The 466,147-nt window shown below is 43.5% G+C and overlaps 1 protein-coding gene, 1 long non-coding RNA gene and 1 pseudogene across 2 annotated transcripts; 1 reads left to right on the top strand and 2 right to left on the bottom strand.

The window, feature by feature from the left end:
- The first annotated feature begins 43,148 nt into the window (after nt 1–43,148).
- LOC123393203 lies at nt 43,149–67,760 on the top strand. Its single transcript, XR_006607936.1, has 4 exons — nt 43,149–43,774; nt 44,751–44,800; nt 59,095–59,281; nt 67,587–67,760. It is a non-coding gene; the product is annotated as an uncharacterized LOC123393203 (long non-coding RNA).
- A 29,474-nt stretch (nt 67,761–97,234) lies between these two features.
- KCNJ6 (potassium inwardly rectifying channel subfamily J member 6) lies at nt 97,235–368,969 on the bottom strand. Its single transcript, XM_004762159.3, has 4 exons — nt 368,438–368,969; nt 286,392–286,443; nt 176,752–177,672; nt 97,235–109,090 (listed from the first exon to the last, which is right to left on the bottom strand). The coding sequence occupies exons 2-4, from the start codon at nt 286,414–286,416 to the stop codon at nt 108,765–108,767; spliced, it is 1,272 nt and encodes a 423-aa protein (XP_004762216.1). The 5' UTR covers nt 286,417–286,443; nt 368,438–368,969; the 3' UTR covers nt 97,235–108,764.
- LOC123393227 lies at nt 221,244–221,440 on the bottom strand (annotated as a pseudogene).
- Nucleotides 368,970–466,147: the final 97,178 nt, after the last annotated feature.

Below are 466,147 nucleotides of genomic sequence, written 5' to 3'. Positions count from 1 at the left end.
TTTTTAATTTACTTTGCTGCTCTGTTGCTGCTACGCTGCTATGTATGCCAGCCCAGGGGCCCCTCGGCCTGATCTCTTTTCCATTCCCAGGGGATCCTCCCTCCCTTGGAGCGAACAGGACAAATTTCTTAGGGCTTTTTTTGGCCCGTTCATCTGCGTTAGAATATACAGGACTGACATTCCCTCACGGGGACATGTGCATTACATGGGCCGTGGCTTTGGAAAAAAGATGAAAATGATCTAATAAAGGATCTAAGTGTTCCCCTGAGGTAGATAAAAATTCTTTTGGGAGGTGCCGTCAGTACCCCCCACCCCCCAGCACGCACCTGCAATTCAGGTAACAGCCTTCCACTCGTGAGTCCAACCCGGCTGCCTCCGAGCCTCCGGGCAGCTCTCCCGCTTCGGCCTGCCCCGTCCGCCCGAGCTGCCCTGGGCACGGCCGGTGTGCGGGCCCGGCCGCAGGAGCCCCGCACAGGCCGCGCGCCCCTGGGGTCCCTTTGGGCCCGGCCCAGTCTCCTCCTCCGGTCTGGTCTTGGAGCTTCGCTGTTTGCAGGCTGCTTACACGGCGCTCGTCGCTCGTCGCTCCTAGGTCTTCCCCCTCGGGCCGGCGGCCTTCGCAGAGACCGGCTTTCCGGAAGGCGCCTCCCGCCCATCGTGCAGTGGCCGAGGAGATTCAAGCCGGAGGCCTTGCTGTGTGGATACTTGCCACCGACCGGCCTCCCCAGCCCAGCCCTGCTGACGCGCGCTCTGCTTCCTTCGCTCTGGGGCCCAGCGGCGCCTGGGTACGACGAGCAAGGCCGGGCGCGCCTTTGCTTGTGGGGTTAAGACCACGAACTTGAAATATCTACCCTACTTCCTGCAGAAGAAGTGCTTAATCCTGGACGCAGTTTAAACATGGAAAAGCCCTACTCTGAAGAGAAAGAACATTGCGGGGGATCTTGGGGCTGCTGATTGATACAAGGACCACGGGAGACGAGAATGCCTGCCCCGTGCGAGGCGCTTAGCTGTGTCCTAGGACTGACACCAGCCTGTTTATCACCGTTTGGTTTTGGGGGTAGGGGCAGGTAGTTGGTGAATAACCCCAAATAAGCCCAGTGTATTCTGGTGTGGGGACGGATAGGAGTTTTCCTGAGGAACTGAGGCTTAAGTGCTGGTGGGAATGTTCTAGAATCTAGAAGAAGGCAACAACATGTTCAAAGCCTGGTGTAACGAGAAACCAGAAGGCCTTGTCAATGTAAGTTTTTAAGTGGTTAGGGTTTACTTATTTGGAGGAAGAGTTGATTGATCTTAGGGATTGATTGGATAGACTGAGAAGTGGTGCAGAGGACCCGGGCTTCTTCCAGCTTTCAGCCTGGGCAACTTTGCAGATGGTCCTGTGCTGATTGTGCAACCAGGGGCCCTCGGGCAGGAGCAGGTGTGCCAGCTGCCTGTGCATTCAGATACAGGACGTGGAGTGTGGAGGGCTTAAGGGCATCTAAGTGAAGAAGGTCCAGTGGGTAATTGCCTAGAAGGAAATGGGTTGAAGGTAGGGAAGTCGGGCCTGGGGCTGATAGGCTTGGGAGCTTCTCAGGCAGGTAATGGTGATAAGGTGATGGATAGGGGGCTAAAAGCAGAGCCTGGGCACCTCAACACGAGCAGCCTATCTGTTCCCTAAATTAACCCCATCATGGCTTCCTTGACCCTCGGTGTCTCTCGGAGGGTAGAGATATCCACTCTGGGTGGTCTGGGTTTGGCAACATCAGCCTCAGAATCTCAGGTCCCGCCCATATTCAGAATCTGCATCTGAACAAGGCCTGGGCAGTGCATAGGTGTGATCGAGTTTGAGAAGCACTGGTCAGCATCACCCTTTACATTTGAGAAAACCTAAGAGGTTAAGCAACTTGAGTTCAAGAGTCCACAACTGGTCAGCGACTGGCCTCTAATGCAGCCTGCTTTCAGCTCTCTATGCTGACCCTGACTTTCGAGATCACCTAGCACAACTGACAGCTGGATGGACCCCTAGACGCAGAGTTGTGGGGGAGACTAATTTCAAAGAATATAGATTTTCAGCTTAGGGGCTCAAGTGTGCTTAGTTATTTAAGAATGACTGCATTGTTGTCCTGTTGAGCCACTGTGGTGCCTAAAAAGTTTTTATTTTTATTTATTTTTTTTAAGAGTTTTTATTTTGACAGGCTTTTCGTGAATTTGGAAGTGAGCTGATATCTCTCTGATTTTTTTTTTTTTTTTTTCATTTCACTGGGCAACTAAAATAGCTTCCAGGAGGCTCTGACGAATCCAGCAGAGACCGTGTTGCTTCCTCTTCCTCTCCCTTCTCCCCTCCCCTTTTCTCTAGGTCATTTTCTTCCCTTCTAGTTTACAAGGTTCAAGAATTCCTACCCCAACAGCAGCTGCAGGGATGTTGTGATGAAACGCTGGGTAGCACTTTGCAGCAACTGATTATCGCGTGTGGCATTCAGTCCCCCTCGTCTTCTCCTGTTGTCCCTCCAACTCCATGCCCCATAGTTACTCTCCATCCAGATGCACTGTAGTTAGACACTTTCCATGTGAGAGAGGGCCCCGGGGGGCCATAGCACTGGACCAAGAGGTTGGGAGGCCCTCTAGGACTTGGAACAAAGGTAAAAATAGGGACAGAATGGAAGAGAAATAGATGCATTGTGTTCTAGTGATTGCCTGGAAGCTTCACTTGTCTCCCTGAAACCTCTCAGCTTGCTTTCACGCTGCTGTTACCTGCAGTTGTTTGTTAGCAGCAGCAAACCCTGGGCACATCCTTCCACAGTGATGGGCCCTTTAGGGGCCATCTAGAGCTCTAGAAGGGCAGGGCTGACTGACCCCTGCTTCATAGATGGAATTGTCATAGATGACATATCATTGTCATTGTCCATTGTCATAGATGACATATCAACAAATCACAGCCACTCATCTGTGTGTGTGTGTGTGTGTGTGTGCGCGCGTGCGTGCTTCTGCGTGTGTGACCCATCCAGCCAAGAATGGTTTGTACACTTCAAATAGTTGAAAAACATCACAGGACACCTGGGTGGCTCAGTCAGTTAAGCATCTGACTCTTGATTTCAGCTCTGGTCATGATCTCAGGTCCATGAGATTGAGCATGTCCAGCTCTGTGCCCTTTCCTTCTGCCCTCTGCCCGCCCCCACAAATAAATATAAATAAATAAGGTTGAAAAACATCAAATGAATATTTTATGATGTGAAAGTTTTATGAAATTTAAATTTCCGTATCTATAAATGAAGTGTGTATTGGAATACCATCACATTCTTTAAAATTTGCACATTGTTCTGTGGTTGCTTTTGGGCTACAATGGCAGAGTTGAATAGGTGCCACAGAGAGCTGTGTGGCACGTCGTTCTGCTGCGTGGTGGACCACAGATGGCTGCAACTCTGTCATAGTTCAGCAGCATCTGAGTGCCACACGTATGACTGTGCCTCTGTGTCGTACTCTTTATCGCCCGTGTCCACCCATCACGTCAACACAAGAAAGGAGGACAGGAGATTTCGGGTCTCTCTGTGCTTCTCCAGCGTGGTGGGGGGTGGATTATTTCGTCATCAAATTAGGTGGTAGCATGCAGTGATGTCACAGCTGTCATAGAGTACCATCGATGTTGGCCTTCTCCATCTAAACCTGCACTGGAATATTCCTAACAAGAAAGCGATGGCCAGAAAAATTAGAAAATTTAAAATTGAATATCTAATCACAGAATTTCTTCACACAAATAAAGGAAAATGTTGCTACAAGCAAAGTAGGTTTCTGATGGGCTTCTCTGTTAGCCGAACACGGAAACCACTGTCCTGGGGTGATTTCATGAAGTCAAGTGTGATGAAGCAGCTGTAGAAATCTGCCCAGAGAAAGTCAGTTTGTTTAGGACTGTCAGCCTCTCACTGACAGCTGCTGCTCCAGGTGCTGAGGGGATTATGAGCAACATCAAGTGTCCATTAACAAACCAAGCGAGTGATTTTGAGTGGTTGTCCCTGACTGTTGTTACAAGAGTTGACCTATGTCATGTGCGTGGTTCAGACATTTGATGAGTCTGTGCCAAGCCAGGAGCTACTGACGACTTCAGCTGTCAACACTCTGCGGAAGAACCACGGGCAGAAGTGCTTTCAAAGTTGAGAGAAGGGATTCAGTACAACCTGAAGTGGAAACCGCTAGGATGTGTCACAGTTGATGTTGGAAAAAATACGTGTGAAATAGAAAAGGCTTACTAGGCCAAACACACAGAGCTTGTAATAACATCAGGTGTTAGAGCCTATGGCTATTTACTGCATCATTTAAGTCAACAGGTATTTTGTGGAAAAACATTTGACTCATGTTACTGAGCCAATATTTTCAACAGTGAACTCTGTTTGCTGCTGTGGACTGAACCATCAACAGGTCCATGAATTTTTTTCATCAGCAACAGTAGCTGAATATCCTGACGTGGTCTATCCCACAGCAGTTCAGTGGTGTAGTCCGTGGTCAAGTTTAATTTCAATTTTTGAGCTTTGGACCAAGACTGAACTTTTTCTGAGTGAGAAGAACTGCCCTCAAACTCCAAAAGGCTTTGGAAATTCATTTTGACTGAGACTTCATTTCTCAATGAATTCTATCTAAAATCACCAGGCAAAACAAGGTTTATATGTGGAATTCCTACTGTGGTAGACTCATTTCAACAGGAACTAGTGTTGGAATCACAACTATCGGTAGACTGCATCATTACACGTCTGGTGTTGGGAAGATAACACAAGAACCAAGAGTTCCATTCTCACCCATGTTTGCAGCAGATGTGGTATCTGGGCTCAAACTGCAGTTCAAGAAGTGTTTTATAGCCCTTGAGGCAAATCCCAAAGAACTCTCTGTATTGCCACATCCACTCAACGTCAATGGAGGATCTCCCACCCAACCTTCAGTTGGGATTATTAACCTGTTACGAGGCAAACTTTCTTAGAAAAATCTAATCAAACTCCATAAATGCCTTTCAAGTGGTAAACAAGCTCATCTGAAAATCCTGTGCTTATGGCTTGATACCAGTCTTGTGAAGTATCTATCCCCGTGAAGACTTTTTCAAAGACGAAATCTGCAAAACCTTACTATAGATCAGCATTAACAGAAACGCGGGCAATTGATTTGGACAACAGGCAACTCTAGCTTTAACCTCAATTCAGTGAAATGTTGTCACCCCCCAAATTAAGTTTATTCTCAGGGCACCTGGATGGTGCAGTTGGTTGAGTGTCTGACTCTTGATTTCAGGTCACGTCATGCTCTCAGGGTCGTGGGAATGCGCCCCGAGTCGTGCTCTGCGCTCAGCATGGAGCTTCCTCGAGGATTCTCTCCCACGCTCCCTTTGTCCCCACCCCTGGACTTGTTTGCTTTCTCTCTCATTAGTAGACCTGTATTTTTTTTTAATTTACCTAGTTATTATTATATTTGAATTTCACCAATTAAAGTTTTTTCTTTTATGATACAAATCCACAGTATCCTAGATTGTTGCCTCTTGGCCAAGAAAACCAAAACATTTTAGACCTGGCCTTTTTTTTTTTTTTTTTTAAAGATTTTATTTATTTATTTGACAGAGAGAGATCACAAGTAGGCAGAGAGGCAGAGAGAGAGAGGAGGAAGCAGGCTCCCTGTTGAGCAGAGAGCCCGATGCGGGACTCGATCCCAGAACCCTGAGATCATGACCTGAGCCGAAGGCAGCGGTTTAACCCACTGAGCCACCCAGGTGCCCCTAGACCTGGCCTCTTAAGAAAAAATCCACCTATGCCTTCAAAAGATGTAGCAAAAGAGGAGTAGGTAGGTTTGGCTTCCCACATCAGTACCCCTAAAAGACAAAGTTTGGGGCAAGGATCCAGGATCCTTTGGCTCTGCTACTCTTTGGCTCTGCTACTGAACCAGGTAGAGGATGGCCCCTTTGTGCCCTGGTCTGTTGGTTCCTAAGCCTTCTTCCATGCAGAGAACCACCCACTGGACAGTCGCAAGGAGTGATGGCACAGAGGCTAGTTGGTGCCTCAAGGTTTGGTTGCTGAAGCTGTCTGCCCTCGGATTCCTGGTCGCTCTTCATCAGCTTGCCTGCGCAAAGGCAAAGGGGGCATTTCTTTTCTCCTGATACCAACCAATTCCCTGATCCTCTCCAAACACCAACTGGGTGTCCCGACAATTCAGTTTGGTTCTGACACTATCTCCCTGGACTGGCCAGCTTTAGATTAGCTCCCATGATCTCCTCGGGCTCAATAATTTGCTAGAACAGTTCACAGAACTCAATAAAGTATTTCTGTGTACTGGTTATTATGTAAGATCCGAATGACAGATGAAGAAGTACATACATAGGGTGAGGTCGAAAGTGTCCCGAGTACAGCAATTTCCATCCCGTGGAGCTGGGGGACGTCACTGCACATGGATGTGTTCACCAACTCAGAGGGTCCAAGTCCCGCCATTTGGGTGGTTTTATGGAGGTGTCACTACATAGGCATGGTCAATTTTAACTCCATTTCCAGCCCTTCTCCCTTCTCTGGAGGTTAGGGGGTGAGCTGAAAGTTCCAGGCTTCTAATCAAAGCTTGGTCTAAAGCTGCCCAGGGTTCACCAAGGGTCATCCCCTTAGAACGAGAGACACTCCTATCATGCCAGAAACTACCAGGGATTGAGGAGTTCTGTGTCAGCGACCAGGGACAGAGACCAAACATCTTCCTATGACCCCACAGCAGTCCTTACTTAGAAGCAGCAGTAGCTCTGGGCTCATTGCCTCTAATGCACAGAGCCCGGTGGGGTGGATGCATCCTGTTCTCATCTTCGCTTCCCAGTGGAGGAAACTGAAACCCCACGGAGAGGGAACTTGCCAGAGTGTCCATGATCTCCCAACCCCCGGTGGGCCGACTACAGAAACTGCTCTTGGCCCCTCTACCCAACTCCTTTACAGGGACTGCTCAAAACTCCATGGGAGGCACTTCTCTCTTCCCAGCACAAAGTAAGTGTTGAGCAAAGAGGGTTTGGAGTCAGGAAGACCCTGTTCTGAATCATGGACCTGTCCTATACGAGTTATATGTCATTAAGCAAGTTGCTTAGCCTCCCTGAGCACTAAAATGGGGACAGTAACACCACCTTGGAGCATACTTAGTGTGGGCTGTGAGCACGTCACACCCGGGGTGAGGACTGACAGGGTGGTGGGGAAGCCGAGGTGCTCTGTGTGTTCACCCAGGCCCGCAGCCGGTGTATGTTGGCCCTTGCTAAGCCCCCTGCTGATCTCCCCTGGGACAGGAATGATGGGGGGCCCCAAACCGTGAGACTGTCCGGCATTGGGAGTGAGCCTGTCCAGCGTTGGCAGTGAGTTCCCAGCCAGTGTTGCAGGCAAGATCAGAGGCAAGAGGAGGGTGAGTCTGGAACCGTAAAAACGGCTGAATTGCCAGGCAATCTGGAAAGCCAAGGTGGCATCACTGCTATTAGAATATGTAGAAACCCCTTTCCTGGGGCAGGCAGCAGTCCACAGGGGCATTCTCCGTTGGTAGGCAGCATGCCAGCCCTAGGGCAGCGCTTTGTCCACATCTCAGCCCGGCCTGTTGTCATGGTGGCTCCCACGATCCAGTGTCCTTACCAGCCAGTCGGGGCTGAGCACCGCATTTCTCCCCAGCTCTGGGGCTTCGGGCCAGTACTCAACCTCTCTGGGTCTCTGCCTCTTCATCTTTTTTTAAGATTTTATTGACAGACAGACAGAGATCACAAGTGGGCAGAGAGGCAGGCAGAGAGAGAGTTCAGGGAAGCAAGCTCCCCGCTGAGCAGAGAGCCCGATGTAGGGCTCGATCCCAGGACCCTGGGATCATGACCTGAGCTGAAGGCTGAGGCTTTAACCCACTGAGCCAGCCAGGCGCCTCTGCCTCCTCATCTTTAAAATGGATGACCCTATTACCCAGCCCATGGGTTCTTAGGGGAGGGATCACATGAGCGAATACACCTGAAGCTCTCACAACGGTGTATGGCGTCAGTTGTCAGTTCTGGCCACCCGGGAGGTAAGGACTGGTCCCTGAGCCCTGGTAACTGGCCCAAGGACACAGAGCTATTAGCTATGGAGTCAGAAATCCTCCTTGGGTTCAAACCTAGTTTTGTCGACCGAGCGAGTTTACTCGCCATTACCCTCAACTGCCTTCAAGCCGAGCCCCCACCCACTCCAGGCCTGTCTCCCAGCTGATCTGCCCCCCCCCATCTTCCCCGATAGCATTCTCCCATATAAGTCTTGCCCTCTTCTATTTAAAACCTTACCTCTGTCACTGCCAGAATATAATAGAAGGTTCTGGAAAATTCTTTTGAGACCTGACACTCACCTCCCCCCCACACACACAGGCTCCTGAGTTCCAAACTCACGAGCCTCTCAAATGTGCCCGCTTCAGCCTTTGCCCCCAGGCTCGACCTTCTGTGAGGCGCTTCTGGTGCTCACAGTGTCCCTCCTTCCAGGACCTGTGATCCTCTGTTCCGTGGTACCTGAGTGTGCCCCAGGCGGCCGTGTGCCCGTGTCAGAGTGGACAGTGGCATCTGCCTTTCCTCCTCCCAGGAGAGGCTTCTCCACTTCTCCCTCCAGTGCTGGGGGAAAGTCGGTATAAGATGCCCATGTTTGTTCCAAGCAGATCCCAGTGAGGGGGCAGGCACCGCATTGCCTTCTGCTTACTTAAGTCCCCTCGAGTCTAGAACCGTTTGTTCTCTATATTTGGGGCAATAGAAAAATTCTCCTCACTCTAATATTTTTTCATGGTTTCATTTTTTACATTTTAATCTTTGATCTGGGGGCACCCAGTTGAGCATCTGCCTTCGGCTCAGGTCATGATCCTGGGATCCTGGGATCGTGTCCCGAATTGGGCTCCCTGCCCAGTGGGAAGTCTGCTTCTCCCTGTGCACCCTGCCGCCAGCTCATGTGCATGCGTGCGCGCGCGCTCTCTCTCTCTTTCTGACAAATAAAATCTTAAAGGAAATCTTTGATCTGTTTGGAATTTATGCTGTTGTATGTCATGAGGCACAGATTCAATTGTCTGTTTTCCCAAGTGGCTACCTGGGTGTTCCCCCACCATGCATTAAAAAGCCCATCTCTCCCCTTTTGTTAACGATCCCACATTTATCGTCTGTCACCCAGCATCGCACGGTCACTTGGGTCTTCCAGACGCTGGTTGGTCAGGCCCTCCGCAGCCACAGCCCTGCTGTCTGAGTATGAGGCTGGGTGGTGCTGTGCCATCCGCAGGCCCCCTCTGTCCCCTGCAGGTTGTCCTGGTCGCCCTTCCTTGTTGATTTCCTCCAAATGAATTTTTGAATGAATATGCCTAATTTCAGTAGAAAAGTCTGTAAGTTATGAACTGACTTGAGAACTGACTTTTTAAAAAAGATTTTATTTATTTGATAGACCACAGGAGCCCAAGCAGGGGGAGGGGCAGGCAGAGAGAGAAGCAGACTCCCCACTGAGCAGGGAGCCTGACTTGGGACTCGATCCCAGGACCTTGGACCATGACCTGAGCCACCCAGGTGCCCTGAGAACAGACTTCTTTTGATGTTGAGTCATCATTGTATCCAGGAACGTGGTATGGACCTCTTTTAATTTGTGAAACCCTCTTCTGTGTCTTTCAAGAGTGTTTTAAAGTTCTTCTTCTAAAAGCCCTCCGTAACGTTTGTCCTTTTCACACTGAGATGATTTTGCTTTTTTGTTTCTGCCGTCAGTGGGGTTTTTCTCTTCCGTGTATCTTCTAGCTGGTTGTTCTATGAACATATGAAGACTATTGGTTTCTAGGTTAATTTTAGATCCTGCTCTCTAAGTTCTCTCACTGTTTTTAGAGGCTTGTTCATGGAATCTTTTGTATTTTTCCAGAATGCAGTGATATTACCCGCAGACAGGTATATTTTATACTTTCTTCCCTGTACTTATCTTTTTGACATTGTCCTTTGTCCAAGGACACTGGCAATTACAGAAGTGAGAGAGTGCATGTCTTTCTTCTTCCTGACTTCCCTGAGAATGCCTCCAGCGCTAGTCCTCCGAGAAGGGAATGCCCCGTCTTCATCTGGGAACCCTTCTTCCCGTAAACTTTGTCATCAGTCCTGCTGTACGAGTCGTCTTTTGATGAGTGTTTGCACAATGTATATTTTGTCATCCTTTTATATTTAGCCTTTTTATATCCTTATTTTTTTGGTGTGCCTTTGCCAAACAGTGTAGAGTGTATCTCATGGATGTATTTTTATCTAGTCTGAAAGTCTTTTTTAACTGGACCTTCTGTCCACTCAGATTTAATATAAGTACTGATGTATATGGATCTATCTATTATTGGGGGTTGTACTCTACATCTGTTTCCCCCCCCTAGTTATTTTCATTCCTATGGCATTTTCTTCTTTTGGATTGATTGTACATTTCTCAATTCTATTTTCAATTTTATTTTTCATTTCAATTTTCCAATTCTCCCATTAGTCTATAAGGTGTACAACGTTCTACTCTATTTTTAGTGGTTACTATAGAGATTAAACAGTGTGACATTTATTTATCAAAGACTAATGGTATTTCAGCACATTTACCCTTTTCCCAGACAATGCATAGGTTTCAGAATACTTTAAACTGTGAATGTTCCTCAATTTATGTGCTGTTACCATATTTTAATTCCATATAACTTTAACCCACCATAGATTATGATCACTCTTCATACAGTCAGCCCATAATAGGGCTCACCCAAATTCAGATTTCCTCTCTTTCGTACTCATTTCATCCTGCACATCTGAGCTTTTAATTAGAAATATTTTCATTTTGCTCGAAGACCACCTTCTAGTTTCTTTTTTACTGCAGTCTGTTGGTAGTACATTTTTTGCTTTTTGATACTTGAAAACCATTTTTACCTTCATTCTTGAAAGATATTATTTTTAACTTTACTTTTTAAATAATTTCAGGGTTTTTTAAAAGTTACAAAAGTAAGGTGGTGAGATCCCAGATACTTGTCACCCAGTGTCCTCTGAAGTGAACATGTTCTATAACCCCTAATACAATCATGAAACCGGGAAACTAGATAACACTATGATTCACTAACTTACAGACCTCTTTAAACTTCACCAGGTTTCTGGATGAGGTCCCAGCCAGGGCCACACACTGCACTGTTTTTTTCCCATGCCCCTAGTCTCCTGCTCAGACATTTCCTTGGTCTTTTTTTCTTCTTCTTCTTTTCTCCATGACCTTGGCATTTTTGAAGAGCTCTGGCTACTTCTTCTGTAGAATTTCCCTCAGTTTTGGTTTCCCTCAGTTTGGGTTGGTGTGATGCTTTTCGTGATTAATTTAAGATTATACATTTTTGGCAAGAATAGCAGGAAGTGATCATGGACTGTTCTCAGTAGCTCGGTTTGGGGAGGCAGGTGCTGCTGTATTTCCATACTGGTGATGTTAATTTTGATCGCTTTGCTGAAGTGGTATGTTTCAATGTTCTCCATTGTAAAGTTACTCATTTCCCCTTCCTAAGTAATAGGCATTTTGCTGGAGACACTTTGAGACCGTGTGTATTTGTTCTTGAATGCTATGTAAAAATTACCCCCACACTCCAATTAGTGGCTTTAAAATACTAATAACTTATTATGCTCTGTTTCCTTGGGCCAGGAGTTTGGAGCAGCTCCACTGGATGGCCCTGGTTTGGGGTCACTCAAGTGGAGCCTGCAGTCATCTAAAGGTTTACCGGGGCTGCAGGATCCCTGCTGAGGTAACTCCCTTACAGGCACTTGGCTGGAGGCCTCCACCATTCGCAGAATTTGGAGAGGAGCCTCCCCGGAGGGCTCCTGAGGTAGCCACATGACATAGTCCCTCACATGACATAGTCCCTCATAGGCCAGATGAGGAGCTTGAGGGGGAAGCCACAAAGTTCTGTGGCTCATTGGAACAATCTGCCCTTTCTACAATGTCTTCCTGGTCCACCAGTCAGCCCTAGTCAGCATAGGAGGGGGCTACCCAGCAGTACGAGAACCAGGACTCGGGGATCCTTGGGGGCCATCCCCATGGGTGCTGGTTCCTCTGAGCTCCTGGCACCACTGCCTCCAACATCCTTCCTTTTCCATGAGAGACTGCCCACGTGTCCTTCAGACTGGTTTTCTCAGCTGTGTCCTTCTCGGAAGACAAGAAACACACAGTGGTTGGTACAGGGAAACTTCAGTGTAAAGAATCACTAACAGGAGGAATGGGGAGTTGGCCAATGAGAGAACTCTAGGTGGCGTTTAGGCAGCAGTCTCCAGTCCTGGGGCTGAGAGCGAGCCCCTCCCGGAGCCAACCTCCAGACCTGGAGAGGGTACGGCCATGAGTCACCGCACACCAGACAAGTTTGCAGCGGTGCCTCACCAGGGCATGGGCCCGAGCCCCGCCATGTGCTGTGGGAAGATATCCAAAGGAAGGGGCCACAGCTCAGACTCCCAGAGGCTGCCCCAAGAGGTGCTGCAGAATCAGAAGCCAGGTAAGAGGGGGAGCCTGGCTGGCCGCTCCCTTCCACCGCACTGCTTGAGGGAAGGCAACTGACAGACACCCACCTGTGGCTGGGTCTCCCCTGTGAGCCCCCCGGAGCGGGGTGTGCCGTGGAAGCCATTTGTGGGGCACTCCCTGCAAGCTGCTGGGCGTACCTGGGCAGCCATCCAAGGTGAGGTGCTTAGCCAGCAGCACTAATTCATACCAGATGAGCCAAATTATTAATATGGGGTCAAGTGTTTCGTTTCCTAAAGAAGGAAAAGAAACATTCTTAGTTTCATTCTAACCACCTGCTTCTGTGCGAAATTCCTGAAGTGCTACTTGCAGGCAGCCTAGAGGCTTAAGAATCACCTGGTGAGGGCGCCTGGGTGGCTCAGTGGGTTAAGCTGCTGCCTTCGGCTCCGGTCATGATCTCAGGGTCCTGGGATCGAGTCCCGCATCGGGCTCTCTGCTCAGCAGGGAGCCTGCTTCCTCCTCTCTCTCTGCCTGCCTCTCTGCCTACTTGTGATCTCTGTCTGTCAAATAAATAAATAAAATCTTTAAAAAAAAAAAGAATCACCTGATGATGATTTTCTTTTCTTAAATTTTTTTCAGCCCATCCCCCACCCACCTCCCTACATCAACCTTCAGTTTGTTCTCTGTAGTTAAGAGTCTCTTAACTAGCCGCCTGGGTGGCTCAGGTCATGACCTGAGCCGAAGGCAGAGGCAGAGAGAGAGGAGGAAGCCTCTGCCTTCGGCTCAGGTCATGATCCCAGGGTCCTGGGATCAAGTCCCGCATCGGGCTCTCTGCTCAGCGGGGAGCCTGCTTCCTCCTCTCTCTCTCTACCTGCTTCTCCGATCGTCGTCTGTCAAATAAATAAAATCTTTAAAAAATAAAAGAGTCTCTTATGGTTTGTCTCCCTCTTTTTTTTTTTTTCTTCTCTTCCCCATGTTCATCTGTTCAGATGTCCATGTGTTCATCTGCTTTGTTTCTTAAATTCCACACAGGATATCTGTCTTTGACTTATTTCGCTCAGCATAATACCCTTTAGCTCCACCCACATTGTTGCAAATGGCAAAGTTTCATTCTTTTGATGGCTGAGTAATATTCCATTGTGTAAATATACCACATCTTTATCCATTCATCTGTTAATGGACATTTGAGTTCTTTCCATAGTTTGGCTATTGTGGAGATTGCTGCTGTAAACATTTGGGTGTACATGCACCTTCGGATCACTATATCTGTATCTTTGGGGTAAATACCCAGTAGTGTGATTGCAGGGTAGCTCTATGTTCAACTTTTCGAGGATCCTCCATGCTGTTTTCCAAAGTGGCTACATCAACTTTCATTCCCACCAACCATGTAAGAGGGTTCCCCTTTCTCTGCATCCTTGCCAACATCTGTTTTTTTTCCTGACTTGTTAATTGTAGCCATTTTGACTGGTGTGAGGTGGTAGTTTTGATTCATATTTCTCTGATGTTGAGTGATGTTGAACATCTTTTCATGTGTCTTTTGGTCATCTGCATGTCTTCTTTGGAAAAGTGCCTGTTCATGTGTTCTGCCAATTTCTTAACTGGATTATTTATTTTTGGGGTGAGTTTGTTAAGTTCTTTATACATTTTAGCTACTAACCCTTTATCAGATATGCCACTTACAAATATCTTCTTCCATTCCATAGGTTGTCTTTTAGTTTTATTGATTATTTCCTTCACTTGCAGAATACATTGCTACAGCTGAGGTCAAAGGGGTTCTGCCTGTGTTTTCCTCTAGGATTTTGATTGTTTCCTAGGTCTTTCATCTATTTTGAATTTATTTTTGTGTATGGTATTGGAAAGTGATCCATTTTCATTCATCTGCATGTGGCTGTCCAGTTTTCCCAACACCATTTGTTGAAAAGACTGTCTTTCTTCCATTGGATATTCAAGCCTCCTTCATCGAAGATTAGTTGACCATAGAGTTGAGGCCCCATTTCCGGGTTCCACGGATCTATGTGTCGGCTTTTTGCTTAGTACCATTCTGTCTCGATGACTATAGCTTTGTGAGAGACCTTGAAGTCCAGAATTGTGATGCCTCCTGCTTTGCTTTTCTTTTTCAAGATTGCTTTGGCTATTAGGGTCTTTTGTGGTTTCATACAAGTTTTAGGATTGTTTGTTCTAGCATTGCGAAACAGTGTTCTAGCACTGTGAAACAATTTAGGATTGTTTGTTCTAGCACTGTGAAAAATGCTGGTGGTATCTTGATTGCAATTGCGTTACAAGTGCCGGACAGTTTTGATAGACATATTTAAAGTGTGTGGTTTGATCAGTGTTGGTGCAGGTACACACCTGTGTAGTCCCCTTCATCAGAACAGAAGAAGCAGTGCTGGAGAGAATGGCCCTGAGAGGCAGGAGGAAGATGAGTGATAGCGCACAGGGAGCATGACGGTGGGGAACTTGCTTTATTTAGCAGGTATTAGAACATGTATAAAGCCACTGAGTGAAGTCAGAGTGGTGCTGCTCTCGGAACAGAGAAGTAGATCCAAGGAAGAGCTGATAAGCTAGGAATACAGCCCTTCATTGACAAAGGGGAACTTAAGACATGGCAATGCCATAGCTCTGTTGAATGAAAATGGTTCCTAAGATGGAGAATACTGGGTGTTCTCAATCTAGTGGGACTGGGGTGCACAGATAATTGTCTTAACATAGTGTAGGCCTGCTTCAAGGTTTTACAGGTTCAGAAGAAGAGTGAGTGGTTAACAGAGGATATGACACTTGAGAAAGATCTTGAATAAGAAATGAGTTTGTCTGAGAAATGGGAATAGGAGTGACAGAGCTGGCGTTCCTGGCGGAAAGAACTCGTGGGTAAAGGCAGAGAGATGCAAATGCTGTGGTGTTTTTACGGAGGTAGAATCATGCCCCCCCCCCCGCCCCAAAGTCATCTGCGTCCTGCTCCCCAGAACCTTTGATATATTAGGTTATGAGTAATGAAGAATTAAGGTAGAATATGAAATTAAGGTTAACCTGATGACCTTGAAATGCAGAGCTTTTTTTTTAGGTCATCTGGTTGGATCCAACATAATCATAAAAGTCCTTGTAAGTGGAGGAGGAGGCAGAAGAGGGAAAGTCCAAGAAATGGCCCTGTGAGAAGCACGCAGCCCGAGTTGCTGGTTTTGAAGGTGGAGGAAGGGCCCCAGAGCAGGGATTACAGGTGGCCCTAGAGGCTGGAAAATCAAGTAAATGGATTTTCTTCTAGAGCCTCCAGAAAGGAACACAGGCCAGCCAACACCTTGATTTGAATGCCACAAGTCCCACTTTGGACTTGTGACTTCCAGCACCACAAGATGATGCCCTGGTGTTGCGTAAAGTCCCTAAAGTTGTCCTAATTTGTTCAATCTCTGCAGGAAACCAGGTCAAGCACTAAGTCAGGCTGGTGGAATGCCAGATCCAAAGGGAAAATGGGAGGAGTCAAAGGCTAAGTGGGGGTCAGCAGCCAGACCAGGGGTTCCTCAGATGTCCTCTGAGGGGCTGGCGCCACAGGGGAGGACAGTGACTCCTGACTGAGGGTCATCGCATGGTAGGGAGGCCGTGATGGAGTGTATCCTCTCCCGTGCAGTGACACGGACTTCCTATCGGAGACCTCATTCTTCAGAACAGTCTCCGGAAATCACTGTCGTCATGTGGGAAGGGCCACGTGTTCTTTATGTCACCAGCCCCTCTCCTATCCTTTTTATTTCAGGGTTTCCACCAAGTTTGGCTTAACTCCCACTCTCCTCTTACAGTCTGGCTTGACTCAGGTGTCATGGGCCAGACGGGGATCCACCGGGAGGAGAGAGTTCGGGTGGCGAGAGGTGGAGGCCATGCAGGGAGGGACTGGAGGCCCCTGGACACTTGAACGGTGACAGGTGCTCCCCAGAATGGTCCCAGAGTCCAGGCTCCTCGGGGGCCTGTCCCATGCCCGCCATCCCTGCTGCGGCCCCAGGGTCTCAGTGCATGGAAATCCCCTTTGCAAAGGTGACAGAGGGGGTCTCTCCCTTGTAACGCAAAGAGACAAGAACATTCAAATTATTATTGGCTAGGATCAACCAATTTATGGTTGGTTATGATGCTTCCCTGTGGTTTTGCTTTCCACGGCTTCAGGTAGCCGCAGTCCACCGCCGTCTGGAAGCGGGGGATCCTCGTGTGTACCATTAGGAGTCGCCTCCCATTCTGTCCCTCCCTCCTGTCATCTCATCACGGAAGGATATTATCATTTCCCGTCACTGAAGGACAGTGCAGGAAGATACGTTGACACACACAGAAAGAGAGAGAGAGAGACCACAATCACCTCCTTTTATTACAAAATATTGTTTTCATTGTTCTAGTTGATTATTAGTTATGGCTGTTAATTTCCTACTGTGCCTAATTGAAAAATTAAACTGTATCATAGGTATGTATAACTAGGAATAAAGGTAGTATAGGTAGGGTCAGCATTGTCCCGGTTTCGGGCATCCACTGGGAGTCTGGGAATGTACTCCCTGTGGGGAAGGGGGGATGGCTTGTATTATTGTAGTCATTACATGTATGTCTCTTATCTAAAGCTCATCTGACCCATTTAATTAATTCTAGGGCTCAGGCAGGTCAACCCATAATTATTTTTGTCTTCAGTCAAAAGATTTTTGTTGCTGACAGCAAGCAACATGAGTGTTTGCTCTCTGGTCACAGAGAGAGCTCTGTTAAAAGCCCCGTCAGCTCTAGGAGTTGCTGTTTTAGGCAAATGTTCTTCTCTAAGTTGTAGTGGGTCTTGCCTTTCCGTGCACTCCTTATTTGGATTTACCATTTTAAAACTGACTGAAATTCTCTCGATGACATACTGTGCATTGTGAGGTCAAAGCTGAATGGACACTGAGGCCCCCAGCCCTCCTGATTCACTCCAGGTGACCCTGGGTGACAGCTGTGTGCTCAGACAGTGGGCAGTGGTGCCCTTGTAGGGTCTGAGGCACATGGCAGGGCAAGCTGAGCCGGTTCTGCCCAGATCTTCAGATCCTGCTTGAAGGCTCTTTGTGAAGAGAGAAGGGAAGAGTGGTTCTGAGGTAGTGAGTTGGGATTTCTTTAATAAAATCATTAATTATTTATTTTTAAAGATTTTATTTATTTATTTGTCAGAAAGAAAGAGCATAAGCATGGGGAATGGCAGGCAGAGGGAGAAGCAGGCTCTGCACTGAGCAGGGAGCCCAATGCGGGACTTGATCCCAGAATCCTGGGATCATGACCCGAGTCAAAGGCAGATGTTTAACAAACTGAGTCACCAGGCATCCCTAAACAAAATCTTAAAAAAAAAAAAACCAAAACCCAAAACCCAAATATTATAACAAAAGATGCCCATATGTTTCTTAAATGGGAAATTCCAAGTTTTGAATCTATGTGCCAGGAACAGTGGACAAAGACCGAATATATATATTTCTTATTATAAATCACCATCTCATATTTGCTTCGTGGTATGAGCATTTATTTATCCGTTTCTCAATTTGCTAGTGGGTTGCTCCTATTTTTCTTATGGTTTTGTTTTGGTTTTATTATTATAAAACTAAACTTATTATAAAATGTCTAATAAAAACCAAAAAGGTATAGAAATTCCACAAATTATACTTAAAAATACCATTTTTATTACTTAAAAATACCATTACTAATGCAGTTGAAATCAGTATCTCTCTCTTTTTTTTTTAATAGTATTTTATTTATTTATTTGACAGAGATCACAAGTGGCCAGAGAGGCAGAGAGAAAGGAGGAAGCAGGCTCCCCGCGGAGCAGAGAGCCCGATGTGGGGCTCGATCCCAGGACCCTGGGATCATGACCTGAGCCGAAGGCAGAGGCTTAACCCACTGAGCCACCCAGGCGCCCCGAAATCAGTATCTCTTAATGATTTTTTTTCTTAATGATTTTTTAAGAAGATTTTATTTATTTGAGAGACAAGGAGTGATTAAGACAGGGAACCAGTGTGAGAGAGAACACCAGTAGGGAGGAGGGGCAGAGAGAAAGGGAGAAGCAGACACCCCACTGAGCAGGGAGCCCATCAAGGGATCCTGGGATCATGACCTGAGCCGACAGTAGGCACTTAATTGACCTGGCCACCCAGGTGCCCCATCTCTTAATGATTTTTAAAGAGCCTTTATATATTATAATAACCACCCCGTGGCTGCTTTATATATTGCAAATATTTTGCCCTTTGTCCTTTATCTTTTAATTTGTCTGTGATTTTTTTTTTTGACATGAACATTATATGTCTTCATGCTTTTAGATGTCAATCATTTCCTTTATGTTTTGGACTTTTCTGTCATGCTAAAATAGACCTCTTCATCTCAGGAAAATGTAAGCACTCTCCAAAATTCTCCTCTACTTGTATGATGTTTGCATTTAAATATTTCATCTATTTGGAATAGACGGTATGGGTTTATGTGTATATTGAGGTAAAAATACAACTCTGTATTATCAAGACAAATTTAGTATTGCTGTTAAACATCAGATTGGTGATGTGAAAATAGATTGCCCTAATTTACATTTCTGGTGTTACACATTCCACCCCCATGCTTTTCGAAGCTGTCTCTTTTTGAAAGCATTTTATCACACAAAAGTAGAATAGTGTAATGAACCTACCACCTGTGCCCATTACTAAGGTTACTACTGTCAGCTTATTGATTCATCTCTGTCTCCACCATATCGCACTTGAGACTGTATGTCAGCAGACAGGTAGACAGATAGGTCATTGACATGGACTATAGACTCCATAAATAGATTCCCCACTTACATGGTCAACTGATTTCCCACAAAGGGGACAAGATAATTCAATGGGGGAAAAGTAGTCTTTTTAAAACCAGAGGATTTCCATGTGGAAAAAAATGAACTTCGGCCTTTATCTCACACCATTCAAAAAAATTAACTTGAAGTGGATCCTGGACCTGAATATAAGGGCTAGAACTATAAAATTTGTAGAAGAAAGCATCGAAGAAAAAACTTCTAGGAAAAGAACTTTTACAACTCAATGATGATATGACAAACCACCCAATGTAGAAGGGAACAAGATACTTGGATATAGAATTCACAAAGGAAACAAAATCAATGGCCAATAAACACATAAGAGAGTATTCAGTATTCATTAATAATATGCAAATTAAAACCATAATGAAGTTCTACACCCCAGGAGAACAGCTGATGTGAAGGACCCTCAACGCTCAGTGTTATGGAGCAGGAGGTCACCACAACTGCCATATGTGGCTATGGGCACAGTCTTAGGGAAAATGGCTGTTTCTTATCAAGTGAACCACTCACCTTCCTGTGACCAAGCAATTCTACTTCCAGATAAATCCATGAGAAGTAAAAACGTATGCCCTTTAAAACATATGTATAAGGACATTCATAACTGCTTTATTCCTATTAGCTAAAAACTGAAAACAACCCAAATTTCCATCCATAGGAGAATGGATGAAGAAACTGTGATGAACTCATGCAATGGACTATGACTCAGAGAACAACAAACTCCTGACATGTGAAACTGAATGCATCTTAAAAGCAATACATTGAGTGAAACAAACCAGACACAAAAGAGTACACAGTTTGGTTCGATATATGAAGTTCCAGAACAGGACAAACTATGCTGATGGAAGTCACAACAGTGGTGTCTCTGGGGCTGGGGATAGGCAGGAAGATGAATCGTGAGGATGTGCGTAAACTTTTCTCAGTGATGAAAATGTTCTGTGTTATGGTATGGGCTGGAGCCATGCACCTTTATCCATTTGTCCCAACTCACTGAATGGTGTACTTGAGATCCGTGCATCCCACTTTATATAAACTTTATCTTAAAAACTAAAAGGCAAGGAAAAGATATAACACATTAAAAAAAGAAGAAAAGATCAAAGACAGAAAAAAAATCTCAAATGTGTAATCCTTAGTAAGGCCACGTTTGAGATGCAAGGGGCACCAAAAAACGCTTTTCAAAAAGTGATCCCTCCTCCCCTCTTTTTCTTAGAGTTTGCGGGTGGTCTAATAATGACTTGATTTTTTAAAGGGATACCACTGAATTACACAATAATTAGGGGGAAGAAGCAGGAATTAAATTAAGAAGGGATATAGGACTATGAGTACATTCTGAGAAAAATTCGAGAGGTCAGAGGTCTACAGCAAACCATGTTACACTTGCTTTACTGACTTCAGACATGTAATAAAGCGGAAGGAGTCTTTTACTTCATTTACGTTTATTATAGAGTCATCTAGAACAACCAATATATAACTAACCTATTTTTTTGCTTTGCTTTGCTTTGTGCTATCCACACTTTTCCTCGAGGTAGGATTAGAAATTCCCAGTACGTTAATTTTCAGATGTCTGCGTGAAACTTAATAAAAGGAAACCCCATTTAGGATGGAGTCAGGAGGCTGTGAGGCGGAGCTTTCACGTCCAGCACTCTGCCACCATTGCAGACCCAGCAGAAAAGGAGGTACTTTGCACAGGGATGCTACTTCGCTCCCCCGGAGGAAGGAAAGGTTTTCTCCTGCCCTGGCAACAGCTCAGCCAATGAGAAGCCACTATACTTCAAACTCCCACTTCACCGCAAAGACTTTCTTTTGAGAACAGCTGCTTTCCTCTATAAAGAGTGGTTCTCTCCTTTATTCGTTGGACTTGCCTATAGTTTTGCTGTGGCTTGCTTGTCTCAGATCGCAATTCTCAGCTAATCCCAAATAAACTCATTTTTCTTTTTCTTTTCCTTTTCTTGCCGGTGAACTCACTAGCAGTTTTATTTTTAAGGTTGATAGGTGTTATATAGGTGCTCTCTCTCCGGGATAGCTGTGTTTCCCAGCATCGTTGGATACAGTGGGGATCCTGTCCAAGGACGAGAGAGAGAGAGAGAGAGAGAGAGAGAGAGAGAGATCGATCCAGAGCTTCTGGCCAAAGACTAACCCTGAAAATGTGGAGAGAGTGGGGGACCGCAGCCTTGCTGCCGAGGGGCAAGCGCGGGCAGCTCGGAAGGCTCAGAGATCTGAAACTCAGTCAACTCTAACCCACTGGTCTTAGACACGGTCAGGGCTATTTCTGGCCCTGCTTTCCGCACCCATCTAGTTCTAGGTTTAAGTATATGCCAGGTAGGCGTCCCTAAGGGCTCGGGTCCTGAGATGTGTGACAGCTTTCCCTGGAAGCAGGCAGCTCCTGCGGGCTCGTGGCCATTCGATGCTGAGAACGGACCCAAGATTCAGCCTGGATTCAGACTCCTGCGCTCCACACCTGGGTTGAAATCTTGCTATTATTGTGGAATGGAGCAATGATACCTCAGCCATGGAAGACTCACCCTGGGAGGTGCACCTGGGGGGAAAACCTGGGCTGTTGCCAAGACACGCGAGGGTGAGGATCTAAAAGGAAAACCAGTGCCCCCTGGCTGTGAGGATGGGTGGTCCTCCTTCAGGAAAGTGCCCGAGGAACCCGGGACCAGCCTTTCAAGCTGGGGTTTGCAATTTCCGGGGTCCTCTGGGGGGCGCATTCTACCTTGTTTGCATTTCAGAGATACAGGAAGGGACAGAGTTGGTTTGGGCCTCAGCAAAACCCAGGCCCACCATTTCTTCAGCCATGATGGCGCAGAGGCTCCCCATTCAAGCTGCACAGTTTGTTGTTTGTTTTTGACGAGGCACCATACCTTGTAGGGGGCTTGAACTCACAGCCCTGAGGTCATGCTCTACCGCCGGAGCCAGCCAGGTGCCCTCAAGCAGCACCATGAAATACAAAGGTGGAGGCCAGAGCAAGGCGAGGAAGGAGGGGGCCTCTCCTGTGCAGCAGGAACACAGGCTAAGGAGGCTGGGCTGTGTCCTTGGATCTACTGTTGCTGTCCCCTGACCTAATGTCACCTGGTTCATGCACTTTATGGCCCTTCAAAGCCATCCAGAAAGAGAAATATGATTATTTCCGTTTTGCAGACCAGGAGCCCGGAGTGCCCAGGTGGCTTGTCCGGCCCACGCAGCCACAGCGGAGGGCCGAGGTGTGTGTCCCACCGCCCAGGGTCGAGCCCCTGCCCATCCCCTGTGTTCCGGAGTGCAGGGGGACGGCTGACCCGACCAGGCCACTGATGATGTGGGAGCTTCCCAAACTACTCCAGCGTGAACATCTTCCAGACGGATTCTCCACAGGGCAACGAGGCAAGAAATTTATGGCGCGGCCTGATTAATGGGCCAGGCAGTTAAGAGTCCTTTGCCAAGCTATGAGCATAATTTAAAGGAACCAAGGCAGGAGGAAAGGCCCCATAACTCACATCCTTAAAGGGTTCTTAGAACAAGAGACACATTGGATCATTCAAAACATCTCCTTCCTCATGCCACCCCCCCCCCAAACAAAGCAAAAAAACAGCGTGTTTCTGGGTGTTTTGGTCAAAGAACAGGGAGTCTGGATGAATCTACATGGCAGAAGAAGGAGGGAAAAACACTTGCAGGTCTCGGTTGTTTTCTGACGGGCCGGTATTTATTTAACCACGTTCTTGTGCTTCACGCCTCCCTCCCACCTTATAAATGCCATCCTCTTTAGCAGTGTCATTTTTCATTGTCTGCACTTGAACTCTTGCCAGGAAAGCCGCTTTGGGGATCACAGAAATGATGCCACAGAAAACAATGGAAGGACTCCCAGAATGGGAGTAGAAGCTGGAGTGGAATTCTGGCCCTTGTACTACAGGCTGCGTGATTCTAGGAATGTCACTGAAGGGGAGCAAAATGTGTCCCTCCCCCCCCCCCCCCCCCCGCAATGTGCTTCTTGGGCACAGGGAGTGTTTTAGGCTGGTTGTTTTTGAGAATCAGCCGACTTGACTTGCGAGGAGCTCTGAAAACCAAGTAAAATTTACCCTTTTATAAGAGACATTTGCATGTTTGCAGGAAATCTCCGTGTGTCAGGTGTCTGCCTCCCAGTACCAGGAAGCGGGGGAGGGCTGAATCTCCAGAAACTGTTACCAGTGCAGTTGGCTGGGACTTAAATCTGCATAACAACCTAACCTGGGTCACTGTGCTTTTCCTGGTCACTTCCCATAACTGACCCAGCATCTTTTGTCTTCAGCTGAGGATGGAGTTTTCAGTTTCCAGACTCCAGTTTTCAGACCCAGTTTTCCTGGGTCACTCCCATGTAACCAGGAGGTATACATGTTATTAAACTTTTGTTGGTTTCCTGCCACTCTGTCTTTTATCAACCTAATTATTAGACCAACCAAAGAACCTAGAAGGGAAGGAGGGAAATCTTTTCCATCCCTACAGTTTCTTGGGTCCCAGATCGGATTTTCACTGGTGGGGTTGCTGCAGCTGGGAGATCCTGGGCTTCTGACCAAAAGCCAGCAGAAGGTAAGGACTCTTACCTTGCTAGTCTCCTGGCCCTCCTCCAGCAGGAGAAAATATTTGTGTAACTAGTTCTTTGGGTCTAGCAACTCTGCTAAGAAAAAAAAAAAAAAGTCTTATTTATTGATCCTATTCCCTATACAAATGGGCACTGTTTTTGTCTCTGTTGTGTCATTTGTCATAAGGAGGAAAACCATAGGACAGAGTGCAGGCCTAGGCCCTGTCATGGCCTGCTCTTTGAGCTAGCCTCACAGACTGACAGGTTAATGGTCCTCACCAGACCTGTGTCTGTTCAGACAAACTTTGCTGTGGGTTCATGTGCATGTGAGGTAAAGGCCGTGGCTAAGGGCCATCAAAATTGATGGGCACGGATCAAGCGCATAAGAGCTGCTGGGGCATGTTAGGGTAAGTTGGCCATGGAATGGGTTAGATTGATACTAGGTCACCCAACAATCTCAAGAAAATTTCTGTGCAAAGAGGTTCTCCATAAAACATCACACAATCCTCAACTCAAGAGGCACAGTCTTCTTCTTCTTTTTTTTTTAAATTTATTTTTTATTTTCAGCATAACAGTATTCATTATTTTTGCACCACACCCAGTGCTCCATGCAATCCGTGCACTCTCTAATACCCACCACCTGGTTCCCCCAACCTCCCACCCCTGGCCCCTTCAAAACCCTCAGATTGTTTTTCAGAACCCATATTCTCTCATACTTCACCTCCCCTTCCAATTTCCCCCAACTCCCTTCTCTCTTTCTCCCCATGTCCTCCATGCTATTTGTTATGCTCCACAAATAAGTGAAACCATATGATAATTGACTCTCTCTGCTTGACTGATTTCACTCAGCATCATCTCTTCCAGTCCCATCCATGTTGCTACAGAAGTTGGGTATTCATCCTTTCTGATGGAGGCATCATACTCCATAGTGTATATGGACCACATCTTCCTTATCCATTCGTCCGCTGAAGGGCATCTTGGTTCTTTCCACAGTTTGGCGACCGTGGCCATTGCTGCTATAAACATTGGGGTACAGATGGCCCTTCTTTTCACTGCATCTATATCTTTGGGGTAAATACCCAGGAGTGCAATGGCAGGGTCATAGGGAAGTTCTATGTTTAATTTCTTGAGGAATCTCCACACTGTTCTCCAAAGAGGCTGCACCAACTTGCATTCCCACCAACAGTGGAAGAGGGTTCCCCTTTCTCTCTATCCTCTCCAACAAATTTTGTTTCCTGTCTTGCTAATTTTGGAGGCACAATCTTCTGAGGAGAGAGACCCAACGCTTGGCTAATGTGCTGTTAATGTGCATATACAAGAAGCCCGATGAAATTTTCCTTTTGTCTTGTTGTATGTCTTGGGATCCCGGTTTTGTGACCAGTGATCGTGTTCTCTGTGGTCTCCGCCAGCCAGGGGATGCATTTGGCCCACAGTCGACTGGATCTGAAAAGAAGAGGGGCGCAGGAACCTTGATTTTATCCAGGTAACAACCTGGACTTGAGGCTGGTGTTACTTCTCTCTGTTTGACTATATCAGCTCTCAGGGGACTTTGTCATAAGGGGTCCTGACGTCTGTAAGGGCCATTGTCTCAACCTTTGCTGGGTGCTGGAAAAGTCCCCTGCCAGTGGTCCCCACCTGGTGTCACAGATGAGTGAGTCTGTGCCTGGAGGCCTCTTACATTCCCATGGGACACCGGAGACACTGTTTGCACTAACTCCTTCTAACTGCCTGTGACATCTTTGGTTTCTGAGGCTGATGCTGGGATCTTACTGTCTGGATCTTGTGGGGGCTGCATCCTGCATCCATGGTAAAGTGGTTAAAAGGCTTATTGGGTGCAGGTGCTATCAAGGTTAAATGATGATCCTACTTAAAAAAAAAAAAAAAGATGATCCTACTTGTCAAAGGCTAGATGACGACCATTGGACAAACTTCTATATTTTTAAAATATTTTTTTTACAGAGCTCTTATCCTAAACAATTGTTTTTTTTTTTTTTTTGGTATCTATGGAAAGACCAAACTAAAAGTGGACACAAAGAAGTATAACAGCTCACCATAGGGACTCCCTTAAGAAGATGGAAGAACAGAAATGAGACTTAGAACAAAAATTAGCATCCATATCTAATGTAAATCCCCTTTTCCTCCCTCCTGTACATCGCTTTATTCCCAAATCCCTGTCTTGACACACCAGATCATCTTTGGAATCTCTGAGCCCCCGGCCTAAGCCCCCTCTCAAATCCAGCCCCACCACTTCCACAAATTCCCCAATATCCCAAGACTTCTGTCACTCCCCCAGAAAATCCATAAACACCCAGCTGCCTGTTTTGATCTCCCTTTCTTCCTAAGATTTATAGAGAGCAGGGCCTGCTCTCCAGGCTCAAGGAATACAGACACTCATGTAAATACTGAAGGCCAGGAAATGACTTTAGCAGAAGCACTCAAGAAGTGTGGTAGGGCTTGTTCTGCTGTGACCGTCCTCCTTTCCAGGGCTCTGTGATCAAGCTCTGCATGCTCCAGGTATTCCCATAGAGGGTTCTGGATGGATGTATCCCGAGCCCCACCACCAAGACTTCATGTCACCTGGATAACAGTAGATCTCCTAATTGTAAAGCCTTTTACCTCTACTTTCAGAAGATCCTACCAAATTCAGAGTGGAGTTGGAAACATTAGTGGCCATTCACAACCCCATTCACTGGGACCTGGAGTGGCTGCTAAGGGTTGCTCTTTCCTCCCATGAGTACACTATGGTTATCTGGCAAGCCAGATGGTTCCCTGGGGGAGAACCTCCCTCCCAGAGGATACAGATGGCCAGAACCTCTCAGGTCCTCCTACAAAGGACCAGGAAATGGTTCAGATGGGAGGCTCATATTCAAGCCTTCTTAGGAGCAATATTAGAGGGCCCCTCTCCCTGGAAATAAATTAGTCTAGTGTTGAATTATGGACTCGGAAAGAAGGAGAGCATCTGAAATCCTTGGTTAAACACTTCATACAGGCTTCTTAAAGACAATGCATTAAGCCCTGGATTTCTAGAATGTTAAAAAAAATATTTTGATTTCTATCTTAGCTGGAAATCTCCCTGAGATAAAGAAACAAATTAAAAGAAATGTAGTTGGATGGGCATATCACTCTTTTGATATCATTCAATATACCACTCCATTTTGGGGGGAATTGGAAGCAACTCCTTTGTCTTGGAAATCTCTACAAAACCTGAGATGTGGCTCTAGAAGCAATTCAATTCCACTTACCTTTACCAATCCCCGGATCTCACATCTTCATCTCAGAATGTTCATAGAGAGTGGGACATTGGAAACAGAATTGTCCTGCACTTAAGAAAAAGAAGGAGAATTTAAAATTATCCTAGACCTCTAATTATAGGGAAATATTCCCCCAAATGCCATGTTGGAGGAAATTTGGATATTTTGTGTCTTTATGATGTAAGCTTTTTTTTTTTTGAAGGAATCATTATATTTTATTTTTTAAGATTTTATTTATTTTAGAGAGAGATTATATGTGAGTGCACACACACATGCACGAGCAGAGGGAGAAGCAGAGGGAGAGGGATAGAGAATCTCAAGTAGACCTTCTTGCTGAGCATGGAGCCCAATAGGGGGCTGGATCCCAGGATCACAAGATCATGACCTAAACACAAACCAAGAGTTGGTAGTTTAACTGACTGAGCCACCCAGGTGCCTCTGTGATGTAGACTTTCTACCTCCATCTTGTCTAGGACTGAAGAGCCACTCTTTGAAATTCTAACTTGAGGGAGATGTTTCTTACCAGAAGAAAGAGAGAAAAGGGGAGATATTTGGAAATTGGACTAATGAAAAAATCTTAGATGACTTTTCCAGAAATATTAGTAGAGAAAGCTTTAGCCAGCTAAACAGGTAACCTGAATTTATTCTATCTGCCAGATAAACAGTTTGGATCCAACTTCTCTTTCATTAATGAGTGAATTTTGCATTATATCCATTTCATGGTTAAATTTTGAAAATGAAAGCTATAAAATTTGTGTCCTTATGTTCATGTGCATCTACATATGTATGCTATAGATGTGTGACATTTTTCTACCTCTGAATGGAATTGCCAAAATTCATTTGTAAAGAGTTTTATTTAATTGGCTTTGAAACAAACAAGCTACTTATATAAATTAAGGATTGGGCATTCTAAAACTTTCAGAAATACAGAAACCAAGCCAAATATTTTTCAAGTTCATGTGATGTGAGATAATCTTTGGTAAATGGAAACTAGTTGCAGTTCTTTAGTTTAATTAAAATAGTTGTGTCTTTGTGAAGACATTAAATGTACTGCAGATAAACAACTACCTGTGTTGACTAATCAAAGTCATGTTATCTCTTACAAAACTCATCAGAAGAAGAGTAACTTGGGATGATGGCTGACTTTGTCTAATAGCTTGTGAAGTTTTTGTGAGTAATCAAGCGTCATCGTTGGGAGCAAATGAGTTAGATAGCTATAAGTGTGCAAAGAGTTTTTAGGTGAACTTTTTAGAAATAATTATATTTTATGGTATGTGTACTTAAAAATAATTTCAATTCTCTTTGGTAACTTGGAACTTTAAAGTTGTGTTGAATTAAATTAGATGATGAGAAATTCATTGAGTATCTAGATCATTTACTGAACATAAGTTTATCTATTTTTGGCTTCTTATTACGGAGGCACTGAATATATTTGTGTCTGTTAGTAAACATGTCTTGTGCCATACCGAAAGATTGTACTATTTTTTAAAAAGACATATGCTTCTAGAAATCATGAAATGTATTCATAAATTTGCCAATCTAAAGAATGTGGGTGTAACAGGCTGTTCACAACTGCTTACTTCTTAGTTTTGCTAGAAATGAAAGTTTCTAAGGGTTAAGGATTCTAACATATGTAATTAAAGCTGCTAGAGGTAATAAGGAAAACAACTCTGTATGCAAGAAAAGTAAGATGTGTTTTTGGATAAGGAAATGTAGGAGATATGAAGATGCATTTTTGTTAAGGGAGAAGAAAATAAAATGGTCCTAAAGTAAAACTAGTATAAAAAATTGGGAAGAGAAAGAGAATTTTACTTTGTGCAGTCAAGTTGGCTAAAATGCAATGAGTTTATGACAAGAATTATAAAATTAAGCTTTAAAATCAGTACTGTATTTATGTAAAGCAAAACCTGATTTTCTTTCATTGACAAAAAGGACAAAATTTTCATGGACCATTGATCTCCTCTTGATAAGAGATTGTTTTTCTTTACCTTTTAAGTAATCTGCCTTTTTTGAAAAGCAAAGATTTTGTGTTTTTTACCAGAATGATTTCTTGTGTTCCTTACCATCAGGTCTTTGATTGTTTAAGAAAATTGGGTCTTCTCAATATTAAGAGCTACATTTTGCTCACAGCTATATAGCTTTCTGTATTTGCCTTTAAAATCTTTTATTATCACTTTGGTAAAACATAATTATGTATTGTTTCATAATGGTCTGTGATTTTTTAAAAAAATTTATTTATTTGACAGAGAGAGATCACAAGTAGACAGAGAGGCAAGCAGAGAGAGAGAGAGAGAGAGAGAGAGAGGGAAGCAATCTCCCTGCTGAGCAGAGAGCCCAATGCGGGACTTGATCCCAGGACCCTGAGATCATGACTCGAGCCGAAGGCAGTGGCTTAACCCACTGAGCCACCCAGGCGCCCCTGGTCTGTGATGTTTATGTGGATATATGTTATTCACATTGGTGTTCCAGAAATTTTATAGAATTCCTCGAATTCTGATATGTCTCAGTACAATGTTATCATTTGTAATTCTATTGTTATTTTGAAATTTTTCATGTTGCAGAAATAAGCAAATTTCTTTATCGATTGTATTATAATGAACTCTCATCAAATCTTTAACCATGGCCATTTAAAAATCTTTTGCCGTTTACAGTTATTGTTTTACTGTGATGTCTTTGCAAAAGTGCTTCATCTTTAAAGGTTATTTATTTACTTGCTTGAGAGAGAATGAGAGAGAGAACACGAGAAGGGGGAGGATCAGAGGGAGAAGCAGTCCTATGAGGGACTTGATCCTGGGACTGCAGGATCATGACCTGAGCCAAAGGAAGTTGCTTAACCAACTGAGCCACCCAGAAGTTCTTCATCTTTAGTGAGACTCATGGAAAGAACTCTTGAATGCAGGTCTCTGATAACTTTAAGATCATACTATTGATTTAGCTGCCTATGTCTTAGAGCAACTTGGTAAAATATACCTTTGTGAACAAAGATGAAACATTTATCTTTTTCTGCCTACCAGATCCCTCCAGAATTCAGAAACTCTCAGTAAGTGTTCTTATTTTTATGGCAATATGGTTATTTGCACAAGTTCAATAAGAATCTGTCCTTTTTGTAATTGGAATTGGACACAATTGGAATTGGTTATATTACCAGACTGTCATATTTGAGAGAGATGTACATACTTGGATATGAACAGACAGCTTTAAGAAACTGAAGTTGACTTTATGGGACCAACAAAGTCTCTTGGAAGAACAGCCTAGTACCTTGCTAACAGGCTTCCCAGCAGTTTCATCAGGTGCTTAAGGAAGGTCACTTCATGGCAGGTGCAGAAACATCAGGATATTTTGGGATCCTTAGGAGGAGAGGAATTCACCTAAATCTGTAAGTATTGCAGGTGAGTCTGGCAAGTCCTTAGTTTGGCTTCCAGCCTTGAGAGGCTTTTAAAAGTCCCATTTGAGGTTCCTTATGAAAAGTTCCAGTGAAACGGATCAAGAGTCTGTAGGGTTAATTGTTATTCTTGTTGGACTTATGTAAATAATCAGATTTACTGAGACTAGACTAATTTTGTGAACAAATTTTACGTAATTATCTTTGGTAGAAAGGGAGTAATTTTAGAGAGAAAAATTATGTTTCAATAGGATCTATTAATACAACTGGTGGATATTAAATTCCAATTGTGTTTATTGATTTTGAGTTTTGTTATTTACCTATAAACTGGACTGGATCCTGAATTCTTCTAGTTTCCTCAAATATCTGACCACAAATCTCCAAACTCAAATTTCCAAGTTTCTCCCATCTTTTGACTTGGGATCACTAAGAAGGAAATTTTGCCCAAAGTCCTGCAAACGGAATACAAACTTGCCATAAACCTCAGAGAAATCAATGCAACAGGTCATGTTAGAAAACCATCATGCCTCTTGAAGATCCGAAGATCACCAGAGACATTCAAACTGCAAACCCTTCTGCAAGAAGACCTTGGCAGATTGCCACCACCTGCCCTCACTATCTGCAGGTGCTTCAGCCTGAGCTGGGGAAATGTTCTTGACTGACTGTCCCTTGGGCTCAGAATTCGTTCCAATCACTAACCTTTGTTTTTCTTTTGTTTCCATAGCAATGCCCTATCAAATATCTGATTTCTCCTACCTTTGGGAGCTCACCTTTAGGATGGCCTCCTGGAATGAGACACAACTGATTACCTGAACTGACCTGTTCTCAGGACTGAGAGACAGGTTCAGTGAGATAGGGAGGGAATAATCTATCAATTCAGCTTCTGGACTGTGAAAATTCTTCAAAGTTTCAAAGGTGGGACTGAAGGGGAGCAAAATATGCCTCTCCAGCCCCCGAATGTGCCTTTTTGGCACAGAGAGTGTTTTAGGCTGGTTGTTTTTGAGAATCAGCTGACTTAAGAGGAGCTCTGAAAACCAAGTAAAATTTACCCTTTTATAAGAGACATTTGCGTGTTTGCAGGAAATCTCCATGTGTAAGGTGTTTGCTTCCCAGTACCAGGAAGTGGGGGAGGGCTGAATCTCCAGAATTACCAGTGCAGTTGGTACTGGGACTTAAAGCTGCATAACAACCTAACCCGGATCACTGTGCTTTTCCTGGTCACCTCCCATAACTGATTCCCCTCACCAACCCAGCATCTTTTGTCTTTAGCTGAAGATGGAATTTAAGGTGATGGCTTTGGCCATTTCTGAGAGTTACTCAGCTTTCCTGGGTCACTCCCATGTAACCAGGAGGTATACATGTTATTAAACTTTGATTTTCTCCTATTAATATCTCCTGTCTTATATCAGTTTAATTATTAGACCAGCCAAAGTACCTAGAAGGGAAGGAGAGAAAAGTTTTCCCCTCTATCTCTATGACTCTGTTTCCTTTTCTGGGCCTCTGTTTCATTTTTTGTAAAATAAAGAGTTCGGACTGTTTATCTGCTGGTTTCAATGTTCTTGAGTTTCCTTCAGTCATGTCAACCATGATATTATCATTATTCGGCATCTGGAAGTAATGCTCCCTCTGCTAACCCCCCAGAGCATTTTATCTATGTGTTAAAAATTGGCATTTATCATTTTGTGTCTCAAGTTCCATTTATTTATAAACATTTCTTTCTTTCTTTCTTTTTTTTTTTTTTTCAAGTGGACTAAGAACTCTTGGCAGGGTGTCTTTTTCATCCTTGTATCCCCTACAGCCCCAGCATAGCACCTGGCACAAGGCTTTCACGGGAAAACACTCAAATGTGGATGAAAAATGAATGAGAGAAGATGGCTACTATTCACTATTTGCCTTCAGGCACGATGACTTGATTTAGAGTTTTTCTTATAAAAAGTACATTCTTCCTATTGATATAATTTAATATATGTGTTCCAAAATGCAGAGTTGGAAATAAATCTCATTTTTTAAGAGACTATTATTTTAGAAGAATCTTATTGAACTGTTCCCCTACAGGTTCTCTTCCATACCAGAATTTAAATCAAAGCAACATGTTCAAGTTTTCTGAAAGTACTGCTCTACAGATATTTCAGCTCTTTCTCTGCCCCAGGTTGTTGGGTTATCATTCAGCAACAATTCCCCTCTCACTGTGGACACAGTGTACCCACTGATGTTGGGTGCACCCAGATAGGTTGGCTTTGGCCAAAGGAATGTTAGCCGCTGCGATGCAAGCCAAGGTCTTAAATGTGCCTGTGTGGTTTCTCATGCCTCTTGTTCTGCTGCTACTTCTCATGCCTCTTGTGCTCCTGCTACGTATCATGCAAAGAATGTGGGGAAGAGACCACAACCCAAACTGTGGCCTGGGTCAGCCACCGCACACCACCCTGCAACACCATGATAAAACTCAATGAAAAGATACTGGCGGGGTGCCTGGGTGGCTCAGTGGGTTAAGCCTCTGCCTTCGGCTCAGGTCATGATCTCAGGGTCCTGGGATTGAGTCCCACATCGGGCTCTCTGCTTAGCAGGGAACCTGCTTCCTCCTCTCTCCCTCTGCCTGCCTCTCTGCCTACTTGTGATCTCTCTCTGTCAAATAAATAAAATATTAAAAAAAAAAAGATACTGGCTGTTGAGTCGTTTGTTATGCAGAATTATTGTAGCAATAGGTGACCATGACTTCCAATTTCTAATTGTATCCTTGTATATATCTTCTTTCCCCAACGATTCATTATGAATGCCTATGTGCTTTTGGAATAGGGATAGATGCTCTTCTTAGACATTTATTATTACCATTTTTTGTAGTGACAGGTTGGTCAAGAATGTGACTTCTGGGGATCCAAGCCTGCATTCTGAGAATGAAGCGGAGTAGCTCTGATTCTCTATGGTTGTGTCCACACTTAATTTGTTGTTCTTTATGTTTTAAAATAATTTGGAACATAATCTCTGGAAATATTACATAATTCGCTAACTTTTCTTTAAAAATTAACACATATATCCTGTGTCATATTTTATGGACTCAGAAGTTCCAAATCGCTCTTCCCTATTTAAATTAAAGCTGAACTACTTTTTGAAGGATTAAAAAATTTCAAAAATAAGTTTGGCATAAAATAAGGGCATTCATATATTTTTTAATGAGGTAAAATTTACGTAACAAGGAACCAACGATTATAAAGAAGGCCTCTAATTTTAACGTACTCTAGTAAGTGGCTGGCTACTCCGTGCATATTGAATGTCAGGGTAAACTACAATTTGGAGTACGCACTAGAGCCAGAGGGGGAAGGGAAAAGAAAATGCCAAGAGGAATTTGAGAAGGAGAGAAGGCCGGAACAAGAGAGAAGACTGGAAAAGAAAGGCACTTCCACGTGGTTATTCCACGGCTGATCTGCTCACCGTCCTGTGTTCCATGGGCCATGGTGGGTCTAATCAGGGCTCTGTTCTCTGGGTGGCTGGGGGTCCTGATACACTCCAGCATCCATCAGCTAAATCGGTTTCTAAATGCATATAATCCTGTGGAGAAGAAAATGAGCTCATAAACATCATTTACTTTCATTTTTGCTTCTTTTTGCCTTTGCATTTTTTTGGAAAGGGAAGTCTGGGAAGTTAAGATATTGAAAGTCCTTGACTTTAACTCAGGTCTAAAACTTCTTATCTCTTTGCCTAGGTTTGGGGCATTTTCCTAATTTGTGAGATTTGAGTCTATTTGACTGGGATGGCTTACAATCCTTCTCTCATATTCCCAGGGGCCCGGCTCCCTGCGGGCTTGTCGTGGACTCAATCCCTGATTTGGTACCTAAGCATGAGTCTATGGCAGAGGCCTGGGGATTCTGGGGGTCCCTGAGGCCCTTTCAGTGGTTCTGCAAAGTCAAGGTATTTTTCATGATAATTCTACCATGTTATAAGCTTTTGTTCACGTAGTGTAAGGTGGGGTTTTCCAGAGGCTACACGGTGTGTGACATCATAATAGTTTAAATGCAGAAGCAGACATAAGACTCTAGCTGGCTTCTATTCAGCCAGACATTGAAGAGATTTGCAAAAATTTAAAATCATGCCGTCCATGGGACGCCTGCGTGGCTCAGTGGGTTAAAGCCTCTGCCTTTGGCTCCCAGAGTCCTGGGATGGAGTCCCACATCGGGCTCTATGCTCGGCAGGGAGCCTGCTCCCCACCCCCCCCTGCCTGATTCTCTGCCTACTTGTGACCTCTCTCTGTCAAATAAGTAAATAAAATCTTTAAAAAGATAAAAAAAAAAAAAAATCATGCTGTCCTTGCCATTTTTTCTTTTGGAAAATTTAGTTATTTTTCATAAAAATCAGTTATTTACATTAACAAGTAATGGGTTTAATATTTTAAAAATTTCTCAGTTCGCACGTGGTAAATATCGATAGCTATTTCCCACATGAACGAAAGCTCTTCAGAGTCCCGAATGGGGTGCTAAGACCTAAAAGCCGCTCTGGGGTCCGTGTGCCTATGCTTTCCCACCACACAGCGGTGCTCAGCCTGGTGGAAAGAGAAAGAGAAGATTGCAGGACGGGCCTCTGTTTGGCCTCTGCTCTGGGTAAGGGCCTGAGCAGGTCTGCACTGTGGGATTGCCCCATCGTGGGTCTGCTCTTGGTAGGGGGCACTGAGCCTTTCCAGGGTGGGGCCTTGCAGACGACCTGCTCCAGCCTCTCTTCAGATCTTCCCAGGTCACCAGACCCAGCAGCACCCTGAGGCCTTCAGGAGGTACCGTTTGTCCTGGGAGCATGAACATACAAATGGACAATGGAGAGACGGCATATATGAACACAGAACCCCAGCCCCAAACACCAGGACTAGGTCAACGACTGCTAACTTCCCTTTACACACTCACGACCAACCACATAGGATGTCCTGTTCTAGTTCGCTTCCCCGTGGCCTCAGCACCACCACCCATCAGGGCCGCGAGTCACCTTCTCTCTCACGCACTATAAAGCATCCTCACTCCCTGCGTGGCTTGCTTTTGAGTCTCAGCCTGAGCAAGTGTTGTGGGTTGTGTCCCGCAGACACATGTCAACGTCCTAATCTTCAGCATCTCAGAATCTGACCCTGTTTAGAAATAAAATCACTGCCGATGTAATTAGTTAAGATGAAGTCATACTGGAGCGGAGAGGGCCGTCCATCCAGCATGACTGCTGTCCTTAGAAAAGGGGAGCATGTGGACGTAGATGGGCGCCCAGGGAGAATGTCATGTGGACATGAAGGCAGAGGCCTGGGGGAGGCATTTACAAGTCGAGGATCGTGGAAGAGTGCCAGGAAGCCCCCAGGAGCTAGGAGAGAGTCTCAGAATAGACAGATTCTGCCCAGCACTTTTCAGAGGGATCGTGGCTCTTCAGGTACATCTGCCCTCCAGAACTGTCTAAAGCCCTCGGTATGTGGGACTTTATTACAAGAGACTTAGCACAGAATAGAGCCGGGGACAGTGGCTGAGTCCCTCACTCCAGCAAACTCTGATAAATTAAATAATAGCCTGGGCTTGCTCTCGCTGAGTGGCCTTCATCTGTTTCCACAGCACCCACAGCCTTGCTGAGTGAGCAGGACAGTCTGACAGAGTGAACAGGACAGTCTGGGGGTCAGAAGCCAGAGAGTGGAAGCAGCTGGAAGCCTTTGCTTAGGTGCAGGTTTGGGGGCGATGTCCCGACATAGTCCGACAGGCTCCGGACTGCGCTTCAGGTGGCCCCAGTGCTCTCTGCCTTCCCTCCCTTCTGGGGCTGCTTACCAAAGGACCTCCCTGGGGCTGCCTCAGGAAGGAGGTGGGCAGATCCCCAAGCTGGCCTCGCCCCGACCCCCAGACCCTCCCAGAGAGGCTCTAGCTCTGGATCTATGCTGCTGTTTTATCCCTTTTTGTGTGGAGCGTTCGGAGGTCATTCTAAGGTGTCTAATTGGCCTTCCATGTGCTTGGGGAATGAGCCCCTCTGCCTCCCGCAGGGGCTGACTGGAAACGAGTTATTTTGAGATCAGCACAGGCTGTACAGATAACAGTAATAGTATTTTATTGCTGAAGTAGTGTGAGAAATGTTGGGGTGGGGGACAAGAATGTAAATGAGTTTAAAAATAGAAGGCTGTAATTAGCCAAGCATGGATTTGTTCTAGAAGGCGTCAATTACTACGGCAACCACATATCCCAGATTTTCCAGGACAGTCTCCATTCCATGGAATTTGAGTCTTTTTAGTAAAGGTGATCTGTTAAACATCTCAGTGCAATTTAATGTTAGGAAATCATATGATGTTACCCATGAATTAATTCAGTCATCCAAATAAACGCCTGATCATGTCAACACTCATTTGCTTTCTTTTTTGTTATGCAAACATAGTCATTGCAGAGGTTAAGAAGAGCTAGTCTTGAGGATAAGAATTCAGGCAGGTGTGTGTTAGAAGTGGGGATCCGTGACAGCGTATGAAAGGGAGAGTAGACTTAAACTTCTTGTCTGGAGACCTTCACATTTTTTACTGGTTGTGAATCAAGGGGCCAGGTCTCAAGTTTTTGCTTGGTATTCCATGGTATACCAGAGTGGGTCTGCAGGCAACGCGCGTGTAGCTGATCTGTGGGCAGATTATTGTGTAGGCTTGTCGTGCTTCCCCACACAGTGACAGGTGTGCGAAGAATAGGGCGGGCACGAACTCATCTCTGCAGAGCTTGGGGCCAGAGAGACCACAGCCCCTCAGGGCACCAGCGCGGTGTGCATGTGGTGTGCATGACGTGTGCATGTGGATAAGAAACCACTTTTCTGTTTCCTGCCTGGGTGCTCAGAGGAGGGAAGGGTTGCATTGGAGAGGGATGGAGGCCAGCAGGAGTCCAGGAGGTGAGGACACTGGGAGTGGGGTGGCAGTGGGAAGGAATGCTCATCTTAGCACCAGAAACCTACATTTTTGGAAACTTGAATGTTCATAATTATTTGCATTTTCCATAAGGATTCTTCCAGTTTTCTGTAGTGTTTTATTAACATTCTTTTGCAAATATCAGCTAATTTTGGTTATACTCAGGAGATAAGAGGGAAGAGACTTCGATTTGGGATCAGAAGTTTGGTGGGCATAATGGAAATCAGAGTTAAAAACCAACCAACAAACAAACCATGTTCCAAGGGGGAGGCAGATCTTGGAGAGAGGAGCTTGGGAACCCGGGACTGATAGGTCCTCCAATAATGGGTCTGTGATCAAAGGAGCAAGATTGATACAAAGCGAAGGTCAAGCAAAGCTTTATTTCACGCCAAGCATCGAGAATCAGAATCAAACCGACCGGTCCGGGTTGGCTCCTACAAAGAGGCGACCCGTCCCAGCCTCACAGACTAACTTTTATAGAGCAAAGGCCATGTGGTTGGGCCTGGCCACACATAGGTGGCCAATGAGATTGCAATACACAGTGAAAACTGCACAGTCATGCTAGGTCACGCACAGTGGCCAACTGAATTTCAATTTACCCTAGTAGATATTTGAACTAGCCTATCACCTTGGTCAGAACTGGCACCCAAAAGGCAGGGCACACTCTTCTTGGTAGCTAGGGAGACAGTATGTGTGCCCCATTGATTGGGTGTCTCCACCTGGCCCGACCCGCCCTTGTATCTGGGCTTTGCTACCTGGGACTGGTTTCCCGGATTCCTGGACTTGCTTTTAAGTGCGTTCCTCTGGGAGGGGCAGGGTCAATCTAAGTTTACTGCATAAACAACAAAATGGCTCTCTCTGGCTAAGTAGGCCCTTACAGGGATCTAAGTTGAAAAATTCACCTCTACCAGCATCTTTCTAGACCTCTTCTCTGCTTAAACTGTGTGTGTGTGTGTGTGTGTGTGTTTGGGGGGGGAAGGATGGTTGTGCTTTGTGTTTGGCTTTAACAGGAAGCTGTTTTGTGTGTGTGTGTGTGTGTGTGTGTGTGTTTTAAGCATAGTTTTTTAAAAAGAATTTTATTTATTTATTTGTCAGAGAGTGAGTGCACACAAAGCAGGGGGAGCAGCAGGCAGAGGCAGAGAGAAAGGAAGAGAGAGAGGGATGCTCCCCACTGAGCAGGGAGCCGGATGCAGGCGCCATCCCAGGATCCTGGGATCATGATGAGAGCCAAAGGCAGACGCTCAACCAACTGAGGCCCCCAGGTGCCCCGTTTTGTGTTCTTTATAGCTACGTGTCACCCGAGAGGTGGCATCTCACAACACTTGCCTCCAAAACTAGGTTTGGGTCGTAAAACAGATTCTCGAAGTGTGCTTTGCAGACCACCAGCATCTTGAGATCCAGGGGGTTGTAAGTTACAGAATTGCAGCTTCCTTTTCAGACTGACTGAATTGGACCTCTGGGCCGTGGGGCTTAGGGATCTGCATTTTCAATACACACCTAATTGATTTTCCAGCACAGTGGAATTTAGGAGTCATAGACGCTACCGCTCAGAAAGTTAAGCTGAACTCTCAACCCAGTCTTACCTCCACAGTCCCTAGAAGGGGGAGGATCATTTCAGGGCTCCAAGGCCACATGCCCGAATTCCTTGTGCTGAGTGGCATGGCCATGTGCATGCCTCTATGAGGCTAACGTCCTGCCAAAAGATAACCACAGGTGGACATGCCCTCAGTGAGACTCAAAAGACGTGAACTCTTTCCAAAGATAGCAACAGCGAACCCGTGCTGATGACTGTATCTCTAGGAGTGTGTGGCTGCACAGCCTTATATAGTGAGTGGGGGCTCCAGGGAGGATCTGCGGGAGAACAGTGTGTTCAGGGAGCTCCCGAGTGTGCCATGTTCTCAGAGCCCTGCTACGTAAGGTCACCATGTGTCTGCGGCTGTCTTTGGAGATGGCCCAGCCCAGGGCAGCAAACAGCTTGGAAGTGTCGCAAGTGGAGCTGGGCAGCTGAGCCGTAACTTTTGCAAATGGGAGCAAACATCTGGAATGGTTTCTGGTGGCAAGGGGGCTGTTGTTAGTATTACTGACAGATGCGAAGGAACCTCATTTGGTCTGGTGGAAATTTACCCAAGATGCCACAATATGTGAGTTGAGGCAAGTCCCAAGCAGCTAGCTGGCATGCCCAGTGGCTCAGATGCCATTTTCTGTCATTTCTTGGTTCTACCATGTGAAACAGCGCCCCTTCTTCCCTTGCCTCCTTTTCTTTTCCTCAAAGTGCCCTCTGGCATAAAGGCAGGTGCTCACCAATCCCCTTCTGATGCCCGAGCCCCCGGGAGGCTCCCAGGCTGTGCTGCTCATCATAGGATTCCTTCCAGCCCCTCTCACTCTTCCTTCTGGACATAGGTTTCCTCTGGATGCTTTTAAAATTACCTGTGTAGGTTTCCTCTGGATGCTTTTAAAATTACCACAAACTTGGTGGAATAAAACAACACACATTGACTGGCTTACAGTTGGGGAGGTCAGAAGTCTGATAGAAGAGCCCCTGGGCTCATGTTGAGGTGTAGGTGGGGCTGGTTCCTTCCAGAGGCTCCGGAGGAGAAGCTGCGTCCTTGCCTTTTCCGGCTTCCAGAAGCCACCCGCATTCCATGGCTCGTGGCCCTTCCTCCATTGTCACAGCCAGCAAGCATGTCCCTTGGGTCTCCACTTCCATGGCTCTTCTCTGACTCTCCCATCTTTCAAGGGATTCTTGTGATTACACTGGGTTCACCGTGATGATAGGGATCATCTCCCCACCTCAAGGTTGTTGACTTCACCACATCTGCAGAGTCCCTTCTGTGAGGGAACATATCCACAGCTTCCCAGGAGGAGGACTGGGACGTCTTTGGAGACCATGACTCTGCCAACCACACTTCCATCCACATGAGCTTATCCTGTTATTTCCCGAGACACCTCTTTTTCACATCATCTGTTGATTTTCTATTGCAAGAAGAGAATTTCTACTTACCCCACCTCCTCCCCATGTGCTCTCAGTATGTTATTAAGACAATAATTGCTTCCTGCAGAGCCAACTCATATACTGAGATTTCATTCCTTTTCTTGTAGAGCATTTTCTCCCTGGACTTCAAGTTGCCTTAAATCTCTGTCCTGCGACTTAGTCCCATGTTTCTCCAGGACCCTACCCTCTGAAAGTCCACAGATCTGCCCTCCTATAGGGCCAGGCTGTCCTCTGGGCACTTCACAGAAAGGTGCTGGGTTTCAAGGGAGATAGAGAGACAGAGAGGGGGAAAGGAGAGAGATGGAGACAGAGCAAGGTGTGTGGGGGAGGGTGCGGAGAGGAGAGAGGTAGGAGAGGGAGGTGAAGGGAGAGAGGTGTGTGGAGGGGGTCAGGGAGAGAAAACAACCTCCAGAACACTGAGGACACTGAGTGGAGCCCCTACCACCTTTGTAGCTTGGCCTCAGGAGTTGGCCATGTTGCTTCTGCTGTATCTAGACATCAAATTCTATTCGCAAAGGCCCTTTGAGTTTCATGGGCAGATAGAGACACCATCCCATATGGCAACATCCAGGAAGAACATGTCAGAACAGAAATATTACAGTGGCCAATTTTGGAAAATATTAATTTACCATACAGCATAACATAGTTGTTTTCTCGAACAAGAAATTTGTTCTCTAGTACACTACTGCTATCTGAATAAAAAATTATTTTCTACTCCCCTACACTTGCTTTTCACTGTATACTGAAACAGCATGTGCTTCAGTGTACGCGGATAACCTTATCACAAGCTTCTAGGAGACCTTGTCTCCCAGGTTAGTCCCCTGCCCGTTACCTTCATTTTATATGATCTTATATTTTTCTTTCCTTACTGTTAGAAAAATTGCTTTTAAAATAATCTTTTCCTTCAAAAGAAACATCTAGAAATGCACTTTCTGAAACCCTGTAGTAATTCGTACTAATCAGCTGGAAAATATAAAGCACTCTTGTCAGACTTGTTTCACGAGAAGGCTGATGATGGGTCAACAGCCATACAAAACCGTAACCACTCCCCATCACCCGTGTGCCTTGTTCTTGTTTCAAATGCCACTCCCTTGAAAATAGATAATTCTATGCAACACAACTATAGTACAATACATGGCATTTGGACCAGTTGACCCAAATCAACATCAAATAAGAGCCCCAGATTATTTCTGCAAAAAACAAACCTACTAAATTATGTCTTTTTTGCCGTACCTACAATTTAAGTATCCTGTGATGGCAAGCAGTGGCTGCATACAAGCCAGGGTGCACGGCCCCTGTATGATTATCTATTGTGAGTGTCCCTGAGATGACCAAAGGAAGCCCTAAATTTTGAGCCCTACAGATGTAGGGGCTGCTCTATGAGACCTCGCTGGCTTTTATCTTAGCTCCTGATTACAAAGTAAACTGTATTTGGCGCTTGGGGATCCTCAGCCTGATCAGTGGCCTATGTGACCCTCTGCCATGAAGGATATCCAAGTGTGCTTTGCAGTCCAGGCCAACCTGTACAGTGGTGTATATCATGCACTGAGCAACTTCAGGGACACCATTCTTGTTAAGGTCATCCTAGGTTTTTATCTGGCAGACAGCAATAACATTCTTGAGGAAGGGATGCCTTTTCCTAATTCATGTAGAGGTGCATGTTGCCTGGGAAGGGAAAGAATACTGTGACTAGAATCAAGTTTCCCCACATTAATAATAATGTTTAATGCATATGTCACCTTGGGGTTCTTAATCTCTTCTGTAGTGCCACATACAGTTGATTTATTGGCTTGTTTTCCTTTCGACTTAATGGTTCTCTCTCATTATTTTCTGAATATGGCTTTGCTTTGCTTCCCAGAACGAAAACCAGAAATGGTTCCCATGGCTGCCACTCCAAGGGAAGTCTGGCTTGCAGAGTGCTCGGAGATGATCTCCCCGGAATGTGGCCACTGGTGGCTGTATTCAGTAGGTTCACCTGGTCTCAGAACCTCACCGAGGGAAGAAGAGCACCCTTTTAAGGCTTGGGGAGTATGAAGTGAGGGGGAGATACCGGGTCTTAACAACTTCCTCAGGGATTTGCACTGAGTGGAGAGACCCTCTTAAGATTCCCTAACCAGAGGCCCTCCTGGGAGGGGAGCCCCTTCCTTTGTTCGCGTCCTCTCTTCCCTCTCCCTAGGAGCCCAGTGCTTGAATGCACCACCTCTCCTATCAGAAATTCAGGAATTAAAATACTTCATCTATCAATGAATCCAGAGACGATGATTGTTCATCTTGCAGCACTGCTAATGGTAGACTTCCAGGCATTTCCAGGGAACATGAATGGTGGCGACGGTGGCCTCCGACTCACCCGGAGGTGGCTGAAGGAGATATTTGCTCCATGAAGGCATCATGTTGGGCCTGAGACAAATGTTCATTTGATATGAGTGAACATATATTGGGACAATTTTATTATTTCCTTAGGAGGTCCCTCAGAGCAGCGATGTGAGGAAGCCCCTTTTTTGATTCCCGGCGGCCCTGCGGTTCAGAAGCGGCCCTTTCACAGGCCAGAGGTTATCATCACAGCCGGGGTCCGCGGTCTGCCTCCTCCTTCCTCCGGATCCACGCCGGCAAGGGGCAAGGCGCGGGGCGCGAAGGCTGGGACCAGGGGCAGCAATGTGGCCAGAAACATGCAAGGGGCTCTGGTGGGTCCTGGTGACAGGCTGTCTCCTGCTGGCTACCCGAGGCTCGGCTCGGGACAGGGGGTCAAGTGTGCAGCCCATTCCCTGACCAGTGCACGGAGGCGTGTGGCCAAGCCTTCCCCCGCAGATCTCAGGGTCCTGAGGCTGGTCGTTCAGCAGCAGTGGCGGCTGTTCTGGTCCGAGACACGGAGAGGCAAAGCCTGGCTGTGCGCAGCCCTGTGCAAGTTCCTCAAACCTGTCGGAACCTGTTCCCGCATCTCTAAGACGGGGAGGACAAGGCGCGCCCTGCCGGGCAGCGGGAAGAGCGCCGACCCCTGCTGGGGAGCTTGGGCACTCGTGCGGTGCGCGACACCGAGCTGCATCTCCTCAGATGAGGTCGACCCCGGGCTTCCTGCTGGAATGTTCTGCCTCAGGTCTGCCGTGGGTGGAGTGGTGACAAAGACTGAGAAGCCGGGAAATCACCGGACCCGAGGCCCCCACGGCCGCCTGGTAACTCGGTCGCCGCTTCCGGCCTGGGGAAGCGCACGTTCAGGGCCTCGGGGTCCCGGCAGCGGGGCTGATACGAGAAGCCAAGGCAGCCCCGGCGAAAGCTGCTGCTCTGGCGGGGAGGTGCGCGCCGACTGAGCCCCTCCCCTCCGACCCTTCTGCCCTGTCCCGGCGGGGGCCTCCAGCACCCCGTACGGGGGACACCGCGCTTCGCAGCCCCCTATTCCGGAACGCAGTCCCAGGCCGCGTCGGACCGGTGAGAGGACAGGCAGTTTGGGCTGCTCTCGCGAGAAGATCTTCCAGGGCGCGCGGCCAGCGGCATTTCACCACGTCGGGAGGAGCCGCAGGGCGGAAGGAGGGAAACCCGTGCGGGCTGGAGGGCACGTGATCGAGCCTCGCGGCGCGGATTGGTCTGTAGCTTCCGGGCCACGCCTCGAGGGCCGGGCCTTCGCTCCCTTGAGGGCGGCCGCTGGCGGAGAGGCGTCCTCGCGGGAGCTTGGGTGGGGTCGCCTTGGGCGTGTCGCTGTTAGGTCACAGTCGGCCTCTGAGGTGCTGGTGCTCTGGCCGCGGGCAGCGGGTCACCGTAACGGGGCTGAGCTTTGCGCGCTGCGGGCCTGTGTTCTTTGGTCCCCAGCTGCATGCAGGGTCGCTCTCCGGAGTGGGGCTTTCCCGGGAAGGCTCCCGGGCCCCGGAGGTGCCGTAGGGAGGCAAGCCCACGCAGGGTCACGTCCTCGCTGTCCCCACTGTCCCCACTGTTGCGGTGCTTGAGGCGGGTTCTCGCCGCCCCGAGGGCACCCTCTCAGGAAAGCCCTTGCCGAGGCCATCTTCTCCTCCCCGCAGTCCCCGAACTCAGCCCGGGTCGCCTCTCACTGTCGTTCCACCCTGGGGACCCACCCTGGGGACCCAGATCGGAACCCAGGACCCCTTCCCGCTCCCGGCCCCGCCTCCGGGTCCCCCCAGGTGCTTCTGCTGTGCAACCTCTCCAGCGACGCACGGTTGCAGCTGCGATGACTCGCCTTCCTGGCAGAAGGTGGCGGGCTGCTGCTGGCCTCCTTCCGCGTCCGCCAGGTCGCAGATGTGACTTCTGAGTGAATTCACAGCGGAGCCTGCTCCGGATCCCCCAAACCCTGCCTGAATGGCTCACGCGAGTCCGTGGTCCGCATCTTCCTCCGGCTCATTGTAGCATGATGTGAACGCGGCTCACGGACACCGGAGATAAAGGTGCCCTTGCCCAGTGGGGCGCACGGCTTAGCGGCTGAGAGAGATCAGGTTTTTTAACAAGTACAGCGAATATGCCCGGTTTCCACTGCCAAGCGGCCTCAGTTAAGCGTTTATTTGTCAAATAAAATGACCTTATGAGTTCAGTGTTTTCTCTCTTTCACCCAGGAGGACTCCGAGGCTCAAGACGTTGTGATTTTCCCAGGATCACACCGCTGGTATGATTGGCCGTTAGGATTCAAATCCAGGTCACTCGGACCCCAGAGTTTAGGCCCTTCTCAGTCCAGCCTTTTCACTCACCCCCAATTAGCACAGTAGGATGGGAGGGGGCCAAAGCTATTTGCTTTGCCTTCAGGAGTCCAGGATCACTTTTATGGTCTTTTAGGCAAAGTGGACTTGATAGATGTGGAGGAGAAGGAAAGTGTTTCAGGCAAAGGGAGCAGCAGGTGCAGAGGTACTTAGTATAAAAGAACAAGGCTTATTCCAGTGGACTTAGAAACCCACATGTGTTGTCCTTCCTGCGTTTTACATGCCTCACCACTGCTTGGGATCACCTGGGGTTGTCCTGTAGGCACCTTGAGCTCTGAAGTTTCCAGGCTGAATACTTCCCCTTCTCTGCCACATCTGGCCTATCCTTCTGAGTGGGTCTCTCTGGTTAATGACCTCCTCCCACCCCAGTATTCTTGCAGGAACCCAGGTTTCCAAGACCAGATGGTCTCTGAAGCTCCTTCTCCCATCCATTGGTTTGCCAAACTCTAGCGATTTCCATTCCCAATACGTTGTGGCATCTGGCCTATTGCCATACCTAGGGAACTGGTTTACCTACTTATCCACAGGGCATGGTGCCCTTAGGGCCTGGGTGGGTCTATCAGTGACTGATCGAATGCACTTATTTCAATTTGCTCATCCTGTTTCTCTTGTTGGGCATTCGTACCACCTTCATCCCAGAATGCTAATTTAAAAAAAATTAAAGATTTTATTTATTATTTATTTATTTATTTATTTATTTATGAGAAAGAGATTGTGTATGAGCAGGGAAGGGCAGAGGGGGAGGGAGGAAGAATTTGAAGCAGACTCTACATTGAGTTTGGAGCCCCATGTGACCAAGAGATCATGACCTGAGCTGAAACAGGAGTCCGTGCTGGACCAACTGAGCCACCTTGCCACCCCTTGAATGCTAATATTATTTCCTTTTACTCTACACTCTGAGCCTGGGCTTTAGGTTTGAAAGACCAAACCTACAAGAACACCTGAGCTTCCAGCTTATTCAGAAGGCAGCTTAAGACCTTTGCCTCTGGTCTCTTGCCTTTTTGATCCATCTTCCACACACCAAAATGACAAATTCTTCCCCAGTACTTTTTTTTAAAACTCTAAACATACATTTTAACTTTATTGAGATATAATGTATGCATAAAATGCATTCTTTTAAATGTAGAATTTGATGAATTAAGAAAAAAACACTATCCACATTGTGGTAACCACTACCCATATGACATATAGAATATTTCCATCCCTAGCCCCAAATTCCCTAGTATCTTTCCCCAGCTAGTTTCCCTCACCTCCTGGACCTACATAATCCATGTGATTTTTATCACTACAGGTGATAAATATCATACATTATGTACAGTTGACCCTTGAACAACATGGGTTTGAACTGCAGGGGTCCACTTATATGTGGATATTTGGTAGTACAGTACTGTAAGTGTATTTCCTCAATAAACTTTTCTCTAGCTTACTTTATTGTAAGAATATGGTGTATAATACATATAACAATAAAAATATGTATTAATTGACTATGTTATCAGTAAGGATTCCGACCAACAGGAGGCTATTAGTAGTTAAGTTTTGGGGAAGTCAAAAGTTATACATGGATTTTTTGCCATGTAGGGGTTTGACACCCTTAACCTCTATTGTTTAAGGGTCAGCATAAGGGTAATCTTCTGTGCCTGACTTCTTTCACTCAGCGTGTTTGTGAGTTTCTTCTGCATATTAGAAATAATGTTTGCTGTGTAATATCACACTGTGTAAATGCAGTAAAATTTGTTTATCCATTCACCTATTGATGGACATTTGAATTGTTTGCATTTATTGACTATTATGAGTAAGTCTACTGGGAACACATGAAGAGGAATCTTTTTGTAAGCATATTTTCATTTTGTTTGGATAAATACCCAGAAGTGGGACATCTGGGTCATATACTAAGCATAAATGTAACTTCATAAGAAACAAACTTTTCCAAGTGGTTGTACCATTTTACATTTTTACTAGCAGTAAAAATGTCACCACCACTTGGTATTGTCAGGTTTTTTATTTTTACTGTTCTAATGCGTATGTGACGGTACCTCACTGTGACTTTAATTTGCTGTGATTTGTGATTGTGAATATTACATTGTTGAGTATCTGGATTTTGTTGTCTTCCTTTGAATAGTGGAGGTCATTATTCTGGCAAGTGGTTAATCTGCTTGTAGTTTGGCTACATTTTTTTCAATCCCTGTTTATAATCTTTGTTGTGGCAGATCTATAGTAGCCTTTACTCTTTAACCAGATTAGCCTTTATTCTAGAGCATGGGCTTTCATGAGGGTAGTGGATCGACATCAGGCATCTCAAAATGACCAGGTTGTACCATAGATTGTCCCCACAGGTAGATGTTTTGGTGCTATGTAAGCAAGGTGCTAACTCGCATCTGGGCTGGGAGTCAGAGTCCTGATAATGTCTAGCCTGATGGGTTGAACACACATGGGGTAGGATTTACTTTCTTTTAAGTAAAAGAATGAAAGGATATTTTTGTACTTCCAAATTTGTGGAGTGAGAGTTCTCATCATATAGAGATTTAATTTCCCTTTTTGGTTTTATTAGTCAGGATCCAACAAGGAAACAGAAATCAAAGCAGCTATTTTAGTATAATTTAATATAAAGATCTGTCAAATAGGTGTTGTTTATTAAAGCAGGTAATTGAAAGTTAAAGCCTCAATTGCTTCTTGGCCTTTTGGCAAAGATCAAGTGGAAGGTGAAAATTCCAGATTATGGAGGAAACAACTCTAGGAAGTGCTTCTTCCCTCAAGTTGGAGGTACAATGTGAAGAAACTGGAGTTAAAACTTTTAGGAGATTGACAGAGGGCCCCATGGAGGTGAAGCTCAGGGTTCTGAGGAGGAGGTCCTGAGGCCGGGGTGAGGCTGGTTCTGCCAGTTGGAAGCTCCCAAACTGGGTCCAAAGGGAAGCAACAGCAGCCTTTGCCAGGATGAGGAGGGGCTGCTGGGGTGGGGCGGGCAAGAACAGGAAGCAGACAGGAAATAGCTCTTCTGGGCCTCCTCCTCCAGCCTTGCAGTCTCCTTCTAGTGCACCGGAAGCAGCTGACAAAGCAAGAATGTGGTTTGCAGACCTCCAACCCCAGTGACACAAAGCCCAGGAGAAGGAGGCTCATTGGGAGCCGAGGGACAAGAGCTCAGTAACGAGCAGCCCAGCGACGTTCGAAACTTCTCCACGTGTTAATTCTATGTCACCCCTCCCTCCATGGGATGCTTGCTTTGTCTCAAGCTGACCTCTTGTCTTTCTGCCTCAGGTCTTGGCTCATGTTGATACCTACTAACTGGAATATCTGTCTTGAGTATCCAGCTCAAATTCCAGTGGCATCGTCCCCAGGTGCATTTGGCTGCGTTGACCCCTGGGCCCCGTGTGGTCGTCTGAGCAGGCATCTTGATTCAGAATCCAGACCTTATGCCTGTTTGTGCTCTTTTTGGTGCCCGACACGCTGCCCGCTGCATGGCAGCTGGTCACTCGGTGCATGGACGACTGACCTCGTGAGCCAGGTGGTGACAATCAGTCTCCTGACCGGGCCCCCCAGCGCAGGGCTGTGTCCCCACAGGAGAAGTGCCTAGGCTCTGCTCTATTCTTACCTACTTGTTTACAAGGAGTCGCATTAATTAGACTTTATGAAGCCTCCATTTCACTTTTCCTCACACTCTGACAACGTCCGAGGTTTATCCTGTTTTAGTTTTAAGTGGCTTGAAGTCCTTTGGGATCCCTTCCACTTTCTTTCTTTCTTTTTTTTTTTTTTTCTTTTAAGATTTTATTTATTTGACAGATAGAGATCACGAGTAGGCAGAGAGAGAGAGCGAGCAGGGAACCAGGCTCCCGGCTGAGCAGAGAGCCTGATGAGGGACTCGATCCCAGGACCCTGAGATCATGACCTGAACTGAAAGCAGAGGCTTAGCCCACTGAACCACCCAGGAGCCCCTGCCTTCCACTTTCTAATCAATACCAGTATTTCCTCAAAACACCAGGGGATCCCCGCTTTCACTGGCTTTTCTTCTGATGCGTTAAAGATGTGGCTCTGGAACTTCTGATTGGACTTTAAGGGTAATACAGCGGCTACTTCTTTCTGGAGAACTCCAGCCTCGAATGTGAGAAAAGCAGCTGGGGCAGGAGACCGGACCACATTTCCCAGTGGGCTGCTGATAGCAGGGTGTGGGGAGGTCTTTGACCCAGGACATAGGGTCTAGGCAGACCAGCTGGGGGGCAGAGGTGGAAAAGGCAGGGGCTGCAGGGCCAGAAGGGAGCTCCACCGAGGGAGGGAGGCAGGGAGAGAAGACGGAATTTTGAATATTTACAGTATAAAGTGCTGTGTTGTATCCTCAGAAATTCCTACAGAAGAGTCTACATTATTCTTCAAGACTTCTGGGGTTGATTTATTTTGTTTTATATTTTATTATTTTATTTTTGCTTCAACTCTTAGAAGAAGACTTTAAGACGCTGCAGCTACAGTCTGATTCCTAAGTTTATCAGGATTCAACTTTATTTATTTGCTTATTTTTAAAGATTTAATTTATTTCTTTAGTAGAGAGAGCGAGAGGGAGAGCGTGGGCGATAAAGACAGCGAGAGTACCAGGTGGGGGACCGGCAGGCAGAGGCAGAAGCAGACTCCCTGCTAAGCAGGGAGCCCGATGTGGGACTCGCTCTGAGGACCCTGGGATGATGACCTGAGCCGAAGGCAGACGCTTAGCCAACTGGGCCACCCAGGTGTCTCTAGAATACAACTTTTAAAATGCATTGAAATAGATCTCAAAACCTTGGAGGAGAGTTGGTTTTCTTCTCAAAGTGAAGTACAGTTGAGTAGCTCTGGGAGGAGACAGAACAGGGGTTCCATCCTCCAGATGTGGGTGCAGGCCACACCTGCCTCAGAAGGTGGGTCCCCAGACCCCAGTGGGACCCGCTGAATCAGACCCCTCGGAGACAGACTTTGGAAATCTGCAATTTTCACAAGCCACCAGCTGCTGTGGAAGCACCCTTTCCGCAGCAGAGTCAGAGAATGGCTTCTGGAGGCCACTGTTTGGATCATGTGGTTTAGGACGTGGAAGGCGGAAGGCAGGCTGTGACCACGGTCAAGGTCAGGAGCTTCTGGCTGACTCCACACCACACTGCCACTCACTCTGCAAGGCCACCGCAGCCTTCTCCGATGGCCTCATGTTTCCACTTTACCTTCTTCACAACCAAGGGAAAGCAGAATCCTCTCCAAGAAGAGGAGAAATGAGAACTAATGAGTGCTTAAAAAAATTCTTTGTCCAAATGACAGACTCTAAATACCGTTTTCTGGTATAGTCCTTTATTGCCCCATGCTCTCCCCCTTTTATTCACTTTTTTTTTTTTAAAGGTTTACTTGTTAATTTTAGAGAGAGAGAGAGTGAGTGCAGGGGGTGGGGGGCGGGGAGGGGCAGAGGAGAGGGGGAAAAGGGAAGCTTAAGCCACCCGCGACCCCGGCTCAGCACAGAGCCCCCTGGGGTTTCCATCCCAGGACCCTGAGATCATGACCTGAGCTGAAGCTAGAAGTTGGACGCTTAATCAGCTGAACCCCCAGGTGCTCCTCTCTCCCTTTTATTTCTTGCTTCTCTCTTCCATACCCCTTTATCGTTTCCTGGCTCACCAGAACTGTAGCTTAAGAAAGTTGATGGTAGGGCGCCTGGGTGGCTCAGTGGGTTAAGCCGCTGCCTTCGGCTCAGGTCATGATCTCAGGGTCCTGGGATCGAGTCCCGCATCGGGCTCTCTGCTCAGCGGGGGGCCTGCTTCCCTTCCTCTCTCTCTGTGATCTCTTCCCTTCCTCTCTCCTACTGTGATCTCTCTCTGTCAAATAAATAAATAAAATCTTAAAAAAAAAATAAAAAAAAAATAAAAAAGAAAGTTGATGGTAAGGACACCTGGGTGGCTCAGTCAGTTGAGTGTCTGCCTTCGGCTCAGGTCATCATCCCAGTGTCCTGGAACTGAGTCCTGCATCTCCCTGCTCAGCGGGGAGCCCACTTCTCAGTCTGCCTGCCTCTCCCTGTCTTGTGCGCACGCGTGCTCTATCTCTGACAAATAAAATCTTAAAAAAAAAAAAAAAAAAGGCAGTTAGTAGTCACACAGAGGTTGCTTTGATTTTGGATGGGAACGCTGGTCCTTTTCCTCCCAGGGCGATCCTCAGTGCCCCCGGACCTGTCCACCTTGCTCCACAGCTGAGCACCTGGCCAACAGCTGCGTTTCCATTGTGTTGAGCAGGTGACAGCAAATACAGCGTGTTCCTTTCAGAGACAAAGAGCTTATGTTCTCTTTGATACAACAGATTAATGAAAGAAATCTGTATCCGTGTGAGCTAAACACCACACCATTGTTATACACAGAAAGGTACAAATTGGGGGAGGGAAGGACAGTATGGGGACTTGCATGTTCAGCAAATCCATTCCTCTCAAATGTCGCACTGTCCAGGCACGGTAGGTTTTCCTTCTCCCCCCGGCTCTCCTCTCTTGCCCGGCACGTTCTCCCCAGGAGTGGAGGTCCACCACTGCCTCTGGCCCTGAGGCTTCTGTCCCTTGAGGCAGTGGTTCTTAAGGGATTGGTGGGGGGCATTTCCCTTCCCCTTCTCTGGGACGGTTATCAAGTTGTCAAGGCTGGAGACGTGTTCGGTTGTTGTAAGTGGGAGGAGAGTGTTACTGGCATCTGGAGGGCAGAGGCCAGGGGAGCTGCTCAGGATCCTACAACACGCAGGGCAGCCCCCACTGCAGTGAATTACCGAGTCCCCAGAGTCAGCAGTGCTGAGGTTAAGAAACTCTGCCCCGAGGGGCGCCTGGGTGGCTCAGTGCGTTAAAGCCTCTGCCTTCTGCTCAGGTCATGATCTTAGGGTCCTGGGATCGAGCCCCGCATCGGGCTCTCTGCTCAGCAGGGAGCCTGCTCCCCCCCTGCCCCTGCCCCTGGCTGCCTCTCTGCCTACTTGTGACCTCTACTTATCAAATAAATAAATAAAATCTTAAAAAAAAAAAAAGAAAAAGAAACTCTGCTCTGAGGCCAGCACTGGAGCATGTTGGGTAATCAGAGTGACTAAGCTTTGCACTGAGCACCAGCTGGAGGTGCTGTTTCACGCACTGTGCTTTATCTCAGTGTGTCCTCATCCGGCCTGGAGGGTAAGCAGTGGACCCCCATTCTACTGTCAGGGTAACTGAGGCTGCAGCGAGCTTAAATGTTCTGCCAGGAATCCCAGGGTCTGAAAGAGGCTGAGTCAGGTGGCAAAGCCGGCTTCCGCCCCTGCTCCGGACTGTCACAGGGTGCCTGCCACTCGGGAGGGAGAGCTGAGGAAGACTGCTCTATTTACATTAGATTTAAGCAGGCCATTCTCCCTTGGCCATGACCTGGGGCCCAGACTTCACCCTTCCTCCAACAGTCTTGCGTCAGCCCTTGGGCCCTGGAGTTCCCACCCGCGCTGATATGCTTAGCTGGATCCTGCCCAGAAGCAGCCGCAGGACAGAATTCCCTACAGCATCTTCCGATCACCTAGAAAGACCGGTTGCTGGGATATTGTGGCATTTACACACGAGGCTGTGGCGGGCTCTTTGTACCTGCTTGATGATCATTGGCTGTACAAGAAGCGGAATTTGTCCGAGACTTGCTTTGTTATACTTGGGTGGAGGGGCTATGTCTGTGCACACACGTGTGTGTGGGGGTGGGGTAGGAAATCCTTATCTACAAATAGCAGTCTTGCAAGATCAGCCTCAAAGGGTCCAGTTGGACATGTATGGCCAGCTCGGCTTGGGATCACTCACAGCACCCAGTGTCTGTCTCTTAGGGAGCTCAGCGTGGTGACTGTGCTGTTGGCATCTCTGCAAGGAGCTTGGTCTGGAGCTGCTTTGCTATGGTGAGCAGAATCTGCAAAGGCCGTGGGGTTGGAAGGAAGGTCCAGGGAGTGACAACGGAGGCCAGGCTTGTGCTGAAGAGTGACTCAGGGACCCCCCGTGTGGTTAGACTCTGAAGACTGGCAAATGGAGACCCTCCCAAATCGCTTGGATGTCATAGTTTTGGGTTTGCTAAGAAGAGGCAGAAGACAGTAATAGCACTGTGTTCTTCATTGAATGTTTTTGAAAATCCACTAGTCTTTCATAATCTTTGATCTCTGTCATCCGTCGTGTGCAGGCAGCAAGTCCAGCTGAAGCTTTGGGAAAGTGCATGAATGGAGGTGTTTGAACCTCGTTTAGCGTATTTGTTAATAGCATGAGCACCAGAATGTGAATCCCAGCGCCCGCCTCTCCAAGTCGTCCAACCTCCCTACCTCTCAGTTTTGTCATCTGTAAAACGGAAGTATTACTTCCACATGGCGGGACTGTTGTGACGACTAATCTTTGTGAGTAATCTGAGTGAGTTAATCTTTGTAAAGTACCCAGAAGCCGCTACCCAGTGCCTGCTGTGATCAGCCTCACTTAAACTACCTGCCTAGCTTCCCTGTTTGCAGTTGCTGATAAACTCATTTCGACATCCTTACACTAGGAGACGAGACCACACCCTCCCATTCCCGAGTGTATTTGCAAACCACTCCTGCAGCCAGGGGTTCCTGTGGTGGTGTCAGACTGGGGTGTAGACTGCAGTCACTGACGTGGGGTGCAGGTGGTGAGTGGGTGTGTCCCAGATGTTGGCTGGATGACACTGACCTTGGCTCACACTCACCCCAAGGCCGGTCTGAGCAGGTTAATGCTTCCTGCGGTTAAATCTAGCGCACTCACAGATGAGTGAGATACGGAGAGTGGGTGGGTAGTTCTGTGTGGCTGCGAAAGGTCTGACATTGCAAACTTTAAAGCAAAACTGCATGAAAACTGGCTTCCGGTCTTGCTCCAGGTCCTCTCCTAGATTGAGGTCCGCCGCTGCTCTCCACCTGCCTCCCGCCTGAGCCAATCCTGACCTTCCCCTCCCCAGACCTGCGGCCACAACCCCCTGTTCTCTCCAGTTCGATTCCCAACAAACCCAAGGTTCTCCTGGTGATCGTGACCGCAGATGTTTCTTTGGCTCGGTTGACCACATGTGTGTTGTGTGTGAATGTTGTGTGGAGTCTGAGGCCAAGAGCCTGAACATCCACCGTCCCGTGACCCCCATTCTGCCGCATCACCTGAGCTGTTTCCCGTAGTCTCAAGCCTTTCTGGAAACAGCTCGTTTCCATAATCCACCACCCCTCACAATCCTCAAATCCAGAAAGCTGTGGTTTTTATTACTATTATTTTTTTTACAAGCTCTGTGGTTTTTTTTTTTAAAGATTTTATTTATTTATTTGACAAAGAGAGATCACAAGCAGGCAGAGAGGCAGGCAGAGAGAGAGGAGGAAGCAGGCTCTCCGTGGAGCAGAGAGCCCGATGCGGGGCTCGATCCCAGGACCCTGGGATCATGACCTGAGCCAAAGGCAGAGGCTTAACCCACTGAGCCATCCAGGCATCCCAAACATCCCAAACTGTTTTAAAGGAAGTGTTCTATAACAGTGCAGCAAGCTCGTTTTGTGGCAAATCTTTGACCTGCACGGAGGCTACATATAGCTTCATTTATCTCAATTAGTGTGCATATTTATGTTTTGCTATAGAAATGCTAATGTGCTTGGTGATAGGGTGCTGCTAGGACTTCACTAGACTGCGGTAAATATAAGGTCTGTGCCAGTGTCTTTTAGAAATCTGCAACATTCTGAATTACAGAGCACTCAAGAATTTCAGGTAAGGGATTTGGGACCTGTACAACCTTTATGTCTCTAGACCTGCTGAGCACAGAAACTGTTCTGTGGGCTCCAGGAGGCCACCCAGTCTGCGACCTGTTTCGACACAGAGCCCCATAAAGATGCACCGAGGGAACATATGGATGCTGTCTATTCATGGGACTGCTCAGATTTACATGTGCCTAAATAGTTTGCTCACCCACTAAGAGGCCCTTAAATGTACTTTGATCAACTTGGCCCATGCCCTGAGAATTTTGTTGTTATTAATGTGTTCAAATATTTTTGTTGGAGTTTTGCTGTTCAAGGGCTTTCCTCACCCAGAGGAACGAGTTTTTGTCCTTTCTGTTGAGATTGCTCTCAGATCTTTTCTGACAGAGCTGCGACATGCTGACAGACCCCAAATGATCTGATATGGGACCCTTAATAGGTGCGGAAGCGTTAGGCAGGTGGGGAAGCCCTGTCCTTTCGTATCCACGCAGGTTCTGTGTCAGAAGCCCAGGTGGGCGTGTATTTGAAAGGATCTGCCAGGATCCTGACCTTCCTGATAAGGAAGAGCAAATCTCAGATAGACTACACATTTGCAAGCATTTTAAAACAGTTGTGGTCAGGTGCAAACTACATTTATAATGTTTTGGGATTCTCCAATATTTATTGAGAGACGTGCTCAGTCATGTTAACACTGAACTTCAGGTGGGCTCTCTCACCCACCAGTTTCTCTCTGGTTCTGGAACTCCGCTTCCTCTGGGACCCCTGACGCAGATGACTGACCAGTATCTTCTGGATTTCATTCCTTTGTCAGCCACCTTGCTCCCCTGGGTCTTTCTTCTGCTTTGCCAAATCTGCTGCTTCAAGATTCTGCTCAAAACTCTCTTCCAAGAAACATTCCCTAAAAACCTGGCTCCATATGCTGTTTTTTATAATTAGCTTTCCATGTGTGGCTGGTAAAATGAGGTCTGACAAACACAATTTGATGGCAATGACCATTTGCCTTTGTGTAAAATTTCTCTTGAATTACTTGCTTACATTCCCAAGAGTGAGTTTGCTGGATCAAAACAGATATTTTTATGGCTGACAGAGTTCGTTCTTTCAGAAGACATTTGTTGCACATCTATTGGGCTACAGGACTGTGCCAGGAGCTGCCAGTGCGACACTGAACCAAACAGAAACTCTCAGCCTTCAGTTGGGGGCGAAGACCACAACCCAATCACCAAGTAGATACACAGAATATCGCGAAAGTGATGGCTACGGAGAAAAACAAGGCAGTGTAGGAGGATTTGAAGTAACTGTGGGTTGGGGTGCCTGGGGAGCTCAGTTGGTTAAGTGTCTGCCTTTGGCTTAGGTCGTGATCTTGGGGTCCTGGGATTGAGCCTTGCATTGGGCTCCATGCTCAAGGGGGTGTCTGCTTGTCCTTCTCCCTTTGCCCACCCCCAATTGTGTTAGCTCTCTCTCCCACTCTCTCTCCAATAAATAAATAATTCTTAAAAAATAAGAACTACCTGTGGCGGTGAGGGGGGATAGGGAATTCCTGTTTCATATGAGGAGCTTAAGAAATGCCTCAGTGCTGAGGTGAAATCTGAGCAGAGAGCTGGAAGAGGGAAGTGAGGGAGCCGCGCTGACACTATATAAGAGAGAACGACTCAGGCAGGGAAGCAGTAGGTGCAAATGTCCTGTGGCATAAAACACCTTCAGGGACTTCCATTATGCGTCTGTTGGTCTACTTGAGGGAGTTCCACAGGTCTCTGAGGCTCTATTCATTTTTTAAAAAGTCTCCTTTCTTCTGTGAACTGAATGTTTGTGTCTCCCGCAACCCTCTAGTGCAGATATTGAAGCCCTAATCATCAGTGTGATGGTATTTAGAGATGGGGCCATTGGGAGGTAACTGGGTTTAGATGAGGCCAAGGGAGTAGAGCCCCATGATGGGATTGGTGTTCTTATAAGGGGATAAAGCAACCAGAGTTCTTTCTGCCCTGTGGGGACACAGCAAGGAAATAGCTGTCTGTAACTAGGAAGAGAGCTTTCACCAAGAACCTGACCATGTGGACACCCTGATCTGGGACTTTCAGGCTTAAGAACAATGGAAAATCATTATCTGTTGTTGGAGCCACCCAGCCTGTGGTCTTCTGTCATAATGCCTGAGTTGACAGAGAACTTTCTCTTCCTCAGCCTGGGTGGTCTCAACTGACTTGTCTTCAGACCTGAGCCCCACTGACCCATTTTTAATGGCAGTGGCTGTACTGTCCAGATGTATATATTAGTCCCCATTTCTTGATCGGTATCATCTATTGAGTGTGACATGGTTCTCATACCTTCCTATCATTTCCAGATGTGGCTTCCTTTAGCTCTTTTTTTATTTTTTAAAATTTTATTATTTTATTTTATTTTATTTTATTTTTTTAAAGATTTTATTTATTTATTTGACAGAGAGAAATCACAAGTAGATGGAGAGGCAGGCAGAGAGAGAGAGAGAGGGAAGCAGGCTCCCTGCCGAGCAGAGAGCCCGATGCGGGACTCGATCCCAGGACCCTGAGATCATGACCTGAGCCGAAGGCAGCGGCTTAACCCACTGAGCCATCCAGGCGCCCTTATTATTTTATTTTGAGAGAGAGAGAGAGAAAGAGAGAGCGCAGAAGGGCAGAGGGAGAAAGAGAATCTCGAACAGACTCCATGCTGAGTGTGGAGCCCGATGTGGGGCTTGATCCCATGACCCTGAGAACATGACGTGAGCCGACATCAGGAGTCAGACATTCAGCCAACTGGGCCACCAGGTGCCCCTCCTTTAGCTCTTTGAATCTATTTATAACAGCTGGGATAGCATCTTTACTTCCTAAGTTCAACATCTGGGCTTCCTCAGGGGCCGTTTCTGATTTTTTGTTTTCCTGTGAGCCGTATTTCCTGTGTCTTTACACGTCTAATAATTTTTTTGATGAAAACCAGACATACCAAATACTATGCTGTGGTGGCTCTGGAAATCTTATCTCCTAGGCTCTGTGGGAAGTAGCTGGGCTGTGTTTGTTTACTGACTTCCCTGAACTAAGTATGTAGGTTCTGTTTTTTGTCACGTGTGCCACTGGGATTTCTAGGGAACTTCCAGACAGGACAGAGTCTGGGAATGGGGCTTTGAGGGGAGCTCCATGCCCTCACTGCCCTGGTGGGAGGAGGAAGAAAGCTCACATTTCTTACTGAGATTCAGTCATTTTTTCTTGAAGAAATCTCCTCGAATTGTTGCAAGTCTGGTTAATTTCCAGAGTTGTGAAAAAGTTGCTCTTGACAACTGGGATTGTCTGTCACATGCAGCAGAACCTTAGTCAGCATTTGCTTGAAATTCACTTTTATATAGCTTACACTCAGATTTGCACAACTCTTGGCTTACCACTAGCTAGATTCCATCCTAATCCAACCCACCCACTGCTAGTGGATCCCTCCTGGCCCTTGCCTCTCTGTGTCTGGGCTGACTCCTGCCTCCCCACAACCCTGGTCTTTTTATCCCAAGCCTGTATCACACACAGGCACTTTATTTTCCACTTGCAGGTGAACAGAGCAAGGGACTGTTTTCTTTTTCTTTTTTTTTTTTAATAATTTTTTATTTTTTATAAACATATATTTTTATCCCCAGGGGTACAGGTCTGTGAATCACCAGGTTTACACACTTCACAGCACTCACCAAAGCACATACCCTCCCCAATGTCCATAATCCCACCCCCTTCTCCCAAACCCCCTCCCCCCAGCAACCCTCAGTTTGTTTTGTGAGATTAAGAGTCACTTATGGTTTGTCTCCCTCCCAATCCCATCTTCTTTCATTTATTCTTCTCGTACCCACTTAAGCCCCCATGTTGCATCACCACTTCCTTCTGATTATATGATCATCATGCTTTTCACGACTGATTAGAGATTTCACTATACTTTCTATCTAGACTCCTTACTCAGTTTTCTTGATATACTTAAAAATTTTTTTTTAATATTTTTTATTTTTTAGAGGCTGGGGGTAGGGAGAGGGAGACAGGGAATCTCAAGCAGATTCCACACCTAGTGCAGAGCGTGACTCGAGGCTTGATCTCACAACCCTGAGATCACACCTGAACTGCAGTCAAGAGTCAGATGCTTTACTGACTTTGCCACCCAGGCACCCAATAAACATTTTTTAAATTGAAGAACAGATATAATGAACCAGCATTTTGGGGGGTGTGTGTGAGTGAAAATCCCAAAGGAGCCAGAGGAGGGATAAAGGGACTGAGCAGGGCAGGAAGGCAGGCAGACAAGGTGGTTTGTTACTCATCAGGAAGTGGACTGTCCATCTGTGTGGACTCAGAACTGTCCTTAGGAGGAAGGCGGTGAGGATCTATCCTATGGGTCCTCCTGTCTGTCTCCCATTGTCAAAGTCCCTTCATGGATCATCAGCTGTTTGTACTTGTGGCTCCTGCCACCCACTCAGGAAGCCTCAGGGGTTGGAATCTCTCATGGGGAGCTGTCACCCCTTCTCTGGTCAGCCTGGCTTACTTAGGGAACATGGAGTTTTTGTTCTTTCTTTCCACAGGGCCCTTCTGGTTGGTGGTAGAACGACCATTACCTTCTGCATTAAAAGTGGTCCTGCTGGGTGAAACGGTCCCCAGGATGCTTCCCACTCAGGGATGCTGTCACTTCCACTAACATGACTGAGGACCTTCATCCTGTGGTGGAAAGTGTCAAGAGCAGTGAAGACAGCACGAGAGAGGCTGGGGATGGTAAGATCAGGCAGGTATCGTCAGAGGCCTAATCTGTGCCCACTGGCTCTCCTATCTGCTCAGCTCTGCCTCTAGCCAGCCTCTCAGACTCCTGCTTGTCCATGGGACCCCCTGGGCTGCTTTTCTTGGTCCATGGGGCCCCCATGCCATGCTGGCAGATGTCTGTGAGTCCATAAAGTGTTTTCCCACGTGTCTATTTCTCCCTTTGTTGTCCTGTTTTATCTCCTACTTCTCTGCCCTTTGCCCCCTTCCTTCCTTAGCTCAGCTTTGGAAGAACCTTAGAGATCATTTAGAGCCATGGTCCTCAGACTTGAACAGGCATCAGAATTACCCCGAGGTCCTGTTAAAGGCAGATTGCTGGGTCCCGTCCCAGACCCCCCGAGTTGCAGGTCCCACAGTTTCTGGTGGGGCCAGAGAATTTGTATTTCTACCAGGTTTCCCAGGTGCTGCTGGCCCAGGGACCAGGCTCTGAGAAGCACGGATGTAGACCGGCCTCCTCAGTGGTCTCACAGATATGTAAGGCACATGCACAGTAGCTGGGAGTGAAGAATTGGGGTCCTGCTTGCCTGGGCTGAAATCCTGGCTGTGGGCAAATTCCTTCACTTCTTGATGCCTCACTTTTCCTGTCTGTGAAATTGGATGATGATAGGGTTGTGAGGGTTTGGAGTGGTGCTTCGCCCATTCTTAGGTCTGTATATAAATGTAGGCTGAGGTGATTCTTGTTTGGCTCATGGGGAAAGGGAAATTGAGGGAGTGAAAATCAGGCCCAAGCTGGCAAGCAGCACATTCTGGAAGCCTAGACTTCTTGTTTTCTCAGTCCAGAGAATTACCTTTCCACTTACGACACAAATCCTTTTGGTCTTTTGGTCCTGCAGCTGCTTACATCTTCTCTGAGGAAGTCTGTTCTGTTACTCAGCCTGGAAGAACATGGCTTTGTATAGTAGAAGCCCTAGCAGGCGCCCAACACTTGAGCTGGGGGAAAGGATGCTGTGGGTGGCAGATGGAACACAGGCAGGGGGTGGCCCAGTCTCAGCTCTGGAACTTCCAGCCTGCCTCTGTCAGGTCCTGTTCCCTCATGTGTGTGAGACCTACCTCTGAGGTTTGGGTGAAGGCTAAACTGATAAGGCATTGGCCAAATGCCTAGCACGGCATCTGGCACAGAGTGAGCGCTCCATGGACGGTTGTTACTAGTTCTTCCCCAGCGGAATAGTGATGTGTTGGTCACACTGCCAACACAGGGTTTCTCTAGATCAATTGTCCGGTTGGTTTATACCCACATCTCTTTATCTCTTCAGGAGGCCTTCTGATGTGTGGGCCCAGCTGTAAAAACAGATGGTTTTGAAAACCATCCATCATGGACACTATTAGAGAGAAATGGTCCCAAGAGTAACCTCGGGATAGGTGACCACAATGTGCTTCTTCAAGAGGGTGCGCCCCCTTTGTGCCCTCCGACCGCCATACAGAATGACTCATATTTTCTCTGCTGTTTTAAACCACTCCTGGTAGTTCTAATCCCACGGTCCCACATTTGTATTTGAAAACCTATCTGATCATTGGATGTGGTTTTGCCCAAAGTCCTGTCCTCTGGCTTTAATCATTAAACAGGGAAACCAGACTGACAAATTTGAGACAACGGAAAATTCTCCCTTTTTGAATCTCTCCCTTTAGGGAAAAAGACAAATCATAAAAGAAAACCAGGGGAGCCAGGGTGGCTCAGTTGGTTAAGCATCTGCCTTTGGCTCAGGTCATGATCTCAGGGTCCTGGGATTGAGCCCCATCTTGGGCTCCCTGCTCAGTGGGGATCCTGCTTCTCCTTCTCCCTCTGCCGCTTCCTCCTGCTTGTGCTTGCTCTCTGTCAAATAAATAAATAAAATTTAAAAAGAGAAAATCAGCAAACAAAGACAAGAGACATTGGTGATGTATTTAAAACAACTGGGAGGGTGTGTCCTCACATCCCCTACCACTATCACTGGGAGCATGGCCAATGCACATGGAGCCTGGGCCAGCCTGAAGCTTGTATTATTTGGGGGGATCTACTTCAAAAACATATAATGTTAAGTTATGAATGTAGAGTTAGGTATGACGTAAATATTTGTGTAGGAAAGAAAAAATCACCCTCAGTTATAAACTAGATAACATACACATTAAAAAGTCCAGAAAATAACCTAATATTTTATTTGGTAATATGCCTTAGTTTATCTTTTTCTTTAAAATTTTAATTTAACTTCAACTTAGTTAACATATAGTGTATTATTAGTTTCGGGGGCAGAACTCAGTGATTCATCAGTTGCATAGAACACCCAGTGCTCATTCCATCACGTGCCCTCCCTCATGCCCATCCCCCAGTTATGCCAGCCCTCTACCCCCTCCCCTCCAGCAACCCTCAGTTTGTTTCCTAGAGTTTAGAGTCTCTTATGGTTTGCCTCCCTTCTGTTTTCATCATTTTATTTTTCCTTCCCCTCCCCTGTGTCCATCTGTTTTGTTTCTTAAATTCCATATATGAGTAAAATCATACGGTACTTTTCTTTCTCTGACTGACTGATTTTGCTTAGCATAATGCCCTCTAGTTCCATTCATATCATTGCAAATGTCAAATTTCATTCTTTTTGATGGCTGAGTAATATTCCAGTGTGTGTGTACATGTGTACATCTTCTTTCTCCATCTGTCAGTGGACAGCTGGGCTCTTTCCATAGTGTTGCTATTGTGGACATTGATGCTATAAACATTGGGGTACATGTCCCCCTTCAGATCACTATGTTTGTATCCTTTGTAATAAATACCTAGTAGTGCAATTGCTGGGTCTTAGGGTAGCTTTGTTTACAACTTTTTGAGGAAACTCCATGCTGTTTTCCAGAGTGGCTGCACCAGCTTGCATTCCTACCAGCAGTGTAGGAGGGTTCCCCTTTCTCTGCATCCTCACCAACATTTGTTGTTTCCTGACTTGTTTATTTTAGCCATTCTGACTGGTGTGAGGTGGTATCTCATTGTGGTTTTGATTTGTATTTCCCTGATGTCGAGTGATATTGAATATTTTTTCATGTGTCTGTTGGCCATTTGTATGTCTTCTTTGCAGAAATGTCTGTTCATGTCTTCTGCCCATTTCTTGATTGGATTATTTGTTTTTTGGGTGTTGAGTTTGCTAAGTTCTTTATAGATCTTGGATACCAGCCGTTTATCTGTTATGTCATTTGCAAATATCTTCTTCGATTCTGTAGGTTGACTTTTTGTTTTGTTGACTATTTCCTTTGCTGTGCAAAAGATTTTTATCCTAATATTTTATTAATTAACTGCCTGAACCCCCTCTTTTTCTCTTTATATATTTTTTTGGGCTGCATTTTCTTTGTTTTCCTCCTCATAAGACAAGGTGTTAAGATACAGTATAAAATATATTTAAACAGAGAGAATAGATTGGCAATGCAATCTTCGCTATTGTGGACATTGATGCTATAAACATTGGGGTACATGTCCCCCATCTGTGACCAACATGCATTAATCATTGACAGTTGAGAAAAGATTGACTTTTAGCTTTACAACTCATTATTGGTAATGTCAGGTAAAGTTTTAGGATTGTTGTTAAAATGGAACAATATTTATTGAGTTTCTTTTACACATGAGCTTTACGATTTCAAGGCATTTTAAGTTTTCTTGTGAGTGACTCTTTCTAAATATTATTTGATTTGACATCTGTCACTAACCAGATGGTCATCAATGTCCTTGTTGTGATGTGGACTACTTATGTACTTATGTTATGATATGGACTACTTATGTGACACTGAATACTGACACTGATAAGGATAGTCTCTTAGGACTTTTATACTATCTTTATTAGTGTGAGTATTCAGTGTCACATAAGCAAGAAATTGAAATTTTCTTGCAATGTGTTCCTCTGATTCACTTATTATTAATTGGATATCAAATTATTAAAAATCTATTATTTCTATTATAAATTTTCTTGTCTTAATGATATGCTGTTTTAATATAATCTAAACATTTTTGTTATTAAAATTCTCTATTCAAAATGAAAATAATTTCTGTTGTTAATTTTCATCCATATAGCTTAAAAATATTCTATTAATTTTTAGATGCATTTTTTCTCAATGATTTAACAAATTTTAAAGTGTCAAAGCAGCATTTTTCATATATGTCTCTTATAAGAGATCTATATTTTTCACTTTTTTTATTGAAACATTCCAAAACATCTCTTCAAATTGCAGTTAAATGGCATATTCAAGCTTCATTAATTTTTTGAAAATTTTTTTGCATTCCTGTTGTGTTTGGATTTCTCTCTTGAATGTTTAAAAACATATACCAGAGTACTTATAATATTGTCATAACCAAGTTGCAAGGCTTGAACAGAACATATATTAGAATACTTATGATATTGTCATATCCAAGTTGCAAGGCTTGAACAGATTTATAATGGCATTTCTCTATAATTAGACTCTTCAAAGAAAAGCCAGTTTATATGTGTGGTTAACATATTCCATCAACGCACCTGAAAAGAAAACATATAACTCTTGCAAAATATCATACTAGTTCACAACTTTAGGTCTTGTTCAGGCAGATTTTCCTCCTAGGAAGCTAAAGAAATGAGATGTACAAGGCAAATATATTGTGATATTGTGATATTTTGTCATCAAACTAGGTGAGTTGTTACAGTGGGCAGGAGGAGTGTTCTTGGAAATTGTTCATGCAATAGACTAGCTAACAACAACTTAACTTTACATGGAAGTGATTGTGACTCATATACATTTATTTTATTAAACAGAAACTCATGGTAAACCCAACCCCCCTTTAGTGAGATCCCCCAAATTGCTGAGGTACTCCTATTCTATCAGTCATGAAGGGAAGTAGGACAAGTAGAAGTGGACAGCGAAGGTGGTCTAATTCTTGGGTCCATGTGTTGATGTCCTTCATCAGTTTTAAAAACAAATTTTAGCTAGTATCTTTCCAAATAGTTATTCTGACTCATTCTTTCTCTCTCTCTCCCCCTGCCCCTTCCTTTCTCCCACCCCTTTCCTCTGGGACTCCAATTACATATACATTGGATTGTTCCACATTGTCTCATATTTCTCTCACTTTTTTCATTCCTTTTTTCTCTCTATGTTTCAATTTAGAGAATTTCTGCTGACATATTTCTACTGACATTTCTACTAGATATAGGCTCACTGGATTTTTTTCAGTCTGCTATTAAGCCCACTCATTGAATTCTTTACTTTGGTACCTTTTTTTTTTTTTTAAATTCTACAATTTCCATTTGGTTCTTTTTCGGGGTTTTCACTTCTCTGCTTAAATTCTTTGTGTTTTTTCCATTTTGCCAATATTTCCACTGAAAATGCTCACACTTATTCATTAATAGAGTCTTTATTTACTCATGCCAGTTCTGGGTCATCTGTGGGCCTGTTTTTATTGGCTATTTGTTTTCCTTTTAATTGTGGGGCACATTTTCTGGCTTATTCACATGTCTCACATGTTTCTTGTTGTTTGTTTTTTTATATTAAGTGCTACAGTTTATATACGACAGAGTAGTGGAGACTGAGAGAAGTAATAATTTTTCCAGAAAGTGCTTGCCTTTTTGTGAGTCAGATATCTTGGATCAGGATCTGACCTCTACAATCAAATCATCAGTTGGGCCAAGTTAGGACTTGGGTTGCCACTCTAGTTAATTAGGTTTACCTCTGGTTTCAAACGTCTTGAGAATGGGATCACCCTTCCTCTAGCAGGGTTGTGAGATCTAAGCACCATGACACCGTAAAATTCCTCTCTACTTTCCTCTTTGTCATCTCCTGAGTTCCTGGCCACCATTCACTGAGGGAATTTCTGTGGGAGAGAGTTGGCAATCAGTGATGTCCAATTTTGTGTTTGGTTTCCTCCAGATTCAAGTCTACTCATCAGCCATTAATTTCTCAGTTAGTTTCCCTTTATCCCCAACAATTTTTTTCTGCTTATAGCAGATTGCTTTTCTGCCCACCCATGCTCCCATGCTTAAACTTTGAATCTATAGCTCTTCAATGATTTTAAAGAAAAATACAGTGTAAAAGCTTATCCAGTGAATTCTCATTGTTCAGTGCTAGTCTTTTATGATCTTTGACATCCTAGCTGGAATTGGAATCTCTTCATTTCTTTTGATTTTCTAAAATTCCCTCTTTTACATATTGTTTCTTTTAAGCCATTATTTGTTTTGTTTATTGGTTCTGATGTGCCTTCTAATTTAGTTTCTATTTCTGAAAAATTTCCCTTGTACATCCAGTTTTGTTCTGAGTTCTGTCATCTGTCTTCTCAAATCTTATATTTCTGAATGTTTCTAATGGTGATTTAAGTTACATTTTTATTTTTTTAAAAGATTTTTTAAAAAATTTATTTGACAGAGACACAGTGAGAGAGGGAATAGAAGCAGGGGGAGTTGGAGAGGGAGAAGCAAGCTTCCCACCAAGCAAAGAGCCTGATGCAGGACTCCAACCCAGCACCCTGGGATCATGACTTGAGCCGAAGCAGACGCTTAATGACTGCGCCACCCAGGAGCCCCTAAGTTACATTTAAAAAAAAATTTTATTTATTTATTTATTTGAGAGAATGAGAGAGAGCGAGAGCACAAGCGAGGGAATGGGCAGAGGGAAGGGGAGAGAGAATCTTAAGCAGACCCTCTGCCCTGTGTGGTGGAGCCTGACCTTGGGCTAGGTCTCATGACCCTGAGATCATGTCTTGAGCCCAACCCAAGAGTCAAATGCTTAACTTACTGAGCCACCAAGGCACACCCAAGTTATGATTAAATAACATGTATTATTTTCTTAATTCCTTTCATCTCATTTCAAATATGAAGTTACATTTGTATCTGCATTTTATAGTGTATCTTTTGTTATATTTGTGTTGTCTGTAGGGACAGTATTATGTTCTTCTTTTTTTTTTTTAAGATTTTATTTATTCATCTGACAGAGATCACAAGTAGGCAGAGAGGCAGGCAGAAAGAGAGGGGGAAGCAGGCTTCCCACTGAGCAGAGAGCCTGATGTGGGGCTTGATCCCAGGACCCTGAGACCATGACCCGAGCTGAAAGCAGAGGCTTAACCCACTGAGCCACCCAGGCACCCCCAGTATTATGTTCTTATTCTCTTTTCTCTTATAATAAGTTCATATAAAAATTGTCCATGATCCTTTTCCATTACTCTTTCTTTTCTTCTTTCTCCCTTCCTTTCCTTCTTTTCTCTTCTTCCTCTTCTCTTCTTTTCTTTTCTCTTCTCTTATTCTACCTTCCTCCCTCCCTCCCTTCCTTATTCTTTCTTTCCTTCTTTCAAATGAAACGAGTGTTTAGGTATTTATGTTTATGAAGGATACGTCATGATAGGTTTTCTAGCTTCATGGCTCTACCACTCCCCCTTCTGCTGCTTTTGCAAAGTGATGAAAAAGTTACTCCCTTGTATTTTCTGAGATCTGACTTTCTGATCAATTCTCCCACTTTTTTTTTTTCTGTGGTTCTCTTTTCTTTACACCATTTGTTCCTGTTCTGCTCATTGTGGAGTTTGTCTTGAAAGGAAGCTTTACTCTGCTATTTTTGAGGGTGTATAGACTGACTGCTCCGCCATGGCCAGATTAGTGTATCATGATCCTCTTGTCTCACCCATGAATTGGATCCTGCTAGTCTCAGATTGGACCTCTGTGTTTTCAATGAATATGGGTCATCAGTGTGGTATTCCTGTTCTCTGAACTGTTGGAATCCCTCCTTTCCTCCTGCTCAGATCCTCAACCACACAGGTCATTTGGATGTAGATGATTTATCCTACATGCTCATTTTGTGAGATTCATTGGGAAACCTTGAGACTTATTTTGTTGTAGGAATTCCAGGTCTTTGATTTTGATACACTAGTTGCTTGGCTTCTTTTTATGTGGGAATTTGGGGGGATTAAAATATACCCTATAATTTCTCCAGAATCCTAGTCATAATTATCTTTAAACGATTATTATAAGAACAATAAAAGAGAGTTTAGTGATGGTTTACTTCTGATGTCAGTCATTTGGGATAATTCTAGAGAGGATGTTTGTCTCCCAGTTTGGTAGCTAGGGAAGGCCATTTCACCATCTAGGACTGTTTGAATGGACCTCCCCCTGCATAAATCTCTTAATCTGGTTACTTCACATTTTGTGTTTTCTCTGTTATGAGCTGAATTGTGTTTCCCCAAATGGTGCTGAAGTCCTAACCCCCAGTACCTCAGACTGTGACTGTATTTGCAGATAGACTCTCTAAAGAAGTAATTAAGTTAAAATGAGGTCATATTGGTGTGCCCTAATCCATTTTGACTGTATCTTTACAGAAGAGAAGATTAGGACACAGACACACACAGAGGAAAGACTATGTGAAGACACATGGTGAAGATAGCCATCTACAAGTCAAGGAGAGAAGTCCCGGAAGAAACTAACTCTGATGCCCCCTTGATCTCATACTCTTGGCCTTCAGATCTGTGAAAAATAAATTTCTTTTGTTTAAATCACCCTGTCTGGGGTACTTTGTTATGACAATGCTAGCAAACTAATTTTCTCTGTCTTCTCTCTCTCTCAATCTCTCTCTCTCTCTCTCTCTCTCTCTCACACACACACACACACACACACACACACACACAGCGTTTGGGAGAATCTCTCACTGCTGTGAGAATCTGTTCCCAGTTCACCAAACCCTGTGTTGAAAGATTATATCAGGGCTCTATTTTCACTTTTGGTATCTAAGAATAGCTCTCTAGACATTTCACTTCTTTAAAAACTCATTTTGTGGAAAGAATAAGTTGCAAAAATTTTTCTTCTATTTTGTGATCTTGGTTCAAGGAGAACCAGGAGGTGTTTGACTTTTCATGTTCTCTTATTACCTATTCTCTTTATAGCTATGCCTAAAAGTGTTTAAATTATACTAAATATATTCTTTCCATTTTCCTCTCCAACCCCACTTAGAGTTTCACTCCAAGGGCTTTCTGGAGAGGGAGCATGGTAGAAAGAAAGGGAGCTTTGTTGGCAGAGAGGAGTGGGTTCAAACCTTGAGTCTGCTGTTCACTTGTGGGATGTTGGTGAGGCACCTAACCTCTCAGAGCCTTTGCTTCTTCCTTTGTTACTATGAAATGATGTTCCCTTTTGAAGGATGAGTGTGAAGGTTACATGAGATAAAGCTGTAATTTGCTTCCTGACTCATAATGGACCCCAAGTAAATGTCGTTTTCCATTTTTTCTCTTCTTTTTCCCAAACATAGTTAGCAAAAAAAAAAAAAAAAAAAAAATCAATTCTGGACCAAAGAAAAGTCCTGTTAATTGAATATAGGCTTAAATTTGTATAAATTAGAAACATTACTTACTGTATTCCACAATAAATACCACCAGCAAAAATTCAAAGAGGTGCTGCTTCCAAATTCAGGAAGCACATCACTAAGCTGTTCCATTAACAGCATCCTGACTGTGGTCTTCTCGGCAGAAACAGAGGCTGTTTCAAGAATTCTATAGGCAGCATATTTATTCTGTGACTGGCAAGCTGCTGTCCCACCTAGTGGTCAGTGGGGGATAGCCCATTTCAAAAAGAGATGAGAAGGCAATGTACATTATCTTCTGCTGGCAGAAGCTTGAAGGATCATTATCTGTTCATCCTTTTCTCCCAATTTGCAGTGACCCAGGTCATGTAAAGCATGAGACATTGCAGGGGGTGCAGTAGGTATGTATGTGCTGTGGGAACGGTGGGATTGAGAAGTTCTGCTTGAGAGAGAGTCATCAGACTAGGAGGCATGTTGGTGAATGGTTTTCTTAAAATATGAGATATTTCAAATATACAGAAAAATTCATAAAAAATCAGTACATTTGTTGGCCATCTCTACTGAGTGTTAATATTTTGGCACATTTTTTTTAAAGATTTTATTTATTAATTTGACAGAGAGAAATCACAAGTAGACGGAGAGGCAGCCAGAGAGAGAGAGGGAAGCAGGCTCTCTGCTGAGCAGAGAGCCCGATGCGGGACTCGATCCCAGAACTCTGAGATCATGACCTGAGCCGAAGGCAGCGGCTTAACCCACTGAGCCACCCAGGCGCCCTATTTTGGCACATTTTTATCCTGTTTCTTTAAGAAGCAAACAACATGAATGCTGGCACAGCTCCCAGTATATCCTTCTAGGATCCCTGTCTCCTCCCAGAGGAGACCCAGAGGTAACCACCATCTCAAATATGATGTTTGCTTTTAATGGCATTTTAAAAATGTGCTAACATCCCATGTGTGAATCCATATTTTTGCATGTTTTCAAAGTATACTGATGTCATACTGGATATGTTTTTTCTACTTTAAACCAGTAATGTAATAACTTTCTTGTGCCATTTTCCCTATGGAACTTCTGCAAGAGTTTTTCTGTTACTTTCCTAGAAGTAGATTGAAGAGTAAGTATTTTCTTTCCTGAGAGATTGTGCCAAATTACCTTTCAGTTTGGTCATTGTACCAATATACTCTTCACCAAGTTACCCAATGGTGTAGCATCTGCAATGATACTGAAATTGTTAGGCTTTGAAATATTTTCAAAGTTGATAGTTATGAAGTATTTCACAGTATTTGAATTTGCATTTCCCTAATTAGTATTTATATTGGCTGTCTTTTTATATGGTTTTTGGCTCTGTATTTTGCTCTCTTGTGAATGGGCTGTTCATATATTTTGCCTTTTATAGTCCCATTGGATTTTTTTTTTATTGATTCTGAAGCGTTCCTTATTTATTCACCAGATATGAACACCCTTCTTCCATCATGTTTGCAAGCATCTTCTCCCAGCCTATGACTTACAGGTTTCTAGTAAAAATTCAAAGTTGAATTATTTAATAGGTACACAAAATGCACAGATCATAAATATAGAGCCCAGTGATTTTTTTTTTTCACAAATAATCACCCAGATAATGAATTAGAATATAACTAGTTCCCAATTCAGGACCTTTCCAAAATCTGTCATGGCCCAGAGGTAACTACTAAGTAGATTTCTGAGTAATGCCCTGTTTTGAACTTTAAATAAATGAAATCTTACAGTGTACATATTTTGATTCCTGGTTTCTTTCAGTTAATGGTATTTTTGTGAGATTCATTTATAATATTGAGTGTAACAGTGGTTTTTAAAGTTTCCATTACTATTTAGTATTTTATTGTATGCATATATTACATTCATGAATCCATTTGACTGTTAAAATATCTAGGTAATTTCCCTAAAGATACAAATGTAGTGATCCAAAGGGGACATGCACCCGAATGTTTATAGCAGCAATGTCCACAATAGCCAAACTATGGAAAGAACCTAGATGTCCATCAATAGATGAATGGATCAAGAAGATGTGGTATATATACACAATGGAATACTATGCAGCCATCAAAAGAAATGAAATCTTGCCATTTGCGACAACATGGATGGAACTAGAGCGTATCATGCTTAGTGAAATAAGTCAAGCAGAGAAAGACAACTATCATATGATCTCCCTGATATGAGGAAGTGGTGATGCAACATGGAGGCTTAAGTGGGTACGAGAAGAATCAATGAAACAAGATGGGATTGGGAGGGAGACAAACCATAAGTGACTCTTAATCTCACAAAACAAACTGAGGGTTGCTGGGGGGAGGGGGTTTGGGAGAAGGGGGTGGGCTTATGGACATTGGGGAGGGTATGTGCTTTGGTGAGTGCTGTGAAGTGTGTAAACCTGGTGATTCACAGACCTTTACCCCTGGGGATAAAAATATATGTTTATAAAAAATAAAAAATTAAAAAAAAATTAAAGCAAAAAAAAATCTAGGTAATTTCCATTTTTGGACAGTTATGAATAATGGTGCCATGAACATTCTGGTGCATGTCTTTTGGTGCATGAGGAGAGGAAATGCTAGTTCCTAGGGTTTACACATGTTTAGCTTTAGAAAATGCTTCCTGTAGTGATGCTGTGACGCTACCTGGATCCCCCCTTTGTGACTGAACACTCATCCCACTTGTCAGGAGTTTGGTTGATAATAGATCTCAGCTGAAACCTTCCACAGGCATTGCATTCAGCTGAAAGGAGTTGCCTGACTAGACCATATACCCTCAGCCTTGTGGCAGCCTAGGCCCAGTGAATGGTTGATATGAGGATAGAAAAGCCCAGCTACAGTGTTACTTCTGGACATCTTTGAAAGGTCATCCTAGCTTTATAACAGCAATGTCCACAGTAGCCAAAATATGGAAAGGGCCCAGATGTCAGCTGACAGATGAATGGAGAAAGAAGATTTTTTATATATATATAAACTTACATATCACAGAATACATATAATATAAAATAATATAATATTTAATATTATATAATATTTTATGTTATATAATATAAAATACATTTTATATCATATAATATATATTATATATGAGATATTTAAGATTTTATATATATTAAGATTTTATATACATATAAAATCTTCTTTCTCCGTTCACCCATTTATTGTCTATTTATCCATTTTATATATAAAATCTTATATATAATATATATGTTATATATATATATTATATATATTTCTCAGCCATCAAAAAGAATGAAATCTTGACATTTGCAATGATGTCGATGGAACTAAAGGGCATTATGCTAAGCAAAACAAGTCAGTCAGAGAAAGAAAAATACTATATGATTTCACTCATATATTGAATTTAAGAAATAAAACAGAGGAACACAGGGGAAGGGAAGGAAAAATAAAATAAGATGAAAACAGAGAGGAGGGTAAATCGTAAGAGGCTCTGAACTCGAGGAAACAAACTGATGGTTGCTGGAGGGGAGGTGGGTGGAGTGATGCGGTAACTGGGTAATGGGCAATAAGTGATGTAATGAGAACTGGGCGTTAGGTGTAACTGATGAATCACTAAATTCTACTTCTGAAAATAAAAATAAAAAAAAGAAAAAAGAAAAAAAAGAAACAGTGAGGGTGAACATCTTTGCTTTGTTACCAATATGAGGAGGAAAGCAACTTGTGTTCTTGGAATGAACTGCGTTGGTCATGTTGTATTTAATTACTTTTTATATTTTCCTGGATTCTAGTTGGTGGTATTTTTTTTTTACAGATTTTTTGATCTAACCTATGAGGGATATTGTACTGTGGTTTTCTTTTCTCATCTTATCTTTGTCATAAAATGAGTAGGGAATTATTTCCTCCTATATTTCTAAAAAAAGACTGGCATTTTATTTCTATTTAATATAATTAATAGTGAACCCATCTGGACCTAGTGATGTCTTTGTGAGGACTTTTTTTTTCTTTTAAATTGAGGTATGATTGACAATGTGTGAGAACTTAAACTGTAAATTTAGCATATATATATATATTTTTTTTTTCTTTTTTTCCTATTTCTTCATGTGCCCTTATTTGGAAATATATAGCTATATATAACTATAATTACTGCTTTGTCTATTTCTTAAGTTCTTGTATTTTACTTCACATATTTTTAAACTTTATAATTGATCATTGATCATATTTAATATCATTATGGCTTCTTATGTAATTGGTCCTTTTATCTTTATAAAATCTCTTTCTGTATCTCAGGTAATTCCTGATCTTGACATCTACTATGTCTAATTTAATATAATCATTTCAGCTATTTCATGATTAGTATTTGCTTGGCATCCTTTTTCCAATTTTTTTAATGTTTTGCTTATTTGTGTCTCTATATTTTAAAATGCACTTTTTATTGGGTTCTGCTTATTTTATCAATCCGATAATCTTTACTTTTAATTGGTGTGTTTAGATCATTTATATTTAATATAATTACTGATGAATGGGTTTAAATCTATCATCTTGCTATGTATCTTGCTACTTGTCCCATCTGTTCTTTGTTCCTTTTTTCTTCCCTTTCTGCCCCATTTATGTTTGAGTATCTTTTTTAAAAGAATTTTGTTTTATCTCTTATATTGGTTTCCATATACATTACAAAACAATAAATCTGTCAGCCTAGCATAGGTGGTATCCTTCTCCTGTTTCAGAGAAGGTAGGCTTTGACCTCCTGGAAGTAATTACATTTTTCTTGTTCTTAGAAATTGCCCCCTGAAATATAGCAAATGCAAGGCATCTTGACAAATAAAAGCAACAGTTTTTTTTAGTATTATTGACAAAATTCTTCATTGAGATGAACATACGACCTATGTTATATGAAATCAACATATGACCTGCACTGTACATTTCAACTTTTATAATTATCCAATTAAGGAGAACTTAAATCTCCAAAAACTTAAGCCACATGTTTCTCGTTGTCTATGGATTTCCCTCAGACCTTCTTGCCCCAGAGTCTCCCTGATTTTAGTTCCCAGACCTTATGCTCATCCTTGGTGATCTTGAACCTCACCTATCCCCCTTCCATAAGCCTTGGCATTCTTAAGCTCCTAACAGTTCCACTCTCAAAAGCACCTGTGGTCTGCCAGGTCCCCTCACAAGGTCCTCATTCCTGGGGCTCCAGTACCTGTGTCTGTGATGCTCCTGCCCAGGAGGAAGGAGTTGTGTATGAGAACACTGGTGGTGACAGGTTCTGGTCCTGAAGCCAATGGATCTGTTTCTTCAGTTTTCTGTTTGCTTGATTGCTACTTTGAGACCTTCTTCAAACTTTAGACCAGTTAGCCCGAGTCAGTGACAGATGCTCATTTTAATCAGTAGGTGTCAGAAGACATCGTTCACACAGGAGTTAGAGCCTCTGTGACTTAGAAAGGTAGAAGGGAAGAAGGGAAATGGGGATGAGGATTTGGCAGCAGATCCTGCCTCCTTCCTGATTCTAAGGATACAGGTGCCTTGTGGATTTTTAATGAGAAAACCTAATTTGCAGTTACCTGCACAACCTTGTAAGACCCATTTTGCTAGCACAAAAACAAAGACATCAATGATAATAATTGTCAGAACAACTTACTATTATGTACTGTGTACAATCTCTTCTTTTCAAAGCTGTCCCTGGATGTCTGTTACCTGTAACCAAGAGAACAAGGGGATACCCACCAGTTCTGAGTGGGGTCCCCCGCTCACTCAAAAGGGAAGTGATGCTGAGGCAGGAGGAGATGTGCTTCCATCCCTGGGGTCTCTGAGGCTAAAATTAATAGCACTTCAAATCCCTGATGCTGGAGGAACCAGAGCCAGGGCTGCAGGGCCCTCAGGACAGTAGGTTTAGTTCTGTGTTCTTTTGGTGGTTGATTTTATGTGTCAACCTGACTGGGCTAAGGAATGTCCAGATGGCAGAGAAACAATTTCTAGGTGTATCTCCAGAAAAAATTAGCATTTGAATCAGCAGACTGAGTAAAGAAGACTGCTCTCACAAGTGCAGGTGGGCATCATCTAATTCACAGAGGTCCTGATCAGAACAAAAAGACAGAGAATGGTTGAATCTGTTCTCTCCTTGAGTTGGGACATCCATCTCCTCCTGGCCTTTGACGTTGGTGCTCCTGGTTCTCAGCCTTTGGACTTGGAGTTACCCCATCCACTTGTCTTTGGACTCAGATTGAATTATGCCATTGGCTTCCCTGAATTCTCCAGCTTGCAGATAGCAGATTGTGGGGCTTGGCCTCCATAATCATGTGAGCCAATTTCTATAATAAGTTTATCTATCTATATTGGTTCTGATTCTCTTGAGAACCCTTATTAATACAGTTTCCCTCTCAATCTGTAAAGAGACAAAGGACCCAGGCAAATCCCTATGTTTCTGGGGTCCCCCAGGATGATGCTTAGTATATTCCAGAGCTCTGTGATTTAGCACCTGTGAGAGCAATTTGGTAGGAGCAGATATCTCAGACCTACAACATGCTTTGTTGTATTTCTAGCATCATTCTGAGCAGTTAAGATGCTCTTGGAGGAAAATGCTCCTTATTTTCCAACTGGCAGAGCCCAATCACAACTGATGGAGAAACAGTTACAGGAGGTTGCTGGGCATGAAATGAGCACTGAGCCCTCTGACTAATTCACCAACCATCCACAGTTCAGATATCAGTCACAAATCCCAGGCCCCCACATATTCTGACAGATGTATAAATCAGAGGTTCCCAAGACCTCTACCCTTCAGGTTTGATAATCATTTGGAATGACAGAAGGCAGGAAGGCACTTTACTTATTAGTACCAGTTTGTTATAGAGGAGTTAACTCAGGAACAGCCAAAAAGGAGAGATGCAAGGGGGCAGGAAGACACAGAGCCTGGATCTTTCAACCTCAATCCCTGACCTCTAGGGAGGAAAGAGGGACTGGAGGTTGAATCAATCACCAATGGTCAGTGATTTAATCAGTCATGCCTACATAATGGAATCTTCATGAAATCCCCTAAACAACGGGGTTTAGGGGCCATCCACATTGCTGAGCACGTAGAAGAACATAGAAGCGTTGGGAGGGTGACACACCTGGAGAAGGCAGGGAAGCTTTGTGTCTGAACAGGGGAACATAACTGAGACCTTTAGCTTGTGGGATCTGATGCTAATGCCAGGTAGATGCTGTAAAATTGAGTTGAATTGTTGGACACCCAGTTGGTGTTGGATGATCAAAGAAGTGGTTTTAGAAAAGACATTAGGTATTTGGCATCAGGAGGGAAAAAAAACCTCGGGACTGTACATCTTGTATGTGTTGGGTCAGTCCCAGAGTTAGCAATTTACAAATCCATTAATTTATTCCACAAATATTTATTGCACAACAGCTTCACACCAGACACTGGGTGGTGAGTAAAATATAAGAAGTCCCTTCCCATATGGGCTTAGATCCTGATAGGGTGGAAGGAAAAAAATAAATAAGTATGTAACAAGTCAGGCAGCATATGTTTTCTAGGACTGCCTTAACCAAACACTGCAGACTAGTTGGCTGAAACCAATAGAAACATTTGTTTCACAGTTCTAGAGGCCAGACGTCTGGGATCAAGGGATCCACAGGGATGATTCTTTCTAAGGGCTGTGAGGGAGAACCATTCCAGCCCTCTTCCCTTGGCTTGTCAGGGGCTGGCTTCTCCCCATGTCTTCATATTGTCTCCCCTCTCTGTGTCCGTTTCTGTCCAATCTTCCCCTTAATAAGGACACCAGTCATATTAGATTAGGGCCACCCTCAATGAGCTCTTTTTAATTTGGTCACTTCTATAAAAATCCTATCTCCAAATAAGGTCACTCTCTGAGATAAATGGGGGTTAGGACTCCAACATGATTTTTTTGGCCACGGGGAGGAGACTCAGTTCAGCTCATAATACTGGAGAAGAATATGGAGAGCCAAGAGTGGCTTTTGTAAATAGAGAGAGTGGTCAGGGAGGTGTTAAAAAGTGGTATCAGAGCTGAGACTTGAAAGGTAAGAAGGAGTAAATCCTGGGGCTGTCAGGAAGAAGAGCAGCCGAAGCAGGTGGCAGACCCGAGACCCTTGCAGGGGTGGGAGTGGCAGTGAGGAGGCCAGTGAGGTCATGGAGGTGTCCGTTCCCAGATGAAGAACTATATTAATTTCTTGGCATTACTATAACAAAGGACACAAACTGGGTTGTTTAAAACATAGAAATATGTTCTCCAGTTTTGGAGACTAGAGGCCTGAATTCAAGGTGCTGGTAGGGCCATGCTCTCTCTCTTTGCTTTTGGTGGTCATCAGCAGTCCTCCACTCCCCTGGACTCGTGGACACAGCAGTCCAGTCTCTGGCTCCACCATCTCATGGCCACCTTCCATCTGTGGGTCTTTGTTCTCCCATGGAGCTCCTCTCATGTGTCTGTGAATCTCTTTTTCTTATAAGGACACCAGTCATATTGGATTAGGAGCCCACCCTACTCCAGTGTACCCTCATCTCAGTTCACATCCTAATTCCATTTGCAAAGATCCTGTTTCCATGTCAGGTCACATTCACAGGCACCAGGGGTCAGCACTTCAGCATAACTTTTTTGGAGGGGGGGGCACCATAAGAAGCACACAAGGACCTTGCCTTTACTTTGTGAGGTGGGGCCTCCAGACAGTAGGCATTCTAGTGTGTCTTATTTCCTGTTTAGTACCCTTCGATGCACAGAGGCAGCTGCCTGGGATAATGCATTTAATCTTTCTAGAAATGCATCCCTTGCCTGCTTTCAGAAAAGCTTGAACACAACTTACAAAGTTAAGTGCACAGGCAACAGGGCAATTACAAACATCCAATCAAAGGACTGAGAAATAATTATTTCCTGGCCCTAAGAATGCACCAAAGACTGAATTCACTGTCTCCTTAACTCTGAACTTCTTGGCCGTGAAGACAAAAGGAGGACATTTACTTAGTTTCCATAAATCAGTTATTTAAAAATGAAACATGAAAGCCACAGGTTAGTATGATGACCACGGTCTTTAGCTGCTGGTTGGCCAAGTCGTGGAAACTCCCCTAGTGTCTCCTGTGTGGATGGGCTCTCAGCCTTACTAGGAGGTTGGTGCCCTGGGTGTGGTTCTCTTTGAAAGCCAAAGCATCACACCGCATCTCCATCTAAGGAAGGTTTTCTCTATACAGAGCTGCAACAACACACCTCCCAGGGATTTATGTGAACACACCGTTTATACTTAGAAATTCGAGAGGGAGGGCTGGCTAATGGAATCTGAAGAGGGAGTTTTAAATGTCAAAAGCTCAGCAAGCTTTTGGCCTGCCCCGAATTGACCTCAAATCACTGTGAGACTCCCCACACCTGTCAAATCACTCCCATTTCTCAGGTGTGTGTCACCTGGAACCCTGCCTCTGCTTTCCTGCCCTGTGCCAGCAGCGCCACGTCCTGGTGAGTCTACCTTCAGCTTTATTAGCTTCAGCCTCTGCTCTCACAGGAATCTTCTCAACACACAGCACGAGCACGGCAGCCCTTTCTATAAAGATTGTCATAGCCCGGGCCCCTCCGCCTGGCCTCAGAGGACAAGTGGACTTCAGAGCCAGACAGCCCTGCATCCCAATCCTGCCCTGTATTCATCCTCTCTGGGCCTTAATTTCCCTCAGTGAAAACTGGCCAAATTGGTGGATGGGTTGGCCACGTGGGGATCCTGCAGACTGGCTCAACCCTGCTGTGCCCAGTAAGGACACAGGTGTCCTAAGGGTTCTGCTCTGCTCCCTTCTCCTGCTGAAACCATGGTTCAGTGCTCAGGAACAGTCTTTGATCTTTCGCTTTCAGGTTCTTCGGGGATGTACCACCATGCACTAGGCCCCACTCTTGTAACACCACCAGGTTCAGGGGTTTTGAGCAATCTGGACTGAGCTCATTGATTTCTCAGATGCCCGCCATCTATGCACCATCCGTGCAAAACTGAGGGGCACATCTTTCCGAGAAGAGAGCTCTCTTAGAAAGCAGAAAGTGGGTCCTAAGCGGGGAGGAGTCAAGATGGCGGAGAAGTAGCAGCTTAGACTACATCAGCTAGCAGGAGATCAGCTAGATAGCTTATTTAAAGATTGCAAACACCTACAAATCCAATGTGAGATTGAAGAGAAGAAGAACAGCAATTCTAGAAACAGAAAATTAACCACTTTCTGAAAGGTAGGACTGGTGGAGAAGTGAATCCAAGGTGACGGGAAGATAGACCCCCGCGGGAGAGGCTGGCTCCCAGCAAGCGGTGGAGCAACGGAGCACAAAATCAGGCTTTTAAAAGTCTGTTCCACTGAGGGACATTGCTCCAGAGGCTAAACCAGGGTGAAGGCCACACGGGCCCCAGGTCCTGCAGGGTCACAGAAGGATCGGGGCTGTCTGAGTGTCGCAGAGCTTACAGGTATCAGAATGGGGAAGCTGGCTACAGAGACAGAGCCAAGCTCCCAGCTCGGGGTTACCTTGAACTGGTCGCAGGCTTGGTGAGCTCGGAGCGCGGCCGGAGGCCATGGAGACGGGAGTAATTGGGCGCTATTCTCTGAGGGTGCACTGAGGAGTGGGGCCCCCGAGACCTCGAGTCCTCCGGGCCAGAGAGTGGGAGGCCGCCATTTTCATTCCTGTCCTCCGGAACTCTGAGGAAAGCGCTCAGGGGACAAAAGCTCCTGAAAGCAAACGCTAGTGGATTACTCAGCCGGACCTGTGCTAAGGGCGGTGCAATTCCACCTGGGGCCAAGACACTTGAGAATCACTACAACAGGCCCCTCCCCCAGAAGATCAACAAGAAATCCAGCCAGGACCAAGTTCACCTACCAAGGAGTGCAGGTTCAATAACACGTAGAGCAGTGGAATTCCAGAGGAGGAGAAAGCAAAGCATGGAACTCATGGCTTTCTCCCCGTGATTCTTTAGTCTTGCAGTTAATTTAATTTTTTTTCAATTTTTTTTCTTCTTCTGCTAAATTTTTTTTTAACTTTTACCCTTTTTTTTAACGTTTTTTAACTAGTTTATCTAATATATGTATATATTTTTTCTTTTTTATATTTTTTCTTTATTTGTTTTCTTTTTTTCCCTGAACCTCTTTTTATCGCTTTCTCCCCCCCCCCCCCAATTTGGGGTCTCTTCTGATTAGGTTAAAGCATATTTTCCTGGGGTCTTTGCCACCCTTTTACTATTTTATTTGCTCCTTTATATACTCTTATCTGGACAACATGACAAGTCGGAAAAATTCACCAGAAAAAAAAAGAACAAGCGGCAGTACCAAAGGCTAGGGACCTAATCAATACAGACATTGGTAATATGTCAGATCTAGAGTACAGAATGACAATTCTCAAGGTTCTAACCGGGCTCGAAAAAAGCATGGAAGATATTAGAGAAACCCTCTTGGGAGATATAAAAGCCCTTTCTGGAGAAATAAAAGAACTAAAATCTAACCAAGTTGAAATAAAAAAAGCTATTAATGAGTTGCAGTCAAAAATGGAGGCTCTCACTGCTAGGATAAATGAGGCAGAAGAAAGAATTAGTGATATAGAAGACCAAATGACAGAGAATAAAGAAGCTGAACAAAAGAGGGACAAACAGCTACTGGACCAGGAGGGGAGAATTCGAGAGATAAGTCACACCATAAGATGAAACAACATTAGAATAATTGGGATTCCAGAAGGAGAAGAAAGAGAGAGGGGAGCAGAAGGTATATTGGAGAGAATTATTGGAGAGAATTTCCCTAATATGGCAAAGGGAACAAGCATCAAAATCCAGGAGGTGCAGAGAACCCCCCTCAAAATCAACAAGAATAGGTCCACATCCCATCACCTAATAGTTAAATTTACAAGTCTTAGTGCCAAAGAGAAAATCCCGAAAGCAGCCCGGGAAAAGAAGTCTGTAACATACAATGGTAAAAATATTAGATTGGCAGCAGACTTATCCACAGAGACCTGGCAGGCCAGAAAGAGTGGGCATGATATATTTAGAGCACTAAACAAGAAAAACATGCAGCCAAGAATACTATATCTAGCTAAGCTATCATTGAAAATAGAAGGAGAGATAAAAACCTTTCAGGACAAACAAAAACTGAAAGAATTTGCAAACACCAAACCAGCTCTACAGGAAATATTGAAAGGGGTCCTCTAAGCAAAGAGGAGATCAGAAAGGGACAGAGACAATATACAGTAACACTCACCCTACAGGCAATACAATGGCACTAAATTCATATCTCTCAATAGTTATCCTGAATGTTAATGGGCTAAATGCCCCTATCAAAAGACACAGGGTATCAGAATGGATAAAAAAACAAAACCTATCTATATGTTGCCTACAAGAAACTCATTTTAGACCCGAAGACACCTCCAGATTTAAAGTGAGGGGGTGGAAAACAGTATACCATGCTAATGGACATTAGAAGAAAGCGGGAGTGGCAATCCTTATATCAGATCAAATAGATTTTAAGCCAAAGACTATAATAAGAGATGAAGAAGGACACTATATCATACTCAAAGGATCTGTCCAACAAGACGATCTAACAATTTTAAATATTTATGCCCCTAACATGGGAGCAGCCAACTATATAAACCAATTAATAACAAAATCAAAGAAACACATCAACAATAATACAATAATAGTAGGGGACTTTAACACTCCCCTCACTGAAATGGACAGATAATCCAAGCAAAAGATCAACAAGGAAATAAAGGCCTTAAATGACACATTGGACCAGATGGACATCACAGATATATTCAGAATATTTCATCCCAAAGCAACAGAATACACATTCTTTTCTAGTGCACATGGAACATTCTGCAGAATAGATCACATCCTGGGTCCTAAATCAGGTCTCAACCAGTATCAAAAGATTGGGATCATTCCCTGCATATTTTCAGACCACAATGCTCTGATGCTAGAACTCAATCACAAGAGGAAATTTGGAAAGAACCCAAATACATGGAGACTAAACATCATCCTTCTAAAGAATGAATGGGTCAACCAGGAAATTAAAGAAGAATTGAAAAAATTCATGGAAACAAATGATAATGAAAACACAACGGTTCAAAATATGTGGGACACAGCAAAGGCAGTCCTGAGAAGAAGATATATAGCGGTACAAGCCTTTCTCAAGAAACAAGAAAGGTCTCAAGTACACAACCTAACCCTACACCTAAAGGAGCTGGAGAAAGAACAAGAAAGAAACCCTAAACCCAGCAGAAGAAGAGAAATTGTAAAGATCAGAGCAGAAATCAATGAAATAGAAACCAAAAAAACAATAGAACAAATCAACGAAACTAGGAGCTGGTTCTTTGAAAGAATTAATAAGATTGATAAACCCTTGGCCAGACTTATCAAAAAGAAAAGGAAAGGACCCAAATAAATAAAATCATGAATGAAAGAGGAGAGATCACAACTAACACCAAAGATATACAGACAATTATAAGAACATACTATGAGCAACTCTATGCCAACAAATTTGACAATCTGGAAGAAATGGGTGCATTCCTAGGGACATATAAACTACCAAAACTGAACCAGGAAGAAATAGAAAACCTGAACAGACCCATAACCAGTAAGGAGATTGAAACAGTCATCAAAAATCTCCAAACAAACAAAAATCAGGGCCAGAAGGCTTCCCAGGGGAATTCTACCAAACATTTAAAGAAGAACTAATTCCTATTCTCCTGAAACTGTTCCAAAAAATAGAAATGGAAGGAGAACTTCCAAATTCATTTTATGAGGCCAGCATCGCCTTGATCGCAAAACCAGACAAGGATCCCATCAAAAATGAGAATTACAGACCAATATCCTTGTTGAACACAGATGCAAAAATTCTCACCAAAATAGTAGCCAATAGGATTCAACAGTACGTTAAAAGGATCATTCACCACGACCAAGTGGGATTTATTCCAGGGCTGCAAGGTTGGTTCAACATCCGCAAATCAATCAATGTGATAGAACACATTAATAAAAGAAAGAACAAGAACCATATGATATTCTCAATAGATGCTGAAAAAGCATTTGACAAAGTACAGCACCCCTTCCTGATAAAAACTCTTCAAAGTGTAGGGATAGAGGGCACTTGCCTCAATATTATCAAAGCCATCTATGAAAAACCCACCACAAATATCATTCTCAATGGAGAAAAACTGAAAGCTTCTCCTCTAAGGTCAGGAACACGGCAGGGATGTCCATTATCAACACTGCTATTCAACATAGTACTAGAAGTCCTAGCCTCAGCAATCAGACAACAAAAGGAAATTAAAGGCATCCAAATCGTCAAAGAAGAAGTCAAACTATCAGTCTTCACAGATGATATGATACTATATGTGGAAAACCCAAAGACTCCACTCCAAAACTGCTAGAACTTGTACAGGAATTCAGTAAAGTATCAGGATATAAAATCAATGCACAGAAATCATTTGCATTTCTCTATACCAACAACAAGACAGAAGAAAGAGGAATTAAGGAGTCAATCCCATTTATAATTGCACTATAAGATACCTAGGAATAAACCTAACCAAAGAGGCTAAGAATCTATACTCAGAAAACTATAAAGTACTCATGAAAGAAATTGAGGAAGACACAAAGAAATGGAAAAATGTTCCATGATCCTGGATCAGAAGAACAAATATTGTGAAAATATCTATGCTACCTAAAGCAACCTACACATTTAATGCAATTCCTATAAAAATAACGTGCATTTTTTTTTTCAAAGAAATGGAACAAATAATCCTAAAATTTATATGGAACCAGAAAAGACCTCGAATAGCCAAAGGAATATTGAAAAAGAAAGCCAAAATTCGATTCTGGACTTCAAGCTCTATTACAAAGCTGTCATCATCAAGACAGCATGGTACTGGCACAAAAACAGACACATAGATCAATGGAACAGAATAGAGAGCCCAGAAATAGACCCTCAAATCTATGGTCAACTAATCTTCAACAAAGCAGGAAAGAATGTCCAATGGAAAAAAGACAGCCTCTTCAATAAATGGTGTTGGGAAAATTGGACAGCCACATGCAGAAAAATGAAATTGGACCATTTCCTTACACCACACACGAAAATAGGCTCAAAATGGATGAAGGACCTCAATGTGAGAAAGGAATCCATCAAAATCCTTGAGGAGAACAGAGGCAGCAACCTCTTCGACCTCAGCCACAAGCAACTTCTTCCTGGGAACATTGCCAAAGACAAGGGAAGCAAGGGCAAAGATGAACTATTGGGATTTCATCAAGATCAAGAGCTTTTGCACAGCAAAGGAAACAATTAACAAAACCAAAAGACAACTGACAGAATGGGAGAAGATATTTGCAAATGACATATCAGATAATGGGCTAGTGTCCAAAATCTATAAAGAACTTAGGGTAGGAGAAGAATTAATGAAACAAGATGGGATTGGGAGGGAGACAAACCATAAGTGACTCTTAATTTCACAAAACAAACTGAGGGTTGCTGGGGGAACGGGGGTTGGGAGAGGGGGGTGGGCTTATGGACATTGGGGAGCGTATGTGCTATGGTGAGTGCTGTGAAGTGTGTAAACCTGGCGATTCACAGACCTGTACCCCTGGGGATAAAAATACTTTATATGTTTATCAAAAATAATAAAAAAAAAGAAAGTAGAAGGGGGCTTCTTATTTCAGTCCTTTTTATCCTGATGTCCATAATATTCTTATTTTAGAGGCTGAGTTAGCAAAGACGAGAGCATCTCCGGGGAAGAAATGATAACGTTCAATCATGCCCAAAATATTTGTCTCAGGGAGGTGATAAGCAGCAAAGTGTTGCGAATGAAATAATTGGAAATTGCTGCTTGAAGTTTTCCCAGTCTTAATAATGCTGACATTCTTGATTTAGTCTGACAGATGAGACTGACAGGCATTTTGTCAGCCAAACCCACCAGAAACAATTATTTTACAGATAAATTATTGCCATTCAGGTATTCAAAGCTTCCAGAACTTTCTGATAATAAGTGGGCACTGGGTGTGTGGAAATCTTAGTTTCAGTCATTAGAGGGGTCTGAGCATACATGGGGAGGGCTTCCCAGTTGCTTTGTGTAGATGCTGGGTCAGAATCTAGACTAGATGCTTGGCTCCCACACTTGCCTCCCTCGAGGCCTGGGACTGGTTCCCGAAACCCTCTGAGCTTGGTTATCTCATCTTGGAAACAGGGATAAGTAAGCCTAGCTCATCAGGTGTTGTGCATAATCCCATGAATTAATGTTTATGAAGCACATAGCTCAGTTCCCAGCAGTGGGAGGCCTGGCGGCCACTGTTTTTACTCTACACAACAAACGCTCACAAGTGGAACTTTCTGTGTTAACCAGTCAATTGGCCAGTCTGTTTTTCTTCCTCCAAATGACTTTCTTTGAAGGAAGGATAAGTAAAGAACTTAAGACTCCAGACTTAGAGGCAGTTGCTTGTTTCAAGCAGGGCCTCCAGGAGGCTGATAATATTAAAGTCTGGGAAGGCCAGAAGGTCAGGGTGTGGGATTCGCTTTCTCCTTTTGCACTTTCCAGAAGGGGCTGGTTAGCTTCTGGGGATGTGTTCCCAAACTTTTCAGGGTCAGAAAAAGAAGGATCTGTCTTTGAATTTGACTTGGGCAGTCATGCTCTTCCATGCTGTGAATGCAGAGGCCAGCCCTGTATGCAGGTGCAGCGCCGCGGCAGAGAGGGAGCAAAGACACCAAGCATGGTTTGACCTGGTCCTCATTGGGCAACAAGGTTAGAAATATGGGTGATGGCAGGTCGGCACTGAGATGAAGTAGTAGCCTTGGGTCACTGGGGTTTTCTGTCCCATCTCTGGGGTTCTCTGCTTAGGTTATCTTGGGTGGAAATTCAGGATGGCAAGTTGGATTTTTCCAGTGCAGGAATTTAGAAGGTAATTGATGATACTATTTCTTGACTATAATTGTTGAACACAAGTATGGTCCTGGCACTCAACTATTTTTTTTTTCATAGTATCTTATCCACCATGGCAACACAATTTGATATAGGTTCTGCTGAGGTGCTGAGGCTCAGGGAGATTGAGTGACTTGCCCAGAGATACACAAGTATGACAAATGTGAGCCTGTTTCCTCCCTGAGCCCAGAGCAGGTACATATAGCCTCTGTGCTGTGTCTGTCCTCAAGAGCTTTCCTCCTGGTCAGCATTCCCAGGTGACCTTGTAAACTCAGAGCAGACACTGACAGCTGGGCCTCCTTCCTGGGCCATGAGTCACCTGAACTTTGTGTTCGAAGAGCTAGCAGGGTCGATGTACATGGGTGGCATTGAACCCTGTCATCCTGGCTGTGAGGGCAAGGTGCAGAGAAACATGCTGGTGGACCGATCGCAGGAGGTCCAGGTCCTGCTTCTGACTGTCACTGCTGCAAAGGTGACTTTTGGCCAACTGCAACTCCTTCTGGCCTTCAGCTATGGGATGAGGGATGGGATTGTGTCCTCCTGGTGTAAACCCTTAGAATTCTAGATCTCTGTGTGCTATAGGGTTTTAGGAAAAAAGGAAGCCATATATAACTAGATGAAGTCGAGACTGTGTTAGTGTCGTCTGCCAAGAGAAAGGCAGCATGCTATGTTTTCTAGACTATTATGGGCTTTGTCTTGCCCCATAATGAGCTCTGACCCTGCCCCTTACCCTGCTCCCCAGTAAGCCCTAGCCTTTCCCCAGGGTAGCCCTGGTCTTATTCCAGATGAGCCTTGGTCTTGCCCTAAGTGTTCCCTGGTTCTGCCCCCCTGGGGAGCCCTGGCCCTACTCCAGGTGATCACTGGTACTTACCTGGTTGAACCCTGGTCCTACCCTTTGCACGGCCCCTGGGGAACATCTAGAAGGCTGTCATGTGCCACCTAAGCAGGGTGAGTTTGTCCAGCAATCCACCAGGATCTGCTCTGCTTCCCATGCACAAAATCTGGATGACTTTACCTCTTTCTTTGTGGAGACATTCCCCTTGCATTCCTTCCTCCTAGAAATGAAGAACTCAAGAAGGACCCCAGACCCCCTTCTCCCTCATGGGACCCCCTAAGATCTTGGATAAGAAGGGGGCCATTGCTTCCTGCAGAAAGCCCATCCTAAGCCTGTGCTTGGGCTTCATGCTGACAGGCTGTGGCCCCCAGAGAACGGGGTGTAGCCAGAAGGGAAGGCATAATGAATCTTAATGTTATTTTTTTTTCCTTTAAAAAATGTACGGGAAAGTATAACTAAATATGAAGAACAAATATCACTCCACAGGCTCATTTCTCTTTTTCATAACGTGCTTCCGAGCATGGCTGACCTTTCTAGTCTTCTCATTCTCTCACTCTGAAGGATGGCGGTGTGCAAAATTTAGAGCCTTTTATTTGCCAAACAGTGAAGACCGCCATGTGCTATAGAAGTGGTTGACATTTAGACTGTGATCCAGGGGATGCACGACACCCTCTTTGGTGGGTCATGTCACATTCCTAAAGTCCTTGTGCCCTGTGATTCCTTCTCTGGGCTTGACCCCAGCATAGGCTCCAGGTGGGCAAGTCGCTTCATCGTCAGAGCTTTCATCTGCTACCAGCTCCCACCTTGCCTGCTGTCGAGGCTGATGAGATAACATGAGATTCTTCATTCACTTTATTCCCCATGAACTGTGAGGGACAGTGGCTGTCAGGGAAAGCTACGGAGGTGGGCCATTATTGTCCTGACACCAGTTCAGGATGCTACAGCTATGTCTTGGTGGAGCCCAGATACAGATCAAATCCCTCCTGCTCAGGTGGGAGAAGTATGGATCTGGTGTCTCCTGAGATCAGGGAAACCACGGTCAGTCCTGGACCCAGCAGTGGGGCCAACTCCATCTTGCTGCCTTTGTGTGTGTGGTTTTGTTTCTGAATTTCTCTTTCTTTGCCGATTTGACACTGGGGGTCTGAGCTCTGTATTCAGTTTCCAGGGTTGTTGTAACAAACTATCACAGATGGGGAGGTTAAAACAAAAGAAATTTACTCTCTCACAGCTCTGGAGGGCAGAAGTCTGACATCAAGGTGTTGACAAGCCCATGCTTCCTCTGCAGGTTCTAGGGGAGAATGCTTCCTACCTCTTCCAGCTTCTGGTGCCTCTGTGGGTTCCTTGGCTTGTGGCTGCATCTCTCCAGTCTCTGCTCTGCCTTCACTTGGCCTTCTTTTTGTTGTGTGTCTTTTCCTTTTCTTCTAAGGATACCAGTGATTGGATTTACAGCCCACCCTATACTCTCAACTTGACCCTTAACTAATCACATCTGCAAAGACCCTATTTCCAAATAAGATCATATTCTGAGCTTCTGGGTGGACATAAATTTCTTGGGAATATGATCCAATCTACTACAGATGCTAGTGTTGGGGTCAGCATGGGGTAGCAAGACATTCAAGTCTCAGTGGCCTGGAAGCTCCTTTCTCTAGCCCTGAGACAGGCCCACTGATGCTGGCCGGACAGGAGAATGTCCCTCCACTCCCCTCCTTCAGCACCAAAGAAGCCCTGAGTTCTTTCTTGCTCCTCTTTGTCATCTCCCGACTCTTCTTACAGACATATCTTTTGAAAGCGTCCTTTTCCCCTGTCATTTCGAGTACCCTGCAATGAAACCAAAGCCATGGCCTGAACTCTGTGGTTCTTGAGAAGATAAAAATGAAAAAAAAAAAAAAGGTAAAAGCAAATATTTTTAATTCAAAAATATCATTGAGACAGTTGCAGTATATAAACTGAGAAATTGGTGGGGGACTTACATTGGGGTCTTTCTGTTCTGTCCCCTCTCAGCTCTGTTATGTCTCTGCACCCCTCTTGGGCTCTGTGGGGATCTCATGCTGCCTGCTTTGTGCATACATAATACCCTTCCAGGTCTTGGCAGTCATTAGGGACCAGGCTCTGGCTAGTAATTATGGCCCAGGCTCCTTTCCTTTTAGGACCTCATATGCCATTATGGGCTTACGCAACTCATCGATACTTAGAGGTAGAGTTTGTCACTTGGAGACCTATCTCTCCATGCATAGATATGTTAGTTGCAGGCGGCTAAGTGTCCCATTTGGCCTGGCCCATGGTGAGTGAAGGTACAGCTCAAGGTATCGGTTTTCCAATTTCTGGCAATATGGTTTGTCAGGGGGAGGGGGCAGGGGTGGCAGGTTAAGTTCCACCTAATTTGTTTCTCCTGGATCTTTGGCCCTGGCAGCCTACCTTTTGCATTTCAAAGTATGGACAAGACCCCAGAGACTGTTTGTTTGGATTCCACTTGACACCAATTACCTTGGTCAAGCTGCATCCTCGGGCCATCTGAACAGCTGTCCGACTGCATTTCTCACCTCGGGCTTCTCCCATCCAAGGCTTGTTAAGGCCCATTAGCTGGTTGTTCGTCTCTTATGAGCATATCGTTTTATAGGGCAAGTTTGCTGTGCTTTCCAGACAGGTAGAAACTCAGGAATGACAGGAATAGCTGTTGTGTTGTCATTGGGGAGTCACTATCCTGCTTTAACTGGAATGCTATCAATATGGTGAGGTTCGCTTTTCTCACTGTTTTTTTGTGGGAGGAGGTATGTAAACCACAGGGGAGGCAGTGGGGGAGGCCTGGTGAGTGCTGCCCAGGCAGGTGTAGAAGTGGGCAGGGACAATGCCCAACTCAGGGAGACAGAGTTAAGTCTTTCACTGCACCTTCCAAGCCCAACATCAGAGTAGAAGGGATTGCTGTGCCCTTCAATGTGGCAGATGGGGTTTTTCTGAGATGACTGCATGGGTAGGCATGGGGACTGTGGCCAACCCAGTGTGGAGTTCCTGGAGCTGCCCTTCACTGAGCAGATAGGACTTCTCACTTCTTGGGAGCGTTGTCCTATGAGAGGTGAGTCACCCGGAGATGTCTGCACTGTGAAAAGCCCACATCCTCTGGATATCCTAGGCCATGAGCTGCCATTTGGAGACAGAACAAGTTAAGGAAACTGAGGCAACCAGCTGATGGCCCAAGGATCTGAGACACACCATCTTGGCATACCCTACTCAAATTCCTGACTCACAAAATTGTGAGCAAAATAAATGATTGTGTAAAACCTCTAAGTTTGGAGAGGCTTCACATAACAATGCATTAACTGGGATATTTAGTCAAGACAAGATTGGTCACACAGCTGGGTTGGGGAGAAGGTTATATAAGAAAAGATGTCCAATGAAATGGTAGGTAAAGATTTCAGCTGCTCTCCAGATAAAAGTCAAGAGAGGGGTCTGGTATACCATGCTGTGCCCCAATCTTGCTTATCCTGATGAGGCCCTGATCTTGCTGCCTTCGGGTATGAGCAGGGCACTTGGGACAATGAGCATACATGATCCACACCCCCAAGGTCTCAACATTTGTTTTGCCACTTAGCAAATGCCTACTAAACATGCACCTACGAGGCACACTGAGACAAAAGGGCCAGACAGACACAAGCTGGGCTCTCAGGAAACTACAGTGCAGCAGACAGTCCCAAGAAATCCCTGCACGTCCCCTGGAGAGGAAGGCCATGCAGAGTGGAATCACTGCCCAGATGTAGGGTAGCAGTGGAATAGGGGTGGGCATGCTGGGAGTTTGGTCTTCACACCTGCTCATGTCCTGGTCTGTCTGAACCATCTCTGCCTTCTAACACAGTGCTCTGGGACGTCCTACTTCATGGCGAGCTTGGAGAGACCCAAGCAGGCCTAGTGGAGTGACCCTGCTGAGGAAGTCACTGACATCCCACCAACTAGTTTCCTCTAATTTTAGCCAGTGTTGAGCCCCTGCTGGCCCTGACTCCTTGGCTAATGTTCTGCTGCCCCCTCCTGGCTGGATCCTAATGACCCTGTCATCACATGGGTAATGATGGTTGGTGCTGGATTCTTTCTCTCATCCTGAATGGATGAAAATCCTGGATCATCTCAGAATGTTTGATATATAACTGACAGTATAACTTTCAATTCAGTATTATAATTGAGTGATTATAATTGTAGCTTGCAATTATAGCAAGCAAATAGCAAATTGCAAAAATCTAATTTTGGACTAAATATTATAATCTCTGTGCCCCTGTTTTCTCAGTTAGAAAACGGGACTATTATTACTGATTGTGCAGGGCTGTAAGGATTAAAGGTAATGTAAACAGAATACCCTGAACCTGTATGTTAATATGCTAATGAGTGGTTGTTGTTATTAATGTGGGTGTGCCCATGATACAACCAGAGTCCAGAAAGAGGAGGAGTCATCTGCTTGCCTTGAGTCCATACAAGTGGAAAAACAGTGTTTTATGAGACTAGCCTGGTGGGAAAAAAGCTGGAAATGAGATTTAAAGTGTATTGACTATGGCCTTCAACAAGGCTTCTCTGTCATCAGTTTATCCATTCTGGTAAGGACAAGCATGGTTTGAGGAGCTGGTCTTCTCATTCTCTTGCCTTTGGGATTCCTTGATGCTGGAACGCAGGGAGGAAGAGCCTGGTCTGCTCAAAGCATCCTTTGGGGATGGTAGTTAGCTCTTATTTCTAGAGTCTTATTTCTAGAGATGTCTTATTTCTAGAGATGACTTCAGGATTTTGAGAAAATGAAGCATGAAGTTGTGATTTAGGAAAATTATAACCCAAGCAATTGTTGAGAAGACCCAAAAGAATATATTTCTTTATAAGAAAAGAAAGACCAGGGGAGCCTGGGTCTCAGTGGGTTAAAGCCTCTGCCTTCGGCTCAGGTCATGGTCCCAGGGTCCTGGGATCGAGCCCCGCATTGGGCTCTCTGCTCAGCAGGGAGTCTGCTTCCCCCCATCTCTCTGCCTGTCTCTCTGCTTACTTGTGATCTCTATCTGTCAAACAAATAAATAAAATCTTTAAAAAAAAAGAAAAGAAAGATCATATTGTTTGAGCAAAACTTGTGAAAGGATGTGTTCATTGTGCTTGCTAAAGAAAGCTCAGAGTGACATTCAGGAAAGCATGAGCTGTGAGAGATGCTGGATGTTTAGAGTCCCCACTCTAAGGTGTTCTTCTGAGTCCTGTTGGCTACAATGTCCATTCCTCCTGATGGGCCCTGCCCAAGCGATGAATGTGGGAGCACTTGCCTTTCTGTGGGGGAATATACTGATCTTAGGTGGCTGAATTGTAGACTCCTGATTTTAAATAGCTGGGTCACAGTAATGGGTAACGATAAGACAAGAGGACTTCTTTGCCAAATGTAAATTAATAAATTTCATAGAAATCACTTGTAAGGTTGTGCTGAGATGTAAGCAGTGTGTCATGTTTTGCCAAGATGTCAGATGATGTGTTCTGGTAGAAGAACCACTTGACCATATATGGAAGAACATACCAGGTTACTCCAGCTAGCAAAGAGAGAGATTTTCAAACTATAATGTAAGTCTGATCCAGTAATAGGTGTTTCAGTGACTGCTGTAGTCACTTGAATGGCAAACTATGAATGTTCTACTCTTTTTCTTCCTCCATCTACTCTCCTATCTGCTCATCTCTCTGTCTGTCCATCCATCCACCCATCCACCTGTCCATCCATCCACCTGCTCACCCATCTTCCTATCCATTCATCCATCCACCACTCGTCCACTACTCACATACTTATCCATCCACTCATCCACTCATCCACCCATCCACCCATCCAACAAATAACCATTGAGAACCAACTAAGTGCTAAGTCTTGTGGAAGGTATCAGGGGCATGAATGAGTGAAATAATCTTTGGCTGTGAGGAGTTTATTGTCTACTGAGTAAGACAGACAGGAAGAGTTAAAACAGTGCAGTGCTAGTTTATGAGTTCTGAAGACCTATCTTCAGAAGCCACATGGAATCAGGAGGAGTTCCAGAAAGATGTCTGAGCTCTTCCGGTGGCTCTGGATTCACATTCCATGAAGAAGGAACAATGTTTTCAGAGTCTTGGTGGCCTAGGAAGGTGCATCCTGTCAGAAGAATGCAGACTTTTAACAAGGAGTGTAATGAGGTGAAATATTGATCTGGAGAGGGTCCTGGGGCCCAGAACCTACAATTCCTTATAGGTCCAGCAAAGGGGTTTGGGCATAATGCTGCACAGTCGTGATTATTTTATTTTATTTTTTTAATTTTTAATTTTTTACTAACATATAATGTATTATTAGCCCCAGGGGTACAGGTCTGTGAATCGTCAGGCTTACACACTTCACAGCACTCACCATAGCACATACCCTCCCCAATGTACCTTGTGAAACTCACAGTAGTGATGATTAACCTGTGCTCTAAGAATAGGGGCCCCAGGGCACTTGGGCTTGAGGTGCAGTCTTCTGACCCTCTACCCCTGCTGTATGAGGACAACTTTACTTTTGTCTGACTTAAATGCTGAGGTTCTGCTTGAGAGTTTTTGCTGCTTAGTTTGAAACCAACTGGAGTGGTTGATGAGGCTCCAGGGGTAGAGAGTTGGTCAGAGAGTTAGTTTAGACAATGCCTCTGGGGTGATGTGGAGGGTAGTTCCAGGGGAGTCTGCAAGAAGCAGAAATGGGGGCTCTTCCTTTGGTGCCTGAAGGAGTCGATGCATCTCCATGGGTTTCTGTTGGGCATAATGAGTGCTAAGTGGAACAGATGCATAAAGGGCTACATGAATGCAGATGATGGATTAGGAACTCTGTCAGGCACAACAGCGATGCTGGGCAGGGATCCCAGGAAAAGTGGGACGAAGCACGGATGGTGTCCTGTCTTTTCTCAACATCTGGCAGCATCTGGGAAAGGAGGTAACCTAGGTATATTTTTATGTTACGTCTTTTGTTCACTTTATAGTGTTCTGTAGTCAGCATGACTCAGAGGCTTCCTTCATGCTTCCCTGGAGAGGACTGGCTGGCTATGCTACCAGGTTTCTCCAGGAGCCCGAGCTGAGGTGCTGGGGTCAGGCAAAGCCAACCCATGCAAAATGGACAACTAAGAACATGAAAACTCTTATAAATATTTCTTTAGTTTAACATTGGACTCATCATGTGTTGTTAAACCCCTCTGACCGAAACACTTTGAGCTGTGGCAAGTGGCAAGAGGAGCTGCCCGGCAGGTCTGTAGGTCCCTTTCATTATTTAAAGTTCTACAAGGTGCAAATGGCAAATGGGCCCGTGTTTAAGATGGACCCTGCTTGGGTGGGCAGTTGTGGGAAGGAGCAGAGCTGACTCATTGCTGGGATCTGGCCGTAGACAGAGCCTGGGGAGAGGTGAAGGTGGGGAGGAAGGGAGAGAGGGAAAAGAAGAGAGAGGGGAGGAGAGACTGAGAGGAGATCATTTCAAACCTGTGAGACTCCCCTTGGATTATACAGCGGGAACGTCAACATCCTGACTGGTCCTGTGGCAGGATATAGTGCTTCAGAAACAATTTATATTTCTACCTGTAGAAAAGGCTGACTCTTTGGACACACACACACACACATGCACGCACACGCACAGAAGAAACCAAGGCCATATCAAATTTTTTTTTTATTGTTCCAGTCAAAAAAAAGAGGAACACCTCAATATGTAAACAGTTTCCCTAACACAGCGAGTTCTTAAAGATATATTTTTATTCTAAAAAAATTTGGCATTGTAGTAATTTCTCAATACATAATTTGTGCTTTCGCATGTAGCATGCTTTCGTCTCATTGTCCGTGCACAGATGTACTTGGAGTTGAGTAAAGGGAGTTACAAAAAGACCAAAAGGTGGGTCAGGAGCCAAACCAGTACTTGAGCCCTTCCTGGCTTTCCTTTCCAAAAAGCATGGTGGGAAGGTTGACAACACTGACTTTGGAAGCAAATATTAGTTACTCATCACAAGAAAAAGTCAGAAGCCTTGGTAGGACTTTTTGAAAGATACATTTCCTTACTTTCTTTCTGTTCATATCTAAAGGATCATCGAAAGGTTTTGCCTGAATAAAACTTTATCTTGTATATGTGTTGTTTAATGTCTATAATTCTCTCCTATAATGACCCTTGTGTTTTATGATTTTGCTGGGCATGTATTTCACTACTAATTGCTATTGAAATTCCACCAATGATTTATTCTGTTTTTCACAGATTCATTGAATTATTTCAAAGTGCTTGATAGTTTGTTAAGAATGTTTTCATTTTTTTCTAGTGAATGTCATTTTAAAAAACTCAATCCTGGAGAGTTAAGAACGTTTTAAGTGCTATGGTGGATTTATTAATACATGCTGCCCTACTATCTTACCTTCGTCTATCTACCTTAGTTTGAAACCCCAAGTCTTCTACAATTTAGCACCAGTTTTCAAAATGAATATTTTACCAAATTCTACAACAGGCCATTCCAAGCCATCTAGACTGGCCTAGGCCACACCCCCAAGTCTTACTTTGTGTGTGTTGATCTTTGGACTCTCTGCCATGCTGGTTCCTCACACTGAAAGGAAGATTCCTTCCTGGGTCTGTATCTTCCAGATTCCACACAGTCTCCTGGAATGTCAGGACAAATGTCTTTCTCTTTCTTGGGAAGCCATTCCTGATTACTTACACAGAAGCTGATCTGCTTTCTTTAAATTTCAGAACAGTTGTTGTACCTTCCCTATTAGATTGTGTTATTTCTAAAACTAGAGTATTTCTCTTTATGCCTCAGTTTATTTATAAAGTGGGAGTCAACATTTGATCACAGGGCTTTTGTGTGGTTCAATTCACTCAGCACAGTGTGGTCACATGGTAAGAGCTGGTTGCCATGAAGTTATAGGCTTGTTAAAGGCAGAGGATGATGTCATTATTTCTTGGACTTTACAGCAAACTGTCTAGGACATTGTCCATTGTACTGCAAGTGTTCATGGGTCAGTACTCAGTCAAACAAATGTCTACTTGAACAATAAAGTGTGGGACATCCACTAGCTTTCAGAATATTTTGAATGGAGTTCTGTCCTTGTCTAATTTTAGTTGGCAGCTTAGACCCCTGAGAATGGAGATACAAGGATATGCCTACTCCCACCATTAGTGAATTTCACGCACCTTGAAAACCAAACATTTTATTTCTTTGTAGAATGTGAGCATCTTGTCAAAGACTGAAGTTCTTAGAAACTCAAGTTCTTAAAACTCTGGGAACAACACTGAAGGTTTTAGAGACTTCTATTCTCTAAGAGTTGATTATTGGAACTGGAACACCACAATGTAGCCCAATGACACCCTGGCTTGATGACTTGCTTCTAAGAATGGCTAGGATTTGTTTCTTTTAAGTAACTCATAACAGTTATGTGTGATGGTAGGAATGAGAACTTCCAGGTTAATAGAAAGAAGGCATGCAGCCCTCAAACCAGATTAAGGCTTATCCTCAGTATCATAGATTCAGGATTAAAAAGACTACTGAAGTTTAGTTACTGCTTTGGACTTTTTGAACTAGTGAACTTTCCAGAATAATTTTCTTTCTATCTCAGGAAATGGATCACAGAATGACTCATATTTTATTGGGCCTTATTAAATATATCAGGCCTTAGTATTGTGCTACTTTATTAGGAAAGGCAAATACAATGAATTATCTTTCTATTAATAGTGAAAAAGAATGATATGCCTAATATAAAAGAGTTGAATTAAAATGTTATGGTCTAAAAAAATATGTTATGTGTTAAGCTCTTTGCTTTCCTAATTATGTTACACTTGATTTAGTATAATTTTTTTGTCCTGAAATCCTATATACATGTTTCAGGGAAGGTAAAGATGGTTTCAGGTTAAAAGCAACTTGCCAATAACCTTCTGGAGCTGGTTGAACTATTGATGGATGGTCTGGCAAGATGTAGTCATGCACTTATTTTCTATCAAAGATGCCAACCTGTTTGGGGGCTTTTATTTACTGCAGAGGAGACTATAGTGCTTGACTAGTAACACTTCATTTTTCTAGAAGGCACCTAAGTCACAACTTGTCTATTTGCTATGGGGTTTAGTAGTAGTAGAGGAGAGGAGAGAAGGATGTGTTTGGTGAGTGATCCTGGAGACAAGGGTATGGATGGTGGTAAAAATTCATTGCTACAGGCATAGGAATTAGTGAAACTATTAAAACAGCAAAGAGTTAAAGCTAAACCATCTGGGTCTATCTAGTTTAGGGGTAGTTCAGACTGGAACTTCTATGAGAATCATAGAAGCAGAGACTGGGGGATTTAAATGCTCGTTGAAAATGACTGGGAAACTAACAGCAGACATTTTCTGAAGCTCACATGGAATATTCACTAAGATAAACCACATTCTGGTCCATAAAACATACCTTAACAAACTTGAAATAATAGAAATCATATAATGCCTTTTCTAGTCCACAATGGAATTAAACTAAAAAATCCAACAAAAAGATAGATGGAAAAATCTCAAAATATTTAGAGATTCAACAACACACTTCTAAATAGCAGAGAAGTCAAGGAAGAAATCTTAAGATAATTTTAAAAAATTTAAACCAAATGAAAATAAAAATGCAATTCAAAATTTGTGGGATGCAGTGAAAACAGTATTACTTAGAAGGATTGGGAAGGAGGAAACGCAATTATCTTTGTTTGCAGATGATGAGAATGTCCATGTAAAAAATATGAAAGGATAACAAAAAACATCATAGCAAGATTGCAGGATACTAAGTTAATATATAAAAAGTCAGTCATTTTCCTATATATCATCAATGAACAAGTGGAATCAGAAATTACAAACACAATACCATATACATTAGCACTCCTCCAAATAAAATACTTAGGTATAAATCTAACAAAATATGTACAAAATTTTTTTGAGAAAAATTACAAAACTCTGATGAAAGACAGCAAATGAACTAAATAAATGGAGAGATATTCCATGTTCATGGATAGGAAGACTCAATATTGTCAAGACTTCATATTGCCAAGGTCTTCCCAAATTGATCTACACATTCAATGCATTTCCAGTCAAAATCCCAGAAAGTTAATTTGTGGATATCAACAAACTGTTGTTAAAATTTATGTGGAGAGGCAAAAGAATAACCAATATTGAAGAAGAAGAACAAAATCAGAGGACTAGCACTATCCAACATCAAGGTTTATTATATAGCTAGTGTGATCAAGGTGGTGTGATATTGGTGAAAGAATAAACAAGTAGATCAATGGAACATAACAGAAAGCCCAGAAATAAAACCCTGTAAGTGTGTAGTCAACTGATCTTTGGCAGTAGTGCAAAGGCAATACAGAGAAGCAAATATAGTCTTTTCAACAGATGGTTCTGGAAAAACTATATACGTTCATATATGCCTCTCCCCACCAAATCAGGACACAGACCTTAAATGGTTCATGAAAGTCCATTCAAAATGATTTAGATGTAAATGCAGAACTGTAAGACTAGAGGATAATACATGAGAAAACCTAGATGATCTTGGGTATGGCTATGAACTTATACAAACATCAAAGACATGATCCATCCATGAAGGGAAGAATTAATAAGCTGGTGTTCATTAAAATTAAAAATCTTTGCTCTGCAAAAGATATTCTCAACAGAATGAGAAGATAAATGATAGATTGGGAGAAAATATTTGCAAAAGAAGCATCTTATCGAGAATATTCAAAGAAATCTTAAACTCAACAATAAGAAAACAAACAGCCTGATTAAAAATGTGCAAAGACCCAAACAAGCCCCTCACCAAAGATGATGTATAGGTAGCTAATAGGTATGAAAATTACCATGTAGCCAGGGAAATGCAAATGAAAACAGCAATGAGATACCAGTTCACATCTATTAGAATGGCCAAAATCCAAAACGCTGATAACACCAAATGCTGACAAGGATACGAGGCCACAGGAACTCTCATTCTTTGATGGTGGGAGTGCGAAATGGTATAGCCACTTTGGAAGACGGTTTGGCAGTTTCTTACAAAACTGAACATAGTTTTATCACATGATCCAACAGTTATGTTCCTTGGTGTTTACCCAAATGAATGGAAAACTTTATGTCTAACAAAAACCTGCACACAAATGTTTATAGCAGCTTTATTCATCATTGCCAAAGCTTGGAAGCAACCAACAGCATGTAAATATAAACCATGGTACATCCAGCCAATGAAATATAATTCAGCCCTAAAAAAATGAGCTATCAAGCTACAAAAAGGCATGAAGTACTCTTAAATGCATACTACTAAGTGAAAAAAAGCTAATTTAAAAGACTATATGCTGTATGATTCCAACTATATGACACTGTGGAAAAGGCAGAACTCTAAAGATGGTAAAAAGATCCTTAATTGTCAAGGGTCATGTCAAGTGTTGGAGGGAGAGATAAATAGGCAGAGCACAGGGAATTTTTAGGTGAGTGAAACTGTTTTGCATGATACTACATTGGTGGATATGTGTCGTTATACCTTATACAGTTGTTAAAACTAGAATGTACAATACCAGGAGTGAAACCTAATGTAAATTATGGATTTTGGGTGATAATGCTGAGTCAGTGTAGGTCCACCAGTTCTAACAAGTGTACAACTCTGGTGCAGGATGTTGATAATTGGGGAGATTGTGAATGTGTGGGGTCAGGGGATTGTATGAGAACTCTGTACTTTCCACTCAATTTTGCTATGAATCTAAAACTGTGCTAAAAAAATAAAGGTTATTAGTTAAAGAAAAGGATGAGAAAACTATTTTTGAGAAGTCCAATGATTGATTGAAGACGAGAAAACTCATCTGGGGATGAAACAGGATCAGAATCCTGTTCACCTCAGACTGAATCTAAGTTTCCTACAGAACAATGAAAACAAAAAAAAGATTGCTTTATAACCAATTGCCTGTGAGTTCAGGAAAGCCTATGGTACATTTTAGAAAGAATACCACTGTGATGGCTGAGGGAGAGAATTATTGTTATTCTTAAGACTGGTTTTTTTGAAATTCACTTACATGGACTAACTCATAACTGATTTGGAGGTGTGTGTGTGCGTGTGCACACGTGCACGTGTGAGAGAGAGAGAAAGCGAGCATGTATACTTGTGTATATGTGTGTGTATATGGGGAGAGAGGGTTGTTGGATTTGTTAGTTAAAAGGTTAGTTACAACGGACTGGAAACACTACCACTGTATCATGCAACAGCCAGAGGAGCCTTCTTTCTTTTGTAAAAGGAAAAAAACAAGTAGAGGAGAACCATGGAATAACAAACTACATGTTTTGTTGATGTCTGCTGTAAAATACTGGAAAATAAGATGGAAGAAAAGTCTTCCAGTGTGGTTGTTCAGGTCACAGAAATTTCTTGTATATTCACTAATGCCCCCTATGGACATGGCCAGTGGACTGGGCAAGCTATAGACCAGGTAATCTGACCTGGCCTGATTTGCACACTGTGGGCATGACTCAGAGATTTGAACACTACAATCCTCTCTCCAAAAACAAGCTATCATCTTGAGCAAAATTTCCATGTCCAATTTCTCTGAGGTTGGCGTCTAGAGGGATTGATGCAGAGTTGTTCCTGGTTAGCAGAGCTTACTCCTACCTGGGTTTATAGGTTCAGACCGAACTGAACTCTGAGAGTTTCACTGCTAAATTCTACTTAATCTTTCAAGCCAATTTAAAGGAGTCTGTTCTCAGGTTCAAAGGCAGATGGAAAATAACAAGTTCATGGAGAAAGGGTATTCTGGAGACTTTGCATCCTGGCGGCAACATGAACATTTGAAATCAGGTTTTCTAAAAAGAATTTCTTTCTTTTTTTTCCTAAAAAAATTTCTAAGTAAAAATTTTAAATTGCTTTTCTTATACTTGGGCTTATTGCTAAAACACTGTTTAGCCAGAGCTTATTTAATGATTAATAAAATGGCAGCACTTCTTATCTGTTACACCAGATAATGGGAAATTTAGTTTTGGAGTCTCTCTCTCTCTTAAAGACAGACATGATTTGGGTGTGGGGGTGTATGTGGGATAGTGATGATGGCTTAAAGAATAGCTTTTTTAGGAGCAGTTTGGGCACCAAGTGCATACTATTCTAGGAAGAAGAGATAGCAATAGTCTACTCCTGGCCACTGAATGAATACCTGTTTGCCTGGGCACTGCCCTGTATCTTCTAGGATTCCATGAAGTCTGTCTGCAGGTGGACCAGCCTTTGGGAACTCCAGTCCCTTGGGGCCTCTGCCAGCTCTCCTCAGAGACTCCATATAGAGGTCTATGCTGATAGGCTGCAGGTTGCCATGGCAGCAGCCATGCAGGCCCTGGTAACCAGGCACCACATGGGTACTTGGTTTTTCCCCAGAGCACAGTCTGTGCAGACAGTGGGGGAGGAAAGACCACTTTGCCAACCTAGGCATATATTTAGGTAATCATTTCAGAGTTCTGTACACGTGTGGGAGTTCACTGTTGTTCCTGTATAACTCTCATTTTAGAAGCTGATCCACTGGGCTGAATAAGGATATTCAGGATCGTCTTTGGCAAGCTGGATAGCCTAACTGCATATTGCAGGAGACAAGAAGATTCCCCTGGAAAAGTCCAGCTGTCCATTTGACACAGACCTCACTTTACACTCTGCTCAATAGTAGGCTGATGTCATAATGTCCAACCATCACTCATGGGGTCTCAAGGTGTATATGGGGACAGAAATGAAAAATTCTACCTTTTTGGTCTCAGGTGGTCAGACTGTAAACATATTACGTGCTCAGTTAAAATTGATGGTGGACAATTAGGTGGTAAGAGACGGCACTGACCTCAATAACGGGTTCTTGGCTACCACTCCAGAATGGAGTGGAAACTCAGAGGAAGGAGCTTGGAAAGATGTCTTTTGGTGGTGAGCCAAGGGAGGAATTCAGAAAGAGGATCTGGGTAGAATGCTTGGATGATGACCTGTGGTGACGTGACAAACCTGTGGGCACCTGGGGATAACATAAGTTGTATCTCCATGTGTTACAATCCTGGGGAGTTGCTTGCAAATAAAGGAGAGACTCTTGACAATGTTGTCCTTGTTTAAGGAGGGTATGTGAAATTTCTTGGCCAGAGCAACATTTGGATTGGTCCAGGGGTAGGTTTGAACAAATTAGACCCTCTTACTTAAAAAAAAGGAATAGGGGCAGACCATCTGGGGTGATGGTTGGGAACAGCTGATGAAACAATTGAGTTTGTGCTCACAGCATCATGATATTAATAAGTGAGAATTTCGCGAGGTTGAAGAATTAGATATGTAAAGTGAAAAAAATCATCCAGGTAATCACCATGGGAAACAGAGAACTCTCTTTGGACTCTGTACACTTACTCCATTTATAGAGTACTATTGTTTGGTTTTGATTTTGGTATGGGAGGGACACCCCGTGCAGAGGGGATTCAGAAGGTCTTATTTCAGTTCTTCTAGGGAGAGTTGTCACTCCTGATCCAGGTGTGTGCTCTGCTCTGTAGGGTCAAGGATGCTGGCCAAGCTCAAAAGATACAGAGTCCCTTTGTCTTCTGAGGGAGAGTGTCCTTTTCTATGTGAGTAGGAACCAGACCTGGAGGGAGAGGCTCATCCAGAAAGCCTGTAGCAGGTGGGCATGCCAAACTGAACCAAGGGAGGGTTGCTCACACCCACTCCCATTTGCAATAATGGTGAGAGATGATGCCAGAAAATGCACCAACTGGATCTGAGAACAGTGTTCCATCTCCTTCTCTAAGAATAGTGGCCATGGAGCCAGAGGCTCTGATCATGCCCAGCAGATGGAAGCTCATCTCCCTGTGCTCTAGTCAATCCCTTCTGTGGCTGTGTTTAGTGCTGATAGAACCAGCATTGATATACTCCATAAGGCATCCAGCCTGGACTGGGGTTTTAGTAACCATAGAGACCTGAACTTGGGATCCTAGCATTTCTTGCTCCTTTGGACGGATATTTTATAATTTCTATCAGAATTTTAGAAGTAATAATGCGTTACATTTTTATTTCACTAGTGCCTATTGGTAGTAGATATTTATACTGAGAAAAACAGCCCTCCATATTCTTATAAAGATTGGCTGGCTGTTATCAAAGCACTTATGATCAGTGTTAATACAATGAGTACAGAGTCTTAATCTTGAAATGGTCAATTACCCTTTGATTGTAGGAACATTTCATTCTCTGAAATCAAGATCTGTTGCCTATGTGGTCGCAATGCTCTGACCAACCACAGAGCACAGTAGGATTCACAAGTAGAGGGTAGTATCTAAAATTAACTTTATAAAAACCATTTTCTTTGGTGATAAATCTTCATCAGTTAATCATGTTGACCCATCTCAGTGAGCTATTTTTGCATTTCTCAAAGTATTTTGTCCTTGTTTCCTTCTTAGGACTCTCCTATTTGAATCAGGTGGATGCATCAAGCTTTCTTTTACCAAGGCAATGAGGCCAAGTAAAAGTTTGACTTCTTTTACATTTATTTCAGTTTTATAGTGTTGAACTTTGAAAATTTCTTTTTTTCCCCTCACTTAGCTATTATGCTGCTCCATGCAGTTGCCAGGGTCATGAGCTTTTTGCATCATCTATACTGCAAATATTATTACTATTAAGATTTAGACACAGGACCAAATTTATCTCAGTTTCCATCATTTATCTTTCAGTAGTAAATCACAATGATTTGCGACAGAATTTTTCCCCCACCTAATTTCCAGGAAAGCACTCATAAGAGAACCCGATATATATTTTTTCCGATAGAACTAAAGAGATAAAGAACCTCCCTTGTCTGACCTATGTCTGGTGGTGGAAACGCTTTCTTGGAACACCAGTGAGGTCAGCTTAGTGATACTAAAGAATGTCCCTTAATATTGTCTAAAACCTCCATTGTCTGGATTTCTTGGATTAAATATTTCTGCAATTACCAATCTTTATCTCATGCTTCAGATTCAGAAGTGACAAACACTCTGGCAACCCTTTACTACTCTGTTTCTCCCTGAGCTCTTTTCAAAGAACTTCTTGGTTTTTCCAAGAGAAGCATTTAGTTCTTAATCCTCATGTTAAACTTTTGGCCAAGTTGCTGGAGAGAGCCAGAACTAGAATAGCTGGATATGAGCCATCGGTTCATCTTTATCACGTTGATCCATTGCAGGCTAGAGAGAACTAGCAAGAAGACCCAGGCACAGCTCCATAGTCCAAGGGGGCATAAGAGAGAAGACAATTTAGGGAGGTCAAGCTGGATTGATGTGTAGCAACCACTGAAAATCCAGTTCACCCCCTGGTTGGAGACATGTGTCTCAACTATCTACTTATTTAAACACCTATAGGTTCTAACGACGCAGTGTTTGAGTCACTGGACTGGGGATTCCCATTTCTTCTTTTGTTCATTAAGGAGTTGTGTTACTTTATCACTTTCTGAGTTGCCTGCTCAGTCTTGGCTGGTTATTTATTTAGCACTTTGGGGGCATGGTTATGAAAAAGAAGGAGACTTCCTTTGATACCTGACTATATGACTGTGATATTTTTTCTTGGAACAGATTTGTGAGTGACCGCAATGCATTTATATTGGAAAAGAGTGTCATCATTCTAAGATGTCCGCAGTACAACATTTAATAATTTGTAATACTTAATACATGAACACTACTTAATAGCCTAGTATAAGGGTTAGAAAACTTTTCCTGTAAATGGCCAGATAGTGATATTTCAGTCTTCTGGCCATATGGTCTCTGTCTTAAATACTCAAGTCTGCTAGTGCAGTGTGAAAGCAGTCATAGGCAATACATGAATGGGTGTGGCTGTATTCTGATAAAATTTTATTTATGGGCAATGGAATTGGAATTTCATATAATTTTCACATGTCATAAATATTCTTTTGTCTTTTCCCCCCAACTGCTTAAAAATATAAAAGTGATTCTTTGCTCACAAGTGGTGTAAAAACAGTCAGTGGGCTGGAGTAGATTTGGTTTGCCAACCCTTTCTGTAGTAAATAAGAGACCATGGCTTAAGACTTGGCCCTGGATTTGAGACTGGGATCTCTTATTACTAGACTTGTAACCTTGGGGAAGTTCCTCAGTTTTCCCAAACCTTAGTTTTATTTTTATAAAATGTAAATTGTAATACACAAGCTCTCACGGTAGATAAGAATTAAATGACATAATTTATGCAAGTGCCCTGAATGTTCCCAAACACAGCTCAATGTAGAATGTAATATTGTTTTGTTAATGTATTGTGTACTGATATTGTGCTTTTTCAAAATTTCTTCAAAGCCTTACAGGCTTTTGACTTCTAGATGACTGCATCAGAAATTCTCTGAGACATTAGCTGCAGAAATATTAGGAAGAGGTATGTATCACTCCATTTTAAATGAAAGGATTACATTTCCTTAAATAGGTTGACCATAAAATCTAAAAATAAGATAATATGATTTTACTATATTGTAATACAATATCAATGAATCATCTATTATGCATATACTATGTTTTTCAACTTTGTAGCCATCCATTGAAAGGAAATCATAGAAGATACTGTTTCCCATTTATGTAAGGTGTTTAATTTCCAACTACTCTTTTGACTTTTCTGACTCACATGGAATATTATCCAAGTAAAGGAAAGAAAGACTGAAAACTAGTCCAGACTACTAGCAAGCTATTTGGAGATAACTATGAATATTTTGATTCTTTTTTTTCTTGAATTACTCAGCTAATCAAATGACTTCACATTATTTGGGTGAGTTCAAGTAGTTTTCTAATGGCATTTTTATAATCTCTCTGTCCACCAGCTCCCACCTTTCTAAACAGATTCTGAACATCCCAAAGACATTGGCTTAAATCTAAATTAAAAAGCAAAGGAGGAAAAAGTAAGAAACCTGAAATGTAAGAAAAAGTAGGGAGGGGAAAGCATAAGGATGTTGCTCTTGAGACTTCAAAATTTAGGCTTTTGAATGAAGTCGCAAATAATTTTTTAATCATAGTACAATGAGAAATAGACATTTCAGAGCCCTAGTTTGGTTAAACCTGCAAGAGAAAATTGTGCTTAAGAAATAGGTGGACATTTTTAGAGACAACAGCTGGATTGTTGTTAGAGAACGTAAGATATTGGACTAAGTCAATGGACCCGGCCCTGGGGAACTACAAACAGCACAAAAGAGAGACAGACAGTGGAAGGGAGTGGGGGAAGAGGGATTTCCTGCTCATGGACATGGAGTGGCTGAATGTTGGGTGAACAGGCTGGAATACCATGTTACGAGGAAATGGATAAGCGAAGACCTAGCAGTGCAGTGATTGTAAATATGTTCATTCAAAAGAGTATCATTTGCCAAGGGAACAGCCAAAAACATAAATAATTTTATTAGTTACATAAAGTTGACTCATAAACAAATTGGTTTTCCAGTTGGAAAGCATATTGGGGTGAATGGAAGTGAGAATCTGAGGGTCTCATCAGCCCTTGGGGAGGTCGTGCTTCCAGCTGAGTCTGCCCTTTTCTCCAGATTGGGGTCAACTGTGGCAAACCGTAACTCTATGGTTCAAAATTCTTATCTGGCTATCAGATCCCACCATGCTTTTATGGAAGGTGACTCAAACACACCAAACTAACAGACCAAAATATCAAGTTGAGAGTGATCCTCATTAGTTATGGATATTGTTGCATTCCAATAGGCTGACTTATTTTCATAGCACTTGATTTCCTAACAAAGTGACTGTGTGAATGGGGACTCGATAGGATGGAGTAGAACGAGTAGAAATTGTGGGCTCGTCTTTGTTGTACAGTCTTAATGAAAAACACCATTCAATACTTGCTGCTTAGAAAATTCAGTCTTAATGAGCTTCTTTCAATTCCAAATTTTAACAGTTGACACAAAATACACTGTTAAACTGTGTTATCAATAATTGTAGAAAAATAGACATGTTTGATAGGGACATTCTAGTAAAAGGTTCTTCGGGAGCATCCTTGTTTAAAGATTCAGAGGCTCACATTACAAAAATGAGATTTGGTTCATGTTCTGTCTCCAACTACATTGACGCCAAAGACAATGAGAAATAGGGCGAGACCTCACCCCCGGGGTGCCCTGTCACAGATAGAGAACTAACACGTGTGCATGACCAAAGGGTTGTCAAGGCTCTTTGTCTAGTTGTGCTAGAGGGCCCCGAACTACTATTCCAACCAGACAACAGGATGTGTGTTGTCCTTTGAGCCTTAGTAATGGATTTAAAAAAGGCCCACTGAGTCGCCAAGAGCTAAATTAGCAGACTTTTTGCAGCCCGTGCTTCATCTTTCTTTGTGCTACCATGCTTTGCCTTGCAAGTCTGGGGATGTTGCAGGGTTAGCACCCCCAAGTCAAGGGCGCCTTTCATAAGGCTACAGTGAGGTAAGGCCACAGTACCTCCCCACAGCCTGGCAGGAAGTGTATGGGGCTCCCTCTTCCTCCTCGACTACAACCTCCTCCTTGGATTGTGTGGAATGAATAAATGATTCAACAGATATTCAATGCAAAATGTGAAATGTTGGCAAACAGGAAAGGGCTATGGCCAACAGTTTCATTTCCAATTAAGTCCAAGTGCCAAGAAGCAGGTGTCCTGATGTGAGGTCTCAGAAGTGGGAGAAGAGAGACCCCCTGTGTTAAACTGAGGAGCCACATTCCTTACATCTGGGGCATGCTTTTTAGTAGATAAGATCCCCAACCTACAAAGAAGGCCTGCGCGATCTGATCAAGGAAGTCAGGGGCAACAGGGAGTGAGTGATAGCTAGTTTGAGTTCTTCGACCTTCATGGCACAAAGCCTCAAACTGAGCACAGCCGTAGCAGCTGAAAAGGAACTTGGGTTTGGTCGATGAATATTTATGATGGGCGACTGTTTTAGGGAACAAATAGTTTAAAATTGTGAAATTAATGTGAAAGATCTGTTACAGTGCAAAATTTCCACCTGCCCTTGAGATTTTGTCTGACATTCTATTCCATTTATCTTTTTATTTGAATTTTTTTCATCTTGAATTTAGATTTTTAGTACAAAATGCCTTCTTTCCTTCTCTTTCTCTCTTAATCTCTCTCCTTTTATCTTTGCAGATTAAAACGAATTAAGGCCGCAGTTTTTTGCTTGTTTTCTTATGATTGGGAGACATTTTGGATTTGATTTTCCACCCGTGGCACTCTCTAGAAAGATTTCATAGTCACCTAGATTGTTGATCTAATCTTTACTACTGAACTCTGTTTATTTCATAATAGTAGAAGAATAAGAATAGTAATAAATACAAATGCAGGAAATGCTGATGGATAAGCTGGCAGGGACGGGAAGAGAGCCGGATGGATTCAAAGTTTGTAAGGTGAATGATTACAATACAAGTCTCCTACCACATGCCTTCATGAATGTCATGGCTTTAGACCCAAACCATCTTCTGCTAAATTACCATGTCTCATTTTTTTAAGTCTCTAGTTTCTCACGATTATAGAGTGGAACAGCTGGAGAATCCATGGTTTTGTAGAAGAGTTTCCCAAACTCTTGTACTGCAAGGGGTGGCAGCTCATGGGAAAAGCATAAAGCACATCATTGGTGACATGCCAGAGGGTGTCTTCCCCCTGGAATATCCCCCCAGGCTAGTCAGTGAGGCTCCTGTTACCAAAAAAAGAGACCTCAGTTTTGTAAACATTTCACAGTATATCAGCATAATGGTGGTGGGTTTTGCCATGTACTAGACCTCCTAACTTCCCCCAGACCTATGGCTTATTAGATTCAATGAAGGAATCAGCAAGGGAGCAGTGAGGTACCCAAACACTACCAGTCTGGGACACGGAACGAGGGCCATGCACTAAGGGCCAGAGGTCAATGGGACCAAAGAAATTAAGGAAGCAAAGACATCAGAACAGAAATGCCTACTGTACACTGGGAATCTTTTTTTTTTTTTTTTTTGCATCTTATTTCTAAAGTTATATATCTAAACCTACAATAATTATACATTTATGTACATTATTTAGAAGTTCTACAGTACTTTTGTACATGCTGGGCTTTATTACTAACTGCGAAAAGAAAGTAATTATATAAGGCATATATATGTACAGTGTTTTGTCTTTACCTGACCTGGGTCCTATAACTGCAATGCCTGTATGGGTCAAGCACCTCACCCTGTAGATGAAATTTATTTGAATCTATAAAACTGAGGGTTATATGCTATGTCTCACTGCTGCATGAATAAATAGGCACCAAAGACCTAACTTGTCACATCCCAGGTAAAATCTTTGACACACTCTTTGAGTGATCTGGTATTGTACAAGACATGCAGGTAAGTAGCTTAAATCCCTAGGAGTCGGATGTGTTGTATTTCGGGAAGAGAGCAAGCTTGGGCCACAAATGAGGGCACGTTGCACCTTAACCAAATCCACGTCTACCTTATCAATCTGAATAACTGAGAGAGGGCAGGTAGATATTTTACACCTTGAAGATTTGTTTTCTGATAATGTCAAAATTAAATGTAAATAAATAAACAACCAAGTAAGAGAGACAAAAAAGAAAGAGAATGAGAGACAAGAAAAGGTTGTGCGAGGGGAGAGGAGAAGGAGCTGCCCAGCTAGGAGACTAAACTTTGGATTCGTTCTCTAGGTTTGCCACATCACCATTCCTTTCTGTTTGTTCCTCGAGGTTCTTTTCTTCTTCCTCGGTCTCCAGTTCTGCATGTTGGTTGAGTTTGCTGGACACAGACCAACTCAGGGGCAGCTCCGCCCTGCTGGCTAGCTCAGCCAGCTCTTTGGCACTGAGGGATGGGGTGCTGGTCTCATAGGTCTCGTGGAAACTGTTGTAGTCGACCTCATAGAACCCGTCTTCCAGCGTCAGGACAGGTGTGAACCGGTAACCCCACAGGATCTCACTCGTGATGTAGGAACTCCGAGCCTGGCATGTCATCCCTGCACAGAAGGGAACAGACAGAGGCTTTAGTGTGTGTGAGTGTGGGCTTTCCATCAGCGAGGGGTCTCAGTGAGCGGGGCGTGGCTGCCGGGTGCAGCTGGTCAGACTGCACCTTGCATGGGGTGCTGCAAATGCGGGGGCCTCATTCACGTTGCAGACATACACTAACACACAGACATACACTAACACACACAGGAGTGTGAATCAGGTGGGCATACCTTCCACACAGGAGTGTGTGGTGCAGCTTCCCTGCGTTCCGGGGGGCGTCCCAGGGGGCAACTTGAGTTCTGGCTCACATGAAATCACACTTGCCTGCAAGTCCATGCACACACACTGGAAGGCATGTGTGCGTACACACTCACGTGATTGTGCCTTGTCCACTTTTTGCCCTGGGAGAAACCATGACCCTGGCATCCGATTTATTTTTAGAGGCTTTGCCTGAGTCCTACTGAGACTTGACCGTTCTGGCCACAGACTTAGGATGAAATTGGTTTATGGAACCACAGCTAGGATGGCTTTAAGCTGAATGCCATGGGTTGCTTTCACTGTCCCACCAGCGTGCCATGCAGGCCACGAATGCGGCCCCCGGCTGAGGCTGGAAGGTATGCCCACCTGATTCACATTTCCCCCAGGCTCAGTGGAGACAGTTATTTAGACTGTGCAGGATATAATACTTTAGTCTTTCCCCCTTCTTCTTCAAGACAAGAAGCCCTTTCCTAATTTGCCCAGAAATGCCATGTGAGCTACTGGAGCCCAGGAGTCAGGAGCAGCTTTATTTTAATCTGAAATGACAGAACGAGCGAAATTCCACCCATGTCCTTAGAGAAGAAAACCACGTAACTGGCTTGGCATAAAATCTGGGGAATGCACTGGTGCACTGCTCAAAGGGCTCTCTTACAAAACTCCTCAGGATGAGGAAGCATCTACTGACTAGTTCCTACAGGGACGACTTCCCCCTTAGCCAGGCATGTCTAGGATCTAGGACCCACAGTGCTTTCAAGGACCTATGAAAATTCTTTTAAATCAGAAAAAAAAAAAAAAAGGTAAACTCTTAGGTAGAAGAAAATGTTAATATAGTCATCTTTATACTAATCTGACTGTAAAATGTAATATAATTAGACCATTTTGGGGGTCCATAAAGGTAAAACTCTCCAGGACTCACAAAAAAGTCATCCTGTGGGCCCTGTTCGTTCATTCAAGAAAACAGCCAGGCAGGCAGGGAGTCGTTCACTGGGACAGCCAGTAAGGTGTAGCAGGCGCTGCTTTGTGCTGAGTGCAGGAAGAGTGGGGGGAAGAGGACACATGTGGGTGTTTATACACGGAGTTTCAGAGTCATGGAATGTGCTCAGAGCATTGCACTTGCTCCTTGTGACCAGAAGAAGAAACTGGGGTGCCAGGGACCTAAGCAATTTACCCCCCTCAGCTGTCAGGGCTGGAGTCCGCATTGCCCTAACTCCATCCCTGTGCCCTGCTTTTTTTCTTCTTTATTTTTTACATTTAATTTTATTTTTTCAGTGTTCCAAGATTCATTGTTTATGCACCACACCCAGTGCTCCATGCAATCCGTGCCCTCCTTAATACCCACCGCCAGGCCCTCCCAGTCCACCACCCCCCACCCCTCCAAAACCCTCAGTTTCTCAGAGTCCACAGTCTGTCATGGCTCCTCTCCCCCTCCAGGTTCCCCAACTCCCTTCTCCTCTCCTTCACTCAATGCTCTTCTTCATCCCCAAACTGAATGCTACTACCCACGACCAGTGTTTCTCTTCCCAACTGCCAACTCTTTTTTTTTTTTTTTCTGTTTTAAAGAAGGCAGAGGCAGGCAGAGACAGAGAGAGAGGGAAGCAGGCTCCCTGCTGAGCAGAGACCCCCCCCCCCCACCGATACGGGGCTCCATCCCAGGACCCTGGGATCATGACCTGAGCCGAAGGCAGAGGCTTTAACCCACTGAGCCACCCAGGAGACCCATGAACTGCCAACTCTTTATTTGTGTTTGGGAGTGATGGGGGAAGACAGGTGATAGCAGGGACTTGTGGGCTCAAAGAAATACAAAGGAAGTCAAGGGGAAAAGGTGATTAAAAATAACTTTTAACAACTTTTTTTTTTCCTTTAAGGAAGTACGTGTTTATTGTAAAGTGACTAGAAAACAGAGATGGGCAAATAAAATAAAATCCACCTAGACCTTCAATTTTGGCTATTTAAATAACCAGCTACTCCCAGAAATAAAAAAATATAATTATTAAAATTAAAATCTAAATGGATATTTAACATCATATTGGAATTGGCTGAAGAGAGAATCAGAAACTTGGGATATTGTTATCAAGAAACAGTACTGGGTAGAGCCAAGAGGATGGCCAAGAGACAATACATGTCTGTTATTTAAGCCCCCGTCATACTTTGTTATGGCAGCCCCAGCAAATGAATACACTTACTGAATTCTATAAGGATAGTAAAATATCTTTCCATAGTACCGTTTTAATGGGACTGTTTAATTTTTGTAGTAAAAAGATGAATAAGCAAGATTTAAAGAAATGCTCATGGATCGTTTTCCATTTTTAAATTCATCTTGTGCTGTCCTAATTCATTTAACAAGGGATTAAAAATAATACTAATGTATTTGCCAAACAGTACAATATTAAAAAGAGTGATTATTAAAAAGTTGATCTTGAAAAAAATCAACATCCTAGTGTAAGTTGGTAATTTTCATTTTTTCCAGGAAGATTCCTGTCTTACCCATTGGCAGGGGTTCCAGTCCATTCTTTAAAGATGTGATTTAGATTGGTCTCAAAAAAGTAACAAAATAAAACCAGCTGAGTTAACATCATAAGAAAGGCAGAGCTGCCAAGATTATATCTGTGTGTATATATGTTGTGCTTGTTTTCCACATCAAGAAGATCATCACACAGTGCCCCTGCAGTAGGTTTTTTAGTGAGTAAAGTTCTCTTTGGAAAAAGAGATGCTTCTTTTGATGAAGAGCAAAATGTGAGAAGTCTGGTCTCCAGTTCTGATCGCCCTGCACTGTCGAGGCATACCGGCTGTCTTGCCATTTGCATTTGTACTTTTTTTTTTTTTTTTTTTACTCTATTTGGTTTTCCTTTTTCTTTTTTAAATTTTTATTGTCTTATGTTAGTCACCATACAGTACATTATTAGTTTTTGGTGCAGTGTTCCAGGATTCATTGTTTAGGCACCACACCCAACCCCCAACCCACCTCCCTGCAAAACCCTCAGTTTGCTTCTCAGAGTCCACAGTCTTTCATGGTTCGTCTCCCCCTCTGATCACCCCCAACTCACTTCTCCTTTCCTTCTCCCAGTGTCCTCCGTGTTATTCCTTATGTTCCACAAGTAAGTGAAACCATATGATAATTGACTCTCTCTGCTTGACTTAGCATAATCTCCTCCAGTCCCCTCCATGTTGATACAAAAGTTGGGTATTTATGCCCGTGCTCAACTTCTTGCCTTATCTTGAATAGCCTTCTCGAGTGGGATCCTGCTCATCTGTGAAGAGCTAACTAATTTGTCATCTCCTTTCTGGAGCACTCTGTTACTGACCAGTCCCTAGCTGGAACTGTTGAGCCCAGCGTCCTCCAACACTCCAGGGACACCTTATACCATCAGTTGAAGTTACCTCTAAGTGTGTGTTTGCCTTGTTGAGTTGTGATTACACTGGGGCTCGATGGTCTTGTTTGTTTCCATGTTCCTAGCCTTTATCTCAGAGCTTCAACATTGTAGCTTCCCAGTAAATATTCATTGTCAAGTGAAAAAACTCAACTTAGGGACACTACAGAGAAACGGCTTAATTAAAATTGTTGATTAGAAATGTCTGAGATGTATTATTGAATAGAAAGATGGCTTGTGAGTCCTTAGGAAAGAGGGGGGGTTTCTGCTTCCAGCATTAAGCCGGTCTATCTGTGAAGGACCCTCAGCTAAAATACAAACTAGGTGCTGGAAAATTAAACAACTTAATTTAACCAAAAGTAATTTCAATTAAAAAAGTAAGGGATAGGACTTTTGGTTCTGGTGAAGATGGAATAAATACAGGTTTTCTCTCCTGTTGACTACAAACAACTAACTCCTCTAGACGAAGCCTTTTACAGGAAGGCTCTGGAAAGCAATACTGGCACGATGATGGGGAGGGGTACCAAATGTGAAGACTGACTTCTCAGGGGGTACATGTCTTGTTTTTCCATTTTCCTTTTCCATCATCTGATTTTAACCTGAGAGTGACCCCAGCACAGAACTGAGCAGTAGGTGCTGACAACAGTCTTGGGGAGAAACCCCATCCTTCTGACCAGAGCACTGGGACAAGGTGCCACTCTGAGTCGGAAGATGAGAGACAGAGTCCCCTTCAGGTACCCCACCTCCCAGGGCTGCCCCATGGGGAACTACTCCACATGAAACATAGTACAGGCACCCCAAATTTTCTGGCCAGAGGACTGGGAAAGGGGATTGTGGACAAAGAGTTTGTGGTGGTGTTTGTGGTGGTGTTTTTCTCATTTCTCACTGCTTTACCCTGAGAGTAACCTGAGTGTGTGAATCCACATAGAGCCCAAGCAGGCTAGCATTCAGAGGGAAATGCTATCTTTCTAGACAGGAGACAGAGCACTGGGGGTCTGGGAGCTGAAGAAAGGTAGGGAATCCTACAGAGGACAGAACTGGGGAAAAGAATTCTGTGCAGGAGCTCATGCAAGTCCTGAGCTTTGCATGCAAAGGGCAGAAAGCGAAAAGAAGAGATGAATTTTAGAAATTACTGCATAATATTCATATATACAATATAATATATGTAATATACAATCACATTCGAAACAGCTACCATCAAAGAAGAAACCCTACTGAAATTCAGCAATACTTGATACTGAATGATACTGAAATTCTAAATGTCATAATTATGGGATACATGGAAAGTGAGAAAAATGTATAAGTCTAAATTTTTACATTAGAAAAGAAGGAAGTCTGAAAATGAAGGTGCAGAATATCCAACCTAAAGTGGAAAAAGAAAAACAGCGTGTAGAGATGCTGAATCACTACCTTGCTCACCTGAAACTATTGTGACATGGTGTGTCAGCAGGAGCCCATGGGGCATAGGCAATAAAGATTAGTGGATACATTAATAAACAGAAAACGAATGAAAAACAGGATCGATAAAGGCAAACTTTGTTTTTTTTTTTTTTTTTTTTTTGAAAAGTCTAACAAAAGAGACACAGCTCTGGTGAGATTGGTCCAAGTTACATCCCTGAGGAATCTGTCCTCACAGTCTCAAAAGAAAGGAGAAGATGTTGAGTGATGTAGAGGTCATGCAGAGGTCTTCTGGAGCCTTCTCAGGTCCAGGCATACCTTCGACTTTGTCTTTGGGAAGGCAATGCTTGGTTTTCATAGCAGTGTAGTCTTGTCTAAGATATTTCCCCAAAGCCCAAAGCTGTGTGTGTGTGTGTGTGTGTGTGTGTGTGTGTGTGTGTACGCTTTACAAACTATTTCATTTCATAATTTCTCCACCGAGAGCTTCTCTGTTTGGAACTCTGGTTACTCTAAGAGTTTAACCCACAGGGAAGTGAATAGAAACGACCCATCTTTTAGGTGGCCATTTCGATCCTTGAGTCAGACTATGCAAGAGTAAGGAGTGGAGGTGAGGGACAGTATGTTATCGGTGGTGGATGCAAAGCCCAGTCCATTTAGAAGCCACAGAACCAAACTGTAGCACAGCTAAGAAAGCCGTCGTAGCGACTGAGCCAACATAGGGTCGGACCCAGCAAGATGAGGACTTAACAGGCAAAGCCCTGTTTTTAGATTCCCAGCAGCAAATTATGATGGGAAGGGTTTTGAGCAGGATACCCTCCTGGGGAGAGACCTTACCCCCCAGCCGAAAACCAGAGGTATTCACTCTGGAAACAGATAATGCATCAAAACTGCTTGGAGAACATGATTCCAGTAAAACAAGATGGATATAAACCACCATCACCACCTTTGAATACTGTAAAATTAATCAGTATAGATTGTCAATATTCTGAAACAAAGAACTGACTGTAGATACTTTGGCTTTTTATTTCAGAACCTGACTAAATGATGGGATGTTTCTCTTTTCTCCTTGCTCTTCTCGGTAAGAACTGCACTGAATTAGCACAGTAATAAAGTGTTCTGCACTTGTGTTTGTAAGTGTTTGTGTGGGAGAAGAATGTTGGTAATTTACCAAGCCCACTGTCAAAAAGAAGCAGTATAGTGTAATTTCTGCCACAGTATAATAATAATTTTAGTTCAGTAGGTTAAGCCAACTGCTGATTATTAAACAACAGCGAGCCTTGCCTTACACTCAAGCTGAAAGTCCCTTCAACAAATAGTTGTACTTCTTCTGTTACCCAAATATTGGAGGGACAGTGAGGTTCACCTCCAGCTATGCAAAAACTATGCAAAAATAAACGGAAATGTGCATTTTCTTAATGTCTAAAAGAAGACATTCTATGTGTGTGCTCCTAATTCTACTCTCACTGAAGTAGTTGATAAAATTCACAGATTAAGTATTGAATTAAATAATAAATGCTATTTATTGAGTGTTTATTGCCTGCCCGGCACAACATGCCTTATGTGCACCCACTGTTCGATCCATACAGCAGCCCTGCTATGATGTCCACCTTGCCTATGAGTGAACTGGGGCAAAGAAATGTTAAGTAACTTTCATGGAAAACGTGGTGTTATAGACTGAATTGTGTGCCCCTAAAATTCATATGTTGAAGCCCTAACCCCGCAGTGTGTGACTGTATTCAGACTTTAGGGACTTCAGAGGTGTAATTAAGGCTAAGTGAAGTCATAAGGGTAGAGCCCTAATCCAATAGGACTGGTGTTCGGGTAAGAGGAAGAGACACCAGAGAGCTTTCTCTCCTGCAGATACACACGGAAAAGGCCACACCAGGATGGTACAAGAAGGTGGCTGTGTACAAGCCAGGATGAAAGACCCTCTTAAGGTGTCCTCCTTTTATTCTGTAAAACTCACTTTCCTTTTAAAGTCACCCGAGCTGCTTCTGGAAGGGAGGAGAGTGGTGGTAGCAGATTCTCTCATAGGAGCTGAATAAATCATTTTTAAAAAGAACTCCCCAGGTGCTGCTGCCCTTTTGACACTATACACCACAAACTTGTGAGGTAAAATTAAAAATTTCTTTGCACTTCTTCATCTTAGAATATTCCCACCGAAGTGGTATGATCAAAGTACTGGGTTCAGAAGTTACTTGAATTCATTCTTTTTTCTATGTGGCTATGTCATCTATTTTAGGTAGAGTTAGGGTCATTTGTTTCTGTATTTATCTACTTCTAGGATTTGTTTTGGTTGTCCTTTAAAAAATTTTTAAACTATTTAAATGAAGTGTGTCGGGGCACCTGGGTGGCTCAGTGGATTGAGCTGCTGCCTTCGGCTCAGGTCATGATCTCAGGGTCCTGGGATCAAGCCCTACACTGGGCTCTCTGCTCAGCAGGGAGGCTGGTTTCTCCCCTTCTCTGCCTGCCTCTCTGCCTACTTGTGATCTCTCTCTCTCAAATAAATAAAATCTTAAAAAAAAAATGACGTGTGTCTGGTTGGTGGCCTGGAACTGGTCCCCGAGTGAGTGTGTGTGGATGTGTGTATGCGTGCATATGAGTGCATTGTGCATGTATGTTAGTGTGTTAGTGTGTATGCACAAGCGTTTTTGTGTTTGTGCGAGCTACCCTCATGAGTGTGCAAGTGTGTGTGTTCTTGAATGTGTATGCAGGAGTGTAGGTGGACAGAGTGGAGGCACTGGCAGGACCAGTGGGGAGAAGCACCCAGCATTTCCTGATCTAGGAGCTTGGTGAGCCCTTGGAGCCCTGCCATGAGGCCACATGACACCCCAAAGCCCTTGTGGGGAGAGCCAGGAGGTGGGATGAACATGTGCCACACCCCCCTCACCAATGCCAAAACCATAGTAACCCATTCCAATTCAGATGGCTCTTAGGGTTGGAGAGGGGAACTTTTTGAGTGGCAGTTTAGATCTGAATCAACCACATTGAAAGCTGGAAGTGACTAAGTTACCTTTAATTGGAAAAGTGTGTGTGTTTTTTAATACTAGGAAACAGAAAGGGAGCTTTAAGAGCAGAGTTCATTTCAGTAGCAGAGAAACAACGTCAATTCTATTTCTACTTATCTGAGTATCATGTCTATAAATTATCATCTTTCATTGAACATAGTTTTAAAAAGTTGGCTTAAAATTCTTAGAACTTATCCTTCCCCAATAAAACAGAAAATGACATTTATAATGAAAATGGCTTCATCCTGGAACAAAAAAAGCAGAGTCTGTGACCCTGAGAGTGCCCTCTGGAGGGTTTATAAAGCTCAAGTGATTCTGTTACTCTTTGCATCATTGAACATAAACATCTTATTTCAACTGACTTTAAGGTTCTAGTGAGAAACTCAGACCTTTAAGTCTTGAGTTTGGTAATTAGGACAACGCTGAGATGGGGATGGAATTCAGTGTTAGTAAGAGACTTGGGATCTTTTTGATGAGTAAAGAACATCCGGATGGGCCATTCTTGTCTCAGCGTGTTAATTCACTGGTGTTAAAAGTAAGTTTGTGTTTTTGAGAAGACTAAAACTTCCATGAACCACTGACTACATGCTTGGTGGGGCTATCAAGAGTTAAACATAGTTGAGGCAAACCCTAGATGATGATCTCATCCTACTTACTAGCCCTTCATGGAACCAAAACCTGAGGTAACTGATTGGCTGTTAGGTCTTTGAGCTGCTACTACATGCGAGCTCATTGGGTTGGCTCTGCTGCTGACTCTGCTGGCCATCTCCTCCTTCTAAGTCCTCTTGACCTCTCTCTGGGGCTCTGAGGTCCTCTATCTGTACTTTCTCCTTGGTTGATCTCCTTTATTCATGTGATTTCATGAGCTGCTCACTTTCTAACTCCAACCCAAATCTCATGCCTGAGTTCCAAACCCATACACTCACCTGCCTACTGGGCAGCTTTCCTTGGGGAGTCTCACTCAATGCCCCTAACTGAACATGAGCAATGTGTTTCACCTTTTTCTCCAAACCTGCCGCTCACCCCAGATTCCCAATTCCCATCAATGGTACCACTGACATCCAATCCCTTCATGCGCATGGTTGATTCTACTTCTGAAATATATCTTGGATCTCAGCTTCTTCCTGTCCCCTTTGCCATCACCACCACCTTGGCCCACACCACCCTCATCTCCAGTAGTGATTCCTGCCTTCCGCTTTTCTTCTCTCCTCTCTTTTCTTCTCCTGACACTAGAGTGACGTTGGAACAAAGCAGATATGATTATATCTGTGTCTGGCTTAGAACCTCTCAGTGACTCCCTATTGCTCCTGAAATAAGGCCCAAATTTCTTATGCAGTCTCTCTGGGGCTCGGCTCCCTTGCAGGACTTGTACACTTTCTTCAGGGGCCATATCACCTCCTGCAGCAGGCTTTTCCTGATGTCTGCATTGAGTTAGGTCTCTGTCATATTTGCCTATCACACCCCACCTGGTCCCCCATGAGACTTCTTGCTGATAGAACATAAATACCACGACAAGCAGGGACTGTGTCTGGCTTGTGTTTCTGGAGCTGGGGGCAATGTGGGGTGTGGTAAGTGCTCCATCATAAAGATTTGGGGAGCTAAAGAAATAAGAAGGAATTACAAAATATAACCAATATTTCTTGCACTGATATCTCTTACAATGGCATGGATCCCCTGACTGTGAAAAATATAATGGGTGGTCAAGGTAGCACATGATCAAGGCTAAGACAAGCAGCCCAGAGAGAGCCCCAGCTTAAAGACCCTGAGGCTGGCCACCTGGGAGGGCTCCCAGAGAAAGATTCCCTTAGCTGTGCCCCAAAGAAGAGGAAGGAGGGGATTTCAGGTTGGGGGGGGGCCCCTGTGGGACTTGAAGCCTCCATGTGTTGCTTGCACACAAGTTTTGGGCTAAGGTGATCGAAGTAGAACTAGACACTTCCAGAAAAGCTAAATTCAGCCTCCTCTGGACACTCCTGGCCTCAGATCACTTAGATGTCTAGACCACTCTTTGCCACAGAGTTGCGTCTGGCCAGCTGTCCAGGAGTCTGTGAAGGCAGCACAGTGAGGGGAGACCTTCAGCTGATGTGCATTTGATTTGGCAGAGGCACAAAGCCATCATCAGCTACGAAAAAAGCTTTAGTTCCCAAACTGAGATTTGTTTCCGCCTCTCAGACACGTGTATACAACACGACCCTTTTTAGGAACTGGATGGTTTACGTGTGGGAAGGGAACAGAACATGGAAAATCCCTCCTCCTGTCTTCCTTCAGGCCTGTGGATTTGAATTTCAGGAGGAGGCAGAGACTGGAGAACAGTAGCTGAAAATTAAGGAGAGCTTGCACGTGGCCTGCTATAGTTTGCTTTTAATTGCTTTTTCTTAATAGCCTATGTTTTTACTATGTTCATTAACTTTGCACCTCCAGAGCCACGTTTGATTCATCCGTGGACTCATACGCGTTCCGCTTTCTCGAAGGACCCATTTGTGTCTCGCTTTGTTTGTCGCCTGTCATAGGGAAGTGCCTTGGGAAAGGCACATACCATGTAATCTCACTTAAATGTAGACTGAAAACAAGACAAAACACCCAGGTCTTGGGAAAAAAAGATTGGATCTGCAGTTACCAGAGGGGTGACATGGGAATGGGGGACCAGGTGGAAGGTGGTCCAAAGGGACAAACTTGAGGTCAGAAGATCAGACAGTACCAGGGATGTACTGCTAATATGATTACAGTTACCACCATGGTATGGAGTGGTTGAAAGTTCAAAAAGTAGATCCTAAGTGTGCTCATCACAAGGGAAAACCCTTCCCCCCCACCCTTTCCTTTTCCTTCTTTTTTAAGGTTATCTACAGGAGATGATGAATGTTAACTAAACTTTGGTGAACATCCCACAATTTATGTATGTCAGCCTTAAACTCCCACAGTCCTACGCATCAGCTCTATCTCAGTGGAACTGGAAAAATAAGGAAATGCCCTGAGCATGTTTGAAACTCTTCCTAAAGTTGACAAGATGTCTGAAAAACAGCAACCAAACTCCCTGTCCTCTCCCCCTGTCTTCTAACTCTCAGAAAGATTCCAAGGTGCCCTTCCCATGGGGGAGGAGAAACAATGGACAAAAGATGGAGCACGTGTGAGAACCCACCACTGCAAGAAAACAGATAGTTTTCTTCAGAAAAACAGGCTTTAAGGGATTTTCGGCCAAAGCAATGGACTTTCAGTTCTTTCTTTCTTTCTCTCTCTCTTTCTTTCTTTTTTTTTTTTAAAGTAGTCTCTTTGCCTGACGTGAGCTCGACCTCATGATGCCGAGGTCAGGAGCCATACGTTCCACCGGCTGAACCAACCAGGTGCCCCAACAACGGAGTTCTAAAAAAAATAAGTTCTTTAGAGCCTGATTCACAAATCCATTGCCAGGAAGGTGATATAACAGAGGCAATGTATTTACGAAAGCAAAGACATCTTCTTATGAGCTGTTTAATAAATGCAGTCTTAAACTGAAATTTTGGGCAAGTCTTGGAAAAGCATAGCTTGCACCCTGCATGTCTGTGAAGGTCTGGACATTGGTGACTTTGGATTGACTGAACCACGTGCCATAAGTGAGCTTTTGCCTGACAGACAAAAGGGATGGCAGTGGTTGTTAGTCTAGAAAACATTATGTGGGAGGCACTTAGGAGCCTTTTCTAGAGCTTTCTCATAAATCCAGTCCTGTTCTACTATCAGAAATGTCCCAAGATGTCCGTAAGTCTCACAATAGCTACAGCCTTTCTTGCGATCTGTTGAAATGTCTCCGTTCTTCAACTAACCACAAACAGTTAACGAAATTGTGGCAAATTCTTCTTACAACTCTATTAATGAACCTACGTCTTTTCTTCAAACTTGGAATCTTTCCTGACCTGTCAAAAACTTGGTTTGGTTTGTAGAGGGTGAGGCAAGCCTTCTGAATGAGCCCAGCCTTGTAAACGTATGAGTAATATCGTTAGAAATGAGAGCCTGGTTTCGTCCAAGTCTGGTTTTGAAGTATTGATTTAAAGTAAATATACCACCTAATCTCTACGTTCCTCATTCCAACCCATTTATGGGTGAAAAATGCGGTCCAGGAGGACAGATGTTTCTAATACAGATTTTCAATGTTTAAGGAGAATCCAACATCCCCAAAGAACAGATGAAAACTCTGTGTGGCAAAATATACCCTCACCTTGGTTCACTCTTTGGCTCACAAATCACCAGCAGGTGCCCCTGTTCTGGCTCCGTGGCTGGTTCCCGGGGGTGAGAGGAACAGCCCACCAGCTTGGATTCACAAAGTCCCCTGTGGTGTCTCCCTGGCGGATACCATATTCTTGCATCTGTATCATCTACCTGACCCAGCCTTTTAAGACAAGGAGGCACCAAAGAAAGACACAGTGTTCCTCCTCGGGCTAATCTCTGCCATCTCATTTTATTGTTCCTCCCGGAGGGAGGCCGGTATGTTCCCGCAGTCATGCCGGAGATGTTCAGCAGTGTTCCTGAGAGTAGGAACAGTAGGTACCAGGATTCTGGGTCATGGCATGTTTGCAATCCATTTAGACTAGTCCTAACAGTGGGGCTTGCACAAGAGGGGCCTCGGTTGTATGCATGGATCAGAGAAGGGGAGGGACAGAGCCCCACATCTGTGGTGGCGTGAGGAAGACAAGCCATCCCTTAGAGGGAGTAATTCATGAGTCTCTAGCACGGTGCAAAGTACTCAATTTGTTCACAGCCCGTGACACCATTTATTAAGCTCAGATTACTGTAGTGATCCTTATTGAATCCTAGAGGTGCTGATGGGATTCTTACTTTTCAGCTCATTTCTTCAGATGCTGTGAGTCTTGGTCGTTCTGAAAGTGTCCTATTAAATGTATAGACCTGGCTGAGGAGTGTGTGTGTGTATGTGTGTGTGTGTGTGTGTGTGTGCATGAAATGGGTGGGGTGGGATACTTCATGGCTCTTTCAGAAAGAGCTTGGTTCTGAGTTAATGTATTAACCATATCTTTTATCTTCTGTGTTAACTATGTTTTGACATCTGGGGACTTGATGCCTCTGGAGGGACGGCCCATCCCAGTGGGCCAATCCCTGCAGATAGATGGTGAATAGCTGGCCGTTGAGAGTGATTTTCTTTCTTTTCTTTTTTCTTTTTGTCTGTATTTATTTATTTACTTATTTATTTATTTATATCAACATATAATGTATTATTAGCCCCAGGGGTACAGGTCTGTGAATCGCCAGGTTTACACACTTCACAGCACTCACCATAGCACATACCCTCCCCAATGTCCATAAGCTCACCACCCTCTCCCTACCCCCCTCCACCCAGCAACCCTCAGTTTGTTTTGTGAGATTAAGAGTCTGCGAGGGATTTTCTAACACAAACCTACCAGTCCAGAGCCCATAACCCAACCTCCTCCACGCTCTGACACTCCTGGGTAAGGTGATTAGGACTCTCACACTGGGGCCAGGTTTCAGATAGCTAGGGACAGCTCCTAGGCCCAGAGTCCACTGAAGTTATTCAAATTACCCTGCTTCTCTCCCTTCTTCCCTCAGAAACCACAGTAAAAGCTCCTTCCACAGTTTCCACCAGCCTCTGTCTCCTGACCAACCTTGGTGCTTCCCCCTGTGGTCCCATGTGCCATGGCCTCGTCCTCTTGAGATCTGTAGCAAACTAGCTTTGCAAGGACAGTTGTCTCCTGACCTGCTGGCCTTACTGAATGTCAGATTTTCTGTTGATGCACTATGTTTTAAAACAGTTAACACCAGGGTGCCTGGGTGTGGCCAGTGGGTTAAGCCTCTGCCTTTGGCTCAGGTCATGATCTCAGGGTCCTGGGATCGAGTCCCGCATCAGGCTCTCTGCTCAGCAGGGAGCCTGCTTCCTCCTCTCTCTAACTGCTGCTCTGCCTACTTGTGATCTCTGCCTGTCAAATAAATAAATAAAATCTTAAAAAACAAACAAACAAACAAACAGTTAACATTACGTAGAAACAGAGAGCAGTGTCCATGGCTTCGTTTACATTGATGCAGTGGGAGGAAGTAGCTGCACCCCCAGCCGTGCCCGTGTTTCCTGAACCTCAGACTGAGACCTGCAGTCTGGACCAGCCCCATGTCGGATGTCAGGCATGTTGTCTGTGACAGTTCTGAGGCTGCCAGGAGGCCCTTCCAGCTGGAAGTAGCCAGGGATGAGCTGGGTGGTGGACAGAGATGACAGATGATGCGGCCATAAATTCCTGATTGCCTTTGGTTGACCAAGTGCCTCTTGCTGATGTTTTTGAAGGGGCTGTTTCTGAAGGAACCAGCCTGGGTCCCAACTTAGCCACATTAATTTCCTATAGGTTTAGTCTGTGTCAGTTAATAGGAAGGTGACAATGTGGCCTGAGCCTGATTCAATGAGTATTTTCTCTGTGTGCTAGGGACATGCCACTACCAAGAGCTTCATGAATAAGAAGTTATTTGAGGAATTTTAAGGACACAGAAAGACCTGATCTGTCTTGGGAAAAGGGCTACAGGGTCACAGTGTGCTGGGGTAAAATGAGGGTGGACATGGGGAGGGCAACTAGAGGCCTTGCTGATGGTCTGGGCAAGAGTCACTGGATTGTAAATGTCACAAGAGGGAGAGAGTGGATGGATTCAAGAGATAGTTAGGAGTTGAAATGGGCTGAGCTTGATACTGGGTTGGAGATGGTGGTGGGGAAGACGCAGGTTGTCTCTTGGGTTTCTGGGTTGAGTAACTGAATATCATGTGGACTCCAGGGAAAGGACTGGAGTTGGGGATGCTTGTGAGTTTAGTTTGGATATGTTGATTGCGATGCCTTTGACACCCGAGCTCTAAGAGGAGCTTTCAAATGGGCTGTTGGATAGAACATTCTGGAACTCCAAGCACAGGACTGGATTAGAGGCAAGTTTGGGAGTCACTGGCATATGGCAAGTGAAGTGGGTGGGATGAGAACTGAAGACAGAATAGAGTGAGGGGACCAAAGATCTTAGCTTGAGCTGTGAGAAGCTCTGACATTTCATGCTGGTTATGGGACTATGACTTTGGATGAGATCCTGAGAAAAATAGACAAGGGAAGAACAGCCTAGGAAAGAGAGGCGTGAAAAGAGAGAAGGAAAGTGTGGTCAACATCGAAAGCATACTGGAGGGACAAATTAAATGAAGACCTGAGCCAGCTAACTATATTGGTAGACTGAGGTCCCGGGGAGTTGGGTAAGAGATGCACCAGTGGGGCAGTGGGGTTAGATACCACAGGAGTGCACTGAGCGCACGGGCAAGAGGAAGAGGGAGGGAGCCAACAGAGACACTTCTCCTGAAGAATCTGCTCAAAGAGGGGAGGAGAGAGAAAGGGCAATCGGGAGCTGTGGAAGCAGGAAGGTTCTGTTTTGTTTTATTTTAATAAGAGAGACTCTAACACGTTTACATCCATTGCAAAGGATTCCTTAGCAAGAGGGAGGCTGAATATTCAGGAGAAAGAGGGCATCATCGGCGGTGTTTTAGGGTCAATATCCTCATTTGTGCAGGTCAGACGAGTGTTCTGGCACATAGGGCTCTCAGTGTGGAACTAGAATGGCTTTGGGTAAACTGGGATGGTTGGTCACCTGAGATTATAGAAGGACAAAGGGGATGAGATCCAAAGCATGGGATCAGGATTGACATCCGCAGGGAGAAGGGCAGCTTTTCCGAGGCAATGAGGTCGGAAGAAAGGATGAACTGGGACGGAGGAGCATTTGTAGGCTTGTTTGAGGGGAGTTGGGGGCTGCCCAGCATTTTCTATTTCTTTTACGAAGTAAGAGATATTTCCCTCTGCTGAAGGAGGATGGGGGCAGAAAGTTGGAAATGGCCTGTGTGGAGCCCGTGAGAGCGAGTTGACTGGAGAAATCATGTAGTATGGCTGGATGGTGCTGAAGGGGCATGCGAGGTTGGGCACCTTGACTTTTACGCGATGCCCGTTCACCCATTTTGCATGTGGGATCGACCACCAGGGATGGGCACATCAGGGGAGGTTGGTGGTTGCCTTCCTCTAGGGTTGACATTTTTCCAGGAAGTGGAAGGGAAGATTTAACTTACTGCCAAGAATTTTATTGAAATGGCAGACCACGTACCTTAGGTGGGGTAAAGACAGAAGGACAAAAGGGGCTGAGGATGCATTGGGAGTGAGATCAGTGGGTTGGCATTCCTGGTAAGGGAGAAGGCAAGGCTCTGAGGTGACAGGGTGAGGGGCTGCGGCTGAGCTGGATGTGTGCCTCGTTACCATCAGTGCCAGGGGCTGTGGGGCATGAAGGTGTGAAGGGTGCAGGCACGACTGTAAACCCATGTGCTCTTAATGGGACATGAGGACAGAGGAAGGGAGGGACGAACCTACTTCGAGGGGAAAGGGCAGTGAATGACCGAAGCCGGGGCAAGCTCTTCAAGAGCGGTTTAGAAATAAAGCAAATGCAATTAGATGCATTAGGGAAATTACTATCAACTGGCTTTCCATTCTAGGATGGATGGTGTTATGGGTGGAGATGTGTCCACCTAAAATTCACATGTTGGAGTCCTAACCCCCAGAACCTCAGAATGTGACCTCATTTGGAAATAGGGTTGTTGCGGAGGTAATTAGGTTAAAATTTGGTCATCAAGGTGAGCCCTAATCTCCCATGACTGGTGTCCTTATACAAAGGAGAGATGTAGGCACAGAGACAGACATGCACAAAGGAAGAACACCATGGAGAGATGGGGCGGTGCGGCTACAAACCAGGGAGCGCCCGAAGATCGCCAGCAGCCACAGGCAGGTGCGAAAGAGGCTGGGAACGGACTCTCCCTCACAGCCTTGGGAGGAACCAGCCTGCGTACACTTTGGTCTCAACTTTGATCTCCAGAACCTGAGAGAGAATCCGTTCCCATTGTTGAAGACCTGCCGTCTGTGGGACTTTGCCATGGCAGGAAGCGAGCGCATATGGGGTGGTAAGACTTGGGTCGGTATTTGATGCATTCTCCTCTTCCGCATCCCTCCCGTACTCCAGCTCCAGCTCTGGTATATTCTAGTTTAGCATTCCTTTAACGACTTTGTCTTTCTTATTCTCCAGTGTGATGCTTTTCATGCTTAACCCGGACTACACTTGGTAAGAATATACGACCTGTTTTATAGACTGAAAGACTTTCCACAGAGAGTCAGAGGCGTGTTCTTAGTTATAACAACTTGCAGACAAACTGCGTCAGATGAATGTGACCCATGAACGACAGTCCTCAGAGTGTGAAGTAAGGCCACCAGCCAGACCTCATGACGATGAGGTGGCTCAAGTGTTGGAGATTCCGAAGGGATCTGCACCCAGGTGTTCCAGATACTTGGGAAGTACTTCTGGCAAGAGTGTCCTCAGGCAACTTTTGCCGCCTCTCAGAACCTGATATCCCACCTCGCGGGATTTTTATGAGCATCAGAGATTGGGGATGTCAAGCATCAAGCCTAGGGCCTGGTGTGTGAGCTCTTCCTCCATGCTTTCAGTTTTTCATTCATTCATTGGTGGCATCAGTGGGCACATGTATCTCAGTGCCGTGATGGTCTAGGCTCCAGGAAGGGGCTGGGGACACACATGAGTGTGTGTCCAGCGTCCCCTCTTTATGAGCTCAGCGGAGTGAATCTACTGGAAGCTCTTCTCTGTGACTCTGGCTGTCTTCTGCCTTCCCGATTTCACATTTCTGTGCTGGATTGATAAATGGGAGAAAAATAGTGGGCGTCTCCTGAGAACTCCTCCTGACATGCTTTCTGTTGGTGACAATCACAGATTCCCTGCCTCACAGCCCCTGGATGTAGCAGGAGCAGGAGCCTGGGTCCGGCCCGTGTCAGAGCCCCGACCGTGTCCCTGGGTGGGCCGTGTGACTGCTCGTCATCAGGACCGGCACACACCTCCCTCCGGCTTCCAGTGGTCTCCTCTCACTTTCTCAGCCCCTCGGGGAAGCAGCGGGCTTGCCACTCCTGCTCCGCTGATGAACGAACGTCTGCTATGAAGTGTCTCACTTGAAGCATAGGGCAGATTCATGGAAGAGGCTGGAGGTGGGGGACGTGTGTGGTTTGCCTCCCAGCACGTTTCTTCCTCATCCTCTCTGCAAGCCATGTGGACATCCCTAGGCCAGGTGGGACCCACGTCAGCCACAGGGATTCTCAGAACGTCTGGGATCTACAGGAAAGGAGTGCAGCCCTTCCCAATGAACTTGAACCTGAGAGAGTGTGATGCAGAGGCAGCACAGAGACAGCAGAGCCAAGAGACAGAAGAAGGTAAGGGCCCACAACATTGAACTCATGGGTTGAGCCATATCTTCACTAGCTCGCCTGGTCATTGAACACACTTCTCTGTGCTGCAGAGCATGCATGGGCACTTGTGTGTGTGAGCTGCTAGCAGCGAAGGGGGTAACTGATCCCCAGGGCTGGGATGTGAATCTCGGAGCTCTTAGATTAACACCCTCCATGGTGGTAGCCTGATTACTTTCTGAAGTAATTACATTTTCAAAAATTCTATCTTTCAAAGACAGCATCTCTGAATGTGACCCACAAAACAAAACCCCTTTAATTTATAAAGAAGCTGAATGAACTCACTGGCTGTTCTTTACAAGAATTTCAACAGACTCTTTGTTCCAAGGAAGAAGTAATTCTAGATTTTATGTGGCTCTCCATGCAGGCTGTGTGAATGTGTGAGAATGTGTGTGGCGGGGGGAGAAGGCAGGACACGGGTCGGATGGACAGGAAGAGTGATGTGAGGATCCTTTTTGAAGTTACAAGTCTCTCTCAAATATGAAATGAGCATCAACTACCATTCAGTTGATTCTTGGCCTTTGAAAGTGTTCCATGGGGTCCTTCCTCTGGTTCTTGGTGATGGGGAAGGTGTTCCTGCAGCCGTGGCTCCTGTGTGATTTCTTCCTCAGAGATCAGGACCTAGAGCCGAGCGCTGAGGCATAAGACAATGGTGCCAGCTAGTAGGCACGGTGCTAGGAGCCTCCTTCCTCCATTGCTTCACCACCTTCTTCTACTGGTTTCTGTTGTTGCTGACACCCCTACCCGGACTCAGGTGCGGGCCTGTCCTGAGCACGCAGCCCGGGAGGATTGCATGCGGGGATTCCCAGGTCACACCATGACCTTTGTCACTGGGTTTCTCTCAGCATTTCCGTGGCATGTGGGGAGTTCTTGGCCACCCCTGTGGACTTAGGGATTTTGCTGGTGAACTTGGCATAGCTGGTGGGGGCAGGGCAGGCGTGGCAGCTCACATGGCATCAGTGGTAGTCAGAAATGGACCTCCACTAGACCAGTTGGGAGATGGGGACAGGAGAGAACAGGCGTGTCTTGGGCGTTCTGTCCATGTTCTGCTCTATCCCCACAAACCTTAGGGTGGGTCTGGGGTAGAGCTCCCACAGGCAGGTAGTGGTTCTGAGATGGGTGGGGATCGGCGCCACTGTCCCCAGGAGAGAGGCCACTGTCCCCAGGAGAGAGCCCCTCTTCCCCGCTAGCACTGGGAAAACCAGTGCGATCTCAGTGGGGAACAGCAGGCCTTCTTCCTCTCTTTCTCTTCTCCCAAGGCACCCATCTACTGGAATGGGGGTCTTTTGGGGTGACCATAAAGAAACCAGAGGGGCTCCCCTCACTATCTGGACTTGTTGAAAATCACACTCCTCTAGTTTTGCTGTATCATTCCTGGCGAAAAGACAGTTGAATGAAGTGGTGATTCCTCATAACTGACCCGTGTGGGCCACCACCTGGTTTGGAAGGGTCCCTGCAACAGGCAGTGTATCTGTGGGGAGGTGGGACGCGTTAGATCGGTGTTTCATGAAGGGGTCTTTCCCAAGATTGCTTTGCAAGTGGGTGAAGTGGTGAGTGGGACTGGGAGCTCAGATCTGTGGGCCACCCAAGTTCATCGCCCCACGATGGACTACATTCAGGTTTGGAGATTCATTCTGTCACCTGGGTGTTTTCTGTTACAATGAGGCTCCTGTTTCGGTAAACATTTGTGGATTGTTTTATTATACATATGCAAAGACAATGCTTTGCACGTGATGGGGGCAGGGGACAGAACTGTCTGCGGTAAGGGCCCAATTAACTGATTTCATAGCATCCACAGCATGACCAAGACATTCATTTTAGAGATTAAGTGCAAAATAAAAGCGAGCTCGGTGCATTGCAAGCATACGGCAGGAAAACGCAGCGAATTAAAATGGAGGGAGAGAAGCATTTGGTCCCCAAAGACAAGCATGACATTGCAATTTAAATTGGAAGAGAAAACTGAGATCTCTTGGATTTGCCTTCACATGTGTGAGCGTCCCTGTCAATTTTTGCTGCTGTGCAGCCATTTTAAATTGGTCCTAAAATATCTGCAGTGCAGAACATTTCAGAAGAGCTTTTCATTTGCTGAAACGTTGCAGGAAGCAGGCAGAAGGGATGTTTGTATGCAACTTTCTGATGGTTTAAAAAGCCTCGGAGAAGTGGGTGATAGTAATAGATTTTTTTTTTTATTTTTTGGCTTGTTTGCACAATGGATGGAAAAAGAAAAAGTACCCAAATACTGTGCCCATTCCCAAGGGCACACCAGGCAATTCAAACACCAGAAGCAGGACTTACGGGAGGGAAAGGAAGCTGAGGCCAAAGGAATTCTCTGTGGCTTGGAATCCTGGCTCGTTAGGGGTGTAAAGGACTTTAGAGATCATTCCTACTCCTCTTACTATACACGGGGAAACAGAGGCAGCAACCACTGGCTGCAGGCTGTCCAGCAAGCTAGTTGCAGAGCTTGGGGCTTGCCTGGACCCCCCAGTTCCTAGGCTGGTCCTTCTTCCATTCTGCACCCCCCTAAAAAACATTAAGTTTCTGTCTAGAAATGTTGGCTCCCACACTTAAAACAGAAAATTCCTTGTTCTCACTCCCCAAATGGGACTGTGGTCTCACCACTTGCGTTAGCGGAAACTGAGTTGGGAATGCTCTGAACTCATTTTTCAAACAAGATGTGTTTCAAAAAACTTTCCTGGGCTTAAATGCTTTGCTGCTTTGTAAGGATTGAGTTGGTTGCAGCTCACTTCATGAAGTTCTCAGAGCCCCTGGTGGAGTTACAGGCCGTCTCTGGTTTTGTTTTTTTCCAGGCACTCCTAGAAACTGCAGCATGATCGGATCACACTGTTCCCTGAGAAAAAATGGGTAACTGTGAGGCTGTGTTCCTTACCATGAACTCAGTACCAAATATGTCATCGATGTGAACCAGACTGCTGTGAACAAGAGAGGGGAGAGAACCCTCCAAGGGTGAGTCTGGGCTCTCAGGACACACTCGCTGGCAACAAAGCCCTCGTTCAGAGTGGGGTAGGGGACAGCTGCCGCCCGCTCACACACGGGCAGATCTTTGGCAACGCCAGGTGTGTAAGATTCTCTACGTACTCCTTGGGGTGTACAGGCAGGTCTGAGTTGTGGTCAAGAACATGAGCACGGAAAACAGGAAGCACGAGAAAGAGAAAGAAACAGGAATAAAAGAGGCGAATTGCTGAGAAAGGACTGGATATGAAATCCACCTGCAGGGGGTCGGGGGCACCTGCACTGACCACGGTCTCAGGACCGACTGGGTGTGGAGGTGGGCATCAAACAGCCCCTCAACTTCCTCACCATAGTGCGGCTCGAATGAACCGGCGTTCTCCAGCCTCAAGCCAAAGCGGGAGCCGCCGTCATCCCCAACACATGGGGGTTGTGATGCCTCTTCAAGTTTGTGGCTTTGGGACCCAGTCTTGTAGGCGTTTGGCTCCTCCTGGCCCTCCCCGATGGGCAGTGATTGAAAACCTTTTGTAAAGCTACAGACGCATTTTCATTTCTGGCAATAAGGCTGTGTGCAAAGAACCTGAAAAATTGTCACCTTCCAAAATACTTAAAACCCCGAATGCACGATGAAAATGTAGGTGGCAGTGAAAAGTGACGGAAAGGCTGAGAAGCCAGAAGAGGAAATACTGATGGAGGTCCAGGCTGCTGCGGGAGCACAGGGGTGAGGTGGTCCCAGCGCAGGCGGTGACCCCATGCCTCAGCCTCAGGCGACTGCTCTGTGCCCACCTGGATGTGTGACTCTCCTGGGGGGCTCAGCGCAGCATCACCTGTAGAGCCTCAGCCTCCAGGTAGCCTTTCCCAAACGTGTCTGTCTGGCCGCCCACCTGCAGTCTCTGTTCTCCCTTTCTTTGGTGGCTGGGCCCGTTGCACTTGACTCAGAACGACCAAATTCCACCAGCATCGATGCTCCCAAGTGCAAGAACCCCCGGAGGCCCCAGACCACATGAAATCCCAGTGCAGTGAAGGCCCTTTCCATGCCGCGGGTGGGCTTCCAGGCAATCCCTGTCTCCCCGGCCCCTCCCTGAGTGGCAAGCCAGGTTCTGGCCCAAGATGCAATGTTCTGAAGTCATATGTGTTATAGCGTGGGTTGGAATCCCGCTTAATCCACTGGGCGCTGGTTGTCCGTTAGCCACTTTGCTGCTTCCCCCCCTACTACAGCCACAGGAGGCATCGTTCCCATGAAAACGAAACCAAGACTCCTGGACTGTGGCGCCTCAGGTCACCCGCACAGCAGACACGTGCAAGGCTCCACACCTGCATTAGAAATATTTGGGGGGCACCTGGGTGGCTCAGAGGGTTAAAGCCTCTGCCTTTGGCTCAGGTCATGGGTCCTGGGATTGAGTCCTGCATGGGGCTCTCTGCTCAGCAGGGAGCCTGCTTCCCGCCCCCCGCCCCCCACCTGCCTCTCTGCCTACTTGCTATTTCCGTCTATCAAATAAATAAATAAAATCTTAAAAAAAAAAAAGAAATATTTGGGACTCGAGAAGACAATCTGGCTTCGCTGGCTTCAGAGCTGCCCCTCTGCCTGTTTAGTCTTCTCAGAGGGAGGAAAAGCTCGTTAGCAAGCAGCTGGTGGCACCAGGTACCAGCCACAGGAGTCAAACACCTTGCCTTTATTAACCCCACTCATCCTGGTGGGTCCTGTCTTTCGTGGTGTCTCTGTCTGTGCATCATTTGTTTGGTTTTAAGAACAAGAAGATGAAAATCACCACGGTTAGCAGATTATCATGTCTTTGAGAGAAGGTCCCATTTGTCAGGGATAAGATACTGTTTTAGAGTTTCTTCTACATCTATTCACGCTTGTAGGGACAATATTTTTATTATCTTTTGCTAAGATTTAATTGAAACCCTATTCAGCATTTCCATATTCAACTTTTCCTTGGCAAAGGTGTAGGGAAATCAATAATATTTCCATTTTTTCTAAAATTTTTTGAAAATATCAGGTTAAAAGAGATGCCTCCAGTTCTAAGAGTAACTGAGGTAATTAACAACTATTTGATACACCTTGATAAAACCCTCTTTTGTGCATAATTCCTTGAAACTGCACATGTGATTGACTATGATACAATAACAAGTGTCTTAGTAATTCAGCTGATTTCTAATGATTTGCTTTCAACAAAACGGAAACAGGACCTGCTCATTTATCAGCCTATAGGTCATTTAAAATAATTTTTGATGATTAATCAATATCCAATTTTTAAAACAAATGACTTCGAAGAAGATGAAAAGAACTGGGTGACTTACTATATTGATACCCATTCTAGTCCCTTTTATTTATTTATAGGAATGATGTTTATCAGCACTTGCAGCTAAACTAATAAAAAAAATTATATCAGAGTTGGGGCTGACCCCTTCTCAGACTACTGAAGCAATACTAATCTATAGCCACATATCAAAAACAAATACTCCACCGCAAAATAAACATATCTATTAAAATTTTGCTATTTCTACTTAATAATTACCAGCCGGAAATTAATATATCTATTTTATGATCATTTGTGTTCTACTTATGTTGTAATGAAAACTATCTAGAAGGAAACAATTTCATTCTTGCAGTCTTATGGTCAGAGGACTTTAAAAAAATTTAAATTTATATACATATTCTTATTGCAAAGAAGTCTTTTTTAGGATCAAGAGATTTTGAACCATGTAAAAATGTAAGACGTTAGGATAAAATCTTTTGGGGGAGGGTCAATGAAGATAGAAGTTCAAGGGAAAAAGGACACTAACATTTTAGACGTGTAAAGAAAAGCTTGTCTTGGGGCACATGGGTGGCTCAGTCAGTTAAGCATCCAACTCTTGATTCTTGGCTCAGGTCATGATTTCAGGGTTGTGAGATCAAGCCCACACTGGGCTCTGTGCTCAACATGGAATCTGCTTGTCCCCCTCCTTCTGTTCTTCCCCGTGCTCATGCACTCTCTCTCTAATAAACAAATAAAATCTTTAAAAAAATTTCTCTCTCTCTCCCTCTCTTTTTTAAGATAGAGCATACAGGCGGGGCAGGGAAGGGGCAGAGGGAGAGGGGGAGAGAGAAACCCAAGCAGGTTCCATGTTCACTCTAGAGCCCAACATAGGGCTTGTGTTGTGATTTTTAAATGGATGATGAGTAGTGTATTGCTAGATGTTTATATTCCATGGGACATATTTAAATTAATTATATAATCATTTTATAGTTAATGCCAGTATTTACAATATGCTAAAAAATCTTTTGCAATTATTTGAACTTATGATAAAAATTTTCGATGTTTCTTTCAAACTATGTGAGTTGTCAATAGTTTGCCAAATTTGTTAAAGACTGTGTGAACAATAGAGTTGACAAATCCCCCTTACACCACTGACCTCGAGCACTCAATTAATTCTCTAGTAAAAAGAAAAAGATGGTCCTAGTGAATTTTTAGTAAATCCAGCTACATCCTGTTTGTAAGAGGCATTCCTCGAACAGAAGAACATGGAAAGGTGGAAGAACCATTGTAGGGAGAGAACTTTCAGGCAAATAGTAGCCAAAGAACACTTGTGTAGCAATATTCATATGGGACAAATGGGTGAAAGCAAAAGTTATTACAAGAGATGAAAGGGTCACTTCATAATGATAGAAGGTTCCCTTCACTGAAAGATATAAAAGTGTTACATTTAAGTCCATCTAATAACATAGTTTCTTTTCTTTTTTATTTCTTTTCAGTGTTCCAGAATTCATTGTTTATGCACCGCACCCAGTGCTCCATGCAATACCTGCCCTCCTTAATACCCACCACCAGGCTCCCCCAAACTCCCGCCCCCCGCCCCTTCAAAACCCTCAGATTGTTTCTCAGAGTCCACAGTCTCTCATGGTTGTCTTCCCCTCCAACTTTCCCCAACTCACTTCTCCTCTCCTTCTCCCCATGTAGTCTGTGTTATTCCTTATGCTCCACAAGTAAGCAAAACCATACGATAATTGAAAACCATATGATAATTAAAAACAATAATAAAATAAGAACAGTTTTAATTTTATTATTGTTTAAAATTTTTTTTATTATTTATATATTTTTTAATATAATTTTTTATTTTTTATAAACATATATTTTTATCCCCAGGGGTACAGGTCTGTGAATCACCAGGTTTGGGGAGGGTATGTGTTTTGGTGAGTGCTGTGAAGTGTGTTAAATTTTTATTTTTTTTAATGATTTTATTTATTTATTTGACAGACAGAGATCACAAGTAGGCAGAGACGCAGGCAGAGAGAGACGAAGGGAAGCAGGCTCCCTGCAGAGTAGAGAGCCCGATGCAGGACTCGATCCCAGGACACTGGGACCATGACCTGAGCTGAAGGCAGAGGCTTTAACACACTGAGCCACCCAGGCACCCCTGTTTTTAATTTTTAAATAAATATTTCATTTGTTTTATTTGAGAGAGGGAGAGAGATTGAACATGAGCTGAGCAGGGAGCTTGATGCAGGTCTCGATCCCAGACCCTGGGATCATGACCTAAGCCAAAGACAGATGCTTAACCATCTGAGCCAGCCACGTGCCCTTCACAAAGTTTTTAGACATAACAAAAAGAGTCACATCACTATTGTCATGAAGGCGCTATCAATGACTGATAAACAGACAAGACACGAGTAAGGACTCATTGTAAGAGCTGAGTCCGGGTGGCTCAGTCAGATAAGGGTCTGACTCTTGATTTTCACTCAGGTCATGGTCTCAGGGTCATGAGATCGAGCCCCACGTCAGGCTCTTTGCTGAGCACGGAGTCTGCTTAAGATTCTCTTCCTCTCTCCTTTTGCCCCTCCCCCACAGCTCAGTCTAAAAATAAATACATGTAGACAACAAAAGACACATCATGAACACATGTCAAATACTACATCCAATGGCTGGGGTTGCATTCATTTTAAACACATTCACCATATTCATTAAAAGGGCCATGAATAAAGTCAGTAAACAAGAACTGATAAATCTTAAAGGACTGTCTTTTAGTTCCCTTTCTCTAACCATAATGAAATTAAATTAGGGTCAACAACAAGGCTAATAAAATGACATGCTTTTGGAAATAAAGTCCCATCTAAATAATTTATCAGTTAATAACATAGGATCATAGAAATGAGATAACTCTTCAAATTAATAATTAAGAACAAGTACATATGAAAACATGTGGGATGAAACTAAAGGGAATTTTAGAAAATCAATTCTAAATTGTAGTAGAAAAGAATGAGCAAAGCAACCACTTTAAGATACCAAGGAGGGAAAGTAACAGAAGTAATCCAAAGAAACAGAGGCAGAAAGATGATCGAGACGACACTGGGTGGTAATTAAAATAGAAAATAAAGGGGCGTCTGGGTGGCTCAGTGGGTTAAGCCTCTGCCTTCGGCTCAGGTCACCATCCCAGGATCCTGGGATTGAGGCCTGCATCCTGCTCTCTGCACACCCGGGAGCCTGCCCCGCCCCCGCCTGCCTCTCTGCCTACTTGCCAAATAAATAAATAAATTTATTTTGTCTGTCACATAAATAAATAAAATCTTTAAAAAAAGAAATAGAAAATAAAAATGTAACAAAAAGGATCAAAGTGGATTCTTTGGAAATCATGAAAATGACCAACTCCTCATGAGATAATACAGTCAAAAAGAGAGATGATTTAAATAAACAGCATCAGGGATTAAAAGTATACACACCTGAAGATGCAGTAGAGATGTGAAAAAGTAATAAGAGATATTGTGAATTCATACCAGTAAGTTTGAAAATTCACGAGGTAGACAAATTTCTAAAAAAATATATAGCTTCCTAAAATGGCTCAACTAGAAATGGGAAAACCTGAATAGTTTCACCACTATTAGAGACATTAGATTTATAGCCGAAAGATTTCATAAAAAGGAGAACAGTGGATGGGAAAGCCCAAATGGTTTTACTCTAGGTTCTCTCAAACATTTAGGGGTAGGTAACTCTAGTTCTACAGAGGTTGGAAAAAGAAGAAATACTTCTTCTAAGGGTTAGTCATAGTTCAATGGGTTTAGTCATCTTGGTTTAGTCATCTGCTCAATGGGATAGCAATAAGTCCAACCCCATGGGTTTGATCCCTGTGAGGATTCAAGGAGATCACACATGGAAGTCACTTGGGGGCATATGCCTTCAATAAATGGCGACCGTTATTACGGTTATGGATCATGCAACAATAAAACAGAGAGTGATGGTATGGGGAGGCTGTTCCCAAGAGCCTCGCTGATGAGGCAGCCCATGGCGGGGGACGTCTGTCATGGATGTCTCCATCGCCAGGAGTCATTGCTCCAGGGAAGAGGTAATCATTACTCACTCCAGTTGTATGGTAAACCTTTAGCAATTGGCAGGATACAGACAAACCTCACAGGAATCAAAGGCAGTTCTGAACTGTAAAGGGAAATAGTGAGATCAGGTGGGAAGGTACCTTTTGATTATTCCACCTAATTTCTGAGTGGGGGAGGGGGGAAGAAGGTTGTTATCTTGGTGGACGAGCCTCCCTGCTCATGAGAGAGCTAGGATTCATACAGCTCTGTCTAGGAGAGGTACCTCTCCTGCCTCTTCCCGTGGTTGGACAGCAGTTGAGGGTGATGTGTGAGCTCGTGCTGAAGGCTTGGTGGTTTAGTTATTCAGGGAATAGAACTGTCAGACACAGTTAGGGCCGCCTTCCTGGAGGGCACATGAGTCCAGAGAATGGATTGCCTGTGGGTGGAAGGAGGAGACGAGTGGGCACGCGTGAGTGTGCGGTGATGCCTGGGGACTCTGCTGGTTGTTTTTCATGGGGGATCTTATTTTATACCCGGTAGCCACCCTGAAAACCCAAGAGGAGGGTAATACTCCCCTTCTGGAGGTAAGAAGACTGGCACGCACAGGTGAAGTGCTTCTCTGCAAACGACACAGCCAGGAGTGGAGGGATTCAAACCCAGGGTGGGGGCTCAGAGGAGAGGGGAGAAGAGGGAGATCAAGGATAGACTCGGGAATGAGCAATGCCAGCTTCTGTTGACCCAGGAGCCTCTTGTCCTGGCTTTCTGTTGGTAGTGCTAAGTCTCTGCCCCATATTCTTTGGGCTTACCCCAGCGGAGCTAGACAGGACAGCTCTGGACAGGACAGCCTGGCGCAGGTGCTGCTGTGTGATGAGAGAACGAGCTGTCAACGAGGCTGCGGATCGCCCTCCGCTGCTACTGTGTCATCTCAGCTGTGAAATGGGGGTAAGACCTCGTTCCTCTTCCATTGTTTCCCCTGACAAATCAAGAGACAACAGAGGCACCCAGAGCAGAGCTGGGAGTGTAACAAATACCCATAAGTGTTGGTCCCTTTTCTTTACCTCCAGAACCTCTAGGTCAGGGCTCCTCAGCTGCATGCCCTGGCCATTTGGAGCTGGACAATTCTTGGTTGTCAGGAACTTGACAGCTCTTCCCTCCTGCACAAAGACCCCCAAGCCACATCTACCCTCTCTGGACCAGGGGTCCAGCTCAGCCGAAAGTCAGCCCACAGAACCCTAGGTGGGGGGACGGCAGCGGACTTCACAAAGCTCTGTGGGAAGCAAGAGATGGGGGTTGGGATAGACCTTGTCAGATGTCAAGAGGCATCCCTGCCTCTGCCCAGTGCCCCTCAATCCTCCATTGTGATAACTAAGATATCTGCAAATGTTGCCAAATGTCTTTTGGGCACAAACTTGGCCCTGACTAAGAGCCACTATTCCAGATTTGTCTTGTGTAGGTGGGCCAGAGCCAAACTAGGCATGGACAGAGAGAATAAGCATGCCTGCCAGGGTGGTGGTTCTCGTCCTGGATGCATACCCTCAATCCCGGGAGCTTCTCTAAAGTACAGGTCCTTGGGCTCCATCCCGAGATCTGATGTCGTTGCCTGTGTTGGTCTTGCTCAAAGCTCACCAGATGGCTGTGATGCAACCATAGTTGAAAGTCACTGGGGACAGATCCCAGGAGACCGGAGCCCATACTCCTGGTGGCCTGAGCTCAGCTGTATCCCACGTGTATTACAAACATGGGGAGCACTTACTACCAAGGCACTCCTGAGGGCTCAGAGAGGCTGTTGAGAGGGAAGCTTCCTCTTCCTCTTCCTCCCCCTTCCCTGCTTCTTTCCAAGTAGGAGCTCCTTGAGCTCATCCACCCTCACTCCTGGAGCTACTGGTTTCATTTCCTGAGGCACAGGATTCATTTCCAAACCTCCAAAATGAGGGTGCATCTCAGAGCAGTTCTTTCCCTGTTCCATGGTTGCACACACTTTTTTCTGTGACTGGATCCAACTCACTCATCATTGCCTGTGAGGGACTGGACATTGTGCTTGACACGGGGACACGGCGGGAGGAGGATGTCAGATAAGAGGATGTAGACACCGACATGCATAGTAAGCAGATACATGGGTGCATTTAATTTTAGAGGCACGTTCAAGACTGGAAGGGGCAGAAAGTTGGGAGGGATTTGGAAAATGGGAGTGATGCAGGGGAGTTTTCAAGAAAGATGGGCTCTGCAAAGTATGGAAAGAACCTAGATGTCCATCAACAGAAGAATGGATAAAGAAGTGTGGTGTATATATACAGTGGAAAACTATGCAGCCGTCCAAACTGAAATCTTGCTATTTGCAAAGACGTGGATGGAACTAGAGGGTATTATGCCAAACAAAATAAGCCAATCAAAGAAAGACAATTATCATACGATCTCTCTGATATGAGGAGTTTAAGAAGCAGGGTGGGGGGCCGTGGGGCGTAGGGAGGGAAAAAATGAAACAAGATGGGATCAGGAGGGAGACAAATCATAAGAGACTCAATCTCACAAAACAAACTGAGGGTTGGTGGAGGGTGAGGCGGGGAAGGATAGGGTGGTTGGGTTATGGACACTGAGGAAAGTATGTGCTATGGTGAGTGCTGTGAAATGTGTCAGCCTGATGATTCACAAATCTGCACCCCTGGGGCAAATAATATATTATATGTTAACAAAAAATTTTAAAAAAGATGGGCTCTGAAGGATGAATAGGAGTTTACTAGGTGGGTCAATGGAAGCAGGAAGGGGAATAAGCTCTCATCAGGACTTGTCTTGCTGCACATTGCAGATGCCTGAAGGAGCCTTAGAAGAGAAGATGGGCGGAGAGCAGGGTTTACCTGTCCTCTTTCATGGTGTGCCTGTCAACCCTGGTACTTTCCTCTAGTGATTAGAGCACATTCCGCCCACGTGAAGTCTACCTTCCTTGTAGCCAAGGATGATGGAGACAGTGAAAACAGGCTATTTTGGAGTATGAGACCAGGGAGGAAACTCACAGTCCCTGGCTATGCCCAGCAGCAGATGGTGGGGCTCCCTGGCATCTCCCCCATCGTCAACCCAACCTGCCCCCACACTGCGTCTCTCCAGATTCTCCCTCTTCTGCCAGCTACTGTCCACATATAGGGCGACCAACTCATCCAGGCTTGCTGTGGTCCTTCCAGATTTAGCACTGAATGACCTATCATGTCAGTCCCCGCAAACCTAGACATTGGTCATCCCGGCTCACATACCAGTCAGACGATCTTTTAAAATCACGTAATACTTCCCCAGTCCTTTCTCGATGTTCTCTGGGGCTCCCCTCTTGGAGCAAAAGCTGCAGTCCTTACAATGGTCTGCAAGGGCTCCCGGTGTTGCTTTCCTCAGCATGGCTCATGTACCTTCTCACCAGCTACATGGCCTCCTAGCCTTTCTGGAAGCTGCCCATTGCTACAAGACTTTTGCACTGACATCCCCTCTGCCTGGAACACTCTCCCCTCACTATCTCTGTGGCTCACATCCTCTCCCATCCAGGAGTATTCTAGCACTAACTTCTCAGAAGACCTTACCTGACTCCTTGGCTCCCCAGGTGCACCACCTGCTTGGGCCTTACTTCCCTTTCCTGTGTGCACATCAGACCCTGATATACTCACTTCTGGCTTAGTCTCGTTCCTGCTCACTTGCATGTAAACATGAAAGCGGGGCCTGGTTTACTCACTGCTGTGTCCCCATAACCTAGAACATAGCATAGTATGTGCTCAATTAATGAACAATGAATGCCTAAACTCTGGATGACCTGCTCAGTTAGAGTTAGAGTGGCCAAGGAGAGGCAGGAGTAGCTCTTCCCAGACAGCCCTGTCCTGTCCCCTAGCCTCCCAGATGGGCTCAGGCAGCGCTACTCAGAGATCCTCTGGTGTCCTGGGCTTTACTCAGTAGACACCCTTCACACTACTTTCTAAGTGTCTCACTTGGACTGAACCCGTGAGCCACGGGTTGTGTTCTGTTCACTGCTTTCTTGCCCTGTCTGGGAATAGTAGGTGCTCAATAAACATCTGAACTAATAGTCAGTGCAAACCCCCAAAAGCTTTTCTTTAGTTTTCTGGATTTCAGGGATGATGGCTATACCTCAGATATATAATCGCCACGAAGATTAAACCTCAGAGGAGAGGAATAAAATTAAGGTATGTTTTTCAATGAGTGACTTGCGCTGGTTTAACAAAATGCCCCAGGCGCCCCGAGTCTGAGGACGGCTCGGCGGGGTTGTGTGGCCGCTGCACCACGCGGTGGCGCTCGCGCCCGCGTGTCTCTCGGGGCTGATGGGGCGCCCAGGTCCCTCTGGTCTCTGCTGGCTGCGCTGGGCAAAAAGCACCCGGCGTCCCCGGGAACCTGGTAGAAAAGGTGCGTTCGCCCGGGCTCTGCGCGCTGCCCCTCTGGCCCCAGCCCCAGCAGCTCTGGGAGAGGGTGCACGTGGCCCTTTCCTTGGACCCTCGTTTAAGGAGGGGAAGGGCTTTAGCCTCCGCGGTGCGCCTTAGTGCACCTGGTGCCTGCGCTCTGCCCCCACTTGCGCAGAACTTTCCACCCCGAGGAGGGGTGTGCGATAGGAGTGGGCATCCTGACCGGGCCGACCGCTAGATTCTGACTCTGGAGGCTGTCGCTAGGGGACTTCGCTCGTCCCGGAAACAATAAGTCTGCAAGCGGACTCTTACATGGCTTTGTGTGCTTGGGAAGAACTTGGAGGTTCTTCCTTGGAGATTCCTCCCTGAGCCGGCCTCACAGTATTACCCCATTCCCAAGTTCCGATTGCTAGAACCTTTAGGGCGAGAGGCCTTGCAGTCCCCAGGTCCCTCCTCAGGAGGCAGAGCCCTAACCCTGCTGGTGCATTTGCCTCATTTCCTAACTGGAGCTTGGCTCTCCACCGCTCACGGGGTCCCCTGGACCAGCAGCCCCAGCATGCCCTGGGAGCTGGTTGGAAAAGCAGAACCTAGACCTCTGGATCCAAGCCTGCATTTTAACACCATCCTCAGGAGATTCCAGAGCTTGACATGCGCTGGCAGAAGAGATGGGGGGACCTGTGGCCCGCGGGCAGCCAGCAAGGGGGGCGGGGGGCCTGGACAGGGGACTGGTCACTGGTCAGCGGCTGAGTGGGAGCCCTGGGGGATCTCACTCTAAGAGATGGTCCTGCCAGGGTTCAGACGTGTGTCCTATGACCTCAGGGCATCTGGGGTGAGGTAGGCAGATGGGCTCTAAGCTCTGAAGTGTGGGCCATGCACATTGTTCATCATTGTTCCCCACTACCAGCTGATACAGGCAGCTGGTAAATGTGGAATGAAACAAGAATGCGGACAGGTCGGGGCGCCTGGGTGGCTCAGTGGGTTAAGCCTCTGCCTTCAGCTCAGGTCATGATCCCAGGGGCCTGGGATCGAGCCCCGCATCTGGCTCCCTGCTCAGCTGGAGCCTGCTCCTCCATCTCCCACTCCCCCTGCTTGTGTTCCCTCTCTCACTGTCTCTCTCTCTCTCTCTCTGAAATAAATGAAATTAAAAAAAAAAAAAAAAAAAAAAAAGAACGTAGACAGGCAATCCCCGTGCCTATGGAAGGGCCACAGAGGGGGGCACTGAGGGCTGTGGGCAGGTGTACAGGGTGCTGGGCAGTGGGGTCTGCCTGAGGGCACAGGCAGGTTGCTGCAGGGGCTGTGCTCAGGGCCATCCCCTCTGGGAGGTGACAAGTAAATGAACAAAACAGTGGGAACGCAGAGGGGTTCTGTTCCTGCTGGAGCAGTAGTTCTCAGTGGAGTCCCTTTGCCCACCTGGGGACATGGGCCATGTCTGGAGACACTTGATTGTCATAACTGGAGGAGGGGTGCTCCTGGCATCTGTAGGGTAGAGGCATGAGATGCTGCTGCAAAACACCCTACAAGACTGTCCCATAGCAATGAAGGCCCAAATGTCAGCAGTGCCAAGGTCGAGTGGTATGAGAAAGCACAGGGGCTCTCCCTGCATTGTTGGAAATTTTTAGTCTCGTAGTGGCTCTTCATGATCTCCACTGTCCCCAGTGCTGGGACCTGAGACCTTATTAGGAGTGAGTACAGTGCTGGTCCCAGCTGACTGTAGGGTAGGGCTCCTGGCTAGGCTGAGGCTGCTCTCAAGAGCTGTATTTGTCCAGCGACAGACTTCCACCACTGGTTCTCCCCAGATGGCCTATGTCATCAGTGCCCACTGCCCTGCTGGCCTTGGACTATTGCCTCCGACTGCAGGACCCTCCTGTGATTTAACACAGCTGCAGTGTGACAGCCTAGGGGTGGAAAGGGATAGGACTTCTCTAAGCACTGCTCCAGAGATAGTGGCTTTTCCATGGCAGCAGCTCAGTGCTGGGTGTGCAGCTCTCCCAACCCCAGACCCTGATCTGGCTGCATGCTGGGCATGTGGGACCCCCGCAGCCCCCCAGAGAGCAAGTTGGCGCAGAGAATTTATCCTTCAATCCTTTGATTCTTGACCTACAGAAACTGTGAGACAACACATGTTTGTTGGTTCAGCCACTAAGTTTTTGGGTGAGTTGTTGTGTACCAGTAGACAACTATTACAGAAGCTATGTGCCCTTGGGTGAGCTGGTTAACTCTCGAGTCCCTCTGTTTCCTCACCCGTAGAATTAGGGTAACAAGCATGGTTCTCCATCTTGGAGAATCAGTAAGGATTTTATGAGTTAGTACACATAGAGTTCTTAGTGCCTGGCACTCAGTAAGCGCTCAATAAATGGCAATTAATTTTAACTAGCATTAGTGGTAATTGCATGAATTTGAGCAAAGGTAGGAAGATGGGAAAGAGACAGAGCCCTTGCTGGATGAATGGACGGTGGAAATCAGCACTCATCTTCACCAGTTCGCAAGCTCTGACAATCCAAACTTAGCACAGGGGTTAGGATGTCTGCTGGCCAATGAGGGGCTGAAAGAAATGAGCCCATCTTCCCTGTGGGAGGACCTCTTGTGTGCTAGGGACAGTGCCAAGCTCCACACCCTGCTGTCTCAGTCACTCGTAGCTGCTTTTGCCATGATTCAGCATTATCACACTTGCTTGCCTCTATTCTTGCTTGAAAGAACCCTGTATGTTGACCTTAAAAAGCTTTACCAAGCATCCTCATTACTCATTTTTGAAGTAACCAAGGGCATCTGTGAGCGTGGGTGCCCGGGGATGCCCTGAATTAGCACAAGGGCCAGTTCCTGTCAGGGTGATTTTTGTCAAAATCTTTATTTGATTATAACTAGATATTCGTATATAAATAAAGGCCGTACAGTGAATCACGCTTTTTATCTCTGATACAAAAGCAAAGTGTGTATCTTGTTCCCTCTCTCTCAAATGGTTTCCCTGATTGGCCAGAAGTATATATAAATAACAGCCTGTTTTTAGTTGTTGCTTACTCATTTTTACCCCGTTTGGAGTAAAAAGGTTAGGAAGATTCCCACTCAGTGGAGAAATTCCTAAGGAAGCAAGCCATCTCAAGACAGATTGTAGAGTGAGATACGTGGCTAAGAATGATGTGTGTGAAGGTAACAGCATTTTATAATGAGGACTGAGACTCTGGTCTGATTGGCCAGGGCCCAGGTGAGCAACTGACTCTGAATTCCTCCCCCGCCCTCACCCCCTTCGCCTGCCTCCCTCTCTCCTTCCTTCCTTCCTTTTTAAAGATTTCATTATCCATTTGACAGAGAGAGAGAGAGAGAGAGAGAGAGAGAGCGAGCGCGCGCACCAGCACAAGCAGGGGGAATGGCAGGCAGAGGGAGAGGGAGAAACAGGGAGAAACAGACTCCCCACTGAGCAGGGATGGACATGGGGCTCCATCCTAGGACCCTGAGATCGTGACCTAACCTCAGGCAGAAACTCAATGGAGCTTCCAGGTACCCCCTGCCTGTGAATTTCTAAAAGCACCTGCAAGAAATGCAAATAGCATGCATGGCCGCGCTGGCTTCCCAAAATATTTAGCTGCTGTCAAGGGCACATGAAACGTGCTGTTTCTCCAACTTGTGCTTCCCATGACCCTCAGCGTGGTCACCCACTCCTACGCCATACCAGAAGTTCTGAGGCTGCACCAGGATCTGAGGACATGCACTGCCTGAGCTGACTGGCCAAGCCTGGGTTGCGTGAGGCCACCACTGAAAGCTGAGGTATCCATACTATGGTGATTAGTGTGTGTTGACTTTACTGGGCCACAGGGTGCCCAGTTACTTGGTCACAAACATTATTGTGTCTGTGTGTCTGTGAGGGTGTTTCAGGTTATCCAGAATTGGTAGACTGAGGAAAGCAGAGTGCCTTCCCCAGTGTGGGTGGGCCTCATCTACTCCACTGGAGGCCTGAATAGAACAAAATGTGGAGGAAGGGAGGATTGCTCCTTCTGCCCGACTCTCTTTAAGCTGCGACATTGGGGTTCTGTTCCCTTCTGATTTGGACCCGAATGGGAACTTACACCGTTGGTTCTCCTGTGTGTCCAGCTTGCCAACTGCAAATCTATAGCTATATGATCCAATCCCCATAACAAACCTCTTGTATCTATCTCTCTAGCTAGCTACTTACCCACCTACTTCCCTGTCATCTCTCCTTCCACCCATCCATCCATCCATCCTCAATCTCTCTCTATCCCATTGGCTCTGTTCTCTGGAGAACCTAGACAAATACACATACTACATAGAAAGCTGTAGCCATCAGCTCTATGACTCATCATGCAGCTTCTTTGATGCACACCTCTGGGACCTCACTGTTCACTAGAGGGTCCATTCTCCAGAGCAACACCACCCATGGCTACTTGTCGATCTTGTTTCTGCAGAGGTTCTAATCCAGAACACAGGCTGAAGATCATGCTGGTTGTGGAGGGAGCTATGAGCCCTGGAACTGACTGCACAATTTCTAACTAATCTTAAGGAATTGCTCTGTTAGCTATTGAGGAGTAAAAATCTTAGGTCCCCATGGCCCTGGTCAGAAATAACAATGCCAAAGACCAACTTGCCTCTTCTCTAACTCTCCAGGGCTTGAGAGTTCTTATGCTTTACTTTTCCTTGAATTTTTCACTTGGTGCCAACAACTTATAACTCCCAAATTAGGGGAGCAGATCCCCAAGGTGTAGGCAAAGATAATGTGATATAAATGAAGGATGATCTAGAAGTAGCCAGATGGCAATGTGATAAGAAGCCGAGCTTCTCTGACTGGGCCCTTCCCTTCATCTTCTGTGGGTGGTTCCTGTGTTGGTTTCTGCCTGAGAGGAGACTGACAGGTGCCTACTGATGAATTTAGCAGAGGATCCTGCATTGTCCAGGGCTAAATATAAACATGCAATTTGACTAGGAACTTCTGAAGGAAGTGAAAACTTGAGTAGTGTTTTCTCATCTTGCTGTTCATGAAACTTCCTCTCTCTGAATGTGTATGTGCTGGTGAATTCCTCTAGTGAGGTCAGCTGGCAACAACAGCAACAAAGAACTGAGGGGAAGGAGTGACCCAAGGCAAGTTTTCTGGAAGGTCAAGGTTCTGGGCAGCCATCTTGGCCCACTGAGACCACCCACCACAGAACTCCTGTGACATTTGATGTCAAGGAGTGTGGTGCTGGACCTGGCTGAGTGCTGACAGCAAGGACCACCGGCTGCTCTACTTCGTGAAGGGAAAGAGGTCTGGTGTGCTGGCATGTTGACGGACTATCTTGGCCTTCCGCTTCATGGTTGTGTAGGTTCCATTCCACAAATATTGGTGGTCTCTGAGGAGACAGCAGGGGACAGGGTTACTGGAGGGGTGGTATATTAGATTCTTGGGGCTTCCCTAACAAATTACCACTAACTGGGGGGACTTAAAGCCACAGAAATGGATACTCTCCAAGGTCTGAAGGCCAGAAGTCCAGGTGTCAGCAGGGCTGTGCCCGTCTCAGTGCTCTGGTGGAGTAGCCTTCCTGCAGCTTCCAAGGACTTTCCTGGGCTTGTGGCTGCATCCCTCCAGTCTCGCCTCTGCCTTCACGTGCCCTTTCCTCTGTGTGTACCTATGTCTTCTCCTCTTCTATTTCTTTCTTTCTTTTTTTATAAAAGATTTTATTTATTTGAGAGAGAAAGAGAGAGAGCACAAGCAAGGGGCACAGCAGGCAGAGGGAGAGGGAGAAGTAGACTCCCCTCTGAGCAAGGAGCCTGAAGTGGGGCTCAATCCCGGGACCCTGGGATCATGACCTGAGCTGAAGGCAGACACACTGAACCACCCAGGCGCCCCTCCTCTTCTATTTCTTATAAAGACATTTGTCATAGCATTTAGGAGCCACCTGGTAATGCAGAATAATCTCCTCTGGAAATCCTTAACTTGATTACATTGGTGAAGTCCCTTTTTCCAAGAAGGTCATGTTCAAGGGTCCTGGGCTTAGGGCGTGAACATATCCTTTTGGAGGCCATTAATCAACTCGCTACTGAGGGACTGGTGCCCAAGCAGTGACCAGAGTGGTTCTTTGTTGACCCAAGGATGTCAGGAGTGCTCCTGTCCCTGCAGCCTGTGGAGAATGTGCCCCAAGCCCTGCACTTGCCCTAGGCTCTGGAGTGGTGGCGAAAAAAGCAGGGCTCTTCAGGAAGCCACAGGCCCTTGGGAGAGGTGCTCACGCTAAACCAGAGCTCCAGCGTTCAGACCTGCTTTTGTTTTCCCAGGCAGATCCTGCTTGCTCCCACCCACCATGCTCCAGTGAGGGACGCATTCCTGGAAAAGTATGTCCTCTGAATCATGTTGCCATCCTGATTCACATTATAATTTCTTCAGCTGTGCATTCCCAGAGGGAGGAAATCAGCTACAAGATATCACCAAAAATTCACACAGAAGCACAAAGTAAGCCCCAAAAGAAAAATCATGTTTGCAGGAAAAAGAGGGAGCCAGTGTTGCAAATGTGGATTCCCCGGTGACAAGAAGTGGTCGTGGACACCAGTGTGATGCGGCAGCTGAGAAGCCCCCATTCCCAGAGAGATTTTCAAGGCTTTTCCTTTTTCAAAGCAGCATTCAAAGAGAGTGGCTTTGAATGAATCCTTCTTCAGGCTTCCCTGAAGTGACTGTCTGCCTGCCACTCCCACCCCCCCCCCCGCCCCCGCCCCGTGGGCAGTCAGTGCTTCCTGGCTGAGGAACCTCAGATGCACTGTCTCACTGAGGGTCAGAATGGTCTGTTTTCCCAGCTCAGCATGTTTGTTGGTTTGCAGGAAGAGGAAAAGAATGCTCAGAGCCAACCCCAGCAAGTGAGGGGGCAGAGTCCTGGTGTGACAGCAGAGGGGGCCATGCAGGTGGGTGGTCTGGCCCTGGAGCCAGGGCTCTTTCCTGGTGGATCACGGGTGGGGGCAACTACTCTTTGGGCAGGTGGAGCAGGGGCTTCCCTGTGCGGGATTGGTGAAGGGGGACCGGGCATGCATTTCTTCCCTGGTGGTCTACAATGCACACTGACCCTGTCTGGGAGGCTGCACCTACACAGAGGAGATGGGCTGTGCATTGTACCTTCCCTGACAGCTAATGACCTGGTTTCAGTCATAGAGAGGAAATCATGAAACGTTCCCTGTAATTGTATTTGTTTGCTGGGGCTGTCATTACAACGTGCTGCAGGCTGAGCCACTTAGACAGCAGAGCTGTATTGTCTAGATGCTCTGCAGGCTGGAAGTCCAAGATCAAGGTGTGGGCAGGGTTGTTTCTTTCTGAGGCTGTGAGGGACAATATGCTCTACGCCCCTCTCCTGGCTTCTGGTGGTTTGCTGGCATCTTTGATGTTCTTCTGCAATCCCCCAGTCTCTACCTTCTTCTGCACATGGCCTTCTCCCTGAGCATGTGCCTGTATCCCCTTTGAGAAGGACAGCAGTCATACTGGAGTAGGGCCCACCCTGCTCCAGTATGACCTCATCTTCGCTAATGACATCTGCAATGACCCTATTTCCAAATAAGGCCACATTCTTAGGTACTTCGGGTTAGGACTTCTCCATTTGAATTCTGGGGGTGGAGGGTACAATTCAACAATAACAGTTGTGAAAAGTGATGTTGGCAGAGGTGACCGACAGGACCTTAGACTGATATTTGGAAGAATTGTCATATTCCAAAGGTCAGGAATATTTATTGGCTTTTTTCCCTTTCCTTTCCTCTCTTCCCTTTTCTCTCCTCCCCTCCCCCTCCTCCCTCTTTCTTTCTTTCTTCCTTTCTTCCTTCCTTCCTTCCTTCCTTCCTTCCTTTCTTTCCTGAAGAAAGATCAGGCAAAATCACAAAGTGGAAGGTTGATGGACACTCAAGTCAATGGAGAAAAGTGTATCATTCCACAGTGGACAGTGTTAGAACCAATCAGCTGGTTACGCAGAGCACAGTGAAAGCTGGCTCCCAGGCTGAGTCCAGCTGGCTCAAAGATGTCAGCCCAAAAGTTAAACTGTTACAAAGGGTACAAGAAAACAGCTATTTAACTTTCATAATATAGGAATGGGGAGGGCCTATTCCTATAACACAAATTATTTCTCTAGTCCTAAAGCACAAATATCTCAATGACATAAAGCTGAGATCTCATGAAGGAAAATATTGATGTTCACTGCATAAAATAAAAATATTTTGCAGAAAAAAGATACCAAACATAAGACTACAATGAACAAAGAATGCCATGGAACAAAAGACAGACTCTGAAAAATATTTTTAAGACATATAACTAACAAAGGTCTGATTTCCTTTGTATAGAACAGGACTTTCCAAATTGATAAGGAAATGCTAAAAATACACTAGAAAAATGGACAAAGGGCCTAAAAAAACACCACCAACAAATATGTTCAAAGATGCTCAACTATACTCTAAGAAATATAAGTAACATCTCCTTTTCACTTACCCTATGGGCAAAGATCAACCAGTTGTCCGTCTCCACTGTGGATGCAAGTGTGTCCCACAGGTGTGCTCCCTTCTGGAGTTGGGGTTATAAATCAACACAACCCTAGGTAGGGCAATTTGGCCTGTCTTTTATTTTTGTAATAAAAAAAATTTTTTTTTTTAACAGAATGTCTGGGGCAAGGGGCAGAGGAAGAGAGAGCATCCCAAGTAGGCTTCATGCCCAGCATGGAGCCTGATAGAGAGCTCAGTCTCATGACCTTGAGATCATGACCTGAGCTGAAACCAAGAGTTGGATGCTTAACCAACTGAGCCACCCTGGCTATCATGGCACTGTCTTTTAAAGCAAAATATGCATATCTTCTGTTACCTTGTCCATTTTACTGCTACAGATCTGTCCTATGGACATCAAAGAGGATCCTTGTAGTGTTAGTGTAAGAGAAAGGGTTTGGGAAGCTTTCTAAGTATTCCTCAGTAGAGCCCTACTTTTTTTTTTTTTTTAGAGATTTTATTATTTATTTGACAGATCACAAGTAGGCAGAGAGAGAGGAGGAAGCAGGCTCCCCACTGAGCAGAGAGCCCGATGTGGGGCTTGATCCCGGGACCCTGGGATCACGACCTGAGCCGAAGGCAGAGGCTCAACCCACTGAGCCACCCAGGTGCCCAGAGCCCTACTTTTGTAAACTGCTGCACATGCATGTCTCAAAGTGTTATTCTGCAGTTTAAAAGAATACATTAATTGGGATTTATAAGGCCAACAGACACATGAAAAAATGTTCATCATCACTAGCCATCAGGGAAATTCAAATCAAAACCACATTGAGATGTCACCTTTTACCAGTTAAAATGGCCAAAATTAACAAGACAGTAAACAACAAGTGTTGGAGAGGATGTGGCGAAAGGAGAACCCTCTTACACTGTTGGTGGGAATGCAAGTTGGTGCAGCCCCTTCAGAAAATAGAGTGGAAGTTCCTCAGAAAATTAAAAATCGAGCTATCCTCTGACCCAGCAATTGCACTACTGGGTATTTACCCCAAAGATACAGATGCAGTGGAAAGAAGGGCCACATGTACCTCAATGTTCATGGCAGCAATGGCCACAATCGCCAAACTGTGGAGGGAGCCAAGATGTCCTTCAATGGATGAATGGATAAAGAAGATGTGGTCCATATATACAATGGAATACTATTCAGCCACCAGAAAGGATGAATACCCAAATTTTGCAAAAAGATGGTTGGAACTGGTGGAGGTTATGCTAAGTGAAGTAAGTCAAGCAGATAACGTCAATTATCATATAGTTTCCCTAATTTGTGGAGCATAGGGAATAGCATGGAGGACATTAAGAGAAGGAAGGGAAAAATGAAGTGGGGCGGAGAGACTATGGACTCCAGGAGACAAACTGGGGGCTTTTGAGGGGAGAGCGTGGAGGAATGTGTTAGCCCCAGGGTGGGTATTAAGGAGGGCACATATTTCATGGAGCACTGGGTGTTACAAGCAAAGAGTGAGTCATGGAACACTACATCAAAAACTAATGATGTACTGTACGGTGACTAGCATAACATAAAAAAAAAAGCACAATGAACCACGTGCAAAAACTCATGCTCCCATTTGTGTGACAAAATATAAATATATGTTAATGTGTGTGTATGTATGCTTGAATAGGTATCAACTATTTCTGGAAGGCATCCATGTGACTATGAGCAGTGGAGGGTTTGTAGAATAGAGGATGGGAGTGGGATGCATTTCTATTATGCATTCTTTTATGCTCTTTGAATTTCTCACCATTTGCAAGTATCACTTTTAATGCAAGAACATCAAAATTACAATAAAAAATGAGGAATAAGAAATCGATTCTTCTCTGGCATTAAAGAGGTTTTGCTCAGGGCTATTGTTTGATGATCCCCTTTAATACACAGTTGAGGATGGTGAGAAGCAAAATTTAATTGCTTTAGACTGAAGCAAATAAAGAGAGATTCATCACACAGGTCAAATTGGAGATGCAGGCAGAAGATTAAGGTGGCTGCTGTCCGGAAAAAAGAAAAAGCTACTATGCTTTAAAAAATAATGTGCTGTTTGCAACAACATGGATGGAACTAGAAGTTTATGCTGAGCGAAATAAGTCAATCAGAGAAAGACAATTATCACATGATCTCTCTGATAGGAGGAATTTGAGAGGCAGGGTGGGGGCTCGTTGCGGGGAGGGAGGGAGAAATGAAACAAGATGGGACTGGGGAGGGAGACAGACCATAAGAGACTCTTAATCTCAGGAAATAAACTGAGGGCTGCTAGAGTGGAGGGGGTTGGGAGGGATGGGGTGGCTGGATGATGGACATTGGGGAGGGCATGTGCTATGGTGAGTGCTGTGAATTGTGTAAGAATCACAGACCTGTACCCCTGAAGCCAATAATACATTGTATGTTAATTAAAAAAAATAATGAGGTGAATTTGGCATTCCTAAGTTGTGATTGCCGTGCATCCCTTGTGTTGCATTAGACACCATCAGGACACAAATGGAGACACGGGCCTATGCATTCAGTGCTGGCTGGTTGGTGCCCAGGCTGAGAGCAAGGCCCCCTTCCTCTGGTTCCTGCTGATCTCTCACTGTTTACCCTGCCATTCCTCCTCCCCTGGCTTTAGGAGCTAGGAAATGTGGCGGGGGAGAGCTGTCCCTACAGGCAACTCTCCCAGAGGGCAGGGGTATCTGGGGAGACTCCTTTAGGCTGAGGGCATCTTTCACTCACACCACTTAAAACACAGTTCCCAGGCCCTTAGAGGTGCTTTGCTTGCTGGCTTGGGTCCAACAGCAGGACAGTGTTCTCTCCTTCAGGACAGCCTGGGCTCAAGAAGTTGGTTGCTGGGAATAAGGAAGGCTATTGGTTGGGCCCCAGTGGATGTCTCAGCAATGTGAGATCATATGCCACACAATGATTTCCCCAGATGACTGAGGTTTTTCCCTTTAAGTTGCAATATAAATAATGACCACTTCTCAGAAATCTTTGTATATTGTGGCAAACACAGCTTCGAAGCGGACTTCACCTTGTATAACCTACGTTCTTTATGTCTCTGGGCTGTCTTGCTGAAACCTCAAATATCATTCTGTCCTGCAGTGCAGACCTAACCCCAGGAGACTGCAAGGTGGGCAGGAGCGTTGCCCTCTCTCCTTAGTGCTTCCAGACAGCTACACGTTTGGGCTCTTTTTCCTTTGATGTAGGGTTCTGGGCATTTTTTTTTTCCCCCACTCGCTGCCAGACTCAATCCTTACTGCTTTCCATGAAACAGTTTTTAGTAAACCCATGGCCTTCCTTTATTTGCTGTTTCCAGGCTATTGTGGTCTGGGACTCCAGTCAACTGAACTCATTAGGATTTCGTAGAAGATGAAAGAAACATGCTTTGCTTATCTTCACATCAGTCTCAGACACTTGTGCTCTGTGTACGGTGTTCAATGAATGGAACCTGTGGTATCTTCTGTGGTTGCATTTCTGTCCTTGCTTTTGGGTTCTTAGTTGTGTTCTACAGTCTAGATGGATGGTGTTTGCAGAGAAGCAAGTGCTTGATTAAAAAGTCTCTTTATTCTATTTATTTTTTCAAAGATTCTCGAGGATTATAGTTTTTTATTGTTGTTCCCTGAGTCCTACCATCCAAGATGGAAGGTGTCCCTCTCGTCTGACCTGTTTCAGGTGTTTAAAAGGCCTGAACAAGAAGAAGAAGACTCTCCAGTCTTCAGTTTAGTGGATTTTTCTGGAAAGGTTTGGAAGTCAGGTATTTTTTTTTCCCCTAATAAAGGTATAATTTCAGAGCAGAAGTGTTCTAACATACCTGAATGTGATGAGATTCCCAGTTCATCTTATTAAATTCAATCTAAGAATCTCCTGCTAATAAGGGGAATGAGTGCTTTTTCTAATGACACTTCTAAATCTTTAAACCATCTGCCATTTTACAGGTGAGTAGAACCTCTGAGCACTAGAGATATACCAGCATTTTAAAAGCACTCTTTTTGGAACCCTCCTATACTGTTGGTGGGGATGCAATCTGGTACAGCCACTCCAGAAAACAATATGGTGGTTTCTCAAAAAGTTGAAAATAGAGCTACCCTATGACCCACCAATTGCACTACTGGGTATTTACTCCAAAGACACAAAGGTAGTGATTTGAAGACGCACGAGCACCTGAATGTTTATAGCAGCAATGTCCACAATAGCTGAACTATGGAAAGAGCCTAGATGTCCATCAACAAATGAATGGATAAAGAAAATGTGGTGTGTATATATATATACAATGGAATACCACGCAGCCATCAAAATCCCCAAATCTCATTATTTGCAATGATATAGATGGAACTAGAGGGTATTATGCTAACTGAAATAAGTCAATCAGAGAAAGACAATTATCATATGATCTCACTGATATGAAGAATTTGAGAAACAAGACAGAGGATCATAGGGAAAGGGAGGGAAAAATGAAACAAGATGAAACCAGAGATGGGGACAAACCATAAAAGATTCTTAACCTCAGGAAACAAACTGAGGGTTGCTGGAGTGGAAGGGAGTGGAAGGGATGGGGTGGCTCCGTGATGAACATGGGGGAGGGTATGTGCTATGGTGAGTGCTGTGAATTGTGTAAGACTGATGATTCACAGACCTGTACCCCGGAAACAAATAATACATTATATGTTAATAAAAAAACAAAAGCACCCCTTTTTCTCTTCAATTGTCTACTATATTTCAGATTTTATGCTAGATTTTTTTTGAATCATCTCATTTAAAAATCACCCAAACCAAGCCAGGCAGGTATTATCATCTCTAACCAGGTAGAGGAACTGGGGTTGAGTTAGACCAGATGTTTTGGTCAAGGACATGACTCAAGGACATGACCAAGTTAAGTCGTGAGCACATCTTCTGATCATAAGCCCAGGGCTTTCCCTGTGAACCTCACCTTCATTTGTCAGCCTAATGGAACCTAACAATAATATAAGTATGGGAAACATGACTCACTCCTGGTGACCAAGGCACTCCTGATCCCATGTCAGTCAGGCTCCTCTGAACCCTCTTCCCCATGAGGCCTTGACCTTTGGATTTCTGTACTTGTCTTTGCATCATCCAATTTTAGCAAAAGTCCTGCAAGGTCTGGTTAGCCAGAATCTCCCACTCTGATATCTGGTCACCCTCAATATCAGATCAGGTTTCTCTTCCTTATCCTCCATCCCCCAATGAGGTCTGATCACCTGGCTTGACTTCAGGAAGACCCTGTGAGGGCAGTTTAGCCAGAATGCCCCTCACCTCCTCCTGGTATTTTCCCATCCACTGGCTCCCCCTAAGCTAGAATCCCCTTGCTTATCCGTGCTGTATTTGGCCTTAAATCCAGTTCTGGACTGAAGTCTCTTTCCCCTATTGCAATAGCTCCTGATTAAAATCTGCTTTTACCCCTTTGACTACTGCTAGGCTCTGGTTTTTCTCTAACACTGGCTAAGCCTGTTCTGGGACATGGAGTTCTAACAGCAGAGAGGTGGGGAAGAGGGAGGCAGGTGTCAGCTAAGATGCCTGAGAGTGTTCATTAATGAGACCCGTCTTGCAGATATTGGCTGGAAACCAGACTTGGTTGCTTAGTAAGTATTTCTCTTTGTCCTACTGTTTCAGAAAAGGTATTTAATAGACACAGTGATATTATGGATGGCAGTGCTGGCAAAGAAGGCATGACAGAGGTCAAATGGAGAAGTCTTTGAGGATATATTGAATCAGTGCAATTCAACTGCTGTGAAGATACTAAATCTATGTATTATCACAACTGTGTATATTTCAGGTCCAGTTCCTGAAAGTACAGTTTGAAGTGCAGGATGGAGCAAGAAGTCCCTTTTCCAGAACGTTCAGAGTCTACAGCTTTTATTTTAAAAATTATTTATTTATTTATTATTTATTTATTTATTATAATTAAATAATACTATTTTTTGGCCCACAGCTTTTTCAGTGGACAGGGTCCTAATAACAAGGAGAATTTTGCTCTCCTGCCTGCCACCGTTCTCAGTGAGGTGAAATCTGGATGGATTTTCTGCTCTGAGATCACCTCAGAATCACAAATATTAAAAGGTCTGACAGGTTTTAGAGGAGAAGGGTGACAAGGAACATTGGCAGGTCGGTATCTTTTCCTTTTCTGCTCACCTTTCCCTTCAAAGGGGCTCTACCTTGTTCTCAGGTCTTCTTATCCTGTTCCTCCCAAGAAAGGGGATTTCCAGTTCAGGTTAAGTTTTTGAGGAAGTTATTTATCCATCTACAGACCCTAGTTCTTAGTACACTGAATACACTGAATACACTGTACACTTAGTACACAGGGAAATCAATATATCCCTGCCCTCTCTTTCAAGAATTAACAGTGGGCGTGCCTGAGTGGCTCATCTGTTAAGCGTCCTACTCTTGGTTTCAACTCAGGTAGTGATCACAGGGGCATGGGATCGAGACCCATGTGAGGCTCCATGATTGTTGGGGAAGATTCTCTCCCCCCACCATGTCCCTCTGCCACTCATGCTTTCTCTCTCTCTTTCAAATGAATAAATATTAAGAAAAAAGGAATTGACAATGTATTAGTAAGAAGAAGCAGACAGTTACTACTAAATGTCAGCACAGATGACATCTGAAAGGCAAGGCTTAGTCTCTTACTTCTCACATGCCAGGCATCAGGAGTTGGGTGGGAGGCACTGAGTGGCCTAAGACCCCCTTCCTCACACCATTTAATTAACTTCAGGGAAGCAGTAGCTCCTCCCAATCAACAAAGCTGTCTGGGGTCTCAGCCTGAGTCAGAAGTTGGATTTCACTGCATCAACAACTAATGATTGGTTTTATGGTGACTAACATAACACACACACACACACACACACACACACATACACACAAAGTTGGATTTCAGAAGGTCAAGCCATCAGTAATTTTCCTCAAATAAATGGTTATTTAGTTAACGTTAAAATGAAAGAGCTGGATTGGATAAATTTTGCTCTTAATATAGGTATTCATCATCAATGACCCATGCTACTGTATCCTTAGAAAACTTAATTTTGGGTAAATAATTTGGAAGAATGGAAGACATCCACTGCAACCAACTAGAGACAATCCTTATAAGTATTTTCCTTCTCAATATAGTATTAAGTAATTAAAATTGAGTTTAGTCACATATGATATAATCACTTTAAGTTGTCAGTATATATGAAAAACCACCAAGTGTAATTTTTAGATCATTGCTATGAATTGTTCTATGTCCAGATATTTATCATTTCCATTTATTATTATTATTTGTGACATTCAAGGCTCTCTCCACTATTCAGCATGCCCCCCCCAACCATCTCCCCCTTGAATCTTGTTTAATTTGTAGAAGTTTAAAGACTATCTACCACAAGACTTTTCATAAAGTGTCTTTTTTGCATTGAAATCAGTGGATGCTCAGTGGGGTGAGTTTTTGGCTTCAGCAACTATCCACTATCCATAGGGGAGCTATACATCTTTGCATTTGTAACTGGTGTTGGTAGGAGAAAAGGCCTTGGCTGTGGGAATCTTAGAAAATCTCAAGATTTTTGAGTTTGCCCAAGGTGTGTGAATATCTTTGTGAGTTCTGGGGACCGTACCATAGTTACCACGAATGGCAACTGGCCCAGTTAACAACCTATGGTGCCATCAGGGCACCAACATGAATTTTTAAAAATCCACAGAGCCTTTCCTTTCCCAAACAGAAAATGAATCATACATATATAGATCAAAGTAACATATTTCCTGGGTGAAGCTCCAGGTTATTTTCAATCTCACACCAATCTTAAGCCATACCTTTGAGGAGGCAGGATGGAGACAGCACTGTGTGGTGGCTGTCTGCATAGCTTCCTAGTTTAGTAGGTGACCACAAGATCAGCTGGCCAGGTTATGGGGATGGAGTTGTCTGAAATCACATTATCTTATATTAAGTTTCTGACTCTTTGCCATCAGTATGGGTGAAGAGTTGGGCCTCCAAATTGCGTTCTGACTGCTTGCTTTGGACAACCCATGTGGCACCTGGCAGCTCTTGTTGGTAGCCAGAAGGAGCTGACACCCACTGGATGGAGTTCTGTGGACTCTGAGAAACAAACTGAAGGTTTTGGAGGGGAGGGGAGTGGGGGGCTGGGAGAGCATGGTGGTGGGTATTAAGGAGGGCATGTATTGCATGGAGCACTGGGTGTGATGCATAAACAATGAATCTTGGAACACTGAAAAAAATAAAATAAAGTTTAAAAAAAAAAGCTTGTTGGTTTAAAGTAGACAGAAGAACAAGTATAATTCCTTTAGCTATACCAGCCCCAGTTCCTACACTTACTGGTTGTAATAATAACCTCCCTACCCATGTGTCTCATTTTAGTAGAAAAGTCTGGAAGTTGATGGGAACGTGGAGGTCAATATAAGTCACGTCTCGACTGGATATACTACCTTCTCCTGATTGTGGAAGGACTTTGGGACCTAATGGTCAAGCCCTTCATTCTCTCTAAAATGCAGAGTTTCGCCCAGCTTTGGACTGATCCAGAAAGATGGGAGAACATTTATAATTCACTTTCAAAGAAATACAGAATATTGACAAGTGGACATTCTCTAAGACACGGATCTCCCACTGAGACCCATAGTCACCCAGTGACCTGCTGAGGAACCAACCAGTTAGCCCAAATTCCAAAGTAATTTTCCTCAAATAAATGGTTATTTAGTTAACGTTAAAATGAAAGAGCTGTATTGGATAAATTTTGCTCTTAATATAGGTACCAAAAAGGGATGGCTTGTTATATAAGCCTTTATTTGTGTTGTAAATAAGCACAGTGAAACTAATTCTGTAAGCAACCTTGTAAAGAAGGTCTTGGTAATGACTAGCTACACTTTATTTGTGTTCATTCTGTTTTTCAGCTTTTATTAAAAGGCTTAATGGGTAGAGAGAAACATTCCTGTGATAATTTCTATTTTGACAGCAGGAAATTAACAACATTAATCCAATTTGGAAATCAATCAGATCAATTATTTAAATGTCATACTTTTCTCTTCTGAAATAGATGGTACTGAATGCTCTGTTGCTTCTTGAAAAGGGAACTGGTGTTGTAGGAAGTACTCAAGAAATGATGACTTCGGTGATACATAAGCAGGGGTATACGGATATGCTATTGTCTCTTGATTAATGTCACCTCTTGGAGGCTGGTGGCTGAACTTCCTCTTTCACAAGAGGGTGCCCCCAGGGTCGGTCTGAGCTGAAGAAGGAAGTAACATGTAGGTCTGGGCTATGATGGTTGCGTCCACAAGAGAGAGTCCCCGGTCAGGGTTTGGAAACGACAGCTTTAGTCCAAAAGGCCAAATCTGGTGGGCAAGAGACAGATAGGAGGAGATGCTAGGCAAAGTAGGCTGCGTGTTTCTGGGCCAGGATAGGAGATAGGAAGGGCAACCGTATGGGTGGGGGAGCTTCATAGGAGGCCCTTGGGCCTTTCTAGAGGGCAGGTGCTCTGAGAATGTGGGGCCCCTCAGACAACCGTAGGCAGGAAATACTGGAGGAGGGAGGGTGACACAGCAGAGTTGATAATGCAAAGTGAATTGATATGTGATTTTGGACTAAACTCAGGAACACCATGGGTTGAACTGGAAAAACAGCTTCCCAGGCCTGCAGATAAACAATGCTAGGTGCTGTACGAGGCACAACCTTCCTTCTCAAAGGGAGTTGAAGGTAAATGTAGAGAAGTTTCTAGAGAAAAGTCCAAGCTGGGGGAACATGTGTGGTGTGTAGCCGTGTGTCCTTAGGATTTTCCTGAAGACACTTTCTGTGAAGAAGACCGTTGTATACATGGATGCCCTGCTCTGTGTCTCTGCCAGCAATTCTCACTAGGACAGTGATGCAGCATCTTTGCCCAGGCCTCAACCTTCCCATCCTGGAGGGCTCTTCTAGCAACTACAAGTTCAGATGTTTCAGTAAAGAGAGAAGGGTATGGGCAGCATCGAGGGAGGGACAATGAGACACTTTAGGATTTTTCCATACCACTTGACTATGGAATAATGAGCCTAGTTCCAGTGCATTTTGCTTAATGTAATTTTAAGATACAGCACAATTAATCAAGTCATAGATGTGGCCTTTGTTCCATTTGAACCTGCAGAATGGCAGGTTCTGCATTTTACATGTCAGTCAAGTGTGGGGAATTTCTGTGAAGCTGTCAGCTCCTGGTGAAGATGAAAACACTGTGTTTATTTATTACTATGACTTGGTCCACAAAGGTTATAAGCAGCTTGCAGAGTGTTATGGGCTTAATTGTGTCCCACTTCCAAATTCATATGAGGAAGCCCTAAGTCCCAGTGTGACTGTACCTGCAGATGGCGTCTATTTGGAGTTATAAAGGTTAAATGAGGTCATAAAGGTGGGGCCTTATTCCAATAGGACTGGTGTCCTTCTACAAAGAGGGAGAGAGCTTCCTCTTGGAGCACAAAAAGGAAGGGCCAGGTCAAGACATTGGAAGAAGGTGGCCATCTGCAAGTCAGGAAAAGACCTCCCACTAGAAACTGAATCTGCCACCACCTCAGTCAGGGGCTTCCTCCCTCCAGAACTGTGAGATGTCTGCTGTTTATGCCATGCAGCTTGTGGTGTGCTTTATGGCCTAGACAACTAACACACAGAGCATGTAGAGAGCAACTTCCATGATGGGAGTGATTGTCATCGAGAGAAACCCGTCAAGGTTGGGGCTGTGGGAACCAGTAGGGTTGATGCTTTGTGAAACACACACATAATGATGTGAAGCCTTGCTATATGCACCACATATTTGGTTCTAGGCATTATTGCAACTGCAGAGGAGACCTGGCTCGTTATAGGGTTTATAGCATTCATCACATCCAAGGAAAGAAATTTCTAAGCAAAAGTACAGCTCTTCATAGTGCTATAACATGAGGAAATTTCCCCCAAGAGTTTGCAACAAGGTGGTGGGGCTCTGAACTGTAGTCAACACCACCTTCTAGTAGACAATCTTACATCATGCAGCAGGCTTCAAAGCACAGGGTCACTCTCTGTTTCTCTGGTAGGTGAGAAAGCTCAGTTTTGAGACTTTCTGGAAGAATTTAAGGACTGTGTGGTCACATGCAGGCCTCTCCATGTGTTTCAGTCCAAATCAGCTTTCTGATAAATATTGGAGGTGATGAGCTTGGGCTTTTTTCCTGACAAGTTCCTAGGGTGGAGTGTTTTTGAACTACTGGTTTAGGTCAGATAGAAACACTTAGCAGAGAGTGGAGCTGGGGTAGAACTGATCTTCTCTTTTGTAACTGAAGGAGTCTAATAAGAATATCAGCTCTGTTCTAGAAGCCCAGGCTTTACTAAAGGGAATGAAGACTCTTTGGAGAATGTCTCATTTCATAGCAGGGACTGGCCAACTATGAGGGGAGCCTAAAATATCTTTTTGTGCATAAAGGAAGGAAGAGTACAAAAAAATGATGAAGAAATGTCCAAAGGATGAGAAGCCTGGCTGAAGAGGATTCCACTGGCCAAATCTAGGATTATTAGATCATCTTGAATAAATAATGATAGGAGATTGTAATCCATTGAGTAAAATAAGACTCAGTGAGTCCAAACTGGTATAGATTGGTAGATAGATAAATAGATAATGGAGGGAGAAAAGCTCTTACTTATAGCTGAAAGCCAACACATAAATGAAGAAAGACTCATGGAGTTAAAAAAAATCACCTTTTGGTGACCATGTTAGTAATGTCTAGTTGATTTAGGTAAGCATCATCAATGAGTGCTAAAATGAAAGCTTGAGGAGGAACAAGATATTCACATGGTCTCAAAATACCTATCCACAAGAGATTGTGTACAATGGTTGCCTGATACAGTGCAGTTTTTGTGTGTGTGTGTGTGTGGGGGGGCGTAATTTATAGCAAGGTTGTGTGTCTTTGTTGATGGCTAATTACTGTATTTTCCACTCAGCCTTCCAAAAAAATGGGGTGAAGGCAGAGTGGCCTTTGGACCAAAAACATCTCTTGGAGGGTGGAATGGACTTTAAAATCTTCATCCTCCAAATGGACTGATGTTAAGAATATACGTTGTTATGAGAAAAGTCGGAAAACGTGAAGTAGTGGGAGTACTTTTCACCCAAGAGCAAAATAGAGCAAGCAAAAAAGTAAATGGGAAGTTAGTGCAAACCCTCGTTAAACAAAACTGCTCATGTCTTTTTATTTTTTTTTTCTTTTAAACACGATGCTAATAATGGTACTGTTTACTGACAAATCTCTGCTTTTGAACAGAAGTTAATTTTAGCTTTAGCTCTCTCTCTATGGTCAGGAAACCTCTGCTCCCTATTGTGTTCTCATTCTGGGGCATGCAGATGTGAATGATTTCATCTTTCCATGGATTATGGCTGCTTTTCCTTTTCCAGGGAGGTGTCATGCTTGCTGCTCTCCTTGACAGTGAGAATGTGGAATCTGTCTGAAGTGCAGTTCTGACCAGAATTACTAGAGAAAATCTCATGTACACGGTCCCACTTCCCCATTTTAAACATTTCTTTACATACTTTATTCCATTTTGTATCATATTGTGATTTGGTTTGTGTCTGTCTCAATGTCTAGAGCAAGGGAGAGCTAAGAGTCATTTTGACCTTTTTAAATGGTTGGGAAAGAACCCAAAGAAGAATATTTTATGACACATGAAAATTATGTGCCCATAAATAAAGTTTTATTGAGACATAGCCTTACTCCTTTTTCTCCTTACTGCCTATGGCTGCTTTCATGCAATGGTAACAGAGTTGAGTCATTGTGCCAGAGATGTCACAAAGTCTAAAATATTCACTACCTGGCCATTTACAGAAAACATTTTGCCAAATCCCTGTTCTAAAATGTGAGTTCCCTAGGGACAGGACTGTGTTTCCTTTTGCACAATCCTGGGCACATGGAAGTTTCTGGAAATTTCTTGCCTGCAGACTGAATACAACTCAGCCTAAGACACCCTGCCCACTGAATTTTTACTTTCAGAAAGGTCTCTTTGGAGGTGTCAGGAGTGTGGTGGTATGTCCTGATTCAGTATCGCCCCTCATCCTTCATAACTGTAGCTAGCAAAGATTTTCTAGTGAGACCCTCCTTGATGGAAACTTCAGAGGCAGTCCAGAGGCCAACTGCCCCCAAAACAAAACAAAACAAACAAACAGACAAACAAAAAAACAAAAAAAACCCGACAACAAGAAAACCCCCTCAAGCCCCCACAAAAAACAAAACCCATCATGTGTTCAGGAATTTCAGCTGCATAGGCAGGTGGTGGAGAAAGTCATAGGGCCCTTGGACAGGTGCATGACTGGGACATACAAAAGATTGGTCTTTATTCTTCAGTGACTCAGAAGCTGCTGAGAATGTTCCAACTGAGGAGTGAGGAGTGGTATTTGTAGGTTATAAAGTGTTTTCTTCACAATTGTAAGGAGGGGAATTGCAGAAACAAGAGTCTACAGTTAGGGAAGACAATATGGAAGCAGGAAATAGTCCAGGGGGAGGGAGTGGTGCTGTGAATCAATGCAGTGGCCAAGATGATGACGAGGAGAGAACATTTGGATACTCCAGATAGGTATGAGATGGAATGGGCAAGCTTAGCCAGTGCTGCCACATATGGTTGTGCAGGTGGTACACTGGGTAACTCATTTACATCTGAGTACAAGTTTGTTTGTTTGAGAAATTTCCCAGCAGATGGCAGTAGAGTGTCTTGAGGAGTGATGCCTTCTCCTCTTTTGCACAAAGGAGACTGATGGTCTAGCAGCAGTCCAGGGGTCAGGGAAATCGTTGGGAGTGAGAAAACTGTAGTGCCCAAGGGAAGAGGCAGTGTAAAATGACAGCAAGTTTTCTGGCCTGGGAAACTGAGAAACTTTATTCATCAAAGTGTAGACTACAGAAAATATGAATTTAGGACAAATTATATTTAAGAGACCTGAGAGTCACCCAGATGGAGGTATCCAGGACATAGTTAGCTTCTGGGCCTGTAGCTCAGGAGACAGGTGTGGGGCTGTACTATGGGAACCACTGCCCACTGATAGGAGGTGAGGCCAAGAGTCAGGGATGGGTTGCTTTGGGAGGATGTACGAAAGAAAGTGATTGGAGCTTAAGACAGAGCCTTGGGGAGTCACTGAAATTTTCTCTCCCACACTCTGCAAAGATTTATTTATTTGAGGAAAACAGACAGAAGGGGAAGAGGGACAGGGAGAGAGAATCCCAAGTGGGCTCCACATCCAGCCCAGAGCCTGATGCAGAGCTGGATCTCATGACCCTGAGATCATGACCTGAGGTAAAACCAAGAGTCAGACACTTAACTGTTGGGTCAACCAGGCACCCTGAGCCACTGAAATTGTCAGTAGCAGATAAAGGAAGGGAGACTTGAAGAAGACTGAGAAGGGGTGGTTGGAACTAGTTCCCCGAGTGATTCTCAATGTCAGGAGGCAGAGGCTTTAGGCTAACCATGGCCAGGTGGATTTTTTTTTTTCAATTTTAAATAATTCCAGACTTCCTCTAGTGCTTGAGGGACTAATCTATTTGTGACCACATAGGATATCTTATTCATTCCTCCACTCATTTATTCTGGCAGCTACATATTTACCCAGTGTCTACTGCAATCCAGGAATTATTCCAGGTGCTGGGACTACAGCAAAGAACAAGATGAGGAGCTGCTCTCATGGGAGCTTACATTCTGATTGATAATAAACGCATAACCAGATGTCAGCTGGTGAGGCGTTCCACACGGCACAATGTATGCACAGTGACTGAAGCCGGTTTCTATCAGGTGGTTGGAGAAGATCTCTGTGGGGAAGATTCCCTGTGCTTAGAAAATAGAGAACCCATGTGGTTGCAGCATGGTGAGTCAGTTGGGAAAGTGGCTGGAGGTAAAAGCAGAGAATCAGGCTAGAGACAGTCCAGAAGGACCTTGTAGGCCATGGCAATGAATCTGGATCTTTCCAAGTGCCATGGGAATGACTTGCTCTGGTTAACACTTATTAAAAGCACTCTAGATGCAAAATGGACTTCCGTTGGATGGTCAAAATAAAGCAGGGAGACTCCGTTGAATGTCATTCCCTTCACATAAGACAACTTAATCTGGGGTGGTAGCCATAGACATAGATTAATTTTAGAAATCATATCTGTAGGACTTCTGGATGGAAAGAGAATCAGATGCATCAAGGACGCTGCTGCAGTGTTTGGTGTAAGTCAGTGAACGGCTGATAATGACATTTATGAACATAAGTGTCAGAAGACAAAGAGGGAAAGTAATTGTAGCACATTCTAGAATCTCTAGTTTCTGCTTTGGCCACATTAGTTATACAAGCTTGTTAGGCATCTAAATAGGGATGCCAAGTATGCAGCTGGATTTCTGAGTGCAGAACTCAGGGGAGAGGTTAGGGCCAGAGATAGAAATTTGATGTCACATGCAAAAAAGATGGTAATTGACGTCAAGGGCCTGGCTGAAATGGCTCAGAGGGAAAGTGGACAATAGGACTCCAGACAGAGTGGGCTCTGAGGCAAGAAGAAATAAGTTACAAAGGAGGTTGGAAAGTAGCTTTCACTAAAGAATGAGGGAAAACAGAAGAAGTGATAAACACCAGGGGAGAAAGGTTGGGGAAAGAGGCAGTGGTAATTATGTAAGAGGCCAAGTAGAGCAGGAATAGAGGGGGTGGCCTCTATGCAACTAACAGGATGGACACTGCCAGAGAGTTTCAGTGGTGTGCTAAGAATACAAGCCAATTTGGGATAAGAAGTTAAAATATGACAGTGGGGATGTCAGATAATTCCTTCTAGAAGTAATGTGGGAAGGAGAGTCAAGGAATGGGACAGCACTGGAGAGGAGCATGGTGCCAAAAAGATGTTCAGTTTTGTTTTTGTTTGTTTTTGAAGATAGCAGAGATCAGGGAATATTTTTATGTTGATGGAAATAGACTATTAAGAAAAAATTGTTGATAGAAGAAAGAGAAAGATGGTGCAGTCTGAAAATCTTTGAGTAGACTGAAGTGGGGGGAATCAGAGTTGGCCCTGGGTTGAGCAGGCCTCTCCAAGAATAGGAGGGAAGACAGATAGGGGTTAACGGCCCAGGCAGGGTGGAAGATATGGCTGTGTAAGGGGGGATCAGTGGTTCATCCTGATTGTTTCCATTTTCTCAACTAAGTTTGAAGCCAGGTTGTTATCTAGGAGAAGTGGCATTAGATCAAAGAGAGGAGAAAGTAGATTTTTATAGATGGGAACATGAACAGACTAACCATTTAAATTTAAATGCATACTCCTTGGATCCATCTGTGAATTTTGTTTCATCCTAAGAAGAGACTCTAGGGCAGGACATGTGAGATGCTGTGAAGGAAACTGCACATTTTTATCTAATACCCTTCCTGTCTCCTGTCCACTGAGCCATTGCCTTCTGATAATGTATGCTCATTACTCATGAGATACCCTCTTCTACTAGGTTCAACATGGATTAGACTGAACTCAAGGAAAGAAATGCCACTGTGTCATTCTATCCTTCATTCTGGCAATAGAGGACACCTTGCTTTGCTGACATGGGAGCTCATGGTGCCCTCAGCAAGCCTCTTCAAAGTCAGGAAGGGCATTTCAAATTATAGGGGAGCTTTTGCTAATTCATCCACCAAATACAGGGTGCGACTCTGTGCCAGATCCCCACAGCAGTGAAGGCTGCAAAGTTGTACTGGAAACGTCCCTGCCCTTCCTTGTTCTTGGCCTGGTTTGTCCATGGCCAATCAAGTTGCCTGCCTCCAAACACAGTCTTTTGCTGTTGGCTTAATGAATGTGATCTCTTTCTTCCTCTAGCTATGGGGGCTGACACAGGGTCATCAGGCAAGACTGAACATGCTGAGGTCCCTCTGGGTGGACACAAAGGAATCATGGTGGAAAGTCTCAGGGAGGTGTTTGGAAATCTTTCTTGCCCCTTATTAGACCTTGTGGATTCTTAAAACCTTCTGCAAGAATTATGGACCAGCATAATTTTTGTTCCCCTAAAGTTTAACAACCTTTTCAACTTTGGAGAAACAGACAATATAGAAAACCAAGTATCTGAAACAAAGAAAGTACTAATATTCACTGCTACTTTAGCTCTCCAGGTTATACTAAACATACTTAATTTGGGGCCATTGTGAACACAGGGCATTGATTCTCTTTAGACTCAGCCTTTAACTTTGTCTCCTCGGTGCTTGCTTTGTGAGTTCTCCCCTAATATCATCACCCATCAGCCTCTCCTCAACTATTGGCTTTCACAGATTCCTATTAATATTCACCCTATATAAAGTATGCTTGAGAAAGTGTAAACGGAAATGTATTTACTTAGCAAAAGTTTAATTAAAATCTTCTAAGGATGATCTCAATGACTAGAGAAAAATTATCATCATCATCAAACCCCCAAAAGAGTCTTGTTGGACATTGCACAGTGAAATAGAAGCCACAACAAAGTTTAATTAGGCTAGTCAAAGTCCAAACATTTTTATTGTTGTACTTCCTGGCAGGGAATTCAGAGTCAAAATTGATTCTTCTCTTTCAATATTAAACTTTATTTTTTTATTCCCTAAGAGTTTGTGAGCTGGCTGCTTGATGGCACTTTGGGTTATACTTGGCATGGAATCAGGTTGTTTTGGTTGGGGTTGGCCCAGAGCATCAACTGGCATAGTCACCTGATAACAATGAATTGGGCGGAATCTGGAGTATGAGGCAGTGGGTGTCTTTTCAGGAGATACAGTGCCAAACGTTATGCAAAAGCAGATTTCCCCTGCTTTTTATGGTCAGGTGAGGTAAGCCTGATGGGCAAGACCACTAATCAGAAGAGAATATATCATTGAGCCATAATTCCCAGTGCACTGATGAACCTGAATCAATAACCATCCCTTTAAATGTGACTGTGTGTACCATGCCGCCTCCAGAGAGACATGGGGCAGACAGACTGGGGAGGTGGGCAGCTCTGAGATTGAATCCTGGCTTTATCCCTTCACTGGCTGGGTGACCTTGGAAAAGTTACTCTATAACTCACCACTCAAGAGTCAGCTCCTCATTTGCTAAATGAGGATGATACCTACCTTCCCAAATTGTTTTGAGGATTGAAAATAATCTTTGTGCAAACCATGTACTAAAGTAATTGGTATCTGATAGACACTATAAGAATGATGGATGGGAATAGCATGATTCACAGAATTACAGATTCACTCTTTAAATTTACTGAGCACTTAACTATGCAGTAGGTCCCATGGTAAGTGACTTACATATATTATCTCATAGAATTTTCTTGTAGATATAAGCATCATTCTCACTTTACAGAATGGAAAAGAAAGTTTGGTGAGATTAAGGAATATGATATACCAATTTCACTGATAGTTAGGAGAGGAGACAGCCTGTCTGATCTGAAAGGCGTAGCCTGTGAAGGGAGAACTTTAAGTCACTTTAAGTGGGGAGGACGTTCTGCAAAGTAACTAACTACAGATTCAATTCATGGTTAATCTAGAGCTATTAGCAATGTACAACAGCCAAATTGTCAAAATATTAGTGTGATATTTTGTGTCAGAGAAGATAGGCTAGATTTCATCATGAAATAACCCAAATTTCAGTGGCTTAGCCCAGTATTAACCAATAACATGAGGTTATTTCTCAGTCATGCTACATGATCCAAGTGACTTGTTAGGGGTCTGCTTTTCAACGCCAGTCAACAGTCCAGGATGACAGAAGCTCCACTGTGACATGCACTTTGAGTACCATAAAAGTGGAAGGGAACATTATACATTGGCTTGTGAATTTTCCACCAGAGTGATATGCGGGGCTTATGTGTATATGTCTGGAAGAATGCACATCACATGTTCAACAGGGAAATGTGGATCCAAATGTGTCTAGAAGGATGAAAGCTGGATATATTTGGTGTACAACACTAATGACTCTGTCCATTTTAAGCCTTAACTCACAGAAAGATTTTAACTCAGTCTCCTGGTTTTCAAAACCACTTGGTTATCTGTGGTAGATTGTACTATTCTATTCTCAATTGTTTATTCCACATCCTATGAGGCAATTGCATATGGCAATCACTGCCATATGGCTTGCTATGACTAATAAATGATGAGCTACAGTGGTGAGGCGTCCTGCCATTTTCTCTTTTTTCTCCCTGCCATGAGAATGGCAAGTCCTACACAGGATTGCTTGCTCCTTCAATCTGCATCCTGGAGTAAACACGATGTGAACAGAGCTGTAGCTTACATGTAATGTGAATGAAAAATAACCCTTTGTGTTTTAAGCCCTTATGGTTGTTTGTTACTGAAGCATAACTTCTAGAAATCTGACTGCTACAGTATCTTTATCTTTCTTCTTAGTCAATAAAGAACAATGGAGTTGGCTATACAGAAAGTACTATTTATGTTTGACTCTTGAACAACACAGGTTTGAACTATGTGGGTCCACTTACGTGTGAATTTTTTACAGTATAGTACTGTAAATGTATTTCCCCTTTCTTATGCTTTCCTTAACATTTTCTTTTTTCTAGCTTACTTTATAAGAATATAGTATATATTACATGTAACATGCAAAAATATGCGTTAAACAACTATGTTATTGGTAGGCTTCTGTTTAATAACAGGCTATCAGTAGTTAAGTTTTGGGGAGTCAAAATTATACATGGATTTTTAAAGAAGATTTTATTTATTTATTTGACAGAGAGAGACACAGTGAGAGAGGGAACACAAGCAGGGGGAGTTGCAGAGGGAGAAGTAGGCTTCCTGCTGGCTGGGCAGGGAGCCCAATGTGGGGTTCAATCCCAGGACCCTGAGATCATGATCCGAGCTGGAGGCAGACGCTTAACGATTGAGCCACCCAGGTGCCTATACATGGGTTTTTAACTGCATGGGGGGGGGGTCAGTGCCCCTAACCCCTATATCTTTGAGGGTGAAATGACTATTCATTTTGTTAAAGTATATCCGTAGTTTAAAGCAGAAATATCTCTACGGAATTATTATGTAAGTCAATATTATTTAGTTGAGTTCAGTTAAAAGCACAAAACTACATTCTCCAAATTGGGACATCACCCAATACCTTAGAGTTCTTATGAGAAACCTAGGAGGAGAACTGGGAACATGGAAATACCATTTTCAAAGGCAGACTATTGGCCTTGTCCTCACTGAGCCGTTGCCTTAGAAGACCCGAGAATAATCTATATTCATGCCCACTTTGGGCAGAAATTATAATGATGAAATGTTACTATCTATAGGAATGCAAAGTCTTTTCTGAGTCCAGTGATCCTCATTAATTCACATCCCATTGATTTGTAATTCATGGTAAGTAACTGGGGCAGAGGCCAGGCTGGCATTTACTCTCAGTTGTGAGTATGCATTTCTTGAACTGGCTATCACAAGTTAACATTTGCCGTTTTGACTATTCAGAGGGCCTTCAAAGGGTCATTTGTTACTCTGTCGAGACTTCAGCTGCAAGGTCCCTGAAAACAATGGAGCCACTTTCTGTGATTGGCCCTTTGGACTGCCAGACTTCCCATCCTCTCCAAGTTTTGTTCTCTGTGGCCTTTCACCTGTGCATTCTATGGGGGAAGAAATGGTATGTTCTCACAAAATCAAGAAGTCAAAAGGCTACCTGTGAGTTACCTAACTCCCATTATTGCTACCTGTGAGGTACCTAACTACCATTATTGCTCCAATTTGTGGAGATCTCGAGGCATTGAGAGATTAAGATAGCCAGTGAATAGAGCAACTGTGGTTTGAACCCAGGATGGTCTGGCATTATAAACGACACCAAAAAACACTCAAGCTTAGCTGTAGCTGAGAGAGATTATTTTTAAAAAAGAGGCATACTATGGACTCTGAAAAACAATCTGAGGGGTTTGAAGTGGCAGGGGGTGGGAGGTTGGGGTACCAGGTGGTGGGTATTATAGAGGGCACAGATTGCATGGAGTACTGGGTGTGGTGAAAAAAATAATGAATAGTTATGCTGAAAATTAAAAAAAGAGAGGCATACTAAATAATTAATATAACAAACAGAATTTTCAAGTGGTTGGTGTAAGAGAAGAGAAGGGACATATTTAACTGGAGAAGAAGCACTCTGGCTGTTTAGCTCAGTAGGTAGTGTGTGTATATGTGTACGAATAATTTACATGATTCCCCACCCCCCCACCTGTGATTCTCTCCTGGTCATTAGAAATTGTCCAGTAGAACTGTTTCACTGGCAACACGCTGTCCCCACTCATATTGCAAATGTCCTAAGAAAGAATAAAGCTCCATTGATTTAAGGATATGCTAATTAGAAACTTCACACTATTTGACACTCATCTCTTAATTTTCATAGAGCTATTTCTTCCCAACATGAGTATTGACTTTAGAGTTTGGGCCAGAGGTAACTTCTAGGTGCTAACTCAATTTTTCTTCCTTGGGTTTGATTCTAAATTGTATATATTATGTGTCCATCATTGACTTCCATGGGACATCTATTTTAGTAGTTCCTCATGGCCTATTTAGAAAAGGAAGAACAATGGATTGTCAGGTATGGGCATTTAAATAATGAATTTTTTGGGTCAATTTTGTCAATTTTTTGTATTTTGTTAATCACAATCACAATAATATATGGTCACTTTGATGTACTACCTTCTAAATTATGGGGCCCTACATGCCTCTTAAACTAGGGGAAATATTTAACAGAGTTACAGTAGTCTTCCCTTTAGAGGGATTGTGGAAAAGCTCAAAACCTTGTGCATGCTCTTTGTAGCATCCCACCTCAGATTGCTGGGACATTTGGTGAACCAGTACACAGTGTTCTCAAACTACTGAGAATCACAAAAGTTTACTGTATTGGGAAGAAATTACCATTAGTTTTTATCCAGCCAATGACACTATTGGGATATTGAGGTGGACATTTTGGAAAGAAGCCCTGAATAAATCACTTGAACCTAATGCTCCAGGGAGAAAGGATAGTTGGATTTCTTGATGTTGATGAATGGTAGATTTCTACCTAGGAAAAATAAATTCATGTGTCTCTGAAGTTTTTTTTTTTTAATTCCTTTTTATATAGATTTACCAGGAGGTTTTCACCCAAGTTCTTAACACTTCAGATCCCATCAATTAATTCTTTTCCTAGGTTAGGTAGTTGGGGTTATAACTCTTAAGACAAAAATGGTAAATCCGGAGATAATGACTTGTCAATGGAGAGATTAGCTGTAATTTATCAAAAGGAGAAAATAAGATTTGAAAAATGTAATGGGTATGAAATATCATTACTAGAAATAGCTTAAGAGTACTGTAATGCTCACACTCAATCATCTTATCTGTGAAGTGCCACCTTTTCAAAATCTGTGATCTCATATTCTCCTCTATTATAATGAAGTGGCATTTTGATCACAGCAAAGAAAAATGGCACTTGGAAATCCGATCTGACGGAACATCGCACTCTTCCGGGGTATTCGTGTAGACATCACTTACATGATTTGCATGACAGCGCTGTTTTGCGGCACGTCTCATTTTAACATGCGGCTGTTAAAAATCCACGTGAATGCGTGAGGAGTTTTAGAATGAACCGGTAACACTGGAGACCAACAGAGACGCCTTAGAGAAACATAGGAGCTCATGGCACAGGAAAACGGAGGACAGACAGACTGCACACTGTGCAAACAGAAGCGCCCCGTTTCTTCGGGCGCGCTTCTCTGTTGAATCCTCATGAGCCAGCAGCATTCAACATGCAGAAAGCACTGGGCTTGGAGGCTGTCAACGTCACTGAGCTTAGGTTTCAAGTTCCTACTCTCACAGCGGCCATTCGGCTTTAGCCAAGTACTAGTCTTGTTAGCGACTCATCTTGCTTGGGTCTCATTTCCTCATCTTACTGTAAAGTAAGAGCTGGGTGAAGACTCCTTCCGGCTCAGAACTCCCGTGATGGGCGGTGTGATTTTTTGATAACAAAACCCTCTCCAAAAGAACGTTTCTCTAGAGACAGAAACTCCTTCCGATTTGGCGCCCTCACTTCCGGTTTCCGACTTCCGGTGTGCGGACACCCATTTCCGGTTTGCCCTCCCCAGCTTCCAGCGCGCACTCCTCTCCTCCTCAGTAACCTGGGGAGGCTGGCTGCCGCGCGGTCGGCCCTGTTTCCTCATCTGTGGGGTTCACAGACCTGCCCTGACTTGGCTGCCTCCCACCCTCCCCTTCCCCCCGTTTTCTGGGCAGTATTTAAGTCTTAATACTTAATAATTTAATTCGATTGTTCAATTTATTATTTATTAATTTATTTATTAAAATTTAATGATTTTTTAAAAATGATTTCATAATTTAAGTATTGAGTTCTCGTCTTTGTGAAGAGGACTTCTTCGAGAACAAGTTGAAGGAGAAACCCCCCTCGGAGACGGAGGTAGAGCTCAGAGGCTCAGAGGCTTGACTGGGATCCCAACCAGTCGCAGCGCGTGAGCCTCCTCTGGATCCCGGTTGGAACAAGCAGATGGGAAAGCAGCAAAAAAAGGCATTTATGAGACTGTTGGAACTCGGACACTAGGTATTGGATCTCAAGAAAAAGATCTAATTATTTTAGATATTTTAGGGGCCACAACGGTGCTCTGGTTATTTTAGAAGCCTCGTCTTTTAGAAACACGTGCGGAAAGGTGTGTCGATCAAACGGTCTGATGGCCGGGGCTGTTCGCGAGCGGGGGTACCTATGGAACGGGTTTGACGGCGAACTGACAGCGCCAGAAGTCGAAGGATGGGTTCATGGGAGTTAGTTCTACTGTCTAATCTACTCTTGTATAAGTTTTATGATCTCCATAATAAAAAGTGTACGAGGAAAGCTTAATGGGGATTCATCTTAACTAACAGGCACATTTGCTGAGGTGTTGGAAAGGACTGCTTGTCATAGTTGCATAATCATTGGGGGTAAATATGGAAATTCATCAATCAGAAAGGCTATAGTGAGGAGCTGGCTGGCAGTGGGCCCAGCTCTGTGTAGCTGTCATCTAGCCTCCAGGCCAATTTGCCCTCTATAAATAACAGTCTATATGAATGCTTTACTATTTTAAAGCGCATTTGCCACAGCTGCTGAGCATGTTTGTTTACGTAGCTGTGAACCCTTCTGTAAACACCACTATCTCAAAATTGCCCATGTGTCAGGAACATAAAGGGCCCCCTTTAAAAATATATTTGCAGGATGAGATACGGCCAGTTCCCAGATGTCTGGGTGGCTGGTGTCAGAATTTTCCAGGGTTTGATTCGTTTTCAAAAATAGAATCACATGACTGGAAGGTTCTTGAGAGGTCACCATGCACATCCCTCTGACTCCGGGCTGGACCAGATCGAAGCCATCCACCAAGGATGTGGGTCTATCTTATCTATATCTTATCTGTGTCGTTTGTGAGTCTGTCTTTTATGATGCTAGAGGGCTTATCAGGTGGTGGACTGAGGCCAGACGTGCAGGGCATCAAATTTGGCAAGACTCATGTCCTGCCTTCAAGGAGCTTGCTCTCATTTGCTAAGAACATGCCTGATTCTGATAGAACACAGCAAGCTTGCTGCAGTACAGCTGCCATGAGAATATAATATGTCAAGGGAACACCAACTGACCTATGCTAGGCCAGGATGCTTAGCAGACTGAAGGACCCCAGTGGATACCCAGCTTACTGCAGGATAGCTCAGGTTTCCATATTGGGATCACTGTGTAACCACAACATGCGTGCCAGGAAGAGAGCACTGTGGTGAGGTTGTGGTGTGGGGTTCATCCTGTGGGGCTCATCCTTGGAAGAGGCCTGCTAATTGGGATCAGTGATAGTGGTTTAAGGCCAACTAAGACATTTTGGAAAGGAATGAATAAAACGGAAATTGTTTTGTGTCAGCTTGCTGTTTTCAAGGCTTCTGATTTCCCATCTAGTGCTACAATGAATAATTAGATCCTTGCGAATTTGTTTTCCTTGGTGTGCATTTGGTCCACATTTATTTTTTTCTTGTGGCTTTGACTCCTTGAAGCATTCCCTCTGTCATCCCTCAAAAGCCTGTTTGGTACCCACAAATCCCATTTGGGCTTCTCGTTCACAAAGAAAAAGCATCTCACTGAAGTTTAAGAGATCAGATATTCTGGGAGTACTGAACTGTATGAATTCCATCAGGAAAAGATAAAGACATATCCAGCTTCCAGACAAACCCAGAACTTTCTAGAACACTCTTCCCTCCACTTAACAGAAATTGGAAAATTATTCATTTATTTATTTTTTTAAAGAAAATTAACAGTAGTTGCCTTTCCCCAGATGCAGGATAAGTATTTTGATTCTTTTTGCTGGCAAATACCAAGTTTTCTCTAAGAAAGCAATAAGAAAGACTTCTGAATGCTCAGAGGCAAGTATCACTGTTAATTACCAAGAGAACAGTGTTCCTCCTTTTAAAAAGCCTCACTCATAACAAGCTGTCATTGGAAAGACATGGTCTGCCTTAGGGAGAATTCCAACTCAGGGACGTTACAAAGATAATTTGCTTATTCTGGATTCATTTATTTTTCGAGACTGGGCTTTGGTTTGAGGGAGCATGAAGCTCAGCTCCTGCGATCTGAAGCTCAGATTAACACCAGTAACCGGAGGGTACATTTCCAGGAGTTTTTGCTTTTTGAACTCAGTGATAAAATGGTAAGAAGGCTTGTCTACTTCCCTCCCTCATGTCCTACTGGAGAAGTTTATAGTGAGAAATATTTTTTGAAAATTTAAATTTAATTAGCCAACATATAGTACATCACTAATAGTGAGAAATTTAATATTAAAACCACATCATGAGTGGTCAGCTTATGCTGCCGGCAGCTGTACTACATTGGCTACCACTAGGGGGATCCAGAGTCCCTGTGCTCAGCAGAGGTGGGAGAAGTTTCTGGTCTGTGAGAAAATGATAGAGCTCCCCGTTTGGATTGTTTCCTCCCCTCTCTTCTCACTTTCCTTCTCCTCTCTTTTCTTCTTCCTCCTCACACACAATCATTGCCTCAGGAGTACATGGGACATTCAGGCTCAGGGTACAGATAGCCCTGTTCACATGAGCAGCTCTTAGTATTTCACATGAATTATTTTGCTATTCTCTGTAGCCATTTCAAATTAGGTCCATGTTCCTTTTGTTTTATGGAAAGTAGCACATGCCAACCATTGAGCTCCATACAAAGACTTTTACTCATATTTTCATTGTTTGATGCACTTAAAAAAACTTAGCACAAATGTTTCCACCACTCTAAGAGAAGGTAGTTAGAAGTTATGACTTTGCCTTTTGGGTACTGGGAAGTGGAAATAGGGGATCAACGACTTTCAAGGAAGGATCAAGATCAGGTTATGGGCTGAAGAAGACCCTGGGGCCAGGTTGTTGGCTGGGCATTTTTGGATTTTATAGATGAACCATGAGCCTCAGTTTGCAGACTTCAAAGCACAGAAGGGCAGACTTCAAAGCACAGATCTTGCATATCTAAAGAAGATTTTAAGTCTAATATTGATAACTCCAAAGAACAGGAAAGAAAATAATGAATTTGGGTTCCAGTTAATACTTTTCCTGTGGGGCACTGTTCTTAGCTTAAGTCAGAATATAAGGATCTATTTTGTGGAATGTTACTGATGAATATGGGTAGAACCTGCTTTGTTGTTGGGACGTATAACACGTATAAAGTTCAGATATGAGTGAAAACATCAATAAAACAGACTGTTTCTCTATTTTGAGGACAGGTCATTTTCTGGAAAACACACAAATGATCAGCCATTAACAGCAGAGGAGTCAATAGGATTGCAATGAATGGATCCTCAATTTTTTTCCTTTCCTGCTAGAATTATTTACTGGATCCAAAATGTTACGTCAGTTGGGGGTTCAGCGGGTAGAGTACCTGGAAAGACACCTCACCTGCACTTGATATAAAAGAAAAGCCAGTGCTATGGGTCTTGCAAATGGCTTCCAAAGAAGAGGTGAAATTACATTTTTATTAAAGCAATTTGTCAGGCTTCCTTTGAAAGGCTTAACTTTTCCCTCCAGGCTTGCCAATAAATAACCTCAAGTATTTAAATTAACCAATGTTTTAGAGCCACTTAAAAATGTCTTCAGAGACGGATAAGATTTTAATTTAAGGAAATACTTGGAAATGTAAAATATAATAAGTGGTGCTTTCAAAAAATTATTTATTGATTTATTTTCCAAAGGCTCCTAAAAAGTTAAATTATTAGACTTCTTGGTGGGTACACCAAGGTTAGAGGACACATAGGCATATTATTTCATGAAACAAGGGGATGGAATGAATAGTGAGTGAAATTCAATTTTCATATTTTATCATAAATAAGTATGTCAGATCCAGCTTAAAAGGAACATTGATCCCACAGAAAACCCAGGATGGAGCACACCTTACCTGTAGCTTCCACCATTCCTTCAAGGATGACCACAATTTCCAATTCCTCTTTGGGCAGCTGGGCTTTGGAGATCTCCCAGAAAGGACTCTGTTGGTTAATTTCGTGGCTGATGATGAGTGGTGATACCAGAAACAGACGGTCATCCCCGGTGTAATACCCTACATTGATATCTGTCTGGTTCAAGGGGATGAACTCACCCTCTGAGGTCTGTTTGGACTTGATCAACTTGGCTCGGATGGAAGCTTCAACAATGTGGGAATTCCTGAGATCCCCTACTCGGAACATCAGGCATAGTTTCCCATCCCTCATGGAGATCACTGCATGGGTGGAAAAAACCAGGGTCTCTGCCCTCTTCTTGGGTTGTGATATTTTTACAAACATGCATCCCACCATGAATGCATTGACAATGGACCCCAGCACAGACTGGATTAAGAGAAGAATAATTCCCTCTGGGCACTTGTCTGTGATGACCCGGTAGCCATAACCAATGGTGGTTTCTGTCTCTATTGAGAATAAAAAAGCAGAGACGAACCCGTTGAGGTTGGTGACACAGGGAGTCCATGAAGGGTCCTCTATGTGGTCCATATCTCCTCGGATGTATGCGATTAGCCACCAGATCATCCCAAAAAAGAGCCAAGTCACTGTGTAAACCATGACAAAAATCAACAGGTTGAATCTCCACTTGAGATCTACTAAGGTGGTGAAGATATCCGTCAGGTAGCGGTAGGTCTCCCTCACATTGCCATGGTGGACGTTGCATTTCCCATCTTTCCGCACGTACCTCTGGATTTTCCTTTTGGTCCGGTCTCGGCTGATGTGTCTTGGCAGGTCATCCCTGGCCTGCTTAGGCAACTTTGGCTGGTGAATGGCCACAGGGCTCTCAACATCCTGATCCATGGAGTCGCCCTCCAGGACATTAGCTGGTTAGTTTGGAAGAAAAAAAAGAAAAATGGAATGAAATGCTGGTTCTTTTGGGATCATGGAAACCACTGTGTATGGTGTATGGTAGTGAAACCAAATAGCATTTGTGTAGCTTTTAAAGGAATAGATGAAGCCATTTTTATTTGGCATCTCTAGACAGGCCTTTAGTTGACATGGAATCATGTGCCTTGTAATCTAGCTCATGTGAATACTTCCCCACCCTCCCCACCAGGACAGAGCTTACTGCTGTGAAACTGTCTCCCTCCAGCAAGTTCTAAGAGTCAGCCCCTACATGGGACATTCCATCTGAGATGTCATCACCTGAGAGAGGCAACACACCCTGGATAAAGAAATAGTTCAATTCAAACTGTCTTGGTTCTCTCACTGAGCAGTTGTGGACTCTTGGACATGCTATCTCTTATGGGCTGAATTGTGTCCTTCCTCCTATCTGTGTTGAAGACCTAGTCCCCAATGTGATTGCATTTGGAGATAATTAACAAGAAGGTTGGAGCTCTAATAGAATAGGTATCCTTAGAAGAAGAGGGAGAGACACCAGGGGTATGCACCAGGGTAGATGCACACAGGTGCTCATGTAAGGACACAGTGAGAAGGTAGCCATCTGCAAACTAGGAAGAGAGGTTTTCCAAACCAAGCAAGGCAGACAGAAAGGAATCCTGCCAGCTTCTTAATCTTAAACCTCCAACCCCACCTCCCACTCTGATATTCTTTTATGGCAGGCAGCCCAAGTAGACTAACACACCATGCGAATTCCTTGTGCCCGAGTTTCCACATTTACAAAATCGTGATCATGTCACCAGATTTATAGGGTTGTTATAAAGTTGAATGAAACCACATATGTGCTATGTGCTTGCATGGAACAGACTATAATAAGTATTCCTTTGTCTTAAATTGTGCCTGTGCTAGTACTCCCCTTATATAGGGCAAGAATTTTGAGTGATCTCTTCAAACTGTGACCCGAATTTCAGAGCTGAAAAATAAAAATTCTGGTTTATATTGGTAAGCATGCATGCCTTATACTCTAATGGTAGATTTCATGCCAAGGTTAGGAAAAAAAAAAAAAGATGTGGGGGAAAAGTTCTCTCTCTTTCTATGTGTTACACGTTTTATTTAGTTTCTGCCTCAACATGTAACATCTGCAATTTTGGCTCATGGTTATTTCCTTTCTGACAGCCTTCATGACTCATGCATTGGTACAGTCTTTAGCTAACAGTGCGTTAGGAAAACTCTTCTAGAATCTGAGTGCAAGGGAAATTTGGAAATGATACTGCTAGTAAACACATAAGCCACTGTATGAAACTACTTGTTCAGTCAATAATTTTAGAGCTTCCTAAAGGTTTTATAAGCCGTTTCTTACCCCAGGCTTTCATCCCGAGTCTTTGGCTTTGCCATGCATTTTTCTCTGTGGTAACTACTTGTTCCCCTGGGTTAAAGGAGAAGCACAGTCTGCTGAGAAAACATTTACCTGAATAAGAAAATAATTGCAGAGAGGACCTGAGTGGTACCAACTTCAGTTATAGATTAACCTTGTTCATGGTTGGTTAGTTTCCTTAAAAATCAATCCCATAGATCTGTTTTTGTATTTCAGCACCTGGTCTGCAGAACCTGCTGTTTGGTTTGACAACCTTGACTTTGAGACCACTGCTCCCAATAGCCTTCATTTGTAAAAGAGAAACTTTGCTTGTCCATTTCCTTCTTCTAACAAAGAGACCAGGACAGGAGTCAAAGAGAAGCAGCTGGGCTCAGGACTCAGGATAGGATGGAGGTGGTTGGGGTATCTGAATGGAAGCACTCCTACAAGGTGGGGATGTGTGTGGCCCAGAGTGGTCATGCCTGAGCTCATGCCTGAGCTCCCTGGTTGGGAGTCTCTAAATACGACTTCATGTGGGATGAACTCTGGGCTCAAACCTACCACGGTGGGGAGGCTTTGTTCACAGGACACAAGGGTCCAGGTGGACCTGGTGTTTGGTTTTGCTGTGATCCAGGTGGTAAGCTCTCAGACTATACAGAGCCACCTGAGTCCTGTGTCCTCAAGTCCTTCAGTCCTTCCAACTCAAAGAAGAGGGCTTGTCAGATTAGATGACTCTTAACAGTCTTCAGTGATATTTCACACTTTAAAATGTCACAGAGGAAATATATTATCCCCCCACTTCCCCTTGAAGGTGTTTCCTTGCTTTTCCTGGCTAGGGTATAACCTTCAGATTCAGGCATTTAACCTGACATAGAGGAACCTGTCTGAATGGTTAATGAGTGAATAGAGACAAGTACTCTGGTTACTCCTGGGAGCCTGCCAGCTGATCCACCAAATTCTTTTTTTTTTGTTTTTGTTTCCTCTTTTTCTAGCTCAGGACTGGGCCACATTTCCCAGGTTCCTTTGCATTGAATCCTGGCCTACCTGGAGTTGGTATGTCTTGCCAATTCAAGGCTTTAAATAGAGAATGTGTCCTCTCCTATGCTCCTGCCCCTTCTATGGAAGAGTCAGAAGGTGGTAGAGGCGCCTCGGTCCCTAGTCAGTGGCAAGGAGCTGCCATATCACTAGAAACAAGAAAGAAAAAGATCATGTTTGGGCCATTATGTATTTTGTGTCTATTATCAAACCCAGCCTTATCTCTCATTTTATGGGCAGCCATACTGACTCCAAGAAGCAGAAAGAAGTGTCATCTGGGGGACTGACATGGGAAAGAGCAGGGAGAGAAGAGGGACTGTTTGAGTATGGCCTGTACAGTGAACTAGCATGTGGTTAACCGAGGGCTTGGGTTTGGTGTTAGGGAAAATGTAAACGCATATGCTGCTTAAGTGCCCTTTTAAAACAGTTAAAAATGGAATCAAACAAAGAAAGCCAAACCTCCTGGGGAGGGGGGTGGGAAGGTGGCCTTTAAGTGTGTCCTTGTAGATTAGGCAGTGGCTGTAGGCAAGTTGCATTCATGGGAAGATGGGGAAGGGGTTCAGAATATGTCACTCCCCCCAAACATGCCACTTTGGCACACTGATTATTTTGAATTAAAGATACTTACAAAAGAGCTAGTGCAAGGCCCCCGACCCCCCTGTTCTCCTGAAAGCAGGAGATTAATTTCCCACATGACAGAGGCATTTCCCATACGAAGAGGGCGGAAGACACTTTCACCACAAGAGATGGGGAATTTGGGGCTGAGAAGGCTGTGTAGACAAACTTTGTTAAACTAACGTGCATCTTCCTCATGCCTTCTTCACGATTTATGACCCACGGCCCAAACTCCTTTGTCCTGCCAATTCTTCACACATTGTCTCTCTGTCTGAATAGACAGCTTCCTGCTCTGTCGCCCGTCCTGTCTGAGCTCTTCAGTCAGGCTCCCATGGTCACGTGTGTGCTTCTCTCCTGCGATTCGGTGATTCTTAGGCCCAGCCAGAGAGCAAAGAAGGAGAGAGGAGAGTGTTGGCTTTGGGCAGTGGGAATTAAGGTGGGGCCTCTTTCTTCACAGGGGTCCAGGGCAGGGGCAGGCAAGGGATTGAGAGAAACCACAAAGCCAGTGACATGTGTAAGGACTTGGGGAGCAGAAGACGCTGGTGGAGGAGTCCTAAGGGGCAGAAAGAGTGAGGCCAATGGGGAAGGGGTGTGGAGTGCGCAGAAGGAGGGCCGAGCCTCCAGGCTGTGTGCCAAGTAATTGTGGGAAGCCCTGGATAAGGGAAAGTGCATCCCAGGTCTGAGCAGGGAGCGAGGCTCAGCAACCCTCAGCAGGAATGCAAATGCGTGTAAGGGAGATACAGAAGGGAACTTCAATGATGGTTCCTAACGTTCCTTTCGTGCCTGGAATCCCAGGTGTGGATTTGAGGGGGAATGTGAAGTGCATTTGCAAGAGCTTCGGAGCTGCTCAGAGCTGCATTTGGAAAGGGGACCTGTCGCTCCGGGGTACTATGCAGCCTTTGGCGTGAACGCTGGCCCTATGGTCAGACCCGCCCTCCGCACCTGCAGGTCCTTGCATGTGCTTTTGCCAGTGGCTTGACCAGAGAGGATGTAGAGGAGCTCTCTGCTGCCTGTGCAGTGTTGGACCGCGGGAAGGAGGACCGTGGCTGCCACGCTGAACATCCTGATGCTTTCCTTCATGCGCTTTTTACGAGATTTTGGCTTAAAGTAAATGTGGGTCTGTGTGTTAAAACCAGCTGTTTTTTATCCCCCTCTCTCTCTTTTAGAAAGGTGAGCAACTGATGGGAAACAAGCCAAGGTGCAAAATAGCCTCGTGTTGAAATTTAACCTGAGAGAAATAATAGCAGGGGACCGAGCCGCAAGCTGGAGGGGCCCGACCCCTGAACCGCTGGGATCCTGTTGTGCAATCTTCAGGGCTGCGCTTGTCCAGGGAAGGCTGCTGGGGTGCCCTAGTCAGTAGAAATGTTCTCCTGATGGGAAATTGTTACATTTCAAATTACATAATGAATTCTTTGGGTGATGCTTCCACTGATTAGGGAAATATTTGAAAAATACCCCAAGAATCTTTAATGCCTTTCAGAAAACCTAATTGGAAAGCAGGAGAGATCTCAAATCCTTGTGCAAAAATCAGACGTTGGAAGGACATGCACACCGATGTAAACAGGGTAACTCTGAGTGGGTGGTTTATGGGTGATTTAAAAATTTAAAAAACACTCTGGTTTTTCTAGAATGAGTTTATATCACTTTTATAATAAAAAAGAAAAAGAAAATTTCAAATAAAACTTTGAGACCCTTTTAGTGCATGATTTAAGGAATCGGAGAAAATCATAACTAAACCCCCACTGTTGGGGTTTGAAATGAAAACATTATATCAGGTGAAAAAAGTCAGATATGAAAGAGCATATATAGTATGATTCCACTTCCACGAGGTACTTAGGAGAAACAAATGCATAGAGACAGAAGGTGGAATAGAGGTTACCAGGGGCCAAGGGGAGAGAGGAATGGGGAATTATTTGTCTGTGATGATAAAAAAAAATTCTGGAAATGGATCATGGTCACCATTGCACAACATTATGAGTAAACTTAATGTTACCGAACTGTACACTTGAAAGTGTTTAAATTGGTGAATTTTATGTTACATATGTTTTACCAAAACTTAAAAAAATTACCTACTCAAATAGTTCATGTGTTACCTCGAGTTCTTAGATGGTCCATCAGATGTGGCTCACTTTTATTTTACCTTACTTTCTTTTTTTCACCCCTGAATCAAAAGAATGTGGTCAATGTGTTTCAGCATTCTTGATTAGAGGCAACTTAAAATGCGGGGCATTTTGCAATGTGAGGTCTACTACGGAGCTCTAAAAAGACCTCACTGGGAAGGAATTTCTCTGGTCAAAAGTAAGCAACAAATTAGAATATGATAAGGGGAAGGGGATACCAGATAAGGGGAAGGGGAACTGGGAAGAGATCAGCAAGCTCAAACCTAAATCTGTCTTGGGTGGAGTGCAGGAAGGGTTTGCTCAAGGAGGTGATGAGTGTGTGTTTGCTTCCTGGTAGACAAAAGCTGGGATGGTGGGACATTTGAAAAGCAGGAATAGCATGTGTGAAAGTCTTGAAGGGATGAAGCACTTTTGTTTGGGAATGACAGAGGTTTTGGAATAGAGAGGATGTGTGGGGGCAATGGAGGCAGCCAGGAGAGCCATGGATGGGAGCCAGGCTGGACCCCGAAGTCTTCTCTACCAGGCTGTGGAGATTGTTCTTAAAATGGGGAGTGATATGATTGACTATTTTATGTATTTTAGAAAGACCCCTCTGGAGGGTAGTCATGGCAGAGTAGAAATAAGAGGGAAGCGTAGGCAAACTTTTTCTATAAAGGGCCAATGGTAAATAGTTTAGTCTTTGTAGGCAACGTAAGTGTCTGTTGCATATTCTTCTTTGTTTTTTCAAAAAACTTCTTATAACCCTTAAAAAATGTAAAACTAATCCTCGCTCATGAGCAGTACAAAAAGAGGTCACAGGCTGGAGTTGCTGAATTCTGGAGACATGGTGCCAGCAAGAAGGAGAAAGAGCCAGGTGCTGGATGACGGGAGCAGTCATGAGGATGAAGAGGTGGCAATGGATTTAAGGTTGAATACGAAGCAGGATTAAGATCATTTGGAGATTAGCGACTGTGGAGGGGTGTGGGCAGGGAATCATCTGGGGGACGGCAGGATGGTGCTGGAGGCGTAGGGGTAGAAGAAGATGCTGGTTTGGGTTTGTTTGGTTGAGAATGTCTGCAGACACTCAGGTGGGTGCTTCTGTGGGAAATCAAGTGTGAAGCTTAGTGGTGAGGGACTGGGCTCCAGGTTTGGAAGGTTATGGAGCACACAAGGGGAAGCTGCCATTGTGCGTGTGTGTAGAAGTCCCTGAGGGGACTGTGCAGGGTGAGAAGAGGATATCGGAGAGAGGATGCTGCAAACTGATTACATGAAGAAGTCAGAAGTAGAGGAGCAGCAAGAGGAGGGGCGGAGGAAGGGATAAGAGGTGTGAGGGGCAGGAGGAGAGAGCAGCACAGGAAGCCAGGAGGGACTCCAGCCCAGGGGTCAGAAAAGGGGGGCATTATTCGGCACACACTGTGGGGACAACTGTAAGCCCACTTGGAAGAAAAGTCATGAGTCCTTTCCTTATTTCTTATATCAGGATAAATTCCAAGTGGATTAAGGATTTAAATGCCAAGAAAAAAAAAAATCCTACAGAAGGCGTAGAGGATGTATTTTTGTAATTGTAAGAGTTGAGAAAGCCTTTCTAACCATGATAGGAATCCAGAAACTATTTTCAAAGACTGGTATTTTTGTCAGTACAAAGATTTCAAGTGTTTGTTAAAAAAGTAAGACGACAAACCAGGAAAAATATTTGCAACACATAACATATATATTCCAATTTACAAAAGCAATAAATACCTCTGTAGAAAAAAAAACGATCATAGGAAATGAATAAGGATTTTATAAGAAAAGAAATATACAGAGCTAAAAAGCATATGGAAAGACTGTTCAACCAAGTAAAAGCAATGCAAATATAATAACTTTTTTTTTTCTTTTTTTTACTCTAAACTTGGCGCAATTAGAAAGGAATGGTAAATACAGTATGTGGAGTGAGAGGCAGCGGAATTGTGAATGTGTGTGTTTTGGGGCATTGTAACTGACAAGGTCTTCCTGGAGGTCAGGGGACAGGAGGTCTCACATTTTAGCAGTGATTAGATGCCTTGGATCAGCAATTCAGGGTCTAGACATTTATTCTAAGTGAACAATGCCACAAATGTCCATCAGTTGTTTGCAGGGGATATATTTCAGCCTCTCTCATAATAGTGATAAATTAGAAACAACCTAAAGGTCTGTTCACAAGCACTGGCTAAACATACTGTTGCAGATATCATCGGTGGAATGCTAAGTGGCCATTAAAAATGATTTTCCAGTATTTTTGGGTCTTCAACTCTTTGTGCCAAGATCAGCTTCTTACTGAGGACTAAATGTAACCCCCTTTTAAACTTGCAGTCATCCCCGCCCAGAATTTACCTGAGTCTTCCTTGTGTTACCGTTTGCTTTCCCTGTATCAATTCTCACTCTCAAGGTCAAAGGGATTAGTTATCATGTGTTGGTGATTTTGTTGGGGGTGGTGTCATCTGAGTGATGGGGTTTAAGGTCAGACTGTAGTGGGTTCAGGAGTGATTGTTCAGGGAGGGGGTGAGAAAAAAGAAGTATACACAATGTGTTTAAAGTGAGGGGGTTGGAGGGAGCTGATGGAGTGGGACCTTGTGTGTGTGTGTGTGTGTGTGTGTGTGTGTGTGTGTGGTGTGTATATGTGTGTGTGTTGGGTGTCTGTGTGCTGAGAAGAAGCCAAAGGGGAGAGATTGCCCTTATAAGGAAGGGGGCAGTGGTGGAGTGAGGTGTTTCATGGACTGGAGATCAATCCAAGGTGCTGTATGGGGAGGGCTGGGTAGATACAGAAAAAGGGGCAACACTGCATCCCAGAGAGTTGGGGAGGATGAGGGGATGGAGAAGTGGAGGGAAAGATAGGAAGAGGGTGTCGGAGACATCCCTCATAGGCTTCCTGTGGTGAAGGAGATTCAGACTGGCTCCTTTTCCAGTGTGAATTTCAAACCATACTTCAGCAGACACCTTGAATTAAATCGACATCTAGCAATGCAAATAACTGAACTTGGCGTCATCACAGACCAGGCAAAATTTTCCCCGTGCTTACTAGTGAGGAAAATCATATGAACACAGCTATCTGCACACAATAGGCAAAAAGTGGGAGCAACTCAAGTGTCCACGAGAATGAATGGAGAGGCGAAGTGTGGTATACACATACGAAGGGATCTTATTTGGCCTTAAAAAGGGAGGACATTCTGTTACAATGTGAATGAACCTTGAGGACATTATGCTGAGTGCAACAAGCCAGACACAAAAGGGCAGATACTGTCTGATTGCACTTACATTAGGTCCCTAGAGCAGTCAGATCTCTGGCGACAGAAAGTAGAGTGGTGGTTACTGGGGCTTGGGGTGGAGGGATGGGGTTAGTGTTGCATAGGTATGGGGTTTCAGTTCAGAAAGACATACAACAATGTGAATGTGCTCAGTGAGATAGAAGTATTCACCTAAAAATGGTTAGAATGGTAAATTGAATGTTTTATATATTTTACCACAATAAAAAAGTAAACTGTGTAAAAAAAAGAAAAGCACATATACTGGCTAAATGAGAGGAGAAAATTAGCTTTTCTAAAATGCTACAGCCTGAGGATGGGGTGGGATTTTCTTGCCTTACTCACTCCTGCATTGTTCGATTACTGTTCCCATTCAGGACGGAGACACATGTGACAGATAACCCACAGGTGTAGTTTTAAGTGGTGCCTAAAGTTCAGAATCAGTTTCCCTTGTCCCAGTGCTCATCTTCTTGAATAAGTCCCTGTCTGAAGCCTGTGCCTTATTGGGGACTGGTGATGCTGGGCGTTTATGTCTGAGATGTCATGAGAAGGTGAGGTAGGTTTTATTTGTCTGGTACTTTGAGCTATTGTGACTTTGGGGGGCAACTGTAGTCAGAAATCCAGAGAGACTGGAGAGTTTAGTGTCGTGTGGAAGAACATCTCCTGTATCCCGCTGGCGACATGTGACAGCTACCGAAGGGCAAAGGCTCTTATTAAAATTTTAGCTTGGGGGCTCCACAACATGAACCTAAATTTAGAATGTCTAGTACCCCCTGCAAGGTCAGGGGACTAATGTTGGCTGCTCTGTGCGTGGATATGGCTTTGTAAAATGTGCAGTTTCAATGCTCTGAGGAGAGGAATGACAGGTTACTTTGGTCTGCATGAAGGAGACTGACATCCAAAGAACTGATTTCTCTTCTCAAAGGATTTCAAGAATCAGAACCTTAGACAGAACCACTGGGAACCTTTTAGGACCACCTCATACAGTTGTGTGGGTTGTCCACTGCACAAGGGTACCCACAGAAGGGGAACAGAAGGGCTCTAAATCCAGTCTATTCCTTGTCTGCCAACTCACGTGCTCCTTTTCAGGCCTGAGTCTGTTCAGAGGAAAGGGCGCCTTGGCATTTGCTCTAAAGCATTTATAGGTGAACAGCGGTCCTGGAGCCCTGGACATCATTTATTTCATTCTCTTCCTGTTTTGGATATACATGAAAAAATTAAGGCCCCAGGAAGCCTGCTGACACCAGGAGGCAAAGCCAGAGTGAGCTCTGAGATCTTGGATTCGAGCCTGGGCTCTCCTTGTGTATCTATGTGTTTTCCCTGTTCTCTGAAGTGGTGGCTACTTCAGGCTTTCCCTCCCTCAGGGACCTTGACTTGCTGGTTTCCTTCTGGATCATGAATCCTTTATTACTCCCGTGTGGGCTCAGAGTTAGCCAGACCTGGGAAATCCCTGCCAGGAGACCCGTTCTTTGCAAAACAGATTCTTTGTTTGCAAAACAGGTGCAATGCCACCCTGCTGGGTTGATGGGAGAATTAGATGACGTAATGCATGTGGGGCAGTGTAGCCTGGTGACAGGCGATGGGGTTTGGCCCAGGCAAACCGGGGTTGGAACCTGCTCTCCCACCTCCAATCTTGTGTACATTTGTTCAGGCCATTTCTGTCTCTGAGTTTCATTTTCTCCAGTTAGAAACTGAGAATTGTAAGACCTATCTTTCAGGGTTACTGTGAGAAAAAAATAAATCAAACAAACATAGCACCTGGTACATAGCAGACATTGAACAAATGGTAGCAATTATGACAGGGTCTGGGTCGAAGAAGGTACATAACTTGCAGCTATAATAATCACTAGTTTAATAAGCTCGACATTGTCCTGGAAACTGTGGGAAATTCAGAAGCAATCTGAGACACAGATGGGTAGACCCATCTGGATGTTAAGAGCCGCCTGGTAACATCAGACCTACACACTGTCCTGTATAATGTGCAGTTACATTCTACACTGTGGACAAGAGATTATGAATGTTCCAGCATGCCGGAGACAGAGGTCAGCAGGGGCTGGACTAATGGACAAGGCATCATGAGGGTTGTGAGAAATGACTGTGACCCTTCAGTGTGAAAAGAAGAAAGCCAGCCCTCATTGAACATCTACTATGTGCCAAGTACTGGGGCTGGACACGGGAGCCACACAGGAACTGTTGACCGGTCTTACAGATGAGGCAATGGAGGTCTATTGGGTTCCGCTACTTGCTGAAATGTACACCTCTAAACTATGGTAGGCATTGCTTCTTAGGTTGGTATGATTGTTTCTCTTCTGCTGTTGCAGACAGATGAGAAGAAGGGTGTGTGCATGTGTGTGGTGTGTGTACATGTGTGTGTGCATGGGTAGGCTCATGTGCATGCTGGGTGTGTGTGTGAAGGAAAGAGTGGCAGAGAGAAGGACCCTCCACCTGTCGCTCATGTGCCATGGCAGTAGATGGCCCTGGAGGGTAGCGGAAGGCAACCAGAGGAGTGGCCGATTTGTGGTTGCTCCTGGAGTAAGGGCCAACTCCAGAGAAGGGAAGGTGGAGCTGGAGAAGGGACAGGCTTCCAAAAAGCCTTTCTAGGACCTATTGTGTCAGCTGACTGTATGGTAGTTTGGAATATTCTGGTGTCTTTTGGGACTGACAGGGCGGAATGAATGTTTATTGACTCCCTACTCTGGGCCTGCAGTGAGCTCTCTAGTTCTCCATGTTATTTCTCTGTCTTCTCATCCTCCATACAGCTGTGTGCATCACTAATCTGAGGGAGGCTGAACTGTCTACGGCCATACCACCCTGAACGCGCCTGACCTTGTCTGAGAGACGCTGAGCCCCTTGCCCAAGGTTACAGTCAGAATTGTGTTTGATCCGGGGTGTTTGACTCCAACTTGAGGACTCTCTCCATTCATCAAACACCACAGAAATGGGAAATAACCCAGCCAGTGGCACTGGGTGGATGGGTGATCAGGCCCGGAGGACGAGAGTGCACAGGGACCACCAAGGAACCAAGACCGCAGGTACCCGAGGAGTGTTCACAGATGGGAGTCAGGGGGAGCAGAGGGTGGAGGAGGTTGGGAGGAGCAGCGAGCAGTGGAAGTGAGAAGCATGAGTCCAGACTGGGGCGCCATGGCAGTGCGTTTGGCAGAGGAGAGACCCTTGGGTCTAGCAGCAAGGAGAGTAGGGCAACTCTGAGTAGGTGGTTGGAATGAAAGTCGGGCTGCCAGGGAGGTGGTAATGATGGGCTGAAGCTGCTCGAGGCATTCTGTTTGCAGGCAAAGGAAGGAGGTGGCAGAGTGGCTGGGGACAATGCGTGTGAAGCCTGGTTTCCCAAATGATGGGGAGGCGGGGAAGGAGCCATGGGAAATTCAGGACGGGATGCAAACAGGATCTCCTGGGAGGCTGGGAAGGAATGGAAAGCAAGGCCAAGCATTGCTCTCAGAGGGAAGACCGGCCCCAAGCATTGCCCTCAGAGGGAAGACCAGCGCCATCCTATCTGCTGAGGACACCATGCCAGGCCCAGAGGGGCTGACAAGGCTGTGCCCAGCTCAGAATGGTGACACATGCTCCAGTCCTTTCTTCTTCCTGCTCACGGATTCGGTCATTCCTCTAGGAGAACTCACAGAATAATCTGATTTTCTAGTTTTGAGGAGGCATGAGGAGTGACAGGGAGAGGTGAACAAGTGGTTTCTTACTTCCCCAGTAGAGCTGTAAAATGAGACACCCTCCCTCAGAATCTAAAATGTGGAAAATCAAATCTTCTACCTTGAGGAGAGGGGGATGCTCTTTCAGAACAACTGGCCCCGTGACTGGTGGGTGTGATGTGTCCTGGTAAATTCTCTGGGGCCAGACCAGTGGAGGTTTGCTTCTACCACCCCACATTATGGGCTTTTGCAGTGGAGGAGAGAACACTCTCCAGTGCTCACATTAGCCAGAGTTACAATTTTAGACAAATGTCTCAGTCCACTTCCCACAAATCCCTTTCTGTTAAGAATTCCAGCAAGTGGAAAATTGAATTTCATTTCCTTTGCTGTCCCTGTCCTGGGGGTGACAATCACTGGGTTTCAGAAGGAGAAGAAGGGTCCTGGGTTATTCACTGAGACCAGTCACCACATAATTGAGGTTTTGACATGAAGAGTGCCCATGTCGAAACACCTGGTGGGAGACTCCACCTGCTACTGGCAAAAAAGGAGAGGGCGCAGAGAACAGGCGCTGAGGTTGTTTACCTGCTCTAACAAGGTATGTTTCATTTTACAAGAAAAGTGTTATTTCCTTGAATCATGCCTCCCTTGACTTCACAGTTAATGCACAAGCTATAGGCATCATGTTGTTTAACTTTGCACTTGAAATTTATGTATTTTGAACCAATTAATGCCAACTTCTTCTCTTCCTATGAAGGCTTGTCCTCTGAATGTATTTCAGTGATTACACTAATTCCTGCATCAATAAAAGAGAATTACTTTTACTAAGATGTGGTTTGAATTTCTAGTGAAATTCAATCAGAATGTAAAAGGCCTACATTTTGCACCTCATAAAATCTGTGCTGTTCTGGAGAAAAGTGCAGTTGGTATTTCAGAGTCTTTTGAAGAGAAGCAGGTTCCCCTCAGTCATTGTTTTAGCACTCAGATAAACCCCTTAGCTGGGGTTCTATGGGGGGAATGCACTGGATTTGGGGTCCCAAGATCCAAGTCATCACATAACCACTTAGTAACTTATCTTGAGCCACTGACCTAGCTTCCCTGCCATCTTGGTGTCCTTAGACGGCTGCTAGATACCCTACCCCACCACCTTCCACCCTAAACAATATTACTATCCACATTTTTTTCCCTAGGGAAAAATAAGAAATCTCTTTTAAAAAGGACGCTTGGTGTGTTTTGCTCAACTAAGTAAATTGCACTTGATTTGCTCTGGAAAGTAAATGACATACGATTTTAGCCGTAAGTTCTCAAAGGCTTTGGCAAAGTTTCAGCTGAGGTGAGAGCCTTGTCTCACCATTGACTTACATGTATGATTCGGTTCCATGAGGTCTGCAGCTCCCTCAGGTGCCAGGGAAGAAAATGCCTCCCCCCTCCTGCATCAGGCACTCAGGTCCATTACCTACACCTTCATTTCTTGGATAACTCGGTTTTCTGTAAGGGTGTGTCAGCACTTTGGGTTGTCTTCAAAATGGGACGTGACTGATGGCAGGCCGCCAGCTGCCTGAGAGGGCATTCAGCCTCACCAGCTTCTCTTGTAGCTGTCTCTTATGTTTTAAGTGTTTTTCTCATTTGTATCAATTCTTGTGTGTTGTGCACCAAAGGCTCTGAGATGCTGATAAGCAGGGGCCTGAATCCTTAGGCTGGATGTGAGTTTCTGGTTCTCTGTGTTGCCAGGTTCCAAGGATATAATTTTTCTTCTGAAAATTGTTTCCCTGGATGGGGATACCTTGTGAACAGCATGTGATGGGTTTGCTTGCATTAGGGCTGAGAGTGGGGGCATGGTTTTGAAGTGTTCCCATTGGGGTGGCATTGCGTGGGATGTGGCTGCCTGCACGTGTTTCTCCCTTTTAGTCTGTGCAAACAAGAAGGGGCTGAGGCCTCCAAAGGCTCTGAAAAGGGGGCCAAGTGCAAGATCTGCATGGGGGAGGGAGCAAGATGGGAGGAGTCCTCAGCCTCCAAGCCCCCTCCAAGCTCAGGAGATTCTATAAATTAGGCTAAGTCTACTGGTGTGCTACTAAGGTGTCTGAACAGGGGAGAAAAAACCCACAAAAGAGCCCTGATCTGAGCATTTACCAGTATCTGTGGTGTTAAAAACTCTCACCATCGCTGATTTCAAGCCATCAACTATTGACTAGCTCTCAAAATTCCTGAATATTGAACAAGCAGCTCTCAGGAGCTGGAATGAGCTTACTTAACACCCTAATGGATCAAATCCTGCATCCCAGCAGTGAGGGCAATGCAATCCTATTGTGCCTGAGAGCTGGTGGGGAGAGAGGGTGAAAGGGAAGGGAAATGATAGCCTTCCTCTTGGAGAGTTCTAGAACAGGTTAGCATAGCAATGGTTCTGAGACATCCTTTTACATATATAAATTTTATCATTATAGGTAATAATACAATTACATAAAATTGCTTGAATTTGTTTCTCCCAGAATTATTTTAGCTCCCTGAAGCTCGGGATGACCATGACATCCAGGTTCTGAAAATAACGTTTTTGAAATATGTATGGTTTGCAGGTTTGTGGAATAACACATGGAGTTGGAGAGTTAGGCCCACACTTTACTGTCCTCATAACCTGCTCAGGGCCAGTGCCTTGCTCTCCCCTTGCCTCCAACAGAACCCCATGCTGCTGCCAGCATGACTCTCAGCACCCCTATTGTTCCCTGAGCACACGCACGCACCTTCTCCCTCCTCTGCCTCCTTCATATAATGAGACGTGACTCAGTCACCCAGCCAGGAGTAAAGATGAGAGTGACATATTATCCAAATAGAGGCAGAGTCTCCGACACAAATGGGAGGTTAGCTTAGACTCTGTTGCTAGACACGGAGAGGAGGATGAAAGTAAAGATTCTAAAATAGAATCACAGAACCTGAAATGGGAGCAGCCCAAGGCTGGGAATTACCTACAGACTCTTGGTGGTGCTTTTCCACTTTTGCCCAACCCATCTCTCTTGTCATCACCCATGAGCGTGATGACCCCTCTCAGGATGGCAGGGAGCACCCGGACCTCCGCATCCAGTTTTGATTTGGCAATTGGGGAGGTGATGCCGGCATCCTGGTGTAATATCCAGATCAGACTCCTTTCCAAAGGATCCATGCAAATCCCTGACCCTTCCCAGAGAGCACAGTGTGAGGCCATAGGAAGGAAGGGGTACTGAAAGCCTGCATGAATTGACAGTCCTTGAGGTGACTTGTTTGGTGGAACCCAGAGCTGGAGGCAGAGGACAAAGGGACATCACTCTAAATGAGGCCCAATGCCACCTCGCTGGTGGAGGCTGAGGGCAACGAGCTCATCTCCAGAGCAGCATCTGTTGCTGTTGGAACTGCATGGAACTCCTAGGAGAAAAACATGCTACAGTCAAGTGCCCTTCCCTAAAAAATGCTTGCTATCTCTGCTGTGATGGTACTGCCCATCACAGTGTCCCATGGGCCATGTACAGCTGGGCTTTTGAGGGGAGGTGAAACGGCATCAAGGACCTCAGTGATGGGATGCACCATTAGGGATGCACTTGGGGCTCAGGATTCCATAAAGGAAGGAGCCTTCTCTCCTCCTGCCTCTCACTGGCTTCCTAGGCAGCAAGGCCATGGGTGAACTTCATGTAGAGTCGATGTGAGAAAGCAGAATGAAGTTCAGAGCTCTCTTTAAAGCAGATGAGCTGAAATATGCTTTCCCGAAGTCCCAGTGCAGGCCTAACCCTCTATCTCGGCCATTTTGGGCTCCCTACTTCAGCTGCATTCCCACCATATGCCAACCACTGTACTAGGCCCTGGGGACAATAGGATAAATAAAACATAAATCTCTACCAGGGAACTCCAAGTTCTTTTGTGGCTAAAAACTGGTTTGAGGTCAGAGTAGGAGGTGGGGGAGGGAAGATACTTTTTGGAATTAAATAAGATGTTCTTTTAAAAGTTGTTTTGGCATAGAGGTGACAATCTAATTGGGCATGGGGTCTTTTTGGGGTGGTAAGAATGTTTGAGAACAGGGGTTGTCCGACATTGTTAATATATTAAATACTATTGAAATGCACTATAAAATGATTCATTTTAATGTTATGTGAATTTCACCTAAAAAAGAATTTGCTTTAGAGGGCAAAAATCCAGAACTCTGATCTCTCAAGTAGGTCATGACCCTTCCCTCCACCTACCTAAGCCTGAGAACCACATGCGTAGCTGGGAGATAGAACGTGTTGGGACATCTGCCCAGGGCCACCACCCTCATGAGGAGATGGAGAGGGACGAGGGCACCGGGCAGGTGAACCCCGCATCACCAACCTGGGGAAGGCTCTCCCTGGACACCTATTGCTGTTCATCTTTATGGGCTAGAGCACCAGTACTGGTGCCCAGAGCCAGGCTAGAACATCGGGCAAGTCAGATGTTCTAATAACCAGTGGGTGTGATGAATGCCTCTGAGCTTCAACCGACTTTAGCATTTCATGGTCACTGGACTGGAGGTGCCACCCTTAATGATGTTCTTATGCAAGTTGTGCACAATTTGTCACCTTGGGTTGTTATAGTGAACAGGATGACACCAAGCTTTTCTTTTGAGATCAACTTTCCAACAAATTACTTGGGTGTGTCACATTTTCCCTTTTGATATACTGGACTTTTACTTCTATTGCTCAACACTCTCTTCCTAGGTTGGCATTGGAATGTCAGGGACAGAATTAAAAAGTTCTTTAGGAAACATTCGCTTGTTCTTTCCTTGGGGCTCCCACTCGATGTCAGAGCCTGATGCTGAGAGAAGGACCCTTTCTGTTTGCCTCTGGGTAGGCTTGCTGGATGAGGAAGTCACATTTGGGTTTAGAATGGCCAGAAGTCAGCTGGATTTGTGCCTATCATTCATTCACTCCTTGAGGCAGTACCTCACTTTAACCTACAATACTTTCTGGGTGTTGGACAGGCAATGGAAATATTTGCATTGTCTTTCTCTCAGGGCAGGTGGCAGGTTTCTCTTAGAAAATAAAGTGCATTTAGGGCACCTGGGTGGCTCAGTGGGTTAAGCTGCTGCCTTCGGCTCAGGTCATGATCTCAGGGTCCTGGGATCGAGTCCTGCATTGGGCTCTCTGCTTAGCAGGGAACCTGCTTCCCTCTCTCTCTCTCTGCCTGCCTCTCTTTCTACTGTGATCTCTCTCTGTCAAATAAATAAATAAAATCATAAAAAAAAAGAAAGAAAAGAAAGTGCATTTATAAAGTGAAGCAGAAGGACAATCAAGAGGGTGCTTTCTCTGCTGTTCTTTGATGGTCGGTTAGTTTGTTTCTGGTGTCACTTTGCTAGAAGGAGGAAAATTTCCCTAGTGATAGCCTTGTCTGACCACAACTGATCTCGAATTGAGTCTCCAGTCCTGGAAGGAAAAGAGGTCTGGAAAGGTCTGTTGATTCCCTCCTACCCTTTCATAGCCTCATGAGCATGAGTTTGAGTGAGCTCTGGAACAAGGTCTGAGCACCAGCACAGGCTCTGGCTACTTCTCTGTCCCCCAAACTCAATGCTCTGGGATAGGGCTGTTTCTGCACAGAAAGGGACAAATTACTGCACAATGAACCTCTGTAGCACTCTGGTGGCCCTTTCTGGGGTATCAAGGCCATTCTGGCCCCAGGGTATTCAAGTCTCCATTTTGAGCCAGTGGTGAATGAGCTTGGCTTGAGGTTGGAAGGATCTGTGACTGAGATGTGCTTCTTATGGAAAATGCCTCCAGCAGAAATGCAGAAAACTCTCAGCTCAGCCTGTACAACTTTACCCCAGCCTCTGCATCTGATGAGCTCTCCAAGAGGCCTGGCTGGGAATATGGGTTCAGGCCAGGGGCTTCCAGGCCTTTCCAGTGCTGTATTGTAGTTCAGTGTTTACATGGTGCTCTTCGAGTGAGACTGTGAGCTTTCCAATTCTCTGCTCACACAGACAACTGGTGTGGGCAATGGTGACAGGCAGCCTGGGTAACTATGATGCCTGTTTCAGCTTCTGTATCTCCTGGAGCTGACTTATTAATAGCCCATAGATTACAAATGGACTCATGCTCTCTGCCCCTGTGGTCTGTGGGCTGCAATACTGTTTGGGTTTCATGCAGTTGGGATCTAGTCCTTTTAAAATTACATTTTCTCCTGCTTCTGTGCTCCTGCCCTGAGGCCCACTGACACTGTTGTGTACTTTGGTTAGCCTGCACTGAATCATTCTTGCCTTTCGGTTCTCTCACAAAGATTTATTTGATTTCTTTAAAGTCACTTGATTGAATTCTCAACACAAGTACATACACTGAAGTAATTAGAGCTGCTCTTTTTAAAAAAGGAAAAATAGAAATCTGTGCTCTTCTCTGGACATTGTCTTGCCTGTAAAACTCAACATTTGTAAATGTTGTGTCCTTGAAAAGTCATGTTTTATTCCGTTGGCAAACTTTTGACTTATATCATAAATTCACAGATACTGGTATTCTTAACCTTAAATCTAATACAGTTGATCTGTAAACGACAGAGTTTTGAATCAATTGTGTCTATTTAACACGTTTTTTAAAAAATCTTGTTCTATTTTTTTCAGCGTTCCAAGATTCATTGTTTATTCACCACACCCAGTGCTCCATGCAATACGTGCCCTCCGTAATACCCACCACCAGGCTCACCCAACCCCTAGTCCCCCTCCCCTCCAAAACCCTCAGTTTGTATCTCAGAATCCACAGTCTCTCATGGTTCATCTCCCCCTCCGATTTCCCCCAAATCACTTCTCTCCTTCACCCAATGTCCTCCTTGTTATTCCTTATGTTCCACAAATAAGCGAAACCATATGATAATTGACTCTCTCTGCTTGGCTTATTTCACTCAGCATAATCACTTCCAGTCCCGTCCATGTTGATATAAAAGTTGGGAATTCATCCTTTCTGATAGAGATAATACTCCACAGTATATATGGACCATATCTTCTTTATCCATTTGTCTATTGAAGGGCATCTTGGCTCTTTCCACAGTTTGGCGATTGTGTTCATTGCTGCTATGAACATTGGAGTAGAGATGGCCCTTCTTTTCACTCTGTCTATATCTTTGGGGTATTTACCCAGTAGTGCATAGGAAGCTCTATTTTTAATTTCTTAAGGAATCTCCACACTGTTTTCCAAAGTGGCTGCACCAACTTGCATTCTCACTAACAGTGTAAGAGGGTTCCCCTTTCTCCACATCCTCTCCAACACTTGTTGTTTACTACATAAGCTAACTGTTAATCAAAATAAAGAGTCATATCGATATGAATACATTAATAGCAGGGGATCTTAACATGCCACTCTCAGTAATAGACAGATCATCCAAGCAGAAAATCAATAAAGAAACAAGAGCTTTGAATGACACATTGGACCAGATGGACCTCATAGATATATACAGAACATTCCACCCTAAAACAACAGAATACTCATTCTTCTCAAGCGCATATGGAACTTTCTCCAGAATAGGCCACATACTGGGTCACAAATCAGGGCTCAACTGATACCAAAAGACTGTGATTATTCCCTCCATATTCTCAGACCACAATGCTTTGAAACTGGAGCTCAACTACAAGAAAAAGTTAGGAAGGAATTCAAACAATTGGAAGCTAAAGACCACCCTGCTTAAGCATGTTTGGATCCACCAGGAAATCAAAGAAGAACTTAAACAGTTCATGGAAACCAATGGGAATGAAGACACATGGGTCCAAAACCTATGGGATATGGCAAAGGCAGTCCTAAGGGGGAAATACATAGCTATCCAAGCCTCACTCAAAAAAAAAATTTTTTTTATAGTACAAGACTGTAAATGTAGTTTCTCTTCCTTATGGTTTTCTTAATAACATTTTCTTTTCTCTAGCTTACTTTATTGTAAGAACACAGTATATACTATGTATGCCATAACAAAATATATTAATTGACTTCCGTGTTTATGTTATTGGTAAGGCTTCCAGTCAACTTTAGGCTATTAGTAGTTACATTTTTGGAGAGTCAAAAGTTATATGTGGATTTTTGACTACTATGCCCCTAATTCCTGTGTTGCTCAAGAGACCACTATATTCCTATTTGTATCTTTTTCCCTGAGCCCCAAGAAATATTCTTCAAATAAAGTCTCAGGTGGACCAGGCAAAATTTTGTGTGTTTGTTTCAAATGGACCCTCCATTGACTTGGATAACACTGATAATGTTGAAAACACAGGAAGGCATGTGAATTACATGCCGCTAACCCTCTTCCAAGCCCAGCACTCTTTGATAACTTCTTGATCCACACAAAACAAAGAGATCCTCATTAGCCTGGTTGGGCTGATGGGCTTGTTTTATCTGGAAAAATGAATGACTGTTGCTGGAGAGAATCCTGTGTTGGTCACCAGAGGAGGGCACAGGAATCTTCTTGGTCTGTTGTGACCTCATAGATTTGTGCTGGCTACTGTGGCAGCCACCAGCCATGGGTAGCCATTGAGCACTTGAAATGAGCAAGTGTGTAAGTGAATGGTATAAGTGTGAACTTAATGGGATTTTGAAGTTAGAATGTGAAAAGTATGGAAAACATCTCATCAATGATTTTCATATTGATTACATGTTCGAATGATAATATTCTGTACATATTGAGTTAAAGCAAATATACCCTTATGTTAACTTCACTTTTTTTTTTTTAAACTTTTAAATTTGCATACTAGAGCACATAAGAGAATACATGTGGCTCGCATGATACTTCCACTGGCAGGGCTGTTTAGAGTACATCCATGTCAGCTCTGTCCATTCCTTCTAGCATGTTGGAAATGGAATTAATGCCAAGGAGCAGCTGATTTCTTGTCCCAAGTCAGAAAAAAAAGGATCACCTATGGAAGGGGCTAACTTGAGTACTCTGTAATTGGGAAAAGAATTAATAAGAGTTTGGAACAGAGCACAACTAATTGGAAAAGGTTTGGGAGATTGCTGACCTATGAGTGTAAACAATTTTCCATCTTAGTTTGGAAGCTCTGGCCATTTAACCAGCTTGTTCCAGAGTGTGCTGGCTCTCTGCACACTGACCATAACCTAATTTATGCCTGGCGGGAGAAACTAGATACAGATCACATTTTATGCTGGTGCTGTGCACAGCAAGGTGGGGAAGGCAGCTCTTGGGAAAATGAATATCTGCAAACAGAAATAAGCCTTTTAATTTGGAAAATATACCTTTGTCTATTTATTTTTAATTTCTTGTCCTTTAAGATTATTTCTTTTCTTTTCTTTTACTTTATTTATTTATTTGACAGAGTGAGAGATCACAAGTAGGTAGAGAGGCAGGCAGAGAGAGAGAGGAGGAAGCAGGCTCCCCGCTGAGCAGAGAGCCCAATGCGGGACTGGATCCCAGGACCCTGAGATCATGAGATCATGAGCCAAAGGCAGAGGCTTAACCCACTGAGCCACCTAGGTGCCCCCTTTTAAGATTTTTAAAAAGGGTTAAAAAAATTTTTTTTGTTTGTTTCTCTTGTTTTTCCTCTTCTTTCTTCTTCTTCCTCTCCTGCTCTTCTTTCTTCTTCCTTTTCCCTCCTTCTTCCTCTCCCCCTCCTCCTCCTCCTTCCTCTCCTCCTCCTCTGTCATCATCATCATCATCTTCTTCTTCTTCCTCTTCTTCTTCCCCTTCCACTCTTTTTCCTCCTCCTCCTCCTCCATAACAATAATTACCAGGAATTGGAATCTATTGCTGAAGGAATGAGGGGTGGTCCCAGCTTCAAAGCACTGGTGACACCACCTGTGTTGAAAATTGATAGTCACATTCTGTCACCCTGCTGTTTCCCACAAGTCAATTATTCTAGGTTGGCTTATAAAGAATCCTTGCTGGGATTACTTTAAAAAGTATATGCAAGAATGTGCAGACCCTGTGATTGCCAGTAACCCTTCATTGCCCTTCCCCTAGAGCCCCCGAAGATCATGTACTTCAAGTCTTATTTATATTTGGTGTGATTCTATACCTTTGATTTAGATCTTTGCCTAATTTACTGGTAGATCTCACTGCTGAAAAGTATGACTGAAAATCTGATAGGCATTCTTGTTTGTTCCCCTAGGTCTCCGATTGGTTCTTCCTCTTAGTAAGTTTTCCTGTCTTCCAGCTTCAGTGTAGGAGACCCAGAGTTTGTCCTCAGCCTGCTTCTCTTCTCATTCCTCACTCTCTTAGGGAGAGGTCACCTGTTCTGAAATTCTCCTTGTATTTAGATGACTTTCACAACTAGCTCTGCAACTCAAATTTTTCTTTTAATTTCTACACTGTCATGTTGACTTGCTTGCAAGATATCTCCACCTGGGTTTCCCATAGGATCCTCAAAATGAACATTTTCAAGATGCAACTACTCATCATCCTCATGCTGTCTGGGCTAACAATTTTCCATGTGCCCCCAGAGAGGTTCCCTGCACTCCTTTGATGCTCTATATACCAGGGGAATGGCTCTTATAGATGCATTAAGTTTCTCATGTCTTCTGGCTTCCTGGTGGGTTTGGCTCCTGGGAGGCACTGACAGGAGATCAAAGGGCAGGTGGAAAATGGAATCTTCCGCTAGGCCCCAGGCTGAGCTGAAATGGACTGAGTTCCTACCCTTACCATCATACTCTTATTCAGTAGTTCTATCTAATTTCCTCTCTTTGCACCTTTTGATTCAGTATGATGATAGCTCCAGCTGTTCCCAGCTCGGGGTGCCTTTCCATCCCTGGCTGGTTTCCCATAGCCTCTCCCATACCTCCAGATTCTTCTAAGCCTCCTTTGTCCCCCTGCTACCATGTGAGCTTCCTGTCTCCTAAAGACTCTGACATGTGCCTCTCCCATGTACTCCTTCCCTTTATAGGACCCCAGAGATGGCATCAGCATGTGCTCAGAACCCCAAGCCAGAAGCTAGAGGCATCCTTGCCTCTCTCTTTCACCCCTATTGCCAGTAGATCCCAAGTCCCATGACTTCTTTCTAATAGATTTTCCTCATAGTCCCTCTTTGCTATCCCTGCTATAACAGAACTGTTCAGGTTGAGGAATTAAGTGAAGCACAATCAATAAGAAAACAAGACTAGAATGTATTTAGAGTTTGCTACAGCAAGGTACTCAGCCACAGTTACAGCAAGGTACTCAGCCATGGCACTTGCATTTTGGCAGAGACCCAAAGGCAAGCAGGGGAGTGGGAAAGCTTCATGGTGGAGAGAAGGAAGGGTTTCAGGCAGGTGCTAATGGAGGCTATAGGTCTGGTGTCGCTGTAGGCAGCCAGCTAGCAGCAGGACATCCTATGTGATTAATTAGGGTGCATATTTGGCTTTCTCTAGTTGGCACTGAGATAGAAGAAGAAACAAATATTAGGGAAGTTCTCAGTTATTAATCAAGTCCTGGCCATTTGGGGCCAACTGTTATGGAACTCATTGTTTAGCTTCCGGGAGTGTTACTAGAGATGCATCTGACTTATAGCGGGTTGGCTTCCTGGGTTGCTTACTGTCCGTGAGGAGCTGGTTTCCTGGACATGTTGCTGCAGGCTGTGGGTCAGAGCTCTATTTTTATTTATGTGGTCTGGCCATCACCCATTTATATAGTCAGTCTCTTCAGGGTCATTGCCAGTTTTTACTAAATAACAGCAACAAAGCTTTTTTGTTCTTGATTATAAAGATAATATATCCTCATGGAGAAAATTCTAAGCAACCCAGAAAAGTGTTAAGTATGAAGAAGAGAGCAAAAACCTCACTCTGGGCGCTGCCAGCAGAAGTAGCCACTGTTAACATTTTAGTGAACATCTCTTTGGCTATCTCTGTACATCAACACACATTCATGCGCAAACCATCAGCCCATTCTGGTATTTTATGACCCCCTCATTAGTTTCTGTCTGGATTAGTGCAGTTGCATCCAAGACTGGGCCACAGTCCCAGGCTCCCCTCCTTCCACGTGCTTTCCCACAGAGCTCTCTCCCATTCAGACCTGACCATGTGCCTGCCCTGCCATAAACCGTTCAGTGGTCCCATTGATAAAATTCACAGGCCTCATCTGGGGCTTTTGTCTCACCAAGCGTGTCCTCTTGGGAAGGGGGCAGAAGGAAAAAGTGGCAGGACCCCCATTCCAATGCTTTTCTCAAAAGAAGAAATGCCCCATTCCAATGCCTTTCCCGTTCATTTATAGTAAGGGAGATTAAATGGTTCCTGAATTAAGGACAGCAAGAAATAGCATGAGTATCACAGGATTAGCAACTTCTCTCCTAGGCAATGTTACTCAGAAAGAGTCCCAAGACACCCAAGACTAGAGACTAGGCTTAAGGTGGTGGGGGAGGGGGGAGGTACGTGTTGGAGGCATGGCAGCAGGAGAGGGTTTTGGGATTCCCCTGGGTAGCGGTCATCACAAATAAGGATTCAAACAAAGTATGGAATTTTGAGAAAGCCACTTCCCTCTTTCTGCCCAGCAGGTTGGTGATCTGTAAAGACCACTAACTTGCCCAGGTATCCAAGTTCCTGACTGAGGTCAAAGTCCTTGTCTTCCACAACACTCACTTTGCTCTGAGTAATTCCCCTCTGATTAAACTGTGGGGGGTGGGGGAGAGGGCATGAGGTCCCTTGTGACCTTAAACTTGGAGCTTAAAACTGGGCCTGGCACATAAGAAGAGCTCAATGAATGTTTCTTGAATAAATGAATGAATGATGTCACTTCCTTCAAGACCAAACTTTTGGAGTGGTAGTCTACAAGTTTTTCATGTTTCCTAAATTGTCCTTTATTCTCTTTGATGGTTCCATAGCTTTTTTTTTTTTTTTTAATGTTCTAACACTGTGTCCAAATAGAACCCAAGCAACAGTTTTAAGCTTTCCAGTGATAGAATTTTGTTGGCTATTGGAATTGGTGGCAAAGCTCTACATTCTTTTATATTTTCTATGACTTTTGGAGACTTGCCCAGATAAAGCCTCCACTGTTGCATGTCTTGGTGTGAAATCAATGGAACATTTGAACATATGCACAGAGCACTGTGTGAGCCCTGGTGGATGGTTCCAGGGCTATGGGATGTGGTTACAGACCCAAACAAGCATAATGGGAGGAAGAGGCATACTGAAGGAGTTCAGACACAAGAAGGTGATTGCAGGAAAGACAACCGAGAAAGTGGCTGAACTTTCTCCTTCTCTGAAAGGGGCAGGTATTTGTCCCCTCTGGAGAGGTCCAGAAAGGATTTGTGTCTTGCCTTAGAGAACTACCTTTTTTTTTTGTACTTAGAGAAGTACATTTTTTTGATTTCCAAAGCCTTGGCTGTGGGAGGCAAAGAGCTGGGTTGTTCCCAAAGGGAACAAAGGGGTGAAGGTTTGGGGTTTAGTCAGGAAAAGCTGGCAGAGGCCTTGCTTAGGGGGAGAGACACCATGACCTGGAGACGGTGGCTGGGTTTGCAAGTGTGGGGACCTGAGTGTCTGAACATTACACAGGGAATGGGCAGGATCTCTGCAGGAGTGTGTAGCAGGTGGAATAATGGCCTCGTAAGATATTCATGTCTTAATCTCTGGACCCTGTGACTACGGTAGCTTCCATGACAAGGGGAAATAAGATTGTAGATGGAATTAAGGTCACTAAGCAGATGACTTTAAGATAGAGTGATTATCCTGGATTATGCCAGTGGGCCGGATAACATTACAAGGGTCCTTGGAGGCGGAAGAGGGACAACCAGAAATCGTAGCACAGGAAAGATTCAGCCCCATGTTGCTGGTCATGTGAGCCATCTCCAGAAGACAGAGAAGCCATGGAGATGGATTCTTCACTAGAAGCTACTGAAGGGAGGCAGTCTTGCTGAAAACTTGATTTTAGCCCAGGGAGACCCACATTAAACTTCTAACCAACATCGTTGTAAGATGGTAAATTTGTGTTGTTTAATACATCAAGTTTGAGGTCTTTTGCTAGGTCAGGATGAGGAAACTAACACAGGAGAACATTGAAATGCATGGGGACTAAGTCACAGTACTGAGACATGGGAGACACAGTGAAGGTCTTGGTGGTTTTGATGAATATGGAGGAGTGAATCTCATGCTCAAACAGTCTCACACCTTCCAATGGACTGTAGACCAAAAGGCCCTTCACACATTTTGTGAACCATGTGAGCCTCCTGGGCCATTTGTACAACCTGTCCATAATGCCTGATACAGGATGGCTCCCCAGTCCTGGACAGCAGGCACTCAGCGCCAGTTTTGTGCCATGGAGGGAAATCTAGGTGATGAGTCTTGCACCTGAGAGCTGTGAGCCGATCCACAGCTGCTGGGCTAATTGAAGTTTTTCTAAAAGAATATGTGAATTATTACAGAATTGTACTTGTCAGAGCCAGCCTGTAAAAGAGGTGGGTTTTCAGTTGTGCTTTGGACAGGTTGGAGTGGTGGGCGAGGAGGTGGGGACCAGGCTCAATAGTTTTAGGGACAGGAGGAAACAAGACTTTCAGAGACTGACATCAGGAGTCTGACTCTAGAAATTGCAGAAGTGTTTTTTTTGTTTTGTTTTTTTTGTTTGTTTGTTTATTTTTTGAGTGCTTTTCTTAGAGCTTGGCTTTATGTTGATGCAAATACTGTAGCATTGGATCCTAATAGATAATGGCACTGTTCATAATCACAAGGTCAGGTCTCAGCCTAAGGTTTCAGAGGTGATTTCTTTCAGTATTAGTCTGGGGCTTCTGCTTCAGCCACTGACTATCAATTCCCAACATGCTCTGCTTGAGGTTGACATCTGCTCTAGGAACTCGCAGTTTAATTGAATTCTTGCCCACTTTACTCAAATTTGTACTCAGCTTCGTAGTACAAAGGACAAACTCAGTGGGTCTGAGGGCCCCCACTGGGGTTTTATTGATCTAAACTTGGACACCATGGAGCTGCAATGACAAGGGAAGGTCCAGGGATAAAGCTGTGGGAGGGACCTAAGCATTATGTATTTCAAGGTAATCTTTGCATTGTGCTGTTTTACTAGGTAAGGAGCAATCCATCAATCCTGAGTAGGTAGTGATATTTAACCCTCACATCCATCTCTCTCTCTCTCACATACATGCATACACACACTTTTTGATAGGAGGCATTGATTTTAGAAATGTGTGGGTCAATCCCTCTAATTTCTAGTTTTCGAGGTGGGGCATGGGCAGTTTAGGTGACAAGTAGGTGTCATGTTGGGTAGCACAGCAGCAAGTATGTAGCTGGCTTCAGGGCCTATTTGTCCAGGGAGAGAGGGCAGGAGCAGGCATTGGAATTCTTTCGAGAAAGCTCAGCTGGGCAGAGATGTGTATGTGGGCGAGGCTGGGCAAATACAAACATAACTAGAAGAAACATCTTCTAGCAGTGGATGGAATGGCACCATGCCAGGAACCCTGCAGGAGCTGCCTAATAAACACACATGAACTTGGTTTGTCACTAGGTTGTGTGAGATGGAACTTTTATTTCACCCATGCCCAGAACCTGGCCATAACTCTCTGTGCTATGAGACAAAGTAGAGATGTCAGGCCTGTCCTGGCCACCTTCCAAGAGGATTTAGAGGCCAGTGTAGAGGGAGTCTTCATGTTTAAGCTCATTGTATTGCAAAGACTAGGAAAGTCATGTTTGTGGGTCACGGTCCTAAGTGACTTTTAGTCTCTTAGCTTAAAGATTGCATCTAAAAGAAGCTGGAGGTTGAAAAATGGTCTTAAGCAAGTCCTCTGTCTTGCTGCAAAGGTATAATGGATTGAGACAGCATGGGAAACAGGACAAACTGCTGCCTTTGGAGCCAGTGTGCCAGAGAATGAGTGACATTTGTCAAAGGGCAATAATCATACCTGCCTGCTCTGCCTCATCCTGTCACCAAAGGAGCTCCAACCAGTGTGAACTATTAGTAGGATGTTATCTTAGGAGAGTTAAGGGCTGGGCTAAAAAGTCATGGCTCTGAACTTTTATCAGTGGGATAACACATTTGGATTTATATATTTAAAACTATTTGCTGCTTTATTGGTAGCACAACATAGAAGCCTACATTTTGGTAATAGTTTTATTAGAAACTAAAATTTGGTAAGAACTGGTTGTTTAAATCTGTGATCTTGTTACACACTCAAAGAAGTCCTTGTTATGGGTTTGGGGTTAGTAAAATCAGTGAAACTAACTACAAACCCTCTGAAATGAGATAGCCTTGTTTTTACTTGGGTTTCCATGATGTCCTTTTGAAGAAACGTGTGAACAATGGAGAGAACATCTTTGAGAGCCAGGAAGGAATACTGTGATTTGGACGGGACAGCTTGAGCAAATCCAAGCACCAGAGAGACAGAGCTGCACACACAGAGAGAACACCATGGCATTTGCCTTTGATCTCATGAACATTGGCTAATTGTCTAATTTCTCACTGGAATTCTTCAGGGCAGAAATAATTCATGATGTGGCTGTCCTGCGAGCCTTCCTGGGCTGCTGGGCATTCTATTAGCAAAATGTGGATAGCGTGACCTGCTGAACTGCTGATGAGCACAGGCTTGGGGTGCCCCTGTGCTAGCGCAGGGTCCAGGGAGAGGAGGTGGGAGGTGGGCACTCACACCGGTACGAGCATGTGCCCGTTTCCACACTCACACATCCGAGTGCTCCGGGACTGAAGTGCAGGGTTGGCTGCTCCCGTGTTGGGTGAGTCTGCACTTGCTGAGTGCAGTGAGAAGTGCTTCTTCGCTGGGCGCACCCAGGGAGCTGGACCTTTGTGGGGAGCCCAGCTGTCCCTGGGCGCTCCACCTCCGAGGACAGGCTTCCCTTGAAATGCGATGTTTACGGTGCCACAGAAGGGTCGTGACTAAAAGCGGTTCAGTTCCTGTGTACTGAGTTTAAAAGTGTGACTGTGGCACCTTTTAAAACACTTCCTCCCAAATCCTCACCAGAAGGGAGAATGATGCAGAGCCGGAACGTGTCACGGTACTGCAAGCGCTCTACGCCACGGGGCCTCTGAAGCCAGGAACGGTGTCTTCTTGACTCCTGTATTCTCAGGCCCCAGCACAATGACATATGGCAAGTCCTCAGGGTATTCCTGGTGGAGGAAGGAAGGTAGGAAGGCAGGAGGGAAGGAAGGAGGCATGTTCACCGCGCGAACGGAGCGCTCTGAGTTCAGAAGAGCGTGTTAGCATAAAGAATGGGCGGCCAGTGCACGGGACTGCCGCTACTTCGCAAATTCAGTTCAACATCAATGGCTACTGAAGCTGAGTCCCCCGAAGAAGAACGCTCCTGGCCTCTGAGCGTTGCATGTGCAACGCAGGCTGCCGGGGCGCCCTGACGAGGCTTTGGAAATCAGAGCCTGCAATGCCCTCCGCCCCCTTTAGGGGGTTTTTCCAGCACAAGCTTTCCTTCCCAGGCAGCCTTGCGACTCTGCTCACAGCTGATTGGAGCACAGATGGACACCTGACTGAGAAAATAGCTGCTATAGGCTGACCTTCAGGCCTATGAGGAGGCCTGAAATGGAGCTCTGACCAATAGGAGATGACTATACTGGATGGTGGCCGATCACCCGGTGTCTTCCCTCGGGGAAGTCACTGTGAGCTAGCTGGAGAGGCAGGAGGTGGCGCGGAAGCCGGGAGGGTCGGAGACGGGGCAGTAAGCAGAAGCTTTGAGGTAGGAGGCGGGCGGATGAGAGAGGAGCAGGGCAAGGAGCAGACACGGGCAGGCGGGGTTGTAGAGGTGGAGAGGCTGGGTCGCAGACACGGCCGACCCACGGGTCTTGCGCCCCCGGAGCCACCGGACCCCATCGGTGCTGGTAAATCCTGATGACAGATGAGGCTTCATTTCCTAGGAAGCCTGGCCTGGTGGCCACGGGCGACCAGACCGCCTTGCTGCAACCTCAGGGAACCCGACACCCACATTTCACTTCTCCGGGCCTTGGCGTTTATGCAACGGGCCAGCCTGGTCTAGGAGCTGCACGGAGAGGCGACTTCAGAGTTCTGCAAGCTGTGGGGCACAGGAGACTCTGGAGGACTGTAAGACTTTTCTCTGCCTGGGAAGGAGTTTATACTCGGGTTCGGGAGGCAGCCTGAGGTGGTATGTATTAAATGGTCAGGCAGGGAGCATGGGCAGGGCCTCCGAGAAGGCAGCCCCAGAGGCCAGGCTGCGTGTTGAATATAGCTGAGATGGCGACACAGAAATTGCCTTGCAAACACATGCCCACTGGTGGCATAGGTCTGCACCGTGCTGAAGAAGGCAGCCTGGGTGTCGGCAAATCTGTGGGGCTTCCTGATGCCCAGAGGTGGAAGCAGGGCACTCTGAGCTTTTGAAACAACTAAAGTGGCACAGTAGGGGCCCCCAGATAGCATTTCCTGGTTTGGATGATGGCTGTGATCCTGGATGTTCCCTGGTGCCCTGTAATCAGAACCCTGAGGGCACCTGTGTGTTTCTTCATGGGACCCCCAGATTTCTGATGGAAGATGAACTACGATGTAAGAAGCTTCACCAGTTGTAAATGGCAAAGGCGCAAAGTTCATGGTGAGGCTGTGTCCCAGCCTCATAAACAAATAGAAGCAGAGGGCTGAGTTTGGAGAGATGGACAGTAGTCTGCCTGGTCATCAGACAGGACCACAAAGTTCTCGCCAGGTTGATCAGCTGGTGCTGAAAGAGAAATCTGGAGAGAAAGTAGGTGGAGGCCTACTTGGATGATGTTAAGAAAGAATGAATTTCTGAGAGCTCTCTGTTCTACTTTCTTCTACTTCTTTTCATCATTTGAGGTACCTGTTACTTGCAGAACAAAGGAACACTGCCACTGTAATGTGTTTTATAGGTGAGCTTTGCAAAATAAGAGACTACACTCAAAAGGATCACTGGGGCTCTCCAATCGTCAGAGCAGGGCCTGGCCTCAGTCCTCACCCTCCTCAGCCTCTGAGCCATCTGATGTCATTACCGTCACTCCTCATCTCATCTTCCCTGGCTGGTTTATTCCACTGGGAATACGATTGGACACTTGAGTGTGTGCTAAATGACTCTAGAGCATAAGGCTGCTTTTTCAGGTCTGAGATCAAAGATGGCATGCCTGTAGCTAGTTTTCATGAATGTTTTAAAAAAAATCTGGAGCCTGGGAAATAGATAAGCCTTCTGCAGCCAGCAGAGGGTTAAACATGGATGTCATCTGCAAACTCATCCTCTAAGTCTGGTGTATGAAAGAGGCAGTTGTGGAGGAAGAGATCTCCAGGGCAAGGAGGGTCCATGCCAGACTGTCACTGAGAACGTGTTCCTGTTTGTTTGTCTTCCCTCCTGTTTGTTTTAGGATAGTGATGCTTCTCCAGAAAGAGCTTCTGGAATCCCAGTGAGACAAAACTTTGTAACTCTACAGTATTGTTTGCTTGAGCTAAATGAAACTGGCTTTTTGTGAAACAGTGAAGCAGCTAAATAAGCAGGAGGCTTTTTATGGGCTTTTTTCCCTAATTCCACAGTTTGTTAGCAGAACACCAGACTGGTCACAATAGCTCAAAGCTTCTGGTATGAACTGTGTATCTTTCCAGAGCTTGACACTTAGTGGGCACCCAACATGTGTCACTTTGTTGAATATATAAGTGAAAGTTTAAGACAAAGGAAGAAACACACTTTGTCTTTATCTCCAGTGGTTCTGGCTTATCTGGTTTAACACTGTGCTGTACCACAGGATACTGGATTTGGTGCTGTTTCATGAGTTTCATCACCCATACAGTGGGTTGAGTGAGATTCCAGTGGGGATGCACATGAAGGGGCTGTGCACACTAGGAATCACAGCACAGAGGCGAGGCAGTGTGGTGCTGCTGCAGGGTGAGAAGCTGTAGCTGGGGGTTTACCTCAGCCCTCATTTTGATACGTTTCTTGCCTAAGATGTTTGGGATGGTGGAAGAAAGGCCTGGAATTCATCCCTGAGAATTAGGGAAGACTTGTTTCCCCTTCTGGGGGTTGTCTCCAAGACTTCAGCGGCAGCTTAGGATCACAGGGTTGCCTGGTCATTGGGTGGGTATGTGTGAAGGCCTCTGGGCAATTACAGCTTCCAAAGTTTCATGAAGGACTTCTAGCTTCCCCAGGTAGCAAAGCGACAAACTCCAGCCAATTCTAATATGTGTTTAGTAATAAAACACATAGACTGCATTTCGGGCTGTGAAACAAATTTTAATTCTTCAAAGATCCACGTGAGACCCCCTCGTAATTCTAAGAAAAGAAGCAACTGGCTTAGTTGATCAAAAGTCAAACAGAATTATCTAATGTTATGGAAGGAGCAGAAATGACAATCAAGAGGGGAGTAGAATCAAGAGGATCTTGGCTAACTTTTATAGTCTCTGGTTGTCTATTTCTGGAATGTCTATGCTCAGTGGCATAATGAAAATTAAAAAAAAAAAAAACCATACACACACAAACACACATACAAAGATTCTCAGGGAAGGCAAGGAAAAGCTGGCCCCAGGGATGGAAGATGCTTTTCTGAGACTTTTTCTTTCTAAGTCCTGCAAATCTTCAAATGCTACCTGAGCGCTTTTCATCTGTAGTTGAAAGTCTTTTTTTTTTTTTTTTTTTTTTTTTTTTTTTTAAGCAAAGCCAAAAATAAAGTAGGGAGAGGCCAGGTTTTCTTTAAAACAACACGCTGGCTTTGGGTTTGGAGAAGCAAATCTGTGTTCACTTTGTCACGAGCGGCAATTAAAGGGGTGGAGGACCTGCACCATCCGTGGTTTAGATGTTCATAACTGGGAGAACAGCAAAGGTGACCTCTCTCTGCCTTGGACCAGAAAGAAAGCACAGCTACCTTGAGTCCCTGATCAGCTCACCAGAGCCATGTTGGGCAGGGGTGCTACCAAGGGCTAGCCTTGGAGTGAGAGGGATGGAGAGAAGGAAAGTGGTATAGGCATGCAGAGCTCAGTGTTGGTTGAGAGAAGGCTGCTGGTTTGTCCAGGCACTTCTCACACAGCACCTGTTGGCCGTGGCAGAGCCATCAACTTTTGGAGACCTCTGTGTTGGGTGAATACTTCATGCAGGACACACAGGCTGTCTGAAGTCTTTACTCAGTGTCTCTTTGTGGTCACTTGGTAGACATTGAAAGGGAAAATAAATGTCCAGCAGGCTTAATTTCATTGAGATTATTTTGGATTAAAGCTCTTTTGGGTTCTGCAGATGGATGGATGGCAGTGCATCTCCCTTGTTTGGAAACAGGAATGGTGGCATGCATCTGAAGACTCTGGGGGGATTTAGTGAGATCTGCTTGTGAAACTCCTAATCCTTGATGCAGCACCTGCTGGCCTCAGTTATGACCTGGGCAGAACAGTCATTAAAAATGAAGAAAAGCATAAAATTGACCCCCCCCAAATAAGCTATACCAGAGACAATTGTTCATTCATTCCATCAGAAATGAAAGCTTGAACACTGTTTTATAATAAACATGGGGAGTGCGAGACCATTCCTTAATGGACTGTGTAGGTCACAGATGCCAGTGTTAGAGATACGTCCTTGGAATATGGCTGACTTGCTGCCCCAGGAAGAAGATCGCTCATGTGTGTGGAAATGGAGGCCCATTGGGGGGGCGGGTCCAGCCCTTGAGTGCACCCACAGCTCTCTGCCTACCCCTCGGGATGTCAACCTGCCAGGCAGAGGCCATACCTACCTTGCTTTGGAGCTATGCACCATGTAGAGCACTGGCGAGGGGTGGGGTGGGTGTGTGTAGCCTCTAGTGAGTGCTCAGGACAGGGATAATCTCATTTATTTTCAAAGCAATCATTCCATATTACAAACTTGTATGAAGTCACACATCTAGTAACTGGCTGGCTTGAGCCCATGTTGTCAGACCCAAAATCCAATTCTACCACAAAATGCTTCCCTTAGCAAATGATTCCTTAATTAAAACAACCACAGTCATTAAAAAGAATGAAATCTTGCCATTTGCAACAACACGGATGGAACTGGAGGGTATTATGCTAAGCAAAATAAGTCAGTTAGATAAAAACCATATGATTTCACTTACATGTGGAATTTAAGAAACAAAACAGATGAACATAGGGGAAGGGAAGGGAATATAAAATGAGATGAAAATAGAGAGGGAGGAAACCCATAAGAAACTCTTAACTCTAGGAAACACTGAAGGTTGCTGGAGGGGAGAGGAGTGCAGAGATGGCATAACTGGATAATGGGCGTTAAGGTGGGCATGTGGTGTATTGAGCACTGGGTCTTGAATGCAACTGTTGAATCACTGAGTTCTACCCCTGAAACCAATTATACAGTATATGATAACTAAATTGAAGTTAAATTAAAAAAAAGAAAAAACAAGAAGAAACACCACCATCACCACCTCCATGGCCTCAGAATCTTTGATCTTGATTGCTTAGATCTTGCATTTGCTCACCTCCTGTGGATGACAGTCTAGCATCATATAGAGAAGTGGCAGTTTCCAGGTCCTAAATGGGCAGGTGGAGGGTGTGTAGGGTGGTAGAGAAAGAGTCCCCAGGCCTCCTTTGGAGGCATGCGTCACCTGGCCATGGTGGAGGGAGTTTCAAGGAAGTTGGCTCCCTCTCTTTCTCCTCTCAGGCTCCTCGGCATGAAGTCCTTAATGGAATAGGATCATGAGGGTGTGGAGCGGGGCTCACCATGAAGGTGGCTGTGTGAAGATGTCTGCAGGGCTGATACAGTGTGACTTCTCTGAGGTCTTTGACCCAAAGGCTGTGCTGAGGTCACGTTTGCATTGGTGGGAGTGTAAAGATTAATAGGAGCTGTTTGGGGACACATTGTGTCAGGTGCTGTAAATATGATCCCTGCCTTCAGTTCTTTTTTTTTTTTTTAATAAATTTATTTATTTTCAGAAAAACAGTACTCATTATTTTTTCACCACACCCAGTGCTCCATGCAATCCGTGCCCTCCATAATACCCACCACCTGTTACCCCAACCTCCCACCCCCCCACCACTTCAAACCCCTCAGATTGTTTTTCAGAGTCCATAGTCTCTCATGGTTCACCTCCCCTTCCAATTTCTCCCAGCTCCATTCTCCTCTCTAACACCCCTTATCCTCCATGCTATTTGTTATGCTCCACAAATAAGTGAGACCATATGATAATGACTCTCTCTGCTTGACTTATTTCACTCAGCATAATCTCTTCCAGTCCCGTCCATGTTGCTACAAAAGTTGGGTATTCATCCTTTCTGATGGAGGCGTAATACTCCATAGTGTATATGGACCACATCTTCCTTATCCATTTGTCTGTTGAAGGGCATCTTGGTTCTTTCCACAGTTTGGTGACCGTGGCCATTGCTGCTATAAACATTGGGGTACAGATGGCCCTTCTTTTCACAACATCTGTATCTTTCGGGTAAATACCCAGGAGTGCAATGGCAGGGTCATAGGGAAGTTCTAATTTGAATTTCTTGAGGAATCTCCACACTGTTCTCCAAAGAGGCTGCACCAACTTGCATTCCCACCAACAGTGGAAGAGGGTTCCCCTTTCTCCACATCCTCTCTAACACATGTTGTTTCCTGTTTTGTTAATTTTGGCCTTCAGTTCTTAAAATAAAGGTATGCACAGAGGCAGGCTGGTAAACCAGCTCTGTGGAGGGGGTGTGGAGTTGGGGGTGTGGGGTTTGGGGTGGGGAGGAGGGTGTGTGTGGGAAGCCCTGATTTGTACTGTTTGCCGATTTCCATTGTATAAATGTTCCTACTGCTGCTGATTGCAAGCTTCGCAGTTTAGCCAGTTCACAAAATCCCTGAGTATTTACCAGGCAGCTCTTATGAGCCAGAGGATAATTAAGAATCATTTGCTAAGTATTAGAGATTTTGTGGGCAAGCAAATTGAGGTGTAGAACTCGTGGTAAGAATAGAACCCTAGTCTAAGCCTTCTTCTTCGTGGCCCCCTGGCTACCGTGTGGCCCTCAGCCCAGTGATGAACTGGTCTGAGTTCAAGCCTGGGAGTTCAGTCTGGCTTCCCACTTCTGTGGGTCAGGCAGGGCCAGTGGCTGTAGAGTGATGACTGGCTCTAGGCACATCACTGTCCTCAGCTCACTCTCGCCTTCCTCTTCTCTGCTGGTTCTGAATTGGCTTGCTGCCATGCCTCTGTCTCACCCTCAATGTCCTTGACATATTCTGGTGCCCTCCTCCTCCCCTGCACTGTTCTGGAGTGTGCCACTCTGGGGCAAGCCAGGACCCTGCACCCAGTGGCAGATTATTTGAGAACTTGGAGATGGAGTCCAAGGGAAGGATGCCACCGGGGAGGGAGATGGAATGCTGTCTCTCTGCCCTGGGTCTTGCAACACTCACCTGGACTCAGCCTCAGGAAGTTCTGGTATCACCTTACAGATGTTCCAGAAGCCTTGAAGGTCTTTCTCTCCTTGGGCCCTTGAGGTGCAGTTCCATCCACCTGGAATGCTCTTGCCTATGTTATCCCCATCATGGGCTTCTCCTGGTTCTTCAGAAAGCCTTCCCAAATCAAGCCATATAAGCAGCTCTCCTGGTCTTTCCTATATAGCATCCTATTTTTTTCCTTCCTGGCTTTTTTATGGTCCCGCAACCGTTTTATCTATGTATTCACTATGTGTTCATCTGACCAAATACATTGTGGTGGTTTCAAACTGTGTCCTTAATTCTTTGACAGCCTTCCCTTCATAAGGTGGATCTTAATTCCCCACCTTTTGGATGTGGGCTGGACTTAGTGATTCTTACAAGAGAATGTGGCAGGGGTTATGTTGTCAGAACTTCTATGGCTGCGTCATGAAAGGGCAGCTGCTGCCTGGCTCTTTCTCTTTCATGTTGCTCTTTCTCGGGGAAGCCAGACATTGTGGTGTGAGGACGCTCAAGGAGGTCTACAGGGAGGTTCATGTCAGGAGGAACTCATGATTCCACCAACAGCTAAAACCCACTGGCCAGCTCTGTGCCCAAGGCCTCTGGGAAGCAGAACCCCAGCCAGTCAAGCCTTCCAATGACTGTAGCCACAGCCGATATCAGCTGGAATCTAAAGCTGTCCTGAACCTGACCTTCCCATCCAAGCCTGCCCCAAATCTGTGGCCCACAGAAACTGCTAGAGATGGTGCTTCCTGCTATTCAAGTCACTAACTTTGGGAGCATTTGCAGAATGAGGGCTGTCATTGGCCTTGTTCTGTGAGTAAGGAGACAGAGATACAGAGAGGTGAAAAAACTCACCCAAGATCACAGAGAGGCAGAGTTCAGACAGAGGCAGTTGACCTGTGTAACCCTCGCCCCTAACCATACACCATGCTGCCCCCAAACCTTCTATACTTGTGGACCATGTACCCCAAACAAGAGACTGACTGGGCGGTGGGGAAGACTAGGGTGCTCCTCTCCATAGCCAGTTGCAAATCTGGGCCCTGCCAATGGGAGACCGCCTTCTGACTCATTTCAGCACTCCACCTGCAGGAGGGACTCAGAGCCCTGCCTCATGGTCGCTGGCCATCCCAATGTCATATGCTGGGGTCCCCGCTTCTGTGTCTACTTTGAATTTCCAGTGAGCTCACCACCTGTCTTCTCCTTTTATCCCTGTGTGCAGCCTTTTGGACATAGGAACCTCCTCTCAGACTTGGCGATGTCAGCCCTCTGCCTTTCACCAGAGCCTCCCTGGTCCTGTTGTCCCAAACCAGGGACCCAGAATGGAGAGGGCTATCTGTGCCAGGAGTGAGTCTTCCTTTCCTTCCAGCATGCCTTTCTGGAGTTGGCATGGGGGCACTGCTAGGCCTGAGTTGAGAAGGGGATGGCCAGAGGTCCTTGGGTGGAGTGTTTGGGCTCAAAGAGGCACACTTAGCTCAGACAAAGCCAGGGGGTGAAGAAGGAGTCAGAAGAAAGGCATGTGCCATGAGTCCTGGGGATCTGGGTTCAGGCTCATGAAACTGGGCAATGTTGCTGTTCTGTGTGGTATGTGTGTGGCATGTACATGTATGTGAATGTGCATGTGTGTGTGCACACTTTTGCATGTACACACAGGCTCACTGTGTTGAACTTTTGATACATTTTACCCCCGAGTCTGATAAACTCCAGGGAGGAGGGCAGCAAGGTGTGCCTGACCTGGGTTCACTAGAAACAGAAGAGGAGAAGCTAAGAGGGATTTGGGATAGCCAGGAAACTTAGAGCTCCATGAGGGCAGCGATGTTTATCTGCCATCTGCTAGTTTTTCTCAAATGTGTGGACAAGATTTGACCTGGAATCTGAGAAACTGAATGTTCATATCTTTTCCCGTGAGAACATTGCACAACCTCCTCCTTTTTCACCAGGAGACCTGTGACGTCCATCTGAACTCTCTTCTGGTCCTCCTGGTGAGCAGGACAGTTGCCCAGAGGATATAATGACCCCGTAGCTGCTATAAAACATAGCCTGGCAGTGTGCCCATGCCAGGAGTGCTCAGAACCCACTCCTCAGTCTGACTCTGTCAAGGAGACTCCCGTTTTCTCTGGCAAAACATCTGTCCACAGTTTGTACACGGAGGACAGCAAGAAGCCTATAACCTCTTTCCCTCCGTGTCCCTGCCCCTCACCCAGAGGCTCCAAGGAAAGAGCTTAATGTTCCAGGGAAGCTTAAGTGAGAGTAAAAGCCCATCCAGAATGGCCTCCCTGGTTTCCTGGGGCCCTGCTCAGCTTTGTGGCCCTGGGTGTCCCTGCCTGTATTGCCCAACCAGAGCCACGCTTCTAGTGCCTTCTAGATGGCAGACATCTGGACTATGAAAGGCAACTCATAAAAGGAAAAGGGTGCAAGGCTTCCTGCCCAAGTTACTAGAAATTAAGAAAAATCTAAAGACCAAGACTTCCAGACCTGGGTTGGCAGGCTGGCTGGCCCAAGCCTCAGGGGCAAATGGGCTCCTCCTCCTCCGGGTGCTGACCATGCAGGACTGCTGGCCCCTCTCATTGGTGCTCCAAAAAAGAGGCCCCCAAGGACCCTGGTGAGAGCAACACTTGGACACCAACAATGCCCACACCTTGTGCACCTGCTGACAATAGCTAAGAGAGCTTGCCACCAAGATGTGGGGTGGGCCCCCAAGGAAGCCAGCTGACAACACCACGGCCATGGGCACCCTGTCTAGAAAAGAGTCACACACCCTTGGGTCTTTGGGCAAGCATGTAGCTACATTTCATGATTAGTGCTGGTGAGCCGGTATCCCCAGCCTGCTGTACCTTTGGATCCCAGAAGATTAAAAAGAATTGTGTCATCTAAGCCTCACCTGAAAGCAATGAAACCCATCTCTGGGGTGGGGACCGGCAGGGCCTATCTCTAGAAATCCCCAGCTCTTTCCCACGGGCAGTGGCTGAGAAGATGTTCAAGTCTCATTCCAGCAGGGGACTCTTTCTCCCCCAGAATCTGTTCAGAGGAATGAACATGACAGATGAGGACAGGCTTCTGTGAATGATGTACTCCTCCCCGTGGTTCCCCAGGCTTCTGAGAAGCCCCGAGTCATCGAAAACCACTGATCTGCAGGATCCGCTGACAGAATGGAATCACAATAGAGGAATTTTCCAAAGTGTCTGGAGAGCACATGGACTGGCATCACCCATCCTGAGGGTCAGAGCCTGTTGGCCCCACCTGGCCTGCACTGCCCCCTGTAGGAGGGGCCCTGCAGACCCCTTTTCCCACCCCCAGAACTTGAAGGCACGGGTGGAGCTTGATGGGTGCAATGGAACTGTTGTTATATGGTAAGATGATTTTCATTTGAACAGCTACCCCTCTTACATCCTCCTGTCCTGCTTCCCACTTCTCATCCCAGGAGGGCTGTGGAGCCCATCTTGGCCCCGATGGCTCTCCGTGTGGCTAGGGTGTGCCAGCAGGGTGGGTGGCTCTGTGTGACATGAGGTCTTTGCCAGGCCCACTTCTGGGTCCTTCTCTGTCTTCCTCACTTCACTGCATCTTGGTCCCAACTGAGGGGATGGTGGAGCCCGAGGTATTGGGCAGCCCCTGGACTAAGCCTTAGTGTAAGGAGGCTGCTTGAGCCCCCTGATCCAGCCCCTGGGGCTCTCTGCTGCAGGAGAGAGTGGCCCCTGGGCATGGGGGCTGGGCATTGGTGTGAGCTGCCACCTGCCGCCCTCACTTTCTGTGTTACCTGTTGTCTTGTAGAAATGAGTAGAAAAGCAATTGGCTTGAAGGGACTTTCTCCTCCTGAAGTAATAGGGTGAGAACATGGATATGTGTAAGCCATTAGCAGAGTATCTGGGAAGCACAGCAGATGAGGGAGGGAGGAAAGGAGCAGGCAGCCATTGGCCTGGCATGTTCTGAAGAAAATATTGAAGGAATGTGTTACTTTTTGATGGGACTCCCCCAAATGAATTTCCAGGCAGTCTGCTGGCTGGTTGTGTTTTTAAGGGGGGAATGTGTGCTTGGTCACTGAGTGATCTCAGCCTTTGAAAGAGTTTTCAGAACATGCCTTAACTGAGGCAGATCATGTAAACAAACCCAAAACCCTGCTCCAAAGTGCAGGTCTAGAGGTACCACAAATATCTCACTCCCAAACTGTACCTTCTCACAGGAAGAAGCCGTCCTGGCTATCCTGGCTTGGAGGGCTGATATAAATATTCAGGAATTTCTATGAGCTTGTTGTCAAACGTAGTCATTATTAAAGATTAAATTATGTGAGCTTACAATTAAATTAATTAAAGGCAAATGTACCAAATCAACCCTAAAAACTCATCACCTTCTTCTTTTCCATGTCTGTGTTCTTGAGGTTATTTACCTCTCTGGCATCTGCATGGTAGAAACACTGCATTTTGGCATGCCACTGCACATCTCTTCCCAAGGGTGACATCACTTTGATGGCTGGAAACTGGTCAGAGCCGGAGTATTTATTTATAACATGGAATTTGTCAAACATGATCACTCAAGATTTGATTGATTGTTTTGTTTATTGTCAAGATAAGTGATTTTGAAGTAGGGGCAGTTTTAGCCCTAGGGGACATTTGACAATGTCAGAGATACTTCAGATGGTCATGAATGGGTTTGGTGGCAGTGGGACTGGCATCTAGTGAGTGGAGGCCAGGGGTGCCATGAAACATTCCATATGCTCAGGACAAGCCCACAGCAAAGAACAATCCAATTCTCTTGTCTGAGATGTCAAGTGTGAAGTTGAGAAATCCTGGTCTGCATTTAAGGCAACAATTAGTAATGTGGATTATTCTTGAAATTATGACATGTCCTTACCTATTCCATTGTGAATACCACAAAGAAACTGAGGAAATGCTCTTTCAGTACAGAAAGCTACGCCTCAATTCAGCAAAGAAGTTTGCTCAAGACATTGATGAATGAGTGGCAGGCTGACATGCATCTTCAGCTTCTTCATTTCACTAAATGAAGATCTCAACCGATATTCATGATGGATCTATATGTGTTTGTCAGTTGCAGCCCTAGGTTGGCTGCAGAAGCAGGAGTCCAGCAAAAATTAAAAAAACAGTTCTGTAAGAATCAATTGGCTATGGGGCATTTATGATAAAAATTACTATGTATGTTATTAATCATAAATTATGTCTATACCTCTTTTAGATCAGCAAGATTTCTAATAAACATTTGCATGTGTGTGTATGTGTATACCTTCTTTTTCCTGAAGAGTCTGTTGATAAACATTTACCAACACACCATTGTTTAGAAGCTACAAAGTTATCTGATGTTAAATGTAACACCCTCATTCTGTGTCCTACACAGTATGTTCAAGAGTCTTATCTCTAGAGATAGCACAGCATAGTTCTGGGAAGCTATTTTCTGAGAGGGATTGGGATAGAGATGAATGCAAATGTGTGCATGGCTGGTCTCATGGGTGGGTGGAGTGGGTTTCCTTTCTTGCAGTGTGGTTTGGCCACACTGGAAGCCAGCCTACCTCTCCTTAAATATCTGCTCCAGGGGCCTGTCTCCAGTGTTTTACACAGGACTTTTTGGAGACAGGTGGGTTGTCACTAGGCACAGGGGCAGAAGGCATGGGTGTGGGTAACGCAGTACCTGTCTGTAGTTTTGACAGGATTTTGTTCATATATTTAACCTATTAGACCCCATTGTAGTCCATGTGGAGTAAAACTAGAGGAAAAACAGGCAAGAATAGTAATCTTTGGTAGCAGAAGCGGGATGGGAAGCCCTGGGTAGGAAGGGGTGCTGTGACGAGACCCCAGGCAGTGGAAACATCCAAAGGGCACATAGCTCTGAGAGAATTTGAGGAGGGCTCCCAACTAAGGGAAGGGGCATGCTTTACTTGTTTGTCAGTAGCATGAAAGGAAGTGAAGATAGAATCTAGAAAAACAGGACTCAAGTCTTTTGAGGTCAACTTCACTATTCTGAGAGTCTCCCTGCCCCTATATACCATATCTTAGTGCTGGGCATTTTGTGTACAGGATCAGAATAATTCTGAACGTCATATCTGATAGCTTTCAGAATTGTGCACACATCTTTTTGTTCAGGTGGGTAAGAAAGCGACACAGGTGGCCTCATCCTCACCCTAGAAATCCTAGGTATGTGTCCTCATTTGTTTCCAGATTGGTTTTCAAATCTAATGACAACACATATTGGGGTAGAAGTGTCAAACAGAGAGTAGGATTGTGGTATGCAAGATTTGCAAGGGACCCTTGAACCCTCTAGCTAAAATTCCACTGTTCCATGGGAGAGGCTTCCCACACTTGAGTCATGGCTGCCAACCCGCCTCTCACCACCACTTCCTGGCCAGGAGGGGAGGATGGGGAGAGGGCAGGGAAGCTAGAAACATAGACAAAAGAGATGGTAGGCTAAAAGATTTTTTTCCTCTCCCTCCCCAAATCCTGAAGTTGCCTTTAAAAATACTCTGACAAGAATTTGAATTTAAGTTTCCTGTTTCCACTGAAAGTAGTGGATCAATTAGATTTCAAAACCGGTGTTCGTATTTTATACACCAAAGCTTTGAAAATGATCTGTACTTAGAAAGAGACACAGAAGTCTGGAGGTCTGGGAAATCATATGTGAGAACTGAAAACCTTTTTAGAAATGTGGGTTTACATGCAAATTATATTTCCAAAGGACTTGGGTAAAATTTTTAAATTAAAATATTGTAGGTGGCTGTGTATGGATTTTTTATTTTCAAGCATCTGTATGAGTCACTGCAAGTTGTCTGACTTTTTTGTCTCAGCCATATGTCAGCCTCTTCATCCTTCTTGAGCTGGTTGGTTAGTAAAGTTGATTTTCTGAGGCCACACATACAGGTCACTGTGATACAGCAGTCAGGGACAGGTACTGTGTGACATATCAGTCAGGGATGTCTGCCATGTGACTTGGTAGGGACATCTCTGTGATGTGACGTGATACTCAGAGCCATCTACCCTGTGACACAGCAGTCAGGGACATCTGGGACATTCGGGGAACCCTCTGAGAGATCATGTGCTTTTATTTTGGTTTCTGAATCTGCACAATAATAATAACACTACAGGAAAATGTCTAAGCTAGTTTAGGAGTTATTATACTTGTATCTCTAAAACTTCTGGCAGTTCCTTATTCTTACCAAATTATCAAGTTAAAGAAGGAAGGAAGAAGAGAAATGAAAAACTGAGCAACCAAAATAAAGCAGTTGAATTTAAAAGATGGAAGGTGGCGTTGGAGTTACATAATACACAGAATCTTGAGCCTTCTCATTTTCTTGCTGTTTTGTAAAAGGTTAAGAACTGATCTTGATGATGTGATACAGGAACTGTATTATGGATTTGTTACACTTGATTTATTTAATATATATGTGCTTCTTGATGCAGGTATATCTCCAAGAAGCACATGGAATGACAGGCTCAGAGCAGAATGGTCCCAGTGCTTCTAGTATGAAGTTGGCTTGGAATTCACACTCAGGACTTTTAGCAATAATTGTGCCTCAGATAAACCTCATTGGCTACGATACTGCCACTGCGCAAAGCTACACACTCAGGACTTTTCTCTATGCTTTGTAGTTCCCACTGCGTCTTAGTACAAGATGGATGATGTGGGGAGATGGTAAAACACAACTGTATGGAAAGGTCACTTATCTTCGCAGTTGGTGTGGAAACATGTTTTGGGGAAGCCCAGCTATTTGAAGGTAGAGGTTTACCTCAGCACAGGTAAACAGCAATCATGAAGAATCAGCCTGTGGATTACATCCCAGGAAGTGACTATGAGTGTTGCACAGATGGGAACAGATTTAACTCCATCCAGGTGAAGGGCACTGTTTGGCTCTTCATCTCCTACCTGAATCCTGGTTAGTACACTTAAGTGTTGTGACTTCCTTTGTGGGAACTTGAGGTTCATTAGGCCCCAATGCAGTGTATGGTTGGCTTGTTCCAAAGTCAAACCAATGCTGACCAGCTTGACCAACAGGTGGGTGATAGGGTTCCAAAGGTCATGGGGCAGTATAGGGTGCAGTGTGGGCATTAGGCTGAGGCTAAGCTACACTGATGCTATGTCAGTTTGGACAGCACTGCATGTAAAAGTTGTTTACCCCAAGGGCTCAGCCATGTTACAGCTGAAAACTGAGTTGTCTACTCTTCCTGAAAATGCATGGTTGGGGCAAAAGGTGCTAATGTGTCTATGCCAGCCTGTAGACTTTCCTAGATGAGGAACTCACGACCTGACTTGGTCTTTTTTTCAAATGTCTTTTTCCAAATACAATTTTACATAGAAACTCGATGTTCATAACAGGTAAAAATCAAGCATCTCTGGAGGAGATAGTAGTAAGACCCAGAGCTCTACCGCTCCTTTTCCCCTGAGAAATTCCAGATCTCCAGAGAAAAGAGTTTGAAAATTGCTACAAGTAGGAAATTAATTGTGAAGGACTGAGTCCCAAGAACTGGAATGGGGACATCTGAGCAGATCCTTACGAAACTGGGAATATCCAACCCCTAAATTCTTCCCAGTCTTCTTTGCTAGTAGAAGAGCCCTCCTGCCACTGTCTGAGGAGGTTTGCCCTGCTTTTCCTCTATACTGTGGTTGCCTCAAGACACTGCTGAATGTCTTCAAGACATACCCTGTCATTGATCTAGTCCTAGGCAGAAATTCTGAATTTAGTATTTTATCCTGAGAGCTAGAAAGGACTCCAAAGCCTTGCTGATTTGTTCAGTTGAAACACAGACTCAAAAGTGGCCTAAACCAAAGGAAGTGAAAATGTCATACCTGCCTCAGTATAATGTAGAGGAGGGAAACCAAATGCTTGGGTAGATAGGAATGTTCAAGAGGAATTATCACATAAGATCTGTTTATTCAGTCAGGGAGGGTCCACAGGACATTCCCTTCACCATGAGAATGAGAAATCAATTGGGGTGGGGAAGCAGAACATACTGGAGGAGTTGTGTTCTCACTGTTCTCTGCAGGACAGAAATTACAGTGGTAACTGCTACTACTGAACTGAAATCCTTAAGTGCAATGAGGATAATTGGATCCCAGGGTGGCAGGGGCCAAGTATGGGTACTTAATTGCAAAATACAAGATGGTCATGGTTACTGTAATAGGCCGGGGAGTCAAAGCAGTAATCATCATATATTCTGACTCACAGAGACCTATGGCACTGTCTGATTGATCATGATGTCTCTGGAAAAAAAAAATAGATTGATCTGTATGAGTGGAAGAGTTTTAGATCAGTGAACAGAAATCTAACTGGACTTACCAAAACAGAATCATGGTCCCTGATTAATTCCCAGATTTGGGCCAGTTTATAGACCCAGAACATGTGTGTGTGTGTGTGTGTGTGTGTGTGTGTGTGTGTGTGTGTGTGTGTGAGAGAGAGAGAGAGAGAGAGAGAGAGCAGTGGAGAGGGACAGAAAGAGAGGGAGATAGAATCTTAAGCAGGTTCCATGACCAGTGTGGGGCTAGATCTCATGACCCTGAAGTCATGACCTGAGCCAAAATCAAGAGCTGGATGTTTAACTGAGTGAGCCACCCAGGGTCCCCTAGACCCAGAACCTCTTAAATGAAGGGGAGCCAGATCCCCTTAAGGAAGGATCTTAGCATATTGCCAAAGTTTGATACTGTTAATCTTTCTCCCAGTCTTCCCCAGAGGGATCTAAAGTCATTTACTGAGGTTATTGAGCATTGGGGAAAGGAAATAAACAGACATTTTAGAGTTTTTTTGACACTGTGTCTGAAACAACACGGATGCCAGGAGACTCAAAACATCACCATGGTCCATCAGAGTAGTCTAGTCAGAGTAGGGGCTTATGGAGGTCAGGTGGTCAATGTCAGGTCCATCTCACAGTGGGATCAGTGGGTCCTCAAAACCAACCTGTGGTTATTTCTCCAGTTCTGGAATGCATATAAATAGATATCACCAGCATCTGGTAGAATCTCCACTTTGGTTCCTTGACCTATGGAATGAAGGCTATTATGGTAGGCAAGGTCAAATGAAAGTCAGTATAATTGCCTCTACCTACAAAAATAGTAAACAACAAAAAAAAAATATTGCATTTCTGAAAGGTTTGCAAAGATAAGTGCCACAATTAAGGACTTGAAAGATGCTGGGTTGTTGATTCACCACATTGCCATTTAACTTGCTTATTTGTACAAAAGACAGATGTGTCTTGGGAAATGACAGCAGATCATCACAAGCTCAGATGGTTGTTCCAGTTGCAGTGGCTGGTCCAGACATGGTTTTGTTGCTTGAGCAAATTAACATATCCCTTGGTAGCTACTTGTATGCTAGTATGCAGTTACTGATTTGGAAAATGCTTTTTACTTTATAGTTGTTAACAGAGACCACCAGATACAGTTTGCTTTCAACTAGGCTAGCTGTACACCTTCACTGTCCTACCTCTGGGCTATCTCAACTCTGCAGTCTAATGTTATAACATAGTCTTCAGAGACCTTGATTATCCCTCCCTTTACAGGACATCACTCTGGTTCCTTAAATTGATGATATTGTGCTGATTGGACCTAGTGAGCAAGAAGTAGCAATGGTTCTAAACTTGTTGGTAGGACACTTGAATGCCAGCGGTTGGGAAATAAATCCCACAAGAAGTTTAGGGGATTTATACCTTGATGAAATACCTAGAGATTCAGTGGCACAGGGCCTGTTGAGATATCCGTTCTAAGGCGAAAAATGGATGATTGTATCAGGGCCCTCCAACAACAAACATTAGGGACAATGCTTAGTGGGCCTTAAGCAAATAATCCTTATTTGAGGATGCTACTGTGGCCAATTAATTGAATGACCTGAAAAGCTGCTGGTTTTGAGTGGGACCCAGAACAGGAGAAGGCTCTGCAACAGTTCCAGCCTGCCGTGCAAGCTGCTCTGCCACTTGGGCCATATGATCCAGCAGATCCTATCATGCTTGAAATGTCAGTGGCAGATAGAGATGCTGTTCGAAACTATTGGCAGTCTTCTATAGTTGAATCACAGTTGAATTCTTACCGTTTTGTAACAAGCCCTGCCATCCTCTGGGATAACTATTTTCCTTCTGAAAAAAGCCTTTTGGCTTACTACTTAGCAGAGACTGAACACTTAACTATGGGACACCAAGTTACTGTGTTAAGTCATGTACACATCATGAGTTGGTTATTGTCCAATTTATCAAACCATAAAGTTGGGCATGCACAGTAACATTCATTCTATTATTAAATGGAGTGAGAAATATGAGATGGGAATATATGAGAGTGGTATAAACTCCAATCAGTACACCTGATTATTGTCCTGGAAGGAGAAATGGCCAGAGGTATGAGGTTATACAGATTCAGGAACTGTGACAAATAGTGTGGCTGCATAGTCAGGGACTTAGAAAGAACATGATTAGAAAATTGGTGACAGGGAGATCTGGGAAGAGGTATGTGATAGATCTCTTTGAATGAGCAAAGAATGTGGAGTTGTCTGTATTCCTTGCAAATAGTCACCAAATGTGACCTCAGCAGAGGAAGATCCTAATAATCAAGTAGTTAGGATGACTGTTCTGTGGATATCAAGCAGCTTCTTTCCCCAGTTCTCCTGTCATTGCCTAAAGGACTCATGAACGAAGTGGCCATGGTGATAGAAATGGAGGTTATGCATGAGTCAGAAACTCACCAGGCCAACCAGCCTATGGCTACTGCTGTGTCCAATCTTTGAGAAGAAGATTGCAATATGGTGCCATTTCACGGGGTGATCAGTCTTCTCTCTGGTGGCAGATTGATTACATTGGACAGAAGGGGCAGGCAGCACTTTGCCTTTACAGGAATAGATATTTAGTCTGGATGTGACTTCCCTATGCGTAATGCTTCTGCCAAAGCTGGAACTCATGGATTTAGAGAATGGCTCTCCCACCATCACGGTATTCCACACAGCATTGTTTCTGATCAAGGAATTTACTTCACAGCAAATGAAAAATGGTAATGGGCCCATGCTCATGGAATTCACTAATTTTACCATTTTCCCCTATCATCCTGAAGTATCTGGCCTGACAAAGTGGTAGAATGGCCTTTCCTTAAAAATATCAAATTAAAACTACATTGAGATATCACCTTACACCAGTTAGAATGGCCAAAATTAGCAAGACAGGAAACAACATGTGTTGGAGAGGATGTGGAGAAAGGGGAACCCTCTTCCACTGTTGGTGGGAATGCAAGTTGGTGCAGCCTCTTTGGAGAACAGTATGGAGATTCCTCAAAAAATTAAAAATAGAACTTCCATATGACCCTGCCATTGCACTCCTGGGTATTTACCTGAAAGATACAGATGTTGTGAAAAGAAGGGCCATCTGTACCCCAATGTTTATAGCAGCAATGACCACGGTTGCCAAACTGTGGAAAGAACCAAGATGCCCTTCAACGGATGAATGGATAAGGAAGATGTGGTCCATATACTCTATGGAGTATTATGCCTCCATCAGAAAGGACGAATACCCAACTTTTGTAGCAACATGGACGGGACTGGAAGAGATTATGCTGAGTGAAATTAGTCAAGCAGAGAGAGTCATTATCATATGGTTTCACTTATTTGTGGAGCATAACAAAAAGCATGGAAGACATGGGGAGTTAGAGAGAAGGGGGTTGGGGTAAATTGGAAGGGGAGGTGAATCATGAGAGACTATGGACTCTGAAAAACAATCTGAGGGGTTTGAAGTGGAAGGGGGGTGGGAGGCTGGGGTACCAGGTGGTGGGTATTAGAGAGGGCACGGATTGCATGGAGCACTGGGTGTGGTGAAAAAATAATGATACTGTTATGCTGAAAATAAATAAATGAAAAAAAAATTTTAAATAAAAAAAATTTTTAGAATGACCTTCTAAAGATTCAGTTAAAACACTAGCTAGATACCTTGTCCTCTAAGATGAAGTACATGCTCTAAATCAGTATCTTTAATGTGATTACAGTCAATAAACTACAAAACCCAATACTTGCAGTACTGATAATGATCTAGACTCTTTATGAATGAAGACTTAGGTCATCCTGCTCAGTAAAGATGGTGGTCTCTTAGAAATATCAACATGATTAAATGATGGTCCCAGTTTTCATTCAAACTCTTATCTCAAAGATGCTGTGAAGGTATTTTGTAGATATGATTACAGTTCATAATCAGCTAACTTTAAGTAAAGACCATCCTAGATATTCTGGTGTGACCAACTGCAGAAATGAGGACTTGTAGTAGTCAAGGGTATTTCTTCCTAATATTTTAATGACTATATGTATGTATATACAACACAAATATTTTCCCTTTTTTTCTCCTCTTATCCTCTAACATTAAGATGTATTAATTGTAGTTAACTTTCTATCTCAGCATTTAAGGTACAGAATATCAAAAAACACTGAATATTATGCAGAACTTTGCACCCTTTTCTGGGGAAAAGGTGAGTATGTTTTTGGTTGTATGCAGGATATGTGTGTCCAATTAAGTGGAAATAAGATTGTTGTGTCTTTATTTAGAAATCAAGTATGGTTGAAGGAGACATGTATCACTGCCAAGTTGACAAGGAGTGGACAGTGGGGATCTTTGAGGTATATCAAGATGGCTAAGCTATAGTCTCCAGTTATTCACTCACATATTAATCTAGACATTGTTGTGAAGGTATTTTTTAAGATATTATCCAATTTCATAATTACTTGACTTAAAGTAAAGGATTATGTGGGACTGACTCAGTCAGTTGTAAATCCCTTTTTAAATTATTTTTTTATTATATTATGTTAGTCACCATACAATACATTTTTAGTTTTTGATGTAGAGTTCCAAGATTCATTGTTTACGTATAACACCCAGTGCTCCATGCAATACGTGCCCTCCTTAATACCCATCACCCCACCACCCTCCCCTCTAAAACCCTCAGTTTGTCTCTCAGAGTCCACAGTCTCTCGTGTAAATCCTTAAAATCCTCTGAGGGCTGAAATTTCCCTCAGAGAAGAAGACTCTGCCTGTGCTCAAGTTCTACCTTGCTCATTCATCTGTTCCTCCCTCCCTTCCCTCCCGCCCTCTATCCCTCCTTCTTTCTTCTGTTCATTCGTTCATTCATCCATTCATTCATTTGTTCATTCGTTCCTTCCTTCCTTCTTTCCAGTGTAGCTGACACACAATGTTACGTTAATTTCAGGTTTACACATAGTGATTCCACCACTCTATACTCTATACTCTATACTCTATATTCTATGCTCTGTTCACCACAAGAGCTACCTTGCTGTTACCAAGAGCTTGCCCTACCCATTTCAGATTTGCCTCAACAATGACACAAACCAATTCTTTGTAGTGCGTTTTAATATATGTCTTCTACTCATTCTGCTTCTCTGGCAAACTTCTCTGGATACACTTGTTCTAACCTTCTCGTAGGAATGTGGATGGGTATTTGCTCATCAGTTTCAGAAGTGGGTACAGAAGCATTGCTAGATCCAAGGAGATTTTGCAGATGGTTAGTTCTTGTATATAGTAAATAATGTAATGATCACCTCGTTTATAGTGAATGTTTTTTGGTTGAGGTAGGTATAGTTGTATGTGCATCACCTTAAACTTTCCAAATTATGCTTTTCAGGGAAAAAAAGGCAGGGGTTTCTCTGGGCAGGTACGTTTATGAAATGATTTTAGAGAGCTGTGTCTGTTTCAGGATTTCTCATAGCCTTTACAATGCTTCTGGGCACGAAGGTCCCAAAGGGACATAATACGAGGTGTTTACTAATTTTACTTGAATATGCAACATTTTCCCCCTCCAGGTATTGTAACACTAGAATTTCATGAGAGATATTTTAAGAAACATTTATTCATATGTCTATCGCCCATTAATAACATTTTGAATGGGAAGAATCTTGTCATATTATATTGCCTTTTATTTGACTCATGGTAAATAAATGTCCCTACTTTGTAAGACATTTTATCATAAAAACAAAGAATCAAAAATGAAAGAGTGTTTTAAAATTATAGGTGAGAGGAGTTTATTAGTTGTATGCTAATCTCAAAAGGATGCCCAGCAGAAACACAGTGTTATGAGAGAATTTATCATTAGTTGCACATATTACTATGTTTATACCTAGTTGGTGAAGTAGAAATCTTCTGGTTTGTATTCTTAGGATTTCTTGATAGAAATGTGTCATGTGCACATGACTTGCATGTGTGTTTACATACATATTTTACAGTAGAAATTCAACCAATTTATAGGTTACAACAGATGGAAGTCACCTGTTGTTTTGCTTTTCAGGCACTTAATATTTATTTTAAAATCATCATACTCATAAACTGTACTCTATGATTTTTCCAACAGTGAAAAAAAGAGAAAGTAAAGCCATGTTGCAGAATTAAATATTCTAAATGGGTTTAATTTTAAAAGACAAAATTCTAAAGCTTGGGTAGAATATCTCATGATTATGCTGCCACCTTAGTATTTTCCAGTTTTTATCTGTTTAGCATATGTTTCTTTTGCTCTTTACTATCTTCCAGCCAAAAATTTGGGGAAGTTTATTTGGCTTTCTTATCTTTACTTTTTACATCTTTTACTTTACATTCAAAAAATTTTATTTTTTACGAAATCTGATAAAGTACATTTAAAACAGTATAAATATATAATTTACATATTTTGGTCGTATGAAGATCTCTGCCGCCATTTCCTTATGTTATACTATATATGCCATAACCCAGCATTAACTCAATAAGGATACTGTGAAATGATTGCATGTTGTTGGGGAAAAATGATGAGTTTGCTGGAAAGATCTTTTTCATCCATAATACATTAGCAAATTCATAATCAGCAAGAAAACCCATCTTTTTCTGTGCCCAACTATTGCTCTAACAAATGTTGTAGCCCCTCTAGGGCACTCTCAGGGCCTTATGGACTTCTGTATCCCTGGGATGCTGTAAGGACTGTATGCAGTCGGAGCCAAGTAACTGCCTGCGGGTGATGATCCCTGTTTGTTGTTTTTCTTCAGCTCAGGTTGGGTAGGCGGGTTGGCTTTCTGGGATGGACCGAGAGAGTTTGGGAGGTGACAGGTGGGCCATCCTGTCCAGGATGTCTGGAGCGTGCTCGTCCCAGCCAGGGCGCGTCCTGGGCAGTCGTTCCCCCAAGTCCTATTTATCTTGGTCTTCCCAATACCAGCATAGCTCCTGGTGAAGAAAACACAGCTGCTATTTTCTCCTCCCTGTGAGTCGGGGCAGAGGCAGGTGTGAAAGCACTAAGGCTGTCCAGGCCGTCCTTTATCCTACCCCCTTCACGTACCCCCTCCATGCCCAGGTGACACGGGACAGCAGCACACCCACGTGGAGGTGAGTTCTTCGGAGGGGAAGATGGACTCTCCACTTTCCTTTGGAATTGTGTTCCTGGCATGGAAACTGGCATTTAACACGTTGCTCACAGAGACTTACCTCTGGTTCTCTCCAGCCACCCTATGTGGGCACCAAACAGGCCTCCTGCCTGACACCTGCATCAGGGCTAATAGCACTGGGAACACCAGGCCCTCATCACTCTTGGGCTACTTTCTGTACTTCCAGTCTGAGACATCCCCTCCAGCTGTGCTGCCTTTCCCCCTTGGCCATGGCCCCTTTATTTCATGCCAGACTCCTTACTTTACCTTACCCTCTGGACCCCTCTGGGTCATTCTCTCATTTTCCTAAAAACCGTTTTTTACCACAACACACCCTGCTCATCAAACCAAACGTATCACGATGGTGATGACAATGTGACTTACTCATGTCTTAACCATTTTTAATCACATACCAGGTAAGAACAGGGATTCTGGAATCAGAAGACTGGGTCTGAAACCCAGCTCTGCCCCTGATAAATGTGTGACCCCAAGCAGCTTTCTTAATCCCTCTGGGTCTCAGTTTTCTCATCTGTAAAATGACAATAGAGCTTTTCCATTATAGGATTATTTAAGGTGTTAAGTAACTGTCTGTGGTGAGTGTTTCAGGAAATAAAAGTATCTCATGGTTTATCAGGGCGATGTTCTTATTCTCCTAGCAGATGAAGGTCATTGCTGTCTGCCCTTGTCCCTCCCTCCCCTCCCCCACTCCCGTTCCCCATCAGCCCAGTCCTAGCTCTGCTGTCCTTTTCCCAGAGAAAAGTTCCCTTTCCCTGCGTCCTCTGGCTGATGTAGCTCAGCGTGGACCCAGCGCTCCCATGTTCACCCTTAGGACTGATGCCTGGTCCTAATGTCTGGTAAATAAATAAATTTATTTAATAGGAAGAGTAGTTTCATATAAAGAGTAGTTTCATATAAATCTGTGGGTTGTTAGACTTTTTTACTTGCATTTTGTCTTCTCGCAGACATGGTTGGTGCTGCAGTCCCGCACTTAGAGTTAAGCTCATGGTTGGTATCTTTATTAAGAACTAAATACTAAGTATTACACTCAGCTAATTAAAGTGAAGAACTGGCATCTTTTTCCATAAGTTGAATTGCATTTTTAAGGATTACTCTCTAGTAGGGTTAATGGCCACATACCTGCTGTCTCTTTTGGGACTCATATAACCCAAATCTAGCCATGCAAAGGAAAACAAGCATCTGGTGTAGACTTCTCAGTCTGGCTCTTTTGTCAGGGGTCCTGGAATCCGCTGATAGAAAGAGATGCTTTATGTGTGCTTGGGAAGGAATCTTCACCTTCACAGAAGAAAGGAAAACAAAGGGTCGCCCTGGGTGGGACTGGAATGCCAGCCTAGTGGTACAGAGCTGCACACCGGGAGTCGGCTGTACTCTGTCAGGAGCTCAGCGTGTGTCTACTCTTTGCCAGGCAGAGCCCCAGGAATGACTTCCTGTTGTGGAGCACAGGATAATGTTCCTGATGTCCTTAAGCTCAGTTTGGTGGCAGCTGTTTGAAAAGAAGTGGGGGAAACCTGGCCCAAAGCGTCAAGGCCACTCACCTTTTTCCATGCTAGAAAAGAACTGGGGTATAACTTTGTCTTCAGTCAGGGCTTGCTTGAGTGAGAATCCCCAAAGAAAGGACCTGCTCCTCCTACCTATCACTATTTTGTTTCTTCAAAGTCTTGAGTTTCCTTATACCTGACTTTCAGTCTCCTCTGTTTCTGGGGCTGTTGCACACACCCGTCTAACCGAACTACCTCTTCCTGGAGAACAATCCCTTCTAGAGAATAGGGAAAAACAGTGTATCACAATTCTGAATGTGTTTCTCTCTTTCTTTTTGTATTTTTCCCATTTTATAGAATGCGCTTGTGTTAGTTTTACGGGGGAGCAGTACGTTATATACATAAAAGGCAGTAACACCATTGCTTCCGCTCGTTAGTTCTTGCTTTTGAATCGATGTCGGAACTCTGTGCTCATGAAACTACTCTTCCTATTAAATCCTTCCCAAACTGTTTGGTGTCTCTTTTAGGCCTGTGGACTCTGGCCCCTTCCCACCATCTTTCTTTTTATTCTTCACACCTTCTGTTTGAATCACGACAATATCCAATCTCCCGTATTCCGCTGCCTCCTGGTGTACATGCAGGGAGTGTTCTCCTGCCGGGCCCTGCCTGTTTCTGGCTCTCTTGCTGGCCCAGGCCTGTTCTCCCTTCCGCTTCTGTAAACCCGACCTGCCTGCCACAGTTCATCTCTGATTCACGACACTTTCTTGAACCACCCGGGTCCATCCAGACACAGCTGTCTCTCTCTTCTCCGAATTGTCACTGACCTTATTATCTACAATAATTATATGCTCGTAGTAACATTGCCTTGCATTTGGACAGCTCTTTGCAGTTTTCAAAGCATGTTCACACCCATTATTTCATCCTAGGGCTGGAATTAGGGTGAGGACAGCGAGACGCAGATTTTTAGAGTGATGCGAGTGCTGGGTTGGAGTCTACCTTTATTTAAAATGTTGATACTTTGTTCACCATAAATTTTGGGGGGTCGTTCATTTTCATTTTCAGACCTATTGGCTCAAGATGGTATTTGTCTTGATTCCTGAGTTTTTTGGTGCCCTCTTGAACTTTGCCCTCGAAGCAAGCGCCTCACCTGCTAGGGTGCTGGTCCTACCCCCAGCCACCGAGTCTTTTAACAGCCCTGTGAAGGGTGGCTAGGGTAGCATGGGCCCATTTCACACAGAACCAACTCCTCTCTCACATGTGAGCCCTAGCTTCGTGGGTGCAGCTTTGTGGGGGGCAACTGATACTCTTCCAGCCCCTTGGGTCAGCATCTTGAGGTATCTGTTGACAAGTTTAGTTCAAGGTACAGCAGCAGGATTGGGAGAAGCAGGCTGTTCAGCTACGTGGGGACCATGAACTTGTGCAAAGCCCAGTCCTTGCCCTTGTGCCTGCCTGTAGACCCCGCTGCACACACAGGGAGGGAATTTTCTCTGCTTCAAAGGTTTAGTGCTCATTTGACAGAACGGTCATGGAGGATGTCTGGGAGAGAAAGATTTGACACAAGAAAACACAGTCAGGGGTCCCGAGGGAGCCCAGAGATTGGTTGGGTCCCTGGAGCTTCTGTGTCAAGCAAGCAGGAACAAGCTCCTTAAAAAGAGGCTTATATTTCCATAAAAGAACATAAACTATCGATTCTGGAACAGCTTTAACCTTTGAAGGTTTGCCTGTACAGTCATGTGGCACTGAGAAGAACTTTCTAGAGCCACAAATAAAAGTGTATATACCTTTTAAGGGCATCAACTCTTTTCTTTTTTTAAAAGGCATCAACTCTTTTCTTTTTTTAAGATTTATTCACTTACTTGGGGGAGGGACTGAACACAAGTGGGCGGTGGGACGGAACGGAGGGAGAGGGACGAGGGATGCTCAACGACCTCCACCAGGTGCCCCCAAAGCATCTATTTATTTATTTTTAACTTTTAATTTTTAAAAATTTGAATTCCATTAGCCAACATATAGTACATTATTAGTTTTTGGTATAGTGTTGAATAATTCATTAGTTGCACGTAACACCCAGTGCTCATCACGTTACGAGGCCGCCTTAATGCCCATCCCCCAGTCACCCCATCCCCCACCCCCTCCCTTCTGTAACCCTCAGTTTGTTTCCCAGAGTCCAGAGTCTCTCCTGGTTTGTCTCTCTCTCTGATTTCTTCCCCTTCAGTTTTCCCTCCCTTTCTCTCTGGTCCTCTGTGCTATACCTTATGTTTCACATATAAGTGAAACCATATGATAATTGCCTTTCTCTGACTGACTTATCTCACTTAGTGTAAGCCCCTTCAGTTCCATCCATGTCGATGCAAATGGTGGGTGTTCATCCTTTCTGATGCCCAAGTAATATGCCATTGTATATATGAACCACATCTTCTTTATCCATCCAAATCATCTGCTCTTGAAATACAAATGTAACAGTGTGTGGTATGTGACTTTAGAATGTGGGTCTGTTGGAATTGGTTGCAGTTCAGGGCTGCTGATGGCTGGGCTCTTATCCTACCAGGTTGTATCATCTCACTGCGTGTGTGTGTGTGTGTGTGTGTGTGTGTGTGTGTGTGTGTTGGGGGAGCTAGGGAGAGGGTGAGTGCGTCCCTGACTGTTGGCTCTTCCTTTGTTAGTGGGGTCATTCCGCCTGTTTTAGGATTAAAGACAGAGCATGGATCAGGATTATTACCTTGGGAGAATAAGATAAAGAAGGCATGTGAGCATTCTTCAGCAATAAAAAGAAATGAGCCATCAAGCCATGAAGAGACATGGGGAACCTAAACTATATATTACTAAGTGAAAGAAGCTGGTTTGAAAAGGCTACATACTGTGTGATTCCAACTCTGTGACATGCTGGAAAAGGCAAATCTATGGAGACAGTGAAAAGATCAGTTGTTGCCAGGGGCGAAAGGGGAGGGAGAGAGGAACAGGCGGAGCCCAGAGGATTTTTAGGGCAGTGAGAATACTCTGTGTGATATGGTGGTGGTGAGCACGTCATTACACATTTGTCTGACCTCATTGGATGCACAGCACAAAGGGGGAATCCTGATGTAAACTGTGGACTTCAGTTGATAATAATGTACCAATATTGGCTCATCAACAGTGTTACAATTTTTTTTTTTTTTTTTTTTTTTTTTTTTTTTTTTTTTTTTTTAGGAGAGGAAGGGAATGAGGCAGAGGGAGAGGAGAAGAGAATCATTACGCAGACTCCCTGCTAAGCAGGGAGCCTGACATGGGGCTTGATCCCAGGACCCTGAGATCATGACTTGAGCTGAAATCAAGAGTTGAAAGCTTAACTGACTGAGCCAACAAAGGCCTTAGTTCTAAGAAGTGACTTAGGGAGGGACAGTCACTTTGGGACTGGTTGGGGCATGGTTCCTTCATGCACTGGTCTGTCACACAAGACAGCAAGGCTCAGAACAGCCCGATTTTTTCCAACCCAGCAACCCTGCATTTAGTCAAATGGAGCGTCCGAGATTGTGGATGGTGACGGAAGCTTCTTGACATGGCAGATGTTCTCCTGGGGATGTCAAGTTTGAGCCCTCTCTTTTGCAGAGCATCTGAGCTGTCTCGATTATGTGACAAATATTTTCACGCACAAGCATCATCCAAACCTTGGCAGAGGCTGGGTGTGGAGGCAGGCAGGGAAGTGTTCTCAGAGCCTGGAAGTGTTAGGTTTAGAAAGAAGGAAAGTGTTTTTACATTCTTGACACAGGAGCCCTGAGAGGTCAGAACAGGAATTTACTCACGACAAGGAGATAACTCATACTTATGGAGGGGCCAATGATGTGCTAATGATGACTGGGGGATGGAACATGATCAGAGTGCCATCCACCAAAGTTTTCCATGACCCAGGCATTAGTCTAAGCCCTTTATCAGCACAAACTTACTTAACTACCGTAGCAATAGGGGTGAAGTCTGCCGTTAACCCAACGTACAGATTGGAAAACTGATACTAGAAAGATTAGTCACTTGCATGTGATTGAATAGTCAGTAAGATGCAAAACAGAATTCAAATCCAGTCTTCCAGTTCAAGACTCTGTGGACTTTGCCCAACCATGTGGCCTGTGATTAGGCCCTGCTAACAGGTGACAGTTGTCAACCTAGCCCTGCCTAGCCGGCAGCGGTAGAGAACATATGGTTTCTGCCTGGAAACACCCACCTACGGTATACCTAATGCAAACAGTCACCCTGCTGAAATGGGAATAGTGCCTCCTAAAGATGTGTATGTCTTAACCCCCAGAACCGTGAGTACCCGATCTTGCTTGGCAAAAGGGACTTTGCCTTTAATTCAGTTAAGGACCTTGAGATGGGGAGATTATCTTGAATTATCTGGGTGGGCCTAGTGTAATCAGAAAGGTCATTGAGGAAGAGGGTCAAAGTCAGAGAGAGAAACAGAAGTCAGAATGCAGCACCGGCCATAGGCCATGCAATGTGGATAGCCTCTACACACCAGAAGAGATGAGGAGAAGGATTTTCCCTGAGAGCCCCCAGAAGGAACGAGCCCTGTTGACACCTTGATTTAAGGACTTCTGGCCTTCAGAACTCTAAGAGACTAAATCTGTGTTGCTTCAAGCCACAGATAATTTGTCACAAGAGTGAAAGGAAGCTAATATACACACATAATACAGAAGTCCCCCTTTATCTGCAGGGGATACCTTCCAAGACCTCCTGTGAATGTCTGAAATCATGAATAGCTCTGAATCCTATACATACTATTTTTTTTTAAGTTATATGTTTGGCATAGTAAGAGATTAACAACAACGAATAACAAAATAGAACAATTAGAATTACTGTACAAAAAGCTATATAAATGTGGTCTCTTTCTCAAAATATTTTTTAAAAGATTTTATTTATTTGAGAGACCGAGAGTGAGTGAGAGAGAGAGAGTGAGAGAAGGAACAGGGGTAGGGCAGAAGCACACTCCCTGCTGAGCAGGCTCAAAATATCTTATGGTGTCATGCTTGCCCTTCTTGTGATGATAGATGATAAAATGCCTGTGTGATGCGATGAAGTGAGGTGAATGACATAAGCGTGTAACCTAATGTCAGGCTACTATTGACCTCCTGATGACACATCAGAGGGAGGATCGTCTACTTCCAGACCGAGACTGTGGACAATGGAAAGCTCAGAAAGTGATCCTGGATGGGACTGGAGGAGATGATGCTGAGTGAAATAAGTCAAGCAGAGAGAGTCAGTTATCATATGGTTTCACTTACTTGTGGAGCATAAGGAATAACATGGAGGACATTAGGAGAAGGAAGGGAAAACTGAAGGGGGGCGGGAAATCTGAGGGGGAGATGAACCATGAGAGGCTGTGGACTCTGAGAAACAAACTGAGGGTTTCAGAGGGAAAGGGGTTGGGGAGATGGGTAAGTCCCATAATGGGTATTAAGGAGGGCACGTATTGCATGGAGCACTGGGTGTATATAAACATTGAATCTTGGAACACTGCATCAAACACTAATGATGTATTTTATGGTGACTAACATAACACAATAAAAGAAAGTGAAACTGTGGACGGGAGAGGCACTATGGGGCACATGCACATACACACACACATACACGTGAAGGGCTATACTTGCTGACTGACTCTCAGCCCTTTTGCCTTCCTCTCAAGTGCTAGATCCCCAGAGTGGCTGGCCTCCATCATGCCCACGACTCTCCCCTCTGCTTCCCTGGGGGCCCTAATCTGGACCTGGTTTGGGTGATAAATGATTTGGTTGTCCCATCTCAACCTACCTCTTGGTTGCCTGCCTGTGACTTACGCTCTGAGCATTTTAAATTCTAGGTAGCCTCCTCCTGTCACCCAGCAAATCCCAGATACCACCTCCTTGAAAGTGGGATCATCCAAAAAAACCTGTCAAGCCCAACATCTTAATTTTATAGAGGAAGACACTGGGTTCTACAGAAGGACACGGAGGACTGGGGAGATGGAGAGGAGAAGGGAGTTGGGGGAAATGGTAGGGGGGAGACGAACCATGCAAGACTGTGGACTTTGAGAAACAAACTGAGGGTTTTGGAGGGGCGGGAGGTGGGAGGTTGGGTGAGCCTGGTGGTGGGTATTATGGAGGGCATGGATTGCATGGAGCACTGGGTGTGTTGCACAAACAATGAATTCTGGACACTGAAAAGAAATTTAAAAAATTAATAAAAATTTAAAAAAGAAGAGGAAATTGCTCAAGGTCACATGAAGTCAGTGCCAAAGCTGTGCCTTGAGCTCAAGAATCCTGCAGTGATGTTTCTAGTAGAGGAATCTTTCCCAGTGATTGACAGAGGTCAGTGCACACTGAGTGGTTGTTGACCCAACAAGACCCAACAGGGAAGGAGCTTATGCACCAGACAACTATGTAACCTGCCAGGCCTGATACCTGAGCGCTTGGAGTACTTGGTCTCCTAACTGAAGGTATCTATCTTTTCCCTGATCAATAATTTTTGCTATTGTCATGGACTGAACATTTTTGTCTTCTCCCCTCACCCCCCAATCCATATGTTAAAGCCCTAACCTCCAGCGTAACTGTATTTGGAGCCTCTGATATTTGAGGCCTCTGAGGAAATAATTAATGTTAAAAGAGGTCATAAGGGTGGGACCTTGATTCTGTAGGGTGACCGTCTTTATAAGAAGAGATAACAGAGCACTCTCTCTCTCCTGACTCATATGTACAGAGGAGAGCAGATAGCAAGAAGGCAGCTATCTGCAAACCAGGAAGACAGATTGCATCAGAAATGGAACCAGCCAGCACCTTGATCTTGGACTTGAAATCTCTAGAATCCTGAGAAAGAAATGCTGGTTGTTTAAGCCCCTGCTGTGGATTTTTGTTCTAGTCAAAAAATCCAGAGCAGACCACTACAGCAGCCTCCCTTGGAGTCTGCCTCTACCCAGCCTTTATGCCCTCCGTGGGTTCCTCCTTCCTTTGCAGCTTTCTCTTGCCATGCCACTCACAACTCTGCTTCCAAACATAACTCTTCACCACTGACAAACAGGGCACTGATGTGTCCAAAATGTGGCCTGACCTGCACTGCTCTTGCTGACCATCAGTGGTTTCCCAGCCCAGAGCCACTGCTCCCAGCTCCACATGTTAAAATCTCACCCCACTGTGAGGACCTGCTGGAAGTCTGTTTTGTCCATGGCCCTTCCCATCCTCAGCCAGACCCATCCCCCTGCCTCTGACGCTAGAGAAGTTTGGGCTTCCCAACTGCCATGTGCAGAGGGATGAAGAGGTTCCCCCACATTCATGTCTACCTAGAACCCTGGAATGTGATCTTATGGAACTAGGGTCTTTGCAGATATATTAAGTTAAAGATCTTGAGATGAGGTCATTCTGGATTTAGGGTGAATCCTAAATTGTCCTTGTAAGAAGAGGAAGGAACACAGAGGCAGAGGGAAGAAGCCGTGTGAGGACAGAAGCAGAGATTGGAGTGACGTGGTTATAAGCCAAGAACATCGGGAGCCACCAGAGACTGGGAAAGGCAGGAAAGATTGTCCCCTAGAGACTTCAGAGGGGTTACGACCCTGTTAACAACTTGATTTTAGACTTCTGGCTTCAAGAGTTGTGAGATGATACATTTCTGTTGTTTTCAGCCCCTAAGCTGTTGTTTTCAGCCCCTAAGCTCCAGGAAGCTAATACCTCATGCATCACAGGTATGTGATTTCTCACCTGCCGGTCAGGCTAGGTGCTCCGTTCTAGTTAGCACAGAGCTTTCAAACTGTTACATTGTGCTGCATCATAGTAGATGTCCTCTGGTTGCTGTCACTGGTTCTGCTCCTCAGAGGTCCATTGGCTGAGTCTGTGTTTCTCAGCACAGAGCATGCCTGCTCGGCTCCAGGGATGTGTGAATTGCTGGCAGAGCTGGATGTTTCTCAACCAGGACCCCAGTTTCTCCATCTGCTTGTTATGACTTGTCTCTTAGAAATGTTCTCAGGATTCTCATAAAATGGTTCATTTGGGTGAATTTAATATTTTCCTCCAGAAACTCACTGTAGGTTTATATGGTCTTCTAAGCCTCAACCATCAAGGTGATGTGTGATTCTGGGCATCGTTAGGGACTAGCCTATGGATATACCTCCTCAGGTGTAAGAACCCTCAGACTCATATCTGGCGCCTTTCGAGGGCAGGTATTTCTGTAAAGAGGAATGAAGGAGGCACTTCCTTAGACCACAGAGCCCCAGGGACAGCGCTGCCCCTGAGATTGTTAATTGTCTCCTGGAGACCTTAAGGGGCACTGGTAGAGGCTGAGACCCAGCATGGGGCCCTGCGGTAGGAACCAGTAGAATTAGGTTATTATAGTTAGTGTGACTCTTTATGCACCCAAGAGTGAGGAGGACCAGGAAAACAGGTTACAAGTGAGTTCTGAGCATTATAGAGAATGTCCAAAACTCACTGAAAAGGACACTTTAGACTACCACTGTATAAGCCAAGGAAAATTTACATTGGTCGATGTAAATAAATCCCATGGCAGTTTCCAGAGACCCACTGTTGTACTCCCATAACTAGTAGGCATCCATATCTTAACATCAGGGAATGACAGTGCCTGGGAATTGCTTTATCTCAGTGGAATGGTTTTCACCATTGTTTCATTTTGTTTCTGTGTTGCTGACACAGGAAAACATGTGCATTAGGCCGGATGCACTATTAACAAATAGAAACAATATCTATCATTGTTGAGTGCTTACACTAGAGAGTAGAAAGGCAATGTGCGAAGTGCTTTATGTTTGTCCTAGTCGGCTCGGGCTGCTCTAACAAAATACCATACTGTGGGACTTAAACAACAGACATTTATTTCTCACTGTTCTGGAAGTTGGGAAATCTAAGGTCAAGGGCTGGCAGATTTGGTTCTTGGTAAGGACTCTGTTCCTGACTTGTAGACTACTGCCTTCTTTCTATGTCCTGACTGGTGTCTTCCTCTTCTGGCAGGAGCACTAATCCCATCCTGGAGGCTCCACCGTCATGACCCCATCTAAAACTAATCACCTCCAAAAGGCTCTCAGTACCTTCACATCGGGGACTAGGGCCAGGCATAGGCCCATCGTGAGTGCAGCTGTCCTGGCTGTGGGAGCCTTCAAGGCCACATGCACAACCGGGACCCGTTTCTCTATCATCACTTCCACTTGGCTAATACCACCTCTTTCTAGTGTGGAGGAAAGCTAGAGTGAACGCGAGCAGAGTTTGATTTTTGGATCTGCATCTCATTAGCACTAAGGCGCTGGGCATTTTACCTAATTTCTTTGTGGTATGGTCTCTTTATTTTAAAATCAGCTGTTGGGAGGGCTAGCCACTGTGAAATGGCCAAGGTGCCACCATGGATCCTGGCAGATGAAAGGAACTCAGTAAATGATGGGTAAACATTTTAGCTATGGTTGTTAAGCATAACTTTCCATTTAGATCTTATTTCTCTGAATAGACAGTAAGATTCTTAAAAGCAGAGCTTACTTCAGAGCACCTTCCAGGGATTGCTTTGCACATAGTAGGACCTAATAAGCATATTCTCTGAGTCACGGTTGATGTGCTTTTAGTGATATTGGTCTGAAATTCTCCTTTTTGGTAGGGTCTTTGCCTGGTTTGGGGATCAGGGTAATGCTGGCTTCATAGAAAGAGTCTGGAAATTTTCTTTCTGCTTCAATTTTTTGAAACAGTTTCAGGAAAATAGGTGTTATTTCTTCTTTGAAAGTTTGGTAGAATTCCCCAGGGAATCCATCAGGTCCTGGGCTCTTGTTTTTTGGGAGGTTTTTGATCACTGCTTCAATCTCGTTATTAGATACCGGTCTATTCAGGTTGTCGATTTCTTCCTGGTTCAATTTTGGGAGTTTATAGTTTTCCAGGAATGCATCCATTTCATCTAGGTTGCTTAGCTTATTGGCATATAACTGCTGATAGTAACTTCTGATGATTGTTTCTACTTCGTTGGTGTTCGTCGTGATCTCTCCCTTTTCATTCATAATTTTATGAATTTGGGATTTCTCTCTTTTCTTTTGGATTAGTGTGGCCAATGGTTTATCGATCTTATTGATTCTTTCGAAAAACCAGCTTCTAGTTTCATTGATACATTCTACTGTATCTCTGGTTTCTACCTCATTGATCTCAGCTTTAATCTTGATGATTTCCCTTCTTATGTGTGGAGTTGGTTTGATTTGTTGTTGATTCTCCAGTTCTTTAAGGTGTAGAGACAGCTAGATGTGCTTTTAAAAAAATTCTGGACTCAGTTGATCTGGCTTCTGTTTTTTGCCTTCAACTTGAATCCAGGCCAGCATCTTGGAAAATAGTTTATAAAATAACAAATGAAAAGGAGTTTAGATCTTAAATATCTCCCATTGTCTGTATATGAAACTAAATGCCTAAAGCTGTATAAAAACTTGCCCAAAGCCTCTCTGGGAAGAGCTGAGGCTGGAAGGAGTTTGGGATGGAGGGTGGTTGATTAGCAAACAGTTTCGTGTTCTGCATGGATCTCTGCCTCCCTCTTAAATCCCACAGTATACTTGTTGGGAGGCAGAATCAGGGCCCGCTTATCCTTCCTGTAATGGGGATTCTTGAACAGTATGCGGGCTGTTTTCATACCAGGGAATACCAAAGAATGTCAAGAAACTTCACTTTCTTCTGAAATAAGGACATGGTCTCTGACAGTATTCTCCGTTCTAAGCCACATATGTGGAGCTTTTTTTTTTTTTTTGCAGTGTAAATGAAAGGATAGATATGCTGGTTTGTCTTGGAATCCCCAAGTACATGAACATATTTGTTTGGGAACTTGCAGTGAATTTTAATGAACACAGTCATGCTGGTAATAAAATAGACAAGGTGATGCCTGATGCCCATGGGAATCTGACACTGATTATTTTTGAAAGCATAAGGGAATTGGGCTACAAAAAACAAAACAAAACAAAACAAAAAAACAAAACAAAAAACGGCATACTACTCTGCAATAAAATTAGAGGGAACTGGCAGAAGAACTATGAGGAATATTAATTAAAGTTATAGGTTTGAGCCTCATCATGGAAAGGTCAGAAATGTTTTCCTTAAGGTCACAGGTCCATCAGCAGTGCCTTTAATTAAGAATAATGGGGTTGGATCCTCTCTACCTTATTTCCATGTCTTTACCATCCCGGGTGGAGAGATTTCTTTCTGCAGGTCATGAGCAGAAAGCTAATGGGATTGTGGTCTGCCTTTCGCATTTGTCAAGTACTAATCATGTGCAGACATGAGGAAAAAGATCTGTTATTGCTCAAGGCATTTGTTCATGCAGTTTTAATACCATTCAGTGCTTATTGATCGCTTAATGAAGCTGCTCATGGATTTCCAGTTTTCCTCCAGAGCCCTGCATTAATTTTAGACAAATAATATTCATCAAAGTGCTTGTCATTTTTGCTTTGATGGAAGGTGAATACATGAAGATTTAACAGACTTGGGGCCCAATTCCCATAGGTAGTTATGGAATCTAAAATCCTTCCTCCCACCCACCCACCTACCTTTCTTTCTTTCTTTCTTTCTTTCTTTCTTTCTTTCTTTCTTTCTTTCTTTCTTTCTTATTTTGATATAGTGTAGAATGTTCACTTAAATTTGCATTGGGAGTGATTACTAACATAGTTCAACAAAATACTGATTTGGAGCATCCTTCTTTCTCTTATGCCACATTTGTTCAGCGTACTTCTTCTTCTTCTTCTTCTCCTTCTCTTTCTTCTTCTTCTTCTTTTCCAAGAAGTAGGCTCCATGCCCAGCAGGGAGCCTAGTGTGGGGTTTGAACTCGAAACTCTGAAATCAAGAACTGAGCTGAGATCAAGAGTTGGATGCTTAACTGACTGAGCCACCCAGGCACCCCAGCAGCATACTTCTTCTAACATGACCTGTGATAGATTGTAAAAGGGCCACCGTTCTCCCCCTGCCTTCTCATGATTTTTGCAATGTGACTTGCAGCTTTGCCCAGTAGCAAGTAGTGTCTGCTCTTCTGCCCCACGAATCTGGGATGACCAGCTGATTTTCTTGGGCTAGTTGAATGTGACAGAAGTGAAGGTGTAACAGTTCTCTTCCTCTGGGAGACACCTGCCCAGGTGCTTTGTGAATAAGCCCAGGCTAGCCTCCTGGAGGAAGGGAGACCATGTGGAGCAGAGACAAGCCATCTCAGCCAGCCTCAGCCAACTTTATAGCAGGCCTAGATGCATGTTCGATTCCTTCCAAGACTAGAAGAATCATCTAGAGGAGCCCAACTCAAATTGCCAAGCCATGGAACTATCGACTTTTGGGATTTTTTTTTTTTTTGATGAAGTAAAAGCTAATTAATATAGTGTGTAGCAAGGGCTCTTCTGTTAATCTATCAAGAACTCCTTAAAGACAAAAATGACTCTTACCGTAGACTCATCATCAAAAAGACTGAAACTCTTCTGGAAGACTAACTGTTTCACAATCTCAAGAAAGTCATGGTAAACAGTTATATCAAACGTGGTGTGCTGCATATGCAGTCAATCCCAGCCAATTCTCCAACAGTCCCTCTCTTAATTTTAAGACTTCCTTCAACTGGGGATGACCCTGGGACATAATGGAAGCCCATCAAAGAGTTGTTTCCTGAAAAAGGCACATATTTTTTATACTCCTTTCCTCCTTCCTATCTGAGATGCAATGCCTAGACTATGGCAATGACTGCCCCCGCACCCCCAGCTAGGGATTGAATTGTGTTCTCCTCATAATTCATATGTCCCATTCTTAATCCCCAATGTGACTGTATTTGGAGATAGGGCTTTTAGGAGGTAATTAAGGTGAAATGAGGTCACAGGATGGGGTCCTAATCTGATAGGATTATAAGAAGAGGAAGAGAGAGACATCTCTGTCTTTCTCTGCATGAACATGCACTGAAAAAAGGTCATGAAAAGAAGGCAGCAGTCCACAAGTCAGAAAGAGAGCCCTTCCCAGAGCCCAACCATGCTCATTTTGGACTTGCAGCCTCCGGAAAAGAAATTCCTGTTGCTTAAGCCACGAGGCTATGGTATTTTGTTAGGGCACCTGAAGCAGACCAAGACACCTGCTGAGACAAAAAACTTGAGGATGTAAGTTTAGCTTACTAAGGTTGGCAAAGATGAAAGGAAGCCCTAAATCCAGGACTTGGATGGCATCTTTGGATGGCTGGGTCAATAATCACTCCCACCACCAATTTCACATTATGTGGGAAAAGCATACTGCCCACAGGCTTCACTGTTCTTTGCGGCCCAAAGCAATTCCTAAATGATGCAGGTAGATATAATTCTCCTCTGTTCAGATCTTTGACTGTATTGGGCCCCTTTGGGCACATATCCATGGGTTTGTGGTTGGAGTGGAGACTAATAGCTCTAGAGAGTGGTATAGCTCTCATGAACTCAAAGGCCACTACAGATCTGAATGTGTGGTGATGGGGTGGGGGAGGGGCTAGAGGTCAGTTCAGGGTGGGGAAGGCCATCCTGAGGTCCTGGTGAGTCTGGGATAGATGAAAGTCTAGTCTCCAGTGTGTCCAGTCTCATCTTCCCAACTTGGATCACCACATCTGGGTCAGTATATCTCTCTGTGGCTTTTTGGGTCATGGGTTGTGACTTCTTAAATTGTGACTAACAGACATGACCTCTTCAGCTCTGACTGCATCAGGGAGAAGATGTCAACTCGCAGGCTGCTCTCCTCAAGGGAAGATGAAGGGAAATGGGGGAAGCAGCAAGGAAGGAATAGGGGCTTCTGTCACTTAATTGGAAAACAATCCTGAGCACCTATAGATGCCCTCCTTCTGCTGGGCAGGATCACTGAATATTTTATATGTTTCTCTTATTGAGTTTTCAAAGTAACCTCATGTTCCTGCAAGTTACGATCCCCACTTTGTAAATGAGGAGCCTGAAGCTTAAAGGGATTACATTCCTTGCCCAAGGTTGGGTGTCCTCAGGTGACAGAGTCAGGATTAAAACGTCTAGCATCGTCATACTACATAGGCTGTATGACAAAACCAAGCGATTTGGAACCCACGTAGAATTCTGATACCTGTGGGTGACCTACATATGACAGAAAGGATTATGGCAAGAATAAATCTTGACAGATAACTTCTTCATTTCCTCCCCTTTTGGAGAAAACATTGTAAACAGGACTGGAACAGTAAGGCTAATCAAATCGAAACACCCTCCCCCCTTCAGTGGATCATACTGGGGTTTGCTAATGTGAATCCTTTCTGTTCAAAGTTTAATGCCTCATCCAAGGGCTCCACAATTACATTTCCATTACTTCCCACTGTTTATCACAGTTGGATTGCAAAAGCCAATTTGTGTTGTGATTTCTCCTTTGCTGGATCTTTGCTGTCTATTTTTAAATTTGTCTCACAATCCGATTGGGTGCCTCATCAGGAAGTGTTGGCTCCATGATGCTATTGGAACTCCAGCCCTGAGAGGCACCTTGTCCTCCAGCCGCACAGTGTCCTCTGGACCAGTCTCGAGGTCAGGGGAGGACTCTGTCTTTGAACACAGCGCCAGCTCTTACCCACTCCTCCAGGGCAGTTTCTGATTAACCTTACATTAAAAGACCAAAAAAAAAAAAAAAAAAAAAAAAGCTTTCCTTGTGCATTCTAAAATGAAGAAAAATTATAGCATTACTTCCAAACGCCTCTGATCTGGATTCTTGAACCCAGACTTGCCCCAAGGAAAAACAAGTGCTTGCATCGTCATCTGATTATCCTTGACCACGGCTCTCACAGCCCATGCTGGGGTGACTGGGGCATTGAACAAGTGGCTGGGCTTGCTAGGGTGCTGGCAGGGATGGACATGTTGTCCTCTAGAAAAAGAAAGGTTTCAAGGACAGCTTTAAAGATGGACCAGCAGTCTGGACCAAGGTTATTTTTATTGGCATAAATTACTCTAATTAAAGCAGGAACCAGAGTATATAAAAGAACATGTAATTCTAGAATGGTTTTGACCATGACTGTCTAATACTTGAAGAAGTTTTTCTTGATGGGAGATTTTATTGCCCACCTGTCTTTGCTTTCACAGTTCTCCAGGTGACAAGTAGCCTTGCTATCCTAATCTATTGGCAAAGATTAAAGTGTTAGTTTTTGTTTTGTTTTGACCTGCTTTAAAAATATCCTTATCTTTTGCACCTGATTTTCTTTATATAAATGGAACAGGAGTTTTTATTGATATCAGAGAGATGTAACTTTATTCTTCAGTGGTTGAGTCATGTGATGTGCACACTCCTGGACCAGCAGGTTCATTGGAAGATGAAACAAGGGAAGGCAGGTGGAGAAATACCCCCATCCATGGGCACAAACACTGGTGCATCCATGACCACTGTCTTATTCACTGCTCTGTGGCTGGTAAATCATCCTCTGAGGTAAACCCCGGGTCTCCAGCAAACCCAGCCCCGCCCAACTCTTTGTGGTGCTGGTTCTGTGGTCTCGGTTCCACACCGGCAGAGCCACCACCTGCCCAGATCAAAGTTAATGATTTTTGTTTCCTTTGAACTCTGTTATCCTCTCTGTATCCATCCCTGACACCTACTGTGACAAGACAACCGCGTCTGTCTTTGCCCATCTCTTAAAAGAGCACAGTGCTAAACATTTTCAAGCAACAAATCAACCCTTAGTATGAAGGGAACACTGTGGGAAGCACATAGATTCTGGACTCCAATATGGTAGGAAGAGGCAGTGAGAGGGAATCAGTGGCTGAGATGTATTGAGAACCTACCATATGCTAAGGGTTGTCCCACTTAACCTCACACTGGGTTCAGTCATTACTGAATTTTGTGGATGAGGATGTGAGTTCCGGTGAGGGTTGGTAATTTCCCCCATATCTCACCAGGACACCAAAGCCAGGCTCCTCTCACTCTTCCTGTACCCTTTTATCTTCTTGACAGTGACAATGTCTGTCCACTTTAATAGGGGGTGTTTTCAGGCACAGTTACGTGAAACAAAATACACATGAGGCATCTTCCTAAACTCTGGAACTTTCTACTAAAGCTAATGACTATTGTCTCTGCCTGGAAATCCTCTGGTTCCTAGCCACTTGGCCACTTCTGCAAAGTAGGCTGACCAGGGTCCTGTGATGTGTGAGGCCTGGCCAAAAATTCAAGGTCACAAAGCCACAAGCTGCTGCTCTGGTGGTGCTATCAGCACTGGGTAAGGGTGTCCCATGGGGAACTTTGCTTGTCCCTTTCAGGGTTACTGGGAGTCTTATTAGGGATTAAGAACTGTCAACCCCATTAATGCCTGGGAAAAGTCATTCTTTCCGTTTATTAGGATTGAGTAGAATGACTAATCCTGAGGAAGCCGGAAGGGATTTGGGGTTGGAAAATCTTCATGGTTTAGATGCTATTTCTAGAATGTTCCCTATCTGGTAAGGAACATCTCCTTTTTGAGGGACTGGTTTCTCATGGCTTGTCAAGTGAAGTAGGTTATTTCAATTATACATGCAGGAATAATGTAGGCTATAATGGCTGTTGATATAACTAGAAGGGCCACCCCACGAAGAAGACCACATCTGTGATACTAAGAGTCACCTTCTTCTCCCCTCCTGCTCCCCTCACTCCCACTGTGGGCTGGAAGGCCTTGAGCTTCATGGGCACATCTGCTCTGGAGTGAAAGGTATGGTTAAGGGAGCAAGAGTTGCTGCAATGCAAAGACTTCCTAAGTGCCAAGCTTGCCAAGAAACATGTGATGTGCATTATCACCTTTAGCTCTGGTGGAAGAGCACAAGGGAGTTGTTGGCTCCAAGGGAACCTGATGCTAGAGAGATTAGGTAGTGTGTCCAAAGTATGCAAGTGAGAAGTTCAAGAGCCAGATTTTGTTTTTTTAAAAAGATGATTTATTTATTTATTTATTTATTTATTTATTACTTGAGAGAGAGAGAGCTTGCAAGTGGGGGAAAGGGCAGAAGGAGAGAGAGAGAGAGAGAGAGAGAGAATACCAAACAGACTCCCCTCTGAGCATGGAGCCCGAGCCAGGGCTTGATTCCACCACCCTAAGATCATAACCTGAGTCGAAATCAAGAGTCGGACATTGACCACCTGAGCCACTCAGGGACAGAATCTGGGGTTTAGACTGATCCCAGAGCCTGGGGTCTTAAACACATTGTCACACAGCTTAGACAGGGCTGGCACGTAACTTGCCATTTGAAGTGGGAATTTACTGGAAGTAAATTAATATCACCACTTTTATCATAAACAGAAGGCAGGAAGTCACACACACACACATACACACACACACACACACACCAGCTAAATAAAGGGTAATCCATGTGTTAAAAAAGGAGAGGAGAAGTGAGTTGGGGGAAATTGGAGGGGAAGATGAACCATGAGATACTAGGGACTTTGAAAAACAATCAGGGTTTGAAGGGGTGGGGGGTGGAGGTTTGGGTGAGCCTGGTGGTGGGTATTAAGGAGGGAGCGTATTGCATGGAGCACGGGCTGTGGTGCATAAACAATGAATCTTGGAACACTGAAAAAATAAAATTAAAAAAAAAAAGAAGTTGTAGTTTAGCATTTTTCTTCAGCTTTTTTGATGTTATCTCACAGTAGAAATATATATTTTTTTGTGACTCAATGGACATACATGTGTGTGCACGTGTGTGTGTGTGTGTGTGTGTGTATCGATTTAACCCCAAATTTCCATGGAATAATTCTTCTTTAACATGTACTCTATGCTGAAAGACCTTCTCTTCCTTTTTTTCTATTTCAATTTTTTTACAGTGTTGATTAAATCCATTTCATCAAACTGGTTACTGTCACAGACCTGGCTAGTGGGGCTGCATGTCTGGAACAAACTGAGCTGGAACTGTAGATTTTTTACTCCTTAGCTGCTTGACCTTGGGAACATTCCTTATCTTCTTATGCTTCAGTTTCCTCATCTGTAAATTGGACATAATAAAATAACACCCCCCCTAAAAATGTTAGAACCAATAGGCAAAATAATACAGATGACTAAGTGCTTAAACCAGAGACTGGTAAAAAAAAATCCAATTAATGTTAATTATTATTTCCTAATTATTACATATCATTTTTCAACAACATATTTATTTTGCTAAGTTGGCTTCCATATATGCTTTTGAACACCTTTTAAAAAATTAAGGCAGTGGGTGTCTGTTAGGAGCCATATAGTTCTGTCTACAAGTGAGAGTTCTGGTAATGATCATGTCAAACCCCATTTTTCTAAGACTTAAAGGCAGATATGACTGATATAAAGTAGGAAACAGAAGAACTAAAGTTCAAACATAACTATGTCTTGGATTCAAGTATTTTCATAATATGGACACAAAGTCATAGACAGAAGGTTCTAAATTACACCTAGTCTAAATCCTACATAATGAAGGTGGGGGAAAAATGTAACACTTCCTACAAGAATTTCTATGAAGATAATAAATGAAACCAAAGTGTTGGCATTGTTGGGAGCAAACGTCTGTTATGTGGAAGACTATTTGTAAGGAGACATTTTCCCCACAGTACCTCTAAGTAAGTGAAAGGTTGTTTTATGGAATCTTTCCCACTTATGATTTATAGTTTCTACAGCATGAGGTGTTGGGGTGATGGAAGTGAGGACAAAGAGAGGTTGGGTGTCTCTTCTTTAGAAGGACAAGGGAATTTCCTTGCATGGAGGTGAAAAGACTACAATGCTGCCAAGATAAATAAGCAAACCTTTCTTAGGAGCTTGGTGTACTGGAAACTAAGCAAAATTAAAGGGATATTAAAACGGATTAATCTTGTGAATGCAAGGAAAGTTTAACTTCAGTGTCAAGGAGCAAGGCAGCTGGCAATTTTGGAGGTGTAAGGTGGCAAGTTCAAGGCCAGTAGCCTGACCTGAGTGGACAGAGACAGCACCAAACTTCATGTAATTCAGAATTATGTGGGTCTTAATTCATTTTTTAGCTTCAGTTGTTTCCTATACAAAGTGAAGTGCTTGGATGAGATGGTCTCTGAGATCCCTCCTTGTTCTAAAACTGAGACTTAAGGTAGTCAACATAGGACTTTCCACACTCCCCAACCCCTAACCCTCACCCCAATCAGGAGACCATTTGCCTACATGTGGCTTTCCTTACCATATAACCTAAGTTTCAGTCCTTATGGTTGCTATTGATAGTAAGTGGCCTCTCTGGATTCTCCTTTGTGCCTTTTGTAGTTACCATACAGCAGGATTTGGGTGTGGACTATAAAGAGTGAAACAAAAGAGATTCTTTCTGTAATCATGACAATCTGTAGAAACCCCCATCTGGAGTGAATGGACGATAGAATATTGAGTTTCATAATGAATAATTTGTGTGGTTGTATTTCCAAGACACAGTTATAACACCTGTAAAAACCAGGTGGCAACACTATTGACTCCCTACTAATGGGCATTCTCTGTTTTTGTTTTCGTTTTTTTTTTTAACCCATCTACCATCACAACAGAGGTTGCAAGCGCCAGATACCTGCTTTTCCAGCCTCCGTTACAACTAGGGGGTTGGCTGTGTTTTCTGATCCTGAAAAGTCAGCAGATGACATGAGGGGAGGCAAAATGAAAGAGAAGAAGATCCTTCCTGCTCTGTCCTGCCTTTGAACCTAGTTGAGGCAGGGTATGACATGCGCTGTGGCAGCCTTCTTATCTCCAAGGGGTATGACCTAGTGGCATAGCAAGGTGGCCACTTATTCCACACCGATTCATGGAAAGGGAAGACAGAGTGCAGCCCTCATTAGGCTGGGGAGAGTCCACCAGGGAATCTACTTACATAAAAGGGGGACTTTCATGTTGAATAGTGAAAAACAAAAACAAAAGAAAGGTGTTGCTCTTGGGACTTTATCTTGAAAACTGAGACAAAAACTAGGAAAATAAGCTTGTGTTATCTTCTTTTGGATGTGGTTTTGGTTGTAATTACAACTGTGCATGAGTTCTTTGGAAAAAAAGTAAGAATTAAGTGTTGTTTTTCTTCTGGGTGATTTTTCTGGAAACACTAATCAGACAACCTTCTTACACATTGTGCTTATTAGGATGGTCATAAAGAAGGTCATTTCTACGAAAATGTGCAGGGGCTATATTTCCCCAAGGGCATCTGCTGTCATTCTCTTTGAAGGCACTTCCTGTTTACCACATTCCCCATCATTTCCTCCTCCTTGGTTGTCAGGGGCCCACCTCTGGGTGGTCAACATACATCAGTAACTTTCCCTGAGATCAGAGGAGACCCCAACCTGATCACTGTCAGTGACTTCATGAAACCCTGCATCTGTTACAAGACTTCAGGTTTGTGACTCCCTTGCAATGGATTACTACACCTGTCTGTGACCCAGAGATAGAACCTATAGAGGATTTAGTGCCATGGTTGGGAGTCGATGAGGGATAGAGAAGAGAGATGTTGGTGGTAAAGGGAGAGCTGTGTGTAAGGAAGAAACAGTTGCTAAAAGCAGTTAGTTCCTTGGAAAGTGTTCTTGTTTACTACAACAACTATTTCCTGACTCAACCTTTCAACTTCTTGGACTCAGATAACAAGGATCTCTTTTATAGTATCTGGACTCAGTTTCCTAGATATTTTGTATCAAAAGGTCCCTATTTTCTTTGAGTTATCTTGCAAACAGTCTCAAATTTCTGATTTATTTACTGTTTGTGGTTTGATACTTACATGACCATTTTCTGAGCATCCACTGCATACAAAGTTCTAAGAAGACCACTAGAATTCTAAGCCAGCCCTGCCCATGTGTTTTCTCCTGGAGAGTGTCTGGAGAGCTCCATCCTACTCAAAAATCAAAGCAGCACTCTGGGAAGCTTAGTTTTGAGTTCACCCACAACACTCTTCACAGGATGCACCTCTTTCTTACAACTGCAGCTGCCTATGTGCAAATGTGTCCTCACCCCACAATTGCCCCGCTGTGGAAGCCCAAGTGCCTGAACAGCTGATCTCCATCCTGGTTCTCTGACTTTTTCTCCACACCACCGAAGGGGAGACACATCTTTTCCCTAACCCACAGGGGTGTGGTTAGGGCAAAGGAAATAACTGTGAACAACCCACATTTATTTGGCACTTTCTCTCTAAAATTATTTTGGAATTCATGTAAATTATTTCAAAATTATTCCTCCCAGCCACCTTTTGTGGTACGAAAGATACTGTCACCCCAGTGGGTTAATAAAATAATACCGTGATTATTCTCAGAGAAGGTGTGATTTGCCCAAAGTCATATGGCCTGTGAATGGGTACAGTTGGAGCTGACACCAAAGTCTCAGAGCTATTCATGGGCACAAAACATGCTGAGGGCTTTGCGTGGGTTTTAAGGCTAACTACTGCTCCTAGTGAGAAGGGTCATCCAAGACAAGGATGAGGTATCTAAGCATCTTTTCATTATTTACTCATCAGATGGTCTTTTTCGGTCTCCTTCCTAAGCAAGAATCAAAGTTTTGCAGGGGAAAAGTTCCTAAATCCCCTGGTGTTCAGGTCTGGGAGACTGGCAGGCTGAACAGAGAGCCTCCCCAAGATGTCCATGTCTGAGTCCTGAAATGCATGAATAGGTTACCTTACAGGACAAAAGATACTTTGCAGATAGGATTAAGTTAAGAATCTTGAGATGGGGAGGTAACCCTGGATTATTTGGATGGGACCATTATAATCACATGGGTTCTTAAAAGGGAAACTCATTATCACCAGAAAAAGAAAGAGGTGATGTGTTGCTAAGGAGGTGAGGGAGAGAGATTCAAAGATGTTACACTGCTGGCTTTGAAGATGCAGAATATTGCCACAAGCCAAGGAGTACAGGGTGACTCTAGAAGCTGGAAAACACAAGAAAACGGATTCTTCTCTAGAATCTACATAAGAAACTCAGCTAGGCCAATCTTGTTAGATTTCTGGCCACAGCAACCATAAGAGGATGAATCTATATTAATTTCCTATTGCTTCTATAACAAATTACTACAAACTTAGTGGCTGAAAGCAACACAAATTTAGGTGTTTTATAATCATCCTACTAGAAAATAAAGTTTTAATCATTTAGAGATTCATAGGAAACCATGGCCAGAAAGAGCTGCTCAAAAATGAAAGCACAGGAGGAAGAGATGTGGTGTCTGCAGCAGTGTAACAGGGCAACAATGACTTGCGTGTGTAGACATTGGACTTTCCCACCCAGAGGCCAGTGGGCTTCTTTGTCCTGTGCCCGCCCACTCAGACCCTTCACTCCTGACGTATTTTACCCAGGAGTGCCCACAGGACTTTCAACTCTATCAGATTCAGTAAGAATTTCAAAAACCTTTTGAAGGTGGTCGAGTTTCAAGTAGGTGACTTTCTCTGCTCACTGTTGTCCCGCATTGGGAGGTAGTCAAGCTTTAAGACTTTGACAATGATTTTGAAAATTACATTTCTCTCTCCAGGGCCAGTTGGAAGGCCAGGAATGTGATAGGGAACAACAAATCAACCCATCACTCTGCCAGGGACTGTCCTTCTTCCTTAGTGGCCACAGAACAGCTGAGTAGACAGTGGGGCTTAATTTCTTCCTTTTAGTGCTTTCCTTCGGGCGACAGTTCTGGCTGAGATTCTATGACCTCAAATCCACATGTCTCGTAACGCAGCATTGGAGCTATCTCAAAATGTACTTAATAGGACAAGACATCCTTCCACCATAGAAATAAGTCTGTGGGATGCTGGGGCCAGAGTGGGCAGAAGATTCATGGGCTAGAGTCAGTCTGCCTGGGCCACAGTCACAAAATCTGTCAGCTTTCCTGCCACTCTAATCGGCTGAGGTCTCGACTTAGCACGGTGCTGCACAGAATTTCATCAAGGGAATTTGTTTTTGGAGTGATTTGTAACAGAAAATCACCACGCAGCTGATGACTGCTCCCTCAAATTGATGAAGAAACATTGCCCTGCCCATGGCAGCAAACCAGAGGCAGAGCGACAAGACGGTGGTATCCTGTAGCAAATTGAAATGAACACATGACACCTACTCTCTCCTCGAAGAAATAGCAGTATTCTATCCACTTCTGTTTTCTTAGCAGCATTTGCATTGGGCTCACCTTTTGGCTGGGTCCTCTCCATTTTAACCTCTGACCTGACTTCATGGGGGCCAGTATGGAGGGAGGAGAAGAGATGTTCCTTAGTGAAGATGCTTCTGGAGAGAATTCCACCGAATGTTGTCTGCCCTGCACTTCATTCCAAATCTCCCTTTCTGAATTTTATTTCTGGGCTCAAAATCTGTGTGAACAAAAATGTTCTGCACCTGATTAAAAAGCTGAGAAGGGATTTGAATAGATATTTCTCCAAAGAAGATATAAAAATTGCCCATAAGCACATGAAAAGATGCTCAACCTCATTAGTCACTAGGGAAATGCAAATCAAAACATCAGGGAGATAGCACATCATACCCACCAGGGTGCCTATCACCAAAAAAGAGACGGACAATAACAGGGATTGGTGAGGATGTGGGGAAATTGGAACCCCCATTCATTGCTTGTAGGATTGTAAAATGATGCACCTGCATGAGTAGTTCCTCAAAAAGTTAAAATACAAAGTTAGCAAATGACCCAGCATTTTCACTCCTAGGTCCATATTGAAGGGAGAAGAAGACAAATGTATGTACAAAAATTACTACATAGCAGCATTATTCATAATAGCCAAAGGATAGACACAACTAAATAGATTGTCCATCAATTGACGAATGGATAAATATACATCCATACAGTGGGATATTATCCAGCTATAGAAAGGTATGAACACAAATGAACCTGGAAAATATTATACTAAGTAAAAGAAAGCAGACACAGAAGGTCATATATTGTACAATATGATTTATTTGAAATACCCATAACAGGAAATTTACAGATTTTCAGAAAAGAGCGCTTAGTGATTGCCTGGGGAGGGGAACGTGGGATGGCTGCTAACAGACACAGGGTTTCTTTTTAGGGTGATAGAATGTCCTGGAATTGGGTAGTGGTGATGATTCTGCAACTTTGGAATATATTTTAAAAAATTGTATACTTTGGAAGTGTAAATTTTATGGCATATTTCAATAAAAAATTATATGACAAAAAAGTCACCTCTGAGGAGTGATACCAGGGTTCCAAGGAGGTCCTATTCTTCTGCTTGAATTTTGAAAACTGTGCTCTTTTAATGAAGATCTGATCTTTGCAGGAGGAAAATATACGTTGCCAATCTCAGGTGTTGCCTCCTTCCCCTGTTGGTGTTCAATACCAGGGCAGGGGCCTTGGCCATCTGAATGTGATGTTTGCTCTCTGAGCCTGGCTTTCTAATGGCAAGCCCCTCAAGGGCCTTTGTCACCACTGTATTCCCCCTTTTCTGAGGGTTAAATTGGGTCTCTTAAAAAGATATATATTCAAGTCCTAATTCCTAGGATCTATGAACATGACCTTAGTTGCAAACAGGGTCTTTGCAGAAGTGATCAAGGTAAAATGAGGTCACCCAGGGCTAGGGTGGGCCCTCATCCATGACTGGTGTCTTCAGAAGAGGTACAATTTGGACCCGTAAATATGCATGGAGGGAAGACAATGTGCAGACACATGGGGAGAATGTCACGTGATGTGTGATGCAGAGACGGAATGCTGCAGTTTTGAGCCAAAGTTTGCCCAGAATTGCCGGTGGCTACCAGAAGCTGCAACAGGCAAGAAGGGATGCTCCCTTACAGGTTTCAGGGAAGCACGGCCCTGCCAGCATCATCATTTTGAACTTCTACCCTCTAGAACTATGAGACAACTGTTCGTTTTAAGCCACTCATTTTGGGATAATTTGTTATGATCACCTTAGGAAACTGACATACAATCCTAGTGGAGAACCTCACACACAGAGACCTAGGCATGTCTGCCCCACAAACAAGTCTTCTGCTTCCACATGAACTGTCATGGCTGAAAGGCCCCAGCAACTGGCCGATAAAAAATGGAAATGTTGTTACAAATGAGGGATCCAGAGAGAGAAGAAGTGATTTCTCCCTTGTAGGGAGCAGAGGGGAGGATCTAAAATTCTGTTTAGCTCTGTCAACCCTTAGTCAACTAAGGAATACGGGAAACAGAAATGAGCTAGTCAAGTCTGCTATGAGTCAGGCGCTAGGGATATGGTCCAGTTTAATTCTCTACACAGCCTATGCCACAAGTATTCTTACCTGCACTTCTGAGAATTAGGTAATTACCATGAAAACACAGATTAGGACTCATACCCAAGATCACTTAGTAAATGACAAGCCCAAAGCAGCACTCAGATCTTTAGGATTTCAAGGTTTTGCTTTCCCCATCTTGCTAAGGGGATCTAATCAGACAACTTTCAAACTTCAGGGGGACCTTTCAAGCTGATTTGGAAAATGACCAGGATCTACTTACCTTATAAAATCAAGTTTGGGAAGAAAAGAATCAATTTCCCTATTTTATAGTCACTGATCATAATGATTATAAATTCACAAATATAAACATTTTCTGTGATCAGTAGAACAAAAATAAAATTTTCATATATATAGTGTACTTTAGCTCTTTTGAGAATAATAAATTGCTAAGAAAAATCCTATGACCAGTCAGTGAAACCTTAAACTTAACTAAGGAGATTTTGTATTTAATATTTATAGGTGAAGTGGCTGATGAACATTTTGGTAAAGGCATAAAATTATCTGTAGACTACATTGTTTTATGATTTTGGGAGTAGTAAATGGAAATAACTTTTTAAAAAAGATTTGTTCATTTGAGAGACAGAGTGTGGGTGGGGGAGGGGCATTTAGCGAAGGAGGGAATCTTCAATCAGACTCCTTGCTGGGCATGGAACCTGATGCAGGGATCTACCCTGGGACACTGATATCATGACCTGAGCTGAATTCAAAAGTCAGATGCTCAACTGACTGAGCCACCCAGACACCCCTGGAAATAACTTTTAATAGAATATGCAAGATATTTTCTTTTTGGCATGATTTCTTCAAAAATGAAAATCTTTTTGGGTGCTTGGCTGACTCAGTCATTTGGGCACTTGCCTTCAGCTCAGGTCATGATCCCAGTGTCCTGGGATCAAGCCCCACATCATACTCCCTGCTTGGTGGGGAGCCTGCTTCTCCCTCTCCCCTGCTTGTGCTTGCTCTCTCTCTCTAAAAAACAAATAAAATCTTAAAAAAATAAAAATCTTTTGTTACAATTTAGAAAGACTGTTTTTCTATTTCTTTTTTTCATTTCCCCACTAAATCTTTATGAGGTTTGGCTTATTTTGAACTTGCTAACAGTCTGTGCAACTGGGAACAGCTTTTAAGATCTAATGACGTATGCTTACCCCTTGTGTCAGGAGCATTGAGTGTAGTTGAACTAATGTTTTAAAATCTTTGAAAAAATTACTTTTATTAGAGCAATTGCTAATGTAGTTCAGGATGATTTTGTCCATTTTCCTAAAGCTTTCAGAGAAATGAACATAAAACTACATGCCATAATTAAATTAAGCCAATGAAAAGAAATATAACAGTTTAGCCCTGGAATGAGTCTCTCAAGTATAAAAGTCGCAAATATGTGATTCCGATGGTCAAGGATTGTAGGACTTACAATGGCAGCTGTCACATTTAAGAAGATGCCCATTGGACTCTCCCTTTGCAAAAATCTTTCTCTGTAGAATTTAAGATAGGCAAATCTTTGATTTTGATAAGATTAGCATGAGTTGCGTGAATTTTTTCATGAATTAAACAATAAACAATACCTGCCAGTAAGATGACTTTAGAGTATATTTTAATTGTCCTCTGAAATTTGTGGAATTCATCTTATCATAGGTCATGGGGACGTTATGTCAAAAGTATTCATTGTAATACCACGCATGACCCCAAAAGAGCTAAGTATTTTGGTGATGCGTTATCAGGGTAGCTTTACCATGTAATTCTGAAGATAGGGCCAAAGGATCCCAGTCTGCCTTACACAAAAGTCATGAGTATGATGAACCATGAGAGACTATGGACTCTGAGGAACCAACTGAGGGTTTTGGAGGGGAGGGTGATGGGAGGTTGGGTGAGCCTGGTGGTGGAGGGCATGTATTTCATGGAGCACTGGGTGTGGTGCATAAACAATGAATTCTGGAGTACTGAAAAGAAATGAAAAAAAAAATAAATTAAAAAAAAAAGTCATGAGTAAGAATAATAACTAAAAGATGGACTGTTGGAAACTTCAATGGAAGTCTTAGTAAGCCTTCCCATGCTCCATTCTGGAATACATGAATCATTCACTTTTATGAGATTGTGCCTGGACTTCTGTGCACTTTAAAAAAGATAGTGGCTAATCCATTAATGATGCAGTTGATTTTTCACTGTGTCAAAGATCAAATTCAATAATTATCATCCTCCTTCCTACCCTAGAGATCTAAGATATCAAAACAAAAAGATGAGTGTTTGAAGGCTGAGCTCATTCCATTCTCCAAGTGCTTGTTGACTGAGGTTGGAGGCAGGAGCACCCAGGAAGAGAAGCCACCTGACCTCTGGAATAAGAGCCAGATAGGCAGCTACATTGGCTCTGCATGACTCATAGCCCCTGCATTCTCTTGGGCTGGTTCTTCCAAACTGTCTCAACTTGTCTCCCTTTCTCTCTCTCTTCTATCATTCTTTCTCTTAAAAGAAGACGATATGACTCCATGAAAAAGAAATGTGCTCCAATATTTTCTGCATATAAAGGTAATGCAAGCTCATTTGGAAAATTCAAGCAATTCAGAAAAAAATATAGAAAATCTTGGTATATCTTAGATATGACGTATTCATTCAACACATTTCCTCTTCCCTGTGGGGACACAGCTATGCTGACATGTCAGTCCCTCTTGTAGTTAGTGAGACTGTGAAAGTGAAATGAGTGGTCCTCCTGAGGCTGGCTCATTAAGAGCCTTCCTTGCAGTGTTGCATAGTCTTTCTTTCCTCTCCAGCCTGACTGGAATGGAGAGTTCCACCAAAGTGACCGTCGGCTCCACACATTGGAGGTGGCAAAGCATAGAATGACAGGAGCCTGAATTCCCTCCACGAGTGGCTAGCCCTATTATTTGGACTTTAAATGAATGGAAAATAAGGTTCCATAGTTTTGGATCATTACATACTGGGGTTTATTTCTTAATGCAGCTTAGCCTATCCTACCCTGACTAGCACAATATCTTACTAGCAGAGACAACAATGTAACATTTCAGTAAATATAATTCCAGATATCTCTTTATGAGTCATACCAATGGGGGTCCATGAATATGTACACGTGTGTGTGTGTGCACACACACACAGATTCATGCATACAAACATATTTTTTTCCTAGTAGGATCACACTATACATGATACCTTTTCCACTTGTGTATCTGGTGTGGATATGTCTGTATATTGTGATCATTAATATGTACCACCCTTATAAAGGGCTTCGTGCTATTCCATTGAATGATTATATCACATTAAAGAAATTAAATTTTCATTAACGGAAATTTAGTCTATTTCCAAATTTCATTATTATAAACAACCTTGAGATGAGTAACCTTGTATATACCTCTTTGTGCACTTGTCCAATGATAACTTCAGGATATAGAGTGGGAAGGTAATCCACTTGTCATCTAACAGGCAGTGAAAATATCTGTTTTCCCCACTTCCATCCACTGGGATTGTTAATCTTAAGTATCTTGACCCATTTGTACTATGCTAGGTGAAATCAGTCAGTCAGAGAAAGACAAATATCATACATATGATTTCATTTATATGTGGAATTTAAGAAACAAAACAGATGAACACAGGGAAAGGAAAGAAAGAATAAAATAAGATAAAAACAGAGGGAGGCAAACCATAAGAAACTTTCAACTCTAAGAAACAAACTGAGGGTTGCTAGAGGGCCTGTGGGTCGGGGGTGGCATGCCCTGGTGATGGGGATTAAGGGCGGCATGGGAGAGGCATTGATGGAATGAGCACTGGGTATTGTTTGCAACTGATGAATCACTGAATTCTATCCCTGAAACTAATAATATACTCTATGTTAACTAAATTGAATTTTAATGAAAAATTAAAAAAAAAAAAAGAATCTTGGTCCATTTAACAGGCAAGGAGAGACCACAGTGGAGATGCTGGCCTTCTGTTCACGAGTCCATTGATCATGGACAACTTGTGTTTCTTCTTTTGTGCATAACCTGTTTGATTTTGTCCAGTTTTTGTATTGGGAAGTTTATATTGTTCATATACATTAGGAAGAGTTTGTCCTAATTAATCCCCCCTTTTTTTTTGTCAGTGTAATATGCTTTGGAACTAATAACTACCAAGCAGTGGAACTTAAGTGACCTTTGGGGGTTTAGCAGAGCCTCCCCCCGACGTCAGACATGCCAGGAAGCAGCGAATTCCTTGCGGTTTCATGGCTCATAAGGCAGTGCTCACCTGGGGAAGTCTGGAAGGCGACTCTGCAGAGGGGAGACAGCAGACTAGCCAAGAGACACAACACTGGTAAAACATTTTGCAAATAGAAAGGTGTCTCAGAAAGATGAATCGCACCTCTGCCAATTTGGCAAAACAATTAAACGGCAAGGATATTTATACCGCTCAGGTGGAGAGAGAGGAATACTTTCCTGCTTTGGAAGAGCTGAGGTACTGGGGGAAATTGGCCATCGTGGGGTCCCTTCTTCCCCATGAAATTGGAAAGAAAGTAACATTACTTTCTGAATTATAAAGCAATGCTTGTCTCTCTAGCCTTTGGGAAATCCTCCTGGCTACACTTACTCTGTCAGCCCCATTAGCCCCTTGGTCACACTGGAGAGTCACAGCCGGTGTTCTGCTTAGAGATGAGTGTTAAGCAGAGTAAGCATTATTTAGTCTCAGAGACTCTATATTTTCTTGCAAATGGTTAGCTGGAAGAAAAAAAAAGAAAGGGGTCCATCTAATTTGGCATTGAGCTGCAAACTCAACAGAAGGGTCACCTCTGTCATTACAACGTGGATGTGATGTGGGGAGGGGCTGGCACCAGGTGGTATGACCTCTGGATCTTGCCTTCACCAGCCCCCAAAGCTACCTAGGTCAGGTATTGGGGTTTAGTATCCAGAATGGGGTTCTGGAGAGTCCTCCAGGGACGTCCTGGGAAGTTGGTGCTCTGGGGAGATCATCTAACTCCATCTGCTCTGCCTAGGACGATGCCCGTCTATAAAACAGCCGCAGAAGGTTAAGAAACACAGATGGTGAGTCTGCGGTCAGCTCCCCGAAATCCAGATGGGTGGGAAGGAAACGAGGACGAGGGCTGTGGGCTCCACAGAGCCAAGAGCTTCGCGTGGGCATGGGCGAAGTTGGGGTGGTCTCTGGTGGAGCAGTCAGCACCCCTTTGACTCTGTCAGGTAAGTACTTTGAAGAGTACTCAGAGCCCAGGCGTTAGGGCCTAGGGGGCCTTAGTTTTCTGGAACTGTTCTCCTTGGGATGGGGATCTGATAAAAGCTTTGAGCCCTTCCTTGGCTTCAGCCTTCCCCATGTAAAAAACATGAGCACACACAGTGTGTCAGAATAGTTCAGGTGTTTCACAGGGGCCAGATGGACCCCTTACATATGGCACTAGAAGGTGGTGATGAGTCCCCAGCAGGAGCAAAGGCAAAGCGAGGAGGGGGCTGGGTATCTTGGGGAACTTGGGCTCTGGTTCCTGCATGCCCACCTCCAGTCCTCGTCCCCTGCTTCCTTATTTGAGGTGACCACAGAAAAAGGTGGTGGCCATGTAGACCTCTGAAGGGGACAAAGCCAGGTGCAGAGGCCAAGCCCAGAGTAGCACTGGCTTCCCCACCTGGACTTCTAGAGGGTCTCCAGGGAGTACCCAGGGGCTGGAAGCCCAGTACCAGCCCTTCCCAGAATACCTTCAGACCCTTGCTCTGGGCTGGGCACTGCCTCAGGGACCAGAGAGAGATGAGGCTCCCGATGTTTTAGGAGATTGCCCTAAATTTGTGACAGTCAACTCTAAAATACCTCCTGGAGAGTGGGGGAGAAGTTACGTCACGGGTTTGAGGACACTTCTGTGTACTAAGTTCTGGAGATAAAATAACTGGTTTTCCAGTCCGTATCCGTGTTGTTCTTATTCAGTGTGAATGTATGCTGTGGTGATCACAAATGAGACGTTTAGGGATCAAGCTGGTTTAACTGTTTGTCATAATGCATTCCCCTAACTCTCTTGTGGGAATCCTTGAACTGTCTGAGGTTACAAAGTACTCTCGATGCTGGAAACAGGTAGCTCTGGCCTGGATCTCGGGGGTGGGGACAGGGTGGTGCTGATTGGCAGAGGGGGCTCCTTGGTGGCGCTTACAGTGAAATCTGCTGACCATGGATCCCCCAACAGGAAGGGATGCAGAAGGTACCATTTATGCTTAGGGTGGAGAGTGTGGAGGTGCGGGGTGGGGGCCTTGTCACTCTGTTCAATGCTGGCCTAGAGCTTCGGTCCAGAGAAAGGCAAGCTGCCCATCTGCCCAGGCTAACTCACACAAATGTGCTGAACCCAAGAGATGTATCTCGGACCTGGCCACTGGCCACATATGTTTCTAAAAGGTTTCTTCTGCCACTCTTTGGGATTTTCGGTTCCAGTTGCTCTCCAGCCTGAATGCATGAGCTCAAATCCCAGTGCCCTCAATTTCTAGCTGTATAGCTTTGGGCAAATTATGTTCCTTCTTTGTGTCTCCATTTCCTCATCTGAAAGCCTGTTAGCACTGACTTCATAGTATTGTTGAGATGAAATACATGAATGCACGTGAGACACTTAGAATAAAAATGATTTAGTACTCTTAGCACTACACAAGGTGCTATGGTGTGAAGGCTAAGCAGCTGGGGTTACAGCTTGGGTTTGAATCCTGACTTTTCCTTCCTAGCTGTGTGATCTTGAGCAAGTTTCTTAACTGCTCTGTGCTTTTGTATTCTCACCCATAGTACAAGGATAACACCAAATTCATCCCAGAGGATTGTTGTGATGAATTAATGGGAAGATAAAGTGCTTGGCAAAGCCCCTGATACATGCTAAGTGCCATACACATACTAATTCATTAATTTTGTTTTCCAGATGGTGAAACAGAGAGGTCAAGTAACTTTTCTAAAGTTACACAGCTAATTCACCGTGGTGCTGAGGCCATGGGAGACCAGAATCCCAAATAAAAGGGGAAATGTTCTTTCATTTCCCTAAAGCATTTTCTCTATGGAGAAAGCAAGGGTGTTTCTACCACAGGCCAGAAATTCCCTTCAGGCTGTGCACAGCTCTTTCCAAATCTGTTGATAATAAACCCCCAGAACGCCCTGGGAGGGATTGTTGACCATGGCTGTTGTTCTGGTCCAATATGGATATGTTGATGCGCACAATTACTCTGGGAAGTGATCCCGTCGTCTCCCTGGCTCCCTGCATGGTGGGGTAATGGGATTGGGTTTTAACTCCTCACCAGGCCAGGCCCTTCAGCCCTCAGAGAAATCTTGCCCACTTGGGTACAGCGATCTTTGTAGAAGGCCCATCTGCCTGAGCCCAGGATGCAGACAAAATGGCAACCTCCTTTCATCCCTAGTCAAACACACCATCGAAAGCTTACAGAAGCTTAAAAAAAAAAAAAAAAAGAAAAAAGTCGGTTTCCTGCAAAACATCCCCCAATCGTGTCCTTATTTTTCAAACTCCAGTTGCCCCTTTCAGTTACCTTATATTTCTTGCTATATATAGCCAGTTTGTGTAGCTGAGAAGAGTGTGTGTGCGGGCGTGTTTGTATGTGTGCACACGCTGAGCACTGGGGCAGTTTCTTTCTCTTCTGCAGGGAATACCAGCAAAGCTGCAGAACATCTCCATGGAAACCAGCCTCTCAATCCATCGGCCTCTGCTGTGTGGAATGCATCATCTGAAAGGTGGGCGGGAGCTGACGAGGCCCTTCATAGAACACACAACATGCCATTTTCGAAGGCAGTGCCCCTTCCTCGGGACTCCTAATTAGCCAGAGGCATCTGAATGAGGAGGGAATTCCATGTTTTTACTTTATGGGAGCTTCAGTGTGCACAAGTTCTGACTGTCATGTAACTCCGAATGGGCTCACTACCTCCCATCATGCCACTGAATGCAGGTCTCTGTGGTGACCTACAATACGGCCAATTTCAAATCATAATTTTTCCATAGTGCTAAGACCCCTGCCCCTTACCCCATTGCTTTTTGGGTCTCCTGTGTGGTCCTAATGGGCTTTCCCTTGTTCTTTTGTCACAGTGATATTTTTCAGTTCACTGAAAGACGGGAGGTGATTTTGAGAGAAATATTCCCGATTTTTTTTTTTAACCTTTCTGTCACCTCTTCCTAAGTTTTACCCATTAGAGGATGGGTATTAAGGCTCTAAACAATATATAATCAATCTGACAGGGATATTCAACCTGTTTCTGACAGGGATCGTCATGCATCCCACTGATAAGAGAGTTAAAGTGTTGGGTATGAGACTTCCAAGGTCTGTTTGAAACTTATAAGTATTAAGAGATGGGATAAAACAGATATTAGATGAGGTGAAAAAATTAAATCCACAGGCATTATTCACAGGCCTGTTTTACCTCACTGTTAATATTAAAGCTTTCTTTGTATTATCATTGTCTGAATATTTGAACGGTTTTTCAAATCACGTGATCTTACCCACCCTGGGACAACCGGATATTTGCCTTCAGTGGTTATGGCTAAGTGTTTGTTTATAGTTCCTTTTGTTGTTCTGGATCCTTTTGGCAGCAACTAGTGAAAGATTCCAATTTTTTTTTCAACTTGACCTTTTAATTTGACATTTTCCCTGGACCATTTCTCTGGGAAAACAATGGAGGATGAGATCATTTGAGAAGCAAATTGTGCTAAGTTGTCTGTGATTTTAGAACTGACCTCAGAATGTCATTGCCTCAAAATGGAAGGTTGTTCTTTTGTTTGCTTCTTAGATTCATTTACTCCTGGCATTTAAACACCATTGTTACCTGTCTCCAACATATAATAGGGTTATACCCCAAGAAAGCCATCAGGAGGGGCACCTGGGTGGCTCAGTGGATTGGTCCTCTACCTTTGGCTCAGGTCATGATCTCAGGGTCCTGGGATCAAAGCCTGCATTGGGCTCTCTGCTCAGAGGGGAGCCTGCTTCTCCGCCCCCCCTCTCTGCCTGCCTCTCTGCCTGCTTGTGGTCTCTCTCTTTCTGTCAAATAAATAAATAAAACATTTAAAAAAAAAAGAAAAAAAAGAAAGCTATCAGGAGTTGAAAATCTCATAAGTTGAAAATGCACTTAATATACTTAACCTACTGAACACTACAGCTTAGCCCAGCCCACCCTCACTGTGCGCAGAACACGTATATTAATCTGCAGTTTGACAAAATAGTGTAACACAAAGCCTTTTTGATAATAAAGGGTTGAACATCTCATGGAATTGATTGAATATTGCACTGAAAGTGAAGAACAGAATGGTTGCTTTGGTGGTATCTCCTATTGGCATGAAGAACAAAATTCAAAACTCAAAGTCTGGTTTCTTTGAATGCACATTGTGTTTGCACCATTGTAAAGTAGGAAAATTGTAAGCTGAACCATGGTAAGTGCTTATTAAAGTGGTCATGGCAAGAGATTGCAGTTTGAGAATGTTTGTAGATTGAAATTCTATGTGACAAATTTGAAAGGAAATGTGTTTTTATGGAAAATCTTGTCTGAAGCTATATCCCCTATTAAATAATTTACTCCAATTGACCCTTGGACACTACGTGTTTCAACTGCATGGGTCCACTCATGCACAGATTTTTCTCAATAAATACAGTATAGTGCTCTGAATGTATTTTCTCTTCCTTCTGGTTTTCTTGGTAACATTCATGTCTCTCTAGCTGACTTTATTGTAGGAATGCAGTATACTATACAACACATACAACACACACAAAATATGTGTTAATTGGCAAGTCTTCTGGTCAACCGCAGGCTATTCATAAGGTTTTAGAAGAATCAATAGTTATATGTGAATTTTCAACTGTGTATGGTCAAGGGGTGGGGGTTGATGACTCTAACACATGTGTAGTTCAAGGGTCAACCCTTAACAAGGGTCAATTTGTATAATTATAAAATTATGTGGTTATGCTTTTTCATAAATCTATGGGGCTTCTTAAGTTTGGCCTTTCATTTCATCAGAATGTTACTCATTCTGATATAAGTAAAGGCTCCTAAAAGAATGAGGGTATGCCTTTTAAAATTGCTGAAAGTTGATTCATTTATCTTTTACATTTGGCTGTCAAGAAAGCCAGTTTACTAAGAAGGCATTAATTAAATTCTAAGTAATTTTCCTACCAGAAAAATCTGGAATAAATGATGAGAGGAAAAATAGGTTAAAAAACCCACCTACCTTCCTAATTTCATGTGAATAGGAGTAATATTTCTTCTGCTTGACAAAAAAAGAGCCAAAAATTGCATTAGGAATCTATCAGAATTCATAAGTCTGAATGAAAATAAATTACTTTAATTCTGAAATAGGTATTCTTGTTTTGGCTCCCAAAATTTTAGAATTTTATCTGTTGAAGCATGCTTTTCACCTTGTTTGGTGAGGGGCAAATTGAAATATGACATATAAAATAAGGATTATATAATAAGCACAAAATAGATAAATATAAAACTTATAACATAACATTGGCCACAGCAACTTCTTTCAAGATGTGTCTCCAAAGGCAAAGGAAACAACAGCAAAAATGAACTTTTGGGACTTCATCAAGATCAAAAGCTTCTGCACAGCAAAGGAAACAGTCAATAAAACAAAGAGGCAGCCCACAGAATGGCAGAAGATATTTACAAAGATACTACAGACAAAGGGCTGATATCCAAGATCTATAAAGAACTCCTCAAACTCAAAACATACAGAACAGATAATCATGTCAAAAAATGGGCAGAAGACATGAACAGACAATTCTCCAAAGAAGACATGTAAATGGCTAACAACACATGAAAAAATGTTCATTATCATTAGCCATCAGGGAGAGATTAAAATCAAAACCACATTGAGATACTACGTTACACCAGTTAAAATGGCCAAAATCAACAAGACAGTAAACAACAAGTGCTTGAGAGGTTGTGAAGAAAGAGGAACCCTCTTACACTGTTGGTGGGAATGCAAGTTGGTGCAGCCACTTTGGAAAACAATGTGGAGATTCCTTAAGAAATTAAAAATAGAGCTACCCTATGACCCTGCAATTGCACTACTGGGTATTTACCCCAAAGATACAGATGTAGTGAGAAGAAGGGCCATCTGTACCCCAATGTTCATAGCAGCAATGGCCACAGTCTCCCAGCTGTGAAAGAGCAAAGATGCCTTCAAGAGATGAATGGATAAAGAAGATATGGTGCATATATACAATGAAATATTATGCCTCCATCAGAAAGGATGAATACCCAACTTTTGTATCAACATGGACGGGACTGGAGGAGATTATGCTGAGTGAAATAAGTCAAGGAGAGAGAGTCAATTATCACAGGGTTTCACTTACTTGTGGAGCATAAGGAGTAACATGGAGGACATTAGGAGAAGGAAAAGTGAATTGGGGGAAATCGGAGGGGGAGATGAACCATGAGACACTGTGGACTCTGAGAAACAAACAGAGTTTTGGAGTGGGGGGTGAGGGGTTTAGGTGAGCCTGGTGGTGGGTGCTAAGGAGGGCATGCAATGCATGGAGCACTGGGTGTGGTGCATAAACAATGAATCTTGGAACACTGACAAAATAAAGTTAAATAAAAAAATAATGCAATATAAAAAGACCTAAAAGGCAACTTACAGAATGGGATGAGATACTTTCAGATACTAGTAAAAGGCTAGATACTGCAGATCTGGTAAAGGGTTAGTATCCACAATATATAAAGAACTGACTGATACAACTTAAACACCCATGAAACAAATAATCTAATTAAAAATGGGCAGAAGTCATGAAAAGGCACTTAGACATACAAATGGCCAACAGGTACAGGAAAAGATGCTCAACATCACTTATCATCAGGGAAACGCAAATGATAACTGCAATGAGTTATTACCTCATGCCTGTCAGAATGGCTAAAATCAACAATCAAAGAAAGAACAGATGTTGGCCAGGATGTGGAGAAAGAGCAACACTCTTGCACTGTTGGTGGGTATGCAAACTGGTACAGCTGCTCTAAAGAAGACATGTAAATGCTCTGGAAAATAGCATGGAGCTTCCTCAAAGTTAAAATTAGATCTACACTATGATCCAGCAATTACACTACTAGGTACCTCCCTAAAGAATACAAAAATAGGGAAGCCTGGTGGTTCAGCCAGTTAAGCCTCTGTTTTCTTCTCAGGTTGTGGTCCTGGAGCCCTGGGATGGAGCCCTGTGTCAGGCTTCCTGCTTGGTAGGAAGTCCGCTTCTCCCTCTCCCTCTGTCCCTCCCCCAGCTCATGTTCTCTCCATCACACTCACCCTCTCTTACAAATAAAAATAATTAAGATCTTAAAAAAATACAAAAATACCAGTTCAAAGGGATACATGCATATCATAATAGTTAAATTATGGAAATAGCCCAAGTGTCTATCAACTGATGAATGCATAAAGATGTGTGTGTGTGTGTGTGTGTGTGTTTAATGGAATATTAGCCATAAAGAAATATGAAATCTTGCCATTTGCAACAAAATGGATGGATCTAGAGAGTATAATGTTAAGCAAAATAAGTCAATCAGAGAGAGACAAATGCCATATGATTTCAGTTATATGTGGAATTTAAGAAACAAAACAAATAAACAGAGTGAAAAAAAGGAGAGAGTGCGCGAGAGAAAGCAAGAAACAGACTCTTAACTATGGAGAACAAACTGTGCGTTACCAGAGGGGCGGTGGGGTGGGGGGAATGGGTTAAATAGGTGATGGGGATTAAAGAGTGCACTTGTGATGAGCACCAGGGGATGTATGGATGTGTTGAATCACCATACTGTACACCTGAAACCAATATTACATTGTATGTTAACTAAATGGAATTTAAATAAAAACTTAAAAAAAATCTGAAGATTCCCAGAAAAAAAACCTAAAACCTGTTTCTACTCTAACTGGGTGTACTGCAATTCAATTCTTCCACTAACCACCTGGCTATGCCATTGGACCCTACAAGTTAAGCGCTCAGTTGTCTACAGTGTTGCCCTTTTTTTCAGAGGCCAGCCACATTTTGGGGCCCCCCGGACCACCTGCACTTTTTATCTTTATTCCTGACTACACTAGTAGCTATAAATTCTGGGGTTCCCATGACCCCCTCCAGAGTCGATGATTTGCTAGAATGATTCACAGAACTCAGGAAAGCACTATACTTGCTATTTCAGTTTTATTATAAAGGAATAATGGAGAGAGCTGGGAGAGCTGAGCTTCCATGCCCCCTCTTTGGAAAGTTAGGGCACATCACTGTCCTGGGATGTCAAGGTCTTATTCCACCAGGAAGCTCCATTGAGCTTATGAAATCATTGACTACATGACGAATTCAATCTCTAGCCCCATCTCCCCACTCAGATCAGGCCTGGTATTTTAGGGGAGCAGCTCCCAACCTGAAGCTACCTAGGGGCTCATCAAGAGTCACCTCATTGTCAGAGCAAAGATATTCATTACTCAGGAAACTCTGGGCCAGGACTCAGGGACAAAGACCAGATTCATTACAAGACAGTTATGCATAGTTGACAGGACGAGTCACTCCTGATGTTTGCTCTTATTTCCCCAGCATCAAGCACAGGCTGCTTTGTGTTGTCATTGACAAGTTTGTCATTCTCCCTCTAGCATTGTTGATAAGTACCTAATCCTTTATCTGATGATTTTCCCAGATTCCTGCCAAAATACATCAAAATATCATGACACATGAGTTCTGCCCATTTTCAAAATGGCAGTCTTAATTATTTTTATCCTTTGATTCTGAGTTTCCCAACTTGGAGTTTTATGTAAAAAATGTTTCCCTCAACATAGAAATTTGGAGTCTTCTGGTTCAGGTTTGCTTTTTCTGTCCACCCCTGCCTGCCCACCTGCACCTCCAACCTCAACAATAATTATCCAGTAGTTTATTTACCTCAGTGTCTTTATCAATTACATGATATTTTTATCTTATGGAAAGAACTATGGTCCCTAGGGAATTGAAGGATCTAATCTTTGCATTTTGAGGGCTTCATATTTAAGGGAAAGACTTCAAGCAGTCCAGACTCGGAAATGGATACTCCAACTGAGAAGGTCATAAACTGATGGGACGCATGGAATTTTCTGGAAATACTTTTGTTTTATCAACCGGTATGGCCACCTAGAGGATTGTCTCACACAGTGATTTGTTGGCTTACGGACTGTTCTGTTGCACAGTTTTATGAAGACATGGCTAAATTTATTTTGTCCCCAGTACACCACAACATAATATGGAAAGTAACTTAATGTTTAAAAATTGAAGTGAAAGTCATATAACATAAAATGAACCATTTGAAAGTGAACAATACAGTAGCATTTAATATATTTGTAATGTTTGACCATTCCCACTATTAGTTCTAAAATAATTTCATCACCCCAAAAAGAAACCCTGTGCTTAACCAGGAAGTTACTCCTCATCAGAGAGTCATTATTTTATTATTTTTAAACAAATTTTCTGTTTTTAGAATATTAAGAAATATTTATGCCCACACTGCTAGGGGTACATGATGATTACTTCTTTCTTTGTCATTTTCTTATTTTCCCCAAATGTATCGTATATAGGTATGGGAAGATTCTAGTTAGTTGGATTTGGTTAATCAACTAGTAAATTCTACTCCATAGATAGGGTCCATGTCCTCCAGCAAAAGGGCAGACACAACAAATACACAAGAAATGCTGAATGACAGGGCGCCTGGGTGGCTCAGTGGGTTAAGCCGCTGCCTTCGGCTCAGGTCATGATCTCAGGGTCCTGGGATCGAGTCCCGCATCGGGCTCTCTGCTCGGCAGGGAGCCTGCTTCCCTCTCTCTCTCTCTCTGCCTGCCTCTCCACCTATTTGTGATTTCTCTCTGTCAAATAAGTAAATAAAATCTTTAAAAAAAAAAAGAAATGCTGAATGACAGAGTTTTACTGTAATAACATTGGATTAGAATTATATTATCATACAGCCATTATCATTTTATGAGACTGACAGTGCTATCTACTGTGCTAAGGAGGCACCTGCCATTATCATTTTAAAGACCTCTTTAGGCTAGCATAGGTCAGGAGCAACCAGAGATAAGATTGCATATCTGAGTCAGTACTAGGATTCAGACCGAGGGGAGAATCGATACACAAGAAACTGTCACACCTGTTTGTTAAAAATGTGCATCACTCACAGTGTTTCAGATGAGATCTTTTGAACTACTGTGACCTCCTGCTACTATACCTGGGTGAACCAGGTGCCCTGAATTTGCCTTTTGAGAAGCGTTTGTGAAAACAACCCAGATGCACATGGACGATGACAAGTCTCTCATTATGGAAGGTCTGGGAGTTGGGGAGTGGCCCTTAGACTTCTTTCACAATGAAGAGTTTGTCAGAATGTAGCAGTCACCCCACTCCTTATGGGTGGGAAAGCAGGGTGCAGCCAGGTGCCTGGTTCCCTCTGCCAGACCCCACTTGGTAGCCAGCATCCCTGGACCAGCTCCAGGGCCTCTACAACCTGGGAGCTCTCATTTCTGAAAGCCTGCAGAGTCTTCTGCTTCATAGCCTCTAAAGCACGATTGTTTTTGTCTGTCCAAAGAAAGTCCTTAACGGTCTTTTCCTCCCCAGTATTGAGAAGCAGGCTTTTGCTGAGAGGATGCTTCACCTAAGAAAATGTCTTTCCTTCCTTCCGACGTAGGAGTCCACAGCTTTGCCAGAGCGGGCTCTCAAAGACCGTGGGAGACTTCTCAAAGAACAAGTCTCCGTGGATTAATTTCTGTTTTAGAATAAAACCCTCTACTGGTCTTAGGTTCCCTGAGGGATGGCCGCTCTGCCTAGGGGCCACAGAGTCAAAGCCATTTTTAAATGAACATTTCAGCTATGTCTGATATAACAGCGCAAATTACTCCATTAGAATTGACATCAAAATGAGGCTCTTGTACAAAATAGCGAATATTTTGGTTCTGGTCAACTTAGAGGGTCAGTGAGTGTCAGGAAAATTCAAAATTCCCAATTGATACATTTACTGCATTTCCTACTAGCCAAATCTTTTTTTAATGCCATGTTTGACACCTTTATAATCTTTATGATGATATAGCTGTTAGACAAATGTAATTCAGAAGCAGAGCAGTCCTTCAACTACTATCTCTCTTGTGTTCATTTCCTGGGGCTGCCGTAACAATTTACCCAAACTTGAGTGGCACGAACCAACAGTGATGGCTTCTCCACAGTTCTGGAGCTGAGAGATCTTGAGAGCAAGGCATCAGCATTGCCACGCTCCCTCTGCACTCTCCTCCTTCCCTCTCCCAGCCTTTAGGGGCTACTTGGACTGTGGCTGCATTACCCCGGTCTTTACGGCAAGCACCTCCCAATCTCTCTATTCTGTCTTCACACTGCCAGCTCTGCTGTGTGACGTCAGATCTCCCCCAGACTTCTTCCCAGGAGTGCACATGTCATGGCCCATCTGGGTAATGAAGGATAATCTACCCAAGTCAAGAATCTCAGATTAATTACATTTGCCAAGACCTCCTTGTACTTTTTCTCTATACAAGGTAACATTCACAGCTTCAGGGATTATGATGTGGATCTCTTCTGGATGTCCATTTTTCACCCTACTGCAGAAGTTAGGCTGATTTCTTTACTATGGGCACCTTAGAGCTTTTTTAATACTGGTAGGCACTGGAAATCTCAAGCAGAGGGACATGTTCTTCCTGAAATAATTGCGTCACCAACACCTTGCATCAACTCTACTTTTTTTTTTTTTTTAAAGATTTTATTTATTTATTTGACAGAGAGAGATCACAAGTAGGCAGAGAGGCAGGCAGAGAGAGAGAGAGGAGGAAGCAGGCTCCCTGCTGAGCAGAGAGCCCGATGTGGGACTCGATCCCAGGACCCTGAGATCATGACCTGAGCCGAAGGCAGCGGCTTAACCCACTGAGCCACCCAGGCGCCCCTCAACTCTACTTTTTAAAAATTGATTTCAAGGATGTCATGGGACTAATGTCCTGAGGAATATACTTCAGCAAATGTTGGTCTGTCAGATAATTTACAAACTTCTTATCCAACAATCAATGCCTCACTGACCCCATCCATTGTTCCTAGACTTTAACTCTCTACTTAAAATATCCAGCTTTTGTCAATACATCCTGATCATTGTTTTCCAGACACCCCTGTGCTCTTCTGCCTCCATTGTGCTCTCCAAGAGAAGGACTACCCACCTCATGTCCACCCCCTTTGCTCTCCACACCCCCTTAACCTACAGCACTGTAACCCTTTCTTCTCTCCTTAAGAAAGCTTGTCCATTCTCCAAGGCCCAGATTTCCTGAAGCCTTCTTGGACTTCCACAAATGAGTCTCTCCTGTCTCACATCTCAGCTTCTGTGTTGAGAAATTCTGGGGTCAATAATACTCAAGCCCAGAAATGAGCAAATGGTTACCATTTTGTTTGACAGCGAGTAGGTTCAAAGTTATCCTTGTGGATGATCTTGTCTTTGGTAAATCACAACGTACACTTGGTTCCTCCAACAAGTATGTAGTTGAGTTGTACTTCATCTGATGTGTTATGGTTTAAAAAAAAAAAATCAAAGGTGGGGTCTGCTGGTATCCCCCACTCACTTGGAATTTTGTCACTTACTTTCTTATGACAAGACAAGAGCTCTTATAGCTTACCTCACCCTCCACATACACTCATGGTGCCTACTGGTAAGCTCTTCACTATTACTTGGTTAATTGTTTGTAATGGACTCACTTTTGATTTACATTAAAAATCAGATTATTTTTTTAAGAGGATGCAGAGAAAGATCATGCAAAGTAATTGAGGAATGCAACTCGATTTCTCCAAGAAATTATTTCTTCTTTCCTCAGTGGCCACAGAGTGATATTTATAAGTTTGACAGGAAAGGATCGTAAAAAAACCTTCTCCATGGGAGAGTTTTGGAGATGCGTCTGACACCTTTCCCTTCATTAAAGCCAAGGAAAGAGAATTTGGAACATATACAAGAGAAGAGCATTCTGAATTAAAAAAAAAAAAAGAAAATCCAGACCAGCATCCTGGATTTAGGAGAAAAATCCAGACTTGTTTCTTCCTAACCATTATCTAACTGAGAACATTCTTGTGTGCTAGAAAGCAGAAAAGGCCTATCCCTGCAGGCTAGGGCTTAGCAACTTGGAGGAGAAAATTATCTAGGGAAAGGGATTATTTAGCACTCAGGGCACACAGATCATTGGGTTCTTTTCTTTGATTTCACTGGACATGTAGTTCTAGGTAAGAACTAGAACCATGATCTGAGTTAAATAAATACTTAGGGAAAAACATCCCTAGTGACCCGGAAGGGAGTGACGTTTGGTTTGGGTTTGACTTCAGAAAATCAAAAGTGAGTTTTCTCTCTCTTAAATTTGAGAGCTGGATTGTATGAGTCCAGGGGGTGGACACCATCAATATCACATCTGTTCCAGATGATAATGGGAGGGAAGAGTCTGTAGATTGAGTTGAAAAGAGTACTGATGTACAGCAACGAAGCCCATAAGGAGAATCTCATAAGGTCACGTGTTGGGCACAGATGTAACACAGGTAACAAACACCGCATATTAAAACCCTCCAAGTAGTCCAAATCATTCAATAAGAAATTTTTAGTACCTAATGCCAATTTATAAAATCATAGAGCCGTGTCATAATCCTTGATTTTTTTTAAGAGACTTGGATATAGTACAAGGTGATGAAAATGGACAATATAAATATACTTATAACAGCTAGAGAAGAGTTAAATGAGATATGGCGATAATAGTACCTTTTGTGGGACAACTGCTTTGTTAAATGCTAAATGCTTTTAGGTTAGCTTTCAGTATAAGAACATATATTCTACATATATATAAACTTTCAATGTACCTATTAACTTACACATGTGGATTCATATTTAAATGCAATTATTTATAGACATTATATAATATATTATGTACATAAATATACATATTAGTTTGTGTGTATACACACCTGCGCGCGCGCATGCACATACATAGTTTTAATTCTGTGCACATTATTAAAACAGTGTCGGGTGGTCGCTATGCTCAGTTGCAGAGAAGAATGGGTAATATGCCAGTGGGTTCATGGCTAGGATGTGGTGCAGTCAGATTCAGCAGTGCCAGGGATCACAATGGGACCCCGCATGCATGTCAGGGATGTTTGTTAATTGTGTGGAAACTTTTATAAATGCAGTTCTGGGCTGCAAAGCAATTCTCTGAGTCAATATTTAAAATCAAGATGCCTCCTTCCTCTTAAAGCCTTTGAGTCTGAAATTTAATATCTTGTGAGGGAGATTAAATCAAAGCAGAAAAGCGCACGAGAAATGTAGGCAGCAATGTTTTTACTGCTGACTCCCTTAGCTCTTTCCTCTTGGTGGAGCCAAGACTTGGTGAGGTCTTGGAAGTGACTTGCTACCACTAGGTGCCACCAACTTTCACCTGATTTTAGTCTTCCCCAGTGCCAGAAGCCAGGCCTCCCCTCCCCAGACAAATTCAGGGAGGCAGCGGGAAGTGATGAGCCCACAGCCTGTCCCAGCTTGTCATCAGGAGGGAGAGCAGGGCTGAGAGTGGGAGGGACAGCAGACCCGCAGCGGGGACCAGTGGGTTCCCTTCCCTGGGAATATCAGTGAAGCAAAGAGGGCTGCACAAGGTAAAAAGCAAATTCCTTTGCCCAAGAGATCACATCGATCCGGGTATGAGAAAACACTGTGCACTTGTCATGGGCAGGGTCCCCTGCCAGTCCTGGTGCTCTGTTTTCAAGCTGGAGCCTATAGAATTCACTATTCTCCACTGCTCCCTCCTATTATCTGCTCACTCACATCTCCAGTGCCTTATCTCAGGCTATCGAAAACATGCACAGACCACACACACACACACACACACACACACACACACTCACATTCTCCTACTCTTGGTTGCCCATAATTGGGCATCTGTCCCTTACATTCCAGCCTTCCTCATGGCCACATCTCTGGGCAGGGGACTCTTTGCTCTGCAGCCTGAGAAAAAAGCTTGGGACCCTCACTTCCAACCCCACAGCCTGCCTTGGGGTGACCCAGCCCTGGGGAGACACATCCTTTCATTCCCCCTCTGTCTTCCTTAATGAGACCTGTTGTTAGCAGAGCAGTTGATGGGGGGGAGGGAGAATGGGGAGCGGTGGGAGGGGGGAGGGAAGGATCATGAGCCGGTGGCAGGTGGTGGGAGGCTGGAGCAGGCTCTTGGAGCCAGGTGGCAGCATGTGGGAGGAGGGAGGGGAAGGACAGTGAGACGGGGTGGCATTTGGTGGGAGGCAGGAGGCGAGGGAGGAAGTGTGAGAGAAGAGAGTTTAAAAATGTATTTGTTTACTCTTTTAGTTTGGGCTGGAGCAAGGGCAAGTGGGGGTGGGTGTGTTTCCCATTCCCTCTGGGATCTGGGTCCCCATCTTGGACCAGTAGCTCAGCCCTTGGGTCTTGAGTGGGAGCCATGGCTCTTTCATAGCTCTGGGATGTCATCTGAGCACCCCAATGGCTGGGCAAAGAGGGCCTGAGGAGCACAGCCTGTTGCTGCGCATGTGTGAATTGGAAGAGAAGACAGAGGTAAAGAGTTTTGGTTGTTTGTGGCTGCAGCGGATGGGGATAGCAGCCTGGCTTGGGCAGCTGACTCCAAGTTGCCATGGTGACTCATGCCTCCAACATCTGCCTTGTGTGTGATTACCTTCTGTGAAAGGAACAAAGTCCCCGTGATTCTAAACAAGGGAGGAAGCCACTCCAGTGAAATGCCAATGACACTGGTGCCCCCTGAGATGGCGACAAATGGAAACCAGTGAAGAAGGTCAGAGAGGATGTGGCTGCCCCAGAGCTGGGCTTTCCGCCACCAATGGCTTGGAAAGACAAAGTGAGGGAGAAAAATTATTATTAAGAGAGTCCAGGGGGAGGTCCTAAAAACTGCGGTTTGGAAAGAAGGACACCCCTGGTAGTCTCCAGAAGAACTCTCGTCTCCAGCTCCTCCCCTGCCCACTTTCCACCCCTCCAGTTTCTGCCAGTGCCGAGAGCTGTTGTATTTCTTGCTCTCCTCCTGAACACTAGTGGAAAAATCACTCCATCTTTCTGAGACTCAATTGCATCATCAATAAAAGAGGAATACAAATGGCTTGGTTGTCCCCAAAGTCAGGCAGCCCAGGCAGACAGACTCTCTTGGTGGCCTCCAGGAGTGGCTCAGGTCGACCACTCCTGCATTAAGCAAGTAGTGGTGGGAAGCTGGGGCATGGACAGACACTGGAGACCAAAGTCTCAGGAGGGTCTGCGGTCCACTAGCAAATCCCACCATTGCTGTGGAAGAAAAGTAATTAGTGTCTGTTTCACCTTCCTCCTGCTTTTACCTAGAACAGTGATTCCCAGCCTCTCCCTAGGCCAAATCAGGGAATATCTGAAGACACTGGTTGTCACAACTGGGGGAAGGTGCTACTGGCGTCTGGTGAGTTGAGGTAAAGGTGCTCTTAGACACCCCACCAGGCACAAAACCTCACAACAAAGAATTACCCAGCTCCAAATGTGAATGGTGCCCAAGTTGAGAAACCCGAGCCACAGTGTTTCTGTTGCCAGAGAGGAGGCACAGGGGTCAGGGAAGAGTGTCTTGGTGACCAAGTCTGACATTCACCAGAAGATAGGGGTCAAAGTGACCTCTGAGATCTTGGACGGAAATAAGCTTGAGAAAACAGGTCTAGCCCCATTTCCACAGGAACCAAGACCAGTAACAACTTATACAAATGTCGGGCACCCTATCCTCACTTTGCCATTTTGAACATTGCTGTGTGTTTCCACCAGCGAAATCCTTTAAATTATAGGCTGTTCCAGGACAGGCTGTTCCGGGGATGGCAAGGGAGGAGCCGATTGTTGGAGGCAGGCTCTGCAGTGAGAGGCAGATGGAGATCACAGGAGCACAAGTCCCACCTTAGGGGACAGGGGGGGGGGAGGGGGGGCCAAGAACCCACCCCCGTGGAGACCAGGCTCAGACCGCTAAGCAGGAGGAGGACTAAAGTCCGTTCCTGGCCCTCTGGCCTCGGAGCTAGGAGCTCTGATTCCACTGAACACGCCCCTGATCTCAGCTAGAGAGCAATTATCTTTGAATTTGAAAGACGCTTTCCAGTAAGGACAAGCACGTGCCTCATAGTGGAAAAAAAAAAAAAAATAACAGCTTTTCCGAGGAACACAGACAGGGAAACGCCTGCTGACTGTCTTCGGCTTTGGATCAAAGGAAGCTTTTCTGCCTAGTGGTGGGACTGAGATGGTATATATTGCCTGGAGACCGAATGTGCAACCTAAACTTCCACATAGATCTACATTTTGCTCCCTTTGGAGCTGGGCCCTCTTGGTATCCACCCTTGAGGCTCCCTCCCGTCGTGCTATAGGTCAGCCTTTATCAGTCCGAGTTACTAGTCGAGATGACAAAGCCAATCTGGCGAGTGTGACTGGGTGAGTTGTTTAGGGTTATGCTGTAGCTCCCAGGGTTAAGGGAGAATGAGAGAACCGGCTTCGAGGCTGGGCCTCCAGAACCTACCCCCAGAAGCACATGGTTGAGTGGCTTAGTTCGGCAAGGGTGTGAGTGCCAGCCCACACCCAGCTCTGTAGCTCCTCAGCATCGTGCACCTGCAGGAGGGGCTGAGGCGGGCTCCCTATCCGCCCAGGAGGCTGGGAGATATGAAAGGAGGGGAGCTGGGGAACTAGCGGAGGAGAGTCGAGAGGAGATACTAGACGGGCACAGTGACACACACCCTCTGTCACAGAGGGAGGCAGATGAGAAGAGGAGGAAGGGTAAGGCAACCAGGAGGCGCTGAAGGCACACTGCTAGAGAGGGCTGCTGGAGGCCGAGGGCTGGGGCTTCACAGAGACCCGAAAATTCCCTGTTAGGAAGACCCTTTGCCTTGGTCTAGAGGCAGCTATGCTTGCCTCACTGGCTTTCACTGAGGAGCTCATTTAGAGAATGAAGTAATGAAGCGTGATACAGACCTTGTAATGGCAGGACTGAGGAGTCAGGAACAAGGAGCTGGACTTTAAATTGGTCCCTTGTGAGATGATGCTGTGACTTCCTGTGTGAGTGTGAGCTTCGGGGACAGATCTCGAGGTGTCTGAGTTTTATTGGAAAGGAGAAGGTGTGCCTTAAAAAGCACTATCTGGTGGCTCCCGTGGAGCCTTATTCTCTGAGGATAAAGTGGCATTTAGCACCCCAGCGGCTTCATACAAGAACAGGTCTGCCCCACCTGACCTGTCCTCCATGGCCCCTGACACCCAGTCCTGCTGCGAGGTCTGGGCCGGCCATGAGTGGAGGCCAAGCCGGTGTGCCGTGTCTGCCTGGACCTGTAACTTTGGTCCCTTCCCATGGGGTAGGGGATTGCAGAAGTGTGATACATTCTGCTAAAATCCTACACCTTGCCCAAGAGGGTCTGGCCTGGGTCATTGGAAACGACTTGTCTGAGAGGGTAGGTGGGCGCTTTCTCCACCGTGGTAAGTGGCTTATGATATCCCAGCAAGCAGGAGAGGCCACATGGGCTGAACATGAAGGGGGATCCTGCTTCCATTCTCCCTCTCGTTGGAACCCTGGAACCAAGGGGCAAGAGATCTCAAGGAAAATTCCAGTACCTACTTTCCTGAATTCTCTGTCTTGGCTGTTCCCATCCGCATTTCCTTTTCGAAGATACTTCTTCAGGATATTTCTATTTCTCCTCTAGGCCTCAGGAGGAACGTCTGGCAGCAATCCCATCTCCTGTGCAGCTCCCAGATGCCACCTTCTTCCATCCCCATGACCTAGGGTGAGGGTGGGCCCCTGCCTTTGCTTGGCAGTGAGTTGTCTCCCTGCCTCTCATTCTGGCTTCTCAACATTTCCACCATACAGTTCATTCAGACCCTCCATCTTTGGTTAGAGCTGGCCGTACATCTTCCCTCCAAGCACCCCTTCCATCTTGGAAGTTGGGTGTGGTGTTGGCTTGTGGCTAATGCAATGAGAGTAGAAGTGACACGTGTCACTTCCGGGTGGAATTCTAAGGTGTAGTGTTGATATGTCATGATCTCACTATCATAGCGGTGAACCTGAAGCCACAAGAGGAGATAGAACATCTGGGTGATTCTGAAGTGCCCAGTGCAGGCCTGACCAGTGTGGACATGTGGCACGGAGGAGCAATAAATACACATGTGTGCACATTTGGGTGTGTGTGTGTGTGTGGGTGTGTGTGTGTTGGGTGGCACCTGTTGGGTGGCAGAAATCCTGGTCACTCCCGACACGTTCACGGCTGCCCATTTGCACCCCTGAGAGAGAGGACACTGACCATGTTGATAAAGAAACTCCGAACAGCTGGAGCCTGTGCCCTACTAGGGTACATCTCCTCAGCTCAGTACCTTCAAATTTGAACCCATTGCATCATCAACACCTCAAATCACTCCTTCTCCTGTGGGCATTTCCAGCACTGGGGGCTCCTGGAAGCTTCCACCTGTTCCCTTCCCAAAGCTCAAAGCCTGTGCTGCATCCCCACATTCCCCCTTCTCCTGTCCGTCACATCTGATCACCGCCTCTTTCACACATTCTGGTCTGCCCCCGTCTGCAGTCCCAGTTCCTGGCTGCCTCTGTCTGCCCTTGCCCGGATCAGAAGTGCGCGCAGTGAGGTCTTTGGCAATCTTTCTAAAAGGCTGATCTGCTTAAAAATCTTAAGTGCTGCCCCTCCCCCATAGGAGAAACCCAAGCTGCACCCTTGTTCACCGTCCGACTGGCTCATGTGCCCAGCCATCTGCTGTGTCCCTGCCCCAGCTCCTTGCTGAGGCCACATTGACACCTTGTTCTTCCCCCCCATGGGCCACATCCTCACACCTCTGTCCTTCCCTGTGCTGGATGCAGGTCCTGGCACTCACATGCCCACCGGCTGCCTGGTGGCATCTGCACACCCTTTGGGCACCTTTATGGAAGTCCTTGGAGGGAGATCTTGGCTGGACATCTGCCTCCAAATGGCAATGTTTGTCCAGCAGCCTCTGCCAGGATGTGTTTGTTGCTCTGCATGGCGGTTGTGAATTTCCTGCCTCCCCAAAACGCTGCACATGATGTAGGCAGGGACCCTGTGTTTTGGTCATTCCACACCTTAACACAATGCCAGGGTTATGATAGCATCTCCATAAAGAGGGAATAAATGATTAAAAAAACACTGCGCTTGAATGGAGCTAATTTCATGTGCAGTAATTGTAGCTGGTTCTCACTCTTCATTTCTTTTGACACTAAACAATTTCAAATCTGGGCTAAATTTGAGCTGTTTCTTTCATCCCAGGAGGAATTCCCTCTGCATTAATGCAGACAGCTAAGACCTTTAAGCACCTACAAAACAGGTCCCTGGCTCTGGTTATGGGCAGTGGGAGGAACCACAGCCCACTTGTCTCTGCCCAGGCTGGGAGGGACCTCCCTGGAGCTACTCAGGGCATAGTTGGCACTCAGCTGTGTATCTGAGAATGAAAATGAGCAGCTCTTGTCATTCCTGTGCAGTTGTGTGATGGTTGTGACAACCACAGAGACAACGGGGCGGGGAGGGTGGGTGCAGCCTCATGGGATGGCTCCTGGGGAAGACTGGAAGGGATCCTATGGCTGGCAGAGGAAATGCTTAGGGAACATGTGCTGAGAGAGGTGGGCAGGTGGCAAAAGGAAGCCGAGGAAGTCAACCCAGGTTAGCATTGGAGTGAGACACAGCTGGCCCTGGGCACCATTTGCTACTGCATTGACATGCTGTTGCTTCCAGGAAGGAGGTGGGAGTGGGGCGCCAGCAGAGGGCCAGATGGGGGCCCCGGGAAGGGCCCTGCAGCATGGAAGGCAACAGGGCCAGCGTCCCTACCTGTTCCATCCTTGCAACCCTATCACCATGCACAAGGTGGATACTTGGTTATAATCCACATTATGAATGGACCCATGTGGTGAGACTCCCCATGCTGTATTTGACATGTTTACTGGAGCTCGAGGTATGGGGATGATACATGAGCATGCACTGACCATGAAGTGAATTATCTACAGAAACTTATGTAAGCACAACCTACAGAGGTACCTCACACAGACCAAGATTCTGGAGCCTCAAGGCCATGTGCACACCTTTGGACATTTCCAGACTGTCACTGTCTGACTTAGATCCCAGTGACCAGGACAGACCCTGCCCTCCCCAATGACACCTCTACCAACAGTACAGTGCAGGGTGTGGTTTCCTTGTTTGGGTCACCAGATGCTGATTTATAGACAAGGTTGGCAGTCTCCACTGGTCAGGCTCAGCTCAGTTTCAATTAGTGCCTGGGGTAGTAAAGTGCTGGTCACTGATGGGCAAGCTCAGAGTAATTTTTTCCAAAGTGGGGTTTTGTTTGAACCATTTGGAACTGGGCTTCTGGTGGTGTAAGTATGAATATATCCATTTCCAAGATGCAGACAGAGCCTAAAATGTCAACTGGCAGTGGTAAAAAATCAATAGCTTTTGAAGAGTTGAAAGCCCAACACTGGTTAATGCAAGTGTGCAGTCCACTAATTTCAGACCCCACTAAGCCTCTCTCTGTTAATACCTCTCCTCACCTCCTCTGCTTTATGCTTACTTGTCTCCTTTTGCTCCTTGTGATTTGGTGCCTTTCCTTTTTAACAGCTCCATCTCTGGGTCTTTCTCATAGATACTTTTTCCCTTGTATTTCTCTCAGTTCTACTTTTACTGTCTACCTCTTCCTTCTACATCCATTTCTCTTCCTTTCTGTTTTTTTTTCCTTCCTTTTCATGCCCCCTCCTCATTTTAACAATATGGCATAAAACTATTTTGAAGAGTTATCTTGCTTTGATGAAATCAAGTTTCCTTTTATTAAACATTTAAAAATCTGCTAACATTGTGTCTTCTGCTTGCCCTTTTAAAGAATTGGTAGATGAACACAGATTTTTTTTTTTTTTTTGAGGTGGTGACTAATGGCACATAGAAAAAAATATTCCTTATCCCTGGTCTAGAAGATGGAGAAGATACCATATCCCCATCATGGTACTTGAATACCCATTGATCGCATTTGGCCCCTTATGATGATAGGAGAAGAATCTCCATCTGATTCTGGTTAAACATAGAGATGTTCTAGTAACCAGATGGCTTTTGCTTGGCAGATTAACAAGCAAAGTGTTTACTGACTCTGGAAAACCATTCAGAGCATTGTGTCCTGGGCATTTGTGGTTCTGTTTATGTCTCTTTTCCCCAGTGGCCATGGATTTGATGTTCCCATCAAACTTATTGTGTCTTAATTGCATGCTAATTCTTTGCTTAGCCTACTGATAGAATCTCCCTACTTGTAATTATGTATTTACTTCCTTGTAGATTTCCTATGTACCATCAACCTATAGCTGTTTGTAACATTATTCATGAGTTTAGTTTTGATGAAATGTTTATTAGTGGTGACTGCATGATTAACTTTCATAACAGGTGCCTACAAGAATTAGGTATTTTTTTATAATAGTGTTCTTTACCTTTGTAAAGGTCAGTAAACTGGAATGTTGAGTAGGAATCTAAGATCTGTTTTCACTCTCTAAATTTCCTTGTGCATTGAACATACCCATGTAATCTTTTTCATAAAGACAAAGCAAATTAGAAGAATGGCTCCACTGTTTCACCTATGCAAGGGTTTGGAATTCAAGGGGAGTTAGAGAGGAGAAGGGGGTTGAGGGAAATTGGAAGGGGAGGTGAACCGTGAGAGACTGTGGACTCTGAAAAACAATCTGAGGGTTTTGAAGGGGCGGGGGGTGGGAAGTTGGGGGAACCAGGTGCTGGGTATTGGAGAGGGCACGGATTGCATGGAGCACTAGGTGTGGTGCAAAAACAATGAATACTGTTATGCTGAAAATAAATAAAAAAATTTAAAAAAAGGGTTTGGAATTCAATTTTTACAGAATTCTCTTAAGCCAATAGATTCATAGGTCAAAGTCATTAAAATTATTGCAGAGGTAAACCTGAAACCAGAACTCAACAAATCTTTAGTAGTCCAGTAGTGGTGATGGTGTTGGGGGGGTGGTTGGAATTCTAACTTAAATGCATCAGGATCCCACAGAGATAGAAAAATTAGGACACCTTTATCAGAAATACTGACCATGTCGAAAATATTGACTCTTATAGTGCCCTTAATGTTTTACAATTCAGTTAGAAGAATTGAAAAGTCCACTGAATTAGAACATCAATTTCTAACATGGACCTCATTGTGAAAACTGTTAGCATCCCAACTCACATGCAACACCATGCAGTTCAATTTTCTCCCACACTCAAGACTCCATTCACTGGCAGTGATGCTGTGTTCCAGGCCACTGATCCTTCTAGTATTCAGAGAATTTGAGTGGGTCTTTTGTTCTGGTGACTTTGGACTTAGAGATTAGAACTAAATCTGAGAATGTGCCGTGGATTGTGAATAAGTTGGTGTTGTCCACGGTCCCACTTGTCAGTTTTGTGATGATACTGGTCACCTCACTATTTCCTTCGTAGTCTGAGAAGAGCACATTCCATGACTTAAGGTCCTTTCCCTTACAGGGAACCAATTTTGGGTTCTTCAAATCAAGTCACAAATGCTTTGAAATGTAGTCTGCAAGACTTGAGGTAGGAAGAAGGGTGGGGCAGAGATAGAGCTGGATTGATACAGAAACGATTGGAAGAAAGGCCTGTAAATTGTGGGGGGGTTGTGCAGCCCCTGGAATCCCCATTTGTATGGTTAAAATTAATGCTCAAGATAAATGAAATCATGCATGGTTTTGGGCCAGGAATTAACGATATGCTACATAAAGATCTTTTTAACATTACTCTTTTTCTTGAAGGGGGAAGATTTTGGGGAGATTCATTCAGTATGCTACAGGAGAACACTTGTATTTTAATAGTCTCATGATTTGAGGAACAGCAGAAGGAGGAAGCAGGGACCCAGTTAAATGTGGGCAAGGTTAATGGTTAACTATGCAGGTCAAATTTAATAAGGTGTTCATGGACTGAGACAAAGAAGTGTCTCCAAGCTTCCCTTTTAACTTCAGATATGAATTATATCACCAGGAAAATGTATATTTCCAAAGGGAAGAAACTGCATTGTCTATATTTCATATCCACATGGTCTTTAATATTCAAACTTCAATGCATGGAACTGTATTTCTCATTTTGCAGAAGGATTTATTATAATTAATTCTTTCCTTTTAAAAATGTTTTGTGTATCCTGTTTATTTGACTGAAGAGCTTAAAGCATTATGCCACTGATCCATTCCAAACCTGAATCATTACCAGCTACTTCCACATCAAACACTCCATTTTTAAATTGTTGTATCCTAAAATTCTGAAGTACACCTGAAAGGTTTAACAGTGACAAACCTTTCTTTCTTCTCTTTAGGTTACCCAGCCTGTGAAATATCTGCTTTAACTAAACCTCTTAAGAGTCAGATTGGAATTATTGTGGGTCCCAAGTTTCAACACAGACCTACAAATAAAATCCCATACTTTGAATAACAATTTCAGCACAGAGTTCAACTCCAGACAAGGAGAATTTCAAGTAACGCATATTGTAACATCAGCACACAGTATAATATATGTGAAATAGGCCTTGGTGATCACAAGACTAGATGAGAGCTAGATAATCAGGAAGAAAGGGATTTTTTTTTTGCATGATTTTATGGTTTCCCATTAAAAACCAAAAATAAAGAATCAATTTCAAGTTAAAAAAATAAATTTCAAGTTACTCACTCATGGATTCTGTCAACCTGGCCATTGCTGCGGTTTCTTCTTTGTGCTTTTTCTGGAGATGAGAAGAAAAGACATTTATGTGTAAGATACCTCTGAGATGGGAATAGACACAGTGGCTTTAATGCAACTTTATCTTTCCTTTCTTTTTCCGACATTAGAATTTGGTCACCAATCATGAACTGAATTTAAAAATCTCATATTATGGCTACACGATCAGTCAGTCACTGCAAAGAGATTTTTAGGGCATTAAAAAAAAAAAAAACTTGCCATTGCTTTTGGAAGGGAGTATCTGTCACACTGATCTTGGATATATATAATTGGTGACGCACGACCAATTTTCAAAACCTCTCTGACACTAGAATCTTGACATCCATATGCCAATCTTTGCTTTCTATTTTCTCTTGTTGAAGCTTTTTTGGTATTTTTGGAGCTGATATTTTTGTCATCATTTGATTTCTTTTTTCCCTAAAAGCTAAGTAGATTTTATACATTTTCCTTTGTCTTACTTTTTTTGAATTCCTGGTGTCTTTTGAAAGTTATCACTTTTGATGGGTTTATTATAACCTTATCTATTTTGGGCTGAAAATATTTTGTTTCAACTGGGATATAGGTTATTACCCACTGAGTTTGAGAGCCAGAGTGATACATATATAAATTAGATCTGTCCTAATTAAAAAATTACTTTGGAGCTGTTAAGAATAATGGTCACTTCTACTGAAAAGTTCTCTTCAGTTTCTTCATATTTCTTTGATTTCCTTGAGTTTTTAACATGTTCAGTAACCAAAAAATTGGCCACTATTATTTTACTTTTCTGTAACCTTATTATTTTTCTGATTATGAAACTAATATATGCTCATCATTTAAAAACTCCAAAAATATTGAAAAATTATAAATCAGAACATACAGTTCTCTCCCAAAAACTGCCAGAGGAAACTCCTGTTATGTTTCGGTGAATGGTTTTCATTCCCATTTCTGTACTTGTGAATACATATAGATATAGAAATATAATTCCTTTTTTATAAGTGTATCTATACTAGATGTGCAATGTTGTCAGCTACTCTCTCATTTAACATCGTGTCACACTCTTTCTATGTCAATTAAGGTAGAATACACCATCATTTTTTTTTAAAGATTTTATTTATTTATTTGACAGACAGAGATCACAAGTTTGCATAGAGGCAGGCAGAGAGAGAGGGGGAAGCAGGCTCCCCACAGAGCAGAAAGCCCGATGCGGGGCTCAATCCCAGGATTCTACGATCATGAACTGTGCTGAAGGCAGAGGCTTTAACCCACTGAGCCACCCAGGTGCCCCTACACCATCATTTTTAAGTGACTGCATAGCATTCATCATGAGTAAATGCACCATAATTTCTTCACCCAGTTTCATTTAATTCACTTATGATTTTCCACTATTTTATAAAAATGCCGTGATGAGCCTCCTTGAACTCATCTTGGTGCCCTTGTCCTGTTAAATACTGAGGACAAATCTTAGGGTTAAGATTGATCAAAAAGTGTGAATATTAAGAATTTTGACATGTATTACTCAATTGTTCCCCCCCACACACACACAAAGATCGGATCTGACAGTGTATAACAGTGTTTATTTCCTTACATTTTTGCCAACTTGCCAGTGGCATGAGAACTTCTTCCCCTTCAATCTAGGCCAAACTGATAGGCAAAAAATAGTTTCTTGTTATCTTATACTGTCATTATTCCTCCTCTGCCCTTTTGTTTATGAGCAACAGCTGTAGCATTCTGTCCGTGGAAACCTGTGTCATTGACTCTTGGCTTCCTGTGGTCATGATGCATCTCCTCTGCTGTCAATATTTTAGTTCTTAGAAGCCAGAGGTGGTGTTTCTTGTTCCCGATGGCCATGGTATGGTGCTAAGCAAGTCACAGTGGCCCAACTAGCACTAGAGAGGATGTGTCATGACTTGGGTGTTGGAGCACAGCTAACAAAATGATTAGTCATCCTTCTGGCACCACTATACCCAAACCAGAAGACTCTCTTTGAGAGTCAGCAAACAACTTTGTTCATCACGAGTACACTTGATTTTCACAAGCCCTGTATTCATAGCAATGAAATTAGGGTGATGCCTCTTACTTAAACTGGTACGTGCCCTTGAGAACAGAAAGACCTAAGGAACCATGATCTACCATCCTACCCGCAGTGGCATCCAACCCTTCGTAGTTAGCCTGCCATCTGGTTTCTATTGAGATGCATAGATAGCATGATTATGGATAGGTTAAGAGTACCATGTAGCGGAGACAACAAAAACAGGCAAAAAGGGACTTGTCACAGCAACAAGGTTCATGAGAATAGGCTTCAAAACTGCCCCACTCTAGTGGTTCCTGACAATTCATGCAGAGAAGCAACTCCATGATGAGAACTTAATGACACTCATCCTTGACCTGTAGGAATCTTGTTCTGTCTCTGCTGGCTCTGTGTTGACTCTCCACTTCAGCTCTTAGCCTAACTCTGCTGTTGGTTCAACCCCTCTTCTTGCATGGCCTCTCCCTGTATCCTGATGCATGACCTGATTCTCCTTCATTCTCTGTCTCCGTGCTTGTAGGTCCTCACCCTGGATCACTGATCACTTCAGCTTGACGGCCCTATGTGGTGAAGGTCCCCATAGTAGAGGCACCCTGATTCCAGGCATTATATCCTTATAAGGCCTTGTCAGTTTTGGCCATCTTCCTATGTGTGTCACCACTTTACTTTTGTGATACGAGGACCCTGCCAACTTTTGTACCCCAGTCCTGCTAGTGGGTGGACATTGCAACTATTTTTATTCAGATGGGTTGAATATCCTAGTCCTTGAGAAATAAAATACAGCCTGTATCAGCATTTTTGTCTTCCCTATAGTTACATGGAAACTTCTGACATCAATGGGGGAGGGGTCCTTAAAAACCCTAAATTTAGCTCTCTCAGTTTGACTCATCTATACCATAACTTATTGTAGAAATCATTTCTGTTTAAGTAGTTCAGTCATTCTGTAGAATGTCTTTATTTTATTTTATTTTATTTTTAAAATTTGTATTGTGTTATGTTAGTCACCATATAATACATCATTACTTTTTGATGTAGTGCTCCAAGATTCATTGTTTACGTATAATACTCAGTGTTCCATGCAATACATGCTTCCCTTAATACCCACCACTAGGCTCCCCCATGTCCCCACCCCCTTCCTTCTAAAATCCTGTTTGTTTCTCAGAGTCCACAGTCTCTCATGGTTCATCTCCTCCTCTGATTTCTCCCCCTTCACTTTTCCTTTCCTTCTCCCAATGTCCTCGTGTTATTCTTTATGCTCCACAAGTAAGTGAGACCATATGATAATTGACTTTCTTTGCTTGACTTATTTCACTCAGTATAATCTCCTCCAGTCTCATCCATGTTGATGCAAAGTTTGGGTATTCCTCCTTTCTGATGGCTGACTTTAAATGTCTTTTGTCCTTCCCTCATTACCAGAGAGTTGGGAGTTGCAACTGCATGGCACATAGAGCCAATAAGGCATTGATATTCCACTCTCAGTCTTGGGGAAATCTTCTTCCTTTTCTAAAGGTAAGATTTTTCCTCCAGAGTAAATGTGCTGGTTTCTAGATTTACAATAGTGGGGAGAGGTTTATAATTACAGCATATTAAACCTGGAAGAGATCCTTTTGGATATTGTCAAGTCCGGCCCTATGGTGATACGGTCCAGGAAATTGGAACCCCTGCCCAGAGAGTAATTTCCACCATGCTGGGCTCTTCCCTTTGTCAACAACCTCTACTCCTCGGGAAATGTTCAAGGCCACCACCAGTGGGTATATTGAGACAAGATTCCTCAAATGGCAATCCTAGGGTTTTCTGGATTTGCCTTTTCTGTATTCCACAAAAATATCCCTGATTCCACAAATGGCCAATGACTTCCTAGCTTATATATTGAGTTCTGACCTCTCCATTGAACCTTCGCTGTGAACTGGATGGCCCCTCCCAGATGTTCAATGGATTCTCCAAATCAACATGCTCAAAGCTACTCTGTCCCCCACAGACTTCCACCAGCTCTCATACCTGGCCTTCTTTCTCCATTCTCTGTGTTCAGTTTATAGGATCACCACCTACATTGTGCCTAAGCCAGAAGTCTGAGAACACATCTCCCTCTCTTTCTTCCTTGCTTCCAGTATTTCATGTATCTTAAATCTTACCCCCGCTTAGCTGCTCTCTGAAAGGTTTTATTAATGTTGCTTCCTACCATCTGTCACACCTGCAACACTGAGGATTTATCCTGAAATAGCCCTGGGGAATCTATCTAAAATGCAGACTTGACCCAGGCACTTCCAGGTTGAAATCTTCTAGTCCTTGTCTAGCAAGTAGACATGCAATCCTTGTCTTTTAGCCAAGCCACATGGCTGGATGGTTCTGTCTTACACACAGTCTAGTTACAGCTACCTTACTTCTGTGGCAATCACTATTCCCTCTGCCTGGACATTCTATTTCTTCCTTGTGCTCTCAAATTTATCCCTAAGAACTCCACTGGTTATAAGGCAACCTTTGCAGTTTTCCCCTACTCTTCTGACTATGTTTGCCGAGTTTTACTTCTACACAGCTTCATGCTCAAATGCATCCTTGTATCACATTGCATCATTTGTTATGGGGGTAAGAGATTCCAGGACCCTTGGGAAAGTCAAGCCCTGCCTCCCAGTAGCCTCCTCTGGAGGCCCCTACCAGTGCCACCATCATAGCTGGGAGGCACTGCTTGGTAGACCAGAAGTCTCTGCTCCTGAAAAGCCCTGTGGTCCTGAGCAAGTCATTTTACAGTTTAGGCGAATTTCCTGGACTTTCTCTTTCTGACCTGGTTTGATGTATGCAAAAGTGTTCCCAAGACTAGTTGTTATGTGAAGAGGATGTAAATGCTTATGAGTATTGGTGATATTTTAAGATGTAAAAAAAAAAAAAACACCCAGATGTGTTCACTTCAAGAATTTTCCTTAAGAATTATCTTTCCTCTGGGAGGCAAGAGTTTTGATATTTGAGATAATCAACAGGTTTACCCCTTGTAGAATTAAAAGAAAACCAGAAATACAGGGATCTTGCTATTCTGAAGCCAAGAGCTTACTGCGGCCTGAAAATTTATTGTTCTTATTTACCTGGTCCCATTTATTGTGTCTGAGACAGTGCAAGCAAGGGGGAAGTACAGAAGGTGGGGAGTCTAGGGTCTAGAAAGATGTTTGATTTGGCTTTGCCATTTCTTAAGCAGTTACTGTGACCCTCTGGAAGCTGCAGTTTGCTCATCTGTAAGATGGGATAGGTAGTGTGTCTGTGTTTCTTCATTCCCAGGCCTGTTGTGAGTAACCAATGAGAAAGTTTGTGTTAATCCACTCAAAGGTTATATGCCTGTGTGTGAGTGTCTGTGTGTGTCATCATTCCCTTTGGCTACCATGTGAGGACCGAGGGTTGTAGCTTGTTCTTGCTATTTGAGAATGAATAGTGACCTCTGACATGTGGGCCAAAAATAACAGTGCAATTTTCCCTGAGGCTGAGAAGTTGCAAGTCTGCCTGTCTCCCAGGGACTACTCATCCTGTCAATGGCTTGTGGCAATGCACCTCACACCCCTATTTCCAGAGCCCTCCACCAGAATACAAAGTTCCTCTTCGAAGAGCTGAAATCATTTGCTTTAGAAGCCATTCCACTTACATTTGTGTGGTCATACATTTAATAGAATAACAGAAACATTTAAAGTTTGCAGGAATCACGATGACATGTTTGAGAAAAACATGCCCACACACACTGGAAGTTATTCTGTGTGTGTTGTTAAAATCATACGGACTCCTCAGGTAGAATATGGACCCTCAGGGACAGTGGGTATTTCATTTTCTTATTGTTTGACTGTGCTCTTTCTATACTGGGAATGTAAATAAAAGCTCAACAATTTGGGGTGTGTGTGTGTGTGTGTGTGTGTGTGAGAGAGAGAGAGAGAGAGAGAGAGAGATATTTATACCCACATTTCTGTTTCAGCTAAGAAGTGTGTGGCTTTCTACTGGGACCATGCCAGAGATATACTTCTGTCTGAAACGACAGAGAGGTTTTTAATGAGGGCAATTATAACTGAGACTGACTGTAGCTCTAAGCTAGGACTAAGAAGTGTGTGTGTACGTGTGTGTGTGCATGCGAGTGTGTGTGTTTATGGGGGTGTGGGGAGAGGGGGAGAGAGAGTCATGAATGCAAAGCTTTTGGAGAAGGTAGAGGGGTTGCTCTTCTGCCAATGCCAAGGGCCCCCTTGCACAGAGGGCAGGGGATGGTAGGGCTGAGTGAGGTCTGCCTTTTAGCAGCGCTCCTGCCTTGCTTTCTGCCGCCCAGGGCTTTTATGGACGTTGGGAAAACTCATCATAGTTGATATATTTCAAACCAGTCATATTTACATCTAGGATATTTTTATCTCTCTAAAATATGTCCTTATATTCGTCAGAAAACTGTGATTTTTTTCAAGTTGCAACTGTTTAAAGGAACATTTATATCCAGTGGGAAATGGTAATGTTATTTTATCAGTTTGTATCCTCAACTGGACCTCACCCCCCAGTTAAAGCCGAGGCCCTCCAATCTGACACCCCGCTCTTAGGGTTCTCAATAAACGGGCCAGCTGTGGTCTCCAGTTTAACATCCCTCTGCCTCTTTCCTGACATGATGTCACTGCAGGTCATCTAAGGACTGATTTAAGAGGAAAATGCCACATCCTCAAATAGCCAATTAGATAAGTGTTCATATAAATGGTACCATATATATTGCCTTGAGTTGCTGCTGAAAAATAAAAAGCAGAGGATTTAAGAATCACACATTAGCTTTTTGTCAGCATGCAAGTATGGTTCGGGGCAATAAAAACAGTAATCTCTAACATTTATTTCATATAACCGCAGCATGGTTGAGTGCATTATTGGACCATCTACCTCACTTATTCTCACATAGATACCGTCATTCTTATTTTGCCGATGGAAAGATTGAGGCACGGAGAGGTTGAGCAAATTGCGCCAGGCCATAAGGCTGGAAGAGGAGCAGAGTTGGGTGTCAAGCACAAGAAGTCTTCATTTAGCACCTGTGTTTTTCACCATGTGGCCTCCTGCAATCCTAAGAATGAGTGACAGGCTGGAAATGAAGGCTGCTAGAGCAGGGGGCAGTGTGGTAAGGACCCAGGTCCAAGATCCTTCTTAGGCACACCCATTACTTAAACATTTATTGATTTACACAAGGTGGGAACTAAATATAACAGAAGGGGGGTCTCTCTACCTGCCTTCAGGGAGCTTCCAGTGTAATCAGGGAGCTCAGAGGAACACATACATAGCAGTAATACATGGTATTGAGGGGAAGCTACTAAGAGACTTCCATAGGACATCAAAGGGAAGAGGGCACAGGAAGAGAAAGGAGTGGGATGGGAGAGAGCAGAGCAGAGAGGAGGAAAGAGAGAGAACAGAGAAAGAGATAGGAGAGAAGGAAGTTCTAACTCATAGAACCAGAGCAGACTTACAGAGGAAGAGCTTCAATGTGTCAAGAAAGAAGGAAGAATAATGAAGGAAAGGGAAACACAAAGCAGAGTATTTTATGTGGAGAAGCAGCATGAGTAAGGATGGAGAACTTTGGTGCCTGAGGAATGGAAGGTAGCCTGTGAACTGCAGCCACGTATGAGAAGTACAGTAGGGGACTGACTCTGAAAATTAAAGTGTGCACTGTGGAGGGCCATGGTGTCAGGTGGCATGGTGTGAGGCTGAGTTGCTCAGGAGGGAGACCATGACTGGGAATGGGGTGCTGTTAGAAGCTGTGGAAGGAGGATGGGGGCCAAGGTCTGAACCTGCATGTGTACCTTGGGGAAGCAGTGCATACCCTCTCCTGGCAGCCAAGCACAGAGGGATTTGAAGAATTGAAAACTCACCCATCAGAGCATGATACAATTTCACGTAGAAAGTTAGTATTTGTCCTTGATTTACTCAGTGGAAGGCTCCTGCAATAATCTAAAGTTTTCTTGGTTTGGGGTGAAAAGTCTGGAAGGGGTTGTTTGAAGGAGGACCATGAAGGATGCCCTTGGTGATACAGCTCTCTTTGCAAAAGGTTGGGCGCCCTTGCCTTACCAAGACACCCTTTCTAAGATCTGTAAAGGTTGCCCTGCTGTGTTTCTTATGAGGGAATCACTGGCCATCTTGACCAGACTAGGGAGGGCCTTAATGCAACTGAGGTATTAGGATATCTTATAGGAATAAATGAAATAAAATTCAATGCTGTGCTTATACTAAATTACTTCAATTCATCTATGCTTTCTGGATTAGCTCTTAGGTGGGAAGAAGAGGTTCAGAGCACCTCCCCTGACGCCTTCTTGGAAGTATGTTGAACACATGGACTTCCCTTGCCAAGAGGAACAGGTTGAAGGATAGCAACTGGAAAACTGCGGGGCTGTATGGCTGCAGAACTCCCTCAACGCCACCTCTGTGTGTGTCCTTCCTTGCTTGAATTTCTGTAGGCTAACCTCTAGATTCCCAGCACCAACATCCCAGAAACATTTCATGAATGCCCAGTGTGGCTGGTTTCCTTGAATAGGATGAGTGACTCATTCCTCCTTTCCTAGAGCTCCTGGAAATATCATAAAATGTAGGACAAGCATTATCACCAAAGTCATATCAAGAAGTTTCTTTTAAAGAAGATACTGAGCCAGACTGCAGAAAGGCATAGAGGATTTCTAGGCAGCTGAAGTAGGCAGAGCCTGTTCACCATCAGTAGACTTGTTCCTAGGCAGGCACTCTTGCTCCCAAGACACATCTGCACCAGGTTTGCCCCCCGTCTCCCCAGGACTCAACTGCAAAGTGCTGAATCTTGGAAGTAGCAAGGACTCCTCTGTTCATCTCCTGTCACTCAATCTGCTGATTCCCTTCTGGGCCAGCAGCTCTTTGAGGGTTCATTTTGCCTCCAGGGCTATCTTGGAGGGATCTGAAACCTTACAGTGGCCAATGCCTCTCAAACCTACCTTCATCTGAGGCACTAGCTTTGCTAAACCCTCTCTGTTCACCAGAAGAGGAACAGATACCATACTGTTTCCTTTCTTTTCCCTTTACTCTTCTGGTTTGTCCACAATCCAAGTTCTGGACATGATAAGTTTCTAATAACTTTTTTGCACTCCCAGCTCTGCTTCATTCCATTTTAAGTCAGGACCTCATCTTCAAGATCTGGCTTCCACTACCTCTCCAGGCCCATTTCCACCCCCCTCGCTTCTAACCTCTGCTCCAGCCTAACAAGCCTCTATAGGTAGGCACTGAATTCCCTCATCCCTCTTTCTGCTCTCTCTGCCTACATAATTAACTCCTACTTGTCTTAGTTCAGATTTTTTTTGACATTGTCTTGACATTTTCCCTGGATATCCCTTTCCTAGTGACCACTCTTTGTACCTCAGCATCTGTGCATACTTCTGTCATAAGACTTCTCAATCCTGGAACCATGACTGCCCAAACAGAGCAAGTCAGAGGCAGTAGTCATTACTTCAGAAACAGCAAGAAACTGAAAGAAGATTGATCCCTTTGTTTCCAAAGAAGAAAAAGCAAAATCTGCTGAGAAAACTAAAGTATGAGTAGGATGAGTAGGGTTTCCTTGAGTAGTCAGGAGTTTCTAGACATGAATTTCTGATTGATCATTTATACAGAGCATTCTGGAAGGACTTCTGCTCCAGAAAGTGGCGCAATGTTGGATCTACAAGAGCTTTTCTAAAATTGTTTAAGAACTGTGGTCATTATTCAAGGATTTAAAAAAAAAAAAAACAAAACCTCTCATTCTTCTTATGTTTGTTTGTATGGAGATGTTTTCTTTATTTCATCAGATAGGGATGGAAGAGGTACTGGTGAAGGTGAAATAGAAGTATGATTGGGACAGGCCAGTGAGATACTAGTAAATGGATAGTTACATATAAGGGATATTTAGAAAATAATCACTTGACCATGTCTTATGGAATCATTCAAATCAAATGGTCGGACTGACATGGTCACTAGAATACCTTATGTTTGTGTAATGATGCAACATTTTATCGAATAGTCTAGTGCAAAGGTACTGTGGCAGGCTCTTCGTTATCTGGAGAAAGCAATTGCTCAGTGCCCAAGCTTTTTTTTTTTTTTTTTCCCTTTTATTGTCTTTTTCTAGTTTCCATTAGCAGGAATGAGCCAACTTCTTCCTCTGGGGCTGTATGAGGCCGTTTGTTATGTTTCCCCTCAAAAATTGGCTGGGTTGTAATGAAAAGGAAGTGGTTCATTTCATCATTCATTTGTTCATTAATTCATGGCTCTACCTTGTGAGGCTATGATAATGCAGAGATTTGGGGAGTGTTGTGATCATGTTTTTTTTGGATAGGATATTAATCCAATTATGTAATTTAAAACTAAGTTGACATTGGATAAAACCCACGTGGTGATCCCCCAATCATATGGGTGACAAGTGGAGCACAGTGATAGCTCCTTCCCAAGCCAAGCAATTCGTGGGCACTTTCAGCATCCAGGGAAGCGGTGTGAATGCTTGTTCTCTCAACTGTGTTACAATGGAGCCCAAAAGGCAACTGAGAATCCCAGTTATTGGAATCACTCAGGAAGTCAGCCTGTTAACTTATGCACCTGAGAAAGTGTATAGGCGACATATGATTTGATTCTTCAATCTCTCTATTTGTGTCAATAGTTATAACAAATACTAAGTCAGAGGAATATTTTTAAACAGTTACTTTTCAAATTTCAATTTCATAACCAAATGTGACATTTACTGGGCTGGAGAATGTGGAACATTTATTGATAGACATCATATCATTTTCTTGTGCTCTTGCCACATATTTTCAGCTTGAACTTCTGTTTGGGCAGAGGAGGGAAGAGAAAGTGACTCTTTATTTGCTACCTTGAAACGGATTCTCAGTAGCACAGATCTCTGAGAAGAAAAGAAAATAAGAAAACACCATCCCAATCTTCTTTTTTGTTGTTCTTTTGTTTTTTATTTCTTTCTGTCTACAATTATTTTCCTGACTTGAGCTTCTGGGGAGATGGAGTAGATGCAGTTTTCCCTATGCTTCTCACTAAATACAACTAAAAAATTCTTGAACATTACATTTTATATTTTGTAACAAACATAAGGAGACTAAAAAGGTGGAGAGAAGAAGGCAAACCACCCAGAGATCTTGGGGTGTTAGGAACAAAATACTGTTGAGTTTCCAGGTTTTTTTTTTTTTTTTGTTCATTTCTTATATCTCCGAGTGGATACTGGAGAAACCAACAACTCAAAAATGTCAATGGGTAACAGACAAAAATGTCCCAAGGGCAGTCTGCCATCTCTAGTAAAAGGACAAAGAAAGAGGCATCCTAGAAATAAAACATTGAGACCTTATTTTTTCTACTCTAGCCAAACTCCACAGAAAAAATTGCAACCCCTCTCCCTGCCCCTGCCTCCCTGCCCTAAGAGTAGAGGATGAGTGGGGAGGCTAGACTTTCATCCTCACCAGGCTGTAAGAAGGGATCCCAAAATGCCTTGCAAGGTGGTATCAGAGAAGATGGAGAAAGAAGCCCAGATTTTCATCCTTGCTGAGGGGTAATGGGTCCCCCAAAGACTACATGGGAAGCCTGGTCTTATCTTCCAAATCAGCAGTAATGAGGCACCTTCCCCATTCTCACTGAGGTAGCATTAAAATAATTCTGGTTTAGAGTCAAGACTTCCATGAGTACTCAGCAATAACAATGCAACTCCTCCAAAGTATGGTGGAGACCACATGGGAAACATAATGGGCTGCCTTTCTTATTGCAGCCAGAGTGGCATCACTTGAAGTCCAATGGGGGAGCCTGAACTCTCATTCCATCCCATTAGTAACAAGGATCCTCCCCTACCCTATCAATGGAGGCTGACACCCCAATAAGCAGTTATAAGGTGGTATTCTTCTTAAGCCACCCAAGGGGTGTCAGATGGGCCCTGCCATAATACAAGTTTTAAATAAGATCCAGAGTCTTATGACATAACACCTAAATGTCTATGTTTCAATTTAAAAAATCACTTGCTACAGAATCAAAAAGAGATCAAAGTGAATGAGAAAAGACACTGATTTTGAAATTATCTGGGAAGGATTTTAAATCAGCCATCACTAAAAAGTCTCAACAAAGAAATAATATGCATCAAATGACATATCAGATAAAGGGCTAGTATCCAAAATTTATAAAGAACTTATCAAACTCAATACCCAAAGAACAAATAATCCAACCAAGAAATGGGAGAGGACATGAACAGACATTTCTGCAAAGAAGACATCCAGATAGCCAACAGACACATGAAAAAATGCCCAACATGACTTGGCATCAGGAAAATAAAAATCAAAACCACAATGAGATACCACCTCACACCAGGCTAAAATTAACAAGTCAGGAAATGACAGATGTTGGAGAGGATGCAGAGAAAGGGGAACCCTCCTACACTGCTGGTGGGAATGCAAGCTGGTGCAGCCACTCTGGAAAACAGCATGGAGGTTCCTCAAAAAGTTGAAAATAGAACTACCCTATGACCCAGCAATTGCACTACTGGGTTTTTACCCTAAAGATACAAATATAGTGATTCAAAGGGGCACAGGCACCTGAATGTTTATAGCAGCAATGTCCACAATAGCCAAACTATGGAAATAACCTAGATGTCTATCAACTGATGAATGGATAAAGAAGATGTGGTATATATACACAATGGGATACCATGCAGCCATCAAAAGAAATGATATCTTGCCATTTGCAATGATATGGATGGAACTAGAGAGTATTATGCTGAGTGAAATAAGTCAGAGAAAGACAATTATCATATGATCTCCCTGATATGATGAATTTGAAAGACAGAGTGGGGGGTTTGGGGTATAGGGAAAGAAAAAATGAAACTGATGGGATTGGGAAGGAGACAAACCATAAGAGACTCTTAATCTCACAAAACAAACTGAGGGTTGCTGGGGCTATGGAGAGGGTGGTTGGGTTATGAACTTTGGGGGGGTATATGAAATGGTGAATGCTGGGAAGTGTGTAAGCCTGACTATTCACAGACCTGTACCCTTGGGGCAAATAATACATTATATGTTAATAAAAATAATTAATAAAAGAAGAAGAAATAGCATGCATCAGCAAAAAAAAGTTTAGAGGGTATAGAGAAGAAACAAATGGAAATTTTAGAACTAATAATTTAATAACCGAAATGAAAAACTCAGTGAGTAGTCTTGGCAACTGAATGGATGGGACAGAGGAAAGAAATAGTGAACTTGAAGATAGAATAATAGAAGCAATCCAATCAGAAAAACAGAGGAAAATAAACTGAAAAAAAAAAAGTGAGCAGAACCTTAAGAACATGTGGGTCTATAATGAAATATGTAGTGTTCATGTCATAGACCATCAGGAAGAGAGGAGAATGAGGGTGGGACTGAAAAAAGTATTCAAGGGGATAATGGCTGAAATCTTCCCCAATATTACTAAAAAGAAAATAACCTACAGATTGAAAAAACTGACTGTATCCCCCTTAGAGTAAATCCAAAGACACATCATAATCAAACTTCTGAGAACTAGAGAAAATCTTGAGAGCATCCAGAGATGTGTCATGTTACCTCTAGGGAAAAAAGATTTCAAACGACAGTGGATTTCCCATCTGAAACCATGGAGGCCAGAAGGTAGTAACATTTTTTTTTTTTTTTAAATTTATTGGAAGAGAAGAGCCATCAACCTAGAATCTTACAGAAAAAAAAATCTTTCATTAATTAAGGGAAATTAAGGTATTATTAGATGAAATAAATGACAGAAATTATCAACAGCACAACCATCCTAAAGTAATGGTGAAAGGAATTTACCTAAACAAAAAGGAAATAATAAAATAAGTATTTTGGAATATCATAAGGGGAGAAAGGATATGGGAAGAGCAAACATAGATAAATACAGTAGATTTTCCTTTTCCTCTAGAGTTTTCCAAACTATACTGATGGTTGAAACAAAAGTTATAGCATATTGCAACATGATTCTCAATATATATAGAGGAAATATTTAAGACAATTATGTTATAAAGTGGGGAGTATAGATGGTCACAAAGGGAAGTAAGGTTTCTACACTTTCCTGGAACTGGTAAATGTTGGCCCTAGTAGATAAGCAATGTAGATGTAATGTAATGGTTAGAACCACCACTGAAAAAGCTAAACAAAGAGATAGACTAAAAACCACTATAGATAAATCAAAGATGAATTCTAAAAAATATTCAAGTAAGGTGTAGAAATTCAAGTAAAAGTAAACAGAGACTCAAAAAACAGAAAACAAACAGAAAACAAAAAATAAAATTGCAGACTTAAGCCTTAACATACTAATAATTACACTAATGTAAATGGTCTAAATGCACAAATTAAAAGACAGAGTTTATAAAGCACAAACCTCCACAACTATATGCTGTCTAAAAGCTAATGGTATTGTCACTAGGAGACCTATACTAAACGAATGATTAAAGGATGCAATCTAGGGCTGCCTGGGTGGCTTAGTGGGTTAAGCCTCTGCCTTCAGCTCAGGTCATGATCTCAGGGTCCTGGGATTGAGTCCTGCATCGGGCTCTCTGCTAGGTGGGGAGCCTGCTTCCTCCTCCCACCCCCTTGCCCCTCTGCCTACTTGTGATCTCTCTCTGTCAAATGAATGAAATCTTAAAAAAAAAAAAAAAAAAGGAAGCAATCTAAACAAAAAGGAAATGAAAAAGAATTTTTGAATACCATAAGGAGGAAAGCCATGGAAACAGAAAATATATAGGTAAATACAACAGACTTTATATTTCCTATTATGGTATAAGTAGGTTGAAAGTGAAAGGATGGAAAAAGATTTGCCACACAAATACAAATCAAAAGAAAGCAGGTGTAGCTATATTATATACAGTGGACTTCAGAACAAAAGAAATACCAGAGATGGAGAGAAGCATTACATAGTGATAAGGGATCAACCAATTAAGAATACATAACAATCCTAAATGTGTACGCACCAAACAACAGAAATGCAAAATATGTGGCACAAAAACTGACAGAACTGAAAGGAAAAATAAACAAACCCATAAACAGAGTTGAAAACTTCAACACCCCTCTCTTTTTTTTATATATATAATTTTTTATTTTTTATAAACATATATTTTTATCCCCAGGGGTACAGGTCTGTGAATCACCAGGTTTACACACTTCACAGCACTCACCAAAAAACATACCCTCCCCAATGTCCATAATCCCACCCCCTTCTCCCAAAACCCCTCCCCCCCAACACCCCTCTCTTAATGATTGCTAAGACAATTCATGAGAAAATCAGTGAGGATATAGAGGAACTCAAGCACACCACCAACCAATAGGATTGGTCAACATTCATAGAAAACTCCATCCAATGACAGCAGAATACACATTCTTTTTGGTTATCCACAAAATATATACTAAGATAAACTATATCCTGGGCTAAAAAAACAAACTTCCCCACAAACTTAAAATAATTGAAATCATACAGATTGTATTCTCTAACCACAATGGAATCAAACTAAAAAGTAAAAAACCCTTCTTTTTCTGTTTCTTTTTCTCTATCCTTTTAATCTTTTCCTCTTTTTCTACGTTGTGCCACCCCCTTTCTACTCAGCCATTCTGGTCTGTCCTCATTCTAAGTGTTTCAGGGAGGCTGCAGTTTTGGAGTGGAATGTGGTTTTCATACCTGAGGGCTATAAAGGAAAGGAAGGAATGGACTTTTCATTCTCATAAGCTTTTCTGCTAGAACCCTCTCTCTCCTTCCTCTTGCTGAATTCTGATGATCCTCACCTTGTTCTGTTCAGACTATCCCTGGGACCTTCCGATATAAAACCAGGGGAGCGAGGAGGATGGTTGTGATTCTGAGTCTGTGTCAGTATAAAGTGAGCTTGCATCATTTGTGCAGTTTAAGTGGTTTTGTGACAAAAAAAAATTAAATAGAGCAGAAAAAATAGCTTTCCTTATGCCTTATGAGACCTAAAAATTCAACCATAAACTTCCAATTCAAAAGGCAGAAACAGAGAGTGACTACATCTGCTGGGGACCCTCTTTCCCTGTGGACTAGTTATTGCATAACCATGTGCTGTGTTCATATGGCTCTCTCATGCTGCTGAGCCATGAAACCCAGTTCTCCTCAAACATAGTGAATCTTTCTCAAAACCATGTATTCCCAATAATGAGCTGCTCACTGACAAGACAGTGGTTCCTAATTGTTTGACATTTATCCAAAGGAAAGGGAGAATGACTCCTACCGTAATAATTACAAGGTAGACTATTGGCCAAGCATGGCCAAGAGCCTTGGTCTCTGACAGGCAGCAGCTGTTCAGGCTCCCTGTCCCAGAGGACAGCAGAAGGCAAGGGGGAGGGAGTGGAGGTAGAATTCAGAGAACTCAAGGCAAAAATTCTTTCCTGAGGCTGGATCCTTCCTGGGACTGGGCACTGGGGCAGATGGTGTTTGCTTTTTCCATCAGTCAGGGAGCCATGGCCAGAAGCTTGGGTGGTGGGGGTGTCCAAACATCATTTTTTGAAGTTCTTCAGGCTCCTTGCACTTTAAAATCACATAGTTCTGCTTTCAAATATCACAGAGGCAATTCTATACAATGTTGTGGCATTCACTGGGCCATATTCCCTAGTGTGAGGGTGGGGACAAAATTACTCTGCTTAAGGCAGCAACCAGCTTAAGCATTTTTATTTTCTACTTGTGGCCTGAACTCTTTCCTCTGGAGATGCTCTAATCTTTCTTGCTCTTTCCCTACTCCTTGCTTCTACTTTCTCAACTAAGGGGATTTTGTGCTTCTGGAAGCCAGATTCTCTGTTACTGGCTTTCTATTTCTACCTAGATGAGCAAGTCAGCCTGTGCACCAGGCAGAGAGAGTCCTTGTTCTCAGGAGATGCATGCTCAGTTATTGAGGAGTGAAGTACCCTGACATCTACACTAGTTTTCAAATGGTTCAAAAGAGAGAGACTACCCTAATAAGGCAAGTGTTAACAGTTGAGGAATCTAGGTGAAGTATACAAAGCCGAATGCTGCCTTAGTCTTGTGACTTTTCTTGTTTTCTTGTTGATTTAAAATTTTCAAAATTAAAAAACCATTGTGAAAAACCAGCACAGTGAGGATAAGCCTCCTCTCTACAGCTTTACATCTCAACAGTAGTCTCCACATTGGGGAGATATATGGCAACTTGGTAAATGGTTACTTGATTTATTTCCATTCTGAGATCCTCTTACATAGTTCATCAGTTTATACTCTGGATAGAAACAGCATTAGGTAGCACCCTAAATGCTTCCCTAAATGCACTTAAAATATTTATTGCCTGCAGGCTCTCCTTAAGCCTAGAGATCCCTATGCTCCCTAAGATGTACTAAATTGAAATCTGGATGTAGAAACAAAGAATAGGCATCTATTTAAATAATTCTCTGTGGAGGTAACTAATTTTAAGGTGGTAAGACAAGGACTTCTCCACCTCTTCTAGAAAATAGTAGAGACCAAAAAAAAAAAAAATAGTTTTCCCAGCACCATTTATTGAAGAGACTGTCTTTTTTCCACTGTATATTTTTTCCTGTTTTGTCGAAGATTATTTGACCATAGAGTTGAGGGTCCATATCTGGGCTCTCTACTCTGTTCCACTGGTCTATGTGTCTGTTTTTATGCCAGTACCATGCTGTCTTGGTGATCACAGCTTTGTAGTAAAGCTTGAAATCAGGTAACGTGATACCTCCAGTTTTATTTTTGTTTTTCAACATTTCCTTAACGATTCAGAGTCTCTTCTGATTCCATACAAATTTTTGGATTATTTGCTCCAGCTCTTTGAAAAATACCGGTGGAATTTTGATCGTAATGGCATTAAAAGTGTTGATTGCTCTAGGCAGTATAGTCATTTTAACAATGTTTATTCTTCCAATCCTGAAGGGGCGGGGGGTAGGAGGTTAGGGGAACCAGGTGGTGGGTATTAGAGAGGGCACGGATTGCATGGAGCACTGGGTGTGGTGCAAAAGCAATGAATACTGTTACACTGAAAAGAAATTAAAAAAAATTTTAAAAAGAGACCAAAAAACAGAAAAAGAAATTATTATTTTGGTGAAACTAAGAAATGTCTATAGGGATATGAATATATACAGTAGAAACTGGGCCATAATGAAGGTGGTCAGTGAGGAAGGAGGACTGATTCTGGAGATCTATGGCAGAGCCCAGACAGCATTGCCTTCTCCATCCTGGAGGCATATCCAAGGTATGACTGATGTTTAGAACAACAAGACAAAGTTTTATGATCGGCTTTGGGAGCCTCCTGGACAGTGTGCAACACCATAGAGGGGCTAGAAGAAGCAGAAGGAAATTAGAAAATGTTTGAATCTGCAAGAAGTCATTTCTCTGTATGGCTGAAAAAAGAGAAACTGTGATTGTTAGCATTTCTGTGGCTGTCAATCTTTGTTAGTTCTAGCAATGTAATGATTAAACTGTCTGACAAAACCCACTATTAGATTTCAGATAGAGCAAGAGAGACTCTCTGCTAACTTGCAGAGCTCTCTTGCCTGCTTTCAAGACCATCCTTTCAAAGATAGCTGATTCAAAAAGATCTCCCCCATTCATTAGGAATCAGCAGAGGATCAATCCAAAATATTGCCAAAAACAAACAAACAAACAAACACACAAATTAACTGACAAAGTAGAAGCTGTCAAAGAAATACACAAAGAAACATTTTATAACAGAGTAGATGAAAATACAACAAAATGATTTTCCATAAACTCAGATGACTAGTGAAGAACTAACCTCAGTATTTCAAGAACTAAAAGCAGAGACTCAAGAGCTGGAGGAGGAAATGGTAAAATAATAGTATGAAAATAAAAATGTTCTAGAAGAGGAAAGTGAAGTGATTATGTTAATAGAAGCAACATTGGATTTGGCCAAAAAAGCAAAGATATGAGTGTGAATACAATTAAGGACATGAAGCACAGACTTGAGAAAATAGAGCAAAATGAAAAGAAAATGAACAAACAAAAAGTTATAAAAAAGATTGAATAGAACATGATGGACATGGATTACAGACAAAAATGACTCAACATATAATTTATGTCCTTGGAAAAGAAAACAGAATAAATCAGTAGAAAAATTATTGAGCATATTATTTAAGAAAAAAATTCAGATAAAGCTAAATTCTTCACATTGATAGGACATACTATGCCCTGGAGGAGGAAGGATTCATTGTTGTATACAGCATCATTATATATAACAATGTTATATATCATATGCCTATATAATATATAGCAATGGACATTGTTATATATTCTGATATACTTAGTGGACTTTAAAGAAAAAACATAATTCTATAGGCATGAAAGCACACACTGAGAAGGGGGTAAAACCAGATTGTCTTGAGACTTCTGTCTGGAAACATGCAATGGTAGAAGACACAGAACACAGTCTAGAGTTCTTAGGGAAAGAAAATGAGGCAAAACTATTTTATACCCAGCCACATTAGTGTTCAAACAAAAAGATACCCAAGAGATATCTTTGAAAGATGCAAGCACTCAAGGAATATAGTTCTCCCTAAGCCTTTTTGAACACTTCATGAAGACAAAACTCAGCTGCCTAAAAGAAAAATGGAGAAACAGTGATAAAAGTTCACAGAAAATGATAAATTCATTTACATACAGATCTAAGGACAAAGCATGGAAATTATGATGATAGAAAAGAACAGAGAAGTGAAAAGCAAGACAATAGTATAACTAATAAAGTTCAGGTGGTGGGAAAAAGAGATGATAGTAGTGAAAGTGAGTTCAGTTCCAAACCTTACAGAGACAAGAAGATTAGATACATTTAAAACTAAAAAATTCACATAGGAAACTACAAGAACGTTATTGAAAGGAATGATGGTATACCCAGGATGAACTAGAAATAATAATATTGACAATAATAACAATACTGACATTGTTATGAAGAAAAAGGAGGCAGTGACATAGGAGGAAAGGTAGTTGAAAATCACAGAACCTGAATTTAAATTAAGTTTATGGAGGAGAGTTAATAGATTCAATCAATAGTATATATTATAGAGAACAAAATGAGACCATTAGTCTTCTGAAATTTGCAAATTTCAGAAAAACACACACAACAAAGCAAAGCAAACACAGAACATAAAATGAAAGGCAAAAACCAATGAAAACATTTGTACAATTTTAAAGCTTAATGTAAGTAACAACTCTAAGAAATAAAAAAAAAATAAAGCTTTAGGTAACTGTTACAGAAAAATCTCCAAGATAATGTGGTTAAGTGAAAAAGCTATTTATAAAAGAAAGTGTATGAGTAGTCTCCTACTTGTGTTTAAGACAGTATATATATTTATACTGTATACAACCAAGTACATCTAAACACACACACATACACACATATGCGTATACATATGAACAGACTATCTCTGGAAGAATACACAAGAAACTCTTAACAGGCACTGTCTCTGGGACAGAAGGCTGGGAACTGGCGGCTATGGAAGGTTTTTCACTGTCCATGAGTTTATGCTTTTTAACATGGATTTTTATTACTTTTTTCAAAATATATATAGTACTTCTAAATCTCTACAGGCAACCTGCATCGGGGACAGCCCTGGTTTTTCATTTTAGGGCTTCTGACAACCTGATGACCATTTCATTGTATCTCAGTGGTAGGGATAAAGATGATGATTGCTATCTCTGTTTCATGGGTTTTGGCAGACCAACAAATGGTCTTATTGATTTACTTGTGTCTGAAATTTCCTGGTTTCAATAGATTATTGTCAACTTAGAAAAAGTAAAAAAACAAAAATCTCAATTATGATGTTATAATATCCTGGGGCTTGGGAGTCTATGTTACTGTTTGTATTTGTCTCTTAATGTTAGAGTGTCTTCATTTAAATTCCCCTGAACTAACAGAATAGACACTTATTTTACATCCTAGGCTCTGGCCTCTGTCTTTCAATTCCCATTGTTTCTCATTTTTCACTCTGCTAGTACCTTCCACCATGGCTCCCTGTAGGCACTCCATCAAATACACTCTGCTGTTGGGCTCCGAACACCTAGGGCAACGTCATCGCACTAGGCTACCTGCCGTGCTGTCCAGGTGGACCACTCACCACATTGATGATGCTTATTTCCATCTTTGTTCCTGTTGCTTCCCCAGTTGGGAATAATCCCAAACCTAGACACACATAGATTCTTTGCTTTTCTTTTTTTTTTTTTTTTAAAGATTTTTTTCTTTATTTATCTGACAGAGATCACAAGTAGGCAGAGAGGCAGGCAGAGAGAGAGGAGGAAGCAGGCTCTCCCTGCAGAGCAGAAAGCCCGATGTGGGGCTCGATCCCAGGACCCTGGGATCATGACCCGAGCTGAAGGCAGAGGCTTAACCCACTGAGCCACCCAGGTGCCCCATAGATTCATTTCTTTCCTGAATCCTATTACACTCAAAGTTAATATTTCACAAGTTAGGCTTTACCAGTTTTTCCATGACCTCCTCTGTGATCACTTTTCTACAAGTTTAACCCCTTCAGGGGGAAGACCATGGTGCTCTATGTTCTAAGGAAATCCCAGAACTGATCATTTCCTACCATCTTCCCAGATATGAACTTAATTGACCTTAATTGGAGCCACTAGCCCTTTTTGCCTGTTTTGCTTCTGACTTGTGTCCTCGCTATCCTTCTTGTGCCTCCTGTTGTTCATTCTCTATGTGACAGCTAGAGCGCTTGTTGGCTTTGAGCATAAATCAGATGGATGGTCTTACTCTCTGGCTTAAAAGCCTCTAACCAGGTGGTGGGTACTGGGGAGGGCACGTATTGCATGGAGCACTGGGTGTGGTGCAAAAACAATGAATACTGTTACGCTAAAAAGAAATTAAAAAAAAAAAAAGCCTCTGAGAGCTTCCCAGCATGTCTGTGACAAGATTTAAGCTTTAGGTGATTTATAAGCCCTAGTAGAATCTCCAAGCACACTCTGCATTACTCACTCCTTCATTCCCTGATTTCCTTCATATACCAACCTCTGCAAGCCAAACTCATTCCCTCCTGGGATCATTGTACTTGTCAGGGAAGCTCTTCTTCTGTGTCCCTGCATGTCTCTCTCCATCACCTCCTCCAAGTCTTTACTGACACCTGACCCAGCACAGAGATCCCCTCTACCCCCATCACTTTCTGGCCTTCTTTTCCACCTTATTTATCTTGGCAACTTTCATCTTCACTGTGGAGGGGAACTGAAAGTGTAACCTGAGGTCGGACTGCCTGGGTTTACATCTCCCCTCCACCACATAAGCTGTGTGACACTGTGCAGGTTCTTCACCTCCCTCTGCCTGACTCACTTTCCTCATCTGTAAAATGGGGGTGATATGACACCCAGCCTATGAGAACACCGTGAGGAATGAAAAACATTTAGAAGGCTGGCAGGCAGAAGATGAGGATAACATTTTGTTATTTTTATAAAATTGGTATTTATCTACTCATTGTTTCCTGACTTGCACTTAAGACTGTCACTCTGGTGTTTTATGTTGCTAGGGATGTGGTGACAAAACACGAGCGACTGAGCAGCCTTAAGCCACAGTAACTTACTTCCTCAGAGAAAATTTCCTCCGTCCTGGAGGCTAGAAGTGTCAGGATTAAGGTGTTGGCAGGGTTGGTTTCCTCTGAGGCCTCCCTCCTTGGCTTACAGATGGCTGTCTTCTCTCTGTGTCTTCACCTAGTCTTCCCTCTGTGACTGTCTGTGTCCCAATTACCTCTTCTTATAGTCACATTGGAGTAGGGCCTGCCACAATGACTTCATTTTAACTTAATTGCTTCTGTGAAGGCCCTATCTCCAAATACTGTCATAACTTGAGATTCTGGGGTTTCGGACTTCAGAATATTAATTTGGGGGGAACAAAATTCATAACATCTATAAGATAAGATTATGAACTAGTAGCAATGGCAATGGTCGCCAAACTGGGGAAAGAACCAAGAAGCCCTTCAGTAGATGAATGGATAAAGAAGATGTGGCCCATATATACAATCAGTGGAACATTATGCCTCCATCAGAAAAGATGAATACCCAACTTTTATATCAACATGGACAGGACTGGAAGAGATTATGCTGAGTGAAATAAGCCAAGCAGAGAGAGTCAATTATCATATGGTTTCACTTATTTGTGGAGCATAAGAAATAACATGGAGGACATGGGGAGTTAGAGAGGAGAAGGGAGTCGAGGGAAATTGGAAGGGGAGGTGAACCATGAGAGACTGTGGACTCTGAAAAATAATCTGCGGGTTTTGAAGGGGCATGGCATGGAAAGTTGTGTAAGCCTGGTGGTGGGTATTATGGAGGGCACGTATTGCATGGAGCACTGGGTGTGGTGCATAAACAATGAATTCTGGTACACTGAAAAGAAATAAAAATAATGATTATGAGCTAGTGGACTCCCTATCACAGGAGTTAGAAGTGTGATTAGCGTACTTCAGTGTTTTAGTAACTCTCTCAAAGGGATAGGAGGCTCTCCTCCCTCTTACTACGCCCAGTGTATTCAATGTCTTACTACCTCTTGAAAGCATGACAGCACCTCCTACCTATCCTTGACCCATCCTGTATCCACAAAGTACAGAGCAGCTGAGCACTGGAGGGAGGAGACATTTGAGGAACGTGCTGAGTCCTTGAGAAGTACCAGAGAAGAGAACACTTTCCATCTTGGTTTTTGTACCCCCAGATTTAAATAATTCCCTTCACAGTCCAGAAGCAAGTAGGGGACCACCAGCTTCACTGAAGACCTGATGTTGGACTCTGGTGACCCAAGGACTAGAAAGGAAAGAGAGGCAGAATTCCCAGGGCTTTTGGTGACAGAGCTGCAGGTCAGCACCCAGTTAAGCAGATGGTTCAAGCAGCCTTACAGAAGAACAGATCTCCATTCTAATCAAACAACCAGTCCTTGGCCCTGTTCCTCAACACCTTGACTGAAGTTTGGAAGACAGCCTTTCTTGGAATAGGCTTCGATCTTACATAAGGTGTCAGAATTGCCAATAGTTGGCATTTCTCCTATGGGTGCTGTAGAAAAGGGCTTTATTTTGCTTATTTAGAATCAGATAACCTCACTCTATACTACAGTTGAATTCTCCCAATGTTGATTGTGAACTTTAAATTCTGGTCTACCTTATATGCACAATGGACAGAGTGGGAGGGGTCACTATTTAAAGTAAATGGCCAGTGTGCCTCTTTTGGCAAGCAAGGAAGTCTTGTAACTTATCTTTTCTGTTTTCTAAATGTGGTTTTACACACACACACACACACACACACACATATTATTTTGCCCTTAGCTTGGTGAGGAAGGACTAGTATCTAACTCAGATCTAACACTAAATGGGATGGTAGTTTTAAGCAGCTGAACCTGCAGAGAAAATTATGACTTTTCTTTTCACTCTAGTTTAAGCTAAAAATCATGAAAAGCTGAGACAGCATCTGTCAGCTTTGGGGACCCTGCTTTCCTCTAGGCACTAACCTGGTAAAGTCTGACTTTGCTATAGAGACAAGTGATTACCAGGTGTGGCTTGTCAGAGAAATGTGAAGAAATTGGGTTTCCTCCTCTTAAATTTGCACTGGCTGGTAGGCTGATTTAGTTGAGCACATTTTGTTGGTTTTGTGAAAGAGTATAATGCCTTCAAAAGGTTAAGTTGCTGAGTCATCGCTCCAGACAGCCCCAGGGTTTAATTGGAAAGAGTTAGGGTGGATGTCTTGACTGGCGTGTGACACAAGTGTTGCCACCGTAAAAAGAAGCAGCGTTGAGTCAAGGACGAAGGGGTCAGATTTACACAATAGCCACAGCTGGGGGATTTTCTAGGAGGTAGAAAGAGTCTCTTAAAAAGGCGAAAAACATTATAAGGGGAATTCAAGACATCTAATCACAGAGCAATATCCATGAGGAATTTAGGCTCTTGAAACTAACGGCTGGGGAAAAAACCATTGTGGAAGATCAATCCAGTAAAATCGAGGGGTGGGGTTAAACAGGTTTTGTGTTCTTTAAAAGTTTTGCTTTATTTTGGAGGTGTCTGGGTGGCACAGTTGGTTGAGCATCCGACTCCTGTGTCATGGTCTAGAGGTCCTGAGATCCAGCCCCATGCAAAGTCTACTTGGGATTTTCTCTGCCTCTCCTTCTGTCCCTCCCTCTAGGGTGTGTGTGTGCATGTGTGTGTTTGTGTGTGCATGCATGTGAGGGCTCTCTCTCTCAAATAAATAGTTAAAAAAATAAAAACTTTGCTTTATTTTGTATTATTTTATTCATTAATATTTTAGAGGAGTAACTCCTGATCTCTTAGTTTGTCTTTGTTCAAATTATTAAGAACACAAATTAAGAATTTTTTCAGCTCAAAGCTTTTGAAATTCGGCAATTGCTAATACCTGGACTCTGCCCCCAAAAGTGAGCGTGGCAATGACCTTTGATGATGTGAAGAAATTGAATGGCTCTTTGGCTACATGCTGTACCCTCAATGCTTACCTGTGGTGGCTACATGGCAAACTCTAACTTAGATGTTTTAGAGATCTGGTTTGGAGATCTGGTTTAGACTTGAGTGAAGCCTTGTCTATTTTATCATTGAGTCCTTGAGAATTTATTCTTCAGGAAGTACATCTTGTGTCAGACATTCATATTTTTAATCTTTTCAACTCTATTTTGCTTTATTCATAGAGTTCAGTTGACATCTAAAATTGATTTTTGTGCATAAGGAAACTGTACTATTAAAATAGGTTTTTGTGGGGTGCCTGAGTGGGCTCAGTCACTAACCATCTGCCCTCGGCTCAGGTCATGACCCCACGGTCCAGGGATCAGCCCCACTCAGGCTCCATGCTCAGCAGGAAGTCTGCTTTTCCCAATCACTCCCCCTGCTTGTGTACCCTCTTTCGCTGTCTCTCTCTCTCTGTCAAATAAATAAATAAATAAAAATCTTTAAAAATAAAATAGTTTTTTGGGGTGCCTGGGTGGCTCAGAAGGTTAAGCATCCAACTCTTGTTTTTGGCTTGGGTCACGATCTCAGGGCTGTGGGATCAAGCATCAGGCTCCATCTGCTCATTGCAGAGTCTGCTTGTCCCTCTCCCTCTGCTCCTCCCCCTACCTCCCTTGCTTGCACTCTCTGCCCCCAAAATAAACAAATAAATCTTTAAAAAAATAAAGTAAAATAGGTACGTTGCTATGTGTGACAAAACACATAATTAGCAGGAACTAAGAGCTAGTGTGTTTATAAACCCCTCTACAAAGGGCTCCCCTTCTAGAATATGTTCCGCTGATACAGGCATTGCTAGGACTTGTGTAAGAAACAAATTGTTCCATGATTTATAAAAGCCTTACTGCCTTAGTATTATTTCTTTAAGCAATTTAAAAAAATATGGAGTTTGTTATTTTTTTTGGCAGGGAAGTGGGAACTTATACAATATTGACAGTTTGGAGGTTGAGCTTAAACTGTTTGAAATGTTGGGAGCCCTCTGAGAACATGGGCTTGTCACAGCCAGTATGTCACTGGCAGCACTGACCGCATTGGAGCTCTGGGGCTGAGGAACATCAGTCTGTAGCCACGCATCTGCCTGCACCTGACGTTTGACAGAGATGAGGGAAAGGGATGTCCAATTCATTAATTTTTTTTTTGTAATTTTATTGGTATATATTTTTTTAATGTCAGAAGTTGAGTGAAATAATTTTTTGCCACTGTTCGATGCATTGTAAAACAACCCAGGGAAGAGATGTAGCCTCCAGAGAAGTAAACAACAATGTACCCAGACATGTGAGGTGTTTGTGACTATGTATCTTAAAAGACAAAGACTTGAAGAAATGACTGGGGCTCAGGTGTGACAGAAAGACCTTTCGGCTGAAGTCACATGATTAAATTTGAACTGTTACAGGAGAGGTCTCCCCAAAGGTACCTGCTTCCTGGAGATATATGCCTTGTCAATGCCCCCTCTCATAATGCAGGCGACACCATTTTATCTCCCTTTAACCAAGAGTGCTTTTGGGGTCATTAGCACCCCCATGATTCCATGAAGGATCAAGGACCCTGGTTTCTTTGCCTTCACTGCTTCTAGCTAGACCCTCAGTGGGTCCTGGATTGAGCCCTATCCTTAACCCCAAACCTGACTCATACACAGAATATCTCTACAGGAGTGCTAGAAGAGCTCGAGTAACTGTTACATATAATTTGAATATTTGAATTTGAATATACATTCAGACTGTTAGAGAGTGTGTTTTAAGTGAGAGAGAGCTGTGTTTTCAAAGTGATGCTGAAAGGCATAATCTACTTCTATTCACATGAAAACCAGAAGTGACCACTATACAGAAAAATGTGGAACAGGAAAGGCACAAGCATTTTTAGGTAACTGTGGATATTCTTCTTTATGCTCAGGTGCCATCCACATGTATGTCCAGTTCTTGGCCATTTTGTAGGGCACAAGAAGAGAAGAGGAAAGACAGAGGCCCAGGGTGGAGGAGGAGGGATGTACCTGACCTTTCAGAACTCACTTGTTCTTCAGGTTGAAGATCTCAGCACCTCTGTTGGGAGCCAGAGGTAGAACCAGCAACCCTGCCTTATGGAATTAATCACTCTAGAAATGGGGGAGCCATCTTAGAAGGAATTTGTATAGTTTATTGTATAGAGAGTTTTATGCAAGCCCTTTAAAAGGGCTTTAAGAGGGGCACCTGGGTGGCTCAGATGTTTGGGTCTTCAACTCAGGTCACGATCCCCGGGTCCTGAGATCGAGTCCTACATCGGGCTCCCTGCTCGGTGGGGAGCCTGCTTCTCCCTCTGCCTCTCTCTCTCTGTCTCTCATGAATGATTAAATTAAAAAAAAAATCTTTGAAAGGGCTTTAAGAGTCTATGTTCTTGCTGACATGGTAACGTGAAAACTCAGGTTCTTGTTTCTTTGGTGTTTACGGTGTGTCTGAGATTTTAGTGGCTGAGTGAAAACCCAAGGGCCTGTGTTGAAGGGAATGATTTCTTTTATGTTGAAGATAAGTGTGTTTTATCAAACTAGGGAGTATTTCAATGATGAATTCTCTCAGTACCTTAGAGATCAATGAATGGATATCCTCCAAAACGATTAAGTTCCAGTTCCTCCTCACCGCCATCTGATGAGGATAATAGAACTGTATACTGGAAGTGTTAGCTGTGATTTTTTTTCATGATTAAAGAAATGGAAGGAAAAAACAAAACCTGTCATCCTCCCTGCGTGAAAGCCAAATTTTGTAACATGCAAATTCTCCAAAGTGAGAGTCTGTTATTTCCCAGGGCATATCCTCACAGCCTTCGAGTTTCAGAACAGGGGACCTGGGAAGTAAGCTTCTTTCTGTGTTTGGTTCATATTTCCATGACATGGAATTGAAATGAACTTCCACATCTTGTGTTTAAACTTTTTCTCATTATCCCATGTAACACTGTTTTCACCCTGAACATGTCAGAAGCCAAAGGAATAACATGCACCTGCTTTTGAACTTCCTATTTTTGCCTTCCCACCCAGGGTCTTGTCTGCTTATTTATTTCCACTCTGTGACAGGCTATGTTAAAGTAATTTGTTAAAACCTGAAGATGTTTTATTAGGAGTAACCTGGAAGAAGACACACACCAGTTTCCCGTTGGTTGCCCATACACATATCAGTAGCAATCCCTCACAAATACAAAACAATGCAATCTGACGTCAGGTATCTTACCCAGACTAGAGATCTCATTTTACAAATGAAGGACGTACATGGAAGCTGAGTGGCTCCAGTGACAGTGTCAGGTCTGGAACCCAGGATTTGTGGCTACTACAAATCAAGTGGTTTTTCATTACCACTACAGCATAACCTGATAACCTGTGTCTAACTCAATTTTGTGTTTTCCAAATCTTGTGTCAATCTGGCTAGGCTACAGTGCCCAGTTATTCACTCAAATGCTAACTGAAGTATTGTGAAAGTATTCTGTAGATGTGATTAAAGTCTCTAATCAGTTGATTTTCTCCTAGATAACCTGAGTGGGTCTGATTGAATCAGGTAAAGGGCCCTAAATGTGGGGCTGAGGTTTCTCTAAGAAAAATAATTTTCACCTGCAGCCAGAACTTCAGCCCATGCTGGAGAATTCTGGTCTCCCCGTCTTGACAGCCTGCCCTGTGGAATTCTGACATGCCTTGGCGGTCCCTCAATCATGGAAGCCAACAGCTTGCCATAAGTTTCTTCATAAATGCCTTTTATTGGTTCTGCTTCTCTGGTTGAACCTTGACTGACACCCAAGGGAGAAGTTGTAATTAATCAGGTCATATCCTGAGGTTTCCATATATGGGTGGAAAGAGAAGGTAAGGCTTTGTGTGGCCTCATGGAACCAGGACCTTAATCTTTTAAATACTTTTGTGCAGTTCTTATTGAAGGAGCAGAGCTGGTCTTAGCTGGACATTGAGGTCGGGGCATTCTGATGTAATGGCTGATCGGATGTTGGCTCACTGCCCAGCAGCGACTGGGTGGAAGAGGGAGGATGGGGAAGTGAAGTATAGACCAGAAACAGTATAGGGAAGGGTTGAGTCGTCGACTGGGGACCCTTGGGCAAGCAGAGCACCCACAGATTCACCTGCTGTCACACCATGGCCAAGGTGGGAGGTCACAGGATGAGTGGAGACTGTTAATGGCTGCCAGAAGGAGAATGGAGGAGGGAGAATAGGCAGCCAGTCTTTGTGTGTGAACATTCAGGAATAAACAATGAAGAATACTGGATGTTTTCAATGGAAAACTATGCATTATTTAGAGCACACCCTTCTAGGCTTCCTGCTTAGCTGTTTTTTGCCACAGAGCTATTTTTATAATTTGTAAATTGTAGAGAACCAATGGCAATGCAATCATAATTACCAATGCAAAATAATTCTTTTGCATAGACCCACAAATAAATTCTGTCCACAGAGGTTTAATCGATCTTCCTCCCCACTGAAAAACCATTTCAACGCTTCTGTTCTCTGAGTAAATTTGTGGTTCTTTGACTTCTTTGAACCTGTTGTGACATCTGTACAATTTCCTTTTTTAATAAATGAGTTCAATAGAATTTTTGGCACATGTTCATTTTATGTTTGTACAAGAGTCATAATTTTACCTTTTTAGAAAAAGAAATTATCTTCTAACAATACCTGAGGTGTCCTGGGTACACACAGGGAAGAGCGGTACAGGCCGCATTGTCTTCAGATCAAAGGGACAAGAATCTGCCCCGTGAGAGCAGCTGAGGGGCCACCAGCCCGTGGAAGGCCTGAGCCAAGTGTTTGCAGCAGGGACAGCATCAATACAAGGAAATTCTTTACTTTTTCTTTTTTTACTTTGGGTGACGTACAGATCTCATTTCTCACCCTTCGAGATTTTAATATCAGAGATGCTTTTATAGTTTCTTGAAGAAGAGTTAGATGCCCTCTCTGTCTCTCATATTTCTACACATATATGTTTATGCATGTATGTTTATGTCTTCCTTGCTTCCAAAAGCTACATTTGAAGTGAATTGGACAGTAAATGGAGGGAGAATAATAGACTGAAGAGCAGGCCAGACCTTACCTTGCAAAGAGCAATGTCACTTGTAGAGCCACACGGCAGATGGTGAAAAACCATATGATAAAAATAACAGAAGGCTGCATGGTAAATTACGACAACAAGCGGGCAGCTAATGAGACGGAGGAACAGAGAGGAAAGCCGGGGGAGGGGGGTCATTCAAGGTCACCAGCTCTGAGATATTAATAGTATCTTGCACTTTGGGTTTATGTGTCAGTGGTCTCCAAAGAGCAAAGGGGGGGGGTCACTTTCATCATCACTTGGCCTTCCTATGGAGGGTGGGTCGGGCAGAAAAGTGCAGGCTCCGGGTAGCAGACACTGCTAACTTTCTTATGTGGATGTGGATGGAAACAGTGGGGCAGGGGAGGGGACTCTGCCTTCCCCAGGAAGGACCTCATTGCCAGCAAGGGAGGGAAGAAGAAAGTGCAAGTCTCCCACCAGTATGGTGACCTGGCTAAGCCATGGTGATGGTGGAGGTGACAGTGTCAGGGGCCAGTGAGGGGGGCCCATCCATTTTCTTAATCTACATGGCTATGTAGAGAAAGAAATCTGCAAATATGGGAGTGAGTTGTATGGGATCTGTGATTAGCGATTTATGCTATCCAGAACATAATTCCAAAAAATTTCCCTGAAGGTCTTTTTAAATAGCCTTCACGAAATAAATTTTACACATTATCAAGAAGAGCACTTGGGAAAGTGAGATAGAGTATTGACGCTCTTACTCTCTTACTCTCTAGGGACTGCTGTTAAGAGAAGGTCCAGACTGAAGCTGAGCTCCAGACCAAGGAAGAACATCTGTCTGGGACGTGTGGGGGCAATACGGAACTCATACATCCCAAGACCTGTCTAAGCAGAATAACAGTGGGCTCCCACGATGGGCAGAGACTGGTGGGGAGGAAAGAGGAGCTGGCAGTCTTCAAATAAAGCGCAAATGTTCTTGAGAATTCACAGTACAGAAAATTCTTGGAAGTTGTTTATGAGGGTGACAGTTTTAAAACATGGTTCTCAAGCTGTGTGTTTGATGTCTCTCTCATAGTTTAGGGGAGGGAAAGTAGAAGTAGGGAATGATGATGGGGTGCACGTTGCATGTGCTGCTAGAAATCCACAGTCGCCCCAAAATGGGTGGAGGGAGGGCAGATGAGGTTTTGTGGGTCCCTGAGCAGAGCTCTAGGCAGTGAATTATTCCTTGGGACTGTCAAACCAGCCTGTGAGTCAATAATCTGGAGGATTTGGGAGTAAATAATGAATCACATACTGTGGGGGCCTGGAAGGAACCAGAGTTCCTGCTTGTGATGAACTACTCTTGGTATAGGGTTGCTATCAACATTTCCATGGACTCCAGGTCACATTCTTCATATGGGACCCCTCTTCTGATCTTAAGAATGGCTAACATTTATTAAGCACCTATTATATGCCAGGCATTGCTTTCTGTGCTTTTCATGTAAGAATTCATAGACATATTCCAAGAGAAGTTTTTATAGACTTGGGTGGAAAAACTCAGGTATGTAGACTGGAGCTTGTGTTTTAAATGTATAGTCATTTTCCTAAGTTGTCAGTTTCAATAATTCTTGGAGCTGGTTAAGCTGGATTCTGATAAGAATATTTGCCTTAGGCCTTTACATGTTTGTGCAATTTGGGTTTAGCTCACTCTGGCTCATTTCAAACCCAATCAAGAACTGGAACAATGTATGGGCGCCTGGGTGGCTCAGTGGGTTAAGCTGCTGCCTTCGGCTCAGGTCATGATCTCAGGGTCCTGGGATCAAGTCCCGCATCAGGCTCTCTGCTCAGCGGGGAGCCTGCTTCCTCCTCTCTCTCTCTGCCTGCCTCTCTGCCTACTTGTGATCTCTCTCTGTCAAATAAATAAATAAAATCTTTAAAAAAAAAAAAAGAACTGGAACAATGTATAAGTGTGATGTGGTGGTTGAAGACTGACCATGACCATGACTGGAAGGAAGTAAATAAATTCTTTCTATGCTTTGTAGCACCATTCCATCCTTTAGGTAACACGGAACCTTTGTCCATCTTTGGCTTTAAAACTCCTATGTCATTCATACTTCCAAACAAGGTAGCAAAGTGCTATTTTGGATCCATTAAGGAGCAAGTTTGGAAAGCCAATTCATCTTCCATTAAGAAGCTGATGGTGGTTGACCAGATGGCTGTGGCCTCTTTAGTATAGACTTAGTAGTAAAGATGGGGCTCAGGAAATGACAGTGTAGATGATGGACTGTGTTCTCTTGAGGGCAGGCCTGAGGGATGAGGTGCTATGGACCAATGCACCATCATTGGTTGATGTTGCAACCAATGCACCTGCACAAGCAGAGGCAAGCCAAAACAGAGAATGACATAGGTCCTGGGGAGGGTGTGGGGAATTCAAAAAGGAGACCCCAGGTCTCCAAAGTGGGCATCTTGCATAGCAACTTCTTATATCCTGGTCGTGTGGGAGACAGGAGCTTTTGCTACATGCTGAGTTAACCCTTCCCTGTAACTCATGTGTGTTGCAGTAACAAAGAAGGCATACACTTCATGAGTTTCCCTGGCCTGCTGAAACACAGATGGACAAGGAGCTTTATGCGTCTGGTTAGATAAATTAAAGATTTGAAAGCAATAATGTCAGCAACAGCCACCATTAAACAGAGATTGTAGAAGTGGAACAGACCTTTTAAGCATTTGTTTTACTTGAAGACCAGTATTTATCTCTTTGGCTCAAGCCCAAGTACCTAGCTGGCAGGGACCCAAACTCACCCCCGAGTTGCCTCTTGGGAATCTAATCCAGTCTGCCACGAATGAAAACTGCCTCTCTGGGTTTCAGAGCACTGTTAGAATCACTCCAGGATATTCCACATAGTGCATTAAAATAGTGAAACTATTCAGTAATATCCTGTTTTATTGTATCTTCAAGGGCCACTCTTGGGGAGGGGTTAAAAATGGCTGTAAGTCATTTGAGGGAGAGTGTGTACATGTACAATGTACACTAGAATGCTCTGGTTTCTTTATTATCCCATATTTATATTTGATGAAAAAGTTTATAAATTTTGGAATGACTCAATGAGGGTCTCATCCCACCAAGATCAAAGAGTGATCTGGCGATCCCCTTATTCATCATGGTTTTCTTGTTCCTAATATCCACCATACCCACTGCTCAGTTGGGTCCCTGGACACTGCAGCTTGGCCTGGATGCTTGTGTGAGCCTCATCATAGGATCAGGGGAACTCTCCGCTGGTCTCACAGACTAAGACCAAGTCCTGCGAGATGCACTGTTAACCTCCATCTTTGTTGTGCCTAGGGTTTCTTCCTACTATCTTGAATCTTCTTTCCCGTTCACTACCTTCCACTTCCTATTATCATGGTCCCCTTTTGACACTGAGGGATCCTAAGACAGTTACTGGCATGTCACTGGCATAAGAGTTGAATAACAATGCAGGGGGCAGTTGAGTTGATAAGAACGAATGTGGGGGAATGACAGGACAGTTGGAGTCAGGCCGGCTGTGGCTTCTAGACTAAGAATATGGCTTGGGGGGTGCCATAGCCACAGCTAACAGGGAATGGGAGTTTCGCCCACCCCTCTGACCCTGGTGTTCTCTGCCTTGCACCATATTCTCAGATGAAGGCTAGAACTCAAACCAAAGTCTGGGCTGGGTGTTCTGGGTGCATGGGAGTTGAGGTGTGAAGTGCAAGGCTGATGTAGACCCTGTGCCCCTCCTGCCCACCTTCCCAGCAGAAAATTCAGGTGGAAAGGCTGGAAGAGAGCCAGATGAGGCCCCAAGGCCAACTTTACCCTTGACAGGAGGACAGAAGTCTGGGCACAATAACAGCCAGGGCTGATACTTTTTCCTGAATAACACCTGCAGAATTTGTACTCTTGGGTATTCTTTATACATGAGTCATGCTCCCTCTTCAAATCTAGAAATCACTCAAAGAACAATGTGTGTTAGTAGACAGATGAGTAAACAGACAGACGGTGAGGCTGCTGGATCAATGGTGATGGAGAGGTGAGTCTATAAATGAAATGTGTCCAAAGCAGCAGAAGTTTGGTGTTTGGATATATTTCCCTTTCTCAAAGTATAGCCACCTGTTTCTTCTTTTATTTTTTTTAAGAAAAATCTTTTTAAAAACCTATTAAGAAACATCAAAATGTTTCTTGGGCATTAGGCAGCTGTTACAATGTTTTGATAGATTTAGGATAAGTGAAGTCAGAAACATATGGATTTCATTTTTCTTAAATTAAATGTGTGGATTTTTAAATAAAAGGTGAATTCCCCACAAAAATATAGTTCAGCTTCTTTTAAGGGGGGAGAGGGTGTTTAATTATTAAACCAACAAATGTTTACATGCAAATGAAAATAAATATGTATAAAGCAAGAATATCCTCATCGTTGCTCTAAACAGACAATACAGGGCAAGGCAGCTGCCTGAGGCTGTCCTTTGGGAGCGAAGCTGGTTAATTAGCTCGTTACCTAACATGTGAAGTAACATCTGAGAAAGCATCAAGAAAGAATACATCTTCCAGGTTTAGTGGCACAAACCAGGCGCAGAATCAAATCAAAGCTGCTGGGACGTGAAAGGAGCCGTGACCAATAACATCCCAGACAGAATATGCGGATGAGCCTGAGCAGACTGGCCACCTGGAGTCTGGATCTGGGATGCCCAAAGGGCAAGTGTTCCCTGTGTCTCTGGCATTAGCTGGGGAGCATAGCAACTGGGACACCCACAGGAGGTGTGGGTCCACCCTGGGGGCCTGCTCCATCTCCAACCGGCAGTTCTAGAAATGTGCATGCAGGGTTTGTAGAGCTCTCTCCTATGTGGTCACACCTCCAAAGTTAACATCAGCTCTCTCAATGAACAGGCATTATTTCTATAAAAGGAAGAAGAACCTAGAACCAGAAGCCTGCTGTCCAGGAGCGGGGCTGTTGTCTGCCTTGCTCTCAGAGAGGGGGTGGTGCAGAGCACCATCTTTCCTGCGAGTTCCAGAGGCCAAGCTCTCTCGTGCTGTTTCCTCCTCTACTTCCAGCCTGTGCTTGCATCGCCCACTGACCAGAAGAGCCCGGACTGCAGGGTGGAGGGTAGAGCCTCTCCAGGACCCCTGCTTCTGCCCTGAGCTTCCTTGGGTTTAGCAGCTGGTGCTTCCATGCTTCTGAAGTTGCTGTGGGTTATATGGCAGCTTGCAGTTGATTGTTTGGGTCTTCCCTTATCACCGGCCTCACACTTCAATGCTTATGAGAGGTTAAGGCTGAGTAATTTTCTCTTTGGAATAGACTCAAAGGTAGAAGGACGACCTTGGCCATTTCCACAGGAGGCCCTCAGGACATGCAGGCAACGTTTGTCTCATCTTGTGGGATACTCTCAGCCCTAACTTATATTTTTCTATTATTGATTAATTCAGATCTCTAATGGTATTGCTGAGTGGATCTCCAGTCAAAAGATAAGGGTGAAGGCCATAAGTTTGACTGTGTGCTCAGCTTGGAAATAATAAAGAACCCATGGCAATGATTGATAATATCAGCTAATATTTACTGGGTCCTGGACTGGCTAGATAATTTGAGGAGCCCAGTGCAGAATGAAAATGCAGGATCCCTTGTTCAACATTGTTAAGAATTTCAACACGATGACAGCAGAGTGTTAAACCAAGTGTGGGGCCCTTCGGAGCCTGGACCTGTGTGCAAATGTGTGGGATGTCAGCCCTCAACTGGGCCCAGACTGTGTGACACTCTGGTCACACGCACAATCTCATTTCATTTCTACCAAAAACTCTTTGAGATAGGAATTCTTATTTTTATTTTACAGATGACTAAGTTGAGACTTTCAGAGGTTAAGTGGCTTGGACCAAAGTCACCCCACAAGTGCCAACATTCAAATCAAGGCAGTGACCACAGAGTCACAGCTTTCAGAGACAAACCTATGTATTTACATGAGAACTGAACACGGGTCACAGTAGCACATGTGTGGAGGTTGGTGAACAAGCAAGCACACACTCTGAAATGTACATGGGCAGGTTCATGTGTACACAGCCTGGATAACCCACAGGAAACAGGGAAGTTGGACAAGTCCAAGCTCAAAACAATGTTTTGGATGATTTAATCCATGAAATCATGTATTTTGGAAAAACTGGGCAAGAGACCAAAGATACCAGATCAGGGGCGGCCTCGGTTCAACTACTCAAGAAACCACTGCATGAAAAAAAAAAAGAAAGAAAGAAAGAAAGAAAGAAAGAAAGAAAGAAAGAAAGAAAGAAAGAAACCAGTGCATGCAAGGGCTGGAGGCTTGGCCCGTCCACCTGTAACACCAATAGTTTCACTGTTTAATTGATCTTGTATGGTTCAAGTCCGAGCAAACTGAACATTTTTATTCTTGCAAGTCATGTTCCAAAGCGCTCAGCCCCTAAATTGATATTGAATAGTTTTATGGAAACTGTTCTGCACCTGTGTGCCATGCAGACACTATTTGCATGTGCTACACCTTTATGGCAGGGAACTCACAGTGGCAGGATTGAGTAAGAAGGGGAATTGAGTAAGAAGGGGAATGAACCTTTTCAGAGGTTGAAAACAAGCAACCTCTGGTTCAGTTATGATGACTAAACCATGAGACACTTCTCACTCACCCCACCCCCAGGTCTATCCCAATGACTGTGAAAGTCTTAAGCAGGTCCACTGGCATTATCTGCAATTTCTGCCAGTCAATAATCAATAGGACAACCGATCACATAAGAATATCCTTATGATTTTTATCTAATAATGTCAAAATGGGTCTCTGAAGAATGTGCTTAGGAAAAACATCACTGATCTGTGAGATGCCTTTTCCCCCAAACGTGAAAACTTGAGGAACAAGTATGAAATTCACACAAACAACTTGCTTTGTAAATGAAAAGGGCTAGGATATTTTGTTAATATACTAAACCTAATGTGGAGTGAATGGCAGTTAATTCTGCTTAGGCTTACAGGCCCCTGAGATTAAACCTACAGGTAAGTTTGCTCTTCCTTACAGAAGGTAGAACAGAAGCGCTGTGGGACCCTCCTGTGTTTCTACCCATCCCGGCTCACTTACCAGAGGTGTGCTCTGAGGCTGTTTCCCCCCTGCCCTACTTCTCCAGAGCCTTATTTCCTGGGACTGTGGATTTGGACACTGTTGTTTTAGTTTGAACTTAATAGAATACCAGGTTTCAGAACAAAAGTGGGTGTATATTGTCTGTCTCTTTCTCTGGAGCACACCAGAAATTCATACACTTAATTTGTTTGACATTTTGCAAGACAAAACACCAGTCAGAGAAGAGAAAATTAAAGAGCAAGAAAAGGGATTACAAGATTTTCTTAAAGAAGGCGTAAGTTAAAAAAAAAAAAATGACAAGTCTGAATCTATCCTCGATAGGAGTACATGGCTAAATGGTTTCTTTTAGGGACTGAGTTCTTTTTGTGATTTTCTGCCTGTTGTCAATCTGCATTGTGAGAATTTATGCATTCAGCTTTGAATAACTGAGGCTAGAGGAAGAAAACACAACAAAATGCTAGTTTCAACTTAAGTAAACTTGGAGGATAATTGAATTATTTCTGGGCATGGAGTTATAATATCACACCCCATTGTGACTATTGCTGTGTTGATAGGGATTTTTTAAAAAGAATTACCTTCTTCAGAGAGGAACAGAGCTAGTGTTTCACACACACACACACATACACGCGCGCGCGCCTGTTCTCATATTCTATCTCTTTCCTTACACTGTGACTTGAAATTCCAAGCAGATAGCTTTGTGAGATTGCAGTGATTTATTTAGCAGCATTTTAAATCAGCAAGTGATGAAACAAGCTCAGTGCACAGCTCTCTAGACATCCCTGAATGGGTTGGGCTGCCTGCCAGCAGGCTTGCTGGTCAACCAACCTCCTCTTACCAAGCACAGCTCAGGCAGGAGGCCAGAACTGGCTAGGAAAGTGGAAAGTGCAGCATCGGGCCCTCCCCAGGGGCTGTGCCCAGCATCAGAAACCAGAGAACATGTTTATCCCAATCATGTCTGTTTGTTTGCATTTTTACTTAGCTGAGATCCTATCAGGGCATTTAGCGTGTTTTGTAAACTCTACCTGCCACTGAACCACAGAAGGATAAATAAAGGTCAGGCAGGGCTGGGGGTATTGGAGGAGGGAAGAAAAGGAAGGCAGAAATGGCAAGTGGGAGGAGGTTAAGGGCATACTGAGGACCAGCTCTGACTTCACGGTAGTTGGGGCTGGGGAGCTGTCATCCCTCTCACATGCCCAATCTGAAAATGGTGGTACTCCACAACGCTCCTGATATGTTCACTTGTTGCTTATACCACCTAGTTTTATAACTGATTGTGTATATGCTTGAATGTAGTACTAGACTGTGAACCCTTGGAGGACATGCACAGTATAGTAATCATCTTTCTCGCCCACAGGAGGCTCTTCAGTGAGGTCTGTAGAAAAAATGATTGAGAAAGGCAGAAGGAATCCAACCTTCGGCAACAAGGTAATTCAATAAATGCTGGTTGCCTCCTGCTAGGCACCCAGTATTGACAATCGGCACTGAGTGATGGGAGGCAAGCCAGAACAAAACACAGTCCCTTCCCTCAGGGTTCATAATCTAGATAGGGCCATGGCAGATATATGAACAGCTCTAAAGAAAATTTACACAAGTTAGAGTGCTAACCACAGTTTACTCTGAGGACAGGGGAGCATGAAGTATCTCCAGAACAAAGCTGGGTTTCATTGTTGGGCTGAAGTGTCACTTATATTCCTAATGGCTTCCCCAGGATGCTCTGTTTAATGCTAAGCTCTTAATTATGAGGCTTCCCTGTATTGGAACAAGGTAGCCTAGTGGGAGGTGGTGAGGGGATCAGCTATGACAAACACTGGCTGTTCCTAACTCCACACGTGGTCACTTAAGCATAGGACAGGTTTAAGCTCACTGTGTCATGGTTCACCTGACGTTATTTCCAGGTACAAGAAAGGCCTGTTATCCTAAGGCACATCACCTTCTCCCTTTGCTACAGTGTGGGCTCTGTGTTTTGGCATTACAAGCAAAGTAAAATTACAGAGCTTGACACAGATGCCCAGCCGTTAGAAAAAAAAATCAATGTCTGCCTTGCACAAAGATGTGTGTTTGTATGTGTATGCACATGTATGCAAGCTGGGTTGGGAGCAAAGACAAGCAGTAGTTCTAGGTTGGATGAGCCCATGTTCAGAAAAAAAAAAAAAAAAAAAAAAAACTCTTGCAAGCTTGGATAGTCTGGTCTTTGGAGAGCCCAAGCAGCAGCAGGAGAATGATGTTTTGACCCATTTATACAGGCTTCTTGAGATCCTAACATTTATATCTCATTTCCTATCATAAAAATACAAAATGCAGGTATTGTCCAGGAAAAAAGAGTCATATGAGCTTTTGTGAAGCACCTGTACACCAACTCCCACTTCTAGAGAGACTCAGTGAAAGTGCCTCTTTGTTTGGGGGAAACCCAGACTCTCATGTACAGGCAGAGCTTGGACCACTCCAGGGCTATGAGCCAAGTCATTATCTTCTGCCCACTCAAGGGAGGTGGGGAGGGTAGGGAGGATGCTCCACTGGACTTGAAGTCACCCACCCAAAATTAGGTGTGTTTGGGACTTCGTGGAATGTAGTCCTGTCAACTGGGGGTATGCAATCATGAGGAGGAAGAAGGAAGCAGACAGTTAAGCAAGACTAACCAGCCTATCCTAGATTCCACATTATACCAGTCCTTCAGAGGCTAATAGATTGCTCACAGCAACAAACTTCCTTGGGAAAATACATTTAGAAAATTCTGGGTCCCACAAAATAGGTGTTTTCACCTGGGCCTCTCCACTTGTAGTGTTTCCCAAGCTGGTTTGACCCTGAAGTGTTTCGGTGGGAAATGTATTGCTAACTCATGGACTTCTGTGCTTGGAGGAAAGCAAGAATCTGCCTCTAAGTTTTTAGAAGGCAAACTCCAAAAGATTTCCGGGAATGTATGGATAAGAACTCATGGGCAGAGATGGCTCAGGAGAAAAAGAGTGTTCTGACAAACAACCTTTGCATGACACCAAGGACCATTTAAAGCCTAGACCACTGGTGAAAATTTGAGTTTACTTAGAGTCTGTGGGTAAGACAGGTCGTCTTCCTGCTGTAGTTCTTCTCTCAAGCATGCTTTAAATATTTATTAAGTGCTTTCCCTGTAGCCGATACTGACCCTAGCACTCAAGGTGCATTGGGAATAAGCACAGTTTTGTGTTTGTCTGTATTTGGATGCAAGCCTGTGTCTGCATGTGTGCTCAAGGAGCTCCTGGTTCAGTTGGGAGGATAGAGAAGAAAACAGGGAACTACTAAAGTAGGTGTCATTTCTGGGTAGGGAAATATGCATGCATCGTGGACACACTGGAGCACATCCAAGAGAAGGCAGCTGAGAGCTGAAAGGTCTGGGATCCCGATGTAGAGAAAGGTTGTAGAAAGTAAGTCTATTTAGTCTGTGTCTTAGCTCCAGCTGTCATCACAAAATACCACAGACTGGAGGGCTTAAACAACAGATATTTATGCTTCCCAATTCTGGAGGTGGTTAGTGCAAGATCAAGGTGCTGGCAGGGTTCTGTTTCTGGTGAGACCTCTGTGCCCAGCCTTTGGACAGCCAACTTCTGGCTGTGCTCTCATAGGGCTTTCACTCAGCGCGTGTGCACAGACAGTGAGAACTCTTTTCCTTTTGTTTTAAGCCCACTAATCCCATCAGGAAGCCCTACTGTCCTGACCTCATCCAGCCCTAATCACCAAAGACCCACCTCCAAACACCGTCACATCGGGGTTAGGGCTTTGTCAGGAATTTTGGAGGGACACCTCACTCCCTGCATAGTGAATGAGAAGACGGCTGGGTCCCGAGACTCGCTTCGGGTGCGGAGTGACAGCGCAGCGCTAAGACAAACAAGGAGGTCTCAGGAACGTGCTGTGGGGAATCTCACACGTAAAGCTCCTTAAAAATGACAGGGCTTCCTTGTGGGGTAGGAAGCCTCCTGTCCTTGGAAACACCCAAACAGAGGCTGGAGGTTCTTCCTTGTGATTTCTGCAGGTGGGTTTCCTATATGGACATAATTCACTTAGAGGCTCCCAGACCTTCCTTTCCTAAAATTTCATCTAGGTTCACTCCACAGGCTTTTTCTTCCTTTTCTATTCTCCACGGTGTGTCCAGAATGGTTCTTTACCCTGTTTCCATAGCGGAGGGGGCCGTGGGTGGACAGAGCGTGCTGAATAGGCAATATGTGTGCTGGGGAAATGGGGCTGTCCTGTCCGAGTCTAGTTTGATTAAACCTGTCCGCCATGGGTGCCGGAAGCTACATACCAGAAGCTACGGCGCATGCGTACCAGAAGCTACGGCCCAAGCGTACCAGAAGCTACGGCGCATGCGTACCAGAAGCTACGGCCCAATCGTACCAGAAGCTACAGCGCATGCGTACCAGAAGCTACGGCCCAAGCGTACCAGAAGCTACGGCGCATGCGTACCAGAAGCTACGGCGCACGTACCAGAAGTTATAGCGCATGTGTACGCGGTGTCTCAAAGTCCCTGCTTTCGGCTCTGTGTTTTATTGCACACTTCGGTTTTCTGTTCACCGTGTAGCTGCCTGTGCCACTCACACTCAGCGAATCTTCATCCCTCTCTCTCCTGGTCTCCTGGAAACAGGTCCCCAGGCTTCTCGGTTGCAAAGTCACTCATTAATGGAAGTGTGGAGACGGTGTGGCCCTGCTCTTCCTCACTCTGGCACCCCATAGTTTGCAGAAAACAGCAAGAGGCCATCTTATGAGGATAGACAAGCTGCTACTGATGGAGGAATCTGTCGTGGGGCTGTCACCAGGGCACCTCCAGTCCATACTCCATGGCCAACACCCATCGGACTGTAGAAGTCCAACTCTAATAAAAACAACCTCTGCCTCGAGGGCACTTTTGTTTGCAAACTGCTTTCATATTAGACTGTTTTACAGGCTCCAAAGAAAAATCAGTGTTATTAGTTCATGATCATAGGTCCTGATGCCAAGTCCTCCTGGGGTCTGTGGGACCTGCGCATGTGCATATGCGTGTTGTGTGTATGTGCATGATCATGTGTGGATGTACACACATGTGTGAATGTGTGTGCATATGTGTGAACACTCATGGGTGAGTGTGCCTGTGTTTGTATGTGTGTGTGTCTGCATGTGCCTGTGACTGTGTGTGTTCACATGATTTTACACTGTGACGCCCCTCACTCTAGATAGTAGAATAAGAGACTGGGATCCTAGTTTCCAGCTCTGTTTCCAAATAGGTGCGTGAGATTCTAGAAGTCTCTTCTCCTCCCCCGACCTTTGGCAATTCTTTGAAAATTTTTGCCCTGGAATTCAGGAGTTGGCGAGCTTTTTCTTAAATAGAGCACTTAATAGTACTTTATTCATTGCAAACCACATGTTGTCTCTCTTGAATATTTTTCCCCCTCAACCTTTAAAAAAATGTAAAATCATTCTTAGCTCAAGCGTTATAAAAATAGGTGGCACTGTCGTCCCGGCATAGCTCCAGACCCCACAGCTCTGGCAGGACCAGGTCTTGGAGTGGTGAACCAGCTGCCACCAACATGGATAGGGAGCTTGTCACCTGATGGTCCCACCTGACCAAGCAGCCAACAGAGGGGTGGTGGGGCCAGAGCTCCGATTCTAGGGCTGGGAAGCCAGCACTGTCTTTACTTCTTTTCCAAAAGGAGGAGTCTGGACCCTCCTTCTATGGCTTCCCAGTGGTGTGGTCTCAGGCACTTCTCTGGCTGCTTAAGCAATTGTGTTCAAAGCTGTTCAGAATCCTTTTAGATTTGAAATTGTATGATGTATCCTTAGCGATGCTTGATAGTGGAGAGTTTGGAGGTCCATGTAGGTAAACATTCAGTCCCTCCAGTCACTCTGACTTGGCAGCCTACGTGAGCCCCGCAGCTGCTTGGGCCGTGACCTCAGAGGCCTGGCCCTGGAGGAAGCTGCCTGTTTGCCGGAAGTCATGCTGCAACCAACAGGGGTGAAGATGCTCCTTGGTTCACCTGTTCTTTGACTTTGTGCCTCATGGGCTGTCTGTGGAAGGAAGACTTTTCAGAGAGCTGTCATCTTTTTAAAATGCCTAAAGCCACATTGCCGCTTTGCTGGAGTGGAAACCTTTCGACTCCGGTAACTGTTCGTCCAGGTTGTTGATCCCCAGGGGGTCTGGACAGAGCCAGATATGCTAGGTGCATCATCAGGACTCTGTCAATGCAGGTCCATACCTCGACATCCCTCACTTAGGAAAGCACTAAAAGTCAGTGATGTAAATGCCTCCCGTGGCTTTGGGGAAAATCCGGCAGTCACTCATTACTGAGTGAACATTCATGCCTGGGCGTGGTCCAGATGGAAGAGCAGCGGAGGAGGAGCCTTGACCAGCTCTCACCACCTTCCCTTTGAGCTTCCCAGGGCGCCTTTACCTACCTGCATCCTCTCTGTTTCTACTTCAACTCTCTGCCCTTGCCTACTGCCTTTTCCTCTGGTCCACTGTCTGTCCTGTTGCCAGCTTCACCTTCTGAAGGTGGTGACTTGCCCACTGATATCATAAATTACCTTTACTCAGAAAGCGTTTGCGATTACTCAAAGCCTAAAGCAAAACCCAATCTCCACTAAACCTCAGACTTCCACACTCTTCTCTCTACTGTCCCTTCAACATATTGTCATAAGCAGACATTGGGGCTCATCTTCAGGGGCCTGGGTTCAGTTGGTCTGGGCGAGGCTGGCCCTGGGCTGAGAACCACAGCCTGCTCAACCCCTACCAGTCTACTCACCAGCCCTTGAACTTCTAAATGACAGCATGTGTCACCTTTAGTCAGGATAAAACAGTGAAGATCATCACTTGTCAATAACCAGAACCCTGCCACACACTGTCCTGCCTCCCAGCCTTCTGCTACACAGTCCTCCATCTGTCTCTACTCCGTTATTTTTCGGCTGGTCGAGAGTTTCTCACTGTTAGAGAAACCTTCCAGTTCTTGGTACCTGTGGACCTCACTCACTCTGCCATGCTTGTGGAGCACAGCAGATGACACCATGTGTTAGATCCTGTCTATGCTGTGTTCCCATACTCTCCCCAGCCTGACTGCTGGGAGAGCTTGGCACAGGGATGGGTGAGAATTCATGCTGAGTTGAAAACTGGTCCCTAGAAAAGGCTCCTTTAACACACAGCAGGGCTCGCTGGTCCTCCATTCAGGGTGGAATTTGAGGGACAACAGAAAGAGGCAGGAAATTTTCAAAATAGCTGTTGTTTGCTAGCTGGCTGAACCCTAGAAGATATGGGCTGAGGTGCTTATGTCTCATGGTTGGCAGAATTCCAAGGTGCTCTCCAAGATCCCTATCGCGGTGTATACACACCTTCTCCCAGGAACCTACTCTGATGCTAAACTATATGCTTTTGTAAAGGAAATCTGCAGATATAATTGGGGTTGAAAATCAGTTGACTTTAAGAGAGATTGGAGATGAAGGCCACTGGGCTCTTCCTTGCAGAAGAGATTTGAAGCAAGCGAAGGATGCAAGTAAGAGGTAGATACATGGTAAGGGACCGTGGGCAGCTTTAGGAGTGGAACTCTGTCCTGGGCTTGAAGTTAATGAAAGAATGGGAACTCCAGCCCTACCACTGCCCAGAACTAAATTCTGCCAAAAGCCACATGTGTCTGTGAGAGGATACAGGAAGGAATGCAGCCCCACCAGCACCTTGGCCGCAGCCTATTGAAACCTGAGTAGAGACCCAGCTATGTTGCGGCTAGCTTCTGACCCACAGACACCATGGGGTCATAAATGGGTGGTTGTGTACTCAGCGTGGTTTGTGGTGACGTGTCACAGAGCAGCTATAGGAAAAGGTGACTACTGCATTCTCCCTTCTCTCCAAACTACCCTTTCTTGAGATTGTCTTCCGTTCGATTTATAAATACTCTGCTCCCATCAAGCTCATGAACCACACTGAAGAGCCCTGGCAGTGCTCTCCCTCCCAGTAGATGACATGACACAAGGGACCATGGCTTGTGATGGGCAAGACATTCTCCCAGAGCACAGTGGGGCAGAAGAAAAGCAGATCCTAAGTACATTCTAAAGACTTTGCAACCTGTTGCCAAAATTTCTAACCTGCAGGCTATAGCCCTCCAAAAAAATTGAAAAAAAAAAAAAAGGTTATATATATGAAAAGTCCCTTTGTCTTTTATTATCAAGCTCCAAGGTAACAAAACTCCATATCAGAGCCTGGGTCATGCTTCTAATGGTGAACTAGGGTATGTGGCTGTCGCCATCTTACTGTGAAGCCTGTTGTTTCCAGCTCTGCATGGTGACATCCAGGACATGGCATCATCTCTAGTGCCCTCCACTGCTAACCAGTGGCTTTTCCCTGACAGCAAGAGCAGAAGGTCAGCAACAACGTGGGCTTAGTGCTGGGTCACCTGGGTCTTTGCAAGCTTCCTAAAGAATTTCATGTAATTAGAGCTACCCTGTCCCAATTTCAAATCAAAAGGTAGCATGATTAATATCCTCTAAAAATAGTCAGCAAAAGGCACTTTTAATAAGGCATCGTGCATGTAAGCTCCTTTTAAATATAACCTATGATTAAGTCTGTGAATGTGCCCACTGGAGGAAGCCAGGGCTGAGAGCCCTCCCAGCAGAGGAAGTGCTGCCTGCTGCTTTGCCGTGCTCACTGCCACATGTTAGCTTCCTTCAAAGTCTAGCTATCACTCCAGCTTCACAGCCATTTCTAGAACCTCTGGCTTATGCTTCTTGAGAGTGAAATCGTGACTTTTGGGTGTCCTATCCCAAGCCCCTAACACTGTGTTGGCACACAGAAAACGCTTGGGCTATGTTGTTTTAATTAGTCAAAATTCACTCTTTTTTTTTTTCCCCCTGCCTGGTTCAACCTTGGCATAGCCCCCAACTCACCCGCAGATGGTTTCTTCCACCTCCACCTTCCCCAGTACCCTCACGTTCTGTGGCTTGTTTAGGCTCAGTCATGGGCCCCTCATGATCAAGGTCTTCACCAGGACCCTTGGTGAAGTTCTGTTTGTGGAGAGCTCCAGGATGAAATAACACTTGTGCCAACTCTGTAGGATTAAGGTGGCATTATACTGTTTTATAATCATAGCTAACCCCAGAGTTAGCACAAGGTTCTCTCTTTACTAAGATACCCTCCCTGCCTCAGTTATTAACCAAAGGTCAGCACAAAACCAAGCCCCATTCGAATCTGGATATAATTTTCAGTTGTTGCTGTCACCATTCACTCACAAACCTTTAAGTGTTTACTCTGTGCTAGTTACTGTTCCAGGTCCTGGGAACCCAGCAATGAACAAGGCAAAGTCCTTATCCTCATGGATGGTTTACACTTTGGTGGCAGATAAAAACAAGAAGTGATAGCTGCATATTATAAATACAATGTAAGTTTCAGGAAATGGTATGTGTATTGTTATTAAAGGAAGGAGAAAGAGAAGATGGGCGGTGATGGGGAGATGGTTATTCTAGGGCGAGACCACCCTTTTGATGAGATAACATTTGAGAAGAAATAGAATGCACATTTCCTGGGGGGAAGAAGTGATGTGGGCAGAGGGAACAGTAAGTGCAAATGTCCTGAGGTTAGCAGTAGTCCTGAGGTTACCAGTTAGTAGCAAGCACTTCACCACAATAAATGCCTTGTTTTGGACACAGCTTCTCTTTTCTTTCCCCCTGGAAATATGAAGGGAAAGTCAGGCAAACTGGGATAAAGCAAAGGAAGGCAGGGTTGGAAGATGCTGGAAGTCTCCCACTTATTTGGCTTTAAATGGCAAACCCACCTGGGCAGTCAGCATTCAGGAACTGTGTGAGGTTGAGGCAGCTGGCTGGGCCAGCCAGACGGAGTGTCATCTTGTGGTTACTGTGGCTGGATATCAGGGGACTGTGTAGCAAATCTGGGGAAGGGATGGGGAGGTGGTCATCCATGGAAACTGAGGCCGTTCCAGACGGGGCAGACGGGGTTGGCTCTCCAAACTCAGCTGGGTTAGAGGGGGAAAGGACAGTGAAGGTATTACAGGCAGTCTTTTGGGGTGCTAGTGATCCTTTGTGATTCCCCTGGCCTCCACCCTCCGCTCTGCCTGACGTTTTCATGGCATTCCCGCTCTTTCCTCCTTGTTCTTTGCCTTGCCACCACTTAAACCACAGGTGGAAGCTCCTTGGCCCTGGGAAGGGTGGCACAAAAGAGCACTGTAAGAACAAATGGCAACATTCTTGGCTTTGACATCCAAACAGTCTGGGGAGCCAGGGCTGGGGAATGAGAGCCAGACAGATTTTTCTTTTTTTCTAAGTTCTCCAAAGTTTGGCTTCAGACACCAGGCATAAATCCTGGGGGTCTCAGAGGAGCATAAACCTTATAAACTTCAGATTTGGAAAGCAGATATGATGATGGAGCAGCTATTTTCTCACCAGAAAAGAGATAATAGCTCCTATCTGGGGTGGGAGAAAAGTGGAGAGGCTCAATACGGAGAGAAGAAAAGCCAGTTCCTTGACATTGGAAACCTGGAGTGGGGGGAAGGCAAGCCTGGGGATTGCAGGGTAGAGCAGTTTTGCACCTGGTTTGCTGAGGTTAGGCCCTGGGAAGGGGCAAATCTGCCAGAAAGCCCAACACCTTGGGAGCTGGAAGGTCAGAAGGGCTGTGGGTTGGCAGAGACCCTGAGGTTAGGACGAGGAGCCAGTCCTGCTGGGGACCAGCTGGCAGGTACAGCAGGGACAGAGATCATCACTGTGTTGGCCTCCCCCAAACCCACCTGCATCTATAAGCAAGAAGGGAGGAGCTTTCTGTGGGGTGGCCCCAAGGACACATGCAAATCATACATGACTGGGTCTACCTTAAACTGGCAACAGTTTCTCTGCTACGTCCCAGAATTGGGGGCTTGTATGAGGTTCAGGTCTAGGGAAGTGATGTCTCACCTCTGAACACTCTCAGTTTTGTGATTCAGTGATTGAGATTCCTATCTGTGGTTCCTAACATCCATTTCACAGTGAGAAATAAGGCTCAGTGTGCGGTGAGCTCACTAGAGCAGCACTGGGGTCTTTGAGGAAGGCTTCCCCAGGAGGAGGTGGGCTTTTGCAGAAGGGGTCATGGGCAGGGAGGCACAGGCTTGTGTCTCGTGTTTTTCCTCAGGGCAGCTGACCCTGACAAAAGGTTCCTGGATAGTGTGTCTGCTTCCTAGGGAGCTGCTATAACAAGCTACCATAGCCCGGGTGCCTTAAAACAACAGAAATGGGTCTCTGACAGTCTGGGGGGCTTCCAAAACCCCAAATCAAGGTGTGGGTAGAACCACCTGAAGGTTGCAAGGAAACGTCTATTCTGTGCCTTTCCCTTGGTTTCTGGTGTTGCCAGCTGTCCTTGGAATTCCTTGGATTGCAGATACATCACATCCCTCAGAGGTCCTCTTACCTCCCTGTCAGCAGTCCTTTTCCTCTTCTTATAAGGAGACCAGTCTTATTGGATCAGGATCCACCCTAATGGCCTGATTTTGACTTGATTACATCTACAAAAGCGCTATTCCTTTTTTTCTTTCTTAAGATTATTAGAGAGAGAGAGAGAGAGCGCATAAGCAGGCAGAGGGGCAGAGGGAGAGAGAGAAGAAGGGTCCTCACTGAATGGAGAGCCCGATGCCAGGCTTGATCCCAGGACCCCAGGATCATGACCTGAGCTGAAGGCAACCAAGCCGACCAAGCCACCCAGGTTCCCCCAAAAGCTCTATATCTAAATAAGGCTACTTTCATAGGTATGGGGTTAGGATTTCGGCATATCTTTGGGAGGACCTAATTCCACTCATATCAGTGAACTAGTCTGTAGCAATTCATTTGTCTTGCTTGCTTCCTGGCTCTGGATACCAGGTTCAGAGAAATCAGATCGCAGAACTTACATCTCTCTCAAATATATTTTACAACACATTCACCTTTCTAAGGTAAAGAGCTTGGGCCCTATAAATCTGTTCATAATATGAAAGGACCATTTCTTCCTGAGAGTATTTAACTGACATCCTACAATCCTTCTGCCTGCAAGCCCTGTTCAGGCTCCAGAAGAAACAGCTCCAGGAACTCTGTCCCGGTAAGATGTGCCCATCTGTGAGGCACATAGACTCCTGGTGGGAATCAGATCTCCTATGTATGAAATGGACTCTGAGAATTCGGATTCCTGGGGTTGAAGGAAACCAGGCAAATGTAAATCACATACTGAGGAATATACCTTGGCAGTTCTGGGTGTCAAAAGATCTTTCCTTGCACGTCCCACAGACACGTGAAGCATACCATTTGGGTACAGTTCAGGAGAATGCAGACTATAATTCTACTCACCTTGCCCCCATCCAAGCAAGCAGCAGGAAAGCAACAAACAAAACGACCCTATATGAAGCTGTAACCTACTGTGTTTTTCCCAAAAATCTGTACAAAGTCAAATATAGCAAGATGGCATTTGGGGGTAACTTTGTAGGAATGTTTCCAGTAAAATAATGTGTACTTCAAGTCACAGTACTTCAAGCTAATAAATTCTAGAAATGTCTCCCTGAAGTTGAACACAAGGAATTCCAAGGGTATAACCTGATCTTCTAAGTCTAAGTAAATAATGTTTGATGACCCCAGAAAGGTGAGTTATAGAGGGAACGAGCAGAGCAGAAGCATAGGGCAGGAACTTTTTCTGGTTTTTGTTTTCATAGAATAGTTTCATGGGGTGGACCTCTCAGCAGAATGCTGGGGTGATTAAAAAGCAAACACTAGTTTTACAAAAGCAAGTCAGGGAACCTAGTCTCTTCATCTCTCTCTCTCTCTCTCTCCTTCTCTTTCTCTGCCATCTCCACTTGATACAGTATGCCATTTTAACTGTAGCAAAAATACCTTTTATACACTGGTCAAATTTGGCCTACACCTGTCAAGTTTTCATACGAGCTAGAAAACCAAGAATTATTAAGCATTGCTTAGAAATGTGTACCTAAATGCTACAAAAAAAAAAAAAACACGTATTTTAATTTTATGTAAAGGGACACTGATAGATTGATTGCTTGTAGGCTGTCTGGATAAAAGAAAATGTTTCTAGGGTTTCTTATACCCAATTAGATCTAAAAATCCCTTTAGATCTAAAATTAGATCTAAATGTCCCTTGGGGACCTAGGTTGCAAGTGTTTTAGCTCCCAGCTTATAAAACCCCATGCCAGACCACTCCCATATGAAATTTAAAGGTTTGAATATCCAAATGAAAAAGTTGGTAATTAAAGGTAAGTGCCTTACCTCTATATTTAACCTTTTTTTCCTGGTTGTTATTGTTGGTGATGGTATTGGTGGTGATGATGGTGATGATGATAATGGCGGTGATGATGATGGTGGTGATGATGATGGTGGTGGTGATGGTGGTTATGTTGGAGGTAGTGATGGTGGTGGTGGTGGTGGTGATGATAATGGTGGTGATGGTAGTAGTGGTTATGATGGAGGTGGTAAAGGTGGTGGTCGTGGTGATGATGGTGGTGGTGGTGATAGTGATGGTAGTGATGGTGGTAGTGATGGTGATGGTGGTTGTAATGGTCGTGGTGGTGATAATGGTGGTGATGGTAGTAGTGGTTATGATGGTGGTGGTGGTGGTGGTGATGGTGATTGTGATAGTGGTTGTGATGGTCGTGGTGGTCGTAATGGTGGTGGTGATGATGGTGATGGTGGTAGTGGTGGTGATGGTGATGGTAGTGATAGTAATGGTGATGGTGGTGGTGATGATGGAGGTGCTGCTGATGATGGTGGTAGTGGTGACATGGAGGGGTGGTGGAAACAGTGGTAGTGTGTGGGCTCAGGGCAGAAGATGTAGGATGCGGAGAGGATATAGGACAGTGAGGATAGGGATATGTATCACATGACTTTCAAATGATTCCTGGCAATAAGAAAAATATAAAAGATTTTCATGTTGAGAGCTTAAATGCTTAAGAATTTGCAGCTACCTTTATAAAGCACCCTGATTATTATTCTTTAAACCAATGGTTCTCAAGCCTGACTGCACAGTAAAACCATGTGGAGAGCTTTTAAAACATACCAGTGTAGAAGTTGCTTCCTGCTGTGGTTCTGATTTAATTAGTTTGGGGTGAGGAGCAGACATGTATATATTTTAAAAGCTTCCTAGGAGATGCTAATGTGCAGGAAGGGTGTTGAGCCACTGCAGGTCAAATACAGCATTCTAATTAGGCGCAGGTAATGGTGAGAGACTTGGTGCCACCCCTTCTGGGAGAGCAACTTGGTCGTCATCCTGGTCAATAAAAAAGCCAACCACTTCATTTCCTAGTAGCTATTATAAATTATTTAAAAAATTCAGAAAGAGACAAAGAATACACACGTCTTTACTTCCAGATTTAATGGATATTAGTATTAGACTATATTTATTTCTGTATCAGTCTTGAAAATGTAGCTTTTAAAAAAATCTGGTAGAGATGAATAGATTAAGAAAGGTGGAATATATCTGGGCAATTGTATTAAGATGGAAGGTTGCTCATTTGGGTCCCCCGTAGGGACATTTACACTTTATTATAAATGAGGGAACTGGGTGGAGGCAATGACCGTGATTGAAAGCTGAGCAACGATGGGTAGATAAGTCAGGAAAAGAGGTGCAGAATGGGCATTAGGCTTAAGTTGTCTAAGGAAATCCCCACTTGTTCTGCTGGTGACCTTGGCATTGACGTTATAATATTATTATTAAGGAGTTTTTAAGAAGAAACCGCTATTCAGGAAGGTGAGCAACCCCAAGAATTTTAGCTTTCTTTGCCACTCCTCTGGTTCCTTACACAGCTTTTCATTAAGTTCCTGGATATTCCTTTTAGTGTTGTTACCCTTTTAGCAGAAAATTGTTTGTTTCTTTCGTCAGACGCTACTACAGTATATTCTCTATAAAGGGCAACATGTGCAGCCTTTCATTGGTGGCAAAGGGAGGTATTTCTTTTGCGCTGGTCTGCTGACTGCCTTCCCTCATTTAAAATCGATGCTTTTTGACATTTCTGTCCAACAAACACTTCCTTGGGTTCTGGATTATATCCCTAGGACAGTAGCAGAAATTTCCTTGGTCCTTTCATTTGAAGATGTTTCATTTGAAGATGTTCTTTTTTTAAATTGTAAATTTAAAATTTAGAACTTAATTCTAAAATACTTCAACAAATAACCTCTTTCAAGTTCCTGTAATCCACTTTGGCAGAGAGATGTTATATACGTAACCCAGGGCAGTGTCAAAAATAGATACAAACAAGCCGTGCTCACTGCTGGTCTCTTCCTTTCTCTTATTTCCCCCCTGGGATTCTCTCTAACATCATGCCCTCTGAAATCCTAAAACGTTCTGTTAAATTATGGTATAATCAAAACTCTGTCATCATCTATCATTTCTTAACTTCGAGAAGGATTATAATTTTTCCTTAACCATTACAAAAAACTGAGGGTTTTGGAGGGGAGAGGGATAGGGGCATGGGTGAGCCTGGTGTTGGGTATTAAGGAGGGCATGTATTGCATGGAGCAGCGGGCGTTGTACATAAACAAGGAATCTTGGAACACTGAAAAAATAAAATTAAATTTAAAAAGTAAATAAAAACAAACAAAAAAACCATTACAAAAAACCAAAAAACCGAAAAAAAACCCAACCCCACAAAAATACAAGGGAGATGGTCTGGAAAGCTTATTCATCCTTCCCTGATGTCTGTCTAAACTCATAACAAGAACAAGGTACTCAGCAAATAGTGGAAGCTCTTAATAGACTCATAACTCAACATGACCAGGGAGACTGTCAGAAATGCGCAATTTCAGGGTGTCTGGGTGGATCAGATGCTTAAACGTCTGCCTTCAGCTCAGGTCATGATCTCCAGGTCCTGGGATTGAGCCCCATGTTGGACTTCCAGCTCGGTAGAGTCTGCTTCCTCCTCTCTCTCTGCCTCTCCCGCTGCTTGTGCTCTCTCTGTCTCTCTCTTTCACAAATGAATCAATAAAATCTTAAAAAAAAAAAAAAAAGAAAAAGAAATGCACCACCCCAGGTTCCAGCCCAAAATCTGTATTCTGTAAGAGCATAGATGGTTCCTGTACATGTTAAAGTTTGAGAAACACTAATTTAGGCACAAAGTCAATACTTGTGCACTTCAGCTCTGACATACAATGTTAACTTGCCTGTAAAATTTGATTCACACCTTTTTAGATCACTCTTGGGTCCACTAAATGTAAGGCTGTTTTAGGGAAGAAAATACCAATATATAAATATTTTTTCCAAATCTCTTTTGTTAACACGACAGTGATGATTATAATTTTATGTTTTTCAAAAGGACCTAGAAATTGTCACATTACTTATAAATTGTGTGACAGTGTCCTATTTACTACTTTCTCACTAAAATTGTATGTACTAAGCAAGGAAAAGAGTCATACAACCTCCATGTTATAGCAGAACAGCTCTTTTCTGAGTCTCAAATAACAGTCCCTGGCATTTAGAGATGAGCAAGAGAAGGGCTCTTCTTGAGGTTTCAGGAGGCAACATGGTTTGTCCTCAAAGACTTGAATGCTCAAGAACCATCTGCCCAAATTGAGCTCTTCAGAAAATGGAAGGGTCTAGAATCAGCCAGGAAGGAGTGGGGAGCAGCTAACCTTAATATAAACTCATTACCAGCCCCTCTGGGGAGACTACTCCTAGTGGGGGATTATTGCCGGACTCTTGGATGGATGCAGCCTGTTTCTGACTGATGATGGCCTCCTGGCTTTACTAACCCCTTCCTCACTGACTTAGCATCTCTGTTCTCCTTTCTCTGGTCCTGATCTTCCACCCCGGAGGTCATTCTTTGGACAGGATCTGCTATGACAAATTCACAGCCCTTTCTACCTTCATCCCTCCTACCCGGGGAGAGGTGGACCTTCCCCGTGAGGGGTCCGGATGTTCTCTAAGGGCGGCAGAGGTGGAGAGAAGTAGGAGGGACGAGGGCTGGGAGGTGGAGACCAAGGGCATCCATCCTCCTCCCAGTCCCACACCAAAGCCTGACAGTGGTGCCCTGTTCCAGTGCCTTACTGTGAAAGTTGGAAATGCGAGATAAAGCCTCAAAGTACAACCTTGTCATTTCTCGGGTCGTCCCAGGGTGAAGTCGCTGTCCTAAAAACAGTCTGCTAAGTGCCTGTGGCCGCATAACAACTGCTGATGCGTCTGTGACCAGCAGCTTCATACACCCTCCTTTCACGGGGAACGCTAATGCTTGCGTGTTTTTGAGGCTTTTCACTGACCTGACGGGGTGGTTCAGTCATGCCTCGCTGGGGGTGGGGGGAGGTGCCTGCGGTGTCGGAGGTTGGGGGGCGTGCATTGTCTTGAGTGCCGCGAAGGGGCACAGGTGACATTTCTTGGGCTTCAGTGTGAACCTGGAGAGTGCCGTAGCCTAGAAGGGCAGAGCCCTGCACGACTGACCATGGTCTGGAGGAGACATGGGGGCAGCATGTGGGTTTGGGGTTGAGCAAACTCATCCAAAGCTTGTGGGAACACTCAGCATTTCTCTCTGCAGGAGTTAACGTCTGTCAGGGGAACAGACAAGCTGACAGCCTTTAGAGAGAAGAGATCTGGGCCCAGAGGCAGCGGGGAACACCATGCTGGCAGACACATCCTTGCCAAAACCCGAGGTGGGCGAAGCCGGTGCCTACAGCGCAGGTAAGCCTCGGAAAATGAACTTGAGCTTCAAAAAGGAAAAGACGGCGCTAGCGTCTGCTGCTGGAACCGCTGGGAATTCATCTTGGAACTGTGGCAGCCGGCTGAGATGGATCAGAGCCAGGAGGGAATCCAGTGAGTGTGGAAACCGGAGATGTGCCTGCAGGAACCAACATTCTGTGGCTTCATCTTGCTAAGGGATTTAAACAGAATATCTAAACGCTGGTACTGACAGTTTTCGGGACAGGGTTCTCTCCACTCCAGGAGGCTGCTCTGGCTTCCAAATCTTTGGAAGACAGCTCTGAACGGAGGGCCCTCTGTTACCCTGCAGACCCCTGGCTGGGGTGTGGACCCCCATCCTGTCTCTGACTAGCAAGGAGGGAGAGCAGTCAGGCATAGGAAACGTGTGAGGGCAGTAACTCTCAGTGACTTCCTCGGCCAGGGAAGGTCCTAGCAACAGGGACGGAGAAGCCTAAAGCCACTGCTGCTGTGCCGGTGAAGTGAATGGCGACCCCATGTCAAGAGCGCTCCCTGTCTCAAACTTATGCCCCTTGCTCAGGGAGAAGCCCTTCAGATGCAGATTGCACAGACAAGGTCTTCAAGGTGCTCTCGGTAGGAGTCGGGCCAACTGCGAGTGCTAGGAAATGTTGGTTCTAAAAATAAGCTCTATTCCTGTCCGTCTTACTGACAAATTAAATATTGTGACTGATATCACCATTGGAAAAACACAATGATCATTTTTCTAGACACGAGATTGTCCATTCTACTGCCTTCCCTAAAATCTTGCTTTGGCTCCCCATTGCATCTGGCATGAAATCTAGGGTTCAGGTCCAGGAGCAGTGGGTCCCTGGGGTCTGCCCCCTCATCCCTTCCTCACACCCAGTCTCTGGGCTGCACCTCACCGGCACAATGCTTTCTGCTTCCCCATCCTACTGCTCTGTCCTTCCCACTGCTACCTTAGATGCCCATGTCCATCCAGTGGCATTGCTGCCTTCTGACCTTCGGCTCCCCGGAGGCCTCTGCAGACCTTACAGCTGCTCTGGAATCCCCTCAGCACCACAGAAATACTCTGCTCCACCCATCCATAAGGAAAGCTTGTTTTCTGGTTCCCAAGCATGACATGGTGTCCAGCAGGACCCAATCCCTGTTTGCCAAGGAACTGAGATAAGAGAGAAGCCTCAGGGGGAGGCACTTCCTGAGCCAGAGCTCGTGGAGAAGTATAAGACAAGATGCCCATTACTGCCATGAAAGAAAACCTTGAACCCTGGGCTGTATGTGCTTTCTACTGTGGGTTCTTGACCCTGGATGCTCTTGGAAATCACCTGGGGGGCTCTAAAAAAGCACCCCTGTTTGTGGGGAGGTAGCACAGACCTGACAGCGATGGGTCGCCCGAGTGGCCAGGGTTGTCTGAGAGCACTGTTTGTCTGATTCTAGCCTGGCATCCGTGCAATCTGTTTTTCATTTGGCCATCAGATTGGCTCTAGAGTCTTTACTGATCATGGAAAATTCCACTCCAGATGGGCCACTGCAAAGTGCCTTTCAAGAGTTGTTCCCAGTGGATTTCATTTCTTTTAAATTTAAAAAATGTCAATAATTGTATTACTAGCTTTTTCTTTTTTAAATTGTTCTCAAGAGGCTATGGAGGGTGGACGTAGTTACAGATCGTAATCTATAGGCATCGTGCACTGCTGCAAGATAAAAGTGATTTCCTTCTCAGTCTTAGTCTTTCCATCTGTAAAATGTGAGTAATGCCAAAGCACTGGATACCAGGCGTACTGGGAGACAGGAATCACTACAATATTTCTGTAACCATGCTTCCTACAAATGAAAGACATAGACAGGGAGAGAGATTTCTTTTTCTATTAGTTTATGCATAATTTATAGATGTTAACAATGATTGTCATCTTTTCACTATTTCTTCATGGAAGTCTGAATGCAGACAAAACTTTTAAATACCCTATTTTGACAATTAAGTATTTTTCAATGTTTTAAAATAAGACAGATAAAAATATAATTTTTTTTTCTTTTGCTAAGAAGTAAAAATCTCTCACCATCTAATGAGTGCACTTATGTCTTGAGGGGGAAATCAGCTAATAAAGGGAGGGATGATTCTGTCTACTGAGAAAATATCATGTTGAGATGCTCTGGGTGCAGCAGGGAGGGGGGGCACTGGAACCACGTTGGCAAGAGGAAGAGATTTTTGTCTTTTGTGTATAATCCCAGGAGAAATCATGACATCTCTCTAATGATATTTTGTACATGCGAGACTAATAATAGTTTGTGAACTCAGAAGCTGTTTCGGCCCTGAAATATGGCCAAAGATGCCACAATAGCTATTGTTAAGGAAACTGCCCCTCACTGGTTTGTTCTCTCCCAACCTTTCTCCCTCTCCCACTCTTTCCCCTCCCTCTCTCCCTCCCCCTTTCTTCTCTCTGTCTTGCCCAGTCGCCTCTCTCTCCAGCCCTCAAGTCTAAACACTGTAATAGCACTTCAAGAATCAAATACACCACCGCAATTTTACTGTCCCTCCAAAACCCTCCTGCGGAGAACACACCTTAGACCTGGGCAGCCAGGGTGAATATTGATCAGAGAGTAGGTCTTAATAAACTCTGGGAGAATTTTGAAAAAATTTTAAAGACGAGCCAGATGTTGGGACTCGTCACTCTGATCACAAATTCTGGTTATCGTATGAACTTGGCTTTGGTTCGCCATCTACTAAATGGGACATCAGCATGCGCCATTCCTTACTGGGCTCTTGTGAGAATCAATCGGCTTAATGAGTGGGACGCGACTTGAAAATTGGTGGTGAACGAGTTCTACCACAGGAATGTTTTTGCTCAACGTCTGATAATAATTCTTTCTTCATAACCGGGCTGGTCTGTGTGTCTGAGTGGCTCCAGCAGGCACAGGTTCTCTTGGCTGAGAAGGCCCTGGGCCAGTGTCTCCGAATATCCTTGCATCCAGTTAGGTTGGTTGTTGGGTCAGTGAACCAGAGGATTAGTGATGGCGCTTTCCTTAGGCGCTGAGGGGATATATAAACAGGTATAGCCTTCTAGAGGGCAGTTAGCCTTCCTAACTGCATGAGCCAATTCCTCATAATAAATCTTTACATATATATATGTGTGTGTGTGTGTGTGTGTATATATTCTGTTTCTCTAGAGAACTCTAACACAACCAGTGAACGAAATAGACAAAAACGGTACTCCCAGTGAGCTTACAGTAATAACAGTGAGCTTCCTGTAATAACAGGAGAGAGAGGATAACAGAAATCAACATCTAATTTATACAACATCTCAGGAGGTAGTAAATGCTATGCAAGAAATTAAATTTCAGAAGGAGGGATGGTGGAGAGGAGTGGAGGGTCTCTGTGGTCAGAGATACACGGAGTGTAAATGTAAGCCCTCCCCGAAAAGGGGGCAAGTCCATAAGGATTCAGTGGAACCAAGGGAAACTGGAGTGAGAGGCCTGGAGGTAGGGAGCCCCTATCCTGTTTAAGAGCAGACGGGGGCATCAGTGAGGTGGCTGAGGGGCAGGGAGTGAGGCTCACAGCAGAAGGAAATGAAACCAAACCAATGTACCAACACTCCCAGATACTGACTTGGAAAGAAGTTAAGGATGTATTATCAGTTACAAAGGCAGGCAATGAAAAGTGTATAAAACGATCCGATTTTAGTTGAAAAACATAAATAAGCTATTTTTAGTTAAAAAATAAGTAAGTATTTACTTTATGTGCTGTTGTTCCCTTTCCTTTTTCCCTCTCTTCTTCCTTCCTTAACTCCCTGCTGGACTCCCTGCCTTCCCCCCTCCCATTTTTAGCTTAGTTGAATTCTCACATTTTTCTACATTGTGCATAGTTTATTTGTACAACAAATAAGGGAGAAATACCCAGGTAAAATCAGTTGATGGTAGCTATTGCCTTTAGTCCAGCTGTATGAGCACAGACTTCTTTCATGTCACCATTTATTTACCTTCTAAAGTAGCAGTAAACATTTCTTGCTTTGTAGAAATGTTAAAACAATGAGAGAGTTAAAACGGGCAAGTTTAAACTTTCAGAGAAAGAGAAGTTTGGTTTCTAGAGGTCAGGCCAACCCAAGATACACCATCTGTCCATTTCCACTGGTAGAAGTCTTCCCCAGGGTGGATCTGAAGGGTGCCGCCTGCACAGAAGCCACACATGCAGGGTTATACAAGCAAACACGCGGAGAGCCCCCCCATCCATCCACGTCTGCCTAAACACATCTTGAGACTCATTTGGCTCACAAGGTTCAGTACTGACGTCGTTTTAAGACTTTAATGGTTGAATGTACTTCAAGAATGGTGTGTTCCTTTTTTTTTTTTTTAAGATTTTATTTATTTATTTGAAAGAGAGAGAGCTCGAGGAGGGGTGGAGGAGGGGAAAAGAGAGAGGATCCCAAGCAAACTGTGTGCTGAGCACAGAGCCCAATGTGGGGCTTGATCCAGGACCCTGAGATTATGACCTGAGCCGAAATCAAGAGTTGGATGCTTAACTGGCTGAGTCACCCAAGCACCCCAGAGGTTTTCTGGTTTTAAGTGAATTATCTGATTATCTCTTCAACCCAGGATTAAATAGAATTTCAATCTAGGATTTCTAGGATTTCAAGCTTAGCTGTGAAAGATCTTTCTAAACCATGAGCTCACCTCCCTATGTTGATGTGTGAGCGGGGCTGGGACAGTTCATTCTTTTTGGTCTGGGAGCCCTTGGTGTCGCTGAGGCATTATTCTACCCATAAAGTTATTCCTCCTTTAAAGGCTTACCAATGAAGCTTTAAGTAGCACCTGCCTCCCTGTATACTTGGCATTTTAAAAAGTGTCAAATCATTATGTTACTTATTATAATTTCCCATATCCTCTTAGAAGCAGGGGATAGGAAAGACAGCTTACTAATTTATTGCCTTTTTCCCTAGAATCATCCCTTTTTATGAACCTGATATAGAAAGAAGTTAAATAACTCATCTGATAGAGCTCAGTGTCTGTTAAATCTCATTCTACCCTGTGACTCAGAGGCAACTCCAGTCTTTCAGGCTTCTTGAAGGGAAATGTGGTTGTGGTGAACGTCATGAGGGCTTAGGTTTTGAAGATCTTCAAAGCAATCCAGAATATAAATACTGATTCAGACATGTCAGAAACCAGTGACCTGGAAATGACTGAGCTCCAAAATTTTATATGACTCAGAGAAGTACATGTCACTCACTTTGTCCCATCTCAAACACACTTTCATTCCTTTTCTCTTTCATTCAAATATTGCATTTGAGTGACATTTAAAATAGATGTTTTCACTGGTAAAAGTTTCCAAGAGAAGAAAAAACCCTTTCCCTCTTATGTGTCCCCTCTGACCTCCATATACAGAATGTGGGCATTTTATTTCTCGTTCAGTGGGTTCTTGTTGAATTTTTAGAGATGGCTACAATCAGATTACACAGAATAATGTAATCTGTGTTCATTTTCAAAAACAAGAGCAACAACCCTGTTTTTTAAACAATATTAATAGTGTCCAACAGCTTCCTTGGATCAGAATGTGGAGGTGTTATAAAAATATTACTCAAACACCATATATTGAATGGCTTTTTGACAAAACTCTTGGGGAGCAACACAGAGGGGGTGCAGTGATGTCTAAGACCAACCCTTGTTGGGGAGGAGGTCTGAGCCCAGCAGAGAGGTAAGCCAGCAGGTACACATCAGCTTGTGTAGACAGCTGCACGATGACGCCCATGGAACGGTGCCAAAGTGACAGGGAAAAGCTCAGGTGAGGGCATGACTTCGAATTTTGGTGGTATCTCAGATTTAGTGATGTGGACATTTAACTCAAGAAGCCACTGGTTTATCCTTTTGGTTTCTCTGAGATGACAGCAAAAAAATGACGCTCCCTTCCTATAAAGCAAATTTAGGGTGTCAGATCCTCTGATCTGGGCACATATCTGAGAGCTCTTTTCTCTCTCTTTTCTTACTGGAAACAACTATCCATTCCCCCTCCCATCACTATCCGAGATCCTTCTCTAATGCTTAAGGCCTTACTCCACATTTTCCCTTTCTTCACCAACTCAATAGGATTTTCTTGTCTTTTCTCATGCTGTTGGTCATTTATAAACTCTGGTGGTAAAGCATGAAGTGTTTTGATCTGTTTTGTGGTTGGCATATAAGGCACAAATGACTCAGCCAGGTGCCCTGTGTCTAAATTGGGCGTAGGAAGAAGCTAGGATGGTGTGCAGGGCTTGCCACCTAATGGGTGCTCTGTTTACCATTCCTCATGTACCCAGGGTTACTTTATTCGAGCAATACCAACAACTCCTCTGGAAACTTAACAAGGAAAGAAGGGACTTGAGTGCTTGAGTCCAGATTCCTTATATGACTAAAGGAATGAACTACCACAGTGATTTCAATTGCAAGAGCTTGGACAGCTGAATGAAGGTTACAGGTTCTCACAAAGACATTCAGGGTCCATCCTCAGTGCCAAGAACCTCCCTATACTTCTTTAACAATAAAAGGAAAATCCACTTTCCTAGTCGTACTACTACTAAAAATCTACTTTCCTTTAGTTAGAGGTAACCAAAAAAGCTTGAGAATAGTTTAACAATAGGTTATTTTAAGAAAATCTTATTAACTGAGTAACAAAAATTAGTTTATTTGAAAATGATTAGTGGATTTTCATGAAATTCCTCTATCCCAGACTAGTTCTATGGGTCACTATAACCCCCGTATCATCTTCTCTATCAGCTGCGTTAAAATCCAGGTTTCATGTACTTTACGGGTGAGCTATTATGGAGGACTTTGGTATTGTTTTGGTGATTATTTATAACCAGAAATTTTCAAGAGAGATGTACTTCCTGATCTGGGATCCCCACATAATTACTATTATTATCCAGTGCCCAATATAACCTCTTTGTTCTCCCCATGATAGCCAAGTTTCACAAAGATTCAGCTCTGCTAATTTCACATAAACTTCACTGATGCGCACAGCGGGGACAGAGAATGAAGCCTGTTATCTCCATGGTGCACGCTAAATAAACTATTTCCCTGAAAAATAAAATTCATTGAGAGAAAGGTATTACAGCTCATCATTTTTATTATTTTGAGGTCTTATAATAAAAATGTGTTCCCTTATTTTGCAGTTCTGGATCTGACCCACATCTCATATTGTGCTGAAGTGGGTCATGCCGTTGAGGTTATTCCTAGACTAAGGCAGGTCCATGTTAAACCCATTTTGTGTTTCCTCTTTGGTGGCAGCTCAGTGGGAGCTCCAGGTTAGTGACAGGTACTGAGAGGATTCACCTAAGACGCCACATGCCTTGAGCCTCCATTCCTGCCGTTCAGAAACAGGCTAATTCCTTGGGGACTTCCATAAAGGGTTAAGTAATTTTTACTCCACAGGCAAAGAAAATGTTGCAGTTTGATACACACGATTGCGAATGACTGTCAGATGAATATCAAGCACCTAGGTTTTGTAAATGAGAAAGGAGTCCTGTCCCTTCTCTGCTCAACACTGATGTGGGAAACACAGGCAGAAGAAAAAGTATTAAATTTCCTTACAACCTACAGCCCACTGTCAAGTCCTTGAAACAGGCAGAGCGACCTTCCTCTAGGGACACAAGTGCTTTGATGTTAATATTTTGCTAAGGGCAAAAGGCAACTTTAGCCTGACCCCCAGGATCCTATAAGACCACTTTAACATAAAAGTTCCTTTAGAAATTTCCTTTTTCTCCAAATCCCTCAAGCTACGTGTTGGTAATCATCCCACAAGCGTATGGCCCACTGATATACATCTGAAGGGTCTCATGACTAAGGTTTTATTATACAGTAATAAATGTCTTTTTCCCAACAGTAGCTAGACCCCCTCAAGGTCCTAGAAATCTTGTTTCCAAAATTCCTTCGAGATTTACAGTATCCCTAACCCCCTCCCAACTTAAAAGTATATCATGGGCCACTCCTCATGACCTCAGTGCAGCTCTTTCTGTCCATACGTCCTGTGCCGTTTTTTTTTTAATTTTTTTACTCATTTATTTGACAGACAGAAATCATAAGTAGGCAGAGAGGCAGGCAGAGAGAGAGAGAGGAGGAAGCAGGCTCCCTGCTGAGCAGAGAGCCTGATGCGGGGCTCGATCCCAGAGCCCTGAGATCATGACCTGAACCGAAGGCAGAGGCTTTAACCCACTGAGCCACCCAGGCACCCCTGTGCCATGTTTTAATAAAATCACCTTTTTGCACCAAAGACATCTCAAGAATTCTTTTTTGGCCATTGGCTTTGAACACTAATGTCTTTTCCTACATCATATATCACAAAATAAAATGGTCCCTTCATCTTCAGGATTAATAAGCAACCAATTTGTGATGCTTGGCATCCCCCTCAGTGCTTCAGGAAGGACAAATCCCTGAAGACATGCTCTTCAATGCCACAGCCCCTTGCCTGCACATGAGGGTAACAAGTGGCAGCTCTGTCTTAGTTATTCACCTCAACACTCTGTACCTGGACTGTGGCCACATGTGATCCCTCTTGGTCATGGAGTGCGATGTCAGAGCTTTCTTTGGGCTGAACCTATCATCAGCCTGGTCTCCCAGCTCATGAGGAATCTGATTCGGCACCACTAAAGGTACTAAAGTGAGGTGATTCTTCTATTGCCAGTTTACTACTCTGAGCATATTCTGGTCTTCTTCCCTCCCTGTCAGTGTCCAGCCATGTCCCAATCTCACTGTTTCCACTCAAGTCCACCCTGCCCATAGCTGCCAGATTAAAGTCTACTGTGTGTCCTCCTCCCAGCCCCTCAGCCTCTAATCAAAGCAGTTAATGCTCAATGATCTACAACGTCCAGTTCTATGCCAAAGCATGGCTCTCTTTCCTCCCTGGTGTACTGGACCATACCTCTGCCTGATGAACCCTCACTGCCAATACTCCCTGGATACACATGGAGTCCTTGTCTGGAAAGCCCTCTTCCCATTTTCCCATCAAAACCCTACTTCTGGGATGCCTGGGTGGCTCAGTTGGTTGAGCGGCTGCCTTCGGCTCAGGTCATGATCCCAGCATCCTGGGATCGAGTCCCACATCAGGCTCCTTGCTCAGCAGGGAGCCTGCTTCTCCCTCTGCCTCTGCCTGCCATTCTGTCTGCCTGTGCTCGCTCTCTCTCCCTCTCTCTGTGACAAATAAATAAATAAAATCTTAAACAACAACAACAACAACAACCCTACTTCTTCCAAACTCCTCACATTCCACCATATCCTTGGATGATTCCCTACTGACAACAGTCTCTACTTAAAGTCCAGCACTCTCTTGTTTAATGCTATGCTTCTTTGTGTTGTACAGTGTTTCACTGATACTCTTATTTCCTTAAAGTCCAATGCCTCTGAGGGTTGGACTTAGGATTTTCTTTTTTTAAGAGAAAATTTCCTTCCCTTTTCCGCCTCAGTCTTCTTTACACAGTAGCTACTCATTAAAGATTTGTTGACTGACTGGTGCAAGGAGCCATGACCATCCAGGGTGTAGCCATTAAAGGTCAGTTTATGGAAATATGCAGATGGTCAAGAGATGTTTGAAGAAAAGTGAATGTTACATAACTCTTATTATTCTTCACTTGACTGCATAGAGGTTTGCCATGGTAATCCTTCTATTCAGTGTTTTGTAATGTCGCTTTTCTCGAGGGTACACCATTCTTATTCACTGATGGTGTCTTTTATTCAAAGGATAATAGATGAGACTATTAATTTACAATAAGTACTAGAAAACTTCTGCTTGGATTAACTGGAATTCCAGAAGACTAAGCAGTTTATTTATACAATAAGAGCAACAGAGAAGCTCTTGCTTTGTGTCCATAATCTTTGCCACTTAGTGTGATTGTGCATATTTTATCTGTTGGAACAAAAGCCTATTGTTTTTGTCTTTTTCCTCTAGGCTTTGAGTCCAGGTTAGGTCTGCTCATGGGGTGGAAGATAAGGGCAGGCATGCCATGTCTCCAGCTGTGCAGGCCTGTCTGAAGAGCAAGTTTATTTTTATTTTTATTTTTTTTATTAACTATGGGAAAAACCCTGTAAGAGGGAGAAATTTGAGGAAAATTTCTACGATTCCTCCTCAAAGCAAATTTGAAGGAAATCTAAGGCAGTGATTCTTAAACTTTACTGTGCTTCAGAATTCCTAAGGGTGATATTCAACTGGTTGGCCACATCCCCAGAATTTCGAATTCATGGGGTCTGAGGGTGAGCTTGAGAATGTGTATTTATAACTAGTTTCCCTGGTGACACTGCTGCTCCTGCAGGTTCAGGGACACACTCTGGGAACCACTGGCATAAACTGACTTCTGTCAGCTCTGATGCTTCTCTCTGTCCAGAGACTCACCTGTGGTCAGAGAGGAAGCAAGAGTGATGCTGGTTTGGGGTCCAACACTCCTTAGCTGTTGCTGAGAATGGGAGCCACCTAATTCAGCCTCCTTCTCAAGAAGGAGTACCTGCTTTGACAGCACACCATAATAGGCTCCTTGTTTGCCTCCCTATTTGTGTCCTCTCTGTTTAGATACTTCCCTGCTGTCGGCCTGGACGCACCAGGTGGGCTGATGAAAATTCAAGGCGGTATGTATATATTTAGTATTCACTAGTGAGATTTCAGGATATAGCTGAAAAAGAAATCCATCCCTTCTTTGCTATTACCGAAACTGGATTGTTTTTTTTTTTTTTTTTTTTTTTTTTGGAGTGGGAATTCTATCTTACTAGCATCATATTTGGCACATAAGAGATGTCCACAAATCTGAAATGTACTCTGGCTGATGTGTCAGGAGTCCCAACTCTGAAAAGAACATGAGGCTATTCACAAATAAGTTTAGAGCACTGGGAGAAGCCTCCAAAGAGCTATTTCAGTCCCTGTATGTTGATGGAGAGTAGAATTGTATGGAAAACATAAAGCAGAGGTAAGTCTTTCCCATGGGTGGGGAAAGCTACAGACCTGTAGCTTAGTCATGTGGTCACTGTATTCCAGGCTTGCTCTCACTGACCACACATTTCATGTATGGACCAAAGTGTCATTTGGCAAAATAGAACCTATTTCTTTTATAGAGAAATGGTAGATCCCCAATAATAAAGCCATGGTCACATAAAGTGCTGAGGTCCAGTGTGATATGTTGACTGACCTGAAGGTGGTCACCACTGTCAGGAGAATTGCAAGTACTTTTTGTAGCAGAGATTTCAAAAGACATGCACTCCAATGTCATTTCTTGGCTCCCCCAGCTTCTTTTTGCCTTCCAGTGATGGGGAATTCACAGCTGTGCCAATGGAGAGGGCAGATCCTATTGCCTCTTCCCAGCTCTGACTGCAGAAGATTCTTTTTTATGTGTCACTTTGTAGCTTCCACTACTGGGTCCTACTTGTATTTCTTAGAGCTTACCAGAACACTTCTAATTCTAATCTCTCCTTTATCTTAAAATATCAGGATACCTGAAAACAACTCTCATGCCTCCCTACACCTAAGTGTTCTCTAGGGGAAGCATTCACAATTTCTTCATCTTCTTCCCATATTACATGGTTTGGACTTACCTACCATGCTGATTACTCCCTTCTGCACATGACTGAGTTGGGTTATGTCTATTTTAAGTTGAAATGAAATGAGATAGTAGTGAAATATACCTTGAAAACACTCTCTTCATTAATCAGAAGCTCTACTGTAAGACATTATTCATGTTAGGATAGCAAGATATTTAAGGTGTTCAAGAGTTCTTTAATGTGGTATAGCTGCCCCACAGAAGGACTAGCATAGATAAGGGATAGTCATTATTCCAGGTTGGTGACCTTGGGCCCTTCATGAATGGACTTTGGCTCTGTCACCCACCCTGGAGGGTGGGGAATGAGGGCAGCAGGAAGCATCATGGGTTGCTACCATATTTCTTCTGCCTCTTTCTCTCATAGCTTTCTTATATGTCTTCACCTGATACTTATCTTTTCTAGATTGTGTCTCCCTTCCAGGGAGAAGGTGTAGATTTTAGTTTCCAAGGGTACCTGCTCTCCTGGAGGGAAGCAGGAATTCTCAGAGACTACTTACAAATTATATGGTTTATTTTGAGGAAAACGCAAACTATTATTATGTTAATTCACCCTAAACTTAGAGTATGTGTCTAACCTATAGATGTTTATGATATTCAAGACAAAATGCAAATTGCTAGTCAACAGCAAGCTTGAGAGATTGGAAGATGGCATCTAATTCTTGAGCATTCTTAGACACAATGTGGATGTAACTGTTAAGATCAGAAACTTGCTCCCAAGCAAGGGTTGTGAAGTCAACTCTTCTTTGTGTCTACTTTAATGGCTCAGCTACCAGAAGTCAAACAATATAAATTTACATTTCTTTTGTAAGCATCCGATATACACATTCCAAAGTAAAAGACCCCAACTAATTTATTTAAAAAAATATATACACACTGAGGAATGAACAAGAGCTCAACAAAATACTGTTTCCACCTTGGATTTTTTCACCACTGGGACAAATCATTTGTCCTGCCCCACTTTTTCCTGACCCACACTAGCTATATTTCTTTGATGCCAGACACTGGTATTAAAATAGTCAAATCACTTACTTGTGGAGCATAAGGAATAACATGGAGGACATGGGGAGATGGAGAGGAGAAGGGAGTTGGGGGAAACCAGAGGGGTAGACGAGCCATGAGAGACTGTGAGTGCTGAGAAACAAACGGAGGGTTTTGGAGGGGAGGGGATTGGGGGGCTTGGGTGAGCCTGGTGGTGGGTATTAAGGAGGGCACATATTGCATGGAGCACTGGGTGTAGTGCATAAACAATGAACTCTGGAACACTGAAATAAATAAATAAATAAATAAAATAGTCGAATCAGCATATTTAACATTAGATATCAGGACGCCTGGGTGGTTCAGGTCATGATCCAAGGGTCCTGGGATCAAGTCCCGCAATGGGCTCCTTGCTCGGTTCTCCCTCTGCCTGCTGCTCCCCATATGTGCTCTCTCTTTGACAAATAAAAAACAAAACAAAACAAAACAAAAATGGATATCTATCCAAAGACTCTAGTATGCTTACCCCACCAGTGTACTTCCCTCCTGGGCACAGAGCTAAACTACAATTTTCAGCTACTGTTGCAGTTAGATATGGCCACAGAAAATGGCAGAAGTGATATATGTTACTTCCAGGCCTGGATCATGAAGAATCTCCTGTATGTGGTTCCTCTATGGTACCAGCCAATTAGATTTACCAGAATGAAAATAACCTTCTATTTTGCTAAACTGTTGATATTTAGGGATTTTCTATTACAACATCTATCTAATTAATCTGTATTAATTGTGGGTCTCACTGAGGACCACATTTAATGCCACTTTGTAGCAAATGAATAACAGCATCTATTATTTATAAAGTGCATACTTTGTGCTGGACATGATGCTAGGAACCTTACATTATCACATTAATCCTCATAACATTTCTGACTAGACACCCTTATTTTCATTTTATAGATAGGCAAACCAAGAGATTAAAGTGAAGCAAGGTCATGTAATGAGTGTAGTGGATTATATAATTGTCCCCAATTATTGACTTCCCTCTTCATAAGAAGATTATATGTCTGCACCTGCTGTTATATGTAGGTGCCTCAGTGGGAGACATATGCATCTCCATCTCATTGTCCCATCAGCATTGGTATGACGCGTGACCTGCTTTTGGTCCAAGGACTGTGAGTGGATAACCTAAGCCATCCCTGAGCAGGACTTCTTAAGAGTCCTTGCTTAATCTGTCATTCTCTTCCCACTCTGAGGCTAGCATGGAATGCCCCAAATCAGACTGATCTCTCAGCTTGGAAATCAGAATTAGAAAGATACAGTAGTGCAGGGCCATAGCTGACCAGCAAAGGTATGCAGCTTGAGGGAGAAATAAACCTTTGTTTCGTAAGCCACTGGGATGTTGAGATTGCTGTTACTGCACCAAAGCTAGTAAAAGCTGACTAATACTTAGAGCTTGATGCAAATGCAGTTAGTTAGATGCCAGAGCCTGTGTTCTTCACCACTGAATAACACCTCCCAAGCACAATGTCACATTCACATACATTCCTGTTGGATGATATGAGGAAAATTAAAGCATCAAAAAAAAAAAAATCAACTCTCATCCTGGGTAAGGAGAAAGTGGATGCCTATAAGTTTAAAGAGGAAACTGCAACAGCACCAGGATTCAAACTTTATTTATAGATTTGTCTCTCACTTTGCAAGTAATATGTTTAGATTTAGTGCCACAAAACAATTGTTGGCAAGGATGTGGATCTTTTTATCCATAGATCCACTTACTGGTGAATTTTGTAAAGTGTTCACACTAGAAGCCACGTCTCTGTGACCAGGAATCTGACTGGTGGTGAATATCAGTCAAAAACTGTTCTCTGAAGGAACAACCAGTACTGTATGGTCTCTGGTTTTAAGCACATAGACTGAAGATGCTTGGGGGCTTAATCGGACCTGGATAAATCTGTAGAGACATGACTTAAAGAGCTATTTGTTAAAAATGTGGGTTAACATCATACATTATAATTAGAAAAGTTGATTGATGCCTTAATGCATCCAGACAAGATAAAGATTTGAATGGTCATTTGAACATGATACAAAATCACTCTCTCAAGATTTGTTTGAATAACTAGTCAGTTCATTAATAAATAAACAAATATCTACAATTGATTAGGAGGTATGGCTAGATCAAGGCTACAGACGGTTTAGGGAATACTGAATATTCTTTATTCTTTTTAAGATGACATTGTCCTAAGAGCACAGGAACCAAGATGGCAGCATGTGAAGATTGTGAACACACTTCTTCCCACAGACATACCAAATCTACAGCTACATATGGATCATTTTCTTTTGAAAAAAGATTTCAAAACTAGGTGAACTGCTTTCCACAAGGAATAAAAGGACCATATTAAGATGGATAAGAGAGGCAGAGACACAGTCTTGAAGAAGCCTCCCCCCCCCCTCAGTGCAGCAACACACAGTGGATAAGGATCTTACCAGAGAGGTATTTCTTTTTGAGTGAGAGGTTGGTGCCCCACATTGGGTAACCTAACCTCTGGGAGCTGTACCAGAAAGACAGCCCTTAGAATGTCTGGCTTGGAGAACAATCAGGCTGATGTCCGGAAGTCCCAAAATGCTATAAGGAAACTGAGATTCCCCTCTTGAAGGGCTGGGGTATGGTCTCAATCACTCCAGACCAAACAGAAAGCAGCAGTTTGAAAAGTACCAAGATTATATGTGAGGGAGATTCATTTGCTGGTCTGGAGACATCTGCTAGAGGGGCAGGGCACAGTTGAGATGTTCCCAGGAAATGAAGGTGCTGGGGGACACCATTGTTGCACACTCCCCCTAGCCTGCTGGTACAGGCAAGTGAAATCAGACAAGACACCCTCCCACTAACTTGCTTGGAAGGTCAGAGTTGCTTGCTATGACTAGAGAGTGCAGGCAGTTGCAACACTCCCCTGCTCCCTGGCTGGGGCTGGCAGTGCTGGTGGTCACAGCATTCTCCTACTCCTAGCCTAAAGCTGATACGGGCACTCAGAGAAGGCACATTCTTTTTTTTTTTTTAAAGATTTTATTTATTTATTTGAATAGATAGAGATCACAAGTAGGCAAAGAGGCAGGCAGAGAAAGAGGAGGAAGCAGGCTCCCCACTGAGCAGAGAGCCCGATGTGGGGCTCGATCCCAGGACCCTGAGATCATGACCCGAGCCAAAGGCAGAGGCTTTATCCCACTGAGCCACCCAGGCACCCCGAGAAGGCACATTCTTGCTGCACTGCTGAAGCTCACAGGCTTGTGCAGACAAGACGTTTTCCCACTACCTTTCTGAAACCACTGAGTTTGCTTGACACTACAATCTCCAGTGCCTTGCTAAGATCAGAAGGCACATTCAACCCACACAGGGCACACTCCTTGATCACCTGACTCTGGTGGCCACAAGAATTGGCATTACAGAGCTCTATAGGACTGTTACAAGTAGAAAGATAGCTCTTTGGTGGGCCACTACCCTAGGGTACTGAACAGACAGCAGAGAAACACTTCAGTCCTACTGTGAAAAGGGCCTATTTACTGAAATCTGGAGCTTCAGTATGAGGGACAGGCCTCATGTTTCCTACACATCCAAGGGGCTAAAAAAGCATACCCAGGGAACAAAAGCAGAGAGACACCACCATCATGAACTCCCTTAGCTTACCCACAGCTCAAAGAGATTTCCTGGAAAGCTTATACACTTGTCTAAAGGCCCAATTTTTGCAACTGTTGCTCAGTGGAGACTTCCAGATCTCCTGATCTGGAGGCCAACAGGGATTATGCTTGTATTCCCATAAACTGTATATATTTACATATTGTAAAAAGGACTGCCTGGGATCTGGCTTTCAATTATCTTCAAACTAGATGTTAAACAATTCTTCCCCTTAGAACACTGACAAATCTCAGTGCATCCTCAAGAATAGGGGCATATTAATAATAACTCAGGCAACTTAGACCATCACAAAGTTTCAAGGAACAGCCAAGACCTAGAACAAGGTTGAACAAGAAGCTTTATAATCTCCATATGGCCACTCCTTCAGGCCTGTGAGAGTTAGTTATTTGGCTTAATACATAGAAACAAACAGTCAAACAAAATGAGGAAACAGAAATATCAAATTTATTTAGATTTGAAGGAGAGAGAGTTTATTAGATAAGCAAAAGCTAACGGAGTTTATCACTACTAAACCAGCCTTATAAAAATATTAAAGGGAATTCTTTAAGCTGAAAAAAACGTGGCACTAATAAATAATAAAAAAACCCCACAAAGTAAAAACCTCACTGGAAAAGGTAGATATACAGTGAAGGTAGTGGATTAATCACTCATAAAGGACTAAAAAAGTTAAAAGAAAAAAGTAGTGAAATTAACTAAAACTACAATATAGTTTAAGGGATACAGAAATTTAAAAAGATATAAAAAGTGACATCAAAACATAAAACATAGAAGGAGAGTCAAAATATAGAGTTTTGAGATGTGTTCAAATTTAAATTGCTATCAACTTAAAATACTATTTTATACATACATGACATATGTGAACTTCACGGTAATCACAAACCAAAAACTTACAGTAAATACACAAAAGAAAATGAGAAATGAATCCAAGCACAATGATCAAGAAAGTCATCAAACCGCAAGGGAAGAGAAAAAAAAGGAACAGAGAAGAACTACAAACAACCAGAAAACAATGGACAAAACTGAAATAAGTATATATCTATCAATAATTACTTTAAATATGAATGGACTAAATTCTCTAATCAAAAGACATAAAGTGGTTGAAGGGATTAAAAAAGATATCTATATGTTACCTATAAGAAATACACTTCAGAAGTAAGGATGCACATTGACTAAAAGCAAAGAGATGAAAAAAGATACTTCATGGAAATGGAAATGAAAAGAAAGATGGTATAGGTGTACTTATATCAGACAAAGATATAAAAGACAAAGAGAGGCACTATGACATATATATCTATCTATCTATAGATAGAGATATATAACTATATATATATAACTATCTCTCTCTCTCTCTCTATATATATATATATATATATATATATATCTTAAGTTGGAGATATCTTTATTGATAAATAGATAGCTATCTATCAATAAAGATATCTCCAACTTAAGAGTATAAAAGCATATTAAAAAAAAGATGAATAGACCTAAAGGTAGAAATTGACAGTAATACAACAATAGTAAGCAATTTTAGCATTCCATTGACATCAATGAACTTATAACTCATCCAGACAGAAAATAATTTGGAAAATATTGGTCTTAAATGGTACATTAGACCAAATGGACTTAATAGATATATACAGAGCAATTCCATCCAAAAACTACAGAATAGACTTTCTTCTCAAGTTCTCATGGAATATTTTCCAGGATAGATCACATGTTAGGTTACAAAAATAAATCTAAATAAATACAAGAAGACTGAAATAATATCAATCATTTTTTCCAACCACAATGGTATGAAACTAAAAATCAATTACAATAAGAAAGCTGAAAAACCTATAAAGACACTGAAATTAAACAATATATTTTGAAGAACTACTGGGTCATAGAAGATGTCAAAGGAGAAATGCAAAAATACTTGGAAACAAATGGAAATAGAAATATGCCGTATTAAAACCTATGGGATGCAGCAAAAGCAGTTCTAAGAGGTAAGTTCATAGCAATATAGGCCTATCTCAAGAAGCAAGAAAAATCTCAAGCAATTTAAATTTACTTCTACAGGAACTAATAAAAGAAGAACAAAGACTAAAGTTTGTAGAAGGAAGAAAATAATAAGGATCAGAGTGGAAATAAATGGAATAGAGACTAAAAGACAATTTTAAAAAATCAGTGAAATTAAGAGCTGGTTCTTTAACAAAGAGAAACAAATTGACAAGCCTCTAGCTAGATTCACCAAGAGAAAAAGAGAGAGGGCTCAAATTAATAATGTCAGAAATATAAGAGAAGTTATACCCAATAGCACAGAAATGCTAAGGATCATAAGAGACTATGATGGAAAATTATACACCAATAAATTGAAAAACTTGGAAGAAATGGATACATTTCTAGAAATTTACAATCTTCCAATATTGAATAGGAAGAAATAGAAAATATGAAGAGGCTGATTACCAGTAAGGAGATTAAATCAATAATTAAAAACCTCCTAACAAACACAAGCACAGTTTCACTAGTGAATTCTACCAAACATTCAAACAAGATTTAATACCTATCCTCAAACTCTTCCCAAAAATTGAAGAGGAGAGAAAGCTTCCAAACTCATTTTGCAAGATCAGTGTTACCCTGATACCTAAACCAGAGAAGAGCACTACAAAAAAAGAAAATTATAGGCCAATATCCCTGATGAATATATATGAAAAATCCTCAAAAAGATGAGCAAACTAAAGTCAACAATACATTAAAAGGATCATACACCAAGATCAATGGGATTTATTCCAGGGATGCAAGGATGGTTCAACTGCAAATTAATCAGTGTGATAGACCACATTAACAAAATGAAGGATAAAATCAGATGGTCATCTCAAAAAATGCAGAAAAAACATTTGGTGAAATTCAACAACTGCCTATGATAAAAACTCTCAACAAAGTTAGTATAGAGGAAATGTTCTTCAACTTAGTAAAATCCCTGGAAATAAACTTAACTAATAAGGTGAAAGACCTGTATACTGAAAGCTATAAGACACTGATGAAAGACATGAGCCTGCACTTCTCCAATGAAGACATCCAAATGGCTAACAGACCTATGAAAAAATATTCATTATCATTAGCCATCAGAGAAATTAAAATCAAAACCATATTGAGATAACACCTTACACTAGTTAGAATAGCAAAGATTAACAAGACAGGAAACAAGAAATGTTGGAGAGGATGTGGAGAAAGGGGAACCCTCTTAAACTGTTGGTGGGAATGCAAGTTGGTGCAGCCACTCCGGAAAACAGTGTGGAGAGTCCTCCAAAAATTAAAAATAGAGCTATCCTCTGACCTGGCAATTGCAGTTCTGGGTATCTACCTCAAAGATACAAATATAGTGTAAATAAAGGCCATAAGTACCCCAATATTCATAGCAGGAATGTCCACAATAGCCAAACTGTGGAAAGATCCAAGATGCCCTTCAATAGACGAATGGATAAAGAAGATGTGGTCCATATATACAATGAAATATCACTCAGCCATCAAAAAGGATGAATACCCAACTTTGGCATCAACATGGATGGGACTGGAGGATGAAATAAGTCAAGCAGAGAAAGTCAATTATCATAAGATTTCCTTTTTCTGGAACATAAGGAACAACATGGAGGACATAAGGAGAAAGAAAGGAAAAGTGAAAGAGGGGAATTCAGAAGGTGAGACATACCATAAGACACTATGGACTCAAAGAAACAAACAGAGGGTTTTAGAGGGGTGTGGGATGGAGAGATAGGTGAGTCTGATGGTGGATATTTAGGAGGGCATGTATTGCATGGAGCACTGTGTGTTATAGGTAAACAATGAATCTTGGAACACTACATCAAAAACTAAAGATGCATTGTATTGTGAGTAACATAACACAACAAAAATTAAAAAAATTTAAAAAATGACCTAAAAAGAAAGCACTAACTCAAAGGGATATATGTATATCAATGATTATAGCAGCATTATCCGCAATAGCCAAATTACGGAAACAGATTAAATGTCCATCAATTGATGAGTGGATAAAGAAGATGTGCTTTCTATATACAATGGAATATTACTCAGCCATAAAAAATGAAATATTGCCATTTGCAACAGCATGGATGGAGCTAGACAGTATTATGCTAAGTAAAATAAGCCAGAGAAAGATAAATACCATATGATTTCACTCAAATGTGGATTTAAGAAACAAAACAAATGAGCAAAGGGAAGAAAAAAGAGAGAGGCAAACGAAGAAACAGACTCTCGATTATATAAAGCAAACTAATAGTTACCAGAGGGGAAGTGGGTGGGGGGATGGATGAAATTAGGGGATGGGGATTAACAAGGGCCTTTGGTATACTGAGCACTGAGTGTTGTATGGACTTATTGAATCACTATATTGTACACCCGAAACTAATATTACACTGTATGTTAACTAACTGGAATTTAAATAAAAATTTAAAAATAAATAAAAGAATAAATAAAAAAGACATAAATAAATAAATGAATAAATAAATAGATATTCCATGCCTATAAGTTGGAGGAATTAATATGTTAAGATGTTCAATAACCAGAGCAATCTACAAATTCAATGCAATCCCTATCAAAAGTCTAATGACATTTTTTATAGAACTAAAACAAATAATTCTAGACTATGTTGGGAAAGAAGAACAAAGCTAGAGGTGTCATCCTCCATGATTCCAAACTGTTCTACAAATTGATATTAATCAAAACTGTGTGGTATTGGCATAAAAACAGACATATAGATCAAAAGAACAGAACAGAGAGCCCAGAAATAAGCCCTCACATCAGTGGTCAATTTGTAAGAAAAGAGGCAAGAATATAGAATGGAGAATGGACAGTCTCTTCAATGAAGTGTTGGGAAAATTGAAGAGCTACAGCTACATGCAAAAGAATGAAACTGGACCACTATCTTACAACATATATAAAAATCAACTCAAATTGGATTAAAAACTTGAATTTAAGACACGAAACCATAAGACTTCTAGAAAACATTGACAGTAAGCTTCTTGACATTGGTCTTAGCAATGTTTTTTAGATCTGTCTCCAAAAGCAAGGGAAACAAAACCAAAAATAAGCAATGAGACTGTATCAAACTAAAAAGCTTATGCACAGTGAAGGAAACCTTCAACAAAATGAAAAGGCAACCTACTGAATGGGAGAAGATATTTGCAAGTCACCTATTCAATAAGAGGTTAATATCCAAAATGTATTTAAAAAGTTATATAACTCAATAACGAAAATCATCTGGTTAAAAAATGAGCAGAAAATCTGAATAGACTTTTTTCCAAAGAAGACATACAGATGGCCAACATGCACAAGAAGAGGTGGTCAGCATCACTAATCATCAGGAAAATGCAAATAAAGACCACATGCCAAATCAAAATGTCTAATATGATTAAGACAAGAAATAATTAGTGTTGGTGAGAATGTGGAGAAAAGGGAACTCTTGAGCTCTGTTGTGGGAACAAAAATTGGCACAACCACTGTGGAAAACAGTACAGAGCTTTCTCAAAAAATAAAAAATAGAACCACTATAAGACCCAGCAATTCTACTACTGGATACCTATTTGAAAAATCCAAAACTTTAATTTTAAAAGACATATGTACCCTTTTGTTCTCTGCAACATTATTTCCAAAAGCCAAGATAGGGAAACAACCTAAGTGTCTACTGATAAATGAATGAATAAAGAAAATGTGGTGTATATTTACAATGGAATATTACCTAGCCACAAAAAAGAATGAAATCTTATCATTTGCAACAACATGGATGGGTCATCAGTGTATTTTGCAAGCAAAATATGTCAGACACAGAAAAACAAATACTGCATGCAGAATCTACAAAACAAAACCAACGAAACCTTGTCACACAGATACAGACAATAGATTGGTGGTTGCAGGGGGTGGGGATGGTTTGTAGGAATGAACTGGCTGAACAGGATTAAGAAATAAAACTTCCACTTATAAAATAAGTAAGTCGTGGTTGTATAATATACAGCATGGGGAATATAATCATAATATTGTATTAATTTTGTAGGTTCATAGTTGGTAAGTGAACTTACTGTGATGATCAGTTCACAGTGTATACAAATGTCAAGTAACTATGTTGTATGCCTGAAGCTAATACAATATTATACATCAATTACCCCTCAGAAAACAGAAGATGACATTGTCCTTCTTTATTTGAGAGAAATAACTTTGTGTTATTAATTAGTGCTAATAAAATGATATCAAGTATGTATATATTCTAGTACTTTATCAGAGTATCATTAGAGCACTAACTATACTTATGATGATCTTTTCTTTGTTTAAGGATGTTAATTATTTCTAGAGCTAATTATTTAATATACATTATAAAATGTATTATCCCATATGGTTGTATTTTATTTTTTTATCTCCCTGAACACTCAAACTACAACTAAAAAGAAAACTTTAATTTGACAAGTATCTTGATGATTTTTCAACTTAACTACCAATTTCCCTTTAATTGATATTAAATTTAATAATTCTGAAAAAATCCAGAGTGAATCAATTCTCCTTTGATATTTAAAATGACATTTGAAATAAAGGAAAGAAACAATAAATGCCATCTCAATAAGCTATAAATCCAAAGTTGTTTACATTTAAACATCTCAGTTCCACGAGCCTTGAAGTCCTATTACAATGAGTTAAAAAACAAACAAAAAAACCCTTGGTTTCAGAAGTGTCATTACTTTCATGCTGGTAAAAGTATAGTAGCCTTAAATGCTAGCCTTTCCCCCTAGCTTCCTTCCCCTTGTTCTGATGCTCTCTGGTCTCTTTCCCTTATTAATCTACATATTCTTACATATCATTTTTAAGAGTTATTGAAAAAGGGCTTCACCTTGCCTACTTGCCCATATTGATAAGGAGGCTTTATCTTAATTCCGTGAAGATTCACAAAACCAAGATTCAACCTTTGAAAAAAGCAGCACTTTCTACCTATGAAAATCAGTGAATGGGGTTAAGCTTCAATAAGAGCATATTATTTATTTTTAATTGCCAATAAATTTGTTTCTATTGCTTATTAAACAGCTCTTCTGATGTTTTATTTTCTTTTATCCTTTAAAGCAGATATAGTTTGTAAGATGGGGGGAAATTTGAGAGTGAATTAAAACATTTCTTTATACTCAAAGGAAATAGCCTATAATAAGTCCTATGTATTAAATAAAGACCTGGGTCATAAAAGTTAATATACCTTATTTACCAATGCTTAGGAAATACCAGGGTTAGGTGTCAAAATTATTTTTAAAATATTATAAAAAGGTTCCCAGTGCACAGGGATTAATTTTAAGTCTCCTTAACAAATCTTACTTGAAATGGGTAGACTAATTATTTTGGAGTATGCCATTGACTGCCATTAGGGCATAATGATGCTTTGCTTAGCAATTAGCCCCCCAAGAAGAAGAAGAAAGGAAGTCCTAGTTTGAAAAATTAGCACCGAATATATGAACATAGAATCTACCAGAACACAGAATCTACCAGTATAAATGATCTATACCTAGATCATTTATATTCCCATCTTTTTTTTTTTTTAATTCATGAGAGAAATTGAGCTTTAGAACTCACAAATACATGATAAATGATCTTTTTAATGGAATGACCTATATTCTTATATGGCTTTATCTTCATAACTAATCTCTACTTCTCTTCTGCTGATAATATGAGATGGAGAAAAGCCAAGGTATAGTTGCTTCAAGTCCTAACAGTACTCCATGCACCATTTCTCTCTACTTTAGATAGCAACTCTTTTAATAAATTACATCACGGATAAACTTATCAATATCCATCAGGAACTGAAATGGAAGAAATAGTGTAACATCTCGTCTTTTAACCAGGTTTGGAATAGATTGCTTCTGCCTTCAATAGAGATCATGAAAAACAAACGACAAAAAACAAAAACTGGAAGGTATAAGCACACTGCTTTAACCAAGTCCTGAGTGCTCTGTGCATATCACCTTTAGAAAGCAATGGCACAGCCAGTTGCAAAAGCCAGCAAAGAAAACCAGGATTGCTCTCATTTGGAGAGAACAAAGCAGAACCAGCTCAAGACTAAACACACACAAATACACACACACACACACATAAGTGCATCCTCAAAAGAGAAAAGCAACCCAGTGTATTGTAAAGGTACTCAGTATCTCCAACCAGTTGTCAAACTTTGACTGGGCTCTGAAATTCAAACCATACCTTGTAAAACCTGGATGCTATTCACAAAAACAGTCTATTAGAAATGTGACTGCACCTTCCTCCACTATTTTTCCTCATCTGTATTGGGGGGGTCTGAGGATTTAAGACCAAAGATGAGGACAGCAGGACAGAGACCAGCTTTGCCCCAGGTGAAGGCAGAATGGCGAGAGAGACTTACCTGTTTTCTCTCAATGAATGCTGAAACAGAACTTGAGTTATAATAAATCCTCCCCTCTTGCACAGTTTCTTCCTTGTTTCTATTAAGAGAAGTGACTCGGTCTCCTCTCCCAGTTTCCTACGCCCTACAACCTTGGAAATGTAGCTGCCCTACTCACATGCTGCCTTAAAGATACAGTTACTGCTTCTCACCTACTAACATACTCTCTTCCCTTCCCTGGAGCTCATCAGTTCTTTTAGAAAGTCTGTCAGGTCTGGACTAAGAGTATTTTATTTCTCTGCCCTCCAGGATCTCAGGACCCCTCAAAAGGATTTGGTTAACTGCTGTCTCACTGACAGGATGCTCCCACAGTCTTTCTGTCATCTAAGCCCGACAAAAAGTACAGAGGACAGTGAGAGGGTAAGAAATGAATGGATGCTTTTGAAACCAAAGGGACTTGGCTGAAACTAGACAACTCTCATTAGAGACTGGTCTGGTGTGTGTGTGTGTGTGTGTGTGTGTGTGTGTGTGTACGCGTGTGCGTGGGTGCACCGCACCCCTTTGCTTCCCTGAGGACAGGATCATTCTCCATTCTCAGTTCAACTTGGATCTTTTGCTGCTTCAGTGTTCTTCGTTTTGAATAGTTACTCTGATGCACCGCCATGCGTGAAATGGATGATTTGCAAGCTTCTCTGTCCCACGCAATTCCGTGGATAATCAGATATCCAGATTCTGCACGGCCAAGAGAACCGTTCATTTACAGAAAGTGATCGCTTCAGTCACCAAAGGAACTAATAACATTCGCAGGGGTAATCAACGGGAAGGTGGGAAACCTAGCGCTTGTGCTCTGGCCTTGGTGCTGAATCCGAAACCTGCTGCCTGAACCATCTCCGTGGCCTCTGGACAACTTTGGGAGGTTTAAGGGTGCGGGGCAGTTCTCGAAGTCCCCTTGAGGGTCGCGAGCAGGAACTTGGGCACTACTGATACCCTGGGACCCTCCACAGAATACCTGACTGGCTTATTTCTTCGCCTGAGGCTGCGAAAGTTTTGTCCAATGTTTTTTGTTGTAATTGGAGCTGCCTTCTTCCCTCCCACCTGGGTCGCCATGGAGACTCAGCTCTTTCTTTCTCCAGGCAAAATGGGCGAAGCTTAGTTATCTATGCCCTGACTACAGCAAGCCCCTTTTTCTTTCTAATCAGCTCCTGGGTATCCCACTCCTCTGTTTTTCAGCAAAAGAAAAGTAGGCAGGGTGAGGAGCTAGTAGGGATGTGATATTACAACCTATATGGTGGAGGCTCCCCCGAACCATCAGACTTTGGATAAAAGCAAGCAGGAGACCCTCTAAACATATAATGAATTTCCAACTCCTAAACACAGGAGTTCCCCCCCCCCCCTTTCTCTCTCTCTTCCTTTTTTGGGAGTGGAGGCGGGATTCTTTGGAAAATTCTGGTATTTTGTTTCTCCATCAACCTCACCCCATATCTGTGGCTGTTCCTATTACCATGTTTCCTCCTTAAGCATCTCTCCATATTGAGGTTGGTACAAAAGATATACCTGTGGATTGACCCAAGGTTTTATTGGGGTTGGGAAATACTAATGTTATTTCTGTTAAAAAAACTAATTCAGGCTTAATGTCTTCATGCACATGAATATATACCCAGGAGAAAGCAAGTCAGCGGATTAGTCTAACCCTCTAAATGCCATAAACATCTCATTTTATCTGAAGGTTTCTTTCCCCTTCCAGTTACAAAACAATTCAGTTTACTTCTAGGGAGAGCTTCCTAGTCACTGTTTGTAGCCATCATATCACATCCTTGGTTTTACTGATAGACAACAGTTAGAAGTTATTGTTTCCCATTTTCTGCCGGTTTCTTCCCACCCCTCACTTTTCCTTTTCCTCCTTCTCATGTTCTCTGTCTCCGTCTCCGTCTCTCTCCTCTATGCAAAGAACAAGGATACAGCTTTTCATAAAGACAATGGGCTTTTCCTAACTGTAAATGACTACACCGCAAGCCGCCCCTACCAGTTAATCAGTGCATTTCTTCTTTGCCAACGTATGTTGAAATGATGCCTGCAATGACTGCCTGGGTTTCTCTGAGCCCGGGGCATGCAGACCCCCTCCTCTCCCCGCCCCCCTTGCGAGTTTTCAGTTGCTAATGAAAACCCTATGAAACAGATTTCCCTTCCGTTATGTAACCGGCTTCTCTCTCGCCTTTCCCTTGACTTGGGCATCATGTTTCTCATCAGCGTGAAGCATGCAGCCACGGAGACGGGGAGGGGGAGGTGGAGACCCGAGGGCACGGAACGTTTTGCCCAGATTGTGCCAGCTTCTTGCCTTCGAGCAACTCAGCGCACCGCTTACCTTGCTGCGGACAGGGTGGTTTCACTCAATCATGATCTCCTCTTGGAACGGAGCAAGATTTGATAATTGAGTACACGATGGATGGTGAGGGGAGAAAATAAAAAAAGAAAAGGAAAGACAAGCTGGAATCAGATGGTCAAATTTCACATCAGCCCCGGGAGGCTGTTAGGAGTCTCCATTCTCCTGGCGGTGCACCCACCCCTCCACCCGCCCAACCTCTCCGGCCAGGTGCGGCCGTCTGCGAACTGGCTCCCTCTGGCCGCGAACGGAGAGGAGGGCTGGGCGCGGGGTCACAGGAGGGGCGGAGGGGTGTGCGTCGGACAGGGACGCGGGCGGCAGACCGGTGGAGGGAAGGGTTTGAAAAAAGCAAGAGTGGCGGAAAAAAAAAAAAAAAAAAATCCCGGCTGGGAGAAAAGTGATGGGCCACGCAGAGAGACGTCATGAAAGCCGCAGATTCAATGAATGCTCCTCAATTCCAGCGGACGGGCTGAGCCCCGCTGGCCGCGCACGAACCCGCGCGGCTCCGCGGATAAAAGCGAGCGCAGCGCCGCGTGCTGGAGGAAAGCGGCCGCACAGTGTGTTCGGGAGAGGCGGGGGGCAGGGACACGGAGGGGAGGAGCGCGAGGTCAGGAGACGCCCACCCACCGCGCATACCCCTCCCCGGGTTGGGGCGGAGGTCGGGGATACTTCACGGGCCCCTTCCCAAACCCGAGCCGGAGCGGAGGCGACCGAACCAAACCCCACCCCTCCAAAATGAAGCTGGCGATGTCGGGGCGCTCCACGCTCGGGGACTTTGGGGTTAGCCTCCGTTCCCACCTTTCCTCCTCTGCCACTAAGTAAGTTATTCCCGGAGAAGAGCCTGGACAGCAGTCAAGAGCCGAAGCTCCGGGATCACTTTGTGTCTGCTGCTCGGAGGGGCTCCATCTTTCAGGTTTCGTGAAAACACCAGAAAAAGGGTCTTGCCTCTGTCTCCCTTGGGCTGAAATTACCGAGTCAGCCTGGACTCAGGAGCTGGAGCGCGCAGTGTGCGCGTGCCCAGGAGGGGGCGCCGCGAGCCCCTGGGGCGGGGTGGCGGGTGAGGGGCCGCGCCCCGCAGAGGGGTCGGGATCCGGTGGATCCCGAGGAAGCCCAGCCCGCTGCTTCGTTCAGTCCGTGCTGTCCACAGCAGCTGGGGGCGCCGCCGCTGCTCCATCCCACCCCGCCCCGATGTTTCTCGGGGGCACTGGAAACAAAGAAGGAGACACTGACCTTTTTCATGCATAACCCAGCTTGCCTTTCAAGTTAATTTTGTCAGGATTTGGGTAATTGCCTGCTCGATCCTGTCCCTTGATTTTTAACTTGCTTTGTATTGTTATTCCAGAGATCACCTCACATAGCTCCCCTCTGCACACCCTCTTTTTCTTATGGTCATCGCAAACAGTATTTCCACGTTTCCAACGCTTTTCCACAACTTGCTTCTATCTCTGTAAGCTCCATTCTTATGCCATCTTTTCTCTGAGAATAAATCGATTGACAATTAAATTTTAAGAGCAACGAGTAACACTGACTAGTAATATTTTTAACAACAGTTTCGTATCTGGCTCTTCTTTTGCCACTTTATAAAGTGGTTTTCCTCTCATAAGACACAGAATTTCTATCTCCAAGATGACCCTATTCCAGAGAAGGGTTGGTCAAGACCTCTTATTTCCAAGATCATTGTATTCTACATTTATGCATTGTAGTTACACAGCAATTCAGCCCTTCAAGAATGCTGTCTGCTTTCTAAAAATGACTTGGGTGTGGAGAGGTGTTTGCCTTAATTTGCACCGACGGCTATACACAAATCAACCATGCCAACCGGGCACGCAGCCTGTGAGCCTGTATTTGTTGCTGATTTTCCCTGAGAGGTTGTGATCTCACTTGCCCTTACTTCCTTATTAGGATGGTTAATATGTGATTTTTATGCTCCATAGTGCTTACCAGATCTAGTCATTGTCTTAGAGTGGGACTCCACAGTCCCTGAGGAATCCCCAAGCAAGTATGAAAGAAGCAGGATTTCGGTGGAAACAGCCTTCCAGCATTAAAGGAACAGCTCACACTGACTCTAGTTGCCTAAATAGCATTCTCTTTATCCGGGGAGATGCTCTGGATACGCCTGCTAATTTTGACTAGATACATTTCTACCAACAGAAGGCTATCTCAAGATTTATTTCTTACAGCACCTCAGACTAAGTAGGTAAGTCCAGAGAGAATAATAACCCCTTTTTCTCCCTTAATTTAAAACTGGCTAGAGTGCTGTGGGTTGCACGTGGGCAAGAGCTTGTGTTGAATGAGGCAGATCATACTAGCCTGACAAGGGGTGGGGGGTTGACCAAAGCCAAAGAGAAGAGCAGTAGGTTTAACTGAATTCATTTATTCCTGAGAGATCTCAGGCAGTGACTGATGTTAACTAAGTCACTGGTCACTGGTGTTAACTGGTGTTAACTAAGTCACTGCTATTAACTGAGAGGAGTCTCGGTGGCATCTGGAAATCAGGCAAGCTGTCCTTCCCAGCCACATGTTGCAGCTGCTCTGAGCTTCCAAGAGCCCTGTCTGTCAGGCTACACTGTGTTCAGCATGTCTGGAATCTCACTTAAAAGTCTATTTTATGATTTTGGATGAAGCCAAGACCTCAGGGTGGGGGAGTGTTGGGTGGGTACCAAGGGGGGCTTCTAAGCCTTAGCTTCTCCTGCCTCTAGGTAGGTCAGTACTCCAAAACTGACCAAGATGGTGATCGACTCTTCTATACGGACAAGGTTGGAGTCTCCCTGACACATCAGACTGTAACAGGGGCTAGCAGAGTTGACAAACTGAAATATCCCAACTGGGTGTCATGTGCTGTGTATAATCTTGTTTTTCTTCACTATTGATTGTGGCAATTGACAACCCAGTCTAGCTCCCTCACCCATGTAGATCTGACCCAGCTTTGGACAGACTGACCCCCGTCCTGTCAGCCCGGGTGCTGGGTGGTGGTTTCTGGTCTCTGTCTTGTCTTGCTTTGTCTAAAGTCTGTTGCTCGTTGGATGTTGAAGCCTTTAGCCTGCTGTGGGTGACCGTTCCTCTTCCTCTGATTCCTCCACCCACCTATCCCTTCACCCACGAAACCAACACTAAAATCATCTTTAAAGTACAGAGAAAGGAGTATAATATCTAAATAATTTATTTTAACTATAAAGGAATATTTGATTTAAAGAGTACCAAGAAACAAATTTAAGAATTATTCTGTTCTAAAGCTCTGCTTCCAATGGACTAGGTTGATTCCATCCATGTTTCTTATTGAGGGCATATCCAGAAAGAGCTACTGTCTTTCCTTCTTGGATTTTGATGGTAAATTTTGAGAAACATACTTTTTATTGTTGTTTGTTTTATTTTGTTTAGAAATACATTCTTTTTTGTTGTTGTTGTTGCTGTTCAAGTTTTAATTTAAATTCTAGTTTGGTAACATGTAACATAGTATTGATTTTGGGAGTAGGACTTAGTGATTCATTACTTATAATAACACCCAGTTACATGTAACTTATCACAACACCCATCACCCATTTAGCCCATCACCCACACACTTACCCTCCAGCAACCCTCCATTTGTGGAGACACATTCTCTCTCTCTCTTTTTTTTAAGATTATTTATTTATTTATTTGATCAAGAGAGAGCAGGGGCAAGGAGCAGAGGGAGAGAGATAGAAGCTCTGCAGAGCATGGAGCCTGTCACAGGACTTGATCCCATGACCCCAAGATCATGACACGAGCCGAAATCAAGAGTCTGATGCTCAACCAGCTGAGCCACCCAGGCACTCCTGTGGAGATACATGTTTGATAAATATATCCAGGTGTAAGAAATTAAGTGCTTTTGCTAAGAAAGGAGTTTCAGATGGTTTTATTTTTATTTTTTTATTTTACTTGTTTTTAGATGGTTTTAATTCTGAGGGATTTTCATGCTGATCTTTAGCACTTTCAACCTCCAATTGTTCAATTATTTCTTCTCTTTCTTTGATAGACTTTCATCTCCTGCACATTTCCGACAGTTACTTTCCGTCCCTTACTTTGGAATTCCGTTCACTATCTCTACTAATCTTAAATTATAAGTGCTTGTAAGCATTTTAAAATTACGCATTTTCGTTTTTGTTCTGTGGCTTGATAAATGAGTCCAATCTAAAGGCTCATTTGATAAATTCTTTCTTATAGAATGTTTTATTAGTTCATCATTTAGTAGGTATCATGCTTTTTAATCAAAGTGTCCCTCCAAGGAATTCATTAAAATACAATTTAAGAAAGTCATAATAGCCTCAAATATAATATTTCAAAAGACCACAGGAGGTGATGATTATAAACAATTGCGTAAATTAGTCTTCCTGTACCTCTTACTGGAAATAATTTGGATTAACATAAAATATGGGCAACATAAACATTGCAGGCCAAAATAAAGGACTTAGATTTGTAAGATGCTTTTTTTCCTGTAGTTAACCATGTGCTAAAATGCCCAGATTCTTTGTTTTAGGTTTTTGTTTTTATTTTAACTGACACTCTTAGCAAAGAGGCTATGAGTTGGAGAGAATGAAATAAAGTTCCTTCTTTTGTATGCTACTGCAACTGTGTGTCATCTCCTGTAGTCGCGCTGGACACCAAGCAGACCTGGGCCTTGTTTTTCCTCCATAGATGTTGGACTCCAGGCCAGCTTCCACAGGCTTCCATGGCTCCCCCAACAGGGCCTTCCCAGCCTTTTCCCCTAGAGATAACTCCCAGAGTCCTGTTCTAAATTCCAGATCAGCTTTGGTGTCTTAAGCAAGATTTATCTATTTAAGATCTCTTGATCCCCCAGCGTTCATGCCGAGCGATGGTGTAGCCAGGGGATTTCTGCTTTATCATCTCATCTGTAAAATGGTGTTTGCAGATGGGCTCTTTGGGAAGCAGACTCTGAAATGGACTAGTGTGCTGGATATTTTTAGGGATGTTTCTTAGAATGTTATGTCCATGAGATCAACACCTATGGAAGAGAAGTAAGAAAGTATGGGTGAGAAGCAGGGCTGATCTCAGTCTTGGCACATCCCATAGAGAGCTCCAAAGATAAAATGAACTATTAGAATTGTCCTGTATTAAGCCAAGATAGCCCTGACCTGATTGGTCCCTGGATATGAGCTATCTGGGAAGGGCATGACTGGGCAAGGAAGATTTAGATAGTCTGCATCTGGTGGCTAAAAACTGTCTGCTTATAGCATTCCAGCAGTTAGGTCAGTAAGCCCTCTCTTGAAGGAAGATCTTAGTGACGCATGTCTCCATTTACCAAAAATGGACATGATAGCATTACCTATTGCATAGTGTTCCTGTGACTATTATATGAAGTATTATATAACATACTCCATTTAAAAAGTGGAGCCCACAGTCTGGCATATAGTAGCTGCTTAAGAAATGTGAGTTATTTATTAATGGATGATGCTTATGAGTTTTATGCTTAAACAAACTCAGGATTTGTATTCATGCACCTCCAGATTTGTATCCATACAGTTTCAAGTCCCTTTCCAAGTACCAGAAAAATATAGAGAGTACTTCTTATTGTTTCTGATTAGCTAACAAGTTCAGTCCCTGAATCAATTACCGTGCCTGGGAGGATACTATGGTAGATGTTGTCTGTTCACACCTAGCATCTATTTCTACCCATTTCTGATACCCTGATTTGGGAATAGGGCACATTAATTCATGTTCAAAGAGAAATTTAATATCAGACTGGAAGTCAGACATTTCCTGGAATAGGAAGAAAGGAAGCTTTGGCATCAACAACTTTTTCTTCAGTCTGAAAGGGAAGAGGTCTAGAGAGAAGTAAATGTTCAGTATATGTAATACAGGTAACTCTCTAATAATACAATGTATATAATTCTCTAATTACACAAGGAAGTTAGTTTCTCACTTTGAGGGAAACAGTGGTAAGAATTATCTTTTTGTAGTCTCATAGGAGACTCTGGTAACCACAGATGGTGGTTTGCTTCTCCTTGCTATGTAATTCTCAACAGTGATTTATTTAGGTAGTTCTTTCTTCCTATTTTCTGTTTATTTGGAACCAAAGTGCGAGAAATGGAATATAGAATCAGTAAAAATTCCGAAGTCCACGAAAACAAACATCCCAGCCTGGAAGCTACAGTGATGCTGCAGTTTAGCATGGGATCCATGAAATTGATTGCTGGTGGCAAACAAAGAACAAATCTCATTTGCAACTTCAAGTCCCCGAGCTGTAGTCACACACACTACTTGTATTCATCTGCTGACTCAAGACCCACCGAGCAGCAGGAAGGAGAACACTGGTATGTAAGACAATATAAAACCATAGACGATAGAATGTTGACGTTCCCTCAGAGATTTTTTGGTCCCTTTTCAATTCCATGAGCCTTTCTCTGACGCCAGTCAGAGGTAGGCTGCCTCTAGCACCTTAACACTGTGATTCATTTCCATTTTCCAGCTCTTAGATCTTTCTTTCTTTCTTTCTTTCTTTCTTTCTTTCTTTCTATCTTTCTGTTTTTAAAGATTTTATTTATTTATTTGACAGACAGAGATCACAAGTAGGCAGAGAGGCAGGCAGAGAGAGAGAGAGGAAGCAGGCTCCCCGCTGAGCAGAGAGCCCAATATGAGGGCTCGATATCCCACAAGGCCTGAGTCTAAGGCAGATGCTTAACCCACTGAGACACCCAAGCGCCCCAATCTACCTTTTCTTGACCAAGTCCAAGCCTTTAACACCTACTCTCAGACTTTTAGTTTGTTTCTTATCTTTGACCCTCCCAGAGTTATTTCCCCTTTTTTTTTTTTTTTTAAAGATTTTATTTATTTATTTGACAGAGAGAGATCACAGTAGACAGAGAGGCAGGCAGAGAGAAGAGGGGGAAGCAGGCTCCCTGCCGAGCAGAGAGCTCGATGCGGGACTCGATCCCAGGACCCTGAGATCATGATCTGAGCCGAAGGCAGTGGCTTAACCCACTGAGCCACCCAGGCGCCCCTATTTCCCCTCTTCTTAAAGCTGGCGGTTCTCACATTTGATCCTATTGACTTGTTCCTTCTGGTTCCTATCTTCTCATTCTGTGTCACACATTAAATAGATTATTTATAGTACCATAAATATGACAGACATAAACTTGTTTCCCATAGAGTTATATGATCCTTTCCAAACAAATATAATTCAGGAAATAAATATGATACAAGATAATAAGATAATGGGATAGATTCTTGTCCAAATGGTTCATGAGTAACACGATAATAATAAAGTCTTTAAAAATTTCAAGGACCTTGGGGAAATTACTTAATTTTTTAGGCTTTCTAATACAGGAATAATTATAACGCCTTTTATTAGTTATCTATTGCTGCATAACAAATAACTACAAACTTAGTATCTTAAAAAATACCCAGTTATTAGCTCTTAGTTCTGTAGGTCCCAAGTCCAGCAGGGCATGGATGGGCTCCCTATGTAGGGCATCACAGTGTGGAGATCAAGCTGTCAGCCAGGTTGAGCTCCAGTCTGGGGAAAAAAATCCACTTCCAACTTATTTTTGCTATTGGCAGAATTCCCTGTCTTCCAGTTGTAAGGCCGAGGTCCCCATTTCCTTCTTTGCTGTTAGCAGGTGGCTCTCCTTTGCTCCTGGAGGCTGCTTACATTCCTTGTCATGTGGTCCCTCCATCCTCAGGCCAAGAAACAGACATAGGATTCTTCTCATGTTTTGAGTCTCTGATGACTTCTGCTGCTATGAGTCAGAGAAAACTTTCTGCTTTTGACAGACCCATGTGATGAGATCAAGCCCACCTAGATGAACTCTTTAAGGTCAGTTGATTCGGGACCTTAATTATGCCTGAAACATTCCTTCACAACAGCACTTAGGATAATGTCTGACTTAATAAGGGGACAAGGTGTGTATATACCAGGGGCTGAGAATCTTGGGGGCTCTCTTAGAATTCTGCCTACCACATACCTGCCTCACAGATTGTTAGATGAGCTGATACACAGATAACCAGTATATTAAAAACAAGGTTTTCATGGAAACACCAAGAGATACTCATGGTTGTTTGCTCTGCTGATTCATTTCATTGTCATGAAGCAGCAGCTGATCCCACAATTAACTGAGCCGCCTTTCCCTCCTCTTCCTCCAGCTTCTCTGACTCCTGAGCTTCTGTGTTTCCAGATCTGTGATGATGGATTTCTGCACAATACTCCGGTCACCAAGGGCAGAGACAAGAAGAACTGACATGAGGTTCATTTCATCCTTGTGGGGTTCCAGCCTATGCTTGTGGGTTCTAGACTGTTTGTATCATATTATGTCACTGCTATAGTGGCCACATCTCTAGCTTGTCCTCCAGCTAAGATCATAGTAGTAGCTACATTTTTCTTTCACTATTTTGTCTTCCCCTTGCTGTCAGAACATTGACAGGGTGGACTTGGACTTCATTTCCTGGACAGGAACTCCAATAATTATTGGTTAGAATGTTGGCCTTTGGTGGTACTGTCATTGTTAAGTTGTCATGGTTTTCCAGGATTGTTGAACAAGGGAATAATAAGAGGGGTCCCAGTATGTTCCTGAGTTCAAAGACAAACCTTCTTGCCCATGGTACTGCAATAGCCACTCAGCTTGTCTCTGGTAATCAGGATTGGTCACAACACCCAGGACTCCTTTTCCATATGCTGGTTTAATAGCATAAAGGCCATAGGCCAAAAGGCCCCAAAAGGCCAGGGTGCTATCTTAACATCTAATGCATCAGAGCTGCTACTATGTTTTGTGGTTGGTGCCTTCTTCCCTTGGACACTAGGACCTCAAACCCAACAAGTCAAGGTAGCAGGATGAGAAGCAAACATAATTTGGTAAAACTCCCCCCCATCACTCTATGGGTTACTGGCTATGCATTCTGTGTATTCTAGCTATGGCACCGATAGCACATATGTTGGTTGCAGATTAGGGCATTTACTGCATCCCATAAGAGAGAATCCCAACCTCACAGTGACTGCTTCCCAGCTGGTACCATGACAGAGCTTTCAGAAGACCATCCCACCATTCCCCCTACGTGGCTGCTTCCTGGTGATGGGTCATATGGTAGGACGAGGGAAGTCTATTAGCATGGGCCCACTGTCACACTTAGTTTATCACAAATTGGACCCCTGCTCAGTAGGACCCTATGATATGGGTAAGAGTTAGAGATTGTTGAAGCAATGAGGCTTGGTGGAAGAGGTCAGTGTACTGCATCTACTACAAATTGGCTTCCTGGTTCCCCTAAGGCTGGTTCTCTGCAGGGGATAGTGGCTTTGATTAAGACATAAACACCTTCACATTCTGTGCCCATTCATTGAGGCCCATGTATATACTTCTTCCTAGAACTCATTACTATCAATTTTCTAACTCTGATGGCATGAATCAGGGCATATCTGTAACTCAGTCCATTTTTCCTTCCACATTACAAAGAAAATTTAGAACACTACCCACATACCTGCCCATGGGGAGATGTCCCTTCGCCACCACATTTTTGGAATAGCTTCTGTCTGGTATAAACAAATCAGGCTCTTGAATTTTCTTCCCTCATTAACTGATCATAAGAAATTCCTATTAAGTCATAAACATGTGTTGATGGATAAAAATCAGAGCACTAGAATCAATAAACTTCTGGCCAACTTCCTTTTGCAGTTTACTTGGAACTTTCATTCTGTTTCACCCCAAGTCCTATTTGCCTATGCTAGATTGTTATACTATTGGCTCCCAGTGGAACTTGTCTCTGGGTGTCCAAACTCTTGTGTTGTCCCCTGTCACACTGACTATCCTTGGGCAAGTATCTTGCATTAGTTAATGGGATATCATCAACTATGATAAATATTTGTGTGCTGGGGTTAATTCTCCTCTTGGAACCTGAGACTGCATGTGAGGAAACCATGTCTGGCCTCCCTGAGCATGAAAGACCGCAGTGAGAGAGACCTGAATTTCTCAGCTGTCTCCGTTGAGCCCAGTCCCCAGCTAGCCCTTCATCTTAAAAACTAAGGAAAAACCAGCATGAGAACCAACCATAATAAATCAACAGAACATTAAAAATATTAAACTACCGTGTTTTTTTTTATTGAAACCTCAGGTTCTGGGATGGTTGTTATTCAATCATGGATAACTGAGAGAAAAGTCCATACCTAGTAGTGGGGGGGCTTCTGTAATGAAAACCCCAAACACGAAGAGTCGACTTTAGGGCCAGGCAGTGAGCACAGATTGGGAGGCAAGGAAACTGCCATTGGAGATGGGGAAGTGGGCAATTGAAGGCCTATAGTAGTAAGGCAATTTGCAAAGCTGTCACCAGTAGTAGCTTGCGAGACAGAAAATATATCTGACCTCAAGGATCTTGCTAAGGAGATTTCCAAGTAGAATACTGAAAATACCCATGGCTTCTTCAGTTGTATATAATTTAGGGGAAATTCAAGAGACAGAATCTGCTGGTTGGAAAAGAAAATGGTTTCTCACCTCTAGTCTTTCCTGCCAGCAAATAAATCTCAAACTAAGGACTAGTCTCGGGGCAGAGATCTAATGAAGGGTATGGCTGTAGGACTCTGAAAACTGTAAGATGGTGCGTAGTTGCTTCAGCTGGCAGAATAGCTTTTTAAATAGCTCAAGGGCATAATCCTTCGGCAGTTGTACATGAAGCTCAAAGTAGAGGGATCCGTCTTGAAAGAAATTATGGTTTTAGCTTGAGGTATACGGTGAATCACACTCACTCTATAGAAAGTTCATAATGTGTTTTTTTTTTAATATATAAAGATTTTATTTATTTATTTGTCAGAGAGAGAGAGGAAGAGAGCAGCACAAACAGGGGGAGGGGCAGGCAGAGAGAGAAGCAGGCTTTCCTTAGAGCAGAGACCCTGATACAGGACTTGATCCCAGGACCCTGGGATTATGACCTGAGGTGGAAGCAGATGCTTATCTGACTGAGCCACCAAGGTGCCCCACTCATAATGTTTTTACAGGGTTTTGCCAACTTGAACTAAATGAGACAGAGTGAATTCAGAATAAAGAGGCTCCAAATCCCCCATCTTTCTATGGCAGGAAACGGGCTGAGAGAGCTATTCATGTGCAAATATGAGATGTTTTTTATGGAGGGAGGCAATGGTCTGTGAGAGGACAAAGCTGAAACCTCTTGAGAAAGCCAAGAATGATGAAGAATTGCTATTTTAATCATGGAACGTTTCTTGTCTTTAGGAAGTCCTAACATGTCTCTGGATGTATTTCAGAATCACTGTGGACCAATGACTGTTAGATGTCTCTCTCCTTACTACTCTTCACCACTTCATACATATGGCTTCATGGGGGAATTCCACATGGTAAATCTTGCACAGCCTCTCCATCTTACCCTCCAACCCAATGATTCTTGTATTTCCATATGCAAAATATATTCATCCTTTCCAAGACTCCTAAAGTCTTATGCAATCATGTCAATAGGCAAAGGCCAATGATCTATTTATCTGCATTAACTTCAGATATAGACAAGAAAATACGTCTGCAACTTGAGCTGGCATCTCCCTGAACAGACCGCTACCTGAGGTGTATCCTTGGGGGCCCAAGCATCCCCCATCAGCCTATCTGGAGCCTGAAAGTTTGAGGAGCAATACTAACATCTAGCTGATGCTAAACCCTATGGTGAATGACTCAAGCTCAGGAAATGCACTAATGGTAATAGAGTAGCATCAACTCTTTTGGCAACTTACTTGGGAAGATATCTTGTACTTTCCATTGGACCCATTATATATATACATGGTATATTGTTACACCAATAGTCCAAGTAAACCCTACCATGCCATCATATGCCCAGGTAAAACCAGTGGAAAGGCACAGCAATGCGTAGGTGGTAGAGTGCCATTTGCATTTTACAATGAAATGCTGCTATGAACATCAGGTTTTGGATGGTTCAGTGGATCAGATAACACTCAGTGAGGGATGGCTTGAGTTGCATGATCACTTGGTGATCTATGGTGGACATTCTATCTTTACTAGAGCTCAAAATCAAGCAAAGAGTTGCTTGTCAAATGGAAAAATTCTGTTAGCAGAAGGAAGCATGGATTTGCTCCTACAGCCTAAGTGTATATGCTGTGACTTTCCTGTAGGAACTTTCCAGTCTACATGTACTTCCTTGTTTGATGCTTGTAGCCACACTGTGGAGTCCTTCCTCAAAAAGCTGGACTGCCGCCTCTCCATCAAGGGGCTCCAGGTCCATAGTTGACTTAGGTCTGGGAACTGGCAAGAGACTGTGAATCTCCACAAAGGTAACTTGAGTTAGGACTAGACCCACCCTAAGGAATGGAGTTTTGCTGATTTTATAAGCAGAGCAGTAACCTTAGGAAGAAGTACTGACTTCATTTCTAGGGATGCCATAACTGGTCAGATCCCTGCAGGCCAAAACATTGACCACCAACAGGTTCCTGAGGCTTATAATGGAATGGGAGTTAAGGTTATGGCTTCCAAAGCATTATTATTTCAATGTAAATTTATGATTTATTTGATTTATATTGGATTTTTTATTATTAATGTTCCAGGAACTCTGGTCTCAGTCAAAACAGAAGGAATCTTGGAATAACTGGTTCTTAATTATAAAATGAGTACCTTGTAGGCAAAAAAAAAAAAAAAAAAAAAAAAAAAGAGTTACAAATATCAGGAGACAAATATCAGGATGTGGGTAATTAATTCTATTATAGTAATACTGGAAAAGTTGAGGTTTGTGGGGATGTCAGATTCACACAGCTACAAAAACAGCTAGACCTTTGCTCTTGGCAGGTCAGTCTTTACAAGTGGCCTTGCTATTTGTATATTTCTTTAGTTCTATATTTATTTGTTTTTGCTTTATTAGGCTTTATGTCACATAATGGAGGGGAAAAGGATAAAGCTCTTGTTTCCTTTCTGTAAGCACATTTCTTAACTTAGAGGGGAACACTAAAGAGTATTCAAACTATAATTATTGATGAATAAACTCAGACAGATGGGAGTACTTTATAATAATGAAAATAATTTTGGAACACATTTATTTGGAGGAAAGTGAGAAGGAAACTCTCCACCCTCCATTCTTTTACATAACTATTTATAAGCCAAGTTAAATATGAAGTAAATTGCTAAAGAGTGAAGCGTCCAGTGGACTGAGGCTTGCATCATTAAATGACTTTCCCTCATCACTGGCTTGCAAAGATCTAGAAACCAGGACTGAGTCAAGCATGTGTCTTGTTGGAATAACCCTACAGTTGAAGACCTCAGACCTCATAATGTCACTGTCACAGCGACAAAGAGTCTGTCCAACTCCTGGAGAAAGCATAAAATGATCTTTCTACTTTTTATTTCTCTTCTGATTCATGTCTTTTTTCTTTAGACACTGACTTCACAGCTAGAGGTATATGATTTTATTTGAAACATTGTTAGCCATAAAACACTGGATTTACAGAAATGAGGAATTCTAGTTTTATTTCTTTTTTCTTGAAATAAAACGAATCTTATGCTGTTCTGTTACCTTTAATGACAAATTTCTTGGAACAGCAAAGAACTTAGAGCTATTAATCAGTCTATTGAAATATTCATGGTGTTTAGGGTGAAAAAATATACTTGGAGGATGTGTTTTTAAGCAGCTCTGAGTTCCAGGTAATTAAAAAAAAGCAACACAGCTAAAAAACAAACAAACCACACAAATGTATCAAAAAGTTCCCTACCCCCTTAAGCTATTGACTGCAACCCATTGGGTAATATTTTTAAGGTGAAATTTAGGTACTGTTATAATGTTATATTTTTAACTGAATTAATAGCACACCTTTTCCTTCTCTCCAATTAGGACTGTGGAGAACTAAGGTCCTTAGGGGAAAAAAAGCCATTATTAGAAAGGTCCTTGTAAGGGTGTATTTTGTGTGCTAAGGGAATAGCCATATACCATGGATGTGGATCTATTTTTACTCTGCAAAACCCCAGATGGAAATCAACTTCATGATTTCAGAGAAGGAAATCTTTCAGATTTCTAGACAATTGCCTTCCACACTAGGTGTTAGTATTATCCCTGAGGATGTGTGTTTGCCTCAAAGAAAGGGGTGTGTGTTGAGGGTGGGGTGGTATTGCTGTAATATATAGATATCTATGATAGAAGCAAGTATGCCTGCATCTTGAGCTGGCACCACCCTAAATAGATCCCTCCCTGAGGTCTATCTTTGGGGGCCTAAGCATTCCCAATCAGCCTATCTGGAACCTGGAAGTCTGAGGAGCAATGCTAGCATCTGGTTGATACTAAACCCCAGGGTGAATGACTCAAGCTCAGGAAATGCACTAATGGTAACAGAGGAATTGATGTTCTGCCTAACTTTATTAGGTGGTGAGTCCTTCTGGGTAGGGATGATTTTCTTCACTAGGTAGGAAGAGATTCAAAAGGGAAAAGTCTGGCAAGAATTTTTGGAGGGAGGCACTTTTCTGATGGCAGATGAACCAGTTGGGGCACACTTATGATGTCACTGTTGTGATCAAACCGTACGTGCTTTCCCTGTGAATTCGGAAGAGTCTAATTTAGCCCCTAAATTCCTCCTTTGCACCCCATATGTAGTATTTTCTTTTGTAAAATTTTCCAACATTTCAATAGAGATTCATATGTGCTCGCACAGGCATTTCAGGCTTAGGCAGATGGAAGTGCTCTTTGATCATGAAAATGGTGGCCTGTACTACCTCTTTTGACATCTGTGGAGGAGCAGGGGACAGTTATTATTCTCCTGGTCATCCTATCATATCAGATCATTCTCCTGGTCTCAATAGTGAACCTGCAGTGCTCAGAGACAGCTTTCAAATGGACAGCTCAAGAGGGTTTGAGACTTAACCTTCTGCATTCCAGCCCAGACATATGAAGACAAAGGAAAGAAAATAACTCTTTTTTCTTTTCTATGGGGTTGAGAGTGGGAAGCAGATTGCCTGATGTCTGGGTTCTATCTAGTGTAAGTGAATCGGCTGGCTATTGTTGCAAAAGAAACTAATTGATGCTGATAAATGTACGCATAGGTCAGAAAAAAACTCATGGACAAATTTATAAACCTTTGTAAATAGAAGATGTATTGCAACATTTATGTATATGTCCTTAATTAACAGTGCATAATCATCATGTCAAAATGAGTTAAGTTTGAGTGTGGATTTTTATTTTTTATTTTTTATTTATTTATTTTGAGTGTGGGTTTTTACTGTTGAGCTAGATGACAAGGCATTGTGGGCTTTTTAGATATGGAATGATTATAGCTGTGCTAAAAGAAACAACATATATCAATATCACCGGGCTAAGCTTTCAACTAAGTAAAATGTTATCCCTTCTAAAGAGAATTTTATTTATTACTTTTATTTATTTATTTATTTCATTTATTACTTTTCTAAAGAAAGTATTAATAAATTTGAATTCATTAAAATTAAGATAGTTTCCCCTTGGAAAGTCTCTATTAACAAAATGAAAAGACAAGCTGTAGACTAGAAAAAGTTCTTGTAAAATATTTATATGCCACCTACCAATCCTCAAGGGTCTGCCTCTTTCTTTGATCTCCCCTTGCCTTCCTTACAGGGGCCAGTTTGCAAACCAACAATTATACCGAGTTTGTGGTCACAACATAGGTCAAAAATCAAGATGAGGAAGGGAGAGATCTGGGAAAGCCCCCCCCCCATGTGGAAATAATAAAATAAATGAATATGTAAATATAACAAAATTTGTAGGATGCAGCTAAATTAGATCTCAGTGAGAAAACAGAAGTTTAGAAAAGAAGAAAACTCAAAATCAGGGCTTGAAGCTTCCAACTTAAGATGCCAGAAAATCTGATTAGAAGAAAGAAAAAAATCAGAATGAAAGTAAATGAAATAGAAAGTGAATATGTGGTATCTCAGTGTGGTAGCCATCAAGGAGATTCAAATCCAAAGCACACTGAGATACCACCTTACACCATTTAGAATGGCCAAAATTAATAAGACAGGAAACAACGTGTGTTGGAGAGGGCGTGGAGAAAGGGGAACCCTCTTCCACTGTTGGTGGGAATGCAAGTTGGTGCAGCCACTTTGGAGAACATTGTGGAGATTCCTTAAGAAATTAAAAAAAGAGCTTTCCTATGACCCTGCAATTGCACTACTGGGTATTTGCCCCAAAGATACAGATGTAGTGAAAAGAAGGGCCATCTGTACCCCAATGTTCATAGCAACAATGGCCAGAGTCGCCAAACTGTGGAAAGAACCAAGATGCCCTTCAGTGGAAAAATGGATAAAGAAGATATGGTCCATATATACAATCAATGGAATATTATGCCTCCATCAGAAAGGATGAATACCCAACGTTTGTATCAACATGGATGGGACTGGAAGAGATTATGCTAAGTGAAATAAATCAAGCAGAGAGAGTCAATTATCATATGGCTTTGCTTATTTGTGGAGCATAAGGAATAACATGGAGGACATGGGGAGATGGAGAGGAGAAGGGAGTTGGGGGAAATCAGAGGGCGATATAAACCATGAGAGACTGTGGGCTCTGAGAAACAAACTGAGGGTTTTGGAGGGGAGGGGAGTGGGGGGTTGGGTGAGCCTGGTGGTGGGTATTAAGGAGGGCACGTATTGCACATAGAGCACTGGGTGTGGTGCATAAACAATGAATTCTGGAACACTGAAGAGAAATAAAGAAAAAAGAAGATATGGCCCATAAAAAAAAAAAAAAGAAAATGAATATGTAGAGAAAGCCAATATTATCTAAGCTAGTTTTTTAAATTAAAAAATGATTACTTAGAATAAGCAATTGATCATGAAAAAGGAGAAAAATACACATTATCGGTACTTGGATGAGGCAGAACACAACAGACCCTACAGACACCAAAAGAATGATCAAAAAATATTATGAATGACTTTATGAAAGAGTAATAGGAATAAGTTCATGTCAACAAATTTGGCTGTCTATATGAACAAAATAAATTCCTTGAAAATACATACACTGTCAAGACACCTCAAAGAAAGCTAGAAAATTTGAATATTTCTATATGAAGTAAAATAATGGAACTAGCAATTTAAAATATCCCCAGCAAAAAAATCAGTGTGAGTTTGGTGGTGACTTTTGTGAAACACTGAAGGAAGAAACAAAGTCAATTCTCTTTCAGAAAAGAGAGGAGGAAAGAATAATTCCGAGCTCATTCTGTGAGGCCAGCATTACTCTGATTCCAAAGCAAGACAAAGACATCATAAGGAAAGAAAACTAGAGATTAATAGCCTCTATTAAGTAGATGCAAAAATTCTTCAAATTTTAGCCAGTTTTCCCCTAATAATATGAAAAATGTTATACACTATGACAAACTGGGTTTTACCATACAAATGCCAGGTTGATTTTAAAATCCCCAGATCACTTAATAAATACACCATATGCGGTGAGCAAAATAATGACTTCCCAAATATATCCATGTCTTGAATCCCCCAAATCTGTGGATAGGTTATGCTACATGGCAGAACAGTCATCACTGACGTGATTTGGGTTAAACATCTTGATATGGAGAGATTATCCTGGATTATCTAGGTGATCCCAGTGAAACCACAGGACCCTCATAAGTGACAGAGGAGAGTAGAGGGACATATGGCTACTGAGGAGGAAGTCAGTGTGATTCTGTATGAGAAGAACTTGACCCACCTCTTTGCTGGCTTTTACAATGGAGGACGAGAGTCATGAGCCAAGGAATGTGGGAAGTTCTAGCAGCTGGAAAAGGCAGGAAGTTGGATCCACTCTTAGAACTTTCAGAGAAGAAGTCACTCTTGCTGACACCCACATTTTAGTCCATTGAGACACACTTCAGACTTCTGAACAGCAGAACTAGACGATAAGAAATTTGTGTTGTTTAAGCCATTAAGAGGTCATTAATTATAGCAGTATTATACCATATTTATGAAATAAAGATGAAAACCATATAATCCTTTCCATAGAGGGAAAAAAAATTTGATAAAATTTCACACACTTTTGTGGTAAAAACTCCTAGCAAACTAGGTATAATAGGGAACTTCCAGAATTTGATAAAAAGCATCTTCTAAAAGCCTACAGTTAGCATCATACTGAATGTATTCTACCCAGGACTGGTATCAAGGCAAGGAAATCCATTTACTACTTCTCTTAAATCTTGTCCTGGACAAGTCCTCACTAGTGCAATAGGGCAAAGCAAAGTAACAGAAGGCCGATACACTGAAAAAGAAGTTAAGCTGTCTTATTTGCACACAGCATGATTTGACAAATACAAAAACCTAAGGAAAATACAAAAAAATCTACTGGAACTATTATATGAATTAGCAAGGTTATAGGCTACCAGAGCAGCATATAGAAAGCAGCTGAATTTCTATATACTAACAACACATGATTTAAACACAGAATTTAAAAAAAAAATCCCTTGGCAATAGCATCAAATCCAAAATACCCTGTATTCAGCTTAGCAAAAGAAGTGCGAGATCAATACACTGAAAACTACAAACCCTTGTTGGGAACATTTAAAAAGACCAAGGTAAGTGAAGAGCCCTGTGCATTCATGGATTAGAAGACTCCATATTGTAAAGATGACAATTCTGCTCAAATTGACCATAGATTACATGCAATCTCAATGAAAACTCCAGCAACCATTTTCAGAAATGATGAGTTGACTCTATAATTTATATGGAAAGATAAAGTACCTGGAATAGAAAAAATGGTTTTATAAAACACAAAATACTTTCTTTTGGAACTTATTATAAAGCTCGTCAATCATGAAAGAATAATCATACAGATAAATGGAATAATAATAAGAGTTCTAGAAATAGAGCCACACGTATTGATTTTTGTCAAAGGGGGCATGTCGGCAGGGATATAGGAGTTTTTTCAATAAATAATGCTGGAATGACTGGATATCTGTATGAGGAGAAAAGTACCTTGATTGTTACCTCACACATACATAAAATTAATTCAGAATTTATTATAGACCTATATAATGGGGTGCCTGGGTGAGTTGGTTGGTTAAACTCTTGATTTTGGCTCAGGTCATGATTTCAGAGCAGGGTCTTGGGATTGAGCCCTGCACTGGGCTGTGTTCAGCACAGAGTCTGCGTGTCCCCCTCCCTTCCCTTGCTTGCTCTCTCTCTCAAAAATAGATAAATAAAATCTTTTAAAAAAACCTCAAAACTTTAGACGTATTTACTAAGGCCAAAGCCTTTGGTGTTAGATATGTACTTTGCTACTTGTTCCTTATTGACTTTTACTTTACGTACAATCCTAACAAACTTGCATATTTAGATTTCCAGCCCACAGCAAGTGAAAATGAGTGGTTTGGGGAGATTATGTACTAATGGCAGAAGTATCGTTGTTAAAAAACCCCACAACACTGTACTTATTTACTGTACTATATTAAATAACCGTGACTGTTCATTAAAAATTTAAATTATGTTCATTGTTCTTTTTTTAGAAAGATAGAAACCATGCTGTGTATTTTGGGATAATTTCCATTAAAATAGCTCATTTATTTAAATTAATTCTTATGCTAGATGAGGAAGTTTTGATTCTCTGGAGATCACTCATATAAAAATAGAAGCTGATAATGCCAAGTGACCAAGATATTAACATAGGACACGCGCCTCTTTTTCTCTTCTCTTGTGTAAACATTTTATTTTATTCATGCTGTTCAATTTCTTTGCATAACATGTATCTGCCTTTAGAGCCAAGATTCTGGGAAAGTATTTTTTACAATAGCAGGTGTCTTTGGGTCTTCTGCAGAGAACTCTCTCAGACAGTATGTAGATTTTGAAATGAAATGGTTCATAGAAAATAGTAATGATTGTTCCTGCTTACAAAATTCCAACCAGAGCAGGGCTTTTGTTCAGGAGATAGAAGGGGAATTATAAATGCCAGTTGGAATAATTCAGAGTAGATGGGATTAGGCACGCTATGTTCCAAGGTAACGCTTGAAAGATAAATTGTCGTCAGTCTTAAGTCCTCTGCATTACAAGCTGCAGGTTGGGTTGCCAGTTTGTTGAGAAAGGCAGTAAAACATGCCTGTCCTACTGCAGAGCAGCAACTTCAGAGGGACTACGAGAGGCTCAGTGCCCAGTGTTGAGCCAGACTCCTTTGTTGTGTACTAGGAGTCAGGCACCCATCAGCAAGGGCAAAAGAAGGTGAAGAGTCTCTTAGTGTAGGTTGGCCACATTTCTGTCAGGAACAAGATCCCTGAAATGGGTGGGAGGCCAGCAAGATAGATAAACATCCAGGACGTGAATGCAGCTGGGTGGGTTTTTAGATCCAATTCCACCGCCACACTATGTGTAAGCAAAGTGGGAGCTGAGTGCTCCCCTGGCCAGTTCCTCTCCAGTCTTTGGAAACAGGTAATACCTTCCTGCACATGTACAAGTGATTGCAACAACCTAAGACTTGAGAGATGCAGGATCCCATCAGACAGAGTATATACCACGATTATTGAGTTGATCATCAAATGTGGTCCACTCCTTGTGCAGGTGGTTTAAAATGTGGATCTTCTAAGCAGATCCATGCTCTACCACTATAGCTGGGTGACTCAGGCAAGTGCATTTATATCTCTGATCCCAGTACACTAATGTTTAGAACGTGGTTCACAACAGCACCTACTCCTGGGGTTGCTATGTGAGATTAAAAGAGAATTTGTTAGCACGTTCAAGCACTTAGCCCAATGTGTGGCACAGAATAAACACTTGCTATGTGGTGGGAAATGTCTTTTTATGTGTGAGTCTAATTCTGGATTCTTTAGTCTTTCTTTCTTTTTTCTTTCTTTCTTTTTTTTGTCTTTACACCAAATACCGCGTTGTTTTGGTTACTACTGTTTTATAATGTCTTGAGATTAGGCAGTGTTAGCTAATTTTATTCTTTTCTGATTCTTAGTCCAAGTTGTTTTGTCTCTTCTAGGTTCCTTGCATTCCTGTATGAATTTCAGGTTTTACTGCAAAAAGGTTTTCTGGGATTATGATTAGGATTACATTGACTATAGATCAATCGGGGGGGAAATTTACATTTTAACAACATTGAATAAAAGAGGTTTATCCCTCACTTCATTTATGTCTTTAACGTCAATCAGCAATGTTCTATAGTTTTCCCCATAGAGGTTACTCAAATCTTTGTCATATTTATCCTTAAGTATTTCTTACTGTTCATTGGTAATAGACAAAAGTGCAGTTGACTTTTGTATATTGTTCTGTGTCCTGAAGACTTAGTGAATTTACTTACTAGCCCTCATAGCCTTTTTGTATGTTCCATAGGTTTTCTGCATAAATGATCCTGTCACTTGTGAATAAACAATTATATTTCTTCCTTTATAGTCTACATGCCTCTTGTTTCCTCTTGCCTGAATGCACTGGCCTGAACCTCTAGTCCAATGTCAAAAACGAAAGTTGAGAGTGGACCCCCTTGTCTCATTGCTGATCAGAGGTATAAAGCAACCTGAGTTTCATTGTTAAGTGTAATGTTCACTGTGGGGTTTTTGTACATGCTTTTATCGAGTGGAGGGAGTTTTCTTCTGTTCCTAGACGGCTGAGAGTTTTTATTAGGAATAGATGTTGGAGTTTGTCAAATGGATTTTCTGCATCTACTGAGATGGTCATATGGTTTTTCTTTTCTTTCTTTTTTTAAAAGTTATTAATATAGTGAAATACATTGTTTTTTTGAATGTTGAATCATTTTACATTCTTGGATAAATTCCACTTCATCTTGATGTATTACCCTTTTTATATGTTCTTGAATTTGACTTGTTAAAGTAAAAAAAAAAAAACTTCCCTGTTTATTTATCAGTGATATTGGTCTATAGTTTTCTTTTCTTGCGTTTTTGCTGGTTTTAATATCAGGATAATCTTGGCCTCCAAGAATGAGTTGGGAAGAGTTCTTTCCTCTTTGATTTCCTGGAAGAATTTATGTAGAATTGGCATTCTTTATTCCCTAAATGTTTTATAGGATTTGCTAGTAAAGCCAGGTGGGCCTGGAGTGTTTTTCTGTAGAAAGTTTAAAACCTAAGTTCAATTTCTTTAGTAGATTCAAGGCCATTTGGGTGGATTCTAGTCCTTTAAATTGTTTCCTATAACTTCTGGCATCTCACTTCTAGAAGATTCTAATTCTCCCATAGCAAGGAGTGTCCCTGAGTGTGCATGTTCACCTATTCCCCCGTGGGTCTGAATCCCCAGATAGTTTACTCAAATGCCTTTTCTAAGATGTTGTAATACAAGCGCCCAGCACCAATGCCGTTTCCTTGTAATCGGTGGTCTTATTTATATGCGGTCCTGAGATCACTTCTGCGTGAGTCTCTGGGCCCTCTGATGGATCTACTGTTCCTACGCAAACTCTGATGTTTTCTGGGTCAGAAGATACAGGCAGAAAACTGGAGCTCCATTATGTTAGAATCCACTGTCCTTGGGGACTCAAGAATCTTAATCCAAAAATCAAAGGAGGAAATGGTGGCTTGTATTCTTTTCTGGTTTACTTAATATGCAGAAGGGTGGCTGGTTTTGAGGGGAACGTGAACAAATGAGTTTTCCTGGCCCTTTTCTTATCTTCATTGGCTGTGATTCTCCTTTTTAAGGGCTCTTCATTGATTAACACGACAAGCCTCTGATGGTCCATAAGTGATGGGGACATTATAATTGCTTATCTTGTTATCCAGTGGTTCTCATCTCTAATGGCCATCAGGAATCATCTGAAAGGATCATCAAGATAGATTGCTGGGCCCGCTCCCAGAGTTTCTGATTTACTGGGTCCTGGGTACAGCCTCACAAGGGAGGGAAGAGAAGGTGCAGAACGGCTGTGTTCCTGACACTGCAGACTGTCACAAGCAAGAACTACCTGTGGAACAAGATCTTACATAGGTGAACCTGTGCAGGCTTCCTTCTGGGTAACCATGGTTACCATGGGCTCTCTCTGCCCTTTGCGGGATAGCACAGGAGAAAAGCTTCAAGGCAGAGCAATGAGCAGAAAGCGAGTGTGGAACAGCCTCCTCTGGCCACCCTGCAGGAGGTTTGGGCTAGGACGGGAGGGAGAGAGATTGTGGATTAAAGATGTGTCGTGGTGCTTCTGTCCCTGCAGTTTCCTGTACTGATGCCCAGTCGGTGGCCCGGGTAAATGAAGGCAGTTGCTCATCCATTCACACTGCCCCCTCTGACCTGCTGTAGGGGAGGAGATTCCAGCACTGGGGCTCAGCTGGACCCCTTCTTCTAACACCGGGAACTCAGAAAGCTGGCTTGAGCCATTAGTACTTGTTGCAGCCTGCTCCCTCTGGCCCTTGGTAGCACAGAGAACATGGAGCCCACTCCCTGGAGGAGAGGCTAGGCAGGCAGGGAGGCTTTAGGACACCTTGCCTGGGTGGGGAGACAAGAGGGAGATTCTTGTCTCAGCTGCCAGTCCCCTTGCAGCTGGCAGCCTTCACTGAACGGGACCACACACAGGACCCCAGATGTTTTGCCTGGGCCATGATGCTGGGCTTGGCTGGCTCCCTTACCCAGGCAGATACCACCTGTTCCTGCTTGTATGACCTGGATACCAATTTCCCATTTCCCCTGCCTAGGAGATATTGAAAACCTCTCAAGGGACATATATTTGTTCTAAAATAACTTATTCCATATACTGAACAAAATCCTCTTTACTCTGACAACAAAGGTCAATCTGGGCCACTGTACCAAATTATCTGGAATTTTAAAAATTTTTCAGTTCTTCCTTAGTTCATCCAGAAAGCACTTAATGAGTGTCTGTAGTGTAGTTGGATACTATGTAGTTGGATACCTTGGGAAGCTCAATTAGCTCACAATCTAGCCAGAAAACTGGCCATGACAAATGTTACTGTAGTTGGTAGGCTCTGTTGTAGAAGTTAAGTTCAGGGTGCTGAGGAACATGGAGGAAAATCTAACCCAACCAGGAAGTCTTCTTGGAGAAGGTGACGCTAGAGGTTAGCCTGAAAATATCAATACGATTAGCTAGTCCACAACGGGGACAAACACTCCGGGAAGAGGGAAAAGCATAAACAAAGCCATAAAGGCAAGAAACAATCTTGTGTGTGGTGTGTACGTGCGTGCATACATATTGGTGTGTACGTACATGTGCGCATTTGTGTGTGTGCGTGAGCGCCTCTGTAAGTACATGGGTGTGCGTGTGGGTTTGTGTGCATTTATGTCTGTGCAAGTGTGTTTACACAAGTGTGAACATGCATGAATGCGTGTAAGCTCACACACAGCTCTATGGGGGTCTGTCAAAGGAGGGGTGAGGGTAAAGAACATGAGTCATTCCATATTTCTGAAAGAAAAGCACAAGGAGTGGTAGGAGCATAAAGTTGGAACCAGATTGTGAATGGCCTCAAACAACCCATCAAGGAGACTGACTTTGGGTTATTCTTCCAGGGAGTCTCTCAGTGATAGCCAGGGAATGAGGCTTGTAATGGGAACAGGTCAGGGCAAGTAGCTTCTTATGCCTTTGGAATAGGTTGGGTTCTCCAGAGGTAGAGCCTGAGGCAGGGATTCAGGAGCCCTGGTCTGTACAGGCTGTGCTCTTGGGAGAAGGAGGCCGGACAGGGCAGAGGGAGATGTTAAGCAAGGCTCTGGGCTCAGCTCTAAGTCTAAGTCTTCAGCCTCATTCTGGTGGGGTGAGATCGCACCACAGAACCAGCCCCTCCTCCTGAAAAGGAGGCAGCTCCTCATCCTGCTGTCACTCAATCATGGGCTTGCAGGCTGGGGAGAGGAGAGTGACCAGGGCCAGTCCTCCAGAGAAGAGGAGCTGTGTATACACTTACCCTTCCACGCCTGAGGGTGGGGATGCACTGACTGTATGACAGGGATCTGGGCAGGGCACCAACAACTTCTACTGCTGGTGATATGTCTATACATTCTCTGAGAAGTTCTAGAATTTAGGGCCTGCTTTACTTTGACAGTGGTTGCTTTAACTAAAAACCCTTGCTTCTTTCGTGTTTTCTGGAAGCTGATACTCTTGGTAACTGTATTATTGATCTTTGCAGAACATTCCTTAGCTCCGCATTGGATTTCTAAATTCTAAGATTAGTGATTTTTGCCATTGGTTTTATTAAAAAAATCACTTCTGTAATATTCTATATAGAAAACTTTTTTTTTGTACCAAAGCATTAAAAAACAAGATGAGTTTGAATTATTAGAACCTCTACCCGAGAAGCCCACAACATACTCGTAGCGATTCTTCTGTCTGATATTGGCACCGAACTTTGATGCTCGTTTTTCCATCCCTATCCCCTGAGGGTGAGAACAGTGGAGAGAGGGCCAACCATTAACTGAAGTTTGGCTACTGTTAAAGAGAAATTATTCTGGCACTTGTTAAAGTGGTAGAGGTTTTATTCACGACTGTAGCATAGGGGAGAGAGACTGAAACCAATTCCAAATACAGCAAAGACACTTGGGAGGTATGACCCATGGAGAGAATGACAGGGTCAGTAGATGGAAAACTGCTCAGGAAAACTGCCTTGCTAAAGGCAGGCCTAGAATTTAAAGGGAGCAGGATGAGGAATTCGATCAGATATCAAGGGTAGAAGAGTCACTAAACTGATGTAGCAGGTATAGGAATTGTGTTTTTAATTTTCATGTACCTCATGATGTTTTGACATTTCTCAGGGATTTTATAGTCATTGGGAGAGACCCACCTCCCAGGCCCAGCTAATTCGTTGGGGTGGTGGGCAGGTTGCATGGAACATGCCTTTCATAAACAGACAGGGGGTCTAAGGCCACGCCCTCCCCACCTTACCCAACTGTCACACAACCAGCCAATGTTGCTCTGCTCTAAATCAGACCGAGGACAGGTACCTGACAGCCAGAGACGACCCTCTGTCCCAAATCCTACCCAAATTATTCAAACTAACAAATCCTAGTGTTTACCCTGCCTTGTCTTCCCTCCAGAGACCTGAGAAAGCTTAAGGTCAAGGTCTTCCCCTCACTCCTTCTTACTGTTTCCTGACCCCGACCTGGTAGCCCTCCTGTGGCCCAACATGTGAGCCAAGCCTCTTGTTTCTGTGGGAACTGTGAATAACACTCAGCTTTTCTTTCTATGGCACGGACCTCTCCCTGTCATATTCAATATCTTTGTAAATTAAGACCTGGGCAGAGGACTGCAGGATTTTTGCTAAAACTGGGCTCAGAAAGGTTGGGTCTAGTTGAGAAGAGGGCTCAGGGGAGCCTGACTACTGTTTTGTCAGGGACGGTATCTTTGTAACCGCAATACCCCACTGCAATCATCCCCAAGGATGCGTTCCTGAGGCTTGAAGCTTTAAAGCAATGGGACTAATAATTAATAATCATGAAGTGAGTTGGCCTTGAAACCCTGGAAGCATGTTACAAGGCAGACAAAACCTAAAGGAGTAGCAGCTCTGCCCCAGATGACTTTGATGGACAGCAGGACTCAGTCTTCAAGAATACCGAAGATGGACGATTACCTCAAGCATCGCTCAGAATCATGAGGCGGCATGACGAATTAACATTTAAAGGGGTTGAAATACTATGGCATGGCCTTTCTGGTGTATATGGTCTTAACTTAAACATTTTCCAGTTTCAGTCCGTGGGTTATGTTCTACTTAGAGAAGCAGAGCTTGCTTGGTTGGTAAGTGGAACATGGGGCACGGATGGCCAAGGGTGGCGGCATTCTTGCTGTGGGGAAGGGAAATGTGTTCCAAAGAACCATGCAGCTCTGTCGAAAATTTCCAGGGAAGGCTTAACTTTAAACAGCAAGAAAAATAGGATGTTTTAAATAATATCCACCTCTTCCCCAAATCTATTAAAAAAACAACAATCTTGAAAACTCTATCTTAATCTTCAGTTCTTTTTTAGAAATTATCCTCCTCAGACTGGTTTAGAAAAATAGCTTATACGGCACTTAACTCATCAGAGTGAGAGCCCGGGATGGGGTTTATTTGTGGTTTTCCATATCCTCTCAGCCATTCAGGCATATTATCAGTTGTGTACCCAAGGCCTCCAGTGGTCAGTGAGTAATCACCACTGATTCACTTGGCGAGGGCCCAGAAGATGTTGAATTTAAACACTGACGTTCCTAAAATGTATGCACTGATGCGTATTACTAAGTGAAATCAGACAAACTGAAAAGGGCACATACGTATGACCCCAACTAAAGGACATTGTGAAAAAGGCAAAACTATGGAGACAGTAGAGAGATCAGTGGTTGCCAGGGGCAGAAGGGGTAGCAATGGTGGGTGAATAGTCAGAGCACAGAGGTCTTTTAGGGTGGTGAAACCATTCTGTATGGGACTATAGTGGTAGGTACACGTCATCATACATTTGTCCAAACCCACAGAATGTGCAACACCAAGAGTGAGCTATAATATAAACTATGGGCTTTGGGTCATGACGTATCAATGTAGGCTCATCAGTTGTAGTAAAGATACCACTCTGGTGGGGATATGGATAGTGGGGGAGGCTGCGCATGGGTGAGGGCAGGGGGGAGATGGGAAATCTCTGTATCTGATGCTCAATTTTGCTGTAAGTGTGCAACTGCTATAAAATATGAATCTATTAAAAATACATGCAGTGCATTCTGTCAATGAGTATATGGGCTGTGGAAGAAAGTCAGACTGGCCATGGCTTAAGACCATGGGAGATCTGCTTGTTCCTCACCTTCCATGTCCTCCTTCACGGACATGATGACCTAGCCCAAGTCTCTCCTGGTACAACCAATTCCTGTCCATGGTAGTTAGTATTTTCTAAAGTTGCTGCAAACACTGAGTTAGTGAATAATGAATCTTGGCTCCCAAGGGAGAGATAGGGCTAGGTTCCTAGGAACCTCTGGTCACAACCTTTCATCAACAGGTTAATACATTATTTTATTGTATGTATGTGTGTGTTTAAAGACACTTTAGTATGTATTGTTGACTCATTAACAATGAAATCATGGCCAACAGCAAAATCGCTCATGCCTAAAGGGAGGTCATTTAACACACATATTTTCTTCATAAGGCACATATGGCCTTCTTGCTCTTAGGGATACGAACAGCACTTTAGCACTACATGTCACATGGGAGCCAATTTAAACCGCAAAAGCACCAAAAAAAGCACAAACTTGCAAAACAAAAGATTGCCAACAAATAGACTGAGAAAAGGGCCGCTTGTCTGTAGCATGAGAGTTGAAACAAGAAGGTAGAGTGTTACCTTGTTCATCTCCAGCTGGGAACAGAAGTGTCAGGAAGTTAATTTTTTCACTGGTCTGTGCATGCCCACAAATTGGCACTAAACATCATAGCATTGGTTTTGTGGCTGCAAATAAATTCAGTGGAGTAGGTGAATTTGCATATACTGAAATCTGTGAATAATGAGACTAGGCTGTACATGCTTTGGATCCAGACAGGGGCATGCTGCCTCACTGCTGATGTTATCGTGTTGGTTGTCTGGGAACCTTGGCATAACTCTGGCTTGAAAGACGTGGAAAACATTGGTAACTTGAGAAGGATGTTCAAACATTGTGTGTGGGTTTGTTTAGAGAAGAGAACTTTTCAGCTCCATGTCTCTGCAGACCATGAGAAGAAATACAGCCTACAGACTGTGAAGGTCAAGGCACCCAGCCTGTGTTGACATAGGCTCCAGCTCACTTCTCTCTCTGTTGGCACAGGCGACGGGATCAGAGAGACACCCTGTGGGCTTCCCTGAGCGCTCCCCGGCCATTACATACCACCATCCCCTGTCTCCCCCATCCTCTGTGTGGCAATATTTTCCATTCATTCAACCCTGCTTCTGTCTTGCCCACGGAGGACCTTTCTTATCTACCAGTGACCTTTGTCTTGACTTTGGATGTGAACATAATTCACTTTACTGACTGTGGTCATCCAGGGTGGCCAGGAGGGCTGACCTGTAATCTGGCATTCCATCCCACACTGCCTCTTGGAAAGATGTGAATGAATAAAATGAAAACAAGTCAAAGCTTTGGAGAGTATACATTGATATAATAAATTTCGAGCAAGCAAAAGGACATAAGAAATCTTTTGGAGGTGATGGAAATATTTATTACTTCCATTGTAGTGAGATGTCCAAACCCATCAAGCTGTATACATTAAATATGTGTAGTTTTAAAAATATCAATTAAACCTCAAGAAAGCTGTTAAGAATTCCAATCAACAATTGTTAAGTGTAAGTATGGACCATGCAATATTTGAGATATGCTTATATTAAGAAATTATTTATTATTTATCTGAAAAAATTTAATTGTCTTCCCTGTGTTTTTACTAGTTAAATCTGTCATCCTTGTCTCTCAGGAGTCCTGTGGGGCAAGTGTCCGGAGCTGGCAGTGTTGTGAGAATCACACCAGTGACCAATGGTGAGGTCTCAGGAAAGTTACCTCCCCTCTGGACCTCTGTTTCTCCGTCTGTGAAATGGACATGATTTCTAGTACCTGTAACTGGATGAGCTTGTCAGTAAGAACCAAAGTTTGGACCTTGTTTTTATATTCTTTCTTCCTACCTGGTAATTTGATAGTTTAGAAGTTCCCAAAGGGAGCTCAGCATGTACATGTGAATGTACATATTTATTTTTCAGCAGAACTTCTCTGTTGCTGAAAGAAAGCCCACCCATCTGAGCTGCCTTGGCAGGAGAATTAATTTGCTAAAGATCATTAAAGTGCTTTCTCCCTCACCTCCCTGCCGGGCCCTGGTGCATAGGATATTAAGAGCATGTTCTCTGAGAAAACAGGCTGGTGAGTTGCAGGTCCAGGATTGAAAATCACCACTTCCAGCAAAGTGACAGCTGAGTCTCCGTGCTCTATGTCCCACTAGACTGTACTCCATGCACAAAGGGTAGTTGAGGAACTAGGCCTCTGGGCCTTGGGGAATTAGGATGGTGACAACCCGTCTCATTCTCTACCTCCAGCAGACCAAGGCAAGCTCCAGGTTGTACAACTGTGGGCAGTCTTTAGCTGTGGGGTGCTGCCACTCAGAGATGAGCTGTGCTTTCCACAGAGGGGGCTGGTGGGCTCCTGGCGAAGCCGTGGTCTGCACTGTGAACAGAAGCACCCATGCGGGGCTGGTGGGTGGTAGCAGAGGACTGGAACTGGAATGCGGAGACAAATGTTTTCATGCGTTTGCTCTGGGAACCCTTTATTTCAGAAACTTCAGAAAGCACTGCCCTCCTGGTCTGAGCAGAGGCCCGGCTCCCTGGGAAGATTTCCCAGCAGTTGTGGTAATCAGAGAAGGCCTTTCCTTCAGGGAGAACCCTCACCTGTGAGTGGGGCCGGGGCCCTGCAACCACAGACCAGTGGGCAGCTGGCTCTGCTTTCGCTGGCCTTGAACCGAAGCCCATCAAGGATTTGAAGGTTACAGGATCCCTGCACGCTATGATTAGCAAATGCTCTCTGAGGTCCTCAGCCTCCTGTGCATCTTAGGTAGTGCACAGGTGGGGTGAGATAAACAAGTAATTTTGTTCAGATAAACAAGTGATTCTTTTGTATATGTATGTTTTATGTAATATTTGGGACATCCTTACACTAAAATACTTTTGTTAATATCCAAAGGACAAACTGGTTGTTGCCAGAAGTTTTTATTTTGATGAAGTACAATGATGAATTTGTTCTTTTATATTGTTTTATCTAAGAAATCTTTGCCTTACTTAACATCACAAAGATCTGGGTTGTGCATTTAAGTCTGAGATCAAGTTTAGGTTAATTTTTGTGTATGTTGAGAGGTACGCATTGCAGTTTCTGTTTTCGCATTTGGAGATCTGATTGTTCAGCACTATTTGGTGAAAGGATTATTCTTTCTTCACAAAATTGTCTTTGCTCCTCTGTCGAAAATCAGTTGCCCCTTTATATGTGGGTCTAATTTGGGGCTCTGTTTTTCTGTGTTGTTTTATAGGCCTAGCTATACACGAATACCATCCCGTTTTGTTTACTGTAGTTTTATAATAATTCTTGAATTTCGTAGGATCAGCTCTCCAGCTAAAGCAGGGAATCAAAGCCCTCAGAGCTGGGGCTGGGGAGGTATTAAGAATCAACTGGTCTAGTACTTAGTAGTCTTTGGAAAAGAATGCTGAATTCCGTTTACATTTAAGAGAACAGAATCTAACTAAGTGCTGGTACATAATGGAGAAGAATCTAGTATCCAGCTCTCCTTCTTATCAGAACCTTAGCAAAATTCTAGATCTATTAACTGGATCTGCCATTTTTTTGAGTACTTGCTATGATGCTAAGCATCATACATGTAGTATTTCAAGTAACTGTACCTGTGTATGATGCGTCTCATTATTCTGTGCTTGTGCCCCACAGGGTAGCTGAGGCACAGAGAGGTTGAGTCACGTGTGCTAGGTTGTATGGCTGTTAGGGGGCTGGGCTGAGCTACAAATCCAGGATTGGCTTATAGCAAAACCGGCCCTCAAAGTGAAGTTCCTGAACAGTAGCATTAGCCTCTGACAAAGGGAGTTTGTTAGAAATGCAAATGATCACCCCTGCCCTATTCTGATTCCCACTGAAGTCAGAACTACTGAAGGGACTTGTCCTTCAGCTCTGCCAGCAGGCAGCTCCCGTGTGCTTAAATTTCAGAGAGGTAAAAGGGCCCAGAGGCCAGGAGTATGTGTGTGTCTGTGGCTCTCTTTCTTGGCTGTACTCTGTGGTAGTGATTCCAGCGGAAGGTGTAAGGTATGCAGAGGGCAAGTATCGCATACAAGTCAAGTGCATGGGCTTGAATGGATCGGTCAGAGCCCAGCACACCTGATTTTACCTCCCGGCTTTCCTTTTCCTTCTCTGTAGCATGGTGACAACCATGGTGATAATCCTCCTAAGAGGGTCACAGGCATGAATGACACAAGTCAGGGAGAGTACTCAGCGCAGGATCCAGTTTACTCAAAGACCGCACAGATGGCCATCCTTCCATGGAAGTCCCTGGGGGGCTGGTAGTCTCTGCCTGGTAGGGTTGCCAGATAAAACACAGGATGCCTAGTTACATTTAAATTCCAGATAAACAAGTAATTCTTTTCAGCGTAAGTATATCTCATGCAATTTTTGAGATATACTTATTATAATTTTTTCGTTGTTGTTGCTGGTGTCTGAAAATTAAATTTAATGGGACATCCTGTAATTTTATTTGGCAAATTTGACGACTCCGTGACCTAAACAACAGTGACTCTTTCAGCAGGAGGGATTGGCTCTGCATAGTAGAGGAAGTCTCCTGCATGATTCTAAGCCCGGTCTGTTTGCTTTCTGGGTGGGGGCTTGGGATGTGTTCATGTTGCCTGAAAAGAGGCAGCAGGGCCAGAGCCTAGCAGGGCTCCCGTTTCATCCCTCTTTTACAATATTCAGACACATGGTATGAAACAACAGTGACAGGTTGAAAAGCACAGGGTGGTTAAGGGGTCCACTAGAAATGACTACAATTTGGTTGCAGCTGAAAAGTCAAAGAGAAGGCACTGGCTGATTTGTTTTGGGGGATAAAGAAAAAAATCCTCCACCAGCAAAACAAGCCCCCTACAAGTCCCACAGGGACATTTAACCAGAAGTAGATTTCTTTAGTCTTCTGAAGCAGCTTCGTCTGAGGTTAGCTGTTCTGTTTGGCAAATCTGAATTATAGGGAACTTGGGCTGCTCGGCTGAGAACATTGCAGGCTATTTACAGGAGGCGTCCATGGTATTAATTGCGGGATGGAGCTGTATTACTTAATTAACCTGAGAATATGGGCTTCCGTTAAAAATCCACCTCTTCCAGGCAAGCCTGTGTTCCAGGAGCAGCAGAGTTTAAGCATTTATTTTTTGTTAAAAGATTTTATTTATTTATTTGAAAGAGAGAGTATAAGCAGGGGAATGGCAGAGGGAGAGGGAGAAGCAGGTTCCCTGCCATACACCGGGCTCCATCCCAGGACCTTGGGAGCATGACCTGAGCCAAAGGCAGACGTTTACCTGACTGAGCCACCCAGGCACCCCTGGTTTAAGCATTTAAAGGCTGTGAATGATTGATGGACGCTGTCAGGACTCTGACAAGCAGCATACGGGGTGACCGGGTTGGAAAACCAGAAGTTGGAAAGCGCTGGATCCCTGTAGGTGGAAATGTTCAGAGTACAAGAGACTGTGGCAAGTTCTTTCCCAGAACCACAGATCATGGGCTGAGCCCTGGGAACAGCGGTCCCCACAGTCCCACAGCGTCCTCTCTCCATGTGGTTCCTGCACGTCCCCAGGCTGCGTCCGCTCCCGGCTCTCAGCCTCTGCTTGGGTCACGGGAGGGGAGGAAATAAGCCAGGCGGGAGAGGGAAACAGCGGAGCAGAAGCCATGATAGGCGGAAATGGAAATTCACAAAGGAACTCTTGCATTTCATCCTCATTTTATTCTTTCCCCTCCCTATTCGGACAGGGATTCCGTTTTTAATGCTGATTTTTTTCTTCCTCACAGGAATTGTCTTATGTAATTTTAGCTGGCGGAATAACTGAACTTAATTTGATGGAATGAAGGGAAATGTGCCTTTGTTTGCTTAAAAAGAACAACTGTTTGCCATTTCTGATTTATGAACACAATAAACCAGGCTCTGCTGGGGAGAGTTGGGGCGGGGAGACAGCAGATGCACCGAGAAAAGGACGTGATGTTTAGAGCACTGTGAATGAAACACTGAAAACCGGCGAATGGGAACCACCCTCCTGCTGAAGGGACATATGTATTGCTCGGAACTCAGACACACATGTCCCAGCCTCCTCTTTGCCACGGGCGAGGAATGCCGAGCTGATCGGTAATGGGAGAATGTGATGTGGAGCTTGTGTTCTTAAAGGAATCGCCACATGCATTCAAACACAAGTAACATGCGAGTGAGGAAAGGCTGCAGCATCTTACTTCTTTCCTGAAGCTTTTTAAGCAGAAAAATGCCATTCTCTACCTGTCTCACAGGGTGGAGACTAAGTCAGAGGAGAGAATGTTTTGACTTTAAAATGTAATGTGCAGTTCCACCCCAAGATATGTATCCAGAGCCAGGGGAGCCCACGTCCGCACGAAGACTTGCCTGAGAGTGTTCATAGCAGCCCAACCCCAAGAAATGACTCAAATGGCCATCGAGTAGGGAATGGAAAGCTAACTTGTGTATTCGTACAGTGGAATAGTACCCAGCAGTGAAAAGAAACAGACTGTTGGCACATAGAAAAGTGTGGCTGAATCTTGAAAACATTATGCTAAGCAAGTGAAGCCAGACGTATGTCAAATCTGGATTTTGTATGGAAAGAGGATTTTCCAGAGCATATTGCGAAGGGTGAGGGCTAGTGCCTCAGGAAGAGCCATCTCACCCTAAGATCAGAGAGTGCCTCGAAGGATAGGCACGCAGGATTCTTCTTAGAGATTGAGAGGCGTGAACAGAAGATGCCAGTGTGGGGAAGTGGGGTGAAGGAGGCGTGCTTGGATAACAGACTGAGAATGTTCTACCCGAAAGCCAGCCTGTGTTTAGGACTCAATGGAGTCCAGGCTGTTTGTCTGCGAGGGGCTGTCTACTGATTCAGGCTGGAGATCTGGGGAAGGTAGGGCACAGTGCACTGCCTGGGGAAAGAGAGACTCTTAACCCAAGTTTTGTTAACAAGCATTTTGTTCTGATTGATTAATGGGACCAAGCAGTTCAGCTAATCATTTATAAAAGAAAGGGAATTTGCAGGGTCTGTGTCTGGCCCTGTCTTATGGACACACGGGGGCATCTAAATCTTAGGAGGAAAGTTGTTCTTTGCAGTAAGCTGCTTTCCAGAGCACAAAAGAGTGGGGAGTGTGAATTCTTGGAGAGAAAATGGAATTTCAATTCAGGATATCCAGGCTGCATTTTTTTTTTTAAAGATTTTGTTTATTTATTTGAAAGAGAGAGAGTAAGAGAGAGCACAAGCAGGAGGAGGGGCAGAGGGACAAGCGTACTCCCTGCTGAGCAGGGAGCCAGATACAGGACTCCATCCCAGGACCCTGAGATCATGAGCTGAGCTGAAGGCAGACAACGGAGGCCCCAGACACCCCAAGGCTGCATGTTCTTTAGCTTCAATGTCTTTGGATGTTAAATTTCTGCTCAACGATGACACAGTGTAGTTATGAAAATTAGATGTGAACATGGCTGGGAAAGTGTTCATAAGCTAACGCAGTATCACAAGTACAAACCAGCTAATAAATGGAACTGATCATGAGTTTTCTTTTTCTTCATTATGCGTCTGCGTTTTCTGATTTCTTTTTCATAAGGAAGATGGATTATCCTTATAACCAGGAAAAAAATTATAATTTCCATCCAGAAAAAAATGTGATAGGTCTAAAATAAGTACTTAGATGTTTATTTGAAAAATGGGTATATAAGAAGAAGTGATTCTATAATTTATCTTCTAATGTCATTTTTGAAAGTTGAAACAAGGTGCTGTCACTAATGATAACACACAGTGGAGACACTGGAGAGTTGCTTGTCTGGGTGATCAAAACAAACATCTCCAATGAGTAGCAGTAGGTGTTCCCTGTCTCTGGCTGTAAGTCCCTGAGAAGGAGAAACTGCCACCATGCAGAATTCTAGCTGGGAATGTACTACCTGATCATGGGGAAACATCAAAGAGATCCGCTTTGGGCAATTCATCTAAATAAAAAATTAATAAATAAAACAAATGTAACTGGTCTGAATTAGAGTTGAATTTCCTAGTAATTCAGGACAACTTTACTTACTATGAAAACAAAACAAAACAAAAACAAAGCAACTAAGAACAAAAACAAATGACTTACATTCTCTCCAGATGGGAACTTGATGGAGAGAGAGGTCAAGTGAAAAAGCCTAGAGACATGACAAATGAGTGCAGGGGTCCAAACTGGGTTCTGTGCCCAAGGGAAAATTGCATGAAGAGCACGTTTAGGCAAATGACAACATTGAAATATGGTCTAAATTTAGATAAACATATCTTACCAATGTTATTTTTTTCCCAAATCTGTAATTGAACTGTATGTGTGTTGTGTGTGTTTTTCCCAAGAGAACATTCTTGTTCATAGGAAATCGCACTGAAATATTACTAGGCAAGGAAGCATGAGGTATGAAATATACTCTCCAAAGGTCCAGAGAAAATAAATTGTGTGTGCGCATGGAAGTCATGTACTGGTACTTTGAAAGAACATGCTAAACCAATACAACAAGATATTAAAAATGGATGAATTGGAGTAAAGGGCCCAGGGGAATTATTCTCGGAATTATTCTTGCAAATAGTTTTGTGAATTTAAAATAAGTGTGAAATAAAGGCTCTAAAAAATTCAGGAAGGTGCTAAGTGGTGATGAGTAATTGGATGTCAGGCCGTCAGAAAGCCCGGGCGGAGGAGGGTTTGCTGCAGGCATGGGCTGGGGACAGAGAAGCTGACCGAGGTTTGAGAGACGAGACGAGGGGGAAGTGAGGCATGCAGTTCCCTTTTGTTGCTGTAATTTGGATTTGTAAGCTTTGCTGGGGCTGGCAGCGAGGGGGAAAGGCGCATAGGGACTCTTGGGGCTGATCAATCTGAGTTTTCTTGGAACTAACCCCTTCAAGAAGATCGAGATTGTCCAGTAAGGGGTCATTGCCTCCCTGAAAGTAAATACTTTATGCATTATAATACCCAGTGAAAATGCCAAGTCATTCCTACAGAGGAAGCCATCCTAGAACAGGCTGCAGTTACCCCCTTTACAGAGTCAAACACAAGTCAGAGCATCAGGCCCAGCACGGAAACACTGGATAACGTCATTTCTAAAGCATCCGATGAGGTGCCACGCTTTGAGGTGGGCAGTTAGGATAAAGAGCTAGACTGAAGGAGACAATCCAGTCATGGTTCTCTCATGGCAACGGTACAAGCAAGAGGCAAAACAGAGGTACTGACTCCCAGCATTCCACTTCCCCTGTGGGATCATACCAAGGGAGGGTCAGGTTCAGGAAGACAACAGTCTCATAGCTGAGGAGCTCTCAACTAAGGGTTGCTGCCTCTTTATGGACTGAGGGGCCAGAGGGCAGGAATGGAGTAATGCTAGGAGTGGAAACATAGTCAGAATGGAGAAACGTTCCTTAGCCAAGGATCCCGATAGGCAGGTTTTGGTGGAGGCTCTGGGCTAAGAATGCAGATGTGTGTAGGAGTGTGGCTGGCCTGGTGGAGCTCAGGCGTTGACTACAGAACCCTCCATGAAACCACAATTCATGGCTGTGCGCCATGGTGTGAGGATAGCAGCTTCCCTGCTGAGGCCTGCCAGGGAGTGCCTTGTGTGGGTCAGAGTCTCCAGAGATACATAACCAAGGAGGCCGAGGAGTCTGAGATTTCTGATTGGCAGGTTAGAGACCCAGGAGAACCATGGCATCATCCCAGACCAAGCTGGAGTTTAAAGGAAGGAGAAGACCAGGGTCCCAGCTGAAAGATAGGCAGAGAGCAAGGGTTGGACCTGAAATATCGCACATAAGATTTTTTGTTTTTTTTTAATTTGAGTACAGTTGACACATAATGTTATTAATTTCAGGTATACAACATAGATTTTCAACAACTCTTGTGCTTTTTCCACCACCCTTTGTCACCATATAACGCTGCTACAATATCACCAGATGGCCAACAGACACGGGGAGAGATGCTCAACATCACTCACCACCAGGGAAATGCAAATGAAAACCACAATGAGGGATCGCCTCACACCTGTCAGAAGGGCTAAAATCAAAAAGACTAGAAATAACAAGTGTTGGCAACGATGTGCAGAAAAAGGAACTCTGGTACACCGTTTGTAGGAACATAACTCGGTGCAGTCACGGTGGAAAGCAGGATGAAGTTTCCTCAAAAAATTAAAAACAGATTCCCTGCATTCTTTGAGGAGGAAAACCCGAGTGAAGTTGGAGACTGCTCTCCACTGGGTGGTGCTGGGTAGCACTTTCTCCATGCAGGAGCCCAGGAGGATCTTGGGAACTGCAGTTGGAATGCCCAGCCAGGCTTTCTCAGCTCCTGGGAGCAGGCTCTGCAGGGCGGCAGGTGGGCTCAGTGCCTCGTTAGTGCCCCGCATGTCGGTAGCTATGTGAGCCTCTCCTCGCTTCCTTCCTTTTGTCTCCTGGCTTCCGCAGGACAAAGTTGTTTGTGGCACTACAGGCAACTCAGAGTTGAGAGTGTGCGTCTTGCCCCGTGCAACCGTTTATAGCCCGTGAGGAAGGGGCTGCCATCTGCTGCTATGAGCTGGACTGGGTGAGACCATTCTGACGTTCCAGGCCAGTGCAGGTGGATGGGAAAAGTCACAGTTTTGTGACACAGAGATGGACTCCTGTGCATTCTCAGGGCATAATTTAAACTCATTCGTTTGTGAAATCATAACCGTGATAGGCATGATCCGCAGCAGATGGCAGCTCATTCATTACTTTCAAGAGGGAAGGGTATCCTTGGGTGACAATGAAAGGGTAGTACACAGAGTAGGGAGACACACATGACCTGCATCTGCGTGGGGCCCTCTACCATTCGGCGGCTCCCCCTCAGACAAGGAATTGGAATTATATCTCAGTTTCCTGTTCTATGATTCACTGATTTTCTTTCTTTCTTTTTTAAGATTTTGTTTATTTATTTGACAGACAGAGATCACAAGCAGGCAGAGAGGCAGGCAGAGAGAGAGAGAAGGGAAGCAGGCTCCCTGCTGAGCAGAGAGCCCGATGCGGGACTCAATCCCAGGACCCTGGGATCATGACCTGAGCCGAAGGCAGAAGCTTTAACCCACTGAGCCATCCAGGTGCCTCTATTCACTGATTTTCATAGTAACTCTTTCACAAGGTTGTTGTTGAGGATTGAGTAAAATGATGCTAATAAAAGCACCAGACCAGTTGGACCCACTCTGAGTGCTCAAGGGGTGCTGGCTGTAAATACAGGTATATTCACATACACAGATATAATGCATGTAAGGATACTGTATTATACAATGAATATATGTATAGAGACATATATACACAATGGTGAAGTGTGTTTGTGGTCAGAGTAGAATGAATCTCTTTGCATGCTAGATAATAGTGATCATTTGGCCAAGCTTTCAGAGGAATGATACATTGAAAAATGACTTTAAAAAATTTTGTTTTTTATTAATATACCACAGCACTCACCATAGCACATACCTTCCCCAATGTCCATCACGCAACCCTCCTCTCCCTATCCCCCTCCCCCTCGCAACCCTCAGCTTGTTTTGTGAAATTAAGAGTCTCTTATGGTTTGTCTCCCTCCCGATCCCATCTTGTTTCATTTTTTTCCTTCCCTACCCCCCAAATCCCGCACTTTGCCTCTCAACTTCCTCATATTAGGGAGATCATATGATAACTGTCTTTCTCTGATGGATTTATTTCACTCAGCATAATACCCTCTAGTTCCATCCACGTTGGAAAAGTGACTTTTTTTAAATGTTACGTTAATCACCATACGTACATCATGAGTTTTTGATGTAGTGTTCCAAGATTCATTGTGTAGAACACCCAGCGCTCCATGCAATGCGCGCCTCCTTAATGCCCATCACCGGGCTCGCCCAGCCCCTCACCCCACTGCCCTCTAGAACCCTCAGCTTGATTCTCGGAGTCCACAGTCTCTCATGGTTCGTCTCCTGCTCTGAATTCCCCCCTTCCTTCTCCTTTGTTTAACTATGGAGACGGACTAGTTTTCCAAAGACATATTCATGGAGGACAGAAGGATAGAAACCTCTGTTAGGCTTACTCACTGTGGGGTGAGAAGCGGGCACTTCCCTGAGTTCGTAGCGGAAGGTGGTCATAGTTTAAATTGCTGACCTTGTGTGCATGTGCACACGCACAGGGATCGTGTGCCAAGTTATGTGGGGCCCGGGCCGTGACTCTTCAGGTTGGGGCCTGGGCCGTGACTCTTCAGGTATCCTTTCTTCCAGGCTTCTCTTCTTCTGTTCATTCTTTTCTCTTTTTCCCTTTTCTGTCCTTTACATATTTTCCTTCTTCTGATTTGTCCTTCTCTGTGTTTGCCTCCTCGCTGTCTGGCTTCGATATTTACTCATTTGAGAGTCTAAAAAAGTAAGAATAAAGTCGGTATATATTCTCTAAGTTTTTCTTTACTGCTAGGAACATCTCCCCCTGTTCCAAAATGATCATGAAAGTTGGTTCACGGGAAACGCAGGAGGACTTAGAAAAGTGTATTTCTTCCTGACCCTTTGATGGTGAGTCTGAGGTCACCCACAGCAGTGAACTTCTGAAGGAGGAAGGAAGCATCAGCGGGGAGGTGTGGGGGCTGCTGCTCTCCATCAGAGAGCGTTTCCGGCATGTTCCCCAGCCACAGCCCCTATCAGGGCTCTATGACTTGACTCTCTGTCCCCCACCCTGCCTTTGGAGGTTGGAATGTCTTCCTCCTACTCGGATCCCAGCAATAAGCTCCCAGGACTTCGCTTTAGGCTGCCTGGGTGTGCCAGAGACTTCTGAGCACAGAAATTTGCACTCATGGTGAATTTATGGAGAATCTGGTCATTCAGGATAAGAAATGGAGCCTATCCTAAGTGAGTACTAATGAAACTGGAGATTCTGTTGTTTTGTGGAAAATGTTTGCAAATCTTTCATGAGACAGTTTGATGAGTGCTTGAATGCAGTGGAATGGTGAACCCACATGCATTTTGTTTGCCAGGATACGTTTGACACAAATCAATGGATTGATTTGGAGAAAACGTTCCCCATGCTAATTAAAAAACCCCATGTAGGGGTGCCTGGGTGGCTCAGTTGGTTGAGAGGCTGACTCTTGATTTCGGTTCAGGTCATGATCTCAGGGTCCTGGCATGAAGCTCTGCGTCTGGCTCTGCGCTCAGCAGGGAGTCTGTTTGGGATTCTCTCTCCACCTTTGCTCCTCCCCACTGCTCTCTCTCTAAAATAAATACATCTTTAAAAAAAAAAAACCCTCATGTATACAAAGATGGAATGTAAGGAGAAAGAAGTGAGAAAGGCATGCATGATACTTTGAATTCCAGTAACTTTTATTTGCACATAAAAGAGAATTGATTTTTACTATTTCCTTCTGTTATTATTACTCTTTCATTATTTCCAAACACTGGTGATGGAGGGAAGTCTGATGGAATTTACTACAGTACAGGCAAGGAAAATCTAAATACCTCACTCTGCCAGTTTACTTAGTTGCCGACCATCTATCTCCACAGCTAAAGAACTCATTTTGGAGTTGACTGAATATGACACTTAGTTCAAGATGATTTGAGTGTCCAGAATTCTCACCACAGCAGGATAAAACTGTGTGATGCCTATTATTCAAAACATGGTGCAAGGAAAGCAGTTATTCTGCAGAACATGAGTCTGTGTTAAACGTCTTCATTTGAATGCCATTCTGTGTCTGGCAATTTTCAAATGCAACTTGTACTCACATCAAACGCTGATGTTCGGAAATAATATGTTTGAAACACAACAGCCATCTTTTTCTTCAAAGTGCTGTTTTTCTCCCATTATCTTTGCTTAAGTGTGTTTTGGAGTCCTGCTCGAAATGTTGGTTTCCTGAGTATCCACCCTGAAACAGACTTTTCTCTTCCTCCCACATTTCCTGAGTGCAAAGTAGCTGATCAATTAAGTACTTTATGGAATGGCAGGGAAGGAGTATCCAGACCTCATGTTCTAGATGACTTCTCAGACACTACACATTTGATTGGGAGATAAGTCATTCATAGCCAGAAGTTGGGAGGACATCTGCATCTCATGGCTCTTTTTTTTTTTTTTTTTTTTTTTTTTAGGTTTTAATTTTTTTATTTTTATAAACATATATTTTTATCCCCAGGGGTACAGGTCTGTGAATCACCAGGTTTACACACTTCACAGCACTCACCAAAGCACATACCCTCCCCAATGTCCATAATCCCACCCCCTTCTCCCAAACCCCCTCCCCCCGGCAACCCTCAGTTTGTTTTGTGAGATTAAGAGTCACTTATGGTTTGTCTCCCTCCCAATCCCATCTTGTTTCATTTATTCTTCTACCCACTTAAGCCTCCATGTTGCATCACCACTTCCTCATATCAGGGAGATCATATGATAGTTGTCTTTCTCTGCTTGACTTATTTCGCTAAGCATGATACGCTCTAGTTCCATCCATGTTGTTGCAAATGGCAAGATTTCATTTCTTTTGATGGCTGCATAGTATTCCATTGTGTATATATACCACATCTTCTTGATCCATTCATCTGTTGATGGACATCTAGGTTCTTTCCATAGTTTGGCTATTGTGGACATTGCTGCTATAAACATTCGGGTGCATGTGTCCCTTTGGATCACTACATTTGTATCTTTAGGGTAAATACCCAATAGTGCAATTGCTGGGTCATAGGGCAGTTCTATTTTCAACATTTTGAGGAACCTCCATGCTGTTTTCCAGAGTGGCTGCACCAGCTTGCATTCCCACCAACAGTGTAGGAGGGTTCCCCTTTCTCCGCATCCTCGCCAGCATCTGTCATTTCCTGACTTGTTGATTTTAGCCATTCTGACTGGTGTGAGGTGATATCTCATTGTGGTTTTGATTTGTATTTCCCTGATGCCGAGTGATATGGAGCACTTTTTCATGTGTCTGTTGGCCATCTGGATGTCTTCTTTGCAGAAATGTCTGTTCATGTCTTCTGCCCATTTCTTGATTGGATTATTTGTTCTTTGGGTGTTGAGTTTGCTAAGTTCTTTATAGATTCTGGACACTAGTCCTTTATCTGATATGTCGTTTGCAAATATCTTCTCCCATTCTGTCAGTTGTCTTTTGATTTTGTTAACTGTTTCCTTTGCTGTGCAAAAGCTTTTGATCTTGATGAAATCCCAGTAGTTCATTTTTTCCCTTGCTTCCCTTGCCTTTTGCGTTGTTCCTAGGAGGATGTTGCTGCGGCAGAGGTCGAAGAGGTTGCTGCCCGTGTTCTCAAGGATTTTGATGGATTCCTTTCGTACATTGAGGTCCTTCATCCATTTTGAGTCTATTTTTGTGTGTGGTGTAAGGAAATGGTCCAATTTCATTTTTCTGCATGTGGCTGTCCAATTTTCCCAGCACCATTTATTGAAAAGGCTGTCTTTTTTCCATTGGACATTCTTTCCTGCTTTGTCGAAGATTAGTTGACCATAGATTTGAGGGTCTATTTCTGGGCTCTCTATTCTGTTCCATTGATCTATGTGTCTGTTTTTGTGCCAGTACCATGCTGTCTTGATGATGACAGCTTTGTAATAGAGCTTGAAGTCCGGAATTGTGATGCCCCCAACGTTGGCTTTCTTTTTCAATATCCCTTTGGCTATTCGAGGTCTTTTCTGGTTCCATATAAATTTTAGAATTATTTGTTCCATTTCTTTGAAAAAGATGGATGGTACTTTGATAGGAATTGCATTAAATGTGTAGATTGCTTTAGGTAGCATAGACATTTTCACAATATTTATTCTTCCAATCCAGGAGCATGGAACATTTTTCCATTTCTTTGTGTCTTCCTCAATTTCTTTCATGAGTACTTTATAGTTTTCTGAGTATAGATTCTGTGTCTCTTTGGTTAGGTTTATTCCTAGGTATCTTATGGTTTTGGATGCAATTGTAAATGGGATTGACTCCTTAATATCTCTTTCTTCTGTCTTGCTGTTGGTGTAGAGAAATGCAACTGATTTCTGTGCATTGATTTTATATCCTGACACTTTACTGAATTCCTGTATAAGTTCTAGCAGTTTTGGAGTGCATTCTTTTGGGTTTTCCACATATAGTATCATATCATCTGCGAAGAGTGATAATTTGACTTCTTCTTTGCCGATTTGGATGCCTTTAATTTCCTTTTGTTGTCTGATTGCTGAGGCTAGGACCTCTAGTACAATGTTGAATAGCAGTGGTGATAATGGACATCCCTGCCGTGTTCCTGACCTTAGCGGAAAAGCTTTCAGTTTTTCTCCATTGAGAATGATATTTGCGGTGGGTTTTTCATAGATGGCTTTGATGATATTGAGGTATGTGCCCTCTATCCCTACACTTTGAAGAGTTTTGATCAGGAAGGGATGTTGTACTTTGTCAAATGCTTTTTCAGCATCTATTGAGAGTATCATATGGTTCTTGTTCTTTCTTTTATTGATGTGTTGTATCACATTGACTGATTTGCGGATGTTGAACCAACCTTGCAGCCCTGGAATAAATCCCACTTGGTCGTGGTGAATAATCTTTTTAATGTACTGTTGAATCCTATTGGCTAGTATTTTGTTGAGTATTTTCGCATCTGTGTTCATCAAGGATATCGGTCTATAGCTCTCTTTTTTGGTGGGATCCTTGTCTGGTTTTGGGATCAAGGTGATGCTGGCCTCATAAAATGAGTTTGGAAGTTTTCCTTCCATTTCTATTTTTTGGAACAGTTTCAGGAGAATAGGAATTAGTTCTTCTTTAAATGTTTGGTAGAATTCCCCCGGAAAGCCGTCTGGCCCTGGGCTTTTGTTTGTTTGGAGATTTTTAATGACTGTTTCAATCTCCTTACTGGTTATGGGTCTGTTCAGGCTTTCTATTTCTTCCTGGTTCAGTTGTGGTAGTTTATATGTTTCTAGGAATGCATCCATTTCTTCCAGATTGTCAAATTTATTGCCGTAGAGTTGCTCATAGTATGTTCTTATAATAGTTTGTATTTCTTTGGTGTTAGTTGTGATCTCTCCTCTTTCATTCATGATTTTATTTATTTGGGTCCTTTCTCTTTTCTTTTTGATAAGTCGGGCCAGGGGTTTATCAATTTTATTAATTCTTTCAAAGAACCAGCTCCTAGTTTCGTTGATTTGTTCTATTGTTTTTTTGGTTTCTATTTCATTGATTTCTGCTCTGATCTTTATGATTTCTCTTCTCCTGCTGGGCTTAGGGTTTCTTTCTTGTTCTTTCTCCAGCTCCTTTAGGTGTAGGGTTAGGTTGTGTACCTGAGACCTTTCTTGTTTCTTGAGAAAGGCTTGTACCGCTATATATTTTCCTCTCAGGACTGCCTTTGTTGTGTCCCACAGATTTTGAACCGTTGTGTTTTCATTATCATTTGTTTCCATGATTTTTTTCAATTCTTCTTTAATTTCCCGGTTGACCCATTCATTCTTTAGAAGGATACTGTTTAGTCTCCATGTATTTGGGTTCTTTCCAAACTTCCTTTTGTGGTTGAGTTCTAGCTTTAGAGCATTGTGGTCTGAAAATATGCAGGGAATGATCCCAATCTTTTGATACCGGTTGAGTCCTGATTTAGGACCGAGGATGTGATCTATTCTGGAGAATGTTCCATGTGCACTAGAGAAGAATGTGTATTCTGTTGCTTTGGGATGAAATATTCTGAATATATCTGTGATGTCCATCTGGTCCAGTGTGTCATTTAAGGCCTTTATATCCTTGCTGATCTTTTGCTTGGATGACCTGTCCATTTCAGTGAGGGGAGTGTTAAAGTCCCCTACTATCATTGTATTATTGTTGATGTGTTTCTTTGATTTTGTTATTAATTGGTTTATATAGTTGGCTGCTCCCACATTGGGGGCATAGATATTTAAAATTGTTAAATCTTCTTGTTGGACAGACCCTTTGAGTATGATATAGTGTCCTTCCTCATCTCTTATTATAGTCTTTGGCTTAAAATCTAATTGATCTGATATAAGGATTGCCACTCCTGCTTTCTTCTGATGTCCATTAGCATGGTAAATTCTTTTCCACCCCCTCACTTTAAATCTGGAGGTGTCTTCGGGCTTAAAATGTGTTTCTTGGAGGCAACATATAGATGGGTTTTGTTTTTTTATCCATTCTGATACCCTGTGTCTTTTGACAGGGGCATTTAGCCCATTCACATTCAGGGTAACTATTGAGAGATATGAATTTAGTGCCATTGTATTGCCTGTAAGGTGACTGTTACTGTATATGGTCTCTGTTCCTTTCTGATCTACCACTTGTAGGCTCTCTCTTTGCTTAGAGGACCCCTTTCAAGATTTCCTGTAGAGCTGGTTTGGTATTTGCAAATTCTTTCAGTTGTTGTTTGTCCTGGAAGCTTTTAATCTCTCCTTCTATTTTCAATGATAGCCTAGCTGGATATAGTATTCTTGGCTGCATGTTTTTCTCATTTAGTGCTCTGAAAATATCATGCCAGCTCTTTCTGGCCTGCCAGGTCTCTGTGGATAAGTCAGCTGCCAATCTAATATTTTTACCATTGTATGTTACAGACTTCTTTTCCCGGGCTGCTTTCAGGATTTTCTCTTTGTCATTGAGACTTGTAAATTTTACTATTAGGTGACGAGGTGTGGGCCTATTCTTATTGATTTTGAGGGGCATTCTCTGAACCTCCTGAATTTTGATGCTCGTTCCCTTTGCCATATTGGGGAAATTCTCCCCAATAATTCTCTCCAGTATACCTTCTGCTCCCCTCTCACTTTCTTCTTCTTCTGGAATCCCAATTATTCTAATGTTGTTTCGTCTTATGGTGTCACTTATCTCTCGAATTCTCCCCTCGTGGTCCAGTAGCTGTTTGTCCCTCTTTTGATCAGCTTCTTTATTCTCTGTCATTTGGTCTTCTATATCACTAATTCTGTCTTCTGCCTCATTTATCCTAGCAGTGAGAGCCTCCATTTTTGATTGCACCTCATTAATAGCTTTTTTGATTTCAACTTGGTTAGATTTTAGTTCTTTTATTTCTCCAGAAAGGGCTTTTATATCTCTCGAGAGGGTTTCTCTAATATCTTCCATGCCTTTTTCGAGCCCGGCTAGAACCTTGAGAATTGTCATTCTGAACTCTAGATCTGACATATTACCGATGTCTGTATTGATTAGGTCCCTAGCCTTCGGTACTGCCTCTTGTTCTTTTTTTTGTGTTGAATTTTTCCGTCTTGTCATTTTGTCCAGATAAGAGTAAATGAAGGGGCAAGTAAAATACTAAAAGGGTGGCAACAACCCCAGGAAAATATGCTTTAACCAAATTAGAAGAGATCCAAAATCGTGAGTGGGGAGAAAGGGGATAAAAAGAGGTTCAAAAAGGAAGAGAGAAAAAAGAAAAGAAAAAAAAAAAAAAAGAAAAGAAAAGAATTTTAAAAAAAAGAAAACACCTAAGAAAAATGTAAAAAAAAATATATATATATATATTAGATAAACTAGTAAAAAATCGTTAAAAAAGAAAAAGGTAACAGTTAAAAAAAAAAAAATTTTACCCGAAGGCGAGAAAAATAAAAAAAAATGAAAAAGAAAAAATTAAATTAACTGCAAGACTAAAAAAAATCACAGGAAAAAAGCCATGAGTTCCGTGCTTGGCTTTCTCCTCCTCTGGAATTCTGCTGCTCTCCTTGGTATTGAAACCGCACTCCTTGGTAGGTGAACTTGGTCTCGGCTGGATTTCTTGTTGTTCTTCTGGGGGAGGGGCCTGTTGTAGTGATTCTCAAGTGTCTTTGCCCCAGGCGGAATTACACCGCCCTTACCCGGGGCCGGGGTGAGTAATCCGCTCGGGTTTGCTTTCAGGAGCTTTTGTTCCCTGAGCGCTTTCCGTAGAGTTCCAGAGGACGGGAATACAAATGGCGGCCTCCTGGTCTCCGGCCCGGAGGAGCCGAGAGCCCAGGGCCCCACTCCTCAGTGCGCCCTCAGAGAACAGCGCCCAGTTACTCCCGTCTGCCTGACCTCCGGCCACGCTCCGAGCTCACCGAGCCTGCGACCGTTTCAAGGTAACACCGAGCTGTGAGCTTACTGTCGGCTCTGTCTCTGTAGCCGGCTTTCCCGTTCCAATACCCGCAAGCTCTGCGACACTCAGACACCCCCGATCCTTCTGTGACCCTGCGGGACCTGAGGCCACGCTGACCCCGCGTGGGCTTCGCCCCGGTTTAGCCTCTGGAGCGATGTCCCTCAGCGGAACAGACTTTTAAAAGTCCTGATTTTGTGCGCGGTTGCTCCGCCGCTTGCCGGGAGCCGGCCCCTCCCCCCGGGGTCTATCTTCCCGTCGCTTTGGATTCACTTCTCCGCTGGTCCTACCTTTCAGAAAGTGGCTGATTTTCTGTTTCCAGAATTGCTGTTCTTCTTCTCTTCGATCTGCCGATGGATTTTCAGGTGTTTGCAATCTTTAGATAAGCTATCTAGCTGATCTCCGGCTAGCTGAAGCAGTCTCAGCTTGCTACTTCTCCGCCATCTTGACTCCTCCCTCGCATCTCATGGCTCTTTACACCCAATGTCCTTAATGTAGATGGCACCTGAGTATATTGGAGAACCCCTGAGGGGCTGGGTTGGGCAAGAGGCTCAAGTCTGATTAGCCAGGTTGGAAAAGATTATAACAACTCTGTGTTATGCTCATTATATTTTAATCTTATTTGATATTCACAAAAGCCCTATGAGGTATATTTTATTATTATAATAAGACGACCTTAGCTAAGCCAGAGATTGGACCCAGATAATGTGCAGGGCTAGCAGGATTAGACGAGAATCTGGGGAAACTAGACAGAAGGGAATGCTGCACTGCCTCAGATGTAGAGATTTTGTGTTCATGAACCAAAGGATCAGAGAGCAGTCAGGAAGCAGTGTGAGGGAAGAAGGACCCTAGCAGCCAGTTCTGAGTCCAGGACTGGCTGGCCAGCTATGAGTGGCTTCTAAGCATGAAGTAGGGACTGCTTCCAATCGTGTACTTGACTAGTGTAAGGGGTCGTGGTAAAATCAGCAGGCCATTAGCTCACCTGAGGGATGGCCAGGATTCCCAGGGTTATGCACACTCCCCTAGGCTCTAGAAACAATAGAAATTCCCAGGCCTAATCCACAATGCTGACAGGAGTGATCTGGGACTCCAGCTGACTCATCTGCTCAGCCACTGGGCTCCACTCAGGGGGTTGGTGAGGAAGCAGACCTGGTTTCTGCACTGCTTTGCCTTCTCAATGTGTCATTGCAAAGCCATGAGCTGATATCCTCAGCATTTGGTGTGTGTGTGTGTGTGTGTGAGTTGTCTTTGTTTTGGTGTTAAGAGATAGCTGAAACTTGGCAGGAACAATTACGCTATCAGTACTGTTTGACGACTACGCTGAGCTAACTCCTTGCTGATGAAGCCATTATGTTTTTAAATATCATGTGTTTGTGTCCCTTGTTTTAACTTATAAGCTATCTCGGGGGGGGATGACAAGCTGGTAGCATGACATGCCCTGTTCAACTGGATGACATTAATAAATGGCGATGTTACCCCAACTCAGCCTCAAAATCTTTCTCACAGAAATTCTGGACAGCCACTTTTTATGGGTTATAATCATCTGCCATTCCCCTGGAAAATGTTATGGTATATGAGTAGCCAGAAATTACGCTTTTAAGAATGTTGACTTCCAATGGCTTGGATTATAGCATTCCAACAATCAATTGTCAGTAGATATTTTATCATTGACGTGGGCGTACTTTGTTGGACATACTACTCCTGCTGATTGTACTTTTACTTAGAACATCCTCTACCTCCCTGCTTCTGTCCTCATCCCCAGCAGAAAAGATTGGAAATCAGCTACAATACTATTAGTACAACAGTCCGTGCCCGTCATTCTGCTCAAGGCTTCCAACTCACGTTCCCACTGATTCTTCACAGCAGCTGTGTAAGGTCAGCATGGGTATGGGGAGACTGAGGCTCAGAGAGGTCAATCTCACCCAGAGTCCCAAAAGGAGATGGCAAAAGGAGGTTTGGAAGGCTGGTCCACCTGACTCCAGTGTCCATGATTTGTCCTATGATCTTATGTTCAACTTGTTTGAAAGACTCATTCCTCCCTTGTGCTTTGGGAGGAAACTGGATGATGCCATCATCCATGTGACCAGTCTGCTAGGGTGGTCTGTTTTCTTCAAGTCTTCCTGCAAGCAAGGTGTCCCGAGGATGGTCCAGAACTCACCTAAGGGCTGGGTGAGTACCATGATGAATAGAGCTGACTGGAACAGAGGCTGGTCTAACAGGTGAGTATAGCATGGCAGAGGTAGGGGAGCAGCAGAAGCAGTGCTGGAAACTCCTGGCTGCTGTTTTCTGAGGCACACTTTCTTTGTTGTATTTCATGGAAAGGAACACTGTTTTGATTGATTTTAGATGGGGAGGGATTGAAGGAACCAGGACTGGCTGTGAAGGGGATTAAGAAATTTAAGGCTAGATTCACTTTGGGCTGAGTTTTGGAATTCAGGAGGTTAACACAATCTGAATTTAGGAAAGACTGTCTTTGCCTGGCTCAGAATATTGTGTTGTTGTCGTTGTGTGTTAAAAACAAAACAAAACAGGGACGCCTGGGTGGCTCAGTTGGTTGGGCAGCTGCCTTCGGCTCAGGTCATGATCCCAGCGTCCTGGGATCGAGTCCCACATCAGGCTCCTTGCTCGGCAGGGAGCCTGCTTCTCCCTCTGCCTCTGCCTGCCATTCTGTCTGCCTGTGCTCGCTTTCTCCCTCTCTCTCTCTCTGATAAATAAATAAAATCTTTAAAACTAAACAAAACAAAACAAAGCAAAACAAAAGAGTGTAAAGGTACCAGTATTACTATTCATAATAAAAATGAGTGTCTGTGAGAGTCACATGGTCTGGGTTCTTTGTTTTTCTTCTTTTATTATTAACATCAGTTTAGCACCCTTGGAGAAATTATTAGACTCAGATGTCCTGTGTCATTGCTATGGGAATAGGAATTAATGGCATTCTTCTTTGGTTGTAAATCCAGCTTTTAAAAACAGAGCATCAGAAACACTCTGCCTATAAACAATCCTCAATGCAAAGTGATCACCACCTCAGTCAAAGAAAAAAAAAAAAAAAGAATATTAATGAGACTGTGTCCTGGCCATTGGTACAAATGCTGCAGGCTTTGGGCAGAAGTGCTATTAATGATTGAGTCACAAGCTTGGGTTAGAAACAATAACTTTACTCAAAACCTCATCACAGAGATTATGAGGAGCATTCTTCATTTTACTTAAGACATGTAGACAGCTTGATAAGGGGTTCTGGGCACCTGCCATATTTCCCCATTTGGGATTGACCAGTGCCTGACCTATGGGCCTTTACTTGGTTGCAGGACAGAGTTGCTGGTATGAGTAAAGGACTCGTAGCGACGTTGGGGGAGAAACAATTTTAAGAGCCTCATACTCTAGTGTCTGAGCTAGCCAGGCAGAGAGAGACAATTTTAAACCCTATTAATTCTGCTGTGCTCCCTGAATTTGGAAAAGCCCTTCGGTGTGAGCTGGCCTGGGAATCTGTGCCATCTGCCACAATCAGTCCTTTGTTTCCAGAATGTCTGCTGAGGTGTAGCATGGTGATATCAGACTAGCTCTTTAGTGCTGGACAAAGATTACGGGTGACACACTTCTTCGGTGCCATACCTGGTTATTTTTAATTCTAAGATTTTTAAAACAACTTGGTGGAATTTCCAGGACACCAGGAATCCTAGCCATCCTGGGGATGTTCTCTACTCCAAATGATACCACATGGCATTCAGGGGGCTACATCTCTGCTTGAGACAAGGTTTTTCCAAGCCCATAAATGGATATGGACAGCCCTCCTACAATTTTGCAAGGGGAGGTGTAGATGTTTTTGCCCATCCATGGAGATGTCCTGAATCTGTTTTTGACCTACCTTTGGGCTACGGCATTGAAACTGACGTATAAGTCCATTTCCTCCCTCGAGCTGGTTCCACTGCAGAACCTTCTGTCTTCCAGGCGATGCACTGTAATAATAAGGGAAGATTCTCCACCTTCATTGTTAAGTATCACTGGAGCATTATGTGCTTTTTGTGTAGCAGAGTGTGTAAACTCTCACGTATCTCAGGGCCATTTAACTACAACTCTGACAGTTTGCTAGTTACAGCAGTTGCTCAAAAGGGAGAGGAGGACAATCTCTAATTGTGCAGCTAAGACTAGGGAACTTTGGACCATAAAGGGAATTTGAGCAAGGATCTCCTGGCACCTCGAGCCAACTCATATATTGTGTAGGTCCTCAGAGAAGCATGTGTCAGGATGGGATTGAACAGGCATGGGCTTTATTAGGGAAAGCTGCTGTGTGAGAGAAAATGGGGAGAAAATCAGGCAGGCTGGAGAACGCATCCTGGACGCCCATGTTGCTAGTCTCTGGAAGGTTCTGGGGGGCTGTTGAGGCACACTATGTCTTCAGGAGCAAGCCTGCATAGGTCATTGGCTGGGAGCAGCCTGAGGAAGCTATGCAAACATGGGAATGACCAATTTCAGCACAACTGAGGGCTTGGTAAGTTACAGTCCGGCAGTTGAAGGTTTGTGGGTGCCTACAGGATTGCCACCATCTACTTCTTTGAGCTTCCAAGTCCTTTAATTAAAATAGAGAACTTTCTTTAACTAAATGCTCATGTTGTTCCACATGCTCACATCCTAGAGTCATAAAGTGCTGGCGGAGGGAAACAGGCAGGGACCATGTGCCCCGCAGCAGAGGTACTTTCCCCACCAGCCTCCCTCTAGAGACCAGAATTTTGTAGGCTTGCTAGCACGTGACCGGCAGTGGCAGAGCTAGGTTCACAGACAACAAAACCTCTTGGCCTGGTAACAGCCCCTGTCCCAGCGCCACTGGTCATCATCACTGATTATGGTCGGACACCGGGTCCCATCACTCAGGGATGGCTGATGCCCTTGCTGCCTCCACTCCCGAGCGTTTTCTCACCCTCCCTTGATAAGGCACAATTGAGGAATTTTCTCTCACATTCCTCTGCCAAGTTTGTAGCAGGAAGGAGCAAACACTCACACCCTGCTTAGTCGGAAGTGAGGTTCCCAGCTGCCCTTTTGAATTTGTGCAAAAGGGTTTCCAGTGTCCCTCTGTCATCTCTGCTAAGTGAGGGTCTCATGTTTCTTGAGAGACAATGCCAGCCTGCCTACCTGCCTCTGAGTTCACTTTTTACCTGCTGGCTTCATGACTTGTGGTATATTGTCCAAGTCTTACTTGAAAACAAGGACAGCAAAACTCATGCACCAGGATATTGCTGTCCTGGCCCCTTCTAGTCTAGAAAGCCAACCAGTGAAGGAGCTGGTTCTCTAGATCTTCTTGTGTAATTTCCAGGCTTTTCCCTGGCTTTACCCTATTTCTCATTTTCTCAGAGCCTGAGTCTTTCCAAGGAGTAAATAGAGCAACAAAGAGACAGTAGAACACAGGGAATCGTTGGGATTCACCCAGAACAAGATCCGTGGGTGACCACTTGGCCTGAGCTTTCTCCACCACTGCATTTTCTCCATTTCTGGGCAGGGTCACTCAGCAGCTCTTCCCACTTCTCTGTCTCCATCATAGGCCTGAATAGGACAATAGGGCCCATTTCTAACTATTCTTTAGGCATGGGCTTAGGATTAATTCTCCCAACACAGTGCTTGAAGGAGTTTGAATTATCAGAGATGGTTTTGGGAGTAAGGTACACTTGGCATCCTGACTTTGATACAGAACCCCCAGGCCATGGATGAGCTTCCAGGGAGGTGAGATGCTTGCACACACAGCCACTCAGCTGGGCCAGTAAGAACTTAATTCTGTTATTTAAATCCATTGTGTTCCCCCATAATGTTAAACTGCCTCTCATGTAAAAATGTATTGGTATTTTAACAATGTCTCTGGGAAGTATATGGGTTGACTGTAAGTTGGAGTACCTGTGATTTTAGGCATCCAAGCAGAGGTGAGGACAGGGATCTCAGTCTACCAGTGGAAGCCCCTCCCCATCACCATCAGGGTTTGCCTACACAGTAACCTGAGTTGGTTTTCAGAAGGAGCACCATTCATTCTATGGTTCGCATGGAAGAATTCCCATGGTCCTGCAGAATGGCAGGCCATTTTCTGCAAGGGCAGGCTCTTCACAGAATCAAGATCACCATAGGAAAATCTGCTTGGGCACTGGTGGCTAATTTTATGTTGTCAAATTGACTGGGCCATGGGGAGGCCAGACAGCTGGTTAGACACTACTTCTGGGTGTGTCTGGAAGAGAGGAGCATTAAGTGGGCAGATGGAGTAAAGCAGATTGCCCATCCCAGTGTGAATGGGCCTCGTCTAATACACCATGGAACTAAACAGAATGCAGAAGCAGAGGGGGGGAATTCTCTCCTTCTGCCTGACTGATGAGTGGGAGCATCATCTTCTCTGACCCCTTGGACTTGGACCAGGACTTCCACTATCAGCCCCACTGGTTCCTGGGCCTTAGGACTCAGACAGGAACTGACACCATCAGTTTCCCTGGTTCTCAGACCTTTGGGCTTGGATTAGAACTAACCACTAGCTTTCCTGGGCTTCTACCTTGCAGATGGCTGAACTCCTAGCTAATTTGTTTTTTCTATTTTGATGCCAAAACCGACATCCAATAAACAATCACAGTATGAACATCTCAAAACAAGCTCTCCTTCAGTTTTCTGAGGCATTTTCTCTGGGCAACATTGTTTATATGTAGAGTAGGCAGCAATGTTTATGACTTAATTTCAGGGACATGATAAGTCCCTCCAGACTAAAATCTTTACTTATCTTATTAAACTTTATCAAACTCTTGAAATCTATCTCAGGTTTTATTGGATTGGCTTTCATAATCATGGACTAGAAGCGTGCTACACTTTCCTACCTATACTCTGTAATCCCTAAAAGACTGATAGCAGATAAGTTAAGACCGAGTAGAGATGCCACAAGCCAAGATAGTATCACACATATGTCCCTGTAGGAGTTGAGAGGAACATCCAGGCCTTTTCTAACATGGACTGGAGAAAGCAGGGAGCAGGTAGAGTCCCAGGGAAACCCGAAGGCTGGTTTGTGAGGGTATGATTGTGGTAGTCACCAGCAAGGTTCACCCCATCCTTTCTCCTTTCTCCAAAATATTGAGCTATAACAATGCATGAAAGGGAATTAATAGATCAATCAGGATTTTTAATTAGTTTATCAAAGACGGGTGAGTGTTTTTAGAAAGAACTAGATATCTCATAGGGTTGGTTGTCAGACTTACGCAGTACTATTCTCAACAAGTACTTTCTTATATCTAGAAAACAGAACAAAATGAAGCAAAACAAAGCAAAACACATTGTTGTTCTTGTTGTTGTTATTATTATTATTATTATTTTGAAAGGAGAGGGTTCCACCATTCCATCATCCACTCATACATTCAACACATATGTTGAGCACCTTCCAGGAGTCATGCCCTATTGCATGTGCTGGGATGGGGATGAAGAGCCTGACACATGTGTTCCATGCTGTCACAGATTTTACAGTGGGGGGATGGAAGGAGACACACAATCAGTTGATCACTGAAACAATAAGAAAACTTGGGAGTGCCACGTGCAAGAAGTGAAGCAGAGTGATTTTGTAGGGAATGACTCTGCATCAATTGGCTGGGAAAGTTAAGTGATATTTGAAGGCCTAGAAGGAGTCATACATGTGAAGGTGAGAAAAGAAGAACAGTAAATGCAGACCCCTGGCTGGTCCAAGGAACCATAAGGCTGGTATTCTTGAAACTTATCAGGTGAAGGGAGGCAGGTTATGGAAGTAGACTGGCAAGATGGGTAAGGATCCAGGTCACAGAGGTTTTTGTGAAGTGAGAGTTAGCTCCTTGTGCCTTTCTAGGCTAAGTTGTTATTACTTCATTTTTTTTTTTCAGCACACATCAATGTGAAACTAATATTGTGACAAATCCAAGCTCTGTGGAGGTAAAAGTTGCCATAGGTCACAGAGGACTCGAAGGGGCACATTGCAGGATTAATCATGGAAAGAACATCTCTTGATGAGGACAGAAGGACCTCTTACTTTATTTAAGGAACAAATAACAGCTTAAACTAAAAGCAAAATATGTATTTTGCTACCACAGTAGCAAAATTAAAACTAGTTGTTTTTTAAAAGTAACATTAAAGAAATTAATAAGCCACAGACTGGGGGAAAATATTAACAACACATATACCTGACAAAGGATTTATACGCAGAACATATAAAGAATGCCTGTAATTAAATGTGAAAAAGAAACACAATTCAATAACAAAAAATTGGGCAAAAAACTTGAACAGACACTTCACACAAGAAGATATGGGAATATCCAATAGACACATGAAAAGATACCTGACAATATAAGGAAAATAGGAAGATATTAATTAGTCATCAGAAATATATAAATTAAAACCATAAGATACCACTGCACACCCACTGGAATCTGCTAAAATTAAAGACTGATAACATTAATCATTGGCAAGGATGTGGAGCAGGCAGGACTCACAGACATCTCTGATGGCAGCATAAAAGGGCACGATCACTTTGGAAAACTGTTTGATGGCTTTTTGGAGAGTTAACCACATACCTTTCCAGTAACTCACCAATTCTGCTCCTGGGTATAGCCCAAGACAAATAAAAACACTTACCCACAAAAAGACTTGTACAAGAACATTTATAGGAAGTTCATTCACATCAAAGATTGGGAATTTTCCATACCTTCATCAACAGGAAAATGGATAAACAAATTGTGGTATATTTGCAGGCATTTATATATGTGCCTCTTGGTGCTGTTATTCTCTAGTGCAATTAGGTCTGTATCTTGTATTATACACAACACTGTATTATAGAAGAAACTCTACTAAGGAAATAAAGTGATTAATATTTTTATTACTAGTAGATCATTTGTAGATCAGTGTGTTATTGTTTTCTGAACACCGAGCTTTTTTCTTTTTCTTTCTCTTTCCTTTCTTTCACATGCTCCTTTCTCCCTTACTTCTGGATTTTTTTTTTTTTCATTTTTAATTTTTTATAAACATGTATTTTTATCCCCAGGAGTACAGGTCTGTGAATCAGCACTCACCAAAGCACATACCCTCCCCAATGTCCATAACCCCACCCCTCCTTCTCCCAACCCCCTCCCCCCAGCAACCCTCAGTTTGTTTTGTAAGATTAAGAGTCACTTATGGTTTGTCTCCCTCCCAATCCCATCTTATTTCATTGATTCTTCTCCTACCCACTTAAGTCCCCATGTTGCATCACCACTTCCTCATATCAGGGAGATCATATGATAGTTGTCTTTCTCTGCTTGACTTATTTCGCTAAGCATGATACGCTCTAGTTCCATCCATGTTGTCGCAAATGGCAAGATTTCATTTCTTTCTTACACATTTATCTCAGACAAAATATCAGACAGCTCCAGAACCATCTTCAGACAATATTTGCCACTTGCAATGGAAGTATTACTTGCCAAAGATTTTACTACTTAGATGCACAAATAGATTCACCTTGTGCCACTCTATGACCTCATACATGAATCAGTACACTGGCTTCCTAACCTGATAGCCCTATGTTTGCATTTTCTGCCCTATCAGTACCAAACACACAGCAGTATTAAACTTCCTAAATGATAAGTTAACAGAAAATATCATAGGCCCCTTTAGGGGAATCCTCATTACCCAAAGGATGAAGTCCAAATTTACTTTCCATCTAAGATTTGCAATGATAGACTTCTACATTCTTGTCAATTTTACATTGTGGAACTGTTTTATCCCAAAGAAAAGGTGGGTTCTACATTGTCCCCATCTACCAAATATATTTCTAACTTCAGACTTTTGTTCACATTCTGCCTGATAGAATGCTTTTGCTCCTCGTCCCACATGAATGTCCACATGAATCCTACCTGACCCACCAAAGGTTCAGCCCCAGTGTCCCTTTTTCCAGAAAGCCTTTCCAAATGGCTTCAGTTCTCACTGAATCTCACTTTCTTAAATTTCCTCCAATATTTGTTGCTTAAAACACTCTCAAGTATAGAAACCCAGAAAACGTCTAAACCCAGCCAATATACTGTTCATGTTGACCTTGACCTGACCTTACAATAGTAATAATACTGTTTTCATCAGTATACTTTACTATATTCCAGGAACTCTTTCCTAGGAGATTAAATACTGCAAAAACTATATTTGCAGGAAGTTTAGGAACTTCCTTAGAATTTTTAAATGAACATAAAACTGTTAGATTTTTTAGTAGAGAGCATCAAACAACTCTTTACTCTCCAAGGCTTCATGAAATCCTATCTTTGAAACTTTCCCTTTGCTGTGTCTGCCAATCTTGAGTGATTATATTATGATAATTTGCCTGGTCTTAATTAATACCCTCTTGTTTTGAAAGCTATCACTTAAACCAAACCCTAAACCTTATCAGTATCCCTGACTGTGTCATCTCCTCTGGTGAGTTCTACTCAACTCTACTGTGATGGTGGCAAGCAATAGACTCAGTTTTGCCTTATTAGCAGGTTGTTGTAGTGGTATTTTGGGGGGAATCAGGACTCAACAGATACAGTGTAAATTCCCTTTGTGTGCATAAACAGGTTGGACCTTGCATCCAAAATATGGTTTGGATGTTGAGACTAATGAGGCCACACACCAAGAAGGTATGAAAGGTTTATTACTCACACAATGAGGCTTACTGAGAGCCTGGAACAGGTTCCTACACAGGTCTGATAGTGGCTTTAGAGAACAAACAGAATTTCTAGGGCATTTATGGTGGTTAAGGGAAGGAAGGGTTGGGGTGCAGATTTCTGTAGATGGGCTAGCGTTCCCATGGTTTGAACGTCCCATTTGTGTAAATGATAGGAACACTTAGACTTTTATTAGCTGCCCAGATGTGGGGCAGAAGAAGAAGAGAATATGATGGGGCCTGAAAACTGTCAGCAGTCAGACACTAAACATGGAGCCAGACTCTGCATTACACCTCTAGTCAACCCTGCTGTTACCCCCTCTCTATCCCTTTCAGCATCTAAAGAATCCCATGAATAGTCTACCCACACATGTGAAGGGTATTGAGAGAATACGGCGCATTGAAGGTTGTTATACTCAATGTTTAAGAATGAATTTAAGAATTCAATTGACATTCTAGTTTGTAGTACTAAATTTAGAAGCAAATTATTAAACTATGCTGTGGTAAACAGACCCTAAGTTGAACCTCACTGACCTATCTTCTGCTATAATTCCTTTTCCTTGAGTGGAAGCAGATTCCACAACTTTTAGAATATGGCAAACATCAAAGTATTTCTCAGATTCAATCAGGATCCCAAAGAAATTGATCATGAGTTAATCAAAGGGGAGATTATTGTTAGTGGACCTGACAGTCATCAAAAACCTTGGAAAGAAGGACAAGGCCTTTCCTGAAGGAAAGGGAAATTCCCTTTGCTGGCTTTGAAGAGATGCATTGCCATTTGTAAGGTCATGCAGAAGGACATGTTGTGGGGAGCTGTCTGAGGCCTCTAGGGTATGAGATTGGCCTCTGGCTGACATTCAGCAAGGAACTAGGGAGCTCAGTCACACAACTGCCAGGAGATACATTTTGCCAATGGCCTGTGTGAACGTGGGAGCGCCCAGTCAAGTGTCCAGATGAGAATGCAGCCCTGCCAACATCTTGATTTCAATCTGATGAGACTGTGAGCAGGGGACCTGACTAAGCTATACCCAAAATCCCGATCCACCAAACCTGTGAGATAATAAACACGTGATGTTTAAAAACCATGACGTCTGTGGCCATTTGCTATACAGTAATAAATAACTGATGCATATGTGTTGAAGTAATAGTTTATTCTCTCAAGGTAAAGAATGGAAACAATATCTCAAATTGCTTTAAGAGTGTAAGAATAAAAGAAGTTATTGTATTGCTGTACTTAAGGATATTTAGCAGGGTAGTCTTATTATACAAAAATGGATTGGCCACCATTTCAGTAGCTTCTGCATTTCACTCTCTAAGGAATACCATCTTTCCTGACCAGGTTTTCCCTTGCTGTCAAGTCCTCATTACCTTGCATATAATATAGGCAGGCAGCCAGGAGTGTTTGTTCACCTGACTCAGTTCACAGATGCCACAAATATTATCTACCTGTAATGGGAAGACTCCAATTACACACTGACAATTGAATCCATTCCAGTCTTACAAACTTCTAAATTATTTGCATCAGAATATAACTTCTAAGATCCATTTCCAGATATATGGCACCATAAAACATAACCTAAATTAACTTGGCCAACAGCTTCATACCCTGTAGCTGAATGTTTGCTTGCTAATATTTGCATAACTCATTACTACCAATTTGTGTATTTAGACAATGTATTGTTCATTTCTCCCTGTGATTAGCATTTTATTTAGATGCAATCTTTTCTCTATTATTTGGCACAGCCCCTCAGGCAGAGGCTTGGGGCAGTTCCTCACTATGTACTTGTTTGTGGAGTGGATGACTTGCCTGTGGCTGCCTTCTGGGTTGCCTAAGGCAATGACTATGTATTCTGGAATAAGTCATAGCTAAAGTTTTTCTTTCTCAGAAGACTCTGCTTGGGGAAACAAACGGTGGGTTGCTAGAGGGGAGGTAGTTTGGGGCAGGGTTACTAGGTGAGGAGCATTAAGGAGAGCACTTGATGGAGAGATCACTGGGTGTTATATGCAACTGATCAATCACTAAAACCTACCTCTGAAATTAATAATATACTGTATGTTAATTAAATTGAATATAAATAAAAAATATAAATTGTTCATCTTTTTTGGTTGTTGTTTAGTTTGCAAGGGCAGCACCTTCCCCTACCTTTTCACTCTGCCCAGCACTCTTGTGATAGACACTACATGAAAACATAGCTTAAAGCTTCCTTTGCCTACTGGAAATTATGTATATCCTTACTCTCATCCAAGAGAATATTTTCTAGAGAATGTATAGGGCAGAATACATATTTAATAAGATTATGAGTGGGCCAAAGTCTATTTGGTGACAAAGCCTATTTTGTGACAATTTACTCTCTGTGGGAATCTCTGTGGGTTAATTAATCTGCATTAATTAACCAGGGCTACTATAACAAAATAGTGTAGATCAGATGGCTAACCAACAGAAATTTCTTTTTTCACAGTTCCAGATTTTGGATACCTGAGGTCAAGGTATCAGGTTTCTTCTGAGGGTTCTCTTTCTGGCTTGTGGATCGCTACCTTCTCACTATGTCCTCAATATGGGTTTTATTCTGTGTGGGTACATTATCTATGTCCTATACCTCTTCTTATGAAAGCAGTAGTCATATGAGAAAAGAACCCAACTTTTTGTTGTTGTTGTTGTTCTAAAAAGTACACGATTTTATTAATTTTGTCGTCTTTCTTCTTGAGGAAATACTTCCTGCTGCCTTTCTTAGGGGAAGAACTCCTCTATTTTATTACAAAAGAAGGACGGAGCCCAAGAGTGGTGGGCCTTCCTGTCCTGCTGCCACCTGGCAGGTCAGTGATATTTTACGGATGGGGAGACTGGGACACGGAAATGTTTATTAGCTCTCCTGGGGCCCAAGTTAAACGCAGCTCTGACCTCCAAGTTCATTCTCTTCCCATCGCTCCCTGCAGCCCCACAAGAAAAATGACTTTCCCCTTGTCCCTCTTTTTTTTAAAATTTTTAAAAATTTTAATAAATATATAATGTATTTTTATCCCCAGGGGTACAGGTCTGTGAATCGCCAGGTTTACACATTTCACAGCACTCACCATAGCACACACCCTCCCCAATGTCCATATCCCCACCACCCTCTCCCATCCCCCTTCCCTCCAGCAACCCTCAGTCTGTTTTTTAAGATTGAGTCTTTTATGGTTTGTCTTCCTCCTGATCCCATCTTCTTTCATTTTTTCTTTTCCTACCCCCAAACCCCCCACATCGGATCTCCACTTCCTCATATCAGGGAGATCATATGATAATTATCTATCGCCCATTGACCTATTTCGCTAAGCATAATACCCTCTAGTTCTATCCATGTTGTCACAAATGGCAAAATTTTATTTCTTTTGATGGCTTTATTTCTTTTGATATATATATATATATATATATATATATACATATATATATATATATATATATATATATATATATATATATATACCACATCTTCTTTATCAATTTATCTGATGATGGACATTTAGGTTCTTTCCATAGTTTGACTATTATGGACATTGCTGCTATAAACATTTGGGTGCACATGCTCCTTCAGAGCACCATGTTTGTATCTTTAGGATATATACCGAGTAGTGCAATTGCTGGGTCATAGGAAAGCTCTATTTTCAGTTTTTTGAGGAACCTCCACACTGTTTTCCAGAGTGGTTGCACCAGCTTGCATTCCCACCATCAGTGTAGAAGGTTCCCCTCTCTCCACATCCTCACCAGCATCTGTCATTTCTTGACTTGTTAATTTTAGCCATTCTGACTGATGTGAGGTGGTATCTCTTTGTGGTTTTGATTTGTATTTCCCTGTTGCCAAGTGATGTGGAGCATTTTTTCATGTGTCTGTTGGCCATTGGGATGTCTTCTTTGCAGAAATGTCTGTTCATGTCCTCTGCCCATTTCTTGATTGGATTATTTGTTCTTTGGGTGTTGGGTTTGCTAAGCCGGAAGAACCCAACTTAATGACCTCACTTTATCTTCATAGCTTCTTGAAATCCAGATCTCCAAATATAGTCACAACCTGAGGAGTGGGAATTAAGGGCTTCAATGTATGAACTGGCAGAGGGCACAATTCAGCCCATAATATCATTCCACTTGGAATCTGACTTCACCAGTGTAATGAGGATTGATCCTAAAAGTGGGGGAACCCCTGGAAACATCTGAAGTGATGTTACAGAATTGGTCTTCAGGACTGGCCAAAGTTTTCCTTGGACAGTGAGTCAAGGATGGCCCCTAGTCATTCTCAGAAGTTGGATCAAGGGAGTCAAAGCCAATGCCAGTTTTCTTCAAGACCTAAGAAAAGGCAATAGAAATCTAGAATTCAGATTTTCTTCTAGGACAGTGTCCACATAGAAATTGAGAAGTTTCATGTTATAATGGTAGATGGGAAGGTCTTACATGGGAACGGCAGATGGAACACAGGACCAAGACAGAACCAACTCCTCTTCTCCAGTACTTGTGCAAAGAGATGGGCAGTGGAGACAAAGCAGTCCAAGGTGGAGCAAACAAAAATAATCAGACTTCCAAATGGCTAGAAAAGAGAGGTATTGTGGACACAAAATTAGACCAGGGCTTCCCTGTAGACTCATGCCAGGAGTCCAGGACAGGAGACACTAAAAGCATAATAGGACACTCTTCTTCTACAAGATGGAGAGACAAGTAAGCTTCTCTTGGAAGGGTTCCAGAAACCTAACAGACAACATTCCATACAGTTGGAAGGAATTTTTGATTTGTAGCAATATTAGGATGTTTTTGTGAAGCAGGCTTGCCTTTAGGAAGTTTCTGCTCTGCAGGGTTTGCCTCAGAATGCAAAAGTTTAGGAGGGGAGCATTTTTCTTTAAGATGTGTGGGTGTTTCCCACGGTGTTTCCCAGGGTCCCAGGCTGACATATGGGACATGCTGAATGTAGGATAGACTTAAATTAAGGTAGGAAGAGGGTCAGGACTCTCCCCCCTTCCCAGTGATAGAACCTCATTCATAGACTAAGAAGACTGAGCAAGTTAGTCTTTTGGATTCAAATCCTGCAAACAAACAAGCAAGGAAAAAAAAGGAAAGCCTCTGTTTTGATCCAGAATCTGTGGACTTTGCATCCCTTGTAACACTCCTTTAAGGGTGGGGATGAAGTTATGACACCAAAGGGGAAAATTCTGACCTAATAACTTTGGGTGCCCTGTGATATGTCTGAAAGCAAATATCACATGGTATAGAATTTCACGAACAGAATGTACCAGATACCTGATGTACACCTGGGTGGTAAGCCAGTTAAGTGTCTGACTCTTGATCTCAGCTCGGGTCTTGATCTCTCAGCTCGGGTCTTGATCTCAAGGATGTGAGTTTAAGCCCCACCCTGGACTCCACACTGATGTGGAACATACTAAAAAAAAAAAAAAATGCATCAGACACCTCACTGAAGACCTCCTACATTCAAATAACTTAACTATCAGGAGGCGGATCTAAGGATGCTTCTATCAAGATACTTTCTTTCCTCCTAGGAAATTCTCAGTAAGAGGATAATTTTGTTATTTGTTTCAGGAATTCCTCAGATCAATTTATCCAAACACTAGATGTCTTAAACAGCCCCCTTCCTGGATGGTAGATCATCCAGCTGGGTAAATGGTCGGTTTACCATCCCATAGTTACTTATGAAGACTTGCTTCAAAACCCTGGTTGAGCTGTGCTTCTAAATCCTAAATGAAATGCTGTGAATTTTGCCCAATCCTGGTTAAATCCTTTCATAGAAAGACATGCCTTGAGTCCAGACTCTGAAATGTTATAAATATACACTGTGATCTCTCCCTCTGAGACCTTTTTACTCTATCAGGATGGCACCTTTCCTCACTGCCGTGGGTAATAAACTTGGCTTTGTTTGATCAACAGATAATTCTGGCAGCCTTTCTAGAGAGTTGGCAGTTGACTTGCTCCCAAATTAGTTTCTAATGAAAAGTTAAGACTTTGGTTGGTTTCTTAGGTCCATTTTCTACCTGAACATTCTGGCAGAGTATGAGACACTGCAGAGGAAATATCAGAAATGCAAAGTAACTCTCCTTTCCCTTTCCTTGGGTCTATTACTGTAGACAGTGCCATCTTCTTAAAAGGCAAATGGAATAAATCAACTCATTTGCCTCTCAGTGTCCTTAAAACCTCTGCATGCTCTTCTCTCAGCCCATCCTAGCATCTATGCCTAGGACTGAAGGACTAAAATGGGTGGAGGCACCTGTTGCCAGATGCTTATGGTGTTCTCAGGTCAAGTCTGAAGAAAGGTGTGTCCTGTTTGGATCTGCTGAGGGCTGATCTGGAATTAGATGTTGACCCCTTGGGGGCAGGAGCAGAGCTCATTTTTTATTCTACATCACTAGCCTCAAAGGGGCATGAATCTGCTGGGGCATCATCAAGCCCTCAAAGGGGCATGGATCTGCTAACCATCATCTGCTCCCATTCATCTCTGAGCTTTGTCTCCCATGATCCAGGATTTTCCTCAAATCACAAAATTTCTGGGGGTCCAATTTTAGGTCCACTTTTTTCACAGGGATCAAGTGATTTGTGAGTGAATCCTTAAGCACTCATTAGCAGCAACAACAAAAATGTAAGAAAGAAAGAAAAGAAAAAGAAAAGCTTTTCCTGTAATTTTATATGAATCAGGACACTTTCTGGCTGTGGATGACACATGTTCAACTTCAAGTGGCTTAAAGAGGTGACATTTATCATCTGCGACAAGAGAAGCCTGGGAGTGCCAAAAATGTTACCCTCTGTGGTTGCCAGACAGCTGTTTAAGCCTGTATATCACATCCTTAAATAACAGTCTAAAAGTAGGAAGGTATGTGTGGGGAAATACAAGTCCCCTGGATTTCTCAGTGTTCCTATGCAAGTCCTGACCTCCTAAGACTCTTCACAAATGAGGGCAATGATTTCCATAGCCATATGGCTAATGTTTCCTGATGGATGAATGGATAAAGAAAGTGTGTTGTATACATATAATGGAACATTATTCAGCCTTAAAAAAGGAAGGAAATCCTGCCACCGGCTCCAACATAGATGAACGTTAAAGACATTGTAGTAAGTGAAATAAGCCAGCCACAGAAAGACAAGCATTGCATGATTCCATGTATACGAAGTATCTAAAGTGGTCAAACTCACAGAAATGCAGAGCAGAATGGCAATTACCATGGTTTGCAGGGAGGAGGAATGGTTCAGTGGGTACAGTTTCCATTCTGCAAGATAAGGAACTATGCCCACAATGCCTACCGTTAACAACTTTGTTAAGAGGGTAGAATTCATATTAGGTATTCTTACCACAGTAAAAAAAAAAAATAAATAAAAAAGAAAAAGAAAAACAGTATTTTTAGCATTTCAGAAGCAACCTTCCTGCCCTCCTCAGTCAATGCTTCCTCAATGTCTCCAAACTGACTATCTTTGATGAACAAATTATTTTTTTAATAATTTGGTCTTCATATGCATATAATTACAAGAAATGTACCCTCTTTTCATCTAGCTTCCACTTAATATCATTCAGCATTATATATGTGAGCTCTTCCACACTGTGACGTGGTTTATCTATCCTCACTGGTGTAAATCACTCCACTGCACAAATACACCAACTTTTTACATTTTATTGTTGATGGATATCTAAGTTGGCTTTTGCAAACAGTATGTTGCTGTATAATAACAACAAAGAGCTGCTATGATTGAGCTTGTAGGTACACGTGATAATTTGATAAAGAAAACAAAATCAAAAATGAAAAAAACTCTAAAGGATAATAAAACTTTTCTTCTCCCTCTCTAAACTCCAGATAGTTATAGCCCAGAGTAGGAACCACAGTTAAGTCTCACTGGGGTGCCAGGAAGACTGAACATGCTACCTGCCTTGGTTTTACATTTCAAGGGGGGGGGAACAAGATCTGGAATACTCCCAGGTCTTAAATCCTGAGACACACTTAGGGTTACTTGGCTGCCAGGAGGATACTTTTCAGGAGGGGAGCTGCTTCCTTTTCTTGATAATCAGAGAAAACTTATTTCTCTTCGTGCCCCATCTGAGGGCTATTGGGCCCCTTGTGCAGAAAGATTTCCATCGGCTATTGCCATGTTGCCTCATGGGTCAGCACTGAAGCAGGTGCAGATAGGTATTCTTTATTACAAAATATTTAATAAGAAACCTGAGTCTCACTCAGAACATCTTGTGTGCACATTTAGGATAAAATGCATAAAAACAAATATTAAAAACACAACAGTAGAGCACAGTATTTCTTCTACCCCATTCTCTCTTCCTGGTCAATTTTTTCCCCCTTAACTCCTCTTGCATAATTTTCCCCTCCATCTCATGGAGAGCAACCAGATTATAAACCCAGCCCTGGCTGAGAAGGTATGTCTCTGGCACTCATAGCCTCTCCATTAGAGGCAGGGTCCCAACAACAAGAAGGGAGAGATGGAGAAGGGGCGGGTCTACAGGAGATCAATATCATTTCCACATATTATTGATACCAGTGATGATGGATGTGGTCTTCCAATAAAGCCCATGTTTTTAGTCAATTTTAGAAAATTCATTACTTTTTGTCCAGGCCTCAACAATACTAAATTTTATTACCCGTTCCAATTTAATTTGTATTACATTGAAAATTACATGAGCAAAAGTTACTCTGACAGAAGAATACATTATTGATGGAGACAGTGGAAAGGCAGTTACTCCTCTGGAAAATGTCCAGGCTGGTTGCAGTCCTTTTGGGCTCTGAGCTTGCAAAAGCAAGCCAAAGATATACTTTCTCTCACAGCAGCTGCATTTTGCCGGAAGCTAAGGTCAGTCCACTAACCCAAGACTAACTTCTAGCAATTAAAATACCATTACTTGTGTAAGGGAAACATATATTTTTCTATCAGAACAAAATAGTTCACCCAATAGATTATTTATGTCAGACCCAGCTCAGAATGATGTTATAATGGAAAAGTCTGTGTGGGTTTCCCTGTTCTCTAACTATGATCAGCAGCCCACAAAAATAGAAAATCACTAGGTTTACATTGTCCTTGGTGATAGCTGTGTTTCTTACAAGGGAAAACTAGAGAAGGTTTCACATCTTCGTAGGACTAAAACGAAGACACTGGGAGCCTAGGACACACACACACACACACACACACACACACTCTTCCTCTTTAACACGTACGCACTCTTTTTTAAAAAATTAATTTATTTATTTTCAGCATAACAGTATTCATTATTTTTTCACCATACCCAGTGCTCCATGCAATCTGTGCCCTCTATAATACCCACCACCTGGTACCCCAACCTCCCACCCCCCCGCCACTTCAAACCCCTCAGATTGTTTTTCAGAGTCCATAGTCTCTCATGATTCACCTCCACTTCCAATTTCCCCCAACTCCCTTCTCCTCTCTAACACCCCTTGTCCTCCATGCTTTTTGTTATGCTCCACAAATAAGTGAAAACATATGATAATTGACTCTCTCTGCTTGACTTATTTCACTCAGCAGAATCTCTTCCAGTCCTGTCCATGTTGCTACAGAAGTTGGGTATTCATCCTTTCTGATGGAGGCATAATACTCCATAGTGTATATGGACCACATCTTCCTTATCCATTCGTCCGTTGAAGGGCATCTTGGTTCTTTCCATAGTTTGGCGACCGTGGCCACACTCGCTACATTCCAAGCCACCAAAAAGAAGGGCAGGTTGTAACTTGATGTATTCAGTTTGAATATATTTTGAATATTCCCACCTTCTTTTCTGAATACAGTATACCGACTGTAATTTGGACAGGTCAGAAGAGGACAGACTCTCATCCACCTTTTCTTAAAAACATTATTCTGCTCTTACGGTTTAATTCAAAATTTATTCTCGGATGTTTTACATTGTGTCTGTGAGCTTCCAAGATCTGTAGCGTTTGTTTTATAGTCCTCATTGCTGTTGTTAATTCATGTCTTCCAAACAAAATTCAGGTTGAGGTTGGATTTGGGTCTTTGCCATAGGCTATTTTCTCAAACTTGCCCCTCTCCCTTCCCCTCCTCCTCCCCCCTCCTTCTCCTCTTTCTCCCCCGTCTTTCTTCTCCCCTTCCCCCCCCCATCCTCCTTCTCTCTTTTCCTCCCTCCTTCCTTCTCCCCCCCCTTTACCGGGCTCCTCTCTTCCCCTTTAATTGATTTCTCCATGATCTTGCTCTCCAATTCTCCATACTCAAATTCAGCTACTAAACTTCTTCTGTATTTCTTATTGGTATCTACAACGTCACGTTGTGTAAATTATTGCTCCCCAACTGTCCATTTGCTCACTTAGGGATCCTGACCAAGATGCTTCAGCATCAAGTAAGGCACATTAGTTCTAAGCCAAAACTTCTAAAACCTGGTGCTGGACCATCCTGCTTTTTCTGCCTAAGTGACCATGGGTGCCTTGTCTTCCAGAAGGTGCAGGAGCTTTGAGCACTGGTTATATAATTAAATTTCTCATCATTTGAAGAGTTTTATGTGTGTCTATAGTCAAATATACTAAGATACTTTATTATATCAAGCCTAAGTGCTACTCATAATATGTTGATCTAGTCTTTTAATGGTTACATAATGTGATTTATTCTTAGTAGCATATTTTAAATTAATGCAGATACTTAGTTAATGCCAAAGGACATTTTCTTCTCAAAATTGAAAATATTTCTGGTATTAGGGTTGGATAAATACATTAAGCTGAAAATGGCTTCTTTCATTTGTTTTTGGCTCTTCTCCATAATTGTTAGAATTCTACTTAACATTCTTGCTGTCTATAAAGAGTCATGAGTTACAAGAATTTAAAAGTTAGCATCTTTCAGTTGGGGTTGTGATTCATCAATAAAAATGTTACATGTTGATAGTTTCTACATTGATTACCATCACATGAAAGACCACATTGGGTTGTAATCATCTCTGACTACATCATATAGCGTGAAGCTCTGCTTGGTTAACAAGAGGATGATTTCCAATTTTCTCAAATTATTGCATGATATTCTTTCACCTGCATTATTGCTCTTTTTTAAAAAAATTTTTTAAATTTATTTTAAGCATAACAGTATTCATTGTTTTTGTACCACACCCAGTGCTCCATGCAATCTGTGCCCTCTATAATACCCACCACCTGGTACCCCGACCTCCCACCACCCGCCCCTTCAAAACCCACAGATTGTTTTTCAGAGTCCATAGTCTCTCATGGTTCACCTCCTCTTTACATTGAGGGGAACTAGGAAGAAAAGAAAGTAAACCCTTAATGCTTAGCTTATCATCCAAAGTATTATCATCATATTTATTTGTGGGTCTACACAAAGTTCTTTTTTTAGCCCAGTCGGTCAAAGATGATAAAACTAAATTTGCTGATTGGAGAGATGAAACAGAAGAAAAACATAACAAATAGCATGGAGGACAAGGGGAGATGGAGAGGAGAAGGGAGTTGAGGGAAATTGGAAGGGGAGGTGAACCATGAGAGACTATGGACTCTGAAAAACAATCTGAGGGTTTTGAAGGGGCGGGGGGTGGGAGGTTGGGGGATCCAAGTGGTGGGTATTGGAGAGGGCACGGATTACATGGAGCACTGGGTGTGGTGCAAAAATAATGAATACTGTTACGCTGAAAAAATAAAAAATTAAAAAAAAAAGAAAAAAGTAAACAATGATTTCTATTGTTTGTCCCTGAGGATTCACTGGACCATTACATTATGACTGAAAATTGGTTAGGAATAGTGTTCCTGAAGATTAGACTTTGTAAGGCAGCCAACAGAGTACCCTGTTTCTATCTTATTGTATTGGAATAAATTAATCACCTATTGGCCAAAGTAAGAGAAACAAACACTTACTGAATGTTTAATCCCTCTTTATGTATGAACACACTACTCTCCATCAGATCATTTGGCTCTGCAGCCAGCTCATCCTTGCACTGGTGATTCTTGACCCAGCACTTTCCTAGACTACACTTAATTTTTATTCTTCCTCAATGGCTGTTTTCATGCTACAATGTCAGAGTTGAACTGTTGCTGTGGAGATCATATCGTTGTGAATCCTAAAATATTTACTATCTGTCCTTTACAGAAAATGTTTGCCACCCCCTGGTTTAGATAAAGTTCGTAGGGTCTAAAGTGAAAATGTTATTATTTGGTTCATTCTCTTTTAGTTTTCATGAAATGACACAGCACTTTCCCCCATGATTTGCCATTTCTCTAAATCTCAGTCCAAAACAAGTAAGTCTCCTCATCATGGAGTATGTTGTTTCCAATTCATTCAACCTTGTTTCAAGTTAAGGGAAGAGATAGATGTTTAGTTATCACTGTGTCAAATACTATGGGAATTCTCAGAAACCTACAACAAAAGTGCAATGTTTCAGGTTTCAAAACAGCTCATCTGGGACTAGAAAAAGGGAAGGAGTTGTGATGTATTTCTTTGGAATTAGGTTCTGAATATCCCTGAGTCATAAGGCAGGCCACCCCATTTTGCCTTTATGGAGAATAGCAAGCATCGCCAAGGAGCTGTCAGCACCCCCATTTTCTCCCCCACACAAACTTAGCCCAATACAAACGGCTCAATTCCAACATCTATACTCAAGCTCAGTACTTCTCAGCTTTCTCTTTCCCTTGTGAAAAAAGAACAGTGATTATTTTTGTTGCTGCATTAAACAGTGGATCTGATGGAAAACTCTGAAACAAAATGATTTTCTCCTCCTAAAGTCCTTTACAAATTGTCCTGTCTTACGATGCCACCTTTTGCATCATGCTGGATATTAGAAAATCATGTGAGTTTAAAAGGGGGTCTGGAAAAGCAGGAGTTCCAGAGACTTCAGACACCTTGATGGAAGGGACATTTAGTAGGGTTCAGGAGGCCAGAGCTTGTTTGAGCTGGGAGAGAAATGGACTCTTTCTATCTCCTGCTGTCTGAAGAAACCCTATGAAGATGGGAGTGGAGTGATGCATATAAGGAAGAAGTTGTCTGAAGGACAATGTGTATCTAGAAAAGACTCGAAAGGATATCTAAGGATGATTGGGGAATTCTAATCTCGAAAGTTCTCTCAACATAGGATCCCAGTCACCTGCCTTAAAAGGTTTGGCTATAGATTTTATTCCTGTCAGTATAGGTAGGGATGGGGGTGTGTGGGTACTTTCAGTTTGGTGGCTCCAGACTTAGACTTTGACAATGGTCTGAGCTGTCCAGATGTAATGTTCTTTAAGCAAGAAGGCACAGATAACCTTGGCTCATCACCAGTGAGATAGTCATGGTCCCTGTGTTGGCAGGTGGGTACCAGAGTGGATTTAACTCTATCTTAGTTTCCTAGAACTCTTGAGCAAGTTACCATGAGCTGAGTGGCTTCAATTAGCAGGAACATATTCTCTCACAGTTTGGGAGACTAGAAGTCCAAAATCAAAGAGTTAGCAGGTTGGTTCTGCTGTGAAGGTTCTGAGGAAGAACCTATTGCTATGTCTCTCTCAGCTCTTGGTGATTGCCAACAGTACTTGGGATTCCTTGGCTTATAAATGCATGACCCCAACAGATACTTCTGCTGTCTCATGGAGTTTTCTTCTAGATGTCTGTGCTGTGACTAAAGTTCCTTCTTCTCATAAGGACAATAGTCAGTTGAGTAGACACAACTTAAGACCACCTTAATCCAGTCTGTCCCCATCTTGACTTGATTATATCAGCAGAAACACTACTTCCAAATAAGGTCACATTGACAGGTACTAGGAGTAAGGACTTGAAAACACCCTTTTGGGGGGGGATACAATTCTACTCACTATACTTAGCATGGCTTTTTCAAGGAGGCCTGTGCTGGTGAGCCAGACAGTTTCTCCTATAATCTTCTGCAGAAATCCCACCAATCATGCACCATGCCTGATTGTGCCCCTGGGACCCAGCACAGTCTGGGAAGTCCCTCTGCCCTCCTCCCTTGACACTCCATGCTTTACTCTTCCTCTGGGATTCCCTTACTTCTTTCCCCAACAGGGTTGTGTCCAGGGTCTGGCCAGAAGCCCCTGAGTTGCCATCAGCTGATACCTTTATAGTGATTGCCCTCTTGGCTTTAGAGAGAGCAGGAGACCTCAAAAGATGGTTTGAAATTCTTTTATTTTTTTAAATTTAAATCTTTAAAAAATGTTTTGGGTGGTTTGAAATTCTAAAGACTTTGCAAAAAAACTGCAACTCTTACCCCAGGGGTTATGGTCTATATTTTGCAAAAATTAAAATAAGAAATCATGGGTGGTGACAGCAGGTCTAGTGTTTGGGTTTCTGCATTCTGAATCTAAAGATGACGAAGAAATCTGGGAGGAGAAGTGGCTACAGTGGGTATCTGCAGAATGTTCCAAAACCCATGATTCCTCTAAATGGTGCAGATCACACAGATACCAAGCCATCAGTTTGCCCTTTATGTGACACATCAGAGAGTGACAAATCAGAGAGTGAACATGTGATTTAGAAATCTTAAATGGTGAACAGAGCTTGTTATAAGACAACATGAAGAGAAGCACTGTGGCCTTGTCCTTCACAGAAGGAAGAACAACCTTAAATACTAGTCTGACTTAAAGTTGAGACCTAGAGGTTCAGCTCAGTGCCACCACTCACCAGCTGTGTCTTTCAGGAAGGAGCTGGTGGAGATCTATATAGATAGTGCACTTTCTAGATGGAGTAAATGAGTAAAGTTTCCTGGCTGGACCACAGTGGGATGAGACTCCCTGTGCTGGGTGATGTTTCTACAAGCCAGTAGATGCTGAAGATGGTCAACAAACCCCCAGAAGCTGGGGGGGTGGGGAGGATGGAGCATCTTCTCCCTCATGGTCCTCAGGAGAAACCAACCCTGCCAATACCACACTTTGATCTCAACTTGTAGCCTCCAGAACTATCTCAATTCAAGCATAAGAGAACATCACAATATTGCTTGAATTCTATTATGATGGGGCTTGCTAAGAGCAGAATGGATGGGACATTGTCAATGACTTCAGCTCTCATCCATCATACATTCACTTTCCAAAGCACACCAACCAAGAAGAGCTAACCAAGATATTAAGTTAGCTCATTCATTATCTTCTGTCTTTTTGACAAACAAGACAGGTTTTATAACCAGAAGATCAACCAACCAACCAAGCAAGCAAACAAATGAAATCAAGAATGGCTAGAGATCGGAAAGGAAACATCTGGATAATTTGGAAACCCTGATGGGATTTTTATGGCAGAGGCCAGTGGCATTTGCTTTTACACAGAAAGGTGACATATTTTAAATTCCATACCCTCCCTCTTTCTGCCTCCTCTGATGTAAATCAATAGCCATGTATGGTATGTTGTCTTTCTGGACTTTTCAGTGTTTTCCATTGGTCTGTCCTATAGAGGTTTTATATATTTTTGGCAGATTTCTGAATACTTGGTATTTTTTATTGATAATGTATTTATTTAAATTATTTTACTTTATTTATTTTCTTTTTTAGCCAACAATAGTATGACATTAGTTTCAGATGTAGAGTTCAATAATTCATCAGTTGCATACAACACCCAGGGCTCATAACACCACATACCCTACTTAATGCCCTCCCCTGTTTTCCCTATTCCCCACCATGCACCTCCCCTCTAGCAACCCTCAGTTTATTTCCTATAGTTAAGAGTGTGTCATGGCTTCTCTTCCTCTCTGATGATTCCCCATTCAGTTTTGCCTTCTTTCCCCTATGGTCCTCCATGTTGTTTCCTATATTGTACATATGAGTGAAACCATATGATAATTGTCTTTCTCTCATTGACTTATTTTGCTTAGCATGATACACCCTAGTTTCATCCATGGTGGTGTATATGGTAAGATTCCATCCTTTTTGATGGCTGAGTAATATTCCATTGTGTATATATACCACATCTTCTTTACCCATTCATATGTTGATGGATATTTGGGCTCTTTCTACAGTTTGGCTATTGTGGACATTGCTGCTTAAACATTGGGGTGTATGTGCCCCTTCAGATCACTATATTTGAGTTGTTGGGATAAATACCTAGTGGTGCAATTGTGGAACAATAAGGTAGTTCTATTTTTAACTTTTTGAGGAACCTCCATACTTTCTTCCAGAGTAGCTGTATCAACTTGTATTCCCACCAACAGTGTAGGAGGGTTCCCCTCTGTGAACAATTGCTGTTTCCTGACCTGTTAATTTTAGCCAATCTGACTGGTGTGCAGTAGTTATCTCATTGTGGTTTTGATTTTGATTTGTATTTCCCTGATGGTGAGTGATGAAGAGCATTTTTTCATTATCTGTTGGCCATTTGTATGTCATCTTTGGAGAAAAGTCTATTCATGTCTTCTGCTGATTTCTTCACTGGATTATTTATTTTTTGGGGTGCAGAGTTTGATAAGTTTTTTTTAATTATTTATTTATTTATTGGCAGAGAGAGAGAGAGAGAATGTGTGAGAGAGAACAGAAGTAAGAGGGCAGCAGGCAGAGGGAGAGGGAGAAGCAGACTCCCTGCTGAGCAGGGAGCCTGATGCTGGGCTTGATCCTGGGATCATGACCTAATCCAAAGGCAGATGCTTAACCAACTGAGCTACCCAGGCACCCCAGAGTTATCTATAAGTTCTTTATAGATTTTGAATACTAGCTCTTTATCTGATATGTCATTTGCAAATATCTCCTCCCATCCCATAGGTTGCTTTTTGGTTTTGTTGTCTGTTTCCTTTGCTGTGCAAAAGCTTTTTATCTTGATGAAATCCTAATAGTTCATTTTTTCTTTTGTTTCTATGCCTTTGGAGATGGTCTAGCAAGAATTTACTGTGATTGAGGTCAAAGAGGTTGCTGCCTCTGTTCTTCTCTCGGATTTTAATGGATTCCCATCTCACATTTAGGTCTTTCATCCATTTTGAGTTTATTTTTGTGTGTGGTGCAAGGAAAAGATCCACTCTTGTTCTTTTACATGTGGCTGTCCAATTCTCCCAACACCATTTGTTGAAGAGACTGTCTTTTTTCCATTGGACATTCTTTCCTGCTTTGTTGAAGATAAGTTGACTGTAGAGTTGAGGGTCCACTTCTGGGTACTCTATTCTGGGTTCTCTATGTGTCTGTTTTTGTGCCAGGGCCATACTGTCTTGATGATTGCAGCTCTGTAATAGAGCTTGAAGTCCAGAACTGTGATGCCACTAGCTTTGGTTTCTTTTTCAATATTCTTCTGGTTATTCAGGGTCTTTTCTGATTCCATACAAATTTTACAATAATTTATCTGTTCCAGTTCTGTGAAAAATGTCGATGGCATTTTTGATATGGATTGCATTAAATGTACAGGTTGCTCTGAGTAGCATAAATTTTTTAATTATATTTCTTCTTCCAATCTGTGAACATTGAATATTTTTCCATTTCTTTGTGTCTTCTTCAATTTCTTCCATAAGTGTTCTGCAGTTTTTCAAGTACAGATCCTTTTCCTCTTTGGTTAAGTTTTTTCATAGGTATCTTATGGGTTTTGGTGCAATTGTAAATGGGATTGATTCCTTAATTTCTCGTTCTTCTACCTCATTGTTAATGTATAGAAATGCAGCTGATCTCTGTGCATTGATTTTATATCCTGCCATGTTGCAGAATTCCTATATGCGTTCTAGCAATTTGGGGGTGGAGTCTTTTGGGTTTCCACAGAGTATCATGTCATCAGTGGAGAGTGAGAGTTTGACTTATTCTTTGCCAATTCAGATGCCTTTTATTTCTTTTTGTTTGTCTGATTGCTCAGGCTTGGACTTCTAGTACTATGTTGAATAGCAGTGGTGAGAATGGACATCACTGTCATGTTCCTGACCTTAAGGGAAAAGCTCTCAGTTTTTCCCCATTGAGAATGAAATTCACCGTGGGCTTTCCTATATGGCTTTTATGATATTGAGAAATGTTCCTTCTATACCTACCCTGTGAGGAGTTTTAGTCAATAAACAGTGCTGTACCTGTCAAGTGATTTTTCTGCATCTTTTGAGAGGATCATATGCTTTTTCTCCTTTCTTTATATGGTGTATCCCAATGATTGATTTCCATATATTAGACTATATTTGCGACCCACGAATAAATCTCAATTGATCATGCTAAATAATTCTTTTTATATGCCGTTGGATCCTATTGGCTAGTATTTTTGTTAGAATATTTGCATCCATGTTCACCAGGGATATTGGTCTGAAAGTCTCCTTTTTGGTGGGGTTTTTGGTTTTTGGATCAAGGTAATGCTGGCTTCATAGAATGAGTTTGGAAGTTTTCCTCCCATTTCTATTTGTTGAAAGTGCCTCAGAAGAATAGGTATTAATTCTTCTTTTAATGTTTGGTAGAATTTCTCTGAGAAGCCATCTGCCCCTGGACTCCAGAAAGCTAACTGCACAAACGAGCCTTGCTCACCCAGACTAGGCTATTTTGTGCCCCATGTTTTTGCCTGTGATGGGCCTTTTGCCAGAAATGCCATTGCCCCCTCCAACTGTCCCTGCTCCAATCCCATCGTCATCTAAGGATTCATGTTCCTCCCCATCTGGTCCCAGCAGAGACAGCATATGGGGGCCTTACAGGGTCTCAGCTACATGACCTGAGGGATCCAAATTTTCTGGGACAAGGTCTCCAAGAGATTCACATGCTCTTTAAAGTGTGAAAGCACCATTGGTACCTCCTGCTCCTCCATCAGTATTCAGCTCAGAGGCCACTTCCTCCAGGGAGCCCTCCTGCCCTGCCCTGCCATCCATTCCCACTGCACCCTGAAGCAGGGACAGGGAGAGAGTCAGGGTGACCCAGCAATGGGGGCACACGCCACATTCACGAGTGCTTCCAGTCCCTGAGCCTCTGTCTCCTGCTGCCTGTGACTCTATGGGGGGACATGGACTACTTGTCAGGGTTTCCACTGGTAGCAGTGTCAACTTGATCAGGTAGGATGTGCCTCCCTTTGGGAATCCTCACCCTGCACTCCATCCTTTCCCGAAGGTGTCCTTGAGATCTCTGTGGTGGGAGCAGTTGGGAAGTGAGACCACCTGCTCATGAGGGCCTTCAGGGATGGCGGAAACCCAGTGGGAGCCCAAGTGAACAGGCCTCCTCCATGCCCTACTCCTCAGACAGCAGCTGCCTACTGGGTGGAATGAGTCCATGCCTTGCTGACCTTCCTCAGTTTCCCACACAGAGATTTTCTAAGGGTTACATGAGGAAACCCAGACAACACAGGATTTTTACAAAAGGTGGGAGTCTTTCTTCCTGCTTCTACTCTGACCCCCGAACTGTCCAAACTGTCCCCGTCTGTCCTCCTCCTCCATCTCCACGATGACCACCTCAGGGCCACCTCCCAGTGCTCTATGCTGACCCTGTGAGGCCCCTCCCAGAATAATCCAGCCCCGTCTCACCCAACCTTATTCCCCTGTCCCCACCATCATGCATATCTGTGCAGAACACACATCACACCCGTGCCCAGCCAGTGTCCTGTGTCTCCAGGTGTGCACCCTCCCCTCCCCTACACTAGGGAAGGGCTGTGCAGTGACCCTGTTCCCTGCCCCCTCCCCTGACACCTTTTCCCTTTTCCTCCAGACCCCTGGGAGTACAGCCTTCAGCATTTATACTCCTGTGCTCCCTGCCTAGAACAATCTATCCCCTGCCCTCCCAGACTACCTCCTCTTCCCCTAATCTCAGCCTGAATGTCTCTTCTGGCTGTGGTCCCTGACCCCGTTCGCCATTCCACTATAGGAATTCTCTGCAGAGAAATGATTGCTCTTCCCTGTCCCCTTGTTCTTGATTCCCTGTGTTGCCCCTCAATAGGACAGAAGCCCTGGGGGTCTTCGAGCCTCACTGGCTTGTTTTCTCCATCACTGCCCTGCACGTGTCAAAATGGCAACAAAGACATTGGAGAAGCTGCAGAGATACTCCATGTGTGGGTGCGAAGACAGGCAGTCACCCCCAGGCACACTTGGGTCAAATAGACTTATGGGGTTGGGTCCTTCTCCAAACTCCTCCTTGACCCTTTCCTGCCTGCCCTGGGTCCAAGGCTGCCTATCATGTGTGGGCTCCCAGGCCCCCTGGGGTGCTGCCCTGCACCAGCAGTTCACAGAGACCCAGATGGCCAAGGGGGGCATGTGGTCTCATTGCTGGGACAGCCCCCCACTGGGCTCAGCAGATGCCACTTCCCTGTCCTACCTCCAGGCCCAGGGATGGGACCGCCTCCTCCTGTGGCTGGAGCCTGGGAACCCCCTCCTGGGTCCTGCCCTCCTCCCTGCCACAGCTGGGGACTGTCCCCTGCCTCCTCCTCCTCTGCACCCCGTGGGACAGTGCTCCCCGCTGCCACCTTCCCTGCTCCCTCAGGGCACTCTGCTCTCTGGGAAGAAGATTGAGGAGGCTTTCCTCTCCTTACACAGGGCGCACACAGGTTTTTTTCTTTCCCATAATTTATTTATCTGTAAGCAAATTTTTATAAATTCAATTCTATTTATACACATTCTGCTCCTCACAAAACAACTACAATAGTTTAGATTTAGCATCAGGGTGTGTGTGCAAGTTCATGTGCCCTCGTGCATGGCGGGGAGCGGGGTGTGTGTCTGCCATCTGGATCTTGGTGTTTTGAAAGCTTAAATTTTATAAATGGTAAAAAACAAACAGGATCTTCAACAAAACAACAAAGATTAAGAAAAAAAATTATAGAACAAGAAGAAAGGTTATAAATTCTTGTTTCCCAATTTATAAATTTAAGATTAAAAGAATATTACAAATTTAAGATTAAAACATGGATTCAGGACTAAAATTTGAATTTAGGACAGAAATATGAGTTTAGGACTAAAGTCTGCATTTAGGACAACACTACATATTTTATACAGTTTGAGAAAGATGTTGTTATAAGTTTTTTTTTCTATCTCTATTTTTTTTTTAAAGAATCACATTTTATTCAGATAAATACTAACGTCTGTAGATTTCTAACATCAGTCTTAGACAACAAAAATGGTCTTGTTGGGAATCTCTCACCACGTCCACAAGAGAGGATGTCTTTCGTCCTAGTGATGGGGATTTCAACGCCAACACGATCCTCCATGCACCGTTGTAGAGGGTCTGACGGGGACAGTCCGGACTGAGGACAATATGCCCGGAGGTCTGTCCGGACGTGCGGCGGCAGGGTGAGCGGGCTACACGGCTGAGCGTCCCTGGGGCCCCAGGGGAGACCCAGGCGCCTGCCTAGAGAGCGAGCTGGGGGCCATCCTTCCCGGCCCTCCCCGCAGAGGCTGAGCCGGGCTGTGGCTGTTGAGCACCCAGCGGCCCTGAGCCCGGTCCCACCCGCAGGCGACCCCGGATCCCGGAGCCCTCACGGGGGGACCTCCCCGCTCCCCGGGGGCCCGAGGACCCCAGGGACCCCATGACACGTCCCCAGCTGCGCGGGCTGCAGGCGGAGCTGCAGGAGCAAGAGGGTCACGCGGGAAAGGCAGGCGGTGGGCCTCCAGGCCGGCCAGCGTCTGCCTCAGGCGGTCATGTTCTCTCCTCAGCTCCCAGAACTTTCTCTCGCTGGACACAGCGGCCTCCCAGGCTCTCGCGGCTCTGTTGTGCTGGAAGAGGACCAGCTCGCGGCCGTGGGAGCGGTGTCTCTGCAGCTCTCGGCGCACGTCTCGGGCCATCTCCTGGTGGAGGTTGCGCAAGTGGCAGGTGAGCTCCAGGTCCCCGCGCAGGCCGGCCAGTTGGTTCTGCAGGGCCTCGCGCTGAGCCGCCCCTCGGAACAGGGCTTTGTGCAGGCGCAGGGCGAGTTCGTCCTGCTCGTCCAGCGGCTTCTGCAGGCTCCGCCTCAGCTGCTGAATGTCACGGTCCAGCTGGGCATGTTCCTGCTGCAGAGCTGCCTCCCGGGTGGATGTGTCTGGCCAGCTTGGCGATCTCTTGCCTCTCTGCCTCCAGGCGTGTGGCTGGAGATATCACCTCACAACAGTCAGAATGGCTAAAATTAACAAGTCAGGAAATGACAGATGCTGGCAAGGATGCGGAGAAAGAGGAGCCCTCCTACAGTGTTGGTGGGAATGCAAGCTGGTGCAACCACTCTGGAAAACAGCATGTTGAAAATAGAACTGTCCTATGTCCCAGCAATTGCACTACTGGGTATTTACCCTAACGATATAAACGTAGTGATCTGAAGGGGCACATGCACCCAAATGTTTATAGCAGCAATGTCCACAATAGCCAAACTATGGAAAGAACCTAGATGTCCATCAACAGATGAATGGGTAAAGAAGATGTGGTATATATACACAATGGGATACTATGCAGCCATCAAAAGAAATGAAATCTTGCCATTTGCGACAATGTGGATGGAACTAGAGCATATCATGCTTAGTGAAATAAGTCAAGCGGAGAAAGACAACTATCATATGATCTCCCTGATATGAGGAAGTGGTGATGCAACATGGGGGCTTAAGGGGGTAAGAGAAGAATAAATGAAACAAGATAGGATTGGGAGGGAGACAAACCATAAGTGACTCTTAATTTCACAAAACAAACTGAGGGTTGCTGGGGGGAAGGGGGTTGGGAGAAGGGGGTGGCGCTATGGACATTGGGGAGGCTATGTGCTTTGGTGAATGCTGTGAAGTGTGTAAACCTGGCAATTCACAGACCTATACCCCTGGGGATAAAAATATATTATATATTTATAAAAAATAAAAATTAAAAAAAAAAGTTGGGTATTGATCCTTTCTGATGGAGGCGTAATACTCCATAGTGTATATGGACCACATCTTCCTTATCCATTAGTTTTTAATGTAGTGCTTCATGATTCATTGTTTGCCTATAACATCCAGTGCTCCATGCAATACATGCCTTCTTTAATACCCATGACCAAGCTCACCTACCCCCAACCCCTCCCCTCTGAAATCCTCAGTTTGATTCCCTGAGTTCATAGTCTCTCATGGTTCATCTCCCCCATTCATTGCCCCTCTTCATTTTTCTCTTCCTTCTTCTCCTAATGTCCTCCATGCTATTCCTTATGTTTCACAAGTAAGTGAAACTATATGATAATTGCCTTTCTCTGCTTGACTTATCTCACTCAGCATAATCTCTTCCAGTTCCATCCATGCCAATGCAAATGGTGGGTATTCATCCTTTCTGATGGCTGAGCAATATTCCATTGTATATATGGACCACATCTTTATCCATTCATTCATTGAAAAGCATCTCAGTTCCTTCCACAGTTGGGCTATTGTGGACATTACTTTTATGAACATTTGGTGCCTATGGCCTTATCTGTATCTTTCGGGTAAATACCCAATAGTGCAATTGCTGGGTCATAAGATAGCTTTATTTTTAACTTTTTGAGGAACACCCACACTGTTTCCCAAAGTGGCTACACCAACTTGCATTCCCACTAACAGTGTAAAAGAGTTCCCCTTTCTCCACAACTTCTACAACATTTGTTGTTTCTTATCTGTCAATTTTTGTCATTATAACTGGTGTAAGGTGGTATCTCAAGGGAGTTTTGATTTGAATCTCCCTAATGGCTAACTTTACACCTTAAACAACTGGAGAAAGAACAACAAATAAAGCCTAAGCCATGCATAAGAAGAGAAATAATTAAAATTAGACCAGAGAACAATGAATTAGAAACTAGAAATACAGTAGAACACATCAATGAAACTAGAAGCTGGTTCTTTGGAAGAATTAATAAGGTCAATAAGCCAGTTACCAGACTTATCCAAAATAAAAAGGGGAAGGACCTAAATTAATAAAATTATGAATGAAAGGAGAGAGATCACAACTAATACTAAGGAAATACAAACAATTATTAGAAATTATTATCAACAACTGTATGCCAATAAATTAAGCAACCTAATGGATGCCTTCCTGGAAACTTATAAACCACCAAGACTGAAACAGGAAGAAACTAACAACCTGAATAGACCAGTAACCAGATTGAAGCAATGATAAAACAAACAAACAAACAAAAAAACCCCAAAAAACAAAAACAAAAACAAAACCCTCCCAAAACACAGGAGTTCAAGGAAGAAACAATAACTATTCTCCTGAAGCTCTTTCAAAAAAAAAAAAATAGAATCAGAAGGAAAACTTTCAAACCCACTCTATGAGGCCACATCACATCTATCCCAAACCAGGCAAAGACCCCAACAAAAAAGAGAATTACAGACCAATATCCCTGATGAATATGGATGCCAAAATTCTCAATAAGGTCCTAGCTAATAGGATCTAACAGTACATTAAAAGGATTTTCCATCATGACCAGGTGAGATTTATCCCTGGGACACAAAGGTGCTTCAACATTCACAAATCAATCAATGTGGTAGAACACATAAATAAGAGAAGAGGCAGGAATCACACAGTTCTCTCAGTTGATGCAGACAAAGCATTTGAAAAAATCCAGAATCTTTTCCTGATTAAAACTCTTCAGAGTGTAGGCATAGAGGGAACAGTCCTCAATCTCATAAAATCATCTATGAAAAGCCCACAATGAATACCATTCTTCAATGAGGAAAAGCTGAGAGCCTTTTCCTTAAGATCAGGAGCACAACAAGGAAGCCCACTCTCACCCTATTGTTCAACATAGTACTGGAAGTCCTAGCAACAGCATTCAGACAACAAAAAGAAATAAAAGATATTCAGATTGGCAAAAAAGAAGTCAAGCTCTCTCTCTTTGCAGATGACATGATGCTCTATGTGGAAAACCCAAAAGACTCCACCCCCAAATTACTAGAGCTAATATAGCAATTCAGTAATGGGGCAGGGTACAAAATCAATGCACAGAAATCAGTTGCTCTCCTATACACTAACAATGTAACTATAGAAAGAGAAACTAGGGAGTTGATTCCATTTATAATAGCACCAAAACTCTTAAAATACCTTGGAATAAATCTAACCAAAGAGGTAAAGGATCTATACTCTGGAAACTACAGAACGCTTATAAAGGAAATTGAGGAAGATGGAAAAACATTCATACTCATGGATCAAAAGAATAAGCATGGTTAAAATATCTATGCTGCCCCGACTAATCAATACTTTCAATGCCATCCCAATCAAAATACCAACAACATTTTTCAAAGTGCTGGAACAAGCAATCCTAAAATTTGTATGGAACCAGAAGAGACCCCCAAATCACCAAGGAAATGTTGAAAAGAAAAATAAAGCTGCGGTCATCACATTGCCTGATTTCAAGCTATATTACAAAGCTGTGATTACCAAGACAGCATGGTACTGGCACAAAAACAGACACATAGATCAATGGAACAGAATAGAGACCCAGATATGGACGATCAACTTTATGGTCAACTAACCTTTGACAAAGTAGGAAAAAATATACAATGGAAAAAAGACAGTCTCTTCAAAAAATGGGACTGGGAAAATTGGACAGCTATATACAGAAGAATGAAACTCGACCATTCTCTTACACCATACACAAAGATAAACTAAATGGATGAAAGACCTCAATATGAGACAGGAATCCATCAAAATCCTAGAGGAGGTCATAGGCAGTAACCTTTTCAACATCAGCCACAGCAACTTCTTTCAAGGAAAACAAAAGCAGAAATGAGGGCTTCGGGGACTTCATCAATATGAAAATCTTCTGCATAGCAAAGGAAACAGTCAACAAAACAAAAAGACAACCCACAGAATGGGAGAAGATACTTGCAAGTGACACTACAGATAAAGGTGTAGTATCCAAGATTTATAAAGAACTTCTCAAACTCAACACCCAAAAAACAAATAATCAAGTAAAAAAAATGGGCAGAAGACATGAACAGACACTTCTCCAAAGAAGACATACAAATGGTTAACAGGTATATGAAAAAAATGCTCTCTCAACATTTTTAAAAGATTTACTTATTTTATTTGAGAGAGAGAGAGCATGAGTGGGAGGAAGGGTGGAGGGAGAAGGAAAGAGAATCCTTAGCAGACTCCCCACTGAGCCCAACATGGGGCTCAATCCCAAGATCCTGAGGTCATGACCTGCACCGAAATCAAGAGTGAGACACTTAACTGACTGAGCCAGCTGGGCACCCCTCCCATCATTTCAAGCTCAAAGTTCACTTTTTCATCCTAAAATCAGATGTGCTTTTTTCCCCAAACTTGTCATTATTGACCTTTTTTGAATAGGAATTTATTTTGGAGTATAGTGTGAGGTTGAGATTGTACTTTTTTTCCCCTCTAAATACTTAACTAATTATTCTAAACTACTTCATCAAATAATTACTTTTCTTTCTGCAATAACTTTTCTGCCATACTATATAATATATTGGATTCTCATTTACATATTCAGGGCAATATGAAAGTACAAGCATTTGAGGGAAGATAAATATGACAAGGTGAGGGGCGTTTGGGTGGCTCAGTCAGATAAGCACCAGCCCTGGGCTCAATTCATGATACCCAGGTCCTGGGACTGAGTCCTGCATCTCCTGCTCCTGCATCCCTGTTCAGGGTCCTGATTCTCCCTCTCTCTCTGCCTGCCGCTCTGCCTACATGTGTGCTCTCTCTCTCTCTCTCTCTCTCTGTCAAATAAATATAAAATCTTTAAAAAATAAAGATGGCAATGATGTGTTTTGGGAATAATAACTGGCTCCGGGTTTTAATCACCTATTGTTCTCCCTTTGGTCATTGTTGCAAATCCATTCCTGCTCTGTAAAAAAGGAAGAGCAAAAGCAGAGACTCACTGGGTCCCTTAGGATTGTCCTCCTTAAGGGCAGTGCTGCCCTTAGTCAGTGGTCTCTGATCAGTGTGTCCGTCTTTGGGGAGCCTCAGCTTAGTGCTGGGGGAGGGAGAAGGAGGATTATCTGTTGCAGCCACGAGCTGCTCTCAGTGGTCTTGAGGGATTCCATCCTGCTGGTAAACATCCCCAAACCTGTACTAGGAAACCCTGTGGATGAAGATACTTGGCCACTTGGCAAGTTTAGCTTACCTGCACCTGGGGTCTCACATCCATCCCCATACCCCTCAACATCTATGCAAGAACTCCTTTCAGACATTCATGTTACTCATTTTGAGGAAAGTTCTGATAAAGTCACTGTCTTCATTTCTCTTGTTTCCAGAGAGTTTTGCCTCCAATTCCCTCAGGGATGGGAGTTGCACATGGCTCCCCAGCTGGCCCACCACCTCACATGGCCCTGTGGAGGACACAGATCTACTGGCCAGGTTATGTCCCCTCGAAGACCATACAGGTGCTGGAATCAGGCAGTGCCATGGAAGACAGCAACAATCCCGTGCGAGCCTGCAGCTCACAGCTATTAAAATAAGAGCTGGATTTATGAATGTCATACATCAAAACTTTACATTCTCTGTCATTCTTATTGGGGCAGAACTGTGTTTTCAGAATTTGTGTGACTCCAAGCAGAAGAGTTCTGACATTTTGACATCCTAATTCTCTATTAAGGCAATAGAGAATGCCATATGCTCTTGCCTTTTTTTCCCCATAGGTTTTTGATGCTTCCAGATTTACTAAATACTAAGGTTGGATTTACTTGCTTTTAAGTTTTTATTTTTTAATTATAGGTCCACAGGAAGTTGTGAAAATAGTGAAGAGAGATTCCATGTACCCCTCATCCAGGTTCCCCCAGTGCTTACATTTTAGGTAATTATTATTGGATATCCCATCTGGGAAACTGACATCGGTATGGTGTGTGCAGTTCTTTGTCATCTTCTCATACATGTAGGTTCCTGTAACCACCACTGAAATCAAGGTACAGAACCGTCCATTCACACAGAGCCTTCCCTCACGCTATCCCTTTATTGTTTGCCTCTTTCTCATCCCCATCTTTAACCCCTCTGAACACTAGTTTAATCTTCACTTCTGCGATCGTGTCATTTCAAGAATGTTATGCAAATGAAATCATACAGAATATGGCCTTTTGAGATTGGCTTTATTCACTCAGCATCCTGCCTTGAGATCCGTCCAAGTTGTTACATGTCTCAACATTTTACTCCCTTTAACTGTTGAGGAGTGCTCCAGGCTGTGGCCATACCAGAGTTTGCTTAGTTATTCCTCTATTCGGGGATATTTTGGTGGTTTCCAGTTTTGGGCTATAAACAAATAAAACTGCTATGGAAATTCAGGTACAGCCTTTGGTATGGACATAACTTTTCATTTTTCTGGGATAAATGCCCAGGGGTTCTACTGCTGGGTTGTAGGGGAAGTCTATGCTCAGATTCTTTAATAAACTGCCAAATTATTTCCCAGAATGATCACACCATTTTGTACACTCACCTGCAATATATGACAGTTCCAGTTTCTCCATATCCTCACCAGCACCTGGTACTGTCACTGTTCTTTCTTTTAGCTCTTCTGGCAGACTGTATGGTGATATCTCGTTATGGTCTAATCTGCATTTCTCTGAAAGCTAATGGTATTAAACATCTTTGTCATAAGGTTATTTCCCATCCACATAGTCTCTTTGGTGAAATGTCTCTTCATGTATTTTGCCTATTTTCTGATTGGATTTTTTCCCTATTTAATGCTGAGTTTTGAGAGTTCTTTATAAATTCTAAACATGGGTCTTTTGTCAGATATGTGGTTTGCAAATGTTTTTCTCACAGACTGCAGCTTGTCTTGTCATTTTAACGGGGACTTTCACAGAGTAAAAAGTTTGAATTTTAATGAAGTTAAATATTTGTTCTCTTATGCATTAGGTTTTTTACATCATGTCTAGAACTCTTTGCATATCCCTACGTGATGAAGGTTTTGTATGCTTCTAAAAGTTTTATCATTTCATGTTTTACTTTTAAACTGGTCGTCTATTGTGAGTTAGTTTTTGCGTATGGTGTGAGCTTTAGTTGGGGTTAATTTTCCTTTGGCCACAGATTACCTGAATTGCTTCAGCACCCTTTGTGAAAAGATCATTCTTCCCCCATTTAATTGCTTTTGTATCTGTCCCAAAAGTTTTGAATTTTGTCTCTTGTAGAGTATAGAGCCCAGATTCAGGTATGGTGAAAGCATCAGTTCTGTGATCTGAAATATCCCATCTGGGGACAAGCCACACTGGGACTTAATAGCTGTGTTGGATTTACTCTTGTAGGTGCTCAGTGTGGCATAGAGAGAACTTAACATCAGTCACAAGTTGTTATCAGAGCTGAATACAGTAGGCAATTTACTGGCAGGTAGAGCAGAGAGACGGAGAGATAGAGAGAGAGAGAGAAAGAGAATTATAGTTTGTAGATGAGAGAAAGCATTCTTTTTAAAAAAAATTAAACATTATTTTATTTTTTTCAGTGTTCCAAGATTCTTTGTTTATGCACCACACCCAGTGCTCCATGCAAAACGTGCCCTCCATAATACCCACAACCAGGCTCACCCAACCCTCTAGTCCCCCTCCCCTCCAAAACCCTCAGTTTGTTTCTCAGAGTCTACAGTCTCTCATGGTTCATCTCCCCCTCAGATATCCCCCCAGCTCACTTCTCCTCTCCATCTCCCCATGTCCTCCGTGTTATTCCTGATGTTCCACAAGTAACTGAAACCATATGATATTGACTCTCTCTGCTTGACTTATTTCACTCAGCATAATCTCCTCCAGTCCCGTCCATATTGATACAAAATTTGGGTATTCATCCTTCCTGGTGGAGGCATAATACTCCATAGTATATATGGACCACATCTTCTTTATCCATTTATCTGTTGAAGGACATATTCTTATTGAAATGTGCTGGCTGAGAGGCAAGTGGCCTACGAGATCATCAAGAAGCCAGCTTGGGAGTGCTTGGTGCGTTCAGAGAAATGCTCTGCATCCTGAGCCAGTTCTCAGAATGTAGCTTAAAACCACTGAGCTTTTTTCTACCCTAACCATGCTTATACTCCTGATTTGGAAACAAGAGAACTATGCTTTGAAAATGCTTCTCACTTGGGGCGCTTGGGTGGCTCAGTAGGTTAAAGCCTCTGCCTTTGGCTCAGGTCATGATCCCAGGGTCTTGGGATAGAGCCCCACATCGGGCTCTCTGCTCAGCGGAGAGCCTGCTTCCCTGCCTTTCTCTCTCTACCTGCCTCTCTACCTGCTTGTGATCTCTGTCTGACAAATAAATAAATTAAAAAAAAAAAAAGAAAAGAAAATGCTTCTCACTCTAAGATATCCCCAGAGAAGGGACAAAAACCGACAATCCCAATCTTTTTTGCACAATGTATGAACTGATGTCAAACTCAAGCAGGGTGAAGTTTATGTGATCGAGTGATGAGACCACAGATTTTCTGGGTGATAAGTTGCAGCTACAAGAACATGAACTTCCACTTGGGAAATGACTCCTTCGAATAAGGCTACAGTGGATTGCCCCTTCTCATTGACTTCTGCTCCTTTGCATACATACCCTGCTCTGGAATTGGGGACACAGGACTGCTTCTTAGTGACAGGAATGACTGAGGAGAAAGGCCTGCTTACTTTCTGCTGAGGGACTTGACTGAGTGTAAAACCAAAGGGCTATTGCGGCCTATGGGGTTGGGAGCACAGCCAGCTCCATGGAAATCACCACCAGCTTCTTGCTCAGACCCAGAATAGATGTTTAAAACAGGGACTCAGCCCCAGATAACCTGGCTGAGAAATTAAAATTTTTATGACCTTACATTGCATTCAAGGACCTGAACGCAATTTAATTCTCGAAGAAAGAAAAGCTGGGAAAAAAAGGGGATGAGTATCCACCAGAGGAGGAGAACACATCTGAAGAACCATGAAGGAGAAAAGCCAATCATGAAGACAGCTGCTTCGTCTGATCCGCTGGGGCCCAGCTCACTGTTGAGGGCACATGGGGCCCTGTGCTTTCCTGTAATGGATCATTTGTAAGTGCACCCAGGATCCCCAGCAGCTTTTATGTGTTCACTGTAGTTTTTGCGTTCACTCCAAGCGTCTACGAGCAGACTGTAGACCACAAGGTGAAGAGATAGCACTATGAATAGGAAAGAGACAACTTTTGAAGACCAAGTTTGAATTCATGAAATGTACCATCTTAACCATTTTTTCAGTTACTGTTCAATAGTGTTGAACACATCCACATCGTTGTGCAGCTGTCATCACCATCCATTTCCAGAACTTTGCTCCTCCCGTGATATTAAAACTCCATACCTACTAATCACTAACTCCCTCATTTTCCCTCTCCCAGGCCCCTGGAAACCACTATTATAGTTTCTGTCTTTATGGTTTTGACCACTCTTGGGACCTCATATAAATGGAATCATCAGTATTTGTCCTTTGGGAACTGGCTTATTTCACTGAACATAATGCCCTTGAGGCTTATCCATGTTGTAGCAGATGTCAGAATTTCCTTCTCTTTAAAGGCTGAATAATATTCCATTTATGTATAGGCCACATTTTGCTTATCCATTCATCTGTTGATGGACACTTGAGTTGCTTTCACAGTTTTGCTATTCTGAATGATTCTTCTAAAACCATGGGTGTGCAAATATCTGAGACAGTGCTTTCAATTCTTTTAGGTATAGACCCAGAAATGGAATTGCTTGGTTACATGATATTTCTATTTTTAATTTTTTTGAGGAATTGCCATATTGTTTTGCATAGTGGCTGCACAATTTTACATTTCCGCCAACAGTGCACGAGGCTTTCAGTTTTCCCACATCTTTGCCAACACTCGTTGTTTTCTGTTTTGTAATAGTTGCTGTCCTAATGGGGGAGGTGATATTTCATTGTGGTTTTGATTTGCATTTCCCCAATGATTAATAATATTGAGTATCTCCACATGTGCTTATTGGCCATTTGTATAACTTCTTTGGACAAATGTTTACTTAGTCTTTTGCTCATTGTTGAGTTGTTTTATTGTTGTTTGAGTACTGAGCGAGAGTTTGGAAAGGGATGATAGAACTGTTTTTTTTTTTTCTTTTTATAAAATATTTAAAAATAGTGTGGGGAAGGAAATGAGGCCCCAAATGGGGAGGCTAAAAACCTGTGCCAGCCTCAAACTAAGTTGTCTTTTGAGATTCAGCCAAGAACATGGCTTCTGTGAATTTCAGATCCATGTCTTTTAAGCAAGAAGATGAGCATGTATCTTGTGTTGTTGTCCATGCTTAGAGGTGTCTGAAAAACAGCCATATGGAAGCCAGCTGAGGGCCAGAGCTTGGTGAAAATCAGGTTATGGTCCATCCAAAATATAATAATCCACTGTCTCCCCTTTCCATTTATTTTATATGTTTCACTTGAAAAGATGCTGCTCCTAACTCTACCTATTTTTCCACACATTTCTATAACACATCACGGTGAGTTTGAAGGAGTTGGGGTGTACAGAAGGGAGGTGGATGGTGATAGTTTTAATTCATCAAGATTCTGCTGGACACCCACTGGGAAACTGGCACTGGATGTGGTGGGCACTCTGAGGGAAAAAACAGAGAATGACAAGATGTCTCATTGATAGGGAAAACCTGAAGAATTTCCAAGCTCACTATGGAGAGAAGATGCTAGCTCAGGAACAGTGCAACAAAAACACAGTGGGGTGTAATGATTAGGAAAATGAAGGGACAACAGAGTTACAAGGATCCAGGAGTATTGTCACATTGGTCTGGCCCACAGAACCTTAGCAGGTTGTACTGACCTTCAGAACAAGTGTCAAATAAGACCATGATGCTCATTCCTATCTCTATAGTTCACTCTGCTTTTTCAGTTCTGTCTTTCTGCAGAGTACAGTGGGGAGGCTGAGGCAGGGGTGGGAGGGCTCTGCCACTGACCATTATGGAGGCATCTACTCATTCAGGGGGATGTTCTTCTGAGTCTGCTAGAAAGGTCTATTTTGGGAAAGCCTGTTTATAATCTCGGCTGGAGGGTCTTTACTCAAGGTCTAGCATTAATGGAGCAGAAGCACATAAGTTGCTTAACAAACAGGAAGGAAAAGTACCAAATTTTTTTTTTTAAATAAACAGAGGTTAGAGATAATCCTGGGGGTCCTTTTCAGTAGTTAACAACTGCAGGGGCAAGAGAGGCTGTGATGCCCTCCAACACTGGGGTGCAACGGGGATATAAACCCCAGCAGTTTTTTTTTTTTAAGATTTATTTATTTATTTATTTGACAGAGAGAGAGATCACAAGTAGGCAGAGAGGCAGGCAGAGAGAGAGGAAGGGAAACAGGCCCCCTGCTGAGCAGAGAGCCCGATGTGGGACTCGATCCCAGGACCCCGAGATCATGACCTGAGCCAAAGGCAGTGGCTTAACCCACTGAGCCACCCAGGCGCCCCAAACCCCAGCAGTTTTAATGTCAATCTCTTGTGGTCTTAATTGCAAAGCCCGGGACGGGCTGCTCAGTGCTTACTGAAGGTGACCTGTAAATGAACAGATCGGCCAGACCAAATACAACTGACAAGCTGGACTTTTATAGACTGAGAGATTTTCTGAATATTTGTTAGATATTGTGTGTTCCATTAAACTTTCAATATTCCCATTGTTCAAATAGGATTTTTCTCTGAAAGACCCTTAAATACCGTCCAAGCCACCTGACTGTCAAAAAGGGAGGCTTGAACCATGAGAGACTATGGACTCTGAAAAACAATCTGAGGGATTTGAAGTGGTGGGGCGTGGGGTGGGAGGTTGGGGAACCAGGTGGTGGGTATTATAGAGGGCACGGATTGCATGGAGCACTGGGTGTGGTGAAAAAATAATGAATACTGTTATGCTGGGAAAAAAAAAAAAGGGAGACTTGAAAGAATAGGATGTGGGCCCGCCACCCCAGTGGGACCCCCTTTATCTTTCATAGGTGTTTTTTTTTTCTTTCTTTCCAGGATGCCAGGGAAGAGAACCAGGGGCTGTATTTGGATCCTTCCATAGTCAGCTTTGCCTCATGCTTCCCTGTGGCTGAGGGTCTATGGGAGGTGAGCCCAGGATCCTCAAGGCTGTTTCAATAATGTCTCTATGTCCTTTCGATGTTTGCCCAGCAGATGTCCGTTCATAGGTAAACCCAAATCAAAACCACAATGAGATATGACCTCATACCCACTAAGATGATTATAATAAAAAAGACAGATGGCAAAAAATATTGGCAAGGCTGTGGGGAAATTTGGATTCTCACAGGTCACTAGTGCAGCTGCTTTAGACAACAGTCTAGAAGTTCTTCAAAAGGTTAAACATAGCATTATCACATGATCCAACAACTCCACCCCAGGTATATACCCAAGAGAAATGAGAATATGCCCCCTTCTGTGGTTTTAGAAAAGCTATTCTGGAGCTATTATAGTTGTTACATATACAGGAAGTCAACATGCTTTCATTCATGTAATTCATCCATTTAATAAATACTAAGTGTCTATCATGAGTCAGGCACTGGGAAACAATAGTGAACAAAATAGAAAAAAGCCCTGCACTCACCTACCTTACAAGCCAGTAGGGAGAGGGTCACAGGCTGCCCACTCTGTAAGTAGAATAAGTGATAAGTTAGGTAGAAATGTTGGGGTCAGGGAGATATTGCAATTTCAAGTATGATCACCAGGGAAAACCGCACTGGAAAATTGTGAAATTTGAATGCAGGAGAGAGTTGTACAGATATCTGCAAGATTGTTCTAAAAAAAAAAAAAAAAAAAAAAAAAAAAAAAAAGAATGTTCTAGACAAAGGGACAGCCAGTACATGGCTATGAGGTGGAGGTGTGGCTGTCCCACCCATGGGGCAGCAAGACCAGCGAGACTGATTGTGGAGTGGGAGGGTGGTGGCTTTTCCTCTGAATGAAATGGGGAGCTGTGGAGAACTGGGGATAGAAGAGGGACAGGTATGACCTGGGTTTCAAAAGGACCCTGCCGTCTATTTTGTGGGGAGTAGAGTTGCTTGCTCACAGGTACTCAGGACAAGGGGGAAGCAGGAGGACCTGTTCGGAAGCTGTTATAGTAATGCAGAGGGGGATGGTGCAGTCCCGGAAGAGGCAGGTGGTGACTCGAAGGGTCTGCCAATGCCCTTGGAAGAAGAGATGGATGAAGTGATGCAAGGTTTTGTCGTGGGGTTAGAGGGGTTGTGGGCGGGTAAAATCCAGAGAGAAGGAGCAATGGAGAGAGGAGGTCTGGGCTCACAGGCCAGCTGTGGCTGTTTTCTATACATAGCAGAGGGAAAGGGCTGACGTCCTCGTCAAAGGATTGCTGCTGCCCATCTACTATGAAATTGTGGAATTAATCCACTTGCTGGGTCCATTGTAAATGGTGGGGCGGAAGTGACATTAGCCAGTGGAAAGGATAAAGTTGCTTTATTGGTTTGGTTTCCAAATCATGGAAAGAAAAACACTGTATCAGTTCAGTGAGTAAACACACCCAGGTGCTTCTGAATCAGGAGGCAGAAAACCATTTGTGTTTACTTTTGAAGCTGGTTTTCTGGATGGGTCAAGAATAGAACACCATCATTTCCTTCCATTGTGTGAGGGCACATTCAGATTCCTTTTCTGTCTTACAAGTTCACTTCCTTCCTCTTCTACTTTTTTGATTGTTATAATTACCTATTTTGGGTGGTTCAGTTGCACTCTGTGGAAAATAAAATAAAAAATATCTCTAAGAAAATATAAAATGGACAGGTCTGGAAGAACCTCCTTGTCTAAGAATGTGTAATTAAGAAGACAAATTTACTGTAGGAAAGGTGCTCCTTGATTGGACTTAAAATATGTTTTGAATGTTCAAACTTTGATTTTCTTGCAGGTTTTCAGGGACACAATTATTACTTCCAATCCTGGGGACCTATTGCAGGTGTCGAGAATGCAGTCCTGAGTAACACAGATAAACCCCAATATGATGGGTTATGGCCTAGGGCTTTTGTTGGCTGGCAGGGTGGTAATAGAGGGGAAGTAAAAAAAAGAGGATGTGGGGCAGGATGATTTGCTGATGGAACGGATGCGGCTGTGCTACCACTTTACTGTGAGGACAGTTACCCTGAGACAGGCAGGAAACACATCATCACCAGCAATCTCATGGCCCGCTTCTAGGGTAAGGTAGTGTGCTAGGTGCTCTGCTACAGGCAGGAAGACCGGATCCCATCCTTGCCTCAGAACGGTTGCAATGTGAGTGCAGGATTCATCCTAGGAACTCAGGGAAAGGTAAATGAGTACCAGACTTCAACTCAATGTTCTGGAGAACGCCAGACATACTGCAGGAATGTAAACTACTAATCACCGTAGGAATTCAAATATATGACTCAGAGCTGTGCTAGCATTGAGACAAGGCTTAACGGGGGAGGCAGATGGGATCTGGGAAGAGGGCGGGAGGCTGTGGTTTCCGAGTCAGGATATATGACGGAGGCTGTATGCAATTTCACCTGGAGATGTGGAGGGAGATAAGGCTGAACAAAGCAGACAATTCCCTTTTAAAATGCAGAAGGGAAACTTCTTTGTCATCATTTGACTGATCGTAAGATTGAGCTCAACAATTTCGTTCCAGATCATAAACCAATTGCTCTCTTGTGAAAGATTAACTGCTAGAAGGACCTACTGGCTTTTCTCCAATGATGGGACGATAAACAATGCACATGACAGATTGCCTGGAAAATGAGTCATAATAATGAGGGTCAAACCCGGGTATTAAACCATGTGCAAGGAAAATCAAGAGGAGGGGAAACCACTGTTAATTATGGTGAGAAAGCTGGATTATAAAATGGTCAGAGGGGTTTTTCTACAGATGTTTGAATCTAATACATTAGGAGACTGTCAAAGAGGTCCATTAACCGGCAAATACGTTCTGGCTACAGTGGGAATTAATTACCTGCTCTTCCTTCACAGGAGGTAAATGAAATGGCATACACTATTTTTAGTAACTGAGAATGTTTCTTTGATTTAGATTGTATTTTATTTTTCCTGGGGAAAGCTACACAGCTCACCTTCAGGTATTAGGAATGATTCTCCTTAAAGCCCAGAAGTGAGGAGCTTGTGTCTTAGAGCCAGGCTGCCTCTGCTCTCATCCCTCCTTCTCGCTTTAGTCCCCTTTCATCTCTTGGAGCCTCATTTTCTTTATCTGTAAGATGGGATGGTGGTGATGGCGGCGTCCACTTCACAGGGATGCTGGAGCATGATCAGTAACATTGGTGCAGCCGCTTGCCAGTACTCTATAATATTGGCTGTGAGCCCAGTGGTCTGCTTTTCTACCCATTTCCAACATTTTATAGCTAGCCTCTGTGTTTCCTGTTTGTTATAGATTTCCTTGTGCTTTACACAAGTTGTAGGGTTTCCAGTCTTCCTGGGAGATGGAGCTACTTTTCATGGGCAGCAGCCCAGTCAGTGGCTGCAGGAGAGTTAGAAAACCTCAGACAAATCTCCACAATGTCCCTGGATGCTAGAGCTGATGCCATGGGTTCATCCACACACGTCTCCGGCAGCCCCTAGAGTCCTCTACTGAGTATTGGTTGTGGCAGCAACTAGTAGTGCAGGACGCACCAGGTGTGGTTTTCAGATCCACAGGGCAAGTCATTTCAATGAAGCTTTAGGTTGGATGGTAAAAGGTGTCATTTATTTAGGTTAGAAATGATGCACATTGGCAATCTCATATAATTTAACCTAATATTTAGTTTTCCTACCTCACTTCATTAAGGGATATAAGTAGTTTTATCATTTACTACTTTCTAGCTGGAGCCACTAATGTCACAGGCTCCATAAGTGATCCTATGGAGGAAAAGACAATTCCATTCTACATCTCACCTGAAATCCTTGACCAAAGTACTTTGTGAAATCCATTCAGTAACATTTACTAGGTCTTCTGTATGCTGGACGTGAGGCAACACTTAACCACCTGGTATTCAGTCTAAGATCAGTAAACTTCATTATCATCACCATCAGTCATATGTAGACACACTCAGCCTCACTGGGTGGCCTACAGAAATGTTCCTAAACATTTGGGAGGTCATGAAAGGACTCCACGTGTAATATGAAGTATAGGAAGAGTGCCAGTGTTATGCATGGACTGAGTTTGGAAGCTTCAAGGGTAGGGTTTGGATATATAAGGAAGAAGAGGCAGCACTAAAAAGGATTCTCATGGTTCAAATGTCTCTCTTTGTGGTTTGTTCTCATTTTGGGAGAAGGGATTCCCAGGTTAACTGCAAATAGCGTGATTGAGAAACTATCATTTATTCCAGTCTTGTCTCACTCCTCTTGTACACAGGCACTGTTCTGGTGGTCTTCTTCTGTCCAAAGGATGTTCTTGCCTCAGACTGTTCATCACAGAACAGGTTGTTTCTTCTTTCATAGCTTTTAAAATAATTATGGGAAGTTTTCAGACTTTGTATCTCACATGCTAGAATCCTGGTATTTCTTTTTCTTTCCTTTTTTTAGAGGAGGAGGGGCAGAAGGAGAGAGAGAAAGAGAATCTTAGGCAGACTCCACGCTTAGTGTGGAGCTTGACCCAGGGCTCAACCTCACAATCCTGATATCATAACCTGAGCCTAAATCAAGAGTCAGACGCTCAACCAACAGAGCGACCCAGGCACCCCTAGAAACCCAACATTTCTTTAACAATCATCTTCTACCAATCATCTCCCCTTTAAAACATTCTGCCAAATGCTGGGTAGTAGATCCACCTTAGTAATATATCAGTCAGGATATGCTAGGCAAGGAAGCAGTAACAAATAACCCCAAGATCTCAGACACTGAAACAACAAAGGTTTTTTACTACACCCACTACATGCCCACTGCAGTTCAGCTGGGGTCTCTGTGCACACTGTTTTCATTGGGACATCCTGGCTGGGAGAGCTCCAGCTCTGTGCTTCCACAATAGATTAAGCAGCAAAAGGAACACTGGTTCTTAAAGCTTCTATCTGAAAATGACACAAAGCTTTGTAAGTCAATGACCACATGTAACTTCAAGAGGAGGCAGAAGAGTGCAATTCCTCATGTAAGCAGAAACTAGAGGGCTGGGATTATCTAGTGAAGAGCAATAATGACCACTGCCAGTGGCCAATGGAAAGGCATGCATGATGCTTGAGCTTTCTCTCACTATCCTAAGCACTCCATACTATAACCCTGTTTGCTTAATTGGTTGTGCTATTTTGGATTTTGTGTAAGGAAGGAAGGAGTTACATTCTGCTTCCTTTGTTGGAGAAAGAAGTGGAAAATGACTTCTGATACTTAGTTTGTATGAGACCATAAGGTATCCTGTGTAATTCTGTAAAACATCAATATGAAAGAGAAATATGTTTTGTACACACATACACACACATATAGTGGTAAAATATACAGAACACAAAATTTGGTCTTCTAACTATTTTTCACTGTACATTTCAGTGGCACTAAGTACACCCACACTGTTGTGCAGTCATCACCAACATCCATCTCCAGAACTTTCTTACCTTCCCAAACTGAAAGTCCATTCCAGAACTTTCTTACCTTCCCAAACTGAAAGTCCATTCCACATTAAACACTGCTTCTCATTTCCCCCTCAGCAGCCCCTGGCAACCATCATTCTACTTTCTGTCTCTATGAATTTGACTACTCTAGGTTTCTCATATAAATTGTATCACACAGCATTGTCCTTTTGTATCTGGTTTATTTCATTTGGAATGATGTCCTCAAAGTGCATCCCTGATACAGCATGTGTCAGAAATTCATTCCTTTTTTAAGGCTGAATAATATCCCATTGTATGGATAGATCATGTCGTGTCTATCCATTTGTCCTTCAATGGATGCTTGCTTCTTCTGCGTGGATATTGTGGATAATGCCTCTGTAAACATTAGTGAATAAGTAAGTATCTGTAGTAGAACACATCAAAAAAACTAGAAGCTGGTTTTTTG

Source organism: Mustela putorius, unplaced genomic scaffold (assembly GCF_011764305.1).
Source record: "Mustela putorius furo isolate JIRA1106 unplaced genomic scaffold, ASM1176430v1.1 tig00000765_pilon_pilon_pilon, whole genome shotgun sequence".
Classification (NCBI taxonomy): Eukaryota; Metazoa; Chordata; class Mammalia; order Carnivora; family Mustelidae; genus Mustela; species Mustela putorius.
The sequence above is the reverse complement of the archived record's forward strand: the minus strand, read 5'-3'. Positions and strand labels throughout refer to the sequence as shown.

Bases quoted from the DNA above. Each gene is read 5' to 3' on its own strand.
- KCNJ6 (XM_004762159.3), bottom strand. From the start codon at position 286,416: ATGGCCAGGTTGACAGAATCCATGA. The intron at 177,673-286,391 runs GTGAGTAACTTG...CAAACTAACCAG, and splicing joins CAGGTTGACAGAATCCATGA to CTAATGTCCTGGAGGGCGAC. The intron at 109,091-176,751 runs GTAAGGTGTGCT...CCTTCTGTGCAG, and splicing joins AGGAATGGTGGAAGCTACAG to GGATGACATGCCAGGCTCGG.